This window comes from Argopecten irradians, chromosome 2 (assembly GCF_041381155.1).
Source record: "Argopecten irradians isolate NY chromosome 2, Ai_NY, whole genome shotgun sequence".
Classification (NCBI taxonomy): Eukaryota; Metazoa; Mollusca; class Bivalvia; order Pectinida; family Pectinidae; genus Argopecten; species Argopecten irradians.
The window spans coordinates 24107295-24583551 of NC_091135.1; the positions used below are offsets into that span (position 1 = coordinate 24107295).

Consider the following 476257-nt stretch of genomic DNA (forward strand, 5'->3'; position numbering starts at 1 on the left):
TTAATGTTTAATTTGTTAAGTCTTATATAATGCCTATTTCATTTTTCATATTGCCATGTGCCCAGAAAAAAACCCGTAATAAATAACTTAAATATATGCAGCTGACCCTAAGGTATCTTCCTTCAAAATATTTTGTTTATCGCTGAGTGGTCCCAGAATGGCCCTAAATGATATCCCTCCTTTGCTGTTATCGTATAGTATGGAAATGCATTAACATTACTGTGTGTGTGTATTTTTCGCTGTCAGTCGATATTTTTGCTATATTTTTGAGGTTGAAATACTTGTGAAATTGTGCAATGTCGGACTTGGCATGTCTCGCTTTTAGACGGGTTTCGATAGAATTTAAAAGTCTTCACTCTTGTGTTGAGAGCCGTTGGTAGGCTGGAAAAGAGTGGGCGCCTCCTGTGCTGTGTTTCGGAGTTAACCGTTAAGGAGATATTTTGAGAATCTTCGCTGGAGAACGGTGTTTGTGAAATTGGAGGTTAAACTATCGATAATCGGCCCGGTGTGTAGCGCCACGTGCTCGGTCTTTCATTGATGGGTAGTCCTGAGTTAATTCTGGTAGCGAAAACGTGAGAATATTAGCAGCAAAATTGTCCATTTCACAGTACTTCCCACTGAGCCACGCGGGTATTTTCTTGTTGTCACCTTTACACATGTTAAATATTAATAAACTGTTAAATGAATTTGATGTCGTCCATTGTCCATACTCACTAGTACCATTGAATATTGTAGCGAGACATAGGAATCTGCAAGCTAACGCGGCAGTCGAACCCAGAGCAAAACAAATTAATTGTATCATTCTTACTCTACGCTAATGACTGCGGTCGTAGCGAAACAAGTCGTTACAATAACCCTCCTTTGCTTATACATATTTCAACCGTATAAACATCTACTTGTCGACACACTTCATGAAAAATATAGTAAAAGTTGTAAATTTTAATATCACGAATCCTTGGACAAAACTGTTGTTTTTGGCCTTTGTATTCGGGAAAACAGATTGGCCCTCTAATTTAATACTTCACTTGACTAAATAACGGTGGTAGTCATTTTAACTGAATTCGATGCAATCGTTAGATGTCATATATGAAAATATTGTTTCGCAACACCAGTTCACGATACAAGTTTCATAATACAATATCGCGTCTTGTATACAGCTCCCGTCGGCCAACGTAAGTAGAGTACTATACACCTGTCAGTAAACATTTAATTGGGGCACCGGATAATGTGTACCCGGGTACTGGGGAAGACTTCCAGGTGAGTCCGGAACAGGAAATAAACGACACTTTTCTGATGATATGTATTCTCGGTGCTTTGAAGGATCCTACAGAAAAGTGAGTAGCATTGTTGATATGACATTGAGCCTGGTGTTATATCGACGTTGAGGAGACATTCACGTACCCATATCAGTAAGTAAGCTACCCTGAATAATCGTACTGTACGGCACAAAGGTCATAGTTCATTGAAATTCGTTTGTTTACATTCCTTACTTGCTTTTGTTGATATTGGCATTATATTATTAGAGTATACAGGTGTAGTGATATCTTACAAGACATTGCAATATATATAATCACAATGAATGTCGGTGCAGTCAGTTGTAAACAGTGTTCCTTGTTTCAATGTAAGCAGGTAACAACGCTATTGCTAGTGTAACCGAAGGCTTTGTGTATTATGTGTCGTACATGTGCTATCGAAGGTAGGATGTGTGACGAGCTTCGACTCAACGAGACTATCTGTAAAATATTTTGACAATTTTTCAAACTAAGCTTTATCGTCCCCATGCATTCTTTCAAATCTGCACGATTTTGTAAACAGGTCCAGATGAAACCATCCTGGATGTGTTAGCTACTGCTGTAGCAGAAAAGATTTCACCTTCTGACTGACTACAACGGTAACTATATATCGCTATCGTTATTAACCTCTGAGATAAACGTAGCCGACAACGGAGTTTCGTGCTCTGATAATTAGCATGCATCATTACGGTATCGGTCATCGGTTTTATCGTCACTTAATAATCATTACTTTAATCAATTTATTGCTTAACTGTTGTAAAACCAAATGGTATTGCTTAATACAACACCCGTCTCTCTTATAGCTATATCCCGGGCGGCCGAGACATCGATAGATAGTTATTTTATGTGAGTTGTTTATTTTTAGACATTTTATGTGAGTTGTTTATTTTTAGATAAGAGGTGACAAACAGCAGTAAAGACCTGTTAAGTTCATTTTCAGATAGACATTAAAGAATGACAGAAACAGTCACGTCCGACACGATGGATGTCAGTAAAAGGGGTGACGACGATAGGGAGGATAAAAAACGAAGAAGATCCTGGGTTATCATCAGGGATGTTCGCGAGACTTCGTAATGACGCATCGTACAGGAAAAACATCATCAACACCATATGTTTTTATTCATCATTCATTGCTATGGTAGACTATGTTTGTATGTTAAGGTTGTCACTGTAGCCTCTTTGCTCTTATGCTTTCATGACGATATTTCCTTCTTAATTTCACGCTAGTTTCTTAATCCGATCGTTGATATAGTCTAGGAGCTTAGATATGAAAAAATGTAGTAGCCTCTGGTAAAATTTACGATAAAACACATAACAAAAGCATATGAGTTTTTAAACATTATTAAAATAGATTAATCTATAAGGATCATTTTCCTATGTCGCCATATTGATTGAGGCAATACTTACATAAGACATTGTAATATGGCATCATGGACTGTAAAGAGACATATTTTGGATAATGGTGCATATACAGCTGCATAAGAAATGATTTTTTTTTAAATGATCGATTGAGTGGCAAAGAATATTTCATTCCATTCCAGAGTTTTGCAAAAGGTCCAATCGGTCCGGCTTTCCTCGATATACAAGCCATCAGTGGGGTTGGACTAGAGGGTGGTTCTAGTCTGTTTACCACCTTATATATAGGGTATATGGTGGGCGCCATAATCTCCGGATACTTGTTTGATAAGTTAGAGCGGTCGCTGATGTTGTCAGTCGTCAAGTTCATATTGGCCTGTACTACAGTCGCTATTCCCTGGTGTTCCTTCTTCTGGCTGATGGTGATGGCATTCTTCTTCATGGGAGCCATGGTTGGTGCAACTGATGCAAGTAAGTACGACATGCTTATCTGGAGTGGTTCTTTTTAGTCCGGGATCAAGATAATGATAATAGGTTAGCATTGGAAAATCTATTGGTAATACAGTTCGGCATATTGCCAAAATTGATGAGATGAAAATGGTTCAGTAAACTACCATTCTGCAAATATCTATGTTTAAGTCATCCATGTCCTGAGTCTTTGGAGTCTTTTTTGTCCAAGAGATATTGAAGAAGATTCATATGTGTCTGTATGAACTTGCACGAGTAGCTTAAGAATCAAGATAAGTGATTGATAACAATCTCTTTGACATTGTTCAACAAGAAAATGCATTCGTGTCATTTCATATACTAGTAGCTACTTTTTAAATGTCTTTAATCAAAAGTCGAAATAATAATGCTTTTTACAAACAGAAATATTACTTTTTTACTCTCACATAATTTCAGTTTCAAACGCCGGAGTCCAGCGTATTTGGGGGAAGGATGGAAAGCCGTTTATGCAGGGTTTACAATTTATGTACTCGTTTGGAATTTCTGTGGCACCACTGGTAGCCTTCCTCTTCATGAACAGCCCAAAGACTGTCCACGGAGGGAATTCGGATACACAGCTCAATGGCACCTCTATTGGCAATTACTCAATACAGTTAAATGGAACCGACACGTTACAAAACCGATCATCAGACACAAGAAATGGCAGTGTCATTCCAGAGGAACCTACGTTTGTTCGGAGTCTAGATTTATACAAAGTGTTTATAATCGGAGGAGCCGTGTGCATGATATCCTTTGCGATGCATCTAACGTTTTATTTCACATCCGAGAGATGCAATAAGTCAAACCGAGAGAAAATTGCGATTGCGGCACCAGGTAGATCTAGACTGCCTCTCTCCGTCCAGATCCAGGCCGTATTACACATGGCCGGGATACAGGCTCTGCTGACGGGTATAGATGATACTTGGGTGGCCTTTCTAACAGCGTTTTGTGTTAAAATGTTTAAGTGGACAAAGGGAGACGGTGCTCTCTTAACTTCCGCGAACAGCTTTGTTGCGGTCGGTGGCAGATTCATAGCGATATTCCTCGTCCAGATAGTTTCCCCTATAAAGCTCGTGGGTCTCCACAGCATATTAACACTACTAGCTTTCCTGGGACTCTACATTAGTGTTCTATATACCTCAGATATTGGGATGTGGGTGGTGTCCTTGTTGTTTGGGTATGCTAAAGCACCTATTCTTGCCTGTGTATTTTCGTGGACAGATGAGGTTTTCCTGCCCGTGTCGGGACGTATCGCCTCTATATTTCTGGTGTTTTCCACCGCTAGCTCGGCTATAAACCCATTGATTCTGGGAATTCTGATGGAAAACTTCTCCAACATGTGGTTCTGCTATCTGTTCCTTGGAGAGAGTGTACTGTTGGTTATCGTGGTAGGTTCAGCGTTACTACTAACGAGACGGGTCTGCAAGGTATACGGCACTAATTATAAATCACGACAAATAGAAGTCCAACCATCGGAAGGCCTTCTAGACACAACAACAAAGTAATGTCATTATTACATGTTATTAAAAGGTTGTACTGTTACTCCATTATTGTCGTTTATAATTTTTGATACATAAACGATAAATAAGAATTTTAGCAACAAATTTAGAGCTACAAATCCTATAGGAAAGAGCCAAGTCATCGTTTCCCGCCATAAAACTTCTATTGTGTAATAAGGCATTTCATGTAAACAATCAAAAATAGTCCTTTTTAAAGTTATCTTCCAAACTAATGAAACTATTCTGGTGGGAAATTGATTAGGGATTTGATTAAGGTCCTATCAACAGCTAGGGTTCAGTTAAGGACCTGTGTATGCGATATGTTACATGTGTAAAGTGAGAGCGTGGTTTAGGAAATTTTGAATATGGAATAGTAGATATATAACAAACTTATTGGAATGTTGAATTCGTTCCCACAACAGTACACCTGAAGAGTGGAAGGTAATAAAATCAAATCTTTCAGAATTTTAAGATCGATAGATATTCTTTATTTCCTCATTTTTATGAAATTACAACATCTTTTTTAATTTTTTTTATTACTCTTCAGTGACTTATTCAAACGATAATATCAGTCCGGTTTCTGGAAACTTTGCACCTTATTCATATTGCTCGAACTTCAGAGATCAAAGAAGGACAACGACGGTTTGAAATTCATTGTTTTCGTCAAGGTCGATGAACAGAGTGAGCAAGCCAGTGTGGAAGGAGATAGGCAGTTGAGAGCAGATTTGAATGGCCGCATGACGTTTCCAGCAGGTTGAAATTTCAGTCTACAGACATAGCTATTTGGTCTTCATCGTTCAAGCAGGCTGTGCTGGTGTAGCCGTCAGTGGTATGGGGGACCGTATCAACGACGCCTACGAGCGAGAAAAAAAAGACATTGTACCAATCTAGGTGGAGGGCTCTGCAGATCATCGGCATCACTGGTACTGAGAGAAGGTTGATAGGGTATTTGTAGAGAGGCTGATGTGGCATTAATGTGGCTGTGGAAGAAGAGAGAGGAGCAATGGAGAGGACAACACCAGTAACATCCGATGTGCATGAACATTTATTATGATATCAGAACAACAGTGTTGCACTATACGTACTTGGGGACAGCTGACTGGTTACGGGTTGGGTCCTGATCACCCTATTCGGGCGCCTGGATATTATAGTGAACAGTGCCGAAATAATCAAGGAAGGAGGATTCACCTGAGGACGGGACATCAAGGAAGGAGGATTCACCTGAGGACAGGACATCAAGGAAGGAGGATTCACCTGAGGACGGGACATCAAGGAAGGAGGATTCACCTGAGGACGGGACATCAAGGAAGGGGGATTCACCTGAGGACGGGACATCAAGGAAGGAGGATTCACCTGAGGACGGGACATCAAGGAAGGAGGATTCACCTGAGGACGGGACATCAAGGAAGGAGGATTCACCTGAGGACGGGACATCAAGGAAGGAGGATTCACCTGAGGACGGGACATCAAGGAAGGAGGATTCACCTGAGGACGGGACTGTAATGCATCACCTGAGGACGGGACATCAAGGAAGGAGGATTCACCTGAGGACGGGACATCAAGGAAGGGGGATTCACCTGAGGACGGGACATCAAGGAAGGAGGATTCACCTGAGGACGGGACATCAAGGAAGGGGGATTCACCTGAGGAGGACGGGACATCAAGGAAGGAGGATTCACCTGAGGACGGGACATCAAGGAAGGGAGGATTCACCTGAGGACGGGACATCAAGGAAGGAGGATTCACCTGAGGACGGGACATCAAGGAAGGAGGATTCACCTGAGGACGGGACATCAAGGAAGGAGGATTCACCTGAGGACGGGACATCAAGGAAGGAGGATTCACCTGAGGACGGGACATCAAGGAAGGGGGATTCACCTGAGGACGGGACATCAAGGAAGGAGGATTCACCTGAGGACGGGACATCAAGGAAGGAGGATTCACCTGAGGACGGGACATCAAGGAAGGAGGATTCACCTGAGGACGGGACATCAAGGAAGGAGGATTCACCTGAGTACGACGGGAGGATTCACATCTGAGGACGGGACATCAAGGAAGGAGGATTCACCTGAGGACGGGACTGTAATGCATCAGTACCATCCAAAACATGTATAGGGAATGGAACGATAATTACACATTATCATGTGGCAGATTTATTGAACAACAAAACAGATTTGCATGGATACAATCTTCACTTAAATAGCTCTGTTTGATACAGTGAGATAATAAATGTGAAGTATTTATACATTTTTCACATCTGATTATACATGTATATACTATTCATAAAGACAGAGACACATTTTTATACTCTTAAGAGACGAAGATATAAGAGCAAAATAAAAACATTTACAAGCATGAATTCAAGTAAAAATACAATGTTTAACATGTGTATATATGATACTACACTGAAATACAAACCATTTTTACAACCTTGTACATGTCTACACATTCTTTACAGCATTCTTTACAGCTCGGCACAACATTGTATACGGACAAAAAACATTACCATATAATATACACAATATCAATGACTATATGGTGTTAATTCTAATGGTTACGTATGTAGATACATAAACAATGCAATTACATATGTAGACACATTAATTCCCATTGACAAGAACTACCATTGACTATATGGTGTATAATCAAATTGTTACATATTATTACATCAACAATGTGGTTATGTAATATGTAGACACATAAAAAAATCTAAATCACACGACACATTAACAATATGGTTACGTATAGAGACACATTAGCAAGCTAAATGTGGTTATATATTATGTACACATAAAATCACACTGACAGGAAGTCCTACTATTGGCTTTAATTCTGATGATTACATATGTAGACATATAAACAATACGGTTACGTATAAAGACACATTAGCAAGCGTAAAGTGGTAATTTAAGGTGTCTATTCTAATGGTTACATATACAGATATATAGTCACACTGACAAAGACAACCCTATCAGGTGTCTTATAGTAAAGTACAACATTATTTATGACAGGAAGTATATTTTCTTTAGCTGATTTTCAAATTAATTATCAAGTACTCCATAGTTGGTGCCCAAGTTTGCAAGGCAAGAAAAAAGAATGGAATGCAAATATCACAAATCGAAGCTTCATATCAGACTGATTCCATCACAGTAGCAAAGCCTCTCAATTTAGGTGTAAAACTCAGCATTAATAGTTAGTAAATAGGGATAACAAATAAATGAGGAATGTATCAAATGTTATACCCCAAAGCCAAGACCTTTGTTGTATCCGCTTTCTCTTCAACATCCTCCCACAACTATCTACATGTATGCCGATTGCAGACAGGATAAACATAACATTAAGTGCTACTTTGGTTAAGTTATAAGAGTCTTTTAGCAAGTGGTTTGCTTAATTAAGATAAATACATTTGACTCTACAAAAAGTATATATACTAGTTATGATGCATATAAACTAGATACAATACATATAGTATATAGACTACATACAATATATAATGACTAGATACAATACATATAGACTAAATTCAATATATATAGACTAGATACAATATATAATGACTAGATACAATATATAATGACAATACATGTATATGATATGTATGATGTACATAGTCTAGATACCATACATAATATTATGTACATAGACTAGATACAATACATATAAACTGGATACAATACATATAGACTAGATACAATATAAATTGACTAGATACAATGTAACAGTATATAGACTAGATAAAATATACATTGACTAGATACAATGTAACAGTATACCATACATAATATTATGTACATAGACTAGATACAATATAAATTGACTAGATACAATGTAACAGTATATAGACTAGATACAATATACATTGACTAGATACAATGTAACAGTATATAGACTAGATACAATGTACAAATGTATATAAACAAGGTACAATACATAGACTCGATACAATGTATGCAGGTAGACTTAGATACAATGTATATACAGGTAGACTAGATACAATGTATGCAGGTAGACTAGATACAATGTATATACAGGTAGACTAGATACAATGTATATACAGGTAGACTAGATACAATGTATATACAGGTAGACTAGATACAATGTATATACAGGTAGACTAGATACAATGTATATACAGGTAGACTAGATACAATGTATATATAGACTAGATACAATGAATATAGACTAGATATTATGTTTATACACTAGATACAATGTATATCTAAGAATGCAATTGTTTTTAGTCTGCTTATATATACAGATACATTCCACATATATACATTTCCTATACAATATAAACAAATCAAGTAAGTCATAAATGCTATCTAGTTATTATTGTGAATTTAAATAGAAAAATTCATATTTTAGAGTTGATGTTTACCATGATATCCATAATAAAACATGTGAACAAAAGAAATAGATATTGATATATCCTTTGTTTATAAAAATTAACATTAATATCACAACAAATTATCACAGAGACAAAAACTGCAAGATTGCTTTTGAAGTCTTGCAAAAAACAAATGACAATGCCACATTGATGCTACTTAAAATTATGAAAAAATGCACTTAAAGATGAAAATGAGGCTCCAAATAAAAAAACTAACAGTTATACTCTAGTTTATACTTAAGCAACCATTAAAGCCTATCACAGTAAATGTATATATAAACTAATAAATACACATATCCTTACCTTTATGATTATTTTGTTTTTGTGATCAGGTGGTTAATATAATAATAAACAACAACAATACCAGGTAATGTTCACAAAAGTAATTGGAGCTGAGGACACTGTTAGGAATGATTTGATATAGGTAATACATGTAAATATAATGTTATTTGAGACTTGATCAACAAGTACTGATTTATTACATTGGGTTTATGAATGTATATATACATGTATAACATTAGGAAGCAAGAAATACATATTTCATAATTTAAGTAAATTGGATGGAATAAAATACATACATATACCAGGCATATTGATATCCATCATCAACTCTGTATTTTTCTCCATTTTGACAAAGCTTTGCTTGAAATGGTTTTAGGGTGCTGAACTGAAACTACATCAATAATCTCTGAACAGTTACAAAGTGATCAACTTTAGCAAAATACTACATTGATACACGAAAAAATAGATATTATAAAATGTGAAATGAGCTCTCTGGTATCTTTTTCTCCTTAAAAATTCAACACTTTCCCTGTGTTCAAATTAAGAAATTTCCCTTTCACCAGTTTTTTTTATCACAGTGTCATATGTAAAATGATGACAGCTTATTTCTCTGGTGGCTTTAATGTTGTATATCTGCATTATTTTTCACTTCATTAAGTTAAATACAAATTAAGCTTTACATGTACTATTAATACATAATGAAAATAATTACATGTATATAAAATGAAGCAAAGGTCATTCAAAAAATGTAAAAATAAAATAATGCTTATAAATTAAATTTCAGAAACTTAATTCCTATAATTAAGGACGTTTGGCAGAGTTTCACCACAACTCATCCATACTTGATGAAATTTCAACACTTATAGAAATTGAGTTCAAAGTTACACATCTGAAGGAATATCTGAGAGACTTTCATAAACATTTGCTCATCAAATTCCTTCATCATCTCCTTCATATCTTCCATACACTTTACTTCCAGTTCCTGTAAATTCTGGACAATCGTTTGGCCTTTAGGGTCGTCCTTATCGACCAAAGACTGAAGGTTTTCATGTCCAAGGTACAGAGGGTGTTTCCGGTCCACCTGTTCCTGAAAGCGGGGAGTCTTCTTTACCGGATCCTCATCCCCATAGGTGGGAGAACTTGTAAGATCGCCTATGTTAGCCTGGGGACAGAAGATGAACGGTTTGAAGAGACTAGTACTGGGGTTGGGTGTGGCTGTGAACCAATGACAAGGAGGTGAGGACGACCCCGCAGGAGGTAGAACAGACACCTGACTGGCCATAGTCGTCATGGTTCCACTCATGTTGATTCCGCTGGACTCGTCACGGAGGATCTTACACATCTCCTCTACTCCTATAGGCCCTGTAAATGCACATCATGACAACTCTAGATATGGTAAAATGAATTTCTAAAACAAACATACAAGAAAATAATAGTGATTCATACAGAAGGAAAATTTAAGTAGTAACCAAGTTTACCAAGAACTTTAAATTATGATACATTTACTGTACATGTGTATCTGTGAAGATTAACATGCTTTCCTATGGATATGTTGTGTCAGTACAGATACGCAAACACATAACTAGTAATCATTACTTTCATCTCAGATACATTTCAACCTTGTAAAATGAAAGAGAAATAGATTTATATTTTACCATTGGAAGAAAATTCCTTGAGGAGCCTTTTCCCGTGAAGGTATCTGGTAGAGCCTGGTGATATGGAAGAACCAGTTGATTCCTCAGAGAAAACGCGATAAAAGTTAAAATCCCCGTCCTCCTTCCTGTACAGTCCAGCCTCCTCCGCGGCCTCCACCAGGCCGGGCGACGACAGGTCAAACTTAGTCGTAATGGTTAACTCATTAGATACATTGTGGACTCCTTAAAGGGACAGATGAGGATTTATTAATGAAGTTCATGCGTACATAAAAACAGTAATCTGGCATAAGAAAATTTACCAGTACAAAATTATCAATTCACTTTATGTTTTGTTACTAACATTTGCAATATTAATTCATTGTATGATATCGAGACACTGCATATAAATATAATGACCTGTAAGTTTTTCGGCTGCCCAATGAGAGGCGACAGTTTCCAGAAGCCATGCCTCCGATGAGTCCACAAGTAAGTAACTGTTATGGTAGGCCCACTTTGTTAATCCCGGCTCCTCCGCACACGGACCTCCCTGTCCGTACTGTTTCAGGAGACCAGTGATGATGTCCAGACTCTCCCGGGCTGTTTTAGATCTCTCTAACCCCAACCTTAAAACGACACAAAGCCACAGGTAGTCATACATTTTTTTAAAACGTTTGTTACCATAGATACCACCCTCAGCAATAAAGCCTTTATTCTAATTTTTGCAGTTTCAACTAGAGAATGTAAAGTTACCTTATGAGATCCATGCCCAGTAGTTTCTCGTTGAGATCCTCAGGACCGTTCAGTTTGGACCACACAGCCACATTACCAATACACAGACCGTGCTCGTTAGCTCCCATCTCAGCTCCCCACATCCAGGCTGGCTTGGTCAGTATCACGGCGTGTGTGTGGGGCACCTGGTCAATCTCTATGTATGTGCACTGTAAAAGATCAAATCGGAGAAAATCATCAAACGCATGGAACACTGGTACCCTACTAAGAATGACTTGTGCAATCCTTCTGACAGCATGTCCTTGTTACATCCCTCCCCCATTTTACAACAAGAGGCCCACAGGCCTTAATGGTCATCTGACTATTGGCACAATACAACATCATCAAAGTACATAGTACTAGTAGTGGCAAAACATCTTTGGATCAATACAAAAGAATTGGATAGGCTGAAATGCTCACCATTTCTTTGTTCAATAATTAAGAAGGGGTGTTACAATACATCAGACTATCAAAATATTGCGATTGTATGCCTATCAACTTGAAGTTAAAAAGCTAATACAGCACTGTAACACCAAAGCAAAAATTATTTATGAAATTTTATTCAAACCATTTCCATTTCAACCAAGTTTTTGCTACTGTATGTGATCTGAAAAACTTGCAAATGTGGAACTCTCAGAATATTCAAAACATGTTGGAATGTTAACATTCTCTAACAGTTTTTAACACATTAAACAATCATACATCTAAGCTTTTGATAGTAATGTTGCATGTTTGTCCAGTCAATGATATTTCATGCAAAGCTTCAGAAATTCTTACATTAAGATTGCCTAAGCAAATGTTAATATACATCAAGGATTTATAAGTGAGAAGGATTCGTGACTGTCTCTTTACATTACTAAACACCACGCGAGACGCCTATGAACCTAGAATAAAAACCGTTTTTCTCAACAAAGACTTGTCTTATCGAGTCAAACGAAACACTATTGTAAAGTTTATTAAATTTCACGACGTTTATTACTTGCTTTAAAGACGGAATATTTAGAGGATATATCTTAAATTTTCGTTAAAAAAATCGACAGCTCATGAAATGACGGCCCTGCTTCAGAAAGTAAGACGGTAACCCTCCCACCCGCAAGCTACATCAAAGGCTGCGCCGGCCCATATCAAAGGAAAATTAGTCGTCGGCCAACGTCACGGTCAGTGCACAAACACAAAAGCGCCTGCCTTTGACTTCCCCACAACCCAGTGTGACTTATCCTTCTCATATACATCCTTGTATACATGTATATCGTTCCTGTTTTATTACAGATTTCAGTCTGCAAAACACATATTCAACTGGATTAAAATTAAGGTTATATGTAGCAGAAAGAAGAGAGCAACTAATCAGCAAATCATTCTTTTTTTCTGATGTCGCACAATTAATTGAGAAATTAAAAAAAAAAAAAAATAGCGATGAACAGTTGCCCCGCCTACCTTCCAAATTACTAGCCAATCAAAGTGTTTCATTCACACTGATACTGGTTTATGATTGGTCAGCCAATCAAAAACGTTTTACAAACTGATCTTTGCCGAGCTGTGCAGGAGATCAAAGGGGTCCAAACTATTTACCATTACAAGTTTTGCTAAATGATAAGCGGTATCACTGTAAAAGCAGGCCAAGGTCATTCATTTGGACTTGGTAGCCCTTTGTTCCTGTGAGCATGCTACAGAGCCGTTCATCCAAACATGATACAGGCTCTCTAGTGCTCTTAGTTATTCATAAAATTGGAAGTCGTTTAAAGATTTTAGTCTATTTGACCCTTTTGACCTTGAATGCAGGTCAAGGTCATTCATATAAACAAACTTGGTACCCCCTCATGCCAGAATCCAACAAGCCTAATATCAGGTCTACAGGCCTTGTAGTTATGAATGTTCTTGACCTTCATTTAAGTTTACATGGGTCTACAACACTAAAATCTTTCCCCTTAACATGACCTTGTACCACCTGACCCCTCACTAACATGATCTTGTACCACCTGACCCCCACTAACATGATCTTGTACCACCTGACCACACTAACATGTTCATGTATCACTTGATTCCCACTAACATGTCCATGTACTACCTGACCCCCACTTACATGACCTTGTACCACCTGACCCCAACTAACATGACTTTGTAACCCCTGACTCCCACTTACATGACCTTGTACCACCTGACCCCCACTAACATGACTTTGTACCACCTGACCCCCACTAACATGACCTTGTACCATGGCCACCTGACCCCCACTAACATGACCTTGTACCACCAAACCCCACTAACATGTTCATGTACCACTTTACCCCTACTATCATGACCTTGTACCCCCTACCCCCACTTACATGACCCCCACTTACATGACCTTGTACCCCTGACTCCCACCAACATAACATGACTTACATTTCATGTACCAACCCCACCATGACTGTACCCCTGACTTACATGACCTTGTACCATTTGACCCCCCTAACATGACACTTACATATTCATGTACCACCTGACCCCCACTAACATGACCTTGTACCATATGACCCCCACTCACATGACTTTGTACCACCTGACCCCACTATCATGACCTTGTACCCTCTGACCCTCACTCACATGACCTTTACACATGACCTGTACACCTGACCCCCACTAACATGACCTTGTACCATATGACCCCCACTCACATGACTTTGTACCCTGACCCCACTATCATGACCTTGTACCACCTGACCCTCACTCACATGACCTTTACATGACCCCATTTACATGACCTTGTACCATCTGACGGTTCTGACCCCACTTACATGTTCATGTACCACATGACTCCCACTAACATGACCTTGTACCACTGACCCCCACTAACATGACTTTGTACCACCTGACCCCCACTAACATGACCTTGTACCATGGCCACCTGACCCTTACTAACATGACCTTGTACCATCTGACCCCACTAACATGTTCATGTACCACTTGACCCCCACTAACGTGTCCATGTACCACCTGACCCCCACTAACATGACTTTGTACCCCTAACCCCCATTTACATGACCTTGTACCATCTGACCCCACTAACATGTTCATGTACCACTTGACCCCCACTAATATGACCTTGTACCAACTGACCCCCACTAACATGACCTTGTACCACCTGACCCCACTAACATATTCATGTACCACTTTACCCCCACTATCATGACCTTGTACCCCCTGACTCCACTAACATGACCTTGTACCACCTGACCCCACTAATATGACCTTGTACCATATGACCCCCACTAACATGATCTTGCACACCCTGACCCCCACTAACATGACCTTGCACCACCTGACCACCACTAACATGACTTGTACCATCTGACCTCCACTAACATGATCTTGTACTCCCTGACCTCTAATTGCATGTCCTTTTACCACCTGACCCAAAAATGTCCAAATGCCATATTCATATAGCTTACCTTGACCTTTGACCCATCCTCATGATCTTGTTTAGGGACCTGAATGACCTCCTGAACCTCGCCGGTTGGTCGATCAGTGTTTTTACCGAAAATAACACATCCATCACTTGTGGCTGGTGGCAATGCCACAAACATATCACAAGGCATTTTCTTTGAGTACCTTTTAAAAGAAAATATCATAGATATTGATAAAAATTGATAAATGGTCATTTTAAGTCATTTTGATTTAAAACTTGGTAACCAGCATGAACTCCATCTGACCTGTTATCAATATATGTTCACTACAGATCTTTATTTGAACGCATTTTCCTTCTTTATTCGTTATTTTTTTTTTTATAATTACACAATGTGTTGCTATAATATGCATTTTAAATTCAAATTAATCTAATTATGAAGACCAATTCTAATATTTTATGCAGTTTTGTCTGCAAATTAATAAATTTACGGTTGTTGTAACAATTAATATTTAACACTTCCTTAACAAGAGATCCTAAGGGGTTCTTGGTGACCACCAAAGAATGATCAATGTCTGACAAATGAAAGAGGGATCTTTTCTCTGCTTTTCAAACTTGTACTGTACTTTATATAAATTTGAGAAAAATCCTTCAAGTACTTTTCTGAGATATATAACAGTAACAAACTTCAATTATCAAAATCCAAGATGGCTACCTGTCAGCCATCTTTTTGACCAATCAGTCCAAAAATGCAATATGCACAACTTAGATCCTTGGGGAACTTACATATAAAATTTGAGACAGATCACTTCAGTATCTCCGATTGAGACTGCTTACAAAACATTACCACCGAGAAGCGTCACTTAACTTGGTCTTTTCAACAAATAAATACTTATATACATGTATAAATAAATATCTATACCCACAGCAATCCATTTTGTCATGGATGCACTTTATATTATGTCAATAAGATAGTTTCCTTTATGCAACTTTAAATTTTCCTCCTTGTTGTCGTCAATTTGTCATATCATGCAAATCGCCTCTTAAATCTCGACCGATTGCTATATTTGGGTAGACAAACTATTAATTTGTTGAAAAGATCACGGTAAGTGACGCTTCTTGGTGGTCAGTCTGAATCGGAGATGACCTGGACCGATACCAAACGGTTTTGGTGAATGCCACCTTTTGATATAGCACTGCGCTCTGGCCCTAAACCAGACATCTACATTTGTATCTGTTATAATGTCTAAATCTGCAGGTGTCTCGGGCTAAGCCCACTCTAATTAACGATATTAGCTGATGACCTCATTAGTCATGAAACAGTTAGGCCTAGCTACCAGACACAATATACACAAGAATAATGTGTTATCACACAAGCTGTCAAATATGCATAGTCAGGCATAGCATTATTGCATTGTCATCACATGTGGACCGTACGTCAGATAAGGCGTGCATATTGTAGGCTACCATTGATCATGTTTAGTAAATTTACAATATTACAGATAAATGTTCACCTTTATAATTCAATGTGCTGCCCAATTAGAGACTTTATAGTTCCTTCCTATTGTCAATCTGATGAAGGTTACAACATCCAGTCTCAGCAGCCAAAAGGTTCCGGAAATTGCATTTATCAACCTAAAAGGTTGACGCAGCCTCGATTTCACCAAGGAGTGTCATTTGGTGTTCCGTAAAGTTAACGACTAGATAAGTCGGGTTAGAAACACGAAGTACGTAAGAAAGTTGGACGATTGGGTAAGTAGAGCGGAAAGGGTTCATTGCTCACGTTTTTAAATAGCTTAGAAAGTTTTTTTGTATGCAAAACTGTTTTATTGTCTAGTTAATAGGACGCTTTTCGACAATGACTGTGTTTACACGCAAAAGTCAGTTCGGCAACCGGTACATAACAGTTACGGACATACATTCTAAGTAACAGCTGATCCTGCTGTGTTGTGGCAGTTGCGAGATGCCTAATGCACACCATCTGAGCAAATATCGAAATACTTAACTACTGAAGATAGATTTCCATTTAGTTCAGCTGGCAGAGCAGTGACCAATAAGGCTTAATGCAGTGTCACAGATGGTCACAAAGGTTTGATTCTGGCTGACTTAATTGTTATACATGTTTGACAAGAGAGGAGAAAATGTATATAAGTTAAGTGTAATAGCGCGTCCCCACTCCAGAGACCAGCGTCGAGGGGTCGTCAGTTTCCAAATGTTGTGATCGTATAGTTTTGATTTACAATCCCCACGACACCGGTCAGCAGACGAATCCCGAGAGTAGAGACACGCACACACGCTGAGCTTATTACAGACAGCTCAATCCCAAGTTCATAAGGATGTGGCGGAGCAATTTAATTACATGTAAACAAACACATTGTATAAGGTTAAATGGAGATTTATTATACTAAGTAAAAGATAATATACAGGTAAACAATAACAAAGTAATAATAGAGAATAGAAGTATTTACAGAGAGTACCTAACGATAACACTAGCCCCCACAAGTTCCTGCCGAGAGCCTAGCTAATGACCAACACCCCTTCCTAATCCCACCCTCCTTCCAGCTAACTCCACAACAGCCCCACTCCCAAATCTACGTTTAACACCCTAAGTGTCCTAACGTATACGTGTGCTGTTATAAGCACTGTGGCAACTGTTTTCAGCGCCTGGTATCTCCCCCTGGGTGTTGGCCGGTTATCCGGCCATGCAAATCGTCCAATTTAGCTGTGCAGCCCCTTTTATGATCCCTTCCCTATGGTACTACATGCGACGTCGCACACACATTCTGATTGGTCCAACCCTATTGCATATGCGCAGTGAGCTCAGAAACTCTTCCGTCAACTCCTCAACATCCTGTAGTCTCTAGGGTAAATACCAGGTTAACCTAGACTGCCCAAGGATACAAATCATAGCGGCTATAATAATACTCAACCGGAAACGCACGTGAAATGTTTATATACAAAGCCCTACCCTACCGGTGTCATATCAAAAAGATGAAAGGGACCACAGCAACTATGGCACACAAACTAAAATAATCAACATCATATATTAGGCGAGTGACCTATATTCCCACATAAGTAACCAGACTGGACAAAGAACCTGGGACCTCTGAATACTAGTCAGATACTCTACTGATTGATATATTATACAATTATTGACCTATTATTGGGTGGGTAAAGTGAGTTATCAACCTGAGTAAGTGATATATAACCCTCAGCCCTCGGCCTCAGGTTCAAAGAGACTATATATATATACCACAATAAACAGGATGATATTTGCACATATTTTTTTTTCAAAAGTAGATTATCCATTACATGTATAGTTATTATGGTAAATATCCAAATGCTTCATGGTAATGTTTTAGACTGGTAGAACCGGAATATTTTATCGCTCCATCAACTGCTCGTCTGGCATTCTAGAGCGTTTTCCATGAAATGAAATTCATAGTTGATCACCGTTGATCGCAGTAAACTTATCATATGTTTTGCCGACTATAATGACATCACAATAGATTATCCTGACGTCATTGAATTAGTAAACTCCTGTTATGCTTTATTTGGGTACGACTCAACGTCATAAGTGATCATGACATTACAATGGAGTTTCCTTCGATCTATTGGCACAGGTTACTGGACTCACGAGAGGTATCTGGCCTGAGTCTAGTAATATACCTTGCATGCTTTTCACTGCCGATTTTGGGGTTGATATCACAGTTGATGAATACATCTGAGAAACGCAATCAGCCAATCAAATTACAGCAAAAACACCAGTCATATAATAAACCTGCTTGTCGATGATCGACTCTGAATTTCTGAAGTCTCCTTTCTCAAAGTTTTTGTCCTTGAAGACACATGAGACCCTAAAAAGTTTATATAACACTAGCTCCTTTCTCCTTTCTCAAAGTCTTTGTCCTTGAAGAAGCATGAGACACTTAGTTTAAACAACTATCATGCACTACACTACAACACATACAAATACTGGTGCGATACACTCCTTTCTTTCTTAAATTTAAAGCCTTCTCCTTTAGTTACAGTAGATGCTTAGCTTAATGCCTCAATTTTGAACAAGTTTGTGTAATGATGAATTCCTGATGTAATGACTGCTATATTAATTACTCTATACAAAAACTACAGAAGGCAATCGTATAATTTGACACAGAGTTTCTGCTGCAACAATGATTGAATAATTGTAATGCAGCTACCATACTGAAATATGTATATAGTATGTGATTTAGAAATTAGGTAATTGATTTGATAACATTGATTGAACTCAGTCTCAATAATAATCTTCAAATTAAATCTTTCATATTGTAATTTGACAAATTTTATTACAGGTACATTGTAATTTAGATGTGTTGACAGAAACCCTTACCACACTAGTACTGTTGGTCATAATATCCAAACTATCTCACATGGGCTGATTTTAATTGATGTTACAAGATATGAAGGATAGCTTTATAAGCTGACGTGTCTATAAATGATGGAATCTGCTGTTGGTTATCTTGGTGCTACTGATGTGTAATGATGTTTGCATGATGTATTGCCCAATTGGACTGAAATCAATACAAAGAATTAAGACGTTGAATGATGAAGCGCCGGAGCAGTCTGCGGTGCTGTGTAGCTGTAACGTTTGTGTGTGCAGTAACCCTCAGTTTGGTACAGATGTACAACTGGGTCATTCTGAATTCTTCTCCCACTTTCAACCACCAGTCAGGTGAGCTGTCTTCAACAATACAACATTTATAACTGTTTGTTTTATTGTCTCTTATAAGTTAACATCTCAGGTAAGTTATAGTCACTTGAAAATATTTAGTTTCTGCAAATTTTACATGTTAGAAAATGTTCATAATTAATTTACTCCTGTTTACATATAAAAAGTGGAAGGGCTTCATATTTAATACATAGTTTATGACTGAAATTGTTTCCAGGTAAAAACTTAATTATTTAAAATTAAATGACATCGTTTCCAGCTAAAAATTTAATTATCTCAAATTAAATTAAATTGTTTCCAGGTAAAAACCACTTGATAGCCAACAGAGGCCAACATTTTATGAAGACAACACAACCACACGCAGTGATGAGTCAGAAACCGGTACATTTTGATGGTTATAACTCGGAGTATGTTATCAAAGACAACAGCGATGCGTTCCTACGTGAAAAGTATGACATAAAGAAACTCCACAACCTAGGGGTGATCAAAACACCTGAGGACCAACACTTGCGTGATGAAGGTGACACAACTTAAACATAGAATAAAGAATGCTAAAATAATATGATCTGTTCAGGAATATCACATTTTGCAATTATATACATAACGCTTAGTTAAAAAATGTATGTGTCAATCTTTTATACCAGTGTCTGACGGACATGCATATAATTATTTCAGCTAAATACAGTCACACTCATCCTTGGTAATTAACCCAGGCCATATACTGTAAACGCATTCATTTTAAAGTGAACAGTCGGGCAAGGATGGCTAAAGTCGGTAAAAATGGTGTGAATGTATCCAGTATAATTTCTTATGCAATAGAAAAATAAAATCTCTCGCCAAAATATGTCTGCGTACGAAGAAATTAATTACAATTATAGGAATCCTAAAACGTCCTCCCGGCTGACTATGTCCGTGGTTACATTTACACGCAGCCTCGCTTTCAATGCTTTTAACTTTCCTTTACTTTAATGGTCAGAACTGGGAAACGTAAGCAGAACTTGGCCGTCGTATTAATATGTGAGAACTTTTGGAAGGCCAATGAACGCATTTAGACTGGTTTTCTTTGCCCGACTATTCACTTTAATGCAAATGCAAAAAATGGCAAATTATGATATATATTATGGCACAGATATAAATACTAGCACGTTGCAGTAGTTTATTACTGCAAATACCAATTTACAAAATATAATATAGTGTTGTACATGAACAACAAAGACAGAGCGAAAAGCACTAAAATATAACTGTACAGCTGAAATACTAAGTATGTTTACAATATACATGTACTGTACACTACAATGTATCATTGATATCAACGTTAGTGTATATATATCAACAGTGTATATTGCTCTGGTTACCTGCAAGGATGAGTCACATACGCTCTAAACAGTCAAGTATGATCTGGAAGTTACCATGATAAAACTTACTTACTTAACCCTGGTGAATACTAACCTGTGTATATTCCTTAGCATTACAGATCTGAGAACATTAGCATGATCTCTGGAGTGTCATAGACTATAGTAATCCATAGGTTCTTAGTTGAATCTCTTGCAGAAGCCTAATTAAAATAATGATTTATACAAAACCATTCACTCTGTTAATTAGTTACACTAAAATAAAGTGACTGTTGATGATGACATAATGAACAGAGAAAAATGCTTCAATCAACAAGGTTCAACTATACTGTGTTAATGTTAAAGGAAAGTTTTCCTTTCTGTTAGTGCAAATTATAATAGATAATGTAGAATATAAATGGTATCTCAAACAGTCTGAATATCTCAAGGACCAGTTGATGTAATGAGATAATGTAATTCATTATTAGTTATATAGTCAGTTACTGACCCCCTATAAAGGCATAGAGGGTCAGTAAGATTTACATTGGTGAGGACGTGGTTTCATTGGGGCTTTGTTTACTACTTATTTTGTAAAGAATCTGAAATCATGTTGATGAACGATACAAACAATCTCCGCTTTTAAAATCATTCAGAAGTTGCGTACGCCTACACTACATGTATATTTCTGTATTTCTTTCCGGAATCTGCAAACATACTGTATAAGGAACCTGTAGCATAAGAACTGAATAGACCCAAGTCATACCAGTAAATCAACAGTAATTTAGACATTCCTAGGCTAGTACACATCAGAGTGGCTATTTATTGAAACACATCAGAGTGGCTATTTATTGAAAGCATCACAAACAAAAGTGACATTCATTGAACATTTATATTAAAGCACAATCTGCTCGCTGCTCGCTGGTATAATCATTTAAAAGTTATTCTGATTCATTGATTGAAGAGTTAGGATTGATCTATAGTATGAACTTCTCCATTTGTTTATAATCACAGTCAAGAAAATGCTTGAATTGTTACATTTGACTTTCACCGTGTCATCAGCTTTTCAAACGAAGGGAAGCAACTTGTATTTAAAAATGAATTTCACTTAATTTGAAGTATTAAAACGACTATAAGTTAATTTTTACCAAAAAAAACAAAAACAAAAAATAATTAATAAATATTTTAACTGTAATGAAATGGTATATTTATTTGAAGAGAATGTGTTTCAATTTTGAAAAGCGACAGCCACCAGTATTGCGCCATAATAAAATTTACTGACCCCTTATAAAGTGTTAGGAGTCACCACGTGACGGCTTTCCACCAATCATTTGGGCACATTTCTGTCCAAGGTGCGACAATAGTTTCTATTCACATGTCTTGAGCTTACATTTGTATTATATTATACAGGTCACCGACAACATGCCTTCAACTTGTTGATAAGTGATAGGCTAGGATTCCACAGAGCTATCCCTGACAGTCGCAATAAAAGGTACAGTATACACTACCATCATAGAGCCTCATTGGTTTTAACAATCTCTTAAAGATATTCTGTCCATGTATATGTATCAAGCATCTGCTTTTTGAGTTTATGATAGAGTGAAAGGTGAAGTTCAATTTAATCATCAATAATTAACACTATGAGTTGGTTTGTTACTGCATGTTCCTAACACTGATTTTATTCATTGACTGATGGGGCCGAGCGGTCGAGTGTTTAAAGTGTCTCAACATATTACCACAAGCCCTCCACCTCTGGGTCACAAAATTCAATCCCATGTGGGACAGTTGCCAGTTACTCACCGCTGATGGGTGGTTTTTCCCCGGGATACTCCGGCTTTCCTCCACCAATAAACCTTGCACATCCTTACATGACCATGGCTGTGAATAGGACATTAAACTAATAACACACCCCCCCACCCCGCCCCCACCCTCATTGACTGATGACACTCGTGACCTTTGAACTGGAGAAATGAGATCTGTGAGGAGTCTGACATCCTGTTATATTACAGACCTTGTTTAAGATAGTGTCACATGGCTAGTGGCCATAATGGCCAAGTTGTTTAGATATCTTGACATTTTACCACAAGCCTTCCACCTCTGGGTCACAAGGTCATATACCATGGAAGCCAGTTGCCTGATACTGACTGCTGGCTGATGGTTTTTCTCTGAGTATTCAGGCTTTTCTCCACCGATAAACCTGGCACATTCTAAGTAGATGATCCTGGCTGTTGAATAGAATGTTAAACCAACGCAACCAAACCAAGTCACAGGTTTTATGATATCGTAATGTTCATGTTGCTATTTTATTATTCACAATATTGACCATACTTTAGTGAAATGAGTGTTAGTCAATTCATGTTAATCATTTAGTAATATTATTTGGAAAATCACTGTATAATCCTTACCAGTGCTAGTGATGTTACTTTATCTTCAGTTCACTTAATTTTTTCAGAAATTGTGGATTATTTATGACCTTCACCTCTCACTAGTACAGTAATATTGGTACCTCAAAAAATTATGTGTATCTATTTGTACCTACTGGTGCGCTAACCATACCTACCCAATGTAGACGTTACCTATCACTATATAGTGTAGTAATATTGGTACCACAAACACCACTATAGTGTGTATATATTTGTAACTCAAACGACATTATAATGTGTACAATATATATTTGTAATTCAGGTGTGCTAACCAGACCTACTCATCAGACCTTCCTCAGGCTTCAGTCATTGTATGTTACTTCAATGAGGCCTGGTCAACCCTGTTTCGGACAGTGGTCAGTGTGCTGGACCGGACACCTCCACGCTACATCAAGGAGATCATTATCGTGGATGACTCCAGTGAAATAAGTATGATCAAAATGTTAATGTTAGATCTATAATTTGTTTAAATACAAGTTCTTCTAGTAGTAAGATTGGATACAGATTATCGTACTCCAATAACTACTCTATTGGATTGTAATGTACACTGATGGGTCCCTAGACCAGGTTTGAAATGAATATAAAATGTAAAACAATGATACAAAACTTGATGATATACCCCCGCCGTATATGCAATACAAAGTTTATTTTGAATTCCAGCACAATGGCGAGAACCTATCCGTAGTTATGTTGAGGAAAACTTTCAGAAGGTGAAATATGTCAAAACTCCAGAGAGGGCAGGACTGATCAGGGCACGCATGTTTGGGGCCAGTCAGGCTTCTGGAGAGGTAGGAAACTAATTATACATGTGTGAAGCCAGTCAGGCGTTTAAAGAGGTAGGAAATTAATTATACATGTGTGGGGCCAGTCAGGCTTCTTGAGAGGTAGGAAAGTATTTAGTCATGTTTGGGGCCAATTAGGCTTCTGGAGAGGTAGGGCACTATATATACATGTGTGGGGCCAGTCAGGCTTCTTGAGAGGTAGGAAAGTATTTAGTCATGTTTGGGGCCAATTAGGCTTCTGGAGAGGTAGGGCACTATATATACATGTGTAGGGCCAGTCAGGCTTCTTGAGAGGTAGGAAAGTATTTAGTCATGTTTGGGGCCAATTAGGCTTCTGGAGAGGTAGGGCACTATATATACATGTGTGGCGCCAGTCAGGCTTCTGGAGAGGTAGGAAACTAGTTATACATGTTTAAGAGCCAGCTAAGCCTCTGGAGAGATAGGGGACTAATGATACATGTTATTTATACATATTTAGGGGCTAGCCAGGTAGATAACTACACACAAAAACGTGTAATTCTGTAATATTCTGTTAATATGGAAAAAGTGTGTTTGTAGTTCACACATTATGATGAGTGATGAATGTCTACTATGAGTGGTGAATGTCTATTATGAGGGATGAATTTTACTATTATAGGTACTGGTGTTCCTCGACAGCCACTGTGAGGTGAATGTGAACTGGTTAGAACCACTGTTGTCGAGGATAAAGGCGAGTAAATCTAACGTTGTAGTCCCAGTAATGGACATCATCAACCCGGATACTATGGAGTATGTCTCCTCCCCCTTCGTTAAGGGCGGCTTTAACTGGGGGCTTCACTACCGCTGGGACCAGCTACCCGACCGACTCAAACACGACAAGGATTACATCTCTAAACCTGTCGAGTAAGCCCATAAGACATACAGTGTCATTTAAAGACTATAATTATATACCAATATTATTTAATAGTCACATATGGTTTGAAAAGATACCAAGGAAAAAAGATGTCACATCATGTGGAAAAGCTACTGTGTAAAACATTAGATGTAGAAATGTAAATAATATGAACCTGTTGAACAGAAGATTTAGTTGGAAATGTAGGTGAGTTAATGCAGTTGTCTGCATCATTTTCCTCTTAAACAAGAACGATGAATGTTTTCTTGACTGGATTTAGGGAAGGAATCCGTAACATAATGGAAAATTTTATGTTGGTGATAATGAGTATACCAGGTGCTATATGTGTCAATTGTAAAAACTTTCTACCATCAGTATAAATAGACATCTTAAATGTCTGATTGTAGGACTCCGACTATGGCGGGTGGTCTGTTTGCCATAGACAGACAATACTTCAATGACATGGGCCAGTATGATGCCGGTATGGACGTATGGGGAGGAGAGAACTTGGAGATATCATTCAGGGTATGATCCTCTCTGCTTATCTTAGCCTCATTTTTCTCTTGTGCCAGCTTATGACACCATGATTACCTGTGATATCTTAATATTGCTTTTACTCATGTGTCTTACAATATAATCACATAGATAGATATATTTATGTTGACTGTGGCATTGTGGGTGACACCAGATATTGTGCCATGCTCACATGTGCGACATAATTTTCCTTGTATATATATTTACGTTGTCTGCAAGTTGTATACACTGTATATGTATTTTTGTTGTCTGTCAATTTGTTGTATATACCGTATTTTCCGGACAATAAACCGCACCTGTGTATAAGCCGCAGAGGCCTTTTTACGATTTTTCAGGTTTTGTACACATATAAGATGCACCGTTATATAAGCCGCACCCAACAGTTAGGCCCATATGCACCCACGTAACCATCTGTATATATGTGTATACAATCGATCTCTATTGAAGTACGGGTAATGCTTATCGATCATTTAGAATCACGAAAACTGTCTGTAAACTTGTTCTGTAAATATATAACAAATAAAACTCACTATGATATAAATATCTTTAGCAAAATGGACTTGGTCATTTTTTTGTTCGTTGTTTATTCTGCCATTACGTAAGCCTACTTGTGTGTAAACAAACATGGCGGCCGTACGATTTCACGCTTACTCTCTCTCATATTTTAGCGTTCCGGTTAAAATACTTTCTTCAGTATGTGTATGATTTGATTTTATCTCTATATTGATATATTTCGCGTATTTATTATATTGATGTGTAAAGGATTACTGTATTATCAAGGCTTGCATCATTAACCTAAAACTGACTTTGTTTAGAGTGTTCTCTGTCAACTTACCATCCCATGATGCAATTCACCGAAGCCTTATTTTTGTAAACTTCCGGATATTATTTTGTGGTGTTTGCCGCTACAGAGATCAATTAAATGATTTAATATGACTCTGTGATGTTTTACACTCGGTATAATGTTCAAAATTACATGTGGTCTGTCATTATGTGTATACACTGTATATATATTTACGTTGTCTGTCAGTATGTTGTATACACTGTATAATATTTTTGTAGTTTGTCAGTATGTGTATACACTGTATATATATTTTTGTTGTCTGTCAGTATGTTGTATACACTGTATAATATTTTTGTTGTCTGTCAGTATGTTGTATACACTGTATATATATTTTTGTTGTCTGTCAGTATGTTGTATACACTGTATATATATTTTTGTTGTCTGTCAGTATGTTGTATACACTGTATGTTGTGTACACTAGTATCTATAGTTAGTATGTTGTATACACTGTATATATATTTTTGTTGTCTGTCAGTATGTTGTATACACTGTATATATATTTTTGTTGTCTGTCAGTATGTTGTATACACTGTATGTTGTGTACACTAGTATCTATAGTTACGTTGTTTGTCAGTATGTTGTATACACTGTATATATAGTTACGTTGTCTGTCAGTATGTTGTATACACTGTATGTTGTGTACACTAGTATCTATAGTTACGTTGTCTGTCAGTATGTTGTATACATTGTATGTTGTGAACACTAGTATCTTAGTTACGTTGTCTGTCAGTATGTTGTATACACTGTATGTTGTGTACACTAGTATCTATAGTTACGTTGTCTGTCAGTATGTTGTATACACTGTATGTTGTGTACACTAGTATCTATAGTTATGTTGTCTGTCAGTATGTTGTATACACTGTATATATATTTTTGTTGTCTGTCAGTATGTTGTATACACTGTATATATAGTTACGTTGTCTGTCAGTATGTTGTATACACTGTATGTTGTGTACACTAGTATCTATAGTTACGTTGTCTGTCAGTATGTTGTATACACTGTATGTTGTGTACACTAGTATCTATAGTTACGTTGTCTGTCAGTATGTTGTATACACTGTATGTTGTGTACACTAGTATCTATAGTTACGTTGTCTGTCAGTATGTTGTATACACTGTATGTTGTGTACACTAGTATCTATAGTTACGTTGTCTGTCAGTATGTTGTATACACTGTATGTTGTGTACACTAGTATCTATAGTTACGTTGTCTGTCAGTATGTTGTTGTATACACTGTATGTTGTGTACACTAGTATCTATAGTTACGTTGTTGTCAGTATGTTTGTATGTCACTAGTATTATAGTTACGTTGTCTGTCAGTATGTTGTATACACTGTATGTTGTGTACACTAGTATCTATAGTTACGTTGTCTGTCAGTATGTTGTATACACTGTATGTTGTGTACACTAGTATCTATAGTTATGTTGTCTGTCAGTATGTTGTATACACTGTATGTTGTGTACACTAGTATCTATAGTTATGTTGTCTGTCAGTATGTTGTATACACTGTATGTTGTGTACACTAGTATCTATAGTTACGTTGTCTGTCAGTATGTTGTATACACTGTATGTTGTGTACACTAGTATCTATAGTTACGTTGTCTGTCAGTATGTTGTATACACTGTATATATATTTTTGTTGTTTGTCAGTATGTTGTATACACTGTATGTTGTGTACACTAGTATCTATAGTTACGTTGTCTGTCAGTATGGTATGTACACTGTATGTTACTAGTATCTATAGTTACGTTGTCTGTCAGTATGTTGTATACACTGTATGTTGTGTACACTAGTATCTATAGTTACGTTGTCTGTCAGTATGTTGTATACACTGTATGTTGTGTACACTAGTATCTATAGTTACGTTGTCTGTCAGTATGTTGTATACACTGTATGTTGTGTACACTAGTATCTATAGTTGTTGTCTGTCAGTATGTTGTATACACTGTATGTTGTGTACACTAGTATCTATAGTTACGTTGTCTGTCAGTATGTTGTATACACTGTATGTTGTGTACACTAGTATCTATAGTTACGTTGTCTGTCAGTATGTTGTATACACTGTATGTTGTGTACACTAGTATCTATAGTTATGTTGTCTGTCAGTACACTGTATGTTGTGTACACTGTATGTTGTGTACACTAGTATCTATAGTTACGTTGTCTGTCAGTATGTTGTATACACTGTATGTTGTGTACACTAGTATCTATAGTTACGTTGTCTGTCAGTATGTTGTATACACTGTATGTTGTGTACACTAGTATCTATAGTTACGTTGTCTGTCAGTATGTTGTATACACTGTATGTTGTGTACACTAGTATCTATAGTTATGTTGTCTGTCAGTATGTTGTATACACTGTATGTTGTGTACACTAGTATCTATAGTTACGTTGTCTGTCAGTATGTTGTATACACTGTATGTTGTGTACACTAGTATCTATAGTTACGTTGTCTGTCAGTATGTTGTATACACTGTATGTTGTGTACACTAGTATCTATAGTTACGTTGTCTGTCAGTATGTTGTATACACTGTATGTTGTGTACACTGTATGTTGTGTACACTAGTATCTATAGTTACGTTGTCTGTCAGTATGTTGTATACACTGTATGTTGTGTACACTAGTATCTATAGTTACGTTGTCTGTCAGTATGTTGTATACACTGTATGTTGTGTACACTAGTATCTATAGTTACGTTGTCTGTCAGTATGTTGTATACACTGTATGTTGTGTACACTAGTATCTATAGTTACGTTGTCTGTCAGTATGTTGTATACACTGTATGTTGTGTACACTAGTATCTATAGTTATGTTGTCTGTCAGTATGTTGTATACACTGTATGTTGTGTACAAGTATGTTGTATACACTGTATGTTGTGTACACTAGTATCTATAGTTACGTTGTTTGTCAGTATGTTGTATACACTGTATGTTGTGTACACTAGTATCTATAGTTATGTTGTCTGTCAGTATGTTGTATACACTGTATGTTGTGAACACTAGTATCTATAGTTATGTTGTCTGTCAGTATGTTGTATACACTGTATGTTGTGTACACTAGTATCTATAGTTATGTTGTCTGTCAGTATGTTGTATACACTGTATGTTGTGTACACTAGTATCTATAGTTACGTTGTCTGTCAGTATGTTGTATACACTGTATGTTGTGTACACTAGTATCTATAGTTACGTTGTCTGTCAGTATGTTGTATACACTGTATGTTGTGTACACTAGTATCTATAGTTACGTTGTCTGTCAGTATGTTGTATACACTGTATGTTGTGTACACTAGTATCTATAGTTACGTTGACTATTACATACACAGATATGGCAGTGTGGTGGTAGACTTGAGATCGTGCCGTGCTCCCGTGTAGGACACATCTTCCGTAAGCGGCGTCCCTATGGATCCCCTAAAGGTCAGGATACAACTATGAAGAATTCTCTGCGACTGGCCCATGTGTGGATGGATGAATATAAGGTAAGTTTCCTCTACAGTCCTGATACTGACGGTATCAATTTTCAATATTACATTAACTAGTAACATGGCTTAGATGTATAGAACTACAGTATCCTAATAAAACATCTATACAACCCTGTGTAGGTACGACTTCCATAAGTCACCTAATGGATTAAAGAGAAGTAAGAAGGAATTTAACCATGGATATAAATGATTTATTTTCAAGTTGTCTTCAGATCAGATAAACAAATGCATGCAATAGCCATTATGAAGCTTGAACTAATTACTCTTTCTTAATACAACTGCTTTGTATCTTACATATATATCAACAGCATGAATTTTAGAAATAATACTTTAACCTGCTTAATTGGACATATTCACAGTTTTACAAAAATAGTTCTTCAACATGACATTGATATTCTGCTGAAAACTGAAATTCATCATCATTGTTTGGTGTGTTTACTATCTTCCATGTTATATTCCAGGAGCATTTCTTTAAGCAACACCCTGCAGCTAGACACATGCCTTACGGAGACATATCTGACCGAGTGGCGCTCCGCAAACGACTTGGGTGTAAATCATTTAAATGGTACCTTGACAATATCTACCCTGAACAGGTATGTACGTGTCATGTTTCAAATATTTGTTTTATATCCAAAACTGTGACGTAGATAATATTAGTTTTGATGAGAAAGATGCCCCAGTGAATTTTAATGATGGTTTTGTAGGTGTTACCCTCTGAGGAAAAAGATGCTCCAGCTGCCGTAGGAAAAGTAAAACGTCGGGAGAAGGCAGCCTCAGTCCTCCGTGGTCAGCTATATCACCTGCACTCTGGCCTTTGTGTCCAGTCCGAGTCAGATGTGTTCACAAAGAAAGCCATGTTAATACTGTCACCGTGTAAGGAATCTGGCAAGGAATACAAATATCAGGTAACTCTAGCTTTATGGTCAATCTACTTAAAATTTAGAGTTGTTATTCTACTCAACTATGATGGTCTTCAGTACACTCCAAAACAAGATCTAACAACACCCCATTTGGAGTCACCTCAGTATGACCCCTATAGTTAGCCAATCAGTGTGTCGCTTACGAAGTCATCAATGTGGTTGATTCTCTCAGCAATATTATATATATAAAAGGCTATTAGCACATCCAGAGATGTTCAGATTCTAGACCACGAGTTATGCAGAGGTGACCCTGAACTGGATTTTGAGAGATCTTGTATTGGAGCATATGTAGAGCATCATAGTTTTCTTCTCTGAGACATTTGTATATTTATATCATTTATATCTTACAGAACTGGTATAAAACACAGGATGATGAACTTTTACTGAGTGATATACTGTGTCTTGATGTACAGAATGCTCTACAAGGTCGTTCATTTGCCAGGCTCATGAAATGTCATGGAAACAGAGGATCCCAATCATGGACCATCAAAAAGGTTTGTATGTGGACTCTTTGTAAAAGATTTGTATCATAAGAAGACATTTTTGTACTTCTGTCATGAAGGGAGCTGGTGGAGTGGGGTGAAGGCTAATAGATGGTTGGGGAGAGGAAAGCATATAACTTAGTCTTTTGTTACCTATTTCCATCCTGTCCTGTTTCATCTCATCCTATCACATGCTGTTCCACTCTTCTTTGATAGATGGAGGTAGGGCTATTTATGAATTTGAATTTTTACGATATGTCTATAAGGTTGGTTATATCATCAAACCATTTCTCAATATCCAGCCGGGAAAATTTTCACGATTATAGCAATCACGAAATGAAAATATCTCAAAAATGACAGGCTCTATAGTATTATGATTATAAATCAGTGATTAAAGGCCAGAGCAAAGATTTTCTGTGTATTATATAACAGTGGAGAGTCATTTCGCTGTTTTGCTGTCTGGCGCAGTGCATTGTCAACTACTGCATGGTACTTAGGATGACGACTGAAAACATAAGCTTTATGAATATTACATTTTATTTATTTGAAATAAATTGTTCAGATGATGATTATACGTATAATATTAACGGGAAGTTAATAACTTTTGTGACTCTATAAAATTATCGATCTCATTTTACATTCCAACTTTAAAAATAAAAGCTGTTTTGGAAAGGTAGCGGGCCTTTAAATGTATTATTATGACATGAAGTAGTCAGTGATATTGTCTTTAATGACGTGTTTTAATGTATTTTTATAACATTTCAGAATTTATATGTAATATGATTTCTTTGTACTGTTATAACTTTACAGCATGGATCAGTGATGTTGTTTTACAACCCTGCCTCTGGTAAATGTCTGAGAGCCTCACCGGACCAGGAAGGCTCGCCACTGGACCTCAGTATATGTGATGACTCACCCAGTCTTAGCTTCCAGTTCAAAAAACCAGTCAAAAGGACTAATCTATAGATCATGTGTTGTGGGAGTGAGTATGCTTTGCTGAAATTATAAAGTTATCTCATTAGAATGATGTGGAGCATTTTGACAATGTTGTCAATAGTATTGAAAGTGTGTACTAGTCTTTTTAGCTCATCTGGCCCGAAGGGCTGGTGAGCTTATGTCATGGCGCGGCTTCCGGCATCCTTCCGTCCGTCAAAATTTCCTTTAAATCGCTACTAGTCCTAGAGTTCTGCATGGATTCTAACCAAATTTGGCCAGAAACATCCGTGGGGGAAGGGGAACAGAGGTTGTATAAATTTTGGCTCTGACCCCCCGGAGGCAGGAGAGGCGGTGCCCAATAGGGAAAATAGAGGTAAATCCTATAAATCGCTACTTGTCATAGAGTTCTGCATGAATTGAAATCAAATTTGACAAGAGGTAAATATTCAATTTTCCTTCAGGAAAGAACAATGAACCTGTATTCAGAACATTACTTGACATTACAAACCAGGTGAGTGATACAGGCCATCTGGGCCTCTTGTTTCATAAGATTTATTTCACCATTTGACTTTAAGAAGTGCCTACAAAACAAATTTATCTAACATCATTACTGGTGCAAATGACCTTGAGGAGTAGTTTATTTAACCTTGAGGTGCAGTTAATCTAGCCAAACAGTTTTGTATCTACATATATACAACTAAATACTGATGAATTTAATGAAAGAATGCTCTGCTATTCTGCCACATTTATCGTACATAATGTCAAATGATGTCCACAATGTTTAAAATGCATGCGTGTCTTTATTATGTTTTACTCAAAGCTGCCAACTACAGCAAAAATACAGTGTTAAATTATGTGTAAGACAATGATTGCACAAATTGTGCTGAATGGATGTCAAGATAGTGCTACATAAGTGATGTAATTAAAGTGCTATATATATTAGAACCATGACCAATTACAGTTTTGTTAATGACCTTGACCAAACATTTATTATTTTCTGTTTAAGTTTGTTTGTTTATTGTGTTGGCTGTACTTTATTTGTTATATATACGATTTATTTTTATGAGATTTGTTGGCATTTTCTGTTTCATATTGCTCTAAATCAAAAGTAATGACAAAATTTTCTGTTTCATATTGCTCTAAATCAAAAGTAATGACAAAAATGCATACCTTTTCTTGACAATATACAATGTAATACCTGAAAGACGGTAACTTATGTAGGTTATGCAAGTTTTTTTTTTTAATTTTCTCCATCTGGCTTTCTTGGTGTATATGTTTTTAACATTTTCTAAAAATTATGCAGATAAAATTATTGTAATCACAGTAATGTCAAGCAAAATCACAAAAACATCTTGTGAAATGTGTAGCTTAACAGTTGTACAATACTATAATATCAATAAATGCTATCAAAATTATTCATAATAGGAATAAACAATACCTCTTCAATTTCTTTTAAAGATTTGAACTATTCGTAATATAAATAAAAAGAATTAGTTTTTTCTGACAAAATATAGATTTTATTTGTCTCCTCTTGACCATAGTCAGAGTGTCAGGTGTCTGTTGATTGATCCACTGTTTGAACTGTTGACCACTTTAAGGGAAACTATAAAAGTTCTTAGATTTACATTTACATAGAGAATCAGATAGCTATTCATTTTTATCTATATTTCACAGAAAGGACCAAGGTGAGCTTATGCCATACCGTGGCGTCCGGCGTCCGTCGTCCGTCGTCCGTCGTCCGTCGTCCGTCGTCCGTCGTCCGTCCGTCCGTCCGTCCGTCAACAATCGACTTCTTCTCCATAACCGCTGGTCGGATTTCAACAAAATTTGGCTGGTAGCATCCTTATGGGCTACTAACTGAAAATTGTACAAATGATGGGGCTGACCCCCCAGGGGCCTGAGGGGCGGGGCCAAAAGGGGTCAATTTGGCTATTTCCATATAAACGACTTTTTCTCTGAAACCAAGCATGGGATAGCACCCATAATGCAATGGTAGCATCCTTATAGGGTGGGGATTCAAAATTGTACAAATGATGGGGCTGACCCCCGGGGGCCTGAGGGGCGGGGTCAAATGGGGTCCATTTGGCTATTTCCATATAAACGACTTCTTCTCTGAAACCAAGCATGGGATAGCACCCATAATGCAATGGTAGCATCCTTATAGGGTGGGGATTCAAAATTGTACAAATGATGGGGCTGACCCCCCGGGGGCCTGAGGGGCGGGGTCAAATGGGGTCCATTTGGCTATTTCCATATAAACGACTTCTTCTCTGAAACCAAGCATGGGATAGCACCCATAATGCAATGGTAGCATCCTCATAGGGTGGGGATTCAAAATTGTACAAATGATGTGGCTGACCCCCCGGGGGCCTGAGGGGCGGGGTCAAATGGGGTCAATTTGGCTATTTCCATATAAACGACTTCTTCTCTGAAACTAAGCATGAGATAGCACCCATAATGCAATGGTAGTATCGTTATAGGGTAGGGATTAAAAATGGTACAAATGATGTGGCTGACCCCCCGGGGGCCTGAGGGGCGGGGTCAAAAGGGGTCAATTTGGCTATTTCCATATAAACGACTTCTTCTCTGAAACCAAGCATGGGATAGCACCCATAATGCAATGGTAGCATCCTTATAGGGTGGGGATTCAAAATTGTACAAATGATGGGGCTGACCCCCCGGGGGCCTGAGGGGCGGGGTCAAATGGGGTCCATTTGGCTATTTCCATATAAACGACTTCTTCTCTGAAACCAAGCATGGGATAGCACCCATAATGCAATGGTAGCATCCTCATAGGGTGGGGATTCAAAATTGTACAAATGATGTGGCTGACCCCCCGGGGGCCTGAGGGGCGGGGTCAAATGGGGTCAATTTGGCTATTTCCATATAAACGACTTCTTCTCTGAAACTAAGCATGAGATAGCACCCATAATGCAATGGTAGTATCGTTATAGGGTAGGGATTAAAAATGGTACAAATGATGTGGCTGACCCCCCGGGGGCCTGAGGGGCGGGGTCAAAAGGGGTCAATTTGGCTATTTCCATATAAACGACTTCTTCTCTGAAACCAAGCATGGGATAGCACCCATAATGCAATGGTAGCATCCTTATAGGGTGGGGATTCAAAATTGTACAAATGATGGGGCTGACCCCCGGGGGCCTGAGGGGCGGGGTCAAATGGGGTCAATTTGGCTATTTCCATATAAACGACTTCTTCTCTGAAACTAAGCATGAGATAGCACTCATAATGCAATGGTAGTATCTTTATAGCTTGGGGATTCAAAATTGTACAAATGATGTGGCTGACCCCCGGGGGGCCATGAGGGGCGGGGTCAAAAGGGTTCGATTTGGCTATTTCCATATAAACGACTTCTTCTCTGAAACCAAGCATGGGATAGCACCAATAATGCAATGGTAGCATCCTTATAGGATGGGGATTCAAAATTGTACAAATGATGGGGCTGACCCCCGGGGGGCCTGAGGGGCGGGGTCAAAAGGGTTCAATTTGGCTATTTCCATATAAACGACTTCATCTCTGAAACCAAGCATGGGATAGCACCCATAATGCAATGGTAGCATCCTTATAGGATGGGGATTCAAAATTGTACAAATGATGGGGCTGACCCCCAGGGGGCCTAAGGGGCGGGGTCAAAAGGGGCCAATTTGGCTATTTCCATATAAACGACTTCTTCTCTGAAACTAAGCATGGTATAGCACCCATAATGCAATGGTAGCATCTTTATAGGGTGGGGATTCAAAATTGTGCAAATGATGGGGCTGACCCCCAGGGGGCCTGAGGGGCGGGGTCGAAAGTGGCCAATTTGGCTATTTCCATATAAACGACTTCTTCTCTGAAACTAAGCATGGTATAGCACCCATAATACAATGGTAGTATCCTTATAGTGTGGGAATTCAAAATTGTGCAAATGATAGGGCTGACCCCCCGGGGGCCTGAGGGGCGGGGTCAAAAGTGGTCAATTTCCATATAAATGACTTTTTCTCTGCAACTTAACATGGGATTACGCTCATAATGCAATGGTTACATCCTTATAGGGTTTGGATTCAAAATTTTGCAAATGATGGGGCTGACCCCCCGGGGGCCTGAAGGGTGGGGTCAAAAGGGGTCAATTTAGCTATTTCCATATAAACGACTTCTTCTCTGCAACTAAGAATGGAAGAGCACTTATAATGCAATGGTAGCATCCTTATAGGGTTGGGATTTGAAATTGTACAAATGATAGGGCTGACCCCCGGGGCCTTAGACGGCAATAGATGCGAGGTCAAAAGGTCAATTAGGCTACTATTTTCATATAAATTACTTTGTCTCTGAACCTATGTATTGGATAGCATATTTGTATGGTATCAATAGCATCATTGTATGGTTGTGATTCAAAATTAAACTTTGGGAGTCAATTTTGCTTATTTTTCTAATTGTCTGAGTCTTGTGATAATTACTAACAAAAAACCAGGTGAGCGATACAGGCCCTCTGGGCCTCTTGTTATCTATATTTCACAGATCTGTATACCAGGTGTTACACATGTGTTTGCTTTTCTATCTATTTTGCTTTAGTTTTTATCACTTTTGTTCTTTGTTTATTCGCACAATTATTTAGCTTTTTAGGTCATCTGACCGAAGGTCAGGATGACCTATTGTCATCATGTTTTTTATCCGTTGTCGTGCGCCGTCCACCGTGCGTAAAACTATTTATACAAAAGCCTACTCCTCCTAAACCCTTGAGTGAATTACATCCATATTTGGTATGAAACATCCTTGGGGAAGAACAATCATATTTATATAAATGAGCCTGGTCCGACCCCTAGGGGCTGAGGGGTGGGGTCCCAAATGGGGAAATTTTCTTAATTTTAGCTTTAAAATCCTACTCCTCCTTCATTCTTGAATAGATTACATCTATATTTGTTGTAAAACATCATTGGGGACGGACAATCATATTTAATATAAATGAGTCTTGTCGGACCCCTAGGGGCTGAGGGTGGGGTCCCAAATGGGGAAATTTTCTTAATTTTAGCTTTAAAATCCTACTCCTCCTTCATCCTTAGATGGATTTCATCCATATTTGGTGTGAAACATCATTGGGGATGGACAATCATATTTTATATAAATGAGTTTGGTCCGACCCCTAGGGGCTGAGGGGGTGGGGCCCCAAAAGGGCTAATTTTCTTAATTTTAGCTTTAAAATCCTACTCCTCCTTCATCCTTTGATGGATTTCATCCATATTTGGTGTGAAATATCATTGGGGACGGACAATCATAATTTGTATAAATGAGCCTGGTTTGACCCCTTGGGGCTGAGGGGTGGGGCCCCAAAAAGGCAAATTTTCTTAATTTTAGCTTTAAAATCCTACTCCTCCTTCATCCTTGGATGAATTTCATCCATATTTGGTGTGAAACATTATTGTGGAAGGACAATAATATTTTATATAAATGAGTTTTGTCTGACCCCTAGGGACTGAGGGGTGGGGTCCCAAAAGGGCAAATGTTCTTAATTTTAGCTTTGGCCCACTCCTCCTGTTTCCAGGATTCATTTCATCCATATCTGGTGTGAAAATTATTTGGAAGGACAATAAGGGGTTTATAATAAATGAGTTTTTTGCTGAACCCTAGGCAAAAGGGGTTTCGTAAAAATTTTGTAGTTCTTAATATTAGCTGGCCCACTTCCTGTTTTCAGGTTTCAGTCTCCGATCTCAATGAAAATTGATCTATAGGGGTTTTAATTGATTCAGAAGGGGGAACTTTAGGTGAGGACAATCATATTTTATAAAGGACCGAGCTAAGACCCATTGGGATAGTACGGCGGAGGTCCAAAATGGGAGCTTTGCTGAAATTTGGCTTTAAAATCTGACTCCTCCTTATATTAATCCTTGAATGGGTTACAACCATATATGGATGAAGGGCTACCAAGTTTGTTCAACAAATGACATTTACCTATTTCAGAAACTTACATATTCAACTAAGGAGTTCCTTATATTGTTTATATTAATCGTTAACCAATACTTTATACTGTGACTTTGTTGTTTTGTGCCATGAGTCAGATGACCGTTAAGGCCCATGGGCCTCTTGTTTCCTTGAGATGTCTACTATGATTAGTAGTGGTGTCTGATTTGTTGGAACTACAGCAAAACATGTTTATAACAAATACCCTTAGGCCAAAAAAAGTCTGTTTAGGGTAACATTAGCAAAAAAAAAGAGGGTCGGTAGGTCGTGATTTAAAAAAAAAAAAATTGTGTCTTTCACTCTAAAGTAATCAGATCAAAATCCTGGTTTTTATTTTTTTTTTGGCTTAGAAAAGTGAGGAAAAAAATTAGGGTTGGGGGTAAAAAATTAGGGTCAGTTGGGTAACCCTAAAACAGACATTTTTTTGGTCCTTATAAAGAATTCATAGTTTCATATACATACTGTACTGTACCCATCAAAGCTTTACTCTAGAGAACATACCTTCGCCATGAGCCAAGAAAAAGACAATTAACGACGCCATACGAGATTTTCGATATTGTAAAAATGATGTCATTCAGTTGAATGTGACGTCACTTTTTTTGCGGGTTTGAATGACATTTCATTCACCGGAGGGTTAAAGTTCTGGGTCAAGTTAGAAAAAGTTTCATCAGATGTGAAACAAATTCATGTGATTATACTGACGGATAAAGCATTTTGTATTGACGGCTTAAGCACAAGTTTATCCGGCAGTAGATATTGGTCAGTATGTGTGACAGTTGAAGGATATAACAAATTATATACTTATAACAAAGTAGATGTTTGTCCCCACATGTGTGTTATAGCCGTGCTTTGTCCCCACATGTTTGTTATAGCAGTGCTTTGTCCCCACATGTTTGTTATAGCCGTGCTTTGTCCCCACATGTTTGTTATAGCCGTGCTTTGTCCCCACATGTTTGTTATAGCCGTGCTTTGTCCCCACATGTTTGTTATAGCCGTGCTTTGTCCCCACATGTTTGTTATAGCCGTGCTTTGTCCCCACATGTTTGTTATAGCCGTGCTTTGTCCCCACATGTTTGTTATAGCCGTGCTTTGTCCCCACATGTTTGTTATAGCCGTGCTTTGTCCCCACATGTTTCCGTGGTTATAGCACACGGTGCTTTTGTGACCCCACATTTTTGTTATAGAGCCGTGTCTTTGTCCCCACACACATTGTTTGTTATAGCCGTGCTTTGTCCCCACATGTTTGTTATAGCCGTGCTTTGTCCCCACATGTTTGTTATAGCCGTGCTTTGTCCCCACATGTTTGTTATAGCTGTGCTTTGTCCCCACATGTTTGTTATAGCCGTGCTTTGTCCCCACATGTTTGTTATAGCCGTGCTTTGTCCCCACATGTTTGTTATAGCCGTGCTTTGTCCCCACATGTTTGTTATAGCCGTGCTTTGTCCCCACATGTTTGTTATAGCCGTGCTTTGTCCCCACATGTTTGTTATAGCTGTGCTTTGTCCCCACATGTTTGTTATAGCCGTGCTTTGTCCCCACATGTTTGTTATAGCCGTGCTTTGTCCCCACATGTTTGTTATAGCTGTGCTTTGTCCCCACATGTTTGTTATAGCTGTGCTTTGTCCCCACATGTTTGTTATAGCCGTGCTTTGTCCCCACATGTTTGTTATAGCCGTGCTTTGTCCCCACATGTTTGTTATAGCCGTGCTTTACTGTAGAACCTTCATTATGGTTGTGTGCTGGGAAGGTTCATGATATTACTATTTTATCGTCTTCTTTACATTATGTTGAATGGTTACGTTGATTGATTGTTGGAGCTTAACGTCCTTGTTCCAGTTATAACTGAGCTTAGTATGAATACGACTTGGGTAAAGTACGATTTACAGTCAATTAGTCCCACCACCCGGTCATTATGACGTCACAAAAATCATGTCAAATGATGACTTCATAATCACTGGATGGTGGGACAAATAGACGGTAAATTGTATTTTACCCACTTTGTTTTGGGATCTAAAAAACCCTATATTGTTTTGTGTGTACGAGTCCTCATTTTATAATGACGCTGCTCGTTAGTCATAATGAAATTTTCATTTATGGTTTGAATGGAAGGGTTATTACATAGCAGAAAACAAATCATTAGGTATAGATATTTTTGTTCCTTGATTGTCTGTAATCTATCCTAATAGAATTAGTATATGTTTATGATTGATAAAATCAAGGTATATCTATTTCAGGGCTTCCACTTCATACCTTTTATGTATTATTTTATATAAAATTCACAAAATTACGTTTTGTGCATGCAATGTTTATTAATGAAGAAACCTCTCTAAAATCATTTCATATCCATGTATTCTAAACCAACTGTTTATTGCATCTACATTTCAAAATTTTATGGAGATTTACTAAATTCATCTTAATTTTGAGATTTGCTGAAGTAAATCACATGACAGTTGGGTGACAGTCATCGGATGTATCAAACATTGACAAAAATCAATTCAATAGGTTCATAAAATGTATATATATTTTGATGTTTAATCAAATTCTTTACTTCTTATGCTTGGTCTTATCTCATTAATTGGTTTAAATCCAACAACAACCATCTAGTTTCAATGCTTCCCTGTCATTCATTTTCTTATTGACAGACCAGACTTGGACAAAACATTTTTTTGTAGATTTTTGGGAAATACTCAATGAAACTTCTGTCAAAAGTGAATTGTGATAAATGATTTTCACAAAATTCTCATGCTCAGGTAACCTCTTTCCAGGTTGATATTGTAGTTCAATTCAAATCAATTCACAAACATGTTTAGATTTTTTGCCCTTTCCCTTGGTCCATGTTCAACAACATCCATTAACTTTAAGGAATTCATTAACTTTTCCATAGCAAAGCAATAGAAGTTTAAGCAAAAATCTTATGATGAAAAACTTTCTTTTTACTTCTATATATAATGCTTTTCTTGGTAGAATTTCAAGTTAAGCGATTCTTTAAGGGATGTTGATAAAACTGGGCAATATTATAATTACATGTACGTTACCAAATCTTTCTTTTGGCATTTTGTTCTTTCAATTTTTTGATTTTTTTTTGCTTTTAGGATTCTTGATTCACTCTTTTGTGACTTATCCAAACTCTAATCTATTTGATATGTAACATATTATGTAATGGACTTGATCCATTAAATTTATTTTATTTCTGAGCTTAAAATGACTGTGTTTATTAGGTCTGACTGTGTTAATTAGGTATGTGAGTTCCAATCAAATATGTTATCTTCTTTATTCTACTGTAGTTGTTTTAGGAGCAAACTGTTTGATACAGCAGTATTTATAAAGGTGTCTTTAAGATGGGTTGGTGCAAATTCTGTCTGAACTCATCACATTTTATTCATATTTGTCTGACTTGTTCATAGTGTGAGCTTTGCATTTATAAATTTTGAGGCCACGGTGGTTAAGATGTCCCGACATGTTACCACATGCTCTCCACCTCTGCGTGACAGGTTTGAATCCCATGTTGGGCAGGTGCCAGGTATATAAGCTTATAACTTACACAGCACAGGGAAAGCACAAAGAATAAAATATGGTTGTTGAGAACGAAAAATAAGTTGAAGCATGTAGCAATCCATCTGTATGTGAATACTCAATGTATGAATTTATAAGTAAGTAACAGTTATATCGATCATTTTGGCATTGTTTTTTCCCTGGCTTAAAAGTCTTCTTGAATATTTCATTTTCAACTTGTGCAAATTTTTCTTGGTAGGTTATAAGTAGGTAGCTGAAACTAGGAAATGTCAAACATCCCTTGAATTTCGAGAACGTGCAGCAATACAATACACCACACTTAGTTATTAGTATTTGTAGAAAATAGTATATGTATAAAAAAAATTTTGATACAATTGTTGTGCTGATTTGAAGATTTCTGGAGTGCTATATCTCATAGTTAGATCTAAAGCAATTGAATATTTCTGGAAAGTGCTATTTCTCGTAGTTAGATCTAAAGTAATTAAGGATTTCTGGAAAGTGCTATTTCTCGTAGTTAGATGTAAAGCAATGACAATGACAGTAGTGTTGTTTAATCATTTTTACCATAACAATCATCATTTCTCCTTTTAATCCCACCATCATTAGATAGTGGGCTATTCAAATCGCCTTTAGTCTGTGGTCCGTCTGTACATTAACATTTCTTGTTATCGCTATTTCTTTTGTGCCGAAGGGATCTTTCTCAAGTTTCATATGAAGGTTTCTCTAGGGCTCTAGTTGTGCATATTGCATTTTGGGACCAATCGGCCAACAAGATGGCCACTAGGCACCTATCTTAAATTTTGTGCATAATGCGTTTTGGGACAGATTGGTCAACAAGATTGTTGCCAGGCCGCCATCTGGGATTTCGGTAGTTTAAGTTTGTTACGACAACTTCTCAAAAAGTACTGCAGTGATCTGTCTCAAATTCCATATGTAAGTTCCCCTATGGCCCTTTGATTTTGATAGTAAAAGTTTGAAAAGTAGAGAAAAGATCCATCTGTCAGTTGTCAGACATAGATCAATCATTGGTGGGCACCAAGATTCCTCTGGAATCTCTTGTTATTTTGTGCAATAACAATTGCTCTTATAGAGTGCTGCTTTTGTTTGTACTTCACTTCTTTTCGTCAAACAAAGTCGTCATGTCATCATTTGGTACATTCCTGATTGATACAGTATGAGTTAGCATACATCAAATATTTATGTAGAAATGATTGCTCACTACATGTATGTATTGTTTAGCCACCATGGCTGGCTGTTCAAATCGCCTTTCGTCCGTGGTCCATCCTTCCATCCGATAACACATCCGGTAACAATCATTGTTACCGTTGGATTTTGATCATTGAAGTTTGGTACCACTATTTGTTAATAAAGTGCTGAAGCCATCTGTCTCAAATTTTACATGCTCAGCTTGTTCCCCTAGGGCCATAGTTTTGCATATTTTGGGACTGATCGGTGAACAAGATGGCCGACAGGCCGCCTTCTTGTATTTTGATAGTTGACTTCGATACCACTATTTCTCAGAAAGTACTGAAGAGATCTGTTTCAAATTTCATCTGCATGTTCCCTTAGGACTCTAGTTGTACGTATTGCATTTTGAGGCCGTTGGTCAACAAGATGGTCGACAGGCCACCTAGTTGTGCATACTGCATTTTCATAATTGAAGTTTGTTACTGCTATATATCCCAGAGAGTACTCAAATTTTATATGTAGCTTGTGGTCAAACTTGGAAAAACAGAGAAAATATCCCTCTCTTTATTGCCAGATGTAGATCATTCTTTGGTGGGCCCCAAGATCCCTCTGGGATCTCTTGTCTATCTACGTAAGATGCTTTATTTCATCATTGCTTTCTAAGATTAATGTTGTTAGTGTTAAAAAAAGATATTTTTGGTAATAATAACACGTTTCTAATGTAATTGACTCCATACAGATTGTTTAAAGAGACGCCGTCTGGGCCCGGTTACGATCTTGTATCAATGATATGTCCAATGATACTGTATTCAGTAATTTGCCTGATCATGTTGTGAACAGTTGATCATTGATATACAGTTTAAAGTGATGATGACTATTTTACTGTCATATTTCCAGTATTTAAACGCAAATAAATCATACAAAAATTAACATTTGTTTTTGTTATTTGTTTTTGTTATGGTTTTGAGTGGAAGTGAAAAATAAAAGCACAGTTTGTATACATCAATGTTTGTTTTATTGTGTAAAATAAGGCAAAACATGTTATACAATCTGATTAAAATACAGATCCTCATAACCACTCGGTTATATAGAGAATCTGAGAACATCCCATAAAGGGTCATGTTCGGATGACCTTTATACAAAGTGTACTTCAGATCGCATACATTTTCTACACATTGCTACGTCAATTGATAACGCCATTTCGTCCCAGTATGTAAATATACTTTTAGCTTTGTTGTGCTCTTTGGGCGAGATGACTACATACACGTGACCCGGTAAGGGATGTTGTCAGATCCTCTTATCGAACGTCGTGATAATAAGGATATGTATTTTCATAAGATTGAATGTTATAATGAGCATATTTGAAATAATAACTTTCTTGCTACAAAAGATATTCCACAGCAATTACAGTTTAGGCTATAAAACAATCATTTGTGGTTATAATAATTGATGTAAACATTAGACTTTCACTTTGATACCAGTTTTATCAAATTTATGAACGGAACAACATTCTGATACAACATGTGCGCTCAGATAAGGTCTTTCCTTATTTGCCAAGATAGGTTAAGACATTGGAGTTTTACCATCTAATTAAGTGGAAGAATAGACTGTTAAAGGTACAGATGACCTCAATACTAAAAGGACTTGACGGTCATGACACCGAAGAATAAATCCGAGAAAGATAAAATGCTGAAGATAAAATAATCGGCAGGCTGTTTTGGAATATACCTTCAAAAAACTAGAGAAAGTGATCGGAAGCAGGTTTGGAATACACATGCAAAAACAAAACTAGAGAGAAAGTGATGAGAAAGTGATCGGAAGCAGGTTTGGAATACACAGGCAACAACAAAACTGGAGAGAAAGTGATCGGAAGCAGGTTTGGAATACACAGGCAACAACAAAACTGGAGAGAAAGTGATCGGAAGCAGGTTTGGAATACACAGGCAACAACAAAACTGGAGAGAAAGTGATCGGAAGCAGGTTTGGAATACACAGGCAACAACAAAACTGGAGATCGGAAGCAGGTTTGGAATACACAGGCAACAACAAAACTGGAGAGAAAGTGATCGGAAGCAGGTTTGGAATACACAGGCAACAACAAAACTGGAGAGAAAGTGATCGGAAGCAGGTTTGGAATACATAGGCAAAAACTAAAGAGACAGTGATCGGAAGAAACATTGGAATACTCGGGCAAAAACCTAAAGAGAGAGAAGCAGGAAGCAGGATTGGAATGCGCAGACAAAAACCTGAAGAGACCCTAGTCGGATGCAGGTTTTGGAATATAGGCAAAAACCTATAGAAAAAGTTGTCAAGAGGGGTTGGAATGCAAAGGGAAAATCGAAAGGCAAAATGGTTGACAAGCAGATGTGGAATAAAAAGGCACAAAGCTAAAGAAAAAGTAGTCGGCAAGAAGGTTAGGAATATACAGGCAAAAACCTTAAGAAAAGGTTGCCAGGTGGGTTTATAGACAAAACCTAAAGAAAAAGTGGTCGCCACGAAGGTTTGGAATACACAGTCAAAAAACTTTAAAGTGATCAACAAGAAGGCGTGTAAGAATTCTTTCTCATAGTTTATATGAAGGCAATCATTGGGTCCTAGTTATATATAATCTATCATCAAAACGAGTGACTAGCTTTCATGTACAGTTAACATAATATAGTATTGTATGAATAGTAGAAATACGTCTCTTATTCAAACTGATACAATATGTACATTATTCCATCGATACATTATATAATGCCTATGAGCAAAAGCTTTGGTATTTTATAATCTGGTTCCTTCAGATCACTAATCTTTCAGGAGGTTGTACCATCAAATCAATATATACACTGCAATGCTTTACTGATTTGAAGTATACACAAGTGTAGTGTCATCCACGATATGTACACTAGCATAGACACACAAAACCTTATTTGTTCAGTTGCTATCTCAAGATAACGTTTACGAGATATATATAATACTACACACAAATGTTCTATTATCTGGTCCCCAGAGATGGTCCTCGGTACTCCAGGGATTACAATCATATCCGTTATAGTAACATTTAGAATATCTACGACAGTTTTTATCACACCTTATTGTACCCACCGCCTTTACATTTGCCTATAGTGAACATGACACCGTCCTGAAATAGTAAGGAGGATAAAAAAATGAAGTCTAAGAACAAAAGAAGTACAATATAAACAGTAAAGATAGTGAAATAAATGGACCATTAGAATTTGTACAAATTATCTTTTTGTAGAAAATGCTCTTTCAAGAAAAAATGAAAAAAAAATAGAAAATGTGAATATCGTTTCCTCTTCCTTTTATTAAAGACATTGACATTTGACACTGATAAAAGTTAACCTATGGCCGTGAGGACATGAGTTTGGTTACTTACCTTAACAAGCCCAGGTAAACTTCCCCAGAACGACACATTAGGTACAACTTCTGTACCCTGCGCATGGCGAACCATCTTCATATATAATATACCTCCGACCATGTACGAAAATCCCAGCGATAGAACTCTGCAAAATAGATAGATATATACTGGTGAATATTACCTTGACGAAAATTTGATCATTTTCGTCCACACTGTCGGAATCCGTGCTATCTGGAATATCACTGTTGTTTGTACTTCTTTGGCCAGCTACTACTTTTAAGTAGTATATATCGTGATATAAAACACTGCATATATGTCCTACTATGGGTGATATATTAATATCAATTCTCTATCAGAAGACAAACTGAAGTGTGATATTATGTCTCAAATAATAATTCTAGTAGTAAAATTGATATGACCATTTCAAGGAAGTTTATCAAATTACTGAGCAGTTGTAATGTGTTTAAATTCTCCATCCAGTGTCTATGGAAATACTTACACAATGACGAGTATAGTCCCAATACTAATTCCCCCTTCTGATGATCCCCCCTTTTTAGGGCCCGGACCAGGATCTGGTCCAGGTCCCTTAGTGGTCGTAGGGTCTGGTGGCGGCGGTCCGCTTCCGCAACCCCCTGCACATGCGCATTTCGAGTTTACTGTGAATAACTGTTTGAATAAAATGAATTTGTTTGAACATTTATAAAACTGTAATTTTTTTCACCAATAAGATAAATAAAACGTTGTTTTTTCAACGCTTATTACTACCCACAAGATATATATATGTGTACAAGATATATATATATGTGTGTGTGTGTTTTGTTTAATTTTAGACTTCTAACCTGATATTAAGTATGGATAAAAATTTAAACATTCACATATATTTTCGTTTCCAAATCCCTTTCATTAAGACTGAACTTTTTTAATGTATGCATTAAATCTATAACAATGGAGAAGACTTTTGGTCTTACGTATGTTACAGATCCTGGTGCCGTCTCCCCGTCCGCGGACACCATTGGTGGATCAGCCGTAGGATTGCAGACCAAAGTAACGTCTGTCGTCCTATATACACAACAAATGGGTAAAACAACATGTCGATTATCAAAATATCGAGGCAAAAATGAAAACAAAACAATAAAAGACACAAATATAGCTTAACCCTCGGAACCAATACAATCTCTCAGTCTCTATGTCAACGACAGTGATGGTTAATAATATTACGGAAATATAGCATATGACGGCATTTCTAGTTGCAATGTAAACTTTGATATACCACACCATGGAAAGACATATTACATGATAAATAACCACATCTTGGAATGTTCTACACTTAACCTTGATGTTGATGCGACTTTGTCTCCTGTCAATCAATCCTTGGCACGTTTAGCAACAAATCTTATTAAAATTATACTTTGATCTTCACACCTCCCAAATAAACGTATACTCCCTGTTGATGTAACAGAAAGGGGGTTAAACAGAACAGCGCGGAGATCATAATTAATCAGATTATTTTTTTGTAATGATGCGGAGTTCCTTATCACTGTTTCTCTCTTAATGTAAATTACTTTGCCGAGCAACCAAGATGAGCTAGTCGTATCTACATGTGTTTAGCCAGTGAGATACTGTTTTCCTATCTTATCTACTGGCATAATTATGATTTACATGGCTACCCAGGCAATACAACCGCGTGACGTTATTGCGTCAACATTTTCATAGTAAAATTACAATTTTCTCAGTGAATCTTACTTTCAGAAATTATGTTGGTGTTACAACTACAAAGAATGCAAACAGCGGGGGTTGCGTTAAAAAGATGAATGTGTTTTATGTTTGGAGCATTGACTTGCGGTCGCGGTGATATCATAATTGTAAAATTGTAATAAAATATCAGAGAACAATAACCTTTATACGTGGATAGAGATATTCTACCCTCGAAAATCTACCCTCGAGGTTACAAAATGTTGTAAAATCCTCGTCAGGCCTTGGGTTTAGCAGCATTTGGTGGTAACATATCCCTATCTTTATATAATACACACATATGAAAGAGTGACACTATGGTACTATTATAAATGATGATATTCTTCTCTTGTCTCCAGTTAAACAAGTCACTCGACTTTCTCATTGTGTCGGCTTGCTCACTAGTTAATCATGATTCCCCGATGTATTTGCCTTACCTCGTGAGACCGTTTCCGTCTATATTTGTGTATTTGATGTGGACCTGATTTAGAGAATCTACCTCGAAGCCAACATTTGTGGCATCCCCAATCTGGTAACTGCCTGTTCCATCGGCCAATATCTGACATGCCTGAAACGGGACATTGTCATCAACAGATGGGAAATTCTGCATTGTTCAAGGAGTGTTGATTACAACGCTCCCATTAATTGTTAGATATTGAGATTAGTTGATTTTAGATGTTGAACAATATTTAAAACTATCTTGGCTGCGAATGTTCGCTTCTTCTAAAAATAATTTTTGACATCCCAGTTTCATGCAGCGATTGTCCTTATCATCCCAATATTCTATTTTTGCATATTACACAGTTAGTTCCCTGACGGGTAAGTATAGATTGTAACGTCATTATTTTACGAGCACAATTCACGCCGTTTTCTCCAAAAAAATATGACGTTACGCTCAAAAACAAAACAAATGTTGCCACAGATATGTTTAAATAACTTTCGAGGATTTACAATAAAAATGAATACACATTAACCTTACCGCTGCGTTTGCACAGGTCATCTCATTGAATGGGTAACACATGTTTAGAGAGTACAGCTGACCGTCGGCGCTAGTCATATCCTGGAACCTATGGAAGAGAAATAGAGATTACTTTAGCTTCAAGGAAATTAGACGAAGCTATATCATTTAACAAGCTAAGAAGGATGTTGATATCTTGGAATGTAAGGTAAACAAATATACAGACAATAATAACAAATATCCCACCCTTGAAACGTTCTGATTATACTGTTCTTTTAAAGAAACTTCTTAATTAATTTAGTAATGCAAGCTCTATTTACCTGGTTAGCAATATTCTCTAATCAGATTGGGGAACATTTTCATATTAATGTTAGACATAATCTAAAGTTATTTATTTTGGCGCAATTATTTTAGCGGAAATTCTATCTATATTAGGTAAGCGCAATGATAATTTCGAGTTCTTTTATAGTTCATAGTCATCGTGCTTCGTCCGTCGTCGTCTGCCGTCCGTAAACTTTTCATTCAAACAACTTCTTCGAAATAACTAAAAGGCCAAGGGTACTCATATTGGGCCTGTTGTATGCTGGGATGAATGGCAACCAAGTTTGTTCAAGTGAATGACCTTGACCTGCATTCAAGGTCACAGGGGTCAAAAAGGTATTTTTTTCAAACAACTTCATCTCAATAACTAAAAGGCCCAGGGTACTCATATTTGGCCTGTAGCATGCTGGGATAATTGGCAACCAAGTTTGTTCAAGTGAATGATCTTGACCTTCATTCAAGGTCACAGGGATCAAAAAGGCTATTTTTTCAACAATTTCTTCTCAATAACCAAAAGTCCCTGGGTACTCATGTTGGGCCTGTAGCATGCTGGCTAACAAGTTTGTTCAAATGAATGACCTTGACCTTCCTTCAGCATCACAGGGGTCAAAAAGGCTAAGATTTTTAAACAACTTATTGTGTTAACAGTCAGATGATCGTTAAGGCCCATTCGGCCTCTTGTTTCCACAATGGCTGTATTTAGTTGTAATACTATGCGTAGAGAAAGTTACCACCAAAATATGTACGTTTATACGTACCATTTGACTGGCATTAAAGAATACCGCTTTTAATAGTTATGTATTTATAAGAATTATGATTATAATGATTATAAAATCATAAAGTACAAATATCATCTTTATTTAGAATCTGTATATCATTAATTGAATTCTCAAATAAGATAAATGAAAATGTGTAATGATTTGTTCTGTCTGTCAACCAATGATAATGTTTCAATGAAGTTCCTGGTTCTTAATTATATGTGACGTAATCGCCACGTGCAGTGTTTTGTGGTCTCGTGATTTGTTGACAAGTGGGGTCAGGAGTTCTGCTGACACACGAACAATGTAATTTATCTCCGTGATTTGTTTACATTTTTAGACCTATTTTCTAGGGCGCGGTGGTGAAACAATTCAGAGTAAATAAGGTGATTACGTGATTTTGGTTTGAATTAAAACTTCATATCATGTTATACCAAAACGTCATCTATTTATCATATGTCGAAATGCGATTTTACTTTTGCGAATTTTGTGGAGCAAGGCGCTCCGAAAGTGCCAACGTCCTTTGATGAAGAAGCTTACAGTCAGGGTCGTGTTAAAAATAAATATGCAGAAATGCTTTAATTTGTCCAGATAATGATTCAGCATAATATCAGGTATGAAGAACATTATTTTCAAAAACACAAATTACGACAATACTTTCCAACGGAGATTAAATAAGTATACATTGCTCATTTGTAGCGAAATCATTATCACCTGTACCAAGGTAACTATACATATATATACAGTATGATATTGATACAAGTAAGATATGAGCGCTGAATGGCCCAGGTGTTGTAAAAATGACAAAAGTAACTACAGTTTATCAACAATGTCGTCAATATCTTTTAAAATCAATTTGACAATGTTTGTCATTAATACCTAGCTATGTTTTTACCTTCGGACTCAACATGAACGAGTTTTAAAATTAACTGAAAATAATGTTTTCATTAGACAAAAGTAAAATTTAAATAAAAAATAACTGAGCGTTACTGAGCTGTTACCATTATACAAATATCCTTACATGGCTGTTCCGTCGTTTTTGCCGAGAGAAGAAACATCAACATCGCCACTGCCATCGTCCATCTGACAGGAACACATATCTTTTTGTGTACAGGTCAGTGCTCGTGTCCCGCTTACCAGTGCTAAACACACAACCACACCTACTGTCCAATACATGGTGTACCGCGAAAATAACAAATCTTCAGAATTACGGATCTCGCAGTATAATCCAGTATCGGTCGAAACACAAACTATTATTTTAATTGTTACGCCTGCATCAGGAAGGCTACTATGGGTGTCATATCTGTATAGTGATGTGTGGTACTGATAACTGATCCCAGTCACATGAAACCTCTGTATAGATTACAAATAGTTATCTGAAACATGTTTACCAGGTAGTCATATATAAATATATATATTCTATCTAATGACGTAGATGTGTAATTAGCCATGCCTTCAAAAAAGTGACCATGGGGAATCCCATTATCTATAATCAACTGTTGAACTGTCTAATCACTTTTGCATGTCCTCGATTTTAAATATTCAGTTAAACATACCCAGGTCACTGGAACATAAGGTAAATGTATATCAGAGGTTGTCAATTGTTGTAACTTTTCTGTCCGGAATATAGAGCGTAAGAAATGTACATGCTGCCACTATTGCATGATCACTTTGGGATCTTGTCTTTCTCCTTCTTTAGGTCACCCTTGACAACTCCTCGCGTTTGGTCTTCGAATAGAGCATTTGTTTCTGTAATGAAAGCTCTACGTTCTGTCCACTGGTGGAGACACACATATTTCATAATTTTACACATATTTCCGGCCAGTGGATGGAATGATTTGGATTCTACGGAATTTTGGATATGGGTTCTACGGAAGTCGCACTAGAAGTTGAGGACGCGCAGTGACTACCAACTCAACAATAGGACCACTACAGACGTGTTCGCTGTACCAAGCATAAACTCGTTTAGGGCCATGCATTAATACTACTAATAGTGATTGATAGAATATCACAAAGCGAGGACCGTGTTCAAGGGAAGGCCCGTTAGTTTTGATGATCACTACTGATTGCTCACGAGAAGACCAGTTAGTTTGGATGACCACTACTGATTGCATACGGGAAGACCAGTTAGTTTGGATGACCACTACTGATTGCATACGGGAAGACCAGTTAGTTTGGATGACCACTACTGATTGCTCACGGGAAGACCAGTTAGTTTGGATGACCACTACTGATTGCTCACGGGAAGACCATTTAGTTTTGATGACCACTACTGATTGCTCACTGGAAGACCATTAGTTTGGATGACCACTACTGATTGCTCACGGGAAGACCATTTAGTTTGGATGACCACTACTGATTGCATACGGGAAGACCATTTAGTTTTGATGACCACTACTGATTGCTCACGGGAAGACCAATTAGTTTGGATGATCACTACTGATTGCTCACGAGAAGACCAATTAGTTTGGATGACCACTCTGATTGCATACGGGAAGACCATTTAGTTTTGATGACCACTACTGATTGCTCACGGGAAGACCAATTAGTTTGGATGACCACTACTGATTGCTCACGGGAAGACCATTTAGTTTTGATGACCACTACTGATTGCTCACGGGAAGACCATTTAGTTTTGATGACCACTACTGATTGCTCACTGGAAGACCAATTAGTTTGGATGATCAGCAAACGTATCCGCCACCGTCAACTAAATCACTGTTTTGGTGAACTGAGAAGATGTATATTTTTCGAAGACGTTTAAGGAACACTTGAAGAAGTGATATAAGGCATTAGATAGGCTTCGGCAGCAATACCTTCTTTCATCAAAGTTATATATACATAATTCAATTTTGCTTGTTACGAGCATTTTCATTGGCTTAAAAATTTACTTTATCAGCCCATAAAGGAAAAAATGGCATCGTCGTTTATGACGTTGCTTCTGATTGGCTGAATTGAGACGACGTAATGATTTCATAGACAAAAGTGTCCCGAAATGAATTTGGAGTATTCAAGAGATTATCTTTAGTAGGAAGGATTAATTTTAATATTTTGTTTATATCATGGAGATATATAACACAAAAATCTGAGTGTACTCTCATCATAGCCCGCTTCGCGGTTTATTTAGAGTCCACTCAGATTTTTGTGTTATATCTCCATAACATAAAAAAATATATTCAAATTATTCCTAAATGTATATCTAGGGATCACAGTCAGCCAAAAGGTAATTGAAACCGATTCTGAGAAATGCTCAGATATCTCGTTAGACCCGTTTTGTCCAAAAGACTTTCAAGAACCCGGACTCTACGGCACGCGAAGATGTTATACCTATTACCGATCTAAAGTTTGCGCCGACCCCGACAAAGTAGGAATCTATCAAAAGAGACTGAGTCAGAGGAGAAGAAAAAAAAAGCTTTTACCAGACTAAAGGATATATACATTCTCTGGCCTATGCACAGACAAGTGTGCCAAGCTGCAGGATGTTATAAAGACAAAAATGGTTAGCAACTCTGTCAGGGTACGACTTCACTATCGAGTACAGGACTAACAATTCTAACATTGCTGTCGATTTATGAATTAAGATGTGAAAACCAAGGGACTTGCAAACATGTATGTTATGGAAATAAGCCGAAAAGTGTACAATATGTGGGAGAGAAAACTGATCCATTAAACATAGCAACTCTTTGTGTAAATAAAGTACAGTTTCAACTTTTAATTTAAGCCAGATTATTTAAAGCCAGATTTTTTGCCTTTGTGTATGACCTCAGGTAGCTCTACCTATATGCGTTCAACCATATCAATGTCATTCATCACATATAATACAGATAAAGGTTACGAATTATGTTGTTGGTTTTGCACTTATTTTCCCGTTGTTTCAACCACGTGTCATTACCTTTGCCTGTGTTATATGTGATAAATAGCATAGTTACATAATGCATGCACGAAGAATGAATTTTGAAGGGCACAATTCAATCCTGGACATTCATTTGCACCATGCCATTTGCACCTCTGTTTGGAGAATAGGATGATGGAAAAAGGTTCAAAAAGTAACATAACTGGAGAAATTATAAAGTCATAATTAATTTGTATGCCAACACCAAAGCGTGTGTCAAGAAAGTAAATGAACTGTCATGATTATTTGATTGTAATATTGGTCTAAAACAAGGGGAAATTTGTCACCTTTTTTATATGCGATTTATCTAAATGATTAAGAAGACTTTTTTTCATGAAAATGACGCCAGTTGTCTAGAAACTATGAAAGGCTTGAGTGATGATGTTGGATTGTTTATTAAGATGTTTCTTATCCTTTATGATGATGACACTGTTATTATTTTCGAATCAGCATACAATCATACAGACCTTATTGAATATGTTTGAAATATACTGTAATGACTGAAAACTTACGGTTAATACGCAAAAAACTAAAGTTGCTGTATTCTCAAACGGAAGTGTCAAACACGTTTGCGCTTTTTATTTTGCAATGAAGAATTAGAAATATTGGAATCTTTTACATACTTAGGCATTTTATTTAACTTATTTAGCTAAAGCAAAAAGTAAATTAGCGGAACAGGAGAAAAAAAATTATTTGCTGTTTGCAAAAAAAAATTAAAAGAAATATTTCTCTGCCAGTTGATTTACAACTGAAGATTTTTGACACACTGATACAACCTACCCTTTTATATTCCGTTGATTTATGGGGTTTTGAGAATATTACTATTATTGAAAAAAAAAATCACTTGCAATTCTGTAAACGTAGCTTAGGTTTGAGACGTAGTACACCAAACTTTATGGTCTATGGTGAATTTGGTAGATATCCGTTGAGTATTGGAGTGAAATGTAGATATGGTCATGTTTTGGTATAATTTAATTTCCACTGATAAATTGTCAAGCAAAATTTATAAACTAATGTACCAGTTGCATGTAAATGGAAACATAAGTTTTAAATGGATCGATTTTGTTCGAATTATTTTTATGAGACAGGCTTAAATTTTGTATGGAATATGCAGGAAGCTTGTACATAGAACAAAATACATTTAAAATCTACCATTAAACAAATACTTCAGGATCAATTTATTCAAAGGGGGTTTGATGATATGAATTTGTCATCAAAAGAAAATATGTATACAGTTTTTAAAAACGCTTTTTAAATAGAGAATTATCTATTGAAATTGAATGAAAAAGATTGAAAAAATATTGTTAAATTTCGTACTTCTAAGTTACATTTGCTCATAGAAAAGGGACGATGGGCTAATATACCACGCAATGAAAGAATTTGACCCCTTTGTTCTGACGGTATTGGTGACGAATTTCATTACTTATTTAAGTGTACACGCATATCAGTTCATCAAATTCGGCAAACACATATACCAAAATATTATTTTACGAACCCTAATCTAACAAAAACGAAAGGTCTAATCTAACTCTGTAACGTACGTATTCTTTCGCATCTTAGCAGGTTTATAGTGTTATAGTGCGGAAGTTTGGGGTTTTCATAAAGCCTTTGATATAGAAAATGTTCATTTATTTTTTTTGTAAAAAAAAAAAATACTAGGGGTAAAAAATGATCACTTGTAATAATTTTGTATATTGTGAACTCGGAAGATTGCCATCCATTGTCAACATTAAGAAAATTAGTATAATTAAGTACTGGCTTAATTAAGATTCGTAATTCACATAACTGTACATGTGTATTAATTATAAGAGCTTGCTATGAAGACAGAATATGATGACAGTTTGATTTTGAACGTCCGGGGGGGGGGGGGGGGGGTAATAAATTAGGAATAACATATCTCTGGAATGATATGATAGAAGATGATAAAGTTACTTATAAAATTATTGAGAATAGATTTTACGATGTTTAATTTCAAATATACAAACGATATCAAAGGGGTTTCTTTATAGACATCTTATAGATAAATTAACTCTTCAATTTTACTTATCGAAATCAATTCATAATTCACATAAGAAGAATATTGCACGTAATATAAGACTAAGTTCACATAACTTAAATATTGAACAAGGGAGATATAGGATTCATCAGAGAATTCAAAGATTGTGTGAGGTATGTAATGCTAAAGACATTGAAGGTGAATTTCACTTTATACTTATATGTAATTGTTTCTTTGAATTAAGAAAAAAAAAACAAAAAAACATATTAAATCACATTATTATAGACGTCCTAGTGTGTTTAAGTTGGTGCTTTTAATCTTTTATTATCAAACCAGAACATAGGGGAACTAAACAGGTTAGGAAAATATACAGATTTGGCTTTAAAGCTACAAGATAATTTAATTTCTAATTTAAATTAATTAATATTGCAATGTTTTTGAATGTGCATTATAAACCATTGATACTATGTCTTATGCAATGGTATATATATATACATACTTAATCATACAATGTACCTGTTTTATAGTAATTTGTTTGTCCAGCACTGTGTGCATTGCTATATTGTAAATATTTACGTCAACTCTCCGATGTGTTAAAATCATGGAAATAAAAGAATCTGAAATTAATGCTGCTGATATGTACTTCAAATTGAAATTCTGACAACACACAATGGAATTTACAGTGAATTTTGTGAAATTTGTGTTCTTTAAAAATTTAGATTAAAATCTGTTCCTAGTCATTTTCTTTGGAATTTAATTGTTTTCTATTTTTGAATAGTCCTGGTTGTTTGTTGTGCGTTCACAAAATTATGAGATTATGCCCGGAGGCCTACCTTTTAATGTCTTATAAGTGACTCTCTCATATTAGTATCACATATCAGACAGTAAAAGGTAACATATAGGACAGTTACAGGCAATGGTCTGATAATCCTGAACTTAAAGTACAGAAACAACAATAGATGACATCACAGCTATGTTTTAAGGTTCGTTATAAACATTGGCCATAGCACATAATACTATCTTTACGCTACGGAAGATTGGTTATACGTATGAATATTTTTGTTAAAAATGTAATCAAATAAACATCCAAGCTTGCTAATTCTGGTAGAGCATATACGAATATTACGAATAGCAGTAGGCCCAGCACGAATCCTTGACGGAAGCCCGATATACATTATGACAGATAGATGTCTGGTTTAGGACATCTTTCTGTCATGATGTCTAAGTCTGGTTTTAGGGCCAGAGTATCTCGGGCTACCTTGACGGATTCCTGATGAGACGTCTATCCATTTGGAAAGAGTTTAATTTATTCCCCCGTGGTTATATACGTATCTAGATATCATCCTCACTTCATTACTGTGGCAGTCCAGTCATATATATCTGTACTACACATTAAAGTTATACCAGCACAAGTAACTAATATCATTCAAGTTTGTGTGTATAACAGCAGTAACTTTACACTTCCACAAACGTCTAAAGATATATACAGTAAAGTTTGAAATGATAAGGAATACTAAGGACGTTGGACATTCTCGTGAATACTTTAGTTCATCGTTGACATAATTATGTTGTGATAATGATTTAAAATTGTAAGATATAGGTAACTTAAAACTTAGAATTATTGAGATTCAACTTCCAGTTTTGGCCATTTGGCTTGTCAGTTTAAACATATAGACATATAATACAGGTGTGACACACGATGGAATCATATGATGTAATTTATGACAACCACTCGCCTCCAAATAACCCAACCAGCACACCTATATATTATATACACCCCGCTGTGGTTTGTGTAGTACAGGTAAATAACACCCTGCCGGGGGTAATTAGGACACCTGTAATTAACACACCCCTTGGTGATAGCTAGGTGTTGTACAGGTAATTGACATGCCAAATACCAACACTTTCTCTATTGTCAGGGGCGTAGTCAGGGTTAAAACAATGTGGATGCAATGTTATTCCCTGCCGAATTCCCTCCAAAGCAATTTGTCCCTGAACTGTGCAAACAATCCAGGAAACCGGATCCAATTTCTACGACTCAGCTTTTGATATATTTTACGATGATACGGATATCTTTTTGGATCTCAAATGTAATCAGAGATTTAAATATAATTATTATTTAAATCTCTGATGTAATTAACCATTTACAAGATGTAATTTGTGTAATATAATTGCATAACGAAAGTGTTGACATGTGTAGATTGATCTGTTATTCCAAGGTCCATGACAGATATTATGTTACGGCAACTAATGAGGGAGTTCCTCAGGGGGTTATTTTCCTTTTTTTTCTTTTCTTTAATTTTGTTACTTTATATAAATCAATCAAAGTTTAATTAATTATTGGCACAGATTGTCTTGACCAGATCAGAACATCTTTAAACGGCTTCTTTTACTCATGTCGTAGCCAGAAATTTGGTATTCAGTGTTATTAATGATACATAAAAAACATTTTTGGAAATTCGCCCAAAGAAATTTCGAAAGTGCTAATCTACATGTCTTAATATCTAAATAAAATGCACACATGCACAACATATAAACGAGATGGTGCAACACCAGAGGGGCCAGGCAATATTACCGGTAGTTTCATAAATTTCAGGGGGTCGAACGTGTATGAAGGTGTTATTTGGTATGCGAAGCAAATATGGCGTCGAAAGCAATCAATCGTGATCGGGATATCACTCCTGTATCTTCTATGCTTCATGCAACAGTTTTGTAAATATTGCGTTTCGGTGACAAAATGATTGCAGTTTCTAAAAATGCAAGAGAAATGCAAATACTGTCCTCACTGAACCCCCCCCCCCCAAGAAAAAAAAAAAAAAAAAAAAAAAAAAAAAAAAAAAAAACAAAAAACAACCAAACAACACCTGGGCACGGTACAGGACTTTGTTTGTTGAATATGAAATTGTTGTTCGTTAGAACGGCCGTATTATATACAGAATCCTGTAAAATAACTTATCAAACAATGTTTACCCAGTTTCCATTGTGAGAACGGGTACAACATAATTAATGTACGTCATTTCATGTCAATCATAACTTAAAAGCCAGCTATAGAAAGAAATGTAAAGCTAGTATTATTACAAAATCTAATTACTAACAAAAGTATGACGATTATATTTTTTGTTAGCCCGAGATACTCTGGCCCTGACACCAGACTTAGACATTATGACAGATATATGGTCTGGTTTAGGGCCAGAGCGCACTGCTATATCAAAACGTGGAATAAGCCGACACTGTTTGGTATCGGGCCAGGTCATCTCCGATTCAGACTGACCATCGAGAAGCACCACTTACTTTAGTCTATTCAACAATGAATAATTTATATCTACCCAAATATAGTATTTCGTCAAGATTAAAGGCGATTTGCATACTTTAATCTACTAGAAAATGGCGACGACAACGAGGGAAATTTAAAGTTGCGGAAAAGAAACTACTGTGTTGACACTAAAGAACGTGCATGTGTTATAAAATGGATGCATGGCTATATGTAGATAAATTATTCATTTGTTGAAAAGACCAAGGTAAGTGGCGACTCTTGGTGGTAATATTTTGTAAGCAGTCTGAATCGGAGATGACCTGGCCCGATACCAAACGGTGTCTGCTTATTCCACGTTTTTATATAGCAGTGCGCTCTTGCCCTAAACCAGACATCTATATAATTTATGTCATAATGTCTAAGTCTGGTGTCTCTATAGAGTATATGTCGGACTAGCATTTTTTGTATGAATAAAATTCATATGTACCTCCCGATTTTATGTACCATCTTCCCGTAGAGTTTCCATATTTCGCCGTTTTGGTAAATAAAGACGATTTAAATTTGGATCAAGGACTTACAAATCCTTGATGTGGATAGGCCTATACAAGGATTTATAAGTGAGACTCATATACGTCCTTGGCCTATTTTAAAGTAAGTAAATTCATGTTCGCGCACTGTCATTAAGCCAGTCATTTAAAACAACATTTTTCTATTTAATCCATCTCTTTGATACCCCACATGAAGTTGTTGTCCTTTAAATCCGTACTGAAAAAGGGTCTGACTACCGCTGTGGAATAAAATTTTATATTGCTTATCTAACGTCATGAAGCTTACCAAATTATCACTTGTTACAATAACTTACGAATGTTGTGGAAATATCGGGAGAAAAAATAAACAATCGACCGAATATTATTTGAATCTGAACATTTCTTCTAGCTTACTGTTTCAGTTTTTTACACCATAGGATACAGACCTATTCATCTTAATTGGGTCAAAGGTCAACGCACCTGCATATGTGCGCAGCAACAAGTGATGCTGACTGCCTGTTTACTACCACGAGATTTATCATGCCGCTACAGAAAATAATTTGACCGGCTATAGTTAGTTAGAATACAATTACGAAATTTATTGGGACATATGTTCATAAAGTTATACAAGCAGTGGGAGATAATACAATAAATATACAAACTGTGACGCTTTAAATGGTTTACACAAAGCGGAAACGCTTGCGTTAGAATAAATAACGAACTATTTTTCTATGAATGAAAGAGACAAGGTCTATAGACAGAACTTTAAGGAAAAGTTTCAAAGTTTGCTAACAACACACGAAATTATGAATATACATGGGAGAACATGTATCGATTGTTTATCTTAAAGAGTGTAGGCCTTTGTAACGATTATGGAGCATAAACTTCAAATACACATTTTCAGTCTGCTGACACTGTTTATTTACGTTTGTGGTGAAGGTAAGTTTTGGGCAGTTGGGACTTGTGGGACCATATTATGCAAGATTTTGTGAATGAATCACTACATCTGTGAATACTTTAGGGGCATGTATGTACTATTTAAGGTAATAAATGCGTAAGTGATGTTGTAATAATACAACCTAGCAAGTTACATATGTAACTGGAGAGGTGAAAATGTAGCGACCAGACCGGGATTCGAACCGGGGACCTCCGAACACCACCTAGCTAGCTGAATGCTCTAGGCATACCGCTGAGCTAGGACTACCTGGTCACCACCAATGATCGATCCAGTCCAATCCCGCTACATCTTTTTTGAGCGAGGGCATTTAATTCTAGCCCTATTGCATTGGAACAGAAAGTAAGAAACATATATACATTGAGTGTGATTGGAATATCAGCTGCTGAAACTAACCCCCCCCCCCCCCCAAAAAAAAAAAAAAAAAATGCAATGTATATAACCCCTTACCCACGACACTAGCAGAATCGCCTCGCCTATAATCGTCACTATATTGACGGATGGTGTATACCTAAAGAAGAAATACAATGGAAAACTTTAATATCATTTAATTAGTTATATCAACTATTCTGCTATTCAAATAGATAATATCACTCATTTAGGTGATATTAGGTGATATCACTCCTATGAAATGGAGATATCACTCATTTGCACATGATTACTCATTTGAGTAGATGATACCACTCATTTGAATAGGAGATATTAATGTACTCATTTGCACCTATTACTCATTTGCATTGGTGATCATCACTCATTTGAAAGGTGATATCATGTATTCATAGACCAGCTAGACATAACTCATTTGAATAGGAGGTATCGGTCAAATGAATATATATACAGAATATATATACAACCCTATAAATAATGTGTTTCTGGTGATATTACCTTTGTAAATGGATGATTATCACTTCAAAAAAAATCTTAAGTGATATCACCTATTCGTATATTTCCATTGAATAGTCTAGAATTCAGAGATTTTTTTGAAAAATCATTAAGTTGTTCATAATTGCACATTTTTTGTTTACGGAACATTCGTTTAATTAAGACTGATTCATTAGTGTAATTTGATTTGGATAGGTGATTATCTCAAAATCTTTGAAAATTTCGAAAGTGGTCAGCCATTCAAGTGCAGATATTACTTTCAAAATTGAACAAGTGTTATCACAGTCACTATATCAAATTATTGATATCACTGTATTTGAATAGGTGATATTACAAATGTTGAAAAGACAATATTTCACTTTAGAAATTTTCAAAGTGATATCACCTATTTGAATAACTGATATCACCCATTCGATTAAGGGATATTTATCCACTTAATTACAGTACTGTATTTAATTCAATATGTGCCCATATCCCTAAAAGTTCCCTTTTTGAGGCCTCATTTTTATTAAACTTGAAATATTTACAGTTACTGGTGAATTGATAGTATAAACCCAGTTGATTTCAACCAAAGGCTACTCAACTTTATATCTCAATTGATTGAGTATGTTATACGCAATTTGGAGCCACGCGGATGGATATACGATGGTCCGCATCAGACACTTAGTATTTTCAGTATCGATCGTATAGTCGAGGAACATGTAGACATATCAAAATAGGTTTGAACACATATGTACATGTAGGCATGTTCATACAACTATAGGAAAAGTTATATTGTTAATGTTACTATCGTCTGTCTTTGGTAAGTATGATAAATATACAATGTTGTACAATGTACAGTTGTTCACATGCCGATGACGTCGCAATGTTTACATGTGTCGGCAACGCTGTTCTAGTATTGTTCATTACAAGATGTACATCCTATTTGTATTTGTAACATTTTCATTGCATGTAAATGGAAAAGATATGACAGGAAAACAACAGTAGTGATTGAAACAGCAATGAAACTTTTTGCTAACATTCGTAGAGTCGGTAACGTGTTGGATCTGTACATACACTATGCCTACTGTCACTATAGGCCTACCTGTGTTTGTACATGTTCCTTGATCGACGTCCGTTTCATTTTAAAACCTCCAAAATTAAAAAATAATGCCATGTTTCAGTGCAGAACCATTATAACAACCATGTAGTCAAATAGTTTTTTTAAACATGAATTGATCAATGTAGAACTCAAGTCAGATTGTAAAGTTGAAGAACTCTGTTTGTCACACATCTCATGCAGGCGGTTTGAATCGGACGCCTCGTCACAACTACGTTACAGTCAACGCAATAATAGTTTGAACAGTTTCGGTTGATCACAACATCAGCATTCTGTCACTATTGCCTGGCAGGCTGTCGGTACACTCTCAATACCTTGGTCACAGTTTTGGTTATGTTATCTCGACGGTGCTGGTAGGTGGCGCTGTTTCGTCACACAGTTATGTTGCGGGAAACACGCTTGTCAGTAGCTGAGCTACTGTCAAAATGGACGACTTTGTTGAGCTTGTTAACCTAGTACTGTCGTTAAATACAATGAAAAAATAGCCATTATTGTGTCCACTTATTAGCTCACCTGGCCCGAAGGGCCGGTGAGCTTATGTCATGGCGCGGCGTCCGTCGTCCGTCCGTCCGTCCGTCCGTCAACATTTCCTTTAAATCGCTACTAGTCATAGAGTTCTGCATGGATTGTAACCAAATTTGGCCACAAACATCCTTGGGGGAGGGGGAACAGAACTTGTATAAATTTTGGCTCTGTCCCCCCCAGGGCAGGAGGGGCGGGGCCCAATAGGGGAAATAGAGGTAAATCCTATAAATCGCTACTTGTCCTAGAGTTCTGCATGGATTGTAACCAAATTTGACCACAAACATCCTTGGGGGAGGGGAAACAGAACTTGTATAAATTTTGGCTCTGTCCCCCCCCCAGGGCAGGAGGGGCGGGGCCCAATAGGGGAAATAGAGGTAAATCCTATAAATCGCTACTTGTCCTAGAGTTCTGCATGGATTGTAACCAAATTTGACCACAAACATCCTTGGGGGAGGGGAAACAGAACTTGTATAAATTTTGGCTCTGGTCCCCCAGGGGCAGGAGGGGCGGGGCCCAATAGGGGTAATAGAGGTAAATCCTTTAAATCGCTACTTGTCCTAGAGTTCTGCATGGATTGTAACCAAAATTAGCCACAAACATCCTTGGAGGAAGGGGAACAGAACTTGTATAAATTTTGGCTCTGACCCCCCGGGGGCAGGAGGGGCGGGGCCCAATAGGGGTAATAGAGGTAAATCCTTTAAATCGCTACTTGTCATAGAGCTCTGAATGGAATGTAACCAAATTTGGCCACAAACATCCTTGGGGGAAGAGGAACAGAACTTGTATAAATTTTGGCTCTGACCCCCCGGGGGCAGGAGGGGCAGGGCCCAATAGGGGTAATAGAGGTAAATCCTTTAAATCGCTACTTGTCATAGAGCTCTGAATGGAATGTAACCAAATTTGGCCACAAACGTCCTGTGGGGAAGGGGAACAGAACTTGTATAAATTTTGGCTCTGGTCCCCCGGGGGCAGGAGGGCCGGGCCCAATAGGGGAAATAGAGGTAAATCCTTTAAATTGCTACTTGTCATAGAGTTCTACATGAATTGTAACCAAATTTGGCCACAAACATCCTTGGGGGAAGGGGAACAGAACTTGTATAAATTTTGACTCTGGTCCCCTGGGGGCAGGAGGGCGCGGGCCCAATAGGGGAAATAGAGGTAAATCCTTTAAATTGCTACTTGTCATAGAGTTCTACATGAATTGTAACCAAATTTGGCCACAAACATCCTTGGGGGAAGGGGAACAGAACTTGTATAAATTTTGACTCTGGTCCCCTGGGGGCAGGAGGGGCGGGGCCCAATAGGGGAAATAGAGGTAAATCCTTTAAATCGCTACTAGTCATAGAGTTCTGAATGGAATGTAACCAAATTTGGCCACAAACATCCTTGGGGGAAGGGGAACAGAACTTGTATAAATTTTGGCTCTGATCCCCCGGGTCAGGAGGGGCGGGGCCCAATAGGGGAAATAGAGGTAAATCCTTTAAATCGCTACTAGTCATAGAGTTCTGAATGGAATGTAACCAAATTTGGCCACAAACATCCTTTGGGGAAGGGGAACAGAACTTGTATAAATTTTGGCTCTGACCCCCCGGGGGCAGGAGGGGCGGGGCCCAATAGGGGAAATAGAGGTAAATCCTTTAAATCGCTACTAGTCATAGAGTTCTACATGAATTGTAACCAAATTTGGCCACAAACATCCTTGGGGAAGGGGAACAGAACTTGTATAAATTTTGCTCTAATCCCCCAGGGACAGGAGGGGCGGGGCCCAATAGGGGTAATAGAGGTAAATCCTTTAAATCGCTACTGTCGTAGAGTTTTGCTTGGATTGTAACCAAATTTGGCCACAAACATCCTTTGGAGGAAGGGGAACAGAACTTGTATAAATATTGGCTCTGGGGCGGGAGGGGTGGGGCCCAATAGGGGATTTAGCAGGTTAATATTAAAATTCCTTCAGAAAAGGCAATGGGCCCAATACTTGGCATTACAAACCAGGGAAGCGATAGCCCTCTGGGGTCTAATTTACGACCTTAATACCAGTACAACAACTTGATTTGATTGTTTTTGTCATATTTATTTGATTAATCAAGAGATCGAGGCAACACAACGACCTATCTACAGTAGAATAATTAGCATCTGGCATTCATAACACGAATTGTACAATACGTCCTAGCTTAAGATAACTTTAATCTTAATGTTATCGTTATATGATAAAAGTGTTAACATTGAATAGTTTGATATTTGATGTCATATGAGTGTTCTTTTCTTTTTTATATCGGGAAATCCCAGATATATGCTTCAACAGACGAAACTCATTTAGTTGTATGTTCATTGATAAATTGGCTGGAATTCCCGCTACTTCGAGTGGCTGTTCCATTTGCCCGTCTTAGCCAAAACGATATAATTTAATTTTAATATTATAAATGTCACAAACACTATAAAGGATAAATATTGAGCCATGGAAATAATAATTAAGACTGTAAATAAAAGGATTAAAGTATCTTTCTGGTGGTTCTATCGAAGGATAAAGTTGAGTAGGGTATCAATATTTGTTTCATGGACCACTTTGCGGTCCATTCCAAATGTCTACCCTACTCAACTTTATCCTTCGATAATATGGATACCCTAATCAACTTTATCCTTCGATAGAACCACCAGAAAGATACTTTATTCCTTAATTAAATACAGACTGAAATTATGAAAGCTGTTTATTTGATTTCTTTTGCAAATTGACTTATAAATATAGTTTACTTTTTTTGACAATTTTATGAAAGGTTATCGCAAATTTTGTTCGATTAAGTACCCACTTATTTTTTTTTAGGTCACCTGAGACGAAGTCTCAAGTGACCTATTCTAATCGCCTTTTTTCGTCGTGCGTCGTGCGTCGTGTGTCGCGTGCGTCGTGCGTCGTGCGTCGTCCGTCGTATGGCGATAAACAATTTACTTTTTCGACTTCTTCTCCAAAACTCCTGAACCAAATTTGTTGAAATTTTGTAGAAACCTTTCATAGCCAAAGGTCAACCAAAATTGTGAATTTAATATATGGTCCCAGCCCCCCAGGGGCCTGAGGGTTGGGGCCAAAGGGGTCAAATAGGCTAAAACTTCAAAAATCTTCTTCTGAAATTCCAGAAATGGTAGAATCAAATACTCTTCATAGATTGAAAGGTCTTGAGGTCCTTCACAAAAATTGTGAATTATATGACCTGGGGTCTCACGTTCACCCCCAGGGAGGGGTCCCAAGATTTGCTATAGTTTTTACAGTGGAACCTCCCGAGAAACCGATCATGGTTGGTGCAAAAGAATTTTGGCCGGTTTAGGAGAGGGTTCGGATTTGGAAAAGTAAACCGAATATCGATATTACGATCCGGATTTAATTGATCGAAGTCGCTTTTCTACACTATACTGTACTGCCTGTATGCCAAGTTTTTTCGTATAACCGTGCGCGATAATTGATTGTTTAATGTGAATGTTATTACAAAAGAGAGTAAACATACGTACAAAAAGAGTGTGGATTACAGCAAATCTCGTCCTTTTTACTGCTTATAAACGTAGTGAAAAAAGCCTTAAAAAAACTAGTGAGTTACGTTAATATTCTTTGGGATTTCACCGTCAGCACTAACCCTACATACGGCCGGACTCGCTTCCGGTTACGTCAAGAAATCAAATTTAATTAAATATGGTCCAATTACAACCGATGATCAGTCAGAGTCCGCGTCAATTATTTGACATTGATCATCTCTAAAACCATGCATGGGCTTCGACTTATTCATAAAGATTATTTATCGTTATCTACAGTACAACTTCATATGTAAATGAATAACGAAAAAACTTTCTCTTTATTATACTAGGCTATCTCTGCTTGTTTTCCTACAGTAAACAAATCGCCAGTAGCAACGTGGTAGACCTTCGTTAAATATCTAAACAATGACATAATTAATAAGAAAAATAATTACACCATCATCACTGGGAATCTCTTGTCTTTATTTACGACCTGATAATACAAAATATCGACAAACTTGGATAATGATTGGGTCATATTTAATTTTCCGATTACAAGAGATCATAGGCATCAAATGTAAGTTCTATATAGTAGAATAATTAGCATTCTGGCGATTCGCCGAAAACTGAATTTTGTCCTCAAAATCCTGCAGTAAGAAAAGCATTTCAAAATTTATATCTTTCATTATTGTTAAATTTTAACAATTACAATCGGCGATTTTTTTACATAATTACTTGTTCATATCAGTTTTACGACAAACAACTTTTTATAATATAAAGTAACCAGTATATGCTTCAACAGACATGGAACTCATTTTAGTTCAAATGTTCATTGATAAACTGGAAGTTTGCTATCTCGGTGGCTGTTCCATTTCCCGTATTAACCAGAGTTCACTGAATTAACCTAAAGTTTTCACACCTGTATTATGCCCCAATGACATGGTCATACAAACACTATAAAGGATAAATATTGATATGGAAATGTTTTCAAGTCGGTTGTCAATCAAAAATATGCAAGCTTTCGGTGTCGCTCAGGATAAAGTTTTCAGTAGTGTACTTCAATATTTGTTGACATTCCGATCTCAAAATCGGTCCGGTATTCGGAATTGGGAGGGATCGGTTTTGGGAAGTTTTATTTACTATTAATAAAGAGGAATATATTCCGTACATGACATCCATGTTCGGTTTCTAGAGGTGATCGGTTTTGAGAAGGTTCGGTTTCGGGAGGTTCCACTGTATAGGGAAAAGACATTTTTGAGCATTATTTGGTCATTTGTAATAGGAAATAAGTCTAATGTTGTCAGAATTATCAGTATGAGATGGCCATTGAATCCTATCAACAATTTTTCCACGACTGACCCCAAAGGAGCCTGAGGGGTGGGGCCAAAAGGGGCCAAATAGGCTAAAACTTCAAAAATTTTCTTCTGAAATTCCAGAAATGGCAGAATCAAATACTCTTCATAGGTTGAAAGGTCTTGAGGTCCTTTACAAAAATTGTGAATTATATGACCCTGGGGTCTCGCGTTCCCCCCTGGGGAGGGGGGTCAATTTTACTATAGTTTATATAGGGAAAACACATTTTTTAGCATTATTTGGTCATTTGTAATAGGAAATGAGTCAAACTTTGTAAGAATTATTAGCCTGAGATGGCATTTTAACATAATATCCATATTGGTCCTGGCAGACCCCCAGGGGCCAGAGGGTGGGCCAAAATTGGTCAAAATGGCTAAAATTTCAAAAGTCTCCTTCTGAATTTACAAATTTGTTGGAACCAAATACTCTTCATAGATTGGAAGGTCTTTTCAAGGCCCTTTACAAAAATTGTGAATTTCATGGCCCTGGCATCTCAGACTTTCCCTTGATTAGGGATCAAATCTATTTTAATTGATATTGGAAAAACACATTTATGAGCATTATTTGCTTAATTTTCAAAAGGTCAAACTTGGTTATAATTATTACCCTGTGATAGCATTTTAGCATCATATCCATATTGGTCCTGGCCAACCTCCAGGGGTAGATGGGCAGGGCCAGAAGGGGTCAAAATGACTAAAATAAGAAAAAGAAATCTTCTGAATTCACAGATTTGATGGAACCAGATACTCTTCATAGATTGAAAAGTCAGTTATAAAATCACTCACTGGTTTTAAGGGCCTGATGAGCCAATATATAGTTTTTTTGTGTCTTTGTTTCATTCTGTATCTGAACTCAGGTGACCGCTAAGGCCCATGGGCCTCTTGTTTAATTTTTAATTGGCCTTAATTGGCCTTTATCGGGTCAAATACAGAATTTGAATTTGTGACCTATTCAAATTTGTGATATAGAAATAGTAAAATGCCACCCTATACATATTCACAAGCACACTCTAATCAGTATTGGTTTTGACCAAATAAAACAATGTATGTGCATATAGTACACCAGATTAATCGAATGCATTTGGAATATATCTTTACATGTTTTGAATCAAATTTGATGAAGTAGACTTGTCTTTGATAGTAAGAGTTGTTCAGTCAATGTCGACGTTAGAACATGGATTTTACTGTGTCGTGAACTGATAATGTTGTGATGACATTATCATTCAGAGAAACATAATTCTCTACCGAAATCACTGCATTCCGCTTATGGAACATCTCAGTCATCGGAATCGACCTCGACCCTGTCACAGCTTCCGTTTCCGTTTCGGAGTAAACTTTCCTCTTTCACATGTCTCGATTATTCTATCTAATGTACTGGGTTTGGTGTCAAATTTCTTCGCTATTTGTGTTTTATTTTTAGTCCTTGTTCCACGGCTGATAGACTGGTTTTATATTTTTGTTACGAAATTTACTCACAACATCAAAACTCACCTGTGAACACTCAACTTCACGATCAATTAAGTTTCCATTCATACAGAACATGGCCAATTCTCGCCATTGTTTACAATGTACACTATGTCTGGCTTGGCCCACCGATGCATATCAGTCAAATGTTTTACATAATATCCGGGAAAAATTTGTTGAAAAAGCGGTGACGGGGACAAAAAATACTTCATACAACACAGGATTTCATAGAAGCCGATTCAACTTAACCAGGATTTTGGAAGGGGATTGTAAACTTGTTCAGATTAAGCGGGATTTCGATATATCCGAGTTCAATATAAGTGGTTTAGACTGTATAATGTGTTATATAACACATGAATACAATAGACGCGAAATAGAAAATATGGCATGTTTTTATGAATAATAGTCACACCCCTTTCAGTACATATCCGTAGACGTATGCATTATACCACTTACTGTAAGTATCCCTAATATAATGGGAGCTTTTAGTAAGGATTCAGGACAATAATAATTGTTTGTTTTTTTCTTAATTTTTTTTCCCAATGTAGGTTATGTTATGATATCACATTTATATACACTTTGTATACTAATGTATTCCAGTACGTTTGTTTGTTATGTGATGAATTCACATATTCATAATTGTTATTTAAACAACATTAAACATATGTAATATTTTTCAAAACAAATGTATTTTAATGGCATATTAGTGCAAAGGTTTTTTAAGAATAAGTTAAGCCTGGGTTCTGTCCCCTGGCCAAGACACACCAAAGTCTATAAAAGTGGTAGTTTCTACTCTTGCTTATCGCTCAGCATACAGGGTGTAGGACGACTTGTTCGTCTGCTGTCAGTATAATTTGACTGGGTGAGTTGTGTTGCTTGGTGTCTTCAGCGGCATGCTTCAGTGATATATACGCAATATAGCACTATATAAAGGGCAGCAGTTCCGTCATACACCTCGCACACATACAGGCAACAGATCGCATACATGGGAGACCATCCTTACATGACCCTGGCTGTTAATAGGACGTTTATTATTAATTAAAAAAGAAAGGTGTTGTAGATTACTACTATAAAATATTTATGATATGTTATTTATAATTGATTTTGGCTATTTTTCAGGTACCACTGACCAGAGTTGGTATCAAGGCTGTTATCAGAAAGCATCTGAATTCAAGAATGGGGCACCAGACAGAAACAACGGAGATGTCAGGGGCTCACCATGGGACATTCAGAATAGCACTGATGAAAATAGCTGTTCTGTTGTAGATTGTTGCCGGAAATGCCAATTAAAAAGGTAAGATAAATCGGTATTCCTTTAATTGTCAGCTTGCGTTGACATCTACCATTTGTGAAATATTATTTACCAACAAAAAAAGTGTTTTCACAAATAAGGTATATGCAGATATAATTACAAACCATACAAATGTGATTATATATGTGTTCTGATGACATTGGTAAAGTACAATTTACTGTTGATAGAAGTACCTTTCTGTGGATTGTGATGTCACAAAAAAATGCCAAAGCATATGTATGTTAAGACATTGGAGGTGGTTTTCTGACTTTCAATAACATTGTTTATATATAGATTTGACTAGAAAACATGTCTATGTCATTGAAAAATATTTTTCATAATATAATAGTTCTCCAGTTAACTTTTTCAGTACGCATTGATTCGTATTTCGCGCTCGCTACCGGAAGAAAATATGGGGTTTGTCCTTTGTGTATTGAGTAAATGTATGTCGCTGGAGAGATCATTTAATCAGTATTTTACGATTATCTGATGCTTACAACATCAGTATTATATCTATTATATATATTGCCTATAATTTTATATGTGTATTAACTTGATTGGCGATTTGTTTTATTGAAAACACGACAAACACGTTCGACAGAATCCTGGTAAATACAGCTGTTGACAGAAATATGTGTCACATGTGTGCCAGTTAGCAGGCATTTATAAGTTAACATTAATTTTTCGCTATCTTCGGGGATTTTTATTGCGAATTTGATAACTTTAATAAATAAATATGCACCTAGCTTAATGAAACTTTGTATCTAGACTAATATTCGAAAGATCTCGAACACGTTTGAAAATCAGCTGGATTTGTATGTATCTGACAGAGTTATTGCCCTTTGCAATAATGATTTTTATTGAACCTTGCATGCGCAACACGATAACGTTTGCAAATATTCACCAACATAGCAAGGATCTCAGACAAGTTAAAATATCGGCTTGATTCTACTGTAACTGTTACTTCTTGAGTTATTGACTTTTCAGGGCTGGGGAATGTTTATTTGTCCAGAAGAGTGGATTTGGCCATTGGACAAGTGAATGTTGACATCACGCTTGTCCGTTGGACGAGTGAAAAATTACGACACCAATTGTGTCCTACACCTTATTAATTATATTGTTTCTCACTAAATTTATATAGGGTCTGACAATCGTAATGGTTTCTTTAAAATACGACGAAGCAAAGTTAAGCTTTCGCTTCCTGTATCATATTCTTGGAAATGCCGACTTTTGTTTTCAATTCGCATGCGCGTTTACAGCATTGTAACACCGAGCATTGTAAATCCGAGGTCTCTTCATATCGTAATGAAGAGGCTAGAGGTGTATTGAATTACAAGATGTCGCTGTGAAATCTGCTTCAGTTTTTTGCAACATTCCCCTTTAAGAAATCTTACAAGAAGATAACGGAGTTTGAAATAAAATACTTACTACATTTGAAGGTAACTTAAAATATCGACCTTTTAAAAGATGTCTTTTGTATAACACTTTTATACAAAATTGTTATGGAATTTAATGTTTTTGTCGGTCTTTTAAAACCATCTGTTAGTCATGTTATTCTGGATCGGCATCAATACTGACAATCTGACAATCAACTGGATACACCTAAATCAGCCATGTGCTAATATATACAGTCACATATACGTATTTATCTGACAAATATTGCGGGCAAGTGAAAATGTCATAAGGACGAGTAGATTTTGATGAAGCACTTGTCCGACGGACGAGTACATTTCAAAGTTTATCAGATATAGTCACCTGATTCTCCCCCTGTGATCTCTGGTCTGTATCACTGAATATCACTATTACGATAGTAAGTCATTAGTTAAGCTGATAGATTGTGTAAAGTACAGACAGAATATGTCCCTAGATAAAATCCTAGAGATTCCTGTCTTGCAACTATACAGTTTGACCTTTTCATAGAGACATCTGTGTTTTATAAATATGGTTTATCTTAGGAACACTAGTTCTATAGGCTTTTAAGTGCCAGCGTACTCTTGCACTATTGTTTTAATTGTCGGATGTGGAGTGTGACTGTAGATTCCAACTGAGCACTCAATAACGGAAGTCACTGTCTTATCCTGTTAAATAGATTTCGCCATAATTTAGTGACACATTTTGAAAAACATATACTAAATGGTATCTGTTAGCGATGTTCTTCTATAAAATTACAACATTGACATTAGTGCTAAACACATTCGTTTTGTGTAATTTTCAAGCTACGTATACATATCATACAAACGCTTTCATCAGTCACAATATCCTAAGCATCAGATCGACTTTGGAAATTTCTGGAATAATACAATGCAAATCAGGTTTATTTAGTCAATAAAAGAAAGTGACTTTTTTAGCAGCTATTTGGATTTAATTTAATTCCCCCAATGGAGTAGGGAACTTGTTGTGTTTGTTCCGTTTCTTATTATTCTTTTTTTTTCCGCTTTTTCCGCCTCGACTTTGCCCGACCATTTTAAGTCGGATCGCCATGAAGTTTGGCAAGGTCATTTCTGGTGACCTGCAGATGTGTCGACCGGTTTCATTTTTCCGACCAGTATCCAAGATGGCCAACAGCCGTTCATTTTTCCAAACTGAACTGCTTATAGATATTTAACTACTGGTCCGATTTGCCTGGAATCGGTTTCAATATGTAATTTAAATCAGATTCTAAATATTTTAAGAGAAAAATACCATATTATGAATTTAAAAAAAAAATTTTGTGACCGTTTCAAATTTTCTAAAACCAGTAAGAGTTATCTCCCTTTATTCACTGTTCAGTAGGCCTAGGGGTCCGTTTTAGGTCCAAGTTCATCTCTTTTGTATCTTTAAGTTTTAGATCATATTGTTACTAGTAACATAAAACTATTTTTAGGTCATTTTTGGTGACGTGTAGATGTGCAACATTTGCAGACCAGGAACCAAGGTTGCCGCCACGGCATACAATTGGTCAAAATTGAACAAAAATAAACGTTGTTGAGAACACAAATCTAATACAATTATAGGCATTGCTGTGCCTATTATATTAACTTTTAATTATGTGACTTTGCAAAAAGCATTTTTCTTCAGCGAAATAAAATTTATTTACCGGTAAAACAATGTCACATCATCATTCAGGGGAGATCGCTCTTGTCAAATTAGGCTCTGTGGACATTGGGGGAACTTTATGTGACGGCACCCATCACAATTAGATCTTGTTTATTTCACATCATCCTCGGTCCCAGGTGTACGGTACACTATTGCTTACAAAGCTTACAAACTTGCTGCGATTCTAACAAATAGTCATAGAATTCCCCACCTACATACCAGGGATCAATCTAGGTTTGGGGGGAAACTACCCTTTTTCAAAATAGGGGAAAAGTTTGGCAAAATATAGGGGAATTTGAATCTTCTTATTTTGGTCCCAAATTATATTCATTTTGACAAAAAAGTACAATTAAACAATTAATTTTATTTTTGTAGATATAGTAAAGCAAGATTTTTAGCTCAATAATGAAAAATTTGAGTTTATCATATCATATGCAGTAGCTGTATGAAGAAATTTGCAAACAAAAGTCTAAAAAAAATAATGAAAAATAAGTCACGGGGAAATTGTGTTACAAAAACGGTCATTTTTTAGCTTCAAATGGGGAATTTTTAAATCTTCAGGGGAATTTTAGGCCATAGAGGAATTCATTCTTTGAGAAGAAATTTACCCATAAACTGTAATAAATCAGAGCTAGATTGATCCCTGCATACATATATTAGTTTTGTTGTTATAAGGTCGGATGATGCTTAAAGGATTTGTGCAGTCAAAAATGATAATTTCAGTTTATGCTGGGAATGGCTTTATTAGCATGTGTAGAGACCTCTCTGTATCGTGGACGACCGGAATAACCTGTAAGCCGTCAAAATCAAGGTCATATTTTCTGACCGCCCTATTATTCATATTTTCTAGTCCTAAACTGGAAGTGACGTCCTAATAGTTTGTGGCTTACAGCGGTAGTAAAACTGATGTGCTATCACTAAATATATCAACGATCACAGGAAAAGTTACAAATTATTTTTCTATGATTACTTTTATGTGAAGTTGATCGTACAATAATTCAATGTTGCTTGTTACGAGCATTTCCATTGGCTTAAAAATTTACTTTATCAGCCCATAAAGGAAAAAATGGCGTCGCCGTTTGTAACGTCGCTTCTGATTGGCTGAGATGACGGCGTAATAATTTCATAGACAAAAGAGTCCCAAAATGAATTTTAAATGTTGAAGAGATTATCTTTAGTAAATTGAATTATAAGGATTAATTTGAATAGATTTTTTATATTATGGAGATATAACACAAAAATCTGAGTGTACTCTCATCATAAACCGCTTCGCGGTTTATTTAGAGTACACTCAGATTTTTGTGTTATATCTCCATAACATAAAAAATCTATTCAAGTTAATCCTTAAATAACTTTGGCTTGAATGTTACGAAATTATTGCAAAATTATACAGTTTCGATCGTTTTGTTCTTGAAATAAGGCTTAGATAGGGTATGAGAGCTTATAGGGACATGGTATTAACTGGGTCAAATACGGTACTATTCAAGAATTATTTCAAGAATCTGGCATTCCATATTCATTGTAATTAGCACCCAGGGTGCTTTAAAATTGTTACAACAGAGGGTGCCTATTAGTGAACCAAAATGTAAGTTGTGGACGAAAATGGTCAGCCATTTTTTAACTGTTTCTGTACTCATGACACATTTATCTGTTACATTAAGCATAGTTATGCCTTTTAATATTTGAAATGCATTATTATGTCGTGATTCACATGTAAAAGACTCGCAAGTTGATAATGAAATATGGGATACAATGCTGATGTTATGTTGTAAAACATCATTAAATCCATGGGTTGGGGGCGTTTTTATACAACTTTAAATTTTCCAGAAAAGGGGAGGGGTGCTAATTATGGCGAATATGTTAACCCAAACCAAAATTAAGAAGCCAGTATTTAGACAGTATGCCTCCTTTTATTTGTGAAACTAAGAGTTGCTTCCCCTCCTATGGGAATGTAAGAAACTTGTCATGTTAAATTGAAGAATTTGATTTTGAGACCCTGGCTGTTGATGTGTATGCAATCACAGATGAATCAATATGTCTGAGTGACGGATATCTGATACAATACAGTTTTCTTGTCTAGACATGGAATCAGCAGAGCTCGGCTACTTTTGGAAACCTAGATTGGATTGGTAGTATCAAAGTTCCCTACAATGCAAGATCGAAACCTGTTTGTCTGTATAGCTTGGTTTAAGACTTGTCAGGATGTTGTGGGTTGCTATGTATTGTTGTTCTTCTCCATTTGTAATTGATATACAAAACTGGGATTATTTATATATATATTTTTTCCGTTCTATATCCTGCATTCATAGACATTCAAATATTCACTGATATCATTCCATTTTTTCAAAATTTTGGAAAATCTGAAGCGTGAAGCCATTCTACTTATTTCTGAATACATATAAAGCAAATGCATGGCAATGAAACTTGTAAATAACCAAACAAGACAAAATAAAAAAAGAAAAAGGTTCATATGTCAGGATCCAAAATTCTCCTGCCAATCATCCCACCACTTATGTCATGAAATTGCAATGAAATTTTGGGGAATATAAATGTCATTAAAGATGTTCCACCGCTGACAAATGGTATTTTTTAACTATCATAAACAGGAGTAGAAGATTTAGTATATTTACACCATTACCACCATTGGAAAGTTTGAGCTTCTAATTTTACTTCAAGATAAAATTTTTATAAATAATTAAAGATGCTCCACCGCCGACAGACCATAAGTAATATTCATCATTTGAACAATAATTGGTGTTTAATGGTGTATATGTATGTCTAATTAACACAAAAAATAATATAAAATAATTTAGTTTGCTTTTGGCGCATGCGCAATCGGTACTTCATTCGAAATAGGATAAAGTGGCACGGAATTTTTTCTGGATGCAATTAATTCTTTTTTTTTATATTTTTAACTTAAAGTAAAATAAGAAGCCCAAATTTTTCAATGGTGGTAATGGTGTAAAGTAAGTAACTTTTGTAACTGAAGAAAAATACTAAATCGTCTGCTCCTGTTTTTGATAGTGAAAAAATACTATTTGTTAGCGGTGGAGCATCTTTAATAATTGCACCCCAAAAAAAATTCCGTGGCACTATATTCTATATAGAATGAAGTTCTGACTGCGCATGCACCAAAAGCAAAATAAATTATTTACATTATTTTTTGTGTTAATTAGATAGATATATATACATGATTAAACACCAATTGTTGTTCAATTGATGAGTATTATTGATGGTCTGTCAGCGGTGGAGCATCTTTGATGTCTGTTCTGTTTTTAGGTCATCTGACCCGAAGGGTCAGGATGACCTATAGTCGTCATGTTTCGTCAATCGTCGTCCGCCATGAGCCGTCTGCTGTACAACTTTTCACATTTTGAACTTCTTCTCAAGATCTACCAGTGCAATTTAGCTGAAACTTACACGAAATGATACTGACATGGTCCCGACCAAGTGTTGTTTTTTTTGGGTCGATCCGAAATCCAAGATGGCCGCCACAGCCGCCATCTTGAAAACACATTTCGAACTTATTCTTAAGTTCTATCTATGCGATTTAGCTGAAACTTGCATGAAATGATCCTGACATGGTCCTGACAAAGTGTTGTTATTTTTCGGGTCGATCAGAAATCCAAGATGGCCGCCACAGCAGTCATCTTGAAAACACATTTTAAATTTCTTCTCAAGTTCTACCGGTGTGATTTAGCAGAAATTTGCATGAGATGATCCTGACATGGTCCCGACAACGTGTTGTAATTTTTGGGTCAATCTGAAATCCAAGATGGCCGCCACAGTCGCCATCTTGAAAACACATTTTGAACTTCTTCTCAAGTTCTGCTGGTGCGATTTAGCTGAAACTTGCATGAAATGATCCTGATATGATCTGGTTGATCCAAAATCGAAGGTGGCTACCATGACACCATATATGATTAATTTGACTATTGTCGAGGTAGTCAGATGACCGTTAAGGCCCTTGGGCCTCTTGTTCTGGTGTGGATGTGATATGCTTTCTTATTTTCTTTTTGTAGGTTACGCTAAAAAGTGGTCATTTTTCTATATCTATAATCTTTATATGTAGAGGTATTATCAAAGCTTCCTACTCATTCTTGTGAGTTTCTCTTACATATGTTATTTCTGGATTATCTGAAGATATCTCTGTTTTCTTCAACATTTATTTGGTTTTACATGTTAATGAATTTTCTTAATAAGCTACATTTACCTGTGGATGCTTTAAAAATTGAGAAAAAGGAGATAGCATTTCATGATATCAGATTAAGATGTGTCGTAATTTCAAACAAAGTAAGTCACAAAATAATTTGTAAAATAAATAGTTTTTCATTTACTAGGCTTTATTATATAATAGGATTGATGATCATGAGTGCAGACTGAAGCCTCAATATCCATATCAACATTATATATACAATAAAATGAATAAATTTATATCCAGTATATATATCCATGGCTATATGATCCTACAACATAGACTGTTAGACTTTAAAAACAAATATTTTTCTTGTGTTCATTTAGTTTTGCTTCAAAGTTGTAAACAGTATCTGCGTCTATAATATGTGAAGCAAGTTATTCTACATATCTACTTTATGACTGAAGAAATTCTTAATTCTAAATTGTATTGTTATTCATATTGAACATTATAGATTTACGTAAATATTCAAGATGCAAGAATTTGATATCTCAAAGAGGAGCAGGGAGGAGTTGGATGTGGTAGGGGTGTTATAGGGATGTAGGGCATTTATTGGTCAAGTACAGTATAACATATCTGAATTATCACAGTTTTCCTAATTACCGAAGTCATTTAAGTTAGCGCAGTAGTGATATGACTTGATTATTTGGTTTAAATGGCCACTAGTGGGACAATCATAAACAGTATTTTTTGTCCATGATATTAGTTAAGTTATACCCTACCATGTGCTCTCTGTGATACCAATTTGTAAGTTACCTACTGGTTCCAGTTGTTTAAAAGGTGATCAGTTAAAAATAAGGCCATTCCAATTTGATTTCTTGTTCTTCGGATTTTGGGATTTTAAAATAGGAGCGAGCGAGCGAAATTTTTTTAATTCTAAAAATATTTTGAAAGCGGAAAAAATTGGAGCGAGGGAATATTTATGTTTATTTCTTGAAATAACAATTACTAGTAATAACCGAGTTTTTATGTTAAAATTTGAGTTTTGCTGTTTTCTTCAGTGTTTTCAACATTCATAACTGTATCAAAGATGTAAAAACAAGGAAGTCTAATGTTAAGGTATTTGTGCAGCTATTGAACATATGCTATTACACAAAATGCTTTCAATGCATGATATACATGTATTTCAATTTTAAGACAAATCTTGACAATTTTAACATTGAATAGCAATGTTTAATACTTAAAAGAAAATAGTCAAGAAAGTTTAACTTCTTGTCAATAATTTCAATAATTAATTTGCTGTTGACAGAGCTATCAGCAAAAACCAACAAACTAATAGAAACAATCAGGGATTAGCATTAATGGAAAATATTTAAACCAATATAACCTCACCTGACATGTACATTCTTTCTTAGTTGTCACATAATATTGTATGGAACTGACTATTTTTGTTTAGCAAGTTTCTAACTTAGCTGCTCATACTTTGAATGAAATGTTTATAAATGTATAACTACAACAGTGTAAACAACAACATAATTCATTTTAATCACATTAATTCATTGTCTCTAAAAAGTATATTTTTTAAAAAAATATATGGACAGTACGGCTCAAAAGTTTCACATGTATATCAGCATTCATATCATAAAAGAAATATTCTAAATTTATTATTTATGATTTTCTCATGAAACGCTTTGAGTAAATCAAACGCAAACATTCATATAACATATCAACACAAAAATGAAGGCAAATGTATGTTATATTGTCGTAGAAAGTAACACTAAAGTAACACTAAGTTTGGATCTCAGTAAAATGTATAATTTACTACCGATGTTAATTTGACCGAATAGCAGACGAATCGTCACCTAGCTAGTTGTTACGAAGTCATGCAGTCGAAACATGTTTGCAAATGCAAACTATGTTGGCCACGTGTCAAAATTCACATTGACCAGGTCTTAAGATATAAGGCAACTGAGGTGTTAATTAATTAGCGATTGCCTTCAAATAATGGACATGCTTGATTACCGTTATTCGTTCATACGTCGGCCAGTCAAATCACCTGTCATGGTCGCCATTTTTAAAGTGAGATCGAACGCAAAGTCTTTTAAAAGAGTTGCAGACATCGGCAAAAACAGACTGAAATCGGGAAACGTCCAATTAAAAAGTATGGGTCCCTCAGTCTCTACCTCAAAGTACCACTCTGTCTGCACGTGGTGGCGGAAAAACTTGACATTTCTGTTGTTGTAAAGGTTTGCAAGACGCTTGCGGGTTTGAAGACACAATGTACGAATAATTCAAACATCTGAGTGACCAGGAAATGATGACTAGTAAAAATGAACCCTATGAAAATTTGCCCGGGTTCGTCAGATTCCCGGACAAAAAATGAGGAGTGGTTAAAAAATTATTTTATTTTTATTTCGTTTTCGGAAAATAGGAGCGGGAAATCCGACGAACAAGAAATCAAATTGGAATGGCCTAATGTACAAATTTCTCAGTTGCTGAAAAATATATTTCTATGAAAACTAGCATTATATATACCGGGTACATACAGGCTGATAGGATGAGAATAGAGTACTTAAAAATAGGACTTTCCAAAAATGAAATAAATTCAAGTTTGCTTCACATGAAGTCATTCTATTAGGATTTCAAAATAGCTGTTTTCATTTGATTAGCTTATAATCACTTTTTGATCAACAGAGTCCTGTTGGTTTATTTAATTATGGGAAATATGGTCTAGTGTATGCTATTATGTATGTATTTCCTTGTAACCCTATACTTCAGACTGGCAAGCTAGCAGCAAATTGATCTGAAATTAAAATACAAAACAATTATACAGGATGTTTGTATTCTATTAACAGGTGATTAGATATATGTTAATGTATGTTAAATTCAGCGCCAGTCATTTGTTATACTGGCACCACTATCAGCAAGTGTTGGCTTGAATCGGTCATAGCATGGCAAGTTTATCATGTAACAATTTGAGGTCAACCTATATATTTATGGGAAAGTTAATGTGATAATTTAATTACTTTGTGATAAATTTGATAAGTTGACACTTATTTAAATTGGTTAAGTCACACAAATTTATCTTAATATGAGGCTGTTGGTATGTTAGATAGGCCCAACCCCAACACACCAAACACACCGAACCACGTAGTAAATGTGTAAGGAAGTGTAATGATATTTAGGAAACTATTAGATTACATTATGCTAAAAATTTAATCTTAATTCTTAGCTGCAAGAGTTTATATGTATAGGATTTGTTAACTCATTCATCCCTGAAGACACATTTAGTTTCTTCTGATTCAAAGACAAGACCAGTCCAATATGAAATTCCAGGGGTGAATCAGAGTTAAGTATTAGATGAAGAAGTAACATCACAAAAAAGGTTGTCTTTGGACTTGATTGGCTGCTTTCCTAAAGATTTATTTTTAATTTTTAGCTCAGTAACCGTTTCCCAAAGGGTAGGTGAGCTTATGCTGCGTTGCAGCTAGCATCCATTTGTCTATCGTCCTTCAATATTTTGTTTAAATAACTACTAGTGATAAAGTTCTACATGGATTGCAACCAAATTTGGCCAGATACACTTTTGACTGGAAAAGGGCAAAAGAGCCCCTTCTCATTTAAAGAAAGAAAAAGTTCTTCATTTTTGCTTGCTTGCACACATTGTTCCTACCTGCCTGAACTAGTTTACTAAAGATTATGCCACTGCTCGAAAAATTATGCCACTCATGATCAGCTTATGGCGAATTTGCACTAGCCTATACTGTTTGGTTACAGGGACATTCCCACTAGCTATATAGTCTGAGCTAGTTCATACCAGAATGGAAGCACAATACCGCTTGGCGAAAAGGAAATACCTCTTAGCTAAAGGGAACATGTATTAAATGGCTAAAGGAAAATTTCCAATGGCCTCAGGTAGAACATTTATACTTAAATTACCACTTGACCATCCTCGATACTCAAGGAGTTACTATCACTGACATTATAGCCACCCCTGGGCTCCATCTCATAGTAAAACTGTTGGCAGTTCAGGAGAAAAAACTGACCAATCACAGGCCAGCAGAGACTTCCGTTGAAGATTACAGAGAGAGAGAGAGAGCAACACCCAACTTCAAAGCAACGGCATCAACCACAGTATACTGTTTTACAATTTTTTTGATGTACATCATGTGACTAAACAACTTGTGTCTTCTGTTGCTTCAAGTTTTACTGAGATAGTCCAGGGGTGGATATAATATGAGTGATAGTATCCCTTGGAATATCAAGGATGCCACTAGACTAAAGGGAAAATACCTTAGTGTGAGCTATAAAGGGGACATTAAATTTCACCACATTGAAACCACGAGACTGAATAATACAGTTCATTGCAGGATTATCCATATAAACTTGGGTATGAGACCTTGTATGAGGTACAATGTAAGTGTGAAAGGGCTACTGTGCCATATTGACATAAAGCCAATGTATCAAATATCTCATAAATCAAAGGTGTTACTTTCTTAGTTTCTAATTCATGCACTAATAAAGTATATATGCAGTGACCGAAAAAAATGCTGAATATATTGATTTTACAGATGTCAATGTACTGAGAGATCTAAAGTTGGACTAGGAAGAAATAAGTTTGACCTTTCTTTATTAGTGCAGTCTAGAACTCATTCCCTGACATCTAGGTAAAATATTCAATTAATTTAAAATGATACTATTAAAACACAGTGAATTATTGTTACAATTATTTTACCTCATCTGTAAAGAAAATAAAATTCTGTTTGACTTGTGGTCTCTATTGACAAGGTGGTCTTTAATGATGGGTACATCTTTAAGGCCTCAGTGGCCGAGTGGTAAAAATGTCCCAGTATATAGATATTATCACAAACCACCTCTGGGTGGTGAGTTGGAATGCCATGTAGGGCAGTTGCCAGATGCTGAAGGCATGGTTGGTTGTTTTTCTCCGGGTACTCCGGCTTTCCCTCACCAACAATACTTACACATCCTAAATGGCCCTCTGATCACAGTTAATGGAATATTAAACTAATAAACCAAACATTTTCTTCAATGTTCTATCAATTATTAATTAATGATAATAAAACATTATGTATTGTAATGTAAGATATAAAGACGAATAAACTGGAAAAGTATACATTTATGTTTTCACCTTCCATTGTAAAAACCTTTTAAAGCTTCCCAAAATATCCTATATTGATTACCTTTGATATTTTACCTATGTAAAATTGGTGCCTTAAACAAATGAGGCATGCTGTGTTGGTGTGAGCGGGAATACATTGACTACATGTGATGTCTGTATACTGCTGGTCAGGGTGAAAAGTTCACCCTGTGTTCTCACCAGGTTCACATAATAAAATATAATATTCTTCATAGCGGTGTTTGTATTTCGTGGAATTTGGACTTCCTAAATCAACGTGCAGACATATGCTGAAACCAGAGATCTATTGAGTCAAACCATAGTTTAATCTTTTCCTGTAGAAATACATGTTTTATTTAATAAGTACTGTATTCAACCTAATGAGAGTCCATATCCCCATTTGTGAGGCCACAATTTCACTCACCATGATTCAAATGCAGACTGAAACAATGAAATAAGTGTATCGGTTTTTTAAAAAAGAAGGAGGATTTTTTTGTTGTAAATCTTGCTCTTCTGTTCATCATGCAATAATATATAATTTATATTCATGCCCATTAACCAATGATTTTAAAGATATTTTAAACTCCTTATATGGTTTCTTGAAAGCTGTCCAGACTGGTTTGATCAAGAAATAAAGAAAAAATAGAGGTTTAATTTTTTTTTTAAGTGAAGATGGGTGGGGTTCAAGTCATATACATATATATATAGGTATAGAGAGAGGGAGAGAGAGAAACCTGAGTTACTTATCATAATGTATAGAACCAAGTACTTTTATAAAACACATCTGACATCACCGTTCAGGTGGGTGTGGTCATGATTCATTTAGAATTCTCAAGATTGTATGATTCAATAGTTGCTTCATTGTGTATGAACATGTGTGAGATAAATTAATTTTTTTTTCATTCTTCATGTGTAATCACCTGCCAAGAAATAGATGTTGTTCAGTTGAACCTTTTGGCAAAATAAATTTATAATTACTGTAATAAAAAAAATATTGCTTTAATCTTTTTGATGCCAATTTTATGAAGTCGGGTGAAGTTACTAAAAATAGAAATGGTTTATGGTTCAAATGAGTTGAATGGTTTAGTGACATACATGTAATTTGAATGAGAGAAAGTTATTTATCAGCGAAAGGATAGATTTATAAAAAAAATATATATATGATTTGGTGTACAAAGGGTTGTCTGTAAATTTTAGGAATAATTTTACTTTTTTTATCTCCAGAAATAACATTAAAGAATGATAATAAAATTAAGAAAAAAAAGTGATAACTGATTTAAATGTTATAACACGAAACCAAAATTCTGTATGAAGATGAATAAACCTTAATGAGGATTTCAGATGTAGAATTTTTATCAAGTTTTCTTTTTCGCATCTGTCAAACAAATTCACTTTGATAGGGGATTATCAGCCTTCACTTTCATGGTCAATAAATAATGTAGATTATTGATATTGACAAGTAGGCCTACCGCAGTGTTTGCTGCATTGAGTTGTTGTATTTCTCACCTGTATTGGTGCACTACAAATTCTGCGCAGCAACATTCACCGTATAATGCATACGGAGAAATCGGAGAAATCGAGGAAATTGTATGCTTTGGCAGTCATCAACACGCTGCATAGTTATTAAGTCTTTGTAATTAATTGGCATGATAAACGATGGTGTTGGCCTGTTAATTAAACAGAAGATAATCACTATGTGTGATAATTGATAAAGATAATTCTAGGGTTCTGATATCAACAGAATATCGGGTCATGTGACATCAGCTATAGTACATTGTCCAGTCTAGAGTTTTTCACATGATCTGTTATACTATCAATATAAACCCTAACCTGTTTTTAAAACAAGCTTCACTTAGCTTTATTTTATTGTCTATAAGTCTAAATCTGATGATAAGCTAAACCAAGGTTTATTTTTTCGATCAACAAGCACTTTTAATTTTATTGTTCTATCAATAAGCCCTAGGTAGCATGTGGATAAGATAATTCTAGGTTTTTTTTTGTCTCTCTCAATAAGCCACTTATATATAAGCCACTCTATAAATGAAGCCTGACATTTTGAGCTTTTTTATTTTATAACTAAATTAAAATCATCAACAATTACTGTCGATCGTCATGACAAATTTGATTTTTAAATTAATGTAGGTCTGTTACCTCAGCAATAAGCACATTGCATGACAATAAGCTGTTGTTTGATAGTAAGCTTCTTTAGATCTATTTCTTCAGCAACCAGCCCTTGCCTGACAATAAGCTACCATTTGATTGTAGGCTTATTTAGGTCTATTAATTTTCCTTAGTGATCAGCCTCAAAAATATATGACAATAAGCTGTTATCAGATTGCAAATGTATATCCAGGCGTTCTTTTTCCACCAATAAGTTTTTCATCTTGTAATAAATTATATAAACAAATGAAACCCTTGCATGATGTTTTTAATTAATTAAGTTTTAAGGTGTTGGACGACCAGTGTGATCCTCTTACGGCATAAGGAGGAAGTCTACCTGGAAACATGATTTGATAAAACTACTGTATGATTGAATGGTTATTTACCTGCCTACAGGAGAAAGGCACAATTGTGGACTATTTATAGAGGTTGTATATTGTCTGCCAAGTTGTATTTGAACATGACACAGTAGCTCATTCAGAAAGACTTGATTCATTTATGACTTTAGAACAAGCTTCTTGAACTAAGGATTTGTTATGTACATACGACAGAATTGGTAAAAGATTAAACCTTATTCCAAAGATACATTTAGTTTCTTTCTGTTTGATATAATATATATTGGAACGTGAAATTTGAGTGCATTATATACAATGGAATCCACTCATTTGCATATACTTGGTTTCCAGGAAGAATATGCAAATAACCGGAATATTTGTATAGGTGGAGATGGGACTTCCCATTTGACCCTACACATGCTCGTGTGATATATAGTTGTAGCCAAGGAATCAGTTGATGATTTACACTAGAAATAAACAACAAGCAGTATTTTTCACAATTTGCAGTTAAGTTTTAATGCTAAATTATTTTCTAATGTAAGGATCTTGTATACATTTCTTTGACATATGTGAAAAGCTTTTGAGAAAAGCTACATTCGATTAGAGAAAAGCTACATTCGGTTTGAGAAAAGCTACAAACGACTTAATGCAATAAGTAAGTTTACATAATTGACCAATTTTCTAATTGCAATATCATCAAGCTTCTCTCCATAAATAGATTATAAAACTTGTGTGATCCAAGAATCAAAATGGTGCTGCATGCTTTAATGAAAAATAATCTGTTGATGAAAACAGAGTGATGTCCATGTTTTGACTGAGAAAGGTGATAATTTGTCTGTACGACATTGAGATGAGGACACACTATAGGCTGGTGATAACAGCGTTATCTCAACATGTGTGATATATTTATTGTACGACAGACTCCTCTTATAGACTTGGATGTCTGCACGACTCCAACCTTTGATGTCATTTGACCTAAGTTCATGATTCAGGTTTTTCCTTAGGTGTGGCATGAGAGAAAGCAGTACTGTTATAAATAAACTGTCCAAATTGTCATGAAATTTGTGAGTCAAACACGACCTATAAATTAGTGCAATTCAACCCTGACCTGCCTCTACCTTTAAATTCTATCCTTAGGTTAAACTGTGGGATGAGGTCAGATAAAAAAGAAATTTGTCTTCATTTTAAATAACATTACTCTTTCTTTTGTTTAGAAAGGTCAGGGAAAATCATTGTTATTGTCAAAAGATATCACAAACACAACTTTGTATAAACAGTGTTTGATTCATTTCATTCCTAAGTGTTTAAAGAAATTACTGAAATGTTAAAAGGATGAAACCTTTAACAGGGAACTTCTTTTAACAGTCTTTCTTCCTGTGTGGTGTGTAGAAATGAATTAAAAAGGCATGTGTTGTGTTTATTGTTATGCCTTGAAGCAGGAAACACACTCTTTTTCATATATTGGGGACATTATATTGCTGAAATTCAATATTTTGTACATCCTTAGAATTAAAAGTTATTTTCTTACAATCATTCAATATGTAATTTGTGCATAAACAGTCTTTGTTTGTATATTTATTTGTGCTCCATTAAATAGTTGCATTTCATTTTATGTTGATGATATTATATTTTTCTGTCTGCAATGGTAGACATTTAGTGCATTTCTCCCCTATGCTAGATGTATATAGTTCACTGAACTTTTCTAGTCACTGTAGAAGCCCTGTTGGTAGAGCATCTGTCTATTGTTTAGTCGTTTAGAGGTTGATGTTTCTGTTTCTGCCTTTACTGTGGGTACTGAATCAGAAGATTAGTTGTAGCTGACTTAGTTCAACATTTCTTATAATATCATATGCCTCTTGAATTTCCATTGATGGCACCTGATGATTCTCACTTGACTTGGATTTGTCCTATACATTTGTATTTGAAGGTTTAATGGGCAAATAAGAAAACTCTTATTCTACAGGAGCATCTAGTTCTCATCTATTTGTTTTTATTGACACTGTTAACGTTGAATTTTATCATCTTAGAAATAAATTCACAGTATCTTCTGAAAATGTTTTCTAATTTTTGACAGTTAAACTAGTTGTCAACAAGCTACTTAGTCACCTGAAATTTTACTCTCAATATGACAACATTATGAAATAGTGTTAATTCGATCTTTGCAATTTCACATGACTGTTTTTGAAACCTTACATGAAATTTCTATAAAACTAATAAATGTATGAACTACAAGTCTTTTGAAATGATAATCAATGTACAGTCAAACCTGCTCTAACGACCGCCTGTATATAACGACCGCCTGTCTATAACGACAGGTTTTTAGACTCCCCGTGCGTTTTTACTATATAATGGCACTCTGCATAGTGACCACCTGTCTAATGTGGCTAACGACCGGTCGTTTTAGCCCCATCAAAGTTGTATAACGACCGGTCCCTGAGATCGACTTTTCGAGTACGGAGTACAGTGTATGTGTAGTAGCGTCCCTTTGACCTACTTCCGGTAATTAACTCCCTTTGTAAGCAAATGGCAGCCATTACTGAAGCCCAAGCTATGAATTGTTTATACAGTATTGTTTGGTTTATAACCTAGCGGTCGTAACATTTGAGGTACAAATATGGTTGCCAACTTAAGGATGGAAGTTTTAACGACCGTTTATGCCTATCAAAGACTGAAATTATGTTTGGTCGCGAACGCCATGTGCACGAAAAGATCACTCGTAAAGCGTGATTTTGAAGCCACAACTCGGATGATACGGTAGGCAAAATAAAACATGCCGATTTATTTAATGTGTTCCGTTATTCATTGTCGATATTTAGCATTGTTTTATTACTAAGAAATGGCCTGTACTTAAGATATTTCAAATTAGGCCAATAAATTTACGTTCTTCTTCTTTACGATTAGAGTCAGTCGGATTATCGCCCGTTGTGACCCGGGTATATTCTCGACGTGTTTCTAAATAAAATACGGTCCGATTTCTTGGTAGAAATGTTACTGAAAGTTAATATGTGTACCTGCATTGTGATTTTAATAGTTTTTAGACTGTATATTGTGAGAAAACACCTCCAAAACGATCTTTCATGTTCCGAGATTAATCCGTCAAAACTGGTTACACGGCAACATTACATACGACTTGCCAGCGAGAATGTGTTGTAAAAAAATATTACACGCATACATTTTCTGAAAATAATCGTTCACAGATAATTCCGGGCCATGTGAAGTCAGTAATTAGGTAATGATTATGTTCATAGCTGAAAAAAATCTACTATGTATCAAAACGAGTTGATTTTGTTATGATCGAAATTTCCGATTGCATTAAAATAAAACGAACACAAATCACGGAAATATATTGAGACAATTATTTCTTAAATAATGCATGGCAATAAATATATAAACATCCAGTAGCAGGTCTGTTTTGTATTAATACAATTCTGTTTTATTTACTGGCTCGTTGGTTGGCATGAAAGCCCCAACCTGTCTATAAAGGCAACCTGTCTATAGTGACCGTTTTTCTGTCTCCCCTTCAGTGGTCGTTATAGACAGGTTTGACTGTACATATTATAATATATCTTATTATACACATGAATTACAGACTTCTTATATGAACTTTGACAGATATGAAAATTACTACGTTATAACCATGAATTTGTTGTGTGTTCGTTATAAACATGTTTACTGTATGTTATGTAAATTGATGTATAAAATATATTTCAGGACATGTCAAATGATAGGAATTTTTACAACAATAAACAAATCTGTACAAATAGGCTATGACAATCTTTAGTGGTGTGCTGTCTGGTAATATAACCAGATGTTACATTAATATTTTCTAGTAAAAGATTTCCTAAATATTAAAGTGACAAACTCAAATTTGATGGTGACAAAATAAATTTATGTTGTGTATTTTGACCTTCAACCATAAGAAACACCCTTGTAGTGTAAATCTATATTATAATGCCTAGCTCATGTAGTCGAGTGATATTTATCTTCTCAATGCAGCCTTAAAAACTTTTAAGAAGCTTAGCAACTCAACTGGGAAAATATGTGCGTAATCTGTGTTGATGTCCCTGATGCAATTCGGCATTAGGGAAGCATGCCTGCACCACAAAATCGGGGGCTGATAGCTTTTATTGAATTAAACTGCAGGCAAGTTCAAATACAGGGTTTTATTTTTTTACCCATTGAGCCTGCAACATAGCCTCACATTCTTTGAATCAATTGTTTAGTTGCTATCACACAAAGCTGTTTAAACGCCCCGAGTATGAACTTTATACACGGTCGCCTTGTTAAGAGATTTATAGCTTGGCGTACATTTTAAACAAATCACAGCAGATTGATTAATGGTTCATAAAAAATATTGTTGGGTTGATTTCTCAATTAGTTATGGTGTGTTATATGTGTCTTTTTCAATTACACTGCTCTGTTTATCAAGGTCAAACACTTAGATCCATTTGTTTCTTTTCAAGGGATAGATGTACAAATTTCAGAGTTTCCTGAAAAGAGTTTTCATTTTAATGAATTTTACTTTGGCATTCATTTAATCAACTTAACAAAAAATGCAAGCTTAAAGAAAATATAATTGTTGAAGTTTTACACTTGTTGGATGTTTAGTATTTTACGGTATCTAAAATATAAATTGTTAACGTTATCATTCCAGCAATATATTATTTGCTTTATTTCTCCATTGCCTAGTGCATGTACAAAGTTTAGTGGAACAATATAAGACAAATAGTGATAAACATACTATGTTATACAAATATTCCATGGGAATATTATGAAATAGAGCACAGTAACCCATTGAATATTTGTTTTATTACATAATCACCAATTTTTCAGTTGAATATTTTTATAAAACGAATACGACAATCACTAAACAAGAGCATCAACACCGTACTGTACGGAAAAACTTCAAATCATATTGAAGATTGAGGTATTAGCCCACGTACCTCACATTGTAACAAGGTTTTATTGAATGGTCGGGATAACAGCTGAAAATATTATATCTCTTTATACATGAATTGATGTAAACAAATTATGTAATAAATTATAATATGAAATGAAGTAAAACCACAAAGTCTGTCACATTGCTTGGGGGACTTATATAGTATAAGATATGAAGTCCATGGAATTCTATTATTACAAAAATTATTTTATTACATTTTTCGCAGTAAAATATAAGTTTTTACGATGAACATAAAAGTGATATACTTCATTCCCCCCAATTTTTTTTTTTGATATTTTCACTCCCTTTTGACCAATCCGAATGCAGCATTGACAGTGAAAATATGTTGATAAAATGTTGCATCATTAGTTTGTGCAAAAAAATGACATCATTTTTGTGTAGAAATATGACGTTATGCTTACAAAAATACAATTTAATGATTGTAAAGGCAAATAACTCTATAACTCAATACAATGGTAAAATAACCTTTGGCGGAACTAGTAGTCATGGTCTTCTGTAAATGGAAGCGAGAAAACAAATGTAATAGATAAAATATTCTTTGTTTCTTGATGAATACTAGTTATATTTCCTCTGGTGAGGTGGAAACTTTGATATTTTTCACTCTTGCTTCACACTTGTGAAAAATATCAAAATATCCACCTCACTCGATGAAACATAACTGGTATTCATCAAGAAACAAGGAATATCCTCTATGTATTAAAATGAAATATGAAGCCAATTAATATGCCATGGAATAAAGATAATATAAACTTGGTGTATACCTTCAGTGTTTATTTCTCTCCTGCTTCTGTACTGTGTTGCAGTTTTTGAGTGGAACATTTTTTTTTTATATTTCTGCATTTATTGTTCTGCATCACAGATTACCAGAAAGTGATAACCAATGAGTTATGCTTTATCAGTCTTTGTCTTTCAGTGTCAATAATCAACAAGTATAATAAAAGTGAATTTCAATTTTTTTCATGTACCATATTCATATCAAAAGTTGATTTCGTGATTTTGTTTGATATTTTAAAAGGATTTCTATGTTAAAAACAATTGAAGAAGAATTGGATAAAATAACATTTGCCGTTGAGATATGTAAAGTACATTTGTATAATTGATAAATCGGTGAATGTCAAAAAAGCATTAAGTATTGATTGATCAGAGAATTCCCACTGTATATTGTAACATGTTGGTAATGTCTGAAATGTGAAGTGTACGCCTGACACATGTTATATGTAAATAACTAGAGGATCTTCTGTACACTCTGTCAATTGGTCTGTCAGTGGAAATTTGAAATTTGATAACTCTTCATGATGAATGCTGACTGAAGATCAAATTAAAAAAAAAATCTTGAATTAAATCCAGAGGAAGATTACAATTTTTTTAAAATGATATATGGTCTATATAAGGAAAACTTCTTTCAATTTGTTTTTTTGACTGAAATCTGGGTCAAGTTATCATGGCATTGATTGTATTGAAGGCATTGAGATGCCATGATTTTAGATAGAATTCAACTGTTGAAAATTATATATTTTTGTACAAATTATCAATTTATTATATATAAGTTCACCTGTCTGTGTTGGGTTTGATGGTGTGGTGTCTGCGTTTCTTTGATCTTGTCTGTCCTGTTTCTATTTTACATTCAAAGGCTTTTCAAAAAAATACCTAAAATCCTGATATTTGGTATGCCATCATGCTGGTTTTGATTAATGATAGATAGTATATATATAGCAAGGCAAAATCCTTAAATAATTAACTTCTTTATAGTTAAGGATGAATGCCTACATAATGAAGAAACTTGGCATTCATTCAAGACCCGTTTTCTAAAAGCCAAAAATCTTTGTATTTGTCTAGTCGCATTCTGAAGAAATGACCATGCCATTGTTTTCATGGTCACAGCTCGAGGCCAATGCATTATCTTGACCTTTATTTAAGGCAATAGAGGTCAAACATGAAATCATTATGCAGTTTGCTTTACAAGTTTCCTTGACCTTTATTCAAGGTATCACAAAGGTCAATGTTCAGCCAATTGCCTTGACCTTCAATCAAGGTCATATAGACCATTGCTAGACCATGAAGTCAAGCATACACTCTTGTAAGTCAGTCTCTAAATTGGTTTTTATGTTGATGTTGCATTATAGTTTTGTTCACAAAGATTTGGTTTGGTTTGATAAGTTGTCCATGGCCATTTAAGGATATGCCAGGTTAAGATGGTGGAAGAAAGCCAGAGTACCCAGGAAAAAATCCAGCAGTCAATACCTCCATGGCAACTGCCCTACAATAGATTCAAACAAAGACCCAGAGGTGACGAGCTTGTTGTTAATATGTCTGGACATCTTAACCAATCGGCTACCACCGTCCCACAAAGAAGTTTTTGTGTAATAAATTGAGTTCCCTTTCATATTTCATATAGTACATCTTGTTTGCTTTGAATTGCCCTCTAGGTCCAAAGGTCAAAGATCAAGATCGCTAAAAATAGATAGCTCATTTTTCTGCAATAATTCACAATTTCTCTATAATATCAATTAAGCTCACACTCACCACAGATCTGCTTGACCAAGAGCAGGTAGCTGCTGAAGATCTCTTACCACTTCAAAGTTAAAGGTCATTGTTACTAAAAATGGAAGCTTTTTAATTTGGTAACCCTAGTTGAAGTTGACAAATACACATCCATGAAATTCTTGTGCTTTAAATATGTATTTGTGACAGATTAAGATTCTATTATGTATTGCTGGACCAAAGTGTAAATTGCTGTGAAAAATATTTATGCATATGATGGGTGATGTTCACAATGATTCTGGTACAAGGTAATTGCTCGAACTCACCAAACACATATGTTATTGCTATTTTTGCTATAGGAAATTTTGCACTTGAAAACCTTTATTGAAGGTCTAAGAATTTAATTAACGTTGTCACCCTTAAATCTGACCTTTATTGGGTATAATATAAATGTTGCCAGTCTGTGTTTCACCTGGGATGTCCATTAAGGAGTTTTTTTAGTATCACAAAGAACTTTGCCTTGTTGTAATTATATATTCTATGAATGCCAATGTATTGCACCAGATGACTTTGTAAGTCCTTAGAGTCATTCAGGTACAACCTACATGGGATTGAATCATGTGCAGCATTAGGAGTGATTTAATATATATATAATTTATTGGGTACAGCATAAGAAATATTTGTATGTGTAGATCAATGAAAAATAAAACAAAGACCCATGTCCAAACCTTTCAATATTGCTCGGTATTCAAGTGGTCCATGAAAGCATGCAGATCATTTACAAAATTATTTTCTTTAAATAAATGGAGGAAACCTTTGGATAAACTCTCCAAAATGATGTAAAGTATGTGAAAAAGGATGGGCTGTTTGGGGGTTAAGGGGGCAGGAACAGAAATTACACCTAGATTTCAGGCCATGACTCCAAAAATCCAGCTTGAGCCTAAAAATCCTACAAGAAAAATCTGAATTTAAGACTTTGAAAGTTTTATAAGAATAATATAGTATGATAATAATAAGCATAAAACCAAATATCCATGTATTGTGGTTTGCAACAAAGTAGTTTGATAGTTTTGACATTTTATAATTAACAGTAGCTTTAAAATGTTGCATGTAGCTGGATGGTGTAAATCTATCTTTTATTCATAAGATTTTGAAGTACATGTAAGTGTTAAAAATCATAGGTTTTAGTAATATTTTGGTATTAGTTTGTTAATCAGCAAAACTGGGGAAACATTTGGTAGATCATCTGAAGAATTAAGGATGAATTCAGCCATTTTATCAGCTAATTGATAAGTTATCAGTTCTACGTGCCATTGAATATTAATACAGAGTGTTAGAACAAATCTTAGTTAATGTACCTATTAAGAAGACTATGTTGAGCCATTTTATCTTTGTGATTGGCCTATTGAGTAGTAATGAGTGTGGATATAGAGATTTCCATGGTAATTTACATAAATCCAGGTTAGATATTCAAATGACAGTCATACATTTAATTTTGATGGGACTTGTCGCTACCTCTTCCCTGGATTTCCCTATTTTAGGATTGTCACTTGTGATTGTGTAGATGATTGAAGAGAATTGTGTTGGATATATGCACAAGTGAAATCACGGTGGACACTGCAGCTTCTTATAGTATAATCCTATTGGGATGATTTGTAGTCGTGTCATAAAGACCATTTATAATAACTGTCATCATCGACTCTCACCATCCTATCAGCATGTATCGATTTCAATTTCCTCTCCTAAAGCTCTGCTGATATCATGCATATTTTCTCCAGACGATCAGAATGTATTGTGTGTAAACTTACACAGGAAGTCAGGGCGGCTGGTCATGAATTTGCTGTGGCCCTCCGGTTTTAAATCCCCTTTCTTCAGGACAGTCAGGGGTCATGTATTCTAACAGATTTTGGTTTGAAAAAGACAGATCGATTTTCCAACTCGTCTAAATCACCAATTATTTGCTTCTGTTAATTCTGAAAAGGTTAAACTCCTCATAATGCTATTTTGAAAAGAGGGTTAAATTCCTCTTAATGCTTCGTGTGTGATCACTGCGGTCAATTGTGAGCAGATATTGTGATGATGGAGGGTCAGGATTAAAAAGCCATCTGAAAATGATAGGGATTCAGTTGTCATCCAATGTATTACTTTGAATAATTGCTAATTATTGTTAAACAGATTCTTCAAAGATTTTCTTTTTTGAACCAGTATAGCTTATTTTTCGATAAAAGCTCAGTATAGGTTTGTCAATATCAATGGTTAGTGACAGGTTTTGAAGATATAGAGGAGTATAAAGTCCGCACATTAGTTGGGCTGGGATGAAATGGCATCTAACGAAATACTACTTGTGTTTTCAAATTAAAATTAAAAAGTAGATTACTGATGAAAAGAATTGAATAATTGTAATGTGAAATAGTTAAAAAAAACCCACCTCACTACCTGTTTGACCTGTAGAGATTGTTTGACACTGGTTTGATTAAAGATAATCCCGTACAACCTTGTGTAATGTTACCGTCTATACACAGACTGCACTATTTACTAAGTGGGGTAGTTGTTTTAGAGATTTATGTGTGTGAAGTTCGTGATGATCTCGAATCATGTGGTGGGGTTTCTTGGTACATAGATCAAGTGTTTAGACAGAAACTTGGGTATGCTTTAGCCTTATCAGAAGTGCACAAACTCGTACCACTTTGTGGCACTATGTATCAAAGTCCGGGAAATGTTGGTACCACACTCAGTGTCCTTTTGTTTCCATGGTGATATGGTCATAAAAGTTCCTCTTACAATGGTATGTGACCTTTACTGAAGATAACCTGTGTTCTAACGGATCTGTGTAATCTGAGGAAATATTTTTTTTTCTTTTATCAAACATACGTGTCAGGGGGTCAGAATTGGAGAGCTCTTGTTTGGCATGTCTTCACTAACATGAGTTTGGTTTTCATGATGATAAAGCATGCTGCAACAATATAAAATAAAATTATTTTAATCTTACTGGCCTGCAGTTCACTATAGTACCCTATGGCTAATGCTCTAGTGCACTGAATGCATCTGTTGTCTGTTCATGATGCTGTCACCATCAACTTGTCCCTCTCAATGAAGAAAATCCAGCGGCCAAGAGACCTGATATTGAATCTGAAGCATGCTTGGATAAAGGGCAGCAAAGTTTGTTGAATTACCTTGACCTTCATTCATGGTCATAGGAGCTTAAAAGATTAAAATTTTTAACAGAATTTTTCTAAATTACTGAAAGGTCCATAGAGTTAAACATGGAGCTTGCTTGGATAAGGGGCTACAAAGTGTTATGACCTTGACCTGCATTAAAAGTTCAAATAGGCGTAAATCTTTTAACAAATGTTTGAATAACTAATATAAGGGGACCAAAGACCTGATGTTTGGCTAAAAAATGCTTCTAAGAAGTACTACAGATATATATACATATATACATATATATATATATATACATTGTAAGAAATTTGTTGAAATATAGCAATTTAAGATTATTGTTTTAATATATATTTCTGTAAAGTTATATTTTACTGAATGAACATGAGGCCTGGGGATCTTATAATAGGTGCATGTCTAGTATGCACTTTGATTATATGATCACGAGGTTGCAGGTGAGCAATTTTGTTTCTTTAGGTCTTAAGGGGCAGCTTAATCAGAATTCACCAGTAAAAGACCATTAATCTGGTATCTATTTCAGGAGCAATGGACCCTTACAGTTACTACAGGGTTCATTAATAAACAAAGAAACCCCAAACACATGTACTTATTCTTATCAAACATTTTTGGGGACAAAACATGTGATTTTGTTCATTTATCTAGTTACAACAACATATGCTTTATAGATATTTTTTTGGATATATACAAGAAGAGAGTTACAGTAGGTTTTATACGACCTGTTACACATACATCAATGTGATTATACTGGCATTTGGTTTTCTCAACCTTTAACTGAAGCTGTAGACTCTCTTGACTTCTAAAATCATTCTATATCTATAAAACCTATGACAAGTTTATTGTCATTTATTTCAGACTGAGGCATTCTGCAGTCTTAAATCAGATATTCTGTACTCATATCAGCTGTCTTTAAACGTTTAACTACCAACTATATCACCCAGTAAAACAAGAATTACAGATAGATTTCTCTAACTTCTGGGCCAGATTAGGGATATTTAATGTCGTGTGCTGATGGCTCAGTAGCTTTATTCTACTACAGGGGCAATTTTAAAGGCTCGAGCAACATAAAATAAACTTGTATGCTTTCTGATATCAGGCTTAGGCAATAACGCCTGCAGCTGGGTGGAGCCTGGTAATTTATAAAGTATCGTCAGTTCAACTTGATATGACAAAGTGTTGAGGGCTCACTAAAACAATTTGATGGTAGAGCAGGATAGCACACAATCGGCCTGGTAGATGATGAATTGGTCCCTTGTAGTATTTTTGTTCGTATGTTTATATGAAAAGTGTTGGGGCATGATAAGGCATTGACATGAGATCTTCTTAAAAACCAAATTGTCTGATTTGATTGATTTCTATGAAAATGGTGTAAAGGGTATTTTTGGGGATACTGATTACCATGGTGATAGATTCAAAGAGGTCTGGAAATCCAACATGGCCATTGTAGCCCATAAAGAGGAAACATCTAACAAAGATATTGTCTGATGTTTCAAATGAATAAGTATAGTTGCTCTGGGTCACTAAAATATGATGGCATTGGTTTCTGAAAGACTTATTGCTTATGCGGTCATGACCTGATTTGCTTAATGGATACCGTTAATACAGTGTTAATGTGCACATCTAAAACAACAGCAAATTTGAAGGTGGAAAAGATGACCTGCTCTTCTTTCATAATAGAATTTCTGTTATCTTTGCAGGTATATATATGCTGCTGTAAGGTCGGATTTGTGCTGTTGCCATAGAAACTTGGATGACCTTCGAAAGCTTGGTGATGACCTCTGTCTTTCTGCGGAGTAAGTTAATACGGTTATAAAGAAATGTATGTGATATTGAATAGCCAAGAATTATTATTATAGTGTAATTTTATTTGCCTGAAATATCTGACACTATAACAGAAAATTTAAGTCATATTTGGTCAAAACGGACATTCAATTGGAATTATATTTTTAATTTGTTGATCATATCTGCACTGTAAATAAATGTCTGTCACAGAATCAATATTTGACTTGATCAAATAGTAATTATAGATAGAAAGGTACAAAAACCAGGAACAGAGGTTGAACAGGAGGAAAGAAAAAATTTATGCATAGCTATTTATTTGCTGAAAGGTAAAATAAATCACACATGAAAATTGTTCTTGAAGGTAAAGAAATGGGTAAAGATTAAAGAAAGAAGTGTTGGCTTTGTAAAAGTCATTTATTCTAATGTGTCATATGAAGCAATATTGTCCTACCTGAAAGTAAAAGAAATGTTGATATTTGTACAGAGATTAACAGCTTCAATCTGAGGAAATTAAACATCAGTGTGCAGTGCAACAGGGGTAGTCCTGGGATTGAACCAGAATGTCTGATGGGGCTGAGTAAGCCACGACCAGACAAATCAATCGCCTTTACTGTCGCCTGAACTCTCCAGAACCTGTTCCTTTTTTATAGTGGCCTGTTGTGACCTCTAGCTCATAGTCTACAGAGTGTGGGACAGTCAGACGTACACACAATGCACACTGTATATGTGCACATCTTACTCTGAAGATGGATGGCAATTCCCTGTCCTTGTTAGAACCTATTCAAATTTGTTTTCCAATCTGAAAAACAAATTCAAAGCCACCTCAATCCTGATTTAGCGTTGGGGATAGACATGTTGCCATGGAAACTCCCATTATTTGGTCTAATTTGGGGAGAATTACTTAGGTTTCTGTGTGTTACGGTATAAAAGTCTCCAATAAGATTTAGGAGTAGGTAGGTGTGTACTTACCAACTACCTAATCCGCTATCCAATAATGCTTTTATATCACGTTCCTAGAAACGCATTAAATCTACTAGCAACTATTTCTGGATGTATCCAATTAAGAAATTCAGAAACGTGTTTCTACTGCTTAATGCCTAGTTGATTTAGAAAGAAATTTAACCCCCCCCCCCCACATGGGATTCGCTACCTAGAGGTAGAGGGAGTGTGAATGAAGATACATATATGAAATACTTAACTTTTTAAAAATCGTGTTTGAAAATTGAATTGGCAGTAATGCTTTGTCCTTTAAACCTAAAGTTTTACACCTACCTTGTGGACATACACCCAAGACAGGGTGACATGTAAATCAATATAGCATTTAAAGATAGAATTCTCTAATGTCAAGCTCACCAAATTGATACTTAGAAATGTAATTGACCAAAAACTTTTGTGGCTGAGAAACAACTAAAACTAGATATTTGAAATATTTTAAACTCCAGTTGTATCCAAAAGGTTTAAGCCAATAAATGGAAGCTAATTTTATTGTGACACCTGCAACCATGAGGTGACATACATAGGTATCAGTATTTCGGTAACTGAGATTGGGTTTATATATCTACAACTCAAGTTGAGTGAGCAATCTCATACTTCATGAACACTTTCCTTAGGGAAAGTCCTTTCTTGAAATTGTTTTCTATGCCGAAACTAAGGTCAAAGGCCAAGGTCACTGATACTAAAGATAGAAATAGGGTTTCTGTGTGATAAATCAAGTTCCCCTGATCACATTCAAGCTTCATAGACATCTTCATCTTTCCTAGGTCAAAGTTCAAGGTTACCTTTACTAGAATTAGAATTATTTAAGATGTGTGTTGGCATAGAGTAAGAAGCCTTTTTGACTGAAAATACTTATATTTCTCTTGTGATATTTTGAATAGCTGTGCAGACGACACATTCACCTTCTGTGAAACTCTTGTCTTTTTGGAGATTTCTAATACTGTATTCGACCTAATAAGCGCCCACATCCCTATCAGCACCCCTCCCCCCTTTTTTAGGCTTCAATTTCACTAACTTATAATTAAATGCAGAATGAAAGAATGAAAACTTTTTTTTACGTTTTCTTACCTGTTCCTTTTGCAAATTTATTTATGGCTGATTTTGTAGAATAATTTTATTACAGGCAAGTTTAATTTTTTTTCTATTAAGCACCCCCAGAGTTGCTTCAATTTTTGAAGTGACCTGGGGGCTTATTGGGTTGAATACAGTAAATTCTTGAGTTGATTGGCTGGTTGTTGATGAACTGGACCAACTTGGAGTCAGTCTGTTTTTGTTTTAAGCTAATCATCGTTTTCAGTAAGCTTAATTTTACACTATATATCAACCTGGTATTGAAGATGATTTGCTCCTGCTAGTTCAGACCTGGAAGTGTAGGTATACACAGACATGATCAATACATTAATTTGGCCTTTTACTCTCCTTCAGGAATAACACGGAGCAAGATTATCTGCCCTTACCTTGTGGCCAAATGAATATGTCATGGAGCGTGTTCCGATCATCAGGGCCTTACATCGTCAACATTTCTGTCGCCATGGATACCCCCTGGGTAGTCACAGGGCGACCTGTAGTGATCGAAGTACTGACAGTTTTGGCCAGTTTTGTTAATATATCTGATGGTAAGTTTTCCCTTAATTGAAAAAGTGTAATGGCCATCATTTCTCCTGCGACCATGATTCCCAGTTATCCAGGAAAATGAGACAGGTTTTACCAAACTTTGCAGAAGACAATGATTGCAGTTGACTTTGTGGTCGAGATGTTAGGAGTCAGCTAATCACAAACGTGGAACCCTGGGAGACATTACTAAATAAAACCAAAAAAACCTGATTAAATTGATACTGACATTCCACGAGTTCACTGGAATTGTATAAAATAATCAATTGCAAATGGACTATCATAAGGAGGTTGAAGGGTTTGGTTCCCAAATACATACCGAAAGTTTATGATATATTATATTTGACTTAAATTCTTCCCATTTGAATATGTTGAGTTGTTCACTCAGGTATTGAGAATTAATTAGATTCTATTTTATGTAGGATCACCTTTACAACATTTGAAGGTACTGTAGCCAAGGTCATATTCAGATAACACAAAATGTTGGAAACAATAATTTAATATTAAATGATGAATGAAAGGTGTTCTTCAATTTCATCTTTGGTGCATAATCAAATATTTGCAAGCTTGGGGAATTTAGAAGGTGTGAGTTTATTAGTTTAATGTCCTATTAATAGCCAAGGTCATGTAAGGACATACCAGGTTGGTTGATGGAGGAAAGCTGGAGTACCTGGAGAAAACCCATCAACCAGCAGTCAGTACCTGGCAACTGCCCCACATGGGATTCAAACTCGCAACCCAGAGGCTTGTGGTAATATGTTAAGACATCTTAACCACTGTGCCACTGCGTCAGTAGTTTCAATTTAATAGTTGTTACTATTTCCTAAAATTTCTTCCTTGGCCAGAAGCAAATGGCCCGAGCTATCATAGACCTTGGTGAGCTATCATTGACCATGGCGTGTAAGAATTGTTGTGACAACATCTGGATTTCCTATATATGCATTTACACTGGAAAATTCAAAGTCAACATCACATGCTGCTTTTATATTAGCTGCAAAGGTCAATCTGTATAATAAACTTACATTATATATAATAATAATAATAAAAATACTGTAAGAGATATCTTCATAATTCCAATTGTTCTGAAATCAGAACGATTTTTAAAGTGTTCCAGCAAAATTAATGTAGTGCAACTTACTTACTTTTGGAGAAAATCGTCTTTTTGTGTCCCTATTTCCTGATGCAAATTTTCACTTGAAAGGTTTTTATCACTACGGTGTTTATTCACGTTGAAAACAAGCGTTCTGACGCCCTTCGCGGGTTAAGTTCATTTTACGAATTTAAAATCAACAAAAGGAGAGGAATAATATCAAGAAACAATGCATTTTCAGCTCTAATATCGACATTAGTCGGGCACAAAACCCGATATCGGATAACAAGAATTTCCTGTAATAGTTGCAATAGGAAAATATTACGATGTCAGTAAATAAATGTTTAATTTCTTTCGTTTGATTCAATTTCTAAATTTGTTGACTTGATCCCCAACATTCCAGTGACGTCACTTTTAGTAGGAGTGAATGAAACAGCAGTCAGTCCCGCCAAACAGTGATGTCACAATCACCGGAATGACGTCGCTTACATAATTCCCACGGTATTAAAAAGGAGTTCACACTCATTCGGTTTAGTGAATGCAACTTTTCGTGATCATCAAAGAAGCGTTTCGCTTTGAGCGAAATCGTGTAAATAACAGACAATTTGCTTTGTTTTGAATACCATCTTCTGTATGTATAATGAAAAAGTTACAGGATAAACAGAATACCCGGTCACTATCTTACAATAAAGTTTTATTTTGGTGTCGACAGGGAAAACAGAGATGACTCTGCAAAACCTCCTCATCTCATCTCATCTCATCGCAAAAACGATAGCAGCATCGATATTAATTATAGCAAAATAAAAATGTCCAACGTTGGAAATATTGCAAGTACATTCATTATTTACATAAACCAGTAATTAGAATAATCATTTATTTCATCTAGACTAAATAATTTGCGAATCCCATACACCGCCTGCAAGGAGACGATCTTGGCCTATCGCTAGCCACGATGCTCTCGATCGTGGTCTTATATTATGTAACTTTTCATGGGATATTAAATCTAGATATATCTGTTTTCGACAGTTAAATTTCTTTGAACATGTGTAAAAGAAGCAGTCTCAACTGCTATTCCGAGGCCGTAAAATGCAATCTTGATCACCTCAGCCAAAACACAGGGGCACGCAAATTATGACAGAAACGTTTACTAGTAATTTAATACGTATGTCATTTTAAAGTATTGGAGACCTTTTGATATGCACGTGTATATATCACGACGTTTCAAGTGGCTGCCCGTATTATTTTTTGTGAAAAATGAATTTATATATATTATACATTGTATATATGTTATAAAATTCGGTTAGCTTTTTTATTGTCATTATTGTTATATACACTGTATGTGATATTTAAATGAAAACACATATTTTACCTAAGAAGCCAATTACATATATAATGTAAGTATCGGTTAGCTTGTTACTTACATTATATATAATAATAATAATAAAAATACTGTAAGAGGTTTCTTCATAATTCCAATTGTTCTGAAATCAGAACGATTTTTTAAGTGTTCCAGCAAAGTTAATGTAGTGTAATTTACTTACTTTGGGAGAAAATCTACTTTTTGTGTCCCTATTTCCCTGATGCAGATATTCACTTTTGCCATACTTGAAAGGTCTTTATCACTACGGTGTTTATTCCCGTTGAAAACAAGCGTTCTGACGGCCTTCGCGGGTTAAGTTTTTTACGAATTTAGAGTCAACAAAAGAAGCGAAACAATATCAAGAAACAATGCAATTTCAGCACCAATATCGATAGACATTAGTCGGGCACAGAACCCGATATCGGATAATAAGAATTTCCTGTAATAGTTGCAATAGGAAAATATTACGATGTAAGTAAATAAATGTTTAATTTCTTTCGTTTGATTCAATTTCTAAATTTGATGACTTGATCCCGAACATTCCAGTGACGTCACTTTTAGATAGAGTGAATGAAACGGCAGTAAGTCCCGCCAAGCAGTGACGTCACAATTACCGGAATGACGTCGCTTACATATTTCCCACGGTAGTAAAAAGGAGTACACACTCATTCGGTTTAGTGAATGCAACTTTTATTGATCATCAAAGAAGCGTTTCGCTTTAAGCGAAATCGTGTAAATAACAGACAATATGCTTTCGTTTTGAATACCATCTTCTGTATGTATAATCAAAACAGGATAAACAGAATGCCCGGTCACTATCTTACAATACAAGTTTTATTTTGGTGTCGACAGGGAAAACAGAGATAACTCTGCAAAACCTCCTCATCTCATCTCGTCGCAAAAACGATAGCAGCATCGATATCAATTATAACAAAATAAAAATGTCCAACGTTGGAAATATTGCAAGTACATTCATTATTTACATAAACCAGTAATTAGAATAATTATTTATTTCATCTAGACTAAATAATTTGCGAATCCCATACACCGCCTGCAAGGTGACGACCTTGGTCTATCGCTAGTCACGATGCTCTCGATCGTAGTCTTATATTATGTAACTTTTCATGGGATATTAAATCTAGATATATCTGTTTTCGACAGTTAAATTTCTATGAACACGTGTAAAACAAGCAGTTTCAACTGCTATTCCGAGGCCGTAAAATGCATCACCTCAGCCAAAACACCGGGGCACGCAAATTATGACAGAAACGTTTACTAGTAATTTGATACGTATGTCATTTTTTAAAGTATTGGAGACCTTTTGATATGCACGTGTATATATCATGACGTTTCAAGTGGCTGCCCGTATTATTTTTTTGTGAAAAATGAATTATATATATTATATATATGTTATAAAATTCGGTTAGCTTTTTTATTGCCATTATTATTATATACACTGTATGTGATATTTAAATGAAAACACATATTTTACCTAAGAAGCCAATTATATATATAATGTAAGTATCGGTTAGCTTGTAATAATAATAATTTATTTAAAGAAGGTAGCTCAATTAGTTACAAGAACTATTCTCCATTGAGGCCTTCTCTACAAAAACTACAATGAAAAATTTCAATATATATATACATATTTACAAACAGTACATATTAAGTAGTACATTGAGTACATGTAATGAAAACAAGGCCTATTATATTATTGTATATTATATATACGGACACAATAAATCAAAAAACTTTGAAAACTAGGCAGACAGAAGGTACTTGTAACATTGTGTTTTAAACTATGGTAGTGAACCAGAATTTTTTAACTGGGAGGGTAAGTTGTTCCAGATAGAAACGCCTCATAATTGAGAACTTTTTTTTTTTTTTTTTTTTTTAAATAACTCAATATTAGGTTCAGGTTGGCTGAAATCACCATCAGTGGTAAAGCATAAAGTATAGGTTGTTGGGGGGTTCTTAAATAGGTCCTGGAAATACTTTGGTGCTAACCCATTAATTGATTTGTACATTAGTACTGCTTTATGATATTTCACCGTCTCATGAATTCCTAGCCATTGTAGTTGATCAAAGAGTGGTTTAGATAGAGTATCTGACGGTTTATTTAGAATGATCCGTGCAGTTCTCTTTAGTAATTTTAGCAACCTATCTAGATTCTGATTAGAATATTTTCCCCAAACTGTTAAGCAATGATCTATTATTGGCAAAATATAGGCATTACAGTACAGAATCCGTGTATCATGTGGTAAATACTTGATTTGATTTAGTTGTGATATTTTGGTCCCCAACATTTTACAAATACTATCAACTTGGGTGTTCCACTGTAGGGATTTATCAACTTGTATTCCTAGCAGCTTGTGACTGCAGACATTTTCAATAGGAATGTTATATATTGATGGTGAGATTTAGGGTTGAGTTTTCTTGTTTCACCCTGGCTGCTTTTTGTATAGTAGAAATTATCATACTTTTGGTCTTCTGTTCATTAAGAAGCGTATTATTTTGTTTACACCAACTTTCAATGTTTGTTAGATCTTCATTCAAATTGGAGTATATGTTCTGAAATGGGGGTCCAGAAACATGAAGGGTGGAGGCATCAGCAAACAGGTCCAAGTTAGATGATTTAGTACAAAGAGGAAGATCATTTATAAAAATTAAAAACAGAGAAAGGACCTAGAACTGAGCCTTGTGGAACACCTTTCTTTATAGAAACTGTATTCCATTTAGTATTTCCTATACAAACTTGTTGAGTTCTCTGTGTGAGTAACAAGGTAAACCAACTTACAGAATTTTTGTCAAAGTTATACATTTTTAATTTTTGTAGCAGTATTTTGTGGTCAACTAGATCAAAAGCCTTTTTAAAGTTAACTAGATCAAAAGCCTTTTTAAAGTTGAGGAAAACCACACCAGTGATGTGATCTTTATTCAGTTCATGTAACCATGTGTCCGTTATTTTAGTTGAAGGCTCGGGCGAAAGCCTGAGTGTGTCTCGTGAAGACTGTTGTTAGTATTGAGATAGCTATACATTTGCTTTGCAACATGCTGTTAAAAAACTTTTGACAATGTTGGCAGAATTGAGATAGGTCTGTAATTTCCAGGGTCACTCTTTGGGCCTTGTTTATAAAAAGGGTAACTTTTGCACATTTAAATAGATCTGGATATACATTAGTAGTAATACTTAAATTTAAGATATACATGACTTATTTGGTGATAACTGGTGCAGACAGTTTTAATAGTCTAGGACCAGTGCCATCTAGACCAGATGCTTTATTAGTGTTTAGAGAAACTAGTGCTTCATACACATCTACTTCTGATATAGTTGACAGCTTAAATGGAGAACCACTCAATAAGACCTTTATTGAGGTACCTTCAGATGGTATTATATAGGAACCACACAACACTCAGATACTCTAGTCCAGTGGTAATATACAGAATAAATATGGATATTGCCACAAAAAAATTGAAGGAATTAAGTTAATCCAGAATGACTTGTAAGCCTGATGTAGCTGTAGTGCAGCGAAACCAAGACATGCTTAAAGGTATTATCAAAAAGATGTTTTACATATGATCAATGGAATTCAATTAAGTTGCAGATTCATACATTCTCATAAAATCTTTTGCTGTATGTAGTTTGGTTTAAATGGATGCATAGATACCAGTTTTATAATCTGATTTGGGTTGGGTTAAAACATATTCTGTTCAAGACGCTGGCTCCGTTTGTCGTGTGACAAGTAATAGATACATCCCAAGTCAAGGGTAACGTGGAATCTTTAGTAACGATCTAATTCCTTTTTATGGTCACGTTGATAAACTGGTAATGTTAATCAATAACGTGCAGGATTTTAGCGTTCATCGACCATGATCTAAAAAAGGAACATTTAAGATTCCTTCCGAATATGGTCGCATAATTGATTATTTTGTTACATGGAAGGTGATATGAGGAAATGTATTAATCAATCTCCTAAAACTGGAAAAAAATGAAAAAAATGTATATTAAAAAGAAAGAAAAAAGGTTGTTATTGATTTTTGGGTATGTTGATTGAATGCTGTCCATATTTCCATAGTCTGTTCAAATAACATGTAAAATCCCTGTCCTGATTTCACTAATTTTATTGACCTCATTCCTATTAAATGGAAAATGTTTCCAACCAAATCTCTGGCACTGTAACAGATTAGTGTGGCGCATGGTAGGTTATTACGGGCCCGAGTTATTGGTTTATACGGCTGAATTATCATTGGTGAATACTGTAATCACGGTTATATTATCCAAAGTTTTTAGATTAGATTACCAAATGTGACAAAAATTGTGAATCATGTTACTAATGGTGTATTAAATATGATACCAAAAATGTTGCTCTGTCCTGAAATCAACCCATATATGGGAAGTAATTTCATGGTTACAGAAAGATATTTAAGCCCAAGGGAATATGTATTAATTTGATTGATGAATCACTGTTATGTCTTTATTGTGGAATAATCAAGATATTTGAAATACCATCTTTTATTTTTTAGATATATAGCAATGTACAGTATGTCAATTTTAGTTTTAAACAGGATGCATGATTATAAACTAACATAATACTGATATTTGTCTGTGATTCGCGTATTTATTATCATAATTTTGAAATATCTTTTATTCTTGTCCAGTTGTTCAGCCAACCCAGGATCCGTTTGAGATGCTGATGGAATGGTCGTTTGATGATGTAGCTACATCTGACTCGCTTGGGTTAAGGGCAGAAGGTTCAGAGGTGTATGGGAGGATCTCGCATACATTTCATACTGCAGGAAACAACTCATTCTGTGAGTAATAGATATTTTGTGTCTTGGGTATTTTGCATCAAAGTGTTTATTTCCAGGAGAATGTTGTTGAAATTGAAGGCTACAGAAGTGATTGTTGAGAGCAAGAAGTAGTTCAGTGGATAAAAATCCCCATACGGCAGAAGCGTACCTCGATATATTGCGATACACAACAACTGTATTGTGATATGTATTGCAATATTTTGACCTTAACATATGTGTTGTCTATTTTGTATATATTCCATAGTAAAAACACCCATTACATTATACAAACATACAGTGCTATGTTATGTAGTTTTACATCGATTTGAACCATGTTGTTGAGTAACAAAAATGTTCAAATGTGTTCTTGTTTTAAAAAAAAATACGAGTCTGTTTGTGAAAACGCTAGGCTAACTGTTACAGACGATCGTAACCTAATAATGCAATAACTAAACATGATAGTGTCTGCAAATATTTACACTTTTGAACCTAAATGATGAACAAATTTACGTACAATTGTCCTGGCAAAATAAGCTTACGATCGTGATTAAACTTCAAAGGGCTGACCGGCTTGCAGTGTTGTTTTGTCACGTGTAGGAAATCGAAAATGGCGGCGGACGATGAAGCCTGAAAAAGCTGGCAAAATCCCTGCAGCCATGTATTCACCGGGCCTTAAATGTGTTTAGAGAATTAGATATTCCGGTATTGTTGATTGATGGAGCGAATCAGCTTGATAATATTTCAGAAACTAGCCTAATGTCATATTGTTTATATTCAACGTCATGCAAATGTTTGAATCATTTGAACATTATACACGTTAGTTACAAACATTTGACCGACATCTGAATCGAATGAAAACGAAAAGGATACCCACATGGCTTCATATTATCGGAAAGGAAAACAAATACAACTTGCTGGTTTTGTTTTAATGACAGGACGTTTTAATTATATCAAATTAATGAAATTATGATACTAAGAAAATATATCGTAAAAAACCGGTACAGGTAAACTGTATCGCGGTACAATATTTTTTGGTGGTGTATTGCAATACCCCAATATACCGGTGAACCGCGGCAGCCCTAATAAAAATCCCCATGTAGTTAACGTCCTGTGAGAATATTTCTTGGTCTATTTTTTTGGTGTTTAGCAATTTTTTGTTAAGCAATTATTTGCTGAACTGAAAATGATTCCTCTAGCATTTCAGAACTCAACCATTATGGAGACTAGAAAGTCAAAAATGGAAATGAAAATCTTGAAAATAGAAATTTCTCTTGCTATTTTGTAATTAAGAACATGATTCTATTCATATGTTATATGAGAGAAACATACAATGGTTAGATAATGTAAAATGGGCATTTAATTTTATATTTCATAAAAATATTATGCAGGTATACTGTATATTAAAAAAAGATTTCCTGTGAAACATGTCTCTTAAAATCTGAAGAAATCCCTTATAGACACTTTAGATGTCAATAATGGTATGCAATATGACATTTTCAATAAATAAAATTCCCATTACAGTTTTTATTTCTTACTTAAACATGCATGTTAGGGTAAAAATAAATTCTCATTGTCTGTCTATGTCACAAATAATTGGAACTTTATCATTAGCAGATCAAAGTGTGCCTAATGTTGGTAGGGACGTCATGGTTACTATGGCCACAGAAAACCAGGACTTAATTCTATTTGCTCTAGTTGAGAGAGTGATATATAAATATAGTGTAATGCATTAGTGTGTGAAAATGTTAGTGATTTTTCTTCAGGCCTTTGAGTGATCTTTCCTGAGAGGATATATATAATTTGGCATGCCAAATGACTTTTCAGATACAGGCCCATTGTGGCTTTTTCTGAGATCAATTTGATATGTCGTTTTTATCAGATACAGACCCATAGTGGCTTTTCTGAGAGGACTTTGATATTTCGCTTTTATCAGATACAGGCCCAGAGTGGCTTTTTGTGAGATGAATGTGATATGTTACATTAGCAGATACAGGCCCAGAGTGACTTTTCCGGAGAGGAATGTGATATGTTACATTAGCTGATACAGGCCCATAGTGGCTTTTCCGGAGAGGAATGTGATATGTTACATTAGCTGATACAGGCCCATAGTGGCTTTTCCAGGGAGGAATGTGATATGTTTCATTATCAGATACAGGCCCGTAGTGACTTTTCCAGAAAGAAATGTGATATGTGGCTTTTATCAGATACAGGCCCGTAGTGGCTTTTCCTGAGATGAATCTGATATGTTGCAGTATCCCTCCAGGCTTTGTGTGTTCTGAAACCAGGAAGTAGTTGAAGCACAGGACATTGCAGAGCGAATCTGATTTGCTTGTTTTATCAAGTCTGAATGTATCGGGCACCTGTCCCTTTATAGATTAATCAATTTCAACATTTTAATTAAATTGATTAACTAGAATTCTGTCATGTTTGTGAAAGTGAAAAAAAAGTCCAAATTGCCATGTGCTCATTTCACGGCTATAGCTATCAATTACGAGTTAGCTTTGACACAAATTTGATTTTTATACCCTGGATAGAAGGAAAGTCATTTACGGTGCTGCAGATTGGCGTTGATGGGTGCTAAATGGGGTCTTACTTAGCAAATCGAAATGCTTTAAGTGAGGCATGGATTGGGCCAGGGTATTAATCACAACTTGGGGCCAAATACATTTTCTGCATTAGGCTGTGCTAATGTTTGATTTGTTTCTTGAAACATCCGTTAGATTCTGATATTGCATTTACTTATGTAATGTTAGTCAAAATTACAGCTTTCCGTCGCAGATCTATTTTTATCCCTGTTTGGAAAATGAATTGTCGACTTCGGAAGGACATTCAAATTTTGCTCTTAAATTTGAACAATTGTTTGTTGGAAGTCAAGGTGAACTATCTGCCTCACAAGTTTGGTTTAATCAATATTTTTATCAAAGGTTTTGAGACTTCCTGTTTAGGACTGTTAAAGTTCATCATTTCATAATAATTGAGAATTCCATTATATTGAAAGTTTGTAGAAATTTCAAGTTTACACAGGTTTTGACTGTTACTGAATGTATTTTGTTCTGTCTATCTGTCAATCTCATTAAAATACAGATCCTTATAATCACTTGTTTAACAGAGAATCTAACTGCATCCCATTAGGAGTCCCATTCTGTTCCCTGAACTTCAAATCTAATACATTATTTACACATAGAAACATCAATTGAAAACAGCATTTCGTCCCAATATACATATACATTTAGCTTTGTTGTGCTCTTTGGGAGAGATGACAAAAAGATTTCTGATAGTTATTTCAAACATTTTCATCCCCCGAAACTCACTGCCAAGATTCTGAAAGCAGCAATATGATTGACCAATTTGAAAGGTCACCAGATCGTGACCCCTTATGGGATGTTGTCAGGTCCTTTATCAAACATAGTGATAGTAAAGATTTGTATTTTAATCAGATTGGCGATCTCGTAATTATTCAAAATATTACCGTTATTAATAACTATTTGCTTCCTTCCATAAGTTACAATCTCCAGATATTTTTTATGCTCCACCATTGATTGGGGATATCTAGGCAACAAATAGTGTTACTCATATTTGCTTTATCCTGTCAGGTCCTGTCAAGTTCTGCCATGTGTCACATCCAGTCGTGTTCTATTCCAATTTGATCTCATGGAGACAGCAACATTATGTCTCAAAAGATATTTTTAGCAACTATTCTGTAATCCTGATTGTAATTTCAGAAAATGTATGAATCTATTTTACAGTAGCAGAATTTATGGCTTTAAAATTGATCCTGGTGTAGACTGAAATACCATGATGGTTGAACCTTGGTAACCTTTAGCCTTTGTTGGTAGCTTACTGTAGCTATGTTAGGTAACAATATACTGTAACAAAGACCTTATCCAGTGTCAGCAGTGTGCTTAGATGTGTAAAGGTCAGAGTGGAAGTCTCGGTCACAACTTCTCATCCTTCCTAATGTGGTTTCTATGCTATTGACCGATATCGTCTCCCGACATTCTGATTTTAAAATATAATTTACCCTTATTCAGAGTAAATTATATTTTTAAATCAGAATGTCGTCATTTATTTAAGGTATCTGGTTGTCTAATGTGGGTAAAACTTTGTTGCTCTCAGATTGATTGTAAAAATGAAGGTCCAATATCATCTAAATAAGTTGGACTGGACAGAGTTGTAGGTTTAACTCTGAGAGCTACATGTTGTTTAAAAATTCACTCTGAGGATAGAGAATAGGATACATTTCATTGGTTCTGTTATTGCACATAACATTTCATGATACAGGAGATTGATAGGTTAAAGAGCCCAAGAACTTTGCAGGTAAGCCTGCACTGGTATGGTAATGATGATGTCAGACTAGGAGGAATTCAGTTTGGACTGTGATATTTTTTCATTACTATCCTACTGGTGATGTACCATAAACATACATTCCATTGCCATTAGCCTGATGCCCAATCTACATAATCCCCATGGGGCTTTATCTAGGGGAGGCTTCACTTCTACATAATAGGATTGATGCTGGAAAGAATATCTATAATCCCAGGCCAGATTTGTATAGGCCTTATACCTAAGGTAAAGTATCCTAAACCCTGAACAGTGATATGTCCTTACCACCTTTATGTCCTAAGGCCTAGTGTTCTGTCTTGTGTCCTAAACCAAGAACTCTTCTCTGTAGATTACATTGTATTTGGATGTTTGATGTTTGGAAGGGTTAGAATGTATTTTCGTCCAATCTGATGACATGGTGTAGTACCTCTGTTAATAACAGTGATTATGTGACATCTATTTATGGCCATAGGAAGTTTTTCTCTTGGTAAACATTTACAAATGATTTGTATAAAACAACTTTTTTGCCAAAATAATTTTGTTTATAATCTATTATTGTGATATAATATCTTTTATATTGGATAGATAAAATTGATAAAATTTGTAAAAATATCTATTGAATACTTTTCCCACTTGTTCAAGCAATTTCTGTCAAAAATCTGTGGATAGGAGAAATAGAGCTGACAGCTTAAGGTGTTTGGTTACAGGGACTACAAGTCACCTTCACAGACGATAATTGAACAAAATGTACAGGGAAAGTGATGTATGACAAACATTCTTGTGACCTGAGTGAAAGTGAAGCTTGACAAACATTCTAGAGACCTGGAGTGTTGTAATTAGATCGGTGGTAATGTCTGTCTACACGACCAGATCTAACTACTATAATAGCCCCCTGTCAGTTGTAATGTCGACTTAGTCCTGTCTTCCTGTTTTTCTACCTGTCACAGGTACATTACCTGTGGAAATTGTTAATCTTTCCCACAGGGTTGTCCTTCCTCCCCGACCTGTACACATTCTCTTTGACAGGGACTACATGGAAGACTGAATGTCATTCTCCAAACTGACAGAAAATTGAAAGATGAAAGCTTGAGCATTGCCTCGTACAAATCTTATAGCTGGAGGTGACTTGAACTTACTGTTGGGTGTAGTGTTTGTTCTGTCAACAAGAAACAAGTCTTTCTGTCCATTGGTAAACTTGTACATTTTGTATAAAACACAAACAAATACAATATGGTGACAAACACAATTACAATATGGCAACTGTGTCCCATACTTAGTAAATATACAGAATTGTACAGTACAATATGGCTACTGTGTCCCATACTCTGTAACTATACAGAATTCTACAGTACAATATAGCCATTGTGTCCCATAATCTGACATAACTATAAAAATTGTACAGTTCATTATTACCTTTTATTTTCCATAATCTTTAACTATGTATAAAGAAATCTTGTTTTTATTTTTCTATTATTTTCAAAAAAATTAAAGATGACATGGTATTTTTTCGCTATCAAAAACAGGAGCAGACAAATAAGTATTTTTCTTCAGTTACAAAAGTAACTTACTTTACACTATTAACACAATCGAAAAAGTTTGACCTGCTTATTTTGATTAACAATAAAACTATTAAAAGTAATAAATTGCAATTCAAAAAAATCCATGATACTATGCCCTATATTGAATTATGTGCTGATGGTGCTTAACCAAAAGTAAACAAAATGATTTAATTTGTGTTCTTGTGTTAATTAGACACATAGACATGATTAAACACACAGTTATTGTTCAAATGTAGTTGCTCTGTCAGCGGTGAAGCATCTTTAAGTAATGATATAATAGAATTAGCTTTGCTAGTTATCAAAGACTCGATAGGGGAATGTTTTAGATATACGGTATCTGGGTTCTTTCATCCTGAATTTGCCGAAGGTGATAACCTTGGTATACCATAATGTTGTTTATATGACTATTTTTTTTGTAAAATGTTGGATGTTGGATGCTAGAAACATTAAAGAAGCAACCTGATTGTACTCCGTTGGTAACTGAATTATTTTGTAATCTTCAATTGGAATGTTGTGCTTATATGTCTTCTTCAACTGGAAGATTTCATTTAAAAAAAAAAAAACAATGACAAATTTTACCCGAAGGTCTTGTAGTTTTCTCAATTCTATCATGCTGAAGATATCTGTAAATTGTTCGTTCATTTCGAAAATGACAATGGCATTTTGTCCAAAACTACCAGATAGGTCCACAGTACAGAAAGAAGCTATGTTTGTTTGCTACAGACATGTATTGTATATTGATTAGAGGAGTTGAGCACCCTGTACCATATAAACCCACTCTTTATCCTCTGGTATCAGTCGGTAAAAGCAGCCAAACGCCAGTCTGTTATTGGTGGATTGTGTAATCATGTGATCAAAGGGACACGTTACTAGTGTAGGTAGGTACAGGTCTGGGATGTGATGCCAGATTTAAATATTTATGTGTTCTTAATTAGTCTCCCCAACAGTACATCTATACAGACAAAAACAGGATGGAGAGGAAAATGGACAATCGTGTCCTGGACCGCCCTGATAGGAACAAATTAATTGGTCGATAGCATTAATTATAAAGTAGAACCTTTTTGCATGCTGAGTCCTTATCAGATGTATTATAGTACAAAATCCCTCTCCCAGTTCCTTCATCACTGGCTGGGGCGATGAAATTGATGATGCTCTCTGCCGGACGTGATCTGATTTTCGATTTTTCCATAGATAACCTAGCTGATTGGAGTTTATAAAGATTAAAATAGGGTGTTTTAGGTACAGTAATGACAAGTGTTTTGGTTACATTAATAACAGGTGTTTTTGGGTACATTAATTACAGGTGTTTTGGTTACGTTAATTACAGGTGTTTTGGTTACATTAATTACAGGTGTTTTTGGGTACATTAATTACATGTGTTTTTGGGTACATTAATAACAGGTGTTTTGGTTAATTAATTACAGGTGTTTTGGGTACATTAATTACAGGTGTTTTTGGGCACTTTGATTACAAGTGTTTTTGGGAACATGAATAACAGGTGTTTTGGTTACATTAATTACATGTGTTTTTGGATACATTATTTACAGGTGTTTTTGGGTACATTAATTACAGGTGTTTTTGGGTACATTAATAACAGGTGTTTTGGTTACATTAATTACAGGTGTTTTGGGAACACAGTGATTACAGGGGTTTTGGGTACATATATAGTTATTACTGGTTTTTTTTTTCGAAACAGTGATTCCAGGTGTATTGGGTACAAAGTGATTACAGGTATTTTGTGTACACTGTGATAACATGTTTTTTGTGTACACATTGATTACAGGTGTTTTGGGTACAAAATGATTACAGGTATTTTGGGTACACAATGATTACATGTGTTTTGTGAACACATTGATTACAGGTGTTTTGGGTACACAGTGATTACAGGTGTGTTGGGTACACAGTGATTACAGGTGAGTTGGGTACACAGTGATTACAGGTGTTTTGGTTGCATTGATTACAGTTGTTTTGGTTGCATTAATCACAGGTGCTTTGGTTACATTGATTACAGGTGTTTTGGTTGCATAAATTACAGGTGCTTAACTTATATTGATTACAGGTGTTTTGGATACAGAGATTCCAGGTGCTTTGGGTACAAAGTGATTACAGGTATTTTGTGTAAACAGTGATAACATGTTTTTGTGTACACAGTGATTTCAGGTGTTTTGGGTACACAGTGATTATACGTGTTTTGGATACAGTGATTACATGTGTTTTGGGTACACAGTGATTACAGGTGTTTTGGGTACACAGTGATTACAGGTGTTTTGGGTACAGTGATTACATGTGTTTTGGGTACACAGTGATTATACGTGTTTTGGGTACATATTGATTACAGGTGTTTTGGGTACACAGTGATTACAGGTGTTTTGGGTACACAGTGATTACTGGTGTTTTTGGTACAGTGATTACATGTGTTTTGGGTACGCAGTGATTACTGGTGTTTTGGGAACACAGTGATAACAGTGTTTTGGGTACACAGTGATTTCAGGTGTTTTGGGTACAGTGATTACAGGTGTTTTGGGTACACAGTGATGTCAGGTGTTTTGGGTACAGTGATTACATGTGTTTTAGGTACACAGTGATTTCAGGTGTTTTGAGTACAGTGATTACATGTGTTTTGGATACACAGTGATTACACATGTTTTGGGTATACAGTGATTACGATTGTTTTGGGTACATTGATTTCAGGTGTTTTAAGTACACAGTAATTTCAGGTGTTTTGGTACACAGGGATTACATGTGTTTTGGATACACAGTGATTACACATGTTTTGGGTATACAGTGATTACGATTGTTTTGGGTACAGTGATTTCAGGTGTTTTAAGTACACAGTGATTACATGTGTTTTTGTACAAGTGATTACATGTGTTTTTGGGTAACAGGTGTTTTGGGTAAACAGTGATAACAGGTGTTTTGGGTAAACAGTGATTAGCAGGTGTTTTTGGTACTCGGTGATTATAATGTGTTTGGGTATACACAGTGATAACATGTGTTTTTGGTGCAGTTAATGCAGGTGTTTTGGGTACAGAGTGATTACATGTGTTTTTGGTACAGTAATTGCAGGTGTTTTGGGTAAACAGTGATAACAGGTGTTTTGGGTAAACAGTGATAACAGGTGTTTTTGGTACTCGGTGATTATAATGTGTTTCGGGTATACAGTGATAACATGTGTTTTTGGTACAGTAATTGCAGGTGTTTTGGGTACAGAGTGATTACAGGTGTTTTGGGTACTCAGTGATTACAGGTGTTTTTGGTACAGTAATTGCAGGTGTTTTGGGTAAACAGTGATAACAGGTGTTTTGGGTAAACAGTGATAACAGGTGTTTTTGGTACTCGGTGACTATAATGTGTTTCGGGTATACAGTGATAACATGTGTTTTTGGTACAGTAATTGCAGGTGTTTTGGGTACAGAGTGATTACAGGTGTTTTGGGTACTCAGTGATTACATGTTTTTTGTGTACACAGTGATTATACGTGTTTTGGGTACACAGTGATTACAGGTGTTTTGGGTACAGTGATTACAGGTGTTTTGGGTTCACAGATTACAGGTGTTTTGGGTACAGTGATTACTGGTGTTTTGGGTACACAGTGATTTCAGGTGTTTTGGGTACAGTGTGATTACATGTGTTTTGGGATACACAGTGATTACATGGTGTTTTGGGTACACAGTGATTACAGGTGTTTTGGGTACAGTGATAACAGGTGTTTTAAGTACACAGTGATTTCAGGTGTTTTGGTACACAGTGATTACATGTGTTTGGGTACACAGTGATTTACATGTGTTTTTGGTACAGTAATTACAGGTGTTTTGGGTAACAGTGATAACAGGTGTTTTGGGTAACAGTGATAACAGGTGTTTTTGGGTACGTGATTACTGGTTGTGGGTACTGATTACAGGTGTTTTGATACACAGTATTACAGGTGTTTTTGGTACAGTGTTACAGGTGTTTTGGGTACAGTGATTACTGGTGTTTTTGGTACAGTGATTACAGGTGTTTTGGGTAACAGTGATTAACAGGTGTTTTGGGTAACAGTGATTACAGGTGTTTTTGGGTCACAGTGATTACATGTGTTTTGGGTATCAGTGATAACATGTGTTTTTGGTACAGTAATTACAGGTGTTTTGGGTACGAGTGATTACAGGTGTTTTGGGTACTCAGTGATTACATGTTTTTGGTACACAGTGATTACAGGTGTTTTGGGTACAGTGATTACAGGTGTTTTGGGTACCAGTGATTACAGGTGTTTTGGGTACAGTGATTACAGGTGTTTTTATAAGGGGATTACAGGTGTTTTGGGTACAGTGATTAAGGTGTTTTGGGTACACAGTGATTACAGGTGTTTTGGGTACACAGTGATAACTGGTGTTTTGGGTACACAGTGATTACAGGTGTTTTGGGTACAGTGATAACAGTGTTTTGATACTCAGTAATTACAGGTGTTTTGGTACACAGTGATTAATGTGTTTTGGGTACTCAGTGATTACATGTGTTTTGGTACACAGTGATTACAGTGTTTTTGGGTACAAGTGATTATTGGTGTTTTGGGTACAGTGATTACAGGTGTTTTGGGTACAGTGATTACAGGTGTTTTGGATACTCAGTAATTACAGGTGTTTTGGTACAGTGATTACAGGTGTTTTGGGTACACAGTGATTACAGGTGTTTTGGGTACAGTGATTACAGGTGTTTTGGGTACACAGTGATTAGAGGTGTTTTGGGTACACAGTGATTACAGGTGTTTTGGGTTTGTGTACACAGTGATTATAGTGAGTACAGGTGTTTTGGGTACACAGTGATTACAGGTGTTTTGGGTACACAGTGATTACAGGTGTTTTGGGTACACAGTGATTACAGGTGTTTTGGGTACACAGTGATTACAGGTGTTTTGGGTACACAGTGATTATAGTGAGTACAGGTGTTTTGGCCACAGTGATTACAGGTGTGTTTTGCGTACACAGTGATTATAATGAGTACAGGTGTTTTGGGTACACAGTGATTACAGGTGTTTTGGGTACAGTGATTACAGGTGTTTTGGGTACACAGTGATTACAGGTGTTTTGGGTACAGTGATTACAGGTGTTTTGGGTACACAGTGATTACAGGTGTTTTGGGTACACAGTGATTACAGGTGTTTTGGGTACAGTGATTACAGGTGTTTTGGGTACACAGTGATTACAGGTGTTTTGGGTACAGTGATTACAGGTGTTTTGGGTACACAGTGATTACAGGTGTTTTGGGTACAGTGATTACAGGTGTTTTGGGTACAGTGATTACAGGTGTTTTGGGTACAGTGATTACAGGTGTTTTGGGTACACAGTGATTACAGGTGTTTTGGGTACACAGTGATTACGGGTGTTTTGGGTACACAGTGTTTACAGGTGTTTTGGGTACAGTGATTACAGGTGTTTTGGATACACAGTGATTACAGGTGTTTTGGGTACAGTGATTACAGGTGTTTTGGGTACACAGTGATTATAGGTGTTTTTGCGTACACAATGATTATAGTGAGTACAGGTGTTTTGCATACAAAAACTACAAGTGGTTTATATATGATAACTTTATATTTGTTTTAGATACAAAGCTACGGTTGTTTAATGTACAATGATTACATGTATGATAGATAACTAGATTTAGTAGACAGGTAACCCAATGTGTAGAAAGGTAATTGAATTGTTTGGGATTTCTAGTCGAATCAGTACCAGTAATAAATGTGTCTTTTAAGGGGAACAATTTTTCCGAATAAGTTTGACAAGACTGGATTGATGTTACTTTCTTTGTCTATTATTTCATATCATGTCCTGTCATGTTTTGGTACAATTTTAGTTATTAACAAATTGTTTTGTGGGTGTTCATAATGTTCAAATCTTCCAATCATACACATTGATAAAATATTTAGAATAAAGGAATACAAAACAAAAATAAGCTAAATATGTACATATTTCGTAAATGAAGGATCTAAATTCTTCCCTAAGTAGACAAAATAAATGTTAAAACAAGCATATTTACATACCACGTTGGAGTTATATTACTGTCATATGGTGACATTTAATTTCCATGGTAACAATGTCATTTAAGTTGTGTGTACCCTTCTCTTGTCACTAGTAATGCGTTCTAACTTGAGTTTTAGGGATCGTGAATGTTGACACCAATTATTAGAATTGACCATCACCATCAAATTAACCTGTTTTTGGGACTATGCTCTGTCAACATAAAAGTATAGAAATATACCCAGATCAAGCTGGTATTTTTTTGTAACAGTGAAAAATGAGATGTAAATTTGTGTAAATGTATGTAGATTTGTATAGAATGGGTATTACCTCGTCTGTGAATAGCCCGAGGCCTAACATTAGGAGGGAGTTAGGATCATGGACATGTTAAATTTTCCATGGTCTGATTCGAATATTATTTCTTTCTATTTATTGCTGAATCTGCCTGTTGGCTTGGTGAATATTGAGATATCAATATTTGATGGGCATGATATGTTCTGGATATTAGGTTAGTGGAGAATTTGCATTATTATCCATAAATGATCTGTTGCAAATAGTTCTTTTAATGATTAAGATATTACCAGTTTTAACAGACACATATTAATGTAATTGATGTTTTTATCCCATGATTTCACAGTTTTACTACATTGGTGTGTCTCACATTGTGTTTCAGTGCAATACCTACACCTGTTTTAATAAGGTTAAATGCCTGAAGTGCTCAGTGCCAAGATCAAAGCTGGCCCCTTGATCAAGGCCATTTTCCACTATAACTATATGCAATCTGTTCAAACTTGATAGCATGGGTTTGATTATCAGTGACTATATTCTTATTTTTCCAGAGCTATGACCATTTGAATTATGAAGGGAAAAAAGAAAACATTTTCTGGAATTTTCATGCAACCAAAAAAAACCCCAAAAAACAGATTTTAGCCAGATTTCAAACTTTAAAAGTGCTTCATTCCCACTCTTGGTGGACATAATTTGGTAGTGTTATAACATCAATGTTTCTGTGTTTTAATAAAACTCTAAGAATTGATGGCTGATTATTTTTCAAATTTCAAACCCATTTTCAGGATGAAAATATAAAACACTTGACACACTTGCAGATGATAAGAAAAACATCAAATGAAGGAAAATGAAAACATGCTCAAATAGTATTCTAAATACTTAATAGTGTGTCATATTAAAAGAGAAACAACTGTTTTCTGTACAAGGTCAAAGTGCTGAGGATATTGCTTTGGAGATTGAAAAAGTAGTGATTGATTGGGAGCATCTGGCCTTTGTTATAGTGATAAAGTACACATGGTTAGTGTTTGTCATCAGTAGGGAGGTTTGGACACAGAGCCCAGGACTTTCTCTGATGGGACGTGTTTTATGACAGCGATTGTGTTTAACAGCCTCGAGGGATTTGTTATCGGGGTGTAATAGAATCAAGGAGACTTTACTGGGGTGTACACTTGAGGATTGAGGGCACAGCTCTGATAAGCCAAGTATCTGTCATCATCTCTCTCCTATATTACCATATGGACACTGAATGACATGTTTAAGGCTATTTAGTATGGTGGACCTTACATATATAACATTTACTCTCCATTGTGCATTCACCCCTCTTAATTCATAATGAACTGTTCCTACCGTATTTCACCGCAAATAAGACCCCTCCCGCAAATAAGACCCCCCACCTATTTTGACACATTTTCAGACTTAGGGGGGATGTCTGCAAATAAGACCCCCCACCTATTTTTCAGTTTACTGGATGATGGATTTGAGCAATGGAGTAATTAAAAATATCACCAAAATGACTTTGTATCGGAACTTTTTTTTGTTTATTTTATCGGCATAGAAAAATCACGTAGTAAAGAACTGTTTGTGTGCTTGTTATTTTTGTCATTTAATTCAAGTTAATTCACGGGTGATTTAATTTAATTATCAACAACTACGAAATGTGAACAGTGCTTATATTTAATCGGAGGCTATTTTCAACAAAATACGCCGATATTTGTTTCCATGAACACTTCAACACGTTTTAGTGTTCGTACGGCTTGTCATTTTTTACATGCATCGGCAAAGATATTCGTCATTGATGCAGATCGTTTCTGCACTCGTGGATTCTAACTTAATACAATCATTACCTAAAACATCTACTTAAGGCATTTACAGTTTCAAATATGTTTATTTGTGAACGTAACGTACCTGTAGTTCACGATCAGTTGGAGAAACCATGCTTTACTTTTCGGCCGCCATGTTTTGTTTACGCAGTCAGTATAATATGATTAGCCGCAAAGTTTCGTATTTTACTCTAGATACAAAAATACTTGCTACGATGTTTTAATGCAGTTAATACTTGGATTAATATCTGAAATATTATCAAAAACTATCGTCGTATCAATAGCAATACCGATCAAATTTCCCAAACACGACCCGGTGTGAAAATGTGAAAGTATGGCTTCAACCCGGCGCCATTTTCCTACACATGTGTGTACGATGTTACAAACAACTGCAATAGTGCATGTCGGCACGTTGAAGTTAAATCACGATCGTTTGCTCATTTGACTGAGACAAATGTACGTACATTCTTCTGTCTATGAACAAATTTGATATGTAAACGTTTGCAGTGAATTTAAAATAGGCCTGAGTCTGAACGGCGATCGTCCTTCCGATTCACGGCGATGGATTCACGTGTTTACCAAGACGGAGATGTAGTTGTGATCATAAACAATAACCGAATTTGAATATTTTAAAATAACTATACGATTATTAAAACTTCTAGATTAAAATGACATTGCTTATGATGCTGTTTCTTCGTTTTGATTCATTGGTGAATGTCCGCGTGACTCTTGCAAAAATGTGCGTTTCCTTTCAGACTTTACGTTACAACTGCCCTAATATTGCTTAACAAATTATATTTTAATTTGTCATAACATTTGATTTAATTTTACTCATGCGTCTTCATTATTATTATAAATACTTGAACATCTTGCTATTTACCCATCTGTCATACGACTGTTACAACGATGACAGGACATTAAAAAAAATCAAAGATGGCGACCTCATAGATCGATGTTATCAGGCGGGTTGTCCGCAAATAAGACCCCCCACCACTTTTGACCTTTATTTCTTCTCTGGGAGGGGGGTCTTATTTGCGGTGAAATACGGTACCTTAGAATTGGAAAAGTTGAAAATATTTTCAATGATAGATAGGTTACTTGAGATAATTCTGGAAGCTTTGAGTTTAAATGATGAAATGTTAGCTAGCATGCTATCTTTTACAAAAAATAGATTGAACTTGTTTCTATGGCTTGAATTTTAGTGGACACTTGAATCTGTTGCCATGTACCCACAACTGTAACTAGACTGATCTGCTGAGGAGATTGTCTTGTGATGATAAGTTTGTCTTGGCTGCTCAGATGACTTTTACAAAATATTGTCAAACTCTAACAAAAAAGTTTGCTCACAATGAGACACAAAGTCTCCACATGGAACAAAGCTTTGGATAGCGCAAAATTTTGGGGAAGGGGGAGGAGGGCATATATTTAGATATTGGTATGCCATTATCGTTCCATCACGTCTATTCCATCCTATTGTGTCCTGTCCTGGTTTGATATGTGGAAGGGGACACAGTATGCACAACAGACATTTATTGTTTCTAAATGACCTTAGCTATTGATAAAATATCTCAGACTATATCATTCTAAACCAATATATGTATTCTTACGGGCCTCTTGGGCCTCTTGTATGGGAATTCCTGTATGTATGCATGTTTGTAATGCAGCCCTCAAATTAAAATCACAAAGAATGCCATTCAGTTTCAAAGGGAACTTTATCACAGGATTATGCATGATTGGTTAGGATTCTAATTAAAGTCAGATTAAAATGTGGGCATATAAATATTGAGATAATAAATATCTTTATTAGAATTTTGTTGTTAATGTAATGATACCAGAGTAATTTCCAGATCATTTTACCATTTATACGAAAGATTAGGTTGGTGAGTGAAAGTGTGATAAGACTGGTTTGTTTGTGACGGTATCCAATTTGTCTTACAACTCGATCGTGTTCCTTATCAATAAGTCACCAAACATATTTATTATAGGAATTTTATATTTGCATGGCTTGATATGGAAACGTCTGGTAAAACAATATTAATTTCAGTTCTTCAATTTTGTTGAATTATTATAATTTTATATTGTTTGATTTTTAAATAAGAATTAATTCACATGGCTTGGATATTTGAATTAAAAACAGGGAAGGTTTGAATGATATTTTGTTATCAATAAAAATGGAGCATTGATTATTTTTGTATATCCTGGTGAATACCCCAACTGCAGGTTTCAAATTAGTAACCTAAAGTTGATGGAATTTTTATAAAATATTCGAAAATTTGAACACTGTCATTGCAGCCACAAGTAACTTTTCAGTGATTAGGAAATATCAGATACGTCCATTTTATTTTTGTTAGATGTAAGGTATTAATAGTCAGGGTAGTTTCAAGACTCTCAGCCAGGTTTTTGTGCAAGGGAATAAATCAGGTATATTTATTCAGTGAAATGCAACTGAGCTGTCTGACAGCATTGCTATAGCATAAACCCATGTAGGTTTTGAACTTGCAATCCGTATTGACAGTGGTAGAATATTGGTATACCCAGATCATTTGGTCACCATGGCTCCATAATATAGATGTTGGCAAGGAACTCTACTGCAGTACTAGTAATAAAACCACTGTTTCCTGCTGACTGAGTATATTAAAGACTTAATGAGATAGGCACAAAGTACGCTGGAATAGTTATTATGACATTATTGTTCGTAAATTTCATATCTGTATGTATGGTCCAAAGAATTGGATAGAAAAGTGTTGGTATGGACAGACAAGACCTCAAGTAGTGATTGATAAGTGACCTTGTTCCTCTCTGTAGGAAAAGACATGTTTTCCATGCTGATTTATCATGCTTTTAAAATTTTAAACTGCTGTCTGGAACTTCAAAAATACATTGTCCCAGGGGTATATTTGATAAAGTTTATTGGACATGATAAGTCTGCCTTTTTTGGATTTCAATTTGGGTAGTGCCATAAAGATGATAGTAAAATGTTCAGCCGATACATAAAAATGTCCATATACCTATCTTATGGATAAAGATAGGGCTGTTCCAATGACAGATGTGGAAAATAATCAATACATATTTAAACAGAATTGTTGTGACTTAAAAAAAGTATGTTTTGTGACAGAACAATGCTTTATTCGAGCAAAGACACCCAGAGCAAAATAATTATATTTCACTGTCTATTGGGTGTGTGTTAGGACAGGTGAGGTTATGTTGTAATGTGTATTGGGTGTGTGTTAGGACAGGTGAGGTTATGTTGTAATGTGTATTGGGTGTGTGTTAGGACAGGTGAGGTTATGTTGTAATGTGTATTGGGTGTGTGTTAGGACATAGTCGATGGTTATGTTGTAATGTGTATTGGGTGTGTGTTAGGACAGGTGAGGTTATGTTGTAATGTGTATTGGGTGTGTGTTAGGACAGGTGAGGTTATGTTGTAATGTGTATTGGGTGTGTGTTAGGACAGGTGAGGTTATGTTGTAATGTGTATTGGGTGTGTGTTAGGACAGGTGAGGTTATGTTGTAATGTGTATTGGTGTGTGTTAGGACAGGTGAGTTATTATGTTGTAATGTGTATTGGGTTGTGTGCAATTAGGACAGGTGCAGCAGTATTCTATGTTGTAATGTGTATTTGGAGTGTGACAGGGTGAGAGTCGTTTAATGGTATACAGTGTGTGTTAGAGTAGGTATGTTATGCTTGTAATGTGTATTGGATGTGTGTTAGTGGACAGGTTAGGTTATGTTGTCTATGTGTGTATTGGATGTGTGTTAGGTCAGGTGAGGTTATTGTAATAATGTGTATTGGGGGTAGAATTAGGACAGGTGAGGTTATGTTGTAATGTGTATTGGGTTTAGTGTTAGGGACAGGTGCGATATTATGTTGTAATGTGTATTGGATGTGTGTTAGGACAGGTGACCGGGTTATGTTGCAATGTGTATTGGGTGTGTGTTAGGACAGGTGAGGTTATGTTGTAATGTGTATTGGGTGTGTGTTAGGACAGGTGAGGTTATGTTGTAATGTGTATTGGGTGTGTGTTAGGACAGGTGAGGTTATGTTGTAATGTGTATTGGGTGTGTGTTAGGACAGGTGAGGTTATGTTGTAATGTGTATTGGGTTTGTGTTAGGACAGGTGAGGTTATGTTGTAAATAATGTATTGGGTGTGTATGGTTAGCGGAGGTTATGTTGTGTTCTCGTGTATGGTGAGGTTAATGTTGTAATGTGTATTTTGGTTCTGTGTGTTATGATGTATGGACAGGTGTTATGGGGTGTGGTTAGGATTATGTTGTAATTGGGTGTGTGTAGGTGTTGGTGTATTATGTTAGGGACAGGACAGGTGAGGTTATGTTGTAATGTGTATTGGGTGTGTGTTAGGACAGGTGAGGTTATGTTGTAATGTGTATTGGGTGTGTGTTTAGGAAAGGTAAGGGTTATTTTGTAATGTGTATTGCCGTCGTGTGTTTAGGACAGGTATTGAGGTTATGTTGTAATGTGTATTGGGTGTGTGTTAGGACATGTGAGGTTATGTTGTACATGTGTATTTGGGTTGTGTGTTAGGACACGGTGAGTTAATGTTTAATGTGTTTTGGTGAGTGTGTTAGGAACAGGTGAGGAATTGTGTTGTAATGTATATTGGGTGTGGTGTTAGGACAGGTGAGGTTATGTTGTAATGTCTGTATTGGGTGTGTGTGTTAGGACAGGTGGAGGTTATGTTGTAATGTGTATTGGGTGTGTGTTAGGACAGGTGAGGTTATGTTGTAATGTGTATTGGGTGTGTGTTAGGACAGGTGAGGTTATGTTTGTAATGTGTATTTGGGTGTTGTGTTAGGACAGGTTGAGTTATGTTGTAATGTGTATTGGGTGTGTGTTAGGACAGGTGAGGTTATGTTGTAAGGCTTATGTGTATTGGGGGTGTGTTTAGGACAGGTTGAGGTTATGTTGTAATGTGTATTGGGTGTGTGTTAGGACAGGTGAGGTTATGTTGTAATGTGTATTGGGTGTGTGTTAGGACAGGTGAGGTTATGTTGTCAAATGTGTATATTGGTGTGTGTTAGGACAGATTATTTTGTTATGTTGTAATGTGTATGGACTGTAAGGTTATGTCTAGTAATGTGGTATTGGGTGTGTGTTAGGACAGGTGAGTTATGTTGTAATGTTAATTGAGTGTGTGTTAATGTGAATGTATATTGGGTGTGTGGTTAGGACAGGTGGAGGTTATGTTGTAATGTGTATTGGGTGTGTGTTAGGACAGGTGAGGTTATGTTGTAATGTGTATTGGGTGTGTGTTAGAACAGGTGAGGTTATGTTGTAATGTGTATTGGGTGTGTGTTTGGACAGATTATGTTGTAATGTGTATTTGGTGTGTGTTAGGACAGGTGAGGTTATGTTGTAATGTGTATTTGGTGTGTGTTAGGACAGGTGAGGTTATGTTGTAATGTGTATATGGGTGTGTGTTTATGACAGGTGAGGTTATGTTGTATATGTGTATTTGGTCGTGGTGTTAGGACAGGTGAGGTTATGTTGCAATGTGTATTGGGTGTGTGTGTTAGGACAGGTGAGGTTATTGTTGTAATGGTGTACTTGGGTGTGTGTTAGGACAGGTGAGGTTATGTTGTAATGTGTATCTTTGGTGTGTGTGTTTGGTTTTGTTGTAATTTGTTTTAGGTGTGTGGGTTAGGACAGGTGAGGTTAGTGCATTGTAATGTGTATTTGGTTGTGTGTTAGGGACAGGTGAGGTTATGTTGTAATGTGTGTATTGGGTGTGTGTTAGGACAGGTGGGAGGTTATGTTGTAATGTTGTATTGGGTTGTGTGTTAGGAAAGGTGATCAGGTTATGTTGTAATGTGTATTGGGTGTGTGTTAGGACAGAGGTTATGTTGTAATGTGTATTGGGTGTGTGTTAGGACAGGTGAGGTTATGTTGTAATGTGTATTGGGTGTGTGTTAGGACAGGTGAGGTTATGTTGTAATGTGTATTGGGTGTGTGTTAGGACAGGTGAGGTTATGTTGTAATGTGTATTGGGTGTGTGTTAGGACAGGTGAGGTTATGTTGTAATGTGTATTGGGTGTGTGTTATGGACGGTTAGATTATGTTGTAATGTGTATTGGAATGGTGTGTTAGGACAAGGTGAGGTTATGTTATTATGTTGTAATGTGTAATTGGGTGTGTGTTAGAACATGTGTGATGTGATTTTATGTTGTAATGTGTATTGGGTGTGATGTTATGGACAGTGATGTTTTAGGACAGATTATGTTGTAATGTGTACTTAGGTGTGTGTGACAGGTAGGAAAGGTAATGTGTTGATGTGTTAGGGTCAGGTGTGGTTATGTGTATTGTTTGGGTGTGTGTTAGAAACAGGCGGAGGTTATGTTGTTATTTGTGCTGGGTGTGTGTTAACAGTGATTGTATTTTTATTGGGTGTGTGTGTTAGGACAGGTGAGGTTTATGTTGTAATGTGTATTTGGTGTCGTGTGCGTTAGGACAGGTCGAGGTTATGTTGATCGTTATCAGGGCTTTATAACTCCTAAACAGTTCAACTTGGCTACATGAAACTTAATCTGTACAATGTTAGGCGATAGTGCTCTAGTTCTGCCTTTTGGTAATGTTAGGACTGGTGAGTCATGTTCGTTAATGTTTTTCGGTGATGTGGACTAGGTGAGGTTATGTTTTGTAAACTTATTAGGACAGAGTAAGGTATACCATGTTATTAATTGTATTGGGTGTGTGTTAGGGGACAGAGTGATCAGGCCTATAACTCGAAAAAATTGGGTTCAATGGCTACACGGTGATGGTTTATCTGTTACAATGTGTATTTAGGTTAGACAGGCGTGCTAATCTGTTTGTACCTTTCATTTTGTAATGTGTTATTGGGTGTCTTGTTAGGATGTGCATTGGGGTGTCTGTTAGGACCAGGAAACTTATAGTTGGGATTGTGTTGTAATGTGCATTGGTTGTGTTGTTAGGACAGGTGAGGTTATGTTGTAAATGTGTATTGGGTTGTAGGACATGTGTATTTGTTGTAATGTGTTTATTGGGTGTGTTAGGACAGGTGAGGTTATTGATGCAGGTGATAGACAGGATTATGTTGTTGTGTATGTGTATTGGGTTATGTATGTAATGTGTGTGTGTTAGGACAGTTAGGTTTATGTTGTAATGCTGTTATGTTGAACAAGTGCGAGGTTATGTTGTAGAAATTTGGGTGGTGTGTGTTAGGACAGGTGAGGTTTAATGTTGTAATGTGTATTGGGTGTGTGTTAGGACAGGTGAGGTTATGTTGTAATGTGTATTGGGTGTGTGTTAGGACAGGTGAGGTTATGTTGTAATGTGTATTGGGTGTGTGTTAGGACAGGTGAGGTTATGTTGTAATGTGTATTGGGTGTGTGTTAGGACAAGGTGAGGTTATGTTGTAATGTGTATTGGGTGTGTGTGTTAGGACAGGTGAGGTTATGTTGTAATGTGTATTGGGTGTGTTTAGGACAGGTGAAGGTTATGTTGTAATGTGTATTGGGTGTGTGTTAGGACAGGTGAGGTTATGTTGTAATGTGTATTGGGTGTGTGTTAGGACAGGTGAGGTTATGTTGTTAATGTGTATTGGGTGTGTGTTAGGACAGGTGAGGTTATGTTGTAATGTGTATTGGGTGTGTGTTAGGACAGGTGAGGTTATGTTGTAATGTGTATTGGGTGTGTGTTAGGACAGGTGAGGTTATGTTGTAATGTGTATTGGGTGTGTGTTAGGACAGGTGAGGTTATGTTGTAATGTGTATTGGGTGTGTGTTAGGACAGGTAGGATTGAGGTTATGTTGTAATGTGTATTGGGTGTGTGTTAGGACAGGTGAGGTTATGTTGTAATGTGTATTGGGTGTGTGTTAGGACAGGTGAGGTTATGTTGTAATGTGTATTGGGTGTGTGTTAGGACAGGTGAGGTTATGTTGTAATGTGTATTGGGTGTGTGTTAGGACAGGTGAGGTTATGTTGTAATGTGTATTGGGTGTGTGTTAGGACAGGTGAGGTTATGTTGTAATGTGTATTGGGATGTGTGTGTTAGGACAGTGAGGTTATGTTGTAATGTGTATTGGGTGTGTGGTTAGGACACAGGTGAGGTTATGTTGTAATGTGTATTGGGTGTGTGTTAGGACAGGTGAGGTTATGTTGTAATGTGTATTGGGTGTGTGTTAGGACAGGTGAGGTTATGTTGTAATGTGTATTGGGTGTGTGTGTTAGGACAGGTGGAGGTTATGTTGTAATGTGTATTGGGTGTGTGTTAGGACAGGTGAGGTTATGTTGTAATGTGTATTGGGTGTGTGTTAGGACAGGTGAGGTTATGTTGTAATGTGTATTGGGTGTGTGTTAGGACAGGTGAGGTTATGTTGTAATGTGTATTGGGTGTGTGTTAGGACAGGCGAGGTTATGTTGTAATTTGTATTGGGTGTGTGTTAGGACAGGTGAGGTTATGTTGTAATGTGTATTGGGGTGTGTGTTAGGACAGGTGAGGTTATGTTGTAATGTGTATTTGGTTGTGTGTGTAGGAGGTAGGACTGGTGAGGTTGTTGTAATGTGTATTGGGTGTGTGTTAGGACAGGTGAGGTTATGTTGTAATGTGTATTTGGTGTGTGTTAGGACAGGTGAGGTTATGTTGTAATTTGTATTGGGTGTGTGTTAGGACAGGTGAGGTTATGTTGTAATGTGTATTGGGTGTGTGTTAGGACAAGTTAGATTATGTTGTAATGTGTATTGGGTGTGTGTTAGGACAGGTTAGATTATGTTGTAATGTGTATTGGGTGTGTGTTAGGACAGGTGAGATTATGTTGTAATGTGTATTGGGTGTGTGTTAGGAAAGGTGAGGTTATGTTGTAATGTGTATTGGGTGTGTGTTAGGACAGGTTGTTATGTTGTAATGTGTATTGGGTGTGTGTTAGGACAGGTGAGGTTATGTTGTAATGTGTATTGGGTGTGTGTTAGGACAGGTGAGGTTATGTTGTAATGTGTATTGGGTGTGTGTTAGGACAGGTGAGGTTATGTTGTAATGTGTATTGGGTGTGTGTTAGGACAGGTGAGGTTATGTTGTAATGTGTATTGGGTGTGTGTTAGGACAGGTGAGGTTATGTTGTAATGTGTATTGGGTGTGTGTTAGGACAGGTGAGGTTATGTTGTAATGTGTATTGGGTGTGTGTTAGGACAGGTGAGGTTATGTTGTAATGTGTGTATTGGGTGTGTGTTAGGACAGGTGAGGTTATGTTGTAATGTGTATTGGGTGTGTGTTAGGACAGGTGAGGTTATGTTGTAATGTGTATTGGGTGTGTGTTAGGACAGGTGAGTATGTTGTAATGTGTATTGGGTGTGTGTTAGGACAGGTGAGGTTATGTTGTAATGTGTATTGGGTGTGTGTTAGGACAGGTGAGGTTATGTTGTAATGTGTATTGGGTGTGTGTTAGGACAGGTGGGGTTATGTTGTAATGTGTATTGGGTGTGTGTTAGGACAGGTGAGGTTATGTTGTAATGTGTATTGGGTGTGTGTTAGGACAGGTGAGGTTATGTTGTAATGTGTATTGGGTGTGTGTTAGGACAGGTGAGGTTATGTTGTAATGTGTATTGGGTGTGTGTTAGGACAGGTGAGGTTATGTTGTAATGTGTATTGGGTGTGTGTTAGGACAGGTGAGGTTATGTTGTAATGTGTTGAATGTGTATTGGTGTGTAATGTGTATGTGTTATGGGTTATGTGTAATGTGTATTGGTGTGTGTTAGGACAGGTGAGGTTATGTTGTAATGTGTATTGGGTGTGTGTTAGGACAGGTGAGGTTATGTTGTAATGTGTATTGGGTGTGTGTTAGGACAGGTGAGGTTATGTTGTAATGTGTATTTGGTGTGTGTTAGGACAGGTGAGGTTATGTTGTAATGTGTATTGGGTGTGTGTTAGGACAGGTGAGGTTATGTTGTAATGTGTATTGGGTGTGTGTTAGGACAGGTGAGGTTATGTTGTAATGTGTATTGGGTGTGTGTTAGGACAGGTGAGGTTATGTTGTAATGTGTATTGGGTGTGTGTTAGGACAGGTGAGGTTATGTTGTAATGTGTATTGGGTGTGTGTTAGGAAAGGTGAGGTTATGTTGTAATGTGTATTGGGTGTGTGTTAGGACAGGTGAGGTTATGTTGTAATGTGTATTGGGTGTGTGTTAGGACAGGTGAGGTTATGTTGTAATGTGTATTGGGTGTGTGTTAGGACAGGTGAGGTTATGTTGTAATGTGTATTGGGTGTGTGTTAGGACAGGTGAGGTTATGTTGTAATGTGTATTGGGTGTGTGTTAGGACAGGTGAGGTTATGTTGTAATGTGTATTTGGGTGTGTGTTAGGACAGGTGAGGTTATGTTGTAATGTGTATTGGGTGTGTGTTAGGACAGGTGAGGTTATGTTGTAATGTGTATTGGGTGTGTGTTAGGACAGGTGAGGTTATGTTGTAATGTGTATTGGGTGTGTGTTAGGACAGGTGGTTATGTTGTAATTGTGTTTGGGTGTGTGTTAGGACAGGTGAGGTTATGTTGTAATGTGTATTGGGTGTGTGTGTTAGGACAGGTGAGGTTATGTTGTAATGTGTATTGGGTGTGTGTTAGGACAGGTGAGGTTATGTTGTAATGTGTATTGGGTGTGTGTTAGGACAGGTGAGGTTATGTTGTAATGTGTATTGGGTGTGTGTTAGGACAGGTGAGGTTATGTTGTAATGTGTATTGGGTGTGTGTTAGGACAGGTGAGGTTATGTTGTAATGTGTATTGGTGTGTGTTAGGACAGGTGAGGTTATGTTGTAATGTGTATTGGTGTGTGTTAGGACAGGTGAGGTTATGTTGTAATGTGTATTGGGTGTGTGTTAGGACAGGTGAGGTTATGTTGTAATGTGTATTGGATGTGTGTAAGGACAGGTGAGGTTATGTTGTAATGTGTATTGGGTGTGTGTAAGGACAGGTGAGGTTATATTTTAATGTGTATTGGGTGTGTGTTACTTACAAGGGAGGTTGAGGCCTCCTTAATTGGCCTTGCTGTTTAATAAAGGGTCAAGTCACTATTGAATGTTTGTTTTCTAGTTTGTTGGAACAGTCCTTGTTGAAATTGGTTGGCAGGGTTTTCTGTTGTAATCTAAATGATTGAGGTCGCTTTTTGAGTGTAATTTGGTAGCGATGCCCATTAAACTTTAACTGTACAGTTGTCTGTTTGAGTGTAATTGCTGTAGAAATAGCCATTACTGCTTACAAAACCATTTATCTACTGGAACACAAGATTGTAAATTAAAACATGTTAGTGTGAAACTTTCAACCTTTAATATTCTGTACATCTATCTTACATAAAATTTTACTTACGAGAGCTTATTTGTGAATGAGTTGAACAGGAAATGATACACTGAAAGGTCGCATTACTTATGTTGGAGAATACATGGACTTGTAATACCACTTACATATACGATATGACAAAGCCTGAGGGCCAGGATCTTTTTACATTTTTTAACAAGGGGATAAACAGATTTACAACAGGAAGCCACATGGCTTGTTCCCTACGTTTTGTTTAACATTTGTCAGCCATCACACAAAAAAAGAAATGTGATTTTTGAAGGTAAGTATGTAAATGCACTCATGGTGAAGGTCTTCTTTGAGAAGCATTACTGTTCACAATATTGAAAAGTTATATATATGTGTAAATGTAATTTGTTTTGATTGGTGGTGCAGTGCTGGTTTGCCATTCATAAAGATCAGGAGTATTTAATAATATGAGATAGTACTCAATGCTCTGTTAGTGGTAACTTTGTGCTGTTTTTCCATTCACAAAGTTGGGAGTGCTGTTTCTTACAAAGTCGACCCGACCACAATCATGGTCATGTGCATTACATGTGATGTATGAATGGCTGTGTGATGCATTTCCTCACATCTGTTACTAGATCAGACAATGGTTAGGCCATCCTGATACAGGGTTGCTGTATTGTACATCACTTAGTTTATAAGCCAGATCCCTGTTTAACCTTGGTTTTGGTTCTGGTAAGATATTTCTATAACTTTTCATATGAACTTCTGGATTATTTCTCTTTAATTCCTTCAACAAGTCTTAAAAACTAATGACCATGATAGGGTACATGGGTATATAAAGTAAAGAACAGAGACAAAGGAACAAATTAACCTACCCATGACCGAGGACTTCAAACATTCAAACTTATCGCCCTGAAATGTATTGACCAAGTGACATATGTTACTCAGTCATTGTAGGGTGGTGTTTTTTCTTCGGATACCCCTGTATTGTTTCAGGTTGTCTTGGCAATCAGAACCTGTCTGACATCCATAAATTAAGATAGAAAGTGTGAAATGTTTAAAGTCAACTAAAATGAAATCTCAAGTAAACTTTTTATCTAATTCGTTGAGAGGAATCATATCAAGTTGATAATACATATAGAATGTATGTGCAGAGAACCTATTTTTGAGCATTAAATGTTCAGTTACCTTAAAGGCTTTAATTAAACTTTTAAACTTTTTTCTCAAGGATACAATGCAAACAATAATAGACATTCAGAGGCCTACAGAATTTTGCAAAAAAGAATTAGCTGATGTTTTTAAAATCTCCTTAACTCACTGATTTTACAAACACTGTTAACATATTGTACTGCTACCCTATTTATAACTCAGATGACTGTTTTGGTCTCTGGGCCTCTCTGGCACTTTCAGGATCATATTTGAATTAAGCCTCCAATCATGGATTAGTTAAAGTGAACAGTCGGGCAAGGAAAGTTAAAGTTTGTAAAAATGGAGTGAATGTACCTGACATAATTTCTTATGGAATAGAAAGATAAAATCCCCTGTCAAAACCTCTCTGCATGTGAAGAAATTAATTTATAGTTTAGGAATCCTAAAATGTCCTCCCGACTGACTATGTCCGTGGTTACATTTCCACGCAGCCTCGCTTTCAAAGAGTTATTTCAATGGTCAGAACTGGGCAACGTAAGCAGAACTTGACCGTCGTTCTAATATGTGAGAACATTTGGAAGGCCAATGAACGCACTTAGACTGGTTTTCTTTGCCCGACTATTCACTTTAACATATTAGTCTTAAATGAGCCAACATTTTGATTTGTGGAAAGACTTAAAACAAGCATTATGTAACAGATTAAGGCTTTTTTTAGTGATATTTTGTTTTAAAGGTTGAAATGTACAGCTCGTGTTTAACTTGTATAAACAAAAACAAAAAAACAAAAAAACCTAAAGAAAACATTTTTAGCTACTTTTACTTTGGTTGAGCTGGCAGCAATCAGCTTAAATTTTCATAAATTTTTATCCTTGTCACTTTTCCTGAATATCAAGAAACATTGTTTCAGCCTGAATTAACTACAATTAAGAAATACATCAAATCACTTTGGTAGATTGCTCCTCATGGTAAATTACTTGTGGACTACTGCACCTAAGATGTGCTGATTCACATCAAACATTACCGAAAAAATTGTAATTAGTTTGAAATTCCAGAAATTGAATTGCAATCTCTCATTATCCTTTAGAAATGAAAGATTTAAGTGTCACGTGAGGAACAACGGAAATTGAGGGGAAGTTGTTTTGTGATATTTGTGCACGGAAATGTTGTATATGTAGGCTTAACAATCACAGAGATTGTTGTTCGGAAATTGTCAAGATCTGGCGTCTGATGGCATTGTGTGAAGTATGATGTTACCTGGTGCTGAATGTTACATGTATAGATGTACCGATGCAACTACATGTTGGTGGATAGTTATCAGGATTCATGGCAAAATAAACCTGAGTTACCATGGTTACCAGAAAAATGGCACAAAACTTAAAACACATGATGCACTACATTGCTGTACCTTTTCAAAGGACTTGTAAATGTTTCTAAAGGTTCAAAAGCTTGAAAATGTTGAAAAACTATTGAATTTAAAAGTATCTTGCTGTGTTTTAATTGATAAAAGATTTAAAATAGCTTTGAAAGATATGTGTGAAGGTCTTTGGTTATAGTTAGGACTTCTTGTAGATCCTGATCAGATGAGTCCTCATGGAATCAATAGCCTAGGAGATGTATGGAAACCTGATCGAAATTTCTATAGATGTTCATTAAAGGAACAAGTGATACATAACATTATTGTGAATAAAGCAGAATGTTATAATTTCCAATGAATATTACATTATACAAAAGCCATTTTGGTGTAGACAGAATGTCCATTAAAACTAGCATCTTTATTGTTGTACGAGTTCTTTTGAGTTCAGTCAATAAAAGATAATGATTGTTCTCTGAGAATGATAGATAAATATTGTATAATTGTCATGACATCTGTAACTACTTCCTGCTACAAGACACTTGTAGTAATGTATGGATTTGGTGTAGGGGCAGTTTAACATTACTGACCATCTTGCCTTCCTGTATAACATTTAATTACTAGCTAGATCTACATGAGGAGTAGTGTTACCTTGGAAACTGCAAACATTGACTGATTTCCAGGTGATGTGTTAATGTCTGGCTACAATGGCTAAGTGTGTTTCAGGATATCCAACTACTAACCCAGCATCAAACCATCTTAGGAATCTGAGGTCCATGTCGTGCAGTTTGCATTGTAGTACTTGCTGTAAGATTTAGATTGTTCACATTTCCTCTGTCACCAAAACCTGTTATGGCATTAGATATGACACTGTATGAAAAATGGAACATAAATTCTGTACTTGTATATTACCTAGTCATTTGCCCTTGCAGGTAGGTGCTGGTTGAGACATCATGTGATCATTTTTTCAGAGAAAATGATGCGAGTTTCGCTCAAAAACCTGTCAGCAAAAGCAAAGTTTGTAATATGCAGACAGAATAGCGAAGTAAAAAATTAGCTGTTGTGATGCTGTTGATAAATACAAAAAAAACAAAAAACTATGACAACTCTTCCTGAACCACAGGATCAGTTTCAATGAAATTTGACATCAATGTTGTGAACAAAGTGTATATTTTGCAGGCATATTTTAAGGCGAAAATTTTGGTTGTCATGGTAACTGTAGCCAGATTTTTTGACATAGCCGATAAATCATTTGCTTTTGTATCAATTTATTCAAACAAGGATGTCTATAATTTTAAAGTTCATATGCTTCAATGATGGTTACCATGGAAACATAATGGAAGAAAATGGCTGTCATGGATGGGAGGGGTATTAGTTAGCCATTGACTCACAGTTCCTAGTTGTGTTTTGTTACATTACTTTCTGTTGACCATTCAAGCATTTTTTTTTTATTTTTTCTTCTTGCACTAAAAACTCTAGATAAGAGTTATTTGAATTTCAGTCTGCAAAAGCAAACAGTGAAAACGACAGGCCCTCTAGCGGAAATTGCATTTGTGTACAAGCAATCTGCTTTGCTTCCCACTTGACTGAAGGGTTGGCAGAGCATTAATGGTATGGTAGTTTATAGAGAACTGACAGCAGTGACCAGACTCCTCTGTCGGCACAAAGATTCAATAGCTTGTGAAATCTTTTGTTTCCTAGGTTTTTGATAGCCAGGCTCTATAAATTTGGTCAATGTGACTGGAACTGTTAATGTTGTTGAGATAAATGTACAATGTGTTTTCCTGTTATCTTTGGAGGAGAGGGAGTGGGGTGGTGGGGAGAGTGTTTAAGACATTGTTTTGGGGTCATTCTACTGTAGGCAGGGTGGGGCTTTCCTCATGGCAGACAGGATTGATGTGTTGGGTTTTATCATCAACAGGTCTGTCCTGGACAGTGTAGTTGGTCCTTTGTGAGGTGAGCTTGTCAGACTGTGTTGTAATAAAGGCTAAAAATGGTTGGATGTACTTTGTGGTCCAATTTCATTTCCCTGTTGTAACACTAATCTGCTGTAGTCGTGAAAAATACTTTTAAGGTATTGATGTCTTATCTGGTCAGTTTCAAAGTGTTAAAGTTTGTTGTTTTGGCTTATCCATGGCCCAGATGGACATTTCCTAAATAGCAGTATTGCTCTGACCCTATAAGACATAAGGGGCAGAGCCCAAATAAAGGATAAGTCTCACAAAGGAAAGCATTATGTAACTTTAAGGCCTAGGAGCAGTGCCAAGGGGCAGGGCCAATTCAAATGTAAGGATGGGTCTGACTTCCTAGATCTAAGGGGCAGGGCTTGATATAAGGATGGGTCTGACTTCCTAGGTTTTAGGGGCAGGACCTAAGTAAGGAACGGTCTGACTTCCTAGGTCTAGGGGCAGGGCTAGATATGAGGATGGGTATGACTTCCTAGGTCTTAGGGGCAGGGCTTGATATAACGATGGGTCTCTGACTTCCTAGGTCTAAGGTACAGGGCTAGATATAAGGATGGGTCTGGACTAGGTCTAAAGGGCAGGGCCAGAAAGAAATTTGCCTTTCCATTTAGTACTATATTGGCAGGGGCAGATAGAAGAGGTGTTTAGTTCTCAGGCAAAAAGTCTACAGAGAAAAATGTAATCTATTCATTAACAATCTTTTTAGTTTATTATATTTGCTTGGAGTGTTGTAAGTAATAGAAAATCAGTTTATATAAAATTAACTTACACATAGACCTGAAGGGGCAGGGGCATATAGAGGAAATAGTGAAGCAAGTTTTTTTTAATGTCAGTGATCTAAAAACTGTTCTTGAGTAGAAGGAGAAACAAACATATAAACTGTTGGTCTGGACTAGATTTAATTAGAAGACAGTTGTTTATAGGGTTGTGGAGACAGCATTAAAAAAATTGAATGATGTGAAAGTACCTGAAGTGTAGCTATTCCATGTCTGCCGGTATTTAGTGTATAGCCATGTGGTCGAGTGCATCTATAGGATGCATCCCTTTATGTGGGATATAAAAGCCCGCCATGCATTAACAGGGGTCTGCTTTATGTCCCTATAAGACCTTTCCCAAAGGAGATGCTGTTTCATCTGAGATTCATTCTCCTCATAAACCGTTAACATTGTGGAAGAAGATGTAATTGTCTCCTTCATCCATGGAGACAAAACCATTAAGTCATATTGGTTTGTATATTGTATGACATGAAAATGGGTAAGCAATCAAAAAATAAAACTATTCAATATAGATATTATATTCAGGAACGAAAGGTTCCCTGCTGGGTAAATCGACTTTCTGTATCTTTTGTGATTGTTTTAAGTTTCATGTTTTTAGTGCTTTATGAAGCTCTGTGAGATAGTCTACAGGAACTAAGTAAAGATGATATTCTATGTCTTGTACTTTGGGATCACAGTGATAAAGTTGTCAATAAGTTGTTTGACAAATATTCCTGCTATCTTTGGATTTAGGTTTTTTATGGTAAAACTGGGTTGGTTATAATGAACCTCGGGGGACCAAAGGATTGACTCTATCACATATATATTACAGTTAGACTAAACTATAACCATTAATTCATTGTAAACATGTTATAAACATGTGTTTATTGGCCCTCTATCTTGCCCATTTGGGTTACAGGTCCATAGCTGCTACAGAACTCCTCATTATTGTGAGATAATTGGTACTGTATGATGTGAATTTCAAATTGCCTCTAGTTTTCGAACAGTGGGCAAGGAAAACCAAGTTATCAGATAATAAAAAATCCAAAGAAGACTTTCATGTCTCAGACGAACCAAGTCTGTACTTATATCATGTGAAAAAAGCTGTTCCAGTTGTTTATATCTTCTCATTAACCTTACAGGTTAATACAAGTGTTGGTTTGGTCTTAACAAGCTTATTGTTCCCCGAGGTAAATTATACACACGCTTTGATGTCCGTTGTTATCTCTTAAGTAGATGTCATCTCGCTGTGTATCGCTATCATTTACATGGCCACCTCTCTGGTCATGTGACCATATCATCAGATTTGTTGTTCATCTCCTTGTCCCTAAGGCTCGGATGTTCTACTGAATATTTTACCTGGATGTGGGGCAGTCATCGTTGGGATGATAGGTAGGCAAGTGAAAATTTTAAACACAGAGTGTTAAACCTCTTTAAAAGATATAGGAATGGGATTCAGGCAGTATGGACTGCTGTTCTGTCTCATTTATTATTTAGTGCAAAATTAGGATCATTATAGAACAATTAAATATGGCATACATGTAAGTTTTTAGGGCAGAATTAGTATTGGATTTTTGGGATATAATAAGATGCATAGAATATGATTTCACAAAAATTGATGGTATAAAGTTCAATAAAAGGAGGGGTATAGCTATTTGGCCCATTCTTTGGCTCCTCTGTGATAAGTATACTACTTTGTGTGAATTTATGAATGGATTTTTGTAGGGCTTTTGATAAATTCAGAGGTCAAAGGTCAAAATTTGATAAGTCCAAATTATTAAAAAAAACAACAACAACAAAACAGTTGTCATTAAAGTTGGTAGATCTTTCTGTAGAGTGGTTGTCATCTGTTGCTGTAGTACAATAAGTTGGTAGATCTTTCTGTAGAGTGGTTGTCATCTGTTGCTGTAGTACAATATTTCCTCTCTCTATATAAACGGCAGTCAGTGTGACAACCTTTACCAATTTGTATATCATTAACATCTATTTGTTTGTGCTCCTTTTTATAAGGTTGTTGCTGCGAGTTTGTCTAAATTCCTGATCCCTGTATCTGTTATAAGACATGTGTAATTGACCAGGTTTCATCTCCGTTGGCCATTTGATGTGACATGTACAAGCAATAATATTGTCTGTGTGCATAGGTAAATGATCAATTTTCACAGTGTTTTTACAGTGAACATTTCTTAATTGAATGTTATATGCTGAAGTAACGAATAAATAATTCATCAGTGAACCATTCACTGTTATTTAATGTGTGTATTGCATGCTCCGGGATCAAGATATACAATTACCCTTTGTAAAAGAGAACGGATTGTTAGCTTTCAAAATGGGTATAGAAAAATAAAATAAAAATGATCTTTTCTTTCATTAACATTAAAAATGTAAGTCATTATACTTGTTTTCCTCTATATATCAATCATTTTTTAAATATTATGTTCAATAATGAAGACTTTGAGTAGAATTATATATATATGTATATATATTTGTTACTAAGATTGTAACACTTATAAAGAAAACCTATAAATCCTGTTTTGTAATGTGTACACACTGTGATAAATTGTTAATCAGCTGATATGTGGCAAAGGTTCGACATTACGTATTTATTATAAGTGTTACGGGGAATGTGGCGTGTCAATATAGGTATGAATAGTGTTATTGTATGAGACGTGTGATTTAAGAGTACACAACACTTCAAAAGTCCTATGTATAATTTAGGCGTTCGTGATGGTACCTATACTTACTGAGTCCTTCAACTTCAATTTTCCTCTTTAAAATATTGTCTAAAAAATAATGTCAATGTGTGATTGTAATTAGTATGTTATGTAATTCTCAAACTTGAATAAAATGTCAAATAGTTTGTTCAAGTAAATGACCTTGACCTCCTTTCATGGTCAGAATTTAAGGAACAAATTATTGAATATATATATATATTTATCAGTAATTAGTTGGGCCGAATCAAAGAATTTTGGAAGATTTTGATTTTATAGAAATGTAAATTTTGTATTTTATGTTATTAGTATTGTCTAGGTTTATTGTTTCTTGTTTCGTCATTTATGTTAGGAGAAGGCTTTTATAAGGTGCAATTACTTTTGCCTTATCCCTTTTTTTTTGTTTTGACAATAACTTGTGTTTAACTTAAAAAAAACTTTAGGAACAAATCAAAGGTTTTTTCGATGGCTGAATTGTGAGATGAAGGACTAATGAAATAAATCTGACTGAATTTCAAGGTCACTTTGGTCAAATATGTTGTCATGATACTTGGACTTTTGTAAAGGGTTATGAAATATCTGTAGTCACTGGTTTGTTGTAATAGCAGAATGAATCATTTACTGTAATCACCCAAATAAACACCCATTGAAATAATAATTGAAAAAATAAAGGGCAACTGAATAAAGCTAACCTTTCATAAAATTATTGCACAGAGTAAGCCATAAATCAATTTGCAAAAGAAATCAAATAGTTGAACTTACTCAGTATTTCTAATTTCAGTCTGTATATAAGTCAAGATAAGTGAAATTGAAGCTGGAAAAGAGGGAGGGGAGTTATATGGACAGGGACAATTATTTGGTCAAATACTGTAGTCAAAATGAATAATCTTAATCTGCTTTCTTGAGATAAATAAGATGAATGGTGTAGTGTCCATGAATCTTCTTTTTTCATAACTCATAGTCTGTATACGATATTGTATAAAACATAGTTTCATGACTGGCACAAGCTCTTTTACAGACTTCCAGCTTGGTGGGGGGTTATTTATTAAATTTAAAACCTTCCCATATTGTTAAAGCACATGGTTGTGAAAACACAGTGCCATTAATTTGGCTGTATAGCAAATGCAGCTTCAGTCAAATTGCATGCTCATCAGATCTGTGAAGGGCATGTAAAATAGAGATCTTTTATGGCCACCTCTTTGTAACCAAGGGTTACCAAAGCATGTTCTGTCAAAAATTTGGAAATTGTAATGTCGTTTAAGTCAACAGGAAGTTGTCATACGATAAAGTCACTAGACTGTGACCAAACAATTCATGCACAGTAGGGATGCACTTAAGATGTCTGGAATTAGAGACAAGTTTGATACACCCATTCCAGCCAATCCAAATATAGATCTATTTTGATGTTAGAAATTTGATGAACGGGATTATGTAATCAATAGCAGTTGGAGTGCTTGAGTTGTGATTAACAGATTAATGCATCCTGAAAGCAATGTTTTAACAATAAATTATCATAAGATTTGGGAGTTTAAAAACTTTTAAGTGTTTGTGTGCTTCATTTCTGTTTAAGTTTTCAAAGCTTCAAATTATTCTTCACTTAGTCCATTGACAATGATACACGTTCCCATACAAGGGCAGACCTGATCTGCAACTACATCTTGTAACAATTTGTCAAATTTGTAATTATATAAGCACATGTTGTGTTACCTGATAAGTTGTTAGTGACATTTTAATCAGATTGAGCACCTGGGAAAGTTATTTGGACATTGCAATGTTATGTAATAATCAGGACTGGTTTAGCAGAGAATTATATTTATAGATGTGAATTAAAACACTGGAATTCTCTGCCTAGCCAGTAAGGCGGTGTTTATAAAGACAATTAGTCATTTTACAGTGCAGCCAATCAGCTGATGTGTGTTAGAGGTTACCATGGTTATCCCATAGCATTCCATGGCGATCACCTGACTATGTCGTCAACAAGTGGCATGATAGTATGCATACCTGTTCCTGGATCACAAGAATTTGTATTCATAAATTGTTTATGTTGACAGAATTTCTATATCAAATAAACTTACATAATCCATATGTGCATTGGTGTCTACATATCATGAGAAAACTAGACTTCTATTCCATTGGTTAAGATAACACTTGTACAGTCTATGTTATAACTACATGAACAACACCCTCCCGTTTGATTTAATATAATATACGTATTTACTGTTCCAGTATACAATTAGAAGAGTTCAAATATTCCTTTGTAATGAATGGGTCAATAAAAAAACACATGGAGATATATAGTAATAATGGAGTTAATAGCTGATCTAATTTAGACTATTAACGGCCATGGACTAAAACTTCCTGTCTACCAGGTAGCTTGGTGCAGGGAATTCGCTTTGGGGATTTAATTGGTAATTCTTCGTGCTTTACCTCATATGTAAGGCATTATTATTCTAGTGTACACATCATGCTACTTCTATGTATTGCAACCTTTCTGTAAAAAATTCATCTAAAATATGCCTAAAGTTAGAATTTGTGTTAATGCGGTATGCCTAGACGATTTATCTACAGTTAATTCATACCCTCAAAGCATTGGGTGCTCATTTCTATTTGTCTTCTCTCTAGACATGCTCCTGAATCCCCTAAAGGTGTTATTCCAATAATTTTAAACATTTATTTGGAAATTTTCAGTAAACTATTCATACCTTCAAAACCTGAAGTAGATATCAGACATGTAAAGCTTTGAAAAGCAGAGACATAGGTATCTTTTCCCGACAGCCATGATAGGATTATTAAATGAATTTTAGTGTATTGCTTGTAAATTGGCATCGTTAGAACGGATTACACTTTACTGTAGACTAGCTCCTATCTCTCTTATGGTACTAATGATTGCATCTTTTACTTTGTAGACGTCAACGTGACCAACATCCTTTCGCAGGCCGAGACAGAAATCGTTGTAAATGTGATACACCCGGAGCCACGAGATTTGGAGATCTCTTTACTACAAAGTATTGCACAGCTTCCTTCGTGTACACCACATTCCTGGACCTCGGATGGCCAGCCTTTCATCAGGGTGTTCAGGGATGAACCTTTCAATATTGAAGCTTCTGTTTCCATGGGAACAAACTTGACCTTTGAATTTGAGATGGAGGATGCAGCAGCCGTTGTTGTACGACCTTGGGATCTGGACCCTCCCTGTCGTGCATGGAATTGTTCTGCAGTTTACAAGGTCAGACTTCTTTTTTCTCCAGCATCCTGCATAATGAGTGACAATAGCATAACAAAAAAAAACCCAATTAAGTACTTGGTACCAGTGTCAGATTTTGTCATTGTTTCTTATTTCAATCTTCCTTACTGTAATCTGTTGTGAAATTATGATTGCAGACCCATGTTAATTCATTTAACAAGGTGGGTTAGCCAATTCATCATGCTTATCATCTGACAATTCAACTCGTACACCCCTGACTGTTATAGCTTATTATGAATTTTCAAGAGTGAATGAGTTAAGCCTTTCTGATAGGCAAACTGTAGTATTGACTTGACTAGGATATCTTCATTTTGATATCTAACTGAAGCATACTGCCAAAGACATTGATCAGGACACCCCATCCAGTCACATAACACTGACAACGGACAAACAAGTTGTACTTTATTCTTATAGACAATAGTATGCCAGGGGACTGAACCCCAGAACCTTCTTCACTGGGGCAAATACTCAACTCAAGGTCAAGAGTGAGGCTGTCTCAAGGGAGACAGTCAGTAAGGGAGAAAAGGATATTTTATATCATTTATCTGTCATACAATATATTTGATAATTAACAGGTCCTAACTAGTATTGCTGATATTTTACTGGGATTTCGAGTACCTTTTCTTTATCTAAGTTGCTAATTGAGTTAATTTAAATCTCAAGCCGAAAGTTATAGAGACAGCAAATTCTAATCTTTTCAGGAAGATTATGTTGGAAATTTTTTACTGTTTGTCAGATAAAATGTGGATTGGCTTGTTACTCCCTAGATTATAGGATTTAAAGTTTACTCATTAAAATGCAAATTAAACAGACTTTCATTCCATTTCATGACTTGTGTTTAATCCCTAAAACATTAGGCGACCTGTGTTTGTATAATTCAAGGCTGGGTCCAGTTACTGACACTAAAAACAAATTAGTTTTGACTGAGGCTAAAATAAATAATGAACCAGACCCAAGGAGACTTCTCTAAAACAAGAATTAGTATCACATATTAACCAAGTCAAACAGACAATGAAGAATTCAGCATTTTCATTGTAGCTTTTGGGGAATCTGTAACAGCTGATACAAATTCTAAGATGATATTCTGTATATATTTTACATATGATTATAGGCATGTCCTATTTAATTCAGTGATGAATTTGAGATAATGAAATGACCGATTAATAAAAAAATTCCCTGTTGGCAGAAGAATATTACAGACATTCCAGATAAAATGAAATATCTGGATCTGATAAAAGTGTTCAGTATCCATGTGACCCTGCCTGAGGCCAGGTTCGGAGGCTGTTATCAGCCTATTAGATTTGTGTGCTCAGCCATGGCTGCAAACTAATTGATTTATAACCAATTATGGAGCGTCAAGTCTAATCAGGAACAATTTTCTTTGGGATGGTCCATGTATTTTATCTGGGATGTATTCTCAGATACTCTTAGGCAGTTCAATGACATATCCTATAGAAGTGTGTATAGTGAGATATTTCTTGACAATAACATGAAGTGAAAGAGGTCAAAGGTTATAAATACTTGTACTAAAGGTCATTGGCTATTGATAGTAGCTTGGCTGGTCATTGGTTATATAAGTACTTCTTACAGTCAAAGGTTACAATTACATTATTTAAGTCAAATATTAAAATTGGTTGTCTTATAGTCTTCTGGAGTAAAAGTTGCAATATGTTGCGTTGAGGATCAAAGTTTTTAGTCAATAATAATTTTAGAGGTCAATGTCATAATCAGGGACTGTAGACTGTGTAAATGAAGTGTTTAATGTCAAAGTCATGATTGGTAGTTCTGGAGGTCAAGGATAAATGATTTGAAGTGCTAAAGGTCAAAGCAAGGTTATGATTTGTAGTTTTGGAAGTCAAGGTTATGATTTATAGTGCTAGAGGTCAACGGTTATGATTAATAGTTTGGAGGTCAAGGGTTAAGGATTTGCAGTGCTGGAGGTCAAAGGTTATGATTTGTAGTTCTAAAGCTCAAGGTTACAATTTGAAGCACTGGATGGAAAAGGTTTTAATGATAAGATGAGACTTGTTAGTTTTCAGGGCTTGGTGTGAAAGGTGTTAATCATGCAATGTTTTAGTTGTCTACTATATAGACCATGCTTAATTTGTAATGTAGATGGGAAGCTGTATGACTCGGAGTGACATTATGGGAGCAACATTATGATCTTAAATGGTGGCTATAGGCCATTCAAGCTCTGTCAGAAATCCTAGTTAATGAAAATTTATGACCATAAATCTGTCAAATTAATTGAATTGTTCTGATATTAAAGTGTAAAAAGTCAACTCTGGCAATGAGTCTATCTTATCAGAGAAAATTAAAAGTTGTACGTGACAGCAAAAACACTGTCCAACACAGTCCAGACATTAGCAAAGCTGCTGCAATCTCTGACAGAATCACTGTAGGGTAGGCTCACATGTATCACTCTCTCAACGCAGGGGTGACTTACTAACATTTTCTCTTTCTGTTTCTTTCTCTTTCCAATGCAAAAGATCTTTTTTCATCATTCTTTGTTAAAGGAATCACTGCAGGGGATACTCTCCCCACACTTTCTATTTCAGAAGAGAAAGAAACTTTCTAGAATCACTCTCTGTGATGGAAGCTTTTCTCTCCCCCCCCCCCCCATCCCCCATTTCTTCCACCTCTATTTCTGAAGGAGAACTAGAATCACTCTCTATGATGGAAGCTTCTCTCCCCCCATCCCCATTTCTTCCACTCTCTTTCTGAACGGAGAACTAGAATCAACTCTCTATGATGGAAGCTTTTCTCTCCCCCCCCATCCCCATTTCTTCCACTCTCTATTTCTGAAGGAGAACTAGAATCACTCTCTATGATGGAAGCTTCTCACTCCCCCCATCCCCATTTCTTCCACTCTCTATTTCTGAAGGAGAACTAGAATCAATCTCTATGATGGAAGCTTTTTTCTCCCCCCCCCCATCGAAGAATTGAGCCCCATTTCTTCCACTCTCAATTTCTGAAGGAGAACTAGAATCACTCTCTATGATGGAAGCTTTTCTCTCCCCCCATCCCCATTTCTTCCACTCTCTATTTCTGAAGGAGAACTAGAATCAATCTCTATGATGGAAGCTTTTCTCCCCCCCCCCCCATCCCCATTTCTTCCACTCTCAATTTCTGAAGGAGAACTAGAATCAATCTCTATGATGGAAGCTTTTCACTCCCCCCATCCCCATTTCTTCCACTCTCTATTTCTGAAGGAGAACTAGAATCACTTTCTATGATGGAATCACTGCAGAGGAGACTATTCTTTTCTTTCCCCACCCCCCTTTCTCTTTGATTGAATTGCTGAAGGGGGGACTTACTCTTGCCCTTATGAAGTCAGATATCATATATCACTGGTGATGAATCCCTTAAGACACATTTGAGGTCATGAAAACTATTTGATTTCCTATATACATTGGAGGTTCCTTGAAATGTTGATTAAAGAAATGTCCTCCAATTGTTGTCTTGCATCCCCTGTTGTATAGGCTATTTAGACAATGATTTGAGCTGAAAGAATACAGTTAAAGGTTAAATGCTAAAGATGAAAGGTTAAATACTATTGATGAAGAAGAATCTAGAAGCAGAGACCTTTCCCCCATCTATATGGAATGGTGGACTTTAACGACCAAAATTTTTGGTGGTTGAGTACATGCAACATCAATGTATTGTTTTCTGTATGGGGGATTGTAGCAAAGAAAATTGCTTCATCATATAATTATATATAAGTTAACATCCTTCTGGGATCATTCAAATATTGATATTAAGAAAATTACTCTTACAAGGTTAGACACACTCCTGCAGGCTATGTTTTAACAATGTACTATAGAGAATACAATACAATTTTCATCGTTAAAAAAACACCATTTATCCTGAAAGGTTTCTGTTGCGTGTGATTTGATAAAAATATACTTTGGCTAGCAATAATCAATGTCTTTTGGTCAAAGTCTCTTTTGAGAAAAAACATATTGTATCATTACTGGAGAAAAAAGACTGTTGAGATGAAATGTTTATCTGTAACCATGGTGATATTATCAGAATGAGGTAGACCTATGTAATAGTGGTATTCTGTATACTTAGTGGATATTTCATGTTTATACAAAAGGCAGAGAATGTTACTGCATTAGTGATTGAAGTTGGTGTATGAAGGGAAAAGAATTTGGCCTTTTGATATTTTGTCGGGATCTGAGTCTGTCATTTGTTATTGCTACATATTTTACAAAGAGTATGTTCTGCTCATGGCTACTGGTATATCTAGATAGCTTAGATCTTAGCTTAGAGAGTTTGATATATACTGCACATGGCTACTCAAATACATGAATATATATATCCAAATAGCTAAGATCTCAGTTTAGAGGGAATGTACTGCACATGGCTACTCAAATACATGAATATATATATCCAAATAGCTAAGATCTCAGTTTAGAGAGTATGTACTGCACATGGCTACTCAAATACATGAATATATATATCCAAATAGCTAAGATCTCAGTTTAGAGAGTATGTACTGCACATGGCTACTCAAATACATGAATATATATATCCAAATAGCTAAGATCTCAGTTTAGAGAGTATGTACTGCACATGGCTACTCAAATACATGAATATATATATATCCAAATAGCTAAGATCTCAGTTTAGAGAGTATGTGCTGCTCATGGCTACTCAAATACAAGATACATCACATAGCTTAACTTTTTTAGTGCGATCGTACTCGACTATTATTATCCTTGTCGGGTGTAGAGTCTGTGTACATCTGCTATGCCAGATTCCTACCAGAAGTCAGTGTCTTATAACGTTTCATAGATTTAGCTGTGGTTTAGTGACACCAATCTTTCAAAAACATATATGAAGATATACTTGTCAGCGATAATCTACTTTAACAACAGTGATATTGCACAGTGCTAAACACATTTGCTTTGTGTAAACTTAAAGCGTCGTATCATACAAACTCTTGCATCGGTCACGATATTCTAAGCATCTGGCCCCGATTTCTCGATACAAACTGACTTTAAGTCTTAAGTTTTCATATAAGTTACACAAATAGAAAAACTTAAGTTTTGGCTTAAGTCTGCACTTTTGTTTCGAGAAATCGGAGCCTGATCGACTTTCGATACAATGCAAAGCAGAAATTGGATCACCTTGCCCACTTCTTCGAACATGACGAGGTGATCCGATTGTGAAAAGGAGGTTTTTATAGTCAATAAAAGAAAGTGACGAAACGAACAACTTTTAGTAACGGCCACATATTTGATTTATATCACATTATCCTAGGTACGTTGCACTATCACTTACTAAACTCTGTGATCACAGACTGCATTTGCTGCAGTTCTAATAAATATCTATAAAATTACAAAGCCTTGCGTAAGAGAAACAGAATAAAAAAAATAACATTTACAATATCAGTCTGCGTGTCTGAGCTCTAGCTCATTGGACAGGTAAGTACATGTACCACTTGCACAGAGACTGGACAGTGTTCTAGGGGACGACTATCTTGAACAACGAAACATGTCTATCGTATCAATATCAATATGATAATAAACACACTTCTATGTAACAAAGAACACATTTAACAAAGTTCAAAGTAATTTCATATTTGAAATTCTGATGAATTAAGAGAAAGTATTTATTACAATACACCAAGGGTGTAAACCTTCTCCTTGCAATAGTCCCAAGGATAATGAGAGAAAGTGCTACGTACACCTGTTGCTGAGGATGATTTCATACTGGAAATTAGGTTAGGAAGTTGTTACAAGTACTTAATGTCTAACAGACATATCTCTAGTTTCATTATTATTTCAAATTAAGTGAATTAGCTGTTTTGCATCAACGAAGTTTATTTAAAACATACGCAAGGTGTACAATAGGGATGTCACGGTTCATGTTTTTTTCAGCTCGGTTCGGTTTCAACTTTTTTTGATCGGTTTTTCGGTTTTTTCGGTTCGGTTCAGGCAAATCTCAATTACACTTTTTAAGTCTATTTTCTATCAAAAGCAAGTTCTGCTTTAGATTTAAAGATGGTATATCACTTAAACAAATGTTTTTTTTTTCTTTATCAAGATTTCACTTCTAATTAAAAACATATAATTTATTGCGCCCTGAAAAATAATCCACAGCACTATATCCTATATACATTGAAGTTCTAAAAGTGCATGCAGCAAAGAAATTCATTAATTATTCTATATCATTTTGTGTCTTAATTAGACATATAACACGATTAAATACCAATTTTTGTTCAAATATTGACTATTGAGTATCATTTATGATCTCTCAGCAGTGGAACATCTTTAAAAAACATAATTGAACATTTTCTTATCTTTTTAACTCTTTCAGTACTATTGACACATTAATCAGTCACAGAGAGATATATGTCCTCGTATCCTTTATGATACATTATTTCGTCACTAAAACTTTTCTCGTGTCCTTCATGACGCATTATTATGTGATGATTGACATGTGAAAATCGTAAGTTTTACCGCAAATCAATACATCGGTATTATCTCAGAAAAAGTGTTTTTAAAAAGTATTATGCATTTGAATTATAATAGAGATAAACATTATTACGTACCAGGTGCATGTTCAATCGTAAAATGGTTTAATTCACGGAATATTGGCCGACGGAAACGCGATTGTTTACAATCGGCAAACACAATGGCGGCTTGATTTAGCTGCCGATATTCTGCGGGATTAATGTTATCGGAAAAATACATAATAAAAAATTATCAATTATAAAATATCAAACATTTAGTGAAATATATCATTTAGATATTATGTATGTGAAAAATCATGTCCGCAGACAGCAAAAAACGATCTTCTGAATGACTGAACTTGCACACGTGTTACACATATATGTCGGTCAACAGGTGTATTTCTCGGGATTCTGACAAACAACTTCGCCGTATTTTCAATGAAATAATCTGCAATACAGTTTATACACGTAAATTACAGGTATTATAGGACAGTTATTTTTTTAATGAACCGAACCGAAACTTAGAATTATCGTACCGAACCGAACCGTACGGTTGAATTTTTCGGTTAACCGTATTTTCGGTTAACCGTGACACTCCTAGTGTACAAGTCACGTTAAAAATATGTTTTTGTTATTCTTTTGCATATTATTGATACTTATATATCTCTTGGCGTGCCACAAAAAAAGGCCGTATGCAATGCTACCGCTTTGGAGTTAAAATTCTACCTCTTTTCGGTAACAAAAGGTTAACATGTCTGCGTTAGTATATTTTAAGACAGCATTTAAGAAAAAAAAATCATTGGTATTTTTATGAACCTACTGTAAAAAGAATAATAAATGAATAACTACTTAGATTACAATATTTTACTGTGTTATGAAAAAACAGAAAGATAAATGAAACATTAAAATAAAGAATTAAAACATTGATGAAATACACAGCAAAAAATAACACCATACATGACACACCAAAAAAAGTAGAATGAGTCACATAGTCTTTATGATGTTTAATGGAAGAATGATTGGAATTTAAAGACATGCAGAATATATTCTGTATGTGCTTTAGATGTTGTTAAATCCTTTGGATTGGAATATTTGTCTGGGCTACCATCAATTATGTAACTTGTTATGAACTCGTGTGATGGGAAATCTATATTTGTTATTGTGGTATAGACCATATTATGTTTATATGGCATTGAAATAGGATTGGATGATTTATGTCCTACTTGAGAGATTCTGAACCCCATGATTGTTGATGAATCAATGAACAGGTAGGTGAAATGAGAAGATTTCTTACAAATAAGCTACATACACTGTCTCGAGAGTCGGTTCTAAATGCGTAGACTCGGATCCAATGCCAAAATGATGAAATAAGTGGTTGGAAATGCCATCATCAGCTTACTAATCACTGAATATTGTTTGGGCTTTGTAGAAAAGCATTTGGACTAAAATATGACTGAAATAGTTCTTAGTTAAAACTTGATGCAACTCTACATTTTATTTTGATGTCATTTTTGGATATTTTTGATATATATTGTCCCATATAACCACAATTTTGTTAACCCTTTGGACATATGGGAGTCCATCCTTGAATATCCATACCTGTTAATAGAACGTTAAACTTGGATGGTCTGTGACTTGTGGTATTTTTGCCATAGAAAAAGTATTTAAAGTATTCTACATATTTTTCTTCGCCTCTCTGAGTTTTAAACTTTCCATATTTACCGACTTTTGTAAAGGTCATATTCGCAAAATTATTAAACAACTAAGTTTAATTAATAGTGTTTGAAATAGCACAGAAGTCTCGGAACTGTTCCGGTCTGTACGGGTATTGCCAATGTTGCCCACGTTAGGCGACTGGGGAGATTCTGATCTTACGGGTATTGATGATGTCGGTCACATAACGCATCTTGGTTTTCCAATATTACCCAAAAGTTTGAAACATGGCCTTGACTGTGGCGGTTCATTTGTCACTATGTCAATAGTATATTGGTGTTTTTATGGATCTGAACCATCATATATTTTATGATAGTTTGTGATGGTGAAAATTACAAGAAATACAACTTGACACCTGATAAACCAACAACTCCAAGCCAAGTTTACATAATTATGTAAATGAAAATAAATTTATGAACATAACGTGGATTTCTAACTCTCTTAACAATCACTAATATTATACAGTAAGTTCAACTATGTTTGTTATTTTGGATGGGATTTCAATGTTGGTGTACTGAGGGTGTTTGGTTTACTGAGGGTAATCCAAAGTCTGGTCAGACAGATGACCACATACCTCGTCTGATAATCAGCTATACCAATCAACATATCTATATATGAGGAAATGTTCCAATTCCAACTAATATAAACCAACCATTCAAGGAAACCCTGTTATATTGCTCAAGTTTAGGAACACCTCACCACTGTTTTGTAGTTTAATACAAAATGACAAAGACTTTTGAGGTATGGATTGTAATATTAAGTAATGTGATAATGATATCACAATGATTCCTGTTCAGTTTTATACCTTCTGGCCTCAAATGTTTGTGTAATATGGTAGGCAAGTGAAGTACCACTGTCCTACAAAATATTATTTGTTTAAAGAGTATATTATGAACACAGACAACTTAAGCACATCACTGGTCTGTGTGTACAACTTGTAAAAAGAGGCCTACTTAGGATAATGCTGAGGAAATTTTGTATAATGACCAATTCATTAGCAGATTGTATTAGTCACTCTAGCTCTTTATCATATCCTGGCCTTTACTAAGTTTTCCCAGAATACATCTTACACATGACTTTGTGGAATTCCATGTATGATATGATGCCACTCAGAAATTTCAATGACATATAAGTAGAAATTCTGTCATTGTTTTAGTAGGAGAAAATTTCAATGATATATAAGTAGAAATTCTGTCATTGTTTTAGTAGGAGAATAACAACCATCCTGATGTTGATATTTATATTTCTTAAACCTAATAAACATGAGATGGAAACATACCAATTATTCCAATGGTTTTTGAGGAAGTTGTTTTTTATTTTTTTAAATTAACAAAGGGTTTTAAAGTGATTTTAGTTACTTGGTTGTACATTTGTATTCCATTGGAATGTATGAAGAGAATGTAAAGCTAAATTTTATTTAACCATTAACAATATGAAAGAAAGTCTCTAAGAAAAGTGGTAATTGGAAGATTGTGACACTAAAGCTATAGTGAAGTCATACAAATCAGCCATGCCATAAGAGTCTTTGTGGCCTTGGACTAAGAGTCTTTGTGGCCTTGGACTGGCAGAAAGGTGAGTGTAAGTCAAAAATGTGTGAAATCACCTTTAGCATTGTGACCAATAACACCACCAACGTTTTGGACAAAACAATCCAAAAGTGGACATACCACTGCTTGCTGTTACTTTTCACTTCAAGACAAAAGGAAACTTTGTTTCACATTTCTTTTTTGGCTTGAAGATGACAGGGATTGGACATGCCTCCACTAGTTTTTGGCCTGAAGATGACAGGAAAGTGGCCATGCCACCGCCAGCTAAGCTGCCACCACATGTAATTGATTACTGTGCTGCCCAGATTAGTTTTGACGTGTGTACGAACGAAGATTCTGCTTTGCAAATGAATAGCAGCACAATCGATAATTTTCATTTCTAACGGCTACGGATTAATCTCCAATGAAATTGAAGTAAATACAATTTTATCAGCAAATGATCATTTCAGTCCTAGCTGGAGGCATTATGCATCGGTGGCAAGGAAGCTGCCATAGATGTTTTCTCGGCTTTCCATTCCAGATTTTATTTGAGTCTATGGCCATAAGTGGTAATGGCAATAGAAAACCGGACAGATACATGCTAGGTTCAATAAATGGGTGATTTTTCTGTGCAATTGACCTGATATGACTCTCACGGCCCCTTGTTTTATGATCTCAAACAATCTCTGATGTTTGATGGGTAATCGCTAGATCCATGATCTAGAACAGTTTGATTTGATAATAATGAAATATATCATTTGGATTGCGGCTAGCTAGATTAGTTGTTGGCATGAAACACGATGTTTGGCTCACACTTTTTGATTTGTTCGTGGGTCAATATGCAGTGATTTGGTTTGAGGCAGTACATTAGTGGGTCTGGTTCATATCAAGGCCTCTCTCATATAAATAAAGGCTTGACCCAGCAGTCATTCATCAGCAACGGACAAAAGGCCTAAAGGGCTGGTATTGTTCAGTATGTTTTTAACTAGTACAACAAGTAGTTTACCTGTGTTCAAAGTATTCAATCAAATATCCCTTTATTGTTGCTATCATTGATATTCAATCACATAACTTTGAGCATATTCATCAGAAAAGGCCTAATATGTTTGTGTGGTCACCACATGATTTTATTTACAAAGTCTCTTCTTGTTCTCACTGTTAAGATAGACACTCTCCGACTTCTTCAGCGATTCCTAAAAATACTGAAATAGACAGAAATTGATGAGGTGGACAGCGTAGCTATTTCCATCAATATTAACCTGAACTGTCAGACCGATCAATCTGAATGGAGGCGATACAGAAGGAGATACAAGAGAAAAGCTGATTTTGGACTCAGACAATTGCTTAGTACACAAAGGCAACTTATTTCCCAATCATAGCAGACATTAAAATGCGAGAAAAGTGGTCTTGTTACATTTTCAACATTGATCTGGTTGCAATAAGAATTGTAAATACATTTTTTACTAAATGTGCAGTATTTCATTAGGATGCTATATGAAGCTTTGAGACTTGCAGTTTGAAAGCAATATTAATTTTTTTTGGTAATTAAAACCATATATCTTATCAAAGATAAATGATTGGTGACAGAAGAGGACTTCCTGCTAGATATATATAAGCATTAGACTTTACTTTTTTTGATGCTTTACAAGGAAGTGTTTTCTTAATCACATTGTTACAATTCTCTCCTGTACTAGTAAAAAATCTATGTGTCCACTGATATTAGTTATCTAACAGTCTCTAAACCTAGTGTACTTCTAAAGCTATTGTACTCTACCTTGTCCAACAGTAGGTGAGCTTTAGCTGTCTTTATTCCATCTTTGTATATTACAGAGTTATCTACCTTGTCCAACAGTAGGTGAGCTTTAGCTGTCTTTATTCCATCTTTGTATATTACAGAGTTATCTACCTTGCACAACTGTATGCGAGGTTTAGCTGTCTTTATTCATCTTTGTATATTACAGAGTTATCTACCTTGCACAACTGTATGCGAGGTTTAGCTGTCTTTATTCATCTTTGCATATTACAGAGTTATCTATCTTGCACAACTGTATGTGAGCTTTAGCTGTCTTTATTCATCTTTGTATATTACAGAGTTATCTACCTTGCACAACTGTATGCAAGCTTTAGCTGTCTTTATTCATCTTTGCATAATACAGAGTTATCTACCTTGCACAACTGTATGTGAGCTTTAGCTGTCTTTATTCATCTTTGCATATTACAGAGTTATCTACCTTGCACAACTGTATGTGAGCTTTAGCTGTCTTTATTCATCTTTGTATATTACAGAGTTATCTACCTTGCACAACTGTATGTGAACTTTGGCTGTTTCTATTCATCTTTGCATATTACAGAGTTATCTACCTTGCACATCTGTATGTAAACGTTGACTGTCCTTATCCTGCCGTTGCAATTACAGAGTTATCTTCCTAGTGGGTAGGTATACATTGTAACGTCGTTATGTTGTTAGCAAAATTCAAATCATTTTCTTTGAAAAATATGACATTTTGCTCGCAAATACTTGACGTACCAATCAATGCCTACCCACAAAAGCAGATAACTCTGTTATAAAATATGCAAATTCAGAATATTAAAAAAAATGAAATTGTAGGTTACTTTTAACTGATTCACCGCTGCAGTCACATTTAAACTGTTCCAATGCTGGAATGCTGGAATAGTTCATTATGAATCCTCAGGGATGACTGTGCAAAGTGATGATACAAAACCTTCTCCAATGCCTTATCTTCAATGTTGATATTATTCTTTAGGGTAGATCATAATAGTATGTGCTGTGTTAAAAAAAAGTAACTTTGAGTGCTTAAATTATCAAACATATTCATACGATGTGTTTTTCTTTTTTAAACAATTGAACCAGACTTTTCTGTCCTGATCTAAAAATATATTACAATTTTCATTATTGCATTTTTATCCAAATATAACAATATTAAATAAATTGAACCTCTACTGAAATTAATAACTGAATATACCATCAATGTGTATAATATGTTTAGAACAAGCTTAAGCACTCTGTTAGCCTTCTTTCCTGAATTAAAAAAAAAAATCAACAAGTATGATGGAGTTGCTTAAAAGTCATGTTTAAAAGATGACATGGAATACAAATATTGTTCATTAGACAGATTTGTATTATATATATGTTTTAAAAAGAGTTTCAAAGATAGTTTTCTGGAGGAAATGTATAATTAAGAGTTTATTAAAATTATTTACAGTGAAATAATAAAATGAATGTTATGTAATACTATAAAGTCGGCTATTATTCAGAGATGATATATTTGCAATTTAACAGGGTATTGCTATGGTCACGAAAATGTGATCTATAAAATATTAAGAAATGAGCATAATTATATAGCGAAATATTTAGTTTGATAAAGTTATAACCGAAAATTTTGATATGCAAAACTAGCCCACTCAATAGTATTATAGGCTACCTAGAAATATAGAACTTCCCTTGTGTCTGCTACAGACCCTGTTTATGTTGAACCTTTTCACTTTGAATCTATAAAACATATGCACAAAATTACAGATTGTTTAATAAAACCGATTCGCACTTGTTTGCCCTGCTGATCCAATTAAGTGTACTTAACTTTAGCCCACACTACAGCAAGCTCCTGATTGGCTAGAAAATAATATAATACACATGCATACGGACCGAGATGGGTTTGTATTATCTCTATAAATCTCTTCCTCGGGATTCTCATGATTGAATTAAATAGGAGATGGCCAGAAATCTTCTTCCAATAAAAATGCTATATTAAACTAGACTCTGAAGCCTTAGTGTTAAATTACATCGCTGTACCATCGCTGTACCCTGTTAATGTTTTAAATTGTACTTTCAATTTAAAATTTCTTTTTGAGAATTTGAGTACAAATGTGTAATAAGTTTTTCAGATGCAGAGATGAATATCAATCTCAAAATAAATGCAGTAAATGTAGAGAACTTTGGAGTAATTGAGGCAATTTTTATATCTATGAATTTGAAATCAGACAAGGAAATCGTATGAAAATGTTTTTAAAAAAGTTTTTAGTTTCACAAACCTTTGAAATAAAAATATTATGACAGACCATTTATAAATATTTATTGTACATTTTATAAAATATATGGAGGGAAAGAAAACCTGAGTCCAGCATATAATCTGGGTGATCGAGACCTGTAACACTGCAAGTTTTGAGTTAAGGGAGTATACTATGTTGTTCACAAAGAGTTCAACATTCAATAACTTGTGTATATTTTTTTGGCTCTCATTTGCAAGTATATAAAATGTATCAATGAAGACATTTTCACAAAACCATCAACTTTAAATGATTTCTTTCACTATATAAATCAAACTAAAATGTAAGATATTGTGCAATACGGTAATTAAAAAAAAAAACTTAAGTATAAAATTGTTTTTGAAAATATTGATTTTTAAAAGATTTTTATAAGAATGAAAACAAATTAATGACACATTATACTCGACTAAGTCTTTAAATTTAATTACTTGACAATGAAATCCTAAAAACAGAAACGCCTGTTACCATTGTGACAAACATTGTAGACTTATAAGGACTTTTGTTACATTGTTGGTCTCACTACACAAAAATTCTTTAGTATGCCATGGAATCTTATGTCAACATGTCTCACTAGGGGTCGCATATCTCAAATAATTGTAAAATGTTCAGTAAAAAAGTGATCAGTTTATAGCCATGTGGAATGGAGAAAAATGAGGTATAATTCAGAGATGTGTGTTAGATGATAGGGTCACCCTTATCAGGGACGACTCCATCTTATTGGCTGTGGGAGGGGGATGGAGATAATTCTAGTTTAATAACCAACTAGGGACCTTACACACTGCCGTCCCCCATTGTGTGGTGTAGCGGGCACCAGAGTACCAGGTAGTATAGCCCTGGAGCCAGCTAGGACCAGGTATTGAAACCTTTTTAGACCCTAGAGAGCCAGTCCTACCCCCAAACTTTTGGAGCTAATTAGACCCTGGAGTCAGCCCTACCCTGAGACTTTTGGAGCTACTCTGTTCTACCCTGCCTTAAACTCTGGAGTTTAGGGTGTAACAGTACAGGGACATAGACTCCTATAAGGACTAAGTAATAACATGAGAGAACAGGAACTTATACGCTGGTGTATATCTCCGTGGTGTGCTTTAGGTGTATACCGTGGGGCCAGGTAGTCAGACCAGTGTGGGGTAATAGTTGGTATAGTAAGGTGCCATGTGTGTGCATCCGAGTGTTACACACACGGCCTATGTACAGTGCAACAAGTGCTTGGTACAGAGGCTGCGAGACTGTTGGCTGTACAGGATGATGGAGGTAGACGGACACGACTAGGGCAGGGACAGGACACAGGTTGGTCAACTGTTGATATCTACTGTATCTGATTAACAAAACTGTCATTGTTCTGGATTCAGTTTTAGTTTAAGTCAAACCAGCTCTTTATATGCATTCATTTTAGAAATAGCAATTATTAATAAAGTTGATGATTCTTTAGTGAGATTCTCCTTTATGAATATATATAGAGTAAGTTGTTGCAAGTCTATCGGCACTACTTCAAAGAAATACTTTGTCTTGTTACTTGCCATTTAAATTTTGATAGAAATAACTCTAAACTGGCACATTCATTTCTTTATATCTAACACATAACCATGAGCAAGAAATTTCTTTCCAATCATCTGGTTCAAATCAATTGTAGGAACTATTATTTTAAACTTTTCATGATCTAAAAAAGTGTTAGAACTCTGCAGAATTAATCAAATATACCTGATGCAGACTTTTCCCCATAAATTCAGATAGCTATTAAATAGGAAAAGTCAAAATAACTTTCGCATAAAGTAACCCGTGGTAGAGTCACTATTCATTCCTAAGGGATGTTTGTTAGATGTTTTATAACATTTTAGTGCTGCTATCATTCAGTATAAAAAACTCCTCAACTGTTTCCTGATAAACAGGAAGTTAGTGGTTTGTAAGAAACCGAGGTTGATCCCCAATTAAGATAGCTCGAACAGAGTTAAAAATAAAGCTATGTAATAAAATAGGTCCTAAGGAGACTTGTAACATATTTTACAACAGATAGCTGAGATAAAGTTGGAAATAATCTAACATGGGTATAAAATAACAGGAAACAAGTACATACATTATGTCACAGGAATATCAAAAGTTTACAGAAATTAAAATATTTTGCTCTGATTAGATTGTTTAAAGTATCAAAATGCTTTCTCTATTCATCGTGTAATTACAAGCATTGCCTTGTCAGTGTGCTAATAAAAAGCTAAATTTTAAGTCTGATAAACTTTTAACTCCTTATAGAAAATATGATTCTGGAGTTTTTAAAAAATATTTCAAAATTTATCATAGAAATTTCATAGTTATTTTGACAATGTTTCATACTTATGTCCTCCGTAATAGTTACAGATGGTTTAATTTCAGAATAATTAATGAATTAATTAAAGTATTAAAACTGAGATTTACTATTTAATATGTTTCCTGGTTCTTGGCCCACTAATGGTGCTCATGTTTTGTCAAGTCAACAACATATTGCATTCTGACCTCTCTATAAATTTAAAAGCGGAAACATAAAATTGTTTTTCATGTTTTACTATAGAATTGGTATATATAAGACCTGCTGTTAGTTACATGTCAGAATAGTTTGCTTGACTTATCCGTGTGGCTTTACATTATTTTCCTCCTATTACCCCCGTAATTTCAGACCTTTTATATGTAATAAATCACCTAGTAGACATTTAAGGAAACTAAAACTACTTGAGAAATTATTTTGTGTAAGAAACTGTTTCCTAATTACACAAGACATTGACCTAGCTGACACTTTAACTGATGTTTAATATTCATTGATAATCATCAATGTAAATTGGACTGCAGGTAGGGGGATAAATTAAACAGCTGTTTTCATGGCCAAGCAGATATATATGATTAAATGATTTCTTTTCATCAAACATTACTTATGGAAAAGTAATTAAGGATATATATTTAAAATTAGATTAACGAGTTGATTGGAGTCATAATGATTGCATTACGGTGTCAACATATCAAGGCAGTGGCTTCATTTAATGACGGATCTTATTTTGTAGTTTGTCTACACTATATCTAGTGTAACAAATAACATAGCTCTGGTATGATGTATGAGAAAAAACAGCCTGCCTGCCTTTCTGCTTTTCACAATTTTAAATCGTATGTACTTGTCAAATTCATGTTTAATTGAATCTATGAGTTGCAGAATGTAGTCCTTCATGTTGTATTCAAACCTCGAGGCTTATTAAAGGAACACTGTGTTGATATTTTTCAGGGTTATTAGATATGTTTTTTAAACTTTGTTAAAATTCAAATATAAAAAGGCCACGATATAGTGATAAACATCTCGCCTTGAAGATGTTAATAGCGTGAATTTTAACACCTTCATTCAAGGTGGAAGTATTCCTTATGAAACTTTTCAGTGTAAGAATCTATTAAAACGTTCTAGTCGCAAACATTTTTGATGTTGGTAAAACAAGTTCTAAATATGTACTGTACATCTTAGCTGTCGAAACCCAGGGTTGGTAACATAAAATTATGTCCATATAAAATATGGATGGTTTTTTTCAAAATTTTATTTTAATGTGTCAATTTAACCAGTATAATTAACTTTCAAGAATATGTGTTTTGAAAAACATAAAGATAATAAATAAAGGTATTATAAATTTTGAATGTGAAAATTAAGATATCATTATAAGGTTGCAATTATTAGAAGAAAAACAAATCTTATTTATTGATCAGATTCTTATATACCAATTTATAAAATATTGAAAGCCTTTAATATTGATTTCAGTCCTAGAGTTGTATATGTTTGTAGTTCCGTTAGAGGTTTTGAGTGTTATACAGTACTGTATGGGTAAACATACAAAGTTTTTGTGGTCAGACCATGCAGTGTGGTAGAAGGACTTTAGCCATATTTGCGGTTAACCAGAAAAAATCCAACAAAAACATAGCATATAGTTTAACTTCTTCCTTCCTGAACTAAAATGTCTCTGGTTCTAGAATTGGATAATGAAATAATCCAAAAATGTTTTTTGAGAAGCGTGCACATGTATATTATTTATATGTCCCTGCCATCAAAGGATGGTCACTGGAGAAGTAGTGATTGTTTTACCCCTAATCGTCCCGGTCAAGAAATGAGTGGAGATTGTTTTACCTCTTTAACTGTCCTGTTCTGTTCCATAATCAGATGCAATTATTCATATTAAGCAGAAATTAATTGTAGATACCAGGAAAGTGGGAATATAATATATCTTGCATAGTATTTGAATCAGTACATGGTTCATTGGGAATAAATCATAAGCTTTGTACAGTTATAACTTAACTGAATGTGGTGTACAGAAGTTAATTTGTATTTCAATTAACTTTGATATCATATTCGATCAGGTCAAAAAAGTATGAAAATGTAAAAATTTCCCATTATTCTATCAAAAGATAGATATTTTAATTTTCAAATGTACGAAAATGTAAAATGATAGTATTTTCGGTATCCAATTAACAAGAAGTCCTAATAAATATGTATGTTTGTGATGAGGAGGGAAACAAGACGGGACAGGTAAATACAGGTGACAATTCAAGTCCACTGTGTTATAACACTATAGCACCGCTGATCAGTGCAAATTTTAAAGTTTCATAAATCACTTCCAGGTGACATTCGTTTAATCCAGGTCTTGGGGTATACGTGTACACCAAGTTGGGGGCCCCCCAGGTGTAGTTCAGGTGAACAAGCTGAAATACAATATTTCCACCTTTTCAAGGTAATACATGTCTAGTTATTGTCCCTGATACACCTGTGATACACGTCATTCAGGGTGACTGAGGGATCAAATATTCTCACCGATAATTTTAGTAACGGAGAACAGATTCCTCCAATTGTAGAATGTATCCAGATATTTCTTTCACTTACCTATATAAACAACAGATATGTGTTGATAATAAATTGTGTTGTCTTCTATTTTCCATGGCTTTAAACAATATCTAAAAAATATCTGTATATTTGTAGCAGGAGGGGGTCTAGGCAAAAGGGTGAGCCTTCCGTGTATAGTGGAGATGGTAATTCGCGTTGTGTTTTAGTATATATGGCTCATCACCCATTCCTCAAGTTCTCCCTCTGCAATGTTCTTTTGAGATTCCAGCGGGACACAATGGAAAGTATAACCAGAAGACAAAATAAATGTCAACAATTTATTATATAAACATAAAGTAAACAAATAACAAGAGCAAAAAGTAGAAGAATTATCCTAGACTTAATTGGAATGTACAAAGTATTTGATTCCCAGCTCTAACAATTTAAGCATGTAAATTAACCCTAATAAAAACCCCTCAACTAAATAAAATCATAAATTAAAGTTAACAATAGATTCAACAATTTAGTAAACCCTAAGGTATGTGTTAACAATAAAATTCCCTAAAAATAGAGCTAAAAGAAACAAAGGGAGATAAACTCAACAAAAGTTAACAACAAAGGGAGACAAACTCAACAAAAAATAACAACAAAGGGAGACAATTTTCATAAGACAAGTAAAATACGGTATAGGTAAGTAACAAACCCACAATAACAATTTCATTTAACCAATAGCCTTGACATATGAAATATACGATATCAAAAATATGAATGATTAACAATTTGACCTTGTCCCAATTAACAATAATATAACTACCGTATTTTCCCTATTAAGAGCGCCTCCTCTAATAAGGGCGCCCCCACGTTTTTTGCTGAAAAAATCAACTAATTTCATACAATTTTTGTGCCAGATTGTGACGATTTGTCTTTGCGGATGCTAAGAAAATACTGTTTCACATCAATCTGATGCTTAACAGATATCCGATCAGCTTTTATAAGCACTAAATTTGTTGCATTGGACAACTTAGGACCTCTTTGCCAAGTGTTTACACATAGAAATAGCGAGAACGCCATATTCAAAATAAAACGTGTCATTTGTATGCCCCACACACGTGTATGGATGAAGACTAACTGGCAACAACATTTTAGCGATGTCTTTATAGGTTTTATGATTACTTACTGTATATCTATGATAAAGGTTCCTAAATAACAGGAATGTTATCATTTCTTAGCATTTTATTGTGTGCTCTTGTCGGTAATTCCCATCTGCCACAAAACGAAAGTAGCGATCGAAAGCACCGTCCGCCATTTTGTGTACGCATGGTAAACAAACAGGCTAGCATGAAATGCCAAAATTCCGTGAAACAGACATATTTAACCAATGTTTGATACTTCTGGTGCATACATTTCTTCATAATTATGTAATTTCAACACTTACTTGACTTCAAAACGTAAGTTGGTTATAGTAAGTTTCAGAAAAATACGAAACTAAAAGCAAGATGACTATAGTCTGTTTCAGAAAAAACATCTAAAAATGGTCTCAAATAACGGCGCCCCCTTTGGCCATTTACCCGTGCCTGGCGCCCTCATTAGGGAAAATACGGTAATACAAAAATACTTTATATAAAAACTCATTTAAAGAAATACTCTAATATTCCTAAGAAAAATATATAATAAGAAATGCTTCGGTTACTAAGATCAAATGAAATCTAATGGAATATATAAATGATATTTATAGACCAATTGTAATAACTACCCCTCGCCCGATGTTCTAATGTCCCAACTATTGACCACTAACCTCGAGTAACAGAACAGACCGGCATCCTGACCTACACACGCTGCCAGAGTGCAGGTTTAATTTAGATATGAAATTTAATAACTTTGCACAGCATTTACAGCGAAGTTAATAGTAAAAGTTTTGAGGGTTTTACCAAACATATCCCTAACGTAATGGGTAAATGGTAACCAAATCTGTTGTATCGCGTGTGCGCACGAGTATTTATACCTGCCGCGCGGTAGAGACAATGGCTCACATTGCTTGTCGCCGGCGACTCGCGATAGACCAATCACAGCGCTCGGCACATCGCTCTGAAGGCTGTTGTTTCTATCTTGGCCGCCTGTAGGGCTGGTTTCGAACAATTGATCGTAAATTAGTAATGATTTAAATAGGTAAGCTTTATACATGATGCACATCTAAGAGATATTGAAGTAATGAAGTCTGTGACAGGTGAGATCTCCCCTATCACTGCATATGTAATTAGGTAACACTACCCTGGTAACTTAATCAAAGACGTGCACCAAGCTCACATTACAGTTCTTGTGCCGCGCTTTTAACATAGAAAAAACAAATTTAAAGTCAGATGCTGGTGTGTACTTGATGGTTATTACAGTTGTAAAACATCGGAAAAAGCGTTTTCCACTTGCTCACATAATACATCACTCAAAAGTAGATGGAGTAATTTCTTTTAATGTGTAGGTCGTCAGGACAAACTGCTGGACTGGGACTAGAATATTGGGTGCATTATTACAAAACATTTTGTCAATAAAAAGGTGTGAAAAATCATTATTTAGTAGAAAAGACAAAAATCACAGCAAATTTTCTATTTTATATGTTTGGTTGGTAGTAAACCAGATCATTACAACGAGGTTGTAAAACGTTAAAAATTTTTTTATAAAGGAGGTCAAAATTTATTAGTTTATTTAACACTTATTCATGAATATTGACAGATGTGAAAATTACACCTTAATTTTGATAATAGAGGTGTGATTTAAAAAAAAGTGCTTCTAAAAAGTCCAGGTGTTGAATAGGGAATCAAAGGATGAAGCCAGGTACATGTATGGGTACTAATAGCATACAGAACTGTAAATCAAGTGTTTCTATACACCATCTGTGTCTCCTACCTGTCTATTGTCTATAACTCAGGTACCATACTACAGACAGTTTTAGTGCTATTGGACATTGTAATCATTACGCATTAGCATTATGTATAGTGACATAATCTAAGTTTTCATACACATGAGTATGAAACCTGATTTAGATATTAGGATTATTTTCTGTCAAAGAATTTGACGATGATCACAGTTTCAATCCTCATAAAACTTTTGAGTGTTCAGTGCTATTGAATTGAATGTGATACATATGATAGTTTTACTAGTTGATTCTGTATAATTTCTTGGTCCTTTTAATCCTAATTCTTTATCATTCTTTGGTCCTATAATTCATTAATGCCCATACTAGATCTGAATTCAGTTGGCTGTTTATGATTCAGCTTTGTGCAGTAGAAAGTGTAAGCTCTTTGCATACCAAAATGTCTTCAAGTGTAAGGAGAAAATCGGATATTCTAGATAACGTCCCAACAAAATCCTGATCGTCTGCCTTAATAGGGATTCAATGGCATGTGCGTGATGGACTGATTTTCTGAGGACTTTTTCTGCTGTCGAAGACTTCACATGTCAGACCAAGGTTTCTCTAAGGAGGCTTGAGATTCTATTGAACTGCGCCTTTTATCAGGGTGTGTTTTACTGGGAGAGGGCTGGTTTTACTGGGATAAAAGGCACAGTTAAAAAATATGTAATTTCAACTCCAAAGAAATCAGAAAGTGTTAATGCATATCGAATAAAAAAAATTTGTGGTCAGCATTCTAACGATTTAATGAAGGTTGAATTTGAAGAACACTTTTTGGCCTCTATTTTCAGTGTATCATTCTGTGTTCCCCGATTGTGGTGTACCTGATTTGTACCTGATTGTCTCAACTCGTTTTCCCCCCCGATTTCAGAGTTTCGATCCGTTTTTCCTGATTGTGGTATACCTTATTTGTACCTGATTGTACTGTAGCACTGATTATACACCTCCGCAACAAAATTAAGGAGGGGTTTACTGGAATCGGGTCGTCAGTCTAACTGTAGACACAAGTTTGTCCAGCAAATTTCTCCTTAACTGCTCGACAGATTTTGATAAAATTTGGTATACAGAACCCTGTGTCTGTGTAGTACTAGTTTGTATCGACCTGATTTCTTTTGATTTTGGTGTAGTACTAGTTTGTATCGACCTGTTTCTCCTGATTTAGTTTGCATCAACCTGTTTTCCCCTGATATGGGTGTAGAAATACTTTGTATTGACCCAATTTCTCCTGATTTTTGTGTAGTACTAGTTTGTATCGACCTGTTTTCAAACCGTCTCTGTTCCTGTTGTCACCTGTTTAGCAATATTGTCTTTGCTATCTCTGAGGAAGGCTGACAAGGAACTGTTATAAAGATAAGTGACTCATTTATCTATTGACTGTCTTTAGGAAACTTAGACGAGATCTCTGGTAAATAGTCCAATAAGACAGGTACACACACACAATCAAACAGAAATATTGTGAGAGGAAGATTCAGGAATGTGTAGTATGTTATCTATATACTTTAATGTTTTCTTGTAACCTTTTCTACCCTCTCAGTCCATGCTGTCTACCTATTACTCATTTTCGTGTTCATTTTGAAAACTTTTAAACAAACATTGAGAAATATAAGCTTATTTCTGTACATGTATATATACAGATACAGTACGACTTACTCAAACTCCCATTTACTTACCGCATGGTCCCAACTGTACCCCTATATAATTCATGTAACAAAACTTTTGATAGCAAATACCAAAACTTTCAAATAATTCATTAGGTTGATGGTTAATCAAACAAAACACATCTCCACCCATGTTTCTATAGCAACAGTACCAATGAACTTTGAAGTCTAGCATAAAGAATGTAAGTATTTGATAGAAGTAAAGATTACCTTCTATGGATTATCGTCAATAAAAACTTAAACTATCATTTAGGCTTGTTGTCCGTGCACAAGTGGAGCGTTCCAGGGGAAAGCCAACATCGTGTAGACACACAGATACTTCAGTGAAAAGGAAGTGTTGGTAAACTTTTCACCTTTACAGCCACACACCGGGATTAATATTTGTTGTTCTCTGTGCAGAAAGACACTTTCTAGATAGTTTAAAGTATCTTCTGTTGTCGTGTAAATGAGAATGATCTCTCTTTGTGGTCGTTTTATCTGACAACTTGACATGATCACTTTGGTGTTTGTTTTCTTGTCAAGTGAGACCACAATTTTTTCAGGATATTTTAACACCACTGTACTTAACTATTGAAAGAGAAATCTAATTGTAATAGTGAGGCCATTATACTGGGGACGAGGAAACAGTATCACTTTCAACCAACAAACAGATTGACTAGTTACGGCCAGTTTTACCTGTGTGGGACTGAATATTATCAGCAAATTACCTCCATCAAGTTGGGGGTTAGCAATTTCTACTCAATCGAGATTTTCTTATCACAAAGGGTTGTAAAGGTGCCAATTAATTCTGACAAAGTAAATTGAAAATTGATAGTAAGATAAAGGGGCAGGGCATCGTGCATAGCGATATGTCAGTCACTCCGGAATGGGATAGAATGTTTGGAGGACTACAGGTAACACGGAACAGACTGTTAGTCAGAGGACTACAGGTAACTGTTGTGGAGGTGTGGGGATTCTCCAGGATGGACAATGTCTTGATGTCTGTATGAAATGGCACTGATTCTATATAACACTTGGCCTCGGTATGTAGCAACAATCCCTTAACACAAGATATGGCTCAATTTGTAAAAAATATTGCAGCTTGGTAGTAGGCAAGGGTTTTTTTGTAACTCTATCTACAGTGTGCTAATTCTATTGGGCTACAAGACAAGTTGAGAACATTTTGTATGGCACAATATGTTAATGATACATATTTTCCAAAAAAGAAACAGAGATTGGTTTCGAACTCTCTTCAGTTCTATTGGGCCTTTTGTTCTTTTGATTAAATAATTCAATCTAATTGTCTTCATGTGTGGACATTCAATATGAAATGCATAAACATTTATTCAACTCATTGAATTTTTTTTTTATTAAAAATCGATATAAGTGCCAAATTTTGTGTGGTGTTGATGAGTGTGACTGAAGCCACAATGCTGTGTAACATAACTTATACACACATGCAGCCCTTATCATTCTACCTGAACAGGTATATGGAGAAAAAAAGTAATTACTAGTATACATTGAAAAATGATCTTTGTATGTGTATTATTGAAGCTTGTGTAGATTTGTGTTGTAATGTAACATATTATTTATAGATTTGTGTTGTAATGTAACATATTATTTATAGATTTGTGTTGGTGACACACACCATTGTTGTGACTTTTAAATATTGACGTATAAAAAGATGACCTTATGATGAAGTGTATGGGAAAATATCAAGGTCTGAGTCTTGTGTTTCATGTGTAGACATGAAATTCATTTTGAGATATTGATGGAGGATTGACATGATGTGAAATCCGCGGAATGAACGTCAGACATGAGAATTAAGATTTAAATGATGTATAGCAGTCTGTATGATGTTTTGGAGAGGTTTGATACAGGTGGACAATCAGATACTACTATACTTCTGTTACCTGATAAGGAATTGCAGTTTCAGGTTGAGGGGTAAGTACAGGTGGGTTGGATATCATTTATGATTAATTTGATAAAAATACCCAATAAGGAAAATAAGATGGTAGTGTATAAAATCTTATATGTAAGAAATTTGTAACATCAAAGAATGTATGGTAACCCTATTGTGTTAAGTAATCTAGAATGTAGTAATATGGAATTCAAATAGCACTAGGGATTTATAAATATGACTTAAAAGATAAACAGTGTTACTGCAACTTAGAATTGATAACAAGAAATTTAGTAATGGAATGCTGTACCAATCTAGAATGTGGTAACAACAACATATAGTTTACCTGCTGGTAAAAAGTCACAAATTTAATTGACTGTTTATTTTGTTGTTATTCCACATCCCCAGTTTTAAACTTTGCTCGCAGCCTAATGCAACTTTAACAGTATTACTGCATCAAAATAGCTGTGTTGTAATGTAAAAACTGAATAGAGATTACAAGATAATAGGGAAGTATAGAGATAAATACAAGCACACATTAGAGACATTTAAAACGAAGACAGATAATTGATAAAGTTATTATCAGTAAGACAGGTGCTTGTTGAGTGGGGTGATTAGGGAACAATTAGTACTAAGAGTTGTGGCTACCTGGCCTACTATCTATTACATTATAATGAGGGCCGACTACACCCAGACATCTTGACAGATCAGTTAGCACAACACAACAAGTATAACTGTGTGATAATTTAGGTCAAATTATTTTGGTATTAGATGATGATATGTAAAATGTTTCATCCATATTCATGGGTGTGAAAGAAAGATTTTAATCTTTTATACTAAAGAAATATGCTTGATTTCAGGCTCTGTTTCATATTATTGTTTTAGGTAAAAAAAATTAATACAATTTTTTGAAAAATAATAATTGAAAATAAAAGCTGTTTCATTCGGGGTTTTGTTAGTAATGTGATGATTTTTTTTAAAGAGGTGCTACATCATTAACCTCTATAAGGCCCCAATATTTCCTGAAAATTACTTGATTAAACATTTCAATTGGATATTCTGGTGAGCTAGAAAGGAAGGTGGACAGTTCTGCTTAGGTGATGACTACTGCCTTCATTGTATAGGGCAATTATCTCAGGAAAGTTCTGACTTACTGAAATTATACAAATATAAATTGGTACACTAGTTATATTGAAATTTTTGAAAACCAAAAAACATGCCAATAGTTGTCTTTGAAAGGTTGGTCAGATATTGATATGATTTTCAGTGAAGTTGATGATGCTTTGTTGTTATTGGATACTGTCAATACAAGGATGTAAAGGAAGCTGGTGAATATTTCCATATAAATTGGCTGTTACATTGGCTGATGTGGAGTGAGAATGGGGGAGTGTGTGTGTAGGAGATGGAGGGTGCAAATCATGTACAGATTCGTGGGTCTGGGTGTAGCCCTGGGTTCTGATCATGTGCAGATTTATAGGGTGGATTTCATTTGTCTGTAGAATTTCTAATTGGTCTAAAATATATGGCTGATAAAACTAGGGAAGATAACCTAGCACTACTGGCAGTAGAATTTGGATAGATGGCAAATCCTTTTAAAACTATATACCATCATTTACTGAATAAAGGAAACATGGTTTATAGGTGGAGGATAGGGTTCAGAGGTCATGGGTAGGATACATAGGTGGAGGATAGGGTTCAGAGGTCATGGGTAGGATTCATAGGTGAGGATAGGGTTCAGAGGTCATGGGTAGGATTCATAGGTGGATGATAGGGTTCAGAGGTCATGGGTAGGATGCATGGGTAGGATTCATAGGTGGATGATAGGGTTCAGAGGTCATGGGTAGGATGCATAGATGAAGGATAGGGTTCAGAGGGGTAGGATGTTTAGGTGAAGGATAGGGTTCAGAGGTCATGGGTAGGATGCATAGGTGAAGGATAGGGTTCAGAGGTCATGGGTAGGATGCATAGGTGAAGGATAGGGTTCAGAGGTCATGGGTAGGATGTTTAGGTGAAGGATAGGGTTTAGATGTCATGGGTAGGATGTTTAGGTGAAGGATAGGGTTTATATGTCATGGGTAGGATGTTTAGGTGAAGGATAGGGTTAAGTCATGGTAGGATGTTTAGTGAAGGATAGGGTTAGGTCATGGGTAGGATGTTTAGGTGGTAGAGCGGATAGTGAAGGTAGGGTTCATTAGGTCATGGTAGGATGTTAGGAGGATAGGTTTATATGTTCGGGTAGGATGTTTAGGTGAAGGATAGGGTTTAATGTCATGGATAGGATGTTTAGGTGAAGGATAGGGTTTAATGTCATGGGTAGGATGTTTAGGTGAAGGATAGGGTTCAGATGTCATGGGTAGGATGTTTAGGTGAAGGATAGGGTTTATATGTCATGGGTAGGATGTTTAGGTGAAGGATAGGGTTTAGAGGTCATGGGTAGGATGCATAGGTGAAGGATAGGGTTCAGAGGTCATGGGTAGGATGCATAGGTGAAGGATAGGGTTCAGAGGTCATGGGTAGGATGTTTAGGTGAAGGATAGGGTTTAGATGTCATGGGTAGGATGTTTAGGTGAAGGATAGGGTTTATATGTCATGGGTAGGATGTTTAGGTGAAGGAAAGGGGTTTTGTAGGCGGTTGGTATTCTCTTTAGTTTAGAATTAAGGAGTCGGCGGTTTATATTTCTAGTATGAAATTTTTTTAGGTGAATGGTAAGATTATGGTGGGTTTTCCTTCATATGCTACAGAATGACTTGGCAGTGAGTGGTCTACCAAATTTCCTGGCTACAGCCTGCCAGGTGTCGCAACTCACACAACTCACGATCTGAGATTGTACAGGTGGAGCTAGCTCATGTTTAATTGGCAGAAACTGTAGTAATACAACACATTGGTGTTTCTACAAAATCCAGATGAACCAAAGATGGCAGCAGATTTGCTCAAGTTTCTGACATGTTGTTCGGTAAATTAGAAACTTTATACTTGTATTATGTATTGACTATTTTAATATTTCAGTTTTCTTCTGTTCATGTACCAATAAATAAGTATATACATAATAATAATCTCTTGAAACCTTAAATAGGCTGTTCCAAACAAAGGTCATATAAGTTATCATTGGCAGATTATCTCTGTGGTATTAGATACACTGTTTATTTTATATGCCAATTGATATCATGGAAACAAGTGGATTTATAACTGTAGTTTTAATTATGCAAATTACGAAAATTAACCTTCCTATAAGTCACCTGTTATTAAAGGTGAAATTGAATCCAGCCTGCACACGAGAAGCATTGTGACAGGGAAGGATAATCTACACCTGCTTATTTTATACATGTCTGTTCCAATCTCTAATGGGCTTATGTCTGAGGGTGGGTAGATTTAATTTCGAGAATTTGAATTGATTTATGGTTCTAATATCAATATTGATTGATGCAAGATTGGATTTCTGGATGGTGTGACATATGTGCTGTTTGTAATATACACTGGCTTTTGTATACCTGCAGGCTAATTCAGCTGTAGACATCAGAGATCTTATTTCAGATGACTGTTTAGGATCTGTTTACCATAATTCATGTTGTTGTATACAAAACTACAAGTCTTTTACCATGTGGAAGGACCGTAGCTGGTAACACTGATATGATTGGCCAAGTTTATCAATATTCCTTAGGAAAAAATGTCTTAAAACTGTCCAAAGAAAGTAGTAAATGTTCTTCAAGTTAGGATTTTCCATCTGAAATTTTGTAATGCTTTTTTGAGGAGAATTAAGAAATATCAATAAAACTGGGTCTTTGTAACATAAATTATTATATTATGTTTGGACTCAGGAATGGGTCGAACATTGGCCACCAGCTAGCTATATCGGTAGGGCAAATCGGGCTACTAGTGTTTGGGGTCCAGAGTTTGAGCCCCAGTCTGGCCATGCAATTGCATTTTAGACAAAGAGACCAAAAACAAATAATAGTTTTACCTTTAGATAAAGTAGTGCTGAGTAGAGGTAGAGAAATATTACCACCTGAGTAATCTTATAGCGAAGCCTTGTGTCTGTGTAGGGTGCATGTAGAGAATGAATGACATTCCAAGGTCAGAGTCCGGTAGACATCACAGGAATACCAAAGAAGTTACTGATGAAAATCAATCACTAACTGTCAGGCAGCCAATCATTTATCATGATTCATTATATAGTAGGAAGATTTTCTCAGGCTTTATAACTAATATCAAATACCCGATTCTTCATACCTGTAGTGTGCGTGTGCAGTAAGCTAGAGAAATAGTGTTTGTCCACAGGGGTGCAACTGTAAAAGGTTTCAATATTGGGTAGACTACAATGACATATTATTGCCAAACAGGTAAATCTCATATCTCACTCAATGGTATCAATTGTGAATCAATAGTTCAAAGTTCAAATAAAATATGTTTCTTTCCCCCAAAGGATTTTTATTTGCCTTTCTACTTAAATGTCTTTATTTATAACAAAATATAAAGGTAAGATAAGGCCAATATATATGATTTGATAATACATGTAAATACACATGTGTTTCCAAAAGATATTTTCTTTGTTTGTTTAGTAAACCTGATAATGTTCTTTCTGTGTAAAATCAGCTATCACCTGTCCCAGCCACCTGCTGTTGTCATGGTAACTGAATGGTTGATGAGGAAATAGGCTGAAAGGTATCAAATGTATTCAACATGTTATGTCACAAGTACATCAGCAGTGCAATCAATTTATGCACAAGGCTTGTTACCATTCAGCAGTAAAAACTGTGATAGTTTAATACACTGTCATATGAAAATGGTCCTAGATTGGTCCATCAACTACAACACAGTTGTTGTCATCATTTAGGAATTCTTGTACTTAATGATTTATTTGTTGTTATAAGGTCAGCATTAAAATGTTATAAACTTTCCATATTAATGCCTCAAAACTGTCACTGATATGACTGCAATGCATTGAAGAATAGCTGCTTGGTTAACAATGCAGGATCAGCCTTTCCACTTGTAACTCAGTTAAACTGACAGTGGGAGCATGAATTAGGCTCAATTTAGAGTTGATACCTGAACTGTTTTTCAACTCTATTATGTAATTGAATTCCAACATTTTGGTACTAGGTTCACCACTGTCTTTTGAAATATTAAGAGATTATTTTTTTTCTTTACCATATATTTGATTAAATTTCCAAAATAGGGGAGACAATCAAGCATTACAGCTGAGAAAAAAAGGGGAGACAATCTACACAGTAATAGATTTTATCATAGTTGGGATATACAAGAGGGAATGAAGTACGATTAATCTGGTTGACATTCGAGAGATAATTTAGTGTTAGAACTTAGCCTAGATATAGGGGAGGGAATTTAGTATTATTATTTGGCTGATAGATAGAGAAAATAATCATGTATTGGAATTCAGCTTCGAAATAAGAGATAATTTATTGTTAGAAATCAGCTTATTAGGGAGATAATCAAAAGGGAGATAATCATGTATTGGAATTTAGCTTCGAAATAGGGGAGAAAATTTAATGTTAGAAATCAGCTTATAAGGGAGATAATCTAAATAATTTAGCATTAAAATTTTGCCAAAAAGCATAGGAGATACATTCTAGTATTAGGTATGAGTAAGGATATTTACTACATTATGCATGGCTAAGAAAGTTAGGATTTTCATCCTTATAATAAGTGTACACAAAATAGGAATGAAGTATTGAGCAATATGTTGCATCAAGTATTAAAAGTAAGGAATTTGATCTGGGGCACTCCATATACAAATGTCACTGGGTTTAACCTGATGCACAAGTCTTAGCAGGATTTTGTCACTGGGAGTAATTTGATATGATGAAAATTTGTAATTAATTACATGTATATCAATTAAGACATATAAACTATACTTGTGTGTGGAATAGTATTGACAACGGATGGATTTCTGGTTTTACTTTACAGAAAACTTAAGATGTTTTTCAATAAGAAATAAAAGAATTGAAAAACACACCAGTTTTATGCCCAAGATTAACCCGATCCTTTAAAATCTAGAAGTATGTGTTTACACATGACTAGACAATGTGAATAATTATCTTTGTCAAACTGTACTTGAAGGAATTCCATGAATTATAATTACCCTGGTAAAATGTCCTCTCTACAACAAGTGCAAACCTTCCTCAGGATATGATAATGATCTGCAGTTGAATAATATGATCAGTATGATATTGTAACAAGTCGTCTTAAGGAACAATCTTCAATCCCTGAGGGATACTCATGGTTATTATCATAGATAGTGTCATGTAAGTATTACATTATTTATTGTATAAAAATCGTTGTTACAGGTGTTCTATACTTTCTTTGTAAGTTGTCTGTGTGCTGTAAAGTTTGTTCATCCACTTTGATTGAGACTTTTATGCCCCTCAACCCCTACCCATTCTATAGTTATTTCAGTACAGATGGCCAGTAGTATCTCTGATATATACTTGGTGAAGGTGGTCCTACCCTAGTACTCCTTAGTTATACAATGTTAGACCATTAGTCACTCAGTGGTAAAAGTGGTTTATGACTGAGTCTATGTCTAGAACATGGATGTAAAGTTACACCCTAACATACATACAGGCTGGTATATTCTTATCTCATGTGCTTATCTAAATCAAATTTCATGACTCAGTATCTTCACTTTAGTCTCTGTCTAATTGGTGTCTCTGTCTAATTTGTATCTGCATCTAAGTCCTGGTATCTTTAATGTCTTCAACATTTTAGTCATATGTGAATGGTATCTTCATTAAAGTCTCATTAAAGTCTCTGTGTTATTGATGATTATTTCAAAGTTCAACATCAAAGTCCCAGTGTCATAGCTGTTTCAAAGTTCAACATCAAAGTCCCAGTGTCATAGCTGTTTCATAAAGTCCCAGTGTCATTGTTGTTTTCAGAAAGTCCTAGTGCTTTTGCTGTTTTGATAAAGTCCCAGTGCCATTGCTGTTTTACTAAAGTCCCAATCTCATTGCTGTTTGCATAAAGTCCCAATGTTAGTGCTTTTTGCATACAGTCCCAATGTCATGGCTGTTTTCATCAAAGTCCCAATGTCATTGCTGTTTCCATAAAGTCCCAATGTCATTGCTGTTTACATAGTCCTAGTGTCATGGCTGTTTTAGTCTAAGTCCCAGCGTTGTGGTTTTTTTCATATTGCTGTTTCAGAAGTCTTAGTGATATTGCTCTTTTTTTAAAGTCCCAATGTCATGACTGTTTTCATAAAGTCCCAGTGTATTGCTGTTTTCATTAAGGTCTAATGACATGGCTGTTTTCAGAAGCCGCAGTGTCATTAATTGCTATCTTCCTTTGACTGTTGGAGCCTGTCTAGGCCTCGATCCCTTTGTCTGGTTCTGGTGGTATTCCTAGAAGGAGGCCCTACACACAATAATAGTCCTTGATGGATGTGTAGCTTACCATGACATAATACAGTCTTGTCATCTAATTAGTTCTGATGACCAGAGAAATGACCAGGAGATAAGGAAGCAATGACCATTAAGTGTGGACTGGTCAGATCAGTCTGGATGGATATTGGACTGGTCAGTCAGATTTGTATAGAATGGCTATAAATAGTAACTGATGTAATTCTATAGGTTGCTTCATGTGAGACCCACCACTCTTAATAACCAGAGGAATATATAAAACTCAACAGAATCTAGAGCTAGCATGAATTGTTCTAGCAATAAATACCTCTGTGTGTTGTGAAATAAATACATAGATACTGTATATAATAATATCAATAAATTTTTGATACACTAATAAAGTGTCGTTAAGTTTATGTCAGCAAGCACTTGCCATTGACTGACAGGCTTAATGACACAGCCTTGCTTGTTATGATGTGGGGAATTTTGTTATAAGTGACAGGGCAACACTTGTTAATTAAAGAACAAGGAAATAACTAACAAAAGCCAACATTTAGTGCTCTTTTCTATGAAACAGGAAAGAGGTATTATATATGACATGTGATAATTTGCAGTCCTGATCAGATGCATACATACATACATGACTTCTCTGACTGGCTATAGCCTTACATTGACTGTGGTAGTCATTTCTGAGTGGCAGGTGGTACAGTCTATCTGTTACAGGGGATACTTTAATGGCCTCTCTATTAGTTATCATTTTTATGCAAGGATGATACCAGTTGGTCAGGAGAAATGGTGTAATCTGGTTTCTGGTTTTAGCTGCACTGGATAGTATACATATGTGAAAGACTTACCAAAAAGGTACAGTGAAAGGGTATGTTAACAGTTTCTAAGGTGGTGTAGCAGGGTTGTCATATTGGAAATATGTAAATTAGCAAATCATTTACTGACCTAGTGCCAGATACTATATTTAAAATATTACCGTTCTTTTAATTAAGTTGTAATTCATAGTGTTTTATTTATCTTTAATTTTGTTTAATACAAACTGATGTTTTTCTTTTTATGTGATGTTAAGGGATTATTATATTCTACTTTTTTTTTATTGCGAAACAAATCTTCACAATCAAAGAAGATGGAAGAAAATTTCTGTAACAAACCTTGGCTGTCAGATGTAAAACAAACAGTCTATAAAGATAACTAGATAAATTTCCTCAATGAAGAAACAAAGGGGATTAATTTTCTGAAACAAACCCTGGCAGTGTTTAGTTAAATGTGTAGTTAGAGCTTTAGGGGCGGGAGATAATTTATGGTGTGGAGCTGGTGACTAAAGCTTTGATTCAGATGTAGAGGTTGAGATGGTATCACCACTCATTCTAGTTGTCACTCCACCCACCCTTCTGGTCCTACTCAGGTACGGTGAAGGGCACCTACACAAGGGGGCAGAACACATACAGGGAACCATCCAAATCTAGACAGTGTTGTAAACAATTTGTGCAGAATACTGCTTTTCTAACAGTTTGTGGAGCATATAAAGTAGTTCTAACAGTTTGTGACATATGTAAAGACTGTTAATGTGAGGAAATATATTCAGAAGTTGAAGCATTTTTTAACAGGTTTGTAAAACTTAATTTTTAAAAAAATGACTCCTTATGTGTAAAAAAAAAGACAGATCTTTCTGTGTCTTGACATATGCCAGTGTATTAAGTTTACATTTTAACGCTGTCACAGGGACTAGAGAATTATAAGGAAAGCCCTCTGGTTTTTGTGGAAATTGTATCGTGTGATAGTCTGTGTCTAGTAAACCAGGCTTAGTATGTGGATTGGAGGGTTAGTACATATAGCAGTTGTTTATAAAAATCTGTACTGACTAGTTTGATTGATATCAACATACCACAGAAGATGTTAAACATGTAGTAGATAAGTGTGGGCATGTGTAATTCATGTTTAATGAAGTAACATACATCATTTTGCAGGTGATCATTCGGAGAATTTATATGAGTGATCATCATCGTCTGGATTTATCACGTTTTCTTTAAAGGTTATGACAACATTTTCTTCTTTGTGTTTTTCAGGAGTTTGTTCTGAGAGAATCTGGGCCGCATCAGTTGCAAGTTTCTGTTCACAACGAGTTCGGGCGACTACAAAAGACATGGGTCATTGTAAGTAACCTTTCTGTATACTATTCAATGTCTTCTACAGGTAATAGTCAGGTAACCCCCTCTCAGACCCCACGTCCCCATCTATTCTACAGATAAATATCTTGTAACCCTCCTCAAACCCCCAGTCCCCATCTTTTCTACAGGTAATAGTCAGGTAACCCCCTCTCAAACCCCCAGGCCCCATCTATTCTGCAGATAATTATCCGATAATCCTCTCCCCAACCCCCATCTATTCTACAGATAATTATCTGGTAAACCTCTCCCCAACCCCGATCTATTCTACAGATAATTATCTGGTAATCCCCTCCCCCCACCTCAGCCCCATCTATTCTACAGGTAATAGTCTGGTAACCCCCTCTCAAACCCCACATCCCCATCTATTCTGCAGATAATTATCCGATAATCCTTTCCCCAACCCCCATCTATTCTACAGATAATTATCCGTTAATCCTCTCCGCAACCCCCATCTATTCTACAGATAATTATCTGGTAATCCCCTCCCCCACCTCAGCCCCCATCTATTCTACAGGTAATAGTCTGGTAGTCCCTCCCCCAATTCCCAATCACATCTATTCTATAGGTAGTTGTCTGGTATTCCCCTCCGCAACCCCCAGTCCCATCTATTCCACAGGTTATAATCTGTTAATCCCCTCCCTCACCCCCCAGTCCCATCTATTCCACAGGTTATAATCTGTTAATCCCCTCCCTCAACCCCCCAGTCTCATCTATTCTTTAGGTAATAGTCTGGTAATCCCCTCCTCCCCCAATCCTCAGTCACATCTATTCTATAGGTAGTTGTCTGGTATTCCCCTCTGGAACCCCCAGTCCCATCTATTCCACAGGTTATAATCTGGTAATCCCATCCCTCAACCTCCAATCTCATCTATTCTACAGGTAATCGTCTGGTAATCCCCTCCCCAACCCCCAACCTCTAGCCCCCATCTATTCTTTTTGTTTGTTTGTTTGATTAATTAACATCTTATTAACAGCTATGGTCATGTAAGGACGGTCTCCCATGTATGTGGTGTGTTAAATTGCGTGTATGTTGTATGAGGTGCCTGTTTTGGGAGACTGGTATATTCATAACCATCTATTCTACAGGGAATCATCTGGTAATCCCCTCCCCCAACCCCAATCCCATCTCTTCTACAGGGAATCATCTGGTAATCCCCTCCCCCAACCCCCAGTTCCATCTATTCTGCAGGTAATAGTTTGGTAACCTCCTCCCCTAATCCACAACCCCCAGCCCCCATATATTTTACAGGGAATAATCTGGTAATCCCCTCCCCCAACCCCCAGTCCCATCTCTTCTACAGGTAATAGTCTGGTAATCCCCTCCCCCAACCCCCGCCCCCATCTATTCTACAGGTAATTGTCTGGTAATCCCCTGCCCAACCCCCAGCCCCCATCTATTCTGCAGGTAATAGTCTGGTAACCCCCTCCCCTAATCCCCAACCCTCAGCCTCTACCTCCTTTGTATTTTATGGTCGGGTACACTCCTATCCCCACTCCATCTTATCTACAGGTAATTGTCTGGTAATCCTCTCCCAAACCCCTAGCCCCCATCTATTCTACAGGTGATAGTCTGGTAATCCTCTCCCAAACCCCCAGCCCCCATCTATTCTACAGATGATAGTCTGGTAATCCTCTCCCCAACCCCCAGCCCCCATCTATTCTACAGGTGATAGTCTGGTAATCCTCTCCCAAACCCCCAGCCCCCATCTATTCTACAGGTGATAGTCTGGTAATCCTCTCCCAAACCCCCAGCCCCCATCTATTCTACAGATGATAGTCTGGTAATCCTCTCACCAACCCCCAGCCTACTCAAATCCCCAGCTCCTATCTCCTTTGTATGTTATAGCACCCCCCCCCCCCCCCCCCCCTTTATTACAGATGGAAGTCTGGTAGTCCTTATACTGGTAGACTAGTGGTGCCACCTGCCCAGACAGAAGATGAAGCCTCTGTATCTGATTGTGGAATTTTACTTAGGAACCTGTTTACTTCATTGAACATATGGAAAATATTTCGCACTAATCCAGAAGGCTGCACTTCCTTCTAACGGTTGTGTATTTGTTCAGTGAGTTTGTAAAACTTTTGTTTTAGAGGTCAATCACAGGAAATATAATAATCAACAAGAAACAAAAAGGACGGAAACAAAATTTTTGAAGGATTTACCATCATTTCTTGATGGGACAATTGTGGAAAGTTAGATCCAAGCAGGTGTTGTTGTATTCACATTCATTATAGTACAATAAGAAATCCAAAACCTGTTCTATTTAGTAACCGATATTTAACCTATAAGATCATATGCTAATTCACTAATTGCTAAAATCTCTTGTGAATCCAAAAGGCTGGTCCACTTGTACACAAAGAAATGAATTATATAAATGGTATTAGAAGCAATAGCCTGTTATTTCCTTTTTCTTTTATTTACGCGGCTACTAAATTTTGTCTAGTTACAGTTTCGTGGATTGAAAATTGAATAGCGATACCTGTTAATCTAATTGTGCAAGAATTGTAGAAGACTTTTTAATTTGTTGAGATAAACTTTTGGCGACTATACCTTGATCACGAAAATACTGCACGAGAAAGACTTTGTTTACAGTATAAAACTATGGTATTCCTACTTTTTGTATGAAACAGTGTAGAAGTATATGTATTTGAGGCACCACCGCAGTATGATGTCTGTGATCTGTCTGTGATCAATGTGTCAGGTAGCTCTTACACAGGTCCCTAGGGGACCACCAAGCTCTCCCTGTCTCTCAGGTCCCTAGGGGACCACCAAGCTCTTCCTGTCTCTCAGGTCCCTAGGGGACCACCAGGCTCTCCCTGTCCCTCAGGTCCTTAGGGGACCACCAGGCTCTCCCTGTCTCTCAGGTCCCTAGGGGACCACCAAGCTCTCCCTGTCTCTCAGGTCCCTAGGGGACCACCAGGCTCTCCCTGTCTCTCAGGTCCCTAGGGGACCACCAGGCTCTCCCTGTCTCTCAGGTCCCTAGGGGACCACCAGGCTCTCCCTGTCTCTCAGGTCCCTAGGGGACCACCAGGTCTCTCAGGTCCCTAGGGGACCACCAAGCTCTCCCTGTCTCTCAGGTCCCTAGGGGACCACCAGGCTCTCCCTGTCTCTTAGGTCCCTAGGGGACCACCAGGCTCTCCCTGTCCCTCAGGTCCTTAGGGGACCACCAGGCTCTCTCTGTCTCTCCTCATCAGGCTGTTTATTGTATCAGTCTGATACACACATTTCCATGGTCTGATGCAAAGTATGGAAAGTGGCAAGGAAAACACCTGTCCCCAAACTCTAATTTATGGGCAGGTGTGTTTTATATCATTTAGAAACAACAAAAAAGTCACGCTATTATTATTCAAAATTAATTAGTCATTACAATAATTCAATACTATATCAGCATAAATTTACACACTTTTAGTTTAGTGTTTTTGAAATTAGAGTTTGGATGCATTTTATTAGAGGCACTGTCCTGTATGAGTACAGACTGTTACTGCATTGACTGTAGGTAATGTTTAAAATGCCAAAACATTGTTGGGTTTTGAGGGGATGGGGGTGAGGGCGGGCATTCACTATGATCAACAAAAATAATGAAGCTCTGGACCCGGTTGTTCAAAACTATCGTTAAGTTAACGATAGTTTTGAACAACCGGGCCTTGGAGAAGAAAATTAGCACTAATTGGTGTGTGTATGGTGCACTGAGCTCCACAGCTAATGAGTATGTGCACTGTAAATTGACATGTAGTTAATCATACCTGTCATATAGATTGTATTAAAAGAACCCTGTACAAGTCATGGAATATATGTTAGTGGCTTGTGTACATAAATAAATTAGGAGATCATCACTGCCATCTCCAATAAATGAGGAGGACATCATACTCCCTCACCTCAGTGTTTATGACTTGTGTCAACATACCGTAAATATATCAACCAGCCTCACTTTACCCTTTTAACTTTTAGAACTGTGAAGAAGTTCATGGAAACTAAAAATTGCTGATCCATCTGACTTAACCAGATTATAGCATACAAATAAAACATGCATTCAAAGGACATTTGTTATAACAAATATAGCTAAAATACAGTTATGTAACAGTGTAATAATTTTTTCTTATAGTAAACTTGACAAAGCCTTCCGTTAAAGGGCAACTAGTTTATATAACCTTACCTTGAAACCATAAATTAACAATTTGTTGTAATATCCTAAACGCTCTATCAGATGTTTAATTAGAATAATCTCCTATCAGCTCCATCAGATGTTTAATTATAGAGTAATATTCTAACCGTTCAATCAGATGTTTAATTAGAGAAATATCCTAACTGCTTCATCAAATGTTTAATTAGAGTAATATCCTAACCACTCCATCAGATGTTTAATTAGAGTAATTAATTAGAGTAACTGATTCTAACTGCTCCATCAGATGTTTAATTAGAGTAATATTCTAACTGCTCCATCAGATGTTTAATTAGAGTATTATCCTAAACGCTCCATCAGATGTTTAATTATAGTAATATCCTAACCCCTCCATCAGATGTTTAATTATAGTAATATCCTAACTGCTCCATCAGATGTTTAATTAGAGTAATATCCTAACCACTCCATCAGATGTTTAATTAGAGTATTATCCTAACTGCTCCATCAGATGTTTAATTAGAGTATTATCCTAACTGCTCCATCAGATGTTTAATTAGAGTAATATCCTAACTGCTCCATCAGATGTTTAATTAGAGTATTATCCTAAACGCTCCATCAGATGTTTAATTTAGAGTATTATCCTAAACGCTCCATCAGATGTTTAATTAGAGTATTATCCTAAACTGCTCCATCAGATGTTTAATTAGAGTAATTATCCTAACTGCTCCATCAGATGTTTAATTAGAGTAATATCCTAACTGCTCCATCAGATGTTTAATTAGAGTATTATCCTAACTGCTCCATCAGATGTTTAATTAGAGTATTATCCTAACTGCTCCATCAGATGTTTAATTAGAGTAATATCCTAACTGCTCCATCAGATGTTTAATTAGAGTATTATCCTAACTGCTCCATCAGATGTTTAATTAGAGTATTATCCTAACTGCTCCATCAGATGTTTAATTAGAGTATTATCCTAAACGCTCCATCAGATGTTTAATTAGAGTATATATTATCCTAACTGCTCCATCAGATGTTTAATTAGAGTATTATCCTAAACTGCTCCATCAGATGTTTAATTAGAGTATTATCCTAACGCTCCATCAGATGTTTAATTAGAGTATTATCCTTCAGATGTTTAATTAGAGCTATATCAACTGCTCCATCAGATGTTTAATTAGAGTATTATCCTAACTGCTCCATCAGATGTTTAATTAGAGTATATCCTAACGGCTCCATCAGATGTTTAATTCGAGTAATATCCTAACGCTCCATCAGATGTTTAAATTAGAGTATTATCCTAAACGCTCCATCAGATGTTTAATTAGAGTATTATCCTAAACGCTCCATCAGATGTTTAATTAGAGTAATAATTCTACCTCCATCTAATGTATACTACATCCATCAGATGTGTTTAATTAGAGTAATATCCTAAACGCTCATCAGATGTTTAATTAGAGTAATATCCTATCGCTCCATCAGATGTTTAATATAGAGTAATATCCTCATCAGATGTTTAATTAGAGTAATATCCTAAGTGCTCATCAGATGTTTAATTAGAGTAATATCCTAACCCATCAGATGTTTAATTAGAGTAATATCCTAACTGCTCCATCAGATGTTTAATTAGAGTATTATCCTAAACTGCTCAATATCCTAACTGCTCCATCAGATGTTTAATTAGAATTATCCTAACTGCTCCATCAGATGTTTAATTAGAGTATTATCCTAAACGCTCCATCAGATGTTTTAATTATTAGTAATATCCTAACTGCTCCATCAGATGTTTAATTAGAGTATTATCCTAAAACTGCTCCATCAGATGTTTAATTAGAGTATTATCCTAAACGCTCCATCAGATGTTTAATTAGAGTAATATCCTAACTGCTCCATCAGATGTTTAATTAGAGTAATATCCTAACTACTCCATCAGATGTTTTATTATAGAGTAATTATCCTAACCACTCCATCAGATGTTTAATTAGAGTAATTATCCTAAACGCTCCATCAGATGTTTAATTAGAGTAATATCCTAACCCCTCCATCAGATGTTTAATTAGAGTAATATCCTAACTGCTCCATCAGATGTTTAATTAGAGTAATATCCTAACTGCTCCATCAGATGTTTAATTAGAGTATTATCCTAAACGCTCCATCAGATGTTTAATTAGAGTATTATCCTAACTGCTCCATCAGATGTTTAATTATAGTAATATCCTAAACTGCTCCATCAGATGTTTAATTAGAGTATTATCCTAACTGCTCCATCAGATGTTTAATTAGAGTATTATCCTAAACACTCCATCAGATGTTTAATTATAGTAATATCCTAACGCTCCATCAGATGTTTAATTAGAGTAATATCCTAACTGCTCCATCAGATGTTTAATTAGAGTAATATCCTAACTGCTCCATCAGATGTTTAATTAGAGTAATATCCTAACTGCTCCATCAGATGTTTAATTAGAGTAATATCCTAACTGCTCCATCAGATGTTTAATTAGAGTAATATCCTAACTGCTCCATCAGATGTTTAATTAGAGTATTATCCTAAACGCTCCATCAGATGTTTAATTAGAGTAATATCCTAACTGCTCCATCAGATGTTTAATTAGAGTAATTATCCTAAACGCTCCATCAGATGTTTAATTAGAGTAATATCCTAACTGCTCCATCAGATGTTTAATTAGAGTAATATCCTAACTGCTCCATCAGATGTTTAATTATAGTAATATCCTAAACTGCTCCATCAGATGTTTAATTAGAGTAATATCCTAACTGCTCCATCAGATGTTTAATTAGAGTATTATCCTAACTGCTCCATCAGATGTTTAATTAGAGTAATATCCTAACTGCTCCATCAGATGTTTAATTAGAGTAATATCCTAACTGCTCCATCAGATGTTTAATTAGAGTATTATCCTAAACGCTCCATCAGATGTTTAATTATAGTAATATCCTAACCCCTCCATCAGATGTTTAATTAGAGTAATATCCTAACGCTCCATCAGATGTTTAATTAGAGTAATATCCTAACTGCTCCATCAGATGATGTTTAATTAGAGTATATATCCTAACTGCTCCATCAGATGTTTAATTAGAGTATTATCCTAACTGCTCCATCAGATGTTTAATTAGAGTAATATCCTAACTGCTCCATCAGATGTTTAATTAGAGTAATATCCTAACTGCTCCATCAGATGTTTAATTAGAGTAATATCCTAACTGCTCCATCAGATGTTTAATTAGAGTAATATCCTAACTGCTCCATCAGATGTTTAATTAGAGTATTATCCTAACTGCTCCATCAGATGTTTAATTAGAGTAATATCCTAACTGCTCCATCAGATGTTTAATTAGAGTAATATCCTAAACGCTCCATCAGATGTTTAATTAGAGTAATATCTAAACGCTCCATCAGATGTTTAATTAGAGTATATTATCCTAACTGCTCCATCAGATGTTTAATTAGAGTATTATCCTAAACTGCTCCATCAGATGTTTAATTAGAGTATTATCCTAACTGCTCCATCAGATGTTTAATTAGAGTATTATCCTAAACGCTCCATCAGATGTTTAATTAGAGTATTATCCTAACTGCTCCATCAGATGTTTAATTAGAGTAATATCCTAACTGCTCCATCTTATGTTTAATTCGAGTAATATCCTAACCGCTCCATCAGATGTTTAATTCGAGTATTATCCTAAACGCTCTATCAGATGTTTAATTCGAGTATTATCCTAAACGCTCCATCAGATGTTTAATTAGAATAATCTCCTAAACGCTCCATCAGATGTTTAATTAGAGTAATATCCTAACCGCTCCATCAGATGTTTAATTCGAGTATTATCCTAAACGCTCCATCAGATGTTTAATTAGAGTAATCTCCTAAACGCTCCATCAGATGTTTAATTAGAGTAATATCCTAACCGCTCCATCAGATGTTTAATTAGAGTATTATACTAAACGCTCCATCAGATGTTTAATTAGACAGGTGTTGATGTGTGGTAGTTAGTGAGGAGGCTGGTGAGAGATGTAGAAGATCCCAAACACATGGTCCCTCCCCTTACCCCGGTCATTAAAACTATCTTCTTAGATAGTGATGATAGGTCAGGTACTCTTCATGACCTCTGGCCCCAGAGGTCAAATATCATTTGTCTGATATAGAGTTTGATGGATATCTTCTGTTTTGAACCTTTTTGTGTTAAAGGTTGTGTTTTTTGCTCACCTGAAAAAGGTCATTTTCAATTATGTTGATAAACTACAAAATTTGATCTGCACTGTACAGGTAATATAGAATTTTCTTTTTACTTCAGTTTGTAGTGAGGCGATATTTAGACAACCCAACATTCACCATAAAAACTGGATCCAAGACTGTCATTACTCCAGGTCAGCCAATCAGATTCCTGGTGGCATTAGAGATTACATCTCGTATCGGAGCGATCCTGGAGGTGGAATTCGGTGATGGTGACCACCACAGTACGGAACTAAAGGACACCAATTCTACATCAATGGCCCTTCACTCTGACCACGGACCGATGATGGTCGTCGCTAGTTATGGACAGGGATGTCGACTGATGGTGGAGTTTGAACATTTGTATCGTCAGGAAGGAGCCTACCAACCACAGATGACAGTGTACAGTGATAGCGACAATGTTCAGGGCAACGTCACGGGAAACTTCCAAGGATTCATACATGTCATCAACCGTCTGTATGGTGCAAGACTTGAATCACACCATACCACTGCTGTTGGACAAATATCTAAATTTCAGGTACAGCTGATTTCACCGTCAATGAATGTTTCTTATCACTGGTCGATAGTGGATGAACATGGTAACAGTCTGGGTACATGGAACACCAGTGCTCGATTCCTGTGGTATAACTTCTCAGAAGCAGGACTTTATCAGGTGAATGTTGTAGCCTCTAACATTATCAATTCAGTCCAGACAGGAACAAGTGTTGTTGTCCAGGAGACGATCTCTGACCTTCAGTTGACCTGTAACCCCGGTAGATGTATCAGAGTTGACCAATTGGTCTACTGCATTGCAACAGTTGGTCGTGGTAGTAATCCAAAGTTTATCTGGAAAATTCCAAACAGACATGCTATATTGTCATCTGTATCCAAACAACCAAGTCTGTCCATGGCAAATTACACGTTTGATATGCCTGGAGGCTTCAACATCAGTGTTCAGGCCAAGAATGATGTCAGTGATGTTACACAGTTTGTCAACAGCTTGGTCTGTGTCCAGGAACCTGTAGCCTGCGTGAGCATGGAGAGCTATGGACCAACCCTTCTAGGCACAAAAACCGAGTTTGAGATTACAGTGGCACCAATGACATTTGTTAGATTCAGATTTGAATCTGGACCAGAGAACCATGTGTGGGAGAATGTTAGGGTTAAACTATTTCGAGAAATTGATGCCTTTTACGTTGCCTATCAGTTTGAAGAGGCTGGGATTCATGATGTCACCGTGACGGCCTATAATAATGTGTCAAGTACATCTCACTCTATCAAGGTGTTGGTGATGAGGGCAGTACCACCTTTAGACGTCAGGCTGATAGGTGTACCAGTGGTGGGCAGACCAGTAACTCTTCAAGTCATCCCACAGTGTAAGTTATGGATACAAAAATATATTCAGAGCTGATTTGGACTGACTATCAACAACAGTAGATATTTCTGACACTTTTATGAGATGTAAATATCTTTTAACTGTTAAGTTTTGAGGGAGTATTTGATATAACCTGACTCTAGGTTCAGAGATTGACGTATGATATCCAGTCCTGCTAGAATGTTTATGTATGACAATCCAGTGTAAACTTATATATCATCAATAAAGGTATTGCTAGTGTAACATGTACTAAAACAACTGGTAAGTCACTAACTTAAACTAATATTAATGCAAATTAGATATGGTCACAGAAGCTTGTTTTGTTAGGGGGTGTAACTCTTGTGTTACTTTGTGATAGCATGTACCCTTAACTGATTTTATCATTTATTTTAGGGCCATCTGGTGTAACAGACAACTTGGATTATGAATGGCACATTGCTAACTACACCCTGCATGGAACTGGATCTACAATTATAACAACGACCTTCAACAGACCAGGGTACCATCAGGTCAATGTCACTGCAGCAAACTTTGGTAAGCTGTTCTGTCTTATATAGAACTTTATAGCCACGGATTGTCGTGTTGTACACAACACACATATCCATTTACAGCCATATCTATTGTCCTCTTATACAAGCCGTTCACAGTCACATTTACAGCCATATTTATTGTTCTGTTATACACAGCTTTTCACAGCCATTTGTACAGCCATATCTATCGTTCTGTTATACACAGCCTTTTACAGCCATTTTTACAGCCATATCTCTTGTCCTGTTATACAAGCCTTTCACAGTCACATTTACAGCAATATCTATTGTTCTGAGATTCACAGCCATATTTACAGCCATATATATTGTCATGTTATTCACAGCCATATTTACAACAATATTTATTGTTCTGTTATACACAGCTTTTCACAGCCATTTGTACAGCCATATCTATTGTCCTGTTATACAAGCCTTTCACAGTCACATTTACAGCCATATCTATTATTCTGTTATACACAGCCTTTCACATTCACATTTACAGCCATATCATTTGTTCTGAGATTCACAGCCATATTTACAGCCATATCTTTTGTTCTGTTATACACAGCTTTTCACAGCCATTTGTACAGCCATATCTATTGTTCTGTTATACACAGCCTTTTACAGCTATAGTTATAGCCTTATCTTATGTTCTGTTATAAACAGCCTTTCACAGCCATATTTACAGCCATATCTATTGTTATGTTATATACAACCTTTCACAGCCATATTTACAGCCATATCTATAGTATTTTTATACAAACCTTTCACAGCTATATTTACAGCCATATCTTTTTTAATACACAACCTTTCACAGTCATATTTACAGCCATATCTATTGTTCTGTTACACAAAGCCTTTCACAGCCATATTTACAGCCATATCTATATGAGGATTGTTTTGATACGCATAGCCATTTTACTGCTGTATCTTTATTTCTCTATACATCCTTAACCAATCATTGCCGACCTTGACATTTCTTACACAGGCTGATCTTGACATCAATGCTGACATTGACAAAATCATTTCCAAGGCACAACTGACCTTAGCATTGCTTGCAAATATATTTCTGACCTTGACACTGCTAAATGTCCTACCCAAAATATTATTGACCCTCATATCTCCTTGACATTGCTGACATTGAAATTGCATGCTTGCACATACATTGCTGACCTTGAAATTTTTTACACAGACATGGATGACCTTGACATCACAGACCCAGACATTTCTGACCCTAACATTTCTTACACAATTATTACTGACCTTGACATTTCTTTCACAGACACTACTGACCTTGACATTGCAGACCAAGATATTGCTGACCTTGACATTTCTTTTATAGTTATTACTGGCTTCAACACACGCTTACCTCTGTTGTGAATATCAAGTTTATGATCATCTAAAAACATAAATATTATACATAGGAACCACTTATAAGATACCAATGTAAGATGTAGGATGGGTTGATAGAGTGACACTAGAGTATAAACCATCAATCTAGATTTGATGATTCACAACAAATGTATGGCTATGTATAGGATGTATCACCAAATATGACGCAATGCCAGAAAAGATGAATAAGTCATTACATCTGGTAAAAGGAGCCAAAATAACAACAAATTATTACTCTATAACTACAGCACAAAACTGACATGTAATACTGAATTACCTCGCATGGTAAGATTAAGGATTACAGTTGACATTCTGTGTAAGTTTTGTATAAACATAGAAAAGCTTAAGGTACAAAGTACAGCTGAAGTTTGATGTAACAATATTAGAGGAAAAAAAACTATCTATACACAGGAAGGGGATGTTGATTTTGGATGGATTTTGTTGCTCTAACAAGGTGTAAGAACATCTGTTTATCATCCGGCCCGCGCCACATTTATGTAGGATGAACTTCTCATGAAAGTGCAAGCTAATGCTTTTTATGTAAAAACAAAAGTGGCTGAAAAGTTTAATTGTTGGAAAACCACTGCATTCTTAGGTTTAAAACTATTAAATGTTGTTGTAGTTATACTGAAAAGAAACTTGATTTCATCTGATGAACCTCCCACAAAAATCTTGAATTTGTTCCCAAGTGAAACAAATTTTACTGACACTTGTGTTATTTGTTTATAAGTATTGTTAAGGTGTGTCCAAGAATGTCCTTAATCTGCATACAAGGGATCTATTTATGTGTCCTAGTCGTGATTATGAAATACCAGTACCTAATTAAAGATAAATATATCTCGTTTCGTGAGAGGGGTGTTCCCTGTCTACAGAAATTATATGTCTTAATATATCAGTGACTTCTGCAATTTGTAAAGTCTTCAAGATATCACTCGTAAAATCTGCATGATTTCAGGAGGAAATATTCAGCCCCGCCTTAAATATGAAACCACTTACAATTTAAGGAAAGTTTAATAGACCAAGATAAATGATAAGGATAGAAAAGAATTGTCTGTTGTGTAAGGGGTTATATAGGTTGTGGGGAGTCAGTAATACCCTAGGGCTGTACCTATGTAAGGGGATAGATAGGTTGTGGGGAGTCAGTATTACCCTAGGCCTGAACCTATCATTGTAGGCCAAAGATAGATAACACTGAGTGACAGGGAGATAGTCAGGGAAATACAGACCTTCAAACTTCCCTGTTACTGGCAGCGGGAAATGACATTAAGCTTTTATCAAAATAAAAGGATTAATTTTGACAGTTGAAAGTGAGGTGAAATTCTTGGGGAAATAGAAACTTTCAAATTACAATGAAATAAGATTATAGCTTAAAGTTTAAATCATAAAAATTGACGTGTTATCTTTTCTTTCTAAATGTAAAATTTCAATTACATTTATGTGTGACTTAGAGTTGTCTTGAAATACAAAAGTACATGTTACACTTTATCAGATAAGTATTTCTTGAACAAAAAAAAGCTTAATTTTTTTGGGATAGAGCAAATGGCATCGATCTAGAAAACGATAATATCTGTTACTTGTTTAGGGATCCTGGTTTTAAATTGATGTTACCATGGTAACCATGTCACTATACACAGGTTTTGTAAAATAGCCAATAACGTTTTAGCTTTCTGATCACTGGCATACTGTTTTTAGTTAATAAAAAATTTAGTCAGCAAATTAAATTTTACTGGACTAGATAGTTACAATAGTAACAGAATATCTACACCTTAATGTACTGGGAAGTTTCCAACCTTATTAATTTTTAGGTCATAATGCACCTTCTGTCGTCGTGCGCCGTGCGTAAACTTTTCATTCTAACGACTTCTTCTTAATAACCGAAAGGCCCAGGGTACTTATATTGGGCCTGTAGTATGCTGGGATGAAAGGCTATCAAGTTTGTTCAAATGAATGATGACCTTGATCTTCATTCAAGGTCACAAGGGTCAAAATGGCTAAAATCTTTAAATGACTATGTTGTATTGTGCCAATAGTCAGATGACCATTAAGGCCCATGGGCCTCTTGTTCTCTTTCAATCTCTTGGATTTGATGGGGACAAAGACCAAGGCATGAAGAAAAGACAATGCATTTGTCTATTTATATCATTAATTTGTTAAATAAACTTGTCTGCCCAGCATTAACATTGATGTCTCCAGTAGAAAATCAAATTAATGAAAGACATGAGTACTGTGGCATTGGCTATAAAGCCAAGACAAGCTTGCTGGTGAGATGGATGAAGCTTCTGATTGATACAGATGTATTTTCGTCAAGGTTACCACCAAGGGGAAGTAATGAAATTGATTTTATCACTAGATTTGCAAGGCAAGGTTATATATTCTATAGACATATTTCATCATAGAATTTCAGCTATCAATGATTTTGAAATCTTTTTGAAATTGAATGTAAATTGTAAAAGCTTGAATATTTGGTTGGGATATTTTTTGTGTACTGATGGTAATGCAATTAAGTGGACTAGAGTTGTTCATGATATGTTGTTGTGAAGAGTTTGTTGGCAGAGAATTCAGCTAGACCAGTTTTTCTACGTCTTAAAAGAGATTAGGCCAAATGTCTTCATTAATAGTCTTCTTCAGTATTATCAACACAAGATGTGAACACTTAGTTATAGGTCCATGACGCTTACGATGATCAGTCGGTCACTCTTTGTTTTGACCTTTCAGCTTCTGTATAGATTCCAGGACGGACCTAAAGGAACCTTGTCAGTCTTTGTACTGAAACCTTGATTTGAAATAATAAATGTTTCAAAGGAGTTTTGATGATAAACAAAATGATTTCGGTTTACAGCAAGCTCAGGAAGTGTTGTAGATGGGTATCTTTGTTGTAAATCAGCTGGTGTCTAAAGGTACATGCAGTTCCAGCATGCACGTCATTTGATAATCATTTCTAGTTATGATGGATTGTATAGACAGTTTTACATTGCTCTGTGCACAAACTCAAGCTTTGTAGGATAAACATCAGAAAATAGAATATATCATTGATATATATAATATATAAGACATAAAAACAAGAACGACTGACTAGTGAGCACTTTCGCCCCATTCAAGGAGCTCTTGAAAGTCTTTACAAAATCTGTCCTAGTCCTTCATGGAGCTCCCACTTGATAATACATGGTCTTGTATAAGGGCATTAAAAGCTTACCTACACTGCAACCATTGCATGATTAAATGAGGTAACTTAATTTTGGATCTTTTCTCTGCTTCCTAACTAACTTTCTTCTCCTGACTTTTTTTGGCTTCGCCTAACTTTTCCTTCTTGTGCTGAACATTTGTCAGGAAATCTGACCAAGACATACCATCGTCAATTAAATATGAAAAGTTTGCTTCTGTTCAACTGTAATTAAAATGTTCAGGATAAAGGTAGGGGATTCAATACTGGTACAGCCTTTACCAGCATGAGTTGTACTATTAGGTGTCTTTGGCAGTACGCTTCAGTAAGATACTACTACATATCAGATGACACTTTTACTAACACAAAAAGACACAATCAACCATACTGCTGTCTCCCAAGATGCAGCTCACTACATGGCATGCACAGGAGATCATCATTAACTGTTGATAAGCTTAGAAATAACGGTGCAGTAAAGCTCAATTAAGTTAATAATTAAGTATTAGCAGGGATGAATTTAATATTTCCTGTTCATTAACCAACTATCTTACAGTGGAGAATCGTACTAAGACATTGTATGTTGAGGTGATGGAGTCAGCAAGTGTGAAGTGGTACCTGTCACATGATATTGTTTCACCTGTCCATCAACCAGTGGAATTCACTTTACAGGTATGCTCTCTTATGATTATACCTGTTAATTTATAACTTTGTCACATGATATTGTTTCACCTGTCCATCAACCTGTAGAATTCATTGTACAGGTATGTTCTCCTATGATTATACCTGTTAAAATATTTTATTAAATTCATTCAGATTGATCTTTACTGAAAGGATGATGTAATATTTTCTTTAGGAAGGAAATGAATAACAAGGTCTTTTCTGTACTAGAATAGAAATAGACGATAGCTTGATTTTTGTAGAATCCTTAAAACAACAGCAATCATTATATCGTAAATGGACAAAAGAATAGTTATAGATTTTGCAAATTTAGAAGAAAGATGTTATACTCAAGTCAAATGAATGAAATCCAGACTCGGAAGAGAAATTTGTACTGAATTTGTATAGTTGAAGTAACTGTGGATATAGAAAGATTTCTACGTGACATTTTTGGTAAATTAATGTAGTAGAGATTCAACTAATGACATTTTAATACGTGCTCATGTAGAGAAAATATTATTGAATTTAGTAGCGTCATGCCAAGATTATTTTGCCATATGGTTTTTAGTTTGAAAAAAGTTTTGTCTAAAGGTTTCCAGTTTTTCAACTTCACTATGCAGTATAGAATTGAAGTACAAACTATCTAATTGTATTGACATTTTCCAAGCGCTTTGATGTTCTATGAAGTCATATGTGGAAAGTAAATTTCAGCAAAGTCAATTGTTTGACATCTTCAGAACAAATTTGTATTAGAAAGTTGATTTAAATATAGTTTATATAGGTATTTTTTTTCCAATAGTGCAATCTAAAGGTTAATGTCAGGTCAAGGTTTAAAGGTCAAGGATAAACTCTGTTTAAGAGGGGGGGTATAAGAACTGATGGTGTTGTCCCTTGGGTGATAGATCATTTAGTTTTATTCATGTATGTAATGTGTTACCACAGTTCTCACTTCCAAATAAGCCCGTTCTTACCAACCTTTAAAATGTGTTAGATAATTTGATGTTGATCTTTTCAGGGGGAGCCTTCAACCTGGAGCATGGTACATGTGGAGTATGATGGTCCACGCTATATAAAACATATTGTGGATGCCACAGACTACAGGTATAGAAACAGATTAATTACAATTAATTAATTACACTATCATATGTTATAATGGTATAACTCTTGTTCCCATTTTGGTGTTTAAAAGGGATAAAGATATTGTTTAAAGCAGCTCTTACTCCAGCATGATCTCTTGTTTCAATGATTAAAAAGAAATGCTGATTTTGCTAAACATTTACTAATATTACAGTCTAGGCTGGCCATAAGCATATATTGTCAATGTCTGGCTGTATCAAAGCACATAACTATAAAAGTTATTATTAAAAGTTGAGTAGGAGGCTTCATTCTATTTATTAGTTTGGTCAAATGAATTCATACGTGTTTTATTTTAGAATGAAATCAAGCTTGTTATACATGTGTATTGCTATGAAGTTTTAAGCTGGCGTTGCCTTCAAACATTCATTACTTGCTCCTGTTTACTTTCAGATGGAGCCAAGAATTTACTGAAGCGGGCTTGTATCAAACTGTTGTAACCATGGAAACCGCCAATGCTGGCTCAAACACCATCGAGAGCCTCCTTCTGGTTCAAGAGACCATTACCGGTTTACAGTTGACTGGGCCACAACTGATTCAAATCGAAATGTAAGTTTGTTAGTTTGAATCTACCAAATTATCCTTAAAAACGTTTAGATGCTGTGAGCATAACTAATTTTCGGTGCTTTTGTTCAAAACAAAACTAAAATGATCAGAGAAATTTTTGACAACATAGAATAAAAATTTTGTTACATAGCACAATTTTAATTTAGAAGAATGCAAGGAAAAATAATGTGTAATAATTGTTTAGTAATACACAGTATAAAATCATTAAACATTTTTCTTTTTTGCATTATACCTAATAAAATTTTCCCTCCAATCTTATTATCAAATGTAAATTTAATACTTGGACAAATGATCAAACACTGGCCTGCTTTAGTTTTTATGATAGCATAAGCTTTGAAGAAGTGCCAAACAAGACAGATAGCTAATTATATAGTTATGATGCCTGAAAGGGACCTCTGAAGTTCCACAGTTATTTGGAAGATAACTTCATGTTTGTGAATTTTTACCTCGCCCCATTGTGTACTATTAAATTTTCTATGGCAGTCCTGAATTACACCTTGTATATAAAGACCAAATTATACCCTGTGTCTGATACAATGGTATCAAATTCACATTAAATTGGCATCAAGTGTTAAAAGTTTCCACAGGTGAGCCAAGTTTCCGGTTTAAGGTGTTTGTAGTTGGAGTTGAAGAGTATCGTAGGTTCAGAATTATATCTTCAATTTCTAGATAAATATTGCCCTGACAGTAGCAGAGCTAGACGTGTGCAAGGTTTGACTAGAGTGTAGGGCTGTGCACTTTTCAGAATTAAAAAGTATGGAGATTAATTGTGTAACATCAAAAGAGATATTGAAGGCAGGATCAGAATTTATTCCTCCCAGCCATTGCACTTCTAAATGAGTTCATCACCGACTGTTAAAGGTCATCACAGACACTCGGGATCACTATTGGTGCTTTGATTTTATTATACAGGCAGAATGTGAAGAGGAGATTAACTTAAAAATGAAATAATCATTTATCTTTATTCTAATGTTACTTATGCCATTTACGTAGGTGTGAACTTATTTTGCCATCATAAAAGTTTTTTAGCTTTTGTTTAGTTTATGCTTGGCAAAGTCTTGCTCACAAATATGTCAATGTCCTGCAGGTAGGGCTGTAGAATTGTACCTGCTGTCCCCATTGTATGATTATAAAAGGCAATTAGATTTGGGATCTTACCTTCTCTCTTCTTCCCAAGGTCTTCCTTGACAATGCCTCACTTTTTGCCCTCAGTTGAGCACTCGCTCCTGTGAGATATAAGGCGCTAGGTTCTTATCTGTCTTACCCCACAACTTTACAGTGGACATTCTGTCTTACCCCACAACTTTACAGTGGACATTCTGTCTTACCCCACAGCTTTAAAGTGGACATTCTGTCTTACCCCACAACTTTACAGTGGACATTCTGTCTTACCCCACAGCTTTAAAGTGGACATTCTGTCTTACCCCACAACTTTACAGTGGACATTCTGTCTTACCCCACATCTTTACTGTGGACATTCTGTCTTACCCCACAACTTTACAGTGGACATTCTGTCTTACCCCACAACTTTACAGTGTGGACTTTCTGTCTTACCCCACAACTTTACAGTGGACATTCTGTCTTACCCCACAACTTTACAGTGTGGACTTTCTGTCTTACCCCACAACTTTACAGTGGACATTCTGTCTTACCCCACAACTTTACAGTGGACATTCTGTCTTACCCCACAGCTTTAAAGTGGACATTCTGTCTTACCCCACAGCTTTAAAGTGGACATTCTGTCTTACCCCACAACTTTACAGTGGACATTCTGTCTTACCCCACAGCTTTAAAGTGGACATTCTGTCTTACCCCACAACTTTACAGTGGACATTCTGTCTTACCCCACATCTTTACTGTGGACATTCTGTCTTACCCCACAACTTTATTGTGGACATTCTGTCTTACCCCACAACTTTACAGTGGACATTCTGTCTTACCCCACAACTTTACAGTGTGGACATTCTGTCTTACCCCACAACTTTACAGTGGACATTCTGTCTTACCCCACAACTTTACAGTGGACATTCTGTCTTACCCCACAACTTTACAGTGGACATTCTGTCTTACCCCACAACTTTACAGTGGACATTCTGTCTTACCCCACAACTTTACAGTGGACATTCTGTCTTACCCCACAACTTTACAGTGTGGACATTCTGTCTTACCCCACAACTTTACAGTGGACATTCTGTCTTACCCCACAACTTTACAGTGTGGACTTTCTGTCTTACCCCACAACTTTACAGTGGACATTCTGTCTTACCCCACAACTTTACAGTGGACATTCTGTCTTACCCCACAGCTTTAAAGTGGACATTCTGTCTTACCCCACAGCTTTAAAGTGGACATTCTGTCTTACCCCACAACTTTACAGTGGACATTCTGTCTTACCCCACAGCTTTAAAGTGGACATTCTGTCTTACCCCACAACTTTACAGTGGACATTCTGTCTTACCCCACATCTTTACTGTGGACATTCTGTCTTACCCCACAACTTTATAGTGGACATTCTGTCTTACCCCACAACTTTACAGTGGACATTCTGTCTTACCCCACAACTTTACAGTGGACATTCTGTCTTACCCCACAACTTTACAGTGGACATTCTGTCTTACCCCACAACTTTACAGTGGACATTCTGTCTTACCCCACAACTTTACAGTGGACATTCTGTCTTACCCCACAACTTTACAGTGGACATTCTGTCTTACCCCACAACTTTACAGTGGACATTCTGTCTTACCCCACAACTTTACAGTGGACATTCTGTCTTACCCCACAACTTTACAGTGGACATTCTGTCTTACCCCACAGCTTTAAAGTGGACATTCTGTCCTACCCCACAACTTTACAGACGACATTCTGTCTTACCCCACAGCTTTAAAGTGGACATTCTGTCTTACCCCACAACTTTAAAGTGGACATTCTGTCTTACCCCACAACTTTACAGTGGACATTCTGTCTTACCCCACAACTTTACAGTGGACATTCTGTCTTACCCCACAACTTTACAGTGGACATTCTGTCTTACCCCACAACTTTACAGTGGACATTCTGTCTTACCCCACAACTTTACAGTGGACATTCTGTCTTACCCCACAACTTTACAGTGGACATTCTGTCTTACCCCACAACTTTACAGTGGACATTCTGTCTTACCCCACAACTTTACAGTGGACATTCTGTCTTACCCCACAACTTTACAGTGGACATTCTGTCTTACCCCACAGCTTTAAAGTGGACATTCTGTCTTACCCCACAACTTTACAGTGGACATTCTGTCTTACCCCACAACTTTACAGTGGACATTCTGTCTTACCCCACAACTTTACAGTGGACATTCTGTCTTACCCCACAACTTTACAGTGGACATTCTGTCTTACCCCACAACTTTACTGTGGACATTCTGTCTTACCCCACAACTTTACAGTGGACATTCTGTCTTACCCCATACTACTGTGTTCTGTCACATCCAACTTGTTCGTTTACACACAATTAGAGTTATATTTAGAGATAAAACCTGAAGCCTGTGTTGATTTGCTGGAGCCTGTCAGTGATTACATCACCATAGTTAACACTGTAATTAGTACCCAGCCAAATATTGACTGATCAATTACAATCTCTTGTAGTTGTTATCAATTTACCAGTGTTTGTCTTTTGTGATTTTCCTTAGATGAACCATGTTTTTTATTTAACTAGTCCCTTTATGGAAACTTTTCACTGCCATAGCTGATGGTAAAATTGTTGGTCGGTAAGACAGGGAAATTTAACTTATATTTAGAATCTATCCTGAGACTGATTATTTTCTTATGTCATACAGTCATTGTGTTTGTGGATTATGGAGATACTAAAGCTAAGATTTTATAGATGTAGTAACTGTTATAATATGATTGTGTCTGTTACCTTAATGTTTATATTGATGTTGTGACTGTGACTATAAACATTCAATCCAAGACTTTGAAGGTAGTATTAAGGTGTTAAACATGCAAGTGACCTTGAAGATGTGTTTTTCATTGAGTTGATGACCTTGACAGTTGTATTGCAACTTTAACCTTGCAGTTGACATGGCCATAACCTGTGATATAGAAACAGTGACATACAGTGTATTGCTTGTGACTATGAATTTCAGGTTTTGTTGAAGACTGGGTTTTATAGCCATTGAGATTCTGGTGTTTTTCTCCCATTTGTGCTATTGTATTCTGACCAAATGTTCTCTGTCTAGCCATCCTGTTATTTAATGGGTGTTCTGGGGCGATGGCTTTTGCATACAGCACTTGTCTAACAACAGTTCCTGACTCACCACATCACATCTGTGGACTCTGATATACAATTAAATCTCCCCAGTGTCCATTCTGTTACACATTATCTTCTCCTGGTTCTGTCTCTCCTGTATTCTACTTTTCATATTAACCTTAGATTGAAGGTATTAACAGGTAGATGTATTGGTGTGTCTTTTAACAAAAATAGGTCAATGTAACCTACATTTTGACCCACTTAAAAGATCTGTTGAAGAATTGTCACTGTCAGGTTAACTGGCCTGTATTAAACTGTATGCCATCTTACAAATGTAAGCCATAATTATAGCTATGTCAGTATGACTGCTGCAGGGCTGTATTTTATCATGGACTATGGGAATCTAACTGAATCACAATGATGACCTGGTGATATATTTACTGTGTTGCAGATGTCACCATTCTCTAAATCTGACAATGTCACTAGAACCATGTGATAAGTTCTGTTGTTATATTTACAGACTGTACAAGGACTATTTTTGGGAGGCGACCATGGAATCTGGTACTGATGTGATGTACCAATGGTCCCTTGTGTCTTTGAGTGACGGAGCAAACATCACAGGAGCCCCCTATGGTGTGATGGACAAGGTAAGGAGTCCCATTCTCATGTATCTTTAGGTTGGTTTTAAATCTTCTTACTATATAGCTGGGGTTTATTTTTTTATTTTTTGTTTGTTGTTTTCTTTCGGAGATGATGTTTTGCGATTTCGCCATGGTCAGGAAATTTTGTCTGTTAAGAAATTGTTGATTTATGTAAATATACACTTCAAGCCAGATCCGAAAAGTTAAATTAAATTTTCTAGTTTTAGTTCCAAATGTAACGAAAATTTGGGCTTGCATATATAATAATTGGCTACAGTAATATCTAAGATTATTTAAGAAAGTGAGAGAACGCGAGGAAGAAACCATGAACTAATGTCCGTAACAGCTATTCTCTAAAGCAAGTGTTATGTTCTGAAAAATAGGTGACTAATGTAATCATTCTTAAAAGAAGAGGCATGCCAGTTTTTCAGGTTAATGTAGATCTTTGTTACCTGGGGGTAGACACATTATAGGAAAAATGTGATTATTGGATAAGGTAAGGTGAAGGAATTTATGGGGTATTCCCTGGGGTCAGACATCACTGAGAACCTTTGCTACAGCCTGATAGGGAGGCATTGTCATGGTGTTTATTGGGACTGTAAATTGTGTAGAACTGGATGATAATTAAGTTCTATAGTGACAGTGTTTTATCTTTAATATAACCTTGGTCAGTGTGGTTAATTAGGTTTACTTCAGAGGAGTTTCAATTTGAGTGCATAATCAAAACAAAGTTATATTTTTGTCATTTATTAGAAAGTTTATCGATAAATTATATTCAGTTATTTAAAATTCTTCAGACAAGTCATAAGAGATTAGTTTAAAAATATACTAATAATTATCAATAGTTGATTAAAGTGAACTTTACTTTAAAATCAATACATTTTCATCACTTGGAGAAATGGAGAGGTCCAATAAACTCTTAGTTTCTCTTACAAATTCTCCTCATTGAATGTAGCCATCTAAATCTGGTTGACATGTATTGACCTTCTAATTGTCTTCCATGAAGAATTCCTGTTGACGAATGTTTCTGTAGTGTAATTGTCTTATTCTGTCTGTACCAGCCGAGGAAATCATCCCATATTACAAACGACTTTTATTGAACTCTCCACAGTAGGCAGGTTAAGTAAGATTGATGCTTCTGGAAAAATGAAGTGAAATTTTTTTTTTTATAATATTGACTTTTTTTGAGCTGTATCCCCTAATGTTGAAATGCTAAGATCCCTACCTGTCTGTTCCACTGTAATTTTTATATGTTTTCTCATTATTCATCAATTTCACCATCGCTACACTGCACGGTTGTCATTGGTTACAGTATGAAATTAGGCAGAGATAATTATTAAGTGCATGGACAAATGATATGATGTAATCCATCATGGCCGCCTGTTCGTGTTGGGGATGACAGGTATGGGACAGGAAGCTGTTGTAACATGCGACTGGCCATGATTACCACGTCGCCTGAGCTGGCGCGGATTAAAGGAGGGCCAAGTCGGTGTTGTGATTTGAATTACTGACTGATGAATGGATAAGGGTTGGTGACACATTCGTGCGTCTTTTTTTAGGAATTTAATAATAAGGTATTATACAACTGGTTGCTGAGAAAAAAGTCTGTGGCTCGGGAAATTACATGTGGTGGCCAATATGCATACATATAAAATGTGAGCATGGGGAAGATGTCAGTCAATGTTTAGTGTATGGGTTCTGCTGAGTTCATGGGATTTTGTACATAAAACTTTGATAATTGTTTGTATAGTGAAATAAAAATTTTGTAAAATATTTTCTTTAATTTGATACTGTAATGTAATTAAATGTTTGGACACATCAAGTAGCCAATTCTCTGACAATCGTTTGTATGAAAGCTTCATAATTACTGAAATACATCTGCAAATTAATGAATGGTTAGGCTTGAAACCTTAGACTTGAGACTAATGTAATAACAGGAGTAACTGTTGAATAATTAAAGGTAACTCTAACCAACAAGATTGTCTAGGTATCTGAGTGGTGTCAGGATAACTGTGTTACGTCTGTTATCATTATAACTGCTGGATAGTTCAACCCTTAAGAACATTTTTTGCACATGTTGATATTTTTGTTTTTCTATTTTCAGTATCGGAATCAGTTTGAGATGCCTGGAGTTTACAGTCTTGTAGTCACCACCCGTAACAATGTGAGTCAAGCTGAGGCTAGTTTGATGATCATAGTGTCTTACCCTGTAATCCAGGTTATCGTAGAGACGCGTCCGAACCCTCTCGGCCACACCAGCATCATAAATATCACAGTAACAGGGGCAGATAACTTCAATGTACAAGTCGATTTTGGGGACAATTCATCAACAGAGGTGTCAACATTACAATACAATTCTAATATATTCGGATTGTCAGAGAGTTACAAAGTCACCATACCTCACCTCTACACAAGTAAAGGAATCTACAAGGTCAAGGTCAACGTATCCAACCAAGTGTCGGCTATACAGGAGAATAGTGAGGTGATGGTGGGCGAACCTATCACAGGAATAACACTACACACAACATCACCGCCCCTGGTACAGGTGGCGGAATTGGTTGTCGTCACGGCAACAGTTGCCACGGGAGATGACCTGACTTTTGAGTGGGATTTCTCTGATGAAGTTTACCAGACGAGCCAGTACCTGAAAGTTGTGAGGTAAGTTTTAGGTCTTAGTGATATCAATGATCAACAATATGTGATGGTATTAGTTACTGTCTGCCCTTAGAAAATGGTGTCCATGTTAATAAATCTGTTACATGATATAACTTATCATTGAATTTAGTTTAAAAAAAATACTTATACTAAACTGGACTCAGAATTCAACTAAGATTTTCAAATATCTCGATGAAAGAGTAACAGAAAATGTCAGGCCAAGGTTGTTGTAAAACCAACTGTTAAACCCCTACGAGACTTAGATTCTAGGGGTTATACAGGACTCATGGGCCTGATGTTTGTATTTCAATTGAATACTGAGAAGGCCTTGACCAAATTACAACCCAGATAATGTTTGCTTTTCACCTTTTCATCAGCCTGATTCATGCAGGTCCCACTTGCTGAGAACATAGTTAGACTAATTATGAGGTGTTTAGGGAAATATTATCATCCTTCCGAAATGGCTATTTCATAAAAAAAATATGGTTATCAAATTTGATTGACAATTAACAAATAAATTGCATCTAATGAGAACATGTTTGTAATTCTTTTTATGGAGGATCTCTTTGTCCTTAAATTTAAGTCAACTTAAGACAATTGAAGTATGATATGATATTGCACCTTTGGTGCAATGGCCTTATTGTATACAGTAAGTTGTTGTATGTTAAGGACAAACAAAAGATGTGTAATAATCCCCATCAGGTCCAGGCTTCATGATTAAAATTCAATGGAGTGTTTATGAGATCAAGCAAAAGAAGAACTGTCAAAATGATAATTCACATTTGCAATATTTTAAAAATGTAAAACAATTACCAACAATAATTGTCTAAGATTTATTGGCTAGATTTTGTACAATATAGTGTTTTTTATTATCAAGAGAGAACATAAGGCATATTTTCACATCTAAAAACTTGGATGCAGACCTTTAATTTTGCAGTTTCAAGATCAATATTGGAGCCTAAAGCACTAATCAATTCAATTTCAACTGACAGCTTAGCATAACAAAACTCTGGTTAAAAAAATGAATATAAAAAAAAGAGAAATCCCTTATCAAAACATTCACTAAGGAAACATTTGTGTGATCTCTCTGGCTGCCATTTGAGTAAATGATTATATCAAATTGATAGTGAAAGAAATTGAAAAATTGGGAGATAGAAATATTAGGTGTAGAAATCATCGAAATGCTAGAATGCAGATTAAATTGCCATTGATTAGGGACAGAAAGGGTATTTGTGGAATTTTAATCAAGGTAAGGTTACTGTAAAACCAGAAATCGTAGGAGAGGGTAATAACTCGGGGATTTTGTATTTAGGATTGTGAGGCTTTGTGAAAGTTAGATGACAGGATTTCTAAATACCTCGGGAATCCAACTGGTATAGAAATGATTGAAAACAGAGACAGTGTCTGAGGAAGTGCTGGAAAGGAGGTTGATTGTGAATTGAGAAGTAATGGGATTTGGTACCATAATAAGGTGTCTGTATAGTCCTATGGGACGCTTGGAATCACCGGCTGGGACAGGGATGTAGAAATATGATATAACGAGAATTATATAAGTTATCAAATTATACAGGCTGTCACTACACAGGTCAATGTACTAGTAGAGAAAATCACTGTCTGTGGATCACTGCCTAGGTCGCTGTATTACATCATCTTTGTATTGCAAAATATTGTTAGAGATTTCTATTTTTGTTTGACAAGGATGTTTTTATCAACTTTAGTGTGTACTTTTGATAGAACTAGTATCTAATGCTGGAAATACAATATCGCATTTACATTTCCATATATGGTAAATTGGAAAGTCAAATTTGGACAGCAAGTCAGATAAGATTAAGTAAATTGGCATATTAAAGGTATCATATTAACCAGTATATCCTGAAAATCTAAAGTTAAAATGCAAACCTATCATAAGGATTCAAGGGAATTAACTACACAATAGAGACATACATAGGAATATCAGTGTAGGATTAAAGGGAGATAACTACTCAATATAGACCATATCATATACAGGTGCATCAGTGTAGGATTAAAGACCATCATATACAGGTACATCAGTGTAGGATTAAAGGGAGATAACTAAACAATAAAGACCATCCTATACAGGTACATCAGTGTTGAATTAAAGGGAGATAACTACTCAATAGAGACCATCCTATACAGGTACATTAGTGTAGGATTAAAGGGAGATAACTACACAATAGAGACCATCATATACAGGTTCATTAGTGTGGGATTAAAGGGAGATACTACACAATAAAGACCATCCTATGCAGATACATCAGTGTAATATTAAATGGAAATAACTACACAATAAAGACCATCCATTTCAGATCAGTGTAGGATTTAAGGGGTATAACTACATAATCATGACCAATTATGTTTATTACACAGTATTTATTACAGTTTTATTACACAATATAGATCTATTGTACATATACTATACATCAGAATGAGAGCTACATACCACATTATGAAGACGTAGTGATATGACGGAGGTTCAGACTATACATTATCGGATGATGACTGTTAAAGACAGCTGATTGTCTCCACAAGTTGACAGTAATAACCCCCTATATTACTATCTGCCTCCCTTCCTGGTGATGGATGGCCGAGCGGATATGTAATTACATACCTCATCAACCCATTGCTAATGGCTATTTTTCAATTATTTACACCCTGCTGAGTCGTAACAGTCTATTCACAACCCTGGTTGGGTTTTTTAGCAACAGATTTCTCATAAATAACATATAAAGTGCTTGTATATTAATACAATGGAATGACCATTATCATTGTAGAGAGTCAACAGTTCTGAAATTGCTTATTGCTTGCAATGGAAATCCAACATACTCCAATCTGCACATAATAGTTAGAAAAGGTTTTCAGGAAATTATGTATGGGTTAGTGAAATTTGAAAAAAAAAAGTTTTTGACTAAGGAGAATTTATTTTTTCTTTTTGTTTAATATTTACAGTGAAGGAAACACAAGTACTGCCAACTACTCATTCTCTATGGCCGGAGAGTATGCTGTGAGTGTGCGCGTCTCCAACGTCCTGTATATCCAACCATTTATTGTTAGTCTCGACTTTAATTTCCATGTGATGGAGCCTGTCAGTCAGCTGACCATTGAGATGTATGAGAAAATCACAGGTTTACCTCTTCAAGGATCCGCCCCTAACATTTCCACCTCGGAGGTTCGTTTCTTGTCAAAGTAAGTGGAGTTTGTACTATACAATATTGAATGTTTATGTATACAGAGTTTTGATATATTTTAGTATATTGGTTTTCATGATGATATTTATGATTCATCTGCTTTATTATTTGATCAGGTGTGGAGGCTCCGATGTGATGTTTGAATTTGATTTTGGGGATGGTTTTACCAAGCAAGTACCTGGTATACTTCATCAGTTTGTGAACATCATGATGGCTACATCTTCACATCGCTATACCAAAGGTATTATATACAAAACTCTTAAACTTTACTTCTTTATACAATACTGTACAGGGTTTTAGAATGCATAGTATATGTTCTTTATGATCTTGAATTTGAAAAAAAAAATATATTTATTTATTCCAAACATTTTAGATTAGTATATTGCTTTATACATTCTTTATACCATTTTTTCAGAGGGAGTTTACAACGTGAGTGTAACAGCCAGGAATAGCCTTTCAGAAATGACAGCATACCTGGCCAGTCCTTTTTATGTACAGCTTCCCCCTCAAGGCCTCCAGTTACATCCAGAAATGAGCAGAACTCCATTTGGTGAAGTGACGACCTTCACTGCGAGCGTCACCGTGGGGACAAACTTCACATTCGACTGGAAGTTTGGGGACCAGTCTGATATTATCAATAATGCAGGTTGGTTTTCTATAATTGTTCTTTTAAAAAGCAAGGTTGGAGTGATTTGTAAAAAATGTATTGTACATTATTATAGATGTAACATAATTATGTCTAACCATAGTAGCTGTATCATTAGCAGTTTACAGTAGATTATCTGTGACAATGTTGATTCCAGTCATGTTTTTGTTACTGTAAACCTCACTTCAGGAACTGCAATGTCAGATGATATGCAGTTATCAATATTTTTCAGAAAAAGAGTGAAAAGAAATATTGCATTAGACGATGGAATCCTAAAAAAATTTGGTTACTGTTTTAGGTCCCACAGTAACACATGAATACACACAGGTTGGTTCCTATGAAGTCACTGTCATAGCGAAGAATGACGTTTTCCAGCTCACCAAAACGGCTATAGTGGATGTTCTCCACAGAATTCAGAGTAAGTGTCAAAGTCATGTAGGGGTCAAAGTCATGTCACCAAAACAGCTAGAATGAAGGTTCTCCATAGAATTCAGAGTAAGTGTCAAAGTCGTGTAGGGGTCAAAGTCATGTCACCAAAACAGCTAGAATGAAGGTTCTCCATAGACTTCGCAGAGTAAGTGTCAAAGTCGTGTAGGGGTCAAAGTCATGTCACCAAAACAGCTAGAATGAAGGTTCTCCATAGAATTCAGAGTAAGTGTCAAAGTCGTGTAGGGGTCAAAGTCATGTCACCAAAACAGCTAGAATGAAGGTTCTCCATAGACTTCGCAGAGTAAGTGTCAAAACCGTGTAGGGGTCAAAGTCATGTCACCAAAACAGCTAGAATGAAGGTTTTCATAGACTTCGCAGAGTAAGTGTCAAAGTTGTGTAGGGGTCAAAGTCATGTCACCAAAACAGCTAGAATGAAGGTTCTCCATAGAATTCAGTGTAAGTATCAAAGTCGTGTAGGGGTCAAAGTCATGTCACCAAAACAGCTAGAATGAAGGTTCTCCATAGAATTCAGAGTAAGTGTCAAAGTTGTGTAGGGTCAAAGTCATGTCACCAAAACAGCTAGAATGAAGGTTCTCCATAGAATTCATGTAAGTATCAAACGTGTAAGGGTCAAAGTCATGTCACCAAATCAGCTAAAATGAATAACGGTTCTCCACAGAATTCAGAGTAAGTGTCAAAGTCATGTAGGGGTCAAAGTCATGTCACCTAAATAGCTAGAATGAAGGTTCTCCATAGACTTCAGAGTAAGTGTCAAAGTCATGTAGGGGTCAAAGTCATGTCACCAAAATAGCTAGAATGAAGGTTCTCCATAGAATACAGATTAAGTGTCAAAGTCATGTAGGGGTCAAAGTCATGTCATCAAAACAGCTAGAGTGGAGGTTCTCCATAGACTTCGCAGAGTAAGTGTCAAAGCCGTGTAGGGGTCAAAGTCAATTCACCAAAACAGCTAGAATGAAGGTTCTCCATAGACTTCGCAGAGTAAGTGTCAAAGTCGTGTAGGGGTCAAAGTCATGTCACCAAAACAGCTAGAATGAAGGTTCTCCATAGACTTCGCAGAGTAAGTGTCAAAGTCGTGTAGGGGTCAAAGTCATGTCACCAAAACAGCTAGAATGAAGGTTCTCCATAGACTTCGTAGAGTAAGTGTCAAAGTCGTGTAGGGGTCAAAGTCATGTCACCAAATCAGCTAAAATGAATTACGGTTCTCCACAGAATTCAGAGTAAGTGTCAAAGTCGTGTAGGGGTCAAAGTCATGTCACCTAAATAGCTAGAATGAAGGTTCTCCATAGAATTCAGAGTAAGTGTCAAAGTCATGTAGGGGTCAAAGTCATGTCACCTAAATAGCTAGAATGAAGGTTCTCCATTGAATTCAGATTAAGTGTCAAAGTCGTGTAGGGGTCAAAGTCATGTCACCAAAACAGCTAGAATGAAGGTTCTCCATAGACTTCGCAGAGTAAGTGTCAAAGTCGTGTAGGGGTCAAAGTCATGTCACCAAAACAGCTAGAATGAAGGTTCTCCATAGACTTCAGAGTAAGTGTCAAAGTCGTGTAGGGGTCAAAGTCATGTCACCAAAACAGCTAGAATGAAGGTTCTCCATAGAATTCAGAGTAAGTGTCAAAGTCGTGTAGGGGTCAAAGTCATGTCACCAAAACAGCTAGAATGAAGGTTCTCCATAGACTTCAGAGTAAGTGTCAAAGTCGTGTAGGGGTCAAAGTCATGTCACCAAAACAGCTAGAATGAAGGTTCTCCATAGACTTCAGAGTAAGTGTCAAAGTCGTGTAGGGGTCAAAGTCATGTCACCAAAACAGCTAGAATGAAGGTTCTCCATAGACTTCAGAGTAAGTGTCAAAGTCGTGTAGGGGACAAAGTCATGTCACCAAATCAGCTAGAATGAAGGTTCTCCATAGACTTCAGAGTATGCTCATGGCCATGTATGGGTCAAGGTTACATAGACTTGAGAACAAGTGTCTTTGAGCCAAGATCATGAAGGGGTCAAAGATACATATAATAATATTGTAAAGTCAAATTAAAGATCAAGGTTATGCAAACTTCTAAGAACTTATTGAGTTGTTAAGGCTAATAGGGGTAAGTTCATATACTAAGTAGGGTTCAAGGTCATGCTACCTCATTAAATAATATTCCTGAATGATATATTGATTTAACTCTATAAAAAGATCATTATGAATAATTAATTAATAAAAATTAATTTGAAGTTTGATGGAAATTATTTCTATTTAAGCTTTATAGAAATTGTTTCTATTAATCTCAGAACAATTTTTTATTCTCTTCTCCTGTGGAAACTTTAACTATTTAGACATAGGTCAAGTTAAATCTGCAGGGTGTGAGAGTATGGTTGATCATGCTGTGCGCTGTTTGTGACTTTGAACACCCCTTCCACTTCCTTCCAGTGTTGAATTCCAGACAAGGTAAACAGTGGTACAGAGTCTGTCTAGGGCAAATCTCTGCCATGCAATTACCAGCACATTTGATGAATACTCACTCTTGTGTTATGTATGACCTAGGCCAGCATTGTAATTAGTCTGTTCAGTTGTTCCGGACATGTATATACCAGTCCTGAGGCGAGGAACCATGGATCTGGCCTCCCACTTGTAGGATATCGGCTGACATCATATCCAGCTTTGTGCCAGCCAACACAATGCAGACTTTACTTTGTCTGATTGTATTTACACAGTCCAATTTTTGGTGTTAAAGATGAAACCTCAGATCATCTATCACAAAAATAAGATACTTTGGCCAAATATAATGTCAATTTGTTATACTTAAAATTATAATAGTTACCAACAGTGAGCCATGTTGGTCATGGAACAATTACAGTTTGTCTGTACTGAAGACTGTACCAAACTCCTGTTACAGCCAAAAAAATAACTTCAGGGAACGATAAATTGGGAGACAGTAATTATGATAGATGGCACATTTTTATTATGATATACATGGAGCGTTCAAAATTAAATCTACTTCCTTGTTGAGCTGATATTCAGTCAACCACAATATTTGTTTTATAAGATGAAGACAATGGCTTTTCTCCAATACAGAGTATATGTAATGCCATAGTATATGAAATGCTTTTCCATTTCTTCTGCAGCTCTTTCCACTGAGCAAGCAAAAGCAATTGAAATTCAAATTGATATTACCTTGTAAATTTTACACTTTAATCCTTATCCACCATTCCACACAATATAATTTGATTGTAAAACAACATGGTAGCACTGCGTGGTGAGTCAGATGAAATTCTCATAACTTTTTATTCAAATTTGAAAATATTTTTGCTGAAAATGTCACAAAATAATTTCTGCTCTTGTTTAGGGGTGAATTTGATACTGACCAAGTCCGTGGTGGAGACAAATGAAATGGTGGTATACCGAGCTGAAACCTTCCCTGAAAATGCAGATGTTAGTTACTTTGTTTGGAACTTTGGGGTGCAAGCAGAACCTAAGCAATCTCATGAACCTGTCAAGGAGCACATGTACACTATACCAAGCAGGTAAGCATGGCAGGTAAAATGATACAAAAAATGTAATCATTATTTTTATATAATTAGGACCATAGCTGCAAAAAGTTATGACAATTTTTATACAGCTATTTTGTTGCATAACTGTCTAATAAATAGTACTTTCAGTCAGCAATTATGAGATGATGAATGCCAACTGGAAAAAGGCAAATTCAATGAAGCATTGTCGTGTTGTAAGGTTATGTTGTGGCATGGAAGTGAAAAATGTAAATATTAAATATTGCTTTTGATTACTTAACTTTTTGATTATCTTTTCTTGGCACTTTTTAAAACATTCAATCCTGTATGTGATTGAAAATGTAAGTATATCTTTTGCCATTTTTTTCGTTATTTCAGATACACCATTACAGTATCTGCTCACAACCACCTAAGCCATGTGGAATCAGAGCCAGAGCTTGTTTACGTGCAGTCTCCGGTTAGTGAATACCTGGAGATACGGTACAACCCGAAGAAGAGACACCACATTGTGGATGAGAACAGCTCCTTTTCTGTGTACCACTTTAGTGGCAGCGATCTCAATTACACCTGGGACTTCGGTGATGGAACTGAAAATAAAACTACAAAGTCTAAGACCATGAGCCACATCTACACCAGGTGAGTGAAAACATTATCTCAAATCTTGGTGTCAGATATATTGGCTTCAGTACAGCGACATGATCAAGCTTGGCGAAGAATTCAAGTACATTGAAGTTTTAATAACTTAATTAGGAATATATTGGGTAGAGACAGATTGCTTTTTTGAAACAATCAATTACAACATCACAAGGAAAAACTGGTGTTTTTTGAATAATAATGATGCTGCTGAATCCTACACATTGCTTATACACTGTATATTGGTAAGGTGTGCTACATATATGTAACCCACCTTACCAATTAACCGTCAGGTGTAACAGACGCATCTCCTGCCCGCAAACACGTGTGCATGTACCTATTCAGTGTCGGTGCAAACATCGTAGCATACACCATACAAAATGCAAAGTCACATGCAATTTGATTGACAGCTGGAGATCTGTCAATAAACAGTAGAAACCAACTTTTATTATTAAGGTTTTGACTTGTTCACTTGCAGTGTTGGAGAATATGTGATTCGGGTATGGGCTGAGAATATGCTGAGTAGGACTTCAGCTAGTGATAATGTATTTGTACTCCGAAAGAAATGTGTCAAACCAGAGCTTGTCATTCACGGAGAATTTACGAAGGGAAAGAGTGTGTCGGTAAGTATTCTATGTGAAATTGATTTGTTATGTATATAATTTTTACTTTGGCTAATGTAAAACAAATTAGGATATCATCAGGAACACTTATATCCAATGAAAGAGACAAAGTACAGTACTGCAAACCTACTTATTTTCGCAATTTACAGGTAAAACAAGCAGACTTTTGTATGTATTGTGCTAACCTGCATCGATATACATAAAAACAATTGCATACAAAGTTTACAGTATATCCTCTCGTATAAACTCTTATATTACTTGATTTGATATTAGCAGTATAAAACTTCATATATGAAAAGTTTAGGGAAAAAAAGGAAAAAGATCGTAGATATTAAAAAAATTTGAAAAGAAATATTTGTAGACGTCTTTTGTTGTTTTTTCCAAACTTTCTTTACTAAATACATGAAACAGTTATGAAATTGGTAATTAATTAATTACTAATTTGAAATCAAATAAAAATAAGTCAGACATATGCCTATGTATATCTCATGACCGATTTGTCCGCAGATCCATGTGAAACGCTCTAAAGAGTTATATGTTGAAGTGGAGCTGAAGAACGTGGACTGCGATGTCACCAATGCCACAGCCTACCGATGGACATTTTATAACACCTCGACAGGTCAGGAAGTGGAGCTTCACACATTAAATGATGACATACTGAGAAAGAAAATACTGAGAATACCTGCCAGAGTTCTACCATATGGAACATACAATCTCAAAGTCAGGGTAAGTGGTGTACTTTTTGTATCACCCACGACGATAGTGTTCATTATTTATTTTCATGTTATAGTCGTTTGTCTCGATGTTACTACCACCTATCTCAATGTCTCGATGTTACTACCACCTATCTCAAGCTATTGTAGCTGGTTACGCTGGATGATATAGTTGTTTGTTTCGATGTTACTACCACCTATCTCAATGTCTCGTTATTACTACCACCTATCTCAATGTCTCGATGTTGCTACCACCTATCTCAATGTCTCGTTGTTACTACCACCTATCTCAATGTCTTGATGTTACTACCACCTATCTCAAGCTATTGTAGCTGGTTACGCTGGATGATATAGTTGTTTGTTTCGATGTTACTACCACCTATCTCAATGTCTCGTTATTACTACCACCTATCTCAATGTCTCGATGTTGCTACCACCTATCGTTTGTCTCGATGTTACTACCACCTATCTCAATGTCTTGATGTTACTACCACCTATCTCAAGCTATTGTAGCTGGTTACGCTGGATGATATAGTTGTTTGTTTCGATGTTACTACCACCTATCTCAATGTCTCGTTATTACTACCACCTATCTCAATGTCTCGATGTTGCTACCACCTATCTCAAGTTATTGTAGCGGGTTATGCTGGGTGGTATAGTCGTTATGGTAGACCTGGCAGCTCTATCTTAAGAACATTTTACTAGTCTGTGTCAAGGTATTATGTCAAAGTGTCAGTACATTGACCGCTACATTTTCTTCCCTCCTGTTGCAAAATTGTCTTCCAGCGTAATACTCACATTGATGGTATAGGGCCTTTTATATCTTCAAGGGCAAAAACTTGGAGGATTGTATCAAGGTTTGGCTGTGTCAGCCTTCAGTGGCCATGCAAGAGTTTAGTTGACTGATCATCTGACTGGTGTTCAGAGGATCTTAGTTTGAACCCTTGTCTTTCTGCTTCTATTCCTTATCTCTTAACTGATACGCTATTTCCATTTAATCTTGTGACTTTTTCATAAACCACATGTTATTACAATCAAATATAAATCTGAAAAAAACTTGTTATTATATCTTTTTCATTTACTTGGCCCGAAGGGCCGGTGAGCTTATGTCATGGCGCGGCGTCCGTCCGTCCGTCCGTCCGTCCGTCCGTCCGTCAACATTTCCTTTAAATCACTACTAGTCATAGAGTTCTGCATGGATTGTAACCAAACTTGGCCACTAACATTCTTGGGGGAGGGGGAACAGAACTTGTATAAATTTTGGCTCTGTCCCCCCCAGGGCAGGAGGGGCGGGGCCCAATAGGGGAAATAGAGGTAAATCCTATAAATCGCTACTTGTCCTAGAGTTCTGCATGGATTGTAACCAAATTTGACCACAAACATCCTTGGGGGAGGGGAAACAGAACTTGTATAAATTTTGGCTCTGGTCCCCCAGGGGCAGGAGGGGCGGGGCCCAATAGGGGAAATAGAGGTAAATCCTTTAAATGGCTACTAGTCATAGAGTTCTACATGAATTGTAACCAAATTTGGCCACAAACATCCTTGGGGAAAGGGGAACAGAACTTGTATAAATTTTGACTCTGGTCCCCTGGGGGCAGGAGGGGCGGGGCCCAATAGGGGAAATAGAGGTAAATCCTTTAAATCGCTACTAGTCATAGAGTTCTGAATGGAATGTAACTAAATTTGGCTACAAACATCCTTGGGGGAAGGGGAACAGAACTTGTATAAATTTTGGCTCTGATCCCCCGGGTCAGGAGGGGCGGGGCCCAATAGGGGAAATAGAGGTAAATCCTTTAAATCGCTACTTGTCGTAGAGTTCTGAATGGAATGTAACTAAATTTGGCCACAAACATCCTTGGGGGAAGGGGAACAGAACTTGTATAAATTTTGGCTCTGACCCCCCGGGGGCAGGAGGGGCGGGGCCCAATAGGGGTAATAGAGGTAAATCCTTTAAATCGCTATTTGTCGTAGAGTTCTGAATGGAACGTAACCAAATTTGGCCACAAACATCCTTTGGGGAAGGGGAACAGAATTTGTTTAAATTTTGGCTCTGGTCCCCCGGGGGCAGGAGGGGCAGGGCCCAATAGGGGAAATAGAGGTAAATCCTTTATATCGCTACTTGTAATAGAGTTCTACATGAATTGTAACCAAATTCGGCCACAAACATCCTTGGGGGAAGGGGAACAGAACTTGTATAAATTTTGACTCTGGTCCCCCGGGGGCAGGAGGGGCGGGGCCCAATAGGGGAAATAGAGGTAAATCCTTTAAATCTTTTCTTGTCCTAGAGCTCTACATAAATTGTAACCAAATTTGGCCACAAACATCCTTGGGGGAAGGGGAACATTACTTGTATAAATTTTGGCTCTGATCCCCCAGGGGCAGGAGGGGCGGGGCCCAATAGGGGAAATAGAGGTAAATCCTTTAAATCGCTACTAGTCATAGAGTTCTGAATGGAATGTAACGAAATTTTGCCACAAACATCCTTTTGGGAAGGGGAACAGAACTTGTATAAATTTTGGCTCTGGTCCCCCGGGGGCAGGAGGGGCGGGGCCCAATAGGGGTAATAGAGGTAAATCCTTTAAATCGCTACTAGTCATAGAGTTCTGAATGGAATGTAACCAAATTTGGCCACAAGCATCCTTTGGGGAAGGGGAACAGAACTTGTATAAACTTTGACTCTGGCCCCCCGAGGGCAGGATGGGTGGGGCCCAATCGGGGTAATAGAGGTAAATCCTATAAATCACTTCTTGTCCCAGAGTTTTGCTTGGATTGTGACCAAATTTGGCCATAAACATCCTTGGGGGAAGGGGAACAGAACTTGTATAAATTTTGGCTCTGACCCCCGGGGGGCGGGTGGGGTGGGGCCCAATAGGGGATTTAGAGGTTAATATTAAAATTCCTTCAGAAAAGAAACAATGAACCTGTATTCAGAACATTACTTGGCATTACAAACCAGGTGAGCGATACAGGCCCTGTTATTATATCTTTTTCATTTACTTATTTATTCTGTTTGAAGTTTGACTAATAACTTAAAATCTGAAACTTTTTACTTTAGAAAGTTAAATTCTGAGATTTTGTTCCACTTTAGGATGTTGATTGAGATTTTGTATTGATAGAGAATGTTGCTGACAGTGTGCTACATACTTACTTGCCATATATCACCAAACCTAACACACATATAGGTGTCAGATACAAAGTACCAGTTACAGAGAATCCAATTAGTGTGATCGATGTGCTTCTCACAGTTTTTGTCTCCACTGTTTTAGAGTACAGGATCACCTAGAACTTGGTGAAGACACCAGTACAATAGACCCCATCTTACCCAGCAATGTCTGCTCAACCATCTCCAGGCTTTAACTCTGGAGCATGCTGATTAAGCTTCACAAACCAACCTACTCCCAATTAATTTCGTAATTATAAGCTGTCAGATTTCTCTATGGGTTGATTTGTTAAAATTGAAAATTAATATAAAAATTAGATAGAAGTCTTGTAAAAGGTTTATAACATTGTGTCAACTGAAGTGTCAACTCTGTCCCTGTGTCTTGTTACAGCCTCGGGTACTAGTGTCTTTCAGTAATGTTCCAGCATGTCTTCTCTAACTGTCCATGTGTCTTGTTACAGCCTTGGGTACTAGTGTCTTTAACTAATCTTCCAGCATGTCTTCTCTAACAGTGTCGATATATATAGAGACAGGTGTCAATGTGTTTTGTCAAGGAACGGTGTGGAGATGTCTTTTATCTACTTTGGCACCTAACTAAATTATAAAATCATAGAATGTGGTATCGTTTTGTGTCAATAATTATGAACTTTAAGAAAAACATGGAAGTAGTGTTGGAAGAGTGGATTGACATGGCTTATTGTGTTAAATACAGTTGTGGTAATGTCGTTGAGTTGATGACTCCAGTTTCTCTTTGGTAGAGCCATCGGTTATCACAACTCCTTATCACTCAGCAGTTATATGTATTTACCAATTTTCCAATGTTCTGTATCTCTGTCTGAAGGTGATGGTGAGAGAGACCATTGTTCACTCTGAATGTCAGACAAAAGTGAGCGTCGACCCTACACCTCTCATGTGCTCCATCAAGGGTGGTGTCTACAGGCAAGTGAGACGAGACAGTGTCATCATTCTAGATGGAACCGACTCAATGGACTCTGACACGACAAATCAGTCCTCATTAAGGTATATATTTCACATACAATACAGGGACACGGGAACATTGAACACATTGATTTATTGAACATATTGATGTATTGAACACATGGATGCATTGAACACATTGATATATTGAACACCATGCTACATTGAAAACATTGCTACAATGAACACATTGCTACAATGAACACATTGATATATTGAACACCATGCTACATTGAAAACATTGCTACAATGAACACATTGATATATTGAACACCATGCTACAATGAACACATTGATATATTGAACACCATGCTACAATGAACACATTGATACATTAAACACGTTGATAAATTGAACATGTTGCTATATTGAATATTTGATATAGGCCTATCAAAGATGTTGCTACATTGAACATATTGATATATTGAACAACATACTACATTGAACACATTGATATATTGAACAACATGCTACAATGAACAAATTGATATATTGAACACCATGCTACAATGAACACATTGCTACATTGAAGATGTTGATAAATTGAACATGTTGCTATATTGAATGCATTGATATATCAAAGATGTTGTGATATATTGAACACCATGCTACAATGAACACATTGCTACATTGAACACGTTGATAAATTGAACATGTTGCTATATTGAATGCATTGATATATTGAACACATTACTACATTGAACACGTTGATAAATTGAACACCATGCTATAATGAACACATTATTGCTACATTGAACACGTTGATAAATTGAACATGTTGCTATATTGAATGCATTGATATATTGAACACATTACTACATTGAACACGTTGATAAATTGAACATGTTGCTATATTGAATGCATTGATATATTGAACACATTATATTGAACACCATGCTACAATGAACACGTTAATAAAGTAAACGTGTTGCTATATTGAATGCATTGATATATCAAAGATGTTGACACATTGAACACATTGATAATATTGAACCCATTGATATGTTGAACATATTGTTATATTGATACACATTGATACATTAAATACTATCATGTTAAGCATGTCGGCACATTCAATGAGTTGTACATTAACACGACAATTGAAAACATTAGCAGTTCTTTCACTTTGAACAATTTATGTAATATTAATGGTGCATCAAACCCATCAATCTGTAATCCTTTTGTACGTCGTCAGTAATTCATCCATTATAGGCACTTTAAGATATTTACATACTGTGCATATTGATCAAACAGTTGATATACACCACACTCCAATACAACACAAACGATACACATAGTGCACCATGTATATATAACCACTTTTTAAAATGCTGAAAGTCTGTATTTTGACATCAACATAATTATGTTATTGGTCTTGTCTTTTTTTTGTTGAGTTAAATAAAACCATATATCTATACACACATGTTATGTTGATTTTTGGATAGTTTTTTGGTTGAAATTGATATGTTTTCCAAGAAAGGAAAAGATAATATTGTCCCAAATCATGGAAAAGAAAACAGCATTAGAGCAAAGTAAGCATTAATAGATGGTTTCGGTTTTATGGAAACTGACATTGAATATAGATTGTGTTTTACTTCAGATATAACTGGACGTGCTATGTGGATTACGATACAGGAAAACCATGTTTCAAGGAAAATCTTACAGATAAAGTTACCATGGATACCTCTCGTATAGCATTTCCTGGAAGCATGCTGAAAGAGAATATAACGGATTTCATGATGAAGTTGACGGTGATGACACAGAATAGAGAGCCTGTGGAGTGTACTCAAATGGTCCACATTAGTGACATGCTTGAGTAAGTACATCAGCCATATTAATAAATGCCCATTAACCAATCACGTTTTGATGTAAAAATGAGAAAATTGGGATCCGCATTAGGCCTTCTAATAATCACTGTCCGCCCACTAGTGGTTTTCTGAAATTTCCTCGGAAACCAATAGACCGATTGTTTTGACACTGCACATGACATAGGGGTTTCAATTTAAATGGTCAAAATTTAAATTTAAAAAAAGAAAGAAAGAACAAAAAAAGAAAAAAAAAACATGATTTCAAAGGAAGTTGGTATGGCACCTTTTGGGGACACCCAGTATCATAGTGATTGTTTTTAAGAGGTCTGTAAATTCACAATGGCTCCAGTGGCCCCTAAAACAATGATTTGTGATCACAACAAAAAGGTTAATTTTGTCCAGAACTTGCTATGTTGACAGTGTCACTTGTTAGTGGAACATTTTAGACCAGACTATGTGCCTCATGGTGAATATGGTACATGACTGATGATTGTTCACAGTCACCTCTGTAGCTCCCTATTGATTTCTTATTACACATCCCCACTTACTGCAAAGTGCCTCTTATAGAATATCTTATTTGTCAGGAAAAAATACCAAAGTTCATTTTGTAGTGAAGAGCTGCTCTTGTGTCCATAGGATGTTTTCATTTTTCTCACAAGTCCTACATATCACTGTGCTTAATTATTTATTGTGGAAATGTCTTAGGTACGTCATAGATACCCGTTTTTGGTACAGTGTAGAAGTAATGTTTATATATATATATATATACATATTTTCCTGAGAGTTGCTCAATTTATCATATCACAGTAGTTTTCTGATAAATGGAATGCTGATGTTGTTACTGGAATATTGATTTACTCAAAATGACGAATGGAGTTTGTTTTAAATATTTATTACTGTTATTCCATGGAAAAATGATGTCTGCTTACTTTATAGATTGGCTGTCCTTACAAAAATGTTAAAATATATGCTTTTGTTACTGTCTAAGGATAAAGATTGTAACCAAGGGTTTGACCTTGTAATATATATATATATTTCTATGTGATGATCTCTCTAACCAGATTCATTGAACTCACTCCAATTCGGACTTAGCTCTAATTTTGACACCTTATTTGAATGAATGTGAAATATTTATCACACTATTCCTACAGGTTAAACATCTACTGTCCTCAATGTGAGCAATCCTTGGTCAATTGGGACTGGCCACTGTCATTCCAGGCGGTGTGCCCTAACTGTGACCTTGGTGACCTTGAGTATGAGTGGACGATGTATATGGTACCTTACCTCAGCCAGAGTGACGTAAACCATCACTACGATAAGTTCAGTCGATCATGTGCCATCGCTGGTCAGACCCACATCTCAAAACTAGTTCATAGCAATAAAACGATGGTGGTCAATGTGGACTCAAGCCGTCTCAATACCGGAATGTCACGGCCAGATCCTCCAACAGAGGAAGGTAATGTCTTATACTAGGAGTGGTCTGTGTAGGTTTGATGCTTAACATAACAGCATTGGATCATAAGTAATGTAAAATGTAATTATTTGTCTGACATATTGTAAAAACTAAGCACCATTGAAACCCATTGAAGTGTGATATAATTGGACCAATCATAAATCATTGTAGAAGTGAATTGACAGGTAAACATTGAGTGGTCTTAATTTATATAACTCATCTATTGTGTTTTATAGAGAGTTCAGGAAAAACCAGTACAACAACACCTGATCCAGTTGGTCTGTACTTCCTCATCGAGGATGTTGCAGAAGGTAAGATATACAAAAATTAGAGACAATATGGTAAACTATCTTCCCATTCATAAGTCTCATTGACGGTTAAGTAGACAGAAAAATGATCGAGATAATGTGCTATCAAAATCATCTCTTCTTTTTTAGAATCTCCTAAAAGGTGAAGATTTTTTCGAACTCAAAAAAAATATCAGGACCTTAGTCATACTGAGAAAAGTAAAAAAAAAAAAGAAAAAAAAAAAAAAAAGATAAGGAATAAATATGATAAATACATGATTTTTATACAATTTATTTTATTTTACTTTCAGGGAGATCAATAACAAAAGAAAATTCATCTCCGATAACCTTTCAGGAAAGAAGGCTATCGTCTGGGCGTCAGAGAGGCTCAAGAAATGAACAGAACATTCTAGATATCTTAGATCTTCCACATAAAGAGGACAGTGAAGTCAAGTTACCTGATGCTGAACATATAAAGAGCAGGCAAAATTCATTAGACATGTCAGACATACCACAAATGGACCATGGACCTCAAATGGACCATGGCCCGAATACAATAGATATGGCAGATATTCCTCAAATGGACCATGGCCAGAATACAATAGATATGGCAGATATACCTCAAATGGACCATGGCCCGAACACAATAGATATGGCAGATATTCCTCAAATGGACCATGGCCAGAATACAATAGATATGGCAGACATTCCTCAAATGGATCATGGCCCGAATACAATAGATATGGCAGATATACCTCAAATGGACCATGGCCCGAATACAATAGATATGGCAGATATACCTCAAATGGACCATGGCCCGAATACAATAGATATGGCAGATATTCCTCAAATGGACCATGGCCCGAATACAATAGATATGGCAGATATTCCTCAAATGGACCATGGCCCGAATACAATAGATATGGCAGATATTCCTCAAATGGATCATGGCCCGAATACAATAGATATGGCAGATATTCCTCAAATGGATCATGGCCCAAATACAATAGATACAATAGATATGGCAGATATTCCTCAAATGGATCATGGCCCAAATACAATAGATATGGCAGATATTCCTGAGCGAGAAAATTCTGAAGACAGTCCAGAAAAACTGAACAGTGATGATATCATAAACACGGCGGATATTTCCATTATAGAGGATTCACATTTTAACATGTACAGTAAGTTGAATATATCATATATTTGTCTGTGAATGGTAAAAATGTAATGCAAGAGTTGTCTCCCTTTTGTACATGTTTAAGCTGATAACCACTATGCAGTTATTGAGTAAGACAAGAAGCCATAGTATTCTACTCTGTTAATGAGACTATTTTTTGTATAATTCCGGGGACAAGGCTGTGATTTACAATGCCAGGGACAAATAGGTTATGTTTTATAATGCCAGGGTTGGGGGATATGTTGGTTATATATATACATGTATATCAGTAATACCATATGTATCAGACAAAGTTCTCAGTACTATAATGTATGATTTCAAAGTCCTCAATAAGGCATCTTTATATACATATGACTAAATGCAAATGAATCTCGATTTGATTATCGATCATTTCATTTCTTTAAAATGAAGCATGATTGATATACCTGGGACTTTGGACCCTTTAACCAGTGATGATCTTTTTTCTTTCAGATCCAATAATTGAGGAGAACACTAGAGTGGAGAGCTCCCGACGTAAACCTATCCCTCATACTGACATGTATGAGGTCAAGGAAGGTAGCCCTGGCGAAGAGGGTAGCTCTATCGCCCGCAACCCAGGTATTAAAGCCATTATTGTTTTATCTCATGTAGGTCAAGGTCATATTATTAATGTAATGTAAATCAAAATCAGTGTTATAATGCAAAATGCATGTGTACCAATATTGTAACTCTTTATGTCAGTCAAGGTTATGTTAATAACTTTTTTAAAAAGGTTAAATTTTCAGTTGTTGTCATAGAAGTAAGCATTTTATACATACATTTCTTGCTTGATAGTTTTATTGGATATATTATTTGATATGATGTCTTTCTTTTTTACCATTTTTAGCTTATGAAGTTGACCTAATTGAAAATAAAATATCCGAATTTAGGCCCAAGCCAGATATCAGCGGTATGTATAAATAATAACTTATTGTGGTATTTTTCGAGGAAGTTTTATCAAGTAATGATCAATTTCTATCCGTAAATCCAGATACAGTTGCATTTCTAGAGGTTATCATGCTTTTCTGTACATTGTATAGATGATTTTATCTTTATCTGCATCAGAAGGTTTGCCAGAACAGGATGGAGAGACTCCAGTATTTGATGGTGCTAATAAGCCAACTGCTAGGCAGAAACACATCCTACAACATGCATACCACCGCATAGTGCTGATTAGAAACGCTACGCTGACTGGTCTCAACAAGCGGTCACTGGTGTTAAAACCAAACAATCAGGCGATACTACAGGGCTACACCTACATCATGCATGTCAAGGCCACAAGTAAAGGTAACTAGAGTTCTCCTCAGTTACATTGTAGTTGTTCATTTTTGGCAGTAATATTTTTTGTGATTCTGTGAGACATTGGTGTGGTTAAGAAATTTCATCTATGCAATGATCAACAGTAGGTAAATCATGTGTACTCTTACAACCATATACACTGGAACCAGACTATATTGATGTCCTTGGGGAATAAAAAAATCTCTTCAAAATATCCAGAGTTCAATGTAACCATTGAGATAGACAATCGACATATAAGAACAGTGATTATAATTCAATGCAAATTAAGCAGTATTTCAATATATGGTAACCGATTTCAAATTAAGTGGGTCCCGCTGTGAAAAATATTGATTTGCTAAAATTTGATTTTCCCATTTGAAGTAAAAAAAAAAATCCTGATATACAGATTTAACATGGTGGGGTCAAGTAGGAGGTCCCAATAGTCACTGTTTTCTTGGGATACATGTTTGAAATCCCATAAGAGAAACTTAGTCTCTAGGTACTGATTGTAATAATGTGGTCCTGTACGCGGTATGCATATCACCTAATCTTCCAATGCTCTCAAAACATTTGAGTTTTCTATACTTATGTGTAAAGCGCTTTATTTGTTTTGTTTATCCCTCAATAGACTTTACTCCCCCAGGAATACAATAATAACCAGAACAGATTAGTCCAATATAAGATTGGACTGATATAATTTTTACATTGCAGGACAATCAAGTATTTAGATATGATAAATCAATTTAGAAAATGCGTCTGATATAGTAAGGTGTTTTCTTTGCCAAAAAAAATCATTATGATCTCAAGAATTTGTCCAATTTGGAGTTATGTTACCTTGTCATTTCTCCCCATTGTGTTTTGGAGTCAAAGAAACAGAAGTTATTTGAATTTGCTGAGGTAGAATCTATTACAGTAGGATGTGGTTTTTTAAGACGTCAATGACGATAATGCCATAGATGTCATTATCAGTCAATTGTACGTGATCATAAAGTGTAGTGTTTAAAGGGCACCTGCTACAGTCGACTAATACAGACATGTATTACAGCGTATCCCTGTCAGGTTAGAGTTGTGAGTCGGGCTGCTGCTGATGTAAACCTTTAATACACCACAAACTTACTGGCTTTGATGTATCGCTCACTCTACACTCATTTCTCATTCTACAATTCCACACAGTTTTACGACCACTCACTATGTCTTTTATGAACATATTTCCATTTTTACACAGGTTTTAGTACCTTGTAAAACTTCAGCCATACAATTGTTCATTTCCCTTAGATATTTAATAGAATTAGACCCTCATCTCGTCCATATCCATTTCCTTTTGTGGGCTTAAATGTGTTTTTCACGAATGAGTTGATATCATGAGAGACGGCAGATGAAATAAGCACAACACCTATGTTCTAGGCATGCCAGTCTAGGTTCACACACACTACCATACTAGGCCATTGCCTATATATGTGATTAAACATGCAATGATTTGATTGCCGGAATTTTCATGCCTTCATCTAATATAATTTGTTTTAGATCTTTCTTCTTTCATCCAATAAGTAATGAAAAAAGCCGTGTGGTTGCCCTCCGCTTACTCATGTGTTGTCATTAGCTATCGCTGACTGCTCTCCACGACATGCCAGCAGACTAAATCTGTGCAATGCCCAAGAGTACCTTTAAGTTGAGTGGCAGTGGAAGACTGCAGACAAGACTTAATTAAATAATGGCTTTGGGTTTCTCTGTATGCCTTCATCTCCAGCCATGTTTATAGATTGCAGAACGACAAGAGATTATTTAACATCAGTGTTGATTACTACTGATATGGAAGCCCTGACAGTATCATACCAGAAGCTAAATTGATGCCCTCTAAGGACTGAAAGTTGTACACACACCGACAGTCAGTCATAGGACCAACTATTGGTCACTTTACTTATCACATGACTCTACAGTTGTTAGGTTTGATGTTGTTGTTATAGAAACCAAACAACAAAAAGTCTTTCAACCTAAATGTTTTGTTACAGATGGTGTTGCCAAAGGTCATGCAATTGCCAAGTTCAAGGTCAACCAGAGTCCTCACCAAGGTGACTGCAGTGTGAAGCCAGACTCTGGATTTGAGATGTCTACTGAGTTCACTATCTTTTGTAAGGAATGGAGGGATGTTGAGGAGGTAAGTAGTCAGGGTCAAAATCCTTTATCTCTATTAGTATTGAATTCTTTTATGATTCTTATGGTTTCAAAGTGCAACAAAATTTTACTTACTTCAGCACAATGATAATTTGGCTTAAAACAGAGCAATGACATATTTAAACAACATAAAACTTTCATGAAAAGCTAATAATTGGGCGTAAGAATTACTAAAAATTTTAATTTGAGTTAACAGTGTAATCAAGCACCTTATTTGTACATTTGAATTTTTTGGACCTTGCTTTGCTGCCACATTTCATTAGAAAGCAGGTTTTGACAGATGTGTGTGTAAATACTGTGAATCGTTAGAGACCGCTGGAGAGTACACTTCCCCTTGTTAATGTGTTAATTGTTTGTTAGGTTACTGTGGCAGGGATCACACCTAATATATACTTATACTTCATCCTCCTTTTCGGAAGACACAAATTATGTATATGATACCATGACACTTTGCTGTAGCATCATAAAGAAACTAAAGTGAAACAGCAGCCTATTTAAAATTTAAAATTTAATTTTTTCTGTGTTTTTCTGGTTCTTCTCTCTAGCATTTGCCACTTTGGTACGAAGTGAGTTACAACTTGGAAGAAACTGACGTGCGATACGTGATCTATCGAGGGCTACAGTCGTCCATTAACTTCAGACTCCCGGCCGGAAATCCTAGCAACAACCATCGAGGTACGTGTCATGGCCACATCTGGGTCATCCTAGTGCTTGTGAATAATTACTGTAAGCATGCTGATGTAAGCTTGTGTCTGAAACAGACTAAGCCATATAACATTAATCAGTCTAAAGGAAAATGTTTGGTTAGCTTTCTATTGTAGCTCAGAAAACATCATTGTCATTTAAACTCTTGTTTGTACAATAATGCCCTAACCTACAATCCTTACTGAATTTTCATTTCATATTTGGAGAAAAAATATTACAGAAATGTTTTTTAACATTGATTAAGTCTATGAAAAATAACAAAAGTTTATAAAGATTTACCCATTTCTCCTTAAACATATATCTCTGTCTTTAGACTGTCCCCTTTTTGATCTTTTTGAAACCTTAAATCAGTAATTGTCATCGTCAGTTCTTTTGTTGGTGCTGTACGCCTGTTCTGAATGTGATATCACAACATCATATCACAAAAGACTCAACCTGTCTATAAAGGCAACCTGTCTTTAGTGGCCATTTTTCCGTCTCCCCTTCAGTGGTCGTTATAGACAGGTTTGAGTGTAGTTGTGAAGATGATGGTTTTTTTTGTTTCTCTGATTTGTTAGATTATTAGATGGAAGCAAGCATATGATCAAAGTTTATAAATAATGTGTGATCTGTGATGTCCATACAGCTATAACTGCCTTGAATAATTTACTTCATCATGAAAAAAGAAGGAAAGCACCAATATCTTGTATCACATAGCACAATGTATTGCCTAGCAACAGGTGTCCCGGAAGGACAATGTTTCGTCAACTACCATGTAGGTGTTTTGAATAAAAAAAATACGCAGCAGATGAAATCAATATATTTGTCAATAATGTGAGGTGTGATGCTACACTGCTCAGTGGCCAAAACTTTATATATTTCAGTCTTATTCTGTATACTATTCTAGTAAGATAACACTGAAACTTTGCTTGAAATGATTTCAAACTGGACAGAAAGATTGTGAGCAATAAATGATGCATTTGCCTACACAGAATCTGTATTGTTTTCAGGATTACATGTACTATATCAGATTATTGAGTATAATAACAATAGTACGACATTTACAATGTAGTTGGATGGCATCCAAGGTCATTGGGTCCCAGCTTCTAGAATTTCATGTATACATATATATAGTAATAATGATTGAAGTTTTAATTTAAAGTCGTATCATTTTGGAGTTTGAAAAAAATATCTTGACTGTACATAAATGAAGAATATGATATGTTAATTATCAAGTTAAAAAAGTAGCCAAATTAAATTAGAGCAAAAGTAGCGAAGCCTCTGGAGGCTAGCATGGCTCTCCATTGCTGAAGCTTTATGGAAAACTGAAGGAATAATAACCAGTAATTTCACATAGCATAATTTTGATACCAGCTTTTTTCTTTTTGTGGACATGTTTAAAACTTCATCAAGCCTCTTGCATGGCAGCCATCATTGTCGTTTTGATAGATGGCCTAAGGCCTGATTTCTGTGTGGTGGTAAAACTAAATTACCAAAGCAATATGGTCTGTTCTACCATTTCTCTATCAATGTGATATGTCTGCTAGCATGTTAAGGGGGCTGCAGGCATGGACGCAAATCAGAGTAAAATGCTTGGTCTCGCTCATTGATCAGCAATATTTACAGAATCAGACAGAATGTTGAAGTGTGTTTATTAAAGGCTTTTGGTTGTTCAACATGTTTGTAAATCAAATTTAAAGTTTTAAAGTCAGATACAAGCACTTGGATGATAAATCACAAGGCCCGTTTCCCTTTGTGATAATTGCCGTCTCCTTTTAAAGCCTGTGTGTATATTCAACTTGTCAGACGTAAATAAAATCATGCTGTTTTTGTGAGATGAGTTTTTACAAGATGAGCATGATACACATCCCTCAGGGATACCGCATGCTTATATGGCAAATAGATTGGTACGAAAGACGATATATACCGTACGTGAAAAGAAATAAAATCAAAAGTAAAATCTTACCCGTGCTGGCATTGCATTGTCTATTAAGAATCAATAACAGGCTTCCAAATTGACATCACGCACATGTATATATTTATCTCGGTTACCATAGAAGTGACAATGGTCTATTTGATAAGTGGGTACTGTTATATATATACTAATTGGATGTGATGATTTGTTTATCACTTTTGTCATTATTAACAGCTGTAGAATCATTCCTGTGTCCATAACCTGCGAGTTGATATTTAGATGGTGTTTACTGTATGATGTATAAGGTTTATTTCATGGTGACAAAGGTTGATTGTTTGCTGGTTGAGTGCTTGGTTTATATAGCCCTGAGTATCTGTTGACTTTCTGACTTCACTCTATATATACTTCCACCATGAAATAGTGTGGGATACATAATTTCATAAAATTATGTATGAAATTAACACAAACTATAGCAACTCACACTTTGAAGAATCACAACATCAAATTGCATTGTAAAATTCTAGTAGAGCCTGTCACAACATCTTCAAATTATGATGTCACTTCAGTGTTTCTTGATGTGAAGTCACAACGTCTAGCCAATGAAAAGCTCTCCTGGTTATATTACACCAGTGACATATGTGAAATCACTGAATATCAAGAGGATTATGTAATAAATACAAATATATAGTATTCCTCATGTGTCTGTCCTGTGGCATTCCATCCTGCTTTGATACTAATTCTGTCCTACAAAGATATTGGAATTATTTGAAATGAAGGGTTTTGTCCAGTCTATCAACACAGAGTAGTTCTTAACTCAATATTAGGGACAGGTTATTTTGTAGTTCCAGAATTAAGCAATTTAGGACAGATTATTTAATTTGTAGTTTTAGCCATAAAATTACAACTTATATATTATTCATATATTCTTGTCATCAGTCATGAAAAATTTTGGCAGAATATTTGTATTGATGATGTTTGAACACCTTGAGAGATGGAGAGAGTAAAATGCTGACAGAGTTTACAGAATGTGCCTGACAACACTTGAGACTCTCATTGATTTAGCACGAGATCTTAGTGTTTATTTAGCACAGAGCCATTGATTTGTGCCTTAAATTAACTGTGTCTGTTGACCAAATTTGGACACTTCACCTCCCTTCTCCAACCAGTCTAATGGATGTGATCAGATTGATTGAATGGCCCCATTTATAGCAGGCATTACCACGGCAACCTGATGGTGCTTTATCTCACTGTGTCCAATTCCTGGTGTCAACTCAAATCAATTCTGTTGTCAGAAAGAAGGATTGCTAGTATAAAAATAGGACAAAAGGTGTTGTGAGGGTGGGGGTTATTGTTGTGATGGTGGGGGTTATTGTTGTGATGGTGGGAGTTATTGTTGTGTGAGTAGGGATTATCTTTGTGTGGGTGGGGGTTATGTTTTTTGAGGGTAGGGCTATTATTATGAGGGTGGATGTTTTTTTGTGAGGGTGGGAATTATTGATGAGGGTGGGGATTATTGTTGTGAAGGTGGGATTTATTGTTGCGAGGGTGGGGGTTATTGTTGTGAGGGTGATTATTGTGAGGGTGGGATTATTGTTGTGAGGGTGGGAGTTATTGTTGTGTGGATGGGGTTATTGTTGTGAAGGTGGGATTTATTGTTGTGAGGGTGGGGGTTATTGTTGTGAGGGTGGGGATTATTGTTTGTGAGGTGGGGGTTATTGTTGTGAGGTGGGGAGTTATTGTTGTGAGGGTGGGGATTATTGTTGTGAGGGTGGGAGTTATTGTTGTGAGGGTGGGGAGTTATTGTTGTGAGGGTGGGAGTTATTGTTGTGAGGGTGGGATTATTGTTGTGAGGGTGGGGGTTATTGTTGTGAGGGTGGGGTTATTGTTGTGAGGGTGGGAGTTATTGTTGTGAGGGTGGGAGTTATTGTTGTGAGGGTGGGAGTTATTGTTGTGATGGTGGGGGTTATTTTTGTGAGGGTGGGGATTATTGTTGTGAGGGTGGGAGTTATTGTTGTGAGGGTGGGGGTTATTTTTGTGAGGGTGGGGATTATTGTTGTGAGGGTGGGAGTTATTGTTGTGAGGGTGGGATTTTATTGTTGTGAGGGTGGGGATGTTATTATTGTTGTGAGGGTGGGAGTTATTGTTGTGGGTGGGGTTATTGTTGTGAGGGTGGGGTTATTGTTGTGAGGGTGGGATTATTGTTGTGAGGTGGGGTTATTGTTGTGAGGGTGGGGGATTATTGTTGTGAGGTGGGAGTTATTGTTGTGAGGGTGGGAGTTATTGTTGTGAGGGTGGGAGTTATTGTTGTGAGGTGGGATTATTGTTGTGATGGTGGGGGTTATTTTGTGAGGGTGGGGATTATTGTTGTGAGGGTGGGGTTATTGTTGTGAGGGTGGGGGTTATTGTTGTGAGGGTGGGAGTTATTGTTGTGAGGGTGTGGAGTTATTTTTGTGAGGGTGGGGATTATTGTTGTGAGGGGGGGTTATTGTTGTGAGGGGGGGTTATTGTTGTGAGGGTGGGGTTATTGTTGTGAGGGTGGGGTTATTGTTGTGAGGGTGGGGTTATTGTTGTGAGGGTGGGAGTTATTGTTGTGAGGGTGGGAGTTATTGTTGTGAGGGTGGGGATTATTGTTGTGAGGGTGGGGGTTATTGTTGTGAGGGTGGGGGTTATTGTTGTGAGGGTGGGGAGTTATTGTTGTGAGGGTGGGGATTATTGTTGTGGGTGGTTGGGGTGGGGGTTTTGTTGTGAGGGTGGGTTATTGTTGTGGGTGGGGTTATTGTTGTGAGGGTGGGATTTTATTGTTGTGAGGGTGGGATTTATTGTTGTGAGGGTGGGGGTTATTTTTGTGAGGGTGGGGATTATTGTTTGTGAGGGTGGGGATTTATTGTTGTGAGGGTGGGGTTATTGTTGTGAGGGTGGGTTATTTTTGTGAGGGTGGGAGTTATTGTTGTGAGGGTGGGGGGTTATTGTTGTGAGGGTGGGGATTATTGTTGTGAGGGTGGGAGTTATTGTTGTGAGGGTGGGGGTTATTGTTGTGAGGGGGGATTATTGTTGTGAGGGTGGGGTTATTGTTGTGAGGGTGGGGTTATTGTTGTGAGGGTGGGATTATTGTTGTGAGGGTGGGGTTATTGTTGTGAGGGTGGGGATTATTGTTGTGAGGGTGGGAGTTATTGTTGTGAGGGTGGGAGTTATTGTTGTGAGGGTGGGGGTTATTTGTTGTGAGGGTGGGAGTTATTGTTGTGAGGGTGGGGAGTTATTGTTGTGAGGGTGGGGATTATTGTTGTGAGGGTGGGGTTATTGTTGTGAGGGTGGGTTATTTTTGTGAGGGTGGGGATTATTGTTGTGAGGTGGGAGTTATTGTTGTGAGGGTGGGGGTTATTTTTGTGAGGGTGGGGATTATTGTTGTGAGGGTGGGAGTTATTGTTGTGATGGTGGGGGTTATTGTTGTGAGGGTGGGAGTTATTGTTGTGAGGGTGGGAGTTATTGTTGTGATGGTGGGAGTTATTGTTGTGAGGGTGGGGATTATTGTTGTGAGGGTGGGAGTTATTGTTGTGAGGGTGGGAGTTATTGTTGTGAGGGTGGGAGTTATTGTTGTGAGGGTGGGAGTTATTGTTGTGAGGGTGGGAGTTATTGTTGTGAGGGTGGGAGTTATTGTTGTGAGGGTGGGAGTTATTGTTGTGAGGGTGGGAGTTATTGTTGTGAGGGTGGGAGTTATTGTTGTGAGGGTGGGAGTTATTGTTGTGAGGGTGGGAGTTATTGTTGTGAGGGTGGGAGTTATTGTTGTGAGGGTGGGAGTTATTGTTGTGAGGGTGGGAGTTATTGTTGTGAGGGTGGGGGTTATTTTTGTGAGGGTGGGGATTATTGTTGTGAGGGTGAGAGTTATTGTTGTGAGGGTGGGAGTTATTGTTGTGAGGGTGGGAGTTATTGTTGTGAGGGTGGGAGTTATTGTTGTGAGGGTGGGAGTTATTGTTGTGAGGGTGGGAGTTATTGTTGTGAGGGTGGGAGTTATTGTTGTGAGGGTGAGAGTTATTGTTGTGAGGTGGGAGTTATTGTTGTGAGGGTGGGAGTTATTGTTGTGAGGGTGGGAGTTATTGTTGTGAGGGTGGGGTTTATTGTTGTGAGGGTGGGAGTTATTGTTGTGAGGGTGGGAGTTATTGTTGTGAGGGTGGGAGTTATTGTTGTGAGGGTGGGAGTTATTGTTGTGAGGGTGGGAGTTATTGTTGTGAGGGTGAGAGTTATTGTTGTGAGGGTGGGAGTTATTGTTGTGAGGGTGGGAGTTATTGTTGTGAGGGTGGGGATTATTGTTGTGAGGGTGGGAGTTATTGTTGTGAGGGTGGGAGTTATTGTTGTGAGGGTGGGAGTTATTGTTGTGAGGGTGGGAGTTATTGTTGTGATGGTGGGGGTTATTTTTGTGAGGGTGGGGATTATTGTTGTGAGGGTGGGGGTTATTTTTGTGAGGGTGGGATTATTGTTGTGAGGGTGGGGATTATTGTTGTGAGGGTGGGAGTTTATTGTTGTGAGGGTGGGGGAGTTATTGTTGTGAAGGGTGGGAGTTATTGTTGTGAGGGTGGGGGTTATTTTTGTGAGGGTGGGGATTATTGTTGTGAGGGTGGGGGTTATTTTTGTGAGGGTGGGGATTATTGTTGTGAGGGTGGGAGTTATTGTTGTGAGGGTGGGGATTAATGTTATAAGGGTGGGCATTATTTTTGTGAGGGTGGGGATTATTGTTGTGAAGGTGGGAGTTCTTGTTGTGAGGGTGGGGATTAATGTCATAAGGGTGGGTATTATTTTTGTCATGGAGGGGATAATTGTTGTGATAGTAGAGATTATTGTTGTGAGGTTGGGAGTCATTATTGTGAGGGTGGGGATAAATGATATAAGGGTGGGAATTATTTTTGTCAGGGAAGGAGTTATTGTTGTCAGGGAGGGGAATAATGTTGTAAGGGATGGGGATTATTGTTTTCAGGGAAGGGGATTATTGTTGTCAGGGAGGGGATTATTGTTGTCAGGGAGGGGGAATATTGTTGTCATGGAGGGGAATTATTGTTGTCAGGGAGGTGGATTATTGTTGTCAGGGAGGGGATTGTTGTTGTCAGGGAGGGGAGATTATTGTTGTCATGTTGGACGGGCGTTGTCAAGGAAGGAGGAACACTTAATAGTTAGGGATTAGTATTGAATTGGAGGTGGTTGTCTGTTATCAAGTAGAGGGATACAGTTGTCAAGGATATGACAACAAAATGTTGTCAAAGCAAGTTGATTCTTTTGTTGGGAAGAGATAATGTATGTTAGTGAGAGCTCAGTTACCGTTTTCATTTAGGACTGAAACTGTTATTAGAGGAGAGGGTTATCGGTGCCAGGGCAGGGTATCACTGTTGTCAAGTGGGGTACATTGTTGTCATGGAGATAGATAGCCGTTGTCATGATTAGAGATTACTGTTGTCCTGCATATATAGTACAAGCTCTCTAGGCTTCCCTCAGGTATGACATTTTCTGCAGCTTTTGTACACGGTTTCCAAGCTTTCATTAGGTCGGAGATATCCCTCTTATCCATCATTCTGTGTTATCTGTTCTTTGGTACTGGTTTATCACCCCGCCCAACCTCACTGCTATCAATACTCCACTGATTACCTGGCAGCAGTTTATCTAAATATCAATATTCATAATTGAAAAGTTTTGTACAAACAATTTTCTTTGCTAATGTTGACATGATCCAATCAATATATTATATATATTCTCCATTATCTTTGAGGAATTTAATGATTGGCATCAAAGGTGGTTGATGCTAATACTGTTCCGTTCTGTCTGCTGTCTTATGTCATTATCAAACACAAAAATCTCTAATCAGCTATACCCAGCCTATTGTTGTTCAGGTATAAAATCCCTCTGCGCGGAAAATCAGGTGGAATCTTTTTAAACATTTCTATCCAATCATGAGATCTTCTCTTCATTTCTCTCTTATATTCGTTTCTACCTGGTATTTCCCTGATAAGTCAAAATCAATCCTTTTGACAGGCATTTGCGTAATACTTTTATGTATTGGCTCCCGAGATCACTAGGAAATTCTATATCAAATGGTGATAAAAATTCCAAATGGAATAATTTCTACCAGAACAAGTTTTGATAAGTGTTTGACAAAAACCTAATGCATTTGATGGCAATGGAATGGATGTCCTAATAATGTTTCCAATCTTGATACACATTACATTGTGATAATGATTCAGTTGGTGTCTTAATTTCTTATTCTAAGCATGGATCACAGAAGAGAAAATGTTGAAGCATGATCTGAACTTTTGATGTTGCTTTATACAAAGAATCAAAGCTGGCATGTAATAAAGCTGACAAAGTCCGTAATTATACTAGAATTCTCAGTGTTTAATTGTCTTTATGAGGGCAAATAAATAAATGGGGTTGCTTCCTGTTGAATGCTTTCAACATTTTTGGTAGATAGGTCTGGAAGTTTTGATTTTGAAGAATGTGGAGTTTCCTAAAGTTTTGTAAGGAAATGAATAATTAACCCTGCATCTCCTTCTGTGTGTAAAGTAGTTAATGTTGGAGTCATTGGATGACTAAAAGAACTTCTACCATACATACTCCACACCTGGGCTGTGGAGGTGTAGTGGTCAAGGTGTTTCACATTTATCAACAACCCTCAACCTTTGGGCTGTGGTGGCGTAGTGGTCAAAGTGTTTCAAATTTATCAACTACACTCAACCTTTTGGGCTGTGGAGGTGTAGTGGTCAAGTTGTTTCACATTTATCAACAAGCCTCAACCTTTGGCCTGTGGTGGCATAGTGGTCAAGGTGTTTCACATTTATCAACAACCCTCAACCTTTGGGCTGTGGTGGCGTAGTGGTCAAGGTGGCGTAGTGGTCAAGGTGTTTCACATTTATCAACAAGCCTGAACCTTTGGGCTGTGGTGGCGTAGTGGTCAAGGTGCTTCACATTTATCAACAACCCTCAACCTTTGGGCTGTGGTGGCGTAGTGGTCAAGGTGTTTCACATTTATCAACAAGCCTCAACCTTTGGGCTGTGGTGGCATAGTGGTCAAGGTGCTTCACATTTATCAACAACCCTCAACCTTTGGGCTGTGGTGGCGTAGTGGTCAAGGTGTTTCACATTTATCAACAAGCCTCAACCTTTGGGCTGTGGTGGCGTAGTGGTCAAGGTGCTTCACATTTATCAACAACCCTCAACCTTTGGGCTGTGGTGGCGTAGTGGTCAAGGTGTTTTACATTTATCAATAATCCACAACCTCTTGGCTGTGGCGTAGTGGTCAAGGTGTTTCACATTTATCAATAGCTCTCAATCTCAGGGCTATGGCATAGTGGACAAAGTGTTTCACATTTATCAATAACCCTCAACCTCTGGGCTGTGGTAGCCTAGTGGTTGAAGTGTATGACATTTACTAGGTTGATGTTTGGGTTGCCCACTGGTTAAAGTGTTTGACAAAAACACCAATGACAAAAAACAAACACTTCATTATAGGCAGGTAGAGGGTATTAGGTACATGATGCATTGTACATCAGTACCGCTGTGCTTGCCGTCTGTAATGAATGAGGCTTTATGACGGAGGGAAATTAAACATGCTCTTGTTTACACTCGAGACACACACATCTTCTTTAATAGGCTGTTTCTCATTGTTCCAGTCTTGAAAAATTAATGTGTATTTTTATGTTACAACAGTTTTGTCTCTTTAGACAAGAACATAATCTTATCTACGAGTTGTCTTGGGAGGTAATTCCTATCTATTTTGACAGACAATTTCCCTTGATCATTTTACATCAAGTCCCTGTATTTGATGGGATTGTACAGGAGACATTAGATTGAGTTTGTACTGAAAGTCTGAAGAGTCTTGTGAAGACAGATATGACAGGTTTAGGCTGTGTCTATTTAGTTCTCACAAATGTCTGTCTAACATGTACATACTGCCCTGTACATTAACTCTAAGGATACTCAAACAAAACTTACCTTCTCAATGTAATGCGGCTGTCATATATCTAGACAATGTAATTTTCTTTTTTGATTAAATGATGTAGTTGAGACTTTTGAGGAATGACAATGAAAGGGAATGAATAAAGTTCTAAATTTTCTACAATCCATTGCTTCTAAAGATTTTGAATGATAGAGAATTCAAACGAAATGTATCGTTTTCAAATCTGTTTGGGATATTGGTCACTTTTAAACATAAAGAATCAATAAAAGTAGCTATAGTTGATAATATGATGAATGTTTAAAATTTAAGTGGAATTACTTAATAGTCCATGGCTTATAAGTAGAAATTAATTATGGTCATCAGATGGTGGGCTATTCAAATCACCTTTCGTTCGTGGTCCACTCTTCTGTCCATCTGATAAGAATTCTTGGTACGGCTATTTCTTAGAAAGTGCTAAAGGGATCTTTTTCAAATTTGATATGTAGGTTTCCCTAGGGACCTGGTCATTGCATTTTGAGACCAATTGGTCAGTTGGCTGCCAGGCAGCCATCTTGAATTTTGATAGTTAAAGTTTGTTTCCGCTATTTCTCAGAAAGTACTAAAGGGATCTTTCACAAATTTCATATGCAGGTTCCCCTTTAAGGAACCCATAGTTGTGCATATTACATTTTGGGAAAAATTGGTCAAAAAAATGGCCGACTGGCCACCATCTTGAATTTTGGTAATTAAAATTTGTTACCACAATTTCTCAGAAAGTATTGAGGAAATCTTTCTCAAATTTCATAAGTAGGTTCCCGTTGGACCCTAGTTGTGCATGCTACATTTTGGGACAGATCAGTTAACAAGATGGCTGACCAGCCGACATCTTTGATTTTGATAGTTGAAGTTAGTTACTGCTATTTTCCAGAAAGCACTGAAGCGATCCATCTCAAATTTTATATGTAGTATGTTTGAAAAAGTTTGAAAAGCATAGAAAAGATCCTTTTTTCCATTGTCAGACATAGATCATTCTTTGATGGGTGTCATGATCCCTCTAGGATCTCTTGTTCTTTTATTAAATCAACTTTCATATGCAAAATGGGATAGGCGAAATAAAGAATTACATTTAATTCTTCTATATTGTTTGTTTGAAAGTTTTAGCACATCTAGATTTAATTGAAGGATGAATATGTTCCTTTTGCTTCTAATTGTTAGCTTTGTAAGTGTTGATTGGTTGCATGCTAATTTGATACTCAAAGATTGTAACAAAAGTTTGTTCTTGAATTTGTGTTCCACAATATAATGTATACAGAAAGCCTGCATTGTCCTGGTTTTATCCGATTCATTTCGCCATCTTTACATCTCGTCCTGAGCTATATGTTTTACCTAATGTGATCTGAGACTTTGGTTGGTGGATGGCTGACGATTGGTGGTATGCAGGTCCCCGGTACCTTGTTCAGTATACAGTGGTAGGAATCTCAATGCTAACATCATATACTTACACGTGCATGCTTTGTATAGATTTTTTCGCCAGTGGAGGCTGAAGGGTGTTCAAATATTGACTTGGACAATTTTGTGTTCCAGTGTTGGTGTATATCACAATCTTGGACAGCCTCTCAGGCCGTACACCAGTCTGTCATGCCCCCCTAACAGTTAAACCACGACCCCCCGAGCAGGTCGACGTGACCTTCGAAGATGTCCCATCTCCGGAAGAAATCATGTGAGTATACAAACATTAGTATTCTTTAAACGTGTTTCTTTATGTGGCAATGATATGATGTTGTTTTGGCAATAGAATATATCACCACCATATATTGTCTTATACGGATTTTTAGGTTTTCGTTAATGAATCAACATTCCTGCTATGACTTTCTGTTACCAAACACTTTAGGAAACTTGTTTGTTATTATTAAAAAGGATAACCTTGTGCTTCACCTTCTATGCTAATAACATGCATTTGTTTTGTAAATTTCTGTGGAATTCAGCAACCAAAAAAAAATTCCCAAAAATACATGTTCCATAAATGTCTTTCAGTTTGGATAATTTTTTGACTGATAGGAGAACTTGCACGGAATAGTTTCAGATTGTGGTACTTTGATCAGAAATCACGCTGATACATGTCAAGTCAACTTTATCATATCTGACCTTCATTACAAAATAAAATAGATAAAAGTCGCCGACATATAGTTATTCTTCATTTGAGAACTTCTTTGAACTCATTATGAAAATAGTTCAATGATAGGCCTGAGAACTTGTATTTTATATGTTGAATGGGGGTTTGAGACAGTGTATGTGATGTTGTTTAATACCTTTTAGATATAAAAATGGACCAATATACCTGAGACTTTTCAATTCTATGATTGACTCAATAGGTCTGTAATGTATGAATGTTTCTTTGGGAGAAGGTCAACAACAAGACTTGTAATTGTTCTCTGTTGAATGTCGATATATGGACTTGTTAACCCCTGTATATCACAGAGGACAAGGTGAATGTTTGGGGTTCATCCTCCATATTCATCAATCAGTAACTTGCATCAAGTTTATACAAATGGCTTTATACACAGGTTCTGAGACGGTAATGATTTTTTTTAGATAAATTTAGATAAAGATTGTATTTTGGCGCTATGCTGTATACATAAAAAAAAACTTATCTCATATGACTCAATATTACAAGAAAGGTAATGGTGGATATAGGGATGGACAGAGAGAATGACCTGATATTCTTGAATAGAAAATAATATTGTAAAACAACTTTCTTTCACCAATTTCATAACTCAAGTGAATTTGCGACAGTTAATCTCTGCAAATAAATAAATACCAAACACTTTGAAAAGAAGTTCTAATAAATTTTCATTCGCAAAAAGTCATCTCCTTGAACTTAATGTGAAACTAAAACACAAATTTTAATACCCACAAAAAATAGTTGGTTTACAATATCATATTTACATTTTCACTGTAGTCCCACTATGTAACCTTACCAAATGCAGTTGGCAGTCATATAGACAATCAACTTCAAGCGCTTATTATGACGTCATTATCATTGTGACGTCACCATTGTCATGCCAGTGATCACGGAAGACGGTTGTTCAAATGGCTGTTCCATCCATGACGATAACAAATGATAATTTCATTATAGATGCAAAATTCCTTGGGATTTCATCATGAAATTGTAACCAAATGTAAATGTAAGCATTGAACGTCTTTCAGTTGGCATTCAAAGCCAAAATGGAATGCCAACTGAACAGAGGCAAATTCAACATGAAGCGCTAATACTTCAGTGAACTTTTGGACACTAAACAGTAAATGTATGTCATAAAAATGGTGAATTCATTGAAAAACAGTTCCTTCTCACTCCAGAAAAAAAACCTGTAACAAACGAACAAAATCCTTCATGAGACACTTCAATTCTGGCTGGTCTCTATAAACAGCTGCCTCTCCCTGATCACTGATGGTACAAAGTATATCTCTGGTCAGTCTTATTCCAATACCCAATGCTATTCACCAAAAAACAACATTTAAGTTATTATTAAAGGATAGCTAGATTTAGTCATTTGTGCTTGACAAATGATGAACCGACAAATACATCTCCATTAGCTGCCATGTCAGATCTTGGAATTTAAAATAAAATTATTCCATTTGTTGAGAACTGGAGTTAATAAATTCTCCTTTAATACATATGTTTGCTCTATTTAATATAATGAATGTTGTTGTCACATTAAAGTGAAATTTTCCAATACATCCAAAGGATAGTGCCACCTCTTGACGCATTCATTAGCCACATGAATGTCAATAAAGAGGCAATAAAGGGATTTAAAAATAAAAATCACATTCACAGAGAACTATTATAGCTCATACAATTGTCTGCAGTGTAACAGTCCCTAAAGGATTGTCGCGTTAAAGTTTCTCACTTTCTGAGCATGTCTAGAATGACTGTGGACAATTTGTCTTCAGTCTCCATGGGTGATGACATCTGACTGGAAAACATTAGTCATTATAAGGACTAGCTAACTCTGTACAGTATTACAGGTTTTGAATGGCCATGCGAGTGTCAGCAATATTTAATGCAAAATGGATCTAAATGTGGAACTGCTTTTATTGTATTGACAAAATAAGGTTGGGTAAGTTTTGCAGCTCACAGAGGTACATGTCTTATCTAGCTGTCCTTATTTGTCCTCTCCAGATCTCTTATTAATAACTACAAAGATGATCGTGATGGACAAAACTATGTCCATCTGTCTGTCTGTCCTTATTTGTCCTGTCCAGATCTCTTATTAATAACTACAAAGATGATCGTGATGATCTGATGACAAAACTATGTCCATCTGTCTGTCTGTCCTTATTTGTCCTCTCCAGATCTCTTATTAATAACTACAAAGATGATCGTGATGGACAAAACTATGTCCATCTGTCTGTCTGTCCTTATTTGTCCTGTCCAGATCTCTTATTAATAACTACAAAGATGATCGTGATGGACAAAACTATGTCCATCTGTCTGTCTGTCCTTATTTGTCCTGTCCAGATCTCTTACTAATAACTACAAAGATGATCGTGATGGACAAAACTATGTCCATCTGTCTGTCTGTCTTTATTTGTCTTGTCCAATCCTCTGCATCACAATGACAATCATGATTGACATATGGTACATATCTATATAACAACTATGATTATCCTTGTGTTGAATGTGTAATAGTTTGTTCTGTCCAGTCATTTTTTGAAGTATGACAATAGGTAAGGCAAAAAGAAGACTCTAAAATGTTAATATTGGCCCATTCATCACTCTTTATTTCTGCCTGTAAATATAATCATTGACTTTCTTTTTTCTTTCTTTATATAATAAATTGCCCTTTAAATGTCATTGAGGCACATCCCATAATTCCTTGTCCACACCGCCGTTTCCCTATCTGCACTTGGCGATGTGTGTAGGTTTGTTTAATGAGCTATGCTGGATGCAGGAAAAAACCCAAAAGCTGGTACACCAATAGCAGATTGCCTTGTATTGGCTGGTTGTATTAATTATAAACAAACAGAGCTGTTTTACAATCAATTGTAAATTTTGGTGCAATATGTCAGCCCATCCTCTCAAGGCGACTCAGGAAATGGTTTCCATTGGTCTGTGGTACAGGCTTTCTACTGGATTATGTAATACCAGAGAGTAAACAAGTCAGATTGTGAATACTGAAAACAAATTTTGGCATTTACTTACATGGCAGATGTACTTTACTTTAATTAAGGGCAAAAGATGTGTTGTCAGGAACATTTTATTCATTTTATTTAAAGCAGTTTTGTGAACATGTGAGGCAAAGTATGCAAGTCAAGAACAAGTCCTATATTATGGAAAATTATGACAAGTAATGCAGAAATCTAATACCACAGTCCATATATCTTTGTTTATAAAACCGAATTAAGAAATAATAAACAAAGAAAATGATAAATTGGAGTTAAATCACCAATCAATGAAATTGGAATTTATTTTGGATCTGTTAAGATTCTACATTATATATGATCCACTGTAGTGACAAAATCACTAGAGGATCATGGTATATTTTGTATAACAAAGCAATATCTTTAGACCTGTGATTAGAAATTGAAAAATGATTTAATGAACCAAATAACATCATTTTAAGGATTAGCATTCTTCCTGATATATAATAAAATAGATATTTCTTGTCTCGTTAACAAAGGTGTGTAACCTTTATCAGGTAACGGTCGTAGATAAGACCATGTTTACAGCCGGTAATGAATGACCTTTGTCCAGCTGTCCAATCAGAAGTCACCTATAAAACGGGCAGAGGAACTATTGACACAGGACATGTGTTGTTTGCTCTCTATGAATGATAATGAAAGTTGGAGTTTATTGTCCCCGTTTGTCAATATTCTGACCAGGATAAAGATGTTTGGAGTAAACAAATCCAGAGCCCATGTTTGATCTGTAGTAGTTTATTGTAGGATAGTAACCTGCCTCAAAAGATTGGGAAATATTTGTCAGCAAATTTCATCCCAAAATATTCATGTTTGTAGTTCAATAGTTATTGTAAATGAAGCATATTATGTAAGGTGTTGTGAAATGGTAGTCTCCAGTGTTATTTTGAAATTACATAGGCTGTATTGTTTCTCAGAAATTGGATGGAGGAAAGTGTTTTGTACTGAGTAATGTGATTGTCATGTGGTTGACAGGGCTTTCGGGTAATGTTCAACGTTCACTGTTATATTGTGGTGTAATTGATCTCGCAAACATATGGCCAACATAAGATTTAATTAACCTGATTATCACCAGAGAGATTGATAAGGGTATGCAGCTGGGTTCTGTAGAAACTTGTGCACAATGGTAGTATGGAATATTACAGAAGACATGCCTTTGATGGAATCAGATCGATGTTGTTGTCAATATGGATGAAGGAAGAAGAAAAATTCAGGTAATATTTCATGGTAACTATTAAACCCTCAGATCTAATAGATTGGCCTTTTAGTCATTGCAAGAAATTAATACAAAGACATTGCTTGAATGGAAAAGTGTTGCAAAATGGGACCTAATCAACAATATAGTGTAAAACTTTCAATAATGTCCCTGGCTCAATTCTATTCTGGAAAAACTGTCCTCAATTATTATTTACTTCTGAACTCAGGACAAGTAAACTTCAACTGAATATACTATTAAAGCTGAAAAGTTGCCTTATTTTGAAATTGATATAATTAACCACCAGATATATGATCTTGGAAAACTTTTTCAACTCTTGAATGTACTATAATATTTGGCCTTTATCAGTTGCTGTTGATATTCAACATTAATAGTTTCCTTCAAAGTTTATTTTTTAATGAATAACAATGAAATTTGATATAAAAAACATTTAGTATATTACAGAGTTTTACAATGTATGAACTTGAATAACCTTATCTAAAATCATTAAAGACAAGGATGTACTTGTTTGAAATATCTATAGATAAACTGCTTGGTCAATTTAGGATATGAAAAATTTAACATTGATTGATTTTTAATGAAGTTCTCAAAATTAAACATTAGAAAACTATTGAAAGCTCTTGCTAAGCTTGAAAACTAAGCTGTGTGTATACAGGTTTATGATTCTACAATCATCAGAAAACCAATTACAAAAAGGGTTAATACAAATAATAAAGGAATTAGGTTTCCATGGAAACAGTTTGTTATGACTTGTATCTTTTTACGGTCCTATGATGGTTTGTTGCATCATCACAGTATGACTATATGACCTGACCATGTAAACTAGAGCATGTTGAGGGTGCCTGATGAATATTCATCACCTGTGCAGACCGTTGCTGCTTCCTGTGGAAAGTGAACCTTTTTAGTTGAGTTAATGGAACATTCTCTGTTTATTGTCTCTGATGAAAATACTTTATCAGGATGGTAAAATATTGATTTATAGACAATGAAGGTGTTTGATGTTGACTGGGGATTCTTGACAGTTCAGGCAGAATGTTTATGTCACTTAATAATGTGAAATTTTGGACTAATATTGAAAGTTGCTAAATATTCTCTTTAAATTAAATATTAGTTATCTTATGATTATAAGGGTCGGTTGTTAATGGTTACCTGAATTACACTACTCAGAAGCAAGGTTTATACCACACCAAAATGGCCAGGTTTATACCACACCACAATGACCAGGTTTATACCACACCACAATGGCCAGGTTTATACCACACCACAATGGCCAGGTTTATACCACACCACAATGGCCAGGTTTATACCACACCACAATGACCAGGTTTATACCACACCAAAATGGCCAGGTTTATACACACCAAAATGGCCAGGTTTATATACCACACCAAAATGGCCAGGTTTATACCACACCAAAATGGCCAGGTTTATATACCACACCAAAATGGCCAGGTTTATACACACCAAAATGGCCAGGTTTATAACACACCAAAATGGCCAGGTTTATACCACACCAAAATGGCCAGGTTTATACCACACCACAATGGCCAGGTTTATATACCACACCAAAATGGCCAGGTTTATACCACACCAAAATGGCCAGGTTTATACCACACCAAAATGGCCAGGTTTATACACACCAAAATGGCCAGGTTTATACACACCAAAATGGCAAGGTTTATACACACCAAAATGGCCAGGTTTTATACACACCAAAATGGCAAGGTTTATACCACACCCACAATGACCAGGTTTATATACCACACCAAAATGGCCAGGTTTGTACACACCAAAATGGTCAGGTTTATATACCACAACCACAATGACCAGGTTTATACCACACCAAAATGGCCAGGTTTATACCACACCAAAATGGCCAGGTTTATACACACCAAAATGGCCAGGTTTATACACACCAAAATGGCCAGGTTTATACCACATCACAATGGCCAGGTTTATACCACACCAAAATGGCCAGGTTTATATACCACACCACAATGGTCAGGTTTATATACCACACCACAATGGCCAGGTTTATATACCACACCACAATGGCCAGGTTTTATACCACACCAAAATGGCCAGGTTTATACCACACCAAAATGGCCAGGTTTATACACACCAAAATGGCCAGGTTTATACCACATCACAATGACCAGGTTTATACCACACCACAATGGCCAGGTTTATACCACACCACAATGGCCAGGTTTATATACCACACCACAATGGCCAGGTTTATATACCACACCACAATGGCCAGGTTTATATACCACACCACAATGGCCAGGTTTATATACCACACCACAATGGCCAGGTTTATATACCACACCACAATGGTCAGGTTTATATACCACACCATAATGGCAAGGTTTATATACCACACCAAAATGGCCAGGTTTATATACCACACCAAAATGGCCAGGTTTATATACCACACCGAAATGGCCAGGTTTATACCACATCACAATGACCAGGTTTATACCACATCACAATGACCAGGTTTTATACCACACCAAAATGGTCAGGTTTATACACACCAAAATGGCAAGGTTTATACACACCAAAATGGCAAGGTTTATACACACCAAAATGGCAAGGTTTATACACACCAAAATGGCCAGGTTTATACACACCAAAATGGCAAGGTTTATACCACACCACAATGGCCAGGTTTATATACCACACCAAAATGGCAAGGTTTATACACACCAAAATTGTCAGGTGTATACCACACCACAATGACCAGGTTTATATACCACACCAAAATGGCCAGGTTTGTACACATCAAAATGGTCAGGTTTATATACCACACCAAAATGGCCAGGTTTATACCACACCAAAATGGCCAGGTTTATACACACCAAAATGGCCAGGTTTATATACCACACCAAAATGGCCAGGTTTATATACCACACCAAAATGGCCAGGTTTATACCACACCAAAATGGCCAGGTTTTTTATACCACACCAAAATGGCCAGGTTTATATACCACACCAAAATGGTCAGGTTTATATACCACACCAAAATGGCCAGGTTTTATACCACACCAAAATGGCCAGGTTTATATACCACACCAAAATGGCCAGGTTTATACCACACCAAAATGGCCAGGTTTTATATACCACACCACAATGGTCAGGTTTATATACCACCACACCACAATGGCCAGGTTTATACCACACCACAATGGCCAGGTTTTATACCACACCAATGACCAGGTTTATATACCACACCAAAATGGCAAGGTTTATATACCACACCAAAATGGCCAGGTTTATATACCACACCACAATGGCCAGGTTTATATACCACACCACAATGGCCAGGTTTATATACCACACCACAATGGCCAGGTTTATATACCACACCACAATGGCCAGGTTTTATACCACACCACAATGGCCAGGTTTATATACCACACCAAAATGGCCAGGTTTATATACCACACCAAAATGGCCAGGTTTATATACCACACCACAATGGCCAGGTTTATATACCACACCACAATGACCAGGTTTATACCACACCAAAATGGCCAGGTTTATATACCACACCACAATGGCCAGGTTTATATACCACACCACAATGGCCAGGTTTAAACACACCAAAATTGTCAGGTGTATATACCACACCACAATGACCAGGTTTATATACCACACCAAAATGGCCAGGTTTGTACACACCAAAATGGTCAGGTTTATATACACACCAAACACACCAAAATGGCCAGGTTTATATACCACACCAAAATGGCCAGGTTTATATACCACACCAAAATGGCCAGGTTTATATACCACACCACAATGGTCAGGTTTATATACCACACCAAAATGGCCAGGTTTATATACCACACCAAAATGGCCAGGTTTATATACCACACCACAATGGTCAGGTTTATATACCACACCACAATGGCAAGGTTTATTATACCACACCAAAATGGCCAGGTTTATATACCAGGATGGTAAAATATTGATTTGTAGACAATGAAGGTGTTTGATGTTGACTGGGGATTCTTGACAGTTCAGGCAGGATGTTTTTGTCACTTAATAATGTGAAATTTTGGACTAATATTGAAAGTTGCTAAATATTCTCTTTAAATTAAATATTAGTTATCTTATGATTATAAGGGTCGGTTGTTTATGGTTACCTGAATTACACTACTCAGAAGCAAGGTTTATACCACACCAAAATGGCCAGGTTTATACCACACCAAAATGGCCAGGTTTATACCACACCAAAATTGCCAGGTTTATACCACACCAAAATGGCAAGGTTTATACACACCAAAATGGCCAGGTTTATACCACACCAAAATGGCCAGGTTTATACCACACCAAAATGGCAAGGTTTATACACACCAAAATGGCCAGGTTTATACCACACCAAAATGGCCAGGTTTATACCACACCAAAATGGCCAGGTTTATACCACACCAAAATGGCCAGGTTTATATACCACACCAAAATGGCCAGGTTTATACACACCAAAATGGCCAGGTTTATACACACCAAAATGGCCAGGTTTATATACCACACCAAAATGGCCAGGTTTATACACACCAAAATGGCCAGGTTTATATACCACACCAAAATGGCCAGGTTTATACACACCAAAATGGCCAGGTTTATACACACCAAAATGGCCAGGTTTATACACACCAAAATGGCCAGGTTTATACCACATCACAATGACCAGGTTTATACCACTTCACAATGGTCAGGTTTATATACCACACCAAAATGGCCAGGTTTATATACCACACCAAAATGGCCAGGTTTATATATACCACACCGAAATGGCCAGGTTTTATACCACATCACAATGACCAGTTTTATACCACACCAAAATGGCCAGGTTTATACCACACCACAATGGCCAGGTTTATATACCACACCAAAATGGCCAGGTTTATACCACACCAAAATGGCCAGGTTTATACCACACCACAATGGTCAGGTTTATATACCACACCAAAATGGCCAGGTTTATATACCACACCAAAATGGCCAGGTTTATATACCACACCAAAATGGCCAGGTTTATATACCACACCAAAATGGCCAGGTTTATATACCACACCAAAATGGCCAGGTTTATATACCACACCACAATGGCCAGGTTTATACCACACCAAAATGGCCAGGTTTATATACCACACCAAAATGGCCAGGTTTATATACCACACCAAAATGGCCAGGTTTATATACCACACCAAAATGGCCAGGTTTATATACCACACCAAAATGGCCAGGTTTATACCACACCACAATGGCCAGGTTTATATACCACACCAAAATGGCCAGGTTTATATACCACACCACAATGGCCAGGTTTATATACCACACCAAAATGGCCAGGTTTATACACACCACAATGGTCAGGTTTATATACCACACCAAAATGGCCAGGTTTATATACCACACCACAATGGTCAGGTTTATAATACCACACCTAAATGGCCAGGTTTATATACCACACCACAATGGCCAGGTTTAAACCACACCACAATGGCCAGGTTTATACCACACCAAAATGGCCAGGTTTATATACCACACCACAATGGCAAGGTTTAAACACACCAAAATGGCCAGGTTTATACACACCAAAATGGCCAGGTTTATATACAACACCACAATGGCAAGGTTTAAACACACCACAATGGCCAGGTTTATACCACACCAAAATGGTCAGGTTTATATACCACACCACAATGGCAAAGTTTATAACACCAAAATGGCCAGGTTTTATACACACCAAAATGGCCAGGTTTATATACAACACCACAATGGCCAGGTTTAAACACACCAAAATGGCCAGGTTTATATACCACACCAAAATGGCCAGGTTTATATACCACACCACAATGGCAAGGTTTAAACACACCAAAATGGCCAGGTTTAAACACACCAAAATGGCCAGGTTTATACACACTAAAATCGCCAGGTTTATACACACCAAAATGGCAGCAGTTCTGTCTACACCAGTACATTATTTATGTTGTTCTTTGCATTCCATTGCTGTTTTAGTATATATATGAAGATCAAACCAATAACAGTACAGTTATTTCTCTGTTATCTAGTTCTCTTTAACACTTAAACATTAACAAATTACAACCAGGTATTATAATATCATAATGACAACCTTCTAATTGGATTTTCTCTCTTATCATTTCAAGAGCTAGATAATATAAAAAATCTCTTCAATTCTTGTGTTATTTCAAAATGTGCTCATATAGAATAATCTTTGAATGTTGCAGATTTTATGAGGCTTTCAATGAGAATGGTTCTATTGTCAAGGCTCAGGAGCAAGGTTACGAACACAGGGTCAAAGTGCTTGTCCGTTACCTAGCAACACGACTCAATCAGCTTCCACAGTATGGGTCAGAGGTGAATAGGCGGAGACAGGAGATACGCCACAGATTGCTGGCCATCCTTAACTATTTACCTATGAGGGATGAGGTAAGGACCCCTTCTCATACCACCTGGAGCTATTATAGGGGGATAATACTCTCATAATGGAGGGGAAACAAGGAGACAGAGGGGAAATTAGGGGACAGTGGTGAAATTAGGGATCCGTGGCTGAAATAAGAGGACAGGGGTGAAATAGGGAACAGGGGTGAAATAATGTGACAGGGGGGAAATAAGGAGACCGGGGGGAAATGAGGGGACAGGGACAGAGGGGTAATAAGGGAACTGGGGGGAAATAAGTGGACAGGGATGAAATAATGTGACGGGGGAAAATAAGGGTACAGAGGGTAAATAAGGGGGTCAAATGGGGAATAAGGGAACAGATGGGAAAGAAGGGGAAAGAAGGGGACAAAGGGAACTGAGGAAAATTGGGAATAGTGAAAAATGGGAAAACAGGGGAAATGGGGAACATTATGCTGGTTAAGTTACTAATAAGACTTTTCGTTATCAATGTTCTGGGTGTTTTTGTTATCAATAGACTTACTGGTTGTTTAAGTGCTATTTCAGCACTTTTTCCCTGTCAGACTGAAAAAGGCTTCTTAGAAATAGATACCACACACTGTGATATATAGCATTTTCACAAGTTTATGACGCATTGGATTTTAAGTTGTGAATTATTGATGATCAGTACAGTTGTATGGTGATGTAACAGGATTTCAAACATTGATTCTACTGGTCTTTCAGGCCTCTATCACTGGCATAAATGAAAAATAATCTGAGTTTTGATATAAAAATATTTAAAAATCAAATTTCTTTTAGAAGTTGTTTAGTTATCAAAATTTAGCAAAGTTGTTTGGATACAAATTTGTTCTTCTTGTTTTCTCTCTTTTGAAATATGTTCTATGAAGTTGTTTTTGCCTTTAGTAAATTGAAGTCTAAACTTGCATATTTTCCATGTCCTTTCAATGAAATGGAGGGGACACATTGTGTAAGCCATCTACCTTACTTCCCCATTGTATCTGCTTATGTCTCGGTTTCATATAAAAGTGAAGACCTTCATGTATTATAGAACTTTTTTTCTTTCAACTTTTTTTTTTCTTCTGAGCAATAGAATTTGAACTAAATAACTTTTGAATCTATGTTTCCAGTTCTGTGACCCTACTGCTATCAATAATTCATCTTATTGTGTCTATTCCAGCTAGAGGTCATTCAGACCTTACAAGCCTTAGCTGCCCTGACACAAGTCTCCAATGAGGTAAGTCTAATTGTTCATATTTCACTGGTATTTTGATAAAAACTTCAAATTTAAATGAAACTGATTTTAGAGTCATGTTTTTGTATTGTATTAGGGGATTTGGTATGGGTTGATTTGTGTCTGGTTGCAGTAGATAAAGAGTGAGAATGTCCTGTGAGAGAACGAGTCTGTGTGTGGTGCTGTAACACAGTGTGACAGAATGAGTCTGTGTGTGTGGTGCTGTAACACTGTGTGACAGAACGAGTCTGTGTGTATGGTGCTGTAACACTGTGTGACAGAATGAGTCTGTGTGTGTGGTGCTGTAACACTGTGTGACAGAATGAGTCTGTGTGTGTGGTGCTGTAACACCGTGTGACAGAATGAGTCTGTGTGTGTGTGTGGTGCTGTAACACTGTGGGACAGAGTGACAGAACTGTGTGTGTGTGTGGTGCTGTAACACCATGTGACAGAATGAGTCTGTGTGTGTGGTGCTGTAACACCATGTGACAGAACGAGTCTGTGTGTGTGGTGCTGTAACACAGTGTGACAGAATGAGTCTGTGTGTGTGGTGCTGTAACACCATGTGACAGAATGAGTCTGTGTGTGTGTGGTGCTGTAACACCATGTGACAGAACGAGTCTGTTGTGTGTGTGTGGTGCTGTAACACTGTGTGACAGAATGAGTCTGTGTGTGTGGTGCTGTAACACCGTGTGACAGAATGAGTCTGTGTGTGTGTGTGGTGCTGTAACACCGTGTGACAGAATGAGTCTGTGTGTGTGGTGCTGTAACACCGTGTGACAGAATGAGTCTGTGTGTGTGTGTGGTGCTGTAACACTGTGTGACAGAATGAGTCTGTGTGTGTGGTGCTGTAACACTGTGTGACAGAATGTGTGTGTGTTGCTGTAACACCGTGTGACAGAATGAGTCTGTGTGTGTGTGTGGTGCTGTAACACTGTGTGACAGAATGAGTCTGTGTGTGTGTGTGGTGCTGTAACACTGTGTGACAGAATGAGTGTGTGTGTGGTGCTGTAACACTGTGTGACAGAATGAGTCTGTGTGTGTGTGGTGCTGTAACACTGTGTGACAGAATGAGTCTGTGTGTGTGGTGCTGTAACACTGTGTGACAGAATGAGTCTGTGTGTGTGTGTGGTGCTGTAACACTGTGTGACAGAATGAGTCTGTGTGTGTGTGTGGTGCTGTAACACTGTGTGACAGAATGAGTCTGTGTGTGTGTGGTGCTGTAACACTGTGTGACAGAATGAGTCTGTGTGTGTGGTGCTGTAACACTGTGTGACAGAATGAGTCTGTGTGTGTGTGTGGTGCTGTAACACTGTGTGACAGAATGAGTCTGTGTGTGTGTGTGGTGCTGTAACACTGTGTGACAGAATGAGTCTGTGTGTGTGGTGCTGTAACACCGTGTGACAGAACGAGTCTGTGTGTGTGGTGCTGTAACACTGTGTGACAGAATGAGTCTGTGTGTGTGGTGCTGTAAACACTGTGACAGAATGAGTCTGTGTGTGTGGTGCTGTAACACCGTGTGACAGAATGAGTCTGTGTGTGTGGTGCTGTAACACCGTGTGACAGAATGAGTCTGTGTGTGTGGTGCTGTAACACTGTGTGACAGAATGAGTCTGTGTGTGTGGTGCTGTAACACTGTGTGACAGAATGAGTCTGTGTGTGTGGTGCTGTAACACCGTGTGACAGAATGAGTCTGTGTGTGTGTGGTGCTGTAACACTGTGTGACAGAATGAGTCTGTGTGTGTGTGTGGTGCTGTAACACTGTGTGACAGAATGAGTCTGTGTGGTGCTGTAACACCGTGTGACAGAATGAGTCTGTGTGTGTGGTGCTGTAACACTGTGTGACAGAATGAGTCTGTGTGTGTGGTGCTGTAACACTGTGTGACAGAATGAGTCTGTGTGTGTGGTGCTGTAACACTGTGTGACAGAATGAGTCTGTGTGTGTGTGGTGCTGTAACACCGTGTGACAGAATGAGTCTGTGTGTGTGTGTGGTGCTGTAACACTGTGTGACAGAATGAGTCTGTGTGTGTGTGTGGTGCTGTAACACCGTGTGACAGAACGAGTCTGTGTGTGTGTGTGGTGCTGTAACACTGTGTGACAGAATGAGTCTGTGTGTGTGTGTGGTGCTGTAACACCGTGTGACAGAATGAGTCTGTGTGTGTGTGTGGTGCTGTAACACTGTGTGACAGAATGAGTCTGTGTGTGTGTGTGGTGCTGTAACACTGTGTGACAGAATGAGTCTGTGTGTGTGTGTGGTGCTGTAACACTGTGTGACAGAATGAGTCTGTGTGTGTGTGTGGTGCTGTAACACTGTGTGACAGAATGAGTCTGTGTGTGTGGTGCTGTAACACTGTGTGACAGAATGAGTCTGTGTGTGTGTGTGGTGCTGTAACACCGTGTGACAGAATGAGTCTGTGTGTGTGGTGCTGTAACACTGTGTGACAGAATGAGTCTGTGTGTGTGTGTGGTGCTGTAACACCGTGTGACAGAATGAGTCTGTGTGTGTGTGTGGTGCTGTAACACTGTGTGACAGAATGAGTCTGTGTGTGTGGTGCTGTAACACCGTGTGACAGAATGAGTCTGTGTGTGTGGTGCTGTAACACCGTGTGACAGAATGAGTCTGTGTGTGTGGTGCTGTAACACTGTGTGACAGAATGAGTCTGTGTGTGTGGTGCTGTAACACTGTGTGACAGAATGAGTCTGTGTGTGTGGTGCTGTAACACTGTGTGACAGAATGAGTCTGTGTGTGTGTGTGGTGCTGTAACACTGTGTGACAGAATGAGTCTGTGTGTGTGGTGCTGTAACACTGTGTGACAGAATGAGTCTGTGTGTGTGGTGCTGTAACACTGTGTGACAGAATGAGTCTGTGTGTGTGGTGCTGTAACACTGTGTGACAGAATGAGTCTGTGTGTGTGTGTGGTGCTGTAACACCGTGTGACAGAATGAGTCTGTGTGTGTGCTGTAACACCGTGTGACAGAATGAGTCTGTGTGTGTGGTGCTGTAACACCGTGTGACAGAATGAGTCTGTGTGTGTGGTGCTGTAACACTGTGTGACAGAATGAGTCTCTGTGTGTGTGGTGCTGTAACACTGTGTGACAGAATGAGTCTGTGTGTGTGGTGCTGTAACACTGTGTGACAGAATGAGTCTGTGTGTGTGGTGCTGTAACACTGTGTGACAGAATGAGTCTGTGTGTGTGGTGCTGTAACACTGTGTGACAGAATGAGTCTGTGTGTGTGGTGCTGTAACACTGTGTGACAGAATGAGTCTGTGTGTGTGGTGCTGTAACACTGTGTGACAGAATGAGTCTGTGTGTGTGGTGCTGTAACACCGTGTGACAGAATGAGTCTGTGTGTGTGGTGCTGTAACACCGTGTGACAGAATGAGTCTGTTTGTGTGTGTGGTGCTGTAACACCTGTGTAACAGAATGAGTCTGTGTGTGTGGTGCTGTAACACCGTGTGACAGAACGAGTCTGTTTGTGTGTGTGGTGCTGTAACACCGTGTGACAGAAGGAGTCTGTGTGTGTGTGTGGTGCTGTAACACCGTGTGACAGAACGAGTCTGTGTGTGTGGTGCTGTACGTACACTGATGAGGGTTGTGGGACATACGTAGTTAGCATTATTGTCAGAATGGATGCAATGGAAAACAGAGCTACAACATTACTGCTATTGGACAGTTGGTTTAACTGTACATTGATATGACTCAATTCCAATATGCTGTTGAAAATAAAGTTGTTTCTTTATGACCTGCTTGATGCAAATTAGAGAGGAAATTGTCATCGATGTATTTCAGGAAATAGGCCCTGGAGCTAGCTAGCCTGACTGTAGCTCCATCTTTGGGATAAATTGGCCTTAAATGAGTATTTTATACACACGTCAATGTGGATTTATGTAAAGTATACCGAACCGGACCATAGTCGGTATCTTTTTGTTGCCGTGTTGTCATGGCAACGAGAAGCCTAATGATGGAATGAAATTCTAACTAAAGCTTTCATGGCCTGCAGTATTTATAATAAGGAACTTGGATAAAGACGGCATTATTGAGCATGTGACTTCTAAATGTAAGCATTACTTTATACCTTAATTAAAGTACAAATTTGTATGGCTTTACAAAAACATTAGCCTGAATAACAAATGGAAATAGCATCCTCCCATTTTAAAGTCATCATATATTCACTAGCAGAATTAGAAGGAAAAAAACAATACACCAGATATACAAATGAAGTTGATTTTAAAGAATAAGAATTATTTTGTTTAAAGTTTCTCTCTTGATGAAATATGAGCCAAAAATAAAATCAATAATTAAATAAATTTGGTTTTCTAAAAAAATACAAATACAAATAGACCATTTCTTGACATCGAGTTAATTAGTTGTGATTTATGTAAAAGCAATTTGATTTTTGCTTTAAAGTTGTATTTCTTGTAATTTTCATTGAAACGATATGTCGTTTTAACATTTGATATTGGAACATGGACATGTATCTTGATGATTTAGCTCCCCAAAACCATATGTCAGCCTGTAAGAGAGCCGAAATCTAGGGATCATATATTCCTGGTTTTGATAAAACGTCTTCAATCACCGCCATGTTCAGTACCTTCGGGTTTTGTCGGAATTCCGAATCGTATCACGTGACTGACGTCCACACGTCCTGCACGTGGTGATCCAGGTAACTAGCGTAAGCGCACATGTGTTTGTTTACGTTTTCCTTCTTGCTAATATGAGCAAATCGTGCTGGTATATGTCCACAGAGCTTGCATTTGAAACATCTAATTCACACATTGCCGTAATTCAATATTGTGCTTATCAAATATTGTTATGTGCGAGCATTATTTTCTTTGTAGATCCAGTCTGGTAAAGAGGTCGACCATATGTTTTGTTTACGAAAAAATTTTGACATTTCTCTTGGTTTCACAACACCTCGTGTTACTTCGAGATTGTCGCGATGATGTTCGGAAGAGTTCGGAATGATTCGGCCTCTTTCGAGTCTATTTTCCACGTGTACACGTTAAAAAGATTTTTTACTTTTATAAATAAAATACTTCCAGTACTGCAAATTTATAAAAAGTGGTAAAATTAGAAAGTTTAAAACTCAGACAAACGGAGAAAAATATGTATAACACTTAAACAGTTTTCACTATGACAAAAAGAGCGAAAGTGATAGACCATACAACTTTAATATTTGGTGTATTTGGTCTTAAAGGGACAATTTAATCTAAGAGAATATTAAAATGTGTACATATAACGAGGGAAAAAACCCCAGTTCTAATGGAAATTAGATCAGTCGGTTTTACTGTGATATGTTAGAAAAGCCCACATGGTCAAATACGTGTGAAACTTTCAAACTTGCTCGCTGTCTGCCATTACACATTGTGGTCGAACATCCTGTATGCCGAACCCTGTCACTTGCTCGTAGAGTAATGCAACTTTTTTCTAGAACTGCTCAGATCTCTCTGACAGTAGTGGTTTACCTTATTAGGTGAATTGTCTTGCCTAAAAATCATTTTATTAACTCCTCAGTGGTTATGTAGTTCATTTGTTTAACGTGCGTGACTTTGGCTCGGGTATGGGTACAGAGTACATAATGTACCTGCTTAGTCGTATTGATCAACGATTTGTCATTAGAACGGTATCAATTAAAATACTTAACAATGGTGTGGAATTTGTCAATATATTGTGTTAAATGTTTCATAAGAAATGTAGAACAATACATTAATGTCATATTTTGCTTCTAAAACCGATATCTAATATACAATATATATATATATATATCTAAGAAATGAAAACAATAACGACTTACCATTCCTTGGTAAGTAATTCTATCAGTATAAGCTAATTGGATTGAAATTTAGCACTGGTTTCCTCTAAGGCAATGGTCTAGGGTAGTGGTACGTTACTACTATACATTTCCTTCCGTTTTGATGATTTGACCAGCCTGGCCTGTGGAAGAGTTGCTCAGTAATTGGCAGACAAGTAGGAACTGTGACAGCAAGAAGGAAGTTGGCTTTGTGTCCAACAGGCCAATTATTGGGATTGAAATGGACCACAATGCATTGGTTAGGGTTGTACAGCCAAATCAAGGAAAGGAAATTTGGTTTGATTCCTCTATCAATTGAAATATCGGAGTGAGGCTATAGTAAGGGGCTTATGGTGCTGAATAGTTGGTGAAACAACACATACGGAGACCAATCAATGCTTTCACAATTACCCAATCTTCATCACACCAGCGTTTGGGATAGCTTGATTGTTTCATTAATATGTTTGTTTTATTGAATGAGAAGATAGTCGTCGCACAATTTCCTGGATGCTTTGTATGGATTATTGTACTGGTGCCTGCATGCTGTCAAAACACACCTGTTCAAATCAATTAAAGTCTCATGCAGATAATTGCTCCATCCACCATATCTGTAATATTTTATGGGAAAATGACAAAAGAAACACAAATAAGGTTGATTAAATTTACAATCTGATTCATTTTATCAGAATTAATCTTTAAACTCCAGTAGATAATTAGACATTAAGCCATGTTAAATGTCACCTGGTACTATTGTATTCTTGTATGTAGATATTTACACATTTGTTTTCTCATGTAAATTTTCATTTATCTTATCTGGAAGTTTTGTTATCAAAAAGACTTTCTCCTATTTTCCTCCAAACTTTAACCAGATGCTCAACCATTTGATCTTCTTGGTGATTGACTCGATCCAAAACTGTTACGTTTATAACCTTTTTGTCTAGTTTAGTAGTATCCTAGGACAGTTTGATAAAGCAACAACATGTCAGTAACATCCCTCGTGTTCCACAGACACATAGAGTAGTGGTGAAACGTCTGGCTCTTCTAAGTTAGTTATCCAACTCTAAGTCTGTCATCGATGACAAATTGGAGCAAAGTAGACTCTGTCTGGATTAAGATTAAGGAAATATCACCTATACAAAATTATACAAACAGGGGAGATTACTCAAAAAATTTGGAGCTATTACAAACATTGATACAGACATGGGAGGTAACAAGACAAAATAAGGCTGTTACCAAAATTTATACTGAGGAAGTATACCGTCAGTTAATGGAGGTAATTTATGGCAGTGACAAAATATATATACTTTTAGGGGAGATAATCAGAAAATGTGGGGTATTACACGGTATGCACAAACTGGGAAGATAACTGGAAAGTCTCAAGGATTTTTTTGCTAGTTGATTATTCATGTGATGAATTAAGTAGATCGTTTTTGCTTTTGAGCTATAGGAATCTTATGTATGAACTGTAAAAGCAGATTTAGATGTTAATGTCAGAAAAGATCAGTCCTTTGTTTATCAACAAATAAATATACAAGATTGATTAGTTGTCAGGAAGAGTCCTCCGTAAAGCCAAAGGATTGGTGGTATAGGTCAGTCCAGGATCTAGTCTCCTGAATCATGATCGGTTTAGCTCTTATCCAATCAATAAAGGGGACATAGATTTGGGTGACCAGTGGACAGGGCTTTATCATTGAATTGCTATTAAACAGGAGATTGCTAGCACTTGATTGGGATTGTTGGCAAGCTTGATTGACTCATACCGTACTTGGAATCTCTACCTTACCGACATTCGATAACTAACTCCATCTTCTCAAACTGCCATAAACCTTTGTTTTTACACAGTTGCTATGGGAACCTAACACCTGTTTCTAATGTCAACAGAATAATACCTAGGACATACTCATCTTCTGAGCCCTGATCCTCAACAAGAGCCCCATACTTGACATATCCCACATGAGAAGGACTGACAGTAAGGGTACTTGGCCTACCCAGGCTGGGTTAGGTGTAGATCGGATTAATATTGAAGCCAGCAAACACAAACTGGTCTTTATCACCATACCTGCTTATTGTCTGTTTCTCAAAATGGCTTCTCAGTCTAATTATTTGGTGCAATATTGTGCACTTTTCTTACCTTTTCATACTTGGTAACCTGCAATTTAAATAATTGCATAAAACATTGTCAAAGATTTGGGACTCCTCTTTCAGCAAATTGTCTTTGTTTGAAAGCTTAAATAGTTTACCACATCCCACACACATTCACAATAAAAAAAGTATTAAATTTCTGTTAAATAATTATATGGTGAGCAGACACAATAGCAGACCTTATCACTGGATTCTAGACAATCTCTGGCATTGTAAAAGGTGATTGGGAAATAAAATCAAAGTTAATTGAGATATCTATAGTCACTTAGCAGATTACCTGCCCACAGCGGAGATTGTTTTGTAAGCATGCTCATAATTATTCAGTTTTTATTGTCTTGTTGACTGTACCATTACATCAGTAGACAACTCCATGAGGCTGTTGCGATCTTTATATCTTTTTGATATACTCAGCTGGTTTGAAGATCTATACACAGTATGTTTTTCCTTAATTAATTACAAGCATTTTAACGAGAATATTAAAACCTGTTATAATGAACACCTGTCTATAAAAGATAGTATTCTAAGTCCAGTTGTGATGATGTCGTGCAATAGTGACATCACAATATATATTTACTTACATTAAATTTTATCCAAATTTAAGAGTAAATTCAGCTGAGGCAACATTTCATTGGGAAAAGAATGCTTACCATTTTTGAAAGATCGTACTAATCTAATGAACTCTTTTAACATAAAATTGTCATTTGTAATTCTGTTTGTCAAGCAATCCATTTCATTGCAATATAACCCTATGTAGATGCTGATATTGATGGTTTATCTTTAGTTATGGTCTGTATGATGAACAGCTTGTGTTTGTTAAAGTCTCTGTATGAGTTTGTCGAGGTCCCTATATGTCAATGGGGGTTAAGAATGGTGGTGGGTTGTTCTGATAGAGACCCCTAAAACTTCCCTGTGCTCTGATGATATATGGACATCAATATTCAACCTATGGTTTTGTATTGACCAAACGTAACAGGAGCCTAATCGAATCTGAAATAGCTGAGGTAAAACACCATATCATAATAACAAGGCTAGTTGAGATTATTGGGAAGCCGTCGCCTCATACAAATTACATTTTGATATTATGGGGTGCATTCGTCCAGAAAATCATGTGCGGTCAGATGCATATAGCTAGCTGATGATATCAGAGATTCACAAGCAATATCTCTAAATAACGATCTGCCCACCGCTACCAGGATCCATTATTTGTTACTTGCAAGAAGAAGCGTATGTGAATTTGAGTCATCTCACTGAGGTAAAAGACATTTCAGATCATTAGTATCGATATTTTTTTCCCAGAAAGTGAGCTCCCTATATTTGTTAGGCTAAATGTAGGCACAGTTGTTCAAAGTTATTTGTGCACATACTTTATTGACAATACTGTGTTGCCAAGGAATAAAAGCTTCAATGGTCTGGTAATGTACATTGTTGTCATGGAAACTCAAATTAAACCTGGCATTTTAAATAAGAGCATGATCATGCTAAAAGTTTAATGTCAACAGTGTTGATATACTCTTAGGTGGTTACAAGAAAAAAGGTGACTGTGCTAAGGGGATAAGAGAATGTGTTGACTGAAGGATAAGATTAGATGTATTCCAAATGTTTATTTTTTTCTCATGTTTTTAATATAAAATGCATTTGTAGCTCTGATAATAATTGGTTGGAATGAAAATGAATTCATGACAGACTTTATTCCTGACCATAACCTGGGTAACAATCAAATGGCAGGATGTTTTTCTGAGGAACTCCTACATATTACTGTGATAGTATCAGAATAGGTACATGTCCTCACAGAAATAAAAATGGGGAAGGTTTAAAAGTGGAGTAACCTGTGATTTTAGATCTATCCTGTCGGTATCATGTTTATAATTATGGAATTTTGAATTGTTAACCGTTCATTGCCACAGTGATCAATTTTCTACAAATTTAAAGAAAATAATTCAGCAACTTTTTTATGATGAACACTATTAGATTATAGAATTCAGAAGAGACATATCACAGTGGAGCTATTTGACAGTCTTTACTGAATATTGTAGTTTGCCTATGAATCATGGATCTGTTAGCATTCCTTTCACAAAATAAGATTTGTGTATAGTTTGTATTGAGGTATTATTAATGAGATTTGTGTATAGTTTGTATTGAGGTATTATTAATGACTTGTGTGTTTCTCTGGAAATAGGTTTGGTATACATCATAGCATGGTCTGGCATGAGAACAACTGAGCTCCATTAAGTCTTTGATTTATAAACAAGAATGAATGATCACAGCAGAGAAAAGCAATCGTTTAAAATGTGCCATCATCACAAAGTGATAATTCACAGTAATGTTGTTTAGTTTATTTAACTTGAGGAATAATCACTATAGCTACAATATAGTTGGTTGTGTATCACAGTTGTCCAAGCCGTTGGAACAGCTTATTCCAATTTTGGTAAAAGGAAAAAGAGAAAAAAAAGATGTCATTCCAAAGATTGGTGTCAAGGTCACTCATTGGAAAGTAGAGGATATAGAACTCAGGATATCTAAGATTATATCAGAACATAGACATTACTTTGTTACAATCTAAAAACATTAATTAATTAGAAATACCTGTTTGAGCCTATATGATAACACTCTAAAAAGAATGTTGCTACCTAAAAACGTCAGTACATTAGAAATATTTACTCATCAAAACCTATGTAATAACATTTAAAACAATATGTTACTACCTAAAATTAGAAATACCCGCTACAACATTAAAAATACCCGTTGGAAGCCTTGACATTAGTTTGTTACATGATACCACGGCCCATAATGCAGCAGTCTCAAGGCTAGCGTCAGTAGTTTTCTTAGGATATGTCTTGTCATCTTGAATGCCTAAACCAAAAGCGGGAAACTTCGGCTTTTTATCCTAAATACAATTCTTCCTAACTTGAAGTAGTTTTAATTAACAAAGGTTTGTACAAATTTGGAGTCAGTTACAACTATGTGATATATTATTACAAAGAATAGATTAGAAGGGAAAATAGAAATGATTATATTAATAAAAAGGTGACAGTACTTTACCATTGACACACAGTTTGATCGGGTATATGGTATATTAGGCTGGGAGTAACAAGTACACAAAGTATAGTAAGGATCTCGGAGAAACATCTTCACAAATCATAAAAGATTTTGTAATATTCTCATGTGAAGCAGAAATTGTGGAGTATTGGATGTGCTGCCATTTTTTGTGTCGGCAAGAATTTCTTCCTGAAAGGTATTGTTTTTTGTCGTTATTTTATAAACTGATACCTAGATTTTTCTCATCCTGTTCACAAGTAGGGAAGACATTTTCCATAAATGAGATAATTATGTTTAAAAATTTAGATAAATTTTACTGTATTTGTATTTAAGAGGATTTATTTACATTATATGGAAATAATTTAATGTTACAAAATATTTCTTTATCCATAATTATTTGTGTGTAAACCATATTAAATTATTTTTTTTTTATTCTTCAAAAAACAAATTATAAAAGATGATCTGAATAGGCCTTATATAAACCGATGAGCATGCATATGTGAATTTTTTTCCCAGTCCTAATAAATGAGCCTTTGTAGGTATTGTGGTTGATTTGAAATGCTCCATGTTAGAGCACTGTTAGGGCTTCCTTGATCAAAAGGATTTTTACAATGATAGGTAACAGTACCTGATAGGGAAATAGCTAAGGAATCCCACAACACTGGTGAATAAACCTTGTGTATGTTTAGGACTAGGAATTCTAAAATAACCACACAAAGAAGGCTTTCTGCCTCGCTGAGCAATCACGAATGAGAAATCAGATATTTACATAGTGATTTTTCATTACTCTATCTGTGCCTTATTCAATTGTAATCCTTTAATTTGCCTTAAATATTTTTATTTATTTCTTTATCTAGCCTACTTTAACAAATGTAGATAATGTGATTTTTTTAGTCAGAAAACATGATATTTGCTAAAGATATGTAATTTATGTAAAATACATCTATTTCGTTTTAAAAGACAACTTTTGAATTGTAAGGACACAATAGTCACAGGGCACTTAAGAGTTCATTGGGTGAAAAAATATCAGATTTTGTAGTATGACAAATGTGAATTTTTTTTGACAATATAAAAGCGTTGACATTTATTTTTCCAAGGAATTAAATTCAAATTAACTGTCAATTTTCTTTACGCAAGAGTTGCAGTTAATGATGTAGAAAACCCGATTAGAATGTAACGGAATAGAAAGTGAAGGCAAATGTCTTTTAGCATGAACAATTACCCCTCAATCACCCCTATATTCCATACTCATGTAGAATGTGTCCATTTCCATATTGTGGACGTCGTCGAGCGTCATTAAGGAGCCTTGTACTGACCGCCACCGATTCTCTATAACTGTCAGGAGATATGTTTTAAAAGTCCTGACAACTTATTGACACTGATGTACCAGGCGAGATTCACGTGAGTTCTGAAATTCGTTATCAGATTACGTTTTAAATCGTCCCACAAGCGTGTGACAGTACTTAGACATGTCTGATTAACTGATCATTATTTATCTCCCAGAACTATTGTCAAAGGTCCCATATTTGTCACCATTAATTACTAAATCAGTAGATTGGCCGAGCCCATTTCATCATTCTAGAATTGTATGACAACGTAGCGAATCGACTGTGTTATTGTAATATCATTATAGAGGAATGTCTATAACATGGCTGCCTGAAGTGATTTTTATCCAACATGAGTGTGAGATGTGTTGGTTGCATTTCAGAATGAAGATATAATTAATTTTTGGCAATTTGATATACTGTGTAAAGATTTTGTTCTGTTAAGTTACTTTATACCCCTTATGTCTAACTTGCAATACGGATGCTTTGTAATAGTAACAATACGTTATTAGTTTTCTTAATCTGTTTTTTCTAACTTGTTTTCCTTGTTGCTATTGATACAAGTTTATAATTCAAATTTTAATGAAGAATTTTGAATTTCTCAAAACGGACTTTTACAATTGCCTGATGAAATAGAAAAGTACATTAAAAATAAACTATCTAATGGTCGAGTCTGTTAGTCCACACGGTGAGATATGAATTACTATAGAGAGAAAATCACATACAAAGTCATGCCTGTTTAACCAAACTATGATTTTCAGGGCGTAATCTATATTGATTCCTGCCATGATTTTATTTGCATCAGGGCACTTGTGAAGCTTTGATGTTGGAACCAGAACAAGCAATACGGAGTCCAATGTAAATGAAACTTTATCTTTCCACCATAATGTTTTAATAGGATTCACCAATTTCACTTATTTTGAACTTGTAACGTTTCCAGTTGATAGGGTTTATACCCTGTACTCCTGTGATGCCGGCGAATGAATCAACAACAGGTTCTAACAGGAAACTCTCAACCCCCTCTGAGCGACTATAAGCCGTTTGACATAAAACATCAATATCTCGCATGCATTTATATTAAAATAGTGTGAAAATTTCGGTTTCGTCAATACGACATTATTAAATTGTCCTTATCACGAAGACCAGGCAGCCGAGACAGCTCGGATTGTAGGAGGTAGCAGCAGGGCTATGTATATATAGAACCATCATATAATACAGTTTTTACATGTAATTACGGACGGAAGTGGATGATGGGCTCCGATTGTTAAGTAATTTGGACCTTTTTACAGGAAACTTTTCACAGTTGGATAGTTTTTGATCATTGCCTATTGATTATTGTGTTTGTGGAGGCTGCAATCAGTGGTTCCTTCCTCCATTATATAGCATACCTGTTAAATGTGACAATTATCACTGATTGGCCATCGCCATAGAGAGAACTTCATCACCATGGCATCAAAGGTATTCTGCTAGGTATGTAACAAATCACAGCGTTTAAGGTCAGCTTTGATATCACTTTTTGGGTCGATATAAATGGCAAAGTTTAATTACTGAAATTGTCATACAATTTTCTGGTTATTATAAGAAATATCCGATGGTATTTAAAGTTTTGTACTTGACAACCCTCAATCTTTCAATGTGATATTTTGTATCAAGCAGACACTGTGAGTCTTTTGTATGTGTCATGGGAGGTGCACGGCCAATCCTAATGGGATCTTTTTGAACTGTTCTAGTTTTTCAACTTTATTGTTTAGGCTTTGTCAGGTTTTGTTACAAGTATAACAACTTGTCATTGTATCAATCATGACAAATTCATCCTTTTGATAGGTGGATCTAACAATGCATTGCCAGAACATGTCTGGAATATAGAATGAAAAGAAATTCAAATGACTAGAAAATGTTCAGAGCCATATAAGGATTGGTGTAGTTATGATTTCAGACACCAGTGTGCAAGTGAGAACATGAAAGAATAGATCTTAGTCCAAAGTCACCAAGTTTTTTTGTTGGTTTTTCATTGGGTAGAGATATTTTCCTAGTGGACCAGTACAATAGATGATAGTTTTTAATTGAAATAACATTATAAGATATATCTATATCTATAAATATATATGTTTTGGAAATTGTGGACTATGATTTATTTTTAATTGAATATAAATGCATCAGAAATATATTTTGGAGCATTCTTGGAAATACTATGGAATATTAACCTGTATATTTATATGCCGGTGAGATTGAGAGTTTATTTTGTCTTTACCAGTTACTGAACTATTGAGAAAGACCAGTTCAGCTATCAAGAATATTGTATAGTTGTTCAATTTTGCAGGTGTAAAATTGTGCGATTTACTGTTTTGGACTTTTATTGCAGGGGATTATTATTTTTCGCGAATTACCTTTCAAGCCTTTTCATTCCCATTCTTATGACAGGCTATGATACGTGAAACCTTGATTTTGATATTTCACAGGTATTAAATTTTGCGATTTTGAATAGACCCGCAAATTTAGCGAAATTAAAACCCCTACGAATATTGGCAGGTATACAGTATATTGCAACTTTTGATTGGCTCAAAATTAACAAGTGTCACATACACTGGAGCCTCATCAAAATGGTCATAGTTGTTCAAAGGTTGCCTCTGAGCAGTTAAGTGATAAGACACCAATATCTATCAAGAACAACTGTCTTAGGTGTCTGTTGATAAGACACCATGTCTTTGACTTATGAGAGCAAGCTATCATGGTATGTCTGGAGAAGACTTAATGTCTTTGACTTATTGAGAGCAGAATATACTTGGTGTGTGTGGAGAAGACGCAATGTCTTTGACTTATTGAGAACAGTCTATACATAGTATGTCTGGAGAAGACTCAATGTCTTTGACTTATTGAGAACAGTCTATACATAGTATGTCTGGAGAAGACTCAATGTCTTTGACTTATTGAGAGCAGACTGTACTTGCAGGGTATGGATAAGACACCCTGTCATGTAACCTTGTATAAGAACCCTTGTATGCGTCTCCTGCAGTAATGTTGTCGTCCTAATACTAGATACCCTGTCATGTAACCCTGTATAAGAACCCTTGTATGCGTTTCCTGTGGTAATGTTGTCGTCCCAATACTAGATACCCTGTCATGTAACCGTGTAAGAACCCTTGTATGCGTCTCCTGTGGTAATGTTGTTGTCCCAATACTAGATACCCTGTCATGTAACCGTGTAAGAACCCTTGTATGCGTCTCCTGTGGTAATGTTGTCATCCCAATACTAGATACCCTGTCATGTAACCGTGTAAGAACCCTTGTATGCGTCTCCTGTGGTAATGTTGTCATCCCAATACTAGATACCCTGTCATGTAACCGTGTAAGAACCCTTGTATGCGTCTCCTGTGGTAATGTTGTTGTCCCAATGCTAGATACCCTGTCATGTAACCGTGTAAGAACTCCTGTATGCGTCTCCTGTGGTAATGTTGTCGTCCCAATACTAGATACTCTGTCATGTAACCGTGTAAGAACCCTTGTATGCGTCTCCTGTGGTAATGTTGTCGTCCCAATGCTAGATACCCTGTCATGTAACCGTGTAAGAACCCTTGTATGCGTCTCCTGTGGTAATGTTGTCGTCCCAATGCTAGATACCCTGTCATGTAAACCGTGTAAGAACCCTTGTATGCGTCTCCTGTGGTAATGTTGTCGTCCCAATGCTAGATACCCTGTCATGTAACCGTGTAAGAACCCTTGTATGTGTCTCCTGTGGTAATGTTGTCGTCCCAATACTAGATACCCTGTCATGTAACCGTGTAAGAACTCCTGTATGTGTCTCCTGTGGTAATGTTGTCGTCCCAATACTAGATACCCTGTCATGTAACCGTGTAAGAACCCTTGTATGCGTCTCCTGTGGTAATGTTGTCGTCCCAATACTAGATACCCTGTCATGTAACCGTGTAAGAACCCTTGTATGCGTCTCCTGTGGTAATGTTGTCGTCCCAATACTAGATACCCTGTCATGTAACCGTGTAAGAACTCCTGTATGCGTCTCCTGTGGTAATGTTGTCGTCCCAATACTAGATACCCTGTCATGTAACCGTGTAAGAACCCTTGTATGCGTCTCCTGTGGTAATGTTGTCGTCCCAATACTAGATACCCTGTCATGTAACCGTGTAAGAACTCCTGTATGCGTTTCCTGTGGTAATGTTGTCGTCCCAATACTAGATACCCTGTCATGTAACCGTGTAAGAACCCTTGTATGTGTCTCCTGTGGTAATGTTGTCGTCCCAATACTAGATACCCTGTCATGTAACCGTGTAAGAACCCCTGTATGCGTCTCCTGTGGTAATGTTGTCGTCCCAATACTAGATACCCTGTCATGTAACCGTGTAAGAACCCTTGTATGCGTCTCCTGTGGTAATGTTGTCGTCCCAATACTAGGTACCCTGTCATGTAACCGTGTAAGAACCCTTGTATGTGTCTCCTGTGGTAATGTTGTCGTCCCAATACTAGATACCCTGTCATGTAACCGTGTAAGAACCCCTGTATGCGTCTCCTGTGGTAATGTTGTCGTCCCAATACTAGATACCCTGTCATGTAACCGTGTAAGAACCCTTGTATGCGTCTCCTGTGGTAATGTTGTCGTCCCAATACTAGATACCCTGTCATGTAACCGTGTAAGAACCCCTGTATGCGTCTCCTGTGGTAATGTTGTCGTCCCAATACTAGATACCCTATCATGTAACCGTGTAAGAACCCTTGTATGCGTCTCCTGTGGTAATGTTGTCGTCCCAATACTAGATACCCTGTCATGTAACCGTGTAAGAACCCTTGTATGCGTCTCCTGTGGTAATGTTGTCGTCCCAATACTAGATACCCTATCATGTAACCGTGTAAGAACTCCTGTATGCGTCTCCTGTGGTAATGTTGTCGTCCCAATACTAGATACCCTGTCATGTAACCGTGTAAGAACCCTTGTATGCGTCTCCTGTGGTAATGTTGTCGTCCCAATACTAGATACCCTGTCATGTAACCGTGTAAGAACCCTTGTATGCGTCTCCTGTGGTAATGTTGTCGTCCCAATACTAGATACCCTATCATGTAACCGTGTAAGAACTCCTGTATGCGTCTCCTGTGGTAATGTTGTCGTCCCAATACTAGATACCCTATCATGTAACCGTGTAAGAACCCTTGTATGCGTCTCCTGTGGTAATGTTGTCGTCCCAATACTAGATACCCTGTCATGTAACCGTGTAAGAACCCTTGTATGCGTCTCCTGTGGTAATGTTGTCGTCCCAATACTAGATACCCTGTCATGTAACCGTGTAAGAACTCCTGTATGCGTCTCCTGTGGTAATGTTGTCGTCCCAATACTAGATACCCTGTCATGTAACCGTGTAAGAACCCTTGTATGCGTCTCCTGTGGTAATGTTGTCGTCCCAATACTAGATACCCTGTCATGTAACCGTGTAAGAACTCCTGTATGCGTCTCCTGTGGTAATGTTGTCGTCCCAATACTAGATACCCTGTCATGTAACCCTGTAAGAACCCTTGTATGCGTCTCCTGTGGTAATGTTGTCGTCCCAATACTAGATACCCTGTCATGTAACCGTGTAAGAACCCTTGTATGCGTCTCCTGTGGTAATGTTGTCGTCCCAATACTAGATACCCTGTCATGTAACCGTGTAAGAACCCTTGTATGCGTCTCCTGTGGTAATGTTGTCGTCCCAATACTAGATACCCTGTCATGTAACCCTGTAAGAACCCTTGTATGCGTCTCCTGTGGTAATGTTGTCGTCCCAATACTAGATACCCTGTCATGTAACCGTGTAAGAACTCCTGTATGCGTCTCCTGTGGTAATGTTGTCGTCCCAATACTAGATACCCTGTCATGTAACCGTGTAAGAACTCCTGTATGCGTCTCCTGTGGTAATGTTGTCGTCCCAATGCTAGATACCCTGTCATGTAACCGTGTAAGAACCCTTGTATGCGTCTCCTGTGGTAATGTTGTCGTCCCAATACTAGATACCCTATCATGTAACCGTGTAAGAACTCCTGTATGCGTCTCCTGTGGTAATGTTGTCGTCCCAATGCTAGATACCCTGTCATGTAACCGTGTAAGAACCCTTGTATGCGTCTCCTGTGGTAATGTTGTCGTCCCAATACTAGATACCCTGTCATGTAACCGTGTAAGAACCCTTGTATGCGTCTCCTGTGGTAATGTTGTTGATCCAATGCTAGATACCCTGTCATGTAACCGTGTAAGAACTCCTGTATGCGTCTCCTGTGGTAATGTTGTTGTCCCAATACTAGATACCCTGTCATGTAACCGTGTAAGAACTCCTGTATGTGTCTCCTGTGGTAATGTTGTCGTCCCAATACTAGATACCCTGTCATGTAACCGTGTAAGAACTCCTGTATGCATCTCCTGTGGTAATGTTGTCGTCCCACTACTAGATACCCTGTCATGTAACCGTGTAAGAACTCCTGTATGCGTCTCCTGTGGTAATGTTGTCGTCCCAATGCTAGATACCCTGTCATGTAACCGTGTAAGAACCCTTGTATGTGTCTCCTGTGGTAATGTTGTCGTCCCACTACTAGATACCCTGTCATGTAACCGTGTAAGAACTCCTGTATGCGTCTCCTGTGGTAATGTTGTCGTCCCAATGCTAGATACCCTGTCATGTAACCGTGTAAGAACTCCTGTATGCGTCTCCTGTGGTAATGTTGTCATCCCAATACTAGATACCCTGTCATGTTACCGTGTAAGAACTCCTGTATGCGTCTCCTGTGGTAATGTTGTCGTCCCAATACTAGATACCCTGTCATGTTACCGTGTAAGAACTCCTGTATGCGTCTTCTGTGGTAATGTTGTCGTCCCAATACTAGATACCCTGTCATGTAACCGTGTAAGAACCCTTGTATGTGTCTCCTGTGGTAATGTTGTCGTCCCAATACTAGATACCCTGTCATGTAACCCTGTAAGAACCCTTGTATGCGTCTCCTGTGGTAATGTTGTCGTCCCAATGCTAGATACCCTGTCATGTAACTGTGTAAGAACCCTTGTATAAGTCTCCTGTGGTAATGTTGTCGTCCCAATGCTAGATACCCTGTCATGTAACCGTGTAAGAACTCCTGTATGCGTCTCCTGTGGTAATGTTGTCGTCCCAATGCTAGATACCCTGTCATGTAACCCTGTAAGAACCCCTGTATGCGTCTCCTGTGGTAATGTTGTCGTCCCAATGCTAGATACCCTGTCATGTAACCGTGTAAGAACTCCTGTATGCGTCTCCTGTGGTAATGTTGTCGTCCCAAGGCTAGATACCCTGTCATGTAACCCTGTAAGAACCCCTGTATGCGTCTCCTGTGGTAATGTTGTCGTCCCAATACTAGATACCCTGTCATGTAACCGTGTAAGAACTCCTGTATGCGTCTCCTGTGGTAATGTTGTCGTCCCAATACTAGATACCCTGTCATGTAACCGTGTAAGAACTCCTGTATGCGTCTCCTGTGGTAATGTTGTCGTCCCAATACTAGATACCCTGTCATGTAACCGTGTAAGAACCCTTGTATGCGTCTCCTGTGGTAATGTTGTCGTCCCAATGCTAGATACCCTGTCATGTAACCGTGTAAGAACTCCTGTATGCGTCTCCTGTGGTAATGTTGTCGTCCCAATACTAGATACCCTGTCATGCAGTCTACACCATGTATGTGTGGGTTATATACCGTGATTTGCTGTTATTGATCCCGGGATAAGAGCAGTCTTTTCTTCCGTTTCAGCTGAACCAAGCAGAGCTGGACCTGGCCAGTGCTGTGTTTAGATCAATCCTCGATCGTGCAGGAGAGTTGTATGTTGAGGCTCTGACCCCTCCACACGAGCTCCTGACCCTGGCTGTAACCACTGCCTCCAATGTTATTAGTGCCACTGTTCATAGTGCCGCTCGGAATAAAGCTGACCAGCGCTGGTTCTACCAAACGTCCATGTCCACGTCGATCTACACCCTCGATCAGCTACTCAAGGTTAGTCAAACTCTTCTCACCTATACTCCAAGTACATTGTTTCTTACCTGTATCAACTATAACCTCCATAACTTGATTCAAACTAGTCAAAGTCTTATTTTGTTCTTCAATATTCTTATTCTTATTTCCAAATCAGCGATCTCAGCTGTAGGTCATTCCAAAATCTTTGTCAAGTTGTAATAATGCTGACCTTGAGCCACCTTCTGAAGATCCCTCAAAGTTCTGCACCTTCATTATAGAGCCATGCATGGAGACTTTCCTCCTATTGATTTAATATCAAGCAGTCTTCCAAGTCAAATTTCTCCTCAATTAGTCTTTGGCATTTTCAGATTGGAAAACTATGTATAATTTCCATAAGATTGTCACTTTGACCTTTATATGACATTGCTCTTGTCCCTTAGAATCTTGCTAACTCTTTTAAAGGTAGACATAAAAGTGATAAGAATCACTTAAGAATATTTTTATTACTTTGATTTAAAAAAAAAATTTTAGAATCAATAGTGATTTTGCTTTCTTATTGTTATCTAACTACAGACCACTCATTTACAGTAAATGTTAAATGATTAATCCAAAACACTAGATCATAATGACCAGGTCACAAGATTGTAAGTATATATGGGAAATGTGTGATAGATAATACCAATAAATGTTTTGGCATCGCTGCATGAATCACAAAATAGTTAATGCCATTTATAGATCCTACCAAAAGAAGTTCAGAATTTCTTCAATTTTTCTGGTATACAAAAAGCATGCATTCTGGACAGAAATTTATTTACATGTCGGGGGAACTTTACAATGATTTTTCTATAATTTAAAATCCATTGTAGAATTATAGATTGTGTTGATAATGCAAGTATTCAGACAATAATCATGTGCTGGCCTTTTAAAGTTTAAATATTGTAATCCCAGCATAGGAGGCTTTCTTCTCCTATTCTCTGATTCATGAATGTTAGATAAGCATTGCTTTTATCGCCTAAAAGCTATCCATTCAATAACCTTGAATATATAGACCAGAATATTTTTGGAATCGTCAAGTCTAGGTATGTTTAATCTACTATATTGAATTTTAAATCTTTTCATCTCCACTATTACATGTGGAGAGACAGTGGGGAGAGGGGGGGGGATGCACAGTGTTTCCATCACATCCATCATGTTAAAAACATGGGAGTCTATATTGCTTTGGCATCAGTATCAGGGTATCAACATAATAAGAAATCTCTTATTTTTAAATATATTGTTATACCTCAGTTTAGCATATCAAACTTTTTTCTTTTCTTTTTTTTTTTTTTTTTTTTGATAAATTGTAACATTTTTATGTAGTATCTTGAAACTAATAAAGACTAAACTTGAGTGCTGCAGTAATGTTAGGGTGCATCATCATTAAACGTTACACAAGGAACTGTATAATATAATGATGGACTTTTGCAGTACAGTAAAACCATATCTCTATATGTACTCATCCCTAAACTTCATAATTGACTATTCTAGTCTTTGGACTAGAATAATCCAAACGTTCCACTGAGGGAACAAATCAGTATTCACCAGTCTCAAGTCCACTTAGGGAACAAATCAGTATTCCCCAGCCTCTCAGTCCACTGAGGGAACATAAATCAGTATTCCCCAACCTCTCAGTACACTGAGGGAACATAAATCTGTATTCCCCAGCCTCTCAGTCCACTGAGGGAACAAATCAGTATTCCCCAGCCTCTCAGTCCACTGAGGAAACATAAATCTGTATTCCCCAGCCTCTCAGTCCACTGAGGGAACATAAATCAGTATTCCCAAGCCTAACAGTCCACTGAGGGAACAAATCAGTATTCCCCAGCCTCTCAGTCCACTGAGGAAACATAAATCTGTATTCCCCAGCCTCTCAGTCCACTGAGGGAACATAAATCAGTATTCCCAAGCCTAACAGTCCACTGAAGGAACATAAATCGGTATTCCCCAGCCTCTCAGTCCACTGAGGGATCAAATCAGTATTTACCAGCCTCTCAGTCTGCTGAGGGAACAAATCAGTATTCCCCAGCCTCTCAGTCCACTGAGGGAACAAATCAGTATTCCCCAACTTCATAATTGACTATTCCAGTCTTTGTACTAGAATAATCCAAATGTGGACTGACAGGCTGGGGAATACTGATTTGATCCCTCAGTGGACTGAGAGGCCTGTGAATACTGATTTATATTCCAATACTGATTTGTTCCCTCAGTGGACTGAGAGGCCGTGGAATACTGATTTATTCCCTCAGCGGACTGAGAGGCCGTGGAATACTGATTTATTCCCTCAGTGGACTGAGAGGCAGGGGAATACTGATTTATTCCCTTAGTGGACTTACAGGCTGGTGAATACCGATTTATTCCCTTAGTGGACTTACAGGCTGGTGAATACTGATTTGTTCCCTCAGTAGACTGTGAATCATGGGAATACTGATTGTTCCCCAATGAACATTAGAATGTGTTTCTCATCATCAACTCAAAAGATAAACAACATTGATTTGTGCCGGTGGGTTTCTAGTTCTATATTAAGTAGAGATATAGGCCCTAACCAGCTTTCAACTAAATGCTTGTGAATTATCAATTAAGTAGAGGACTAAATGGAAATCTTTTGACAGACAGATTTACTAGATGGGTGATCAATACCTGTATACCCACTATTCTCTCCCTAATTAATCGCTTCGTAACAGCTGTTTTTGTGTGGGTACGTGCAGCAGTAAAAATCCCCTTAAATGCTTTATGTAAACATTGATTACTTTTCTTCTCCGATTATTAAAGTTACTTGCTATTGATATTGGTGAGGTAGTGTTGTATTTTTATTGCTTCTGTGTTTTCACAGGGATGGTTACATGTGTTGAATGGTCGATCACACATCCAAACAACTTCACATATTGATGACAGATTTATTGAAATAATAACATCCATATATCATAGTGCATTAAGTTCAAGATATAGCAATTTCTGACTCATTCATTAATCTAAATATAGTAAAGAAAGACTTCTCAATTTCAACTAATTTCTTTTCTGTTGATAAAGCCATTTTGGACAAAATTTCAATACATATTCAAAAATAAATCTGAAATTAGGGAGTTCAATTCCAAATAAATATATAAAGTGCTAAGAATGTGTGCATGCATTCTATAAAAAAGTAGGTGTCACTATATGAACTTGATGTTGATTATAAATCAGATAACCATAATTCAATTTAAAGATAAAAATATGGGTTGACTTGGTGGTAAAACCAACCAACTATTCAGTGATAACTCTAACTGTTGTACCTTCATCAGGGATTTTTTTTGTCATCAGTTCTACAGCAAATGAGATAAATATGATTTAGCAGTTATCGACTGGCCAGATACGATTGATGTGCTGGTAGAATCTGGGCCCAATATCAATTATATATGATGGGGATTAGGTCTGATTGGGTATTATCTGCTAATTGATTTAATGACACACACAATACTAACCTATCAACTCTAATCAGATTGGAGCCACTTCTCATCTCACCGATTAAACCCACAAGTAGGGCCAAAGGTCAAAGGTGTCTACTTTCTGATTGGTTCTTCTGATTGATTCTAAGGACACCGCCATAGCACGACCTTAGTGCAATTGGGTTTAGAGGTCGAAGGTGATAGTTTATGTTTATCACATCTGTGCCCTGTTTTGATCCGGGAGTTATTGTCCACGATATTGGACGTTAATTTGGTATTGATTAAGTATATGATGATGTGACGTTACTCCGTGTTACTATGTGCTATAAATGATCTAGGAACCTGGTGGTTTGGTCTACTGACGATGGCACAGATAGATTTACCCACAGTGTAGGGTCGCACTTCCTCGTCTTCACAGTTTTCTGGACTATTGGTTTTGGAATCTTGTTTATCAGTAACTGTTGACATTGATACAATTGCTGGACATTACTACAGTTTCTTTGTTTGATTTACAGCTTCATTATGGTATTCAAAATTGTACGTGTTTAAAACCATATTCTTTAGTTCTTGTTTCATGTTGATATATTTTAATGATTGATTTAATGTTTTGCGTAATTTTATATGTGCATTATTTCTGTGCTTTTCAGAATGAGTTGAAATTCCATGCAGTTGGTCAACAACCAATCCAGAAGCATGCCCACTATGTGGAAACAATGGCTTCAAGATTTAGTTTAAAAGACCGCCCTGTTCTGGGAATAAACCAATCCAAATTCACCTTACCAAAGGATATGTCTGTGATACTGAAGAAAGACAGACACCCATTGGATAATTTCTCACCTAATCATGACTGTTTTCAGGTCCACATGACCAAATTCCTTGGAAACCCTTATGTGTTTGATCGTAATAGCAATACAAAGGTAAGAAAAATACTTAAATAGAAATGAAGATAACAAATTATTGCCAATTGCCTACCATAGCTTGATTTGCTTAAAATTGGACAAATCAGCCCAATTTATGGATAGTTGACCTGGGACTTGGTGTATTAGCGTGCTGGGATCTTCTGGGCTATACTAGTTCTGTATAATCAAATAAAGGATTGTGACTTTAAAATCTTTAATTAGCATATCATAAAAGAGACCTGATGTATTGTTATTAGTTAGTTAAAGTATCTGTTTAGGTTTGGATATCGTTCCTTGATTGCTGATGAGGAATGCAGATGCAGACAATTTTCCTTTCCATATTTAAAAAATACTTGTGAACATAATAGTGATTGCCTTAACCTATACATATATGACTATGATATAGTATCCTATAAAAAATACTTGTGAACATAATAGTGATTGCCTTAACCTATACATATATGACTATGATATAGTATCCTATAAAAAATACTTGTGAACATAATAGTGATTGCCTTAACCTATACATATATGACTATGATATAGTATCCTATAAAAAATACTTGTGAACATAATAGTGATTGCCTTAACCTATACATATATGACTATGATATAGTATCCTATAAAAAATACTTGTGAACATAATAGTGATTGCCTTAACCTATACATATATGACTATGATATGGTATCCTAACAACAGGTCTACATATCATCTACAAACATTTGAAATGTCAGCTTTACTTTTTTGTTGACAGGTCGCCTCAGAAGTGGGAGCCTTGAAAATTTACTCGTGTGATGGAGAACCAGTTGAAGTGAGTGGTCTCCAGGACGACAATATGGTTACCATGGAGATTCCGAGACTTCCTCTTAAGGTAAACCATCCTATTGATTATAGTGACCAATGAACATTGTGTAGACTGTTTACTTATCTCGGGGCATAATCTGATGTGGTGGAGTGCTTTCATGGATGGGAGCTTGATGTAAGGGCCTAGCTCCACACAGCTGACTTTTACCAGAGACTTGGACCATTATCTCCACAGAATACTAGCACACTCCAGTTACAACACTTTTGTATCAATATAATTATATATCATTGATACTGTAATGTAGAATAATGTATCATGTAAAACATTTTCATTGGAATTACATAAAGAAAATAATGCAATCCGAGTTTCAAAGCCTTGGATGTTGCAACTTCATATTTGCTTATAAATTTTTTTTCTGATCTCTTTTTTGGACTACTTTGGTAATATTTTGATAGACACTGAGCCAATGAAATGTAGACACAGTACCATTTGTGTTGTAGCCGAGTATAACATGGCATGATCTTGTTCAATTTGTGTGTAATTGGTCTGTGCTGGAGACTTTGTATTCCCACATCCTTGTGAGTACAACCTAACACTGTTAAGTAAAATATATATACAGGCTCGCTTACAGATACATCAAAGTACACAAAACACAGGAGCAGCCCTCACACTGGCAATTGAAACGTAATTTTCTTGGTTATTGGACAAAGCGTGAGAAGCTTTTTAACATGAAAGTCCCTGGACATCAATATTACTAACTGACCGCCACGATTTGTTTGCCGTTATAAAAATTCTGTGAATATCCTTCAGCAGCAGTCGTGTGACAACAGGAAATTGCTTATCTTAAGTTGTCTGTGTTATTTAATTGCCTAAAGGCCTCGTCTAAGTTCTGAACAAACTGGTGAGTTGGTGAAACTCCGGGGACATGTTCTACACCTCTCATAGATGCGAGTCAAGCACAGAACACATCCTGAATAAATCATATAGTCTCTTGGGCCTTGTATCACTGACAATAGGACCCTGGTCAGCTCGCTATCATACTCCACTATTCTAATTATCGGTTTGACAAGTCGTGGGCTGTACATGTTGCTGCTGTTAGGAGATCTTCTATGGATATTTTATCTTAAAAAAATATTGTTACTCTGTCTTACTTTCTGTAGCATAAGTTCTAAAATCTGCATGCAAAAGCTAGGTGGAAATCGCTGGGATCATGTTGTAGTCATTCTGAGATCAAATTGCTGCAAAGTTTGCTTCAATCATGCTTCAAACCATGCTATCCTGAAGCCTATATGCAGCACGAGTCTAGCATGGCACCCTTACTGCTACCTACCAAGCTACAGTCATATTGCTCTTCATGCTGCAACCATACTATTCTGCAGCGCTGTCAGTATGGTTGCAGCATGATCCCAGCATAATTTGCATATTTGAAATATCCTTAAATAAAACTATATATTGGAAGAAATTAGACATACATGTAGATGCTAGATAAAGATCTAGTCATATATACTTTAATATTCCTGTAGTTAATAAGACTATCATTTGCATAGGTTTTATAATAGGTACCGCAATCATATTTTTAACTTGTTTACATACAGATTTTTTTTAAGTCAATTACTAACTTATTTCTTTGTGATTCATAGATAGTTATAATGCTGACTTGATAGCTTTAGATATTGTTCCTCTCGGCTATCCTTATAAGGAAGAAATAACAGCGGCTATTCAGTTTTAAAATATATTACATCAGCTTGCGTACATGGAGACAGGATAGAAAATGGAATGAAGGTATCGGACAGTGATGGTTGGATGTAGTGAATGAACATAAAAGATACACAGAATTGTTGTGAGATAATGTAAGGACAGAGAGGGTAATGTGAACAGTTCCAATAGACAAACCACCAACACCAAAGTGTTATTGTGGCGGTGTGATTCTGAAGTACAATATTGATTAATTCATTAGATAATGAACAGGCTGTGATAGTTTCTCATTATGAATTGATATATACATTTAATAAACAATTCTTAATGAGGAAGATACTACAAACAAATATTATGTTTCCTTTTGAGCTGAAATATGAAATATGAGGAAATTAAAATTTAATTTATAAGGCAGGAAGTTGTATGGTCGATTTATCTGAAATTATTCAGTAGCATACACAAAATTAATATTTCCTAGAAATCTCCATTGTACAGCTGTTATGTATTCAGGGATAGTATGTCTGCTGTTGATTGGTCGAAACTGAAGCCAGTTTTACAAGTGTGGACAGTGTCAAACAAAAAAACAAAATGTTGTGCTGAGACTCACTGTGGGGTTTAGACTGGATATGTTACAGATGAATGATTAAACACTGCAGCTTGGGGCTAATTACCAGTAAGACATCATTATTTCCCTGCTAAGAATGTACTTACGTAATATGAATGTGTTTCTCTGTTACATCAGCCTCTACTGAAGTACCCCTAAACTGAAGTCGCACCACAAAACACAACTGTATTAATCTTAGTGCTAACAATGGTATCATCTCGAAAGCTACAATTAGGAAAACTTATATGATATATGTACAGTAAGTGTGAAGTAATAACTGTAAATTAATGTTGTAGGAGGAGACAACTTTGTCTGAAATACTGGTACAACATCGTCTGGAGCGGACATTGATGAACCTGCATCAGTTTAATGTTAGCCGAGAACAACAACATCAATCACTCAATATCATATTTACACTGACTCCGGCCTACGAGGACCGATTATTTCCTATTGCTCTGATGATTGGGTAGGTAACCTTGACAAGGTCATAAATATTACAATGTTCACATCCTAGCTGTCATAATTCTCCGTAACAATGACGATTAGAAACGCAATATGTAATCATTGATTACCTTGACAATTACAATTAAACACCAATGTTTATTAATAACTCTAGTGTTCTAAACTCCTCTGTCATTTTACTATTGTCCTCTTTAAGGTCATTTATCTCGTCACAGTCCTTCCTGCTTGAGGTATATGTTTCTCTTTTGGTTTCTTTATTCATGTTATTTATAGTTTGGGAAACTTCCTTGTGAACCAGAGATAGCAGGACTGGTCAGGTCTTAATGTTTATGGGTTCTGTAATGGATGTTAAATTTCCATCTGTCCCAGAAATGGCTGAATTAGTATTTCCAGTATGTTTATCTATGTTGAACTTTCTTCTATCCCATTAATAGCAGAATATGGTCTGGCCTCATTGTTTACCGATGTAAAATAATTTCAGTAGTCTCCATTATGAATGTCACACTCATCTGTATCACAAACATCAGCTTTGCCTCATTTATTATAAGTTCTCGTTCTTGTAAGGACAGATGTGCCTGAAATTTTCGCTCAAACCTGTCTTGATTCAAAGGTGAGCAAAGTTTCAGGTGTGTCGGTCTTGCAAAAAGCATCTTGAGATTAATTTCAAAATGGAGTGTTAATTCTTTAATGAGAAGTTACCTACAACAGTGTACCTGCTCACCCTTGGTAAGTCTGCTATCTCTACTGAGAAGTTACCTACAATAGTGTACCCGCTCACCCTTGGTGAGTCTGCTATCTCTACTGAGAAGTTACCTACAACAGTGTACCCGCTCACCCTTAATAAGTCCACTCCTCTACTGAGAATCTACCTACAACAATGTACTAAGTCACTCTAGTGGATCTGCTATCTCTACTGAGAAGTTACCTACAACAATCTACCAGATCACCCTTGGTGGATCTGTTATCTACTGAGAACATACCTACAACAATGTATCAGGTCACCTTGGTGGATCTGCTATTTCTACTGAGAAGTTACCTACTACAATGCATCAGGTCACCTTGGTGGATCTGCTATCTCTACTGAGAAGTTACCTACAACAATGCATCAGGTCACCCTTGGTGGATCTGCTATCTCTACTGAGAAGTTACCTACAACAATGTATCGGGTCACCCTTGGTGGATCTGCTATCTCTACTGAGAAGTTACCTACAACAATGTATGAGGTCACCCTTGGTGGATCTGCTATCTCTACTGAGAAGTTACCTACAACAATGTATCAGGTCACCCTTGGTGGATCTGCTATCTGTACTGAGAAGTTACCTACAACAATGCATCAGGTCACCCTTGGTGGATCTGCTATCTGTACTGAGAAGTTACCTACAACAATGTATCAGGTCACCCTTGGTGGATTTGCTATCTCTACTGAGAAGATACCTACAACAATGTATCAGGTCACCCTTGGTGGATCTGCTATCTACTGAGAAGTAACCTACAACAATGTATTAGGTCACCCTTGGTGGATCTGCTATCTGTACTGAGAAGTTACCTACAACAATGTATCAGGTCACCCTTGGTGGATCTGCTATCTGTACTGAGAAGTTACCTACAACAATGTATCAGGTCACCCTTGGTGGATCTGCTATCTACTGAGAAGTAACCTACAACAATGTATCAGGTCACCCTTGGCGGATTTGCTATCTCTACTGAGAAGTTACCTACAACAATGTATCAGGTCACCCTTGGTGGATTTGCTATCTCTACTGAGAAGTTACCTACAACAATGTATCAGGTCACCCTTGGTGGATCTGCTATCTACTGAGAAGTAACCTACAACAATGTATTAGGTCACCCTTGGTGGATCTGCTATCTCTACTGAGAAGTTACCTACAACAATGTATTAGTTCACCCTTGGTGGATCTACTATCTCTACTGAGAAGTTACCTACAACAAAGTACCAACTCACCCTTGATTGGTTATACTCTCCTGAAGGGCACTATGACCTTACTTTTATTGGAAAGTTTACACCAGAGGAATTAAGTGAGCCTTGTATGTACACAGTAGCTATATAAAACATTGTGTCTGTTATCCGATAGCTCGCCATTGTCTGAGATAAAAAAAGAGTTTTAAACACAATCAATGATGAGTCAGTGTTAAGGAAATCTATATACACAAGACTTACACAGTAAATGTAAATTTCAGTTTCCAGGGGCCACCTACCCCAGACAGTTACCTGCTGAGGCATGAGTTTGATGTGTCGTCCTTACAGGCCAAGCTCTTCCTGCCGGCGGAATACTTTAATGGTAAGTTGGCTGCAACGCTCGCCTATATAGTCATGAAATAAACACTTCTTTATTTAAACTCAACAAAATTGCAAATAAAATATCTGCATTATAAATTTTTTTTTTTTTTTTTAAAGGGAAAAAAATGCTGTATAGATTTTGTAAGAACATTTCTTTTGATGTTGCGTCTTTATCAGGTTTATACTGTACTATTTATAGATGTTCTAAACAGGAAATACGGCAGCACCTCCCCATTATAGAGTACATACAGTCAAACCTGCTCTAACAACCCCCTGTGTATAACGACCGCCTGTTTATAACGACCTGTTTTTAGACTCCCCGTGCATTTTTACTATATAATAGCACTGTGCATAACAAACACCTGTCTAATGTGGCTATCGACCGGTCATTTTTGCCCCGTCAAAGTTGTCTAACGACCGGTCGCTGAGATTGACTTTTCGAGTACCGAGTACAGTGTGCGTGTAGTAGCGTCCCTTTGACCTACTTCCGGCAATTAACTCCGTTAGCAAATGGCAGCCATTACTGAAGCCCAAGCTATGAATTGTTTATACAGGACTGTATGGTTTATAATCTAGAGGTCGTAACATTTGAGGTACAAATATGTTTGCCGACTTGAAGATGGAAGTTTTAACGACCGTTTATGCCTATCAAAGACTGAAATTATGTTTGGTCGCGAACGCCATGTGAATGAAAAGATCACTTGTAAAGCGTGATTTTGAAGCCATAACTCGGATGATACGGTAGGCAAAATAAAACATGCCAAGGTATTTAATGTGTTTCGTTATTCATTGTCTATATTTAGCAATTTAATACTACTAAGAAATGGCCTGTACTTAACCTATTCCAAATTAGGCCTATAAATTTACGTTCGATTTCTTCACGATTATAGAGTCAGTCGGATTATCACCCGATGTAACCCAGGTATTCTCGATGTGTTTAACAATAAAATACGGTTTCATAACTTAGTAGAAATTCAACTGAAAGTTAATATTTGTACCTGCATTGTGATTTTGTGAATAGTTTTGAAGCTATATATTATGAGAAAACGCCTCCAAATCGATCTTTCATGTCCCTGAGATTAATCCGTCAAAACTGGTTACAAGGCATCATTACATACAATTTGCCAGCGAGAAAGTGTTGTACAAAATATTTCACGCATACATTGTCAGAAATTAATCTTGCACAGATAATTCCAGGCAATGTCAAGTCAGTAAATAGGTATTTATTATGTTCATAGTTGAAAAAATCTACTAGTATGTATCAAAACGAGTTGATTTTGTTACGATCCAACTTTCCGCTTGCATTGGAAAACCCCATCCAAACATTAAAAATAAAACGAACACAAATCACGGAAATATATTGACACAATTGGTTTTTAAATAATGCACGGTAATAAATATGTAAATATCCAAAAGCATGTCTGTTTTGCATTGATATATTTCTGTTTTATTTACTGACTAGCTGGTTGGCCCGAAAACCCCAACCTGTCTATAAAGGCAACCTGTCTATAGTGACCGTTTTTCTGTCTCCCCTTCATTGGTCGTTATAGACAGGTTTGACTGTATAACCAATGGAAAATTAAATCCTGTTACTAAAACATCTCATCAAATAATCTGTTAATTCTGTTTTTATGAATTTTGTCCGACTGTCGAGACTCTATACAAAGTTTCCAATAGATATTTATAGAGTAGGATATTTTGTCAAGTAACTGGTAATGGTTGTGGCCAATGACACAGAGATGTGAAATGCTCACTGTAAAGATTCCCATGCTTCATTAGTTTATTGATAACCATAGTGAACATCAAATACTTGTTGTACCTTGATTGAATTAAGTACCTCAGGTAATTATAAAACATAGGGAATGAGTAACTATAGTAAGACTGGGAACACTAGCAATCACAGTGACCATAACTCTTTCTTACACGTCTAAGGTCAGGTGATTAAGCTTTTGAAGAAGTTTAAGTTTCACATTTGTTAGCACAAGTTAAATGTAGGTGTTCCTTTATCTTTGACTTTTGTAAAAGGAGGGTTGTGGCTTAAATTGTATATTGTTAAATATGGTCTCTTTTCACTCAGCGGACAAAGCATGCTTCTTTGGCTTGGTCGGTAGAGCGGTAGCTTTTCACACCATAGACCTGGGTTTGATTCCAGGTTGGGGCACTCCACAGGACTGTATATTTTACCAGTTCTTTTACATTTTAATGATAAATTGCTGTATCTTAAGGTAATGTGGAGTCCAAACTGATTTTGTCTGAGCATAACTTACTATGCTTAATACAGTACAGTTGATTATGTATGGAGAGAGATTGGTATCTAGCTGCCTATTTATGGTAACTGAATACGTGATGAAGCCTATTACAGCAGCTTGTTATTACATCACTGTCTCATATTGATCACCTTATTGGTACCCTGCCAAATTAACAACCTTTTTGTGAGGGGAGAAAGACTCCAGGCACTCATGTATAATGCTTAAGTGTATATGTACCATCAATCAAATGTTATAATATTATCTACTAATGAAAAGGAAGAGAAAAATAGACATGGTATTCTAGCTTATTCGTGTAGTTGTCTGAAATGTGACCAATTCAGTTGTAATTTCTGAAAATTATCATATATCTTCATTGTAATTCACCATTAGGGAGAATTGTTCCCTATAACAGCAAACCATTACATTCCAAGTCTTTAGAGAAAATAGAATCGCTAGAACTTACTAACCTTAAGTTTTGTGATGTTGATATCTAACTCGTTTCTTGTTTTTTGTATGTAGGTCGAGTGGACTGACGTGTGCATGCTTCCCTGTGTGTGTATTTAGCATGTGACATTGTACGGACCAGATGGTCAAACAGTAAATCAAAGAGAAACCTTCTTAGATACCAAAGGATATTTCACAGTATCTCGAGATACGTTTAAGATCATCTTATTTATGCCGTAATTGAATGCATACACATGTGTGCCAGCACTTGGTGTGGCTACACACTGTCTGGTAATGGACATTTATATGTAGGTAATGGACATTTGTATGTAGGTAATGGACATTTGTATGTACAGTATGCAAAACAAGAGATAAGTGCTGTAATTGACATTCCTTAAAAATGAAACATGAACATGGACACATTTTGATGCCATCAGAGATATCTATCTCCTCGCTTTCCCCTTTGCTGGGGTCAACCAGATCACTTAAGGCACACTATTGGCCATGAATTATTAAGTTTTCCTTGTTGAAGATCACAACATGAAACAGCAGGAAGAGAAAAAATGCATGAAAACAAATTGATCAGGGTTCATACAAGTACTGGCCAACTCACCAAACAAAGGGGCACCTGCACGGCATGTTACACTGGAGATCTACACTGTAATCCAATACTAACTTTTCCTAGACCCCGGAATGCATGTAACAATGGTGCTTTCATCTGTTGTTACGTCATGTTAACATCTAAGGTAAGTACCAAGCCAGGTGAGTGCTATTTTTTGTTAGCATTGGTTGGCTTAAAACTTAATTGTCACTTAATGAGATCTAAAGTTAAGATTAAGGACAGTTCTTCTGGCGTCTTATTGACTTCACAGTTATTTTGATGTAAAAGTCAAGGTCATACTTCAATACAAAATAATTAACATTGCTTTTGACAGAATTATCCAAAATTAGAGTGTCAAACACAACATAAATGTTCAAATTTTAACATTTTCTGACAATATATGAATTTTTTTTTCCTCTGGGGAGCATGTTTAAATGTTACTCAGTGTGTCTCCCATTTTGTTCCTTTTGGATAATTGGAGGTGGGAACATGTATAAAAAAAACATTTCTATTGTTTTTCTCTTCACAATATCTTTGAAAGAGCTCTATTTTAGCACCACTTTTCCCTCTTTTATAAATTCCCATAATCATTCAAATATTTGTGTGACTGAGCGGTAAAAGAGGGACTGATCAGAGTGGCATTTACGGTCAAGCATCTTAAATCACCAGACTGTTAATATCTGCTCCACTGAGAATCGTTCCCCTTGACTATCTACAAATGCCCTTCAAATTCAATTTTCCTCAAAAAAAAACAACTGTCCGTCAATTACAAAATCTGAGTGACCTTTTGAAACATATTGGGAGGGTTTTGTATTATTTGCAAAAGATAATAATGGAGACGGAAAAAATATATCTTAAAGATGCTCCACCGCCGACAGAGCATAAATGATATTCATCATTTGAACAATGATTGGTGTTTAATTGTGTATGTTTATGTCTAATTAACACAAAAAATAATATAAAATAATTTATTTCCCCTTTGGTGCATGCACAATCAGTACTTTATTCCATATATGATATAGTGCCACGGATTTTTTTCGGGATGCAATTAATTATTTTTCATATTTTTAACTTGAAGTAAAATTAGAAGCTCAAACTTTTCAATGGTGGAAATGATGTAAAGTAAGTAACTTTTGTCACTGAAGAAAAATATTTAATCGTCTGTTCCTGTTTTTGATAGTGAAAAAATACTATTTGTCAGCGGTGGAGCATCTTTAAGAGTCCTTCAAAGGTCAAAAGTCATGTCAAATATCAATTATTAAGAAATTAAACCTGCACGGTGCCAATTTTTAACATTTTATGAATTAAAAAGAGGAAGATAAATGATTGTGATACATATATCAATGCAATTATATACTAATTTAATCCATAAATTATGCATATTTGATAGTTTTATTTCTAATTTAATTAATATATTTTTTAGCATGTATGTTATATGTTTGAAATTGTTTTCCAATTAAAGAAACTACTTGACATGAATTATGGCATTGTTTTAGTTGTTTGTTGTGTTTTTCTGCATGACCATGTCAACTTATAAAACATAAAAATGCCTTGTTGTTCATATAAATTTCTTTATCAGTTAAATTCAGATTTTTTCAGAAAAAGCTAAATTTAATAACATTTTAATATTTATATTGGATTGTTCAACATTTGAAAATAGTTTTTTTTAATATATGAACAACATGGCTAATATGTTTTCCTGCATTTAATCCTATAAGGAGTAATTGTCTGTTTAGAATGTTAACAAGTTGTGGACTGACTGCCATTGGCTTTATCCTACACAAGATGAGATAGTGAAACATTGTTACCAGAAAGATAAAACAATATTCTAATATTACTGACTTCAATACATACAATTTGGTTGATTGTTTCCCCCATATACCCTAACAGGATGAATGTCCTGTGGTTGCCAGAGATAACACAACTGGCATAACCTAATCAATGAGGTGATGACAACACACCATGTAACTACAGTACACATTGTCAACATACTGTGTAACTGCAGCACACATTTTCAACAAACTGTGTAACTGCAGCACACATTGTCAACATACTGTGTAACTGCAGCACACATTGTCAACATACTGTGAAACTGCAGCACACATTGTCAACATACTGTGTAACTGCCGATCACATTGTCAGCATACTGTGAAACTGAAGCACACATTGTCAACATACAGTGTAACTGCAGCACACATTGTCAACATTCAGTGTAACTGCAGCACACATTGTCAACATACTGTGTAACTGCAGATCACATTGTCAACATACTGTGTAACTGCAGCACACATTGTCAACATAGTGTGAAACTGCAGCACACATTGTCAACATACAATGTAACTGCAGCACACATTGTCAACATACAGTGTAACTGCAGCACACATTGTCAACATACAGTGTAACTGCAGCACACATTGTCAACATAGTGTAACTGCAGCACACATTGTCAACATAGTGTGAAACTGCAGCACACATTGTCAACATACTGTGTAATTGCCGATCACATTGTCAGCATACTGTGAAACTGTAACTGCAGCACACATTGTCAACATACTGTGTAACTGCAGATCACATTGTCAACATAATGTGTAACTGCAGCACACATTGTCAACATAGTGTAACTGCAGCACACATTGTCAACATAGTGTGAAACTGCAGCACACATTGTCAACATACTGTGTAACTGCCGATCACATTGTCAGCATACTGTGAAACTGAAGCACACATTGTCAACATTCAGTGTAACTGCAGCACACATTGTCAACATTCAGTGTAAATGCAGCACACATTGTCAACATACTGTGTAACTGCAGATCACATTGTCAACATAAAGTGTAACTGCAGATCACATTGTTCACATTCATTGTAACTGCAGAACACTGTGTAACTGCAGATCACATTGTCAACATACAGTGGAACTGCAGCACACATTGTCAACATACCATGTAACTGCAGCACACATTGTCAACATATGGTGTAACTGCAGCACACATTGTCAACATACTGTGTAACTGCAGCACACATTGTCAACATACTGTGTAACTGCAGCACACATTGTCAACATACTGTGTATAACTGCAGCATACATTGTCAACATATAATGTAATTGCGGCACATATTGTCAACATACTGTGTAACTGCAGCACACATTGTCAACATACTGTGTATAACTGCAGCATACATTGTCAACATATAATGTAATTGCGGCACATATTGTCAGCATACCGTGTAACTGCAGCACACATTGTCAACATACAGTGGAACTGCAACACACATTGTCAACATACCATATAACTTCAACACACATTGCCAACATACCGTGTAACTGCATCACATATTGTCAACAAACTGTGTAACTGCATCACATATTGTCAGCATACCGTGTAACTGCAGATAATATTGTCAGCATACCGTGTAACTGCATCACACATTGTCAACATATGGTGTAACTGCAGCACACATTGTCAACATTCAGTGTAACTGCAGCACACATTGTCAACATACTGTGTAACTGCAGATCACATTGTCAACATACAGTGTAACTGCAGAACACATTGTCAACATACAGTTTGTTTGTTTGATTAGTTTAACGTCCTATTAACAGCCAGGGTCATTTAAGGACTTGCCAGGTTTGTTGGTGGAGGAAAGCCGGAGTACCCAGAGAAAAACCACCGACCAGCGGTCAGTACCTTGCAACTGCCCCACATGGGATTCGAACTCGCGACCTAGAGGTGGAGGGCATGTGGTAATATGTCGGTACATCTTAACCTCTCGGCCACAGCATTGCCAACATACTTTGTAACTGCAGCACACATTACAGTGTAACTTCAGATCACATTGTCAACATACCGTGCAACTGCAGCACACATTGGCAACATACCTTGTAACTGCAGCACACATTGTCAACATACAGTGTAACTGCAGCACACATTGTCAACATACAGTGTAACTGCAGCACACATTGTCAACATACAGTGTAACTGCAGCACACATTGTCAACATACCATGTTATTGCAGCACACATTGTAAAGATACTGTGTAACTGCAGCACACATTGTAAATTCTGTATACCACTTTATATTGCAAAATACAAATTTCGTGTGATTTTGTGAAATAACTTGATCATGATCAATTATAATTTCAATGTTTTATAAATAATTGTAAAGATATATATATCTGAATTATAATGCACAATTGTCAGTAACAGGTTTTGATTGGAATTACTGGTAATGTATTCCATATTTCTTGAAAATAAAGAAGACACAAAATATTGTACAGTATACATGACAATAAAGTGGTTTATAGTAAATTGTGATTAATTTGACCCTACCCTCTGGGTCATTATAGGTGGTACATCAAAAATCTTACCAAAACTTAGATAATCCATTTTTCATATGAACAAAAAAAAATAATCAAACATTGTTCTGTTAAACAGAAAGATATATCTCAACCTTACTGAAAGATTTTGTCAGGTTGGCACTCGGCAAGCCTTGTGCTGTCTTGCAAAAAAAATTCTCATTTTCACTCGGGTTGAAATATGATGTATTAATTTCATTGACAGACTTGTATAAGATTCTACATATATTTTGCATTTTATGATAGCCATTGTCATTTAAGGCTTTGATGATTGTTTGTCCTTGTGAACTAGAGTGGAATACTATAGCAATTGAATTTTTGCAACATATTAACCACTTAGTCCTGCAAACAATTTGACCAGGTTCTTGTGACCATATGACTTTATTTGACTATATGATAGTGTACAAGTGACTGGGTTTGCGTTCATCTCTTGGCCCACATCAAACTGTTTGGCTGTACCTGTCTGGTCCACTCAGCAACAACAATCCATATGAGGTAACCCTGGCTACCTTAATGCTGTCTGTCCACTACACTATTCAGATTACTGTTATGGATATAATCACCAATGTCAGTAAAAGGATTTGTTTCCATCACAAGTCTACAAAATGACATTGACGTAATGCTGAACTACATTTATATCTACATCCTACACACTCTTGATGTCTCTTATTCCAACATGATAATTAAGTGTACGTATGGAAAATGACAGGGACATAGCGTTTGGAGTTCACTTTTCACAGCATTAGTAGCAACATGTTTTGAGAATTACAATGTACCGAATAGAAGTCAAAATCTATCATATGGTAAGGGGAGATAATACATGAGGGCATTCTATTGAAAGATTCAGGTGGTTTATTTAAAATCAAAGATCAAATTTAATCTTAAATTATTGGAATATTTCAATGCCAGGTACTCGCTGCAGGTTGGTGGTTTTTCTCTGGGTACTTCCACCTTAACCCAGCATGTCCTAAAATTACACTGGCTATTAGGGAATAGGACGCTAATATCATGAGATATTACCAATGAAATAAATAGTTTAAATAAATGAAAAGGTGCTTGAAAAGATACAATTATTGCAAACGTATACAGTTTTGGTCTTTAATTATGACCGGGATATTGAAATTATTGGGACATAGGGTCAAATACGGTAGTCTACTTCCATGTTGTTGCTAACTTAGTGAAATGTGAACTCTGACCTCATAATTTGATATCATATCTAGTCTTAAGACTGAAGATCGAGGACTGAATGAAGACGACATCAGATGACCATTATCCACTGAAAATGTGTGGACCATCTACAGCCAAGGAAACATCAGGGACATTCCAAACGTAGTGGTATCCTGTAAGAAATACAAGCTCTGCTCCACTTAAACACAGAGTGTTTTTTCCAATGTCATTTGTCTTACAACATTTACATTGATTTACAACTTTTTATAAGGCTCACTGCATGATGTTGGGTCTGTGACATGTGTTTGGATGAAAATTGGCACCCAAGGCTGTTCAAATTAACAACATTTACCTTGAATCAAAATCGTGTCAAACAAGCCTAAGTCTTTGAAGGATCTTTTTCGACAGCATCAAGACACCTCCAGTAAATGGTTTTAAAAATACAGGGATGAAGGGCAGTCGCTCATTGACCTTCATTCACCGTTTCAGTGATCATTTATACGCAATGCCTTAACGTTAACGTTATAACATTTGCTGATACACATTATTGCAGATGTTAATTATGATATCTCCCCCTTCTAAGTAACATATTCTGCGTTTAGAATGCACAAGAATCAAGAAGGCTTTAGTAAATATTGTTCTGGTCCTAAAACACATGTTTTATCATTATCAACAATGTGTTACAAGGCCATAACACCTCTTACTGATATATTAATTGTCTTATATATGACATATCAGTATCAGCTACAGTCTCAGGGAAGTGTGCTGTGAAAGGATTGGTCAAGATAATCAGTCTTATCGCTGTCTGCAATGATAAAAATACATTCAATGATAGAACATTTATAGAAATGCATCATTCACAAAAACATGAAAAATTCAAAAACCGTATTGTAAGGATTGTTGTGCTTTGACTAAATTATACAATTACTAACCTGCAACAGTATGTATGTTTATAGTAAAGTGTTACACATTTAAAACTTGCTTGAGCACTGTTTGACAGCAGAAGATTCTAAACCTGTCAAATGATGGCATAACATATATTATACAGCCTCACCCACAATCTATATATAAATATGTTACTGTATATGCGACAACCTTAGTGAATACATAAGGCTTGCCGAGTGCTTACCAGCCAGACATTTTTATTGACACCGCTCAACTGAAGCTGAACCCTAATTTTGAATTACTGATGGTCCTCCCCTCTCCACTTTGTAGTTAAAGATAATATAAACTTTTATTTATTTCACACTGATTGCAAAACAAGTTAAACAATTCGTACAAATCACTTTTGATGGCCCTGGTGAAAGTGCATGAGGAGTCTTAGTGTGGTAGGAAACCGGAGTGCATGGAGAAAACCCACTTGATCGGATAGGTGACCCTTGACCTTTTCACACCCCCTGCTGGAGATCGAACCCCAGATGACTAGGTGGAAGGCGAGTAGCTTAACCACTACACCACACGATCACCCTCAAATAGTAGTATTCTTTCATCTATTTTCCTTATGAGACACCATGCCAAAAAATTACTTTTGTATTATTTCTTAATATCTTTATCAATTTCAATCTCCAACAATATCAACTTCCACAAATATAATATGCATTTGTAACTGTGACAAAAACTTGTATCCAATTTATGTGTTATAAAACCACCAATATCAGTAGTTTCCAATTAGGTGTTATACAAAAATTACAAATAGTACCTGATTTAATGTTATACAAAAACTACCAATATTGGTGTTGTACCAAGCCCACCAGTAGTATCCAATTTGATGTTTTACAAAAACTACAAATAATATCCAATTTGGTGTTATACAAAAACTTCAAATAGTTCCTGATTTGATGTTATACAAAAACCACAAATAATATCCAATAAGTTGTTATACAAAAACTACAAATAGTACCTGATTTGATGTTATACAAAAACCACAAATAATATCCAATAAGTTGTTATACAAAAACTACAAATAGTACCTGATTTGATGTTATACAAAAACCACAAATAATATCCAATAAGTTGTTTTACAAATGGTACCTGAGTTAATGTTGTACAAAAACTACCAATATTGATGTTGTACCAAGCCCACCAATAGTATCCAATTCGGTGTTATACAAAAACCACTAATATTACCTGAATTAATGTTATACAAGAACTACCAATAATTTGCAATTAGGTGTTGTACCCAGCCCACAAATAGTACTTGATTTAATACAGATTAGGTGATATGGGTAGTGGTAACCATGGTAACCAGAGTTGACCTTTCTGTCTCCTCTGACTAATGTAATTTGTGCGAGTCGTGATTTAGATTCTCCTATCAGTTGTTCTAGGCAGACATTGGCTTCTTTGCCAACTTTAGAAATTTGATTTTATATCAAATGTATTTAGGAGTAAATGTGATGAAGCTTGTGAATCACTGTATGTTTGATACTAGAGACAATTCCCGTTATAACATTACATCTGTTTCCTATTGGCTATGGAATTAGATTTTGTTTCTGCTACAATTTGCCTGACAAAGCGTATACGATGAAGCAGACTGAGCAACGTGTGAGTCCGCCGTAATGCTGGCCGAGATTCTATGTATAGTTAACTGTTAATCAGATAATCTGCTTGGCTCTTTCCAATGTGCTGTAGCCTTCTTTCCAAGAAATGCTTGTAGATTTTTTTCTTATAAATTGAGTCCTGTCAGCTTCTATTCATCTCTCCACGCACTGCATCCTCCATGAAAATATCATACAGCCATGGACCTAATGGGTTCAGTCATTTTACCCAAAGATTGTTTGATAGAAACTTAATTTCAGAAAAAATCCCATTATCCAGCTAGCCAGGAATTTTTGCCCTTTCTGATGTGTAATACACTATGACATTATATTAGAAATTCTGTAAGACCAAAAATTAATTTGGATGAATTTGACATTTCATCGATGTTCAAAATGTAGGGTAGTGGTTTCATCAATATCTCACATGGAGGTAACACTAGGTTTCGCCATCATTGGGTTTACATAGATCAAAGAGATACATTATTGAATAAAAGCTTCGAAAGAGGAAAAAAAGCAATCACGACATCAGATATTTACATTGGTTGGCTAACACCGTGTCTCAGATCATTGCCAGAATGCATAAATCATTTTTGTCTGTAACAAGGATTGATGGGCCTGGCTGGATTTTAACTTTGTTACATGGATACTATTACCAAGTTCTAGGCAATGGAGGAGAACAACCAAAATGGAAAACCTTTTAAAAGGTCATCTCTTCTGTCCAGTGACAGCATATCCATGTAGAACTAAGGAAAATGGTCGCTGTAAAGTCGAGTCTATCACGCGTGCTCTAATGGAGGCAGGATATAAAAGATAAAAAGTGAAAATTTAATTGAAGCTATAATGAAAAGGGATTGTAAAAATATTGAGATCTTTTTGAAGCCATGTTGAGATCAATTTTCTGAGCTAATGCACACAATGTTGGTAGTATAAAGAGCTGTATAACTTTAATGTTTTCACTGAACTGTCATTCACTTTTATTCATATGTCAATACAGTTGTAAAATGACATTTGATTGCAGATTTTAGTCCGGATACATCTATTAAGAAGGCCAAAAAACTACCACCTAATTGGCAATAAAAGTATCATAAAATTTCTCTGTAGACAAAAAAAAAACCAATTTCATTGTTGTAAAATTGATGCAAATGTTTCTATATTCTAGCAATCAAATTTTAGTGCAATTAATTGACTTTTAAGATCTAGGTTTGCACAGTGATGATTAATGACAACTATTATAAGATCGTTATAACGAATGATCAATATACAACTAGTGCAAAATTTCTGGCAATAAAAACACAAAGATATAATTAATATGATATGATGATTTACCACTAAAGTATGTATATTTACAGTAATGTTCATACAATAGACTTTAACTCATACAAAGACTAAATATATATACCAGTAGATATTTCTTGGAAATAAAAGCATTTTGTAACTTGATGCTGGCCTTATTTTGGCTAAAAAGGTATGAACTGATGCCTATTTGCAATAGCAATATTCCAAAATGACCTTAGATTCAGGATTGGAGATACCCTACCAAGTTGTCGTATAGGATTTTGGTAAATGTGTTATTTAGTATTTCAGAAGAATAATTTTTGAATATGGAATAAGTAATCTAGAAAACCAATCAAAATTAGAATATAGGTTGATTTAAGTACAGTAAGTAAGTTAGTTTAACACAGTGTATCTTACGAACAATGATACCAGAAGTTAGGGCTTTAGAGCCAAGACCTACATGTACCTGAAGATGAGAACTCTATAATCATTGAATGCCTTGCTGACTGGAATGTACCTGTATTTGAGGAACTTTTTATTAAAAATCCAATATGGAATCTGTTTATTAACGAACAATGTGAAAGCCATATTGTGTATCGGAGCCTGTAATATATTACCAGGTATACAAAAGACTCTGCAATTACATCCATCATGGCCTTCAACAAAAATATTACCAAGGCAAAGATGGTTTCGGAGATAACCTTTTGCTGTTTGAGAGTTGACACATTTGAATGGAATATGACATTTTCCTTGCAGTTACAGGTAGCTATTACCTAGGTATAGTGGACGGAGGCTATAACTCCGGCAGACACAGACAAGGGGAGGCAACTCAGAGAAACTACACTTTGAAGATATGGTGGGCAGACTGTCTTTTCTGGAATGATACACTGAGGAAATGGTCCGGCGATGGATGTTGGAGCACTGGCGGATCTACATATTACGTCACACACTGCCGGTAAATAATACTATCCTCTCATGATCAATAATGATGGTAGTCCAATGTCTTACGTCAGTCCATGTGATTATGACCAAATAAAAGCGAGCCCATATTCTAAATAACTCGAGAGCAAATCAAGAACATCCAAATTTTATATCATACAATGATATTAACCAAATTATTTCTGAAGCCTTTTGAATGTTATTTCTTCTAAAATGATTTCCAATTTTCCTTTTATATTTGACAAAATATAAAGTGAGTCTTTTCAATGATATATAATTCAATGGAACCAAATTCATTTAAAGATACTATGGCTGATCATATTATTTACAATACAGTCACAGTATTTCCTCTAAGGCATCTTCATTTCACTCATTACGGATTACTCCCATAGATGAATCCAAGTGAATTGGGTTGAAATTTGCTAGAAAATTCACCAGCTTTAGGGAATGTAATTACAGTGTACTTCTAATGTTCCTGATGATAGTTACTATACACAGAACATGATTTTACTGGTCAGAAATATATTCTGATTATTTCTATCGAGACTAAGTGTATTTTCTATTGTGTAGATACTAAAATCAGCCATATTGGCTGTAATAAAGCAATCTACGTTGAGAATTAAGTGTAGAAAATGTGATTATTAAGATAAGTGGATTAGACTTGGTACTGACTAGATTGATTATTCATTAGCAGTGACGATAAAACAGGACATTCCCTTTTACAGCTGCAGTCACCTGACTGCGTTCGGGAGCCACTTCGATCTTGTCCCAAACGAATTATCCTTCATCCCTGTCGAAGACTTTTTCTCGTGAGTAATGACTTGGTAATACAGCTCTATGTGGGCATCATATGAAGCTTTTAATAGATGTTTTAATTAAAGGCTGTTCCATTGACCGGTGTACAGTTTATAGAACGAAACCAAATTACTTTTTCTCTGATGTAAACTCTTTGTAGTTTATTAGATAATACTAAAGACTGGTTTTTGGGTTTGATCCTTTGGGTAATCAATTTTTGTGGTAATGACCAATTAATTGAGATGTTTTTCTGTCCTGAGTCTTCAGTGAATGGTTTGTTTCTCATCACTGTTAGTGTGTTTAGTAATGATAGTATTATAAACCTGTACCTAAATATATAGTTGGTAACATAGTATATATATATAGTCGTATACATTCATGTATTTGGAAAGCTTGTCGAAGCATTTCAGATAATTTGTGCATCTCTAGGAAAAGATTCAATTTTTGATTTCCTTGAATGGATATGCTTTGATATAGAATACAATATAATATGATATAATATATATTGAGTGACCCTTTATTTATTGTAATCAAATTATATAATATGGTTTTTTTTTTTGTGCTGCTTAATTATTATTAATTATAACACATTCAGGTACAGTATTAAGTATGCTGGTTAATTAATTTAATTGATGTAGATAAAACATCTAGTAAGTTTCATAAAATCTCATATGAAGTTAAAACCGATTTAAGATACTTTTTTCACATAACTTCAACAATTAACCTACATTTTAAAGATTTTCAACACCGGAATATGCTACAAAATCCAGAGGAGGCAGCCATTTTGTATCAGCCTCCTTGAAATCTTGACATCACATCATTTTTACCTGGCATGACTTGATTGTGTGTGTGATGATGTCACGATGGATTTGCTACCAATGGTCGTCATACATGAAAATCGCTCCAGGTTACATACAAAAATATTACACTGGCAAAATCACTAGATATCAGTCGGATTTTGTATTAATTTATACTATACTTCTAACTGATTTTAGTATAAATACTTTGGTTATTGTAGTCACCATAAGAACCTGACTACTGTGACCCTGATAGTGGTCATTCTATGTCTGTACGCCATCCTCATGGTCATCTGTCACCGAGCAGACACCTATGACGCCAAGAAAGGGGGAATAACTTATCTCCAAGACAATACCATCACTGATCAACAGAGGTTTGAGGTTACCGTGGAAACTGGCTTCAGAAAAGGAGCTGGAACTACAGCCAAGGTAACAGTTATAGTGTATTACACTGCTTTACCATTCACTTATCTATCTAATGTATTTTATTATCTGTTGATCTAAAAAAAAATTGGACGAATATAATTGGCTGAGCAGGTGAAACAAGGTAATGAATCATGCCACCTGTGAGATAATAAATAAAGGGAGACATTATAACTACAAGTAAGGTCCAAGTCATGTTTGAAAAGTTACTTGATAATTACCACCTGGCAGACTCTAAATTGATTTGACCTGCTGATCTTACTTTGTGAGAATATCACCTGTAACTAATGAATCAATCTGTCTGACAGATCAGTCTCATTCTCCACGGAGAAGAAGGAATGTCCGAGACGAGAGAACTAATCACCGATGACCCTCGACCCCTATTTGAACGTAACTCAAGGGACAAGTTTATTCTTACGTGTGTATAATTGAATGACAAATAATTAAGCGATGTAAAAATATTTGTTCAAAGATAATTGTATAAGATGAGTTATTTAACTATAAGGAAGCACTTAAAATCATTTAATACATCAATTTAAGTTTGTTATCCAGGTTTTGATAAATACATATGATACCATAACTTTATGATCTTGAAAGATCTAAGTATCAACTCCCGTAAGGCTTCATGGTGATGGCAGATATTTTTTTTAATATTATATAGAGTGGAGATGAACATAAGATAGGGGAGATAACTAATGTTTTGTGTTTATAGACTTTAGTATCTATATTCAGGGGAGATAACTGTTAGATGGGGAGATAACTTATGTTTTGTGTTAAAAGATTTTAGTTTCTATATACAGGGGAGATAACTGTTAGATAGGGGAGATAACTAATGTTTTGTGTCTGTATACTTAAGTACCTATATAGTGGAGATAACTGTTTGATAGTTAATATCACTTTTCCTGTCAATAGATTACCTGACAGTATTGGTAAGATTTGGAAAGTACAGATCTGGCACAACAACTCCGGACAGAGTCCTAGCTGGTATCTCAGTCGGATTATTGTGAAGGATCTCAACAATGGTTTGTATATTTTTAGCTGATAATATATGTGGAAAGATGTTGAGTTATGCATACAAAGTGTAGCAGAATTGGACTGGGTCGATCATCAGTGACTAGCTGGTCAGTCGGTCACTTGGTTAGGGGTTGGAGGGTCCCAGGTTGGAATCCCAGTCTTGCCGCTAAATTTTCTCTTCTTCTGTTACACAAAGTGTAGCCTCTCCCAAGCCTGTTCCACACAATGATAAGGACATTGCATTGCCTAAGGGCATTATCTATTTATCTATTATGGCCTGGTTGAGAGGGCACTATTGCCTCATAGTATTGTCGAGGGATGGAATAGTGCCCTCGCCTTCGGCTCGGGCACTATTCCATCATGAGACAATACTATGAGGCAATAGAGCCTTTTCTACCAGGCCATAATGGGTTTAGTACATCTACGTACTTCTACGTACATCTATGTACTTCTATTACGATGACATGAAAAAAGGTTTTATGTCATCGTAATAGAAGTATGTCAAGCGATACCTCGCAACGCTATCTTTCCACACCACGTTGTTACATCAAAAGTACAACATATGAATTGTCGCAGAAATATGGGATTCTATAAAAACAGGATTCAGCTTCATGAAAATTAAAAGTAGATCAATATAGAACATTAGTGAACTGTCTTCTGTAGAAAAGCAACATTTGCTTCCATCCCTGCACACAACAGCCTGTCCGCCATCTTGACGTCTTGGTCGAAGCGCAACGTCATGTAATGGTAACGTCACAATACATTCACGTTCAATTTCGCGCCACTTCAATAGTGCCCGCTTGCCCGGGCACTATTGCAAATAGTACCCATGTGTGTAGCCAATCAGAATCCAGTATTATATCACGTGATGTACTATATGCACATATTGCAGATAAAGAAGTTCATGAAAATAGACCCTCATGTTATTACAACTCCTTTGAAAGAGCAACATTAGCTGGGAAATTGCTCAAGATTCTGCTCATTACTTTTAGATTTGTTAATATTGTAAGGATATTATTGTATTGTTTAATCGAGATATGAATATAAGTGTAATTGTTTGGTTCTAGGTAATATATACTACTTCTTATCGGAGAAATGGCTGGCCGTGGAGGAGGAGGATGGCAAGGTGGAGCGCGAGTTCATGGCACTGGAAGGCAGCCTTGGTGTCCGCAGGGTAAGCTTTCCTCATACAGAGCAAAAATTGTAATGGTAATTTGACTTGAGGTTATGAATCAATCTTATTTTGATTTTAAATTGAGAAATATATGTACTAGACATTGAATTACATTGTGAAACAAATTATACAAATCATTTTTGATGGTCTGGAGATATACATAAGGGGTTTTTGAGTGCGGGGAAAACCCCATCTCATTGGGTAGGTAACATCTGAACTTTTCACCTTTGTGCTGGAGATCAAAACATGGCCAGCCAACTAGGTAAAATGTGAATAGCTTAACTACACCACCCAATCACTGCTTGTTAGCCCTAGGTATTGGGGTTGATATGTGAATTAGAGCCAATATGCATACCCGGCCTACTATACCTTTCAGCTGGGTACGAAATGATGCCTATGTGTCCTAGTGGAGCACTGCCTCAGAAAATTACTCTGACACAATTTTCTATACTTTTTTGTAGGTTTACGATTATTTTATGTGTATACATGCATTTATATATTATTTTTGTCCAAAACAAGCATAATGACCATATTTTAATATCTACCATAACATTCACAAGTTGTCAAGTTCACAATTTGTAGACTTGCCGTGTAATTTTCTTTCGAAAAGACCTTCAAATTGATATATGAAAAAAAAATTCTCCTTATGAATTTTACATTTTATACAGTTCAGTTTTATTGTCTGATAGGTAAGTGATATAAAACAAGTACGATAAATTGCATACAAACATTTTAATAATGATTTTCACGATCATTTCTTTGCTTCATTAGGCACTAGGTAATAAGCACCAATTGTAGCTCTAAAGACGACACCATTATCTGTCTATAAGTCTTTTGAGCTACAATATTGCAGCTATGTGAATGTGTCAGAGTAACTGGAGATTGCTGGTTTTGTTGTAGGTTTTCTGGGCCAAGGGCACACAGTACATGGCTGACTATCATCTGTGGACATCCTTGTTTACTCACCCTTCTCCGAGTCATTTCACACGAACTCAGCGTCTCACCTGCTGTCTCACCCTGCTTATGATGTACATGTGTCTCAACGCCATGTGGTACAAACAGACGCCACCAGAGGTAAGAACATGTTACTATTACATCCATTTGAGACTTATCATGATATAATATTTTAGTATTGATGTGACAAAGCAGTTTATGTTACAGGTACGAGGTGAGTTTGGACTGTTGGACTTATCTCTGAGGAATGTGACTGTGGGTGCTATCTGTTGTGCTGTAACCATTCCAGTCAACTTGTTCTTGGCACTCCTGTTTCGCAGAAGCAAGGTAAGTATATATACTCCTTCTAAAGTCTCAATATTACAGAAGGAAGGAAATTAAGCTGATTAACGTCTATGTACGTTAATTAACCTGTGCTGCTAGGAGCCATAAGCAGTAAAATACCTGTCATTCTTCTACGAACCCTTTTCCTATTGGCCATGGTAACGACAATTCTAAATGTAAGTGCTCTTTCATGTTCCTCCTTTTGTTGCTCCATCTGGGAGCCATGTTAGGCAGCTGTGGGTAAATTGTCTGATATTTTACCTTAATTGGCACTATAACCCTCTTTGACTTTAAATATTACAATTTTTACTACAAATGAATGTAGCCAATGGGGACTTGTATGTATTCATTGATTGTTTAACGTATTGTATCTGTTACCTATAGAAGCAGAAGTCTAAAAGTGAAGTTGACCCTGAGTTGGAGGAGGAAAAAGACCAACATTACTCGAGTGGTAAACCAGATGGTGTCCCACAGGATGACGACGACGAAGATTCGGAGGCTGTCCAACCTGTAATGACATACAGCATATTAGATCAGTCCATCTTAAACTGGCCAAGTATTCAGGACTGGGCACAAAAACAGTGGATGAAACGACAACATTCCACTATGTCCATAGAAGAAACGACAAGTGGCAAGACCAACGACGAAGCCTCTCAGCAACGACAGGCAACACTCACCCCTACAAACATACTCCATAAAAGAGTGATCGGTTCTGAGACTGACCAGGCTTCTAGTGGGTTTGAGGACTCCAACAGTACTGACCCTCGGCCACAGATGACCATAAGCTCACAGGCAAGCAGTATAAAGAACAAGGCACCGTCTGTCTCCAGTTCAGTCAGTCAAAAGTCATCAGGTAATGATCAAAAATTTAATTTTACTTCTTTTTCCAGATCTCATATGATATGATGATCAAAACTCTTAAAGAGTACCAGGGAAAAACTTAAGAGAGATGACAAAAACCAAGGATAGAATGTACCAATATTTATTGTGTTCATCTGCTGAAACAGTGATCTGAGCAAATGAATTTAAAAGCAAAGAGAGAAAACCAATAAAAATTAGCTTATATTTCCAATTTGAAAGAAGAAATGTCACTAGATGTATTAAAAAGAAAATCAGACATTATAAAATTTTAAAGCGACATTATGTTTCTTAAAATTATCAGACGTAACAGCATTTTATGTTTGCTTTCAGTTTTAAGTTCAAGGAAGACATTTGAGCAGCGTTGGTACCTGCCCTACTGGTTTCAGTACATTGCCTGGACTTTGTGTGCGATTATCTGTCTGGGTTGTGCTGTTGTTACCATTATGTATGGATTCAGGTACGTCGTTAATAAAACTGCTGAAGTTTTATTTATCCATATTTGTTATCATCTACCGCTCGACTGATTACATATAACACTAGAATTTAAAGTTGTCTGTCAACTGAATGATAATTTTATAAATAAACCGCGAAGCGGTTTATGATGAGAGTACACTCAGATTTTTGTGTTATATCTCCATAACATAAAAAATCTATTCAAATTAATCCTTATAATTCAATTTACTAAAGATAATCTCTTCAACATTTAAAATTCATTTTGGGACTCTTTTGTCTATGAAATTATCACGCCGTCATCTCAGCCAATCAGAAGCGACGTTACAAACGACGACGCCATTTTTTCCTTTATGGGCTGATAAATTAAATTTTTAAGCCAATGGAAATGCTCGTATCAAGCAAAATTGAATTATTTATCCATATTTGTTATCATCTACTATTAAAAGGTAATTATTGTTATGTTTTATTTATGTGTTTTGATAGGTTTGGTCATACCAAGGGCATGATGTGGCTTCAGTCCCTGTACTTCAGTGCCATCGTGTGTATCTTCATCTCTCATCCATTAATGGTAGGTAAACTTCATCTCTCATCCATTAGCGGTAAGTAATCTTAATCTCTCATCCATTAATGGTAAGTAATCTTCATCTCTCATCCATTAATGGTAAGTAATCTTCATCTCTCATCCATTAATGGTAAGTAATCTTCATCTCTCATCCATTGATGGTAAGTAATCTTCATATCTCATCCATTAATGGTAAGTAATCGTCATATCTCATCCATTAATGGTAAGTAATCTTCATCTCTCATCCATTGGCGGTAAGTAATCTTCATCACTCATCCATTGGCGGTAAGTAATCTTCATCCCTCATCTATTAATTGTAAGTAATCTTCATCTCTCTTCCATTAATGGTAAGTAATATTCATCTCTCATCCATTGGCGGAAAGTAATTTTCATCTCTCATCCATTGGCGGTAAGTAACCTTCATATCACATCCATTAATGGTAAGTAATCTTCATCTCTCATCCATTAATGGTAAGTAATCTTCATTTCTCATCCATTAATGGTAAGTAATCTTCATCTCTCATCCATTAATGGTAAGTAATCTTCATCTCTCATCCATTAATGGTAAGTAATCTTCATCTCTCATCCATTAATGGTAAGTAATCTTCATCTCTCATCCATTAATGGTAAGTAATTTTCATCTCTCATCCATTGACGGTAAGTAACCTTCATATCCCATCCATTAATGGTAAGTAATCTTCATTTCTCATCCATTGGCGGTAAGTAATCTTCATCTCTCATCCATTGGTGGTAAGTAATCTTCATCTCTAATCCAGCAATGGTAAGTAATCTTTTTCTCTCATCCATTAATGATACATGATCTCCATCTTACATCCATTAATTGTAGGATATCTTCAGTACTTATCTACAAATGGTAGGCAGTCCTTTAAAAACACCTTGGAGGTAATAAAGATATTTCTTTGGAATAGTTGTAACATAATTATTTCATTATGTAATTGTTTGATTTTTGTACCATTCTAATCAAGTTCATAATGTATTTTGTTTATCAAAGGTAAAAAAAACATTACCTCACCTGAGAGTTTGGAATTTATATGTATACATATAGTTTCATAGTTTTATATAACATTTTGTCTATAGATCTATATAGCGGTGGTTTTTATTCTATATAATGTTTTGTCTATAGATCTGTATAGCAGTGGTCTATATTCTATATAACATTTTGTCTATAGATCTATATAGCAGTGGTCTATATTCTATATAACGTTTTGTCTATAGATCTGTATAGCGGTGGTCTATATTCTATATAACGTTTTGTCTATAGATCTGTATAGCGGTGGTCTTTATTCTATATAACGTTTTGTCTATAGATCTATATAGCGGTGGTCTATATTCTATATAACGTTTTGTCTATAGATCTGTATAGCGGTGGTCTATATTCTATATAACGTTTTGTCTATAGATCTGTATAGCGGTGGTCTATATTCTATATAACGTTTTGTCTATAGATCTGTATAGCGGTGGTCTATATTCTATATAACTTTGTTATAGATCTGTATAGCGGTGGTCTATATTCTATATAACGTTTTGTCTATAGTCTGTATAGCGTGGTCTATATTCTTTGTCTATAGATCTGTATAGCGTGGTCTATATTCTATATAACGTTTTGTCTATAGATCTGTATAGCGTGGTCTATATTCTATATAACGTTTTGTCTATAGATCTATAGCGGTGGTCTTATTCTATATAACGTTTTGTCTATAGATCTTATAGCGTGGTCTATATTCTATATAACGTTTTGTCTATAGATCTGTATAGCGGTGGTCTTATTCTATATATAACTTTTGTCTATAGATCTGTATAGCGGTGGTCTATATTCTATATAACGTTTTGTCTATAGATCTGTATAGCGGTGGTCTATATTCTATATAACGTTTTGTCTATAGATCTGTATAGCGGTGGTCTATATTCTATATAACGTTTTGTCTATAGATCTGTATAGCGGTGGTCTATATTCTATATAACGTTTTGTCTATAGATCTGTATAGCGGTGGTCTATATTCTATATAACGTTTTGTCTATAGATCTGTATAGCGGTGGTCTATATTCTATATAACGTTTTGTCTATAGATCTGTATAGCGGTGGTCTATATTCTATATAACGTTTTGTCTATAGATCTGTATAGCGGTGGTCTATATTCTATATAACTTTGTATAGATCGTATAGCGTGGTCTATATTCTATATAACGTTTTGTCTATAGATCTGTATAGCGGTGGTCTATATTCTATATATAACGTTTTGTCTATAGATCTGTATAGCGGTGGTCTATATTCTATATAACGTTTTGTCTATAGATCTGTATAGCGGTGGTCTATATTCTATATAACGTTTTGTCTATAGATCTGTATAGCGGTGGTCTATTTCCTTTCTATATAACGTTTTGTCTATAGATCTGTATAGCGGTGGTCTATATTCTATATAACGTTTTGTCTATAGATCTGTATAGCGGTGGTCTATATTCTATATAACGTTTTGTCTATAGATCTGTATAGCGGTGGTCTATATTCTATATAACGTTTTGTCTATAGATCTGTATAGCGGTGGTCTATATTCTATATAACGTTTTGTCTATAGATCTGTATAGCGGTGGTCTATATTCTATATAACGTTTTGTCTATAGATCTGTATAGCGGTGGTCTATATTCTATATAACGTTTTGTCTATAGATCTGTATAGCGGTGGTCTATATTCTATATAACGTTTTGTCTATAGATCTGTATAGCGGTGGTCTATATTCTATATAACATTTTGTCTATAGATCTGTATAGCGGTGGTCTATACTGCTGTTAAGTACAGAAACAATCCTTCCATCCTGGACCACTATGAAGAAGGGGCGTTCGGAGAGCAGGCCAAGTTAGAGATACTCAGGAGAAAGAAGGAAAAGGCGAAGGAGACACTGGACGAACACAAGGAGATAGAGAGGGTCAGTGATTTAGTAATGTCACAATATGTAAATTAGAGAGGGTCATTGATTTGGTAATCTCACATTATGCAATTAGAGAGGGTCAGTGGTATAGTAATCTCACAATATGTAATTAGAGAGGTTCAGCAATTTAGTAATCTCACAATATGTAAATTAGAGAGGGTCAGTGATTTAGTAATCTCACAATATGCAATTAGAGAGGGTCAGTGATTTAGTAATCTCACAATATGTAATTAGAGAGGGTCAGTGATTTAGTAATTTCATAATATGCAATTAGAGAGGATCAGCATTTTAGTAATTTCATAATATGTAAATTAGAAAGGGTCAGTGATTTAGTTATCTCATAATATGTAAATTAGAAAGGGTCAGTGATTTAGTTATCTCATAATATGTAAATTAGAAAGGGTCAGTGATTTAGTTATCTCATAATATGTAAATTAGAAAGGGTCAGCGATTAAGTAATCTCACAATATGTAATTAGAGAGGATCAGCATTTGTAAATTGGGAAAGGTCAGTAATTTAGTAATTTATCACAATAACAGACATATTAACTTCAGAATAAATAGAGTAAGGCATCTAATCAATGGCAGAACAAATACTGATGTTGAACTTAAATTTTTTAATAAAAACTAATTTAGAGCTTGATTTATATATTTGGCGAAACACTTACAGGTATATAAATACTTTCTGTTGACAGGGTGTGGCGGCCAGACAGAGGTCCCGATACCTGAGATTTGCCCGACCTCCACAGGAAAAACAGCTGATAGAGGCCAGAAAAAAAATCTTAAAGGAGAAAAAGGCCATGTCACTCATAAGGTAGGTTTTTGTCTTTGAAATTTGCTGGCATCATTAGATGAGTCAAAGTAATTAACAATATAATAATATGGCCTAGGGAATTTGATCAAATATACATGTACATTTAGGAAAGTGAAAACAATTAAAGCTGTTTTGATTGTTTGACAGTAATACTGTGGGCTTCTGTGTGATGTTTATCCTCCTGTGTGTCATGGCCTTTGGGAAGGATATAGTTACCTCCCCTTTCTACCTCAACCAGGCTATCAAGGATTCATTAGTCAGGTAAGTTATCTCCCCTTTCTACCTCAACCAGGCCAACAAGGATTTATTAGTCAGGTAAGTTACCTCCCCTTTCTACCTCAACCAGGCCAACAAGGATTCATTTGTCAGGTAAGTTATCTCCCCTTTCTACCTCAACCAGGCCAACAAGGATATATTAGTCAGGTAAGTTATCTCCCCTTTCTACCTCAACCAGGCCAACAAGGATTCATTTGTCAGGTAAGTTATCTCCCCTTTCCAACTTATTAACACAGATTATCTCCCCCTTTTTACTTCATTCAAGTTATCAAAGATTTATATGAAATGTTGGCAAACCAATAAACCATCTTTTTTCATCAAAATTAACATTGAAATTGATAAATAATAAAAATTCAATCCTTGATAATGTTTTTTATCATTTTTATCTTTTCTGAATGACATATCTCACCATTTATCACCAGATCTGGTCCAGTGAAGTTTGCTGATATCTCTCGACCCTGGGATTGGTACAACTGGAGTCAGACCACCATGTTACATACCTTATATACTGACTACAGTCACCATAACAACATCTCCAAGGTCGTACAGGTAACTATCTCCAAGGTCGTACAGGTAACTATCTCCAAGGTCATACAGATAACTCTCCAAGGTCATACAGGTAACTATCTCCAAGGTCGTATAGGTAACTATCTCCAAGATCATACAGGTAACTATTTCCAAGGTCACACAGGTAACTAACTCCAAGATCATACAGGTAACTATCAAACCACCATGTAACATACCTTATGTACTGACTGCAATTACCATAACAACATTTCCAAGATCATTTAGGTATTATCTCCAAGGTCTTTCAAGTAACTATCAAACCACCATGTTGCACAAATTCATCATTTTGAAAATCCTAATATGTACTGAATGGACATATTGTTGGAATGCCAATTTATAAGTATATTGATATATAAATACAGATGTAACTATAGATTCAAATTTTTCTCAACAGAACTTTGCCCTCCATGGAAGCAGCTTTGTGATTGGTCAGATCCATTTACGTCAGTTGAGAGTAGAGGAGGAGCCATGCCAACAGAAGTTACCCCACCTACCAGAACTTTGTCTCCTTGACTACACCTTCTCCAACAAAATGGCCAATATTTCTCTCGACCAGAACGAGACCTGGACAGAGAAATCGTCACCCTATCAGATCTTTGGAGAGCATGGCATTTATGACAACTCAGGCTTTGTCATCAAGTTGGATAACTCTAGGTAATTAACAACTTGTGTACAAATATAAGATTCGGTTCAGGTTAGAGTACATTATAATGACTCAATTATCTATTATAATCACTTCTATAAGATACATGGTCGTTGAAGAACTCTAAAGCAACTACAGTATGGCGACCAATTCTTAGACTGGAATTGAATAGAATTCAGAATGCAACACCATTACAATACTATTGTAATTGCAGTCTGCATATTTCAACTATCCCAATAGTGTTTCCCCCCTAATAGAAATAGTATTGCAATAGTAAAAATTGTAGGAACTTGACTAAAATGAAATACTCACAGAGGCTTCGAAAACAGGCTAACAGTTATAATAGTTGGTATTATATGGTACATGAATTAGTTCCATTGTCACTGACACTAGCAATGGGAAGTAACTCTAAACCAAAACTGCTCCAGATGTACAACATAAATTTCAATTCATAGATTGAATTTAAAAGAATTCAGAATGCAATACCATTGCAATAGTAGTCTGCATTACTTAAAATATCCCAATAGTGTTTCCCCAAATAGACCAAAACTGCTCCAGATGTACGACATGAAGTTCAATTCATAGACTGAATTAAATAGAATTCAGAATGCAATACTATTGCAATAGTAGTCTGCATTACTTAAAATATCCCAATAGTGTTTCCCCAAATAGACCAAAACTGCTCCAGATGTACGACATGAAGTTCAATTCATACACTGAATTAAATAGAATTCAGAATGCAATACTATTGCAATAGTAGTCTGCATTACTTAAAATATCCCAATAGTGTTTCCCCAAATAGACCAAAACTGCTCCAGATGTACGACATGAAGTTCAATTCATAGACTGAATTAAATAGAATTCAGAATGCAATACTATTGCAATAGTAGTCTGCATTTCTTAAACTATCCCAATAGTGTTCCCCCAAATAGACCAAAACTGCTCCAGATGTACGACATGAAGTCCAATTCATAGACTGAATTTAATAGAATTCAGAATGCAATACTATTGCAATAGTAGTCTGCATTACTTAAACTCTCCCAAGAGTGTTCCTCCCAATAGAAATAGTTTTGCAATAGTAATCCTACCATTGAACGCCAGTCAGGATTACCAGAAACGGACTGAACTGGAATAAAATGAAGTACTCGCAGAGGTTTGATACGATAGCAGACTATCAATTAAAAGTCACTCTCCCCCATACTATTCAATCAAAAACAAATACCGACATTGTCCTGTGTTTGATCATGAATTGGACTTTTAAATTCATGTACCATGTGATACCTGAAAAAGTCTGTGCGGGGCTATTGTTTCTATTGGTGATGGAATGACATGAAAAGATTAATTATCCTGTGCTAGTGTCATTTCAACGCCATTATCGGGTAAAACGTGGTACGTGCATTAGTCCCATTGTCACAGGCACTAGCAAAGGGAAGTACATTTGTAACTCAAAACGGACACTGCACTGCATATTTAAACTATTCCAATAGTGTTTCCCCCTAATAGAAATAGTATTGCAGTAGTAGAAATTGTAGGAACCGGACTAAAATGAAATACTCACAAAGGTTTGCTTTGAAAACAGGCTAAGAGTTATTATCAAAAGTCACTTTTCCTCAATGCTATTCAATCAAAAACAGACACTGACATTGTTCTCAATGTCAGTGTGTTTAATCATGAATGGGACTAATTCACATACCACATGATACCTGATAACATTTGTGGAGGACTTATGTGTCTTTTGGTGATGGAATGAAGTCAAAAGATGATATCCCACACTAATGTTATTTCAGCAGTAAGAATTATGTTCATTTACCACTAATGATACTAGTCCTGCACAAATGTTCATGGGTATCATATAGTTCATGAATTAGTTCCATTGTCACTGACACTAGCAATGGGAAGTAACTCTAAACCAAAACTGCTCCAGATGTACGACATCAATTTCAATTCATAGACTGAATTTAAAAGAATTCAGAATGCAATACTATTGCAATAGTAGTCTGCATTACTTAAACTATCCCAATAGTGTTTCCGCCAATAGAAATAGTATTGCAATAGTAATCCTACCATTGAACGCCAGTCAGGATTACCAGAAATGGACTGAACAGGACTAAAATGAAGTACTTGCAGAGGTTTGATACGATAGCAGTCTATCAATTAAAAGTCACTCTCCCCCCACCCCCCCCCCACCCCCCCCCCCCCCCCCCCCCCCCCCCCCCACACCCCGTGCTATTCAATCAAAAAACAAATACCGACATTGTTCTCAATGTTCAGTTTTTTATTCCCCCGCCGAACGAAGTTGGCGGGGGGGGGTTATACAACAAGTCCGTCCGTACGTTTCGTATGGTTTCCGGGAATTGTACACACAATTGGTCTTATTGGTTTCAGTGCTTTTGCTATTATTTAGGTTTTCATTTCCATTTGCATTTTTTTCCGTACCATGGAAACATTGCTGAAATAAACATATTTTTTACCAGGTTCGCTTTCCCGGAGCATTAACTCTAAAAACCAGAGAGAATGCCGAAACAATCATTGGTTCTTATGGTCTTAGTAGGGCTTTTGCTATTTTAAGGTTTTCACTTTTTGTACTTTTGTCAGGTAACCATGGAAACATACTGCTGAAAATGGCAGATTTTTGTGTAAGAAATCTTTTCCCCCAACACATAGAAAATACTCTAAATCAGAGAGTGAACTTTTAATTTTCAATAGACACTTGTTCTTATGTAATTATAATTTAGCATTCAAAGTGTGCACAAAATTACAATTATCTGCCAAAAGTATATAAAAAAATTCGTATCAAAGAATAAAAAAACTTGAGAGTTAACATGCAATGAATAATACATTACACATTATGGTCTAGTACTTTTGCTTTTTTTAGATTTTCACTTGAATCTTTTTTCAACCATTGCTAAAATGAACAATACAAATTTTTCATGTAAAGTTACAATCATTTTTCCCCAATAGCTAAACAATCTTAAAACCAAAAAACACATGAATGTTTCATTGTCAAAACTGAATAAAGTACACATTCTATTGGTGGAATGTAGTTTTTTGCTATTTAGATTTTTACCATGCAAACCATGATATCATTGCTGAATTAAACTAATGTTAGTTATTGCAATGTTACTTTCTCCAAAGTTTTGGATTGTATAATTTCTGATGATACCTGATTTAATTGAATTCAGCCCCACTATTGCAAATATGTATGAATTAAACTCATCAATAAAGTTTCCCCCCCCATATATTGCAATAGATCATAAGTCTTACCAAAACACAGGGACTACATTTGAAATCTCACAGAGGTTGTACACATGAAAAGTTATCGGGTAAAACGTGCTACGTGCATTAGTCCCATTGTCACGGACACTAGCAAAGGGAAGTAACTCAAAACGGACACTGCACTGCATATTTAAACTATCCCAATAATGTTTCCCCCTAATAGAAATAGTATTGCAATAGTAAAAATTGTAGGAACTGGACTAAAATGAAATACTCACAGAGGTTTGCTTCGAAAACAGGCTAACAGTTATTATCAAAAGTCACTTTTTCTCCCATGCTATTCAATCAAAAACAGACACTGACATTGATCTCAATGTCAGTGTGTTTAATCATGAATGGGACTAATTCGCATACCACGTGATACCTAATAACATTTGTGGAGGACTTATGTGTCTTTTGGTGATGGAATGAAGTCAAAAGATGATATCCCACACTAATGTTATTTCAGCAGTAAGAATTATGTTCATTTACCACTAATGATACTATTCCTGCACAAATGTTCATGGGTATCATATGGTTCATGAATTAGTTCCATTGTCACTGACACTAGCAAAGGGAAGTAACTCTAAACCAAAACTGCTTCCAGATGTACGACATGAAGTTCAATTCATAGACTGAATTTAAAAGAATTCAGAATGCAATACTACTGCAATAGTAATCTGCATTACTTAAACTCTCCCAATAGTGTTTCTCCCAATAGAAATAGTATTGCAATAGTAATCCTACCATTGAATGCCAGTCAGTATTACCAGAAACGGACTGAACTGGACTAAAATGAAGTACTCGCAGAGGTTTGATACGATAGCAGTCTATCAATTAAAAGTCACTCTTCCCCATCCCCCGTGCTATTCAATCAAAAACAAATAAAGTCTATGCGGGGCTATTGTTTCTATTGGTGATGGAATGACGTGAAAAGATTAATTATCCTGTGCTAGCGTTATTTCATCGCCATTATCGGGTAAAACGTGCTACGTGCATTAGTCCCATTGTCACGGACACTAGCAAAGGGAAGTAACTCAAAACGGACACTGCACTGCATATTTAACTATCCCAATAGTGTTTCCCCCTAATAGAAATAGTATTGCAATAGTAAAAATTGTAGGAACCGGACTAAAATGAAATACTCACAGAGGTTTGCTTCGAAAACAGGCTAACAGTTATTATCAAAAGTCACTTTTCCTCAATGCTATTCAATCAAAAACGGACACTGACATTGTTCTCAATGTCAGTGTGTTTAATCATGAATGGGACTAATTCACATACCACATGATACCTGATAACATTTGTGGAGGACCTATGTGTCTTTTGGTGATGGAATGAAGTCAAAAGATGATATCCCACACTAATGTTATTTCAGTGGTAAGATTACAAAGAATTATGTTCAATTACCACTAATGATACTAGTCCCGCACAAATGTTCATGGGTATCATACAGTTCATGAATTAGTTCCATTGTCACTGACACTAGCAAAGGGAAGTAACTCTAAACGAGAACTGCTCCAGATGTACGACATAAATTTCAATTGATAGACTGAATTTAAAAGAATTCAGAATGCAATACTATTGCAATAGTAGTCTGCATTACTTAAACTATCCCATTAGTGCCCCCCCTCCTTCCCCAATAGAAATAGTATTGCAATAGTAATCCTACCATTGAATGCCAGTCAGGATTACCAGAAACGGACTGAACAGGACTAAAATGAAATACTCACAGAGGTTTGCTTCGAAAACAGGCTAACAGTTATTATCAAAAGTCACTTTTTCTCCCATGCTATTCAATCAAAAACAGACACTGACATTGTTCTCAATGTCAGTGTGTTTAATCATGAATGGGACTAATTCACATACCACATGATACCTGATAACATTTGTGGAGGACTTATGTGTCTTTTGGTGATGGAATGAAGTCAAAAGATGATATCCCACACTAATGTTATTTCAGCGGTAAGATTACAAAGAATTATGTTCAATTACCACTAATGATACTAGTCCCGCACAAATGTTCATGGGTATCATATGGTTCATGATTTAGTTCCATTGTCACTGACACTAGCAAAGGGAAGTAACTCTAAACCAAAACTGCTTCAGATGTACGACATGAAGTTCAATTCATGGACTGAATTAAATAGAATTCAGAATGCAATACCATTGCAATAGTAGTCTGCATTACTTAAAATCTCCCAATAGTCTTTCCCCCAATTAAATAGTATTGCAATAGTAATCCTACCATTGAACACCAGTCAGTATTACCAGAAACGGACTGAACTGGACTAAAATGAAATACTCACAGAGGTTTGCTCCGAAAACAGACTAATAGTTATTATCAAAAGTCACTTTTTCTCCCATGCTATTCAATCAAAAACAGACACTGACATTGATCTCAATGTCAGTGTGTTTAATCATGAATGGGACTAATTCGCATACCACGTGATACCTGATAACATTTGTGGAGGACTTATGTGTCTTTTGGTGATGGAATGAAGTCAAAAGATGATATCCCACACTAATGTTATTTCAGCAGTAAGAATTATGTTCATTTACCACTAATGATACTATTCCCGCACAAATGTTCATGGGTATCATATGGTTCATGAATTAGTTCCATTGTCACTGACACTAGCAAAGGGAAGTAACTCTAAACCAAAACTGCTCCAGATGTACAACATGAAGTTCAACTCATAGACTGAATTTAATAGAATTCAGAATGCAATACTATTGTAATAGTAGTCTGCATTACTTAAACTCTCCCAATAGTGTTTCCCCCAATAGACTAAAACTGCTCAAGATGTACGACATGAAGTCCAATTCATACACTGAATTTAATCGAATTCAGAATGCAATACTATTGCGATAGTAGTCTGCATTACTTAAACTCTCCCAATAATGTTTCCCCCAATAGAAATAGTATTGCAATAGTAATCCTACCATTGAACGCCAGTCAGGATTACCAGAAACGGACTGAACTGGACTAAAATGAAGTACTCGCAGAGGTTTGATACGATAGCAGTCTATCAATTAAAAGTCACTCCCCCCTTGCATGCTATTCAATCAAAATCAAATACTGACATTGTTCTCAATGTCAATACTGACATTGTTCTCAATGTCAATGTGTTTGATCATGAATTGGACTTTTAAATTCATGTATGCCATTTTCGGTATCACGTGGTACGTGCATTAGTCCCATTGTCACGAACACTAGCAAAGGGAAGTAACTCAAAACAGACACTGCACTGCATATTTAAACTTTCACAATAGTGTTTCCCCCTAATAGAAATAGTATTGCAATAGTAAAAATTGTAGGAACTGGACTAAAATGAAATACTCACAGAGGTTTGCTTCGAAAACAGGCTAACAGTTATTATCAAAAGTCACTTTTTCCCCCATGCTATTCAATCAAAAACGGACACTGACATTGATCTCAATGTCAGTGTGTTTAATCATGAATGGGACTAATTCGCATACCACATGATACCTGATAACATTTGTGGAGGACTTATGTGTCTTTTGGTGATGGAATGAAGTCAAAAGATGATATCCCACACTAATGTTATTTCAGTGGTAAGATTTATGTTCATTTACCACTAATGATACTAGTCCTGCACAAATGTTCATGGGTATCATATAGTTCATGAATTAGTTCCATTGTCACTGACACTAGCAAAGGGAAGTAACTCTTAACCAAAACTGCTCCAGATGTACGACATGAAGTTCAATTCATAGACTGAATTTAAAAGAATTCAGAATGCAATACTATTGCAATAGTAGTCTGCATTACTTAAACTATCCCAATAATGTTTCCCCCAATAGAAATAGTATTGCAATAGTAATCCTACCATTGAATGCCAGTCAGGATTACCAGAAACGGACTGAACTGGACAAAAATGAAGTACTTGCACAGCTTTGATACGATAGCAGTCTATCAATTAAAAGTCACTCAAAGTCTATGCGGGGCTATTGTTTCTATTGGTGATGGAATGACGTGAAAAGATTAATTATCCTGTGCTAGCGTTATTTCATCGCCATTATCGGGTAAAACGTGCTACGTGCATTAGTCCCATTGTCACGGACACTAGCAAAGGGAAGTAACTCAAAACGGACACTGCACTGCATATTTAACTATCCCAATAGTGTTTCCCCCTAATAGAAATAGTATTGCAATAGTAAAAATTGTAGGAACCGGACTAAAATGAAATACTCACAGAGGTTTGCTTCGAAAACAGGCTAACAGTTATTATCAAAAGTCACTTTTCCTCAATGCTATTCAATCAAAAACGGACACTGACATTGTTCTCAATGTCAGTGTGTTTAATCATGAATGGGACTAATTCACATACCACATGATACCTGATAACATTTGTGGAGGACCTATGTGTCTTTTGGTGATGGAATGAAGTCAAAAGATGATATCCCACACTAATGTTATTTCAGTGGTAAGATTACAAAGAATTATGTTCAATTACCACTAATGATACTAGTCCCGCACAAATGTTCATGGGTATCATACAGTTCATGAATTAGTTCCATTGTCACTGACACTAGCAAAGGGAAGTAACTCTAAACGAGAACTGCTCCAGATGTACGACATAAATTTCAATTGATAGACTGAATTTAAAAGAATTCAGAATGCAATACTATTGCAATAGTAGTCTGCATTACTTAAACTATCCCATTAGTGCCCCCCCTCCTTCCCCAATAGAAATAGTATTGCAATAGTAATCCTACCATTGAATGCCAGTCAGGATTACCAGAAACGGACTGAACAGGACTAAAATGAAATACTCACAGAGGTTTGCTTCGAAAACAGGCTAACAGTTATTATCAAAAGTCACTTTTTCTCCCATGCTATTCAATCAAAAACAGACACTGACATTGTTCTCAATGTCAGTGTGTTTAATCATGAATGGGACTAATTCACATACCACATGATACCTGATAACATTTGTGGAGGACTTATGTGTCTTTTGGTGATGGAATGAAGTCAAAAGATGATATCCCACACTAATGTTATTTCAGCGGTAAGATTACAAAGAATTATGTTCAATTACCACTAATGATACTAGTCCCGCACAAATGTTCATGGGTATCATATGGTTCATGATTTAGTTCCATTGTCACTGACACTAGCAAAGGGAAGTAACTCTAAACCAAAACTGCTTCAGATGTACGACATGAAGTTCAATTCATGGACTGAATTAAATAGAATTCAGAATGCAATACCATTGCAATAGTAGTCTGCATTACTTAAAATCTCCCAATAGTCTTTCCCCCAATTAAATAGTATTGCAATAGTAATCCTACCATTGAACACCAGTCAGTATTACCAGAAACGGACTGAACTGGACTAAAATGAAATACTCACAGAGGTTTGCTCCGAAAACAGACTAATAGTTATTATCAAAAGTCACTTTTTCTCCCATGCTATTCAATCAAAAACAGACACTGACATTGATCTCAATGTCAGTGTGTTTAATCATGAATGGGACTAATTCACATACCACATGATACCTGATAACATTTGTGGAGGACTTATGTGTCTTTTGGTGATGGAATGAAGTCAAAAGATGATATCCCACACTAATGTTATTTCAGCAGTAAGAATTATGTTCATTTACCACTAATGATACTAGTCCTGCACAAATGTTCATGGGTATCATATGGTTCATGAATTAGTTCCATTGTCACTGACACTAGCAAAGGGAAGTAACTCTAAACCAAAACTGCTCCAGATGTACAACATGAAGTTCAACTCATAGACTGAATTTAATAGAATTCAGAATGCAATACTATTGTAATAGTAGTCTGCATTACTTAAACTCTCCCAATAGTGTTTCCCCCAATAGACTAAAACTGCTAAAGATGTACGACATGAAGTCCAATTCATACACTGAATTTAATCGAATTCAGAATGCAATACTATTGCAATAGTAGTCTGCATTACTTAAACTCTCCCAATAATGTTTCCCCCAATAGAAATAGTATTGCAATAGTAATCCTACCATTGAACGCCAGTCAGGATTACCAGAAACGGACTGAACTGGACTAAAATGAAGTACTCGCAGAGGTTTGATACGATAGCAGTCTATCAATTAAAAGTCACCCCCTTGCATGCTATTCAATCAAAATCAAATACTGACATTGTTCTCAATGTCAATACTGACATTGTTCTCAATGTCAATGTGTTTGATCATGAATTGGACTTTTAAATTCATGTATGCCATTTTCGGTATCACGTGGTACGTGCATTAGTCCCATTGTCACGAACACTAGCAAAGGGAAGTAACTCAAAACAGACACTGCACTGCATATTTAAACTTTCACAATAGTGTTTCCCCCTAATAGAAATAGTATTGCAATAGTAAAAATTGTAGGAACTGGACTAAAATGAAATACTCACAGAGGTTTGCTTCGAAAACAGGCTAACAGTTATTATCAAAAGTCACTTTTTCCCCCATGCTATTCAATCAAAAACGGACACTGACATTGATCTCAATGTCAGTGTGTTTAATCATGAATGGGACTAATTCGCATACCACATGATACCTGATAACATTTGTGGAGGACTTATGTGTCTTTTGGTGATGGAATGAAGTCAAAAGATGATATCCCACACTAATGTTATTTCAGTGGTAAGATTACAAAGAATTATGTTCAATTTACCACTAATGATACTAGTCCTGCACAAATGTTCATGGGTATCATTTAGTTCATGAATTAGTTCCATTGTCACTGACACTAGCAAAGGGAAGTAACTCTAAACGAGAACTGCTCCAGATGTACGACATAAATTTCAATTCATAGACTGAATTTAAAAGAATTCAGAATGCAATACTATTGCAATAGTAGTCTGCATTACTTAAACTATCCCAATAATGTTTCCCCCAATAGAAATAGTATTGCAATAGTAATCCTACCATTGAATGCCAGTCAGGATTACCAGAAACGGACTGAACAGACAAAAATGAAGTACTTGCACAGCTTTGATACGATAGCAGTCTAATCAATTAAAAGTCACTCAAAGTCTATGCGGGGCTATTGTTTCTATTGGTGATGGAATGACGTGAAAAGGTTAATTATCCTGTGCTAGCGTTATTTCATCGCCATTATCGGGTAAAACGTGCTACGTGCATTAGTCCCATTGTCACGGACACTAGCAAAGGAAGTAACTCAAACGGACACTGCACTGCATATTTAACTATCCCAATAGTGTTTCCCCCTAATAGAAATAGTATTGCAATAGTAAAAAATTGTAGGAACCGGACTAAAATGAAATACTCACAGAGGTTTGCTTCGAAAACAGGCTAACAGTTATTATCAAAAGTCACTTTTTCCTCATGCTATTCAATCAAAAACGGACACTGACATTGTTCTCAATGTCAGTGTGTTTAATCATGAATGGGACTAATTCACATACCACATGATACCTGATAACATTTGTGGAGGACTTATGTGTCTTTTGGTGATGGAATGAAGTCAAAAGATGATATCCCACACTAATGTTATTTCAGTGGTAAGATTACAAAGAATTATGTTCAATTACCACTAATGATACTAGTCCCGCACAAATGTTCATGGGTATCATATGGTTCATGAATTAGTTCCATTGTCACTGACACTAGCAAAGGGAAGTAACTCTAAACCAAAACTGCTCCAGATGTATGATGTGAAGTTCAATTCATAGACTGAATTTAATAGAATTCAGAATGCAATACTATTGCAATAGTAGTCTGCATTACTTAAATTCTCCCAATAGTATTTCCCCCAATAGAAATAGTATTGCAATAGTAATCCTACCATTGAATGCCAGTCAGTATTACCAGAAACGGACTGAACTGGACTAAAATGAAGTACTCGCAGAGGTTTGCTTCGAAAACAGGCTAACAGTTATTATCAAAAGTCACTTTTTCTCCCATGCTATTCAATCAAAAACAGACACTGACATTGTTCTCAATGTCAGTGTGTTTAATCATGAATGGGACTAATTCACATACCACATGATACCTGATAACATTTGTGGAGGACTTATGTGTCTTTTGGTGATGGAATGAAGTCAAAAGATGATATCCCACACTAATGTTATTTCAGTGGTATAGATTACAAAGAATTATGTTCAATTACCACTAATGATACTAGTCCCGCACAAATGTTCATGGGTATCATATGGTTCATGATTTAGTTCCATTGTCACTGACACTAGCAAAGGGAAGTAACTCTAAACCAAAACTGCTCCAGATGTACGACATAAATTTCAATTGATAGACTGAATTTAAAAGAATTCAGAATGCAATACTATTGCAATAGTAGTCTGCATTACTTTAAACTATCTCCCAATAGTGCCCCCCCCCCTTTCCCCTATAGAAATAGTATTGCAATAGTAATCCTACCATTGAACACCAGTCAGGTATTACCAGAAACGGACTGAACAGGACTAAAATGAAATACTCACAGAGGTTTGCTTCGAAAACAGGCTAACAGTTATTATCAAAAGTCACTTTTTCCTCCCATGCTATTCAATCAAAAACAGACACTGACATTGATCTCAATGTCAGTGTGTTTAATCATGAATGGGACTAATTCGCATACCACATGATACCTGATAACATTGTGTTGGAGGACTTATGTGTCTTTTGGTGATGGATATGAAGTCAAAAGATGATATCCCACACTAATGTTATTTTCAGGATTTATGTTCTTATGTGTCTTTTGGTGATGGGAATTGTTCCATTGTCAAGTCAAAAGATGATATAAACAAAACTGCCCACACATGAAGTTCAAATGTTATTTCAGCACTGACTAATACTGAAATGCAATACAAGATTGGTTTGCTCGATAACAGCTACATTAAAACAATAAGTCACTTTTCCCCATGCTACTCAATCAAAAACGGACACTGACAACTGATCTCAAGTCCGTGTACGAGATCCATGAATGGACTAATTCGCAATCACAACATGATACTGAATATTTGTAACTTACGAATTCAGAATGCAGGAATACTATTGTCAATAGCAGTCTGTCCATTACTTATTTACTACTCCCAATAGTCTTAGTCCCCCAAGGACTATCGGGTATCATAGCTAATGAGATAGTTCCTACCGACATGAAGTCCAGTAACATACCAGTAACTCTAAACAGAACTGAGATCAAAATGCAATAACATGAAGTTTCAAATCATAGACTGAGTTTGCAAAAGAATTTAGAATGCAATACTATGCAATAAGTCTAATTACTTAAACTCCCCCAATAAATGTTTCCCCCAATAGAAATAGATAATGCAATAGTAATCCTACCATTGAACGCCAGTCAGGATTTACCAGAAAACGGACTGAAACTGAGACTAAAATGAAGTACTCTGCAGAGGTTTGATACGATAGCAGTTCTATCAATTAAAACGTCACCGCCCCTTGCATGCTATTCAAATCAAAATCAAATTACTGACATTGTTCTCAATGTCAATGTGTTTGATCATGAATTGGACTTTTTAAATTCATGATATCGCCATTTTCGGTATCCACGTGCTACGTGCATTAGTCCCATTGTCACGAAACACTAGCAAAGGGAAGTAACTCAAAGCGGACACTGCAACTGCATATTTAAACTATCCCAAATAGTGTTTCCCCCTAATAGAAATAGTATTGCAATAGTAAAAATTGTAGGAACCAGGACTAAAATGAAAATACTCACAGAGGTTTGCTTTCGAAAACAGGCTAACAGTTATTATCAAAAGTCACTTTTTCCTCAACATGCTATTCAATCAAAAACGGACACTGACATTGTTCTCAATGTCAGTGTGTTTAATCATGAATGGGACTAATTCACATACCACATGATACCTGATAACATTTGTGGAGGACCTATGTGTCTTTTGGTGATGGAATGAAGTCAAAAGATGATATACCCCACACTAATGTTATTTCAGCGGTAAGAATTATGTTCAATTACCACTAATGATACTAGTCCCGCACAAATGTTCATGGGTATCATACAGTTCATGAATTAGTTCCATTTGTCACTGACACTAGCAAAGGGAAGTAACTCTAAACGAGAACTGCTCCAGATGTACGACATAAATTTCAATTGATAGACTGAATTTAAAAGAATTCAGAATGCAATACTATTGCAATAGTAGTCTGCATTACTTAAACTATCCCATTAGTGCCCCCCCTCCTTCCAAAATCTCCATTGAATCGTCTTATCCCCCAATGAAGAAATAGTATTGCAAAAGTAAATCCTACCATTGAATGCCAGTCAGGATTAACCAGAAACGGACTGAACAGGACTAAAATGAAATACTCACAGAGGTTTGCTTCGAAAACAGGCTAACAGTTATTATCAAAAGTCACTTTTTCTCCCATGCTATTCAATCAAAAACAGACACTGACATTGTTCTCAATGTCAGTGTGTTTAATCATGAATGGGACTAATTCGCATACCACATGATACCTGATAACATTTGTGGAGGACTTATGTGTCTTTTGGTGGATGAATGAAGTCAAAAGATGATATCCCACACTAATGTTATTTCAGCGGTAAGATTACAAAGAATTATGTTCAATTACCACTAATGATACTAGTCCCGCACAAATGTTCATGGGTATCATATGGTTCATGATTTAGTTCCATTGTCACTGACACTAGCAAAGGGAAGTAACTCTAAACCAAAACTGCTTCAGATGTACGACATGAAGTTCAATTCATGGACTGAATTTAAATAGAATTCAGAATGCAATAACTATTGCAATAGTAGTCTGCATTACTTAAATTCTCCCAATAGTATTTCCCCCAATAGAAATAGTATTGCAATAGTAATCCTACCATTGAACACCAGTCAGTATTACCAGAAACGGACTGAACTGGACTAAAATGAAATACTCACAGAGGTTTGCTCCGAAAACAGACTAATAGTTATTATCAAAAGTCACTTTTTCTCCCATGCTATTCAATCAAAAACAGACACTGACATTGTTCTCAATGTCAGTGTGTTTAATCATGAATGGGACTAATTCGCATACCACATGATACCTGATAACATTTGTGGAGGACCTTATGTGTCTTTTGGTGATGGAATGAAGTCAAAAGATGATATCCCACACTAATGTTATTTCAGTGGTATAATTACAAAGAATTATGTTCAATTACCACTAATGATACTAGTCCCGCACAAATGTTCATGGGTATCATATAGTTCATGAATTAGTTCCATTGTCACTGACACTAGCAAAGGGAAGGTGTAGTATTGCAATAGTAAAAATTGTAGGAACCGGACTAAAATGAAATACTCAGAGGTTTGCTTTGAAAACAGGCTAACAGTTATTATCAAAAGTCACTTTTTCTCCCATGCTATTCAATCAAAAACAGACACTGACATTGATCTCAATGTCAGTGTGTTTAATCATGAATGGGACTAATTCACATACCACATGATACCTGATAACATTTGTGGAGGACTTATGTGTCTTTTGGTGATGGAATGAAGTCAAAAGATGATATCCCACACTAATGTTATTTCAGTGGTAAGATTTATGTTCATTTACCACTAATGATACTATTCCCGCACAAATTTTCATGGGTATCATATGGTTCATGAATTAGTTCCATTGTCACTGACAGTAGCAAAGGGAAGTAACTCTAAACCAAAACTGCCATTATCGGGTATCATGTGGTACGTGCAGTAGTCCCATTGTCACTGACACTAGCAAAGGGAAGTAACTCAAAACGGACACTTCACTGCATGTTTAAACTACCCCAATAGGAATAGTATTGCAATAGTAATCCTATCATTGAAAGCCAGTCAGGATTACCAGAAACGGACTGAACTGTTCTAAAATGAAGTACTCACAGAGGTTTGATACAATAGCAGACTATCAATTAAAAGTCACTCCCCCCCCCCTCATGCTATTCAATCAAAAACAAATACCGACATTGTTCACAATGTCAGTGTGTCTGATCATGAATGGGACTTTTTAATTCATGTACCATATGATACCTGAAAAAGTCTGTGCGGGGCTATTGTTTCTATTGGTGATGGAATGACGTGAAAAGATAAATTATCCTGTGCTAGCGTCATTTCAAAGCCATTATCGGGTATCATGTGGTACGTGCATTAGTCCCATTGTCACGGACACTAGCAAAGGGAAGTACCTCAAAACGGACACTGCACCTGACGTCCAATTCATAGACTGAATTTAAATAGAATTCAGAATCAATGCAACACTGTTGCAATACTATTGCAATTGTAGTCTGCATTAGGTAAACTTTTTCCCCCCTTACAATAGCAGTTGTAACCCTGGTCAATATTAGCAACAATATACCACTCCACTAGAGAGAACTTCTCTTTAGCTTGATCGATTGAGCAACAGACTAGTACGGTAATCCAGAGGTTCTGTGTTCGATCCCTGGCAGAGGCAGTGATTGAATTAATTATAAATCCTGCACCCTGTTACACAATAGTATTGCAATACCTGAGGTAGTTAAGTTTGTAGGGGATAGTCCTGCTTCCATTGAACACTAGTTAGAATAACCTGGAATGGACTGAACTGGACTAAAATGAAGTACTCGCAGAGGTTTAATATGATAACATACTAACGATTGTTATCAAGGTCACTTTTTCACCATGCTATTCAATCAAAAACAAACACTGACATTGTTCTTAATTGCAATTGTCAGTGTGTTTGATGATAGATTGTCATTGAGGGAAGTAACTCTAAACAAACACTGCAGCAGATGTACGACATGAGGTCCAATTCACAGACTTTAATTAAGTAGAAGTCAGAATGCAATTCCATTGCAATTGTAGTCTGTATTAGCTAGCCAATTGGGATTATGTGGCCATAAATAAGGTTCAATTCCCCTTTTATGGCCAATCAGGATTTGATGACAAATAAGAATGGCAGTAGTATTACAATAGCTAAATTTGCGTATTAATTCAATCAATTGATAATTATTATATCCTTCCCAACCCACTCCCTAGTCCCAGTTCTAGTCTGCCTGTTTGCTGCCTAACATCTATAATATTTTGGATGAATTTGAATATGGAAATGGTTTGTCAGTAACTTTGCATAGTGGTTGTTGCGTTTCATTTTATTGCTTATTGGTATATTCATTAGTGCTGCAACAATATGCTTCCCCCACGATACTATACGTGTTGCGATACTTGTCACACGATACGATACATATCACGATATGTATGAAAGAAAATTAATCTGTCAAAAAGTAAAAAATGTGCCACTCTTTCACTGTCGATTTTACCCCTTCTTTTTCAATAATATGGGCCGGAATGCAAAATAATTGCTTCCATATGTGTGATTTTAAAGTTGCAGGAGGTTCTTTAAATTCTATAATGTCTCAAGGTATTGGTTGGGCGTACCATGATAGGAAAAATATATGTGAACCCAACCTTGTAGTTTATACCGTAATATTATCGAGCTCGCATTTTATTGTTGCAGTACTTATATTCATATAAGTTACACATATATATTATACAATGTTCAGTGTGACACATTGTTTAGGGGTTCTGTGGTGTCTGCACATGTAGACTGGTAGACTGGGATGAAAGGCTACCAGGTTTGTTCAATTAAATGACCTTGACCTTCATTCAACATCACAGGAGTCAAATAAATTTAAATCTTTAATCAACTTCTTGTTAATACCAAAGGGTTATCTTAAGGCCCTTAGGACCTCGTTTAAAAAAGGCAATGCAATAAAAAAAAACTGCAGTTGTATAAATGAATATCAAAAAGCTTCATTAATTAATGTTAATTTAGTTAAAAATATCATATGATTTTTCAAGGCAACAAGTATTGTAAGGAAAAGTTTTAATTCTTCAGGAATATATCAACAAAAGACAGTTGGAAATTAATGAAGTTTTGTAGACTGTCAACATAAAATGAAATAAAACTTCACGCCACCACCTCTACCCTTATCCATTACGGCCAGGAAATTGTATGGTGTGTAATACTTATAGCTATAGAATGACTGTGGGGGATGTTGATGCAGGGGAAGGAGGGTGGGGCAGTGGACAGGACGGAGGCAATGAGGTGGGGATGGTGGTAATTAATTTTCAGACAATGTCTTTGCATATTTGCTTACCCCCAGTTCCATTTACACTTCCAATCGTTGAACAGAGCTTCATAATGAAACAATTGGGTTGTACAGTCATATTTTTTTTCCCATAACAAAAATCCTTGTGCTTCGTACAATGGATAATGGCAGACTAACACAGATAAGTAGTCACAAGTAAAGAGCTACAGGTATTAATCCTTTACTGGGCCTAGAACTCAGGTACTGAAATGTACTCACAGACACAAAAGGTAGAGGGAGAACAATGGGGAGTGGGGTGTATAGGGAAGGTGTGTATATCTATATAGGCAGTCAGTAACCTATTCTCATGTTCAGGATTTCTTATGAAAGCATAACAATTTTGTCTTTAAGAAATCTATGCTTTATATGTATGATATTTATTATGACAGTGTCTTCAAGGCTCTTTTCAAATATAAAATAACAAAAACAAAAAAAAAATAATGAAAAAAAAACAACAAAAAGAAGAAAAAAAATCACCAACAAAGTGCCCAAGTGTATTGTTTATTGATTAATCTGGAGAGAAAAAAAACTTAGGATTACTAAAACAGCTTTATATTGATAGATTTATAGGTGTTTATATCTTATGGATCTGTTAATGATCACCAAAACCACATGGCCATCTGAATGGTAGTATATGATTGGGTTACTGATTTAGTAATTACTGTGTGGTGGATGTGTCAGAAGTTGAAGGAATATTCACTAAAATTAAAAAAAAAAAATTAAAAAATCACAAGAAATTACCATTATATTTAGTATAATTACCCTATTTCTTATTTTTTCAGGGACCAATTCTTATGACCATGTCAGTGTTGTGAGAAATATAGCAAATGATATGTTCTCTGAAAACAGCTGGCTAAACTCTATATAGCATCTACTGATTCTCTGTGTGGACACGTTCCTTGTTTTGTGGTTTCTGTTAAACCTTAAAAAAACTGAATTTTCGTTTTATTAGCTCGCCTGGACCAAGGTGAGCTTATGTGATACTGCGGCGTCTGTTGTCCATCCTTCCGTCAATAATTGACTTCTTCTTCATAACCACTCGTTGGAAACTAAAGAAATTTGGCTGGTAGCATCCTTATGGGGCACTAACTTAAAGTTGTACAAATTATTGAACTGACCCCCTGGGGGCCTGAGGGGTGAGGCCAAAAGAGGCCAACTTTCTGTTTTCATATAAACAACTTCTTCTTTGAAACTAAGCATGGTATAGCACTCATATTGCATTGGTAACATCCTTATGGGATGGGAATTCATAATTGTACAAATGGTGGGACTGACCCCCCCGGGGGCCAGAGGGGCCAAAAGGTCAATTTGGCTATTTCCATATAAACGACTTCTCTTCTCAAACTATAAGCATTGGATAGCACTCATATTGCATTGATAACATCCTTATTGAGTGGGAATTCAAAATTGTACAAATGTATTAAGTTTGCTTTTTCAAATTGTATGAGTTTTTATGATAATTACTAAATAAACCAGGTGAGCGATACAGGCCCTCTAGGCCTCTTGTTATATATACATGTATATATATATATTAATTCACATTTGGTTATGGAATGGTAGATGTGATATAAACTTGTAAGACAATTGTTTGGTTTGATGTATAAGATTAAAGTCCCATTAACAGCCAGTGTCATTTAAGGACGGCCTCCCATGTGTACAACTTGTTGGGGTGTGTGAATGTGTGTAAATGTTTGGGAGGCAGCTGTATATTTGTGTTGTGTCTCCTTGTGATAGTGAAACTAAGACAGTAGTATGTTTGTTTAACACAAAATTATTTACAATAAATACCTGATCACATTGGTATTACTACTAACTAGTATTGTCACATCAATAGATAATTATTAGTCAGTGTTCTTGTCCAGGTCCACAGCACTAACTCAGCTAAAGGATCTAGAGTACAGAGGCTGGATAAGCCGTCACACTCGAGCGGTAATAGTGGAATTCACCTTATTTAATGCTCCAACGAATCTCTTCTCATCCGTCACACTCCTTATGGAAGTACCCCCAACAGGGGGCGCATTTCCTGACTACAGGGTGATGTCAACCTACCTGTACCGATACATGTCTGCCGCGGATAACTTTGTCATGGCTTGTGAGGTACGTCATGTAATAGCAACGTTTAAAGTGTCAAATATTACAGCATATATCAATATATAACAAATTTTCTATACATCTACATAAAGTATCTATCAATACAGTCTAGAGACGTAATTTAAACTAACATTGAAAATGTAACTCAGCATTCCAAATGTTTTATGCCAATAATTTCTATCTTATTCTCTGTATTTCATGAGACTTGTCTTTTCCTTTTAGTTGTTCTTTGTGATTTTGACATTGTACAAACTGAAGAAAGAGGCATGCGAGATGATCAAACAGAAGAAAAACTACATCCACAATGCTTGGAATAATGTACAGGTAATTAAATGTCACGATGCATGGAACAATGTATAGGTAATTACATGTCATGATGCATGGAACAATGTACAGGTAATTACATGTCCCGATGCATGGAACATTGTACAGGTAATTACATGTCATGATGCATGGAACAATGTACAAGTAATTACATGTCACGATGCATGGAACAATGTACAGGTAATTACATGTCATGATGCATGGAACAATGTACAGGTTACATGTCACGATGCATGGAACAATGTACAGGTAATTACATGTCATGATGCATGGAACAATGTACAGGTAATTACATGTCACGATGCATGGAACAATGTACAGGTAATTACATGTCACAATGCATGGAACAATGTACAGGTAATTACAGATACAATGCATGGAACAATGTACAGGTAATTACATGTGGAATAATGCAAGGTGATTACATGTCATGATGCATGGAACAATGTACAGGTAATTACATGTCACGATGCATGGAACAATGTACAGGTAATTACATGTCACGATGCATGGAACATTGTACAGGTAATTACATGTCACGATGCATGAAACAATGTACAGGTAATTACATGTCATGATGCATGGAACAATGTACAGGTAATTACATGTCATGATGCATGGAACAATGTACAAGTAGTTACATGTCACGATGCATGGAACAATGCACAGGTAATTACATGTCATGATGCATGGAACAATGTACAGGTAATTACATGTCACGATGCATGGAACAATGTACAGGTAATTACATGTCATGATGCATGGAACAATGTACAGGTAATTACATGTCATGATGCATGGAACAATGTACAGGTAATTACATGTCACGATGCATGGAACAATGTACAGGTAATTACATGTCATGATGCATGGAACAATGTACAGGTAATTACATGTCATGATGCATGGAATAATGTAAGGTAATTACATGTCATGATGCATGGAACAATGTACAGGTAATTACATGTCATGATGCATGGAATAATGTACAGGTAATTACATGTCACAATGCATGGAACAATGTACAGGTAATTACATGTCATGATGCATGGAACAATGTACAGGTAATTACATGTCATGATGCATGGAATAATGTAAGGTAATTACATGTCATGATGCATGGAACAATGTACAGGTAATTACATGTCATGATGCATGGAACAATGTACAGGTAATTACATGTCATGATGCATGGAACAATGTACAGGTAATTACATGTCACAATGCATGGAACAATGTACAGGTAATTACATGTCATGATGCATGGAATAATGTAAGGTAATTACATGTCATGATGCATGGAACAATTTACAGGTAATTACATGTCATGATGCATGGAACAATGTATAGGTAATTACATGTCCCGATGCATGGAACATTGTACAGGTAATTACATGTCATGATGCATGGAACAATGTACAAGTAAAGGTAATTACATGTCATGATGCATGGAACAATGTACAAGTAAATCCATGTAACAATGCAAAGTAAGATGTACAGATAATATTACACGTCATAATTTTTTTATATTTCAAAATGGTAGTCTAAAAACATAATAAGGTTTTAGACGAGACCGTGATTCAAACCCGGGACCCTCTAAATACTATAGCTAGATGCTCTACCAATTGAGCTACCTGGTTGATGGTGATCCTCCTGATTCAGAATCATTAGCATTGATAAATATGTTCTCTGTTTCAGTGTGTAATGGTGACTCTGTCTCTCAGTTTCATCGCCTGTTACTTGTACCGCTTTATGCTTGTCTGGGAAGCCTTAGAAAACATGCGGAGTACCTACTTTGAACAGTTTGTGGACATATCTTTCCTAGCTGTGTGGGACGAGGTAAGACGTATCCTATTCTCTAATGTATACACTGTATGTTAGTATCGGTCTACACAACATCACTATACAACAAAACAAAATATGAAATAAATAGCTATGAAATAATTACATGATAGAAGAGAGAATTTTCATTTTAAATTACAATTTGGAGAGCTGTCTTAATTTAAACTCAGCTACCATTTGTTTAGATATAAGTCACTGATTATTTTTTGCAGCCATATTCATGTCCTGTCCAATAGAGAAAATAGCTACATGTAAATGTTTCAGAAATACCTGGCAATTTGTATAAAGAGCAACCAAAAAACTATCCAGAAACTGATTACAATTTTCACTAACATCTAAATATTTTTTATAAGTGTAACGTGATGCTACCCAAATTAGTAGGCTACCCAAAATGGTACACTTTTAATATATATGAAACAGAATTTTCAGTTTACAATCTAATCTGACAGTAATTGTCCTGGATAAAAATCAAGGTGATCAGTAGTAACTGATTTACTCTTTGTAGATTCTGCGGGTTCATGTTGGAGTGATTTTGTTCCTGGTCTTCATTAAGTCTCTCCGGTTGCTACGTTACAACAAACTGTTTGCCTTATTTGGCAATGTGTACAGACGAGTACATAAAGAAATTAGCATATTCACTGTAAGTTTTGGTTCTGTAATGCTAATTTAGCTAAAATTAAAAAAAATTTCAAAGGAATTTTTCAAAATCAAATCATCTTCCAGTATATATTGGTAAATTATGTAATTATAATTAGGAAAAAAAAAGTTTGTATACAGCTAGAAAGACCAAATTCATAAAAAGAAGTGTCATACAATCATGATAAGTAGCCTAACTTTCTGCATCTCTGTTCACCTAACAGGTTACCATAAAACTTAATACTAATTAACTTGCTATTGATTTCAATTAAATGTAAAGAGTCTTTTTATACTGGTGATTTATTCTCTTTTCATTGTCAAATTTCCATCAGGCATTGTTTGTGGGACTGATGCTGGCCTTCTCCAGTCTGGGAATGCTGTTGTTTGGATCGTTCTGCTGGTCATTCCACAACTACTGGACAACGTTTTTTACGCTGATGTCCCTGATAGCTGGACACTACCACCACCCGACTGCTGAACATGCTACGTCTTACTTCCTGCGCGTCTTTGTCTTCTGTTTCTGTGTGTTCTTCACAGGGTTCCTCACCTCTTATGTAAGTTTGTCGACACATCTATACCTGTACAGCTGTTCTAAATCATACATAAAAATCTGAACACACTAAAAAATATATACAAATAAATATATTACAAAAATATATCAAATAATATTGCACTGCAATAAAGTGACTTTTATTATAAAGAAATTTACCAGTTCACTATTTAATTAATGAACCAGATCTTAATGTCTTATTCACTGTAACATAACACATGACTTCTATTATCATTTAAAATTTAGTTACTGCCTTCGCTAGAAATCAAACTCTAGACTTATGGATTACTAATCTGACGCACAACCTAACAAATAAAAGAGAAGTTCTCTATAGTCTAGAGGAGGTATATTGCAGCTAGTATTTCAGAACCACAGTTACATAACAAAAACAGTGACGCAGTAATTTGATACTGTTACTATTTAAATTGTTTTGAGATTCGAAACTACATTTGTATTACAAAATTTGATTCTATGATATTGTCATTGATACACTGATTTATACAATGCTGTATATTGACCTAGTTATCTCCAATGTTACAAAGGTAACATCACTCAAGTTGAAGTCAATATTGTTTCTTTTAATTTGCTCTTCTTTGTACTCGCAGGTCATAGCCTTCCTATCATTCCGATATCGAGTTTACCGGAGAAAACAAGGGGATATCCTGGTGTTGAATGGCCGAGATGCTGTGTTGTTTTACTGGAATCACTTTCTGACGTGGACTGGGATACGCTACGAACCACCAGTACATGAGCCAGAGAATGTACTGCCTGCAGTAAGGATTAGTTACTTATATTAAAACTCTGAATATGTCTTCTTAAATCAATTATAATAAATAAAAAATGAATAAGAAAAAGGTTTTAAAGAGCAATTTCAAAAATTTAAATAAAGGTCTCAGAATGAATTAAAATGTTTTAAAGTATTGTATAATTTAATCACAAAATCATAAATATTGACAGCAGACCCAAGATAAATATCTGATGAGAAGTTTCCTGCATTGTGTTACAGGAGTTTACCATGGTGGAGATTGAATATCAGGTGGATGAGCTGTTTTTCCGGATCAATGCCCTGTCGGGATTACACAGTCTGCCGGAGAAACCTACTGGATACCTGACGGACTCCGATGGAACTTATGGAGTTGGGGATGATGGTATTTCTAGTGGAGGTTCCGAGGTAAGTTGATATAGAATTATGGTTTGTCTTCATGCAAATATTGATGGATATAACAACACCAAACATGTGTATTTTATGTATTCATGAATTTTTCTCCTACAAGATACTTGTAACATACATTTTAACCTGGTTTAATATTAGATGGCAGGGCTGGGGTGGCTGAGTAGTAAAGATGTCCCGACATATTACCACATGCCCCCCCACTTCGGAGACACAAGTTTAAATCCCATTTGAGGCATTTGGCAGGTTCTGCCCTCTGGGTGGTGGTTTTTCTCAGGTTACTCTGGTTTTCCTCAACCATCAAACCAGGCATGTCCTTACACAACCTTGATTATTGATTAATAAGACGTAAAACTAAACAAACCAACAATAGATAGGAATTTGTATAACTCAAAGTGAGTCAAGCAAATCAAGGAATATCTTAATTTTAATCATGATACACATTCTAACTTGTATGTATTACAGATACAGCAGGGAGAAGAAGAGCGACTTGACCAGCGAGTCCAGCAGATCGAGGATTACCTTTACTCCCAAGAGCCATACTTGGCCCAGTTATTGAAAACAGACATCACAGATCCTGATCTGCTGTCTCAGGAAAAGGAGAAACAACTCAAGTACGCATCCAACTGTTCTTATAACCTTATGTTATCTTCAATCAATGTTCTTACATTAAAATTATAATACTTTACACTTATAATACAAAGTATTAAACGGCAATAGTATTTATTGATAATAAATTACCTTAGTATTATGAAACCTTACAATTTCATTCTTCCTACAATTAAAATACCTTACAATTATTTTGAGCAAACCTGTAATTCTGTTTTATTTGAAATATCCAATAAATCTTTATTATTAGAAAAATGAGGAATTGTGTTTTGATAGGTGCCACCTAGAGATGGAGATTTTCCGACAGTTACAGATTCAGAGACGAGACACAGATCCATCGTCCACATCAGCTGTCAAGTCTAGCAGCTCTCCAAGTAAAAGGGTGGAGATGGACGGAGCTAGAGGTATATTACACAGGGGAGATAAGCACGATAATGTATACAAATAGCTAGTTAATTATTTTCATAAGAATGATATTTTCATGATGTTGTAAGACATTTTATCGCGGAAATTTGATCCATTATAATCTAATTCTTCTAAAATTCAGTAAAATTCACAAAACATTTTGATGTATGCCATCTAGTTCGTCATGAATTTTCGTTTTATTTTAATACAACCAACTTGACACTTTCTAATAATGTACAGACCAGCTATAGTAATTTCTCTTTTCATTCTCTCTTATGTTGGGCTGTATCTGTTTTATCTAATTTGCTCAATCTATTTATGTAAACATCAATATCAAATCACCAGAGTTATTGTTACACATTGTACTATTTATAGGTAGAGTAAAAGATGGTGGTCTCGAGGATCAGAAGAAAAGTCTGTATTCCTACGCTCCTCTGGAGGAGTCCAACTCTAATGAAAGTTGTGACCTTGACACTCAAACTAGCTCTTCCTCTAATCCTGAATCGCCAAAGGAACATGACAAGAATCCTACAAGGGGAAATGTTGAGAAACAAGTGCGGGTTTGTCAGACAGATAAATCGGGATCTCAGTCATCTGATTCAGACAAAGGCTTGTTCTCTAAGGGTCACGGTAAAAGTGATGTGAAACAAAGAAAACCAGAGCCCCCACCGAAACCGACATTTATTAACCATAGTCTAAAGGATGCTGTAGCCCACGATGCATCCCGCTCCGGGGCAATAGGAAGTCCTGCTCTTCGACAGTTACGATCAAGTCTTAATACCATAGAGAGGCTGTCCTTCAAGGGAGATAATAGTGGTAGCAGCTTTACAACTGAGTCAAGTTCTGGATCGGAGCAGGATGCTATTCATGGCATGCAGAGACCACTTGGAAAACAGCGTAATTTACGGAAGACAAAATCTCGTGGGAAAGGTAAAGGTTCTGTAAACCTGACAGGAAGTCTGCTGGACGAGTTGGATACAGAAGATAAAGAGGAACTAGAACGGTATGAGTTTGAAATCCAAAATATGGATGATCAAGTAGAACAAGAGAATTGTAAACAAGACCAAACAGACTCCACCAATAAAACATCTTGTGACAAAAGGCAAAGTGATAAAGAACCAATCATAAAGCAAGAGACAGTCAATGAAAATAAAGAGGACGATGCGAGATGTTCAGTGAAAGATTCTATAAAAGCTTTTGAGAAACGCACAGGAAATAGTTCATAATCAGTCAAATCATCATTTTAATTATCATATTATCATTCATAAATCATTGCTATCTATATCCTGTATCTTTATGATACAATTCGCCTGAATTTATTAAATGGCATTTTAAAATGTAGGAGTAGACATAAAGTATTACTCTTTCTTACAGCTAAAAATTCTGTTTAGTATTTAATTTGTCTGTGATGTACATAACTTCGTCCAATTACATAAATTTATCAACAGCATATCGGTTTTTTCTGTCAGCATAGTGACTAAAATTAAATTTTAGTAAAAAAAAATCTTTTTGTTGGTATAATGTATGGTTATAATTTTATTGCATAGCAATTACTTATGTTTACTATGCTGTTCAATGAGGTAAGACAGACCTTCTTTGGTCATCAGAGGCCAGATGTTCATCTAATGATGTCATCTCATACCTACTGTGATGTCAGCAGCTGATGAAGAAATGAAGTAAGCCTGTTAGTGAGAACGTCACCTTAGGAGACCATAGCTATAGGTGTGCAGTACACATAGTATTCTGTCGTTGAATATTACAGAGTTAGCTCCCTTGCGGGTAGGTATCCATTGTTAAGTCATAATTCTGTGAGCATCGTTTTCTCCGAAATCTATGATGTTACACTAGCAAATAAATGATGTCACAATCAATACCTACCTGCATTGGAAGATAACTCTGTTATATGCAAATAGAGAATATCAGCTTTGGTTAAATCATTAGAATCAAAGTTTTAAAAAAAGTTGAAAAAGTATTACATGTATATCGTTATCATATCATCGTAGTTCATTTTAATTTGGATTATTTATACATCTAATTTTATATACTATCCTGTCATACAGGCTGTAGGTATGTATCTTCATCTTTATGTTGACTTTGTCATCAAATGACAATAATTCAGACATTTTTTCTTCATTGGTGCTTTTTAGAGTCTTTACAATAATATTAGAATAAAACTTCTATTTAAAAACAAGATGTTGTTTTGTGTGTTTTTTGCATCTTTATCTAGTTTAAGGTAATCATTCGTCGAGGTAATTTACCGAACTGTCTAGATATTATAGTCAACCTATCTCAGTCAATGGAAATCATCCAGGTATCTAAAACATACATCCATTAAAGGTACAATCAAATATATTTTCTGTAATGTAATTTACAGGCTCTTTGGGCTTTTAGAGAATGTACTTTCTATTTATTAAACAATCACTACGGGGGGTGGAGGCGCAACGTCCTGGGATATGGAAAATGTAGAAATTCTTGATGGAACCAGCCAAAAGAATACAGAGGCCTCACTTATAATCCCGGTAAATAAATAAAAGAGCGAGTCCAACACGGTAGTTCCTTCCAATAAGCTGATTTTTAGGTCATCTGACCCAAAGGGTCAGGATGACCTATATTCATCATGCACCGTCCGTCGTCGTCCACCGTCCGCCGTCCACCGTGCGTAAAATTTTCATTCAAACAACTTCTTCTCAATAACCGTAAGGCCCAAAGTACTCATATTTGGCCTGTAGCATACTGGGATGAAGGGCTATCAAAGTTGTGAAAATAAATGACCTTGACCTACTTTCAAGGTCACAGGGGTCAAATAGGCTAAAATCTTTGAACGACTTCTTCTAACTAACCAAAAGGTCCATGGTACTCATATTTGGCCTTTGGCATGCTGAGATGAAGGGCTACATAAGTTGTGAAAATTAATGACCTTGACGTACTGTCAATGTCACCGGGGGTCAAATAGGCTAAAATCTTTGAACAACTTCTTCTAACTAACCGAAAGGTCCAGGGTACTCACTATTTGGCCTGTAGCATGCTGGAATGAAGGGCTACCAAATTTGTGAAAATAAATGACCTTGACCAACTTTCAAGGTCACAGGGGTCAAATAGGCTAAAATCTTTGAACGACTTCTTCTAACTAACCAAAAGGTCCAGGATACTCATATTTGGCCTGTAGCATGCTGGGATGAAGGGGTACAAAAGTTGTGAAAATAAATGACCTTGACCTACTTTCAAGGTCACAGGGGTCAAATAGGCTAAAATCTTTGAACGACTTCTTCTAACTAACCAAAAGGTCCAGGGTACTCATATTTGGCCTGTAGCATGCTGGGATAAAGGGCTACAAAAGTTGTGGAAATGAATCAAGAGTCAAATATTCAAAAATCAACTTCTTCTCAAGTTCTACCAGTGTGATTAAGCTGAAACCTGCATGAAATGATCCTGACATGGTCCCCACCAAGTGTTGTTATATTTTATGTCGATCCAAAATCCAAGATGGCTGCCACGGATGATCCAAGATGGCTGCCACAGATGCCATCTTGAAAACACATTTTGAACTTCTTCTCAAGCTCTACCAGTGCAATTTAACTGAAACTTGAAACATGAAATGTGGCTGATATGATCTTGTCAAAGTGTTGTTATATCTCTGGTTGATCCCAGATTGAAGATGGCTACCATGACACCATATCTAGTTATTTTCCTATACAGATATTGCCAAGATAGTCAGATGACCATTAAGGCTCCTGGGCCTCTTGTTTAATCAGATAGTTGTTGACATGTTTTGACTCAAGGAAACCGTCCTCAGAACCTGTCTGATAAGTGTGGATCGTGTTTCCTAGAAGTGGCCATTCCTGACAGAGGAGTGAAAGGTGTCAACTTGAAATGTTAAATAGTATAGAGCATGTATGATGATCCAATCCCATTCTTAATGTGCATTATCCAACGATGGATATCAACATGACTGTGCCACCAACTTGGCGTAAGTACAGTCTCAAACCATGTAAAACAATAATAAATCCCAAATTAGAGTTTCCGTAAAGGAAAACAGAAACTGTGCAATATGTTGTCATCCATATTTATCAATACCTTTTGGAAAACTGGATTTGAAAATCTTGGTACTCAAGTGCAAATCACCTTTCGGAAAACTGAATTTGAAAATCTTCCTCAAGCTGAATATTGGTTCCAAATTGGAACCCTCAAATGAGATGTGCCAGATGAACCAGTTCGTTCCCACAGAATATCATGTCCCATTTAAGAAAATGTTGGGTTTGTACTGGAAAAACTGGAATATTAAATCTGTTAAATGGAAGACGCTATAACACTTACCACCATATCACAATAAAACAACAGATTTGTCTCCATATAGTCATACTTATTTTAATAACAACAGAAATATCACAAATAACATAAGTGACAACATTTAACACAACATAATCAAATACCGCTCATGGTACACAATCATACTTAAAACAGAGTACTTGTAGTTCATCATGGGGATGTATACAAGATGAATTTGTGACAGACCAGTTTGGACATAGATATACGTACTCATAATTTTTTCTCATTCAGGTGTTCAATGAGAAATCCATGTGGTTATCAACACATTCAGGTACTTGGATTTTAAAAACTTGTTTTTAAAAGTATAGGTAAGTGAACAGAGGTTTTTGGTAAAATCATACGACATGGATTATACGGGAGTTGAAAGATGAATGCTTTCTCAGAATACAGTCGTGCATAGTTCGTAAAATGTTGTTTTTGTTAAGCAAATGAAGTGGGGTTGGTTAATTTTTTTCACCTGCCAGAGTTGCCAGCCTAAGAAATACTAACACCCTCTCAATTTTACTTTTTCAAAACAACTTTTAAAAATACAAGTTTCTGTGGTCAGAGATTGTGTCTAAATCAGGGGGAGATAACTAAGGCATCACATCGATACATGTATCTACTAATATTTAAATATACTGATATAGTCTCCCTCACGTAAATCCCTGTCAGTAGTCTGGGAGATCCTCAAATTTTGATACAATCAATGTCACTACACTTCCTCACTTCTCTTAAAATTCAAAGATATGTTATACAAGTAACAGCTACATGTTTGTGTAGTTAAAAATGTAAAGAAAGTGATTGCTATCAAAGCAGCAATGTATATTTTAGTTAAGGATACTGAATTCAAAATCAGCTTACCTAATTGTATTAAAACCAGAAAACAAATACTGTTAACAAATTAATAATATACAATATACAAATTATTTTTAATTACTGAATAAATTTTTAAAACAAGAGGCCCATGGGCCTTAGCGGTCACCTGATATCGGATACAGAATGAAACAAAGACATGCATATAAACACTATATATTTGCCCATCAGGCCCTTGAAGTCAGTCAGTGATTTTATAAATTTGACTTTTTAATCTATGAAGATTATTTGGTTACATCAAATCTGTGAATTCAGAAGTAAGATTTTTGAAATGTTATCCATTTTGACCCCTTTTGGCCCCACCCCTCTGGCCCCTGGGGGTCAGCCAGGACCAATTTGGATATGATGTTAAAATGCTATCTCAGGCTAATAATTCTAACCCAGATTGACTAATTTCCTATGAAAACTAAGCAAATAATGTTCCTAAATGTGTTTTTCCTTTATAAACTATAGTAAATTTGGCCCCCTCCCCAGGGGAAAATCTGAAATCCCAGGGCCATGAAATTCACAATTTTTTGTAAAGGGCCTTAAGACCTTCCAATCTATCAAGAGTATCTGGTTCCATCAAATCTGTGAATTCGAAAAGAAGATTTTTGAAATTACCATTTTGACCCCTTTTGGCTCCGCCCCTCTGGCCCCTGGGGGTTGGCCATGACCAATATGGATATGATGTTAAAATTTCAGACTAGTAATTCTAACCCAGTTTGACTAATTTCCTATGAAAAATAGGCAAATAATGTTCATAAATGTGTTTTTCCTATATAAATAAAGTAAACTTGACCCCCTCCCCAGAAGGGAAAAATGAGACCCCAGGGTAATATTATTCACAATTTTTGTAAAGGACTTTAAGACCTTTCCATCTATGCAGAGTATTTGATTCTACCAGTTCCAGAATTTCAGAAGAAGATTTTTGAAGTTTTAGCCTATTTGACCCGTTTTGGCCCCGCCCCTAAGGCCCCTGGGGATCAGTCATGGAAAATTTGGTAATAAGATTCAATGGCCATCACATAGGGATAATTCTGACAACAATTGACTAATTTCCTATTATAATGACTAAATAATGCTCAAAAATGTGTTTTCCCTATAAAAATTGCAGTAAACTTCGTCTCAGGTGACCTAAAAATCATAGTACTTTGTGTTAGCAGTATCTATGTTGTAAAATAAAAATCTATGTTTAAAAAAAAAAAAGATAAAAACTTTGACTTTATGATTTTAATATTTGAAAATTATTACAATAAACCTTTGCAGATGTTAATCTATTAAACCGCACAACGCATTAAATTGAAAATAATAGATAATGTAATTAGTACCAAGAGACCTGTTCAAAATGCTCTCAGAAATTCAGTATATATCTATTGCCAGATTATTGATAGTATATGAGATCACTTACAATCAGAACAAAACCTATAAATGGCCTGTGTTCGATAATAAAATGTAAACACTCATACAACACTCATTAAGTACCCCTAATATCTGAAACCAATTACTGTAAATGTAAATTTTCACGAGTACTTAATTTTGCGATCTGTAAGTTCCAGAACAAATAGAATTTCTTAATTTTTGGTAATAGAGTTTACAAAGATAAAATTTTACACGCAGTGGAAAAAGACGTTTGCGTATAAAGATTTCACGTAGGCAGTATACATATGTATATCCACTTTTACCTCTCTATAAATCAACCTGATATTTCCCTAGACTATATATGTCCAAAACAAATCTGTCTAAACTTTTACTAATAATTCTCATATTTTCATCTAATTATGCCATTTACGTGCAAGTCATTATGCATTATCAGTAATACAAACTTATCGAGATGATAAGGTGGGAGAAGTTTGAAGCATTAACAGTTACTAGCTTTCAGCATATTAACCACATCAGGGCATATCTATACCGACAAGTATAGCTCATTGTCAGTATATTTAAGCATTGAACATCTTTCAGTTCGCATTCATAGCAAATATGAATGCCAAAATGCAACTGGACAGAGGCAAATTACATGAAACGCGCTATCGCTTCATGTTGAATTTGCCTCTGTCCAGGTGGCATTGATATTGACTATGAATGCCAACTGTAAGACGTTCAATGCTTATATTTACATTTGGTTATAATTTTATGTTGAAATACTAAAGGATTTTGCATGAAGTGAATTAATCATTCGTTATCATCAAGGATGAAACAGCCATTTGAACAGCCGTTTTTCGCTGACACGACAATTATGATGTCACAATAATAATGACATCATAATAAGCGTTGGAGGTCATAGTCTATATGACTGCCAACTGCGCTTGGTAAGGTTACATAGTGGGACTGTAGTTGAAATGTAAATATGCACGAATTAATGTCAATCAAGTACGTGACTTTCAAACAAGTGCCTCCCTTCCTCCCGCCTCTCAGGTTATTAAAATACAGTTTCCATTGCTGCAGTACAAAATGATGATTATCATGTCCAGTTTTTATATAAGATGTCTGAGCAAATTATAACATGTCAACAATTAAATATAGTTAACACAGACAAAAACACTTGATAGGAGTAGACCACTTGACTTCACTAATGATTAGCTAAGGGATTCACATTCACAGGACTGGTCAGAAATTTGAAGAAGATTTGATATGCGGAAAAAAAACTTGCGGTGTTTACCAATATCCCACAGAATTCAGCAATCACAACAGGCATTTTTTTATCCTTTGGATGAAGAGCAGTACATTTGGTAGCTGACCTCACAGGACGACAATATTTAATATATGTTTCTTATAAATGTTCTTTAATGAAAATTACTCTTCATTGATAATCTTAATATTGCACTTGTGGATAAGTCATAATCTATACTCAAACAACATCATGAGACAAAAACACAAGTTATCAGAGAATAAAAGCTTACCTCGATCATCGATGAAGACAAGATAAAAACAATTAAAGTTATTTCTGTCATAAAACACTATACAAGTTTACCTACCATTATGTAACTAATATCTGTAAGTAGAGTCACTGTACTGTAAACCAACGATTTGTGTGTGTAATTCATTTGTGCTTATATCATCAAAGATAAGACACATGTATTGTGAAAATTATTCGCCACAAAATTTTCTCATCATAGGTAAAGTAGAACTAACAATCTGACTAAATGGCATGTGACTTTAAATCATAAAATTAAATCTCCTTGAAAAAGTTGTTAGGCATGAAGTTGGCTTATAAAAAACTTGATATTTATTGCCAAAAAAAAAAAGTTTTTTTCTTTCACAATTTTCATTTTAAAAAAAATCTGATGCAAAAATGTCTCAAACTGGCTGTGACAGGATATATAATCTACTTTCATAAATCAATACGGGGGTTTCGAGATTCCAAAACAACGAGTGTAGAGTACAACTCATTATGATGTCATGAAACTCATGTCAAATGTGGATGTCATAATCACCGGATGGTGGGACTAATTGACAGTAAATTTTACTTTACTCACATGGTTTTGGGATCTCATAACCCACGTATTAGCCTAATTTGTATGTGACAATATCCATGTTTAATTTACAGTCTAAAATATAAAATCCATATTCAATTTACAGTTTAACTCCCTTTAAACAAGTTACAATTGACTAGAGACTAAAATTGTGTCAGTATACCAAATTTTACAACAATCTCACACACTGTCAATAAACACTGATTCTTACACAGAATTAGGATGGATTGTATCATTTAAGGTCACAGATCATAATGCTTGTTTCACACGGTGACCAATAGTTCACATTATTTTACTTGTCAACCAATACTTCACATCATTTTACATGGCGACAATACTTTAAATCGTTTCATCTGGCAACCAATACTTTGTATCATTTCACCAAATGACCAATACTTTGTATCATTTCACCAAATGATAAATACTTTGTATCATTTCACCAAATGACCAATACTTTGTATCATTTCACCAAATGATAAATACTTTGTATCATTTCACCAAATGACCAATACTTTGTATCATTTCACCAAATGATAAATACTTTGTTTCACCGTGTCTGTACTCCTATACTGTTATCATAAGACAGCTTGATTCCTGGATTGAGATCACTGAAGTAAGAGTGCTGCATTCCTTCCTCTGCCGACATCCTCATCGGAGGGTTACACACCAACAGTCTCTGAATTCAAGAACGAAATAATGTATAATTTCAAAATTAAGATTTTTTGGTTAATACATGTAAATACATCATTAACATGTTAGTACTTATTGTACAATTTTATTTCTCTATTTTCTACTTCTGAAAGATTCTCTAGGTATTTTCTTGATACAATTATCCATAATTTCAAGCAGCCATTCTTACCTGTAAGAGTTCTCTCCCCCTGGTGTTGAGGTTGGGTACGACTTGTTGCCAAGTTGTATTTACGTGATATAGCTGGAATGGCTGTAAAACACAAACAAAAAAGATTGGAATTCATTTCTGAATTTATCTTGGACAAACATTATCTTTGATTAATTTTTTTAATTACAGCATATCAAAATTTAACCTATTAAAAACAAGTGTGTAAAAATTGAACTTAAATATGTCTTTGCCTTAAATGTATATACATTGAATACTTTAATATTCATACAGATTAATACTTAGTCTGAAATAGGTCAAGATAAAAAAAGACTTGAACATAACCATTTGTTTTAAGTGAAGAATAAAATGGTGTCACCTTGTAATCTGGAAGTTGTGTAATGTTTGGCCAAGTTTCCTCAGTGGGAGTTCCAAGAAGTCTTAATTAGGTCAAGGTCAAATGAGGTCAAACCAGAGTGCAGACATTAAACATGTCATTGCTATGTACAATCTTTATATACACAGTCGTAGTTAAATACCGAGCCTTATTTAAAAGTTCAATATTCGTGAAAAAACAATACATGAATACATAATAACTGTCTGTGTGTACACACTGTTAATAATTGGGAAAAAAGTAATAATATGTAAATGGTGTGTGACATCACATCAAAGTCTCAGCAGTCAGGCCTCAAAATCTACATTGTGATGCTCAAAAATCTACATTGTGATGCTCAAAATCTACATTGTGATGCTCAAAATCTACATTGTGATGCTCCAAAATCTACATTGTGATGCCTCAAAATCTACATTGTGATGCTCCAAAATCTACATTGTGATGCCTCAAAATCTACATTGTGATGCTCCAAAATCTACATTGTGATGCTCCAAAATCTACATTGTGATGCTCCAAAATCTACATTGTGATGCTCCAAAATCTACATTGTGATGATCTCCAAAATCTACATTGTGATGCCTCAAAATCTACATTGTGATGCTCCAAAATCTACATTGTGATGCTCCAAAATCTACATTGTGATGCTCCAAAATCTACATTGTGATGTCCAAAATCTACATTGTGATGTTCCAAAATCTACATTGTGATGCTCCAAAATCTACATTGTGATGCCTCAAAATCTACATTGTGATGCTCCAAAATCTACATTGTGATGCTCCAAAATCTACATTGTGATGCTCCAAAATCTACATTGTGATGTTCCATTGTGATGTTCCAAAATCTACATTGTGATGCCTCAAAATCTACATTGTGATGCTCCAAAATCTACATTGTGATGCTCCAAAATCTACATTGTGATGCTCCAAAATCTACATTGTGATGCTCCAAAATCTACATTGTGATGCTCCAAAATCTACATTGTGATGTTCATTGTGATGTTCCAAAATCTACATTGTGATGCTCCAAAATCTACATTGTGATGTTCCATTGTGATGTTCCAAAAACTACATTGTGATGCTCCAAAATCTACATTGTGATGCTCCAAAATCTACATTGTGATGCTCCAAAATCTACATTGTGATGTTCCATTGTGATGTTCCAAAAACTACATTGTGATGCTCCAAAATCTACATTGTGATGTTCCATTGTGATGTTCCAAAAACTACATTGTGATGTTCCAAAATCTACATTGTGATGAATAAGTTAAATATGATTGTATTTGACAGTATGACCAACTACATCATTATTATAGGTAAATACATACATAGACACATTTTATATTACTTAATGTTAAGATATTTGAATAATGTTCCTAGGTAAAAAGGATACTTGAAGATCCTCTTCAGTTGGTCGTCTACATCATTCCCAGGAAATAGAGGTCGTCCGGCATTGGCTAATTCTGACAAAAATAGAGAGCAAGTGTAAAATTTCATACAAACATTTCGTTCAAATTTCATTATACTAACAATCTTAAACGAAGAAAATCACACTCATCACATAACTCACTATTAATGGAAACGGAGAACAGATGGATCTGGTGTAACCTTAATAGATATCAATCAAGACATTTAAGGATATTGTATGCTACCAGCTCAAAACAACTTTGTTCCTGCCATGGCCCATCTTACACAAACATATCTATAATCTATCATAATGCGTAAATTGGTGAATATATAAGTACAAGTAACTACACAGGGGGCACATCACAGGTCTTATATACGATCGTATAGTCGCTTATTTTCACAAGGAAGTAATTTTTGTGATTTTGCACGACATTGCTACGGTTGTGAAAATTTGGTCCTCAAAATATTGAGTGAATTGTATAGTGTACATATAAAGCCAGATTGTGAAATATTCAAAATGGCTATAATAAAATTTTTGTCATGTTTACTCAAAATTGCAAAAATTGTGCCCAGCAAAAATAATCGGCTACTGGTATATATATTATTACCAGCAAATATACAGCCAGCAGACCACATGTCTATCGAGGTAGAGTACATCTTGGCACCAAATAGGACATCAGGTGGGCGGTACCAAAGAGTTACTACCTGTGTAGAAAAGTTTAATTTTAAAAGTTAACTATACATTTTATTATACTCTCAATACAGATAAAGGTTAACCTTACCATAAGTTTATAATACAAATAGTTTTATATCTTGGTGTCAGACGTATGATAAGAATTTAGTATTATAATAGTAAATGATTACGAAAAGAAAGTTAATTACGCAATACATATACAGAATAAGTGATATAATTACTGTTGGACTAATTGGAAAGAAATATGAGATACATTTCAGTATAATTGAATGAAATTTGTGAGAAATTGTTAAAAAATGTAAACTAAATATTTGTAATTGAAAATTAAAAACTCTAATATACCTCAGCACTGTAAAACCGTACAGGAATACCAAACGCCCTAGCAAGGCCAAAGTCTGCTAATTTCAACTCCCCATTCTGAAAAAAAACATGGAACATGAAATACTGTACTCAATATAGCTGCATCATATATTTGGAACTCAAAACTTCAGTACATGTATATAATTACCTTGTTGATGAGTAGGTTCTGGGGCTTCAGGTCTCGATGTAGGACATTATTACTGTGACAGAATGCCAGGCCTCGGAGTAACTGGTACATAAATGACTGCAGTGGAAATCATAGATTTATTAGATTTAAACATACACATATTTACACACTCCAGAACACAAAATAGACTGCAGTGGAAATCATTGAACTGATGATCATGAACATGAAATGTTAAACCTTGTATTGTAAGATACTAACTAGGTATTCTCTATATACATGTACTGTATCTATAAATACACACCTTTCTTTACCTATATGTAACCCTGGTCAATACTATAGTCACAATATACCACTCGAATAGAGAGAAATTCTCTTCAGCACAATTGGTTGAGCATTATACTAGTAATCAAGAGGTCCCGAGTTTGATCCCTGGCGGAGGCAATGATTAAATTCATTTTAAATCCTGTACCCTGTTTCATATAAATACATACCTGTACTGTGTCCTGGTCAATTTCTCCATTACAGCTATCAAAATATTTCTTCAGATCCTGGTCACAATATTCAAACACCAATGTCAACTTTTTCTCACTATGCAGTACGTCATGTAATCTGAATAAACAAAATACAATCATATAACCACATCTAGTTCTGAATATTATTGTTGGCTTTCATAATATCCAGGTCACTCTAATGGTTACAAGAGCTTACCAGAATAAATTTATGTTCTAATATTTTAGTTTGAAACATTTAATCATGCAGTTACATTAGTACTAGTATTATTACAATACGGTAGATTAAACTTTTTAACTATTAACCCTCAAACAGACTTATATTCAGATATATCTATCAACCAGTTACAATTAAATACCTTAATATAGTCTTCGTAACTAAGTATTAACCTTTAAGATTTATAAGTGATGCACCATGCATGTACCATTAATTTGTTTTGTATTAATTTATAGTTTATGATCAGGGGCTAAATATTTAAATTTCATAATTACCTGACTATGTTTTTGTGTTTCAATTCCTTCAGAAGACAAATTTCCCTCAGGGCTGAACTTGGTACCCCCTAGACAAAACAAATCAAAATTATTTGGCATCAATACATTTGTGCATATTCAGTTTAGATAATGTATATATATATATTTATAATGGTGTACAAAGTAATATAGTGCAGAAGCTATACATCCAAGATATCAACATTGCATACACAAAGATATGCAACACATGTCTCCTAGCTATACAGACTATTCCCTATTTATTTTAAAATTTCAAATATCAAATCTCATTTAGGATGAATATTCTCATGATCACAAGCAATTGAAATTCATAATGTGTGTATACTATTACAACAATCAAATCATAATTTTAAGTGTTATATATCAATTAAAGCACAAAATTGGGTTATTATAGCTAGTAATTAATACATGATTAACATCACATGTATGACTTAATAATAAGGCACCGTGCATATGTATTCATGTATATGCATACGTATTGTTAATTAATGTGTAATCAAAGAGTACAAATCCCCATGATTTCTTTTTTTTAAATTGCTTTCCACATACATGTAGCTATAGGTTCAATAAACATTTTGATATTCTTACAGACTGCATGATGATGTCCAGTTTACTTATACATGCACCACCATGCAGTCTTTGATCTGGCATCGATCATGATCACTTCATGCAGTCACTGTGATATTTTGTTCATTAAAATGTACAGTATCTTAAGAATAATATGATTCGATCATCGAAATACATCGGTCAAAATTTCTTTTATGACAAATTTATAACTACTGAATACATGTTTAGGATGGAACCTTTATAATCTTACCTCATCATCATCATCTAGCCGAACTCTCTTCAGGGCCACAACTTCATGTGTTTCTCTGTTTTTGGCTTTGAATACCGTTCCATATGTACCTATTAAAGCAGTAAAAATACATGTACAGTGCTTCCTTATAAATATCCACCATTCTACTATAGCTACAATACCGCCACCCTCTCATACCAACAATTGAATTAACCCTTTGAATGGGAATTTTACTTTTTATTATGATCAGGTCGGGGAAAGCCATCAACTTGCGTATTATACGTAAACTAGGCATAGTATTACATCCTAATTGGCGTATGGATTTGTTACTAAAAGTAGATAAAAATGCTTTAAAATGAAATTTTAAAAATATTTTCACAAATTGCATTTATTTAAGCATTGAACGTCTTTCAGTTGGCATTCATAGCCAATATGAATGCAAACTGGACCACAGGGCCTCGTTACTAATGATGATAAGATAGGTCACGTCTATTTAATTTGTTACATACATTAACGAGGCCCTGTGACTGGACAGAGGCAAATTTCATGGGGGTCGTTTTGACGAAACAATTCAGTTGTATTTACTTACCCTCTCCAATTTTCTCTAATTTCTCATATTTTTGCATGTTATCGAGTCGTATGTGTTAGCTCGTTTACGTCCAAAACGTCTACACTGGTCTTCAGTAAGCATCCCTTAAATCGGTGTATTTTTTACGCTTGCTCTTATTTGTGTTTGTTCCAAACATTTTTATGAGCGAGATGAATCTACATTTAGAGTCGTAAGCGGGTAGGACTGGTCCGGATGTTGGACGATGACATCGGTCGATCCTCATCTACATCATAACTAAACAGGTAAAATGTTAAGATAAAAAAATCGTTTACTCAACGTTTGAATTTTCTGTCTTACACAATGTGGCATACTGTGACCTGTTTGCTGTAGCTTATACCAGTTACTGTTGTTATAGTATTGTAATACAATCATTGTAACAATGTAGTTCTGAACAAAGTAAGTCATAATGTGAGTAATTATATTATGAGTCTGTGTTATTTATATCTGTACAGTACACACCGCATTGTGTGCTAAATTTACAATTTAGCTGTTTCCATAATTATCTGATAATGTCAATATTGGTTTGGTGTTCTAATCACTTTGATGTTTACAATGTATGTAACAGGAGAGAAGGTGTAGTGACCAGACTGTGGAATACCTGTTCGCAGATGATTCACCTGGTCCAGACCAGTTATATATATGTACACTGACTTCCCTACTAAAATTCTTAGGCCTCGAAAGCACACAAGACTGCATACTGTGGGTATCTTGTTGAGTTTAATAGAATATACATTTGTATTTTGTAAGCAACTATAAAGCGTAATTACTTAAAGACGCTCCACCAACGACAGAGCATAAATGATACTTGATCATCATTTGAACAATAATTGGGGAATTTTATCGTATATATAAGGCCTATGTCTAATTAACACAAAAAAATAATATAAGATCATTAATTTGGCTTTTGGTGTATGCACAATCAGCACATCATTCGATATAGGAAATAATGCCACAGAATTTTTTCAAGATTCATTTACATTGTAATTATTTTTCATACTTTTTTTAAGTAAAATAAGAAGCTCAAACGTTTCAATAGTCACGGTAATGTCCGTGTAAAGTAACTATTTACTTCTGTGACTGAAGAAAAATACTATTTTGTCTGCCCCAGTTTTTGATAGAGAAAAAATACTTTTCATCAGTGGTGAAGCATCTTTAACATTAGTAACGTTGCAAACAAGTTCGAAAATCAGACTTATTCTATTATAGGAGTTATTGCCCTTTGCTTTACTTTTATATTATTATTGAACTTGTGAACACAATAACTTGAATAGACATAATATATAATATTCATTGAGACTATATATGAAACTTAATATGTATTCAGCCTAATTATATTATTTCTGGACTTACATTTGTATTTGACCTTGCAAGTATGGAGTTATTGCTCATGGAATTACATTATTAGTGGACTGATGATCATGATCAACTGTACTGTCTTGATTATGACTATTTGGATCTTTTTTTGAAATGATTAAAGCTTATCTTGATTAATTTTCAGATGACAGACATGACAGGGGATATTTTGATGGTTGAACCATTTTATGGAGGTTCCCATCGACAGCTCATTGACCTGTTACATGGCCAGTTTACAGATTCCATTAAAGTCACTATGTCAGCGAAGAAATGGCACTGGAGAGCTCGGACTTCAGCGCTTCATCTCAGTCAGGAAATACCCTACTCCAGTAACTATAGGTATACAGGAGATACCAATCATTTTATCTATTAGAGTTACTTTCCTTTGTTTGACTCTTGCAGTATACATGTACCTCTGTTTTTCGTGCAATATGTTCAATCTTGTGGTCAGTTTAAGTTACACATAAAAAAACTATGTAAATTGTTTAATAGTATTACCCATACAACTTTTCCAAGGTTATGTTATTTTTTACCCAGATATTTTTTATGCTGGCTCCCAAGTTTGTTTTTGCCAGGAGTAGGCATTACTTTTTCTGTTGAAATTTCCAGGATATTATTTGCAAGTAGTGTGTTAAACTTGGCAGAGTTGGTAGCATTACGGCCTGACTTATCAAGTCTGAAGAAAATTCTGTACTTCCATGAAAATCAGCTTGTCTATCCTGTTCAGAAAACCCTGCAGCGAGACTTCCAGTTTCCATATAATCAGATATTGTCATGGTAAGAAGCGTATTTCCAATTCCTGTTTTAATTCTTTTCTGTTTCTTTTATATCATATGTGACTTATTTTAAAATAAATCAAACAGTTAATTTTGGGAATTTAAAAATTATTGTATAATATATTTACAACCTCCCTAATGAAGCAGTTAATTGTGTGATTCAGTTGTTTTCTTCATTATAAACATGTCAATACATATAAAATGCATGAAAAGTGGTTTGACCAATGAAGAAATATGTGTGAATTTAAGATATTATTTCAAAAGCTGGATTTTGTATGTACATGTATGCACATTACAGTCAGTTCCTACACAATTATGATTTTTTTGATATCATGCAGGTAATTCATATATCTTCAAAAGTAATTGTGACAAAAACAAGTTGGGAATAAGAGGTGTTTGGATGCTATAGGGTTAAATAAAATATATGTATAATGTTTTAATGTTTGAACTTTAAAACTGAACATGTAAAATTGAAAGGAAGGTGAAATTCTTTAATTTGCTTCAGTTATTACACATCTTATCTAAAAGATATTACCAGGTACTACTTTTCAGGTTTATATCAATTTAAATAAGTTTTCATCTAAAGTGTGTTTTCAGGTTACATGTATGTGCTTTTTTATATTTCAGTCTAGTTGCAGACAAAGTGGTATTTAACTCACAGTTTAACATGGAGAGTTTTCTTTCCTCCATTAATACAGTACTAAAAACAATGCCAGATTATCGACCAAAGGGATTAGCTGAGAAAATCCGACCAAAGTGTCAGGTTTTGTACTTCCCTCTACACTTACCTCCCAGAGGAAATCATACCTACCAACGAACGCTGATGTTATCTCCTGAAGAAACTGTATGTAAAGGACATGAGGATTCACCAGGTGTTACTGGTGATATAAATAATTTGACCTCTTTAAGTGAAAAACCAGACACTGATGCCTTGATAGATTGTGACACCAAAGTTCCAGTGTGTTCTGTAAGAAATGATCAGTCATCAAATGAAGTGTTATCACCCCCAGAAGCCAAACGTCAAAAGACAAGACCACTCCATATTGTTTGGGCACACCGATGGTATTGTATGCTTTCTGCATGTACTGTATCTCTAGTAAAAGTTTCCTCATATAATCTGTATATCAGTCTTTGTGTTAATATACAGTCCAACATAACACTGGTATCGTTTGTTTAAAAATATATATTGTGGTATATTTAATCTTTAGAACATGCCCTGTAAAATTTCTGGCAATCCATTTCAAATTGTATTTGGCAAAATTGTGTATGAAAAATATCAGAGTCAATCTTTGAAATAATTTGGAAAAATCAAAGAAAATATTGCATGTGAAAGTTACAGTGTAACATATTATTTGCAGGGAACATGACAAGGATCCGGAGACATTCTTTAGTACCTTGTTCCAGTTAAAGGAAGCTGGACTAGAATTTAGGGTGTCAGTATTGGGTGAGCAGTTCACGGACAACCCGGGTAGGGTGACTTTCATAACTATTATTATTACTACTATCATTATTATTTTGTTTAGTGTAGTTCATTCTCTAACAAAATATTTCAAATGGATAATTTCTCATCACGGTGATATTACTTACTGAATCTAATGAAATTTATTCTTCACTTCATCTTCTTATAAATGTACCATTAAATGTTCATGTATGGCATTATTGCACACTTTTCATATCCTCTTCATGGAATGAGGAAGCCTATACATAGCTTAATTGATGTCCATGCATTCCTATTCCCATGCTTAATTTTGTCTCCTGTCCTGATTTCTCAGTGAAACCTGTTGTTTCCTTTCCTGATTTACTTGTAAAACCTGTCATCTTTTTTTCAAGATTTCCCTGGACAACTTATGATGTTGTGTCATAATAATCCCTTATAAACCTATTGCATCTAGTCCAGATTTTACTGTGCAACCTGTTACGCCCTGTCTAGATTTCCCCACCCAACCTGTTATGTCCCACCTATATTTCCCTGTGCAACCTGTCACATGCAACTTGTCACGGCGACGTCCTGTCTAGATTTCCCATGTCATGTGATTCATGCCATATTCAGATTTCCCAGTGCAACTTTTTAAATTGTGTCCAGGATTCTCTGTGGAATCTGTTGTGTCCTATCCACAGTTGCCCATGGATACATTCTGTACCTATTTCCCTTCACATCCTGCCATATCCTATCAAAATTTCCCCATTTGAACTGTCTTGTCTTCTCCCTATGCATCCTTTTACATCCTATCCAGATCTTCCCACACATTCTGTTACGTCCTGTCCATGTTCCCCAGTCTAGATTTCCCCACTGTTCTTTGTCTCGTTCTGTCTAGATTCTCTCATCCAACCTGCCGTGTCCTGTCCATATTTCCACACACAACCTGTCATGTCCTGTCCAAATTCTCTATGCAACATGTCACGGTTTGTCTAGATTTCCCTATGCATTCTTCACATATTGATCAGATTTCCCCATGCAATCAGTCATGTCATGTCCACGCAGATATCCCTGTAAACCCTGTCGCGTCATGCCCCCTGTGTAATCTGTAGCCTTTAGTCCAGATTTCGCTGTGTAACCCACTGCCTTTTATCCAGACTTCCCAATGTAACCCATTGCCTTCTGTCGAGATTTCTCTATGCAACTCGTCACCTTCTGTCCAGATTTCTCTGTGCCAACCTATTACCTTCTGTCCAGAATTTCCCTGTGCAACCCATTGCATTCTGTCAAGAATTTCCCTATGCAAATTTATTATCTCCTGTCAATGATTTCTCTGTGCAACCCATTGCATTCTGTCGAGATTTCTCTTTGTAATCCATTGTCTTCTGACCAGATTTTCATGTGGAACACATTGCCTTCTGCCGAGGCAGATTTCCCTGTGGAAACCATTGCCTTCTGTCCAGATTTCTCTGTGCAACCCATTGCCTTCTGTCCAGATTTCCCTGTGCAACCAATTGCCTCTTGTCCAGATTTTCTCTGTGCAAACCATTGCCTCCTGTACAGATATCTCTGTGCAACGTTTTGCCCTCAGTCCAGAATTTCCGTGTGCAACTATTGCCTTCTGTCCAGTATTTCACTGTGCAACCTATTGTCTCCTATCCAGATTTTTCTGTGCAACCCATTGCCTTCTGTCGAGATTTCTCTGTTGAACCCATTGCTTTCTGTCCAGATTTCTCTGTGGAACACAATGGCTTCTGATCAGATTTTCCTGGTGAACGCATTACCTTTTGTCTAGGCATATTTCCCTGTGGAACCCATTGCTTTCTGTCGAGATTTCCCTGTGGAATCCATTGCCTTCTGTCGAGATTTCCCTGTGGAACCCATTGCATTCAGTCCAGATTTCCCTATGCAACTCATTGCCTTCAGTCCCGATTTCTGTGTGCAACCCATTGTCTTCTGTTCAGAATTTCTCTGTGCAAGCCATTGCTTTCAGTCCAGATTTCCCTATGCAACCCATTGCCTCCAGTCCAGATTTCCCTGTGCAACCCATTGCCTTCAGTCCAGATTTCCCTATGCAATCATTGCCTTCTGTCGAGATTTCCCTGTGCAGCCCATTGCATTATGTCCAAAATTTCCCTGTGCAACCCATTGCCTTCAGTCCATATTTCCCTATGCAACCCATTGCTTCCTGTTCAGATTTTCCTGTGGAACCCATTGCCTTCTGTCGAAATTCCTCTATGCAATTCATTGCCTCCTGTCCATTTTCTGTGTAACTCATTGCCTCCTGTCTAGATATCTGTGCAACCCATTGCATTCAGTCCTGAGTTTCCCTGTGCAACCCATTGTCTTCTGTCCATATTTCCCTATGCAACCCATTGCCTCTTGTCCAGATATCCCTATGCATTATTTTGCCTTCTGTCCAGATTTCCCTGGGCAATGGCCTGTTGTTGAAATTTCTCAGTACAATTAATTGCCTCTTGTCCAGATATGCCCGTGCAACTCATTGCCTCCTGTTCCGATTTCTGTGTGCAACCCATTGCCTTCAGTACAGAATTTACCTGTGCAATCCGTTGCCTCCTGTCCAGAAGTTCCCTGTGCAACCCATTGCCTCCTGTCCAGAATTTACCTGTGAAACCCGTTGCTTCTTGTCCAGAATTTTTCTGGCCAACCCACTGCCATCTGTCCAGAATTTTCCTATTCAACCCATTACCACTTGTGCAGAATTTCCTATTGAATCTGTACAGTAGTGTCCTGTTCAAATAGCCCAGTGTAAGCTGCAGCATACTGTAGACTACTGCCCAGATTTAACAAGCTGATTGGAATTTGTTTGTTTTTTATATTGTTGCATTTTTGATAAATGTCTTCTATTTTCCAGAGATATTTGCTGTAGCTAAGGAACGTCTGTCTGCTCACATTATAGCCTGGGGTTATCAGGAAAAGAAAGAAGAATTTTACAATATACTTTCTGATGCTGATGTAGCTGTGTCAACAGCGTTACACGAGTTCTTCGGAGTTTCTATGTAAGACGTTGTATTTTTGATATTTCATTGTTTTTTATGCTGAATGCTTCTTTCTGATTGCATAATGTAGCTGTCAGGTTTCAATGAAAATATTATTTCTTAATATGAATTTGTATTTTGTTTTCAAAATATTATTAAAAGTATTTATCTTCATTTTATCTGCCACTTTTCTTAGAAATAATAATCTTATTAGATATTAATTTGAATTTTGTTACGATTAAGAAAGTTTTACTAAATTAACTACACCAAAAATCATATTACAATCTTTGTGCTATTGCACTTCATGCATTGTTGCAGCTTGCAAATTGACCTTTCTGTGAAAGGCATTAAGCGCAGAAACATCTTATTGTCTATATATATTAATCACTGCATGGGTAAAAAATAGCAATAGGAAACAGTTTTCAAAAAATCCACAAATAGCTATTTGTGATTGATATATGTTCTAGTTATTAATAAAAGCATGCATTTGCATTATATTGTTTCTGGTTACAGTCAGGGTATGATTGTATGTCGTATGTTCAGAAGACTTATTGTTTTTCCTATCCACACAGGCTTGAAGCAGTATACTTCGGCTGTTATCCACTCTGTCCTAACAGATTGGTGTATCCGGAGATCTTTCCTCGTAAGTACTAGTTACTGATACAGTTTGGCACACACTAAGTATTCCTTAGTATGAAATTAAAGACAATCATTGTCATCACGTCTTCCTGAATTGTCGTAATTCCATTTTGATCACAGTGCTTTTCTTTACAACTAAAGTACGACTATTTGATCATGCTTTGTACAGAGACCTTTTTGTAAGTTATATTTACCAATACATCTACATAGTAGATATTTGTGTCTTTATATTAACCGAAATATTTACATGTTATAGACTGAAAATATGTTGAGATCTACTTGTAATTTACTCAAGACATGTACATGCATATCCATACATGTTTTCATATACGGGTGTGTGCATGAGTTAGACGTCTTCTTAAATTATCCATATATCTATACTCGTAGTGGGCTTTGGAATCGGCCTGTCTTTGTTTTAATAAATCTGTCTGAATTAGAGTTTAGACACTGTCTCCTTACATTCGAGATATCTAAATTTTCGCATCTGTTGTTAAAATTTGGACATGTATCCTTACCATTGAGTTCTACATTCGTATCTGTAGTAGTTAAAATTTGGACGTGTATCCTTACCATTGAGTTCTACACTCGTATCTGTAGTAGGTAAAATTTAGACGTGTATCCTTACCATTGAGAGACCTGCATTTTCGTACCTGTATTTCAAATTTAAATGTGTCTCTTTACCGTTTGAAAAATCTGCATTTTCGCACCCATACCACTGACAGATCTACATTTTTGTAGCTTTACCATTGAGACAACTACATTTTAGTACCTTTACCATTTACATTCATATCTGTAATACGTAAAATTTAGACGTGTTTCTGTACCATTGAGAGACCTACACTGTAGTAGTTAAAATTTAGACGCGTTTCTTTACTATTACACAGAAATCTATTTGTACAACACACCTACTCAGTTACTTAAGAAGTTAAAAAGGATGTGTAAAGTACCTGACGAGACCCGTGGCCATTCAATACAGGTGAGGTTGAGAGGAAACGAGAGATGAATGTTAATACCTTAAATACTGAGAAATTTCTTCACATTGAAGTAACCTATTATTGTTTCCGGTTTGTAAACATTAATATCAGGTTCTCTACTTTGTTAGATATTTTTGAGCTTATATCACTTGTCGACGTACAGCGATTGATTCGAGGCTTTGGTTATCTTAATGCTCATGTGGCCTTTTTAACATAACTGTTTGTATCTGTTTTCTTTGTAGGTTCCAATAGATAGATACCTCTGGAAAAACTGTGCAGACAAATTCACTGTCTTATTTAGTGCAGAGACTGTTCTGAAAGATATTGGACAACCTAAATCTTTTACTAGTAACACGAGCTGAATGAACGTTCAATGTTATGCAAGGGAACAAATAAAGACACATTGATACCACATGCAGTTTCCTTTATTGAACTTACATTTGTAAATTAACTGGTCAATGGGAAAGAGTGTCATTCCCCAGTGTTACCGAGTCAATTATCCAGACATAAACTGTAAGAACACGGGATGTACTATCGCAGAGGATCACATTCAGAAGGATGCAGACAAATATACACTTTCATGGGAACTGGTATTCGTGGCAATCTATCATCTCATATAGATTGTATGAAACGTTTGTCAGGACTCATTCCAATTACGGGGACATGAAGTTTGATAACAGAATAAAACAGAAACTAAGACCATGAAAACAGCATCAGAGCTTAAAAAGCTCAAGCGGATACAGTGCATTCACGACAGATGTACACCCAATGCAGCCAATACACTGTTTTGTGTCACACCAGTAGACATTCAACTAGAAATTAACATGCTCAAATAAAATACTTCAAATGTCTTTATACTGATGAGTCTTGTTTATACGAAATGGGTAATATAAGGGGGACAAGAGCAAACTACTAAGATTAAGAGTAGATAGTGCATTAACGTCTAAACGTTTGGTGTAAATTTCATAGAAAGATTTTTATGAACTAGATGTCATTTTCTATCTTCGACCTATACAAGATCATCGAAAATGAGCATAAACGTAAGTTTATGTGTTGCTATAAAAAATGCTGCTTGTTATCCGTAAGAAGTCCTTTTTTATCATCAATAGCCAGAGAGCCAGATTTCAATTCAGTGGTCATCAGGCACTGGTCAGAGAGGGTTGATTGTTTGATAATAATTCAGTGATCACGAGATAATGGTCAGTGTGGGCTGACCTCCAGATTCTAATTCATTGATCATGAGACACGGGTCAGAGTGGGTTGACTGCCATATTCTAATGGGTTGACCTTTAGAATCTAATTCATTGATCATGATCAGAGTGGGTTGACCTCCAGATTCTAATTCATTGATCATGAGACACGGGTCAGAGTGGGTTGACTGCCATATTCTAATGGGTTGACCTTTAGAATCTAATTCATTGATCATGAGACATGGGTCAGAGTGGGTTGACTGCCATATTCTAATGGGTTGACCTTTAGATTCTAATTCATTGATCATGAGACACAAGTCAGAGTCGCTTGACTGCCATATTCTAATGGGTTGACCTTAATATTCTAATTCATTGATCATGAGACACGGGTCACAGTGGGTTGACTGCCATATTCTTACTCATTGATCATGAGACTCGGGTCACAGTGGGTCGACATGGGTTGACTGCCATATTCTAACTCATTGATCATGAGACTCGGGTCACAGTGGGTTAAATGCCATATTCTTATTCAGTGGGTGGACCTCCAGATTCTAATTCATTAGTCATGAAACAATGACCAGAGTGGGTTGAACGCCAGGTTCTATAATTCATAGGTCGTGAGACTGGTCAGAGTGGGTTGACTGTCAGATTATCATTTATTAGTCATGATGCCTTGTTCAGAGTGGTTGAATTGCCAGATCCCCATTTATTCGGCGAGTGACTCTGGTCAAAGTAGATTGGGTTCCAGGTTTAAAAGCATTCGATGTGTGGCACTGGCCAAAGTAGTCTGAATACCAGGTTCTTGTTCAATGTCATGTAACATCGGCTATACTGCCAGGTTACAATTTATTCATTAGATTAATATCCTATTAACAACCGGGGTCATGTAAGGACGGCCTCCCATGTGTGTAATGTGTTGCGGTGCATAGGATTTCGGATTTGCACATTTGCTAAATGTATTTTTTATTTGAAAATCTTGGAAAACAATGTATTTTACGGCAATTTTCTCAATTTCTGACAATCAAAACTGGTTATCGCTTCATTTCAGAAAGTAGAAAGCACTGAATGTATTGTTAGCAATATTCATCTTAAAATATTATTTAATTTCAATATGTAGTCAAATGTATTAACAACCGGCGAATCTACATGACAAATATCGACGTTGTTTCTTATAATTACTGTCTCAATATAGGTATTAAGACAAGGTTTCATCATTCCCCAATCGCCTAAATTACTTTTACAGTCGTCGTTGAGGCCCTATATTCGTCATCGTAAAATCCTCTGTACATGTACCTAAAACATTTTATCGTCGACCTTTTATCATCATCATCATCGTGATCTACTAAGCTTTTTAATGTCGTCATTTAACAGCAATATCGTGACTTACACTCACCACAAAGACGTAAATTAAATTGCAGCAAGCTTTTATTATTTTAAATTAATAGCAAAGGATCAAAGGAGTTGCTTAATTAGTAAGATAGTATTTCTTTCTGAGTAGCTATGCTCAATAAGGTTAATAACTTCCGCCACCTCCACCGCTGGGGTAACTTCCGCCATCTCCACCGCTAGAGTAACTTCCGCCACCTCCACCACTGGGGTTAATTCCGCTTCCTCCACCGCTGGCGTAACTTCCGCTACCTCCGCCGCTGATATAATTCCCGCTTCCTCCGCCGCTGACATAACTCCCGCTTCCTCCACCGCTTGCGTATCCTCCGCCGCTGACGTAGCTTCCGCTTCCTCCGCCGCTTGCATAACTTCCACTACCTCCGCCAACATAACTTCCACTATTTCCACTGCCAGCGTAGCTTCCCCCAGAACTGACATATCCACCTCCGGTGCTGCCATAACTTCCTCCGTGTCCACCACTCGTACATACACATCCTCCGTGGTAGGGGTCGCCACTGTATTTGTCATCACATTCACATTTGTTTGTGATTATATTGCAGTGAGAATGTGCATAAGCATTGCAATGACCGCCACATGGAACTGAAAATGGAAAACAAATCATGACTTGCCTTCGTAAGTATCATACATAGCATCCTTATAGACTAGCTTCACCACTGAACGTCGGACTGCAATATATACGAAGTAAAAAAAATAAGTCTTTACTTAGAAGACATTATATGGCATGAAAATTAAACGATAATTCCGAAGATACGTGCTCAATCTCAGTGTGGTGTGATATACCATACTATACCATGATTCAAATAATACTTACGGTCACATTTCACAGTTGGATCCCCAACCAGTCCCTTGTTGCAGTAACATTTATTGTCGTCATGGTTACAGTAAGCATTATGCACACATTTTCCTCCACATCGTTCTGTAAAAGTATGGAAATGGTTAGTCTTTAAGACAGCATTTATACCAAGTATATCGACGATCTCTTTAGAATTAGGAACATTTTGGCTGCAGCAAATCTTGATTACTGCTTCGATGTTGGAGCATCAGTTGTTACACTCTAATGCTTACATGATATATTGGATATTGATGGTCTCAGGCATAAACACATACAGGATTTACAGGAAAGCAACTTTCTCAGATTACACCTGTACTTTCATAAAGTATGTTTATTGTATTATTTCAAGGGTAGTTTGATATCTAAGGCTTAACTTGAATAGTTTTTTATTTTATGGGAATATAATACACAACTCTGAGTGTACTCAACTCTGATTTTTGTGTTTTATCTCCGCGAAGCGGTTTATGATGGAGAACACTAATATTTTTGTGTTATATCAGCATAACAGCAAAATAATCTATTCAAGTTTATCCTTATAATTCAATTTACTAAATACAATATATTCAATATTCAAAATTCATTTTGGGATTCTTTTGTTTATGAAATCATTACGCTGTCATCTCAGCCAATCAGAAGCAACGTTAAAACGGCGACACCATTTTTTCCTTTATATGCTGATAAAGGGAATTTTTCAGCCATTGAAAATGCTCGATGCAAGCAAAATTGAATTATGTAAGGTTGAATATGTGCAATACGTCTGGTGCTCAAAACTGCTTCATAATATAACTAGTGTATACATTTGTAAATACATGTACATACATGACTTACCTTCATGATCCAAGGTCACGCCTATTTATTATTGTCCTCTATAATGAGGTATTACAGTTTATCATTCAAATTGTCTGATTCTACAGTCATCGTTCGCTATGCTAACGACATATCGCCAATATTCTCAATGGTAACAATCTACAGTCGCAATTGCCTTTGGTAACGTCTTACCGCTATCGTTTTCTATGGTGTCGACCTACCATCGACATTCTCTATGATGACAACTTACTGTCATCATTCTCCATGCTGACAACTTACCGTCAATGTTTTCTAAGATGACAACTTACCGTCATCATTTTCTATGGTGACGACTGCCTGAGTTAGAATACCCAGTTCACCACCAACTGTCACATGAGTCAGCTTCACAAGGAATGTTTCGTTCTCCTCATAGATCTATACAACAATATCAAGGAAGTGTTAACCTTACTTTTCTTACGTATTTACAATTACAACTTGAAGTTAGTCAAGTAATGTGTAAGTTAAATGATACATAATATTTATCAGTAGTCCGTCATAAATGTAAACAAGATTAAATTTAGAATCTAAAACTTATACAAACATCCTTATGATATAATACCGTGCTAAGCATTAGAAAGCACATGTCTAATTTTGCATAAGATATGTTTTTCTTTTATATATAATTGCCTCAATTCACTGTTTTTCTTCACTGCTGATTTAACTTGCGGGGACCATATATCTAACGAGAAAGTGTATTAATCTTCAGGGATAATTAACAAGAGGCCCATGGGCCGTAACGGTCACCTGATATTTAATACAAATTAGTTATGTCATTTACTAGCCAACTGATTCTTTTGTTCGCGAAATAGGAACGGGATCTGATAGGTATTGATACAAAGTTTCACTATTTTTCTTTACTGGTGATATAACTTGCGGGAACCATAAATCTGTCGGGAAAGTGAATTAATTTTCAGGGATAATTAAAAATAACGTCTTTTGGAGTTTATTTAGTTAAACATCGTGTCCTACTCGGCACTAGGTCGCTGCTTGGCGTGAAGCCAATGCACAATGGATGTGCACCTAGATGTTTATAAGGTAAGCCAGCAGCAACTTTAACACAATATATTTCTGTAGGCGGGTGCTAGGTTAATCTGAGGCAGTGATCATATATCTACCCCGTTATTATTATTAGTTTGAATACTGATGATGGGTAATTTGAGGTCGTTCAGTCCCCCAATAAGATTTGAAGACGACTTCTTTGTTTCTTCTTTTTCTTACCTAAATTGCTCTAAAATGAGACATTAATTCTAACACGGTGGTATGTAAAATATCGTCATGGCTACCGACATACATGTATAAGTGGTTAACATTTAGATATCTGCTGATTTTCAGTGTAAAATGGTATATACAGAAAAGGGTCTTAAGGGATGCCACATCCAATGATATAACTGCGGGGGCATTTGAGGACTTCTGTAATTGTCAATTATCACAATAAATACTTCCGATATACTAGCCCGTCAAATTGTGACGGTGATATGGTAAGTGATCGATAATTTGTTTTGTAGTGGTGCGGTATACACTTACGTCGTCATCATTAATTGTGATTGTGATGGTCAGTGATGATACACCGTCTTGGAACACAAGTTTTCCTCCGGAATTGATGTAATCATGACCGTGTGTCGCCGTCTGATCCTCTGACACCCATGTTACAGTCACTGTGCCGGCACTATTGCCTATCCTTTTTACTTCGATCACCAATGAAGAGGTGGACTCTGACACAGAGTAACTGGATTTCTCAAGTACAAATGTACTTGGTTCTGCGAGGAAAACACAACTTCATTACACCTTGTCTTTGAAGAGAATCTGTAATGTTTTTGTATGCTACCACTTATTGGTTTAAGTCTCACACGTATCGGCGAATTTGACAACGCTTTAAGTATGAGTTTATGCAATAGTTATTTTATATAAAACGAGATATATATGAATATTAAAGTGAACTATTTTCCAAACGACTTTTGGACACCAAAACTAAAACAAAACAAAAACATGGTAACGATGCATAAAGTTAATCCTACCATTGCATCCCTCCTCCGGATTGCCGAAGAACCCAGGAAGACACACGCACTGCTGGGTGGTCAGGTCACATTTAGCGTTCTTTCCACACTTGTTATAACAGGGTACTGAGGAAATGATAGATAGATAAATAATGATATTTTATATAGGTAAATGGGGAAGAACGTAGACGTGATGCCACATGTACTTTTCCGAATTTGTAATCCACGACAACTACCGAACACATCTTACCTCATTGTGCAAATACTACACAATAGGTAATTATCACATATAATATTTTTACTGCCTCATTTTTACCAGATCGAAACAAATAACAACATTGACATGTCTGTTAGGCTTACAATTACATTTTGATTGTCTTTTTACTTACATTTATAATTCACAAGTTGTTTTCTTACAATTACATTTTCATGGCTTCTGAACGTACAATTACATTTAATGTCTTCTGTACTTACAATGACATGCCGAGTACGGGTTTCCATAGTAACCAGTCTTACAATAACACTTGTTGTCTTTTCCACAGAAGGCGTTTATTTTTGAGCAGGCGTTGTTACATGGAACTGTAACAGAAGTAGGTCAATGTTTATTCTCTAAAATGTATATATACTTTATATATGGCGATTTCCTTGGTTAGTACATTGACTCTTCCCCATCATCAATGAGTTAAAAATATCTCCAACTGTTTCATTTCTATCAGCTTTGCCTTTAAATATGCACAAACACATCATTATTTGTCGCGTCTTAAAATCGCACGCTGCACAATTATGATTTTTCTTCACATTTTCACATAGATTGTTAGATGCTTTTGCCATTTTTTATTTCAGGTTTCTGAAATAGCTTACTTACTGTAACAACTCTCGGTTGGGTTTCCTATGTAACCAGGTTTGCATTGACATTTGTTCAGTGCTATGTTACAAAAAGCGTTGGCGCAGCATTTACCTCCACATGGGACTGTAATGAACAGCAAAATGTAATGAACTGTATTTAAGTATACGACTATGTGACGATTGCGTAAGTGTTGTGAATGGAGTGTGTGGTTTATTTTCGTGCGTGTGATGAATGGATGTGTGGTCCTTGTGAGTGTGTTGAGAGTGAATTGTGTGGTGTATGTACGTGTGTATATAGTGAATGGATATGTGCGTTGCAAGAGTATTTTGTGTGTGTAAGGTGAGAATATTCTTGTTTGTTGTTTTTGTGTGTATGTGTTTGATAGCTGATGTATGTTTCTATTTTTTTTGTCCTTGCTTGAAAATATTACTCACTACAAGTTTGTTAATGCTATTATACAATCAAAGATAAATCGATAATATTCCAGTGACAATACTCAAGTTAATAAGAGAAATCATCGGGAAATACTTACTGACACAATCCCCATTGAAGTTAATGTAGCCTTCATTACAGATACATTTCTGGGAGGGAAGGTCACAGGACGAGTTGGGTTTACATGGTCCACCACAGGCAGCTATACTCAGAAGTAGTAGAAGTTACAGTCAAAGTAAAATACATTTCGGTTTAAAATGTACGAAACCGTTACTGTATAAAATCAAATATTCGTGTTTTCTTTCTTTACTGGTTTGGAACTTTAATATCATTTCGTGGATATAAATAGTCTTAGTAATCTAAAGTAGCAGTAGTGACAGTTATATAAAAAATAAACAAAGTTCGTTGTTTTATAGGCGAGGTGTCGCAACAAGCACGAAAACAGCGATACTTTCTACTCTGCAACTTTTTTGTGCCCTGCAGTATCTCAATGATGACTTTGCCTTAATGTCAAATATAAGAATCGTTCACAGAAAAAAATGCGAAGTGTATATGGATGAAATACTATCAACATAAACGAATTCTATTAAACTACGATAGCAGTACCAAGCGCTATGAAAGAACTCATATTCATTTCTTTAATATTAATGTCATAGAAATGGCGTGCTTGGAAGGACGTCTTTTTCATCATTGATCCAATTGATAAAACTTGACACATGTTAAGATAACTCACGATCGTCGTTTTTGATGGTGACAGTTGTGGAGGTCAGACTTCCCAAGAATCCACGAGAAACGTGGGTCAGAGTGACCCGGAAGTTCTCATCTGGTTCGTATGTCTGTAAATGGTATCAAAGTTAAGACCATGAAAATTTTAGCCTAATGAATAACACTGAATTCGTGTTTTATTAAATACACATTGAATGTATCGTCCTTGCAGCTGTGTCGTCATGCTTTTATGTTTTATATATCGACACACATGTGCTCTTTCTTCTGTTGACATAATGCTATTTGCGTGTTTATAAAAGTAAGTTATTAGGTAATTCCTTTAACAATATTATTTGTATCGAGACAGTGCACATTATGTAGAGAGTCGAAATTATATAATATCAATGATATTGAAAAATGAATAATTTATTAATATGGAGTACAGGTTGTCTTCAGCGCTCGCTTTAAATCTACGTTGACAGTTTAAAATGAAACGTTACCTTATCGGCTACTATGGTAAAAGTAATGGTCTTGGTAACGTCGTTACTGGCGAAAAACAGAACTCCTTTGGCGTTGAAGAAATCTACGCCGGGGGTTGCACCTTCATCGACTACGGACCAATCAACGGATACCGCACCATAACTAGGTCCCACCCTATTTACTGTCACCATCAAAGTCCCGGAGTCCTCTGACACTATGTAGCTTGGCTGGGCAAATTCAAACGAGCCAGCTTCTGCAGACGACAATTTATAATTCAAACGCATCAGATTCTGCAGATTACGCTTTACCTTTCAAACATGCAGAAATCTGCAGACGACAATTTATAATTAAAACGCATCAGCTTCTGCAGACTCTGCAGAAGACAGCAGACTCTGCAGACGACACTTTTTTTTCAAACATGCAAAATTCTGCAGACGAAAATTAATAATTCAAACGTATCAGCTTCTTCAAACGACACTTAACTTTTCAAACATGCAAACTTCTGCAGACGACAATTTATAATCCAAACATATATCCTTTTTTAGATGACAATCTGTAGATTTTAGTCTTTGGCTGATAAAGCGAACATATAAATTGATTGCATTTTTTCCATCAAACAACAGGACAATATTTAGATTTTCAATAACATTAGTTACATCATTTGTTGTAATTATTTATCATTAAAGTGCATAGGCGGGCAATGAAAACCAGTATAAATGCGTTTATTGGCTTTCCAAATGTCCTTACATATCAAAATGACGATCAAATTGTGCTTACTTAGTCCAGTTTAGACCAGTGAAATTATGGAAAGCCCCATATAAATTTACCACTGTTCTAAAAATAAATTCAGAAAGCGAGGCTGCGTGGGAATGTCAACACGGATATAGGCAGCCGAGAGGACGTTTTAGGATTCCTTTACTATAGATTAATTTCTTCGCGTGCAGAGCGATTTTGACAGGATATTTTAATTTTCTAAAGCATTGCTGGATTTAAGCGCTAGGCCGATGCTAAATAATAATAAAGAATAAAGAAATCATTACTCACTTCCACATCCGACCAGAGGGTTTCCGTAGTATCCTGGTAAGCATTGACAAGTCTGGGTAGGGATGTCACAGCGAGCATTAGCTTTGCATAGACCTTTACACGGCTCTGATCAAAATATAATAGGGATGACGGTTAACATAGAATTATAGATTGACATATATATAAATTGAAAGGGGACATGTAGCGTGCAGACCGGGGGTTGACCCAGTCCATTTCGCTGAATAAAAGTAGAAATCTTATTATAACTTTAACATACAAATTAAAATATACAGTATTTTTCGTCATTCAGATAAAATATAAACATATATTACTGACATACCTGTACAACCTACATACGGGTTTCCATAAAAACCAGAATTACAGCAGCAGACATTTTCCTTTGTACAGTAGGCGTTCTCTCGGCATAGACCTTTACATGGTTCTGTAATAGTTCATAGTTAGTTTATACAATTGATGTTCTCTTTACATAGACCTTTACATGGTTCTGTAATAGTTCATAGTTAGGTTATACAATTGACGTTCTCTTTACATAGACCTTTACATGGTTCTGTAATAGTTCATAGTTAGGTTATACAATTGATGTTCTCTTTACATAGACATATACATGGTTCTGTATAGTTTATAGTTAGGTTATACAATTGATGTTCTCTTTACATAGACATATACATGGTTCTGTAATAGTTTCATAGTTAGGTTATACAATTGATGTTCTCTTTACATAGACATATACATGGTTCTGTAATAGTTCATAGTTTAGGTTTACACAATTGATGTTCTCTTTACATAGAACTTTACATGTTCATGTAATAGTTCATAGTTAGGTTATACAATTGAGTTCTCTTTACATAGACATATACATGGTTCTGTAATAGTTCGTAGTTAGGTTATACAATTGATGTTCTCTTTACATAGACCTTTACATGGTTCTGTAATAGTTCATAGTTAGGTTATACAATTGATGTTCTCTTTACATAGACCATTACATGGTTCTGTAATAGTTTCATAGTTAGGTTATACAATTGACGTTCTCTTTACATAGACCTTTACATGGTTCTGTAATAGTTCTAGTTAGGTTATACAATTGAGTTCTCTTTACATAGACCTTTACATGGTTCTGTAATAGTTCTAGTTTTACATATTGACGTTCTCTTTACATAGACCTTTACATGGTTCTGTAATAGTTCATAGTTAGGTTATACAATTGATGTTCTCTTTACATAGACCTTTACATGGTTCTGTAATAGTTCATAGTTAGGTTATACAATTGACGTTCTCTTTACATAGACCTTTACATGGTTCTGTAATAGTTCATAGTTAGGTTATACAATTGACGTTCTCTTTACATAGACTTACATGGTTCTGTAATAGTTCAAGTTAGTATACATTGACGTTTTAATTATGGTTCTGTAATAGTTCTAGTTAGGTTATACAATTGACGTTCTCTTTACATAGACCTTTACATGGTTCTGTAATAGTTCATAGTTAGGTTATACAATTGACGTTCTCTTTACATAGACCATTACATGGTTCTGTAATAGTTCATAGTTAGGTTATACAATTGATGTTCTCTTTACATAGACCTTTACATGGTTCTGTAATAGTTTAGTTGGTTATACAATTACGTTCTCTTTACATAGACCTTACATGGTTCTGTAATAGTTCATAGTTAGGTTATACAATTGACGTTCTCTTTACATAGACCTTTACATGGTTCTGTAATAGTTCATAGTTAGGTTATACAATTGACGTTCTCTTTACATAGACCTTTACATGGTTCTGTAATAGTTCATAGTTAGGTTATACAATTGACGTTCTCTTTACATAGACCTTTACATGGTTCTGTAATAGTTCATAGTTAGGTTATACAATTGACGTTCTCTTTACATAGACCATTACATGGTTCTGTAATAGTTCATAGTTAGGTTATACAATTGACGTTCTCTTTACATAGACCATTACATGGTTTCTGTAATAGTTCATAGTTAGGTTATACAATTGACGTTCTCTTTACATAGACCTTTACATGGTTCTGTAATAGTTCATAGTTAGGTTATACAATTGACGTTCTCTTTACATAGACTACATGGTTCTGTAATAGTTAAGTTAGTTTACAATTGAGTTCTCTTTACATAGACATTACATGTTCTGTAATAGTTCATAGTTAGGTTATACAATTGACGTTCTCTTTACATAGACTTACATGGTTCTGTAATAGTTCATAGTTAGGTTATACAATTGACGTTCTCTTTACATAGACCTTTACATGGTTCTGTAATAGTTCATAGTTAGGTTATACAATTGACGTTCTCTTTACATAGCCTTTACATACATGTACATGGTTCTGTAATAGTTCAAGTTAGGTTACAATTGACGTTCTCTTTACATAGACCTTACATGTTCTGTAATAGTTCATTAGTTATACATTGACTTCTCTTACATAACCTTTACATGGTTCTGTAATAGTTCATAGTTAGGTTATACAATTGACGTTCTCTTTACATAGACCTTTACATGGTTCTGTAATAGTTCATAGTTAGGTTATACAATTGACGTTCTCTTTACATAGACCATTACATGGTTCTGTAATAGTTCATAGTTAGGTTATACAATTGACGTTCTCTTTACATAGACCATTACATGGTTCTGTAATAGTTCATAGTTAGGTTATACAATTGACGTTCTCTTTACATAGACCTTTACATGGTTCTGTAATAGTTCATAGTTAGGTTATACAATTGACGTTCTCTTTACATAGACCATTACATGGTTCTGTAATAGTTCATAGTTAGGTTATACAATTGACGTTCTCTTTACATAGACCTTTACATGGTTCTGTAATAGTTCATAGTTAGGTTATACAATTGACGTTCTCTTTACATAGACCTTTACATGGTTCTGTAATAGTTCATAGTTAGGTTATACAATTGACGTTCTCTTTACATAGACCTTACATGGTTCTGTAATAGTTCATAGTTAGGTTATACAATTGATACGTTCTCTTTACATAGACCTTACATGGTTCTGTAATAGTTATAGTTAGGTTATACAATTGACGTTCTCTTTACATAGACCTTACATGGTTCTGTAATAGTTCATAGTTAGGTTATACAATTGACGTTCTCTTTACATAGACCATTACATGGTTCTGTAATAGTTCATAGTTAGGTTATACAATTGACGTTCTCTTTACATAGACCTTTACATGGTTCTGTAATAGTTCATAGTTAGGTTATACAATTGACGTTCTCTTTACATAGACCTTTACATGGTTCTGTAATAGTTCATAGTTAGGTTATACAATTGACGTTCTCTTTACATAGACCTTTACATGGTTCTGTAATAGTTTATAGTTAGGTTATACATTGATGTTCTCTTTACATAGACCATTACATGGTTCTGTAATAGTTCATAGTTAGGTTATACAATTGATGTTCTCTTTACATAGACCTTTACATGGTTCTGTAATAGTTCATAGTTAGGTTATACAATTGACGTTCTCTTTACATAGACATATACATGGTTCTGTAATAGTTCATAGTTAGGTTATACAATTGACGTTCTCTTTACATAGACCTTTACATGGTTCTGTAATAGTTCATAGTTAGGTTATACAATTGACGTTCTCTTTACATAGACATATACATGGTTCTGTAATAGTTTTATTAACAGCCATCGCGTCATTAAGGTTTAATATCCTGTTTAAAATAATTAATATTTGCATGCCTATATATCACTTAAGTTCTTATGTATAAATGCCCGACAATGTCAAAAATGACTCGGAGTGTGTGCTTTTATAAAGTTGGATCCGGTCAAAAAGCGCTCCTTGTACAAGCTACATGTATAAACACTAGTAAGCATAATGGCATAACTATTTGGTGACAGAAATATATACCGAACCCGTGGACTTGCTATATTGAAATGTACAGTTGTTTGCCAAAACTTACAAACGACACAACAAATTAAGCGTTAACAGTAATATTATCAAAGTTATGTTCAAATACACATAAACAGGGATATATTGTCGTACAAAATATCACTAGTTTAAACAGGGTCTAAAACCTTAAATCATACTCACTGTAACAGCCCACCGTTCCTACTCCAATAAAACCTTCCTTGCATTTACAGACATTGAGGTGTGGGTCGCAGTAGGCGTTAGCACAACATCTTCCTCCACAAGGCACTGTAAGTATAAATATTGGGACACTTGGATATTGTTTAAGACGTCCGTGGCTGCAGATTACGAGGCGATAAGAGTTTGAAAAAATACAGTTTTAAATTTCAGCCATTGAAGAACTTAAAAAGTATTTTCATTATTTAAGTATACATATATGTATATGTAATATTGAAAAATAAGATAATGTAAAAGACCAAAAATCTAAAAAGGTAAAGTTCAACATATTATCTAAAAATGTTTGAACTTTTTAGTATTTTGGAACATGAAGAAATAAAGACGAGAGTTTGACAAAATTAGTGTTCTTTCCATATATTGCAAAAAGAAGAACACCAGTGTTTTTCATTAGTCTGTAAAACCACCATAAACACGATTCTGTATAAATACATACAAACACAGCTTCCATAAGTGAGATCCTTGATGTAACCATGGTTACAAACACATTTCCTAGTTTGCTCATCACAATGAGAATTAGGAGGGCATTTGCCACAGCCACCTGTAAAAACAAAATGCAAATCAGTCCTAGGAGACAGAAGAGCCACTGAGGGACAACCAATCAACTACAGATGAAATTCAAGAACGCCCTTTTGAGTATTTGCTGCAGAATATTGATAATCAACTTTGATTATCATTAATCCAAGCTGACCGTTTTCCAGTCATTCAGGCTGTTTTCTGATCAGCCAATCTAATATCCAAAAGGAAACAACATTCTAAAGGTATATCTACATAAAGGTTCAGAAAGATCTCTTCAGTACTTTTCATAATTAATAATAACAATTTTCAAAGTCAGCAATATTATATGAATCGGTCCTAAAATGTTATATGCATAACTTGGTCCCTTGTGGCACCCTTCCGTAATTACCGCGATTATCCTTATTGAAGATTGTCGCTTGCTTGTCGACCATATTAACTTTTAAATATCTAAAATGGAAAATTCCCAACTATGGATAAAAAAAACCTGCGAATATTCAATAAATTACTACATGACGAACACGCTGTCATTAACACTATTTGCGTTTGCTCGTCTTGTTATATTCTCTAACGGCTTACGACAAGTTTAACTTGGATTTCGACAATATACTTTTATATTTTAAATCGTTGATAATTCATTATTAATTTACGTGAACGAAACTGCACATAAACGAATACAGTTGTTTTAGAATACTGCCACTAAAGATCCATCACGTAATATTCTGCATCGTCCAATTCGTGTTCAGTTTGCCCTTATTCAAATATAAGGGATAAACAGTTCCTACCATCATTATCATTGATTGTGATTCTCGACTCTGCTGCTGGTCCAATGCTACCGAATTGTGCGCCAGTCAATTTCACAATGAAATACTCGGACTGCTCATATATCTGAAAGTAAAATATGTCAAGTCATTTTTAGATAATAAATAATAAATATTTTTCCTTCTACAAATTTAACTGATTGATGGAAGTCGATATAACGTTTTATTTCATTTACGCTATTTCAGTCTTTGATTTCCCAAGAGTTGACCTACGTCAACAAGTATTGAACGGTAAATTCACAATTACTAACATATTTTGGCAAGCGTTTCAAGACATGAAGCAAATAACGCGATGCAAAATTTAAAATGCTTCTCCGTCGACAGAGCATAAACGATATTCGTCATTTGAACAATTATCGGTGTTTAAAATAGTATAATTAACCACATATCCGCCTGATTTCCAGTAATTTCGCCCTATAATATTTTTCCATATATCACTAGTGTAATATGACCTGGAGCGATTTTCATTGGCTGAAAATTCATTGCGATGTCAGACAGAAACAATAAAATGACGTCAGGATTCCGAGGACGGCGGGATAAAATGGCGGTCTATGCTATATTTTCGAAATTCATTTTGACGTTAAATTATTTATTATGTAGGTATTTATAGATATGTGATAAAAAGTATTTTAAATTTGTGTTCAATCTATATGGGATTTTATGAAACTCGTCTCGGAAGTCTTAAATTTTGCTCGTCAAGGCTCGTTTCATTAAATCTCATATGAAATGAACACTGAAGTAAGAGCTTATTTATATATGTGTCTACTTAACACAAATATACTATAAATCTGTTTTACCTTTGGTGCATGCGCATTCAGTACTTCCATATTGAATAAAGTCCCATAGATTATTTTCGGGCACGGATTTAAGCATTTGTAATATTTTCAATTTAAAGCCAAATAAGAAGCCCAAACTTTTCATTTAATGGTGTAAAGTAAGTAACTTTTGTATCTGAAGAAACAAAACTAATGGTATTTTCCTGTTTTTGAGAGAGAGGAAAAAAACTGTTTGGTAGCGGTGTAGCATCTTTAAATCGAATTACAATTGAATTACACTTGGCGCTCCCAGAGAAATCTTAATATAAACAAAACATCCCCAACACAATATACTTCTTAAACAATAGGTACCGTGTCGTCTCGGATGTATATTGTGATGGTGGCAGTAACCTGTCCTGCAAGGAACCACACTTGGCCTTTGTTGTTGAAGAAGTCACTAAAAGGTACGGCTGTACCGCCAACAACCTCCCAGTCTACGAAGTCATATCCAATAGTGGAGCCGACTCTGGTGATAGTCAACACGATGGACCCAGCATCCTCATCTACTGTAAGTGTGGCTGGCGATATTGTAAACGAGCCCGGCTCTAAAAACGATAATAAACACATGCTAAAAATTTATACCGTGAGACATCTTCTTTTGAACACCAATGCCAAATCCTCGAAATGTTTATACCAAGAAATAGTCTGTTCTGCAAGCTTCACATCTGCATTGCTCGCTCAAGGTCAAACGTGATTCATTGTATTAGTAGTCGAAAGGAAAACCATTTCAAAAATAAAAAACCCACAAAATTCAACAAAGTACATTTAACAGCAGAAATCTTCCATTAAATTATACTATATGTTTTCTGTAAATGAAGCGTGTCTTGTGTATTTAGTGGAAACACTTACGTGCACATTCCTTTTCTGGATTACCGTAATAGCCTGCGATACAGCGACATTTTTGTGTAGATATGTCGCATTCTGCGTTAGTTCCACACTTATTGTGGCAGGGTGCTGAGGAGTAAAAACGTTTGTTTTATTATGGGTTTCAGTAAGTCGTCTGCGAATGGCATGGCCGAGAATATTTCGATATAAGAAAGACTGCGTTAAGCATTGCAAAAATAGTGAGGAATAATCTAGTGATATGCTTTTAAGTAACTCAGTGCAATCTAAAGCTTTAAATAAGTCAAGCATACTTTCAGTCAACTTCTAATATGTAGCCAATATCTACGATTTGAATATTGTATCAAATTTCAAACCTCTAAAACTACATGGAAATCTACTATAAAATGAATGATACAAATACACGTATATACCAGAAGGAGAGAACATATTACGACTGTGGTTGTTCTAGTTATCAAACATGATACTCACGATAGCATCCTACGTAGGGGTTTCCGTAAAATCCTGTATTACATATACATTTGTTGTTTACACACATGGCATTATCTTTACAGGCTCCATTACATGGTACTGTGGAGAGAAAGGGTGGATAAAATATAACACGAAACAATCAAAGACACCATTGATCATTACATAATCTATGGGAAGAAATGATAAGGAAAATAATTCGGCACATAACGTTCAAATCCACTATTGATAGAAACGCGACAGTTAATCTGTCGGTAGGGTTGAAACAAGACAATTTCGAATATTAAACCTCCGAGGAGAACATAACGATTTAAAACATGACACTTAAATACCAATTAAAAACATATGTCAAAGCGTGACGGGTTGCCTCGGAACGGCACTGACATGATAGGTGACACACTTTGTATCTTATTTTATGACGTGGGGATCATCATTTTATGACGTGGGGTTCATCATACACAACTCAAGACATTTTTATGGTTATGATGAAAGTGAAGACATGGACATCAAATATTCTCAATTAGGCCATGTTGGACCCCAGCCCGGCCACAAAAGTCTACCTAAATGATACTGGACAGCAATACAATTATACAGGTATACTGACAATACTTACAATAACACTTGATAGTTCCAATTCCAATATATCCCTTGTTACATCTACATGTGTTGGAATGAACGTCACAGTAAGCGTTGACACAACATCGTCCTCCACAAGGTACTGTAAAACGTACGAGAGCATATCTCTTATTATATATCTAAATTAATATCATATAGTTATTTGCAGAATATAATTTTTTAAATAATTTTGATATTTTTTACCAAACATCTGAATTGCTTAAATATCATTGAGGTACGTCACAATTGTCTAAGATACCATTATTACTTACATACGCATGCCCCGTAGGGACCAACTATGTATCCCTTCTTACAAACACATTTCTGGGTTTTTGTGTCGCAGTAGGAATTAGGGGGACATGGTCCACCACATGCCTCTGTTGTATAAAAAATAACATAAAACATAATGAACATGACAATATGAGAAGTAGTTAAAGCATTAAACCTCTCTGTCTCTCTCTCTCTCTCTCTCTCTCTCTCTCTAGATATATATAATAATTCGTGCATATATAAGCGTTCATAAAATCAGAAAATATCAGAATGCAGAAAAGTAATTTCAAAAGACGTTTCACTGCACGTGTATTTATAGAATAACGATTTGTACAGAGAAAGACTTTATTTGATCTCTATCCACAGAAAAACCAAACACATGATTAAGTATAAGTAAAAGTAAAAAAAAAAATCATTCACAATAGTAAGGTTTGTTGTTATTAACCCTTCATGTACATGGTATGATGTAATGTAGAAGCCTTACCATCATCACTGACAATAGTGACAGTGGTTGACATTAGACCCCCGATCTTAGCGCCTGGCGAAACATTCGCCAGAGACACAGTGAATACCTCATCCGCTTCAAAAATCTAAATGTATACACAAAAAATATTTTATAATATATTCGCGATACACACTTCATCACATGGAGGTGAGGCATGAACTTTTTTCACTTCGTTTACATGATGGGTATGTACGTTTTAAACCGTCACTAACGAAATCTACCATTCTTTTGACATGAACGTTTTTTTAACGCACAGTAATATGTTACCAGTAAATCTGATATAGGCAACGATACACAAATTCGGCGCATATATATCATTTTTTTTCTTTGTTGAGGTCCATATGTTGTCATATTGCCCACGTAAAATAACTAATGACCGAGGGCGTAGCGCGAGTCCATTATTTTGAATGGAACCGAAATAAAGGTCCTTAAATTTTATATTAGATATGTCGTTTCTTTAACAAATTTCAAAAACAATATGTGTATTTTAATTACAAGAAAAGTATTGGTCAAAGAACGCCACCCAGAAGACTGCAGTGTTAGGAAATGAAGTTCGCAATGGAATATTAACTCGGTGTTTCTAAAAATGGAACCAACAAGTCAATGTTATATATTGCACGTCACGTGATCATGTATTAGCCAATGAAAATAATGGAAAATCGGAGCATATCTAATATACGCCTTTAATTTGCAATGTCCAAGTTATGTGTTTTTATGCTAAAATACAAAACAAATAAGATTGAAATATGTTATGATATACAGATTGAAAATATGACGTTATTGTTGAACTTCTGTGCTTCCAGAAGTTTACTTAAGCATCGATGTCATTATTTTTTTTTAATTTATCGGGTTATGAAAAAAATTGTTTGCAAACTGTGTGAACCCACGTTGCGGAATCTCACAAAAGTTTGCAAACAATATTGTTTCATAACCCGAAAAAATAGTGACATCAATATCTATAATTAATTTTGTACTATATTTGATGAAATGAAGTATGTTTAAATGTAACATTATAGTGGTGTTTTTTTTCCGAATCAATACGCTACATCGATGTCTCTATTGTGACGTCACGATAACGTCGGGGTTTCGCGCAATTCTCGGATTTTTTTTCATAGTGGTATGCTAAAAATATTGGCCAATCAGAAAGCCAGATTTGGTATGAAGACAAAGAAAAAATAATTATATAGTTATATGCAGAATCTTAATTTACATAGTCAAGTGATACATAAATAAATAAATAGAAAAGAGATATCTCATTAGTGTTAAATGGTTTTTACACTTTCAGATACTTACCAAATCATTGACGATGTAAACATAAAAGAATGCCGAATCAGAACCCGCTTCGAATAAGAAACTGCCAGTAACTGGACCATAATCTGCTATGGCTGTGGCAGATGTGGGGTGGGCTTGCCAGCTACCACTGACAGCTTTGAAGGTGGATCCGGTCCTCACTAAAGTGATCTTAATACGTCCTTCACTTTCGTTGACAGTGTAGGTTCCCGTGGAAAAACTAATAGTTCCTGGTGCTGGAAAGTAAAAAAAAACATGTTTATTTTCACTAGCAGGTCTCTTTTACACATTTCCATCAAAAGTGATGAGTAACCATTTATTTTTCTCGTAAGTCATTCATAAAAAATAAAGCAAAAAAAAAACAACCTTTCCACGTAATGTCATCAAACAAATCCAGCCTGTAAGGTATGATACATACCTTCACACTTCTCCTTTGGATTTCCGAAGAATCCGTCGTTACACACACAAGTCTGGGTTGGAATATCACATCTTGCGTTAGTTCCACAGAGACCATGGCATGGTGCTACAGGCGAGATGAGAAATGAAAATATAAATAAAACAAATAAAAAATTGTCATACATAAGAATGCCGTCAGTATAACTAAAGCTTAAAATAAAGACAAAGCCAAATTACCAACAGAACCAAACTGATACTCATATCCCATGCTTTAGTTTGGGTAATTAGATTCAAGACATGTCCTTACAGTAAACTGTTGCCCTTTTTATAGGGATATCACACTGAAGCATACAACCAATGACACAGAACAAGCACATCCACCCGGTCTCATTATACTGACAACGGGCGAACCAGTCGTCCCACTTCCTTTATGCTTAGTATAGACTATAGAGTGTCTTGGCTATGGGACAAAACTCAGAGCCTTCCTTACACGGGCGATCGCTCAACTCGAGGCCAACGGAAACATTTGGAATAGAAGATATCTTCATTTTAGTCGGCTTTTTCTATCTGCAGGGCAGACACATGAAGGACAGGTCATTTGCAGAGATGCAATGTCTAATATTGTACCAGAAAGCACTGATGTAATGTCAACTATTTGTTAATGGCATTATCTTAAATCTTATCCCTTAAATCAATAGTTATAAGGGATTGCTATACAAAGAAATGACTTAAGAATAGTACATGCATATATTACTTACGGTAACACTCTTCGTATGGGTTTCCATAAAATCCAGGTTTACAGTAGCATTTGTTGCCCTTTCCACACATAGCATTGGCTTTACACAGACCCTTACAAGGTTCTATAAAACAATTATATCAGGAGTCAGTGCTCTGTACCTTCGGCTAGGGACACCTTTGAATAATGTTGGATGACAGGAATTGCTAAATGAACCTAACACTATTTATAACATATTACAACACAATTAATACACTCTTTGCTATTATAACAAGTAAGAGTTTGTTGTTTTTTGGATACATTAGATATTTATTTGACTGCTTTTCACATTATACTTATCAAAGCATTATATTAAAAGTATGTATTAATATAATATCTGTCCAACTACTATATTACCGAGCCTTTAAACAAACAATGATCATATATTTGAACGTACTGTAGCAGTTGACCGTTGGTATTCCATAGTATCCTTCTTTGCAGTAACACTTATCCTCCTTTACATTGCAATAGGCATTTTCGCAGCATTTTCCACCGCAGGGTACTGTCAAACATACGTATTGCACGGTTAATTAATGACAAAAATTGTTAACTGACTCTCTATATAAATGTAACTGAAGTAATTTCGCCTATTGAACGGTCAAAATAACTTAGTTTAAACTATCTCACTACTTTTCCCAAAAACCTCGTTCAGCTGTACGCTAGTCTTTCGAACTAACACAACCCTAGAAGCTAGCGCACACCCGCACTTTGACACGTTGACGTAACTTAGGCTATCGCATCGGTCGGAAACTGTTACCAAAAACGCCATCATGTTTATCTTGTAAGTGAGAAATGTAATAGAGACAGAGGACAATACCTTTTAAATGTACACGTACGTACAGTTGTAATGTAGGCTACCTCTAAGTGTCAGAATTTCAAAAATATATGTATATAATTTCAAGATTAGTATGTTTAGTGATAGAAAATAAAAGCCTAATCATTTTCGCATCGAGAAACAGACTAGCTTTGGGAAACCAGAAACTTGCTATATTCCTCAACCCAAAAATTTAATCGTTTAATTTTGTTTCAGGCAGCAAGTATCACACAACTACAGGATAATGACATTGTATTCCAGTATATAACCTCTTTTATGGTGATTCACAAACAGATTTAACTCTGTACTGAACACTTACAATTAGCCGAAAATCACTTATCCTCAACCATATAGATATACCGATGGACTCGATTTACAAACACCGCCTCTGTCGTTAGATCGTCAATATCGTCATTCTTTCCCTTCCCGTTCCCAGTCATCCACAATCCCATATTGATATATAGCTACAGACACTGCGTTCTTGGAAGGGATCGCTAACATAGCCTTTCTTACACCTCCATCCCCACCTCGGCCATTCCCCAATACATACCACTGGGTTCTACTTACAGATGCAGCCTCCATAGTGGTAGGGATCGTTGATGTAGCCTTCGTTGCATACACACTTTTGGGTCGCGACATCACAAGTGGATTGGTATTTACACCTTCCCCCGCAATTACCTGAGTAACATAACACTTGATCATGTTACTATCTGCGTGTGTATGATAAACAGAATTACTGAGTAATAAAAAGCATCTTTTTTCCCTCAAAATTCCATCTCGAAAACAGTAAATTATGATTAATTTTAAAAACTGTTGTTTTCATAATTGCTATGGAATTACAAATTGTTCTATTGATTGATAAGTAATTCATTTAGCTGCGATCAAAGTGATAAGCCTGATTAACATTTGAAAATAAATTTTCCGAAGGTTTGAACTATTTCAATTCGTCTCTTATGCCATTATTGACAAAAATATTGATTTCAAACGATGAATTTCCAGCCGACAGTATGCTGTTGCGATTAGTGCACCTCGTATTTTTACTGGATGTTTTTAATATCAGTCATCATAATAATAACAAAGGTTTAACCGTGATAAACATAACCCACAAGACAATATATATCATACAGTAAATCACACCGTGATAAACATAACCCACAAGACAATATATATCATACAGTAAATCACACCGTGATAAACATAACCCACAAGACAATATATATCATACAGTAAATCACACCGTGATAAACATAACCCACGAGACAATATATATCATACAGTAAATCACACCGTGATAAACATAACCCACAAGACAATATATATCATACAGTAAATCACACCGTGATAAACATAACCCACAAGACAATATATATCATACAGTAAATCACACCGTGATAAACATAACCCACAAGACAATATATATCATACAGTAAATCACACCGCAATAAACATAACCCACAAGACAATATATATCATACAGTAAATCACACCGTGATAAACATAACCCACAAGACAATATATATCATACAGTAAATCACACCGTGATAAACATAACCCACAAGACAATATATATCATACAGTAAATCACACCGTGATAAACATAACCCACAAGACAATATATATCATACAGTAAATCACACCGTGATAAACATAACCCACAAGACAATATATATCATACAGTAAATCACACCGTGATAAACATAACCCACAAGACAATATATATCATACAGTAAATCACACCGTGATAAACATAACCCACAAGACAATATATATATCATACAGTAAATCACACCGTGATAAACATAACCCACAAGACAATATATATCATACAGTAAATCACACCGTGATAAACATAACCCACAAGACAATATATATATCATACAGTAAATCACACCGTGATAAACATAACCCACAAGACAATATATATATCATACAGTAAATCACACCGTGATAAACATAACCCACAAGACAATATATATCATACAGTAAATCACACCGTGATAAACATAACCCACAAGACAATATATATCATACAGTAAATCACACCGTGATAAACATAACCCACAAGACAATATATATCATACAGTAAATCACACCGCGATAAAAAGTACCCGCGAGCATTATATGTTATATAGTTATTCAATCTACAAGTGTACGATTAAGCACCATTATACAATTACCCAAGTTTCAAGAGTCATAGGTAATTACCTGGCAATCAATCAACCAATAAGGTAAGTACTTAGTTACCAACTAACAAATGATAACCATCAGAACCGGGTTTTTAGATTAAGATTGAGTAACAATATTTCTTTAATATATAATATAATGATAAAAAAGGAAGTAAAACAAGAATAAGGATGACATATATAGGCGCTGTCTTACCGTCATTATCGGTGATATCAATCGACGTAACTACCAATTCCCCGAGTATTGCAGTAACAGATGAAGACGTCAATTTCAGTTCAAATGTCTCGGTCTGTTCATAAATCTGAAGAAACAAAAAATGATCAGAATAATTTGCCCCAAGCTTTTGCCTTTTTAGTAATTTAGAATTAAGGCAAGGACAATATATGTTAACAGACAAATTCATGAAATTTCCATCCCCCGCTTTCAGGAAATATTGTAGGTAAACATTATTGATGTTAGGCTTAACCTTGGTTTAAACATGAAAAAATAAACAGAAGTCTTATTCGGAAGTAAGACATTTAACTTTTTACCAAGTTTGAAGAAAATCGGCTAATATTTATTACAGTTACAGCTGTATTGTACGGAAGTGGCAGAAAATGACTCTCTTTATATATCAAAGGGCAATAACTTTGCTAATTAAGATCTGCCAAAAGTGATTATCAAGTTTTAACAATATTAGTTTTAACATTTGTAAGTTATTACACAGAAACTGCAGAAAAATGAAATTTGTAGTAAATTAGAGGGCATAACTTTGACAAATACCATCCGTTGAAAGAGTTAATTGAACCTGGCCAGGCACTTAAGGCATTCAAACTTATTACAAAGTTTAATGAAATAAGGTCCATCGACAGTCGCGATCGAACTTGGTCGAGCCCTTAAGGCATTTAACCTTGTCACCATGTTTGAAGAAAATCGGTGTACATTTGTTACAGTTATTACACGGAAACGAAGTGTTACAGACAGATGGACAGGCAGACGGAAAAACCCAAATTAATAATATCCCCCGTTTCGGAGAAAGTGGGGAATAAAAATAAGGAAATTGGTTCAGAAAGAATATCTTTAGTTACATATAGACTGCGATATGAGAAATGTGCTGACTAAACTGTTAATATGTATTGATGCCCCGAACGGTAACAGTTTTGGATAGATCCTATTAAAGTTGTGAATTAAATAAACAGCGATGCACAACGAAATGATAAGGGTTAGTGTATGGACCGCCTCCTTACAAAGATTACATGTAAATGTTAATGTTTTGGCTCAGGTTGTGGTTCGAAATAAATACCTATCGCTTCTCCGATAATATTTTTTGGTTAATTACAAGCCCATAATTGAAGCCTTACATAGTTATCAAAAATTGTAATGGGGATCTATTCGGTTAGAATAGTGAATATTGCAGTCTTATATCGATATAATCATGAGAAATTAAAAGGAACAAGATCAATATTGCAGCCTTATAACGCCATTGATAATAGTAATGACGGTGTTTTTGGTTCGTTTTTGATATTGGCCCTTACCGAATCGTCGATAATATTAATGGTGATGTATTTAGTGGCTTCGCCTGCCTTAAAGACAACAGAACCAAAGTAGTTTGAATAGTCGAATCCATGGGTTGCGGTTCCGTCTACGTATATGTAAGTCGCGGATACAGCGTCAATAGTTGTCCCTGTTCTGACTACCTCTACTGTCAATGTGCCAGAGGATTCCGATACAGTGTACGATGCTTTTGCGAACTCAATGACACTCGGTTCTGGAAATAAAACGCAAACAACAATATTGATGGTGAATTGTTAAGTGTAATGCATGTGTTACCTAAACGACATTATGTCAGTGTGACGAATCACAGGCCTATTTTCCTAAAGGACAATGGTCCTTGAGAAAATTATGTTTAAGTCGAAATCGAATGTGAAAATTGAATAAATTGTAATACATACTGGAAAACACTTCGGCCACTCTTCAAGAGCGTACCATTCTCTTGGCATTGATAACGTACAAAGATATTTCAATATATCTAGTGTTTATATATGTAATCGATTAACACTATGACCAAACTCCACAGAAAAGTTCACACAATATCATTCGTGGATCGTGCTAAAAATGATAAATGACCGCACATTTGTAAGTAGAATACTATATTTAATTGACTTAAGATGTTAGAATTGTATGACCCCTCCACAAAACAGACTACCGTATTTAATCACTATATCCAGTGTTGGTGTATAGCGTTCCCTTGCAACTGCAGGAGCGATTACTCGGAAATCGGAATTCCACATTTTAATAGAATGAATATATTTTATAAATGTTATACATTTACTTACCGTAGCATTGTACAGTTCCGTCGCCAACAAGTCCTTCGTTACACTCACATACATTAGTGTCTTCGTTACAAGTAGCGTCTTTTACACATTTCCCCCAACAAGGCACTTCACATGAAAATGAACGATAAACAATCATCTCGGTGCATTCACACTGTATACGGTTCAATAGCGTTGAATAGCGTTGTAACATATTTATTAGTCTAAGAACCGAACATTTTTGAATGGAGAAACAAACAATAAAAACACTTACGATGACATCCTTTGTATGGATCACCAATGAGTCCCGTTTTACAGGAACACTTGAAGGTTTTCACATCACATTGTGTGTTGGGGCCGCATTTACCCCAGCATGGTACTGCGAATGAAGGACAATTGCGAATTTAAAGAAAGGAAGACTGCTATGATCTGGTAACAAAGCCAATGTGTCAACATGTTCTTGTGAATCTGTATCATTAGACATTGATAAAAATACGTTCTTGTGAATCTATGTCATAGGTCATTGATAAGATCTAACGAAACTAGAATATGTTTTGTATGGACATAAAAAAGTAAATAGAAATAAACTTGCATAGACATTATTCTAAAAAAAAAGACCAATAGTTAATTATTTACCGTTACTTTCAGTTATAAGTTAGCTACTGTATGATAATCATATATGGAGTGTGAATGAAGTGTTGATATTAAATAACAGGATGGACTATACTAACAAACACATGGGTGGGTACTCCGGCCATAGTAGTTGGGTTTACACACACATCGTCCGCTAATCAGCACCGCATTTTCACAGCATTCTTTTGTTTCAGTATACGAGTCTTTTGGTGGAAGGTAATCGACAGACGGTTTCACAGGAACGTAGTCGTTGTTCGCCGGGGCATTGTCGTTATTCACTGGAACGTAGTCCTTCTTTGGCGGATCATCGTCCTTAGTCGGCGGAACCTTCACCGGTTTGTAATCATCTTTAACAGGATGGTTCACAGGAGCGGGTACTTCCTGTACAGAAGGTTTCTTGGAAGGTCGTTTCTTTCGACCACCTCTACCACCGCCTATTGTAATAGGAAATGAAATGTTAGGATACATAATTTGGTTAATTCTCTGATACTCATTAATATATGACCCTTCTGAAAGTGGTGTGCTTAGTACTTTCAATTCTGTTCTTATACTTCTACTTTACATCATTTTTTTTCTTTCCTCACAGTTTGTTTATTTTATTAAATTAACGTCCTATTAACATCAAGGGTCATGTAAAGACGGCCTCCCATGTATGTGACGTGTTTATTCGTGTTGTATCTTCTTGTATAGTGGAACTCTAACCCTTTTTATAGTGCTATAGAGTGTATATCACTGAAGTATGCTGCCGAAGATACCAAGCAACACACTCCACCCGGTCACATCATACTGAGAACGGGCGAACCAGTCGTCCCACTCCCTTTATACTTCTGCTATACGGAACACATTTCAAAAATATTCAAACTTAACAAAAACACAAGCTACATCATCTTCCTGCAGTAAGTTATTTTTATCAACAGAACGGAAATAAAGAGTTGCTGACTTATCTCAAAATTAAACAGTTAACAAAAAACCTAGACTGAATAATTGTCTAAAACTACTTACAGGATGGATCAACAAGAAGTAACGCCAAGACTAAAATCAGTCCAATTCGTAGGTGATCCATGTTGACGGCTGAGGAGGCCTACAACTACCCCCTCTTATTCGTTCCTTTTATAGAGATGATAGCAGTACTTCAGCCAATGGAATTGGTAGCATATGGCAGTATTTACAAGCCTTTACTTTGTCAGCAATTTTGTTAAAACGAACTATTTGCACTATTGGATTATATTCCAAAACGTTATCGAACTGTATGCTTCCTGTAAAGTAACAAGAACATTTTCGTTTTATACTTTGATGTCTAACAGATGTGAAAACAATCTGCATAAATTCACGTTTGTCGTAACAAAATTGTTATATTTGGCCCAACAAAACGATTTGTTTAATATGTGTTAATGTCTTTGCAGCTTTGTAACAGTTGGTAAAGTCTATGTTCTGTACAGTTGATTTGTTTTGAGTCCTCATTAAATCGCCATCAAGTCGACAGATTTTGTTAATCCACTTTATTATTATATATTCTAAAAGAAATTTCATCAGCTTAAGTCTCTATGATATGAAAGACTATGCATTATTTTTTAAAATTTTAATTCTCATCCAATGATAACTTAATGGCAATGAAAATAATTTGAATTAAACATACATGTTGTATGTCATGTGGAACTAATATTATAGTGCTATATCATTGATAGAGAGGTCAGTGATTTATTTTAACATACAAAATAGGTTATTTCATAATTGCTAATTTTCAAAAATCGGTCTAGTAGTTTTCGAACTGTGCCTTTTATAAAAGTTTGAAAACCCACCATTTTTTTTTTCGACGATGGCCCAAGAAATTAAAAAGAACCAAACAGCCAGTTCAAGGCATCATAAAATAAAGAAATAATCATGTTCTGATATAGTTACTCCAGTTTTGACTCAAGTAATCTATGATTAAAATAACTAAACCACCATTTCTCTTCGGGAAGAGCAAGACTCGTTTTAATGAATATTTGAAATTGACATTTTGAGTTATTATTCAAATAAGATTGGCAATGGCACTGCACTTCGTTATAGTTAATGGAATAGTATGTACAATGTAACTTAAAAACTAAGCACCATATCTGTATGAAATTCTTTGTTAGATGATGACGTAAAATATTGACCATTTGACCATTTTGTAACATTAAGACACAATGACATCGTAAACATGAAGGTTAACTTGAACATTTTTAAACATATCAAGATGATTTGTTTGTGTAAGTAGAACATTAAAAATGCTGATTTTTTTAGCTTTGTCAAGGACAAATCTTCATAGGTTTTTTTTTATTAGCGGCCATTTTGTTTTTCAAATTGATCGCCTCAAGGCAATTACAGTAAACGGAAATGGCTGTATCTCAAAGATTATCTAAGATATCATGATAAAATGTTGTTTTAGTACAGCGATATTGATGCAGATTAATTATTTCACTCAATTAAGAATGAATCTTTTATATTTTTTGAGATATAGACATTTTGTTTTTCAAAATAGCCATCTGAAGGCTGGCGATTCTTGTTCAGTCATAAATTGGTATCTTTCTGTTTTGCTTTTATTATCAAAGTTTGAAGTTCTAGAACATATGTTAGTGCTGTCATTAAAGTTAGTTGTCGCAAATTGTGGATTGGTTCACCTCAAAAATTTTGCCTGCAATTCGCTGGAAACTACAGTATTACTTTGTCGCTACGGTTACGTGTACTTTTTTTTGACATTTTGATGCATGGAATCTTTTTTTACCAACTAAAGGTAATTTTATTTCTGCAAGAAATGTCCTAGCTTCTCCATATTTATTTATCCCTCTACTAGGCCTTAACACTTCCTCTGAACTCTTTGTTTCTTTTCTGATAACAATTCAGCATGTCTTTTTTCAATGTCATTTTTTCTTTTACGATAATCCGAAAATTATTTTCAGCAATAATAAGTATCTTTTTACCATCCCTTCGAGGGTTATTGTATTGATATTTGGCTTTTCTGTTTGTATGTTGGTGTTTGACACAGTCTTTTATTCAGTTTTGAGGTTTTCATATTGTTCAATATCTATAATATCTTAATGAAATTTTCCTCCAGGTAAGTTATCCGACAACTGTCGGTTGATGATAAAAAAATGGTACTGTCTCCTTTATTTATTTATTTATTTTTCTAACAATTCATTGACATTATTGAACAATCTTTTAAATACTTCATCTTCAACAATGTGTTCGGCTCTCTTGCGTCAACTACGCGCCAGAGACCAATCAAAAAGGGATTTTTTTTACATCTTTATATAGATTTCACCATAAGTATTTTAACACATACACATTGTACATGTAGAAAAGAGCCTCTTTATAGCCGGCCAATGAGATTGCAGCGGAGGCCTCGCTCATGCATATTATGTAGGCCACGGACACTATGAATTTTAATGAGATGATTTTCAAGAATTTAGAATAATTTTTTTTCATAATGGTGCTTAACTCTTTGAGTGCCACATGCTTTTATTTAGAGAGTGAAATCAACCTCTTTGGAATTTGAATATATATGTCGTCACAGTAATAACATCGCCTATTGTATGACGCCATGTCATCAGACCCGGAATGTAGCATTTTTCGTTGTTTTATTTCTGTTTTTTTATTTTTTTTTATTGACTTAAGTCAGTAACATTCCACGACGAAGCTTACTGCGATATCTGATAATATCATAGTTGTAGAATATAGATAATTCCGTAATGCAAGGATGATAAAAAAATTAATTGCCGATATGTATTTATATGTACTTGGCCATTGGTTTTAAAGTTGTGAGGAAAGACGATCATATACATAACGTAATATGCATATTTGTCAACTTAACTCTGGTGCTGATTTGTTTTTGTTTTCATTATTATATCGAATATAAAAGAAGTAAATGTTAGAAAATGAACAAAATGTTTTATAAGTTCGAAAGAAATGAAACACTACGGAACCAAATCCAAATACATATAACAAAATGTGTTGAAAAAAGTTCGCAACGCTTTTTTTTAAAACAAGCAACCACCGCCGATTACACTGTATATTGACCAGAATATTAATATGGAGTTTAGAACTTTAAAGTCATTCATATAACTGTTAAGAAATTATATGTTTGAAAGTAGAGAATACATTTTGCTCCTGTTCAGCGTTCAGCTAACAGGGAGTAGAACGGCTGGTTCGCCCGTTGTCAGTATGTGACCCGATGGGATGTGTTGTGTGGTGTCTTTGGCGGCATGCTTCATTGATATAGCACTATAAAAAGGGCAACGGTTCCATTATAAAAGACACAATAAGAATTTACCGCATTCTCCCAAAGCACACACCAGACACTACATACACGCTTAACGCCATAGTCTGGTCCTCTGCTGCGAATGCTCCGATAACTATTCATAGTCAGGTGAAAACCGCCGCAATATTGTGACGTAATACAAATTCAATACGGCGGAATTATGGCGGATACCTGCAGGTATGCATTTAACACTTGACCTAAACAATCCACTTATGCGCGTAACTGGCGAATGATCGGCACGTCTAGTGCTGTTATTTATAATCATCAAGTAATACTGATTGATTTTTTTCAATTTGGTAGTTGTCACGTCGGCATTGTCATGTGTGCGGTAGTTTTCATTCTGAAAAGACCTACAACAAAATATACCTAGCTTCGAAAACACGATGAAATTTCCATTTTCCAGCTGCGACATATTTTGTTCTAGTCTTTCTTCGATACTTCGGACAATTTTACATTAAAAACGATACCTGTCATTGAGATGTCGCCATTTTCTGTATGAAAAAGTATCCCCTATTTCAAACTATGTATTTTCATGTCGACATTGGATCAGTGGAATGCCAATTTTTTGTGAGTTCTTGTAAAGGGTTCCCTCATTCCGGATTTTCCCTAATGCGTCTGCATCGACTAAACGCAAAAGATCAACACCAACTGGTAAAACCAAGCATAGAAAAGAGGAAACTTCGAGATTCATTTGTAATGTCCATTTATGTCCCTTTAAAATGTAGTGAACAAATGCACAGACGCTATTAATATGATTGATGGCAAATGAGAAATCAAGGATTATAACGATCATAATTACACATAATTATATATCGGTGCTTAAATTGATATACCATGGTGTGGTTAATATGTCCACACATTGTCACAATCCTTCCCTTGGTCTGCACAGAAATATATATGTATATGAAATAGTTCTGGTTTGAAGCCCATGTGAGGAGGTTGCAAGGTGTTGATAACTGGTCATTGGGTGGCTCCGGGCTATACTTCAGCTTTCATCCAATTAGCAAAATCCTTAAACGGCATTTGCTACTAATCCAATTTAAAGTACCAAAAATATACAGGATTATTCCTTTTAATAAAATAAAATATACTTTTGTTCAATACACATTTGTTCAACTCAAACGCATAAAGAAATTAAATTGAGGTATTTTTAATATGTTTTTTTTTTCATCTTTCCTTCCGTTTATCGGATTTTACAAAAAAATGTTTGTTTGGTTGGGCGAAACTTACCTTTATAAAAACATCAAAAATGGATTTCAGCATCAATTAAAACATCAGTGTGATACATGTGGAAAAATTGTCACTTGTATTACACTGATAATAGCTTGTGTTTTTATTAAAACAACATTAAGCATGTTGTTATAAAATGCTTGTGTTGACCATGGTGAACATTCAACAGAAAATTAGTTATGACAGACATAATTACTATAAATTTTGATATTTACCCCATCGATTCGAAAAGCAGCAGCCTCTTATGGAGTCTTCAATCTGTGATTTGGTTACGAAAAAGTATAAAGAACCAGGGAAACCAGGGAGAAAAACAGCATTGCCATCCGACGACGTGGACACAGTAATTCGGGCAGTAACAGACGCTTCGAAACGAGGTATAAGGATATCGCAGATCCAACTCCTAACACGAACAGGAGCGCTATATAAAAATGAACATTGCACCCTTCAAGAATGTAAATACTGTGAGAGATTTGTGGGAGGGCTTAAAGAAACGAGACCCGTTTGAGCACTAACCGGTCAGGGTAATTGCAAAGAAAGGCGCAAAAATATTGTAGGAAGAACAGCAAATCGAACAAAACATTACGGTAATGGCTTGTGTAAATGTGGCTGGAGCAAAAATGCCGCCTATGTTTATAGTTAGAGGAAAGTGGGATTTCTATGAGAGGGGATGGATATATTATATTAAGAATATTTCGATTTGTAAATATGTAAACTGAATTACCATATATGGAAGAGACAAAATCCCTGTGAGAGTTATTCCCCTTGTAGTCAAGCACATGATTTGTACGAATATTGATCAATGGAAAGTGTGGTTTATGAATAGGATTCGTTTACTACGCATAGCAACGCGTAGTATTTTCAGGGGGCATTGTCTTTAATTTCCACTGCGAACTACAATTTTCCATCGTGTGTATTAATAAAATATAAACATTTTCACCGCACGCTGATTTCGGGAAATTCGGCGTTTTTTAACATGACAATAATGATTTAAATTTACTGTTTTATATTACAGCTAATGCAAACAATCACTACGTTATCAGACCTTTCATTTTAAATACAAACAAAGTCCATAAACAAATGTTGAAGTAATACAAAATACATAACAAAATTTATTTTTCACGAATTATTTTGGATTTGATGTTCGTTTACTTTTATGGGATTTTGTTTCATTTTACGATACATTCATCGCATATCGTTTTCCAGAAATATGACTTTTAAAAAAGATATTTGAATTAAGAGTTTGTGGTAATCAGAATCATATATTATAATATATTATATTATTATCTCAACATGTATATACATTAAATTTATCTACGACACTTTACGGATCCGGTCGACTGTTTCATGTACACATAGTTGTAGTAGGGTCTACTTCAGGGTTCTGTGTATATAGGTGTATATAAGACACACGCAGAAAGGTTCCCATGAGCAGAATTTATTACTCTCTAAAATACCCTCTTCATAGGTGATTGGACTTATGAAGATGTTTCGACTACCGAGAACATCCATAAGTCGTGTAGATCTATATTTTTATCTTTTGACGACATATTTTCATGTAACACATAAGCATATATATAACTGCAAATCGTGTATTCAGAACATCACATGTGAATGTAGAATGTGGTTTAATAGAAAGAAATTGAATAACTTTCACTTGGGATAAAAAATATGTGATGTGAAACTTAAAAAAATGTAAGAAACGAAAATTTAGAGAGAAATTTTAAATGATTTGAGAGATTTTGTTATGTATTATGTATATTACTAAATATTTGGGCATTTTGATATAATGCATATCAAGTACATGTAGTAGTCGAACAGATACGTGTAGTATAATAGAATAATGATCTTTATTCACGGTTTAGATAGAATAATTAAACACGTAATGGTTGTTTGTGTTAGCTGTATTATAGATATATGTTGATTCAAAATCACTATTGCATTTCTCAAAATCGGCGTGCGGTGAAAATGATTATAATTTATTAATACACAAGATGGATTTCATTTACAAATTATATCATCAAAATTGTGGAAAATTAAAGACAGTGCCCCCTGAAAATACTATGACAAATTTGCGTACAAATCACGTGCATGACTACAAGGGGAATAACTCTCACAGGAATTTTGTCTCTTCCATATATGATAATTCAGTCGACCTGACAATAGTGACAGGGTAATCATGTTTATTTTCAACACAGTTAATATTCTTCCAAGGACTGTTTGAAAATATTGTCGTAAGGTGCAGATTGAGTTTCGTCTTTCTTATAACATGGCATGGGTTTTACAGGAAGTGAAATATTTTTACGCAAAAGAGGCGTGTAATTTATCAGTACTCATTTCATTTACAAGCCTTTGCGGATTTGTTTCACAGATTTGGAATTTACAGAAGCAGTCATAGCAACCATTGTGAACTTTGGAAATATAGCTTTTTGATTCTTTAGATTTTTGTATGCTGGCCTAAAGTCATCCTGCCATTGTAAAATACAATAAGCTTCATCGACAAAGATTACAATATTTTCCTTTTTCCATGATTAATCTACAAGTTATTCAAGAAAATCGCTACTGAGGATGTTCTCGGGGTGGCCAGTGATGTCACCATACAAATAATCAACATTGACATCGTTTTCGGTACGTGTATGTTCTTTCCGCATGTTTTTCACAAAGGTGAGTAATAATTGAGTTCAGTGGTTCCAACATTTTCACTTTACAATTGATGTAGAATAGGATCAACTCAAAGATCAAACCCTTTCTGTAGCCTGTTGGAAGAACAATAAATGTGTCTTTTTTTATCCTTAACTCTATATAATGCATCAATTTGCCTTGGTTTCAGTGACGTAATTGTTGGTGATTGAACATGTGAATTATTATATTTGTATACGGCTGTCTTTAAATCACATACACAACGTACGCTGGCCATGTCCAGCAATGCGTCTTCGATTCTGATGATGTCTTATCTAATTGTAATCAGCAATGAAAAAGGAAAGACATGTAAATACATGGAGTTTGAAATTGGGGATAATTTTTCATACAGAAAATAACGAATAAATGGAAGAAAAAAAACTAACATTGCTTGGTAAGTCTGTAATTATTCAAAGTTTGGTGATACAATACGTTTTTAGCAAATAATATTGGCATGGATAGCACAACAAGATGTTTCTGTTTCTTCTATTGCTTCATGCCATCTCTGAATTTAATTCCATATAGATATCCTAGGGTGCTACCGATTCCATTATAATTTCCTCCACTTTGTTGCCGATTCAGATTTTTTTTATCTCACACTTTCGTTCAGCCATTTTGTTTACTTTTTAGTGCGTAACAATGCGAATGCGCGAAACTTCGACAACACAATCCATATCAGCTTCATTTGCATACTCAAGGATTTCCTTCAATTTTGTATTCAAGACACATTTGTTCAACTCTATCGCATAAAGAAATTAAATTGAGGTATTTTTAATATGTTTTTTTCATCTTTCCTTCCGTTTATCGGATTTTACAAAAAAATGTTTGTTTGGTTGGGCGAAACTTACCTTTATAAAAACATCAAAAATGGATTTCAGCATCAATTAAAACATCAGTGTGATACATGTGGAACAATTGTCACTTGTATTACACTGATAATAGCTTGTGTTTTTATTAAAACAACATTAAGCTTGTTGTTATAAAATGCTTGTGTTGACCATGGTGAACATTCAACAGAAAATTAGTTATGACAGACATAATTACTATAAATTTTGATATTTACCCCATCGATTCGAAAAGCAGCAGCCTCTTATGGAGTCTTCAATCTGTGATTTGGTTACCAAAAAGTATAAAGAACCAGGGAAACCAGGGAGAAAAACAGCATTGCCATCCGACGACGTGGACACAGTAATTCGGGCAGTAACAGACGCTTCGAAACAAGGTATAAGGATATCGCAGATCCAACTCCTAACACGAACAGGAGCGCAATATAAAAAATGAACATTGCACCCTTCAAGAATGTAAATACTGTGAGAGATTTGTGGGAGGGACGAGAAACGAGACCCGTTTGAGCACTAACCGGTCAGGGTAATTGCAAAGAAAGGCGCAAAAATGTTGTAGGAAGAACAACAGCAAATCGAACAAAACATTACGGTAATGGCTTGTGTAAATGTGGCTGGAGCAAAAATGCCGCCTATGTTTATAGTTAGAGGAAAGTGGGATTTCTATGAGAGGGGATGGATATATATTATATTAAGAATATTTCGATTTGTAAATATGTAAACTGAATTACCATATATGGAAGAGACAAAATCCCTGTGAGAGTTATTACCCTTGTAGTCAAGCACATGATTTGTACGAATATTGATCAATGGAAAGTGTGGTTTATGAATAGGATTCGTTTACTACGCATAGCAACGCGTAGTATTTTCAGGGGGCATTGTCTTTAATTTCCACTGCGAACTACAATTTTCCATCGTGTGTATTAATAAAATATAAACATTTTCATCGCACGCTGATTTCGGGAAATTCGGCGTTTTTTAACATGACAATAATGATTTAAATTTACTGTTTTATATTACAGCTAATGCAAACAATCACTACGTTATCAGACCTTTCATTTTAAATACAAACAAAGTCCATAAACAAATGTTGAAGTAATACAAAATACATAACAAAATTTATTTGTCACGAATTATTTTGGATTTGATGTTCGTTTACTTTTATGGGATTTTGTTTCATTTTACGATACATTCATCGCATATCGTTTTCCAGAAATATGACTTTTGGAAAAGGTATTTGAATTAAGAGTTTGTGGTAATCAGAATCATATATATTATAATATATTATATTATTATCTCAACATGTATATACATTAAATTTATCTACGACACTTTACGGATCCGGTCGACTGTTTCATGTACACATAGTTGTAGTAGAGTCTACTTCAGGGTTCTGTGTATATAGGTGTATATAAGACACGCGCAGAAAGGTTCCCATGAGCAGAATTTATTACTCTCTAAAATACCCTCTTCATAGGTGATTGGACTTATGAAGATGTTTCGACTACCGAGAACATCCATACGTCGTGTAGATCTATATATTTATCTTTTGACGACATATTTTCATGTAACACATAAGCATATAAATTACTGCAATTCTTCGCGTATTAAGAACATCACATGGAGAATGTAATGATTGTGACTCTTGAACAGGGAGAATTAAATGTAAGAAACATAGAATGTCATATTGATGTCTTACGCATTGCATGGATCAAAAGGCTGTTAGACTCCAGTCATGCAAACTGGAAATTGGTGCCAACATAGTATTTTGAGCAGTTTGGTAAAGATGATTTATTATTTAAAATGAATATGGCATCAACAAAAAGTTTACCAAAAAATCATGGCATAACAGACTTCTATTTGGATCTTCTGGTGGCATGGCTTTAAAATTCAAGCTGATAAAAACATAAAGAACAATTTCAGAGAGATAAAACAACAGGTAATTTGGGGGTAATAAACATATAAAATTCATGGTAAATCATTGTTCTACATAAACTGGAGCGATTCTGGTTTAATTTACATAAATGATCTAATTGGAAATGATGGAAAGATCGATGAGGACATCATACATCAAAAATTAATATGTAAAAGAAATTGGATAGCCGAGTTAGTGTCCATTAAACAAGCTATACCAAGAAATTGGTTAGATATCTTAATTACAGAAAAATCGATGGCAAAAGTACACATTATAAAGAAAGACATTTGTCTGTATAACACGGTAAAAGGCGACATTGTTCAGCTGAAGACGTTAAGATATAAAGACATATATAATATATTGAGACGGAAAAAAAATCTTGTATTACTTATAACTTTGATCATTGGAAAGAAAAATTTGACGTAGAAAAAGAAAGCTTCACAAACTTGTTCAAATTTATTTTTAGTGTTTTAATAGAAAATGATGAAAAAATGTTTCGATGGAAATTGTTTCATTGTATCATTCCAAATGGTCCTTTATTAAAAAAGGTGGCGTATTGTTGAAAATGAAAATTGTAAAATATGTAACGTCAAGGATGACTACCATCATTATTTTATTGAATGTCAATGTGTCGATCCACTTTGGAATCATGTTAGACAATCATTGTATAAACTTGTCTATACTATTGTATCAAGACACTTAAAGTTTATAGTAATAGGATACAAAATTGTATATAATGCCTATAATGACATTAACTGTGTTCTATCATTGATTGGTTTTGTGATATACAAATGGTATCATCTAAGTGAATTAAGAACAAAATATGTAGATATTGTTCAACTTTTCAAACATGAGCTGAAACGGAAATTTTGTTTTAGTATTATACAAAAATGAAAAAAACTGTATGTTTTTCTTTAGAAGTCGCACGAAGCAATGCTTCACTAAAAATTGAATTAAAAACATTACTAATGACAAAAACTACAAAAAAGGATTTTTTGTGTGGTTTTTTTTCTTTTTGTTTTTTTTGTGTGAAGACTAGATTATCCATGCAGGTAGGGGACTCCCAACCGCTGGAAACAATCTTTTTTTCATACTGGAAATATGTTTTCAACCTTAAAGTTCCCTTTTTTTTTTTAAATATAAATATACAGTATACATGTATTTGGTAAATATTCAAAATTCACCAACTAACACTGTTACAATATTAACTTGGCACCCCACAGAAAGACTAACAGAGGGAGAGTGAATGGGAATAAATGAATATGTTCTGAGAGTGAGAGTGAGAGAAGATATAATATTATAACAAAACTTCTTTATTAGATGCAGTAAAGTGAGAAAGAGAATGAAAGAGTATAAATGAGGAGAATACAATCTAATGCCAAAATGAAAATGAAAGTATGAAAAAATAATACGACAGAAAAAAAGTACGATGATGAAATGGCTCCGTGCCAGAGGCACGGAATATAACATAAATAGATAAATATTAGACAACACATTAACAGCAAAATTTAATAAATACTAATTTCACTACATTTAACATTAAACAACTCTTTGTTTTATTTCATTTACTTAATTTTAGTAATTTTTATATATATATATATTCAAAAACGTTAGTATTAATAAATGATATGACTATGATATGTATAAATTGTATTTCAATACATGACGAGCCAATTCTGAGTTAAAAAAAAAAAATTATTACGACATCTCAATGACAGGTATCGTTTTTAATATAATTTCCGAAGAATCAAATGAAAGACAAGAATAAAGGTGTCGCCGCTGGAAAAAAGGAAATTTCATCGTTTTTTCGAAGCAAGGTAGATTTTGTTGTCGTTCAGAATGAAATTTAAAGCTATCGCACACATAATAATGCCGACGTGACAACTACTGAAATTGAAACTAGTTTGAATCAGTATTACTTGTTGATTATAAATAACAGTACAAGACGTAATCATTCGTCAATTACGCGCACAAGTGGATTGTTAAGGTCAATTGTTAATTTCATACCTGAACCTCGCGCATGCGCATAAATACCATTGAGTGGGTAACGTAAACATCCGCTTCGAGAACTTTGACAGCTGATCAGTCAACATGGTAAAGACTTGTTGCGTGTTCAAGTGCTCAAACGCGTTCAAGAAAGGCGGCAGTGTGAGTTTTTTTCGGTTTCCAAGGGATAAAAGACAGCGCAGGTATGATATCTATATGTTTTTCCTTTTATTTTGTGCTGTCGTCTGCTCAAGTTCTGTGAAGCCTGTACTGTACTGTAACTGTGCATACCACTGTACCATGATACAGTGGTGTTGTTCGTTGGTCAAATCCATGTTTTTTTGGGTTTTTTTTTAAAGTTTCATGCATTGGATCAAGGACGGTTTAGTCCTAGGTCTATGTAAACATATTTACGTGAATTAAACTCTCTGTTACTGATAAAAATACAGGGTTCATTGAATCATTATGACTCAAACGTTATCCGACTGCCTAGGGCAGGTCAGACCTGCGTATCATATTTCTGCGACTTGCTCGACTGGGCAGATGGAGATTAGTGACATGTCATTGACACTTGTTGGTTGATGTAAAATTGATATCACAGTCTTCAAAATAAAAAAAAAATACCATGCAAAAAAAGTTTTTCTGAACTTTCTACAGTAAGTTTATATATTGTAAGCTGTCTGCACATATTTCCTGGTGAGTTGTATTAGGTCAGGAGACTTGCTGCTAAATTACCACTCACAGGTGCTTGTAAAGAGAGTTTGGGATGTGTGTCTGCATATGTATCTGCTGTAGAACTTTATCATTTAGCCTACATATTAATGTAATATGTACCTATAACAGACAAAATCTCACAACTCTTGTTACAAGCCCCTTATGTAAAATTGTAAATATAACTGTACATTATGGTGCTACTGTGGCAGAGTGGTTAAGATGTCTTGACATATTACCACAGGCCCTACACCTCTGGGTCGTGAGTTCAAATCCCATGTGAGGTAGTTGTCAAGTACTAACCGCTGGTTGGTGGTTTTTCTCCGGGTGCTTTGGCTTTCCGCCACCAACAAATCTGGCATGTCATTACATGACCATATTATAATAATAATATTAAAAACTACATGTAAAACTCAAACCCTATACATTTTCCTCTAAACAAGCTGGTAGTCTTACTGTTGATACTTGACTGGTGATATATATATGTTGGTGAATAAATACCTGAAGACATGGAATTACATATTTGTAATCAAATATGCAATAGTGATCGCTTACTCTAAATTAAGTTGTCTTTATACTGCACAGGGCCTGGGTAAAGGCGGTGAATAGGGAAGGTTGGGTGCCTGGTGAACATAGCTGGATATGCTCTGATCAATTTATTGACGGCTTGGCATGGGTACGACCCGGATGATGACAATTATGCCCCAACAATATTTTCCTACAAGGAGACTGTTCCGAGCCAAACCGATCTGTCAAGACAAGAGAGATTCAATGCTAGACAGCAGTCAAAGGTATTAACTGTAAACAACTAATATGAAAAGTGAAAAGGTCAAATTAGTTTAGCACTGACAATGAGTAATGTTACTTTTTTAAGAGGTACGTGAATGTTTCTATACCAGCTATACTGTAATATACACCAGGTACAAATTATATGTGTAACAGATTATCCCTTAACACAGATGACCCAGCAGTGAATAGATTGTTTCTGTACCAGGCTTAGATACTAATTTTATTGGAAATGGAGACCACCGGTCTCCCTTAAGAAAGACAATGAGGGCCCCAGCAAATTAATCAATACAAAAAGTGCCAGAATTAGCTGACATTACCTTACAATTGATGTCAAATAAGAAAAATAAGAGGTATTACCGGTAGGTATAAATAGATATAGAGCTATGCAGACAATAATGTTTTAAATTACTAAGAATGTATAGAATTCAAGCAGCTCATATCAAGATTAGATATGTAAATCTGAGAGTAATAGTGTTGTTTAGATCTAGACTAAATTCAATTATAGTATATTCATGAAAAAATGCTTGAATAATTTTTAGGACACTTTAGAGAAAGCAGTATGGGAGAAGACAGTCCAGGAGGCGAGATATGCGTCATCACTGGCAATGCATGATGCCTATTGTGACCAAGAGGTCCCAAATATTCCCGAGGATGTAGACACTGAGCCAACAAAGCCGCTTCATGATGTCAACATCACTTCTTTCACAAACACTGGTATGTAATGATATGCTCTTAAAATAAGGATAGATTTTGTTAAATTGACATTTGTTTGTTTGTATACTTCACTTTACTTCAAGAAACTGTTAGAATCATTTAAGGACTTTACAGAAGCAAAGTTCCTGAATAAAACAGATCTGGAGGTGGAGATGTAGTGGTACAGTTGGCCCCACAAAACACACCCACATTTAAATAGACAAATAAAACATTTATAAAATATAAACTTTATAGATGTTTTGTTTATAAAGAACATAGATGCATATTTGCTGAAAAGTGTAGATGAAGTTCTGCATATATACACATTTTTGTACATGTATTATCTGAATAATATATACACATTTTTGTACATGTATTATCTGAATAACGCGCTACATTGAATATGTCTGTATCCCATTGCGTTCATACCACCTTTAACGCAATCAAAACACTGTTCAATCTCTCTGTGATAGTCTAGATATGCACATTACATATAATTGCAGAAAACACTAAATCCCTAAAATGCTAATTACTTTGTATTTGATTAGGCAGTCAATGTAATCCTGACCCCCTGCTTGAAGAAAACCGACAATTAAAGGAACAGCTCCGTGCCTTACAAGATGTCGCCAAAGCCAGATGCAGTGTCAATTTAATTCAAGGGAATGATGGGTTGACACGATTTTACACTGGTCTCCCAACTTTTGCAGTGTTTTTCTGGCTTTATAAGTAAGGATATAATATCATTTGTTTTCATTTTAATCAGTCGTATTTACCATAGGGACCTAGCAAATTTCTAACCAACAGTACCAGTATATAAACATCATGTAACTAACTTACTTTACCATCACAGCCAATCCATATCTAGTTTTTCTTCGGGTTTTTTTTTTTTGTAATTTTTTTCCCATCAAGCACAACATTAAATGCTTACACGGTACATTCATGATCTGTAGCGGTTAAAGTAAGTGACATAACACCTCCAAAGGAGATCATGGTTAAACACAATTATTGGTACTGTGTACCACCACAAGCGTAGATTCTGTTATTTTTTACTAGGTTATTGAGGTACCCATATAGGGCATTAGAGGCAAGACACCATTTAGAGCAGACAAGGAAATGTCTTTACCTAAACCAGTTTTGATATATTTATTTGTTCAAAAGTACGTACATTTTTCACTACCGTAGAGTTCACACCCTTGATATATATACATATGTATATACTGTTGGTTAGAAATTTGTGCCAGGTCCTGTGGTATTTACAATAATAAGACAGAAAACTCAAAATCAAATATAGTCAAATTAAGAAACTTTAATATTGATTATTTTTGTATTTTCAATGTTGATCAATTTAGTGTTCTCTGTAAAGTTATTTCATATACAATGTACTTATTGCTGAAACTTTAAACTACATTTAATGTGTTCTTTGTTCTATACTTCACCATAGAAAAGTAAAAGTACATCTTAAGACAAATTTTGAAATTCATGTTGAAAAGAATTATTAAGTATTAGTTATTAGTATTAGTTACAGTTTGGGATAGCCGTGACTTTACCATTCATAAAATTGGTCTCAAACCCTTTGAGTTTTATACCATTATTCAATCCTTAAATAGATCTTTCCCAAAAATACGAACCTCTGATTATATTTGTTTTTTAAGTTTCTTGTGGAGTAAAGCATCTCGCATGACATACTGGAGGGGCGATTCAACTACCTCAAACACTGATCGTACCAGGATTTCGACCCCCATGCTGCAGCCTATCGATCAGCTATTTGCAGTTTTGATGAGACTCCGACTTGGACTATTTGTACAAGATGTGGCGCAGAGATTCTGCATTTCTTCGTCAACATTTTCTTCCTATTTTACTACATGGATAAGTTTATTACATTTTGAGCTTAAACAAATTAACCCGTTTCCGTCTAGAGAAATCATTGATAGAAATATGCCATCTTGTTTCAAGTCGAAATATTCAAATACCCGTATTATACTAGACTGTACAGAGCTATATATTCAAAGATTTTCCAGTTTATCAAATCAAAGTATGTCTTTTTCTAATTATAAGCACCATAATACAATAAAGTTTTTAGTAGGGATAAGTCCATCTGGTGTCATAACATATGTTTCTGAAGCCTGGGGTGGTAAGGCATCAGACAGGAAAATTACTGAATCATCTGGCCTCTTAGATCTTTTAGATAAACATGATAGTGTTATGGCAGATAAAGGTTTCACAATTGCCGATTTGTTAGAAAAATACAATTGCCATTTGAATATTCCACCATTTAAGGGTAGCACTGATCAGTTTTCAACTGAAAATGTTTTTAAAACACAGGAAATCGCCCAACTCCGAATACATGTAGAGAGAAGTATTGGACGAGTTAAAAATTATCATATCCTAAATGGAGTTATACCAATAACTTTAGCACCATTGGCCTCAAAAATGTTTCAGATATGTTGTTGGTTGACAAACCTAGATTTGCCTCTAGTAGACAACAAGAGTTAAAGTGTATATTGTTATTGTGAAATAATCACACACTGGTGCATGAAATTATACATACAGTAATGTACAATTCAATTTACTGAATGGTCATTTCAAGGAAAAAATGTTGGATTTTGAGACTTTCAAGAGGCCAGGTTAAGTTTTGATGCAAGTGTTGAACATTTATATAGAATTACTGAAAAGGGTATGAAAGGTCATTTTAAGGGAAAAAAGTGGTGGATTTTGAGAATTTCAAGAGGCCAGGTTAAGGTTTTGATGCAAGTATTGAACATTTATATAGAATTACTGAAAAGGGTATGAATGGTCATTTCAAGGGAAACAAATGTTGGATTTTGAGAATTGCAAGTGTTGAACATTTAAATAGGATTTGTATTGTTATTGTGAAATAATCACACACTGTACTTGTATTTAACTTCATGCATGATAATTTCATGGAATATTTCAATTTTGTGTATCAATCTTTATCTAGTTGATGATAAGAAATTACTTTAGACCTTTGATTACATGGTCAAAGAATTGTTGTTTGACTACAAGTTATATTTATGATTTGCCATAAACAAGATGTACTCATGCAGTAATATATTCTTGCCAACACTGTATGATTTTTTTTCATTTGATATTAATATGCTTTTTCAACATAATATAAAAGAAAAGAGATAGATTAAAAAAGATATCACTATCTCACTTAGTGCCTTCCAGTCAATACTGATTTTAACATCAAGGTTTCAGTTTGCCTTAACACTGTGTTATGTTTACTGAGGCGCAGTAATGTCTTGATGTAATGTCTTGATATGAACACTGTGTAATTTATGATTTATATATAGAATTTACTGTAAACATGGTCCATGTAAAATTGAACTAATTTTGGCATCATAAAACTAACATGCTCATTATCAAACATAACTCTTTCAATAAAGATGTTATTGGACTTGGCTGCAGTCCACACTACAAAGTCACACCAAGGTAAACCCATAATGGCCATCTCTCCTTGAACCTGTGCATAGTATTTGTGTGGTTTTTTTTTTCAATTTTAACCCTGCGTTGGTCATCTCTAAACAGAAAGAGTTATTGTTCATGTCTGCAATTTTGTTGATTTCCATTTCATTGACTGCTATCCCTCCAATAGAAAAGGGGCATTTGATTTCAAGCAAACCTTCCCTGTCGCAATCAAACACACGCCCATCACTAGATGCTCCCAGAAATGTATGGGTGGGCAGCAGTGTAAGGCCCGTAGGAAATATACAAAGATTTGTTACTGCCCTCTTCAGCTGACCATACTGGACTCTGGCAGGGTTCTCATGATCCATTCCCCACTGTATGGCGTCGGGTAACCGATCGTATCTACAAAACAAAATATTTTATATAATTGTCACTTTCTGCTTTTTGAAATATCACATTTTTTGATGCAATTTTTCCTCTATAAATTCCTTATATTGTTACAACTTATAATACTGGCTGACTAAATTTTGTATGGTGAAAAGGTAGAATGATATCTGTAGTATCAAAGTATATTTTTGGTTCATTCTATTGTGTTGTTACATATAGTGTTTGTTTCAATGAGATTTGAAATTGTTTTATAAATATTATGTGTGAGAGATGCATGAAACCGTTTTTAAATATTGTGTGAGAGAGATACATGAAACTTTTTATAAATATTGTGTGAGAGAGGTACAGTATTAACTTGAATTGTGATGATTTGAAAAGATTATTTGGTGAAATATGATTTTATCATTCACTTTATTAAAGGTTTTGGAAAGATACCAACTTTTCTTTTTTCTTACATAACTAAGTTTTATTTAAATTAATATACAAGACCTGCAAAACAGTATGCTGAAAAACATGTAAAATCAGAAATGATTTTAATCATACTGCATGATTTTAACAAAAGCAAAAAACAAGTTTTCATTATCAAAATACAAAGACCATCTGTCTATAAACCATTAAAAAATTGTTAGTGGTCTTTATAGACAGGTTTGGCTGTTGTACATACTTGTCAAGTTTGGATCCTTCCACAATACGTTTGACCAGAGAATTAGGCTGTGGACCAGCAGATAACACATCTCCAAAAATTGAACTGGTGATCCTCCCCTTGTGAAGCTCTCTCCACAGAAGGCAATTTCTCTGGTCTCTAGTGTGCTCCTCTATGTAAGTGGATAGCTTGATATCAATCACAGGAGGTGGTACTAAATGTAAAAAAATCCATTCTGATTCACATTGATAAATCTTGAACATAATCATCTTTTAATTTGAGTTTTATGAGCTTAAATGTCCTATAATCAGCAAAGGTGATTTAAGGATGCAGCAGTTTGTTGGAGGAGGAAAATGGGGAGTATCCAGAGAAAAACCACCAACCAGTCATCATTACATGATACTGCCCCACATAGGATTCAAATTCAGCAATCCGCGAGGTACAAAGATTTTGGTAATATGTCGGGACATCTCCACCACTTGGCCACTACAGCAAATCAATTTCACATTTTTTAGCAAAATCATTGTTATCGCTATAAAAAAAATTAAATAGATGTTTACCAATTTAATTCTGTTCTGTTAATGCTGCTAGAAAATAATTTATCCTCTTCTATAAGCATTTATGGGTAAAATTCATCAATAAATATGGTCACAAATTACAATATCATGTTAGTTGAAAATCGATGAAATTGAGACATTATAATTAAATTTTATACTTATAGTGATATGAATTTGGTATGCACCTACCATGATTATATATATATATATATGTAGAAATACACTAAAACAACAAATTTTACTTACAGTTGTCACTAGAAAACACCATCTGCTCCATTTGTCTTTGGAGTGGGTCGATATATGTAGACACATCCTCTTCATACAGGAAATCTGGTGCACGGTCAGGTATATTCCATAAATGAGTCATACCTAAGAAACAATTACTGTGTTTCAGTATATATGACTTTATAAACACTTATTTTTGGTTTTATTAGTTTAACGTCCTATTAACAGCCAGGGTTATGTAAGGACGTGCCAGGTTTGTTGGTGGAGGAAAGCCGGAGTCCCCGGAGAAAAAACACCGGCCAATGGTCAGTACCTGGCAACTGGCCCACATGGGATTCAAACCCGCATCCCAGAGGTGGAGGGCTTGTGGTTATATGTCGAGACATCTTAACCACTCATTCACCGCGTTACAGCATAACAAGTCATAAATACCAGCATATGTAACAATGTTGTTTTATAGTTCTGTAAAGAAAGTTCTGTGATTGAGTTACCTCTGATGTGTCTATTTGTAAAGGATTGCTTGTTCATTTCTTTTGTAAAAATGAAGGATTAACCATATGCCGAAAAGTACTAATGTATTAGAAATGTTTTTTTTTGTTAGACATGATTTGTTATTGGATCAGTGCACTATTACCTGTTCCAGGAAATATCTCCTTCAGTTTCTGTAGTTCATGAAGTATTCTGCCATTGTCTAGACACCTGTCCTCAGAGTGCCGAGGGTCAAAGGTCATGGCAGGTGGTGTGTGGTCTTCTTTAGACAGATGAAAGGTACTCAAAGGTTGGGGTTTTACACTGGCCCTTGGTACATTCCAAGAGCACAATGTTGATGTGCATGAATTATCCTGGCATGCAGTATCAGTCTTATGGTTTGCTAAATAAAACAGCAAGCAACCAACATGGCTGCAAGACTGAGAGAGACTGAAAAATACAAAGAATATCAGGATGTTTTAATTTGTTATCAAAATTAAAAACTATGTGAAAATATATAAACAAACTTAACATATAGCACAATTTAAATGTTGAATGATCAGATCCTATAATATGTATATAACAGTTTAAATTTGTATATGGGGTTTACTACTGACCATGTATTCTTGAAATCTTCACAGATAACAAAGAATTAAAGATGAAAAAAATGTTTTAGAATTATTAACTGATTTTTTAATAGTTTTTTTCATTTAATTTCTTATTTCTGAAATTATACACCAGTTGTTAATCAACATTTATTATTACAATTCTTCGTCAAAATATATATATATAATTACCCCACAGTGCACTGACAGTATGCATGTGTCACTGTGTATTTGCCATTTGTAGTCTGTATACAGGCATACACCCTTTAGTGTATGTCTTTCATGCTGGAGAGACAGCTTGCTTTCACATAAATTATGTCTGCATTAATCTGTAAAAGAATAAATTACAGATATGCCATAGGCCTAGTTCATTGCCAATAACCTAGGTATTCACGCTAAATTTGAGAAGAAATCTGAAAAGAAAACAATAACACCGACAAAACATTAAGTTAACTCACCTCAGAAAAGCAAATATCTTTGAGGTCGTTAGCATCGTAATGCTGCATGGCACGATCCAATCCCTTGTAGTTATTGACCGAAGTGTCCTTGTCACAACACTTTCTAACGATCATAAAACTGTATATTGACGCAAACGTTATTTGTCTAGGTTGCGTCTTGACGTAGCATGGGGCATTGAAAGGAGGAAGGTTTTCCTTGAGTTGATTGCTGGATGTAGAACATGTCGGCGTTAAAGCTTCTTCTGGAGCTTGTGTTTCCAGAATAGAGTTGATAATGTCTTCTTTCTTCTTTTTCTTCACATCTATATTTTTCTCCACCGCGATGCTTTTAAGATGAGAAAATGGTACGCGGTTTAAACTTTCGCGGGTAGCCATATTGTTTACGCTAGTTACGATGGAATGCGGAAGCGGAAAGTCGGATACCCACTCAATGCCATTTCTGCGCATGTCTGCATAAATTAGTGAAGAGGTCTATTGCATGATCGTAAAAGGCGACTAAATTTAAGATCGTATCTTTTCTCTTCTAAAATTTGTTGCTTGCATTGGCTGATGAAGAAAGTAAATCTCGTACAAATGAAGTGTTAATTTTGTTGCTTGCATGCAAACAAAATCAATAATCAATCCTTATATTTACGTTTACCAGTTTAAAAATCCCGCTGTTGAAAAAAGTCAAACTATATGAATTTGGTATAAGAGTATTATACTTTGCAACATTGTACTAGTTATGCATTTCAAGCTACGGAACATTCGCCAGTTAGTTCTTCAAAAACAAAAACTGTTGCGCTACTAGAAGTGCAGTCAATGTCTAATCTGTATTTATCTATTTCTCATAATCACTATTCTATTTATCTGTAACTCACATATTTCATGTATTTATTCATCTAAAAGATATAGTATTGTTTGGTACTGTAAGTTATATCGGCCCTGCAGGTAGGGCGTTAGAATTGTACCTGCTGCCCCTATTGCATGATCGTAAAAGGCGACTAAATTTAGGATCTTATCTTTTCTATTCTTCCTACCTGACTTTATCCTTCCTAATGCCTCCCTTGGCACCGCCTCACTTTTGGCCTTGAGTTGAGCGTTCGCCCCTGTGAGGAAGGCTCTGGGTTCTGTCCCCTGGCCGAGACACACCAAAGTCTGTAAAAGTGGTAGTTTCTGCTCCTGCTTAGCGCTCAGCAAAAAGGGAGTGGGACGACTGGTTTGCCCGTTGTCAGTATAATGTGACCGGGTGGGGTGGGGTGCCTGGTGTCTTCGGCGGCCTGCTTCAGTGATATAGCACTATAAAAAGGGCAACAGTTCCACTATACAAGAAGACACAACACGAATATACCGCAGTCCCAAAACACGCACCTCGCACAACATACACGCAACACACCGCATACATGGGAGGCCGTCCTTGCATGACCATAGCTGTTAATAGGACGTTAATTAATCAAACAAACAAACTGTAAGTTATACCGTATAATATCCTCTTTCAATATTAAATGTTTATGACTGGTTAAAAATAGTTAATAAGTTCAGGCTTTAGATCGGTGGTTTTCAATGGGGTACTCTGGGTTCCCACAAGTAATTGACACATCCTTAAATGACTACGAAACCTAATCAATCTATTTAAAAAAAACTATGTTTTTGTGTTTAGTTTCAACGTATTTTATTGCAAACAAATTTAGAAAAGGATCGGGCACAAATTATTACAACTTATTAAAGCCCTCTCCCAACAATAATGACATATACATAATGACAATTGTTTTAAATTCATATAGATAATGAATAAATAAATAAATATTTTTAGAGAGAGAGAGACTGAGTGAGAGAGAGAGAGCATTACATTTTTATTTTGGATGGGCAAAAAATGAATATATATGATGTGTTAAATAATACACGCAACAATAGTATATATTGAATAAAGCATACACTGTGTAACAAACAAGGGTAAATAATGTATTTGGCCAGTCACAATGCATGGTTACAATATTGATTTCTCAAAACATTTTGCTGCCCTTTATAATATGTTGAACACATATGAATACAAATGTAGTTCCGAATTGATATTTGAAGATAGTTCTTGACTACCAAATAGTAATTCAAGATCTAAGGGAATATTCAAATTCAAATTATTTAATTTCTGAACTAAAATGTTTCTTTTTATATCAAAAAGAACACACTGAAAGAAAAAAACGATAAGCATTCTCACATAAATGTCCACACAAACAGCTCGGAGTTTCTGCAAGGTTCACTCGAAATAAATCATAATTTAAGGAACTACACTGGTGCCTGAGCTTAGTATGAATAATATCAATTTTGCGGTCGCCGATGCCAAATAAAGGAGGAGGTGAGATATGGTTAATAGGTTTTAGAGAATTTTTGAAAATTGTAATTGAAGCTGACGATCAAATATTATTGTCTAGGGAGTTCCAACAACAAAGTGTTGACGGTAAAAATGAAGATGAAGTTGACGATAATCTATGATATGGAATTCTATAGTTATTTACATTTCTCGATGAATATCTAACATTACATTGAACAGTAGAAGAAAGTATGGAAGACAGATATTCTGGAGTTTGATCGTTATGCATCGTATACAAAAGTTGAAATGTTCTTCTCTTTCTTCTATCCGATTATGTTTTTAAACTAGTTTCAAAATGTAAGGCATGAACACTTGCATATGATGGAAGACCCGTGACAATTCTTGCAGCTTCGCGTTGAGCTTTTTCTAACTTTTCAGCTTCTAAAATAGTACAGCCATCCAACAATTCACAAGCATACTCTAAGATTGGTGAAATAAAAATTAAGTAAATTCTCAAGAGAGCATCTCTTCTTAATATAAATTTCAATTTACTCTTAGCATTTGTTTTCTTCATAACTGAAGAGTATATAGCTTTTATCAGGATTAAAAAGACCAACCAGGTTTTGGCCCACGTATTAAGAGCTTCAAGATCTCTATTTAGGATAGTTTGAATTTCAAAACAGGAAGAAGAGGAACATTGGAGAGAGGTATCATCAGGGAACAGACGAGATGAAGAATAAAAAATATCGGCTATATCATTTATGTATATCAAAAATAAAAAAGGTCCTACAATAGAACCTTTCGGAACTCTGGCATCAGTAGAGCTCAATTTTGAGATGACTTCATTTATACAAACCATTTGCTGCCTTTGATTTAAGTAGTCCTTTAACCAAACGATCAGTTCGCCACCAATTCCATGTTTTTGTGTTCATTTATCAGCTACTTTCACTCATTCATTTTAGTCATTAAATCATTTTAATTATTCATTTATTCATTTCTGTTTCAGCCGTGCTTTGAACATTGTACCTTTTGGGCCGACAAGTTAAACAACTTATTCCTAAAATGGAGTCACCGACAAGGGGATTTAACTCATTTTATGAAAATGCTAGACATAGTTGCTTTTCCATAGATTACCTGGGTATTTATTTGTGAGTATAATTTGTCTTTTTATCTATATATTTCTCTTCTATACTCCTTTGGTTCAATAATGAGAGGTATCAATTTCTTCGAAGTGAATAGTCGAGTGAAAATTCGAGCTCCCTTCCATTGTCTGTAGTAGTGTGGTAAACGAGGTCATTTGAGGTGAATTGTGTAATGCTCTCACTTCCAGATCATGTAATTGACTAGTTTACATCAATATGTTAGTGTAAGATAAGTTTTATTCTATTTTCAAAATCATTTTCTTTAAAATAGGCACTTTTAAAGCTCTGACCAGCTTTTCGGGTTCAAATTTTGATTAAGATTTGATCTTATCATTCCTTGGAAACCTTTAGAGGTTAATAATTCCTTCTTTACTTCAATTGGTATACATAAATAATTTTGAAACAGCTCATTTAGGGCAAATTTGAGATTTTTGATGCTGTTCTGTTGCCATATTTTATTTGCTGCACCATTACATTTCTTTATGACATTATTTTGTTTACTTAGTTATACTTCTTTAGTATTGAGCCAGTTATGGAACTTTGCTTTCCTTAAATTCCCAGTTCTGAATATTTTTGCTAGAAATTCCAAAAATGGGGGGTGGGGTAAAGAATATGAGTTATGTCCTCCTGATCTTCAAGTTTATTTCAGTTGTTAACATTTCCCTGTAGTACATTACCTATGCTATATTTATAAATAAAAGTCAAAAGTCTAGGTTAAAGTTTTATATTTAAATATTTTTCATTTCAAAATTGTTTAAATTCTCATAATACTTCTTCCACATCTTTAAGTACACAACTTGCAGTACCAGACCAACGCATGCAGCGAGCCAACTCTCACTTAAGAATAAGACTTTATGGGCATATAGCTTTCCAATAATGGTAATTTGAAAAAAAAAAGTTAAATGTTGTTCAATGTGATGGGAGGCCGTATTTCCTGGTTTCATCCAGGACAACGACAATGATTCTTTTGAAGTGAAAACAATGCATTGCATAGGAAAGACTACTTTTTTTCTGGCCGATGATAGATGAAATCTTGTAAATTTAATGGTTGAAGTAATTTGCATTTGGCATTCCAATTTGTTTAATTATTAATAGATTCAACGGTTCACGTAAGTTGCATGGTTGTGTCATCTAAAACCTATCCTTGCTTCTATGCGATATGCTCCTGTCTCCTCACAGAGTAACGAGGTTTTCACGAAATATTATGTGCAGTTTTATATGTAAATAGATCAGACATTGTTATGAATGACTCCAATAACCACACATTTCAGTACTATCACATGCCTTCCATACCGTAACAACTGTGCCCTCACCGTCACAAAACATATATGGGTTTAAATTGCATATTTTAACACGCATTTTCAGATACTTTGTTTTGTTTGTTTGATTATTTCAACGTCCTTGTAACAGCCAGGGTCATGTAAGGATTTTCAGATACAAAAATACCTAGTAGGAAGGCTTTTAAATATGTTGTTTAGTTAAAGAAGAGAGAGAGAGAGAGAGAAAAAAAACCACCCATGGCATTAATTTCATGAAATGTAGACGTTGATAGATTAACTAAATGATTTAGAGGGACATTCTGTACCGTTGCTTGTTTGTTTGATTTATTAACGTCCTATTAACAGCTATGGTCATGTAAGGGCGGCCTCCCGTGTATGCAGTGTGTTGCGTGTATGTTGTGCGAGGTGAGTGTACTGGGAGACTGCGGTATGTTCGTGTTGTGTCTTCTTGTATAGTGGAACTGTTGCCCTTTTTATAGTGCTATATCACTGAAGCATGCCGCCGAAGACACCAAGCAACACACCCCACCCGGTCACATTATAATGACAACGGACGAACCAGTCGTCCCACTCCCTGTGTGCTGAACGCTAAGCAGGAGCAGAAACTACCACTTTTATAGACTTTGGTGTGTCTCGGCCAGGGGACAGAACCCAGAGCCTTCCTCACATGGGCGAACGCTCAACTCAAGGCCAAAAGTGAGGCGGTGCCAAGGTAGGCATTAGGAAAGATAAAGTCAATTAGAAAGAAGAGAAAAGATAAGATCCTAAATTTAGTCGCCTTTTACGATCATGCAATAGGGGCAGCAGGCACAATTCTAACGCCCTACCTGCAGGGCCACTGTACCGTTGCACAACATAAATTGTTTTAATAATCTAAAACTAAAATAATGGTTTGTTTGTTTGATAATTTAACAGCCAGGGTCATGTCAGGACGGCCCCCGTGTATGCAATGTGTTGCGTATATGTGTGCGATTACATGTTTTGGGAGACTGTGGTATATTCATGTTGTGTCTTCTTGTATTTCTTGTATATTGGAACTTTTGCCATTTTTATAGTTTAAAGTGCTATATCACTGAAGCATGCCGCCGAAGACACCAATCAACACACCCATCCGGTCACATTATACTTGACGAAATACAACAATACAGTTCATAACTATTAAAATTAATAAGGAAACACCAAAATTACCCAAATATAACATTTATTATTAAGGCTGGAAGTCATTGTACTCGGATGTAAAATCGTGATGGTATGGAAATTAATTTGACCTTAACATCGCCATATCGATTGATTTAACGTTGACCATGGCATTTTTTGTGCATGGCGAAATATCAAAATGCGTCGTATTGGGCTGACATACATCTGAAATATTCTTGGAACAAATTGTACACATGACCCTGCCTGTTAATAGGACGTTAATTAATCAAACAAACTAATGACATATATGGTTAACTGTCCAATACGTCCAAAATCTCTTAGGTGGAATCACGGTGACATATCAACACAAAAGAGTCTTATTACAAGTGCACAATATTTGGACAAGGTGTACGCTCCATTGGCTGTTCTTTATGCTCGAGGATATCCGGAAAATGTACGAGATCAATTGAATGAACAGTCCACGTTTTTAGGTAATTCACACAGAATCCAACAATGCGAATCACCGACAATTTTTCTTCTAGTGCGAAACATGTGATTGCCTTTCATCAACATTAGGCAGTTCGTGCAGACACTTGAGATGACGCAGGTAGGTGTGGTCATAACAGTAATTATTATTATTAGTTATTTAGTTTAGGTGTTTGCATGCGCTTAATGTCGCCGTAGTGGATTTATTAAAACTCTCGTGTAAACAGTGAAAGCTGTTTGTTTTAATTAGGGAGAAATTTCTCCGCTTTGACTCATACTGAAATTTTGTCGGAAATAAAATTATTTCAAACCTTGAACCGATCGATCTATAATTAAGGTTAATATTTTTAAGTGATTAGATACATGCGACCTTCATACTCACCAAATTCTTGCTGTAATTTAGTGTAAGCTTATATGTAAATCGGATATCAAATATAAGTTTACGTTCATTGAAGTCATGACTATCAATACGCCGTTTCCGAGATAAAAGAACTCTTCTGATGCGGAGATAGAAATAGGTGATCTGATCATGTGACCGCCAAGAATTTAGGGCACTTTTTTGATGGCGTCATTAGCGACCAGCCCAGCTTCACGCAATCGCTGTATATGCACATTAATGCAGTGAAATGGGCAGAGCCAAAGGTGAGAACTCTAAGACAAAATACTGGTGTGCTGTTCCAGGATGTATTTCCGACAGCCGCAAATCTTTGAATTTAGATAAATACCCATGGATGCGAAATGTAACATTCAGATCATTCCCTACGGTGAAGAGACAACCCCGGTTAAGATCACGATGGTTATCTATGATACGGCGGTTAGATTACAATCCTAAACCATGGCACAGGGTTTGCAGCAGACACTTTAATGAGGAATCGGACATCCCGGAACTCTTTCCGTGGAACAACTATAAAGTAAGTAAACACGTAAACGGCATTATTATAGGCGAATGAAAACTGACAATACTTTACATTGTTGATCTTGTACGTATAATGTAAACACGGAAACAGTATCTTATGCAATATGTATTTATTTTAAAGTAGATTTTTTTTTATAATAAAACCTGTACAATACATATCATACTGAACAGACCTTATACAATGAAAGTCTTGAATTGAAAAAAAAAATGTTTCAATCTAAATACACTTGTAATAGGAAAAATAATTTTCATTTCATTAGGAATCCAACAATATGCGTTCAATGGCTGCAATTCAAAAGCGAGAGACATGGAAATCAGTAAAGACAGTTACTCAAGGTAAAGTGTTGGTTTTGTGGAATCAATCCCTGTATGCTGTACTTTTAAGTAAACATATCCTGTCAGTTTAATAGCCATTTCATACTTTGTATGGAGGCTGAATTAAGTTTACCATTACTGATTTTTAATTAGTTGGTACAGGTAGTCTGGATAAAGTTTGGAGGGGTCTTGTAAAGCTTACCCCATGGTAGATTGTTGTCCTTTTTTCATTGTATTTTTATAGACTACACAGCTATATAGATTTTTTTCTTTCGAAACTAGTAATCATGAATAAAATCAATGTTATTATTTCCTTTTGTTGGAGGAAATTTTATATAAAATATCAATACAACATAAAAAGGTATGTAATTTTATATTTTGTACAATGAACATTTTTCCAGAAGATGAATCAGATGGACAACAGACTGATGTGGACTTTGATCCTGAGCCTAGACCAGTGGATGAAAACGTTGAGATATTCCAGGACAACCAGCTGCCATGTGTTGTGTGTGAAATGGATGTAACAACCAGTCTAGGTAAGGATCCTGAGTATGATAATGCCAAATACAGTAACAAAACATGTGCATGGCTGTCCATGTTTAATGTACATGTAGGTTCATTTTCTTTTTCTGAACATATTTAGTTATGGGATAACAACATACTCTGACTAAACTATTTTAACAGGTAGATATACATGTAAGTATCTGTTTTCTAATGTCAAAACCTGATGTCAAGGTCAGAGGAAATTTGGATTAGCTTAATTATATTCATAAATTTCATAATTCAAATGAATAATACTAAATTGTAAAATTAATATCTTTTCATCAGTAAAGTCTGAATAATTTGATAATCCATATGTGAAAAGTATTATGTGTACAACACACATATACATTGATATTTGGACCTTTATATGTTATTCTTTATTTATTTTGTAGAAAGTCAACAAAGTAGCAGCACAAGAATGGATGACCATGATTACATATGCACGGGCAGTCCATCAACAGTGTCTTATACAGAGTTTTCTACACAAACTGATCTAACATTAAATGATATAGCTAATCTAGAGAAGATTTCAAAGAAGCTTGAAGACAAAGATACACTTCTCAGAGACTGTTTTACAGAGAAAATAACTGAAAGTGATGAGAGCATCAGAAAGTATACAGGTATACCAAATCTTGAAATTTTCAATGAATTAAACAACATATGTGAGGAGTATGAACCAAATTTGAAATACTGGAGAGACAATAGCAGTCACGAGGATAAAAAGTATCAAAGAACAGGTGATAAACCAGGTCCAAAAAGAAAGCTTACAAGACACCACGAATTCTTGATGACCATGATGCGGTTGAGACTCGCACTTCCCACCTTTCTATTGGCAGCTATATTTGGTGTTTCTAACTCCAGAGTATCATCCATATTTACAACATGGATCTTCTACTTATATCACATCTTCAAAGACATGATCATTTGGCCCTCTAGAAACCTAATAAGAAAACACATGCCAAATTCCTTTAGGAAATCGTTTCCCAACACAACTTGTATTATCGACTGTTCTGAGATTTTCATACAACGACCACGTGATCCTTCTGTACAGGCTAAAACTTACAGTACTTACAAAGCTCACAATACTTACAAGTTTCTGATTTCTATCACTCCAACAGGTATGATAAACTTTGTTTCACAAATATGGGGAGGGAACACGTCAGACAGGTATATTACTATGAACAGTGGCTTTTTGGATCTACTTGCACCTGGAGATGAGGTTATGGCTGACCGTGGGTTCACTATCAGGGATCTTCTGACAGAAAGACATGTCCTGCTGAACATACCCCCATTTACAAGAAAATGCAACTGGGGAAAAGGAAAGAGACTAAATGCATCGGAAATCCGAAAAACGAGACTCATTGCAAACCTTCGAATTCATGTCGAAAGAGCCATACAGCGACTAAAAACTTTCAAATTAATTTCTCAGATTATCCCTTGGAATATGAAATCAGTTGTAAATCCTATGGTAGTTGTTGCAGCCTTTATCTGTAATCTGATGAAACCTTTAGTGAAGAAGTAAAAATGTTGCAACCTCATATTATTCCTTACTGATGTAAAGTAAACAAATGAACAAAAGTTCATGAAAAAGATAATGGCCAATTTTCTTTATAATTTACCAAATTTATATCATTTCAATATCTAGTTTTATTCCAAGTTACAGTGATTTTTCTTTGACATACATAGTGATTTAGTTATTAACTAAGTAACTGGATTAATATATTGATTGATCATTTGTTATTCATAGTTATAACACACTGTGCTAAATAAGTCTAAATGAAACATCTATTTTTCTTAAGCATTGTACTTGATGTAATCTAATTTCCTGTATTACAAACTATGACATATGTACATGCATTTGAGATACAATGAACATTTCATTGTGGTGCTGGGAACTTTAGGAACTTTGTGAAAAAGGCAGTTGCCTTTTGGACACAGTCATGGTAGTGTACAGAATCAAAGGCTACTCTGTCTACTGAAAGCCCTTTTCGAGTGAAAAAAACAAAATCACACCAAGGCTTACCTGTGACACCCATTTGAGTTTGAATTTGAGTATACCATTTAGTAGTTTTCTTAAGTTTAACTTGGCCATCTTCCAGACAAAGATTATAATCTTGAATATCTGCAACCTCTACTGGTGTAAGGAACTGATATGCAAATGAGCATTTGACCTCAATGATTCCCTCCCCACAACACTCACATTCTACAAGCCCATCAGGGGTGGCACCAATAAATGGATGCTGTTTGCTTATGAATAAGCCACATTTTGTAACCTCACTCTTGTGATGACATTTTTCATACTGCATTGTGTATTGCGTAAGAGCAACTTTCTCCATGGTTTTACCATATTCTGTTGCATTAAGAGAGTAATTGTTTGAAACTCCCATGATTTGTTTAACAATGTAGTTATCAGGTTTTAATCTGTCAAGTCTACACCTTACAACTGAACCCATAACAGATGCTGTGATCCTTCCTTTCCTGTAATTAAACCATAAGTCAGTTTTTAATTCATCAGATGATTCAGTTTGAACATAATCAACAAATTCATTGGTATGTATATCCTGTAGATGTTTAAACAAGGAAGCATCACTTTTCTCTTTATTCAGTTCATTTTCAAAGTACTTTGTCAGTATTTGTGGCATGGATGGAAATCTATCCTCAATTTCAGTTTCAATATTTGTTGCCTGAGTGGATTCCCTAGATTGAAGAAATACTGATCCATGATCTTCACACACCTTGTAAAGTCTTTCTTTAATGTCCGAGGTGTTCAAACAAGGCTTAGATGATACAGGGTTAAACTGATCACATTTACCATCTTTGTGTCTGTAATGTAGATCAGTGACCGTAGATGGTTGAGAGGGCTGGCGTGGTTTATCCCACTTACAAAGTACATCTGTTCCAGCTTCAGTACCTCTGTCACGATGTCGCTCACAGAAGGAATTAACAGCAAACAGTAGGGCTACACAGTGCTTGCAACTACCGTCATCACTACAAAAAAAAAACCATATGTAAACAAAATTAAAAGGTTTAAATCAAATAGCCTTTGAAATATTAAGCTGTTGAGGAATATGTGATAAGCTACAGAGTTTATCTTTATTTTACTTCTTAACTAGCCTATACTAGAATATTGTACAAATCATGAACAAACCAAAACAAAACTAGAGAATATAATAGAGAGAAAAAATAAGGAAACTGAACAAACCGAAGTGAGAAAACATCAGCTAAATTGGCATGGTTGCTCCTGTATATGTAGGTGGTATGTTTATAGCACCATGTTCATCCTGAAAAAAAAGACAAAAAAAACCACAAAGCATCTTGTTCCTCTGACAATTTACCGCCAAATAATTTAATGTAACAAACTTAAGGGACTAACTTTACATAATTATATATGTTAAAATTAAAGCATATGTGAATTCCTATTCAGGGTATAAATTATATAAAACAGTGAAACAACAACGAATTAAATTTATTTATGAAATACATTGTATATTAATATATTCCTGTTTGTCAAGTGTATATGGTTCCGAAATTGTTGTTATTTATTCACTGTGTTGATTATAAGAAAATATGTAAATTAATTTGAAAGTCATAGAACAATGTACCTGCATTTGGTTAATTTGTTTATGGAAACATTTGTACTGTACATGTATATAATACATTTTAACACATGCATGTACAGGGGAGAATGGATTTGCATATTATATGTAGTTAACGGTTTTCATGTATGTACATTTAATTTCTGTACATGTATTAAACAGCAAAACCTAAATCAATGTCTTTGTCATATGTACGTTATACATGTACGTAACATGTATATCAATACTGTATGTGGAGAGATCGATACATTGTACACGTAAAAAGGTGTTTTATTTACTTACGCAACACATGTACATCCGCCAGACTTGATAAAGCCTTTAGTTCCCATAAGTATCCAGCAATCGTATGGCTCCCCGCTCTGTCGTGTCTCAGGTATACACTTGGCTTTCATATATACATGACCGTGCTGCTGGTGATACACGACATTACTGATGTGGTTCTGTTGGAAAAGTTTATAGGCATTGTCATCTTTATAATGCCGTATCCTGTCTTGGCCCCAACCACAATCACTACTGAGATACACAAGGACATCCCCAAACTCAATATCGGGTAGTTGAGACAGGTTACAAAGCCAATCGCAACTTGGTATAGTAAAAACATCGGGCATCAACAACTGACCTCCGGTTTCGTCCGTGATCGTCCTCCTATTTAGAGATGTTTCTTTGTAATCGTCTGTCTCGAGACACGATAAACTTAACTGATCGGCCACTTCGGCTAATTTCACAAGTGCCCCTTTAGTTTTGTTAGACGTAGTTATTCCCCTCTCTGTTAAATAACTCCGCAACTCGGGAACTGTCATTGAATTCTTTGAACTGGCCGCCATTTTGTACAGAAGATGCCCTAAATAAAGTCACGTGGTGATGAAAGTCACATGACCAAACCGGCTGACGGCTGTATCCCGGAAACGGCGTATTACATCTACATCCTGTCGAATCTGACATTGTATCTTATAGTATTCCCATATACCAAGTTTAGTCGACAACAATACCCAATTTTTCCGACAAGGTCTAATCAAATCGAAACGGTCACTTTGATGGTGTCAGATTATATAATTAAATAGTTTTCTCTGTATTTTTAATACATACTGTATATATCTTGATCCTACATCAAAACTCAACTGGAGAGAAATGATGCGGAAACCAAACGAAGTGAAAATATGCATAGAGAAAGGATGGGAATATTCAGAGAATGTTTAAATGTCCTGATCCCAAATACAGCGAAAAACAAGAGAAACAAGTAATTTCAAATTAAAAAGAGATAAAACTAACAAACTGTTATCATTTCAGGTAAGACAGACTACGATGACAATATTTGTAAACTTTACATGGGATATTATGCTTCCATAGATACTATTTTTAAACATGTGGACATATGGTTCAATGATTGTGCCATTCGGTGTCAGATGTGTTTAATGTGCAGGGCTAATATCACCCAGTTACTGTTCAAAATTTAACCTTGAACATTGACTCAAGCTGGCCCTACAGAAAGGGGATTAGAATTGTACATGCTACCCCTATTGCATGACTGTAAAAGGCGACTAAATTTATCAAACAAACAAATCAAAGCCTGTCTATTTTTGTTAGATTGAATGCAGTTTTATTTAGTGATTATTGTATTTTTTAGTAAACAGGAGCGGAAACGTTTAACAACTTTGGTGTGTCTCGGCCTGGGGACACAACCCATCGTCAGAGCCTACCCCACAGGGATAGGCGGTGTCAAAGGAGACGTTAGGAAGAATACTGGCCCTAACTGACTTTGTTTTCTAATGCCTCCCTTGACACTGCCTCACTTTTGGCCTTTAGTTGAGCGTTCGCTCCTGTGAGGAAGGCTCTGGGTTTTGTCCCCTGGTAGAGGCACACCAAAGTCTATAAAAGTGGTAGTTTCTGCTCCTACTTAGCGCTCAGCATCTCACGACAATCTCACAAACTTCATCCAGTCACATGGCTGGTTGGTACAACTGTAAACGTAAACATATCATCGTAGATTAACATTAAAAACATATTTTTACTTAATACCTGGAATGATGACAGTAATAAAAGTCTATAGATATAAGTACAATAGACGTAATCCTAGTCATGCTATATAAATCCCACCTCACTAAAATGTCCGCCGCTAAATACAATATCAGGTGTAATTTACTGTCTTTTACGTGTACATAGTGGTACTTGTGGGTTAAACTATCAAAAATAATGACACGGTCAAACATAGACATGCTATTCTGGTTTTCTTTTTCTTAATCATCTGTTACATTCGTCTTATTTAAAGTAGTTAAACAATCCTACATTGATTTATATATTAAGTTAATAAAGATTAAATAAAAACTATATTATTTTTATTTACAGATTAATGTACTTATATACTTATTATATACAATTTCCAATCTATATCTAACTCACAAACTTCATCTAGTCACGAACATACTAGTCTCCCAAAACACGCAACTCGCATTTCACACACGCTGCACATTTGGGAGACCGTCCTTACATAACCCTGGCTGTTGATAGGACGTTAAAATAATCAAACAAAAAAACAAATCATCCAGTTACATGGCCGGCTGAGCGCTAAGCAGGAGCAGAAATCAAGAAGCAGGGGCGAACGCTCAACTCAAGGGCAAAAAGTGAGGCGGTGCCAAGGGAGGCATTAGGAAAGATAAGGTCAGTTAGGAAGAAGAGAAAAGATAAGATCCTAAATTTAGTCGTCTTTTACGATCATGCAATAGGGACAGCAGGTACAATTAAAATGCCCTACCTGCATATTTACTTAATACACGGAATGATGACAGAAATAACAATATATATATATATATATATATATGTACAATAGTCGCACAGTAATCCTAGTCATGCTACAATTGTGTTATAATCAGAAATGATCATTATTTCAGTCATGTTGGTTGTCAATACCTATGATGTAGAATAGACTAATGTTGAATGGTACCCATATCAGAGCATCTGATGTTGTTCTATTTCTGAAAATTCAATAATAACTCCAATTGAAATTTCTTAGGATCCCTCTATAGTATTTCGTATCACATTACTACTAGTCATGCCTATTGAAACACATTTTGTATGTCACTGTGTATTAATCAAATTTTAAACCACTATTTTTCTGTTAGGAAGTAGGGGAAAGAATACTAATGACGTTTTTGTAGGGCGACGTTCAATCAGATGACCTTAAAAGGTACAATATCCCACCGGGCTACTCTTGTTTGTTTCATTAATGGCCCTTCTATGACAAGGACAGAAGTCCGGAGATCTTTTAACAACTTTGTAAAACAGATTGTTGTTCTCCTGTATTTATCCCTGTAACATGTAACACTTGTATTAATCATTTAAGGAATTTTATGTGAGATACCAACACCGCTTTCAAACAAAAACTGCATAAAGCTTCTATCCATGTTAATCCAAAAAATATATTAATTAAGTACCAAAAGGATCTTGAATTCAATGAATTGCCGTTGAGCGCAGGGCGTTATAATTGTACCTGTTGTCCCTATTGCATGATCGTTAAGGCGACTGAATTTATGATATTATCTTTTCTCTTCCTAACTGACTTTGTGTTTCCTAATGCCTTCCTTGGCACCACTTAACTTGAGTTAAGCGTTCGCCCCTGTGAGGAAGTCTGGGTTCTGTTCCCTGGCCGAGACGCACCAAAGTTTATAAAAGTGGTAGTTTCTGCGACTGCTTAGCGCTCAGCATAACTGGAGTTGGACGACTGCTTCGTCCGTTGTCAGTATAATTTGACCGGGTGGGTTGTGTTGCTTGGTGTTTTTCAGCGGCATGCTTCAGAGATATATCACGATAAAAAGGGGAATATTTACATTACACAAGAAGACACAGCACGAACATATCGTAGTCTCCCAAAACAAGCACATCAAACTTCACACACGCTACACACTCCATACACGGGAGGCCGTACTTACATGACCCTGACTGTTAATAGGACGTTAAAATAATCAAACAAACCATTGAGCGCTATAGAGAGTATTAATTTAGTGAACAAGAGTTCGCAGTATAAAAGTCGAAACTTCTCGCGGCCATACCAGTCCTGTAATATAAAAGTCAGACTTTTCATTATTAGATCATGTAACATCCGCTGATTTGAAATTTATAATTTTCGATAACAACTTCGAGTAATATAGCAATTTGAATGTTTCTGGAAATAACTATCAATTGACGTCCTATTTAAAGCCAGTGTCATAAAGACAGCCTCAAATGTATGCAGTGTAGAGTATGTTAAGTTATAATGCCATATTGCTGAAATATGCCGCCGAATACACCAAGCAGCACATCCTACCTGGTCACGTTATAGTGAACACGAGCGATCCAGTGGTCTCACACCCTTTATGCTGAGGGCTAAGCAGGAGAGTGTTCGTCTACAAAAGTGCTAATGGCATGGAGTTCGCTGATGAATGTTTAGAAAAACTCAACAAATTGAGTAGCCAGTTGCACATTGCCAAAAAAAGCAATATCGAGAGTTCACAAACCTGGTGTCCGAACCACTACCAGAAGGTTGGGTAACGATGGTGTTGGACTACAAAACTATGCGCGCATTACACAAGATGAAGCACAAAGTGCCCATTGGCATCACAATCACCTAGCCAATCTTGACACTAGGATCATCCTAGTTAGGTCATGTCAAGATCCACAATCAAATCATTGAAAAACCGTAGTTTTCAGCAAAACTATTAAAGTTTGTACTGCTTAAATACAACAAATGCTTAAGAGACCTACTTTTTGAATTGTTCATTAGTTTTCTGAACAGAACTTCACAAAAAATGAGAATTTTCACCCTTTGACCTCTGCAATTAACATGAACCCATAAAAATCGAATCTTCTGAACTGCAAACACTATGAAGCTGATCCTAAGGTATCTTCATGCAAATGCTTTTCTTATCACTGAGTGAGCGTAAAACGGTCCAGTGATATCCATCCTTTCAGTTGTCTATTTTTAAATATTTGCTGGCTGATTAATTATTTTCTAAATATTATTCAGCGGATGATTAAAAGACTCATATACACGTTGGAAATTTACGAGAAAAAATAATCAGAGCTTCAGTGGGGAAAAAATCGAAAGAGGAGAACAACAATAGATTGAAAGCGATTACCAACAAACCACAGCTACTTGGTTGCTGAAAAGAAACTCGGTGTTCTCGTCATGTTAATCATCTTGTAAAATATATTATATAGCAATAACAGAAACCGGCCAGAACCTAATGGAATTTCCCGCTGAATCATCATCTGTAAAAATTAATATATGTTTTATTATTGTTTTGGATTTCAAATGTTGTAATGGCTTGGGTTACCTATTAATGGCTATCATAGATGCAATAGGTTTAGTTCAGTCAGACGTGTGGTGACATCACGATATAATACATTAACTTAACCAACCGACAACATTGCATCTGTTACGAAAGTCCAATCCTATGAAGGTGCATATATACTTTACACATGTACCTTAATACGTTGACACGACTTGTACTGGGCATGTGTGGTACTGATTTCACAACCAACACATCCACTATATACAGTCTGTATACATAGAAATAGTAAAGCAAAAAGTAAAAATCAAAATTAGAAATGTAAAGCAAACATCACAATCAATTTATCGACGGACGTGTCAGTTGAAATAATTTATTTTCTAATGTATGAAACAATGTTGTAAATATGATTTGAATAGTATTGTTCCCTCTATTCCTCTTTGTGGCGAAAGTTATTAATTCCTTCATTACGTAATTTTATATATGATATAATATTCATACTGACAAATCATGAAGACATTTTAGAAGGTTATTCACACTACCTAAAGATTTCGAGAATTTACTGAAAAATGCTAAGATTTTCATTGTATTATGTCAAATTAAGAGGAAAAAATGGATTTTTGCAATATTTTCGAAAACATGCGTCATATATACGTCCACTGTGTAGTGGCATGAAAACACCAAGAAACCAGAGGGTTTTAAAGTTTCATTTTAAATTTCAATTTTAACTTTTTTTATCTAAACGTACATAAAGCATAGGGGAATTTCATTTTACGTTATACGTTTTCTGTTGCTATGTTTAAAGGGCACCATACACGGTTATCGGTGCGTTTGCATTCTTTCTACATCCTTATTTAACAAAACATGGAGACTGCAATAACTTACTGAAGAAAGATACGTCCGCTAAGTTTTGTGAATATTTTTCCATATTAGTTAGAGTCTTGCAACATACAAACACATCAGTACACATTGCACACACATGGGAGGTTGCCCTTAAAAGACCCTGGTTGGTGATTGGACGTTAGTCTAATAAAAAAAAAACCATAGATGATACAAGTGTACCATTACAAATAAATGATATTTGATTTCACTCTATTTTGCTATGTTACTTTATTTACCGACAAGATTGATCAAACTGTAACTTAGAAAGATGCATATTTATCGCAAGAGTAAAAAGGTCTAGTTATTGGTAAGATATATATTATACAAGGAAGTGGATGTGTCGCCTGCACAGCATCACAAAAAATTGTTATTTACAGTTGAAAATATTGTTGATAATTTAGGTGAAGTAATCAAGTCCCATAACTCTTGCAATTATTGACAGATTTTGACCATTATTAAACTTATTCGACATCTCATTGATATAAAACATTTCATAAAATTTGGTTGAAATTGGACAATAAATATTTAAGTTATCGAGCGGAAACCATGAATTTTTATGTTTTGACGATTTTAAAGTCCTGTTACTCTTGCAAATATTGACGGATTTTGACCATTATTGAAGTCATTCAAGATCTTATTGATATAAAACAATTTCTAAAATTTGGTTGAAATTGGACGATAAATATTTAAGTTTTCGAGCGAAAACCATGGATTTTTCAGTGTTGACGATTTTAAAGTCCCGTCACTCTTGCAAATATTGAAAATAAATACTTAAGTTATCGCACGGAAACAGTTTCCCGGACGCCGTCATCGCTGACACCGACCCGACATAGTGATACCTACATGTAAGTGTCGCCCTTGCGTTGCAGGCGACACAAAAAATGGTTTAATTTACCATTACTCATTATATAAGAAGGTTGTTTGATAACACTTGTTTGTTTGTTTGTTTGTTTATTATTAACGTCCTATTAACAGCTATGGTCATGTAAGGACGGCCTCCCATATGTATGCAGTGTGTTGCGTGTATGTTGTGTTTGATAACACCTTCATCTTAGACGCTGAGTTGGTTTCTCTATAAGATTGGTAGCATTTACACATCCGCAGACCATATTTTTACATTATTAGGGCTGAAGCGGTATTATTAAACCGTTGTTTTAGTGAACTGTTAGATTACATTGTTTCGTAGCATACTATACACATGTTTTAAGTTGTAAAGTGTTTAAACAACATGATCATTTCGACACCATACGACACTTAATCAACCACCCGAATATGTCGGGACATTGTAACCACGCCCTACTTAGATTATTGGTGATATGTGAAAACATCTTAATAATAGGTAATCGCGGAGCTATTAGAAATAATTTAATGAAATATACATTACAGATTAAAATCATCAATTTAATAATAAAGAAACCATTAAAACCGATGGTGAACACATTTTATTATAAAAGAATCGTAACCCACCCTGTACTTAATGTATAAAAGAGAATAAGAGTGAATTATTTAACAGCGGACTCATTCAATCTATAAATAATCAACACTAAAATACCATTTTAATAAACTACTTAAAACCAAAATCATTTATGTGTTCCTTCCATATGCCATTCATTTTTGGATTTTCCCCGTGTTCTTAATTATTGCAGCTGTGAATGATCAGGAGTTCCAACACGAGTGTGTATGTTTCAGTGAAGTCAAAATTTAATACATTATTATATTTTAACTTATTTTCTTTTTGATTTATTACAAATATTCGTTCATTTATATTGGTATCTAGTTCTTAAGATGAAATAGAGGTAGTCAGTGGAATTTGTTTATCACACTTTAGGAAAAAAAAAACATGTTTACGCAGATGCACATGTTGCAAGATTAATCCGACTTTTTCACTGCTTTAAGCACATATGTAATTTTACATGATAGGATAGCTCATGCACACACCAGGGCTGCTATACCTATGCTAGTACATTTATCCGATATTAATTAAAGACTACTGGGGTAGTAAATAGTTTATCTATAAAAGGATATTACCTGTACATTGACAAGCTTATCAATATCAACTTAAATAACTAAATTATTGTTTTTCTTACTTTTGCTTTACGTTCGCAAACAACACTGCTCGTCCACGAAAACGACAGAAAGGCATGGACTTATTTCAAAAGTCTTGATATTTTCAAGATTCAGTCACAATTATATACTGAGCGCCGATGTAAGCGCAACACTGTTATAATATGCAAATTTTAATGATAACAAAAATTTTACAGAAAAAAATCTTTATTACATTACAAAGGCATGGACCGAACCAGACACCGAATTCTAACTGGTGAATGTTCCTCCACTCCTCCTGAAGGGCAATTTCAAGTTCACGTCGATTTTGCGGTTGTGGCTGACGTCGTTTACAGCTTGACTTAACTGGTCCCACAAGTGTTCAATCGGAATGAGCTAAGGGGATAAGGCAGGTCAGGGCAGTGTTTGAATGTTCTGTTGATTAAAGAAGTCTGTGGTCAACTTTGCTGAGTGCGCACGAGCATTGTCTTGCTGCAGAATGTCGACTTCGGGATGATAACGAAAGAACGGTACAATAGTAGTTTGTAGGACTTCGTCGATGTAACGCCGTGCCGTCAGATTACCGTACAAGATAACGAGGGGCATCCTGCAGTGGAAGATTATCCCTCCCCACAACATGACACTGCCACTTTTGCGGACGCACGAATCGTCGTAACACTCTCCCCGTCGTTTCCACACCCGAATTCTACAGTCACTATTACGAAGATGGAAGCAGGATTCATCCGTGAATAGTACGCGTCTCCACTAGTGTATGAGCCAACGTCGATGCCTCCATCATACATGTCAGGCGATTTTGACGTCGACATTGTGTCAACATCTTCCCACAGAAGGGTCTACAGGCTATCAAGCCGGCTCTAAGAAAACGTCGGCGGACAGTAGAAACCGAAATTCGTCTTCCATTGATACCAATCGTTGTTCTGGCCGTTTGGGAAGAAGGTTGGAAGCGGTCACGGAGATGGGTGACCCAGATGTAACTGTCCGGTTGATCCGACATCACTCGTTGCCTCCCAGGGCGCGGTCTATCATTCAGAGAACCCGTTTTAATGTACCGCTGATGAAGACTCACAATAGTAGAAGCAGAACATCTCATTCTACGCGCAATTTCACGCCGCGGAAGTCGGCCTGCCAACATACCCCTAACTTCGTGACGCAGGGTATCCGTAAGTCATGGCATCATTTTCCAAAGTAAACGGCGTTTTCAAAATTTGAATGTGGAAAATAGTCTTCCTATCCACAAGGCCTGTACACGTGTAATGGGTAGACCAAGCGCGCGTTGATACCAAGTGCACGTGCAAATATGTACTTTTTCAACAATTGGCCGCTTCACGGCCCGAGAGCAAGTTCAGTCATGCGAATCATTATTGTATACATAGGTAAGGTGCTCATAGTTAACATTATTAATTTGTTTGATATGAACAAAAAAAATAATTGAAAATTTTCAATTAAAAAGTGTTGTGTTTTTATTGGCTCTCGATGTGTTCAGCATAAGATTGGCAGTTGAGTGCCTTGCTCGATAATGCCATCGCGAATACAACTATTTATCAATATTACTAGTTATATCACCGTTGCTGTATATCCGAAAAAATATCATATAAAAGCTGGTATTAGCCCCTCGAGCGATTTATTGCTCCATCACCCCCTCGAAGGCGATAATGCATGAAGGTAATATCACACCCCATCATTTTTCAGATTTTGCCTTTCTCGTTGATTTAGCTCTGTTCTTATAGTACAAAGAAACAAAATGTAACATAACCAGACACTATAGGTTTCCTTCGACAGCCAACTCTCGGGTCAACGGTCATTACTCGGCCAGTCGAACACGCAGCGTTTTTTACTTTAGTATGCTAAAATAAGATCTTATACGGAAGGTGAAGGTCGTTTTTAAAACCTTCTTATTTCGAGAGTTTTAGATTTAAAAATGGCAGAACGAGGATGGCCGTTTTCATTTATTCAGAGCAACCATATTGTTTGTTTGTTTGATTAATTAACGTCATATAAACAGCTATGGTCATGTAAAGATGGCCTCTCATGCATGCTGTACATGTTGCGTGTTTGTTGGGCGAGGCGCGTGTTTTAGGAGACTGGTATATTCATGTAGTGTCTACTTGTATAGTGTAACTGTTGCCATTTTTATAGTGCTATATCACTGGAGCATGCCGACGAAGACACCAAGCAACACACCCCACCCGGTCACATTATACTGACAACGGGCGAACCAGTCGTCCCACTCCCTATATGCTGAGCGCTAAGCAGGAGCAGAGACTACCATTTTATAGACTTTGGTGTGTCTCGGCCGGGGGAAAGATCCTAACAGGGGCGAACGCTCAACTCGAGGCCATAAGTGAGGCGGTGCCAAGGGAGGCATAATGAAGGATAAAATCACTTAGGAAGAAAAGAAGATATGATAGTAAATTTTTGTCGCCTTTTACAATCATGCAATAGTCAATTCTTACACCCTACATGCATGGCAGCCAGTTGGGTAGTTTGTTAGAGCTATTATAATCCTGACTGACTTGCATTTTTTGATACAATCTTATGAGGGCTTTGTGAAGGTTCGTTTGAAATAATAAAAAAATCATCAGATATCCGACTTTAATTCATAAATGAACAACTATTTAGAGGTTCAACCAGTCAAACCGTATAAATGAAAACAGCCTTACTCTCGCTCTCGAGAGCATTCGACTGATGGAGAGTTTGACATTACTATAAATAACCTCACTCACAGACGAGAGTTGCCTGTCGAAGGCAGCTATAGAGGTCAAAGCCGACGATAAGGTAAATGACATCACAGATTAAGAGAGGGAAATGACGTCTCCTTGCCAATACCCCCAACAAATATTCAATTGAATTAATTTCCTTCCAGTTGAAATTCAAAAGTTATATTTTTTATGTATGCAGTGTATAGCGTGTACGTTTTGGGAGACTGGTATATTAGTGTTTTGTATTCTGGTATAGTGTAACTCTCGCTTTTTTTATTGTACTGTATCACTGAAGAAAGCATAACTGCTTAATATTAGAAAAAACATATTATGGAAACAGAACTGTCCACGTTTATGATATGCATTTTTCTGTGTCTGACTAAACGGTTTCAAGACAGTATACTGATGAGAGAAATTTCGGGAACGTAAGAAAAAATCTACAAATATTCGAAAATCATTGTTTTTTTTTTTTTTAAATGGTTCAAAAGTTAATTGTTGTTAAAGAGTCCATAAACTTTTATAAAAAAAAATCAAAATAATTTGATATTAAACCCTGAATAAACCATTTTTGTTGACATTGTGTAATACCCAAGTTTGTTTTCTACGTTTTTAAAAAAATAAATGAAGTCTTCATGTTGAAAGCGGTAATTACTTAAAATAAATGTTAATTGATTTTAATTTGTCCATGGCTGTTAAAGATCCATACCTCTGAGGTTTTAGTCTTGTTTCGAAATGGATAAAAGAATGTATGAGATTTTAAAACTGTTTCTTTATTTGTTCGATTTAATTGATATACTATTAACAGCCAGATTCATGTTAGGATGGCCTCCTATGTATACGGTGTGTTGCGTGTATGATGAGCGGGATTGTATTTTGGAAGATTGCGGTAATTTTTTCTTCCTGTGAATTCTGCCCTTTTCATAGTGTTATATCACAGGAGCATGCCACCGACTACACAAAACCTCACACCCCACCCGGTCATATTATACTGGCAACGGGCGAACCACGGGAAATCCTTTAATGTTGAGCGTTAAGCAGGAGAAGTAAATATCACTTTCATCGACTTTCATCGAGTGTGTTTCTGCCAGCGGTAGAGTCTTCCTCAATGGGACGAGCGCTCAACAGAATGCCAAACGTGAGGCGGTGTCAAAGGAGACGCTAGGAAGAAAAAAGTCAGTTAGGAAGAAGAAAAAAGATAGGGTCCTAAATTAAGTCGTTTTTTACGGCACAGCACGTACAATTTTCACGCTCTATCTGTAGGGCAGACAACACCATTCTAACGCCCTAACTACAGGGTATACAATAATTCTGAGTGCAGCCTGTTGTGGATTGTGTAAAGAAAGATAACTCTTTCTTCTCATGGATGATGCGATGCATATTCTTCAATCTTCAATATTGCTGTAGTAGTTCGAAGTAACTATACATTTCTTATATTCTGAGCTTTTTCTACTCTATGAGAAAAATGTTCTCGGACAATGTTAAAGTGAACAGTCGGGCAAGGATGGCTAAAGTCGGTAAAAATGGTGTGAATGTATCCAGTATAATTTCTTATGAAATGGAAAAATAAAATATCTCGTCAAAAATTGTCTGCATACGAAGAAATTAATTAAAAGTATGGAAATTAAATTAGGACGTTGAAATAATAAAACAAGCAAATGGTTATTATTTTATGAGACTTTAGTGCATTCGTGCTGTCATGTTGTATAGGAACTTTTGCCTTTTTATAAAGTGTTGTTAGGACGGCGTTCCACTTATGTGAAATATAAACTGCTTAGTTCGTATTTTATGAGACTGCAATGTATTCGTGCTGGCTTCTGGTATAGTGGAACTTTTGTCTTTATTATAAAGAGACATATTATGGCGCCGAAGAGACATAAACAACACTCCATTCAGTCACATTATACCGGCAACAGGCGAACCAGTTGCCCCACATCCTGAATGCTGAGGGCTGATCAGGAACAGAAACTATCACTTTTATAAAACATGTTTTGGTTGTTTGTTTAATTTACGTTCTATTAACAGCTAGTGTCGTGTAAGGACGGCCTATTTTGTACATGAGTGTGTAGTAGGTGATTTGGGAGACTGGTATATTTACTGAATGTTTACCGGACCGAACAAAATTTCACAAGACATTTCGGTCCGACAAACTTACAGGACATTCAGTCTGTCTCCGATATACATTGCACGCCTTAAATGTCTATTTCCATGTGATAAGACTCTTCCTCTGTATAAGATTATTCCAACTGTCTGGAATTGTTGTCAGCAAAATACAATGTTTTAATATCAACACTAATTTCACCCCTAACTTTTATTCAGAAAACAACTATTTGAAAACATCATTCTATTTTCAAAGAACTGTTCTTTGTCCTGACAGTATTCCCAAAAAATCTTCATCTGCATCCTTCCCAAAAATTAAATCAAGTTTCATGAGCTGCTCTTTATTATCTCTAGCATGCTCTCCTTCTTTTCAACAGACCTTTCACCCTCATTTACTACACTCCGACTCAACATGCTTCCTTCACTTCCTCAACATCCCTTACAAGAACAATTTCAGCTTCACAGTCTTTCTTCTCCTCAAACTCAACCTCTTCTTTGTTCGATTTATTAACGTCTTATTAACAGCAAGGGTAAGGAAGGCCTCCCATGTATGTCGTGTGTTGCGTGTATGATCATCAGGATTATGTTTTGGGAGACTGCGGTATATTCGTGTTGTGCCTTCTTGTATACTGGAACACTAGCCCATTTCGTAGTGTTATATTACTGAAGTATATATATGCTATCGAAGACACGAGGCACCACACCCCACCCGGTCACATACTGACAACGGGCAAAGCAGTAGTTCTACTCCCTTTATGCTGGCGCTAAGAAGGAGCAAAAACTACCACTTTTATAGACTTTGGTGTGTCTCAGCCCTGGAACAGAACCCAGAGCCTTCCTCACAGGGGCGAGCATCTCGACTATCCAGCATCTTTTTTAGTTTATTGACATTTGAAGTACTTGGAATAAATTTGATATAAATTACCTTTTCAATGCCACGTGAGTCAAGCATACTGATGAAAATCTCTTTCCTAGCCTTTACATCAGCGAATATCAAGTGCTTCTTGCTTGTCTCTGGGAATATCTGTGGATCCGTCCATCATAATTGAAAACAAGAGGCCCATGTGCCTTAGCGGTCTTTTTTAATTATTTTTTTTTCATTTTTGGTTCAGCCTATTTTATTATTGCCGATTTCGACGCTCCACCGTCTTTTTGTCGAGTTAACTATTCTCTTGGTCCACCACAGCCGATACCTTAGTATTCGTGTTGCACTTACGGTTCTATGCAATGCAGGTTTTACCGGTCATCGTGTTTGTGGAAAAAATAAGATCAATCTAATGTCTTCCGTCTTGCAAAAGAAGGCCGTTTTTCTGGATTTTTTTTGGAAGCTTGTTTTTGACTACTTGTTCCGGCGTTGAAGCTTGGCCCTGCAGGTAGGGCGTTACCTGTTGTCCATATTAAATGATCGTAAAAGGCGACTAAATTTAGGATATTTTTTTCTTCTTCCTTACTGACTTCATGTTTCCTAATGCCTCCCTTGGAACCGTTCAACTTTTGGCCTTACGTTGAGCGTTCGTCCCTGTGAGGAAGGCTCTGGGTTCTGTCCCCTGGCCGATAAATTTTATTAGTTTGTTTGTTTGTCAGGGTCATGTAAGGACGGCCTCCCATGTATGCTGTATGTTGCGTGTATTTTGTGCGAGGTGCGTGTTTTGGGAGACTGCGGTATATTCATGTAGTGTCTTCTTGTACAGTGGAACTGTTGCCCTTTTTATAGTGCTATATCACTGAAGCATGCCGCCGAAGACACCAAGCAACACACCCCACCCGGTCACATTATACTGACAACGGGCGAACCAGTCTTCCCACTCCCTGTATGCTGAGCGCTAAGCAGGGGCAGAAACTACCACTTTTATAGACTTTGGTGTGTCTCGGCCAGGGGACAGAACCCAGAGCCTTCCTCACAGGGGCGAACGCTCAACTCAAGGCCAAAAGTGAGGCGGTGCCAAGTGAGGCATTAGGAAGAATAAAGTCAGTTAAGAAGAAGAGAAAAGATAAGATCCTAAATTAAGTCGCCTTTTACGATCATGCAATAGGGGCAGCAGGTACAATTCTTACGCCCTGCCTGCAGTCTAATGTATTATATCATTAAAAAGGAACTTCAATACTAACATAAGTATACGAAGAAAACCTGTACTGCATTCTTTGTCAAAATCATAACAACAACAATGTAGAAAAATACAATTTGCATTAAATGAAGATAAGATTTTTTCCATATAGAATAATGTGTACATTTAATTTCCATGAAAAAGTACATTGAATACGCATAAATTACATTTTTAAATTTACAGCATGGGTGGACAATGCTCCCATGCACTAGAATTGATCATGATGCTCAAACAGTGAGAAGTTGCTGGTTATAGATTTATTCCAGCTATGCCATCTTGAACAATTAGCCACAGCTGTGGGATATACCGAGGGAGATAAGATCCTTGCAGCACAGTGTCGCAATATGTGATAGCTTAAACCGGTAAAAACGTAAACCGGTGATGCAAGTATTTAATGACAAAAGGTTAGACAGATCTCAAAAAGTTCAGAAGTCCAGAGTTCAGAAAGAAATAAAGGAAGAAGTCCAAGACTTCTAAATCTGAGCTTCAAAAACATTGTTCTTATTTTTAGGACCTATAGTCATCATGCTTCGTCCGTCGTCGTGCGCCGTCCGCCGTCCGTAAACTTTTCACATTTCAATCTTCTTCTAAAATTTGACCAGTGGGATTGAGCTGAAACTTACATGAAATGATCCTGACATGTTCCCGACAAAGTGTTCTTATTTTTCGGGTCGCTGAGCATTTTCAATCTTCTCAAGTTTGACCAGTGCGATTGAGCTGAAACTTACATGAAATGATCCTGACATGTTCCCGACAAAGTGTTCTTATTTTTCGGGTCGATCCGAAATCCAAGATGGCCGCCACAGCCGCCAATTTGAAAACACATTTTGAACTTCTTCTCAAGTTCAACCGGTGCGATTTGGCTGAAACTTGCATGAAATGATCCTGACATGGTCCCGACAAAGTATTCTTATTTTTCGGGTTGATCAAAAATCCAAGATGGCCGCCATCTTAAAAACACATTTTGAATCTGGTTCCCGCCATCTTAAAAACACATTTTGAACTTTTTCTCAAGTTCTACAAGTGCGATTTGGCTGAAACTTGCATGAAATGATCCTGACATGGTCCCGACAAAGTGTTTTTATTTTTCGGGTCAATCTGAAATCCAAGATGGCTGCCACAGCCGCCATCTTGAAAACACATTTTAATATCTCAAGTGCTACTAGTGCGATTTGGCTGAAACTTGCATGAAATGATCCCGACATGGTCCCGACAAAGTGTTCTTATTTTTCGGGTTGATCCGAAATCCAAGATGGCCGCCACAGCTGCCATCTTGAAAACACATTTTGATCTTCTTCTCAAGTTCTACCGGTGCGATTTGGCTGAAACTTGCATGAAAGGAGCCTGACATGGTCCCAACAAAGTGTTGTTACATCTCTGGTTGATCCCCAATCGAAGATGGCAACCATGACACTATATCTAATCAATTTCCTATATGATTAATGCCAAGGTACTTAGATGACCGTTAAGGCCCATTGACCTCTTGTTATTCAGAGCAAAGTCCAGATGAATGAGCTTGCCATGCTCCGTCTGAAAGATCTGAAAGCATTCCAAGTAGCTATCTAGTAGCAAGTGCTAGCAGTCAGGGCACTGTATACACTGGATTATCACGTACGTTACTCTAATTATTCTAATACTAAGGAAATATCTGTTATGTTGATAACACAAAATGACAGAAAGAAACATTATCATAAAGTTATCATAATATCATAATATGAGGGGTCTCCATATACTTTGTATGTGACTTTGGTGTTTCTCAAAGTATACACGAAGGACTGTACTTGCTATATATACAAGTGTGTTAACCACTGAATAAAGCATTATACAATGGCAAAAATACAAAAATAAATTTCTGATTTAATTAAATTCCAAGTCTGGCAGTGTATGATTAATATTCATCCCTCTATTGTAACACATCAATAGCAAACTTTATACATCATCCTTGCTAATAAAAAATTGCATGAAATTTGTAAGTTAACAGCAAACAAACCAAATTTGATGCATTTGAATATAACCCCAAATTGATTCTGTCTGATAAAATCTTGCACCTTTTCTCTTTGGCTAGTCTTTTCAACATGCGCTCTGTGTTTAGCAGTGGTTCCTGATATTTGTCCAGCAGCAGCTTCAAAAAAAGATCTTTGATTTTTTCCGCAATAGTAAAACCTTTGTCTGCAATAATGCCATCACCTTCTTTCAACATATTACTACTCGCAAGTTTTTTTAAAAGCTCATCAAATTCCCATTTATCAGTTATTTCATCACTAGATATTTATCCTGAAAACAGCATTGAGACAAAGATTATTGAACATCTAGGGTCAACACCAACAATGCCCTTTAGAGTTGTGATTGTTTTGTAATCTGAATAAAATTGGTTTGCGATTTTGTAGACAACTATTACTAAGATAAGAAGAAAATTATTTGTTTGTTTTATGTTTGATACTCATTTTAATGTAGAGAATACGAAACTTAATCTAGCCTTAAGAAACATTTAGTCCTGTACAAAAAAGGAAAAGTAATTTTGAAGAAAAGCACAAGTCGCGTAAGACACCGAGCAGCACACCCCACCTGGTCACATGCTAACAGCGGGTTGGGTGTGTTGCTTCGTATTGCCTCTCTTGGTACCGCCTCACTTTTGGCCTTGAGTTAAGCTTTTGCCCCTATGAGGAAGGCTCTGGGCTCTGTCCCCTGACCGAGTCACACCAAAGTCTATAAAAGTGGAAGTTTTTGCTCTTACTTAGCGCTCAGCATACAGGAAATTGGACGAGTAGTTCTCCCGTTGTCAGTATAATGTGACCGGGTGGGATGTGTTGCTTGATCACAGTTGGTATCATCGGCGGCATGTTTCAGTGATATAGCACTATAAAAAGGGTTACAATTCTACTTACAAGAAGACACCAAAACACGCACCTCGCACTTCACGCACACTGCATACATGGGAGGCCGTCCTTACATGACCCTGGCTATTAATAGGACGTTAAAATAATTAAATAAACAAACATACAAGTAAGGATGAGCCAGGTTTGTTGGTGGAGGAAAGCCTTGGTAACTGGGGGGAAAATCACTGACTGGCATCTGCCCCACTTGAGATTTGAACTCGCGTTACAAAGATGGAGGGCCTGTTGTAATATGTGGAGACATCTTAACCACTCAGTCACTGACAATCATGCAATAGGGGTAGCAGGCACCATTCTAACGGCCTACCTGCAGGTACAGTTGGGGTAAACTTCACCTAAACTTATTCATATATTGATATTTCCACTATTGCTCCTGCTTAGCGCTCAGCAAAAAGGGAATGGGACGACTGGTTCGCCCGTTGTCAGTATAATGTGACCGGGTGGGGTGTGTTGCTTGGTGTCTTCGGCGGCATGCTCCAGTGATATAGCACTATAAAAAGGGCAAAAGTTCCACTATACAAGAAGACACAACATGAATATACCGCAGTCTCCCGAAACACGCACCTCGCACAACATACACGCAACACACCGCATACATGGGAGGCCGTCCTTACATGACCATAGCTGTTAATAGGACGTTAATTAATCAAACAAACAAAACAAACAAGCATATAAACACAACTTAATTTGCATGCCACACCCCGCCAAAATATAGACACAGACACGTTGAATACAGAAGAGAACGTCATTTTAGGACGATAATTCAACACTTACACATTGCATTCTTTCTGTGATAGGATCTTATTGAAGCATTGTTCCGAAGACGAAGTCAGAAAGAAAAGATAACACCCCGAATTTAGTCGCCTTTTATCACTTTCATCATGCAATGGGCTACTCATCATTGTATCTCTAAAACTTCAAAAATAGCAACTATCTGGTAGTATCTCGATTATTAAAAAAAATATTGACGTTTTTATAGTTTGGGATAAAAAAAGTTCATTTTTGAAAATGTCAAAATCCAACCTCACGTTGTCCGATTCATAAAAAATTGAAATAAAGAAAGATACATATGCTAAAATTATGTCTTGGTATTCAGAATTATAAGTTCAACAGTATAATTTGAATATTAGTGTCAAACCTCTCAAAACGGATATTTGAAATGGGTTGTCGGGAGCGTATTTGGCTATAATCACTTGTAAAACTGTTTGGCATTTCAGAATTCAACAGTTAGATGGACATCAATATTTGCGACTAAACATAATCATTCTTGATCTATGCTGAACAAGCTCTAAAAGAAAATTGAACAAAAATAAGAATAACATACCTTTCACAGAGATTAAATTTTATTAAATTTTCTGCATGCGCGAGACCTTGGTCTTGAGGAGTCCACTTGAAAAATGAAGTACTGGAAAAAGAAAGATAGTCTCGTGAACAGTTATGTTTATAAGATTAAATACAGTGTTTATATTCCCTGTAGTGCATCCTCTGTTTCCATCTTTGAATTTCAAGTTATTGTTCATATCACAATGAACAGTCATACTTTCTATGAAAAAAGTGAAAATGTGGGTTTAACAACAAAATTTAATATTTTGTTGCTGTATGAGATTGCATCCGGTCCTAAAATTCTTAATCCATACCAAACACTAAAAACTTTGGAGAGAGAAAACATTTATACCTTTCACTTTCTGCGTACGTTGCTGGAATGGATGCCTTGGAGTGCCCACTGGCAAATCGAGTACTAAAAAAGATGTTATGGTAAACATTTATATGTTGATAAATTAAATACAGTTTTTGAGTGTATGTTGTTTGGACTGTAGAACATTCTGCTTTTACCATCTTTTGAACAATTTGAACTTACAGTTCTTAACATTCCAAAATAGTAAAAAAAAAAAAAAAAAATCAGTATGAGATTTCTATTAGTAGCTTAAATTATCATTTTCATTCAATGCCGAATTCTTTAAATCTTCAAAAGAAGTTCATCCCTATCACTGGGAAGTCAAAGTTCTGCTCATGTTTCTGAAGGCCTGGGTATCCACTGGAAAAAAGAACAATGTTTTGGTAAAACATTATGTACAGTGTAGATGAAATAATGCGCTTTCTTAATTGAAAATTGAATACAATTTTGTAAATGTCTTTTGTGGAGCACTATACCATATATTCAAATTTTAAACATACTGTCCAACAGATATTTTCTTGATAAATTAACCTGAAATGTTATGGATAATTTCCACAAGTTGTATTGTTTTAGAAAGTACTGCTAGTAAATATACATCGATATATATTTCCTCATAGCTTTTATCAAATTGCTACACTATAGATAAAAGAACAAGACATTCTTTACAAAACAGGTTGTCGAAAAACTCCCATTTTACAATTTTCATTATTATTCCGCATCACCGTTCTCCATTTTGATCGAATGAAAAATGTTTAGCCTCGATTGAGATTGGTGTTCAACCTGGAGAAAACAACATATTGCTTTTGTATGTTTTGAAATCGATGCAGTAGGGCAAAAGTCTCGAAATTATTAATTACTGGTCATCGACCACAACCCGCTGTATATAATCTCTTTTTTTTCCTCGATACAATTGCTGGTTGTCCACTTTTCTTCAGGAATATCTTTGAGGCAAATGGAACGCTCATTTGCGTCGGCAAAAATGCGGCAAACGAACTAATCAATAATTTTTTCAGGGGTTGGTTCAAAGACAAATTGCAGGAACATCTCATTGAATGTTTAGACTTTTCTGACAACTCTCATCGTCACAAATTTTCATGGCGCATTCCTTCAATAAGGTCTTAAGCATGATCAAGTAGTTATTCGACTCATTGTTTTTTCCGTCTGTCTGTAACCTCAGTTAAATGGTACCAGATCTGTGTCTCATTCAGGTTTGTTCCGTTTCCAGTTTCCCTAGCGAAAATATACCTTAATACTTGATCCTGGCTCATCCTGATCCATTGTTCAATCCTTAGTCAGCTTGACGTCACAATGTTGATCAGTAGTAAAGAAGTTGAAAATGAAATGAAACATTGTATACATGGGGCTGATATTAATAACTTTCATTCGATTGCACGAATGCGACCTTACCAAAACAAGATTTACGAGTAATTAAATGTCGAGCCCATGTTTCGCTTTGACAATCTCGACATCAATTCATTGTATGAAATAACAGTAGAAAACACTTGACTTAAATCTTCAACTGGAACTTTGTCAAATGATGACTTTAATACTTATTCTCAAAATCCACCAAAATTTCAGGATTTTCACCCAAAAAATTCCTGAACCCGAGATAATATTCCCTTCAAACTCTGTTAATGTCTTCTGATTAATTTCTGCCCTGCAGGTAGGGCGTTAGAATTGTACCTGCTGTCCCTATTGCATGATCGTAAAAGGCGACTTAATTTAGGAACTTATCTTTTCTCTTCTTCCTAACTGACGGCCTAATGCCTCCCTTGGCACTGCCTCACTTTTGGCCTTGAGTTGAGCGTTCGCCCCTGTGAGGAAGGCTCTGGGTTCTGTCTCCTGGCCGAGACACACCGAGTCTATAAAAGTGGTAGTTTCTGCTCCTGCTTAGCGCTAAGCATACAGGAAGTGGGACGACTGGTTCGCCCGTTGTCAGTATAATGTGACCGGATGTGGTGTGTTGCTTGGTGTCTTCGGCGGCATGCTTCAGTGATATAGCACTATAAAAAGGGCAACAGTTCCACTATACAACAAGACACAACATGACTATACCGCAGTCTCCTAAAACACGCACCTCGCACAACATACACGCAACACATCGCATACATGGGAGGCCGTCCTTACATGACCATAGCTGTTAATAGGACAATGATAATCAAACAAACAAACTCTGATTAATGTCAAGATAACCTACACCAGTTTCAGATCAATATACTGTGTTTAACTTCGTCATCATCCATGACCAGGGGCATTGCATAATACTAATAGCTAGGACAATTCATCTTTCATATAGCAGAGTGGATGAGATGTCCTGTTCGACTTGTGTTATTTCGCCCAATCATTGAAAATATTAATTGAAAACCTAATCTCATTATAGAAATGAATACTAGATCGATTGGAAATGTTGAAAAATAAGTAGATTACCCAATAGAATCACAGTGTGGGGACGGAAGTAAGCACGATCTGCAAAGTCAGCGGAAGCTTGGTTCTACGAAGCGTAGCGATATTTGTGGAATTGATGGACCACGACAAATTTTAACAAATTTGTTGTCTTTCCGTATAATTCCTGATGTATTGACCATGGTAAGTGTATAAGGCATTATCTCCAAATGATTTCATTGGTAAATTTATTTGCGAGAGGCGTTTCATTATCTAAATATTCAAAATAGAACACTAGAGAAACACTACAGGCACAAATGACATCGATAGATATTGATATTATTTTCAATTGTGAACGGAAATTGCAAATGTATAATGTTAATGTATTTTTAAGATCTTAATATAAGAAAAATATGTCCGCAACTAATGTACATTAAAGTGTACACTGAATGGTTTGGTACATAAGGCTTGATAAATGCATCTTTGGATAAAATTTAGAATGGAGAAGTACGAGTTTCATAGCGATTACGGTATTAGAGATATGCATTTTCTCTAGAACACACCTGAAGCCCCGAGCCATTGACCCCGATTCAGGACCCCTGACCTGTAACGTCACGAGGACAACGGGAACTAGTCTACTCGCATAAGATAGAGAGGTTTGTTTGTTTGTTTGTTTGTTTTTATTAACGTCCTATTAACAGCTATGGTCATGTAAGGACGGCCTCCCATGTATGCCGTGTGCTGCGTGTATGTTGTGCGAGGTGAGTGTACTGGGAGACTGCGGTATGTTCGTGTTGTGTCTTCTTGTATAGTGGAACTGTTGCCCTTTTTATAGTGCTATATCACTGAAGCATGCCGCCAAAGACACCAAGCAACACACCCCACCCTGTCACATTATACTGACAACGGGCGAACCAGTCGTCCCACTCCCCGTATGCTGAACGCTAAGCAGGAGCAGAAACTACCACTTTTATAGACTTTGGTGTGTCCCGTCCAGGGGACAGAACCCAGAGCTTTCCTCACAGGGGCGAACGCTCAACTCAAGGCCAAAAGTGAGGCGGTGCCAAGGGAGGCATTAGGAAATATAAAGTCAGTTAGGAAGAAGAGAAAAGATAAGATCCTAAATTTAGTCGCCTTTTACGATCATGCAATAGGGGCAGCAGGTACAATTCTAACGCCCTACCTGCAGGGCCAAGATAGAGAGGCGATTTTCGGTGTCTGCCATCAAATATAAACTATCTGTTTGTAAATATCAATTTTAATATTTAATATTTTCAACACAAATACCTGTGTACACGTCCTCAATTACAGATATGACTTTGGAATACACTTGAAAATAGGGATTTATACCCTGCATATATAGATGTACCTGTCTTTGATAAATGAACATCTCTACGCGATTACTGCATGATTATACACAATAAAATGTACATAATAATCCACTACGTTGTATATCTGCGGTGGTTGGAGCCACATATACATGAATATTTTTCTAAGGATTCTTGATTATGTTATTCTAAACCCGACTCGGGTCTTTGAATGTCTACTGGTCAAACCTTCTTAACAAATTTCTGACTTTTTATAAAACCTGCCCATACGAATTAAGGTATAATTCCAAACAGAATTGTTTGCATATATGTAAATTTGCGTTAAATCTAAAATCGATCCATTTGTTTTTTGACGTAATACATTCAGCTTTCATCTAATATAGTACATTCGACGACTTGTTGATATTTCGCTCAAGTTCATTCATTAGTGTCTTTAATTGAAAAATAAATCATGCACGGGTCAGACGAAAACAACGAGACTGAAGATGTTTATGTGACATGTCTAATCCAAGTAGTAGATATAGACATCAAGTACAGAACAAAAACAGAACTGTCATTCCGAATAGCAAATGTCGTGCTGCGTTTATCTCTAACCTGTATACTGCAGTAACTTAAACGCATGGTCAAACGAGACTAATGAGGTGGCTAACCAGATTACTTAAGAGAGGTATTTAGGGACCTGTCACGCTTTGTTGATTAGCTCGCGTCAGGTGTCAAAAGTAAGATCAACTGTAGGTAAGTTAGCGATGGACCATCATGTAATTTAGTGGGGGGGGGGGGAGAAATAGGTTTCCATGTACCCCTCTGGCAGTTTTTTGAAACATGGTTTTTTAGGACCGATATGATGTCTAGTTTCATTTTATGCTTGTTGCCATGGACAACTAATGTCCCATGGGGGGGTCATATGGCAGCCATCTTGGATTTCAGTTATCAAAAATGGCCAAAATGACACATTCGCATATACGCGCATAGATAGAGAACCAGACAACATAAGAGGAAATTAACTCATTTTTTATATGATTGAAACATGCTGAATACGATAGAATCATAATAATGACGTTACGTCTTCTCATTTGTTTAAATTGGCGGTAAAACCATGAAATTTTGAGCTTTTTGTCCCTAAAAAATTGATAAATGTCATAATTTTCATCACAAGTAAAAGAATTAATGGACAAAACACCTTGTAACAATCATTTCGAATTGCCCTAACCCTTGTGAAAACACCTGTGTACAATAAAAAGATAGATCGCATCAATGAGGTCGGAAAAAACAGACCAAAAATGACCAAAATGACACATTCGTATATACGCGCATAGATAGCAAACCAAACAACACACAGAGGCACAAAAACACATTTTATAATATGATTGAAACATGCTGAATATGATAAAATCATAATAATGACATTACGTCTTCTCATTTTTGTGAATTGGCGAGAAAATAATGAAATTTTCAGCCTTTCCCCCCCCCCTAAAAATCGATAGTTGTCATAATTTTCATCTTAAGAAAAAATTTGATGGACAAAACACCCTTGTAACAATCATTTCGAATTGCACTAACCCTTGTGTAAACACATGTACTATAAAAAGATATATCGCATGAGTGAGGTGGGAAAAAGACAGGGACCCCCACTCCTCCTCCGAGAAGTAAATGCAGAAAAAAAAAAAAATAATGATAATTCAAACTTCAAATATTCTGTCAACACACATTGTAACAGTTATTCTGAATTGAACTGACTCTTGTCTAAACATATGTGCATTATAAAAGGATAGATTTATCGTTTTTAGCCAAAGAAGCGAGATGACAAGTGTTTGTCTCTGCATACATGTGAAAGATAGTGGTGTAAGACATTGGAGTAGCATTACGATACATCGGGTCGTATCTATAGGAATCTATATAAATATAGTTTTTAGTAGGCAGTTGTTGCTAAAATCAAACCTACTGTTAATCTACAAACGTACAAGGGATCATTAACAGAATTATTGCCTTAAAAACAGACAAAAATGAATGAAAAGTGTCAAAAGTTTTGATATAAGGATAGATTAGAAGAATATTATTTGATTCCAAGAAAATGAAAAAAAACATGTATCAAATTAATGTTATATGTGTCTGTCATATAGGAAATCACGAAAAAGAGATGCAATCTCCACACAATCTAGATCTGCTTGCACTGCTCCTGCCGAGACTCAAAGTGACTTAGGCAGCTTGTGTCCATTCAGCTCAAATAATACTGAGCTTGAAGGGTGTGTTTCTGAGGATCATGGGTACCACAGATCTTAATCATCCCTCATCAAAGACATGGGAGGCCGTCCTTACATGACCATATCTGTTAATAGGACGTTAATTAATCAAACAAACAAACAAACATCATCAAAGACATCAATGTAAACAGTTTGATAAATTATTTGTTTATCAAACTTTTTTCCTTTGCTATAATATCATGTCGATCAATATATCTTTTTAGTTTTCAGTTCAGAAGCAGGTTCATAATGAAAATTTAGTGACAATTTGTTCATGATAATATTATAGTAATGTTAGCGACGAAATAAAAACAACGAAAAAAACCTCAAGCAGGGAACCTTAAACAATTTATTCTTCAATTTATCAGCTTTGCAAGCATTAGATATAACTATGTATAGTAAAAAAAAAATCTAAGGTATGTACAAATATCACACGATAATAACTACCGTCTCAGATAAAAAAAAAAAAACCTTGTAAATTATTATATCACATAATTTATTTGAAGTTTTAATGTGGTTTTGATTCAGGAACTCAAACTTCATATTGGAAATTTGGAGAGTGAAATTGCAGAGTTGAAAGCCAAGAAACACCCTTTAACTATTAACCAGATCATTGAATCTGAAAGCAAGGTAATTCAAAAACAATTACCTTCCTTGAACTGAATGAATTTTGGAAGTGAAATATTGAAAAAATTGAATTTCATATAAAAAAAATCAAGTCGAAATCCTTACAAGGTTACAATGTTATCTATAGATGCTGATGTATACATCCCTCAAAGCAGAGAAGTTCCTTATTATTGACGCCACCCTCAAAAGGTTCTCCCTGAACTATGTCGATGGATGGACACCAAGTTTGATTTTAAGGGAAGACCAGCTACTCGTGTGCCTCATGAAGCTAAAGATGAACAGCCCCCTTCTTGACCTAGCTGAGCGCTTTTGCACAAGCAAAGCTACTGTACACAACATAATTACTCACATATTTGCTCTACATGAAGTTCTTTTTGGGAATGATGGAACATAATATTCCATCTTTGATTAAGTGTAAAGCCTCTATGCCTGCTAGCTTTGGGGACTTCAGTTCCTGTCGACTGGTCATCGATGCTACAGAAGTGTCGCAAGATGTACCAGGACAGGACATGAAGGCCCAAGCACAGACATACAGTGCATATAAGAATAGGCACACAGTGAAGTCTGTTACAGGTGTTGCCCCAAATGGTGCTGTTGTTTATGTCAGTAAACTATACCCTGGAAGTACATCAGATGTTGCCATTGTACAGCATAGCAATATGCTATCTGAGTTATCTCCAGGTGATATGATACTGGCAGATAAGGGCTTTACAATCTACTCCCTGCTCCTTCAAGGTGTGCATCTAAATATACCACCTTTTTTGAAAGACAAAGGCCAGTACACCCCTGCAGAGGTTCAAATGTGCAGGAAAATAGCAAGATTTAGGATACATGTTGAGAGAGTGAATGAGAGGATTAAGAATTTTGAAATCCTCTCACACATCCCCCAACAGTTTCGCCATATCAGTACTAAGGTCTTTCAGGTTTGCTCAATGCTGGTCAATTTCCAAGAACCAATGATAGCGGAAATTGCAGAAAACTGCACTTTCCTACACCAGTAGTTATATATAAGCTACAACTTTCTATGTGATTTCCACCATGCAATGTGATAACTAATAATATGACGTGATCAAAATATGACAATTGTTTCGGTAGATGGAAATATCAAATCTGAGTCTGATTTCATCATGCTTATCTAGAAACGAATTTGAAAGATTTGTCTCCATTTCCATAAAAACAAGTTATTTGATAAATAGAGGAATTTGTTTGATAATACATTTGTTTGATTTGTTACATAATCACGAGTGTAAGACTATCACATAACTTTTACCAATATAAATATCAGATTCGATGTTTGCACCTACTGAGACAATCATGTGACACCATACATGTATATACGGTAGATTATGACGTCAAAACTACATGCGACATCATTACACGTGTCTGAAGATATATTATGTCATGCCGTATGACACGCTGGACCCGCCAATGAGTTATGTGATAAATATAGAATCTTGCACTCACGGCTACTTTATGAAATTTATTAAACTGGTTAAGTAATTTAATTTTCTACTCGCTAAAAGGCTTGTGGCATATCAAATTATTGAACTTCTTTAATAAATTTAATTCACATTACACCCCCACTCATGTACGATCCTCTACGTATGTTTCTGTACCTATTTTTGAATAAATGGAATGATGACTCCGAAGTAAAATTCCAAAAGTTTCTCCATGTTTGGAGACCAGGAGTCTTCCTGCATGTACATCCCTATTGTTTGCGGATGTTCTTTTTTTAATGTCCACACCACGAAGGTCTCAGGCAGGACTTTCTAATTATATGGAGTCTGGCCTTTGAATTCTGATCGTAGAATGGGTGGTCTTTCTTTTAGTATTATACCCCGATCGTCCTTTCAATATTCTTGGATTTCATTAAAAGGAATAAAACGTAATTACTTATTGCCTAACTAACAAAACATACTTTTTTAGGATTATAAATAAAATATATTCCAATATATATGAAATATAAAAACCATAATACATAAATATGTGGGAAATTAAATTGTTCCTAGAATTACAAAAGATTATTTTCATTTTAAAAATAGAAATTATCTTTAAATCGACATTGTGTTTCACTTTTATCCGAAATAGTCTTTAAGTGAGTAACCTCCTTGGACCAAACCTCTGCCTAAGCAAAGGAAAGACATGTTATTATGTGACTTCCACCAAGATACAAATTTATGTGGGTTTACATCAGGTTATATGTAGCAAAATCATTATTTGGCTACAGACAGAATGATAAAAATAACTTAAGCGCAAATCCTATCATTATTTCTCCAAATTGTTTTTGTAGACTTATGATTTATACCTAAACAAAATCCTTTGACAGATGATATTGCATCAGAAATTGTCATATTGCGTGCACTGAAAGGACACTTTATTTCCAAGACCTCTGGCCTGATGTGTAAAGCCTCCACAGCACTGCCAGTTCAGCAACCTGGTGATGGTAATTATGGGATACTGGACGGCAGATGATACCATCAGGGTTTGCTCCAAGAACACCACTGCCATCTAGCAAAATACCTAAAATAAACAAATGTAGAATGTATGTTAAGAATAAATCAGAGAGATAGATTGAATAAACCTAGAAGGCATGTAGTTTCTACAACAATATGAAATATAAATAATTTCTGCTAAATACTGTAGATGGTATATACATGTGTAGTGTCCTTCAGGAGCTTTTGCTACAAGTAAAAGAATTGTCAAAAAGGAAAATGTGATTTTATTATAGATCCATTTCAATAAAAAATGTGACAAATATTTTGTATATATGTATTTCATAATTCTGCATTGGCCCACCAAAGTCAATGCAACAAATCAAAGTTTTTAATTTCCTATGGCTGGAATTCATGAAAATATTGTATTGCAAGTCCAATTAAATCTGATAATAATTCTTTTCACTAACACTTCAATTTGATAATTCAATAAATTATACTGTTGATTTTTAGGTCATCTGACCCAAAGGGTCAGGATGACCTATTGTCATCATGCACCGTCCGTCGTCGTGCGCCGTCCGCCGTCCGCCGTCCGTAAACTTTTCATTCAAACGACTTCTTCTCAATAACCGGAAGGCCCAGGGTACTCATATTTGGCCTGTAGGTTGCTGGGATGAAGGGCTACCAAGTTTGTTCAAATGAATGACCTTGACCTTCATTCAAGGTCACAGGGGTCAAATAGGCTAAAATCTTTAAACGACTTCTTCTCAAAAACCAGAAGGCCCAGGGTTCTGATATTGGGCCTGTAGGATGCTGGGATGAAGGGCTACCAAGTTTGTTCAAATAAATGACCTTGACCTTCATTTAAGGTCACAGGGGTCAAATAGGCTAAAATCCTTTAAACAACTTCTTGTGAATAACTAAGAGGCCTAGAGACCTGATATTAGGCCTGTGGCATGCTGGGATGAAGGGCTACCAAGTTTGTTCAAATGAATGACCTTGACCTTCATTCAAGGTCAAAGGGGTCAAAAAGGCTAAAATCTGTAAACGACTTCTTCTCGAGAACCAGAAGGCCCAGGGTACTGATATTTGGCCTGTGACATGCTGGGATGAAGGGCTACCAAGTTTGTTCAAATGAATGACCTTGACCTTCATTCAAGGTCAAAGGGGTCAAATAGGCTAAAATCCTTTAAACAACTTCTTCTCAAGAACCAGAAGGCCTAGGGTACTGATTTTGGGCCTGTAGGATGCTGGGATGAAGGGCTACCAAGTTTGTTCAAATAAATGACCTTGACCTTCATTCAAGGTCACAGGGGTCAAATAGGCTAAAATCCTTTAAACAACTTCTTGTGAATAACTAAGAGGCCTAGAGACCTGATATTAGGCCTGTGGGATGAAGGGCTACCAAGTTTGTTCAAATGAATGACCTTGACCTTCATTCAAGGTCAAAGGGGTCAAATAGGCTAAAATCTTTAAACGACTTCTTCTCGAGAACCAGAAGGCCCAGGGTACTGATATTGGGCCTGTGACATGCTGGGATGAAGGGCTACCAAGTTTGTTCAAATAAATGACCTTGACCTTCATTCAGGGTCAAAGGGGTCAAAAAGGCTAAAATCTTTAAACGACTTCTTCTCAAGAACCAGAAGGCCCAGGGTACTGATATTGGGCCTGTGACTTGCTGGGATGAAGGGCTACCAAGTTTGTTCAAATGAATGACCTTGACCTTCATTCAAGGTCAAAGGGGTCAAATAGGCTAAAATCCTTTAAACAACTTCTTGTGAATAACTAAGAGGCCTAGAGACCTGATATTAGGCCTGTAGAATGCTGGGATGAAGGGCTACCAAGTTTGTTCAAATAAATGACCTTGACCTTCTTTCAAGGTCATAGGGGTCAAATAGGCTAAAATCTTTAAACGATTTCTTCTCAAGAACCAGAAGGCCTAGGGTACTGATATTGGGCCTGCAGGATGCATGGATGAAGGGCTACCAAGTCTGTTCAAATAAATGACCTATGACCTTCATTCAAGGTCACAGGGGTCAAATAGGCTAAAATCCTTTAAACAAGTTCTTGTGAATAACTAAGAGGCCTAGAGACCTGATATTAGGCCTGTCGCATGCTGGGATGAAGGGCTACCAATTTTGTTCAAATGAATGACCTTGATCTTCATTCAAGGTCATAGGGGTCAAATAGGCTAAAATCTTTAAACGACTATGTTGTATTGTACTATTAGTCAGATGACCGTTAAGGCCCATGGGCCTCTTGTTTACTTATTTGTGTCCTTAACAACTGCATCTCCAAAGGAACAGTACCTTTCCTTGGCAACTTTTTCATTAGTTGTGCCCCAAATAGTAGCTTCCTTGGTAGTAAGGTTATATGATGACAACAGTTGTTTGAACAGTGATGGTGAAAATCTGAAAAAAAAGAAGAAAAGATAAAAAAAGAGGAATAAAAAATCTTTCTCAGTCTGTCTTTAATATTACAGTATCATATCATATTTATATAGGCATTGTGTATAGGTATGACAAAGCTGTTCATTTCAGTACATTTCCTTCTAGTTATAATCATTCTGCATAAATGTTTGACCAAAATTGTCACACCAACCGATTTCTCCTTATGGAAGCCAGTGCTACTCCAAAGTTAGAAGCAGTCAGTCGATGATTTCTGGCAAGAGACCAAAGATGGTTATTCCTTTGGCCTTCTGTAACTGCTGCTACCTGTAATTTAAAGAAAATGTAAACTTTGTTTTATATTTGCCTTAAATCTTTGTGAAAAAAGCAAGTTTATGGCCTGACGAAACTTTCCTCTGTCTTTGATAAGATTTTTACATGTACAAAAAATGCTTTATTGGTAATGTATACATCTGTATAATTAATTGGGAGCATCTTTTATCTTCTAATTACATAATTATTCTATAATATTTTTAGTTTTTGAAAATACTTGTGTCATATATTCGTTACATTGTGTACATTCAATTCTTAATTCATCAGATGTTTAAAATGCTAATCATAAATTTGTTTTGTTATATACCACTATATTTCAATCCTATCTATTAGGTAATAAGGTAACTATAAGTGTTTGTTTTTAAGCAGTTGTGTAAAGTAAAATAATCCACGGTTTTGGCTTGATGCCAGCATTGTGTCCGGACGTGGATGATTTCATAATTAGAAAATATTTATAACAATCAAGTAACTTTACTAATGGTTATTGTTTTATATCTGATGAATACATTTCTGATAATTTTTATAACAATTTAACTATTATAAACTTACCTTAATGGTAACAAATCTTTGCATCCCTCTTCTTAATATTAGGAATTTCCATATTGCTTCCTGGTTCTGATTTGCACGGATGCCAGCACAGAACTAATGAATATATTCGGAATGTCTCGGTAGTTTTCGGTTGATGACCAGGTACTTCTTTATCCCCATCATAGAGTTGGCATTATTAAAAACACTGAGAACTGTTATTGGAATTCAGGGTCACAATGGCAACAAAAACAAATCACTATAACAAAATCCACGCTTATAAAAACATTTGACTTAAAACCAAGTTCTACGACCTCAACAATTTTGTATTTAATGCTATTCCATTTGTCGTAAATAAAGCAATACACCTGCACACGTTTACCAGAACACCTGAATCTAGCACCCTCACTTATATTCTTTAAGTATACAATATTGTTGGGGGTGAAACGGAATTTGAAATTAAAATACTCCATTCCCATTCAATTTACCATCACAATTCTGGTTTTAAATGCGTCAATTACAAATATTTGATATCCAACGTATAATTTAGAATTAAAGTGTTTTGAAACTATTCAAATATTTGCATTTAAAGGATTAATTTGAATTTATATTTTTATGTTATGATATAAAGTTTTATTTCCTAATATAAAAAATATTCAAATTAATCCTTAAGTTTGTATGTGGATTTACTTGTAACTACATATAGTTTATTAGTAACTGTTCTTTAAAAGTTACCTACATATGGTATTTAAAGAACTCTTGATTGAAATGTACTACTGCCTGATAAACTTTTGCTTTATTCGTCAATACGAAATGCTTTTTCCGTCAATACGATCACGTGAATTTGTTCCACATCTGACAAAACATTTTCTCACTTGACCCCGAACTTTAACTATCCGTGAATGAAACGTAATTCAGTCAATGACGTCATTTTTTACGATATCGAAAATCTCATATGGTTGTGTCGTTTTCGTTTTGGCTCATGGCAAATGTATGTATTGTAAAATAATTCTTTGATGGTTAATTATTGTTTTTTATTATTTTCATATTGTTTCTGTGATATTACACACTGAATAGAATTATTGGTTAGATAGAGAACTCATATAGGCTATACCCGTTGTTCGATCCTTTTCCAAATGTTTTTGAAATACAATTTGTTGAAATTGAAATGGTACTTTTTTGCGAATGCGCCGATATATTTCCCGCTGTAGTAAAAAGAAGTACACTCTCATTCGGTTTAAGGATTGAATTTTTTCATCCGCCTCGCATCGAAAGAAACCAAGTAAATAAGTGACAATTTGCTTTCATTTGAATGTAATAAAGGGTTGCAGGATAAACAGAATACACGGTTAGTATCTAACAATACAAATTTTGTTTTTGGTGAGAGACGTAGGAAATCCGAGATGACTTCTCTCGCACCAAAATAAACATTGTATTGTAATCCATTGTAAAAACATGCATTCTCTATACATGTATATCCGGCATAATATGTAACTCTTCATTGTACATTGACATTTACCTATAACTGGTATATTAGTAACCCTACATTGATATCTACTTTTAATGGTTTATCAAAAGTTGAAATCTAGCGCGTTACCTATATAATCTAACTGGTATATAAGTAAGTCTACATTGATACACAGGCGTTTGTAATATATAATGAATATTAATGATAATCAAAAATCGGATCGAATCATATAGAAATCAATACAAGGCAAGACACTTTGGGCAGGACGATTTTTACCACAATTTTTCAAAGTTATTTTTTTAGTACTTACTGTGGTCAGATTTTCACAACACATACGCCGATATTTCCATTATGAATCGTAGTTTAAGTATCCATATAGTTAAAATGATTAATCCGTTACAGCTTGAGGTTATTAAACACGTTTGTCACCAGCTTTGAATTTTTCCGCCATCAGGACGGTTCGTCGGACCGGAAGTAGGTCAGTGTTCCGCAGTGAATGATTGTTCGGAACTCACATTGACACCGATTATACCGTGTTCCGAGTAGAAAAAGTTCGGGAAAACTGTAAGCAAAACATGGATAAACGACTAAATGAGTTAAATGACCATAATGTCATCCTTACCGGGTATCCTGGGACGGGGAAATCATATACTGTAGCCAAGTTTATAGATTTATGTCTGTACAAGGGTAAGAAAGTAGTTGCCACTGCAAGTACGGGTAAAGCTGCAGTAGTTTTGACGGAGGCACTGGAAAAGCTGAATGTTCACAAGACTTGTGTAACAATTCACAAATTCTTTGGAATTTTAGATGGACGGTTTAGTGATGATGAGATGGTTGAGCTGATGTTCAATGATGAAAGGTATGAAAAAAGGAAAAGAGAACTGCTGGAAACAAATGTATTAATCATCGACGAAGTAAGCATGATCAGTAAAAAAACATTTGAGCAGGTTGAACATGTATCTAGGGCAGTGAAAAACAATGATAGACCATTCGGTGGTATGCAGGTTGTGTTATGTGGAGACTTTTATCAGCTTCCGCCCGTACCTTCCCCACATTATGGTGATGATGGCAGTTATGTTTTTTTCATCTGACCTCATAGATTGTTTTCACCATGTAGACCTGACTACGGTGCATCGCCAAAGAGACGAGGACTTATCTCGTGCAATAAGTGAGGTTGCAAGGTAAAGTTTGCAGTAGCAGTTACATTATAGATAAATGTTGAAATCAATGTTTATAGTTCAAGTTTATGTACAAATTATGGTTATCAATTAATTAACTAAAAAGATTAGATGTATTGTCATGGATTACAATGGATTTAATACTAATTTACTTCTACATAATGAAATTTGGAGATCATAAATAAATCACATTGAATAAAACCTGGTGAAAATGTGTCGCTCAATATTTCTCCTTAGTGAAGACCAATATATGCCCTAGTATGCCCCATCTTGTGACTACACATAGCCCCTGGGCAATAACCTTTTCAAAATTATTAGTCTGTTTTAACATACAAATGTATACATACATGTACATGTATACAATATTTATGATACCAAAATCAAGTAAATTTGTTATGAAATAATTTACATTGTATAAATGATATATAATGTACATTTGTTTGCTCATTTCGAAATGCATGGGGTCATGGTGGCCAAGTGGTTAAGCGTCACCGCCAATAATCACTAGCCCTCCATCTCTTGGTTCAAAGTTCAAATCCCATGTGGGGCAGTTGCCAGGTACCGACCGCTGGTCGATGGTTTTCTACGGGTACTCTGGCTTCCTCCAAAACGTCCTTAAATGACCTTGGCTGTTTTTAGGAAGTAAAACTTAAACAAACAAACAAAATAAAATACATGTTGTTACGCTTGTTGTAAGGTGGTAGTTTACATGGTATACACTTTCCTTATAAATCTTTTGTATTAATTTATGTTCAATTTCAGAGGTCAGCTAAAGGAAGACAGCACTTTCCTTCTCCGTCGACTTGCGCGACCTCTTCCTCCTGGTGATCCACCTATCCACTTATATGGCAATAACCTTGATGTTGATATTCACAATGCTCGGTGTCTAATGGATTTGGAAGGTACACAATTGTATCATATTTCATGCATACAATGAAGTTTATTCAAGCACAAGGGTTTGTTATGTACGGAAGCCCAGAAATGTTAGTTTTATTTGGGGGCCGCCACTTAATTGCCTGCTTGTGTTATAGAAATAAATAATTGGCGGCCGCCAGATAAATAAGTGGTGGCCGCCCGATAAATTAAGTGGTGACTGCCAGATAAATAAGTGGCGGCTGCCAGATAAAACTAACACCCCCGTGGCACTTCAGGGCTTCAGTACTAATGAATACCCTAATACTATTATTTGTGAGTGGAAATCACATTTGGTGCAGTTAACGTTGCCAGGTACTGACCACATGTCATGGGTTTTCTCCGGGTACTCTGGCTTCCTCTACACCATAAACTTAAAAGACCATGACTGTTGATAGGACTTGAAATTAAAGCAAACAAAAATAATACTAAACGAACTGTTCATCTACCTCCTTGATGAAAAATAACAATCAATTCTTAGATAATGTCTTTTTGAAGTGTATGTGCTGTTTTTAAATTCCACCGGGGTGATTGAGTTGAAACATGCCTGGAATGAAGGTCCTGACCAAGTGTTGATGCATTTTAGGCCAGTAAGAAATCAAAGATGGCCCCCAGAGCAGCCATCTTGAAAAGCACATTTTGAACTTCTTCTTAAGTTCCAATGGTAGAATTGAGATGAAATTTGGCAGGGATGTAAGGAAAGAACACACTCCATAAATTTTGTTCCTTTTTGGCTTTGAAAAATAATTACTTTGACAGTTATGACAGCCATTTTGTGACATGATAGCACAATTACTGTTTTTAAAAAACCTATTTCAAAGGCACACTTCCTCTTGGAATTTTAAATGACTGTTAAGGCCCTTGGGCTTCTAGTTATAATGGTTTTGCTGTTCAAAATGTTGTATTAATGTATATTGACTATTATTGAGCAGATCCATTGGCCTGATGAGTTATTAATGTGTATTTGAGATGTCCCAAAGCACTTTTCTTTTCTTGGGAACAGCAGAAACTGTTGCCCCATATGAGTATGGGTCTGCACTTATTTGCCCTACATTGGATTTCCTACCGCGGGATTTTGAAGACTGTCCGAGAATCACAGCATTCATCGTACTTCGGTAAGCTTGATAAGTTGGGTGAGTGTTGTTCCCATTGTGGATTCCCCGTACCTGGCAAAAGTTATTTTCTATAATGTCTGAATTATACCTTGCAGGGAAAATGGAGGATTTGGGAAAATCCTTCAAATGGATTTTACAGACTTCCACAAATGTTGAGATCAAACTAATTTGATCGTTGAAGCATTTCCTGCTAGGAAGACATTTCTCTTTGTCCTTTAACGGCATCTCATCAAGTGCATTTACTTCTTCTCGCCATTCAAATAACCATGTTTTGATTTTATTGAGTTCTGCTAGCCGACTGTCCTGCAGAGAAGAAATTGGTCTCTTGTCTCTGAAAATGGATATCAATGCACTTGTTTGATAAAGGAAGTCAACCGCTGCATCAAGAGCCGATCCATTTTTCAGTGAATTTTGAAATGCCAGCATCAAGTTCAAGAAGTCTTTATCTAGCATTTCCTCAGCTAGATGGTTTCTCATTTTCTCAGCACTATCAGGGTATAAGTGTAAAGAGGTTATTTTCCTGTTGACACGTCGAGAGTTAGTAGTTTCATCCCATCTAACTGCATCTACCCACATCTGCCAGAGTATGTATTGTCCATTCTTTTGAAGGTGTCGAGTGTGGTGTTTCTCAAGTCCACTTGAAAGTAAGGCATTTCGTAACTTCTTAACATTGTGAGAAAAGTCCTGCGAATGTGCAACCTTGCGAGAGAGATTGTGGATATTTAGACTCATGTATGAGTTTTCCTCTGCATCGGCATCATCTTTGAAATGCATCCGCATAAACTGTCTATTTTGATCCCCACCATCCTGAAGAATGTAATCTGTAAAGAATCCCCATGATTGTAAAGCAGAAATTATGTCCCACAGGATATTATATAGTTCTGGAGCAGTGACAGTGTTAGTTGGGTAATGAGCTAATGGAAACCGAAATCCGGTGTATCCTAAAAATGTTACTTGCAGAACCTCGGTTGCCAGGACCGGTTCTGACTTACCACTTTTTATAGCATTTAAGGAGTCCCCTTCTACACCAGTTTCCACAAAACCAACCAACTGGTCTTCCTTACCTTTTGTGTTAAGAACTAAGGCTTCTTGGATTTTTGTTTCGTCATGGATAATTCCACCATAATAGCCAGATGGTGGTAGGTTAACTTTCTGAGCTGTGTTGAACATCCACTCTAGGATTTCTTGGTTAATTCCAGATGTTTGTGATAAGGTATTTTTGTAACGCTGGAGTGTTCTTCCCGAAGGTAAATTAAACAGATTGGCACCTTTAAAATTTTCATAAGACCTTGGACTTCTGCACCATAGTTCCAGGCAGGTCCTGATAGTGTCCTTGTCCCACCTAACACCATGCTTTGATCTGATAAGGTTTTTGTGTTGATCTTGGAGAAATGCCTGCATTTCTGTGGATGCACTTGGAAAAACACTTAACAGGATATTTGAAATATCCTCTGTATCTTCCTCAGAAACAATTTTTGCTGACTTTGAATTTCTTTGTTTGAAATCTGATATGTTCTTTATACAATTACGACATGCATGACCTTTAGATAATATTGTTACTACACAATAACAGTTTGAACACCTCAACTTTCTGATGCTTTCTTCTTGTCCCAAAACAATATTCTCTGCAAACACATTCACAGGGATTAAACTGTTGTCTATATCTTTTACACCAGTGCATAATTGAATCAGGTTTCCAATGTAGAGAATGTTATGTATGGTCCTGTATGTTAATTTGTCAAACACATCTGATATTGAAAGTCGTAATAAATCTACAATATTCAGGGCTTATTCATCGTACTTCGGTAAGCTTGATAAGTTGGGTGAGTGTTGTTCCCATTGTGGATTCCCCGTACCTGGCAAAAGTTATTTTCTATAATGTCTGAATTATACCTTGCAGGGAAAATGGAGGATTTGGGAAAATCCTTCAAATGGATTTTACAGACTTCCACAAATGTTGAGATCAAACTAATTTGATCGTTGAAGCATTTCCTGCTAGGAAGACATTTCTCTTTGTCCTTTAACGGCATCTCATCAAGTGCATTTACTTCTTCTCGCCATTCAAATAACCATGTTTTGATTTTATTGATTCTCGCCATTCAAATAACCATGTTTTGATTTTATTGAGTTCTGCTAGCCGACTGTCCTGCAGAGAAGAAATTGGTCTCTTGTCTCTGAAAATGGATATCAATGCACTTGTTTGATAAAGGAAGTCAACCGCTGCATCAAGAGCCGATCCATTTTTCAGTGAATTTTGAAATGCCAGCATCAAGTTCAAGAAGTCTTTATCTAGCATTTCCTCAGCTAGATGGTTTCTCATTTTCTCAGCACTATCAGGGTATAAGTGTAAAGAGGTTATTTTCCTGTTGACACGTCGAGAGTTAGTAGTTTCATCCCATCTAACTGCATCTACCCACATCTGCCAGAGTATGTATTGTCCATTCTTTTGAAGGTGTCGAGTGTGGTGTTTCTCAAGTCCACTTGAAAGTAAGGCATTTCGTAACTTCTTAACATTGTGAGAAAAGTCCTGCGAATGTGCAACCTTGCGAGAGAGATTGTGGATATTTAGACTCATGTATGAGTTTTCCTCTGCATCGGCATCATCTTTGAAATGCATCCGCATAAACTGTCTATTTTGATCCCCACCATCCTGAAGAATGTAATCTGTAAAGAATCCCCATGATTGTAAAGCAGAAATTATGTCCCACAGGATATTATATAGTTCTGGAGCAGTGACAGTGTTAGTTGGGTAATGAGCTAATGGAAACCGAAATCCGGTGTATCCTAAAAATGTTACTTGCAGAACCTCGGTTGCCAGGACCGGTTCTGACTTACCACTTTTTATAGCATTTAAGGAGTCCCCTTCTACACCAGTTTCCACAAAACCAACCAACTGGTCTTCCTTACCTTTTGTGTTAAGAACTAAGGCTTCTTGGATTTTTGTTTCGTCATGGATAATTCCACCATAATAGCCAGATGGTGGTAGGTTAACTTTCTGAGCTGTGTTGAACATCCACTCTAGGATTTCTTGGTTAATTCCAGATGTTTGTGATAAGGTATTTTTGTAACGCTGGAGTGTTCTTCCCGAAGGTAAATTAAACAGATTGGCACCTTTAAAATTTTCATAAGACCTTGGACTTCTGCACCATAGTTCCAGGGCAGGTCCTGATAGTGTCCTTGTCCCACCTAACACCATGCTTTGATCTGATAAGGTTTTTGTGTTGATCTTGGAGAAATGCCTGCATTTCTGTGGATGCACTTGGAAAAACACTTAACAGGATATTTGAAATATCCTCTGTATCTTCCTCAGAAACAATTTTTGCTGACTTTGAATTTCTTTGTTTGAAATCTGATATGTTCTTTATACAATTACGACATGCATGACCTTTAGATAATATTGTTACTACACAATAACAGTTTGAACACCTCAACTTTCTGATGCTTTCTTCTTGTCCCAAAACAATATTCTCTGCAAACACATTCACAGGGATTAAACTGTTGTCTATATCTTTTACACCAGTGCATAATTGAATCAGGTTTCCAATGTAGAGAATGTTATGTATGGTCCTGTATGTTAATTTGTCAAACACATCTGATATTGAAAGTCGTAATAAATCTACAATATTTCCGCTGACTTCCATTTTCCAACATTTGTTTTGAAAATCTATTGACACTTTCTTCAGTACTTGATTTCCATTAATAGATATATTGGCCTTGATATAAAAAACATGGTTTTCGTCTTCTTTTTGTGAGCAGAAGTAAGGGAAGGTAACTTTTGACACATCAAAGTTTTCAGCAGTAACACAGTTATATGTTTGATCTTCACATTGCTCCTCTATAAAGTATCTAACGCCACTATACACAAGTTTTCTTTTTCCATTTCCACCATCTCTCAATTTTGACATTTTAACACAAGGAAAAACAGTTTGAACATATTTCGAAAAGATGTCCATTGACATGGCTGTATATGAAGGAGTTTCTATAAACTGGTGATCATTAAATCTCTGTAGCAGTTCATTCTTCTCTATTTTTCCATTTGAGTCTTCTTCTAGGTGAAGGCAAAGCCTGTAAATAAAAAAAAAGTTCAATTATTTTTGGGTATTTGTAGATATTTTAAATCTTAACTTATTTTCCAATGAATTAAAGTAGAATAACACATCAATTTACAAAATTATAGTACAAATTTAGTACATTTCACCATATGGCATTGGTAATTGTCTCAAGGTCATTCATTTGAAAATATTTGAACATATACCTTTCTATTTGGTTACAGTGAAGGGTATTATTACATGGTTATGTACTAATACCAATTAAATATTATTAATGAATGGGAGTTTTGTTTAATTAGAGCCCTGCATGAAATGTAGGTGCCCTGTCCATCTGTCTGTGATCAGGGGGGGGGGGGGGGGGGGGTGTCGAGATTTATTACAGCTTCCCCGGGTATGTCACAGTTCTTGAAATACATGTAGAAACAATTGTTTTATATCAAATATTCTAAAGTAATTGATGATTAGTTGATGCATTTTGTATTAAGCAGGGCCTTTCTGATGGACAGTCAGTTTTCTAGTTTAGTTAAACATCCTATAAACATCCAGGGTAATTTTTAAGGAAGTTTCACATCGGAAGCCAGAGTACCTGGAGAAAACCACTGACTACTGACCTGGCAAATGTCCCACATGGGATTTGAACTAGCAACCCTGAGGTGGAGGGGCTAGTGATCATGGGCTGATTATGAGATGACTTTAGCACTCTGCCACCACGGCCCTGTGATAAATTATATTTTACATTACATTATGTTTCAATCAATCTTTTTTGCTTTTCACATTTTCTAAACTATAACTTATCATGACTCATAATTTTTTCTTTGTTTTAAAGATATACACAAAGTGTTTTATAAATCAGCAGTATACACAATTAAAATTAATTTAGCAGACAGTTGAACAGAATGATATATTGGTTTAATCTCAATCCATTTTTTGGCAGGTGAAGAGGTTGTGTACAAGTGTACAGATGAAGGTGACACATCAGGTGTTAGGGCCAAAAGTGAACTACATCTGAAAGAAAATTGCCTTTCGGATGAATTAGTTAATGGACTTTGTGGATTTGTCGAGAGATTAGAAACGGGCCAAGTATTTGTGCACTTTCCGAGTATAAACAAGACACAGAAAATCACACCATACAATTACACAAAATACTGTGTTTTACTAAAAAGGGACATTGGACGACGGGTACAAATTCCTCTTGACCTTGGGTTTGCTCTGACCGTACACAAATCACAGGGATTAACCATGAGACGTGTCACCATGGAATGCAGGAATATGCGTCAATATGGGCAACTTACAGTTGCTCTTAGCAGGACAACCTGTAAGAAAGATCTGCAAGTTAAAAATTTCAACCCTTCAGGAGTGCGGAAACCTCCTCAAGAGGTTGTGAAATTTTATGAAAGAGCTCCTCTTCCACTGAAAATAACGCTGGAGTGTTGTAGACACAAAGAGAATAAGAAAGGAAAAACTGGCGATGATGATGATGATGATGGTGGTGGTGGTGATGGTGGTGATAATGATGATGGTGATGGTGGTGATAATGAACCGGAGGACTATGACACAGACGATGGTGATGATGCTGATGAAATTGAGAAAATTTTGGATGAGATTGAGAAAATGTCAAAACCTGATCAAAACACAAAGAAACTTCCAGAAGATATCAATGTTACAGCAATTTTAGGGGAAGTGAAAAATTGTCAGGAAAGAACAGAGCAACAGAAGAAGGAGAATGCTGTGGTGAAAACTCTACTTGAAAACCAGGATAGCACTCACCAGTTTATTACATATTTATTTAACTCTATTTCGGCCTTATTAGACAATTTACCATCAAAATCTCTAACAAACAAAGAAATCCATTTATTTTACAGAGAATACAACTCGCTTGTCTGTTCACCTGAACACCGTATTCAAGTTCAATATTTATTTGGGCACAACCTTTCACCAGCACATGACAATATCATTGGGAAAATTGCAACAAAATTAAGGAACTATTTGATACACGCTAAAGCTGAACCGTGCAGGAGTAAACTGCAGGCTGAAATTACTGAACAGACAGGCAAGGAGTTTACAGAATCAGAAGAAGGACGAAGCAAAATAAGATACATTGCTGGATGGTGCATATCTTCGCTACTCAAAAAATCAAAGAAAAGTATTTCAAGCTCTCTTTACAACAAGAACAGGGTAAAAGAAACAGAAAATTTTATTTCACAGCGACAGTTCCTGGAAAGCTTACGTGCAGATTCAACGGAGTGCGAGGACCAACATTCACTCAAAGAAATTTTTCGGAAGCAGAATGTTGGTCGCAGTCTTTTCATTGTTAATGATGCTGCACTTGCATTTTTCTTTTTGCTTGATACGAAAATCAGGACCTTACAAAACTCTTCAAATTTAAACTTACACAGGCAGAATTTCGGACATTTTTTAAAATCATCTCTTCAACATGATGCTGTCTTAAGAAGTACATGGGGAAAATTATTTATGGAGCCTTCAGAAATTGTCAAGTTACTTTTTGATGAAGTCGTATTCAAATATGTGCGTATGTCGCTATCACAATTTAGGAAAGAATATATGGACATCAACAGGGTGAAAAAGAAGGCAGCAACAAGAAAACAAATAACATGTCGAAGCAAAAGCAAAGAAAAATTCAATTTTCAAACTTTATTGGAAGACAAAACAAGGGACAAACTAGCCTCTCATAAAAGACTGCAAGCAGAAGTGTTAGGCAGTGAAGGTTTTCTTGTGGATAAATTTAATAAAAGTGAACTCACCCTTTTGTGTAAAGCGTATGGATTAAAAGCTGGTAATACAAAGAAGAAAATGCAGGACAGTTTAAAAGGGACAATCACAGATTCCATAGAATTTCAAAACACTAGTGTGTTTCAGGAATCTTCTGGGAGTTATGAGGTTGCTGGTACCAGTACAAGTTCTGACAGTAGTATGTTTCAGAAAGCTTCTGGAAGTTCTGAGGTTGCTGGTACCAGTACAAGTTCTGATTCTATAACAGAAAAACAATCCTCAAAGGTGCCAGTAAAAGGGAAAAGGAAATGTTCTGGAAAAGGAAAGGGATTGGCGAAACGGAAGAACATTTTGTGGCCTTGTGGTATATGTGAAAAGGATGCAAGCTTTGATTCAGTTGGTTGTGACAGATGTGAAACTTGGTTTCATAGACTGTGTTTAAAAATAGACAGTTTAGATGAGCTTCCAGATGAATGGTTTTGCCAAGAATGTACAGAAAAGTGATCAATTTATCATAACGCCACCATGTAACACAATGGACAGACTTAGCCGTACACTCGAACATCGCGCAACACCCCTAGATCAGTGGAAGTCCCTGTATCACAATTGAGACGGGAAAGGCTAAATGATATGCTAATGATAAACGTCGATAAAAAGACCTCGGCAACAGGTAATGCAAGTGCCAGCCTTAGGCTCAAATATATATTTATACATGTTTACATGGGCGACAGGGGTAGGGTGATGGTGGTTTGGGAGACAGGGGCAGGTTTTATTTTGTAATTCGAATACAAATTGTATATCAAAGTAGAAGGAAAGCAAATAAATTATGACATGTTTGGAAGGAAGGAACTATATATCTGAATGAACATTTCTCTTTTTTATCCACATCATTTAACTTTTTTCAACATGAAAAAAAAAGACAAATTAAGTTGAGTTTATATAAGAATTGTGATTTTTTAAAGTTAATTATATTTATTTGAAGCATGTTATATTAACAATATTTAACACAGCCTACCTTTATTTTAAAGTAATAATTTTTTTAAAAATAATCACATGGATTATAATTACTTTTAGAGCCATTGTCTAATCAGAACACTTGTCAGAAGTCAATACAAATCCATTTACTTCAGAATAATATATTATATGTCAGCTTAGTATTTGTTTTTATTGAATTATTTTTCTGTTTTTTTTTTATTTTGTTTATTTTTTTTACAGTGTTATTGTGTGTGTGTGTTTTTTTTTTTTTTTTTTGTTTTTTTTTTAATTTTTCTTTAATGCCTTTAGCTATTGGAAACATTAATCTGTATAAATGTTTTTTGACAATTACAATATTCTCATATTACAACTTTTAAGTTAATATTGTGATCAATAATTTTATCCGTATTCCATACATGTGCAGAAATCAAGATACGGACAACATTCAACTTCTAGTTTGAATGACACCACTTGCCTTCAAAATTAAAAAAAAAAATATTACGACTCATCCTTCATTGTGACAGTGTGCATTTCGTTTAACAAACGAACTGATCAGAATTATACAGCAAAAATTATATTTTATGATAATCAAATAAATGCGAACAATGACTTTTTCTTACCACGAAACAATATCGCTCCCCATTTTTATAAATGTGCGCCAAAATTATTTGGTGCGGAGCTGGTTTTTCCGGAACTCACCTTCATTGCCGCATGATGAAGTCCAAGGTATTCCGAACCTACTTCCGGTCCGACGAACCGTCCTGATGGCGGAAAAATTCAAAGCTGGTGACAAACGTGTTTAATAACCTCAAGCTGTAACGGATTAATCATTTTAACTATATGGATACTTAAACTACGATTCATAATGGAAATATCGGCGTATGTGTTGTGAAAATCTGACCACAGTAAGTACTAAAAAAATAACTTTGAAAAATTGTGGTAAAAATCGTCCTGCCCAAAGTGTCTTGCCTTGTATTGATTTCTATATGATTCGATCCGATTTTTGATTATCATTAATATTCATTATATATTACAAACGCCTGTGGTTTATCTTTGTCATCATCCATGACCAGGGGCATTGCATAATACTAATAGTTAGGACAATTCATCTTTCATATAGCAGAGTGGATGAGATGTCCTGTTCGACTTGTGTTATTTCGCCCAATCATTGAAAATATTAATTGAAAACCTAATCTCATTATAGAAATGAATACTAGATCGATTGGAAATGTTGAAAAATAAGTAGATTACCCAATAGAATCACAGTGTGGGAACGGAAGTAAGCACGATCTGCAAAGTCAGCGGAAGCTTGGTTCTACGAAGCGTAGCGATATTTGTGGAATTGATGGACCACGACAAATTTTAACAAATTTGTTGTCTTTCCGTATAATTCCTGATGTATTGACCATGGTAAGTGTATAAGGCATTATCTCCAAATGATTTCATTGGTAAATTTATTTGCGAGAGGCGTTTCATTATCTAAATATTCAAAATAGAACACTAGAGAAACACTACAGGCACAAATGACATCGATAGATATTATTTTCAATTGTGAACGGAAATTACAAATGTATAATGTTAATGTATTTTAAGATCTTAATATAAGAAAAATATGTCCGCAACTAATGTACATTAAAGTGTACACTGAATGGTTTGGTACATAAGGCTTGATAAATGCATCTTTGGATAAAATTTAGAATGGAGAAAGTACGAGTTTCATAGCGATTACGGTATTAGAGATAATGCGACTTTTCTCTAGAACACACCTGAAGCCCCAAGCCATTGACCCCGATTCAGGACCCCTGACCTGTAACGTCACGAGGACAACGGGAACTAGTCTACTCGCATAAGATAGAGAGGTCTGTTTGTTTGTTTGTTTGTTTTATTAACGTCCTATTAACAGCTATGGTCATGTAAGGACGGCCTCCCATGTATGCGGTGTGCTGCGTGTATGTTGTGCGAGGTGAGTGTACTGGGAGACTGCGGTATGTTAGTGTTGTGTCTTCTTGTATAGTGGAACTGTTGCCCTTTTTATAGTGGTATATCACTGAAGCATGCCGCCAAAGACACCAAGCAACACACCCCACCCTGTCACATTATACTGACAACGGGCGAACCAGTCTTCCCACTCCCCGTATGCTGAACGCTAAGCAGGAGCAGAAACTACCACTTTTATAGACTTTGGTGTGTCCCGTCCAGGGGACAGAACCCAGAGCCTTCCTCACAGGGGCGAACGCTCAACTCAAGGCCAAAAGTGAGGCGGTGCCAAGGGAGGCATTAGGAAATATAAAGTCAGTTAGGAAGAAGAGAAAAGATAAGATCCTAAATTTAGTCGCCTTTTACGATCATGCAATAGGGGCAGCAGGTACAATTCTAACGCCCTACCTGCAGGGCCAAGATAGAGAGGCGATTTTCGGTGTCTGCCATCAAATATAAACTATCTGTTTGTAAATATCAATTTTAATATTTAATATTTTCAACACAAATACCTGTGTACACGTCCTCAATTACAGATATGAGTTTGGAATACACTTGAAAATAGGGATTTATACCCTGCATATATAGATGTACCTGTCTTTGATAAATGAACATCTCTACGCGATTACTGCATAATTATACACAATAAAATGTACATAATAATCCACTACGTTGTATATCTGCGGTGGTTGGAGCCACATATACATGAATATTTTTCTAAGGATTCTTGATTATGTTATTCTAAACCCGACTCGGGTCTTTGAATGTCTACTGGTCAACCCTTCTTAACAAATTTCTGACTTTTTATAAAACCTGTCCATACGAATTAAGGTATAATTCCAAACAGAATTGTTTGCATATATGTAAATTTGCATTAAATCTAAAATCGCTCCATTTGTTTTTTGACGTAATACATTCAGCTTTCATCTAATATAGTACATTCGACGACTTGTTGATATTTCGCTCAAGTTCATTCATTAGTGTCTTTTATTGAAAAATAAATCATGCACGGGTCAGACGAAAACAACGAGACTGAAGATGTTTATGTGACATGTCTAATCCAAGTAGTAGATATAGACATCAAGTACAGAACAAAAACAGAACTGTCATTCCGAATAGCAAATGTCGTGCTGCGTTAATCTCTAACCTGTATACTGCAGTAACTTAAACGCATGGTCAAACGAGACTAATGAGGTGGCTAACCAGATTACTTAAGAGAGGTATTTAGGGACCTGTCACGCTTTGTTGATTAGCTCGCGTCAGGTGTCAAAAGTAAGATCAACTGTAGGTAAGTTAGCGATGGACCATCATGTAATTTAGTGGGGGGAGAGAAATAGGTTTCCATGTACCCCTCTGGCAGTTTTTTGAAACATGGTTTTTTAGGACCGGTATGATGTCTAGTTTCATTTTATGCTTGTTGCCATGGACAACTAATGTCCCATGGGGGGGGGGGGGGTGGGTCATATGGCAGCCATCTTGGATTTCAGTTATCAAAAATGGCCAAAATGACACATTCGCATATACGCGCATAGATAGAGAACCAGACAACATTAAGAGGAAATTAACTCATTTTCTATATGTTTGAAACATGCTGAATACGATAGAATCATAATAATGACGTTACGTCTTCTCATTTTTGTAAATTGGCGGGAAAACCATGACATTTTGAGCTTTTTGTCCCTAAAAAATTGATAAATGTCATAATTTTCATCACAAGTAAAAGAATTAATGGACAAAACACCTTGTAACAATCATTTCGAATTGCACTAACCCTTGTGAAAACACCTGTGTACAATTAAAAGATAGATCGCATCAATGAGGTCGGAAAAAACAGACCAAAAATGACCAAAATGACATTCGTATATACGCGCATAGATAGCAAACCAAACAACACACAGAGGCACAAAAACACATTTTATAATATGATTGAAGCATGCTGAATATGATAAAATCATAATAATGACATTACGTCTTCTCATTTTTGTGAATTGGCGGGAAAATAATGAAATTTTCAGCCTTTCCCCCCCCCTAAAAATCGATAATTGTCATAATTTTCATCTTAAGAAAAAATTTGATGGACAAAACACCCTTGTAACAATCATTTCGAATTGCACTAACCCTTGTGTAAACACATGTACTATAAAAAGATATATCGCATGAGTGAGGTGGGAAAAAGACAGGGACCCCCACTCCTCCTCCGAGAAGTAAATGCAGAATAAAAAAAATAATGATAATTCAAACTTCAAATATTCTGTCAACACACATTGTAACAGTTATTCTGAATTGAACTGACTCTTGTCCAAACATATGTGCATTATAAAAGGATAGATTTATCGTTTTTAGCCAAAGAAGCGAGATGACAAGTGTTTGTCTTTGCATGCATGTGAAAGATAGTGGTGTAAGACATTGGAGTAGCATTACGATACATCGGGTCGTATCTATAGGAATCTATATAAATATAGTTTTTAGTAGGCAGTTGTTGCTAAAATCAAACCTACTGTTAATCTACAAACGTACAAGGGATCATTAACAGAATTATTGCCTTAAAAACAGACAAAAATGAATGAAAAGTGTCAAAAGTTTTGATATAAGGATAGATTAGAAGAATATTATTTGATTCCAAGAAAATGAAAAAAACATGTATCAAATTAATGTTATATGTGTCTGTCATATAGGAAATCACGAAAAAGAGATGCAATCTCCACACAATCTAGATCTGCTTGCACTGCTCCTGCCGAGACTCAAAGTGACTTAGGCAGCTTGTGTCCATTCAGCTCAAATAATACTGAGCTTGAAGGGTGTGTTTCTGAGGATCATGGGTACCACAGATCTTAATCATCCCTCATCAAAGACATGGGAGGCCGTCCTTACATGACCATAGCTGTTAATAGGACGTTAATTAATCAAACAAACAAACAAACATCATCAAAGACATCAATGTAAACAGTTTGATAAATTATTTGTTTATCAAACTTTTTTCCTTTGCTATAATATCATGTCGATCAATATATCTTTTTAGTTTTCAGTTCAGAAGCAGGTTCATAATGAAATCTTAGTGACAATTTGTTCATGATAATATTATAGTAATGTTAGCGACGAAATAAAAACAACGAAAAAAACCTCAAGCAGGGAACCTTAAACAACTTTATTCTTCAATTTATCAGCTTTGCAAGCATTAGATATAACTATGTATAGTAAAAAAAATCTAAGGTATGTACAAATATCACACGATAATAACTACCGTCTCAGATAAAAAAAAAACCTTGTAAATTATTATATCACATAATTTATTTGAAGTTTTAATGTGGTTTTGATTCAGGAACTCAAACTTCATATTGGAAATTTGGAGAGTGAAATTGCAGAGTTGAAAGCCAAGAAACACCCTTTAACTATTAACCAGATCATTGAATCTGAAAGCAAGGTAATTAAAAAACAATTACCTTCCTTGAACTGAATGAATTTTGGAAGTGAAATATTGAAAAAATTGAATTTCATATAAAAAAAATCAAGTCGAAATCCTTACAAGGTTACAATGTTATCTATAGATGCTGATGTATACATCCCTCAAAGCAGAGAAGTTCCTTATTATTGACGCCACCCTCAAAAGGTTCTCCCTGAACTATGTCGATGGATGGACACCAAGTTTGATTTTAAGGGAAGACCAGCTACTCGTGTGCCTCATGAAGCTAAAGATGAACAGCCCCCTTCTTGACCTAGCTGAGCGCTTTTGCACAAGCAAAGCTACTGTACACAACATAATTACTCACATATTTGCTCTACATGAAGTTCTTTTTGAGGGAATGATGGAAGGTAATATTCCATCTTTGATTAAGTGTAAAGCCTCTATGCCTGCTAGCTTTGGGGACTTCAGTTCCTGTCGACTGGTCATCGATGCTACAGAAGTGTCGCAAGATGTACCAGGACAGGACATGAAGGCCCAAGCACAGACATACAGTGCATATAAGAATAGGCACACAGTGAAGTCTGTTACAGGTGTTGCCCCAAATGGTGCTGTTGTTTATGTCAGTAAACTATACCCTGGAAGTACATCAGATGTTGCCATTGTCGAGCATAGCAATATGCTATCTGAGTTATCTCCAGGTGATATGATACTGGCAGATAAGGGCTTTACAATCTACTCCCTGCTCCTTCAAGGTGTGCATCTAAATATACCACCTTTTTTGAAAGACAAAGGCCAGTACACCCCTGCAGAGGTTCAAATGTGCAGGAAAATAGCAAGATTTAGGATACATGTTGAGAGAGTGAATGAGAGGATTAAGAATTTTGAAATCCTCTCACACATCCCCCAACAGTTTCGCCATATCAGTACTAAGGTCTTTCAGGTTTGCTCAATGCTGGTCAATTTCCAAGAACCAATGATAGCGGAAATTGCAGAAAACTGCACTTTCCTACACCAGTAGTTATATATAAGCTACAACTTTCTATGTGATTTCCACCATGCAATGTGATAACTAATAATATGACGTGATCAAAATATGACAATTGTTTCGGTAGATGGAAATATCAAATCTGAGTCTGATTTCATCATGCTTATCTAGAAACGAATTTGAAAGATTTGTCTCCATTTCCATAAAAACAAGTTATTTGATAAATAGAGGAATTTGTTTGATAATACATTTGTTTGATTTGTTACATAATCACGAGTGTAAGACTATCACATAACTTTTACCAATATAAATATCAGATTCGATGTTTGCACCTACTGAGACAATCATGTGACACCATACATGTATATACGGTAGATTATGACGTCAAAACTACATGCGACATCATTACACGTGTCTGAAGATATATTATGTCATGCCGTATGACACGCTGGACCCGCCAATGAGTTATGTGATAAATATAGAATCTTGCACTCGCGGCTACTTTATGAAATTTATTAAACTGGTTAAGTAATTTAATTTTCTACTCGCTAAAAGGCTTGTGGCATATCAAATTATTGAACTTCTTTAATAAATTTAATTCACATTACACCCCCACTCATGTACGATCCTCTACGTATGTTTCTGTGCCTATTTTTGAATAAATGGAATGATGACTCCGAAGTAAAATTCCAAAAGTTTCTCCATGTTTGGAGACCAGGAGTCATCCTGCATCACCCTAATGATTGCGATGTCTTTTAATGTCCACACCACGAAGTCACAGGCAGACTTTCTCAATATATGGAGTTGTCCTTGAATCTGATCGTAGTATGGGTGGTCTTCTTTTAGTTTATACCCCGATCGTCCTTCATATTCTTGGATTTCATTAAAAGGAAAAAAACTTAATTACTAATGCCTAACTACACAACATACTTTTTAAGGATTATATATACAATATATTCCAATATAAATGATAAAACATAATACAAAATATGTGGAAATTAAATTGTTCTCTAGAATTCAATGATTATTTTTATTTTAAAAATAGAAATTATCTTTTAAACTACATGTGTTCCTTTTATCAGAAATAGTCTTAAGTGAGTATCCTCCTTGGACCAAACCTGCCTAGCAAAGGAAAGACATGTTATTATGTGACTTCCCAAGATACAAATTTATGTGGGTTACATCAGGTTATATGTAGCAAAATCATTTTTATGGCTACAGACAGAATGAAAAATAACTTAAGGCAAATCCTATCATTATTTCTCCAAATTGTTTTTGTAGACTTATGATTTATACCTAAACAAAATCCTTTGACAGATGATATTGCCTCAGAAATTGTCATATTGCGTGCACTGAAAGGACACTTTATTTCCAAGACCTCTGGCCTGATGTGTAAAGCCTCCACAGCACTGCCCAGTTCAGCAACCTGGTGATGGTAATTATGGGATACTGGACGGCAGATGATACCATCAGGGTTTGCTCCAAGAACACCACTGCCATCTAGCAAAATACCTAAAATAAACAAATGTAGAATGTATGTTAAGAATAAATCAGAGAGATAGATTGAATAAACCTAGAAGGCATGTAGTTTCTACAACAATATGAAATATAAATAATTTCTGCTAAATACTGTAGATGGTATATACATGTATAGTGTCCTTCAGGAGCTTTTGCTACAAGTAAAAGAATTGTCAAAAAGGAAAATGGGATTTTATTATAGATCCATTTCAATAAAAAATGTGACAAATATTTTGTATATATGTATTTCATAATTCTGCATTGGCCCACCAAAGTCAATGCAACAAATCAAAGTTTTTAATTTCCTATGGCTGGAATTCATGAAAATATTGTATTGCAAGTCCAATTAAATCTGATAATAATTCTTTTCACTAACACTTCAATTTGATAATTCAATTTGATAACATTTTTTTACTTACCTGTGTCCTTAACAACTGCATCTCCAAAGGGACAGTACCTTTCCTTGGCAACTTTTTCATTAGTTGTGCCCCAAATAGTAGCTTCCTTGGTAGTAAGGTTATATGATGACAACAGTTGTTTGAACAGTGATGGTGAAAATCTGAAAAAAAAGAAGAAAAGATAAAAAAAGAGGAATAAAAAATCTTTCTCAGTCTGTCTTTAATATTACAGTATCATATCATATTTATATAGGCATTGTGTATAGGTATGACAAAGCTGTTCATTTCAGTACATTTCCTTCTAGTTATAATCATTCTGCATAAATGTTTGACCAAAATTGTCACACCAACCGATTTCTCCTTATGGAAGCCAGTGCTACTCCAAAGTTAGAAGCAGTCAGTCGATGATTTCTGGCAAGAGACCAAAGATGGTTATTCCTTTGGCCTTCTGTAACTGCTGCTACCTGTAATTTAAAGAAAATGTAAACTTGGTTTTATATTTGCCTTAAATCTTTGTGAAGAAAGCAAGTTTATGGCCTGACGAAACTTTCCTCTGTCTTTGATAAGATTTTTACATGTACAAAAAATGCTTTATTGGTAATGTATACATCTGTATAATTAATTGGGAGCATCTTTTATCTTCTAATTACATAATTATTCTATAATATTTTTAGTTTTTGAAAATACTTGTGTCATATATTCGTTACATTGTGTACATTCAATTCTTAATTCATCAGATGTTTAAAATGCTAATCATAAATTTGTTTTGTTATATACCACTATATTTCAATCCTATCTATTAGGTAATAAGGTAACTATAAGTGTTTGTTTTTGTTATCCTATATTGTTTCAAACCTGCTTTATCTGGTCCTGGGAAACAACAAGCTTTGATTTCAACCAGCCGATCTTATCAATTGCACTGGCATAGTCCTGGGTCAGCAAAAGATCCTCAATACATGGAATAGACAGCTTGGGGGCAGGTGTCTCATCAGAGATGATCCAGTGCATTGCTGATTTTTTTTATAATAATCTATAATTACTTGCTATGAAATGCATCAATTAAAACTTTCTGTCTTCATTTTCTCTATATGAATTCAAATATTACATAACAATTTAATGTAATATTTAAATACTTTCAAATATTTTATAACTATGACATGTCTTAAAAGTAGTGTTAAAATGATACGTACCATATTTGCCATAATAAGCGCCTAGGGTGCTTAAAAACTGGTAACAAAGGGGCGCTTACAGTATTAATATATAGATATATAATGAACCTAAAGATAAAAACGTCAGCCTTAAGTAAACTCTGTACTCATGACACATATTGCATTAATCTGTTACAGTACTTATGCATATGACTTTTATTATTTGAGATGCATTATGATGTTGTGATTCCAATGTGAAACACCTAAGTTCAAATGGAATACAATGTGTTGATGTCAGAAGCATCACACATTGTTAAAAAAAAATGTTGTTTATACAACCTCAACTTCGGAAAAGGGGAGTGTCACTTATTGGGAGAGAGGCACTAATTATGGCGAATATGGTACTAGGGGAACCACATCTGCCATGGAGTTGATATTACCCAGAAAACTGAGAAACCAACGCTGGGCGAATGACCATTCGAGAGCAGGTCAGAGAAAGATCTCTAGCCTTCTCGGAACTTCTCCAAAGATGGAAGAGCAATTCCCCGAACTGTGTTGAAATGGTTTCCCATGGACTTCTCTCTGGAAGGAATGGATTCCTAGACTAGGTGGAGCATGATGGAATCGTCGAAATAGATGTGAACATTTATTTTCCTGGAGCGCTGAAATCCTACGCCAACCTGCAACAGCTTGATGAAAGCCACAGGAACAGTTGTGATACCGAAAGGATTTAGTTTTGTGGTAATGAGCTGTGCTATAATATCGTGTCTTCAGGACAAAAAAATCAGGGATTATATTTCGAACACAGTGGTACGTTTCGTTTTGGCACAAGCCGATAATTTATGGAAAATTCTATTTTTACAGTTGTTCACTAAAAGAGAGTGGATTATTACGATGCTAACCACGGTCTAGTTGTAATTAGGGCCGCGGTGGCCGATTAGTATGATGTCTCGACATATTACCACAAGCCCTCCACCTCTGGGTCGCTTGTTCGAATCCCATGTGAGGCAGTTGCCAGGTATTGACTGCTGGCGATGTTTTTTTTCTCCGGGAACTCCGCCTTTCCTCTACCAATAAACCTAGCAGGTCCTTACATGACCCTGGCTGTTAAAAAATGTAATTGTAATTGGGAACTATCTGAATCAGGGAATATGTAGTTTATGTAATAATGATTATGAGATTTTTTCTCTATGAGTAGTGTTGGGTGGGGGTGTCCACGATTCTTCTGATAAAAAAAACATAAAATCCTTTTAAAATACACGTATGTTTAGACAAGAGTCAGTTCAATTTAATAAAACTGTTACAATGTGTTTTGCCAGAATATTTGGAGTTAAATTTATTCATTTTAAGGTTGTTGTTTTTTCATATTCTTTTCGGAGGGTGGGGGGATGTCCCTCTTTTTTTCCGACCTCATTGATGCGATTATTTTTTTATAGTACACATGTGCTTACACAAGGGTTAGTGCAATTCGAAATGATTGTTACAAGGTGTTTTGTCCATCATTTTTTTCTTGTGATGAAAATTATGACATTTATCGATTTTTTAAGGGGAAAAAGCTGAAAATTTCATTATTATCCCGTCATTTTACAAAACTGAGAAGACTTAACGTCATTTTTATGATTTAATCGTATTCAGCATGTTACAATCATATCATAAAATGTGTTTATTTGCTTCTGTGTGTTGTTTGGTTCGCTATCTAAGCACGTATATACGCTCTCTTTTTTCAACCTCATTGATGCGATCTATCATTTTATTGTGCACACGTGTTTTCAGAAGAGTTGGTGCAATTCGAAATGAGTATTACAAGGTGTTTTGTCCATTAATTTTTTTACTTGTGATGAAAATTATGACATTTATCGATTTTTAGAGGAAAAAAGCTGAAACTTTCACTGTTTTCCCGCCAATTCACAAAGATGAGAAGACGTAACGTCATTATTATGATTTAATCGTATTCAGCATGTTTCAGTCTTATTGAAAAAGGTGTTTATTTGCCTCTGAATGTTGTCTGATTCTCTATCTATGCGCGTATGGTATGTGCGAATGTGTCATTTTGGCCATTTTTATGATATCCAAGATGGCCGCCATAAAACCCCATGGGACATTAGTTGTCAATGGCAACAAGCATAAAATGAAACTAGACATCATACCGGTCCTAAAAAACCATGTTTCGAAAAACTGCCAGAGGGGTACATGGGAACCTATTTCTCCTCCCCCACTAATTGTTGTATGTCATATTTTGTTTACACTTATAAATCCTTGGTTTACAGTAAAATATACAGTTCCAACATAACATATAACAAGTGTATCAATCACTTGATGTACAGTATATATATTTCAGAAAGACTCATTATACATTTGTCTTATATATATGTTTCTGGTTACACGTAAACGTATTTTCATAACAGAAACTACACAAATTATTTACAAATGGCATTTCGAGAAAGAACAATGCAAATATGCTCAATGTCAGAATTTTGATATTTCTGATAGTTGCTAGATTTCGGATATGCAATTTTTTACTCCCTCTCTTAATTTATGTCTATGATATTTACGTGTATTGAACTATGAAATACATTAAAACATTTTCTTTTCGTTATGCTGGTTCTTGAAATCCATAGGCCTAGGTTTTATTCATAAAGAAACGTATCCAAATTGATAAGTAAATGACCATCATTTTTTGAGTTCGTCTCTATTTGTAAAATTCTCGTAACCTCATTTCAGGAATACATATATGTCCACCGTTGTGCTATAACCCCACTATCAAACACCTCACTGCCGTTGTCCTCGTGAAGTCACATCCGATTATTCCCCAAATAAGCGTGAGCGGCCGATTCCCTGATTAGCAGTCGATGTACAGGTAAAATCGAGCACTTCGGAGGGCGGTATCTGGGTACTGAAGCGGCCGATTTTGATGCGGTTTTCAACATTCTTGTCAGGGGATCAAACAAAATAACATATCGTAATATTTTTTTCTGATCCGTGTACACTTTAAATTGAACGTTCACCGATTCTGCTAATTCTGCAAAGAATAAGAAATTGTAAACCCCGTTTAAAATTGTATTGGTATAGGTGGTTGATTAATGTGATTATAGGTGGAGGCAGTTTAATCATAAAGGACTGTATAGGTAGCTGCTATAATAATTGCACTGGCTTTGTTGTAGGCAGTTAACGTCACTGAAGACTACTAGTGTCTGCATTGCCATACACTTATACGAGACTTCGGATCAATCGTTGACCACTACGTCATACAGCATACAAGGTATAATGAAGTCAAGAAATTAATCCGTGGGGAATTATAACATTGTACCAATCTTTTAAACAACTTTTAGCGGATGCATTCAAAGTTTATGACTGTTTTTTATTTGATTTATAAAGAATAATCAATGCAATTTGCGATTCAGGTAATTTTTTCCTCATAGATTTTGTGCATAAACTGATTCAGATTTAACATGAAAAAGATGTGGATGCAAGGGAGTACGGAGAATCTTTTAAACATATCCATGCACCATCGAGGATGAATTCTATTTGTCCATTTTGGACACCAAAATGTTTAAATCAGGGGTTTCATACAATCAATAGAAAATATCCAGTATTTTTTGTCAGCATTCAACGGAAATCATTAATATTTTGAATATCCAACACAGTCATATTTTTTTTGTTCCGAATTGCAAACTTAACCGTGTTCCCATTTTGTCTCTCTTTGAAAATCTTAATATTACACTCAATACAAAGAGCGACCAATTGCAAGTTGTAAGCTTTAAAGGATTCTCCACTGGCATTTCGTGTGGTAATAAATTCTGAATGTACTGATGGCAGTGTTTGTTATCTATTTCTTTGTCTTACTCTGTACAACCAATCTCCTAGCTTCCTCGGAAACCCAGTGTCTAAACTCCACTACGCTCCGTTTATACCGTAGGTTAATTAATGTGGGTAACCGACGATGATCTCCTAGAAGTCTTAGAACAATGTAGAGAAGATATTGACAATGGACAAAATGCTATCTACTTGGACTACGTTTGATAAACATTTCTATTAACATCTAATTGCGAAATTAAGAGGGTATCGGTCATTTACCTGGGGAGTGCAAATAATATTCTCTGTATGGATCAGATTTCCTATAGTCTGAAGCAAAGGGTGGTGTATATAGCGAAGATTTGAGGATATACAACTTGGAGTCCCCTGGGAATTGTGTTAAGTCCTGTTTTGCTGCTTGTGAATAGCACTATGGACTTATTTGCTGATCTTTAGGAAAGGTACAAGCACTGAACTTCATTAGTGGGTCATTCTACCATTTTTTCACACAGATATATGTAGGTATGATTATATTAAGAAAAACTAAAAAAAAACCACTTCTAGAATGGACAAACACTGAAAATGTTATAAAAATGAAATTGGAAAATCTGTGTTCTTGTATATATCATAGTATTCTTAGACCATTGGTTAGATATTTAAAATAGACCAAATTGCTACCGCAAATGTGGAAAAGACAGCCACCAAGAAGGTTACATGTCTAGGACATTTAACTTTCCCTGAAAGATAACATACATGAACGTTTAAGAAATGATCTGAATGAAACATAAAATTTTCAACGACACATAATAGACTCTTTCCCCCTCTCTTCAACTCTTTTGCAAAGTAGACTGGAGAAGATCTCATCACAAATGCTACATATTAATTTGCCATTACCGTTGAACATCACGGATGTGCAAACGGGCAAATCATTTATTTTATACATAAAACTTGTGTTTGAACTACATCGTGTGTATTGTCTGTTTTTTGCTGCCTTAAACCCGTGGAAGCATTAAATTGTATGCCGCATTGATCAAACAGATAATTATCATGAACAGTCTGAGATATGAAATTATCGGTATTTGTATGGATGCGCCTTTTGTGGCGCGACAAGAATTTAGCATTAAGTTTCGAATTTGCATAATTCACATTGGTACTTGGGTATACACTTCTTCGACATCGGATGTTACTAAGGATTAGTCCATCATCTGAAAGGCATGTAACGATAACCATGATGACCTCTGAAATATTAGTATAATTAGCTGCATTATGTCTAATTCCTTATTATTACTCATTATTCTTCTTCATGGATAGCTCTAGGTTAGACCGTACAACCATTTTAAATACATCCCTGGACCAACAGCAATTTCAAGCTACCTGTACAGTTGCAATTCGCTACAGTTACAGCTACCTTTACAGACAAATTTCTCAACATTGTCAATCAAAATAGTCGTTTTCTCATAGGAAATTGCGCACATCAAATTTGTTAACGATGTTCTTAAATGAACCTACCGGAAGCATTCTAAATCCTCGGCAAGTTCATGAAAAACAACGTAAAAACGAGGGTTTTCGAGGTTGTCCTTTGGATATGTGGTAAATTCGACGCCACTTAAGAAGACAAAACATGCACCTGGAACTACACACCATATACCGCATACATTGGAGGCCGTCCTTACATGACCTGGCTGTAAATAGGGTGTTAATTAATCGAATAAACAAATATCATATGAGTGTGTCGCGATCAGGGGACAGAACCAAGAGCCTACATCACTGGGGCGAGCGCTTAACAGATGTATAAAAGTGAGGCGGTGTATAGGAAGACAAAAGGTACTTAGGAAGTAGAGAGAAAAGAGATTCCAAGGGTTTAGTCGTTTTTTACGACATTTAATTAACGTCCTATTAACTGCCAGTGTCATGTAAGGACGGCCATCGATGTATGCACTCTCGGTATGGCAGAAACTACCACTTTAATAGACTTTGATTATCTCGACCAGATGAAAGAATCCAGAGCCTACCTCACAGGGGCGACTTTTCAACAGAAGTCCGAAAGGGACATGTTGTCAAGGGAGACATTAGAAAGAATAATGCCCCTTAGGAAGAGAAAATATAAGATCCTAAATTTTGTCGACTATCACGATCATGCAATAGGGGTAGCAGGTAAAATACTAACGCCTTAAAATTAAAGTTGTATTTCTTGTAATTTTCGCTGTACCGATATGTCGCTTTAACATTTGATATCTGAACACGGATATGTAACTTAATGATTTAGCTCCCAAATATCATATGTCAGCCTATAAGAGAGCCGAAATCTAGGGATAATAGATAATACATTCCTGGTTTTGAATAAAACGCCTTAAATCACCGCCATGTTCAGTACCTTCGGGTTTTGTCGGAATTCCGAATCGTATCACGTGACTGACTTTCACACGTGGTGATCCAGCTGGTAACTAGCTATAGCGTAAGCGCACATATGTATGTTTACGTTTTCCTTCTGGCTAAAGTGAGCAAATCGTGCTGGTATATGTCCACAGAGCGAGTATTTGAAACATCTAAATCACCCATTGCCGTAATTCAATATTGAATTTATCAAATATTGTAATGCGCGAACATTATTTTCTTTGTAGATCCAGTCTGCTGATGTCCACCACATGTTATGTTTACGAAAAATTGTTGACATTTTCTCTTGGTTTCACAACTCTCGTGTTTCTTCGAGACTGTCGCGACGATGTTCGGAAAAGTTCGGAATGATTCGGCATCTTTCGAGCCTATTTTGTACGTGTACACGTTAAAAAGATTTTTTACTTTTATAATTAAAAATACTTCCAGTGCTGCAACTTTATAAAAAGTGGTAAAATTAGAAAGTTTAAACCTAGGAGAGACGGAGAAAAATGTGTATAGCACTTATACAGTTTTCACTATGACAAAAATAGTGAAAGTGATAGACCATACAACTTTAA

At 36.0% G+C, this 476257-nt stretch overlaps 11 protein-coding genes, 1 long non-coding RNA gene and 4 pseudogenes across 25 annotated transcripts; 8 read left to right on the top strand and 8 right to left on the bottom strand.

Annotated features, from left to right (window-relative positions):
- Nucleotides 1-1127: 1127 nt before the first annotated feature.
- Nucleotides 1128-4681, top strand: LOC138314883 (sodium-dependent glucose transporter 1A-like). Of its 6 annotated transcripts, none has more exons than XM_069255488.1 (5): nucleotides 1128-1409; nucleotides 1816-1891; nucleotides 2237-2430; nucleotides 2834-3119; nucleotides 3552-4681. In XM_069255488.1, the coding sequence occupies exons 3-5, from the start codon at nucleotides 2278-2280 to the stop codon at nucleotides 4637-4639; spliced, it is 1527 nt and encodes a 508-aa protein (XP_069111589.1). In that variant the 5' UTR covers nucleotides 1128-1409; nucleotides 1816-1891; nucleotides 2237-2277; the 3' UTR covers nucleotides 4640-4681. The 6 variants fall into 6 exon arrangements, with proteins under 6 accessions (XP_069111589.1, XP_069111591.1, XP_069111586.1 ...); XM_069255490.1 differs by having other exon boundaries at nucleotides 1128-1257; XM_069255485.1 differs by having other exon boundaries at nucleotides 1129-1409; nucleotides 2233-2430.
- A 3739-nt stretch (nucleotides 4682-8420) lies between these two features.
- Nucleotides 8421-16745, bottom strand: LOC138314886 (secernin-3-like). The gene is made up of 6 exons (XM_069255493.1): nucleotides 16601-16745; nucleotides 15133-15292; nucleotides 11687-11874; nucleotides 11354-11559; nucleotides 10958-11179; nucleotides 8421-10664 (listed from the first exon to the last, which is right to left on the bottom strand). Exons 2-6 carry the CDS (start codon nucleotides 15277-15279, stop codon nucleotides 10156-10158), a joined length of 1272 nt encoding a protein of 423 aa, XP_069111594.1. The 5' UTR covers nucleotides 15280-15292; nucleotides 16601-16745; the 3' UTR covers nucleotides 8421-10155.
- Nucleotides 16746-16761: 16 nt separating this feature from the next.
- LOC138314885 (polypeptide N-acetylgalactosaminyltransferase 11-like) lies at nucleotides 16762-33374 on the top strand. Of its 2 annotated transcripts, none has more exons than XM_069255491.1 (13): nucleotides 16762-16838; nucleotides 19418-19797; nucleotides 20096-20314; nucleotides 22533-22614; nucleotides 23808-23974; nucleotides 24206-24333; nucleotides 24965-25209; nucleotides 25606-25723; nucleotides 29907-30059; nucleotides 30524-30655; nucleotides 30767-30967; nucleotides 31333-31476; nucleotides 32275-33374. In XM_069255491.1, exons 2-13 carry the CDS (start codon nucleotides 19668-19670, stop codon nucleotides 32428-32430), a joined length of 1875 nt encoding a protein of 624 aa, XP_069111592.1. In that variant the 5' UTR covers nucleotides 16762-16838; nucleotides 19418-19667; the 3' UTR covers nucleotides 32431-33374. The 2 variants fall into 2 exon arrangements, with proteins under 2 accessions (XP_069111592.1, XP_069111593.1); XM_069255492.1 differs by lacking the exon at nucleotides 16762-16838 and adding an exon at nucleotides 16849-17175.
- An 11697-nt stretch (nucleotides 33375-45071) lies between these two features.
- Nucleotides 45072-51523, bottom strand: LOC138314887 (uncharacterized). Its single transcript, XM_069255495.1, has 7 exons — nucleotides 51204-51523; nucleotides 49125-49212; nucleotides 48583-48713; nucleotides 47383-47473; nucleotides 46914-47080; nucleotides 46433-46559; nucleotides 45072-46177 (listed from the first exon to the last, which is right to left on the bottom strand). Exons 1-7 carry the CDS (start codon nucleotides 51356-51358, stop codon nucleotides 46121-46123), a joined length of 816 nt encoding a protein of 271 aa, XP_069111596.1. The 5' UTR covers nucleotides 51359-51523; the 3' UTR covers nucleotides 45072-46120.
- Nucleotides 51524-60593: 9070 nt separating this feature from the next.
- Nucleotides 60594-334152, top strand: LOC138314888 (polycystin-1-like protein 1). 4 transcript variants are annotated; one of them, XM_069255496.1, is made up of 66 exons: nucleotides 60594-60789; nucleotides 70742-70916; nucleotides 98071-98166; nucleotides 100577-100767; nucleotides 107872-108024; nucleotides 144085-144404; nucleotides 178864-178950; nucleotides 187401-188694; nucleotides 189087-189227; nucleotides 194326-194441; nucleotides 195445-195530; nucleotides 195957-196112; nucleotides 200887-201013; nucleotides 203112-203665; nucleotides 206630-206866; nucleotides 206985-207109; nucleotides 207284-207514; nucleotides 207813-207932; nucleotides 211286-211463; nucleotides 211827-212084; nucleotides 212560-212704; nucleotides 213212-213430; nucleotides 217419-217597; nucleotides 219156-219371; nucleotides 220515-220819; nucleotides 221053-221127; nucleotides 221415-222287; nucleotides 222755-222880; nucleotides 223149-223211; nucleotides 223367-223588; nucleotides 225589-225734; nucleotides 226297-226426; nucleotides 237847-237982; nucleotides 248941-249142; nucleotides 250290-250346; nucleotides 270388-270627; nucleotides 274697-274966; nucleotides 275704-275820; nucleotides 278350-278519; nucleotides 280715-280815; nucleotides 294197-294395; nucleotides 295105-295188; nucleotides 296193-296400; nucleotides 296703-296812; nucleotides 297307-297416; nucleotides 298476-298582; nucleotides 299483-299656; nucleotides 299744-299863; nucleotides 300245-300713; nucleotides 301052-301178; nucleotides 301658-301742; nucleotides 304515-304679; nucleotides 305377-305495; nucleotides 305643-305756; nucleotides 306194-306320; nucleotides 306733-306992; nucleotides 326196-326430; nucleotides 326647-326748; nucleotides 328447-328587; nucleotides 329096-329230; nucleotides 329559-329780; nucleotides 330382-330549; nucleotides 330783-330947; nucleotides 331413-331561; nucleotides 331833-331960; nucleotides 332337-334152. In XM_069255496.1, exons 1-66 carry the CDS (start codon nucleotides 60723-60725, stop codon nucleotides 333185-333187), a joined length of 13578 nt encoding a protein of 4525 aa, XP_069111597.1. In that variant the 5' UTR covers nucleotides 60594-60722; the 3' UTR covers nucleotides 333188-334152. The 4 variants fall into 4 exon arrangements, with proteins under 4 accessions (XP_069111597.1, XP_069111598.1, XP_069111600.1 ...); XM_069255497.1 differs by lacking the exon at nucleotides 305643-305756; XM_069255498.1 differs by lacking the exons at nucleotides 60594-60789; nucleotides 70742-70916; nucleotides 98071-98166; nucleotides 100577-100767; nucleotides 107872-108024 and adding an exon at nucleotides 133419-133564.
- A 2158-nt stretch (nucleotides 334153-336310) lies between these two features.
- LOC138314891 (cyclin-dependent kinase 5-like) lies at nucleotides 336311-346937 on the bottom strand. Its single transcript, XM_069255505.1, has 11 exons — nucleotides 346812-346937; nucleotides 346244-346332; nucleotides 345409-345476; nucleotides 344899-345016; nucleotides 344429-344524; nucleotides 344263-344337; nucleotides 343835-343931; nucleotides 343213-343282; nucleotides 341809-341869; nucleotides 341454-341534; nucleotides 336311-341270 (listed from the first exon to the last, which is right to left on the bottom strand). Exons 1-11 carry the CDS (start codon nucleotides 346846-346848, stop codon nucleotides 341142-341144), a joined length of 921 nt encoding a protein of 306 aa, XP_069111606.1. The 5' UTR covers nucleotides 346849-346937; the 3' UTR covers nucleotides 336311-341141.
- An 8-nt stretch (nucleotides 346938-346945) lies between these two features.
- On the top strand, nucleotides 346946-355841 carry LOC138314889 (tRNA-queuosine alpha-mannosyltransferase-like). 5 transcript variants are annotated; one of them, XM_069255501.1, is made up of 10 exons: nucleotides 346987-347074; nucleotides 347398-347531; nucleotides 348331-348524; nucleotides 348795-348962; nucleotides 349589-350023; nucleotides 350320-350405; nucleotides 353254-353398; nucleotides 353950-354020; nucleotides 354901-354992; nucleotides 355233-355841. In XM_069255501.1, exons 2-10 carry the CDS (start codon nucleotides 347472-347474, stop codon nucleotides 355350-355352), a joined length of 1371 nt encoding a protein of 456 aa, XP_069111602.1. In that variant the 5' UTR covers nucleotides 346987-347074; nucleotides 347398-347471; the 3' UTR covers nucleotides 355353-355841. The 5 variants fall into 5 exon arrangements, with proteins under 5 accessions (XP_069111604.1, XP_069111602.1, XP_069111601.1 ...); XM_069255500.1 differs by having other exon boundaries at nucleotides 346990-347074; nucleotides 350320-350429; XM_069255503.1 differs by lacking the exon at nucleotides 347398-347531 and having other exon boundaries at nucleotides 346946-347074; nucleotides 348830-348962; nucleotides 350320-350429.
- A 1746-nt stretch (nucleotides 355842-357587) lies between these two features.
- LOC138316920 (cell death abnormality protein 1-like) lies at nucleotides 357588-373826 on the bottom strand. Its single transcript, XM_069258565.1, has 21 exons — nucleotides 373726-373826; nucleotides 373244-373348; nucleotides 372970-373074; nucleotides 372360-372458; nucleotides 371895-371999; nucleotides 371358-371590; nucleotides 370195-370297; nucleotides 369330-369434; nucleotides 368843-368947; nucleotides 365087-365188; nucleotides 364768-364872; nucleotides 363744-363976; nucleotides 363272-363374; nucleotides 362639-362740; nucleotides 362125-362229; nucleotides 361734-361838; nucleotides 361281-361385; nucleotides 360790-361022; nucleotides 359535-359640; nucleotides 358399-358503; nucleotides 357588-358166 (listed from the first exon to the last, which is right to left on the bottom strand). The coding sequence occupies exons 1-21, from the start codon at nucleotides 373757-373759 to the stop codon at nucleotides 357694-357696; spliced, it is 2871 nt and encodes a 956-aa protein (XP_069114666.1). The 5' UTR covers nucleotides 373760-373826; the 3' UTR covers nucleotides 357588-357693.
- A 5614-nt stretch (nucleotides 373827-379440) lies between these two features.
- LOC138316921 (uncharacterized) lies at nucleotides 379441-381619 on the bottom strand. Its single transcript, XR_011207680.1, has 3 exons — nucleotides 381521-381619; nucleotides 380720-380952; nucleotides 379441-379506 (listed from the first exon to the last, which is right to left on the bottom strand). It is a non-coding gene; the product is annotated as an uncharacterized lncRNA (long non-coding RNA).
- A 13464-nt stretch (nucleotides 381620-395083) lies between these two features.
- Nucleotides 395084-399105, top strand: LOC138314892 (uncharacterized; annotated as a pseudogene).
- A 981-nt stretch (nucleotides 399106-400086) lies between these two features.
- On the bottom strand, nucleotides 400087-404485 carry LOC138316524 (uncharacterized; annotated as a pseudogene).
- Nucleotides 404486-410824: 6339 nt separating this feature from the next.
- On the top strand, nucleotides 410825-413650 carry LOC138314893 (uncharacterized). The gene is made up of 4 exons (XM_069255506.1): nucleotides 410825-411265; nucleotides 411531-411606; nucleotides 411987-412121; nucleotides 412521-413650. Exons 1-4 carry the CDS (start codon nucleotides 410981-410983, stop codon nucleotides 413648-413650), a joined length of 1626 nt encoding a protein of 541 aa, XP_069111607.1. The 5' UTR covers nucleotides 410825-410980.
- A 355-nt stretch (nucleotides 413651-414005) lies between these two features.
- Nucleotides 414006-416633, bottom strand: LOC138314894 (uncharacterized). The gene is made up of 2 exons (XM_069255508.1): nucleotides 416007-416633; nucleotides 414006-415116 (listed from the first exon to the last, which is right to left on the bottom strand). Exons 1-2 carry the CDS (start codon nucleotides 416546-416548, stop codon nucleotides 414006-414008), a joined length of 1653 nt encoding a protein of 550 aa, XP_069111609.1. The 5' UTR covers nucleotides 416549-416633.
- A 25333-nt stretch (nucleotides 416634-441966) lies between these two features.
- Nucleotides 441967-442979, top strand: LOC138316525 (uncharacterized; annotated as a pseudogene).
- A 993-nt stretch (nucleotides 442980-443972) lies between these two features.
- On the bottom strand, nucleotides 443973-447703 carry LOC138316526 (uncharacterized; annotated as a pseudogene).
- Nucleotides 447704-465604: 17901 nt separating this feature from the next.
- LOC138316528 (uncharacterized) lies at nucleotides 465605-466480 on the top strand. The gene has a single exon (XM_069258213.1). The coding sequence runs from the start codon at nucleotides 465605-465607 to the stop codon at nucleotides 466478-466480; it is 876 nt and encodes a 291-aa protein (XP_069114314.1).
- The last annotated feature ends 9777 nt before the right edge of the window (nucleotides 466481-476257 follow it).

Bases quoted from the DNA above. Each gene is read 5' to 3' on its own strand.
- LOC138314883 (XM_069255488.1), top strand. From the start codon at position 2,278: ATGTCAGTAAAAGGGGTGACGACGATAGGGAGGATAAAAAACGAAGAA. The intron at 2,431-2,833 runs GTAGACTATGTT...ATTCCATTCCAG, and splicing joins ATTCATCATTCATTGCTATG to AGTTTTGCAAAAGGTCCAAT. The intron at 3,120-3,551 runs GTAAGTACGACA...ACATAATTTCAG, and splicing joins GGTTGGTGCAACTGATGCAA to TTTCAAACGCCGGAGTCCAG.
- LOC138314886 (XM_069255493.1), bottom strand. From the start codon at position 15,279: ATGCCTTGTGATATGTTTGTGGCATTGCCACCAGCCACAAGTGATGGA. The intron at 11,875-15,132 runs GTAAGCTATATG...GATCTTTTACAG, and splicing joins AGGATGGGTCAAAGGTCAAG to TGCACATACATAGAGATTGA. The intron at 11,180-11,353 runs GTCATTATATTT...TGTCCCTTTAAG, and splicing joins GGCAGCCGAAAAACTTACAG to GAGTCCACAATGTATCTAAT.
- LOC138314885 (XM_069255491.1), top strand. From the start codon at position 19,668: ATGATGAAGCGCCGGAGCAGTCTGCGGTGCTGTGTAGCTGTAACGTTT. The intron at 24,334-24,964 runs GTAGGAAACTAA...TTACTATTATAG, and splicing joins CCAGTCAGGCTTCTGGAGAG to GTACTGGTGTTCCTCGACAG. The intron at 25,724-29,906 runs GTATGATCCTCT...TTACATACACAG, and splicing joins ACTTGGAGATATCATTCAGG to ATATGGCAGTGTGGTGGTAG.
- LOC138314887 (XM_069255495.1), bottom strand. From the start codon at position 51,358: ATGTATTGGACAGTAGGTGTGGTTGTGTGTTTAGCACTGGTAAGCGGG. The intron at 47,474-48,582 runs GTAAGGCAAATA...TTGTGTATATAG, and splicing joins GACGGAAACGGTCTCACGAG to GACGACAGACGTTACTTTGG. The intron at 46,178-46,432 runs GTAAGTAACCAA...TTACTATTTCAG, and splicing joins GTTTACCTGGGCTTGTTAAG to GACGGTGTCATGTTCACTAT.
- LOC138314888 (XM_069255496.1), top strand. From the start codon at position 60,723: ATGGAGCATAAACTTCAAATACACATTTTCAGTCTGCTGACACTGTTT. The intron at 70,917-98,070 runs GTAAGATAAATC...TTATCTTTGCAG, and splicing joins CGGAAATGCCAATTAAAAAG to GTATATATATGCTGCTGTAA. The intron at 306,321-306,732 runs GTAACTATCTCC...TTTTCTCAACAG, and splicing joins ACATCTCCAAGGTCGTACAG to AACTTTGCCCTCCATGGAAG.
- LOC138314891 (XM_069255505.1), bottom strand. From the start codon at position 346,848: ATGCAAAAATATGAGAAATTAGAGAAAATTGGAGAGG. The intron at 345,017-345,408 runs GTAATTATGAAA...TTGTTTATTCAG, and splicing joins AAACACAAAAACATAGTCAG to ATTACATGACGTACTGCATA. The intron at 344,525-344,898 runs GTATGTATTTAT...TTTCCACTGCAG, and splicing joins TTGACCAGGACACAGTACAG to TCATTTATGTACCAGTTACT.
- LOC138314889 (XM_069255500.1), top strand. From the start codon at position 347,472: ATGTACACTGACTTCCCTACTAAAATTCTTAGGCCTCGAAAGCACACA. The intron at 348,525-348,794 runs GTATACAGGAGA...TGAAATTTCCAG, and splicing joins CCCTACTCCAGTAACTATAG to GATATTATTTGCAAGTAGTG. The intron at 350,024-350,319 runs GTATTGTATGCT...TATTATTTGCAG, and splicing joins ATTGTTTGGGCACACCGATG to GGAACATGACAAGGATCCGG.
- LOC138316920 (XM_069258565.1), bottom strand. From the start codon at position 373,759: ATGTCAACCACTGTCACTATTGTCAGTGATGATG. The intron at 369,435-370,194 runs GTAGGAACTGTT...TTGTTTTTACAG, and splicing joins CACAATCAATGATAATGATG to GTGGCTGTGGCAAATGCCCT. The intron at 365,189-368,842 runs GTGAGTATGATT...GAACTATTACAG, and splicing joins AGGAACGGTGGGCTGTTACA to AACCATGTAAAGGTCTATGC.
- LOC138314893 (XM_069255506.1), top strand. From the start codon at position 410,981: ATGGGCAGAGCCAAAGGTGAGAACTCTAAGACAAAATACTGGTGTGCT. The intron at 411,266-411,530 runs GTAAGTAAACAC...TCATTTCATTAG, and splicing joins TTCCGTGGAACAACTATAAA to GAATCCAACAATATGCGTTC. The intron at 411,607-411,986 runs GTAAAGTGTTGG...ACATTTTTCCAG, and splicing joins AGTAAAGACAGTTACTCAAG to AAGATGAATCAGATGGACAA.
- LOC138314894 (XM_069255508.1), bottom strand. From the start codon at position 416,548: ATGGCGGCCAGTTCAAAGAATTCAATGACAGTTCCCGAGTTGCGGAGT. The intron at 415,117-416,006 runs GTAAGTAAATAA...TTTTTTTTGTAG, and splicing joins GGCGGATGTACATGTGTTGC to TGATGACGGTAGTTGCAAGC.
- LOC138316528 (XM_069258213.1), top strand. From the start codon at position 465,605: ATGCTGATGTATACATCCCTCAAAGCAGAGAAGTTCCTTATTATTGAC.